General features: G+C 42.8%; 60 protein-coding genes, 1 long non-coding RNA gene and 1 pseudogene across 112 annotated transcripts; 26 read left to right on the top strand and 36 right to left on the bottom strand.

Annotated features, from left to right (window-relative positions):
* Positions 1–5568: 5568 nt before the first annotated feature.
* LOC119551816 (solute carrier family 2, facilitated glucose transporter member 8) lies at positions 5569–9393 on the bottom strand. The gene is made up of 4 exons (XM_037861376.1): positions 9181–9393; positions 7742–8241; positions 7019–7327; positions 5569–6511 (listed from the first exon to the last, which is right to left on the bottom strand). The coding sequence occupies exons 2-4, from the start codon at positions 8202–8204 to the stop codon at positions 5715–5717; spliced, it is 1569 nt and encodes a 522-aa protein (XP_037717304.1). The 5' UTR covers positions 8205–8241; positions 9181–9393; the 3' UTR covers positions 5569–5714.
* Positions 9394–12747: 3354 nt separating this feature from the next.
* Positions 12748–18535, top strand: LOC119550981 (protein N-terminal glutamine amidohydrolase). Its single transcript, XM_037860016.1, has 5 exons — positions 12748–13793; positions 16759–16912; positions 17236–17384; positions 17447–17571; positions 17635–18535. Exons 1-5 carry the CDS (start codon positions 13735–13737, stop codon positions 17763–17765), a joined length of 618 nt encoding a protein of 205 aa, XP_037715944.1. The 5' UTR covers positions 12748–13734; the 3' UTR covers positions 17766–18535.
* Positions 18536–21511: 2976 nt separating this feature from the next.
* On the top strand, positions 21512–24687 carry LOC119552098. Its single transcript, XM_037861882.1, has 5 exons — positions 21512–21739; positions 22694–22807; positions 22859–23472; positions 23551–23761; positions 23833–24687. Exons 1-5 carry the CDS (start codon positions 21568–21570, stop codon positions 24657–24659), a joined length of 1938 nt encoding a protein of 645 aa, XP_037717810.1. The 5' UTR covers positions 21512–21567; the 3' UTR covers positions 24660–24687.
* A 6-nt stretch (positions 24688–24693) lies between these two features.
* Positions 24694–31077, bottom strand: LOC119552097 (glycerol-3-phosphate dehydrogenase, mitochondrial). Of its 3 annotated transcripts, none has more exons than XM_037861879.1 (8): positions 30254–30410; positions 28834–28986; positions 28619–28772; positions 28195–28304; positions 28021–28133; positions 26542–27401; positions 25357–26060; positions 24694–24957 (listed from the first exon to the last, which is right to left on the bottom strand). In XM_037861879.1, the coding sequence occupies exons 2-8, from the start codon at positions 28933–28935 to the stop codon at positions 24823–24825; spliced, it is 2178 nt and encodes a 725-aa protein (XP_037717807.1). In that variant the 5' UTR covers positions 28936–28986; positions 30254–30410; the 3' UTR covers positions 24694–24822. The 3 variants fall into 3 exon arrangements, with proteins under 3 accessions (XP_037717807.1, XP_037717809.1, XP_037717808.1); XM_037861881.1 differs by lacking the exon at positions 30254–30410 and adding an exon at positions 31055–31077 and having other exon boundaries at positions 24820–24957; XM_037861880.1 differs by lacking the exon at positions 30254–30410 and adding an exon at positions 30004–30179 and having other exon boundaries at positions 24820–24957.
* A 1825-nt stretch (positions 31078–32902) lies between these two features.
* LOC119552096 (telomere-associated protein RIF1) lies at positions 32903–37922 on the bottom strand. The gene is made up of 4 exons (XM_037861878.1): positions 37700–37922; positions 35170–37642; positions 34834–35108; positions 32903–34631 (listed from the first exon to the last, which is right to left on the bottom strand). Exons 1-4 carry the CDS (start codon positions 37799–37801, stop codon positions 33261–33263), a joined length of 4221 nt encoding a protein of 1406 aa, XP_037717806.1. The 5' UTR covers positions 37802–37922; the 3' UTR covers positions 32903–33260.
* Positions 37923–40304: 2382 nt separating this feature from the next.
* Positions 40305–97452, bottom strand: LOC119549180 (protein slit). Of its 4 annotated transcripts, none has more exons than XM_037856987.1 (21): positions 96936–97452; positions 62934–63884; positions 58404–58475; positions 58271–58342; positions 57782–57853; positions 57548–57691; positions 56362–56597; positions 54771–54912; positions 54533–54676; positions 53078–53293; positions 51524–51681; positions 51298–51451; positions 50987–51205; positions 50538–50609; positions 48443–48811; positions 48302–48373; positions 47153–47296; positions 45565–47089; positions 45343–45502; positions 44304–44446; positions 40305–44240 (listed from the first exon to the last, which is right to left on the bottom strand). In XM_037856987.1, the coding sequence occupies exons 2-21, from the start codon at positions 63254–63256 to the stop codon at positions 44154–44156; spliced, it is 4524 nt and encodes a 1507-aa protein (XP_037712915.1). In that variant the 5' UTR covers positions 63257–63884; positions 96936–97452; the 3' UTR covers positions 40305–44153. The 4 variants fall into 4 exon arrangements, with proteins under 4 accessions (XP_037712915.1, XP_037712916.1, XP_037712917.1 ...); XM_037856988.1 differs by having other exon boundaries at positions 42576–44240; positions 45376–45502; XM_037856989.1 differs by lacking the exon at positions 57782–57853 and having other exon boundaries at positions 42576–44240.
* On the bottom strand, positions 68354–69063 carry LOC119549570. Its single transcript, XM_037857723.1, has 4 exons — positions 69004–69063; positions 68784–68939; positions 68562–68729; positions 68354–68509 (listed from the first exon to the last, which is right to left on the bottom strand). The coding sequence occupies exons 1-4, from the start codon at positions 69061–69063 to the stop codon at positions 68354–68356; spliced, it is 540 nt and encodes a 179-aa protein (XP_037713651.1).
* Positions 97453–98199: 747 nt separating the features above from the next.
* Positions 98200–107615, bottom strand: LOC119550464. Of its 2 annotated transcripts, none has more exons than XM_037859150.1 (8): positions 107434–107615; positions 101952–102825; positions 100665–101845; positions 100434–100601; positions 100085–100364; positions 99240–100024; positions 98942–99177; positions 98200–98880 (listed from the first exon to the last, which is right to left on the bottom strand). In XM_037859150.1, exons 2-8 carry the CDS (start codon positions 102754–102756, stop codon positions 98352–98354), a joined length of 3984 nt encoding a protein of 1327 aa, XP_037715078.1. In that variant the 5' UTR covers positions 102757–102825; positions 107434–107615; the 3' UTR covers positions 98200–98351. The 2 variants fall into 2 exon arrangements, with proteins under 2 accessions (XP_037715078.1, XP_037715079.1); XM_037859151.1 differs by having other exon boundaries at positions 100434–100598.
* Positions 107616–108242: 627 nt separating this feature from the next.
* LOC119549934 (probable G-protein coupled receptor Mth-like 3) lies at positions 108243–112918 on the top strand. 3 transcript variants are annotated; one of them, XM_037858311.1, is made up of 9 exons: positions 108250–108395; positions 110462–110968; positions 111028–111172; positions 111238–111423; positions 111496–111747; positions 111815–111986; positions 112048–112242; positions 112310–112397; positions 112688–112918. In XM_037858311.1, exons 2-8 carry the CDS (start codon positions 110465–110467, stop codon positions 112392–112394), a joined length of 1539 nt encoding a protein of 512 aa, XP_037714239.1. In that variant the 5' UTR covers positions 108250–108395; positions 110462–110464; the 3' UTR covers positions 112395–112397; positions 112688–112918. The 3 variants fall into 3 exon arrangements, with proteins under 3 accessions (XP_037714240.1, XP_037714239.1, XP_037714241.1); XM_037858313.1 differs by lacking the exon at positions 108250–108395 and having other exon boundaries at positions 110462–110505; positions 110571–110968; XM_037858312.1 differs by lacking the exon at positions 112310–112397 and having other exon boundaries at positions 108243–108395.
* A 4671-nt stretch (positions 112919–117589) lies between these two features.
* Positions 117590–119993, top strand: LOC119550439 (probable G-protein coupled receptor Mth-like 3). Its single transcript, XM_037859114.1, has 7 exons — positions 117590–118096; positions 118156–118300; positions 118366–118551; positions 118624–118875; positions 118943–119114; positions 119176–119370; positions 119740–119993. Exons 1-7 carry the CDS (start codon positions 117590–117592, stop codon positions 119792–119794), a joined length of 1512 nt encoding a protein of 503 aa, XP_037715042.1. The 3' UTR covers positions 119795–119993.
* Positions 119994–123108: 3115 nt separating this feature from the next.
* Positions 123109–125571, bottom strand: LOC119551312 (death-associated inhibitor of apoptosis 2). The gene is made up of 3 exons (XM_037860607.1): positions 125072–125571; positions 123702–124734; positions 123109–123642 (listed from the first exon to the last, which is right to left on the bottom strand). The coding sequence occupies exons 1-3, from the start codon at positions 125441–125443 to the stop codon at positions 123554–123556; spliced, it is 1494 nt and encodes a 497-aa protein (XP_037716535.1). The 5' UTR covers positions 125444–125571; the 3' UTR covers positions 123109–123553.
* Positions 125572–126089: 518 nt separating this feature from the next.
* LOC119549568 (bypass of stop codon protein 1-like) lies at positions 126090–126359 on the bottom strand. Its single transcript, XM_037857720.1, has one exon. The coding sequence runs from the start codon at positions 126357–126359 to the stop codon at positions 126090–126092; it is 270 nt and encodes an 89-aa protein (XP_037713648.1).
* Positions 126360–127483: 1124 nt separating this feature from the next.
* Positions 127484–127876, top strand: LOC119549567. Its single transcript, XM_037857718.1, has one exon. The coding sequence runs from the start codon at positions 127484–127486 to the stop codon at positions 127874–127876; it is 393 nt and encodes a 130-aa protein (XP_037713646.1).
* Positions 127877–128100: 224 nt separating this feature from the next.
* Positions 128101–129274, top strand: LOC119550559. The gene is made up of 2 exons (XM_037859347.1): positions 128101–128230; positions 128291–129274. Exons 1-2 carry the CDS (start codon positions 128203–128205, stop codon positions 129172–129174), a joined length of 912 nt encoding a protein of 303 aa, XP_037715275.1. The 5' UTR covers positions 128101–128202; the 3' UTR covers positions 129175–129274.
* Positions 129235–133424, bottom strand: LOC119550557 (myeloid leukemia factor). 6 transcript variants are annotated; one of them, XR_005219485.1, is made up of 6 exons: positions 133266–133424; positions 132429–132649; positions 131839–132367; positions 131074–131271; positions 130382–130670; positions 129787–129925 (listed from the first exon to the last, which is right to left on the bottom strand). XR_005219485.1 is itself a non-coding variant. In XM_037859342.1 (5 exons), the coding sequence occupies exons 1-5, from the start codon at positions 133415–133417 to the stop codon at positions 129802–129804; spliced, it is 1224 nt and encodes a 407-aa protein (XP_037715270.1). In that variant the 5' UTR covers positions 133418–133424; the 3' UTR covers positions 129235–129801. The 6 variants fall into 6 exon arrangements, 4 of the variants coding, with proteins under 4 accessions (XP_037715270.1, XP_037715271.1, XP_037715272.1 ...); XM_037859342.1 differs by lacking the exon at positions 130382–130670 and having other exon boundaries at positions 129235–129925; XM_037859343.1 differs by lacking the exons at positions 130382–130670; positions 133266–133424 and adding an exon at positions 132705–132855 and having other exon boundaries at positions 129235–129925.
* A 148-nt stretch (positions 133425–133572) lies between these two features.
* On the top strand, positions 133573–140222 carry LOC119549848 (USP6 N-terminal-like protein). 4 transcript variants are annotated; one of them, XM_037858144.1, is made up of 7 exons: positions 133573–133708; positions 134276–134610; positions 134677–135358; positions 136222–136607; positions 136665–136729; positions 138983–139037; positions 139201–140222. In XM_037858144.1, the coding sequence occupies exons 2-7, from the start codon at positions 134459–134461 to the stop codon at positions 139265–139267; spliced, it is 1407 nt and encodes a 468-aa protein (XP_037714072.1). In that variant the 5' UTR covers positions 133573–133708; positions 134276–134458; the 3' UTR covers positions 139268–140222. The 4 variants fall into 4 exon arrangements, with proteins under 4 accessions (XP_037714072.1, XP_037714071.1, XP_037714069.1 ...); XM_037858143.1 differs by having other exon boundaries at positions 138932–139037; XM_037858141.1 differs by lacking the exons at positions 138983–139037; positions 139201–140222 and adding an exon at positions 137594–138602.
* Positions 140141–141399, bottom strand: LOC119549849 (arginine-hydroxylase NDUFAF5, mitochondrial). The gene is made up of 3 exons (XM_037858145.1): positions 141208–141399; positions 140890–141145; positions 140141–140832 (listed from the first exon to the last, which is right to left on the bottom strand). Exons 1-3 carry the CDS (start codon positions 141342–141344, stop codon positions 140224–140226), a joined length of 1002 nt encoding a protein of 333 aa, XP_037714073.1. The 5' UTR covers positions 141345–141399; the 3' UTR covers positions 140141–140223.
* A 448-nt stretch (positions 141400–141847) lies between these two features.
* Positions 141848–144782, top strand: LOC119551542 (WD repeat and HMG-box DNA-binding protein 1). Its single transcript, XM_037860932.1, has one exon. The coding sequence runs from the start codon at positions 141921–141923 to the stop codon at positions 144600–144602; it is 2682 nt and encodes an 893-aa protein (XP_037716860.1). The 5' UTR covers positions 141848–141920; the 3' UTR covers positions 144603–144782.
* A 516-nt stretch (positions 144783–145298) lies between these two features.
* Positions 145299–154645, top strand: LOC119551516. Of its 3 annotated transcripts, none has more exons than XM_037860902.1 (10): positions 145299–145391; positions 145954–146245; positions 146304–146479; positions 149256–149457; positions 149513–149717; positions 150124–151994; positions 152053–152158; positions 152289–152565; positions 152655–152898; positions 153114–154645. In XM_037860902.1, exons 2-10 carry the CDS (start codon positions 146056–146058, stop codon positions 153923–153925), a joined length of 4083 nt encoding a protein of 1360 aa, XP_037716830.1. In that variant the 5' UTR covers positions 145299–145391; positions 145954–146055; the 3' UTR covers positions 153926–154645. The 3 variants fall into 3 exon arrangements, with proteins under 3 accessions (XP_037716830.1, XP_037716829.1, XP_037716828.1); XM_037860901.1 differs by having other exon boundaries at positions 145332–145460; XM_037860900.1 differs by lacking the exon at positions 145299–145391 and having other exon boundaries at positions 145797–146245.
* A 585-nt stretch (positions 154646–155230) lies between these two features.
* Positions 155231–156489, top strand: LOC119551521. Its single transcript, XM_037860908.1, has one exon. The coding sequence runs from the start codon at positions 155390–155392 to the stop codon at positions 156404–156406; it is 1017 nt and encodes a 338-aa protein (XP_037716836.1). The 5' UTR covers positions 155231–155389; the 3' UTR covers positions 156407–156489.
* A 4435-nt stretch (positions 156490–160924) lies between these two features.
* Positions 160925–162622, top strand: LOC119551519 (sulfotransferase 4A1-like). Its single transcript, XM_037860904.1, has 5 exons — positions 160925–161254; positions 161314–161548; positions 161601–161805; positions 161855–161981; positions 162036–162622. The coding sequence occupies exons 1-5, from the start codon at positions 161170–161172 to the stop codon at positions 162422–162424; spliced, it is 1041 nt and encodes a 346-aa protein (XP_037716832.1). The 5' UTR covers positions 160925–161169; the 3' UTR covers positions 162425–162622.
* Positions 162623–163065: 443 nt separating this feature from the next.
* LOC119551520 (sulfotransferase 1C4-like) lies at positions 163066–164568 on the top strand. The gene is made up of 5 exons (XM_037860905.1): positions 163066–163375; positions 163435–163669; positions 163722–163926; positions 163976–164102; positions 164157–164568. The coding sequence occupies exons 1-5, from the start codon at positions 163291–163293 to the stop codon at positions 164543–164545; spliced, it is 1041 nt and encodes a 346-aa protein (XP_037716833.1). The 5' UTR covers positions 163066–163290; the 3' UTR covers positions 164546–164568.
* On the bottom strand, positions 164507–166123 carry LOC119551518 (probable phenylalanine--tRNA ligase, mitochondrial). The gene is made up of 2 exons (XM_037860903.1): positions 164846–166123; positions 164507–164788 (listed from the first exon to the last, which is right to left on the bottom strand). The coding sequence occupies exons 1-2, from the start codon at positions 166037–166039 to the stop codon at positions 164621–164623; spliced, it is 1362 nt and encodes a 453-aa protein (XP_037716831.1). The 5' UTR covers positions 166040–166123; the 3' UTR covers positions 164507–164620.
* Positions 166124–166453: 330 nt separating this feature from the next.
* Positions 166454–173712, bottom strand: LOC119549438 (cathepsin L). Its single transcript, XM_037857531.1, has 4 exons — positions 173547–173712; positions 172224–172340; positions 167459–167673; positions 166454–167388 (listed from the first exon to the last, which is right to left on the bottom strand). Exons 2-4 carry the CDS (start codon positions 172320–172322, stop codon positions 166677–166679), a joined length of 1026 nt encoding a protein of 341 aa, XP_037713459.1. The 5' UTR covers positions 172323–172340; positions 173547–173712; the 3' UTR covers positions 166454–166676.
* LOC119549439 lies at positions 169224–170508 on the bottom strand. Its single transcript, XM_037857532.1, has one exon. The coding sequence runs from the start codon at positions 169733–169735 to the stop codon at positions 169484–169486; it is 252 nt and encodes an 83-aa protein (XP_037713460.1). The 5' UTR covers positions 169736–170508; the 3' UTR covers positions 169224–169483.
* A 4314-nt stretch (positions 173713–178026) lies between the features above and the next one.
* LOC119549392 (zinc finger protein jing) lies at positions 178027–311356 on the top strand. 3 transcript variants are annotated; one of them, XM_037857442.1, is made up of 7 exons: positions 178027–179819; positions 304795–306182; positions 306301–307900; positions 308005–308566; positions 308634–308781; positions 308869–309046; positions 309109–311356. In XM_037857442.1, exons 1-7 carry the CDS (start codon positions 179149–179151, stop codon positions 309551–309553), a joined length of 4992 nt encoding a protein of 1663 aa, XP_037713370.1. In that variant the 5' UTR covers positions 178027–179148; the 3' UTR covers positions 309554–311356. The 3 variants fall into 3 exon arrangements, with proteins under 3 accessions (XP_037713370.1, XP_037713372.1, XP_037713371.1); XM_037857444.1 differs by lacking the exon at positions 178027–179819 and adding an exon at positions 300161–300636; XM_037857443.1 differs by lacking the exon at positions 178027–179819 and adding an exon at positions 304433–304565.
* LOC119549394 lies at positions 287595–288057 on the bottom strand (annotated as a pseudogene).
* On the bottom strand, positions 288467–289274 carry LOC119549393. Of its 2 annotated transcripts, none has more exons than XM_037857445.1 (3): positions 289186–289274; positions 288942–289130; positions 288467–288880 (listed from the first exon to the last, which is right to left on the bottom strand). In XM_037857445.1, exons 1-3 carry the CDS (start codon positions 289235–289237, stop codon positions 288648–288650), a joined length of 474 nt encoding a protein of 157 aa, XP_037713373.1. In that variant the 5' UTR covers positions 289238–289274; the 3' UTR covers positions 288467–288647. The 2 variants fall into 2 exon arrangements, with proteins under 2 accessions (XP_037713373.1, XP_037713374.1); XM_037857446.1 differs by having other exon boundaries at positions 288741–288880; positions 288937–289130.
* Positions 311357–312192: 836 nt separating the features above from the next.
* Positions 312193–312928, bottom strand: LOC119549566. The gene is made up of 4 exons (XM_037857717.1): positions 312878–312928; positions 312669–312824; positions 312439–312612; positions 312193–312378 (listed from the first exon to the last, which is right to left on the bottom strand). The coding sequence occupies exons 1-4, from the start codon at positions 312926–312928 to the stop codon at positions 312193–312195; spliced, it is 567 nt and encodes a 188-aa protein (XP_037713645.1).
* A 1744-nt stretch (positions 312929–314672) lies between these two features.
* On the bottom strand, positions 314673–315415 carry LOC119549565. The gene is made up of 4 exons (XM_037857716.1): positions 315365–315415; positions 315156–315311; positions 314919–315092; positions 314673–314858 (listed from the first exon to the last, which is right to left on the bottom strand). Exons 1-4 carry the CDS (start codon positions 315413–315415, stop codon positions 314673–314675), a joined length of 567 nt encoding a protein of 188 aa, XP_037713644.1.
* Positions 315416–317848: 2433 nt separating this feature from the next.
* LOC119549560 lies at positions 317849–318590 on the bottom strand. Its single transcript, XM_037857710.1, has 4 exons — positions 318540–318590; positions 318326–318481; positions 318094–318267; positions 317849–318034 (listed from the first exon to the last, which is right to left on the bottom strand). The coding sequence occupies exons 1-4, from the start codon at positions 318588–318590 to the stop codon at positions 317849–317851; spliced, it is 567 nt and encodes a 188-aa protein (XP_037713638.1).
* A 1683-nt stretch (positions 318591–320273) lies between these two features.
* LOC119549208 (V-type proton ATPase 16 kDa proteolipid subunit) lies at positions 320274–327528 on the bottom strand. Of its 3 annotated transcripts, none has more exons than XM_037857054.1 (4): positions 327378–327528; positions 326402–326515; positions 321825–322014; positions 320274–321764 (listed from the first exon to the last, which is right to left on the bottom strand). In XM_037857054.1, exons 2-4 carry the CDS (start codon positions 326484–326486, stop codon positions 321560–321562), a joined length of 480 nt encoding a protein of 159 aa, XP_037712982.1. In that variant the 5' UTR covers positions 326487–326515; positions 327378–327528; the 3' UTR covers positions 320274–321559. The 3 variants fall into 3 exon arrangements, with proteins under 3 accessions (XP_037712982.1, XP_037712984.1, XP_037712983.1); XM_037857056.1 differs by lacking the exon at positions 327378–327528 and adding an exon at positions 326704–326832; XM_037857055.1 differs by lacking the exon at positions 327378–327528 and having other exon boundaries at positions 326402–326641.
* Positions 327529–330779: 3251 nt separating this feature from the next.
* Positions 330780–333143, bottom strand: LOC119551227 (heat shock protein 75 kDa, mitochondrial). Its single transcript, XM_037860464.1, has 3 exons — positions 332921–333143; positions 331091–332858; positions 330780–331021 (listed from the first exon to the last, which is right to left on the bottom strand). Exons 1-3 carry the CDS (start codon positions 333051–333053, stop codon positions 330847–330849), a joined length of 2076 nt encoding a protein of 691 aa, XP_037716392.1. The 5' UTR covers positions 333054–333143; the 3' UTR covers positions 330780–330846.
* A 403-nt stretch (positions 333144–333546) lies between these two features.
* LOC119549186 (AT-rich interactive domain-containing protein 2) lies at positions 333547–339207 on the top strand. Its single transcript, XM_037857015.1, has 4 exons — positions 333547–333944; positions 334014–335029; positions 335186–338010; positions 338112–339207. The coding sequence occupies exons 1-4, from the start codon at positions 333703–333705 to the stop codon at positions 339090–339092; spliced, it is 5064 nt and encodes a 1687-aa protein (XP_037712943.1). The 5' UTR covers positions 333547–333702; the 3' UTR covers positions 339093–339207.
* Positions 339208–339375: 168 nt separating this feature from the next.
* Positions 339376–342026, bottom strand: LOC119549187 (senecionine N-oxygenase). The gene is made up of 6 exons (XM_037857016.1): positions 341868–342026; positions 341654–341816; positions 341401–341590; positions 341075–341246; positions 340002–340540; positions 339376–339681 (listed from the first exon to the last, which is right to left on the bottom strand). The coding sequence occupies exons 1-6, from the start codon at positions 341914–341916 to the stop codon at positions 339502–339504; spliced, it is 1293 nt and encodes a 430-aa protein (XP_037712944.1). The 5' UTR covers positions 341917–342026; the 3' UTR covers positions 339376–339501.
* A 2108-nt stretch (positions 342027–344134) lies between these two features.
* Positions 344135–346323, top strand: LOC119550588 (oocyte zinc finger protein XlCOF6-like). Its single transcript, XM_037859392.1, has 2 exons — positions 344135–344186; positions 344241–346323. The coding sequence occupies exon 2, from the start codon at positions 344245–344247 to the stop codon at positions 345808–345810; it is 1566 nt and encodes a 521-aa protein (XP_037715320.1). The 5' UTR covers positions 344135–344186; positions 344241–344244; the 3' UTR covers positions 345811–346323.
* Positions 346324–347295: 972 nt separating this feature from the next.
* LOC119550589 (bcl-2-related ovarian killer protein) lies at positions 347296–351740 on the top strand. The gene is made up of 3 exons (XM_037859393.1): positions 347296–347988; positions 350904–351047; positions 351107–351740. The coding sequence occupies exons 1-3, from the start codon at positions 347677–347679 to the stop codon at positions 351563–351565; spliced, it is 915 nt and encodes a 304-aa protein (XP_037715321.1). The 5' UTR covers positions 347296–347676; the 3' UTR covers positions 351566–351740.
* Positions 351741–352049: 309 nt separating this feature from the next.
* LOC119551395 (zinc finger protein 2) lies at positions 352050–354240 on the top strand. Of its 2 annotated transcripts, none has more exons than XM_037860723.1 (5): positions 352050–352160; positions 352212–352908; positions 352965–353360; positions 353417–353975; positions 354043–354237. In XM_037860723.1, exons 1-5 carry the CDS (start codon positions 352154–352156, stop codon positions 354094–354096), a joined length of 1713 nt encoding a protein of 570 aa, XP_037716651.1. In that variant the 5' UTR covers positions 352050–352153; the 3' UTR covers positions 354097–354237. The 2 variants fall into 2 exon arrangements, with proteins under 2 accessions (XP_037716651.1, XP_037716649.1); XM_037860721.1 differs by having other exon boundaries at positions 352064–352160; positions 352223–352908; positions 354043–354240.
* Positions 354241–354252: 12 nt separating this feature from the next.
* On the bottom strand, positions 354253–355198 carry LOC119551396 (geminin). The gene has a single exon (XM_037860724.1). It carries the CDS (start codon positions 355044–355046, stop codon positions 354462–354464), a length of 585 nt encoding a protein of 194 aa, XP_037716652.1. The 5' UTR covers positions 355047–355198; the 3' UTR covers positions 354253–354461.
* Positions 355199–355951: 753 nt separating this feature from the next.
* On the bottom strand, positions 355952–356364 carry LOC119552051 (integrin alpha-PS3-like). Its single transcript, XM_037861794.1, has 2 exons — positions 356234–356364; positions 355952–356173 (listed from the first exon to the last, which is right to left on the bottom strand). Exons 1-2 carry the CDS (start codon positions 356279–356281, stop codon positions 356054–356056), a joined length of 168 nt encoding a protein of 55 aa, XP_037717722.1. The 5' UTR covers positions 356282–356364; the 3' UTR covers positions 355952–356053.
* A 544-nt stretch (positions 356365–356908) lies between these two features.
* On the bottom strand, positions 356909–358773 carry LOC119549559 (integrin alpha-PS4-like). Its single transcript, XM_037857709.1, has 5 exons — positions 358351–358773; positions 358181–358283; positions 357538–358056; positions 357346–357475; positions 356909–356996 (listed from the first exon to the last, which is right to left on the bottom strand). The coding sequence occupies exons 1-5, from the start codon at positions 358771–358773 to the stop codon at positions 356909–356911; spliced, it is 1263 nt and encodes a 420-aa protein (XP_037713637.1).
* A 1917-nt stretch (positions 358774–360690) lies between these two features.
* LOC119549269 lies at positions 360691–363980 on the top strand. The gene has a single exon (XM_037857180.1). The coding sequence runs from the start codon at positions 360871–360873 to the stop codon at positions 363325–363327; it is 2457 nt and encodes an 818-aa protein (XP_037713108.1). The 5' UTR covers positions 360691–360870; the 3' UTR covers positions 363328–363980.
* Positions 363981–364007: 27 nt separating this feature from the next.
* On the bottom strand, positions 364008–365317 carry LOC119549270 (DNA polymerase interacting tetratricopeptide repeat-containing, protein of 47 kDa). The gene is made up of 2 exons (XM_037857181.1): positions 364664–365317; positions 364008–364605 (listed from the first exon to the last, which is right to left on the bottom strand). Exons 1-2 carry the CDS (start codon positions 365291–365293, stop codon positions 364045–364047), a joined length of 1191 nt encoding a protein of 396 aa, XP_037713109.1. The 5' UTR covers positions 365294–365317; the 3' UTR covers positions 364008–364044.
* Positions 365318–365609: 292 nt separating this feature from the next.
* On the top strand, positions 365610–369147 carry LOC119549271 (transcription factor Adf-1). Of its 4 annotated transcripts, XM_037857182.1 has the most exons (4): positions 365611–365778; positions 365915–366103; positions 367912–368205; positions 368265–369147. In XM_037857182.1, coding segments are annotated over exons 1-4 (789 nt in total). In that variant the 5' UTR covers positions 365611–365777; the 3' UTR covers positions 368570–369147. The 4 variants fall into 4 exon arrangements, with proteins under 4 accessions (XP_037713111.1, XP_037713110.1, XP_037713112.1 ...); XM_037857183.1 differs by having other exon boundaries at positions 365610–366103; XM_037857184.1 differs by lacking the exons at positions 365611–365778; positions 365915–366103 and adding an exon at positions 367446–367568.
* Positions 366947–367805, bottom strand: LOC119549273. Its single transcript, XR_005219395.1, has 2 exons — positions 367625–367805; positions 366947–367544 (listed from the first exon to the last, which is right to left on the bottom strand). It is a non-coding gene; the product is annotated as an uncharacterized LOC119549273 (long non-coding RNA).
* A 154-nt stretch (positions 369148–369301) lies between the features above and the next one.
* Positions 369302–369918, top strand: LOC119550730 (UPF0545 protein C22orf39 homolog). The gene is made up of 2 exons (XM_037859633.1): positions 369302–369442; positions 369495–369918. Exons 1-2 carry the CDS (start codon positions 369371–369373, stop codon positions 369891–369893), a joined length of 471 nt encoding a protein of 156 aa, XP_037715561.1. The 5' UTR covers positions 369302–369370; the 3' UTR covers positions 369894–369918.
* Positions 369919–370278: 360 nt separating this feature from the next.
* Positions 370279–371290, top strand: LOC119551635 (coenzyme Q-binding protein COQ10, mitochondrial). 5 transcript variants are annotated; one of them, XM_037861061.1, is made up of 3 exons: positions 370279–370432; positions 370538–370642; positions 370711–371290. In XM_037861061.1, exons 1-3 carry the CDS (start codon positions 370368–370370, stop codon positions 371162–371164), a joined length of 624 nt encoding a protein of 207 aa, XP_037716989.1. In that variant the 5' UTR covers positions 370279–370367; the 3' UTR covers positions 371165–371290. The 5 variants fall into 5 exon arrangements, with proteins under 5 accessions (XP_037716989.1, XP_037716991.1, XP_037716988.1 ...); XM_037861063.1 differs by having other exon boundaries at positions 370285–370440; positions 370711–370926; XM_037861060.1 differs by having other exon boundaries at positions 370288–370432; positions 370517–370642.
* A 51-nt stretch (positions 371291–371341) lies between these two features.
* Positions 371342–374584, bottom strand: LOC119551629 (D-glucuronyl C5-epimerase B). The gene is made up of 3 exons (XM_037861053.1): positions 374126–374584; positions 372687–374065; positions 371342–372581 (listed from the first exon to the last, which is right to left on the bottom strand). Exons 1-3 carry the CDS (start codon positions 374312–374314, stop codon positions 372215–372217), a joined length of 1935 nt encoding a protein of 644 aa, XP_037716981.1. The 5' UTR covers positions 374315–374584; the 3' UTR covers positions 371342–372214.
* A 62-nt stretch (positions 374585–374646) lies between these two features.
* Positions 374647–376087, top strand: LOC119551633 (post-GPI attachment to proteins factor 3). Its single transcript, XM_037861058.1, has 4 exons — positions 374647–374866; positions 374922–375238; positions 375304–375770; positions 375829–376087. Exons 1-4 carry the CDS (start codon positions 374731–374733, stop codon positions 375899–375901), a joined length of 993 nt encoding a protein of 330 aa, XP_037716986.1. The 5' UTR covers positions 374647–374730; the 3' UTR covers positions 375902–376087.
* LOC119551637 (peptidyl-prolyl cis-trans isomerase H) lies at positions 376069–376818 on the bottom strand. The gene is made up of 2 exons (XM_037861067.1): positions 376649–376818; positions 376069–376584 (listed from the first exon to the last, which is right to left on the bottom strand). The coding sequence occupies exons 1-2, from the start codon at positions 376730–376732 to the stop codon at positions 376117–376119; spliced, it is 552 nt and encodes a 183-aa protein (XP_037716995.1). The 5' UTR covers positions 376733–376818; the 3' UTR covers positions 376069–376116.
* Positions 376819–376854: 36 nt separating this feature from the next.
* LOC119551636 (ribonuclease P protein subunit p25-like protein) lies at positions 376855–398625 on the top strand. Of its 3 annotated transcripts, none has more exons than XM_037861065.1 (5): positions 376855–376961; positions 397695–397823; positions 397881–398062; positions 398115–398231; positions 398290–398624. In XM_037861065.1, the coding sequence occupies exons 2-5, from the start codon at positions 397716–397718 to the stop codon at positions 398489–398491; spliced, it is 609 nt and encodes a 202-aa protein (XP_037716993.1). In that variant the 5' UTR covers positions 376855–376961; positions 397695–397715; the 3' UTR covers positions 398492–398624. The 3 variants fall into 3 exon arrangements, with proteins under 3 accessions (XP_037716993.1, XP_037716992.1, XP_037716994.1); XM_037861064.1 differs by lacking the exon at positions 376855–376961 and adding an exon at positions 382473–382556 and having other exon boundaries at positions 398290–398625; XM_037861066.1 differs by lacking the exon at positions 376855–376961 and adding an exon at positions 397395–397628 and having other exon boundaries at positions 398290–398625.
* Positions 378268–382228, bottom strand: LOC119551631 (aromatic-L-amino-acid decarboxylase). Its single transcript, XM_037861055.1, has 3 exons — positions 381885–382228; positions 379787–380891; positions 378268–379096 (listed from the first exon to the last, which is right to left on the bottom strand). Exons 1-3 carry the CDS (start codon positions 382012–382014, stop codon positions 378562–378564), a joined length of 1770 nt encoding a protein of 589 aa, XP_037716983.1. The 5' UTR covers positions 382015–382228; the 3' UTR covers positions 378268–378561.
* LOC119551632 lies at positions 386706–388198 on the top strand. 2 transcript variants are annotated; one of them, XM_037861057.1, is made up of 3 exons: positions 386706–386784; positions 386848–387578; positions 387649–387871. In XM_037861057.1, the coding sequence occupies exons 1-3, from the start codon at positions 386753–386755 to the stop codon at positions 387726–387728; spliced, it is 843 nt and encodes a 280-aa protein (XP_037716985.1). In that variant the 5' UTR covers positions 386706–386752; the 3' UTR covers positions 387729–387871. The 2 variants fall into 2 exon arrangements, with proteins under 2 accessions (XP_037716985.1, XP_037716984.1); XM_037861056.1 differs by having other exon boundaries at positions 386848–388198.
* LOC119551630 (tyrosine decarboxylase) lies at positions 388436–395614 on the bottom strand. Its single transcript, XM_037861054.1, has 8 exons — positions 395521–395614; positions 393834–394025; positions 393464–393771; positions 391359–391793; positions 391094–391308; positions 390603–390729; positions 389052–389560; positions 388436–388840 (listed from the first exon to the last, which is right to left on the bottom strand). The coding sequence occupies exons 2-8, from the start codon at positions 393961–393963 to the stop codon at positions 388651–388653; spliced, it is 1914 nt and encodes a 637-aa protein (XP_037716982.1). The 5' UTR covers positions 393964–394025; positions 395521–395614; the 3' UTR covers positions 388436–388650.
* Positions 398626–399334: 709 nt separating the features above from the next.
* Positions 399335–401232, top strand: LOC119551414 (FAD-dependent oxidoreductase domain-containing protein 1). Its single transcript, XM_037860754.1, has 2 exons — positions 399335–399576; positions 400005–401232. Exons 1-2 carry the CDS (start codon positions 399364–399366, stop codon positions 401112–401114), a joined length of 1323 nt encoding a protein of 440 aa, XP_037716682.1. The 5' UTR covers positions 399335–399363; the 3' UTR covers positions 401115–401232.
* On the bottom strand, positions 401152–402665 carry LOC119551415 (MOB kinase activator-like 4). Its single transcript, XM_037860755.1, has 3 exons — positions 402351–402665; positions 401920–402293; positions 401152–401859 (listed from the first exon to the last, which is right to left on the bottom strand). The coding sequence occupies exons 1-3, from the start codon at positions 402408–402410 to the stop codon at positions 401622–401624; spliced, it is 672 nt and encodes a 223-aa protein (XP_037716683.1). The 5' UTR covers positions 402411–402665; the 3' UTR covers positions 401152–401621.
* A 97-nt stretch (positions 402666–402762) lies between these two features.
* On the top strand, positions 402763–405217 carry LOC119551416 (ras-related protein Rab-2A). The gene is made up of 4 exons (XM_037860756.1): positions 402763–402938; positions 403419–403578; positions 404222–404558; positions 404629–405217. Exons 1-4 carry the CDS (start codon positions 402893–402895, stop codon positions 404725–404727), a joined length of 642 nt encoding a protein of 213 aa, XP_037716684.1. The 5' UTR covers positions 402763–402892; the 3' UTR covers positions 404728–405217.
* A 1160-nt stretch (positions 405218–406377) lies between these two features.
* LOC119551413 lies at positions 406378–411294 on the bottom strand. The gene is made up of 5 exons (XM_037860752.1): positions 409268–411294; positions 408184–408293; positions 407585–407766; positions 407290–407530; positions 406378–407223 (listed from the first exon to the last, which is right to left on the bottom strand). The coding sequence occupies exons 1-5, from the start codon at positions 411257–411259 to the stop codon at positions 407079–407081; spliced, it is 2670 nt and encodes an 889-aa protein (XP_037716680.1). The 5' UTR covers positions 411260–411294; the 3' UTR covers positions 406378–407078.
* A 40-nt stretch (positions 411295–411334) lies between these two features.
* Positions 411335–424383, bottom strand: LOC119551417. Of its 3 annotated transcripts, none has more exons than XM_037860757.1 (3): positions 423608–424383; positions 412590–413517; positions 411335–411471 (listed from the first exon to the last, which is right to left on the bottom strand). In XM_037860757.1, exon 2 carries the CDS (start codon positions 413161–413163, stop codon positions 412675–412677), a length of 489 nt encoding a protein of 162 aa, XP_037716685.1. In that variant the 5' UTR covers positions 413164–413517; positions 423608–424383; the 3' UTR covers positions 411335–411471; positions 412590–412674. The 3 variants fall into 3 exon arrangements, with proteins under 3 accessions (XP_037716685.1, XP_037716687.1, XP_037716686.1); XM_037860759.1 differs by lacking the exon at positions 423608–424383 and adding an exon at positions 415087–415392; XM_037860758.1 differs by lacking the exon at positions 423608–424383 and adding an exon at positions 414557–414980.
* Positions 424384–425048: 665 nt separating this feature from the next.
* LOC119550737 (zinc transporter ZIP1) lies at positions 425049–426247 on the bottom strand. The gene is made up of 2 exons (XM_037859653.1): positions 425235–426247; positions 425049–425171 (listed from the first exon to the last, which is right to left on the bottom strand). The coding sequence occupies exons 1-2, from the start codon at positions 426232–426234 to the stop codon at positions 425131–425133; spliced, it is 1041 nt and encodes a 346-aa protein (XP_037715581.1). The 5' UTR covers positions 426235–426247; the 3' UTR covers positions 425049–425130.
* An 825-nt stretch (positions 426248–427072) lies between these two features.
* LOC119551341 (zinc transporter ZIP1) lies at positions 427073–428159 on the bottom strand. Its single transcript, XM_037860658.1, has 2 exons — positions 427268–428159; positions 427073–427210 (listed from the first exon to the last, which is right to left on the bottom strand). The coding sequence occupies exons 1-2, from the start codon at positions 428157–428159 to the stop codon at positions 427170–427172; spliced, it is 933 nt and encodes a 310-aa protein (XP_037716586.1). The 3' UTR covers positions 427073–427169.
* A 1103-nt stretch (positions 428160–429262) lies between these two features.
* Positions 429263–448620, bottom strand: LOC119551339 (protein PFC0760c). Of its 16 annotated transcripts, XM_037860641.1 has the most exons (28): positions 447978–448619; positions 446129–446285; positions 445906–446072; positions 445451–445486; positions 442867–443049; positions 442580–442723; positions 442389–442522; positions 442149–442329; positions 441770–442084; positions 441066–441380; positions 440366–441010; positions 440125–440307; positions 439924–440061; positions 439678–439860; positions 434313–434444; positions 433791–434114; positions 433544–433732; positions 433351–433488; positions 432679–432936; positions 431957–432139; positions 431761–431892; positions 431445–431609; positions 430902–431058; positions 430677–430843; positions 430461–430617; positions 430229–430395; positions 429982–430164; positions 429263–429915 (listed from the first exon to the last, which is right to left on the bottom strand). In XM_037860641.1, exons 1-28 carry the CDS (start codon positions 448189–448191, stop codon positions 429728–429730), a joined length of 5535 nt encoding a protein of 1844 aa, XP_037716569.1. In that variant the 5' UTR covers positions 448192–448619; the 3' UTR covers positions 429263–429727. The 16 variants fall into 16 exon arrangements, with proteins under 16 accessions (XP_037716569.1, XP_037716571.1, XP_037716570.1 ...); XM_037860643.1 differs by lacking the exon at positions 432679–432936; XM_037860642.1 differs by lacking the exon at positions 431445–431609 and having other exon boundaries at positions 447978–448618.
* Between the last annotated feature and the right edge of the window lie 1195 nt (positions 448621–449815).

Below are 449815 nucleotides of genomic sequence, written 5' to 3'. Positions count from 1 at the left end.
AACATTTTCTCACATTAAGAGACGGGTCCTGCGGTGTCCTGCGTTGTCCTGCGCTCCACTGAACCCTAACACCATCGCAAAATGGCCGCCCAAAAAGGCGGAGAGAGAGTTCAAAAGAAAGGCATCGCGTAAGGGTGAGTCCTGGCCCAAAAGTTTGCGTGCAAGAAGAGGCGGCGGAAGGACGAGAACCTTTGCTTGCGATAAATTAAATGTCTGACATAATTATGGCTAAATTGAAAAAACAAGAAGAAGACCAAGGAGCTGGCCGGAGAACAAAGCAGGGAGGGAGACATGGCACTTAAAGGACTCTGTTGGCGCACACAGGACATTTACTGTGCCATAAAAACAGAAATTATTTGATCAAACACAATAAACACGCCAGGGACAAAGGCAAACATCGAAGCTCGAACCGCTGACAGGCTAATGATAGGATGTGCCAAAGGACATACAGATTATAGATTGAGCCTCTATAATCGATGCGGGAACAGGGTGCCCCAATTTTCGGCTAATTGGAATCCCAGGACTCGTAGAGCTTATTGAACTCGAATAATTTAAAGATCTTTTCTCTTTTTGCGTTTGAGCAAAGACAACTTCATAATTTGTATTCTATATCTTCTATATACCTTCTTTCAACTTATGAATTTTATTTTGAATTTTTAAAATTAATACAATTTGTTGTTGATTTATAAGAAATTATTAAGTCAATAGACATGATAATTAGCTGAATTCTTTCAAAAATGGAACTATCTTTTGCTAATATACAAGATACTCAACATATATTCATAATATTTATTAAAACACCATGTTAAGTGGCCATTTTTAAAAAACCAATAGTAAAGAGGAGTTAATACTTTTTTAAGTGACAATCATGGCCTTACAAAAAATTTATTTTCAACTCCTCAGGAACCTTTCCAGCCTCCTTAGCTCCCGACTCCAAAACCCATCTTGTTGCAACTCCTTGATCTCACCTCTTCCACTTGTGTGTGACTGTAATTATGGTTTTTATGGCTCGCAACGCCTCTGGAAATCGGCCAGCACACATCATAGAATCCAAATCAATTATACGCTTGTCTAGGCATCGAGCTTCCTCCGTTTCCTGCCCGCCGCTCCTCCTCCTCCTCGAACCCCTTTGCCGGATGGCAGTTCCCATATCCCAAGTACCAGGCCAGCAAAAGTGTTAAAGTAACCATAAAACTTTGGCACTTCGAATCTGCTGCTGCTGCTACTGCATCGTAAAATGCGGAAAGCGTTTGCGTCCGCCGCTCTGCCTGCTAAATGCAATATTTTTACGACCCAGTCCAGTCAATCCCAGAGAATCAGTGAAGTCCGACTCGGAGTCGCAGTCCCAGGCCCCATCCCAATCCCAATCCCGAACCCAATACCAAAGCCTAAGCCCAGGATGATCATCCAGTTCGTTGGCCCCTTTGGCGGTGGTCGTCTTGCTGGCTGGATAACTCGGTAACTCGGCTGGCGAGGAGCAAAAGTCAAATACGGTAGCTCGACTAATTGAAAAATTAAAGTCTCGCCAAAGTACTTACACCGGGCAGCAGTTGAGGTGGAAACGCCCACCGCCCATTCGTTCATAAATCTTGCGGCATTCCTAGCTCCATCTCATCGCTTCTCTCCTCTTCGATCTGTTTTGGAATGGGGGTAACCCAAAGCTAGGTGCCTAGTTGGCTAGCTGAGATCGTATCCCATTCCATACCGGCGAACTTCCACCTCTCAAGGTGTTCAAGCCAAACACGTCGGATCGCTCCTGCTAATGTGGCAGTCTGCACACCTTGCCAGACACTTTAAAAAGTGAGGCCAAACCTCCCGGCTGCCGCTGCGATTATCGGATCGAAGGTAAACACAGGTTCTGGCCAAGGAACCTTTTTGGTCTCCCTCCCCCCAGCGAGTGCCGAATTTGTAATGCTGCCAAAATCACTTCTGGTTTTTGCCCACCTCGCTGATCGATGTGCGATGATCGGTTTTTGGAGTGTGTATATATTTTACCACCAGGTACTGGCGACCTCAGAGGGTATATTACGCTAACACAGAGTTATGATACAGCCGGTAAAATCGATATGAATTATGCATTTTTTAGATTTATCTTAAAGGCATAATAATAACGCTAGGGTTATTTATGTTATTTTTGACAATTTGTTAAACTAAATATAAATAAATAATTTATTGTTGATCGTTGAATTTTTTTTAGAACTAGATTAAATAATAATAGCTTGGACATACAAAAATACATAAACATAAAGACAGTTAATATGGTGAAAACAAAATTTCTATTGCAAAATCTATTAAGCTTAAGAAGTTGTCTTAAAAAACTACAAAACCATATATCTCTAGAATTCCCATAAAATATAACTTTAACAGGTACTTTACAGTCTAAAAACATATACTTCATAAGTATTCTTACTTTTTCGTCAAAGTTGCAGCTGCAAAAGAACCCAGATCCTCAGATCCCGCGAACCTCAGATCGAACCCTCGATCCCCTTTTGGCGTACTTGTAATTTGCTGACGAGCTCGATCCTCAAGGTGTGCAATCAGCCCCAGCGATCAGGCAAAGGGTTAAGTTAAGGCTTAATGTTCGCATTGGATCCAGGATAAAAGTGCAGTGCTGTTAAAAATTATAACTACATTAAGTGCAGCAACAAATTGCAGACACTTGGGGCGTTTTTAACAATGTCATTTAAGCGGGGGGAGGACGGGATGGTCGGGCCAGTAAGGGGTAGTCTCAGGACCCACCCAGGACCCTACAAGAGGACTCAACGTAACTCAAGTCCCGGGCCAACCATAAATTACCCGTTTAATGGACTCGATGCATTGTCACTGCGAACAAAGCGCTACAAAGCGGTTATAGTCATAGTTTTTGGGACACAGACTGTGCCTGAGTGGTTGTGGTGTTGATTTTCTAATTTATTGCCTTATAAACATAATCAAATTCGAATCAAAACAAAACAAAGCCGCCACCCCGAACACGCGTCGTCGTGCTGAGTTTGTGAGGATAATGATGACAGATCCAAAGAGCAAGCAATGGGATGATCGTCAAGGATTCTATGGATGAGGATGATCATCCCACCCCGATGCGGTTTACACATCGCTGAATAGCCCTAGTTACCCCTCCTTAAAATCCTGGAAAACCGCACAGATTGCTGTTGTTTCGAGTTACGCATATGTCGCTGCGGTTGGAAATAGCTATTTCTCCACCGATTGTCCAATCCTTGTTGACACAGCAATCGTTATGTGCCATTTAACTGTCTTTTTCGGGCTGTTGACATTTCTATCCGCCGTTTTCATTTGGTAATTGATGCGTCCAAGTGCGAAATTCACGGCAGGTGTTGCTGGGATTACACACAACCAGGGGAAATCCGGGAAGGTTTGCATCGGGCTCGGAAGGTTGGGCAGCCGCGCATCGCCAGCGGAAACTTTAATGTTCGCACATTTGCGGCTCATCAATTTTCGGCATTATCCCGTCCAGCATCAGTTCATTCAACCGTCTTCTTTTTGGTCCATGTTAGCGCCGTCTTGTTGACTTAATCGCCCCAAAACAATTTGTCCGTTTTTCGGCTGCTCCGCTTCTGACATGGCCTAAACGCTTGTCGCCTAATGACGGGGCAGCTCCAACCGGCGTCGGATGCACTTCGAGCTGGTTCTGGCCAGGAGATGGGATGGTGGCGAAGAAGGAGCAAACTGCCTGCAACCTGGTGCCCGCTGCCCACCGCATTATTAAGCCATAAAATTGAAAACTTATTATAATTACATAAACGTACGCCTCGACGCCTCAAGCAGCAAACCACGTGATGCACTGTTAAAAAGAGCTCAGGAACAATGTATTTACATCTTTGTTTTAATCTGACAATTGGTTTAGAAGTGTTATTAAATATATACTTTGTTTTGTGCTCTAAGGTGTTGTTAAGAAACAAAAATGATTTTAAAAGATATTTATTGTTTGTGTATTAACAATCAGCAATTCTTAAAAATCATATACAGACATTTTTTAAAATAATTTTTTTTTAATATTTCGGTTGTCTTAGCACTATGTCTTTTTTAAAACCATACATATGTATTTCAGATTTATAATTTTAGTAATGGGCATTATTTATTTTAATAAATCGGTTTATTCCTATTTAAAAATTAATATTTTCATAAATATATTTTTTTTTTCTTTGAGTGTTGAAATGTTAATCGGTTGAAGGGAAAGGGCAGGAACTGGAAGTCTGGCCAGAATGCGCTTTTAACGCGCTCTTCGCAGGGATCTTGAATTTCGAGGCACACGCATCTTGGAGAATCTGCCGAAACTCCTGCTCGTTAACGACCAAAGCAGAACAGATTTTTCCTTCATTTTTCAGATGCCCCTGGCATAATGTGGGGCAGACTTTTCGAACCGAGTCTGGAGCACGCTGTCCATCATCGACATTACCATTACCATTAACATTACCATAAAGCAAATCGGCACTGCTCTTAATTATTGGCAATTGCATCTGCTACGCTTCCATTAAATACCAGTCACTACTTTTTGAAATTGAAAGAAACATTTTCGACCACACACGCCGACAGAAACTGATTTTAACCTCGAAACTTTTGAATGCATCACATTTATATTAGGTAATCTTTTGTGTGAATTCAAAATAATATTTTGACGGCTATTTTATTTATTTTAAAACTATGCGGCACATAAACAATTTATTAAAGTTGAATAAAATATGTGTACATAAAAGAAATAATTACATTTTGTCAGCCAAAACTTAACTTAACAAAAGCCAGAAATAGTTGTATAATTTTAAAATGCAATATATAAATAGTCGTTCAAGCATCGAAAAAATCAAATTCACTTGTGTGCTGTAATACTTACTTAAAAGCTTTCCCAACCTACAGATAATGCATAAATATTCAATTCGTGTTGTATCGGACGCGCCTACACAAGTTTTGCATTATCCCTAAGTTTTAATATGGAAATCGGAATCGGAATCAGCTACGCTCTATATTTTTCTCTCATTCGCAGAAAAGTTATTGATTTCCGTTCTCTTCGATCGTAAATCGAATGACGTTGGCCACGAACTTGACTTTCAAAGAGATTAGTTCGAGAGCAACGTTCTGATTGAGTTCCATGAATGATTGGGAGAATAGAGCGGGGTAATATAGGTGTTTGTGCCTCTAATTTATATCACTGTCTAGAGAACAGCTGCGTGAGAATATCAGGGTGTCCAAGAAAGTGAGTAAGAATGTGTTTCTGAGCAGGTAGACACTTACCAGTCTCTTATCAGCTAGGTGCCCAACTCTAGGTTGACTTAATCTCCTTGATTCCACATTGTTTACTCAAAGTAAACCACTATTTTCGAGGAATTTTCATTCAATGTATAAACTTAATAGTCAGAATGTCTTAAATCTAACTAAAGTACCTAATTATATAGATGTAAGTCTTACATCAAACAACACTACCTACACTAAATGTAACCTAGTGACAAATACCTTTTATAAAATTTTGTTAAGTTATTAAGTGCTAAGACCAACTTTTATTTACGAAATGAAACACATTCATAAGATATTTTTGTAAAATGTTTCCAAGGGGACATCCTAATCATTGAATCAGTTGTTTCAAACTGTCTTTTATTTTTGTCGTGTTGCTTTTGTTTATTGTCTATCACAGTACTAAGCACTTGAAGGGATCTACTTAAGTTAGTATATCTCTCTCTTAATGAGCCCATTTCGTTGCAATAACTTTATTCCTCCGGTTTTCGGACAAAAACTTCCTTCATTTCAACATCAGCCTGGTTTTGAGATTTACGACTGCGACCCGATCGGAACTGCTCCTCGATTTCCAAAAGGGTGCGACGACGGGTCTCCGGGAGAGCCCAATAAATAAAGATGAGGGCCATCACGGACATGACCCCAAAGAAGATGAAGCAGTTTGACATTCCAATGGATTTCTTGAGATCGGGATAGGTCTTCAGGACCACAAAGGATATGAACATGCCCACGGCCACGGTGAGTCCTGAAGCTGGACCCCGAACCCTTTGCGGGAAGAGCTCGGAGATCATGAAGAAGGGCAGGGTGTAGAGACCCAGGGTGCTTAGCACAATGAAGCCCACAATGGCCCCCACTGGGAGATACGGGACTCCCTTCAGGAACTCAATCTGACTGTGTCCTGCCAGAAGGAACATGCAGACGGACATGCCAAGGGTGGAGATAATCCCCGCCCTCCGACGACCCCAGAGCTCCAGGATATACCCCATCGGACAGGTGGTGACCAGACGGGCCAAACCAATGAGCACGGCACACATGAATGGATCGATCTCAATGCCGGCCTCCGAGGATATTTGAACGGCGAAGACGATGACCACAAATATTCCTGTTAGCTGTTGGAATGCAAACAAACTCATCAGGATGATCAGTGGCTTGTGGACCTCCGGTTCCCTCAGACTCCGCCAGAAGGACTCCTTCACTTCGGCGTCCCGCTGCTGCAGGGATTTTTGTAGAATCTGGAACTCTTCGAGCACTTGGGGGTGGGTAATTTCATCTGTGGGATAGAATTAAACCAATTTAAGAAAATGTACAACAGAGAAGTGGAGAATTACAAAATCCAAAAATAATATTTTAGGACACTTAGGGGTTGATTATTGGTACCAAATAGTGCGTATCATCGAATTATTTCTGACTTTCGATTTTTTAGATTTCTAAGGCAATCCTTTTCAGCCGCCAATTGCTTTTAGTGGGCTATTTTATAGAAAGTTAGATCCATAAAGGCAATCCAAGACTTTGGCTAGAAGTGAAACTCGAGCGTTGCGGGGAGCTAAACGTACTTCTGCGCTTTTAATTTTCCCAAAAAATTCAACAAGATAAGCCTATGGTTCATCAAATAGGTTATCATAATTAGATTGCTCGACTTGATACAAGGCACCACTTGACTTTGATTTGTTTGCAGTTATAAGCATATTATACTTCTGACGAAGGGGATTCATGTAGATCAAGATATAAGACACACCTTTTTCCCCCCACTGAAGGTCAAAGTGGGAGGGAAACTTACCCGATTTGCTGAAGCCTCGGAAATAGTTGAGTGATCGCTTGGCCTCCGTCACCCGTTTTTTGGCCAAAAGCCAGCAATGGCTTTCCGGGAGTGGCAGCACGCAGAGCAGGGCCACCAGTTGGTAGCCACAGCAAATCAGGGCAATCAGCCGGAAATCATCCCGAATGCAGTACCCAATCCCGTAGAGAATCGTTATGCCACCAGCCACCGAAATGGAGGTGCCTAGGATCAGACTGCCCCTCGTCTTGGGCACACTGATCTCTGCTGCATAAACTCCCGGAGGAGCACTAGCAAGTCCCATGCCAACACCTGTAAATATGGGGAATATTAACATATAGAAATAGGAAAGATCCTAAGCTTAGAAAGACAATCGTTCTCAAAATCATAAGCTTGATCTTAAAAGTAAACAAAGATAGATTTAATCTCAAAATCTCAAAATCGAAATGAAGGTTTCTCGGGTTGGGAGAATACTTCCATCTCGAAAAACTAAATCAAAGCTGTTTTTACCCCTGTTTTAAAATCGCTTTATCTCAAAAAACAATCTCAAGAGAACTCTTTACCTAATTTCAAGAACGGATCTCCTCGAATAAGTGGGAAAGATTCAAGAATATTCCATCTCAATTTTCTTTGGAACTATCCTAAACTCTGATGCCATCAGTACATTTATTAACTTTAACACCACATCTTGTACAAAGACACATCAATAAGGATTCCCAGACTTACCCAGCATAAATCGCGAGACGATAAGTTGCCAGAAGAAGGCTTCCGAGTCGTTTTGACTAGGAGTGGCCAACAAAATCCAGGCAACGATGGTAAGCACATTAAGCACGATTAGGGACCTCTTTCGTCCGATCTTGTCCAGCAAAAAACCGGACAGCAGACCTCCCAGCGGAGCAGACAGAGCGTTGACCGAGGCGAACCAGGAGGCCTGCGAATCATTGAGATGGACAGGCTGTGTGATGTCCTTCAGCTGGTGAAGAGTGGCGGTGGGTATGGCCAGGGTCATTCCCGTCGAGAAGACACCTATGTTGGCCAGGATAACGGCGACTACCTGGCGGCGCACAGCCCTGGTCTGCTCACCCGGTGGAGGAGTCTTCAGTGGTCGATCCAATCCCGAAACGATCCTGGCCTGCTTTCCATTGCCTTCTTTTCCATTCTGCCGAAGATCTTCTCGCTGTTCATCCATTTTGTTGGTTGCCGGGAGGGCTATTCACTTATCGCCGCTGAAAGGGTAAAGAACATTTAAACGCGAATGATTTTGATGTTTGTACTCCATACACACTTCCTGCTAAGATAACTAACATTACCTTAAAAAAGGGTAATGCAAATTTGCCTCTAATGGCCATAGTACCGAGTAAAGCAAACAAACAATTCATCATTTTTGATTACTCATTTGTTGCTTGTCTTTTGCATAAAGCTCAACGTTTATACGGCTAGTATAAAGTTTAGGGTTTGTATATTTACATGGCTCAGCTGCTTTATAGCTACACAATAGATTACGGCTAGGTTTCTCATTCGCTGTTACCAAGATAATTATAAGAATCATATTTTTACTAAGAGCACTAATTGCACAGAGTTTAAATCACCAAATGGCAGGTTACCATAACAACAAGCTGGAATTAGGCTAAATACTTTGATGTTTGGGCAGAAATAGAGAATAGCTGCCTGTCTAGACTTTTTGGGTCAAGTAGCTTCACTTTTTATTACCTATTTTTATTTACTTTATATTATTAGCAATTAGTTGTCGTCCAACGAAGCACATTTATGATTAGAAAAACATGAGCACCATCCCGAAAACAAATAAACTTGTTTCCTAACTCAAGCATAACCGGATTACTCCCATATAATACTGTTCTACAAGGGTATTTGTAGCTTCGGTGTGGGCATCTAACCTTCCTGCTTTGTTTTCTTGTTTATTACTTTTATAATGGTGCTTCGAAGATGGCCTTGCCATCGGCAGCTAGCTAATACGCGTACTAACATATAGTTGTATAGCCGATAAGAAGTGCGGCGATTGTTGACCCTGTTCCCTGGGTGGTGTCTTATTCACTGAGGGAGGAAAAAGTGGGACTGGGCCACAGCTGATTCGGTCCAAGTGATCGCGTTGCTTTGATCAATCGATGCCAATTAAGACTCAATGAATCTGCCTCGGCAACACTTACTGCTGTGTGTTGATGTTTGAAGGGGATTTTCACCGGATCTGATGAGAACCTGCTGCCCAAAAATGCACGAGGCGGGAAAACAGGTTCTACGAAAAGATGTCGTGTCTCGAGATCCAAGATGTACCACTCAAATCCCAAAAACGAAAGGCTTAAATGCGGAGCGGAGCGGAACGAACCCGTCGACGGTAGAGTGCTGGAGCCAACTGAAAGCCGCTTGCCACGTTGGACTCCCAAACTATACGGATTTCATCGGCGTTCTCTCTCTATACCTCTCTCAGAAAACAGAACCCAGGCGATAAACAGGCGGTATATGTAGTACTGGTACTGGGACAACTGCCTTATAAGAAACGTCATCCCGCCGATACATTTGCGTTTTGTGTGTCATGATCGTTCTGATCGCTGATAATGGGGCTAATGCTGATCGGTTCGGACGAGTTAATGAATAAAGGGTTGACAATATGCTGATTAGGTGGGTATATCGCCCCTCAGTTACCAAGTTGATAGGGCGGAACCTTATCTTGTCATTTCGAATAGGTCATCGAGGGACCTTTAAACGAGCATTCTGCTTAATAAACCACCCATGATTTCTTTTTTATGCCGATCCGGGTGGGTTAAGTCAACTTGCCATATATATTGTTCAGATACAGATACTTCGGCGCTTATCAGCGACACACAGCGATTAACTCGCAATGCGTTCATTATCGCCTGGGTGTGTAGGAAGTCCACTCAAGAAGCATTTACAATGTCAAAACAGACTGCGCAGATTTATCTTATCGAATGTGCAAGGTATTTCGCCGCGCCTGCCGCAATATTTGCCGATTTTCGAGAGCTGTAAAAAAGGACAGACTAAGAGACTAATTGGCTTTGCCGAAATTGCGCGCTGTCAATTGGCCATTAGCAGTCACGAGTGATTAGATAGCGCTGATTAGCGGAGGTGTTAGCGGCAAATAAGAGCTCGTAAAACCTAAGGTAAATCGAAAAACCGTTGGGGAGTTCCAAAGCAGTTTACTCATGTGAGTTGTCAAGAAGAACTGTAGCTGTGGGTAATTGTCAGCCAGCGCTCTTTTCAGCGGGCAATAGGCAGCACTTTCGAAGTGCTGTTCATTCAGTGCTGCCCAGCTGTTCTTTAAGTGCTGCCCATTTTGGTGGTTGCATATTGGATTCTGGTTAGAGAAAAGGCTAATTGGAATATTAAGCTCATCATGCTTTTAAATGGTTATTATTTTTGTGAGGAAAATGTGATGAAGTTTTATTATTGGTCAACAATACCTATTTTCTTATAACGGTTTTTGGTAGGCTGGCATATTTTTCTATTTATTGAAAACAAAATGTATTTCATATTTAAACTAAATGTAGAAAGAAGAAACTCTATTGTTACATACTTTCCATCGAATCTAAAAAACCTTTCAAGTTCCATCTATCAAGTTCTCAAACCAGGCAGAAAATGAATGGAATCCAGTAAAGTGCTTACTTTGGAGAATCTTAACTGATGTGATAAGTGTCCCGGATAAGTAAGGGATTATTGTCGGGCAAGTAATCTGTAAACCCTGATCCTGTTTCACTATGTTCACACTAGTTACCTGTCAAAAATTTGCCCAAAAATTGAATACCAATTTCATTTTCTTGACCGACCATCAAAGTCAACATCGCTTATTTTTGACAAGCCAACTGAAAATTGGTTTTCATTGAAAGTAAGCGCTTAAAAACTGCAATTAACCTTAAATAACCTATTTGGGGTCTTAGATAAAGGTGTTAAGTGGTTCTCAGCAGCGGCAAGGAGTGGCGAGGCGGCTGATCAGAAAATTCAGTTCGCAGACGCTTTTTTTGCAGTCGTAGGAGCTCGATATGTCCAACGTAAAGATCAACCAACGAGAAGGTTAAAAACGACGCACCCATGGACATGGCAATTAGCAAGAGACGCCCATCTTCTACATTTCAAATACTCCTACGAACACTTCCATGGAGAAATCTAGTCCCAACGAGAAACTGTCAAATAACGCACAAGTTGCACGTCACTCAAACGCAGGTTTCTTAGGGGCCCACCCAGCTGTAGGGGTCGCAATCTCCAAAATCCTCTCCATCGACAAGCCTTTATAAGCCCACCATGGATCTCAACAACAGTGAGATTATCGACTCAAGAAACTATTGGAAGAAAGGGACTTCATCATATTGAATAAGGATAAATTGGTCCGCCCATATCAAAATTCTCTTAGCGTAATGCGGGAGCGCAATCCAAAAGCAACAAAAAGTCGAATCCTGATTCAGGAATGCAAGCTCCATGAAGCCATCTACTTGTCCGCCAATTTCCAAAAACATTATTACTGCAGTCGTGAATGCCAGCTTCGCGCCTGCACCTTTACCACACCATGTATAGTTAACGTTTAAGGCATTGTAATATCCAATTAGTTGTTCCGAGGTAGGTATTTAAGTCGTTGTAGGTATTTAAGTCGTTTATTGGGATGTGTGGTGACTGAGTTTGAATACAAAGAACTAATGCGATTATATTTAATTTTAAAGAACCCTTCAATGTCCTGTATTTGGTAAATAAATTCAATAATTCATTTGCGTTGAGATGCACAAAAGCTTAAGACGTAGTAATGTCCATAAAGATGTGGACCCATATAAGGATGTGGATCGACCTCAGGATACTACTATGGATATTACTAATTCTTACACTTTAACTTTACATATAGCGCATCTCATTCTACTCCATTTACTCAACAAATACAGGATATGGACGGGACATTCAAAATTAAATTTCATTGAATTACTTCTTTGTATTCAAACTTAATCACCGCTCATCCTAATAAACCAATTAAATAACTAATGATTACTCGGGACAACTAATTCATTGTTGATAAACCTATAATTTGCACCACAATTCAGGTAACCTTCCCAAATGTTAATTTTTCGTAAGATCGAAATCGCATGTAATAATACATCCGTATTTTACGTCCGTGTTCGGAAAATAATTATATACAATAAACTTATGTAAAAAAAATAACGCATTTCATATCAAAGTCACCGTTTAATATCCTTAAATTAACTTAAATATCCAATAAAGTGGTTTTCTACACATATGTTTGTTATTTTGATAAAATATACATATATGTATGAAATGAAATATTCAAGTACACTGTTCTTGAATCGAGAACATTCGTTCTTAAAAACCGTGTAAGTACATTTTGTTATTATTGTTCTCAATACTAGAACGATATGATAGGAAGAGAAATGTTAAATTGACTTTATTCAACAACTTTTTGATAAGTATACACTACTGACTGGACTAATAGTTTATTTGTTGATTTAAACAACGTAAATACCGCAAATTCAACTTGGTTTGACCAAAATGAAAACTGTTTTCACTTTAAAAATGTCGTTCTATTTGTAAGAACATTTTCAACTCAGATGAGAACGTCAGTTTTCTCTGTGTATGGATGAAGACTTTTCCGCATTTTTTAAATCTCGCGCACTTCTGTTTTGGTTCAGTGGAAAACTTGAACTTGTTCACTTCTCACGGTAGCGCCAGAACTTTTCCCAGAATTCCGTTCTGCCCCAACGTGGGTCACACTGTGCGAGTTCGGGAACGCGTACACAACACGGAGCGGAGTGTGCCGAGAAAAAAAAAGCGGAAAAGCCACCCCACAAGAGCGTGGGATAAGGGAAAAGGAAAAGCTGAGATAGAGAGGGTCCCCCAAAGCGCATTCTTCGCAATTCTTCAGGACGCCCTTCTGCTTGCCCCGTACTTTATCCGGAATCGAACTGGACTTGGGGAACTTTTGTGGAGAACCCCCATTCCATGGTCTGCTGAGTGTGTTGCCCCAGGCTCTGTCACCTGGTCAGCCCGCCCCCATCCTTGCGCCGCCCCCTCCGCCTTTTCTCCCCCCAAGGAAAATCGGAAAATCAGCGGGGGATGAGCGCCTTCTTTGTTTTCAGCCAGGTGTGCGTTCCCAAAACAACTGAAAAGTCAGCAGCAACAAGAGATACAAGCTCCAGCATCCTTAGCATAATTTAATTCGCAAAAATCGAAACGAAACGAAAACGAAAACGAGAAATCGGCTCCTTCGCGAGAGAGAGCCAGAGTGCATGTGTATGTGTGTTTGAGTGAGCAGAGCATCCTGGAAGCCAGAAAAGCCAAATAAAAAAAGAAAAACAGACAGGGAAAATAACAAAAATATAAAAACAGAGGAGCCCCTTCATCGCAGCATCGTTCCCGGGAAAGGAGGAATGCCGCTGAGGAAGCGCCAGGAGCAGCAGGATCGAGCAGGACAAGGACTAGCCAGGCAGCCAGCCTCCTCCGATGCCACCGCATAGACACAGATACAGATACGGATACGGATACACACACCACCCTGCTTTTGTCCAGGCAGCGGCGCATAATGCAGTGATTATATATCGCTCGTCTCGTGTCTCGTGCAATCTCCCAGCCCCCAGTGACAATTAGCTCCCGGCCCCCAACAACAATCCGCCCACAGCTCCTGGCCCAAGGATAACCCCACAGCAGCAGTAAAAGATACAGCCAGCACTACAGATCCGATCCCGGAACGCATCAAGATGACCACGGACTTTCTGTTCCCCAAAATAGCGGACTGCTCCTATGTGTCCTGTTACTGGTGAGTATACATTGGGTAGTATATGCTATATAACATATCCCCTCGGGCAGGAAGAACAGCAACAGCTAACAGACGACAAACGATAACAACAACAAACGCCGTGGAGATGGTAAACTTTTTCATTCGGCGGCCGAAATCATTCACCCAACCTTCAGCACCTGAATATTAACACGGCTAATGGCTATGATATATAGGATACCTCCCAGGGGAACTCGAAGGCTGTGGAGAATACGGCTGAGCCTAATAAGCTAAGTACAGTGGTCCCTCGCTATGTGAGAACATTACTTTTGCTATTTTTGGGAAATAAGTTTATTTCTGGAATCTAACTCATAATAAGCTATGATAATACCAATTTCTTAATTAGATAGGCTTAGATTAGAACAAAGAAACAATTGGGAATGAACATATTTTACCAGTTCCAGAAACCTTTTACCTTTATACCGACTAGGGTTATCCTTATCAAGGTGTAAGCCTTGTATCATAAATACCTATATGTGACCTAACCAAAATCAGAGTTTTTGTGAGAAGTATAAAAGATCTCCGTATGTAAAACATTTTTCTACCGACGAAGCACACTTTTTTTAGTAAGATTATTAATATAACCCACTTTTCAATCACAATTACTTGTTTATTGCCTTTATTGTTTAATAAATATCCAATATTCTTATTCTAGCCAAAATATTCACTTGTAAAAACTATTAAAACTTAAATACCCCTGTTTACATTAGCGAGTGACCACTGTTTTGGGGATTAAGCAGCCCAGCTCCTCTGATGCACATGATTCCCGCTGCCTTTCACACTTCTGTGAATGATTATCTCATGCCTGGCCAGTCCCAAGTGCCGACTGCCGAGCGTTCCTTCTTTTAATTATGTATATTTTATTTTTGTGCGTTATCTCTTTTGGCAACAACATTCGCCACTCAGCGGAGACATGTCCTTCGTCCTGTGCCGCCTCCTCTCGGATGATTTTCATTATTGTGTCGCCTCCGATGGGCCCCGCTTTGCATTCAAATTCGCTCATTACTCACTCACTCCTGCGAGTCCTGCGATTCCTACGAGTCCTGTGGGTCCTGTGCGTCTCCGCATCCTTTCGCCGCCTCCCGAATTTGAAGCCCGCTTCTGAGAATCCTGATGCGGCGCCGTTTGGCGCTGCGCAGCTCCAGAAATTAGGTCAAACGGTCATGTCTGCCAACAAGAAAAGCGTGCCACTGTGCTGGTGTTGTGTCCGTGTGACTGTGGGGTAGGACGAGCCGAAGGATGGAGCACGGGGATGGGGATGGGGATGGGTTCGGGGTTCGTTTTTATGGCCACATGCGAGAGGCGCGTTTCGACTATAAAACAAACGACCGACCGAACAACAAAAACATTCGAAAAGCAAAGCAAAAATTAAACAAAAACACATACTACACTATACTATATGGTATGGTGCCATATTCTTACCATATATGTACTATATAGCATATCCTGTGTGTTGGAGCACAATATTTAAAATGCTAATTGCAAAAATGGCGGCGACGGGGACTAAGTAATGGCGACTTGGCAGGCGGTCCCCCAATGAATTGGCGGCGGGAACTTGTTTATCCTGCCGCGTGATATGAGTTTTATGTCCTGCCACCCACACACACACAGAAATGTACAAAAAAGCGGCAACAAATATAAAGTAAAAAGGCGCAGAACATAAAAAAGTTTTTACACACGCACACCCATTTACATGGCCAGATAAAATGTCGTCGCGTTCTCTGACCTCATACCACCCATCAGCACCCACCACCCATCCGACCCAACCATCCACCGCCCCCCTCCTCCCCCTTTCTCCCGCAGGACATGTTCATTGATTAATTCGCAACTGCTCGCGCACTCACATTTGCACTCAGATTCATCTCTCATTCCAGGAAAACTCTGGAAAACCCTCCGCTCTCGCTTGCCTCGTTTTCCTCGGCATACACACCACAGCAGCGCCATCTGTGGGTCGCGTTTGGCGGCGGCTGGCAGTTTTAGACACTGCCTGCTGGCATTTTGGCAGCTGCACTCAGCAAAAGATTTTATATTATTCAAAAATATTTATAATTTTAATTGGAATTCAATTTTACAATGTACGAGTAAAGAATACTTTTGCCTTAATGGAATGATCATATTCCAGCTGCTTAATCAGCAAAATGAATTCGAATACAAGCCAATATGTTTCTTAAGATCAAAACGCAGACCAATGATATTAATTTTAAATTTTCATAAATAGGTATTTAAATATTTTAAATTATTTTAAATTGTATTGGAATTATGAGTAAGCTGCAAGTACACCTAAAATCATATAGATTTTTCTTGCTGTGCTGTTTCGGAGAAGCCACTTAAATGGGGTCTTGGGTTGAACCACCCTGAGAAACCCCCACAGAAACCCTCCCTTTCCGCCTGCCTGAAGCAATCTCTGCCTGGCGGCATTAATAACGCCAGCTCACGATATCGCCGCGAGCCACTTTCAGTCGCGACTTTTGACCGCGCCACTTGAGTGGGCCGTGAACCCCTCCTTCGCCCACCTCCCTGCATATGCCACCCCATCCACCAGACCCTCGAGTCCTTGTTATACCTGTTACTGTTGATATGGCCGCCTTTGTTGGGCCACCTAGTTTAATGCCCCACTCACATGCACCTGAGACCGCCCACTCCCTCCAGCCAGCAGGCGAGCAACAATGTGTGGCAGCAAAATTGATTGGAGTTCATTCGAAAGAGCCATAAACACTAAACTGGCAAGAGGCATGGGCCAAAAGTCAGCCGCGTGCCAGGCAAAATCGATTATTATAATGCCAAGGAGGCGGCCTGTTGCTGATAAAGGTTGGAATGAGTTCAGCCACTTGACATTTCGTGCAGGGATTAGCCCCGGACTGGAACTCGGACTGTGACTGGGACTTAGTCTTAATCTAGCCTCTAGGCAGTGCATCTATCGATTGCTAATCCCCCGTTTTCCACCCAGCGAGGAGAACGTGTGGAAGCTCTGCGAGCAGGTGAAGCGGACGAGGCCAGAGGAGCTATCCAAGTGCTATGCCGTCTTCGTCTCCAACGAGGGTCGCACCGTGCCACTTTGGCGCCAGAAGGCCGGACGAGGCGACGATCAAGTTGTGATATGGGTAAGTTGGTGAACCAACAAGTTTAAACAATCAAACTGCTGATCACATTTCGTAAAATAAAACTATCAAAAAACCATAAAAGTTGTCAGCGATGAAGCAGCTGCACATTACTTATGTTTAAAATATACAATGTGGTTTAGGCTGCAGATGTATTGTTTAGAACCAGCGTTAATAACATTAGAGTACTTATAAAGTATGTTCCAATACCTCTAACTTTCTTAAATTATTTAAAAAATAATAAAGCGGTTTGATTGATTTATTTTTGCTGCTTTTACATAACACATCTTTAAATACTTATTATATGGATAACCTTTTACCTTTAGGACTACCACGTCTTCTTCATGCACAATCCCTCGCTGAACCGCTGTTTGGTGTTCGATCTGGACACCACGCTGCCCTTTCCCACATATTTCCACAAGTACGTGACGGAGACGTTCCGCTCCGATCTGGCCCTGCGACCGGAGCACCACAGGTGAGTCTCCTATTAGATTCCCGAAGAAAGTTGGATACTAAACTTACCCTTATTCCCCACAGATTCTTCAGAGTCATACCCGCAGACACATATCTCATTGAGTTCTCGTCGGACCGGCGTCACATGCGTCGGCCGGATGGCAGTTGGATCAAGCCCCCGCCCTCGTATCCACCCATTCTCTCCAACAGTAGGTTGAAGGATTTAAGATCTTAAGACCCCTTACTTATATCCCTTTTTGCACTCCCCACAGCGAACATGCACTGTCTGGGCGACTTTATCTGCATGAGCGCAGGAAAGGGTCCTGGTGCTGTCTACAGCCTCTCGGAATTCGTGCAGAACTTCTACAAGTCGCCCCACGTGATGGCCCAGAACAACAAGTAGAGGAAGGATCTGGGATTGGGGATCTTGGGCCCCGGAACATCCGACATCCTACAGCTCACATCCCACAGATGCAGAACGCATCCAGCAACGCAACCACATCCAAATGCAAATACAAATCCGTATCGAAATCGTTTTGTCGTTGTCGTTACCAGACAGTTAATTACCAATTGCATACATATACATACATACATATACACGCGAACATATAAATATATTTATGATAATGTATTTTTGTATTCAGGTTAACAGAAATCAAATGCAGAAGATGGTTAAAAAAACGCTGACGCCATGCAGCGTTCATTTGCATTGAACTTCTAAATTCTAAAGAAATTATAAATCTAATTATACATTTTTTTATTGTACGTATTGTATTGTATTCGATAAAAGCAACCACACATATATGATATATGATAGCCGAGGGCAGAAATGAGATTTTTATTCGTTACTCTCCTCCAAGTACTTTTTGTAACTCTAAACCTAAACGAAATGGAAAAGCACCAATTACGAGTAAACAAGGAGGACGGCGGATATCTGATTTGAGATCGGATATGCGTCGCACCGATATACATATGGATATGGATCTAACTACCACTTTGCATACTACGCTACGCTCTCGATTCTGTAATTCAATTTTTGGCTAGGCTCAAAGCTAACCCACACCTAACTCTAACTTACACTCTACTCTAAACTAACGTTAACCTCGACTCTAAGCGAAATCAAATTCCAATTCGATGCGGAATAATTAAAGCTTGTTAACTTGTTTTACCGTATTTACGTATTTACACTTATTACGTACTCGTACCGCAATTATAATTGTAATTCGAATATTATCTACTTTGTATACAAAGGAAACCAAATCGAAGCTAAAGCTAATCGAATCGAATCGATGATAATACTGATAAATTGTATTGTATGTTTGTATCTAGCTAGTTTTTGTACGGTTTGTATGCCCGAGGATCCTCAGTCGAGTCCGCATTAGTAGCCTCCCCCTCCCGATCCGAAAATCCAAATCCGATCCCCGCTTAGCGTTGATTTCGATATATTTATCGTATCGTTTTCCCGTTCGATCGATGACTTGTGACGCGCAAAGACTGATTCATTATACGCTCTACGGTAGCTGCAGCCCCCAATCCCCGAACCCTATTTCTATCCTATCCTATTTATCTATCCCATCCCTAGAGTGTCTTTCTAGACTGCTTTCGATTATTTGTTGTCCGGCTTCCAACCTTTACACTCGGATTAGTTAACGAAACTCGCATTTATTTTTGATTCACTGGTTTACATTGATTTTGGATATGTATAGAGAGGTTTTTACTCGATTTGTACTTGTACGGGAAAATACCATATAGACATATGAATAAAAAGAACATAAACGAGAATGTATAAAAATAAATGCTGTGCAAAAGTCTCAAAGTTAAACCTAAACTCTTAATTATACAACTCTAGCAAACAACCAAAAACACGAAACGTTTCTCAATGTTCTCACAGTATCTGCGATTAGATAGATACCTATACATATATTTATACGATTACCTTTGAGTTGTGTTTATCGATGGCTACTATCGTCGATCGCCAATTGTTTATCGCTGAATCAAACACCAGGCAAGCGATTGCAATGAAGTGTGTAAAAATCAATTATAAATAGACACTCACATAGATAGAGCATACTTATCGTGTAACTTAGCATATGCGCCACTCTTTTTCTCTTCCAATTTTCTACTACCACCCGATAACATGGCATATTAACAATATAGGGCATCTGTTGCAAATACATAGATATTTATCGTGCAGATATATATATATATATACCTAGCTGTAAGCTAAGCATTAAGTTTTGGCGCCAGCGCGAGAACTGTGCGTCTTTTTACTCTTTTTTACATAAGTATATACATTCAACTGAAAAGAATCGCAACTGAGCAGAAACGCAAACAATAGGAACCCGCAGCTTACTTTGGTTCAGATGTATCTGTAGCAGAGGAAAGTAAACCCCCGATAGGAAAGAAGAACCATTCTGATCGGATCAGGCCAGGCTAACCTCCTCCTCCATCCGGATTCCGCTTTCGACCCCGCTAGCTGCAAGTGGTTTCAATTCCATGGGTTGTCGTCTCCCAAGAACCCTCCAAACTCCCTTCCCCACGCATTAGTTGAGAACTAAGATTTACAACACAATTCTTGCTTTATTGGCCTATGCCTTTGTTAATCTATTTATCTATCAATTATCCAACGTACCAACTATCGATTGTACTTTTGATTGTTATTGTAAAATATTTTTGCAACTCCCTAGTATTTATACGCGCATACATAAAAGCAAATACGAAAAACAAACAAACAAGTCAAACACAGCAAGAAGCAAATGAAATAACATTCAATTTATGGATCAATGAATTATGATTGTTCTCTCAATTCTGCAAATGTGGCGTGCTAATGGAAAATCAATATGAATACCACTTAAATTAAAAATACCGATCAATAAAATATTCTTGAAATTGCATTTTAAACAACCACGTATCTTGAGATGTTTATGATTTCTCAGAAACTTCATTTCCTCAACTTCTTAAATAAAATTGGGGATTTCCCGAAAGTAATTTTACAGCTTGTGGTGAGTGTGTGATTCCCAGAGCCGAAGACATAAACATTTTCTGGAGTCTTTAACCCGTTGTTTGATTTGGGTGGCCATTTGAATTTGTAAGACTCCCAGCATTATACATATGCGTTTGTTCATAATTAATAAGCACTGATTAATAATCATAATTTCATAATCATAATTTTAGACCATCAATAACATTTTCATTTAACCGATTCCCGTGCCATGGGTTTTCTTTTTAGGAGCGCCTATAGGCAATGTGATGTGCTAATAGAAAATCCACTTAAATTAAAATTACCGATCAGCAAAATATTCTTGAAATTGCACTTTAAGCAACCACGTATCTTGAGATGTTTATAATTCCTGAAGTCCTTAAATAAAAATGGGGATTTCCCGAAAGTAATGTTCACAGCTTGTGGTGAGTGTGTGATTCCCGGAGCCGAAGACATAAACATTTTCTGGAGTCTTTAACCCACTGGTTGATATGGGTGGCAATTTGAATTTGTAAGACTCCCAGCATTATATGCGTTGGTTCATAATTAATAAGCACTGATTAATAATCATAATTTCATAATCATAATTTTAGACCATCAATAACATTTTCATTTAACCGATTCCCGTGCCATGGGTTTTCTTTTTTTAATGGAAAATTCACTTAAATTAAAATTACCGATCAGCAAAATATTCTTGAAATTGCACTTTAAGCAACCACGTATCTTGAGATGTTTATAATTCTTGAAGTCCTCAAATAAAAATGGGGATTTCCCGAAAGTAATTTTCACAGCTTGTGGTGAGTGTGTGATTCCCAGAGCCGAAGACATAAACATTTTCTGCAGTCTTAAATCCACTGGTTGATATGGGTGGCAATCTGATTTTGTAAAATTCCCATCATTATATGCGTATTATCATGTTTGTTCATAAATTATGAACCCTTATTAATAATAATTATAAAATAAGATGTTTTAGACCATCAATACCATTTTCATTCAACCGATTCCCGTTCCATGGGTTTACTTTTCAGAAGCGCCTATAAGCTACATATGTATGTACTTACAAAGATACTCCTCTCTTCGGAATTCGAAATTCGAACAGCGATCAGCTGTGGAATCCAGAGAGCCGAGCAACCAGTAGGTTTCCTCTCGCCGGCCGGCTTATTTGATAGTTCAGATAGCACTCGGCGGCGTTCGACGACGGAAGCAATTCGGTAGCAGCAGCAGCATGGCTAACAACTTGGAGAACAGCATTAACCAGGCGAACGGGAAGTTCGTCAACTTCGACCAGCACCGCGAGAAGTACACCACCCACTACAACGCCCTGCGGGACAAGGTGTACAGCGAGTGGAAGGGATCGGGAGTTCTGGGCAAACTGGTCACCGGATACACACTGGGCGGTATGTTCCCACTCTCCCCTTGCAACGTTTATTTCTGAGTGAGTGCCTCGGTCTCGAATCGAGAAAGTCAGACTGGAATTGCAACAAAGTATCACTAGTCCGATCAGATCCGGCAAAACGGCTGCAAATTGCACTGGTTGTGTCGTCACTGCTTAGCTGCGATAAGAACCGAAACGTTGAACGAAATTACGACCGGAAAACGAAATTCCCGAATGACGAAAGTTTTATACCCTTACTGATATCAAAAATTGAAGTTCAAGTACCCACAGTGGTCAATCCGTCTCTTGTTCAAATCTATTTCATGTACAAAAATTATATGTACTTATGTATATAAAACCAACGGCAAACTATAAAAGCTGTGTCTGAGTGTCTCTCAAAAATATTCAAATTTTAGCAAAGTAATCAGTTTTCAATATGAAGGCCAACATGAACTGTGCGTGCCTCTCAGCTTCCTGTTACAAACATACATATTATTTACGTCAAAACAGAGTATACAGAAAAAAATGTTATGGTTAATATTGACCAATATGGATAGTTACCTAACTGTAGAAAAGGTTAACAACTATTACAAATAGTGACGTGTATTTTATTGTTGCTTAGGTTACTAGTCAATAGTTAAACTACCATAAAATGGTAATTTGTGTGTACTTTGTTGTTGGCCAAATTGACAATTCGGTGGGTTGAGAAAATGTAACTATTATGTTGGTCAATTTTAGCTAAAAGTTTTTTCTGTGTGAAGAGAAAGAGTTATTCTAGAAGCTTCCTTTCTTATAAAAGTGACATTTTGTCGTACCACTATATAATATTTAATTTCAAATAAAAGGCTTTATCTAACTTCCTGCCTAGTTTCCTGGAATACAATTTAAAATCCATTTGTAAATAAATTGCAACCAGTAGATATCTTATCAAAGTTTGTCTTTCCTGGTTGTAAAATCATGTCTTTATACTGTTCAGGTGGCTATGGCGATAACCTCAAGGTTTCGATGCCAGATGAGTTCGATTTGGTGATTCACCTAACGTTTCCCGAGAATGACAAGATCATTGCTAAGGCTGATCCCCGTAAGCCAGGTGAGAAAGTATTCTAGGAATGAACTTAGATACTAACGCCTTTTTGGTCAGGCAACGTGATTCTGGACATGAGCAAGGTAATGGAGATAATTGGAAATCAGGAGCACAACAAGCCAGTCTTCGAGCTCCTGCAGAAGATCGTAAACGGCAAGAAGCAGCTGCTGGAGGACAAGCTGCAGAGCTGTTTGCAGAGAATTATGACCCAGGCCCTCAACAAGATGGGCAAACAGATCGAAGTGGATGGGGAGGTCTCGCCCCTTATCTACAAAAAGTGCGGTCCCGCTCACACGATCTTCGTGAAGGGGCGCTACGAGTACTCCGTGGACTTTGTTCCGGCCATCAAACTTTCGGCGGCTCAGGTCGTCTTGGCCCCGGAGCAGAAGAAATACTTCGCAGGAACGCCTTACTGGGATGCCATTCCGAAGCCCATGAAACCAGCCCAAAACGAAAACCCATCCTTCAGGGCTTCCTTCTACGACGCGGAGCGCAGGCTTCTCCACGGCAAGAACAACCTGAAGAACGCAATCCGTCTGTTGAAGCAGCACCGCAACGTCAAAAACAAAGCGAATCTTAAGAGCTACTATATCAAGACGCTCTTTCTGTGGGAGGTGACTCGGCAGGATGCCAGTTACTGGCAGAAATCCCTGACGGAGATTTTGATCGACGTGAGTATTGGATTTCAAAGTCTTAATCTCGTGGATTTTTGTAAGACACTTCAGCAAACTAATCTCCCATCTTTCCAGATGCTAAGCAAGTTGGGTGAAACCCTTAAGTTGACCTCCAAGAAGGGCAAGCTGCCCTTCTTCTGGGACCCCAAACTGGACATGTTTGCCGAACTAACCGATCCCCAGCGAACGGATATGTTTAACTGCGTGACGAAGGCTGAATATACCTTTAGACGTGGCGATGGAAACCTCACCGGCGACATCGAGAACAATGTGCAGAGCTCTTTCAGTACGAGAACCAATTATAGTCCCAAATCAAAACTGTAGTAATACATATATGACCCATTTTTTTTTCCAAAGGTAACAAGGACAATGGCAAAGGTGCTGAAAATAAGTCACCGAATGGAAACGGCCTAAGGACCAGCACCAAGCCGAACAAGGATTGTAATCCCGCAAAACCCAATGAGCAGAAGGGGGCCGTCACATCCAATCCCAAGCCGAAAGAACCGAAGCAAACTGTAGAGGCCAAGGTGCAATCTACTCACAACAAAGCAAATCCAAAACCGAATGCACCAGAGAAGAAGCCAGTGGAGATTCAGACCGGAACCAAGCCAAAGACAAAGGTCGAACCGAATTCCATCAAACCAAATTCAAAACCAGCCAAAGTGGTAACTGCTCCCGTTCAAGCAGGCCAGGCTAAACAAAATCCTCCAGTTGTTGCTCAGAATACCAATCCAAATGGTATTAAAGAAAAGGAAAAGTCTGCGGAGGCCCAGACCGGAACCAAGCCAATGGCAAAGGTGGAACCCACTCCCGTCAAACCAAATCCAAAACCAGCCAAAGTGGTAACTGCTCCTGTTCAAGCAAGCCAGGTTAAACAAAATCCTCCAGTGGTTGCTAAGAATACCAATCCAAATGGTATTAAAGAAAAGGAAAAGTCTACGGAGGGCCAGAACGGAACCAAGCCAAAGGCAAAGGTGGAACCCACTCCCGTCAAACCAAATCCAAAACCGAAGGCGGCAACCGTTCAACCAAACCAACCCAAACAAAATCCCCCAGTGGGCGTTAAGAATTCCAATCCAAATGGGAATGGTAACAAGCCAAATACTGTTGGAACTGGTGGCTCCAGTCCACAACCACCACCGCCTGGTGTGAAAAAAGATGAATCGAGTTGCAGGCTAAGCTAATTTAGTAAGCTAATTAAGTTGGTCATCGGGCATCTGTGAGTTGAAAGAGTTTTTATTAACAGCAAAATGAAAATAAGTTTGATCTTAACCGTTCGATCTTAAGCCTAGTCCTTGCCTCCGATGGCCGGGTGATGTGGTCGTCGTTGTTAAGTCGCTTGTGCTCTTACAGGCCGCCTCCGGATCGGTCCACGCTGATCTTCTGCTTCAGATTGGCCGCCTCGTGCTTCTGCTCCTCCAGTTCCGCCATGCGCGCAAACCGGGAGTAGGCCACGTCGCCCGTCTTGATGGCCGACATCATCTGCAATTTGTAATAGTCGTTAGTGTTGTTCAAGTAAATCTTTTATAACCCCAGCCTCTGTGCCAATTTTTGTCATTAAATATGGTTTTGTCTTAAGCAATGCGTTCTTATTTAATAGTAAAGACAAGTCTTGAATTAACAATTGTTAAAAATATAATCTATTGATTATATAATCCGACGTCTAATTATGAGAATGGTTATATATGAAATGGGTTTTTATGCGCTATGGCCGTTTTCTCGAGTAACAGTTAAAGTGAGAGTTTAGTGTCTGTCCGAAAAACTAACAACCAGTTAAACCTGTCGTAAAATCCAATCCGTTTTCTTATCTTGCCTTTAGATAAATGTTAGCCGGCACTCGAGAAACAGGTCCCAAGCTATTATTTTATAACTATAACCCACCTGGAGGTATTCGTCCAGCTCCACCTGGCCGTTCATGTTGGTATCGATCTCGCGCAGAATTTCGTGCAGCTGCTCGCCGGAAACGTCGGCATCGCCGAAGCTCTTGAGGGCACGGCGGATATCGTTGATGGAGACGTAGCCCTTCTTGTCCTTGTCGATCAGCTGGAAGCGCTTGATATACGTCTGGATCTCCTCCTTGGACAGCTTGATGGGGATGCGCTCCTTGGAGGTGCGGTTGACCGAGTGTCCCATCTCGTTGCCCAGGAACTCGGTGGCGTTCTTGAGCTGGCGCTCCTTCTCGTCCTTGGACCAGCCCAGCTCCTCGGCCATAATGTCGACGATCACGGGCAGTGCCTCCTGGGCCGCCTGGACGTTGAGGAAGGCCAGTCGCAGACGACGCGCGATCATGTCAACGGCGGTGCAGGCATACTCGCGCACTCCGTACCGGATCTCGGCGTCGATGTAGGGGAACTCGGGGTGGATGCGGTTGCCGATGATGGGCCAGCGCTTGCCGGTCAGCGAGGCCATCTTGGACACGGCGAAGGCGCGGTCGCCGTACGACTTGGCCAGGTGCTGGGCCACCTCGCACTCGAGTCCGAAGTCCTGCACCAGGCGGATGTACATGGTCGGGGTCCAGCCCTGTCCGCCCTCAATCTTCAGGTAAGAGGTAACAGCCTCGGCGCGCTCAGGCTTCAAGTTGCAGGCTATTAAAGGGAACAAGTGAATTAGATCATTACACCCATTGAAAACTAATGGTATTATCGGGATTTTCGTTATCTTATCTAGGTTTTTAAAATGACTAACTTATCAGTATCATAAGGAAACGTTCATTAATGAATACGAAAGACAAAAAAAAAAATAAATAAATAAAATTGTTATCTATATGAATTTGACATAATAATATAGTATATCAATTTTTGATAGTAAAACATGTTTATAAAACAATGAAAAATGTTGGTACCTAAAAATATCAAATTTAATCAATATCAATTTGACATTATAATATAATATATCAATTTTTGATAGTAGAAAATGAATGAAAAATATCATTTTGGTACCTAAAAAAATAAAATTATTTGATTTATGTCAAATAAAAAGAGATAAGATAAGAAAAACTACAGGTATACGCTTTGGAAATATAACCCCCTCTTATATATAATACCCAAGATCCCCTAATAGACTCACCCTTGATCGCCGCATCGATGGTGTGCTCGGCCATGGCCCGGTAGGTGGTCCACTTGCCGCCGGCGATGGTGATGAGATTGGAGGGGCTGACGTGGACGATGTGGTTGCGGGCCAGGGACTGGGTGTCGTCCTTGTTGGGATCGGAGACCAGCGGGCGGATACCGCTCCAGGCGGAGAGCACATCTCCGCGGCGCACCTCCACGTCGGCGTTCAGATAGTTCTTGATCTCGTTGAGGATGAACTGGATCTCGTCCTCGGTGGGCGTGGGGCTGTGGGTGATCTCGCAGGGCAGGTCGGTGGTGCCGGCGATCGTCTGCCTCTGCCAGGGCAGGAAGAAGATGACGCGTCCGTCGGAGGTCGAAGGATCCAGCAGACCCATCTGGTCGGGGCTGTAGTAGCCGGGCAGCACGATATGGACTCCGGAGCTGGGGCAACAGATGCTCTTCACCGTCGGGTTGTCCATCTTGCGGATGGAGTCCGTGAATGGTCCGGCGGCATTCACAATGCACTTGGCCTTCACGGTGAACTCCTTGCCGGAGATATGGTCCTTGACCTTGGCTCCGCACAGCACCTGCTTGCCGGTGCCGTCGTCTTTCTTGAGCAGCTCCTTCACCTCCACGTGGTTGCACACGGTGGCTCCGTGGCGGGCGGCGGTCAGCGCCACCGCCAGACACATCCTGGCATCGTCCTGCTGGCCATCGTAGTAGACGATGGCGCCGCACAGCTTGTCCTTCTTGAGCATGGGGAACAGTTCGAGGGCGTCCTTCTTGGAGAGGTAGTACGAGCTCTTCACGTTGCGGTCGCCGGCCACCAGATCGTAGGCCTTGATGCCCACCCAGTAGTAGGGCACCTGCCACCACCTATGGAATAGGGAATGATTAGTTGGTTGACCCAAAAAAAAGTATTAGGAGAGGTCTCACAGAGGTTCTGACAGTTGCTTACTTTAACCACATTTAGATGTGCAATTTTACTGTAAATTAGCAAAATAAACTATTTTTGGAATTAATGAATATACAACACAAATACTAAAAATCATATTCCTGCTTATCCCTAATAGTTTTAATTAATAAATTATATGTTATACACCTTTTTAAACAAAATATTTCAAGTTCCTTAACTTTTCTTAATGGTCCGAAGTAAACTTAAAAATTGTTACCGATTTCAAGATTTTAGGCAAAAAAAGAATCTTGAAGTTAATTAATATTCAAATTAAAACATTTATTCCCGCGGATTCCTAGTAGCTTAAATTTATATATAAAATTTTATATTAAATTTAAAAACAAATTATTCAAAAAACCTTTACTTTCCCTAACTATCCGAAACAAACTAAACCTGTGATAATCGATTTCAAGATAAAAGATGAAGGAAAGCAAAACAGCTACAATTTCTGCTAACAACTAACTAGTTTCTAGCAGCCAATACAATGGTATAATATACATTTCTGTGACACCCCTGCTAAATGATATGGTTTCAATTTACGTGTAGACTGGCAGCATGATGGGCAGAGGGTGGGTCAAGTGGGGTGCCGATTCGAGCATGGTGGCGCGCTCAGCCAGCGCCTCCTTCACCATGCGGTACTGCTCAAGGTCTAGCTGAGATGGCAGATGATAATTAGCGGGCTACAATGGAGAGAAGTGGGTCTAGGATACTTACGCCCAGGATGGCCTTCTGCAGGTAACGCACTCCGCCGTGGATAAGCTTGGTGGAGCGCGAAGAGGTGCCGCTGGCAAAGTCATCCAGCTCTACCAGAGCGGTCTTCAGACCTGTTAAGGAGAGAGTTTCTTTAGAAGAAGTTCTACACAGAGAGGAAAAACCAAGAACATTGTGCTTGAATTGAGAACATTCGTTCTTAAAAACCGTGTAAGCACAAATGTTCTTACTTTGAGCTGAATGTTCTTAATTCTAGAACGAATCAACTCATTTCAATTATTTAGTTTCTACCATAACTAAATAATTGAAATGAGTTGATTTCGTTCCATTTTCAAGTTGATTTTGGACTTAATTTAAGAACATTTTGTTATCAATATGATTACATTTTGTGATTGACTATAGTCTTGTAGGATCATATAGGACTCACCTCTTGTGACCGAGTCCAGGGCACATCCCGCTCCAGTGGCTCCTCCACCAATGATCAACACGTCGAACTCCTCGCCGCTCATCAGGGATTTTATCTGATCCGCTCGTGGGGGCAGCGTGCGCTTCCTTTTAGGCGGTGTAGTGGCATTGTTGACCTGAACGTAGAGGTATTGTCATTATATAAGGTATAAAATATTATTTGCAAGGATTACGAACCACATGGGGGGTGTTCCAGCGGTCCAGGGTGTACGAGGCCAGCACGGAACCCACGCAGGCGCTGGCGGCTGTTACGCCGAACTTGAACATTCGCGAGGTCATCTCGGGGATCTCTCACGAAACTATAGAATCGATCTCGAGTATTGTATTGTGCTGAAAGGGTACAAAGCAATAGCAATTAATTTTAATTATTTTTAGTACGCCTCAGCTCATAAGTATGCAATTAAAAGATACACGGATAAGGTCCACAGTTGCACATTTTCAAATGTCTAAATTTCTTTGATCTTCATTAGTCCCAGAAATAATTTCTTGTTTTGTTGAAGCAGAACACAATGTAATTTTCACTCTTGAATAGTTGGCACACTTTGAGAAAAACCATTGTCTCTATTTAAAAACCTTGTGCTTAATCTTATTTATGAAGAAATTATAGATTCTTTATAATATAGAAAAATATTCTCACACAAATTTATTTTATATCACGAAAATTTTGGAGTTGGTGTCGCAAATAATACTATTTATAATTATTCCACTTGCAGTCACTACAAAATGTATGTGATAAACATTTACTTTAGAACTTTTCCCGCCGTCGATATTTTGCCGTGACACTTCTGATTGAGAGTCTTAAACTTGAAACTTGTTTTATGTATATCTCGCAGATTTATTGGAATTTGATGATATCACAAACACCATAAACTCAAGTGTTTAACAAAAAATAATGCAGAGAGCAAAAGAGCCCACAGAACGCCCAAGCTACAGAGAGCTAATTAAATTCCGAATTAAATTTGCACTCTCTATAACATCTATGGTTCCATAGTATAGGTATGTATAGTGCTCTCTGGCGCTTATTCACAGCTGACCGAAGCTTTGGCGCAAAGCTTTTGGCCAACTTTGCGCTCTCATTGGAAAGCGGGTGTTCCATTCCACTCCCATCCATCGGTATCCGAATGTGTGTTAAATCAATACCGCCGATGACCAGATGAAGATACAGATACGTGTCGAGAGTTGGGATCCGGAACACTGGGTTAAAACAGAACGTAGTTCGCACAGCTCCGCGATGGACGCACTTTTCAGCTCTGATAACTATCCAACTATCCCAAAGTCAAGCACATCCGATTCGATCCAATCCAAACCGATTCGAGTCGAGTTGAGTTGAGTGGTGACCATGTTTACCTTTTGGCTTCCAGGCCGCGAGCGCCTCAGCAACAGACTGAATCCGAAAGCGAAACAAAAACCGAAATCGCCCGATTTCCGACGACCGAGAATGAGTATGCGAATGCGAACGGAACGTTTTTAGCGGGCGTAACAGCATGTGAAAATGATTACATCAGAGTTTGAGTCACTTTTCCGCGACCGCCGTCGTCGTCGTTTTCGAGCTTCTAGCATCCGCACTCGGCCAAGGCAAATCGGTTATTGAGCTCACCTAGCGCCTAGTCTGGATGCTATTCCGAAACAGATTCCGATTCCGGGTCTGGAACTGATGGGCTGAGAACTGGAAGCGATACTCCTCCGCTTGCTCCGTCCGTTTGATTCGCCAGTCGCCGTCGCTCTGCGAAAACTGCACTGCCTGCAGCTTTTATTCCGCTCGACAAAACTTTCAGTGCAGTTCGTGGCTCGTGCTCGGCGCAATCAGCTGTTGGGCCACGCCCCTCCCCACCTAACCGCCCCCTTCTGGCCCAGCTAATTAGCCAATTGGCAGATCTCAAGATTCAGGCGGCTATTCTTGTTTTTGAAAGAGATGTCACTAAAATCTCTTTCAATCGAATTGAAAACATTAGTGTCACGGCAATATTTGTATTTATGGTTATCCTCTTAGGCAATATCCAAAACGATTATATAAACTGTTTTTGAAAGTCAGTTCATTTTATTAAAATTCCAGATGTTAGAAATATCCTTTTATATTTTTTTTAAATACTAGAAATGTCCTTTCATATCATTTTGTTAAGGTATATTCCTTTAACAAAATTGTACACATAAGGCTATTATGCCAACACAGGAAAAAACTTTCCATTTCGAGTGAAATATTTCCAGTACCATTTTAATCACATTATATTATATATATATTTAACTCATGAAGTATCTCTAAGGAATGCTTAGAGCGATTAAGAAAAATAGTTTTTGTGTCACAAACTATTTCACCGAGTGTTAAGGAAAGCCACCCGACGACCACATCCATAGAGATCTCTTTATGTATAGAGCCTCTCGCACTTTTTCTCGTTTCTACCTCGTTTTTGGCACCTGCGAGATGCGCCCACGTTGTGTTCCGAGCGTATTTATTCTGTAACTGGCGGCGGACGGGCAGCGTATCTGATATTTTTATTGTTTCGCGCTCTTCGCACAGCAGATTATTCAATTATGTGCCTGCCGAGTGCTGATAGAATCGCGGGCACCGGAGCAACAACACTGGCCAACAAGGCTACTCTCTTCCGTGAATTTCCACGGCTCTGGCACAAGCACCCCATCGGAATCGAATCAGGAAATGTTCTGCCGCAGCGCCGATAAGAACCATTTCACAAGTGCTTTACGCATTTTCGAGGGCGCCAGTTTATGAATGAATCATGGATACGAAAGGCCCACGGGGCGGATGAGTATATATACCCCCATACATATGGGTATCTGGGGATGGGGGCCATTAGCCTGCTCTTGATCGCCGCCCACGAGACAGTTCCGCAGACGGAGAGCAGACGGTGCAGGAGACTCAAGTGCGCGAATCTCGACTACGTCACCGTACACGAGATGGTTTGTCTTGGGTTAGGTAGGTCAGTTTCACTTGCGCAATTGAGCAAGAACTTTCCATGGCTATTTATATGCGGCTAGACCCGCCGATCCGCCGAACATTAGACCGAGGTACAGACCTACAAACGACCTTGGCATTCCCAAAAAAGAAAAAAAACGCCTGGGCTAATTGTGCCGAAAGCGCAGTTAACACGCCGCCTGTAACTGATACAAAGTATCCAACGAATTGTCCGGCGAAGCCTTCAACACGCACCGGCAGCGTGCAGAGCGGTCCGCCCACGCTGGAATCTTAGTATTTGAACAAATGGCAGCAAGACGTCGCTGTATACCTACATATGCAATATGGTATATGGTATATAGTACTTCGGCGCCGGTAGTCGTATCTCTATCTGCCGATGTCGGCGACGACGCGATGTTTGCTAGCACGTGAACTTTATCAGTGAACGCGGCGAAAGGCGGGGTAATTTGACTTTGCCGCGACCAGACAACAAATCAACCAGATAGGATTGGACCGCCACCGGTGGAGGTTCCTGAGGCTTGCCCTCCACTGAAGGTGCCACTGCCTGACCCCCAAAATATCCAGCATAATCAGCTGCGAAGCGGACTTAGTCGACTTTAAGATGCCCTAGACCATGTGCTGCACAAAATAATGTGGACTTAGGAACAGGAAGATCTATTTCCCCTAAAAAGAATGTGATTTTATAGCGTCATGATTACCTAAACAAAATTGTATTAATAATACTTTATCATTTGTTCATTTATTAATCTCGCTAAGTAACAATTACTAGTACTTACTAATCATCCTAATTGTCTATCTGTCTGATCCAAAAAATTATCTGCCTCGTCACCATTGGCGCAGTCGAACTGATAAATTGACATCAATCATTATCTAATAGATTGGGTTAGCTTAGTTTTACTGACAATACTGACAATGTTACCAGGTACATGTCTAGACTTTGGACTTTGAAGTAAAAAAAGTTACTGATATAAAAAAGATGATAAATGGTAACTTACACAGACCACTTTTTAAGTAATGAATGTGGTTTATTGACCCCGTCAACATTAGCTTATCAAAAGTATGTTGACGCATAACTACTCTATCTTGTTATCAGAATTAAAGTTCCTTTTTTTCCGTAATGAATCATAATTTTTTATAAAACTAAAAACATTCCAAGTAGTAACCCCAACAAACTAAGCTTTGGTCTCCGAAATAATACTAATTTTCAATATATAAGGAATTGGTTTATTGGTAACGTCAAAATAATCATTACACTTTGCTTATCAAAAGTATGTTTGACGCATAACACCACACATCTTGTGGTCAAAATTAAAAATTCCCTTTACCCTACTTATTCATAATTTGTTATGAAACTGATAACGTTAAAAGAAGCAACCTCAAGAATTCGGGTATGTTTAAAATAGTTTGTGATACTCAAACTTCATAAACTTCATCCCTTTGCTGTTAGTATTTGAAAGCTGCGATTTAAAATAATAAAAAATTTGAATTTATTGTAAAATGAAGCAATTTTTTGCAGCCAAAACGTAATACACCAACGGGCATAAAATATATCTAATACATAATGCAAATAAAGTAAACTATCTAAAACTAAGCAGATACAATCGATTCCCATCCTCAAGCGAGGGTAATGGCCAACTACGTAATATTCCATTCGTGATTTCAACTCTGATCCAACTCAGAGGTTGGATGAGGAGTCCGCCGCGGTCTCGGCCACGTTGTCAGGGCTTCCAACGGCGGCTGCAACGCCTTTCGGGATGTGTGTGGACGTGCTGCTGTCCCGCTCGAGTCGCGTGCGCATCAGGAGGTCAATGAGATCGAGGAGCTGGCTGTCACCGATGCTGCACTGCACCAGCAGCTGCTGCACGAAAGCCAGGCGCTCGGCATCAGAACGAGGGCCGCTCTTGAGGATTTCCGGCACCTGGGCCAGCAGCCCGCTGCGGCAACTGTTGCTGATCTTGGACTTGGCACAGACGTACTCAAGCACAGAGTTTGGGTTCAAGCGGTCGCACACCACCGACGACAGGTTCTCGCGCACCGCGTGGTCCAGGAAATCCTTAGAGTGATTCTCCGACAGCGTCTCCAGCACGTTTGTCTTCAGTTTCTCGTTGGCTCCCATCTGAGCCGACAAGAACTTGGCCAATGTGCCGGCGCTCTTCAGTTGGCTCCTGTCAAAGTAACGCTGCAAAACAGACTCCAACGGCAACTGCTCCACCACCAGGTCGAGAGCGGAATCTGCATCCATGAGGGCGAGATCCTGTCCAGCTGGCTCCGACTCTGGCTCCACCTCCATGGCATTGACTGGCTCATCGGTGGGGCTAATGTTGTGGGCATTGCCTGTGTCGTTCCACTTCAGGCTGGTGAAGGCGTCCTCTTCGGGAGCTTCTCCAGTGGACTTGTCCAGCGTCTTGTCCGTCGTCGCTGTTCTGGCCGTCTGCTCGCTAGCGAAGCGCTCAATCTCGATTATACTGTCCAAGCGACCACGTCTCCTCAGCGCCTGGCGCATCTCGCTGGTCTGGGCCACCTTGTCCATTAGCAAGCAACGCTTGGGCTTCAGGCTGCTGCGCGTCTCGTCGGAATCCCGCAGGTACTCCTTGGTGACGGACACCGGTGGGTCGTGGAAGCTCACCCGCTTTCGCTTCAGCGCCGGCGAGTCCAGGGTCACATCATCAAGGCTATCGCATCGCAGCTTGCGCTTCAGGATGCTGACCGAGGGACTTGCCGAGGGCGAGGGCAGTCGCTTGGAGAACGTCAGCAGATCCTTATTGGGAGGTGCCTGAAGCGGCGTGGAAGTGTTATCCGTGCCCGTCAGCTCGTTCAGTTCGCTGGTCGGCGTGGACACCTGCTCGGCGCGTTCTAGGAGACGTGCTGGTGTCACCATACGCGAAGTCGACATGGAAGCATACGGCGAGACGGCGGCGGCATCCAGTTTCTTGTTGCGGATCATGTTGATCAGCTGTGCACCGCGCCCGGTTAGATGGCCCGTGGGTTTGGGCCGCAAAGTGGGACTCGAGGAATTGTTTGTCTGCTTGCGATCCGGTGGGGAGTTCTGCAGAAAAAAGTTAATTTAAATATTGGAAAAGAAATCAATCCTAAATGGTGTTCCGTTTTGTCCAAACCGGTTTAACCTATTTTTTGCGATTTTAATACAAGTTTGGTAAAAATATTTCATACGAATAGATACAAATGTATCTTACCAAATCGGGTTTTGCTAACACATGTAATTATCTATACATTTTAATTGTTCTTACCAAATTGCAAATTCGCGTGCTGGCTTTCTTGGGCGAAATCTCTGCGGCAGCCATAGCAGCCGCAGCGTCCCCGCTGCTCCCCGGCAGTTGGGTGGAGAGTACGGCTTCCACAGGCACATCCGGCGGAGTAAGCTGTGTTTCGGGAGTAGGGTCGGGTTTCTTAACCGGTTCTGGCTGAGGCTCAGGTTCAGCGGCAATTTCCGGGAACAGATCCTCGCTCTGTTCAATTACCACAACGGGGGTGGGTTTTGCAACTTTTGTCTGCTTTCCGACAGCTGCGAAAATTCAAAGGTAGGGATTAACGACCTAAGCCCACCTGTTACCTGTTGCGCTTACCTGCTGTGGATTGAGCTGGCGGAGGCGGTGGCACTTTCCTGGGCGATCTCAGCTGGCGATCAGGCGTTGGCAGTGGTAGTGTCGCCTGTTCCGTGTCCTTTTGGGCAGCCCGCGTTCGCGTCTGACGCTTTGGCGGTTCCTCCCCCTTGGCAGCAGCGGCCTCCTCTTCTTTTTGAGCTTTAGATTTGCGTCCGGAGTGTTTGCGAATTGGGGTGGGGACCTCGGCTGGCACTGGTTCCTTTTCCGACTCCTCGCTGGGCGTAATATCGATCACCTCCTCGTTGTCATCCTTGCCTGTTAAAGCCAGCTCACCCTGTTTGCTCCTAGAGATAACCACCTTCTTGGGCGTCCAGGGCTTGATGGGAGCGGAATCCTGCGACTGTGACATGTCATTATATAGAGCTGGAATGTCCGACTTCTCGGCGAATCGCTCCTTCTGACGATCCGTCAGCTTCTCGGGGTTCAGGCTCCACACTGAGGGGATGATGACGAAGAGGTCATCGCCTTTAAAAAGGTCCCTTAGCTGATTGGCCATACTCTTCATGGGTAACTTGCGGAACTTCTCTTGAATCGCACGCTTCCACTCCTCTAGGAAGCTTCCCTCGCACTTCAACTTATTCCAGCATTGAATGGCCGAGGACAATGTGGGTTTCAGGGAATCAAACACTACCATAAGTTCGTTTTGGCGCAACTCTAGTACCAAGTTGCGGAGGGTGTTCAAGCAGGCCTCTAGCATTTGCTGAGAAGATGGCTGCTCAAAGATGGTTTGGAGCAGGCCAAACACATCCTTGTACAAGGGAGCCTCCTTGCAGAGTCCCAGCTTGAGAACGGAAGACACGTAAGCATCAAAGAGCTCCCCGAATAGCGGTTCGTCTTTGCTTTTATAGAGGTCCGTGAGCGTAGCCTTCAGGTCCGTTAAGAACTTCTTCCTTTCCGGCGCATTCTGACCCGCATTGAGCAACTGGCGCCACTGTTCGCAAAAGGAGCCATCAAAGGAGTTGCTAGCTCGGCGACCAGCGAAAGCAGCCAGTGTCTGAAGTGGCCATGAAAGCCACGTGTCAAGAAGCGAAGCATTATGTGCCACGCGGTACTCAAGCGCATTGTTTCGCAGATAGTTGGACAAGGCCTGCGACACCTGCCGCCACACTTGTAGCTTGACTGCGAATCCTTCGAAGTCCTCCTCGTCGTTTGCCTGCATCAGAAGCTCGGCGAAAGAGCCCAGCATCCGGAACTCGTTTTGATTGTCCGCCTCAATGCGGTCGACGGCGAAGATGCATGCAATACTCCGCTGCAGAATGGCCGCAGGGACTTCCGATCTGGATTTCAGGATCAGCTTCAGGTAGGCCTCCAGAACATCGAGGTGATCGCTTCCAGCCACACGCTCCATCGCCAAGCTTTCACTGGCTATGGTGTTGAAGAGAGCACGAACTACTCGACCACCGGAGCTATTTTCGGTGAGCAGGATTTTCTCGATCTCACTGCAGCAGGCCACATTGAAAGGAGCCACTGCCAACCGAAACATGGCCAAGCATAGATTCCGCACGAGCAGCTGCAGCAAAAGCTGTTCCGCCTCCGTGGCATCATTCTCGGTAAGTAGTTTCAGCCCGGAAACGGCGGCGGCCAACAGTGGCTTCCAGTGCTGCTGCAGTACCTCTGCGCTCATCAGAGGCGAGGGTTGGGTAAATGTCTCCAGGCGTAGCTCCCTTAACAGACGTTGCAGTGGAATACTGGGCTCCACGCCCCAAAGGGCCACCAGACAGGGCAGAGCCAACTCCCGTGCCGTCTGGTAGTTGTGAGCCAGGCCCGAGGGCAGATTACGCGGTCCTCCGCCGAACATGAAGGCCAGGAAGTGCTCCACGGCGCTGTCAAAGGATTTGGGTGTCTCCTGGTCCAGGCAGGTGAGCAGGTACCACCACACTCGCAGCTTGATGCCACTCACGTGGGAGGATCGCGACTGTGAGGTTCGCAGGGGGATCAGGAGCAGTCGCAGCCTCTTTACGGAGGCCAGTTCGTCGTAGGCAGCGAAGATCTTGATGAGCACGCGCCAGCAAAGGAAGGCCTCCGATCGCACGCCGTTGTCTGGGTTCCGGAAGCCCAGTTCCACCAGGGCCAGAAACTTGTTGATGTACACACAGCCCCTGAGCAAATCCTCATCCATGATCTGTACCAACAAAGTCCAGATCTTGTGCCAGTTTGAGTTCTTGGCATCGCGCATTTCCCCAATGAGCGTGGTGTACTTGTTGACGAACTCACTGCGGATCTGGGGCCAGCACCTGGCCGAGTGGATGGCCGCGACATCGAGGGCTACCAGTGCCTCCGCCAGAGCGGCAACGGCGCTGTCCTGGATCTTCCGATCCTCGTCGAACATGAGTGGCAGGATGTCGCCCAGCCAGAACTCCACCAGCTCGTCGTCCGTGAAGCCGGTGGCAATCAGGCCGGAGCTCTTGCAGCTGCTGGCCAACAGGTCGATCATCTATAAGGGGGATTGGAGGTTACGTGATGGAGTTCTGGAATGGGGCGCCCTACTTACGTTGCAATAATGCTGACGGCGACCAGCTGCGAGCACTTCTTTAGCGGAGAGCTGCACCGTGCGGTAGGACTGTCCCGCCTCCGCCCCGAAGTCATTGTCCATGGCGTGGCGATTCTTAGATTACTCGGTTTAACTGATTTATTTTCCTCCTTCTGCGACTGCCACAAGTGTTTTTTCCCGCAGTTTAAAGAAGATGGATGAGAAAAGCGCGCGAACTCTCTTGGCTAGTGGTGGCAAAAGCAGGTAGTCGGGTTATCGATAACTAGTTGTCGACTGTCACGCTTAATACCAAAAATACCAAGACTCAGAGTTGCCAGACCTGCGCAGCGCGGGATGAAAAAGTTATTTTAAATCAAAAACTTACCCTCTCTTTTGGAAATGAATATTAAATATATATGTTAAGTACTACAGTACTAAAAGTTATATTAAATCAAAAAACGTACATTCTATTTTGGAAATGTATATTAAATATATATGATAAGTACTTAAGCCCTGCATGGGTATACAAACAGGGTCATTTGGGTACCCAACCCAAATTTCAGGTCTGTCATTCGTGGAGTAAACGGGAATACTAGAATCCGAACCTATAAAGTATATATATTCTCGTTCTAGCCGAGTCGATCTAGCCATGTCCGTCTGTCTGTCCGTCCGTATGAACGCTGAGATCTCGGAAACTATAAAAGCTAGATATTTGGTATTTGGCATGTAAATTGTTCAATTCGGCCTTGTATCCTTCCTCGCTTTAAGAAGCAGTCAACCTGCTTGTTGACGTCAATATGGCGTTAAGCTCTCCTGACGCCCATCAACGACACCGTCGAGCTATTTGTCCGGGACATCCATAACGCTGCCGAGTCTCAAGCCCCTCCAATCCACCTCAGGCTCTTTTAAAACCTGAGGTTATGGACCTGGTAAGGTTAAAACGATTTCTACGTCGCAGATATGTGAGATCTCAAGATCCTGTCGACAAAAGCGCATATCGAGGAGCAGAGGACGATCTTAAAAAGCTTCTTTATGAGCCCAAACGGAAATATTTTGATGAGATGCTCCTCAGTGCTGACCCCAGCAAACCTTACGGCTTTAACCTCTGGAAATCTAGACGGAATATGAATCGACAGCCTCTCCGAAAGATCCCCACAAAGAAATCTGATGATGCATGGTGCAGGTCCGACTTCCAGCCATTTGACCTCGCGAGCCGCGAGGATGTTGAAGAAGCACTTGCCTTCCTTGATGATTCTCCCCGGATGCTTTACCGATCCAACACGTAAGCACAGAAGGAGTTTGTCTTCATATCCAAAAGCTACATCCTAGGAAAGCGCCGGGCTTCGATGGCATTGATTAGGCTTTGCCTAAAAAGGGAATCTTGTTCCTTGTTGTCCTGTTTAACTCAATGCTACGTATCCACCACTTTCCCTCTCAATGGAAGTGTGCTGTGATAACGATAATACCAAAAACAGGAAAACCGGAGAACCTTGTCGAGTCTTACCGACCGATAAGCTTGCTACCCACATTCTCTAAAATATTCGAAAGAATATTTCTTACCAGAATCAGACAGTAAGAAGCGTGCAGGATGCCATTCCCGACCACCAGTTGGTTTTAGGCGTCATCATGGGAAGCACCAGAGCAAGCACATCGAGTTGTCCAGCATATTTTAAGGTCTTTTGAAAACAAGCAATACAGCTCTGCTACTTTTCTCGACGTTAAGGACGCTTTCGACCGCGTGTGGCATGGTGGCTTACTTTATATGTCTTTCTATTAAAATCATACCTGCTTGACCTAAGTTTTATGGTCGAGGTGAGAGGGGAAAGGTCAAGCATCATAATCTGTCGAGCTGGCGTTCCTCAGGAAAGCGTTCTGGATCTCGTTTTGTATACCATGGCTACTTCAGATCTGCCGTGTCCTAATAAGCCGGGCACGATTCTAGCTACATATGCTGACGACACTGCCTTTCTTGCGAACGCCTCTTGCCGAATCGAAGCGTCTAGGATCACCCAGGAATTCCTTGACTCCTACGGGAAGTGGACAAATAGGTGGAATATATCCATAAATGGAAGAAAGTCGCATCACTGCAATTTCACCTTCAGAAGAAAGATCCTTTCTAGTGTTAGGCTTCACGATATCACCATACCACAATCACCCCAGGCGCAATACTTGGGTTACTCTTTGGTAAATATGGCATTTGGCATTCAGATTCTACTAGACCCTAAAAAGGCCATGTTTGCTTCAGCCGAGTGCAATGCCAACATTAACGCCCACAAATCGCAAAAGTTTGCAGCGCCCACTTTAGAGCTGAGTAATGTAGCTGACAACATTTTTTTTTTAATTTTGGAAAATCCTATAGTTTTACTCCTTAGTAAATATTATTCCATCAAACATGATTTTAATTTACCTTAATTCTAGCATGACTTCGATAGCCTCTAATAACCAGCTTACACATAAAAACCTGTTGACTGTGCTTCCCATCATCCTTCAACTGCGTCAACATGATGAGCAACTAAGTCCGAGCTCTTAGAAAAAATCTATCGTAACAAAACCCCATTTAATATAAAACGTTTTTCTTTGTCATTTTTTATTAGGAAATAAATATTACACACAGAAATGAATAGGTACTATAATTGCCATTTCCCCCATTGTAACTCGAATAACATCGATTGCGGGACACGTTCTCTTCCTAATTAATTAGCTGAACACAATTTTGCGGCTGCGGACCGTCGAAAGCTTCGCCGGATAAAGGGAAAATGAAAAACTGATAATTAAACTTGGTTTAGCAACAGCTATTACACATAATATATATATATTTGTCAATAGGTTATACATAAAATATGCGTGTAATTGGTGCGCATAGTTATACTTGAATAATTAATAAAAATAATACACGTATTAAATATATATAAAAGACAACTAAAATGACCAAAAGGGGCTATTACACATGTATCGTATATGCATATATAATATATATGGATATAAATAGTGAAAAATAGTCAAAAACATTTTACATATACATATAGGGTCATACATACATACAGCATACAGATAAGTATATATAGATTAGTATAAATTATTATTATTATGTAGGTTTCTTTAAATGCGATTCGATTTTGTTTCGATTGTTTAGGTCTAACTTAGGTTGGTAATTGTTAATTGTTAGAGATTTACATGCGACTACCCAGCTTAGATGTTTTTATCCGATTTATGTTTAGGTTTTAGTTACCTCAATTAGTTTAGATTAATTGTAATATTAGTTACGCTTCGATTTGCACACATTTAGTTTAATTAGGACTAATTCTAGGAAAACACTTGCAACAATTTGCTGGAAATTCGTTACACATTTTTAGGGGGCCTTTGTTTCAATTCGATTCGATTCTTAGTGGTTTTGTAGGTTCATCTTCGCGTTCCGTTCTGGTTCTATCAAAATACTTTCCTTTGAGCGACTTAGACTAAAGAAGGTTTTCGTTATGCACGTTATTATCGTTTACTCGTTTCTTTGAGACCCCTGAACAACGGCGCGTTTAAAACGACCGCTGCAGGTTTGTATTTTGTAATGCGTGTGCTTCTGTGCGATTTTACTGTTTTTTTGTTTATAACTTCAGTTTTAGTTTATAATTTTTTATCGTTCGTTTGTCATGTGACTTTCATCTGGTTATCATCTCCCAACAACTGTTTTGTTTTCTATCTACAAAAGGAATCTGTTCTACGTCCAATTTCCGAGTTCCTCGACTTGGGGCTTCTGACGACGGATGACTTGGGGGTTGGTTGGTGGTTGGTGGGGGGAGGTAGGGAATGTATCTTCTGCGGGCGGTAAGGGGCGTTCAGAACTTCGAGGGGGCGTGGCACATGCAATGACTTGCTTAAAGCTTGTTTACGCTAATGTGGTCGAATGAGAGTGGTGAATGTCCTACGGGAAGTCAAGGGCACACAACGTGCGAAAGAAGGAACAGGGTGGAACAGAAGTGACGGGGGTCAGCTAATTTCCGGCGGACTTGGCAGGGGCTACAGTTGCATATACATAGATATCCGGATCGATCGATCGCCGTATTATGGTTCAGTTATTATGTACATCGCCTGGGTAGCTTGCACTAGTAAATTGATATATGCGAATATATAGAATACATGTGTTAGCAAGGAAGTGTCCGCATTTGCAGGCACAATGCCGAAGGATAAGATAGATATATAAATATATATATATAAATATATAAAGAAGCGGAAGGGGACGAAAGCAAATCGATGCCGCTGTATTACATAGATTATGCGATTAATATATGGCATATGGTACGAGTACGATTTCGAGTTCGAGTATATATACGAGTATATGAGTGCTGGAGGAGCGCTAGTAGTAGAAGAGGGACCTCGCATCTCAAAGGCAGCTAGCCTCCATGGACTGGATGATGATCATGACGATGCTGGGGACGGGGATCGGGTGGGGGAAAGTGGGGCATTCGACACCGGACATCGAATCCCCCGTGTTGTACTACCAGTGCATCATGCGCAGCTGATCGAGGATGCGCTGCTTAAAGAAGGTGCCCAGCATGCCGAAGACCGTCGACACGGCGGCCACGCCCATCATGACCTGCATGATGCAATGGATGCCCGACAGCTCCTCCTCCGACTGCTGGCGGTGGCGATGGCGCGCCCTATGGTGCCGCCGACCACCATTCTCCTGCAGCCGCTGCAGCCTCTCCATGTCCTCGTCGAACTGCGGCACAATGGCTAGATTGATAACCTCCGTCTTGGAGAGAAGCTGCTCGTTGGCAATGGTGTGCGCCTCGGTGGCTCCCTTGCTGGTGGCCTCGTTGTGCTCCTTGTCCCGCTCCCGCTGCTTCTCCAACTCGCGCACCCGCGACCTCTCGTCCAGCATTGTGTTGTCACGGCTGAAGTCGAAGTCGTGGCTGCCGGGGATTAGCGGCGTCTGCAGCGTCCGTCCGGACGTCGGAAACTCGGCCAAGTTCACCTTGGCGAGGAACTGATGTCCGGAAGCGGGACTGCGGGACGTAGCCTCAGGCAGTGGAGGCGGAGGCTGCTGCGTGGGCAACTGGTCGCGCACCCGCGTCTCCTGGAACTGATTCTTTTTGATGCCCAGCACCTCGGACAGCGGCCGGTTGATCATCGGCAGCAGCGAGTCGGAGGTGGGCCGAATTATGAAGGACCCGCCCGGCTGAATGTCATCCGGCGGCTCCAAGATCTCCGGCTGCAGCGGCTTGGGCGTACTGCCCACTGACGAGGCCTTTCCAGCACCTGCTTCGCCTTTACTGTCCTCCGCATCCTCGCTGTCCGTGTAGACAGAGTCCTCCGCGGAGGAGGAGTCTTCGGCTTTGGCCTTCGGCTCCTTGGCCGGCTGTCCGGCAAACTTGTGCGTCAGGTTGCGAATGGGCTCGTACTTGGAGCTCTCCGAGTCTCCGCGATAGAGCAGCGCCACCTTGCCATCGGGCGTCAGAACAGGCGTAATCTTGGGGTGGGGCGACGGAAAGCGATGACTGCTCTCGGGGTCCGGCGACAGGGCATCGAAGTCGGTGAGCGCCGGCTTCTTTTGCTGCTGCTGCGCGTCCTTGTCGGGACTTTGGTCCTTGTCCGTCTGCTGGTACACAATGCTCACCTTGCCAAGCGGCGTCGAGATGATCTTGATGGCATCATTGCCGTTCTTTCGATGGTACGGACCGTTCTTGCGCTGCTGCTGCTGGGAGCCAAAGAAGCCGCGCCCCTGATTCTCACCCGTGTCGGCGAACTCGTCATCGACGCCGTCATCGCCGTCCTCGCCATCCTCGTCATCGTTGGCAAAGTGGCCGCTGCTCTCGCGCAGATCGATCGCAGTGCTCGGTACGGCCACCGCAACGGCCGCCTCCGGAACTGCCTGTGCTTCCGTGAGCAACTTCTTGCGAATGTTCTCCAGCTGGCTCTCGCGGAAGCTGTTGCTCGGCCGGAATCGCGACCGGAAGCCGCCGAAGCCACTGCCCTCCTCATTGACGAAGTGCTCCTCATCGGCCCGCGGCCTGACCGTTCTTGGCCGCTCCATTGCGATCCGCTCGTCATCCTCGTCATAACCCATGTCCTCCTCCTCCTCCGGCACACTTACCAGACCCTTGGGATCGGGAAGCTGCTCTGGATCTTGATCCGAATCTGAATCCTCCTCCCCATCCTCCTCATCTGCATAATCATCGTCGAGACCATCGTCCTCATCGTCGTCGATGGTGTCGTCGTAGAGATCGGACTGCATGCCATCCGTGGGGTAATCCTCGCCCTCCTCGTCCCGCCCCTCCTCCTCTGTCACCCCCGCGTCAACACTCCCCTTCTCCTTATCCTCCACTTCATCCTTCGCCCCCCCAACATCCGTGCTATCCCTAGTGCTATGGCTAAGACTATCGTTACTATTACTACTACTATAAGTTAGATTTAAACCTGTTCCTAAACTAACATCTAAGCTGCTATTGCTCCGCTCGAGCAATTGGGTAGTCGCATCTTTCAGTCAGTAGCATTTCTTGGTGCATCCGCACTTGCGCACGATGTCCAAGTTCTTGATGTACTTGCGGTTGTTGCTGCACACCATGCGCACCTGTTAATTGGAAGGGGGGTATTTGTTTAATGTATTCAAATTCATATATCCAGAAGCACTCACCTTGCGCCTCCTCACAATCTTGGCCGCGCAGCACTGGTTGCCGCAGCCGCCCACGCACTTGGCGTACTTCAACGGCTGCCTCGAGCGGCAGTCGTTCTCCGTGTAGTACTCGCGCACCTGCTCCTTGCGACAGGTGGACGCCGCTGTAGGTGGAAATGGAAAGAGATGAAGTCAACGGAGCGCAATTAGTCAGTGGGTTAAGGCAATGACAGTGGCTGCCACGTGAGCCTTGCGGCTGGATAATTACAACTAACAAAGTGCACAGTGTCACCTCCCCAAGAACCCCTTGAAGTTTTCCTTTGATGGATGAGTGGCGTGAGAAGCGATGTGGATGTGCAAATGTGTACCAATAGTTAAGGTTTAGGGGGTGGTGTTAATGTTTCGCTATATGCCACTATTTCATTTACGTTTAAGAGTTCACTTCTACCAGATGCAAGGCTAAGTACATTCTTTTTCTAACTTAAATTAGTAAGTGATTTTAAGTAATAATCATAGAAGCCATGTGTCAAAGATATCCTGTTATATAAGAAAGTGTCACACTTATTATTGTAATCACTAGAATATAGTTATCTATGTTATCTATATACATTTTTTAGTAAGTACTATTATAATAGTATGTATTACCAAAATGAAATTACTAGGAAAGATGGGTCTAGATAAACTGTTATGTAAACTATTCTTAAACCAGTATAATTATGTAGAAGACTTTCTTTACTTTCGCTTGTCAAGTACACAATCATGCAACCCTCTATGCAAACGCAATTTTAATGTCCAGCTATTCAAACCACATATCCATACTCTCATAAAAATGAAACTCATAAAACAAGCTGCACTCCATTGATTGCCTGGCGCAAGCGGACACCTGTTTTATGGACGGCCATATAGATTTGAAATGCCCCACTTCAGCCCTGCTGCACTAGAGTTTAAGTTATGAGTGGCTGTTCCGGAACCCGTCTTTATGGTTAGTAATAAATGGCATACACCCCCATATAAGTTGTGAGTTGTGAGTAGCATAAGCATGATAGATGTATGTATGTACCGGTGACTGTTGGGGGCTCTGTGCTGCCCTCACCTTGATCGCAGTAGCGGCCTCGCTGGCCGTGCTTGCACTTGCACTGGTAGCCGTCCCTGGCGTTGGAGTTCGGCACACAGCGGCTTCCCCGACGGCACTTGTTCTCCAGGCAGGGATCCACCGGCTCCTAGAAAGGGGAAGTACAACGTTAGTCAAGTAAAATCATTTACTAATCAACGGATAACCCACCTCTTTGATGTGCGGCGTTTCGTCCATGAAGTCCTGCTCGTCGTCCTCCTCCTCTTGCTGCTCCCCTTCAAGCAGGGCGCATCCAGGAGTAATCTTCTGCTGGCGCTGGGCATTGCCAAAGTCCACCAGCTTGTGGTTGATCCACACCTCCTTCATGCAGCCCTTGAAGCTGGTGAGGTTGCGGATCTGCCAGTTCTTGTAGGCCTGCTGAGCTGGATCCATGGGCAGGCCACCCAGGAACATGGGCGTCGTGAGCTTCAGATAGTCGTTGGAGCCCTCGTTAATGATGGAGCGGGCTAACCCGCGGTCCACACGCAACGTAAAGTTCTTCTTGATAGCCAGAAGCTCCACTGCGTGGTACTTTCCATCGGCCACCATCTCGAAGCTGTACATCGTGGACACCGGGTGGTTGCCCACATCGTAGCTTACTCGTATTCGTCCGTTAAACAGCTCCACAGCGAGGTGAGCATCCTGTCCGTCGTACATGAGAATGCCATTCTGCTCAGCGCTGCTGAATACAATGGTCACATTTGCTTCGGGACGTGTACGCAGAGGCTCCAGTTCCACAAACGAGTTGTTGTGGACGAAGCTGATGCTGGTAAGGTACTCGCACCACTTTCCAGTGTATCCCGGATGACACCGGCATAGGTAGTCGCTGCCCTGGGCATTTGGCTGGAAGCAGACACCGTGCTTGCACTCGTGATTCTGGCAAGGCGACGTCTGTGGGTACATCATCGAGATCATGTTGTGACCCTCGCAGTACTTCCCCGTGTAATCATCAGGACAGCGGCATTGGTAGTCGTTGATGCCGTCCACACAGGTTCCTCCGTTCTGGCACATATGGTTCTGGCAGTCGTCGATGTTGTCCGTACAGTTGGTGCCATGGAATCCAGCCTGGCAATCGCAGCTGTAGTGGGTGAAGTGGTCCATGCACTTGGCTCCGTTCGCGCAGGGATTGAACTCGGGACTGCAGAACTGGATCTTGGTGTCGCAGAACTCTCCACTGAATCCCGGCTGGCACTCACATTTGTACGACTCCACTCCGTCGATGCAGGTGGCGTTGTTCTGACACTTGGTCTCGCCCAGACAATCGTCGATGTTCGTCTCGCAGCGGGCGCCCGTGTATCCCGGGGCACACTGGCAGCTGAATCGGCCCTCCTCCAGCACCGTGCAGGTGGCATTGTTGCGGCACGGATTCCCGTAGCAGGCATCGATCATGAACTCGCAGTGCTTGCCATGATAGCCCGGCTGGCAGAGGCACTGGTACTCCCGCTGAGGAAGGGCCACGCACTGGGCCTGATTTTGGCAGGGTTGTTCAAAGCAGGCATTGCACTTGGCCAGGATGTCATTGCGCACGCGGCCGCGGCAGACGAAGCTTGACGAGGGCGTCGAGAGGATCAGCTTGTCCTTCATCGTTTCCGGTTCGGCGCAGCGAGCAATTCCCGGCTCCACGTAGTCCAGCTTGATCCAGTCGGAGAACCACTTCAGGCCGCAGTCACAGTACAAAGGATTGCTGCCCAGAGCTCTGTGGAAAAGAAGAGGTTCAATGGACTGTCCAACTCGGATCCTACTGTCCCTATCTACTCACATGTGGGTCAACGACTTGAGGTCCTCAAAGGAGCCCTCCGGCAGCATTGAGATGCGGTTGCCGTGCAGCGAGAGCACGCGCAGGTTATTCAGGCCAGACAACGCATGCCGCTGCAGACACTGCAGCTTGTTGTACGAGATAATGCTGAGAAGGGCAGGAGATCCAGAGAAACGTTTACAAATTGCATTAGGCCAACACAGCACAGTCACAAACAGACATATGCGGCAATTGATGAAGAAATGAAAGTAATTGCAAAACGTTTTCCATTCGCAAACGGAGGAGAAACACCAGAAATAACGGCTGAGCTTTGATTGTGGATAGCGCACATCAGTGGATACAGTGGGCTAGCGAAAATGGAACAGTATGAAAACCCATCATCGGAGATGTTCCTTTATAACAGCTATAGATTTGCAAACCGTGTTATACCCATTGAAGCTAGTTTACTAACTAATGATTCTCGAGTTCACCAAGTTGGCTCAATTTATACTAGTTAATAGAAAGCGTTTGAAACTTCAAGGGATTTTTAAATCCGTTCCATAATGATAATGATGGACTTTACAAAACATTAAACATATTAAAATATCATTTGGTGGGTAATGATTTTTTGATCTAGTTGATCCCATTTATACTGCCTTAGGTTTTCAAATATTCAGTCAGTACTAATAAACTCTGATACAAACTGATTATGGAAATTAGTAATGTTAAAGTACTACTAGTTATTTACTGATTTGAGTCTTTAAGATGCCTATTTTTACCCACAATTACTACAGTTTCAACCCACTGTTCGACTGGGAGCCACTGACGCTGGCGTCAAAGTCCGCGTCAACGACTAATGCTTAAGCACGAGTCACGATTTCGACTTTACGTCTCGGAATGAATTTCGTGCCTGCGCCTTCTTGGCTTGCCTTGCTCTGCTGGGGCCTGCCTCCTGGACAAAGAGGGGACAGACCTCCACCCAAAGCCCCGGCCCATGGCCCAATCCCAAGCCCAATGGGACCTGGCCAGGTCGACAAACGATGCAATTGGCACAGAATTGTGTCAAGCCCTCTTGAGCCTTCGATTTGCGTTGCTTTTGCTTTTTGCTGTTATTTCGTGGTTTCCGTGCTGCAGTGGAGCAATTAAAAAGTCATTAGGCCTAGGTGCACTTACAGCGTGGACAGCTTGGTCAGATTGGCGAAGGTGAAGTTGGAGAGAATGGTGATCTGGTTGTTGCTGAGATCGCTGTGGATGGAATGTCAAGTGGCGAATTAGCCAAAGCCCTGGGGGGAATCGATTTATAGAGATACTTACAGTCGGGTGAGGGACCGCAGGTGTCGAATGCGTTCGTAGTGGATCTGCTCGATCTCGTTCGACTCCAGGTAGAGCTCCGACGTCTCGGCGGGAATGCCGCGCGGGATCTCCTTGAGCTGATTGCGCGAGCAGCGGACCACAGTGCCGGTGCAGGTGCAGGATGGCGGGCAGTAGCCATCGCCCAGGCAGCCCTCGCTGTTCTCGCTGCTGCACTTGAATTCCGAGTGGGGCAGGTCCTTGATCTGCACGTCACGTACCTTCGACGGTGCTCCACAACGTGCCGCTCCGCCGTTCAGCGATTTTTTGCGCAGCCATTCGGCGAACCAGGCCAAATGACAATTGCAATTGAATGGATTCGAGGCGAGGTTCCTGTGAAGGGAGAAAGGAGCAAAAAATGTGACAGCATGGGCCACAAAAAACGATTACGATAACGGCGTTGATAAAGGGTTCTTATAATTCAATTTTCCCACCCTGCCCTCTTTATGTATGGGCGTTTGATAAATTAATTCCGTATTCATTCGGTGCCATAGTCAGCATATGTTACTCCCACCTCCTCTGGCCAACCCAATCCATGCCAGGCACTTTAATTATGCGGACCAGGGGTTTTAGGAGCGGAGCAAGTGAAACAATGGCGCACAAATTACATTGGCAATTCCAAAGTTGCAGCCGAGTCCAGACTAATTTAATAAGCAATTCTGCTTTGTCATGCCAGCTCCCTATTACATGTGTATATGTTAGAAAGTTTACACTTGAATCAAATCTGAACAACTTGTACTATATTAAGGAAAAGATATGATTTACTTCTTTGTGAAGACCTTACAGTCTATACCTCGATAGCAGATTCTAGTATAAATATCTGATGATGTTTTTACTTGATTTTAAAATCGTTATTAAAATATATTCTACATTAGAGAAACGTTTACCCAACTCTATAACTCCTCATTAGTTTTATCATGGCTTTGAAATTATGTTGATAAAGAATCGTATTGAAAATTCTAAATATAACACTCTAGATTTAATTGTTTATAAACTTTTGTAGAACCATAAATATCATATGGTTTATATGGGGATATAAATAATGATACCTCGATATAGTTTTTAGTGATTTGATAAAGAATCCTAGTGAAAATTCATAATATGATATCTGAAATATCTCAAGACTTGTGTGGGGAACTATCATCTTTTTCTTTCATTTTTAATAAGGCCTTATATTTTATCCCAGTGTAGCAGTGTGTGTAGGCCGCAGGCAGCTAACTAACACTTTGCGCTCCTTTCACGCAACACCTTTGAAGGTGGCGAAGTGGGGGGCGGTGGCTGGTGGGCGGTGGGCGGCTCATGTGGTGGTGGGTGTCATGTGGTGCACAGCACTTAATGAATTTCATTGATGCTATTTATTAGCTACTTAAATGAATTTTACAATAATTTGCGAGCAGCCCCAACGGACCACACAGCACCTCTCGGTCTTGCCGACTCGCTTGGGCGCTCTCCATTGAACTCAATTTTAATTAATTAAATCATCGAAGGCGCACACACATGGCAGTATGTACGATATATGTGTGTACCCGCCCCTTCGGTTTTGTGTGCCTGGGGGATGATTTACAGGCAACAAAAGTCGATGGTTGGATGGCTGGAAAGAAAGAGGAGCTAGTGGTATCTGTTATCGCAGCAGCAGTTCAGACTGAAAACCCCAAACACAGACACACACACTGCCATCCTCCATTCGGAGGAGCAACCAACCCATGCCATAAATTGAAGTTCAATTGAATTATATACAATAGTTTGCTGTGCTTTTGGTGGCTGGCATGAAGAAGCAAAACTGATTTGAAGGGAGCAGACAGGGCAGCCAGAGCAGCCAGGGCAGCCAGAGCAGCCACATCAGACAGAGTTCAACTGGAGAACAATCAGAACCATTAACCTCATTTTACGAGCGAGGAGCTGATGCTCCTCCTCACCATACCGCCTGGCAATTAATGCTTAAGCCAAATCATTTATCTATTGAAGTGCATCCCGAGCACTTGGCACAGTTTTAATTGCTACCCACAGCAGCAAAGGCATCTGATAGACGGGAAGAGAATCTGGGAATCTGGTTACTTACAGCGACGTCAGTGAGTTGAGATGCTCAAAGGAACCGGGCATAACGCATGAGATTTGATTGTCGTACAGATTGCTGCAACGGAAAGAGATTACGTAATGTCAGGTACTCGTTTACAGGTTGTGGGTACGTTAATTAAAGGCTAATCAGGTTTTAATTGGGGCTTAAATGGGGAATATCATTGTAATGGTTGGCGGATAAAGAAAGATTTAAGAGTATAAATGTTAAGGTAGTTTACAAGGTGAATAACATTATATTCCTTAATATTGTCTTATCCAGTTGAGGTTTAAATAGGGAATACAGAATGATTGAAGCCTATGAATATATAGGTAGATTATAGAATGGATATTATGAATATATTATATTACAACAGAACGATCGAAAACTATGAACATATAGGTAGTTTATTCCTGAACCTCTTTCAATCAAATCAGCAATTTAGTTAAACTCACAGCGTCTTTAGCTGGTGCAGTCCCAGGAACATCTTGTTGGAGATCTCCTTGATCTTGTTCTCGCCCAGCTGCAGCTCCTGGATGTGGGAGGCTCCCTCGAAGGCGTTGGGCTCGATGCCGGTCAGCTGGTTGCGCTTCAGCTCCAGCTTGACCAAATGCGGCAGGCGACCGAAGAGGCCATCGGAGCTGATGCGTCCCAGTTCGTTGTCGTTGAGCAAACTGCCGAATGAAATAATATATTGAGTTAGCAGGATGCGGGGGGCAGCACAAGCAGCAGGAGGCAGGGACATGGCATCCGGATGTGGACTTACAGCTCAGTTGTGTGCAGGGGAATGTCGCGCGGAATCTCCTTCAGACCCCGGCCCGTACAGTCCACGGTGGTTCCCTCGCAGTGGCACATTGCCGGACAGTCGGAGTCCATGCGGCACTCGCCGGACAGCTTCATCCGCAATTCATCCCAGGAGCCTGAAAAGGAGGAGGTGGAGGAGCAGGCTCCAGTTGGCTGGCTGAGTACAAGGACGCTCGTTGCAGTCTTACATTTGAATTTCTCCTCGCGCAGCGATTCAATCCGACGACGATGCATCCGCTTCGGTGACTCGCAGCGGGCTCCACTCGTCTCTATGGGATTTTTGTGCAAATAGTCGGCCAGCCAGCGCAGATTGCAGTCGCAGATGAAAGGATTCTTGGCCAGATGTCTGTGTACGGGCGAGTGTGCGTGCGCAAATGGAAAGAAAGTAAGCAAAGAAAGTAGCATTGAGCATTCGACTGAATGTCTGAAACGGTTATGCAGCAGGACCTTCGAGGAGGAAGGGTTGTGGGTTGGAGGTTGGAGTTTGGAAGACGTTGCCTGGGCAACTAAAGGAAAGAGTCTTCCGTGGAGGCTTGAGACGTCTTAAAAGTGCACCAGCCTTGTGGCTACGACATTTCCGTTGTTGTTCTCCCCCGCTCGCCGTTGTTGTTTTGCAACTATTTAAAAGCGATTCCCGACAGGGTTGCCGAGCAATTGGGGATTGCGCAAATAGTAAATGTTTTCGGTATTTCAATTGAGTTAGGGAGGCGGGTCCCTGAAGGATAGTTTAGCTTGCAAGCTTGTCGCAACTCAATCGATTTTATTGCCAACTATTTAAAATGCCTTTTATGCGTTGTGGGCTACAGACCGCTGTGGCCCATATACGTTGAATAGCCTTTGGTTGCCGTCATATGCACAGGTAAACACATTTTAAGAACAGAACTTCTTACATATATGTTCTTTTTTAACTATTTTTCAAAAGTAGTATAAATAATATATATATTGACAGTTTTTATTTAGGTTTTTGATAATACTTGCATAATTTACAAAACTAAAGTAGCCTTTTTTATGTTTATTTTTATCAATTTATTTCCTTTCTTATGATGTAAAACGTTAAATGCCCCAATTCGAAACGCCAATTTATTAAGACGATCATTAGCATATCACCACCTCTTAGGACCTCAAGAACCCTCAAGGTTCAGCGGAAATATGCGTGAGCAACTAACCGGAAAGCTGACAACCCTGGCAAATACTTAACCCACTCAAGCATACAAATCCCCCTGGCTGCCGCACTTATGGCACCCCCTGTCCAAAACCCATTCTTCAGACCCTGTCGCCCATCCAAGTTTTTCTTCTTTACTTTTTTTTCCAGCCTCGTAGCCGCGCGCACATTTATCGATGCCAAGAGTAGAATTCTTCTGGGCGTCTTCGTCTTTTGTTCGCTGGTAGGGCCGAAAGTCTTCACGGTTCACAGAGAAGGGGATGAATGCTGAATGTATTGGATACTGAGGTACTGGGATGCTGGAAGATGTGTCAGGGGGCGGGAGCAGCTTCTTGTTTGCTGCTAAACAAATGTCAACGCGAACTCAAGATGGGCAGGCGCAAGGGGAGGCGGGGCACAGTCAAAGGCAACTACTAAATGCACTTCAGAGGTTTAACACCAAAGTGCCTGCTCCATTCAAGATGGGATCCCGACATGGGCCTGTTCCCCACTCGAGTGGATGGTGGGCGTTCAGGAGGCGTGGAGGAGGACGTGGATGTGGATGTGGATGTGGAGGAGTGGGACTACTCCATGTACTTACACCGTTTTGATGCTCTTCATGGCGTCGAATGTGCCATTAGCCAGCGACTGGATGTTGTTGTCGTACAGGGAGAGCAGGCTCAAGCTGTGCAGGTCGCGGAAGGCATCCTTGCGTATGCACGAGATCTCGTTGGCGTTCAGCAGGAGCAGCTGCAGCGAGCCGAGTCCTTTGAACACGCCCGAGGGTAAATCCTTTATTTTATTGCCGTACAGCACGCTGATGGGATGATGCCGCACGATGGCAAGTAGATGGTACAATGGCCATGTTGACGATGGGTGGAGCCGACATGGAAAAGAACACAAATAGAACACACGACGAATGTTAACAAAGCTCGAAAAAATAAAGCTAAGACACACAAACACACCAGACCCGCCAGGAGGTGGCACAAAAAATTACAAAAAATAAAAATCACTCTGCGGGCAAAGACAAAGTGGTTAAGTTCTTGTTGTTGCCGCTGTCATTCTTCTTGTTGTGTTGTTGTTGCGGGCGGCAACTGGTTTTGCTGGGATCTGCCAAAACAAGAGATGGGCCCAAAGCATGGATCGTGACACGGCACAATTCCAGTTAGTTCCAAATGTATTATGTATAATATCGTTTACAATGCAGTAGCTGCTTCAAATTGTCAAGGTAACTAAGGCTTTACATGGAAAATGCATGAACTTTAAAAAAATAATGATTCTATTTCTATGTAAGATCAAATAAATTAAATGAAGTTCTTTACTGAAACTAGTTTTGGGGATCCTTATATGTCTTTCCATACATTACATTTAAATCCTCACTAACATTATTGTACAAATATCGTATTCCTTTTTTAACATGCATATTGTATTTTAATCTTAATGTGAAGTCTATTCTCCTTTAAACTAAGTACTAGCTCCATATAAGAGCTTATACTTAATTAACATACCTTATAATAAGGCCCTCATTAAAATGCTATTTACCTGATGATGCAAAGACAATAATAATCTCTTATAAAGCTCAAACTGTATAAAACACACCCTTAAAAAGGTAACCTTCTCAAAAATTCAGAAAATAAACCCCTTTTAATGTGGCTACCATTAATTAAGTCCGTGTCACGTTTCCAGCTCCACCACACACGTGCTCGTCGACCAGGAGGAGGTGGAGGCGGAGGAGAACTTGGAGCTGGGTGACAGGGCAAGGAGATTCGCACAGGTAAGCCGATGCCCGATGCCTGGCGGTGTGAGCTGCCAGGAACGGCAAGCGTGGGCCGATTAGCTCGCTTCTGGCCTGCCCCAAAGGCACCTCTCAGCCCATTCCCATTCCCACTCCCATACCCCTATTCCCATTCAACTCGGTTCAGGTGAGTTTACCCCAACCAGGGTGCACCAGGGCAGCTCAAGTGAGTGCACATTTTGTTCTGCAATGGCTACTTGTTGCGCTGGCAAGTAAAGTGGCGAACACCACCTCCTCCACCGGCGGGCATTATCTACTTACAGAGTGGTTAACTGCTTTAGGCCGCTTAGGGCATCGTGGGCAATCCGGGATATGTTGTTGTTGGACAGGTCGATGCGTCGCAGTCGTCGAAAGCTGGAGAACGATTTGGGCGGCAGTTCCGTAATGAAGTTCTGCTCGAGGCGGCTGTAAAAATCAAAAGGGTTTCGGTTTTGGATTGGGGTTCGTAATGCAAAGTGCAAAGTGAGAGGGGCGAGTCGCAATGAGATGAACCACTTACAGCTCGGTGGTGTCGTCGGGCAAGGTGACGGGCACACTGGTCAGACTCTTCTCACGGCAATCGACGATCCCGTCCGCACAGCGACATGGGTGCGGACAGCTGTTCTCCGCCCCGCATTCCATCGGTGCGTGCTCCGTCAGACCTGATGGACAAACAATATGGTTAGCAGATTGGGATAAGTCGCTGGCGAATTTGGTCTTGCTCCGGTTCGAGATGAAGCTAGCTGGCCATTAACCACTATGTAGCTCTCCGGTAGCTGGGAAAACGAGCATCCGATTTGGATCTGGCTTTTGCTGTACAACCAGCAGTAGCATAATTATCAATGCTACTGCACAGCCGCTTCAGTGGCGGGGATCAAGGGGATGTGGGGGGTTGTGGAAGCTGGGGAAATGGGTTTGGGGAGGTGCAACTATAACCAGCCGCTGGTCATAAATGTTTACCCACATAATTCCATAGCATTTCATATAAAACGAAAGTCAAACAAGCCAGAAATTTTAGTTCATTTTCCCGGTAAGGTTGAAGAGTGGATACTCTTGATGGATTTCTATAGCCTCAAATGAAGATAGTATATTATATTATTTTCGTCTAAATTTAAATATTTTAAGTGAATGATTTCAAAACGCAATTTAATTCGGTAACTTCGGTATAAATCTGTGATATTTTAATATGAAAACTTTAGTTTTCAATCCTTAAGACTCTTTTCCCTCTTTGATATTTAATCTTAGGAGAATTCTCCGAAATATTATTTATCACAAAACATCAGCCATCCGAACCCCCAAAGTTCCCATCATTATAGGCACTAAAGTATTTATCCAACTTGACACGGGTCATTCAGGGATATACCACCTCATCTGCATACCCATATCGATTACAGGCTCCCCAGAAAAAGCCAACCACAGCGCAAAACAATGCGATACCCTAACCATTCGGCAGAAAACTCGTTTCATGGCTGCATCGTTTTGGGGCGCATTTTCCGCTTCATTGAGCGCTTCACGCTCAGTCTTCAGCTTTGGTTTTTCGTTTTGGCCACTTCCCATTCACTTGGCCCGCAGCTCCAACTCAAACTCCAACTTCAACTCCATCTCCTGCTTAAGCCTGAGCATCTGCATCGGCATCTTTCGGTAAGAGGAGAAGCCAAAAAGTACAAACACCAGGCAATGATTTCGACGGCGTTAAACGTTTTGGCAAACACACGACCTCGCTGGAAAGGAGGGGTATAACCAAGCATAGCCCAATGGATGGATGAAGATGAAGCCACCAAAGCACCAAGTGGTTCTTGCCAGATATTGTGGTGCTGGTGCTGGTGCTGATGCCAATGCTGATGGTGGTTGGTTCGTGGGCGTTCGAGGCAGCGGGGGCGTGCCCATATGACTGCTTATGATTTATACCCCCAATGCTTTGTTTTCCTCGCGTTTGGCATAAAAAACTAATTAATTTCGACTATGGAAGCATTTCCGGGAGGGGGGAAGGCGGATAGGTTAGCTGGGTGGGGGAGGAGCGGCCAAATGTTGCCCATTTTTGGTAGCATTCAGGGAGTGGAAGCTGCCACAACATGTTGCACAAAGCACCGGGCCATGCGGCCATTACATACCCGAGCATTTGAACTCCTGGTCGTGCAGGTCCGCCACGTTTTGGCCCTTCAGCTGCGACGGCGACTGGCAGCGGGTGTAGGGCGCCAGGCGGGTGGCGCTGCGGAGGAACCGGGACAACCAGGACAGATGGCAGTCGCAGGCGAACGGATTGTCCGACAGCCGGAGTGCCCGCAGACGTCCCAGTCCGCCGAAGATGTTGTGCGGCAGGGATGTCAGGTTGTTGTTGTTCAGCGTGCTGCAAAATACGAATGGATGGTCAGTGGCGAGCAGATGATCCGGCCTTATCAACCAACTATATCTATAGACCATTTATGCTTATGGTTGGAAGGGTTGGGCCAGGCCAAAAGAGCACAAATCGAGTGCCGATCGAAATTTAATTAAAAACTGTTTGGCGTTCATCGCCTTTCCTGGTTCATATTTTTTCTCCTTCCTCTTCTTTATTCTCCCAAAAGCCACTAACTTGGAAACCTTTAATAAAGACTAGCTAGTAATTCCATAATTGAACTTTCACGGGTAAATAAATTTACAAAGTTATAATAAAGTTTATTTTATACTTTTTACTTTAGTCAATCCAAGCCTATTGTGCCTGAGATGCTATTTAAATATAGAATCAGTCAATAACAAAAGCCATATTTAATTAAACGCTTTCATTTGAAATGTTTAGAATTTATAATTAGCAAAATAGGAAATAAGCCTGGTTTTGTTGAATCAATGTGGCCTAGTTTATTTCGCTTGTTACAATCAATTTTTATGTTTATCCATTTTATTAATTCATTAAAACTCATTTGTTTTGTACCTCTTGGCAAATATAATAATAAATAATGTAATTTAAATCCCGATTTACACTCCACTTGCCAAATTGTTTAGCTTTTGCACCACCAATTGCCATACATATATCAATTTGGTCTCCTCGCTCCCTTCTAGTCAGTTGATATATGGGCTCCATTTCGGCTGCGATTGGCTTATCTGGCCACAAAGCTTAGCCATTTATTATGTAACTTAGGCAGAGCATTAACTGATTGATTTTTAATTCATTCACTAATTCCCGTTTGATTGATTAACCAAAGGCACTAAATCATTGATTAATTACTCGGCTCGACTGGCGGCTAGCAGTTTCATTGATTGGCCCGCTAATTTGGTTACTATTTCCCTTCACTTTTGATGATTCTGGTGGAAAGTACTCACAGTATCTCCAGTTCCACCAATCCCTTGAAGGCGTGCTCATCCAGGCAGGTGATCTGGTTGTTGTCCAGCTGAAGACTCCGCAGCGATTGGGCCCCCTTGAAGACGCGTCTTCCCACAGTGACGATGACATTGTTGGAGATGTCCCTGGGGGATTATCAAAATCATAGGTAAATGATCTAGTAACGAATGCATCTCGAGTGTCGACTACTATCGGCTACGTTGGAGTTTACTTACAATCGCAAAAGACTCGCTGAACTTGTCACTAAGTTTTCAGGAATTGCCTTTAGTCGATTGTTGTTTAGGCGTCTGATTGATTACAGTGTTGGATTTGTTTTTTGGTGTTTTGATTTCGATTTTGGTTTTGGTTTTGGTTTTTGATTTGGTTTGATTTGGTTTTTGGTGTAGAGACGAGCATTTTAGGTACGCAAAACGAAACGTAACGAAAGCAGAGAGAGACAAAGAACGGTAGAGATATGCAATAAAAATAAACAAGAACGAAAACGGGAATCAGATACAAAATGTTAACAATTGAAACTAAATCTGGCATCAAGCTAAATTCAATTTGCACGCTAGCTATATTCTATGTCTAAGATTAGGATCCAATGTGGAGATCGTAAAAAATTGGTTAGTAGTGAGTTAAATAGTCAAAAATATATCATGCAACTAGCATTATTAGGAATCAAGTTATGGTGTAACATATATATACAGCTTATGGCTACTCACAGTCGCTCTAGTGAGACCAAATCTTGGAAGGAATTCCTCTCGATGGTGTGGATTTGATTGTCCGTCAGTTGGCTGTGGAAACACAAATAGTTAATCGGGCAATTTTGTCTTAATGTACCATAATTTAACTTACAGCATTCGCAGCTTGGTCAGCCGCTGGAAATCCGTCTCGTATATCACGGTCAAATTATTGCCCTGCAACTCGCTGCGAATATAGATAAAGAAATTACGATTACAGAAATTGCATTAATTATGTTGCAAGTCGCAACTGCAACCCAAGAGGCACTCAGGCTACAGACAGGGCGATAATTTTTTTTAATTGCTTGTAAGACAAGAAGACAACAGCAATCTGAGATATGAATGCAGCTGCCAAAGGGAAAACCAATGGGGAACCCGGGCGAGAAAGAGTAAGAGATTTCCGCTGCTTGTTGCTGATAACGAAAATATGATATTTAATCATTGAACACGGTACGGAATCCTACTCCTCCGACCCTCCAACGCGAAGCCGCCAGAACTCGTTTCTCGGTCAGAAACGGAGAATTTGTTACCTGTAGATGTCATAACAATGAAATGCAACCGAAAGAGAGATACAAAAGACTTAACTTAACCGTGTGCGCATGCGCAACCATCTACAAGCAACCAGGCAGCCAACAAACAACCAACAACCAACAACAAGTTGGTCTCAGCTGCTCACTTTTTGAGTAAGGTTCGAGAGACCCAGAGATCTCGGGGCCCGAACAACAGGTAGGAAGACCTTCGGCGTCCCAAACGTAAAATATTTTCTGTGCGGCTTAAGCCTTAATGAATCTCGCATCAAGTTGCCGATGAAGAAGAAGCGGCTCTGGCCACATAGCCTGCTCCTCAGTTCACCCATGCTCCACTCCATCCACACATACACGTCTTTTTAATGAGCTTAATATCTCTTTGAGATGTGGGCATCTCTTGCCCAGATCCCACTGATTACAGCCGACCGACCATAGTGACTACACGGGGAAAAATCCACCAAATATCTCATGTTTATGGTGGCTTATCAATTTGAAAACTTTTATTACCACTGAAAGTTGAGTAATCTTTAGGATTCCAAATTTCTATTACCCTCGTTAATTTCTTTGCACCTTAAGTTTTTCTTGAGTTTCCCCATAAGAAACCATTTTTTAAAATCTTGATTATCATTGGTATCTTTTTCTCTCTGTAGCACCAGCAACATTAGATAGTCGATAAAGATTTTCAATCCGCTTTGTTTGGCTTTTGTTGGCGTAAAAATAAAAACAAAAGTCTTGCTCGTCGCCGTCTAATTGCCAAACATTTTTCAAACGCTTCTGGCGCTGTTTTTTATGTAATTTTAAACAATCACTTTTGGTTGGAATGGCAGGGCAGTATGCATAATTTTTGCCGTTTTCCCTGGCTTATAATTAAGCATTTAACTTCATTAGATGCGTGTGGGGCCCGATATAAAAGGCTTTTGTTGGTTTTCGCCCTGCGCTGCCAATTAGATGCCATCTTGGGGTTTGCTCTTTTGTGGCCAGGTGGTTCCCTTTTGCCCCATTCGAAACCAAAAGAACCAAGGAACCGAAGAACAGAGGAGCAACATCAAAAGCAGCTGCCACTGCTACCTCAGCTATAAATTAGTCGTTCTCAGGTGTGAAGGGCCACCGCCTCCTAACCCCATACCCTCCTACCATCCCACCATCCTAACAACCTACCAAGAACCAAGTCCCAAGACCCCCTTTTCCACAAATTAGATATGCAAAAATGCTGTCGTGTCAATTGAATCAACTGTGTGGGTGACTGGCAGCCTGTCAGCTTAGAACGTAGAACTCTTCTATTCCGGCTCTTCTCTTCGGGGTCTTTCTCCGCTCGGGGGCTTTGTAATTAAATGGCAATGACATGAGCGGGGGCATTCGTTCGGAAGGGGGGGCTGGCGGCGAGGAACACAATTTGCCAGAGTCCCAGTTTGCATTTGGCATTGTTTTTTTGTTCGGGGCTCCTCTATATATTCCTATGTACGTTCACCATCTCGTTCGGTGCACATTGACAGGCCCAATAGTTGTGGGCATGTTCAATATTTGATGTATGCTTGGGTGCCGGGTTAGAAGGTTCAGCACCAGGGTGTCTCAAGGTTGGACTTAGTGCTCGGAAACCATTTAATCCATGAAACCATTTTATAGGCACATAATCTATAGAAATCGAATTTGCTAAACTTGAACCAAGATCAAGAAGATTAAGGTTAGCATAGACCATGTGAATATATTAAAATCTCTATAAATTGTACAATGTTCCGTTTTCTTATAATAGCAGTCCTCCTTCTTTATCTGCTAAGAAAAAATCCATTTTAAGATCAATAGTTTTGAATATCAAGCTAGGACTTAGTGCTTGGGAACCATTTAATCCATGAAACCATTTTATAGCCACATAATCTATAGAAATCGAATTTGTTAAACTTGAACTAATATCAAGAAGATTAACCTAAATAGACGCATAGACCATGTGAATATATTAAAGTCTCTATAAATTGTACAATGTTCCGTTTCCTGATAATTGCAGTCTGCCTTCTTTATCTGCCAAGAAAAAATCCATTTAAAGATCAATAGTTTTGATTATCAAGCTAGGATTATACATTTTTAATATGTCCCTTTAAAAAAAATATAAAACTCTCAAACGTGATGATGAAATTTGAGCTATGTAATTCACTTAAATTTATACGTGCCACAGACAATGCGACTTAGAGCGGCTCTTCTGTATTCAATTTCATTGAAACAAAAGTATTTTTCACCTTTAGAGTCTGCCCCTGATGGCTTTGGGAATTAATTCCCCCGCTTCTATATAATCTGTTGAAATCATAATTCCCCCAAGAGCCTTTCCATCACATCCTCACCTGGCTGGCTGTTGGTATACTTTGTTTTTGATTCTTTTCCTGCCCCGCCTAAGCTCTACTTAAGACTCTTGACACATTCTCCGACGCACTTTGACACCCGGAATCGGGATCTCATCTCTGCCAATGGAATGTCACTCAAAGAATGGGACATATATTTGGTCCCAGGGCCCTGAGGCACCCTGTGAATGGTATACATGTACTATAGTGTATCGTGCCCTGTACGGTTCTCTATTTTAAAATGCAAATATGTCGTGCATGTTGATATGTTTTCTGTTTCTGTTGGCTCACTCGGCTCGATTCTGTTTCTGTGTTTTATATTACTCTCTGTTTTCAGCATTAAAAACGAATAAATGCGAAAAATAAAAGAGCGCAAACAACAGCAGCAGCAGCCAAATGTGTCCCTGAGCGCAGTTGCCAGCCAAGTTGCAACCGAGTTGGCCGACTGCTTATAACTGGGCTATAATGCCATAACGTTAATGCTGCCACTGCCGCCGCTGCTGATATCTGTTATTAATTTATGTAGAAAAACTGCAGCCACGACAGCAGGCTTTTGAGGCCGCTGAGGTTGGAGTTGAGAGGTGGAGGAGGTGGTTGGTGGCTGGTGGCCAGAGGAGGTGGTATTTTGCATACACTTGCTAATTGCCGGCGCGTTAATTTATGTGGCGACTGTGAGCGATGGACAGAGACGGAGATGGAGATGGAAATGGGTATGGAATCGGAGTCGTTGTCGGAATGGCCGCAGTCACAGCCACATTGGCTTAATGCATTCAGCTCCATGCAACATGCAACAATTATTGCCGCCTGGCCACTGATGCGCTTATGCGGCTCCTTCGGCGACAATTAATAAACTTAATGGCGATTTAATGTAAGCAGCTCGCCAAAGGAACAGCTCACTTTTTCTGCCGCTCCAAGTTGGCTTGGGGCCTGGTTGGTTTGGTTCTGGTATGGTCCTTGTTCTGGAACCTCCACACCCTGGGGACCCACTTCCTTTATCGCTATCGACACGACGACATGGTCACGGCTTTATTTATTTCCCCACACCAACAGTCCAACAGTCCCACAATCCAGCAATCCAACATTCAACTACCCTGAACTGCTGTTGTTTGCCTATGCTGATTTTTAAATAAATACATATCGGAAATCGGAACAATCCTGGCCAGCAGCGGGCTTGTGCGTCCGGGTCCGGCTTTATTATTTTAATAGAGTGTGCTCAATGTTTGAACAATTGGCAACGGGCAGCGGGCAAATGGCTAAGGAAAGGGCATTCCATAATTGGAATTTGTCATGCAGTTGCCGTTTGCCATTGCCCGACTGTCCAGAGACCAGAAAAAGGAAGTATCCGAATGGAGATCCTAACTAAACGAATCGAAATGGCAAGGTATCGATATGCCATTATGGCATTGGTGCGGGACTTAGCGGAAGTCTTTGTTGTCCCATGGGGGAAGTGTCTTTCTGTTGGTTTTACGTCTACTCAGATTGTTTGCATAATGGAATTTCAATATAATTGTGAATTTAATATTGATTTATGTCTGCATTTGAACTAGGGAGTGGTAATTGAATATCAAAGCTGAATAAAGAGAATATAGCATTCACATTTCAAAGTGATTTTTAAGTAGCAATCAATGAGGGGATTTTATGGAGCCAGTAACCTTGAGATGTAACTGGGAAATAAAATCATGGCTGTTTAAAGAAAGATCTTAAATCTTTCCCAGACTTTATCATGAATACCACTCAATATCTCGAAAGGGTAAATCCAATTCGGTTCAATTTGTGTTGATTAATACTCACAGTCGTTCCACGTCCGCTGAGATTTTCCTGGGAACAGCGGTGAGTCCTCTGTGCGAGCAGTCCACATTTAATCCGGTGCAGGAGCAGACCCTTGGGCAGCGGGCCTCTGTGATGACGCCCACTCCGCCGCCGGGTATGTGAATGCCCACTGACCCCAGCCCGCCGCTGGATACCGCTGAGCTGCCGAATCCGCCGGAGTATGGCTCCGCATGGACGACCGCATCATGGCGCAGGAGTAGCAGGATTGAGGGTATCAGTAGCCGGAGATGCAGACGCAGCCGGAAGGGTGGTGGCATCGACGTCGTCCTGGACGGCGTGGCCATTGTGGCACATTTATGAAGCAGCGGCAACGTGCCTAATTGAAAGTGTCCCCCGAATGCCAATCCACTTTGTCAACAGCAATCACCACTGGGCAAATATTTAAGGGGAGGATGGGGGGGAAAGGAAAAGGATTGATGATGCGTTTGCCGGCACTTTCACTTCACTGGGTTTCACTGTTAATCCTTTTGCTTGGAGGCGATGGAATGAGTAGGTTGAATGTCCGCCTTTTCTACTACGCTTTTCCTACGGCGGTACGGCGGTATGTTCTTTTGCAGCCGTCGCGAACGCGCTTCTTGACCGAACTGAGCGGCAGATGATGTTGTGTATCGTCGAGCGGTTGAAAAAGTATCGAGCAGCGAGTATCTACGGCGAGTTACTCTCTTTTTCAACTCCCCACCGAAATCGTAGGTAGAATCCGGCGCTGTAGGTAGACGTTAGGTAGCAGCAGGAAATGCACTTTTCCTTTCCTTTGTTTCGGGTATCCCTCGTAAATGGTATCTGCTATCTTTCGGATACTGCACTTGGCTGTCAGCAGCTAAGGCGGACCGAGAGCGGCAGCAACTTCATCATCATCAGCATCGCCGGCAGCAGCAGCAGCTCGAAGGCATCGCAGCGACCTGCTGGGCACATCTGCAACGAGAGATTGGGAAACGTGTCGGGAAAATCATGAAAAATTATCTATAAATTCGGCAAGGCATCAGCAACAGCAGGAAATTGCCATTGACTGAGCGTTTAAATATAGTTTCTATGCGCTTTGCGGTGTATATTTATTTTACTTAAAACTACATATATATATATTTGAAGAAGTTGAGTGGCAGAAGTTGGAGGTACGAAAACTCCTCTGTAGTTCCATGATATATTGCCTGGTCACAAATTAGCTCCTCTCTTTTCTTATTCTTTTTTTTGAGGAAAAACCATCCCCTGAAACACCTGTCGGAATGAGCGGTAGCAACGACCACTAATCACTTCCAGAAAACTACAATTATCAGTTGTTTGGATGGCATATGGTGTGTTTTTCTTAGGGGGAAATTCCCTATCAACAAGTAAACATAAGAGTATCGAAAAAGAGTTTTCTTTTGAGTAAACATTTCATTTTGTATGATGATAATGCTTAGGTACTTTGATACATTGAATTCATTTTGGACTGTAATCGGAAAGTATTTGACAGTTTTGAATTTTTCTAAAAATTTCCTCAAGTAGAACTAAGTAATTACGGTTTCTAGCAACTCGTAATTATTGGGCTCTGTAATATTAAGGCTTACGCATTTCCTTGAGGGAACACATAATTCATATTTAAGATCATTTCCCCGGCAAAGCTAACTTAGTTCCATTCGAAATGACTGTATTGCCCTAACCTACCAGAACTGAGGAACTATGCTATCTGGAAGCTCATCTGGTAATTACTCGCATCTGTAATCTCTAGGCTTCCGCTTTCGATTCCTCTGGGGAACTCACAAATCATATTTAAGAGCACTCTGGCCCAATTAAATCTCTGGTTTCTTCTAATGACCCTCCGCTGCTGTCCCGTTCTGATTCTTCTGCCCTCTCAAGTGCCAGTCTTCATTTACATTCCCCAGGCTAACTATTCAGATTCGGATTCGATCTATATTTGGCTCTATATGTGGCCTGCTCTCTCTGTCTTGCCATTGCTTTCGCTGCTGGTCTGTCATGTTGTGTACTTAATTTGCAAATTGACATGTTTAAGGCACTCCATGCCGCTCGCTCGTTGCTTCTGATATTAATTGTTTAAATTAACATTTGGATAAATGACAGCCGCGATTGATTCCTCGGCCTGCCAAGAGGAATTTTCGGTTATTGGATAACTGGAGTAATCAGCGTTGGGCTGTCAAAAATCGCTTTCTATAAATCTTCCTCTGTTTCACTTAACTGGCAATCAAGTTAAACTCAATTGAATGTCAAACGTAATTTGAGCAAGCTTTCCATACAAACGGAATGCATATTATACACACATGAGAGTGTACGGAGAAGAGAACCTATCATGAGCAGGCATGGGGGCCTTTAATCAAAAATTTATCATATAACCTCCACCCATCCTCCCGTCCATCTTTTCTCGTGAAGCTCTGAAACTCTGGAGAAAATATTTTTTGAACGGCAGCAAAGGCATGCCTTTCACATCACGGAAATTGCGGGGGTGTGTGTGTGTGTATATTGTACATATATGCTCAAAAGATGTAATCACTGCATTGTCACCCGGCCGGAGGATTTGCTCCTCCATCCTGCAGCTCATCCTGCTCATCCCTCGGTTATGCCATGCTCCTGCCTTGAGGGAATCTCTGCCTCATAGTCGGCTCATATGAAACATAAATCAGTGAAATTCTATACATGCCACTGATTGTCTACTCTTTTGCTCGACTACTCCTCCCGGCGGCTCCCAATCCCCAGTCCCCAGTCCCTTTGGCCCCCATATCCCAACAAATTCCGAAGCAAATTCAATGCATGCCAATAACTCGTTCTTCTTGTGCCCAAGATGTGGAAGCCTAGGAGATCGGGGAGTGGACGGAGGCTTAGAAGTAAGAAGCCTGCTCTGCGAAGTCCAACTAAAACTGGAAATTGCCAGTGGACGACGTTGGTCTAGAGTGCCAACGAATTAAGCTAGGCCAGGAAAACAACAATAATTTGATATCAAGAAGAATCCAAAGCACTCAATATCAATTTAGTCGAGAGTTATAACCAGAAAGTGATTTGTGTTTGCAAATTAAATGGGGAAACGAAAACAGGGAAATTTCCAATTTGAATTTGAGGTATAATGCACATTAACAGAAATTATAAACTAATATTTAACCAGAAATGTTTCGAATATTCGACAATCAATGCTGGCCAAATTTTGCTACCAGATTATAATTTCAGCCACATTTTCTCGTTAAATAAATAAATTAGTTTGTGGCATAAATATTTATTTTGAAATAATTAAAATATGTGTTCAACTAAATTTAATTTTCGATTTGCCCCAATTCTGTGATTTGATGACTATTCCATTTATGTGCTATTATGAGCAGAAATGATTATTTTGATGCATAAACAATGAGCGTAAACATGGCTTTGAAATGGGCACTTGGAATATTAAATGAAATCGATGTCGTTTGCATGACTCCCCAACCCAATAAACAACGTACCACCCACCCGCACATTATTATACTACTAACTCTAACGATTTTTCCTCCCCATCTCCACACTTTTCACTCTTTTTACTGCCATTTGGTCTGACATTCGGGAGATAAGACTGAGGCTTTTGCCAGAGAACTATTCAAATAGAGCCAAGCGGGGCGGGCACAGCACAAATAAACCCGAGACACATGGATAGAATGTCATCTGCTGCTCCTCAGAAATCTCAGACTGGACTAAAAGAGTCGTCTGCAGATTAATGACGCGACCTCGCACCAACTGAAACAATAGATTTATGGTAGATGGAGGAGGCGCCCAGCTCAAGCCGCCGAGAGTCGGCTGGAGGCTCTTGTGGATTTTCCAATAAATTACGCTTAAGTATGCACTTAATTCAAATAATGCCACTGGGGAGCTGGGGGGACAAGGGAACCCCCGCTCCAGATGGTGGGGTTGCCCTCAAGTGATTTGTTTTTTTGTGGCTTACACGAGCAGTGGCGAGTTAGTCCCTCTTGGGGAGGTGGACTCTGTTTGTCCATTGCCTATGACATGTGTCAAAATCTCTTGCTCCGCTGTTGTACTCCTCCCATCACGGGGACAGAGACAGAGATAAGCCATATCAAAGTTCTCCCGCTCCGCCCACCGAGGGATTAAGCTGGAGTCAGCGTGGCCCAAAGTCAAACATGTCGAGCTGCAGATGGAGTAAGTGTCGGGGGTCTTAATCAATGGGAGCAGAAAAAAAATCACAATAAATACGGGAAAACTGTTGACAAAGCAGAAACGGGAAAACAAAGTGCAAACAATCAATATATCAGATGGAGCTGGAGATGAAGACCCAGACAACTATTTGGAATTTGTGCCCACTCCCTAAAACAGGTTCACCCCAAAAACATACAACTTTTGGATGGCTAGCTTTTGGGGGCAAGCCAATTCCAATGCCCAGACATGAGACCCTCAATTAACGCTCAAGTATCCAACGATTATGGATCTATAAAATGTTGAAAACAGAAATAAAACAGAGACGGACTGTCAAAGGGACCCATAATTATACTACACAGAGGTTCTAAATGATAATTATCATTAAAAAGAAAAAAACAAAAACAGATATCAATTACGGGCTAGAAGAACAGGAAAGGTCTGTCAAATGATAATTTCAAGCGTAGATAATCGAGATTGTATCTTTTGATATGGGACTGGCCACGGCGATATAATCGACAATTTACAGCACATCAAAATATTTTCCCGATTTCCTTCTCAACGATTCTCCACGATGATGATCGTTCGTGCTTTGGTATTTCCGTAGCTTCTTTATTTCCCACCCCCTCCCCAAGAATGTCATGTTAAAGAACATGTCGGAAAGAAAGAGTTCCGAGGTCCAATGCTCAATCCTCAATGCCCAATGAATTGTATTACAATGAAAAAGTCGTAGCTAAAAGAAATAATAATGAAATCAGTGGAAAAAGCAGTACAAAGCACAGTTCCAATAGGGACTCTCGTCGGCAGTTGTCCAAGCCGGAAGTGTCGCATACTTTTACGGATACACCGACTTAATTATGCGCATAAAATGTAAGAACAACAAAAACAGCATCCCCATCAAGAAGAAAAAGGAGGGGCAGCAGCGGGGCAATGTCGGGCTTGAAATGACAAAACACAAACATTAATTGCTCCACATTCACATTCACATCCACGTCCGCATTCTGATGCGGGGGCGGCGGAGGAAAATCAGATGGATGGAATGGTTCCCCGGATCCAAGGGGACGGAGGCGTACATATGCTCAGGGGACTGACTGTCCTTTTCCCCCAGGAGTTGAGTGGAAAAGAAAGCGAACAGGGTAGCGAAAGGTGCACCGCGAGAAACCCAAGAAAATTGAGTTTTCTTCAAGGTGTATAAAAAAACTCCAAGTCCTGGTCACTTTATTTATTTCCGGTTTGAAAAATGTTCTTTACTATATCTTAGTTTTCTATATAGTACATCACAATTACGTTAGAGCAAAATATACTTTCAAAACAGCTCGGATGCTGCCGTGAGAAATCCAGTTAAAATTTAACATATACTCTCCCTCCGGAAAAGGTAGAATATTAGTCACCCGATGATTTACAGATGCTGCAGATAGTTTATCAAGCACCATGTCATGCTAAAAATATATAATTTAGCTAAACAAGAGGAATATTTTCTATTCTACTTACGTTGTAGGGACAGGAATGATTTAAGTTTGAAAATCCTTTAAATGAATCGTAAATGAAACTAGCAACGGGACTAGACTTCTGATTCTTGAAAAATTTACAGCAATCCACTGTTATGTTGTAGAGAAAGGGCTTATATCCATTGAGCCGTTGATAAAGTGCAGCATTGACCTAAGCTAAAATTTTAGATACTTGCTAGATAAAAATATTTATCCTGCCCCTTACCTTAGCATCGGTGATGGGCAGCTTCAACATTTTGGCTCTAAGCGAAATGTATTTATATGTCCGGTTCACAGATTTCAAATGGCAATAATCGAAAGTGCAAAATTCCGTATCGACTGCCTCACACTTTATATTCTTGAACTCAACCAGAGAAGGTGCCTAGAATATAAGTTTACCTCTGACCTAAGACACTTTTTGCTAATTTTAATGCAGATCTACTTACTTCGCTGACCAATTGCATGGCCAGCAAGAAATGGAGCAGTAGCTTTAACTTCGGGGCCATCATAAAGCACTGGTGATCAGACAATAACTAAATTTCAATTGAGACTTATGTTGACTAATTTCAATGTTCACTGGTTTTGTTGATTTATCAAAAATCATTTAAAAGCTCATTTAAACCAAAAAATGCCGACAATCTTATATATTATATTTTAATTGATCAGTAGTTTATATTTTATTCCAATTGACCACTTCAAATTGACCTTTCTTCTGATCAAAGAGAATATGGCGAAAGAATATTTCCCAGAAATGTTATCAAATTTGACCTTCTTTCAGTTGCCTCAATTAATAACATGCGTAAGTTCTATTTTAATAAAATCTGCCTATAAATGGAAAGTTCTTCAGCAACCCTTTTGATTAATCTGAATAACAACTGAGCACACCCAACCTGCCCTTCAAATTTTCGCTGTTCAAGAGGGCGTAAGCTCTGCCTTTCACTCATTTTCTGTGAGTGTAATCAGAGTGACTCCATTCAGAGAAGCGGCTTATAATTTATTAATCTATGCATAGAGCCCAACAAATACTCGTACTCGACTCGTAATTCCCCAGTTCTGTCCCTCAACTTTCCCCACTTTCGAGTGGTGGAAGGTGTCGGGCACCGGGGCGGCAGAGAGTCGGCGGCTCTTCGTCAGACAGTCCGTCGCTATCCGTCGCCATATAGCCTGAATGTACGGACCACTACATGTCACTTTAATCTCTTAGAAGTGTCACTTTTGCAGCTCTCCAAGTGTTGCTGCCGTTGATGTTGCTGCTGTTGCTGTGATTGGGTTTGAGTTTTGGGTTCGGGTTTTGTTTGAATGCTTTCTGGGTCCACAAAGGGGTTCAGGGGGGCGTTGTAAACAATGTGCTGTTATAGTTGAATTTGAATTTTCATTTTGATAAGCAACAAAAAGGCATAATCACACATCAAATTGCATGCCCGGCGAGAGTGGAGGCGGGGGGGTTCGGGATCTGGAGGGGATTGGGAGTGCTGTTCAAGGCGAACCTTATGGTAATGAAGTGTAGCAGCTGTTTTTGAGTTGAATTTGAATAAAGCGATTGCAGGGGGATGGATGGGGCATGCCCGTTGCCTCTGATTTACATTTGATACATATACACATACGGGGACCGAGACCCGACTACTTGAACAATCAGATTCAATTTGTGCCACGCATTCGTTTTCATTTTCATTTTCGTTTTCTTGATCTGCCCCCAACAAGTGATGATGACGATCAAGTGTGCAACCCAGTCAGTCCCCATCAGCAGATTATGCTCTATTTGATTTAGGCTCGGATTTTATTATAATTTTTTGTTCCTTTTGGTGGCTTTATTATTACAATGGCGCCTCGAGTGCCGAAACGCAATCTTCATTTATCTCGTATTTATCTTTATCTCGACTGTGTGGGCTCATCATCGAAATGGACAAATACAAAGCTGGGGCATTATTCAGTTTGTCGCTCGGTTCGGTGTCTCCGGTTTCAACTTGTTTTCGAGGTTACCATAATAATCAGCCCCACCTGCGGCACTCGCATACACACATCATTTCCATGTAAAAAAGTTATAAAATGTTTCACAAATCCATAAAAACCGAAAGGGAGAATGTGAGGCGTGTGCGCCAGCTAGGTCCACCCATCCCAATCCCCTGTCCAATCCCATTCCATCCCATCCGAATCCCAGGTGCAATGCGTGTTGCAGTCGAGCTCTTCTGCGATGTAGTTTTGTTTTCATCTCGGCTTTTGTTTTCCGCATTTCGGGTCAGGTAGACCCAACCAAACCAGACCGTAGCGTCTTCCTCGTTGCCCCTAAAAGCCTTCGCATTGTTCTCCAGCCAGGAGAAGTGAAATATGTTGCTGCGAGCATGCTGCATCACCGGGATTAGGACAGGTAAGGTTGTAAATTTCACCAGCCACGAGAGTTGCCCCTAGAGTCAAAAGGTTGACGAGTGGAAATGTGGAAAGACGGGACTAGGAATATTTCTAAAATTATAGCCCTAAAGTATATACAATCTCGCTGGGAAGGTAAACAAATCATCAAGAAAAATTCATAAATTCTCGAAATTATTTCCCAACAAAACGCATAGCAACATAAGCAAAGAAATAGCCTAATGAAAATCTCGATTACACCAAAAACCATTATAATTTCCCCGCCTTGTGGCAAAAATATTATACTAAAATTATGTTTAACTTTGCAAAAGCAGGGAACCCCGCAGTTTATCTGGTAATAACAATAAAATGCCATCAATGGTTCATATTTTGCCAGGCTCAATAAAAACAAAAGCATAAATGAAACATAACCACAAAGTACTGTCATTCCGTCATATGTCTGGCCAATAAAGCGGAAGTTTAGCCCCCCACCAACGCCCATGGCAGAACATAAATCACGTTATTCCTTATTAATTCTTAGACGAAGCATAAAGTAAATATCTTTGAGGACTGGCAGACGCAGCAAAACAAATAAAAATTTGGAGCTCTATTAATCTGGCCGGTCATAACGCATCGAACCACCCTCTTTCATACTTTGGATCGATGCCTGATGGAGTTTGATATATTTAGAAGGCACTTTTAATGCCCGAGGGTTATTGTTTTTTTGTTATTCACAAACACAACAGTCTTTAGTTGTGGGAATATACCATAGATGTCGATGGACTTAAACCCATTAAAATTTTTGTTACATCCTTATCAAAACACTGCACATTGGCTGGGCTTTAAAGGTTCGCGTTAGTGGGAAATATACTTTAAATACACCAAAATTGAAGCCGTATGCAAACCAGTTCTCTTGGAACCGCGCACTTTCTCTCCGGAAAAGATTGAATATAAGTCAATAGGTAGGTGATTGATAGATTCGGCGATCATTCATAAATAAATACCAGAGTCCCTCTGAATTTCTTCCTGTTTTTCAAATTGCTACTAACGTTGCAGAGACAATAGTGATTAATGTTGGAATGTTCTCAAAAAGTATCATATAAGTAACGCGCAACTGGAAGTGACTGCTAGTTTTTCAAGAATTTACACCCATCCCCGGTTATATTATAGAGAAAAGGTTTATATCCATTGAGAAGTTGAAAGAGTGTAAATTGACACTATCCATTGTTTCACTGAAGACACTATATATCATTAAAGCATGATGACATCATGAGGCAAAAAAATTTTTTTAATTTCATTTTTTGATTAATACTTCTGTTAATTAGTCTCTAAATTGAGTTCATTCTCAAAATGTAATATCGGAATTCTGTTATTGCCTCGTTAAGTGCGTAAATCTTGTTCAACTTGTATTAACAAGTTTTAAATACGATTTTTGGAAAATACCCCAGAACAGGAGACTGCTATTATTAAATGGAAATTTCTTTGCCCTGTCCTGTGCGCTACGTCCTTCTGCCCATCAAGAACACCCACTCCACTCATTTTCACTCCAACTGACGCACACGCATCGTATCAAATTTCATGGCTGTCGCATGGGTGTGCGTGGCGTGGGTATCTGTGAGGGCCTCCTCGTATCCAGGTTCATTTCGTATCTTTTGCTCTTCACTGGCGGACTGGCGGCGTGTTGATGACAGATTTCGTCCGTCTGTCCTTCGGTCGGTTTGTCGTTTCATTTTCGTTTCGTTGAAGTCATTTTTACTCATTTATTGTCACCGTTAGTACGTCAGAGAGAGAATGCGAGTGTGTGAGTGTATATCCTTACAAGTACTTGGGAACCCTGCAGGCGGCCATCCATGGTATTGATTCCACTTCCATTCCCATTCCCACTTCCACGTCCACATCCATTTCCCTTGGCTCAGCGGGGCACTCAGTCAGTCAATTGACATGACTCAACAACAGGCGAATGTCCCTCCTCTCCCGATTCCTTCCACCATTTAGTATACTTATTAAATATTTAAAAGCTTTGGCCTTTGTTCCTCCAACTGCCAACCGGAGCAGGCAAATACTTAATAATTTCATTCCGTTTCAGTCTTCAGCACCGCAGGTTGCCTCCTCTTCATCATACTACAGCTCTTTTTGACAAACTGCACGCACAGCGGCGACTTTAAAATTATGGTTTGTTGCATTTTAAATACAAATTACACATCGAGACTCTGACTCACCGAACTCAAAGCAACTCCGTAACTCGGGAGGCAGTGGAACAGGAACAAGTGGGTCAGGTAAGACAATGAATGGTCATTAACCGCCCTGCTTCGGAGGGAAAACCCCGGCCGTTTTGATCCTAGTCTTCGCGAGGGTTGCTCAAGACTCAGGGATGTTTTCTTATTTCGGCATGGATTGGAATGTTCTTTCTCGGTTTTTTTTCTTTTTGGGCAAGTCAAGTGAGCTGACACCTTTAAATGTTTGAAAAATGCCTGTTGGGTGACCCCATTTGTGGGGTGACCCCGTCAAGTGGTGACACCTCTACCACCAAATGGCTAAACTTCATCTCTCCACGAGATGACCCCATCCTAAGTGGTAAAATATATTCCATTCTTTGTGGCGGCCCCCTGTAGAGGCCATAAAAAGTTCTCACACTTGGCTGTCAACTATCTCAAATGATTTCATTTGTGGTGGAACCAAAAATAAAGGAGAGCTCATTAAAAAATTGATCTGACCTGACCTCCATAACGAAAAGAAAGACCCAATTAGCTGCTTATAAAATGGATCATGGAAAACGAAAACTTTATAAGGTGATATGAAATAGCAGAACCATCACTTCGAAGAATGACACCCCTAAAAGGTGACCCCGATTCGGTGGCCACCCTTCTCAAAATAAAACTTGGGGAGTGATCAAATTACTCAAAAACTCCGATCCGAATAAGTGATTTTCTGGAACTGGAGATGATTGTTTATTATATTTAGCAGAAGAGTGAGTCGTATTGATTTCAAAAGTATGCTCCACATCAAGCAATGATTTATAACGTCTTCTATTTATAAAGCAGCCCATTAAATAATAATACCCATATTTTTCATTTCCAACCACATTGCCACAGATTTCCCATATCTTTCGAGCACTCCTCGCCGTCGAATCATCCATGTTGCAGCTGCAGGTACACAGGGTGCAAGTGGCGCCCTTCGCCGACATGGTTATCAAAAGGGAAACCAGGGAGTGGCCACGTTAATGCAGCAGGACAATGGAGTGAACCAAGTGAATAGAACCTAAAAGTATAATATGACAATTGTTGGAAATTTTCCAGAAAGGGGCGGGGAGCGGCACTAACTATATGCTATGGGCCATACCATATGCGGTTGGCCATAAAGGAAATGAAAAAGAGATTCGCCGATAGCCTCAGGTGGGTTTTGCAAGGCGGGGATAATTGCATTGGTCTGTTTGGGGAATGATGGACTCTGGGTCCCTGGGTGGATTAGTGGAGAGTGGAGTGTAGAGAGTGAAGAGTGGTTTCCCGGCTGGCATTTGGCATTTAAAGTGCCAAACTTCTTCAGGGACCTCGAGGGCCATGCACTTTTGTACTTGGGAGATGGGGTGTGGTATATGAAGAGCAGATGTATTTGCAGAGCCCCTTCTCTTAGTCTAACACTCATTTAAGCTCAAGTCCCGCTCGCACTGGGTAAAAATTCTAGGAATTTTTCTGCCCTTCTGCAGCAGCAGCAGAGCAGCTTCACATGGTGGCACTTGCTCTCGTCCGATTCCAGCAAATATTTGCAAATTTACGTTGACTCGGTGGGGGGAACCAGAGGGCAGAGGGTTCAGGGAAGAGGGAACAGGGAACAGGGAACCGGGACGATGCGGCGGCATTAGCGACAACTGTCGTAGAGTGGCACTTAATGAGCGGCGACTGGAGCTCCTCTTACTGGCATTTCCACCGCTGTGCTACTGCTGCTACTGCAGTGGCCCGCATGCCGTACTAAAACCATAGAATAGGGACTCTAGACCCCAGAATCCAGACCCCAGACCCCAGAACCCAGACCCCCGACCAGAGACAATCCAGCTGAAGTTATGCACGATGGCCATGCAATTGGCGTGGCAGTAGTGCAGCAGTCCCAGTAGCATCTGCAGTAGCAAAATCTATCTTACGGATGCGAAACCTTGCGGCTGGTACGCCAGTTTCATTTTGTTTTGCTTCGTTACATTTCGTTTCGTTGGATGTTTTGCCACAGATTCTTCTGCTTCTGCTTCTGCTTCCTCTACTCGTTGTTTAGCATTGCAGTAATTTGACTTGATTTGTTTAAGCTGACACACGGCCACAGATGGTGATTCTGTTGCAAGTTGCAGGTTGAAGTTGCAGTTGCTGTTGAAGTTCACAGGGGGCCACTGCACTTGCCGCAATTATGCGCCTATTAAGGGAGTTATTTCACGGATTAAGTCATTATTGGGCGCCACTTACAGCACTTATCACTTTTCAATCGTTCCAGCTTACATAAACTGCCTATTAATCCCTTCAAAAGAAACATGCCTTTAATCTGCTGGAAAATCTGCTCATAAAAACGTGCGACATAACATAACATCATTAATGAACAAAACTTACATAAATCATAGAGTAACATACAGTAAAATTCGCGCAAAACTCACAGCAGAACTTTAATCACTTGCAGAAAATAGAAATAACATACTATCAAAATCATTATTATTTATAGTTGACTGACATTAAAATATATACATATTTTTCTCTTCGAGTATTTAAATTATCCACAATATTTAATGATAAGCCCATTCTATAAATCAATATTAAATTTAAACAGAGATATAGACCCCTTGATATTTTAAAAATTATCTCTTATACCCTAATTCATGGTACACCATAACAAAACGAAATTCAACCACAAATTACTCAAAGACAAACCCATTAATAATTTCTTATTGAATTAGCGAAGTGATTAGTCCCCGTCCGTTTCGAATTTGGCTCAGTGTACGCCCGTTACTCTACCCCCGATGACAAATGTGCCGCTGCCATGTAATCGCATTAAACGTCCGCTGCAGCACCCCCTTTTTCCCCTTCCTAGTTGCCAGCGCCCCTGTATTGTGCCCGTTGCATATGTTGCGCTCATTAAATTGGTATTTATAATGGCCATGGCTAAATCGCCGCCCATTTGCCACGCCCCGCGCTTAGTGTGGGGCATTACGAGGAGTACGTCTATGGGTATTACGTGCAGGCAGTGCAGCGAGCGGTATGACGACGACGATGACGATGATGATGATGGCAATCATCATAATTTTTCGGCAGCCGCAGTGGAGAAGCACAAAAAGCGCAAATCTACGATGGGATGGTGGTGAAGGGGTATTTTTCGAAAAAGATAGAAATTGTTCGACGAGCCTGCAATTGACAATCTACAATCGACAGCGTCTAGGCAAATTGCGAAATTAATTAAATTTTAGCACAACTTTCGAACGGTACAAAAACTCACTGGCTGTTGCTGTTGCTGTTGTTGCTGCTGTGCGTTGATTGCCGCTCTGCGGTTGCTGCGGTCGCTGGTCGAAAAAAGGGGTAACAACCGAGGAGCGGTGGAACCGGAGGACCTGCCCCAGTGGACTGCTGTGGGGGAAAGGAGCTAGGAAAAAGGCAAAAGCCGATGAAACCCAAGCCAAGCGGCTCCGCGTTTTAACATTTCTCGTACATGCAAGTGACAAGGCAATATCCGTCACGCAAACAACAGCAGCAGCAGCAACAGCAGCAGCAACACCCTGACCAGCAGCAACAACAATGGCAATCTGGAGCCACAGGGTACGATGGTAAGAATCGGTTCCACCAGAAGAGGTAATTGTCTCCGAAAAGGGTGATGACACGGTGCTTTCTAAAACTCAATGAGTAGGAGTTATTTTTTGAAAAGAGTTTTTAAGGAGCGGAAAATAACTACAAATGACCTAATAATTTTTATACCAGTGTATTTGTAGTTATACCAAACCAAATCATCACATAAATATGGCTGGCATACCCTTAAGATCTCAATAATAACATAAAATGTTTGCAATTTTTAGTGCATTTTGGACCTTAATATGAACCTAATGATATATCTAATCGAATATTTAAATTTTGTCAATATACTCCTATCAAACTATATTACTATCAAACAAATGCGTTTATAAAAACACTTTTGCCCCTGATTTTTAGGTATTGGTCCAGCTCTACTCTTTGAAATAATACTAAAAATGGATTCATCTTGATCGATCGAAAATAAACATATAAATGGCACTGCTATTAACACATAAATAAGACCGACATATTTGTAAATTAAAGCAAAGTCTTGGCCCTAAATATTAAGCATAATATATGCGTACCATAAAAATGCAGCACATTAATCTGGTAATAATATTCCCTTTGCTAAAATTACCATCTCAGTTATCTTGACATCTGTTGCTGAGTAATAAAACCACTCATATCTCATCCTGAAATTACTCTTCAGTACACAGATCAATTCGACACATAATCAACAACTTGCTGTGGACATAAAGATTGCCTCATAATCGAACCTAATATGTGGGACAGCGATTACCCGAAATGACAGGCGATAAGTAATTTCCACCATCTGGGATCTGGACAGTGTGTTTGCCTGCTGGCCAGTTAGTTACATATGTAAATGCGATGCGAATGGCCGGCGATCAGGCCCCGAAAATGATTGGCCATTAAATCGGCAATCGTTACCACTGTGCCAGGGGTATTTTCTATGGGGCTCGGTGGTCTGTCCAATGGGTCCTGTTGTTGTCCACGGATTGGACGACGGCTCTACGGCTCTGTGGCTTTGGCAAAAAATTATTATTCATCGCTTGTACAACGACGACGTCGCTGCCGCTGTCGCTGTCGCAGTCGCTGCCGCAGTCGACGCACGAGTTAATTACGGTCCATTAGACTGCACAAGGGGTGTTTATTACCACATCAGTGGGCGCCGCCGCCAACGCCATCAGCCATCATCATAAGCCAAGGGAACAGGAACGGGCATAGGAGCAGGAATAGGAGCAGGAGCAGGAACAGGACATCGGAGCGAGCGGTATGCCGGCAAACTAGAAATTGTTGAGCGCTTCAAATCGCTGGACATGAAATCAGTTAGAAAATCTGCTTTGACATGGAAATTCCACCGGTGCACACTCCTCCACTCTGTCGCAGGAATCAACTGACAGGCCATGTCCTGCTGGTTGGCTGATCCTTGCACAGGGAAAACAAAAGTTATGAGAAATATGAAATATCTCTACTTTTGGTAATTGCGATTATAATATTTTCATTGCCCTAAAATATTATCTGTTTAAAAACAAATTGTTGGTTATTAAATTGGAGCTATGTCAAAACAAATAGGGTCTGGTCTGTCCATTTATAAAGTAATTACATGTGGAAGGGGGCGTTCAGCCAAATAATTACTCCAGCGAACTATTTTTGTTCGTAAAATAGATTACGTGGGGGGGAATGGGGTCAAAAACCAGCAAAACTATGATTATGTAATTGTCCACAGAGGACTGACAAATTTATTCCAGCCAAAGAAACACACCATATTCTAAAATGTCTTCTAAGAAGAATCCATTTTCCTGGGTACCTATTTAGTTTTGAAATCCAATTCTTTCATTGTAGTTATAATCTGAGGTATATAAATATTATATAAGCATTTTTCAAAATATTTATTGCAATTCTGAGTACTGTAAAAATTTTAAAAACATTGGAAAACGCCCATATTTTAACAAGGACTTCAATTATAATTTGTGTATTTAAATGTCATGCATAAAATTAATATTGTAAATTATAAAAATACTTGAAAATCGAAAAGGAGTGAAAAACTTAAAGATTGGGACTTAAGCAACTGTGTGTAAATTATAATATATAATGATTTTAAAAAGTTTATAATGGTACTCCATTTTACGAACTTGTTGCAAATCTTTAACAAAACAAATTGAGTTTGCTATCGATTTTTTTTATAGGTGTACTAATAATTAATTTTGGAGAGACCACACATTATCCTGTTTCTTTCGGTGTTTTTTTTTTTTTTTTTGCTTGACAGGTTCGACGCACTTTGGCTGGCTTTATCCTACTTTCTGCCTGCGTTTTTAATTAGGACGCAGGCGCCGAACAACAGGAACGGCGAGTGGAAACGGAAATCGGACAAAGGTTAGTGGCAGCAATCAGAGTTGCTATTGTGTGCCGCCCTCTCGCTCCCACTCCCCCCTATCTGTCCCGCTCGCTCCAGTGGGGTGGCCCAATGCCAGGCGACAAAATTTATTAAAATATTACGCAAGGTTGGGCAGTCAGTCATGGGTTGCTGTTGCCCTGTTGTTGTTAGTACTCCTACTGGTCCGCCCAGCAGAAAAGTTTTCCTCGCTTTTCCGGGGGTTCCACGGGGTAAAAATATTTTCAACAAATTTAGAAGAGCGGAAATTGCAAAGCATTCAAAGCGAGTTGAGTCGCAGAAGTCGAGTTATTTGTGCAAGGAAAAACTTTTCCCTTCAGTTAGAATGCGAATTGTGGGTGGTTTTCCCTTTCTTTTTCCCTATTTTTTTTTTTTTGTATTTTTTGGGTGGCAGGGCGGCGAGTTGAGTTAAGTTGGTTTTAGTATTGCAGCGTCGACACAAAAAATATAAAGTTCGCGTTGTTTACATAACAAAGGCCAGCGAAAAGGGGAAGGAGGTGGGTGGATGGGCGGATTGGTGGGTGTTTTGGATGGATGGGGTGGGGATGCCTGTCAATTTGTGCATTGGAATTCGACTACAGCAGGGGAAAAGGCGAAGAAAAGCTGAAAGGAAAGGGGTTGGGTGCCAAAGAGAAAACACATAAATTGAAGTTTTATTGTTGCTGCCGGGGCCATAAACAAAGTAATTAAATGCAAAAGCCAGGCAGCCAGACTGCAATTAAACAGTTGAAGAAATGATTCTTTTTGGATCGCCATCTCTGCTCTTTTTCACATGTGCCAAGCCAAGCAAAAAATCTGCAAAATCAAAACAAAAGCTGCAAAAAGAATCTGCAAATAAACAGACTGGGCTAATTGAGGCAGCTGCGCCGCCAGCGTCATACGTTGACCGCCTCTGGTCCTCTAGAGAACTCAGGAGCTGAGGAGCTGAAGAGCTGAATAACTGAAGAAGTGGAGAATTAGAGAGCTGGGGAGCTGGAGAACCAGACATATAGAGACGGACATACCAACCCCACCACTTGATGTACGATCATCAGGGTCCCCGGGCTGTGCTCGTTGTTTTTCCTCTTAATTGGCAACAAGTGACAAGATTTTTTCCCCAACAACTTCTCTTTTTTTTGTTTTTATCTCCTCACACAGCTCAAATATAAGAATTTGCTCAAGATGTGGGCAGGTGTGAAGACTTGTTGAGCAAACCAACTAAAAAAATGTTAAATGGTTAAACGCTAATGGAAATGGCGTCTAATTGCTGGAAGGGGAAACGGTGTTTTGTTTTTTTTTGTATTCACAACTTTGTTCGTTAAGTATTCCATAAATCCAAGTGTGGGCGAGGAAGAGGAAGACCGTCGAGTGTGAGACAATGTTTAGCATGGCATAATTATCCGCCACACGGACAGAGGGTGTGGGAATCCCCAAACAAAAAGTGACGGGGAGTTGCACAACATCGGGGCAAATTACCGGACAAAGTCATTTATCCAGTCAAAGGGAAATATTCCCAGGAAAAATGTCTGGAGTAAGTGCAGCACTCTCGGAAAAATTAAATGGAGTGAAGAGTGAAGAACTTGAATAATGGCAGAGTGGGAAGTATAAGCTGAACTCGAACTGAAACCTCTATAAGTTCAATTAGAATGGTAAGATTATGGGGAATAAAGTGTTTAAACAAAAGGAACCAATGAAATAGACTATAGTTTTATGGATCTGAAAGATTTTTACTACTATTTAAATATATTTAAAAAGGTATCGACAAATCCTTGCTTCCGTCAAATGGATTTATTTTTTATAAATCCAATATAAATGGTAGATTATCGTGATATGAATATGAAATCGTTTTGAGCCATAGAGAACATCTCGAAACGTTTCACAAAGAATCACTCATATGGGAAATTTAATCTATCAACCTTAGGTAAAGTTTAAAATTTTGACCTTCTTTCACTTTCCATATGTTCGCATAAACTCACTTATCTTGGATAAGCTTCTGCCACTTCAACCAGTCGTATTTATGGCCATTATCTTCAACGTACCTGCAAATAAATAAAGAAAAATAAACATTTTAGTATTCCAGATAGTCTCAGTTATAAATCATGCAAAAGAAAAAATTCAACTTTCCATACGGGGCAAGCAAACAAGTCCTCAAAACTGCTCAGTAAGTTTAATTTATGTGGCAGCTTTAGTATGAGCCTTTAATCTCTCACTCTCCGGATTATATAGTGGATATTTCTGCCACAAGTCAGCCACATTCTAAGCACTCTGCTGAGCTGCAGCAAAAGTCGGATAAAAATAAGAAAGGAAAGTGCTTAGCTTTTCAATTCTGCTTATTTCACTGGCCCTCCGCTGATTGAGTTCCTGCTGAAGGAACTCCGCCACAGCCAGTTGCACATGGGGCACGAGGAGAAGGAGAGTGTAAGGTAATGGCAACAGATAAATATAACGAACCCAACTTCCCGGAATGATTTAAATGCAAAGTGTACATTTTAACACGCGGCCTGTGCCTCCTCGTTCACCTCCTACTTTTCTGAATCTGCTACCACTCCACCTCCTTTCACCCCCCATTCCCCTCGAAGACATTGCCGCAAATGAAGCAATTGCACACACAACCAGGCAACAAGCATGAAATACTCTTGGAAAATATCTTTGACATCTAATCGATCTCTGAATACCCTCCCCAACAATATTTCATTTATTTGGCGAGGAAAAATATGATTATGATATTATGATATGATATGATATTATGATATTAGTACTTCCGAGTAGATAAAAATATATTAAAATGATCAAAATTATATACACAGGCCAAAGTACATTAATCAATTCACATTTTACAATTACCTAACTAATGTAAAATAGATATTGAAAATGAGATTTTTTTTTCTCTGTTTTCATGAAGGCGACTAAAATAACATGTTTAAATGACTTACTTCAAACATTTTCGAGTTTATTGAAGTATCAATTCCAAATTATCACAGAATTCTTTCGAAATAACTTAAAAGTATTGTATTCATCTGTACTTATTTATAAGTATTTCCTTTTAAGCCTTTTAGTTTTAAGGAATCATATTAAAGAGACCCAAGCTCTCAACAAAATATCCTGTTATCTTACAAATTGAAATCCTTGTTGCCAGCAGCCGCAAATCGGCTTTGGAAAAGGGCATTCGAGGAGGAAGCAAGTGTAATCCCTCGTGGATTTGCTGGATTGCCGGATCGCTTGAGGATGACGGTGGTGGCGTCAGTCGTCAGAGTGTTTGTTGCACAGGGCTATGCCAATGCCGCAGCAACAACAATTGCAACTGCATCAACGACAGGCGCAACAACAAAACATAAATTCCAATGAAATAAGTTGATTTATGCTGCTGCGCGCGCCGTGAGCTGACAGGCCCAGAACTCTGGAACCCCGGAACCCCAGAACTCTAGAACTCTGGAACCAGCACCACTAGCCCCACTCCTTCCTCACCCCGGTTCCCAATCCTCCCAATCCAAAAAGGGGGAGCGGCAGGCAGCAGCGGCACGAGGTGAAGTCGGAAGACCATCATCTGGTCTTCGGGGGTCGGTAGTTGGGGCACCACCAGCTCATATGCCATATTTTTCATATACCCGACGATATATACTATCTTGAGGAACATTTCTCTTCTGCTGCCTTAAACCCCACTCCATCCTCCATCCCCCAGCCGCTGACGTGCGGCATGCAAGAGTCAAAAATAACTAAAAAATAGAAAATGAATTTCCATTCCATGGCTGGTGTGGCGGCATTGGGGGCGTGGCACTTGGCGTTGATTGAATTATATTTTGTGCACCGGATAGCATAAAAACCAAATGTGCGCCTACAATTTTTTTTCGTTTTTTTTTTCAACTTTAACTAAGTTGTTGCCTTTGCACAATCAAAATGCTTAAGCAAGTTTATTTGATTCGTTTTTTTTCTAGGGATGAAAATCGTGACACGAAATTATGCCAAGCCAAGTCAGGCGATAATAATTTATTTGACTGAATTTATAATTAATTTATGGCAATTTTGTGGAATAACCTTTGATTACCTTATTTACATTAAAAATAAAGTTCAGATTATACATTTCTTGAGGTCTATATTTCAAGTTATTAAGTCAATAAGAAAATTTGTTAGGTGTTAGTTTGTGTCTTGCAAATGAAATATTTCATTTTTCTTAATAAAATTCCTCAACCATTTCATCATATTCATCATTTCATTCGCACCATTTTAATTCCATTGTTCTGAAATATGTTCTCCTCTATTCACATCTCTAAAAATTCTCCCTTTAGCCCACGCCATGTTTTTAGGGCCTTTAATTTTATGAGCTTTTAACCCAAAACACAAACATAAGAATCCGAACAGGGCGCTTTTTGAGGGGAGGCAGTGGGTGAAACCAGACAACAAGTGTAAATCATGAAAATTATAAGCCATTTTAATTAGCTGCCGCTGCTGGAGTTCCCTTTTCGACCCATCAGCATCATCAGAAACACATTTCCCGCCGCATGTTGAAATATGTTTGATAAATTCGCCTCAGCTTCTGCTGTTCTGAATCCCATTCTCCTGCCGCTGAAAGCAATTTCCCTCCATTTGCCAAGAAACACACAAGTCCAGACGGAACCCGCGAGCAGACAAGGCTAATTCGGTGAGGCCAGGGGTCAAATAATGCATTTTCCTCATTAGACAGCCTCGGCCTTTGATGTTCGCTCTCAGCCACGATAGCATATACGCCTATATAGTGTACACCCCCCGTACCATTTGCATTTTCACTTCAAGTGATTTGCATTCCCCATTGGATGACCCAAACTCTGATTTTGTTTCTGGACAAGGAAAGAACTGTTTGATTGGATTGCTCCTACAAACCGTCAGGGTCTTTAACATGATATTCAAAACTTTAAATCCTACTATATATAAATTAACCAGTCTTTGTGAAGTGAAAGCCTTTTGTTAATTTTAATATTAGAAAATATTTCAGTTATAATATTTTTTAATATGTATACTTATTTAAAGCAATATGATCCCTTAAAAGAAATCAATTTACTTGTCTTTTTATAATATATCATTAAAATATACTTATAATGCAAATGGTATAGGGGTATAATTATAATTATAATTATGTTATATTATATTATTATAAAACGACAAGTAAATTATACCCCTATACCATTTGCATTTGTTAATTATAATAATCTTTAATACTCCTATTCAGAACTTATTTTTTAATATATCATTAAACTTTTGACTAAACCACCAATCTTACGTATTAATTAAAATGTACAAAGAGTTAAGGTACTGTAAAAAGTAATTAGTCTTCGTAATGTTAGGAATATAAAGACATTGTCGAAGCACAAACCGCAAATGACTAATTGTGTGGTTCTCATTTATGAGAATGTCGCCGTCTCTTTGAGGAATCTTTGAGTTCGTTCTTAGAGGCCGCCTCATAAATTCTCGCTGCCCAAGAAATTGCCATTCATGTCGTGCACTGTGCGCATGGGCAGCAGGTTGGGAGGGGGCCAAGGGGGATCGGTAAGGTGCTCTTTTTTCTTGCGACTCGACTGTCGCTGCCTTGTCGCATTTTGAGCCGTGTGGCGTGCACCTGCGCGATAAGATAAGATGTGCCAGGTGAGGAAGGGATTGGAGGGGGTTCTTTTAGGAAGGAGGAGAGTGTAGTTCTGGCCATCTTGTGGTGACTGGCGGCTTGTAAGTAGCCTGCCTTTGTCTATGCCTCAATGTTGTTTAACGTTGTTATTGTCTGCCTCTGGAAAGTGCGGGGAAAGTGAAGGAAAAGGGGGCGTAGACGGGGGGAAAAGGGGAGCAGCGGTGGTGGTGGGTGGTGCATTGTTGCTTCTCGGAAATGTTCGCCAAGGGAATTGTGTGCGTGTCTTTGTGTATAGAACAAAATTGGGGAATCGAGTCAAGTCCAAGAAAAGTTGCCCAAAATGAAAAAGGATGAATTCGCCCAGAGCAAACGAGGGGGAAACATAAAGCAGACAAAGCGGGGCTCAGAAATTGAGGGAAAGCAAAGAAAACGCTACAATAGAACAACAGTTGCTCAAGGAAATTTCCCTCGGATGTCTGGCCATTCAGAGGAAATCAGTCAGAAACATCGGTTTGCAATGAACGGAAATTAATTTCTGAGTTTTTTGCTTATACAAATATTTCTCAAACCATATTCGATTAGCGATTCCATACCAACCCCCTTTAAAATGGATTCTTTTCACTACCAAATGAGCCAACAAAATGTTGCCCTATCTAAACTACATATATTTAGTGCTCACCTGGCTGTCAAATTTGTGATCGGATAAAGGTAATTGAACTTTCACCACACAAAGTAAATGGATTCTAACGCCATTCGTTATGAACTTGGGTCTACTTCAATTAACATATTTTACCATATTTTCATTTTCCCGTACCATTCGCAGTCGTAACCCTTCCACTCAGGGGGCAAGTGACCCACAAAAAACCCTTTCAAAAGAATAACCAAAACAAAGGTGAACCGAAAAAAAAACTCAATGAGGAAAATCTATGTAGGCCACAACGAAAATATCAGACCCTTTGAAAAAGATTAAAAAACAAATCAAAGAAAATTGTCTTGCAGATCTGTCGACTCCTCGTTCATTTTTACAATAGCGTGAGAACTAAATATAACTCAACTTTAATCTCTTAAAAATGTCAAAATGTATTTGTATACAAATGAGAATGAGGAATTTATAAGGGAATTCTTTAAATATTATTATATATTTTTTAAGTTTTTTATAAATTATAAAGAAAACCTATTTAGCAAAAGATTTTAAACTTCTTAAACCTGATATATTGTTTTAAATTTTGTGTGAATTTATTTTCCAAACGATTTTCTAATACCCTTTAGGGTGTTCACCAACCTTTAGGAGCTTGTGGCACGTGTGTAATTATTCAGTCAACCAGCGGCTCCCTTTTTTCGAATGCGAGTCCTATCTGCGCGTCCGAATCTTTCCCATGCAAGGTGCACTTTTCCCATTACTCAGCGCTTTCCCAGGAAAATGAGTAGGGCGCTGGGTGGTTAGATGAAAGCCCTAAACCCCGAACACCGAACCCATTTCCAATCAAAGTCGTTGAGTCGTTGGCATGATGACGATGATGACGAGTGCTCCGCCTTAATGTTTTAATTTTTGAGCCATTAACAGCTGCATATTTAGCAGTCTGGCATATGCCGCCGCACCGCAGGGGGGTGGAGGGGAAAAGGGGGTGGCGGTGGTGCAGAGTGGTGGCAAGTACATAATTTCAACATTTGCCAACATGCATTAAACAGCAGCAACAAGAAGTGCGAGGAGTTGGGGCGACAACTCTCGGAAACAAAGCCATTAGATATATCGCGTCGAGCAACGCCCATTTTTTGCACATTTTCGGTTGCCTTCACCCACTCACACACGCAATCAAAGGATGCACACCCTCACTCACACATATATACTTCAGGACATTTGCAACCCCTAACCGAACAGAACTGAACATCTTACCCCCGAAAAGCGTATATCGCACATACACTTCTCTTCTTTTTTTGGGCTTACTTTTAGTGCTCATTCCGTGCTTCCCTGTCCGTTGGCGCAGCAAAAATTAAAAGCATTAAAAATGCCCAGAGAAGGGAGTTCGGGTTATATAGATTGGATGAGATGGGCTGGGCTGGGCTGTTGCACAGCGCTTCTGGATCGGAGGAGGAGTTGGAGGTGGAGTTCCGCCGGCGGCTGAGGTGTTGCGATTGCAATAACCTTGCCCGGAAGAAAAGGCAGAGGGAGAAAAAAATTAAAACCCACAAAAAACACATCAGCCACGGTGGTACAGTGGAACCCAGGGGACTCGAGAGATGGTTCTGGGTCTTAAGGATGTTAAATTCAACCGATAACTTATTTCTCGACAGCGGCGTGAATGGGTTAATAAAATAAATATGTATGTATGATGTAAGGGGTAAGAAAAATTATATAAAAGTGGATAAATCAATAAATCCTTATAAAAGTTTATAGGATTATAACTGAATTGAAATAATCATTTAGTAATTGTTAAGGTTTCAAGGAAGATTTGGAAAATAGATAGAATAATTTGTAACATTACTAAAAAGAAATCGAACTGAAATACACAACTTCCTTAAAGATATCTATAGTATTATTCTGACTATGCCTAAGTGTAATTTAACTACAGACCACGTGCACAGCAATTATGGTTCCCTCACAACAACTGTCAGAAATAAGATACTGGATTTGTAAATATACTGGTATCCCGGCAATGTATACATATAATTAATTAAAGAAATAATAATAATTCCCGGAACCCTTTGGGCCTGGGCAATTCGATCTGCAATTATGCGATTCATCCCCCGGGCCTTGGGCTTCGGGCTTTGGCCCACTGTGCCATCAGGTTCACCACATAACGGTAGGTCGTGGGTTGTCCTTCGTCCTGCGTCTTTCGTCATCAGTCTCCTGCCCGTAACGACAACAAATCGTTGTGGATTTTTATGAGTTTCCTTCGCAGCCTTCCTCCGATTTCCCCTTCCCCCACACACGTCGTGTTTGCCTTGTGACAGGCAGCAAACAGATTGTTTTTATCCGTGAACCTGAGGATGGGGTGGCTCATCCTCATCCGCATCCTCCTAGTGGTTCGGTGGTGGTTTGCAGTTGCAGTTTCCCCTTTGTGTATACTTTATTCCTGCGCCTAGTCAACTGGCTTTAATTTAATTTAAACGACAATTCATGGCACGCACTCGCTGAAAACTCTGAAAAGTGATCTGCGTGCGGGCTATGCGCCCTTAACCCGACGCCCATGGCCACGCCCACATTCCGGCAGCCGCCTAATGAGACACATTTAACAGATCCCCCGAGGACAGCCACAATTTTTCCAATTTCCCAACTATTATTGCAAGGCGAAGCGGAAACACATTTCATTCATTGCGCTGGCTTTGTACACATAGTACCGTAGTACCATAACCGTATATGAACGATATATTTACCCATGGGTCGAACCTATTTGCTTTTTGTACTTTTATTGCACCGGGATCGTGGAGAACCACCACCAGAGTGCACAAAATGCGGAGAAAGCCTGAGAAACGGATGGGGGTAGAGTTCAACTGTTGAGTTTTTGAACGCTTGGTTGGGTCTGAGTTTTGCGAGCGGGTTTCGATTGAATGCATCTCAAGGGTTGAGGAAAGCATACTCCCTATATAGGGAGTGGGGGAACCTTATCATACGCTAAAGACCGTGTTGAAGATAAGCCCAAGCTTTTTCCGTTCTCTGTTTGCTCCACTAAAGCGCACGACGCACATAAATAAATTGATTTGGGGCTTCGATAAAGTTCATATAACATATATAGCCTGTAAGGCGCATGTAAAGCGTAGGGAGAGAACCGATTAATATTGCCCACGTTTCCGGTGTTTGTTTTTTGGGGGAAAGAGGTAAAGGGGATGGGGTCTGACATTATTAAAGTTCTGAACACACAAAAGGGTGGAGGGAAATAATAGAGAGCTTGGGAAACTTAATTTCTGATAACCAAAGTAAATGAATAGATATGACTATGGGGATAAAGGTTGCATATATCCGTGTATGGAGCCATATATGTGGGAATTCTAGGAGCTTTGCAAACAATTTACCTATCTAAAAGATCCTGCATTAGTTTGGTATCGGTTTTATCGGGAAAATATTGTGGCCTTGGTGGGAATTATTCATGGAAATTGATAACTAATCAGGACGCAATGGGAAAGGTAAATATTTATCTCAGATGACAAAATGATAGGAACAAACCGCAATTTATTCAATTATTAAATTCTTGTTTCCATCTAATTTAACCCGCAAATTGGTGCTGAATGGCAGGCTTAACTTAAAATCATTTTTAAATGAAACCAAATTGAAATCAATTCAAATACGATACAAAGGCATGCAAAGCAAATGAAAGACATAATTCGATATAAGCCACCGCTATAAGACCCGATTGAGGGCCATTAGCGGGCATCCCCGAACCCCAAGCCAAATCCCCCGAAAGTCTCTCTATTCAAAAGGAGGTCTTCCCTCATAATGAAAGAATTTACAGAGTTTTGAGAACTTTCACTCGTTGCCAAGAAAGACTTTCCAACAAAGGAAATTCTGATGATGCTACCCCGCACAAGGAAATCAAACAAATTTATGTGAGCTTTCAATTTTATAATTGTGTAAATAAACAACTATTAGCGGCACCAAAATGCGACATAATTGTCCAGTAATCCTAACTAATGAACCGGCACAGAAGATGAACATGAAAAATGGAAACTGGAATGTAAATGCAGATGAGACCCCGGTCCCAATCCCAAGATTTTGGAGTAGACCACCAGGTGTCACCGTCTCACAGTGTCCCATTGTTGTTTCTTGGTCGCTGCTTCTGCTGACCAACTAGAAGGAAAAAACGAAATAAACCGAAAATCAAATCAACAACAAATAAATAGAAACATTTTTGTGGCCCTTGCTGGAAAAACTAAACCAAAACCGAATCAAAAATGAAAATGCAAATGCAAACAAGCCCATAAAATTAAAAATATTTAATTAAAACGATGCGACACATTTTGGAAAATGAGGCGGAAGGGGAGGGACCTGAGAAATGTTTAACTTTCCTGGCTTTCAACGTGGGCCGTGGGTCTAAACTATTCGAGTATGTTTGGTGTCTTTAACTGTTTGCGGCTCAAATATTTGGTTGCAACGAAATTTAAAGAAAAAGAAGCTGTTCCGGGCCAAAAAGGCCGGGCGGGGAAGGAGGAAAACTACGACAGACAGCGCCTTTTATTGGTTTGTTTGTGAGTTTGTGTGTAGGCTTCAAACGATGAGATGGAGACAACGATGGCGACAATGTGACAACCACAACAATGACAGGCTGCTGGAAAGAGAGTAATGTTCGGGAAGCTTTTGGATCGAAATGGGAATACCCTGTGGGCAGGGAAAACCCAGAGGATATGTGATAGCTTTCAATTTATAATAATTCCATTTCATTTACATGCTTAGAATATTTTAAAAATTTGAAGGCAAACATGTTCAAGCTTTGGCAACGAGTCATAAATTTGTAAATATTTGTTAGGCATTTAAAAAAGTATTTTACATTTTAAGAAGAACTGGCCAGCCTTGGGTATACTAAGCCAAGCCATGTAAATATTAAAGTTAACACAACTTGACGAGATACTTAAAATAACTTAACTTGTTATTTATATAAAACCACTTTGGAGATATACTTAACATGTTATCTCAAGATATAGAAAGGAAAACCCGCAAAATTAAAGGGTATCAGCGCCCGAATGTTGTTATTTTTATAAAACCAGCTTCAAGAGATATTTAACATGATATCTCAAGATATATTATATAAAGGAATACCCGCAAAAGTAAAAGGTATCAGCCCCAAAATCTTAGGAACTAGTGCATCCAAATTTTTAATCATCATTTTGTATATAGCTGTAATCCTTCACATCAGAGGAAATTCTTTTCTCACATTTGATGGGCATACCCAATCCAGGTTATAGGGTATTTATGTATAATGAGGAGTCGGCGCAGATTTTATTGCAGCATCACGTCTACGTCAACGTTGTCTACCGGATGCCTGCAATATATCAAATGGGAGTCGACTCTCAAACTGGCCATTGCATCTGTCCCGCTCTGTTTCCCTATAGAGGGACCATAGAGAATGCCCCGGCAACTCTCAGTGTTTTGTCTGGCTCACTTTTAATAATTCCGCCCCGAGGGAGCGACCGACCATCAACGGATGGTCACCTACACACAACGGCCATCGGAATGACAAACTATAACAATAGGAATATACTCCAGGCAATCCAATTGCAATGCCCGTCGTCTGAGTGTCCCTCGGATGAGGCCCCTGAACCCCCCTGGTCCCTCTGCATTCGTCATTTGTGTGCAGCGAGGCATAGAAATTCCAAGTCCGACTCCCCTCCACCATCGAGTTTCAGTTGCCCAAGACCAGCCGTTAATTATGGGAAGATTTCCCATTGTACAAATGAGTTGGAAGAACAACTTTTGTCAGGCCTAATGATGGGTAGTGGACTCGGAACTCGCGGGACTACGGGGGAATGTCGCGTCTGGTTAGCTTCCAAAATTTATACAAGACTGCCTCCGGAAGAATGCAAATGGATGGGGGGGTTAAAGAGAAACTAAATTGGTTTATTACATTCTTTCATTAGGAACGGAGGATGGCTGTCGTCCGAAATCAACGACAATCAAATAAAGTTTAAATACATATTTTTATTTCATTACACACTTGAAAGTCTAAGCCCCGAAACGAACCGTGTCTCGAGAGCTGGGTATTGCGATGATGGCGATGGCGATGGCGATGACGATGACGATGATGGTGATGATGAGGCAGCGAGTATCTGGCGGATGCGATGCCAAGAGTGCCAAGTGCTAACGATTTGGCAATGGCCGCAGACATTGTCCCTCGTCTGTGGATCTGTGGAGTGTCGTCTGTCTGCCGGTCCGAAGTGTCCCTAACCCAACGTGGCTAAATGTTTTTGCAGCTTTTTGATTCCTAGGGATGGTGGCGTGAGCGTGGGAAACGCGGCACTCCCACTATACATCTATGGCCTAATCCACCCTCATAAATCATAACTTAGCCCAGTTTATGGGTGCCCAATAAACTTGTCACATATTCCACTAAGCGCGGGGGATTTTGTTGAACAAATTTAATATGCAAATAGTTTGACATATTTTATATTTGCTTTTAATTTCAAAGCATACCTACAACAACAGAAAATTCCTAATAAAAAGTATATATATCTCACCCCGCTTTGATTTTTCAGCCATTTCCTTCGCTTTATCTATGTCGGGCGATTAATTGTTGTTATAAATAAGCATTAACTGGTGTGGCACAACACAAATAAATTTCAATTTGTTGGCAAACGTGATTCGGAGTGGGGGAAGCCCAAAAAAGAGAAGAGAAAGGGAATCTTAAGGATGACCAAGTCACGTGCGCATCTCTAGGAGTTGGCCGCGAATTGTGACCGCTTACAGGTTTCGATGCCTTTTCCTTTATTTATATACCCTAGCAGAGGGTATTGCAGATTCGGGGGATAGTATAACTCAAAATAATAAAATCATATTAAGACGAGCTTAGAAATGTTACAATCAGAGGTTAGAATCTAACAGTTATAACATTCTTATCTTACGAACATCTAGATGGACCGTTAAATAATGGTAAAAATTGAAGAGGGTATTACAGATTATTATTAAAGATTATTAAAATCATATTAGGACGAGCTTAGAAATGTTACAATCAGAGGTGAGAATCTAACAGCTATAACTTTCTTATCTTACGAACATCTAGATGGACCTATAAATAATGGTAAACATTTAGGATGGAATGAAGAACCAGTGAAAACGATATTACACAAAATTCCAAAGCTGAAAACCAAAATTCGCAAATAGTTTTAGACAGCGTTATTAAAGAGATTATGTTTAAAATGTCCCAAAATGCTACCTATGTATTACAAACAAGAGTATAGGGACCTTCGAATGTAACAGTTGTATCTATCTTAACTTTAGAATATCTAGATAGATCTATATAAATGGTAAAAATTTAGGGTACAATGAAGAACCAGTGAAAACAATATTACATAAAATTCCAAATCTGAAAACCAAAATTCGGAAAAAGTTCAAGACAACGTTATTTAAGAGACTATGTTTAAAATGTCCCAAAATGCTACCTATTTATAAGAAGCAAGAGTATAGGGACCTTCGACTTGACGAAATCCATTTCTTATTTTACTTTTTGGCTCGGATTTTTGTTGCCTGACTTTGGCTGACCAAAGGCATCAGACTCTGGCTAAAAATCCAGCTTCAGCTCGAGACTCTCGGGGAACGTCGAACGATTGGCATGCCAAGTGGTGGATCCAGGGGGGGTTATTCGGGGCTACTAGCCTCTGACATCGACCGACACTCCACGCTGAATTGCGAATGGAGCGTTGGCTACATTGTAACTTGTTGTAGCTCCAACAAATACAACCTCGTACACTGTTAGTATAAATTCTCGCCTTTCATTTTGGCGAGTAGTCACGATTTATGCGAAATCATTATAGGCAAGTATTTCTTTTTCATTTTACGACGTTTTATCTGCAGGAAGAAGACACTACAATATATATATGTATATATATATACGTTTATATATATTGAGTGTACACTATAATTGCAGTCGAGTCAATTAAATACATAGATTGCAGCATGTCGATAAGACATTAACCTTCCCTCGCTGATCGCTCTTTCTCTTTGGGACGGTCTGGGTCCCCTCTTTTTAACTCAATCTTATTAGTTGTGACTTGAGCTTTTTGTTTTCGGTTTTCCTTGGTTATTTTTTTAGCCTTTTACAAAATGGCAGGTCATTTCACTTAGCCAATGGAGAGGGTGGAAGCGAAAAGAGATAGCTGTTGGCCAGAAGAGGTCTTCTGTTTTCCTTCGTTTTTTTTGGCTTTTTGGTGAGTGAATTTATGAAGACATGAAATGACTTTGATGTTTTTGCTGCTGCTGCAACTATGCCAAGATGTTTCCCTCCTAAACCACCCCCGACCATGACTGGCAAAGAACATTTTCAGCATTTTTGTAATTGACAAAATGGTTTGTGCTCGGCTGTTTGGGTTCCCTACTGCTGCTAATCAAATTTGCTGAGACATTTGTATAATTTGAATGTCTGACCAACTGCAATTTCAATTAAAGTCGCTTAACTGTGGGAATTCTTGTATCTGTATCTGGCATCTTAAACTGCCCCAATTAATTGGCTGCGTAGTTGAAATTCCCTGCGATAAAAGCGATTAATTGGTGCGCTTCCTGCTGACCTGACCAACTTTTGTGGACACAACACCTGCCGTCTTCCCAAAGACTTTCACTACGCACGGCTAACCCTAATTCCCCCGAAAATCTACCAAAAACCCCAAAAAGACACATCGAAGACGAGAGAAACACAAACAAAACACTTGGCACCCAGCTGAGGGGGGGGCGTGGCAGGGGGCGCAGCCATCGGAGTGTGTAATCAACACTTTTATGTGATCCCCAATCCAATTCACAACTAATTACCAAAGCATCGATGGAATAGGAATAGGATTTCGAATTGGAATTGGTATTGTAGCATTGGCATTTGTATTTCGATTGGGCATGGGGAAATGGAAATGAAATTGGGTGGCTCTCGCAATTAACACTGGCATTAAAGTCAGCCCCAAAGATTCCGATTCCAATTATTTATTACACTTTTTGGTGCCTTTTTATGCTGCTGCTTCTGCCTTCCTGTGCAGTTTGTTTAAACAAAATCAATCTAAATCGATTGCACTACATTCGGGAAATAGAGACGTAAATCAACGGAGGAGGTGGAGGTTGAGGTGCAGGAGGGTCTGACCAGGGAATAAGTAGAAACAGCAGATTAAAGGGCCCTTGGCGGGGCGATAACAAAGTGGTTTGTCCGCTGGAAATTAAAGCAAGCCGAGCGAAGTGAAGGTGCCGCGGGCAATGCCACCAAAAGAGGCAAGTACGTGTGCGTACTGTAAGTACACTGGAATTTAGAGGGTACCGAAGGGTATACATAGGACCATATAACAATGTTTTTTTATAAGATAGATGTAAAGTAAAATCACAAACACCTGGCAGTTAAAACAAATACTTAGCATTAGTTGTACCACAGCTATAACTATATATGACCTTTATTTGGCATATGAAGTTTGGAAATGGGTGGAATACATAAATCCCCATCCCCAAAAACTCTATAGGTCTTATAGGGAGTGAATGAAGCACCCTGAAAAGGGGAGGATATGAAAAGTTAAATATGGTTAAGGAAAGGTCATAGAGTTAGGCTTCTAGTACAGGATAAAAATAAACATAAATAACCTTCGCTAGTATGATATCAAGAAAGTACAGCAAAAGGGAGGAATACCTTTACGTCACATCCAAAACTTTTTGTACAAACATGTACATATAACGGATATAAGTTTTTAATTTATTCGTCCTGGAAAAAGCCATATTTACCTTATATCCATTACCAACAAAAAATAAACAAAGACCACCAAATGTTTTGACAGAAGAATATCGATGAAAAAGCTTTTTATTGGAGCAAATAACAAAGGCTACTGAGACTTTTACCAGAAAGTTAAGCAGTATCTCTGAATAAGGTAATACTTCAACCTCACTTCTGGCATTCCTTATGATAATGTCATTTTGTATTTACCCCCGCCCACACTTTACATAGGATATCGGTTAGTCGGGGCTCCCGATCCCTCGCTCCCTTCTGAAGTGTTTATTTACACTTGTCTTATGTCTTATTTCTTGTTTTGGAGTCTTCGGCCCGTTTTCTTCTTTCTTTTTTTTTTAAGTAAGCGATTAGTGGCGGGAGACAATGAAAATTTGTCACTTGACAAGGCAAAAACAAAACGATTTCCATTTGCCCGACGACAAATGAGACATAAGGCAGGCATAAGTGGATCCCAATTCGGCCCCTTAAATGCCAATGTATTGGAAGTAACAGCCAAATCAACAAAACAATCGTCTTGAGAGGACGGATGGTACGGTATGGCATGGGATCTGGTGGGTTGGGAGGCCCGCACACACACTCGATGATTGTTATTAGTACATTTGCTGTGGAGTATATCTAATTTGCCATTGATGTGTGCATTAAGTTTGTACTGGGCGGCATAGGAATTGTCGTAAAACATTTGTGTCCCCCGAGATTAGAGCGAATGGAGGAGATAGAGAGGATAGGGCGAGATGGAAGGGCGGCGGCAGCGGAAAAAGGCTGGCTCATCGCCCTTTTATTTGACATTGGGCAATATTTATTGCGAACTCATTTCAATGCAGGCAGAAACTAGCATGGAAAGCTGACAGCTAAGGATATACAGTGGAACTAGCATGGAAGTGACCATTTGCTTTAGGAATATATTATTTTTGATGCTAAACTGGAGGTTTTATATTGTTAATTTTAAAGAGGGTACCGAGGTTAACAGAGTAGGTTAATATAACTTAAAAATTACACGATCAAGATGTCATAGCTTAAAATCGTAATTCGCTTTCATTCAGAGTTATTGAATGAGTTTCAATGGTTTATCGAATTTTAAAAAAATTGTACAAACAATGAGTTAAAAAATCCCCTTTAGAATACTTAAATCAAAATTAAAAAGCATCGTACATACAATTATTACTATAACTTTTTTAAAAACCAATGGTTTAAAAAATTCCCTTTTGACTCCCTAATTAAATTAAAAACTAAGTAGATCAAGTCAGAAAGTATGATGAAATTATATAATCCGTTCTAACATTTTTATGACATAAATTTAAATTTTCAAAGTGTTCATAGAAGAGATATCAAAGTTACGGTGATGAAATACCAAAAAAAATAACTCATTCTAGGATTTTCTAGTTCAGTTTTCTAGGTAGTTTCTGTAGTTGGGTGAAGTCTGACTCATGACAGTTTCCTTTAGTCAGTTTCGCCTGTAGAAGGATAGAGCAGGCGACAAGCTACGCAATTCGTACAAAGCGGAAAGGCAAAATACGCCATCAAAATAAATAAAAACAGGAGAGAATAACGGAACTGAGCGAAGGCGAAAACAAATTCGGTAGCACAGCATTCGGGGCTTTGGTTGAAGGGGCGAAAGAGATGGCAGTTTATAGAGAGAGACAGCAGGGGGAGGGTTATACCGTTACGTCCTTACGTCCCACCCAAAATGTAATGAAATCCTTTGTGTGCGTGTGCGCTTACGTGGCGGTGCGCCTGTGTGCGTGCGTTTTGTTTGTCAACTTTGGCGAGGCGGGACATAAAAATGCTAATACAAAACACTAGAGCAAATTGCGGCAAAATAAGTTGTAAGTGTGTGCGAGTTCGAGTGTGAGTGCAGAACTTAGCACCAACACAAACTAACTTTGCTCGCAGGATAATCGCATGGAGCGACACTTACCGTTTTAATCAGGCGAACACACCGCTAATCCAAATTCGTAATTCACCCACACACAGAGAGAGAAAGAACAAAAACACTGACACAAAGACACTAATTTTCGGCACTTTGCAGACGGAAAAACCTGGTGCCGCAAATTTAAATTCGACTTTTGCGCTTTTTGTGCTGCGATTTGTGGTGATTCGATTCGTTTCGTTGCGATTCGCGCAGACAAACGAAATTCAGGAATTTCAAGTGGAAATCTCGTTTGAGCACTTTTCGACCTGCGACTTACGAAGGCGGCGCGGCAGCAAACTTTGGCCTTAGCTTGGCTTTAAAATTACTTTAAAACTGCTCTTGCAAGAGTGGCTTTTTTGACGCGCGCGTCCTATTTGTAAATGAAGAAGTCTTTAATTTTCCTTAATTTTTTCCAATTGCCAATTCCTGACTCTGCGGACTCTTCACTCTTGATTTTCTGTTGACGCTTAACGCGACGCGTTTGAAATGAATGCGTGCGTCCGCTCACTTCCGTTGCTGTTCGAAATTTATTTTTTTCTGTTTTGATGGCGGTGCAGTGTTACCAGGTTACAAAAATTATGTTACCCTCCACCATACATAAATTTACTAAAAAATCCCTGCTTACCCCCAAATTTAAAGCACTCTGCTCCGGCCTAAAATTTGTATTTGTTTCAAATTTAGCTTAACGTTTTTATAAACCAAATTTTAAATAATTAGTTTCCTTGTTTTTGGTACATATTTTCATTACTTTTATAAGTTTGGAACTCTATAAAAATTTAATTTATTTTATAAATAAGCCACAAGCTATGTGTATTGTTTCTATTTATATTACTCATTAATTTGTAAGAATAAAAATTTAAAAACAATTAATTTAAAAGTATTTCTGTCTTGAACTCCAGTAATAAGTTATCCGAGACACGCACCATTTAACTAGTTCCTCTGAATGGAGTTGCCAGACCGTCATAACTCTCATTACAGAACGTGCCAATTTGAAAATGCCGCGGATCAACTTTTTTTGCAATCCTACCTCCTGGACTTCCTCTTTTTTTACTTTTTGACCAGTCACGTTTGTTAATCCGATTAGGGCTTACTACGTTTTCCTTTAAATAGACGGCCCTCGACTACAGGGCACGTAGACCTCCCATTGTTCGAGTAATTTTAAGGGCAACTGCGTAGACAGGCGCGATCCCTAAGCCTAAAATATGGAACATAAGAAGGGGTGGGTCGATCGACGGGCCATACCGGTTATAGGGATCAAAAGATTTCACACTTGGGAATACCAACTAATTGTTTTCGTTATTATTCGCATAACTACAAAGTAATATTCGTATTTTAGATAACTAGCGCTAATCAAGTCTAAGAAAGCAAGCGGATATGTGGATCGCATAAGAGTTACGCTATGTACGGTACGATATTAGTCAGTTAAATCACAGATGTATTATTTTGCGCGCACTCCTCCGCCTGCCCAGCCTCCAGGTCGAGCTCCAGCTCCACGCCGGGCGTCCTATCCGGTGGCTCGGCGTTCAGCACGAGGTTCTCTATGGATCGGAATGAGGCATCCTCCAAATGGGTGGACATGGCGGCGGTTGGGGGGCGAGGCAGGGTGCTGGCAGTGGCCGCATGCCCGCCTCCCTGCGACTGGCGGTGTCGCACAGAGGAGCGCAGTATGGTCACTACATCCTCCGCCGTATAGGGGCGCCTTTCCAGGGTGGAGGCCGCCGAGCGATGAAGCTTCCTGCCTAGCGATTGCGAGCGTTGGGCATAGCCAGCGGGTCGCTGGCCAATCTCAATGGACTCGGGACTGCTGCTAGATGCTGGCGAGGGATCTGCATTGGAGCTACTGCCAGCTGGATTGGTCAGTATGGTCAGGTAGTCAGGCGGTGCTGCAGGCGAAGCGGATTCCGCGTCGAGGGTGAGCACGGGTCGAGTACGACTGGAGTCTCCCAGAACCCTATGGGTTGCATAATTGATTAATTGCTTGTTTGCTTACGCTCAGAGGCTTTCTTTCTTACCTCCGCACGCTGCGACGGATGCTCTGGCGCAGAAGCTTGGCAAGACGCGCTCCAGTGGCCGTGGTGTAGGACGGAGGTGGCGTGTACTTTGGCGGAGCATCGTTCTGGGCATCGTGCTGGGTGCCCTCTACCGTCTGCCCCGAAGCATTGCGACGTCCTTGGGCTGCGCTTTGTCGCGCAGAGGGACGACGAGGCTCCTCCCCCTCCTCCGGCGGTCGATACAGCAGCTGGATGCGCTAATGAAGAAACAAATCAATAAATTATCAAGTTAAGTAAACCTAGATGTAAAGTAACTCACCTCTAAGATATCCGGTGGACCATGGGCCAGGTACCGGTAGATCTGTATAATAGCAGTCACTGGAATGACCAATAGCACTCCAATCTGAATGAGGCTGCCCATCTTTCGGGACCAATATGTGAAGTACGACTTTCCACGCCAATAGTAAAACTGATTCGATAGAGAGGCCTTGTAGTCAACGACCGACAACGTGATCAAACCAATGGGCAGCAAAACGTTCCAAGACAAAGCCAAGAAGGCAGACATTGAGCCACAAAGTCGCAGATCGTTCACCAGGTCATCTCCGTTGTAGGGACGACCTCGTATCATAAACACGCCAAAGATCTGAGCCGTCCAGATGATCGGAATAAACCAGGAGCCGCCCAGTAGGAAATCCACATAGTACAGGATCGAGATGCCCATCTCGGTGGCGAAGGGGATGCTCAGAAGCAGACCAGTGACGCAACTCAGCAGAACCGAGCTCGTAGAATTGCCCAAGGCACTTGAGATGGGTTTCCACATCACGCACAGCTGGGCAAGGCCAAAGCCCGCGAAAGTTGTAAAGGCCACTGCAGCCCACACCCACGAAATACTATCGCTGGCCAGCGAGAGCACTGCCGGAAAGATTTCCGAGATAAAGCGCAGCGCCTGGAAGCCACTCTCTACGTGGATCATAGTACGGTTCCTTCTGTAAGTCTCTCCAATGAAGGAGGAGTAGTGTGGAATCAGCGAGCGCGGATAGGAAAGCAGATAGGGATTGGTGTTTGATTGCAGCGAGTAAATGGACGTATAGCAATCAGGGTTTTCTGAAACGAAAGAGTTATAAAATAAGTTTTAAATTGTAAGCTCTATAGTATTAAACTCACCGAAGGATCCTGGCACATAAACATAGCCATGCTCCCACAGAATCTGTGCACAACACAGAGCTAGCAAGGCCATTAAACCCAATCCGATCAGGGTAATCAGAACCAGGAGAATAGCATCCCTCCTCAGAGCCGCCTTGTTGGCATTGGCGTGGCTTCTGCTGGTGATGGCAATCACAGAGGCTCCTAGCAGGCCCCAAGTGAGAAAGGTCTCCTGGGTAGCCGCCGTCCAGCTATTAGAGTTCACTAGAAAATCGTCGAAATCGCTGGCAGCAAAGATGTTCTATAAAATGTAGGGTAAATAGATTTTATAAAGGTCTTAAAAATTTAAGATTTTTCGCAGCAGACTCACCTGTATCCTGCTAGGATCCACGACGTAGACAAACTTGGCCGTCACCACCGCAAGAGCCACCAACGGCAGCGTGTAGATTATGTAAGCCAGCTTGCCTAAGGATTTTAAGCCTTTGCAGAGGATGAGAAACACGGCCGCCCAGATGAGGGCCAGGTAGAAGGCCAGCTGCTGAAGGAAGTGGCAGTGAGTCAGTTAGATGTGAAGCGGGATATAGGGGAGGGATGAACTTACCCGATCGTTGACGTGGAAGCGTATTCCGCTGGCATCAGGATGGTTGGCCAAGTGCAGTCGCTGTAGCACCACCACGTTGAAGTATTCGGCTACCGTCTGAGTGAGATTTCCGGTGGCATTCGAGGCATCATATCGATAGGGGAATGCCACCTCCTGCCAGCGATATCCACTGCGAGATGCTGTCGGGAACACATCCCTTAGGTAGACTAAAATCCAGGCCAGCGAGACAGTGGAGTACAAGGCCAGAAAGCATTGCTCCATCACCAAGGCTATGCCAACTCCTGCGCAAATCGGACTGATTTTCCACATGGAGACTGGACCGGCGCGAATTTTGGCGCCTAGGCACATTTGCAACCAAAGAAGTGGTATACCAAAAATCACCGAGAGCAAAAGAAACTGCAGCAGAAAGTTGCCACCGAAATTAATGGTGAGCACGGCAAATCGGCACATATTGAAAACTCCCAAAGTGCATCCAATCAGCGCCAGAGTGCGGCTGCCGGCATGTGGCCACTGACTGTTGAAGCCGCACTTCTCTCGCAAAAGCAATTGGAGCTGGTGCAGCGGTTCCAGGGGCGTGGTGCTACTGGCACTGCACATTGTCGTGGTCTGCACCGGGTCCGGCTCCTGTTCGGCAGAGCTGCTGCCGCTGCTGCTGCTGTCCGAGGGCAGGGAAACTGGGCTAGGCATCCGAGACGAGCGCGCCGAGCTCAACTCCGAGCATGTGGACATTATGGGGTGCGTGGGCGTCTCCTGCAGTTGTGGTTCTCGCATCTGCACGCGCGTGGGTGCACTCTGTGGCCGACTCTGGGCCAGAATCAAGGAACGAACAGGCGTGGGAGGTCCTTCCAAGCGGCGACCATATTGCCTGGGTCGCGGTTCCTCGCTCGAAGCCCTTACGTTCGTCTGCAGCAGGTTGTCGAAAATGTGTGCCTCTGTGAGCATCTGAGAGCCACCTGAAGTTGCTGCTGAAACTTGGCAATCGCTTTGGGAAAAACAGCGACGCATCTCAGCCTCGCGTCTGGGAGGCAGCTCTACCAACAAGGTCGGTATATCATCCTCCTCCCTTTCCCTCTCAGCTGTAGCTTTGGTGTCATCCTGCTCCATGGCGCGACGCATGGACTGACGCCTCCAAACGTCCATCACGGGTTCCGTAGATGTCTCTAGTGATGCAGTAGAAGATGCTAGAAAAGAGAGATGGTTAATATATCTTCATAACTTCTTAGCTAACCAAAGAGTAAGTTTTCAACCTGCTCTTAGCTTAGCTGTTCAACTAAAGTGAGTTCCAACCTGTTTGGCTTGTGGGCCTCAGTGAGCAGCTAAAAGTCTTCCTCATTTGATGCTCCCTCTCAAAATCTCCCTGGCCAGGCTCCTGTTCTTCGCTCTTCTTTTTATTTGATTTCTTTTTCCTGCTCAAGGGCAGAGTTCTAGTTCTGGGCTCCCTTTTCAAGCTGGAGTGGCCGCCCATGATGATCAGAGACTCTTCCCGGCACAAGGCATTGTCCATCTCCTCAAGATAGTTGTCCAGGTCCATGAGATAGTCCTCAACCTTGTCATCGTCGCTGCCAGAATTCATGGACGAGCTTGAGCAGGTGCCATTCAGCTGAGAGACATCGTGGACATCCAGAATGGCATCCAATTCGCTGAGCACACATAAGGCTTCGTCTGTTTCAGCAGCTTGTTTGATGGGCGTGCTCAATGGCGCCTGTTGCATCTCCTGGCTGCCACAAAAGGCACTCCGTTCGTCACCCAGGCCATCTCCTAATCTGAAGCTAATGGGTTGCAGCTGGAGGGGTTGTTTAGCCTGCTGGTGAAAGGATTGGGGCGTCTGTTGGATCTCAATGAGGTCATCGTCGCTCAATTCGTCGTCGTAATAGGCGCAGGCCTGTCGTATCGATTCGCTGGAAAGGCTGTTCGAGAGTCCAAACTGCTCCTGCTCCAATTGTTGCTGTCCGCGGCGAGCTTTGCCACCTGTTCCCGTGCCCAATCCCGCTCCGGAGGATGCGGCTCCCGATCCCGAGGGCGGCAGACTGGCGTAGGCGTTCGAATTGCGCTTGAAATCCCGGCCTGCTGCTTGCTGCTCCTTACTGCTCATCTTGGTGCATTGCCGGCTGCCACAGCTGATTGGTCCTGCCGGCAATGTTGAAAAGCTCTAAAATCGTTCCTACAAGGGGTTGAAAAAAGTGTTGGTTAATAACCCACCATTTCAAATGGGGACAACAGATTGTAATGGATTTAAACAACAACAAACTTCTTGACCAAAAAGGTTTGCAGAAAGAGAAAATTAGGTATAATAGCGTAAAAGTGGCAATTAACTCATTTTCTCTTTGTTAAAATGATTTCATAGTAAGATGGATCTTTAGAAACGCTAACAAGTTGTGATTAATTCATTTGCATAGAGAACTAAGTAACAAACTTTGAAGGCGAGAAAAGAATTCCAATCCAACCAGTTAATAGTACAACAACAATAGAATAATTATGAAGCACACTATGCAATATAATATTGCCTTTTTAGCTTTGAGTTTGCAAATTGATAAAGTAAGTCCCAAAGAATTTATGGTGATTCATTCAAAGAGTCATATTGATTTTATTAAGACAAACATATATGCATTCATATTTAATAAGTTAGATCACAAACTTTGAAGGCTAAAAAAGTTGTACCCTATTAAAAGACATGCAGAACATTTCAAAAGAGAAAGTTGCTCAATAACAAAAATCCTGGTGAAATCCTTGACTCATTCGGAAATTTCTTTATAGTGACTAATTTGGTAATGACTAATCATTTATTTTGATAAGCTAAGCTGATTCAAATTTGTTGCCCAGTTTAGTTAATTTTTGTATGCTAACAATAGCCAGGGCTTTTACTTTCTGGCTATAAAAGCTAACTAACTAACTTGTACCAAATTAAACGAGTTATTTCGTTGGAAGCATACAACTTAATAACCAAAGCGAAAAGCAATAATTAGCGAACAAGAATTCCATTAAAAATGTGCTAAAAGCGGGCTTGAGCTAATGAACAGATGAATCTGCAACATTAAGCTCAAATGGAATACAAATAAGACTAAATCAAATCATTTTTATGAGTAATCCAACCTTCTCGTGGCGCATAAAGTCGTACAGCATTTAATTACTTCTACAAGCGATAAGAGCTGCTCCAATTTAAAATACAGATTACGTCAAATCAAATCTATTTGATTTTTTCGGGGAATCCAAGCTTGCTATGGAGTCTCTTTTAAAGACAATAGCTATTTTTGGGAAATCCAATCTTATACAGATTATAGCGTTCCCCCAGATAAACGTCTCTCTAACCCACAATCAAATCAGAACCACCGATTGGGACAGGTCAGTGGGGAGATCACTTTGCATTATATGCAAAAGTGCAATCAAATGCAAACAAGCGCGTGCTCTTGCATTTTTACGGATGTTTGCACGTGAGTGAATCGCGTCTGCCAATAAAAAAATTATAAAAAACCAACAACAGCTGCTGTCAAATGGCCGAGAAAAAATATGAAAAAATTTTTAATAATAAATAAAAGTAACCAAAGCGAAAAAAAGTAGAAAAGAGCAGAGCGCATGTTCATTCAACTGATCAGGTGAATGTACTTCCGTTAATAAGTTTTTTAAAGCACGATATAAACAATCACTCGGAAAGGGAGTGCTGGAGTCTAGGCTTAAAAGGGGGGATCGTTGGCACGTTACCTCGATTCAAGTCAAAATTGTTTTATTGCCGCTGTTTCTGTTTGTTTTCGTATACCCTTGCAGGGGGATTTTTCGATAATGAAGGAGAGAATATAAAATAATATACATATATCTATATAATAAATCAGTTTTATAAAGACGTTCTATATAGACCTATCAAGTTGTTTTAATTGCTCATAAGGATAATAAGAATTTTCTTTTTTATCAAAAACATACCAATTAATAGTATAGTAACCATAGGAACCACTAAAACTAAGCTTGTTTACACCATAGCTGTCATAGAAACACCACAACTTTGGTTATTTTAAAGACAAGTGCAAAGAACATAGGGTTATAAACGTGTAATACGATTATAAAGACTTTTAATGACCGCAAAGGGTGTAGAAACTTCGTCTTGGCAAACTTCCCTTATCTATTTTTTTGGCCTACGATCTTACTGAATCACAAAGTCTGGTTTTATTTTATTTTGCATATGCTTAGCCGTGACCTTCGGCGCCGCCATAAAATCTCCGAAACTCACAAACCTGTCTTGCACTTCATTGCTTTATGGTAATACTGTGGTATATGGTATATAGTAGTAATAGAATGGGCAGCATCCACACTTAATTGGTGGCCCAGAGGTCAAATTATTTAGCGAAGCAGCGCCATTGATCGCAAATTCACATATGTATGTGCAAATATCTATATGTATGACCGAACACGTACCGTTAAAGTTCGCTGGCGCTCTCGTTTTCTCGCATTTCTCGCATTTTCGCACCGCACAAAAGTAAACAAAACAATTAGAGTCGCCGCATCAAGTGCAACTCGCAACTCCCAATGGAATGCTGGCAACTCTGGCCACCTGACCTTCGCCAAAAGTTGTATCTTAGCTACACACGTATGTATTTGTTTGCTACTGAAATGGCAACACCCAGGTGCACTAAACTAATCACCAAACATTGCTGGCCAACTTGTTTTCCTTTTCTATCTGTACAGAGTGTGCAATTACAATGAAATTGACATTCACCAAACAAATAAAACTCGTTAATGCTGCCACGCACACACACACTCACACAAATTGGCTCCATTGTGCGTGAGTCTTGAGTGTGCATGTGTGTTTAGTAAGCGACTAGGGTTGCAACTTATGCTGATCGCGAGATGCGAGGCTTTCGACGGTTCAATCGCAGATGCGGGCAGGTGGTCCATCCCTGGCACAGTGGATGCCGGCTAAGAGGAACTGCTGAAGTTAAACTTTAAACATTGGGAAACTTTAAATTTAACCATTGAAACAGTTTAAACTGTTTAATAAATATATCAGCATAATAAGATTTATGTACATAATCTGATCTTTATGATTTACTTTGTTATAATGCATAACTTATAAACATTATCTCGTTAACAAGTTTTATTTTTTGAAATAAAGTTGGTATATCGTCTAGCCTAAAAAGATTACAAAATGTAATCTTAAGTATATTATAGTTTCAAAGTATTATGAGCTTAATAAACTTTAAATATGCCTATAAATTTAGCGCCTTTTAATATTTGTAAGCTTATTAGGAATAGTAAAAAAAATGTAATCAATGAAAAGGTTAAATCTTATGAGAAACTGCTGAAGTTCAACTTTAGGTATTGGGAATCTTTAAATTGAAACAGTTTAAGCTGTTAAAAAAATATTTGAAGAGATATAAGCAAATTTTGATTTATATAAAAAAATGATCTTTATGACTTACTTTGTTATGACTCATAACTTATAAACATTATTTAACAGTTAAAAAGTTTTATTTTTTAAATGAAGTAGTAATTGCCTCTAACTTAAAAGGATTACAAAATGTTTTCGTGATACGCATGTTATAGTTTCAAAGTACTTGTTAATTTCTTATGAAAAGGTTAAATCTTATGTTAGTAATCATCAATAGTGATTATAGGTGGTATTTAAAGAAAACGCTTAAATTCTTTTATGATCTTTATACCAGTAAATTACTAATAAACTGACAGTTGCTTTCAGATATTGCAAAGCACTTTCTTTTTCTGAACCTCTCCTCAACCCTCAGTTTCTCTTAGCCTGTACTCACTGTATCTGCGCTATCTACAAGAGTAGCTGCCTGTTGTAAAACATCAAACGTAGAGATCGGCACGTTTTTATGCGAGTTTTCCACAGATAGCTGCAGATAGCGCTGAAGTAGGGGCCCCGAACTTTTTCCCCCTCCTTATGAGTCGTATGAGTAATGCAGGCGACAGACTGCAACTGCGCCTTCAATTGAGTTCAATATTTAAGGGAAGCACTGGGTCAATTGCAAAACAAACGATATACAGCCATATGGATATAGAAATTCTGAGCACATCGCAGTTGAGATAGCGGGAATTTGTTATTTGTTTATTTTTGCATTCTCCTCTGGCAGGCGGAAGAAAGAAAGAGAAAGAGAACGGTAAATAGCCCGCCCTGCTTTTGTTTTTTTTCTTCTGCGCTGTTGAAATTGTGTGTATTTGCAAAACATTGCCAACACACACACACACACATATAAGCACAGTTTATCCAGAGTTTATAATGAATAACTGTTAAACAAAAAAAAAACGCTGATTGGGCTTTTGCGGTTCGCTGGGGAATACCTTAATGGGCGGATTGATCATTCGCGGGGAAGGGGGCGGGGCAGCTCACAGCTGTTTTCAGCGACTGACCCGAAAAGAAAATGCGATAAAAGCAAGCGCGTATGCGCAGCACGCTCGAAAAACCGAAAAATCGGTGTGTACTTGTGGGTAGAAGTGAGATTGAGATTTCCAGATACGTGTCGCGCTCTCTTCCTCCCCTCCCTCTCTCACTCACTCACGCTCTTCCCCTTCCAGCGTTTGAGCATGTGTGTGCGTGCGTCGCTTTGTTTCTCACCGTACGAAAATGTGTTTTTTTAAAAAAGATTCCAAAATGGAAAGGTAACGGACTGGAAGGGGTTTGGGGCGGGAAACGGTCGCTGCTTGCCACACCACACTCCGCTGCTGCACTCTCCGTCCCGCTCGCTCTCGCCCACACTCCGTGAAATGCAGCAGCAGCAGCACTCACACACACACCAGCACTTTTCTATTGCATATGCAGAATACTCACACACGAGCGCGTATTTGGTAATTGGTAATTTCGATATTCCCGTAACTTCGGATTTTCTAATATTTCACTGTCTTTTGGGGCCTACTTGGCGGTGAAGCTTGTGCGTTTTTAGCGACCTGAGCTTCATTTGGGGCCCGCTTTCGAGCAGCGCACACGACTTGACGCGGAGAGAACACGATTGCTTGGATGTAGATAGAGGTGGAGAGACAACGAAACGATGTTTTCAAAGCATCAGTTCAAATCGAATATAGTTTTTTAGTATTTTTTTGGTTGAACGTAAGCAAACGCAAGCAAACGTAAACAACTGCAAGTGTCAGTAAAAAAGCGAGATAGAAGATAACTGGAATAGAGGTGGAGAAACATCATAACAACGATGTTGTTGCTATCTCCCTCTTTTACTGCCACTTACGGTTGCTTAAGTTCAAACGCAAAAATACTGAATACACGATTTCGTAAGAAGACAATCCATCTTGTATTAGCTGGAAATGCAATCTGGTTCGCAAACATCGATGTTTCTTCACCATTAATTAGTTTTTTGATCAGTGTGCAATGTAACCGCTGAATTAGTGCTTCTGCTACTCTGAGAAAAATACGTTTAGCACCATTTTTTCAAAAATACCAGAAATATTTTAAACCAGCCCGCTGAAATGTCAGGTGGGTGTCTTTGCTAGCCCAGCGGCGTCAGCCACCCAACATAGCTGATTTCTTAGCACACGAAATCTTTCAAAAGCATTATTTCTTGCAGACAGTTTTTATACTCTTGGGTTTTAGAATTCGCTAAGTGAACAGTGTTTTCTATTTCGACAACATAAATACATAACATAAATACATTAGCTAATACAGCTGTTAATACATAACATAACAACATCATATTAAGGTTGTTTTAAACAAAAATGTCGCAATCTTAATTTTATGATTCAGTCGCAAAACAAGCTCGATCGAATTCGTGTCTACCCTGATCTGTGAGTGGTTTCGCTTTCTATATAAAGTACATAAGTATTAAATTTGAATCAGTCTTATACAAGCTTTAAAGCTGGTTACGCCCTTTTAATTTGTTTCCAAAAAAATCAACGATAGCGTGGATTGAAGAGAGCATTTGCTTCCGGCGATGCCGGTTGATCTCCTTAAGCACATTCTGACTGTTTGTGTATACATACATATTTATGCATGTGTACGTGACCACAATCTTGCTGTTACTCGTAGAGTAAAGGGGTATACTAGACTGTTCAGAATGTATGTATCAGGTAGAAGGAAGCGTCTCCGACCGCTTATAGTGTATATATTCTTGATCAGGATCACTAGCCGAGTCATCTAGCCATGTCCGTCTGTCTGTCCGTCCGTATGAACGCTGTGATCTCGGTAACTATTAAAGCTAGAAATTTGGGATTTGGCGAATAGAGTCGTGAAACCGCACAAACCGGCCGAACACGTAACGCCCACAATTTTCATGCTAGAAAAATATAAAAAATTTTTTTTTTTATTTAAAAGATTTTTTTATTAGTTTTGTCAATACCTACCGATTAAACCATTTTAACGCCCACAAGCCGTGCATACCTCCATCTCCCTTTGGCCCCTTCAGCTGAGTAACGGGTATCTGATAGTCGAGGCACTCGACTATAGCGCTCTTCCTTGTTTTTCTCCGTGCGTCTGGTACAACAAACTGCTGTATACCCTTCAAGAGTAGATGTTATTCTAGCTAAGATCAACAGGGGCGATTTCTTCGGAAAAGATTTTTGTGTCATCGCCGATAAAGATGGCTTCTAGCGGTATACAAATGCAATGCTGCTCTTGCTCGGTATTGCCGGTTACTTTGGCTGTCCTATCTTATCTTGAATATAACTTTTTTGTTTAAGTTCAACTTTTCACCAAAATGTTAAAGATAAAAGACTTAAAAAACAAAAAAGAATGTCAAGAGTATTTTTGTATGATGTTTGATTATAAGTCAGTTTTTTTAAAGTTTCATCTTATATATTTATTATGTTTTATTGTATTTTTTTTTTATATATGATAATTAAAAAAAAAAAATTTCGTTTAAAATAATAAATTTAACATTTTTAGCAGTAATAACAATTGTAAAATTGACAAATTAAATCATGACCTTTAGTCTACCTTTAAGCTAAAAGTAATGCCTTTTTTTTAATTGTATAGGCTAATAAAATGTTTTTATAAAAGGGAATATATAGTATGTACACGATTTTGTTCCCATTTTCGTTAAATAATTTTGGTTTTTTTAACTTTCTGATAAGAAAATAAAAATACATATTTATCAAAAAAATGCTGATAAAAATCGTTCTTGCGTGAAACAGATGTCAGTTGACCCTGAAAAGTTGTATACCCTTGGCAATTCTATAAAAATAAAGCGGCTAGCCAATTCTTGGAAATTTCATTATGCACAATACCGAGAATTCTAGTTTAGACAGTTCTGCGAATTGAAATAAAAACAACTCATTCGTGTTTTGAATCGCACATACACATACAATGAGATCGATACGGATCGATACGGCAGTATTCGGCGAACAGTGACTTTTATACAATCCCATTTTCGCGTTCCATTATCCACTGTCCAAATATGCACGCATATAAGAAGTTGAAAATGTATTGGCCAAACAGACTAAGAAAACAAAAGAAAGAAGTATACATCGTATACATATTCATACTCGCCAAAATGTGGAAAAAGATTGTTCCCCAAATGATCTTAATTTCCAGAGAATTTAATAATTAAAAATGTTTCCTCCAATTTAACTTTATATACGCTGAATTTTATATAGACATATGTATGTTTATGCTCGTAAAAAGATCGTAAACGCAGATTAAAAGTTCTGCCCACTCCTCAACAATATAAATGGCCTTATACTCTTTAACTAATTCAACATAACATTTTTTTTTTTATTTATCGTTAATCGTTGATCAACCAACTTAATGGCTATAAAACGTTGTATACGACAACAACAATGATGTATTTTCTAATACCCTCTCTGATCAGAATTTGATCATGAATGACTTAACATCTCTAGTTTTTCTTTTACAGAAAATGCGGTTACTCATTGGATTGCTTGCCACCGTTCTACTGACGTCGGTTGAAAAATCAACTGCTGATATTCCCGATTGCGATTTCTATGATACTGTAGATATTTCAGATGCTCAAAAGTTTTCTAACGGATCGTACCTATATGACAGCTTACTGATTCCCGCCAATTTGGTGGGTGAATATGACTTCGAGATTTTGCCTGATGGAACAAAAAAATTCGGTTCGAGGCACATGAGAGGATGTGCCTGCAAACTAAGGCCCTGCATTAGATTTTGCTGCCCTCACAATCACAAAATAAGGAGCGGCAAATGCTTTGGTGAAATGTCAATAGACGAACTGGAGAGCCACAATCGCTACGTGAACGTGACCCTCAACAACGGAACGGTGGCCAAAAGACACTTTAAAGAGGATCTAGTCGTCCAATCGGATCTGCCCTTGCCCTGTGGTGACGAAAGCATGCCTCACGCAGATCACACAAAGCCTGGACACGGCTTCACACTGTTCGAGGTTCCTTTTGCTGGTATATCTACCAAATGCCGAGCTTAATCGTTATTAATCTTCCCTAGAATGGAACCTTTTTTCGGGCTTGGGACAGTGTGTACTTGAATAAGGCGCAATACTGCGTGCAGCACATTGAATTTCAGGGTGATAGTATTCGCATTGCTCCCCACTTTTGCCGTCTTGAAACCTCGAAAACCGGGCAGAGCGTCGGTAAGATATAATTTTTATTTTACTTTAGGCTCTTTTTGACATCCACCGCCTTTCTCTTCCTACAGTGATGATAATATCATTGATATGTATGGTTCTCACGATCAGCGTGTACCTCTACGTGAAGAAGCTTCAGAACTTGCACGGAAAGTGCTTTATGTGCTACATGGTCGCCCTGTTCATGGCTTACCTACTCCTGCTCCTCGACTTGTGGCACTTTTTTACACTGCCCTCGACCATATGCACCACATCAGGTTAGCTTATAGCGATTATGGGGCCATAAAGCAGTTAAATAGTAACACCAATTTATGTTATATCATCTGTAGGATTTGTGGGCTACTTTTTCGTCATGGCCGCGTTCTTTTGGCTTTCTGTCATTAGTCTGCATCTCTGGAACACGTTTAGCGGCACCGCCCATTCGCTGAACCGATTCCTGCCTGAACATCGATTTCTGGCCTACAACAGTTACGCTTGGGGCATGGCACTGGCTATGACCGGTGTCACCTTCCTGGCTGACAAGGTTATAGAGGACAGGGACTGGGCTCCTCGTATGGGCACCACTCAGTGTTGGATCTACAGTGGGTTCTGATATCCGTTTGAAATGTGGTGGTAGGACCTTCATGCAACTTCCTTTTTCATCCTCAGCTGGCGACAACGTTGGCTTGCTGTACTTCTATGGGCCGATGTTACTGTTGATTGTTTTCAACATAACCATGTTCATCCTGACTGCTATTCGCATAGTAAAAGTAAAGAAGGAAGTCCAGAACTTTTCCCAACAGCAAAGAAGAACCAACAAGCTGAACTCGGACAAACGAACGTAACGTTAACATGGCACTCATATCTTAGCGTTTCAAGTACCTCTCATGATCCCACAACAGTTACACCTTCTTCCTGCGTCTCTTCATCATCATGGGTTTGTCGTGGAGCTTGGAGATTGTGTCCTTCCTTGTGAGCCGTGACCCTTTCTGGCGTAAGGTTTTTGTGGTGGCCGACTACTTAAACTGGTCCCAGGGCACCATCATATTCGTGCTGTTTATCTTGAAGCCTAGCACTCTAAAACTCTTAAAGGATCGGTAAGTAATCTGTGGTTCTGAAAATAGATCGAATAACCAGGTACCATCATTATCTTTGAATGAGCAGCATTAAGGGAAAGAAAGAGGAAGATCGTGACAGTGAGGAAGAGATCTCGCTTGATAATACGAAATTTGACCCAAGTATCCTTTAATAGGTAATCCAAAGAGAATTGTTTTTCTGTGTTATGTTGGTGCTGGATACCTACCCTCTTTTTAATACCACTAAAAAGGTGCCCCTCGATCTTGAATGCCTTATCGAAAATCGAATTATGCTAATCCGACGGGCTTGCCCCATATATGTCTTGACTCACGTGTATTTCTTGCCTTTAACATTTCGCTTAGCATGGTGCTTGCCTCAGTCGTTACATAACCTTAATTTTGCATGATGTGTGGGTTTATTAGGTCCTTATTTTATGTCACACTTATAATGCTTTTTCCATCCTAGGGGACAACCAAAATACACCTGGAGTGCCATCAATACGAAATCGAGAGAAAGTTGAAGTGCGCATTTTGCAAGTGAGGGTCTGTATTTGAGTATTTATTGGTAGGAAGTCTCATTTCTTCCTAGCCTACAACTGGAAGATTTTCGAAGTTTTAGGGATGGAGCAGCACTCGCACCCACTCGGAACCTTAACTACCTCAAATTTTACATGGGAGCTTAACGTGTAAATTAAGAATAAGAAACATTTAATTTAGTTTAAAATGAAGAAATACATTTGTCTTTGGAAAAACAGCGTATTTTTCTCGTGACTAACAAGAATTTTTCGTATGAATAATTATCAAATAACAATAATCACATAATTATGAAAAATTTGTGACTAGTCCTTTTTATACCCTTGCAGAGGGTATTATGATTTCAGTCAGAAGCTTGCAACGCAGTGAAGGAGACGTTTCCGTATATATATTCTTGATCTGATCGATCTAGTCTCTCAGTTTTAAAGCTTTTGGGGCTGAAACTTTTCCAAAGGGTTATTTCTTTTGCATGTAGTATATAAGTCGGAAACAGCCGGATCGGACAACTATATCTTATAGCTTCCATAGGAATAATCGGAGAAAAACATTTTTTTATTTATTTCTTTGGTGTTTTTTAACATATAAACTCCTATGCTTGGAAATAACATTTTTTAATTAGTTCTGAATTTTGAAGTTAATTTCATCAAAATCGGACGACTATATCATATAGCTGCCATAGGAAAGATCGGAAAATTGGTGAGAAAGTAATATGAAACATTTTATAGCTTCGGTGATTTTTAACATATAACCTCCTACGCTTGGAAATAACATTTCTTTATTAGTTCTGAATTGCGAATTTAATTTCATCAAAATCGGACGACTATATCATATAGCTGCCATAGGAACGACCGGAAAATTGGTGAGAAAGCTGGTGGGAAAATAATATGAAACAAATTATAGCTTCGGTGTGTTTTGACAGGAGTTTGTATTTTTAAATTTAATAATTATAACTGCAAGGGTATACAAACTTCGGCTTGTCGAAGTAAACTTCCTTTCTTGTTTAAATGTTAAAATAAACTATTTAACCTTTGTTGTGTTTGTTCTTATCGTGTTGTTTGTGAAAATTACTGAAGCGTTATAAAAAAAATTATTAATGACGAATTTTTATTCCTTGCCCAACTTTTAATGGGCAATTTGGAATTTTTTTGTGATTAGTATATATATTTTCTTAGAATTCATTGATTGTTTTGCAGTATTATACAATGTTTCATATTTAAACCATTTGCTTTTGAGTTTATTTAAATTGGTCTTGCAATCTAAAGTTAAGACTGTAAATGATTTCTTATATTATCTTGTATTATATATATATTAAAGTGTATGAGTGGAATGAAATTTTATAGTTCACATAAACACTTCACATAATCATCATGCAACCCCAGCTTAATTTAATTTAATTAATTTAGAGCTTATCAAACAAAAATATGACAAAACAAAATCACTGTGAACGGCAAACCAAGTAGTGACGAATAGCATAGGGAGTGCGCTTTTATTTATATTAAAGGTCATGTTTTTTTTTTTGAGAAAGATACAATATATGTTAAGTTGTAACGAACTGATTTTGTTTGTCTGCTCGCTACGAGATTCGTGCGGCTAGCTCAGAAGATTGTGTGTTCGTCCCACCAAATGTATATGACGGGACTGCCCCGTAGATCAGTGAGAAAACACTGGGTTGAGTAATGACAGTGGGTTTTATTCTCGTGTTATTAATACAGCGGGTGCGTGGCTGGGCTGGCCCCGGTATCTCCTCGCTCTGGTTCCACAGGCTGCTGATGTTCCTCGTCCTGGCCTGTCGACGCGTTGACTTGACGACCGCTGGCTCCTGTGTCTCGGGATGCTCGTAGTGGCCGCCTCTGCTCGCTTGCCGACGCGCTGCCTCGGGGTCGCTTGTCGCGCCTTGGACTCGCAGAGAGTTCGGCCTTGTGGGCTTAGGGAAGCGTCACCGTTCTCAGACTACGGTGAACAAGCCTTGCTCTTCAGGCCAATGCTTTTCGAGGCAATACCTGTCCCTTGGTCTGTCCGGGACGGACCCGCTGGGTTCTTGCTCAGATCGCGCTGACAGTCAAGGCTAACGCCAGGAAGCTGCCTAGCAGTTCACTTCGCTTTACGCCTAGCGAAGACGAACGTTCCACTCGGCTTCACCCTAATGCTTGACGTCCGCGACGCTCCTGCGCTCCCCAATGAGCTCCGCGCGGCGGGTGATGTCTGCTGGCGTCGCTGCCGATGTCCTCTGCGCTGTTTCCTGTCTTGCTGCTGGGCTTCTCCAGGACAACGCCTCTTGAATGCCTCAACGGGTCGTTCGCTCGCCTTTCCTGACTAGTAGCTTGGCGTTCTGGCACTCGGGGTTTTGGGCAGTTGCTGTTCGGGAACTTCGCCGGTAATCGCAGGGCTCTCCAGGCCAACGCCCCTTGAAACCACAAATCGGTTTACCGCTCGTCCTTCACTCCAGGTCCTGCTTGGTCGGGCAAGGTACGCTGGGTCTTAGACAACTTTCCTCCCCGAGCTCGCGGTTCCTCGTCGCAGGCCTCTTTCGCTTGACTCTGACAGACCCGCCGGGCGATTCGCCAGGGTGTGGTCGTGACAAAGTTGGAAACCAAACGCCTTGACTTAGCCACTTGTGTCTCAATTCGGAGATTCCTGATGTCCAAATCCCGAACGTCTCGACGTGGCGATCTTGCTCCTTGTATGCTTCACACGGCGCTGCTTCCGACGACTCGCCTTGTTGTATCTCCCTCGTAGATTACTTGGTTGACTGACTGTTCACTTTGGTATTTTGACTGATCTTGATGGTTTGACTCCTCGTGATCGTGCTTCCAGCGCTGGGCCCACTTATATAGGGCTCCTGGTACCGTTAATTCTTGGCATCTGCGCATGGCACCACTTCAGGGTCCAAATTCCGCGGATTTACCGTTCGACCTTTCGCCCTCTGCACACGGCCCCACACTAGGGTGCTAAGAGCGGCGATCTACCGTTAACCCTCCGCTCTTTCTCTCCAAGCTCTCTTTCCTCGTACTCTTCAAACTCTCTCGAGCCGAATTCTCCAAGCTCTCTCGTACTAAATTCTCAAAATTCTCTCTTGAACTGAATTCTCCAAACTCTATTGAACTGAATTCTCCAAAACTCTCTTGAACTGAATTCTCCAAACTCTCTTGAACTTAATTCTCTAAACTCTCTCTTCCCGCAGTGCCGTTACTACGCGTATTCGCCGCGTATCTGGTAAGCGGCCGGCCATCTGTTGCTGCTGCTGCTGAGATTTGTGGGGAGTTATTCAACTCCTCACAAAGTCTAATTAAAATAAATTTTGCAGATGACGGCAGGGAATGGGAAGAGCTATCCCAGCTACCCAAGAACAATTTTTTCAGATTTCAAACGATGGGCTATTAAGAACTAATTTGTGTAAGAGTTTTTTGCAGGGACCGAAAATTATCATTTTTTGTGAGTTTTATATTGAAAAGAGTTCTGTGATTCTAACTTATACATGCCACTATTTTTACTCTCGTCTACGAGGGCTGTACAAATTACTCAATTTGAAGAGAAAATAACAGTCTAATTACTCTTGCCGGCAAAGTATCTAAAAATCATACCAATTGGAAAAAGAAATACCAGAATATCTTAGTAGGTCATTTAAAATTAAAATCACCAATAATGATTATTCATGATCCCTGGTTTTATGTGCGTTTCGTTACTTTTTTGATTGCGTAGTGAGTAATATTTTTATCCCGGAGTCTGAAACATTCTGTGGAGTACATCAGTCACGACTGAACCCTTGCAAGAGCCTCATAGTTAAAGCGCTTGCTTTTGTAAGTTTTCATTTCTGTAATTATATCCGTTACTCGTAGAGTAAAAGGGTATACTAGATTCGTCGGAAAGTATGTAACAGGCAGAAGAAAGCGTTTCCGACCCCATAAAGTATATATATTCTTGATCAGGATCACTAGCCGAGTCAATCTAGCCATGTCCGTCTGTCCGTCTGTCTGTCCGTCCGGATGAACGCTGAGATCTTGGAAACTATGAGAGCTAGGCTATTGAGATTTGGCGTGCAGATTCCTGAGCTTCTTACGCAGCGCAAGTTTATTTCAGTAGGGTGCCACGCCCACTCTTACGCCCACAAACCGCCCAAAACAGTGGCTCCTACAGTTTTGATGCTAAAATAAAAATTTTAACTGAAATGTATTGTTCTCATCAATACCTATCGATAGACCCAAAAAAATATTTGCCACGCCCACTTTTACGCCCACAAACCGCCCACAAACTTCAAAAAATCGTAAATATGAACGTGGATATCTCGGAAACTATCAAGGATAGAGAATTGGGATCTCAAATTTAGATTCAGTAGCCTTGTGCGCAGCGCATGTTCGTTACGCGAATATGCCACGCCCACTCTAACGCCCACAAGCCGCCCAAGCCTATGGCGCCCACAATTTTCAAGCTAGATACAAAATTTTAACTGAACTGTATTGGTCTCGTCAATACCTATCGATTGACCCAAAAAAAATTTGCCACGCCCACCCTAACGCCCATAACGCTTAAATCTGTCTACCGCCGGTAGGTGGCGCATTTCAATCTCGCTTTGCTGCTTGCTTATCTCCATTTCCCTTTGGTCCCTTTAGCTGAGTAACGGGTATCTGATAGTCGAGGCACTCGACTATAGCATTCTTCCTTGTTTTTTTTGCTGCTATCCATTAAAGTTCTGTGTGTGTATTCCAAATAAATAAAATTTTCTAAGGTTTTAAGGCACAGGTGCAAGCGACCCGGAAGCCTTTTGGAAATTAGCGTATCTGTAGGATTCTGTACAATACAATTTTACTTAAAAGTAAATTAAAGAAAATTTTTGAAAATGCGGCTAATTTTTGGATCGTTTGTCGCCGTAATTTTGCTGTTAACGATTAAAACAACAAGAGCGGAGATAATTAATTGCGACTTTTACGACACTGTGGATATTTCAAGTGGTGAAAAGTATCCGAACGGTTCGTACTTATATGACGGCTTACTGATTCCCGCCGACTGGGTGGCTGAGTATAACTTCACGCTTTCGCCCAATGGCTCCAAAGAATTTGTGCCGAGCTACATGAGAGGGTGTGCCTGCAAACTAAGGCCCTGCATTAGGTTTTGCTGCCCTCACAATCACAAAATAAGGAGCGGCAAATGCGTTGGTGAAATGTCAATAGACGAACTGGAGAGCCACAATCGCTACGTGAACGTGACCCTCAACAACGGAACGGTGGCCAAAAGACACTTTAAAGAGGATCTAGTCGTCCAATCGGATCTGCCCTTGCCCTGTGGTGACGAAAGCATGTATGAATTAGATCACACAAAGCCTGGACACGGCTTCACACTGTTCGAGGTTCCTTTTGCTGGTATATCTACCAAATGCCGAGCTTAATCGTTATTAATCTTCCCTAGAATGGAACCATTTTTCGGGCTTGGGACAGTGTGTACTTGAATAAGGCGCAATACTGCGTGCAGCACATTGAATTTCAGGGTGATAGTATTCGCATTGCTCCCCACTTTTGCCGTCTTGAAACCTCGAAAACCGGGCAGAGCGTCGGTAAGATATAATTTTTATTTTACTTTAGGCTCTTTTTGACATCCACCGCCTTTCTCTTCCTACAGTGATGATAATATCATTGATATGTATGGTTCTCACGATCAGCGTGTACCTCTACGTGAAGAAGCTTCAGAACTTGCACGGAAAGTGCTTTATGTGCTACATGGTCGCCCTGTTCATGGTTTACCTACTCCTGCTCCTCGACTTGTGGCACTTTTTTACACTGCCCTCGACCATATGCACCACATCAGGTTAGCTTATAGCGATTATGGGGCCTTGAAGCAGATAAATAGTCACATCACCTTTTGTTATATCATCTGTAGGATTTCTGGGCTACTTTTTCGTCCTGGCAGCGTTCTGTTGGCTTTCTGTCATTAGTCTGCATCTCTGGAACACGTTTAGCGGCCCCGCCCATTCGCTGAACCGATTCCTGCCTGAACATCGATTTCTGGCCTACAACAGTTACGCTTGGGGCATGGCACTGGCTATGACCGGTGTCACCTTCCTGGCTGACAAGGTTATAGAGGACAGGGACTGGGCTCCTCGTATGGGCACCACTCAGTGTTGGATCTACAGTGGGTTCTGATATCCGTTTGAAATGTGGTGGTAGGACCTTCATGCAACTTCCTTTTTCATCCTCAGCTGGCGACAACGTTGGCTTGCTGTACTTCTATGGGCCGATGTTACTGTTGATTGTTTTCAACATAACCATGTTCATCCTGACTGCTATTCGCATAGTAAAAGTAAAGAAGGAAGTCCAAAACTTTACCCAACAGCAAAGAAGAACCAACAAGCTGAACTCGGACAAACGAACGTAACGTTAACATGGCACTCATATCTTAGCGTTTCAAGTACCTCTCATGATCCCACAACAGTTACACCTTCTTCCTGCGTCTCTTCATCATCATGGGTTTGTCGTGGAGCTTGGAGATTGTGTCCTTCCTTGTGAGCCGTGACTCTTTCTGGCGTAAGGTTTTTGTGGTGGCCGACTACTTAAACTGGTCCCAGGGCACCATCATATTCGTGCTGTTTATCTTGAAGCCGAGCACTCTAAAACTCTTAAAGGATCGGTAAGTAATCTGTGGTTCTGAAAATAGATCGAATAACCAGGTACCATCATTATCTTTGAATGAGCAGCATTAAGGGACAGAAAGAGGAAGATCGTGACAGCGAAGAAGATATCTCGCTTTATAACACGAAATTTGACACAAGTATCCTGTAAGAGAGAATTGTTTTCTGTGTTATGTTGGTGCTGGATACCCTCTTTATACTATCACGGGCTTGCCCCATAAATGTCTTGACTCAGGTGTACTTCTTGCCTTTAAAATTTCGCTTAGCATGGTGTTTGCCTCAGTCGGTACATAACTTAATTTTGCATTATGTGTGGGTTTATTAGGTCCTCATTTTATGTCACACTTATAATGCCTTTTCCATCCTAGGGGACAACCAAAATACACCTGGAGTGCCACCACTACGAAATCGAGAGAAGGTTGAAGTGCGCATTTTGCAAGTGAGGGTCTGTAGTTGAGTATTTATTGGTAGGAAGTCTCATTTCTTCCTAGCCTACAACTGGAAGATTTTCGAAGTTTTAAGGATGGAGCAGCACTCGCACCCACTCGGAACCTTAACTACCTCAAATTTTACACGGGAGCTTAACGTGTAAATTAAGAATAAAAAACATTTCATTACGACCAGCTGTACGCATTTTCTAAGATGTACATAAATTTCTTATAAACTTTTCAAATGTTTTGTGTTTACTTTCCTTGTGCTGAGCCAGTAGTTAGGAAGTTCCAGGTTATAGTACGACTACCAGAAGAGAGGGTGTGATTCGATAGGGAATATACCTTTATTTAGAGCTCCTAGATATAAAGTCTCCATTCTATTTAACATACAACTGAAAGTTTATATAGTATATCAGAGGCCAACCTTTTCGGCTTAGCCCAGTCACTCGCAACTTTAACTACCTTACATTTTACCGAAGAACTAAACTTTTAGTTTAAAATGAAGAAATACATTTGTCTTTGGAAAAGCAGCGTATTTTACTCGTGACTAACAAGAATTTTTCGTATGAATAATTATCAAATAACAATAATCACATAGTTATGAAAAATTTGTGACTAGTCCTTTTTATACCCTTGCAGAGGGTATTATGATTTCAGTCAGAAGCTTGCAACGCAGTGAAGGAGACGTTTCCGTATATATATTCTTGATCAGCATCACTAGACGAGTCGATATAGCCATGTCTGTCTGGCCGTCTGTCAGTCCGTTTCTACGCAAACTAGTCTCTCAGTTTTAAAGCTTTTGGGCTGAAACTTTTCCAAAGGGTTATTTCTTTTGCATGTAGTATATAAGTCGGAACCATCCGGATCGGACAACTATATCTTATAGCTCCCATAGAAATAATCGGAGAAATTTTTTTTTTTAATTGTTTGGAATGCTTGGAAATAACATTTTTTAATTATTTCTGAACTTTGAATTTAATTTCATCAAAATCGGACGACTATATCATATAGCTGCCATAGGAATGACCGGAAAATTGGTGAGAAAATAATATGAAAAAAAATTACAGCTTCGGTGTTTTTTGACATATAACCTCATTCGCTTGGAAATAACGTTTTTTAATTAGTTCTTAATTTCGAATTTAATTTTATCAAAATCGGACGACTATATCATATAGCTGCCATAGGAACGATCGGAAAATTGGTGAGAAAGTAATATGAAACATATTATAGCTTCGGTGATTTTTAACATATAACCTCCTACGCTTGGAAATAACATTTCCTTATTAGCTCTGCATTGCGAATTTCATTTTATCAAAATCAGACGACTATATCATTTAGCTGCCATATGAACGATCGGAAAATTGGTGGGAAAATAATATGAAACAAATTATAGCTTCGGTGTGATTTGACAGGAGTTTGTATTTTTAAATTTAATAATTATAACTGCAAGGGTATACAAACTTCGGCTTGTCGAAGTAAACTTCCTTTCTTGTTTAAGTATTAAAATAAACTATTTAACCTTTGTTGTGTTTGTTCTTATCGTGTTGTTTGTGAAAATTACTGAAGCGTTATACAAAAAAATTATTAATGACGAATTTTTTTTCCTTGCCCAACTTTTAATGGGCAATTTGGAATTTTTTTGTGATTAGTATATATATTTTCTTAGAATTAATTGATTGTTTTGCAGTATTATACATTGTTTCATATTTAAACCATTTGATTTTGGGTTTATTTAAATTGGTCTTGCAATCTAAAGGTAAGACTTTAAATGATTTCTTATATTATCTTGTATTATATATATATATATTATATATATATAAAAGTGTATAAGTGGAATGAAATTTTATAGTTCACATAAACACTTCACATAATCATCATGCAACCCCAGCTTAATTTAATTTAATTAGTTTAGAGCTTATCAAACAAAAATATGACGAAATAAAATCACTGTGAACGGCAAACCAAGTAGTGACGAATAGCATAGGGAGTGCGCTTTTATTTATATTAAAGGTCATTTGTTATACCCGTTACTCGTAGAGTAAAATGGTATACTAGACTCGTGGGAAAGTATGCAACAGGCAGAAGGAAGCGTTTCCGACCCCATAAAGTATATATATTCTTGATCAGGATCACTAGCCGAGTCGATCTAGCCATGTCTGTCCGGATGAACGCTGAGATCTCGGAAACTAGGCTATTGAGATTTGGCGTGCAGATTCCTGAGCTTCTTACGCAGCGCAAGTTTGTTTCAGTAGACTGCCACGCCCACTCTAACGCCCACAAACCGCCCAAAACTGTGGCTCCTACAATTTTCATGCTAGATAAAAACTTTACTTTACTTTAAATTTAAACTGAAATGTATTGTTCTCGTCAATACCTATCGATTGATCCAAAAAAAATGTTGCCACGTCCACTCTAACGCCCATAACGCTTAAGTCTGTCTACCGCCGGTAGGTGGCGCATTTCAACCCCGCTTTGCTGCTTGCATATCTCCATTTCCCTTTGGTCCCTTTGGCTGAGTAACGGGTATCTAATAGTCGAGGTACTCGACTATAGCGTTCTTCCTTGTTTTTCACTACGCTTGCCTGAATGGAAATCTCATCCTTGATCAATTTACTAATAGCAATAAAATAATCATTCAACGCTGAAAACAACAGCAAAGATTCTTTGACTATATGGTTTTTTTAAAGCTACAATTTTAAGAGATGGATACGTATTCAAATGGCTTATTCTTTAGATAAATAAACATGTCGACAAAAAAACCCTACAAAATCTGAAAGGATTTTACCTACAGATATATTTTCTTTTCTTACCTCGCTAGGGAGGATTTCTTGTTTTATAATCTTAACTCGGAAAGAAAGAGCTGGTCGTATAATAGGTAAATAGGTTTTTCCCATTTCTTTCGAGAAAGCGACTTCAATTCATGCCACAGCGGCGAAAACGTGGCAACTGTCAAGTTGTCAGCAGAGTTACCTTAATATTTCAGTCGTTGCATTTTATGTGGGATTATATTTAAATTAAAACAATAAATAATGTTCACATCTGCATAGAGTTAGAGTTTGTTTTTATCAGTTCGTCGCCTTACCCTACAACTTTTAAAGCTGAAAAAGTAGTACTTAACTCCGCTAAAATTGTATCATCGAATATCTCAGGAGTATGCTCAATAGATGTTTAAATTTTGTTTTTAAGCTTTTGAAAAATATTGATTTTTGGAAATGTGGCATTCAAAAACGAATCGTTTATCACAAAAAAATATACGTAAAGAATAATTATCTTTCATATATTCCCCCACCAATTAAAGTCAATAAGTCACGTTTAACATTTACATATATATTCGTATTTCGCAGTTGCAATTTGCGTATAGTTGTGTGTAGACCATACTCTCAGCGGCTTATAAACATGAACAACAAAAGTACATAAATGTGTTAATAAGAGTACGATAACAAGAAATTTGTGATCTGCGGTCGTGCCGAAGTATTCATAAACTTTCAGAGAGGGAGCTGTCTAATCATATAAAGTCCTTTTAGTGTGTATGTTCTAAAAGGGGCACAGGGCGATAGTTAGTAACAGCTTACAACCGTATCTAAAGTAAAAACGGATAGTTGCAGTTGGACAAGTACTTTGTAGATGCTTAAGGTTATTCCATTAGCTAATCACCGGATAATTTGAACTTCGCTGTAGTAGTTTGTGTGGGTGCAATCAATCGGTTCGCTTAAAACTAGCTGATAAACTCGGTATGATGTGGATATCCGCTTCACGAGAGGAAAGTGCGCACGAATCCCTTGATGTCGGCACGGCACATGGGACAATTGGCTACGCTGGGGGCGCACTGGTTGCAGGTGGCTATCGGAAAGATGGAGATTAGAAACTGCTTAAGGTTTTGGGGTACTTCATTGACTCACCCAAATGGCCGCAGGGCAGAAACACCACGCCCACCTCTTCGTCCAAGCACACCTTGCAGAGACGTGCATCCTTGAGCTGGCGGTTCTCCTCCTCCAACGACAGGTTGCCATTCGGCGAGGCCACCGACATCTTCTGCAGCTGGTCTGCGATCTTGGAGGTTTCTGCAACTGGCACCGCCTGCGGCTTGGCTGGGATGGAATCGGCCACTGCTACGGGCACCGACCCTGCTTTGCTGGTGGTGGCTTGAGAGGTTTCCAAAAAGGGGGCACTCGGCTGGGGGGGTTCTCGCACCTCCAAAGCAACCTCAGCGCCGGCCTCATCGAAGATTGCGTGCAGCAGTTCGTCCAGCGTGGAGAAGGCGCAGCCGGAACTCGAGAGCTTGCGCTGGATGGCGTTGCGCACCACTCCTCCGTCGATGCCCAAGGCCAGGGCCTCCTTTGCCGGCGCCTCGTCCATCAGAGCGTCTGCCTGCAGGGATGGGGCCGGTGCCGTGGCTGGTGGCGACCTGGCATTGGCTGCCGTTGCCTCGAGCACTTCGTTCACATAGGCTGGACCTTTGGCCAACAGTACGAACTGGCACTTTGGCGACCACTTGGCGTGCTCGTGCCACGGCTCGTCTTCCTTCTGCCAGGAGCGCAGTCCGATGTTGCAGTGGAAGCAGCGCACCTGGTCGCCTATTTTCTGATAATATAAACCAGCTTGGGCCAAGGCATCTGCGGGCTGGATATTGGCAATGGGCCAATCGGAGAAGGTTCGCATTCTGGCGTCCACACAGGCGTACTTAGGACGCATCGGCAGAGTGGTGGGCTGGATGCCCAACTCGTCTAGGTTCTTTCCAGCGGCAAACTCTATAAGAGGACCCATCTGAACACGGGGACATTGCGGAAAGAAGCGCTGGTGCTCGTCGAAGGCGTTGTCGTTCTTCTCCCACTTGGCAATCACTCCGTTGCACCACACGCACTTTACGTGATCCAGGCGGTTCAGATAGTAGAAGCCAGCCTTGGCCAGAGCCTGAGGCGTGATGTTGGGATTCTGGAAGAAAGATGGTATGAGTTGTTTGATTTAGCGGGATTCATAAAGTTCCTAACTTATTTGTAAATAATCCTTAAACTATCACCAACAAGATTGTTATCCTTCATTATGGTAAACATATATATATATTACTATAAACTAATTTCTAATACTCAGAGTTGTAATGTGTACTATACTGATTAATTGAACTGGGATTCCCTTGGGCCTGTTAATGCGACTTATCAACTACGTAAACTGGTGTAATTATAGCTCAACAGTGATAAAAAAGTGCACGCTTTGGTGAATCACCAGCGAGCAAGCCGTGTGAAAGCAAGGGAAGCCAGGGCAAGCTACTCACTGGCCAGTCCTTGAAGGTCTCCAGTCGGTTGGCCTCCAGCAGGAGATCGGGACAGGCGCAGGACGCAGGGCTGTCCACTACACTGTTGCCCTCCTGGTCGTTTTCCTGGTTCCTCGGGACATTGCCGCAGTGATTGGGGGCCAGGACCATGGAGCAGATGGGCGATGAACGGCGGTGACGATCCGCCACCAAGTCGCCATAGTCCCAACGGTCTATGCGAACGTGGCAGAAGTGGCACTCGGCCTCCAGCCAGTTGCCCGTGGCAAAGAATCCATTTTCCACCAGATCCTCGGCGGAGACGGGGGCGTTGAGGGGCCATTCCCCGAATGTCGCCAGGCGAACGCTCTCCACCTCCAAATGCCGCTCCGCCATCGTGTTGCGCCAGGCCGGATCTTAATCCTCACCCTCCAATGATGTAATGCGAAATCAACCAGTTAACGCGATGTGAAATAAAAACAAGGCAAAAGAAGAAAAGTAAACTTATTGATTTGATCCTAGAGATGGGCTATTCACTTACGATGGTATCGATAGCAATATTGATTACAGTATAAACCAATGACAGCGAAAGTGCAAAGCAGTGCTCGTCCAAGCAGTGTAAATTAACTAAACATTTAAAAACGTAGATTAATATCTTGGGTATTCACAATTTTAAAATTGCAAAATGCTGTTTATCAGCAAATTATTAAGTATATTATTACTTTTCCTTGCCTTATTAATAATTATACCCGGTATACTAGATCCGTCTGTCCGTTTGTCCGTATGAACGCAAAGATCTCGGAAACTATAAAGATCATTAAAGATTAAGATAAGTTATACTAAAAGCTGATTACTTTTTTAAATACGGACAAAAAACATCTCTTTTACTTTTAAGAAGTCAGAAGAAAGTGCGGTCAGAGAAAACAAGTCAAATTTAAAAGACTGAAGGCTAAGAAAACCGAAGGAGTAAAATGCGTCCATATTTTATTTTATTTATATTACATACAAACTCATTTTAAACACATTTTCCCTTTAATCATTTTTATTTTTTTATTTTCTTCTTGTCGGAAGACGAAGCCTCCGTGGTGGTGGTATTGGTGGTGGTGGTAGTGTTGGTGGCGGTGGCCGTGGTCGAGGAACTGGATGAGGTCGATGTGGTCGGATCGGACGTGGTGGGGGAGGTGGACGTCGTCGAAGTGCTCGTTGTCGGATCGGACGTCGTCGAAGTGCTCGTTGTTGGATCTGCTGGGGTCGAGGCGCTATGGGCCACCGCCAGGGAGCAGGAAAGGATCAGCACGCAGTAGAATCGCATCTTGTTGTGGATCAGATACTTGGAGCTGGGAACTGTGCTTTCGAAAGAGCTTCCCCTAGGTTTTTATAGCACCACCCAACCGGTAAACCTTCTCACCCACGCTGCATCAACATTTGAGTTATTTGCCCAGGGCAAATAACGCCCTGTTCCTTCTGCCTCTGATCTCGTCATCTATAGTTTGCTATATTTGTTTTCACTGTTTGCACAAGACACGCTCAGAAAGGAGTTTGTTTGCACCCGCGAGACACATAATTGGCACTATTTGCCAAATCTCCAATCGAGGGTAAGTTCCAAAACAATGGCACACATTTCATTTGCAAATGTGGTTCTATTTGATTGATATTTTTATTAAAAGATTGCGAATTTTTAGGGTTGGTTTTCATATATACTTAAAAAGTAATTATGTTTTTTTCTATTGTTTTAAAGAACAAGAATCAATTAAAGCATTACAAAGACGCCAACATTTTCTTTGTTTGGTATTTATACGTTTAACAATACAAATCACTGATTCGAACAAGTTATAGCGACATACAACATAGAAATTTCATCCGAATTTCAAAATTTTGTTTAAAATAATTATCGTGTACTTTTGGTATTTTTGTGAGTCCTATCACGATCAAAGTCGCCTAGATAATATGTATGTTATCATCATATCGTATTTAACATATTATATAATTTTGATATTATTTGTGATAGTGATGAATAGCAAAATTAACAAGAGAAAACGCAATAGTCGATGGCCTTGATACCCGATACTCATCTAAAGGATGTGCAAGAGGGAGGAAGATATGCTTGCAGCAAGTTACTCTACGAGTAACGGTTATAAAAATACCAACAAATTACCAAAAACTACGGGTATAAAAAATACATGGCCTGCTTTCTTCTGCTATTTGCATTTTAACATCCAAAAGTGATGAAAGTTTTTAAGTACAACTTTTTGTCTTTTAATCTTCCAGAAGTTACTTTAAAGTGACTTCTGGACGAGCGGCGATAGTTTGCTTGTCCAAATGTCTGCAGCGTCGATTTAAATCAGTATTTGTACGATTTTTGTTTAAGTTGTCAATGGCAACGGAAGGCTAAACACACCTCAAGCTAATACATTACAATTTCACCCTCACATTAAGATGGAGGAACTTCAAAAGGTTGGACTGTTTATAGATGACATCTACAGACTGCGCGTTGAAAACCCTAGCCTTGTCGGTGACAAAATAAAGTTCAAGCAAGAATGCTTACAATACTCCAAAAACTTTAACATTTTCAAGAAGTTAGCTTTTGATTTTTGGAAAATATACAAGACCTTTGTAAAAGATGTCGATAAGGAAAAACTGCTCTGTATTGGTAGTCAAAATCAGCTAAAAACCATTTCTAATGTGCGCCAGAGAAAGCAGCAAGTCGATCAATACGAGACTTTTGAGAAAACTGTGGAACTGGAACGTTTAAAGACCGAACTGCAGTATTTGAGGCGAATCGAGACAGTGCAAAACGAAATAATAAACAATTTCTTTATGAATCATTAATAAAGTATTGACTTTAAAGAGCTTTTTTATATCCTTTATTTTTTGGTTAAGATTTCCACAACCGCTGGGAGAGAGGCGAAGGTAATTGTGCAAACTTTTACCTGGTGAAAACTATTAAGTGGTTACCTTAAGAGCGCTCATATAGGATATTTTTGTATATGAGGACTTTTGTAACTCCATGTTACGTGAAAAAATATCAAGTCAACCCTGTTCAAGCAGTTCACATTCAGACTCAGTATATCACAACCAAGCAGTTTCCAGACTTTTCTTGAGAATCATACGACAGCCTACTAATTCTACAGCTGATCCAAAAAACTAGCGACAGAATGCACCAAAATCTCTTGTTTATTTTGTGTGAGTTCTATTTGATAATATGGCTGTTTTGAAGAAACTAACATATCCCAACTTCACCAGTGCTCTGCGCCACCGCCACACAGGCCCAGGCAGAACTGTCCGGACTTTTGAGTGCCCTCCAATATTTCGGACTCTACTCGAATGGAACTTCGGAATCCCTGGGAATTTCCCGGGGCCAGTGCCACTACAGTTTTGAGACATTCGCCCTGCTGGAGGAGCGACGCTCGTGCGCCCCGGATGACGAGCACATCCTTCACCTGACCGCCGGCCAGGTACCTCCAGTACGAAAGCCACCAATTTTGATCAAATGCCTGCAGCAGGATCCGCCAGAGAATGAAACTGCTCAAGAGCCGGGATTGCTGATAATGCGCAGTGCCAAGGAGATTGTGGGTCTGCTGAAGCCAGTGGGAAACGCCACCAAGCGCCACGAACCGGGCAGCTGTGTGGTGGTCCACTTCTGCACCGCCTCCAGCTTGGAGTGCGCCCGAGTGGCTCCAATGATGAACCTGCTGCCCCATCTATTTCCCACGCTGCCCATCGCCTATGTGGATGCCTATGAGTTTGGACGCTTCAACGCAGAGTTCGGAATCGTCTCGCTGCCCACACTGATGATATTCCACCAGGGCCGACCGCTCATCAAGTACGATCCCTCGTGGTCAGACTCGGAGAAGCGCAGCTTTGCCCGGTTCATCGTGAGGCACACGAACGTGAAGACCGTGGATCCGCAGGCCATTCATCCGGACATTTTCAATCGCACTAGGAGAGAACCCCTTTCCAATGTGCCCATCGTGCAGACGGATTACTATCTGGGCCTGGCTTGGGCCTTCATCCTAGCCTGCCTGGCCAACTACCTGCGGCAAACCGTCTTCTGGAAGCAGCTGGTGGAGATGGTGCAGCGAAATTGGCGGGAATCGGAGGAGACGCAGATGGAGATGGTGGACTAGTCGGTTATTTAGTTTAATTCCCTTTAAGTTAGGTACAACGCTTTGAATGATTCACTAATATAATGTAATTACCGTTTAATTAAATTCACATCAACATTTACTTAAGCCTTATGAATTACATGTATTGGGGAATTGGTAAATGTAGTGTTTTCTATCTTTTGGAGCGCCTTCGAATCGCTAGTGTCCCTTTACACGGGCTCTGGTCTCCGTAATTTAAAGCTTAGTGGCTAACGAAATCTAGAAACTTGAGAATTAGCCAAATAATTCAAACTTATGATTACGATTTCATATATATTATCCATTACTTTCTTTGAATTTGCGATTAGGTGTGAGAGAGTGTAATGATTTCGGCGTTGAATAGTCACTTTTGTTTAATGTAAGTGTAGGCGATTTGATCTGTATCCTGTGTGGGCATCAAAAAGAGCAAGAACTTGTCGAATTTGGAGTGTTGAACCGATGTACCACGCAGGATATGACCATGATCAACTGAAGAATAAAGTTTGTTGAAAATATTTGAAATGGTTATTCTGCTGTAACATAAAGATGCTCTGGAACAGGACCAACGCTTGCTTCCAGTGTTTTTGAGTGTGCGATTTGGAAGATGTTAGCATGGAGCTGGTTACGCTGCTACTGCTGCTTCTTGCCGCGTTTGCCCGCCTTGGAGGAGTTGGCCGCCTCGTCCTCCGTCTGCTGATGCTTCAGGACGCGCTGTTGGCGCCTCGGATGGGCGGCATAGGGATGTGGGTGTATGCTGCATTGGGGAGCAAAAACAGATACTTATTAATAATTATGTTCCAAAGATCTGGGGCGTAGAAGGTATACAAAACAAAAGGTACACATAATCATTCGTACACAGGCCAATTCGAACGCAAGTGGAAATTTAATGACAGGAAGAGAAGGTCAAAAGAGCAATGATGGGTGATATGTGGGCAAGCTAGTGATGGAGTCGTAGGATACGGAGGATTCGCGCGTAGTGTCGTTAGTGGAGGCGCAGCAACAGCAGCAGCAACAACGTTAGAATTTTGATTAGCGTCGATGGCCAATTGTGCGTCGCGTAGAGTGGGGAATCGTCGGAGTGTGGCTCTCGCAGACTGTGGACTACGGATTACAGATTACGGATTGGCGATGCGAGGCTCTTGCGGGCGGGTCAAAATGCGAGTATGCAGACAGTTAAGTTAGATGTGTGTGTGGGAAGGTGCGGCCTTACACGTAGCTTGCGGCCGTAGTGTTGCGCTGCTGGCACGGAGATGTGGTGTTTCTGCTGGTTCGATGGTTCAAAGTTCTTGTGGCGATGAGGCGGAGGAGCGTAGCGTTGGTGGCCCTTTCGGTTAGTAGAGTGCATGTGGTTACGTCGAGGCCCGCCGAAAGCCGTGTCTCTCGTCGTTGTTTTGATTACATATGATATTTATCTGGCTTAGCATTGGTTTCGGTTTTGGTTTTTGCTACGGTTTCCGCTCTACTTGCGGTGGTACCGTGAATTATAAAGACGCCAATCTCTGCATGATTTGGAATGTAAAAAATGTTGATGGAGAAGAGAAGAGAGAGCGAGATGTCGTTAATACACTAGGGTAAGTGGTATATTACAATATCAAATCGTGGCTACCCAGGGAGAGTCTATGTAGAGTTCGAAAACAATAATCGTTTCAAGCAAAGCTGTATAAAATTGAATGCAGTTAGCTTTGAGGAACAAATTAAGAGCAGTGGTACCATACAATCTTTAGTTTTGTCATTTAAACCCTTTAACGGACCACAGAACCCTTCCGCTATACTTCGGCTGTCCGAAGAAGTATTTGGTTAGGACTTTACAAGCAGTTTTGGGATGATGTTCGAAGCCAACATAGTCTAGGTTACTTGGTTAATCCCAAATCGCCGGCTCCCGCCGATCCCGAGTGAACAAACCTTGGAGAAGTGGACACCGTGGCCAGCGGCGAGGATGGGGGTGTCCGCAGTGGTCGGCGGGGCGTGGCCAGGCCATGGCCATGGCCATTTCGCAGGTACGATCGACGAGAGCTCACGTAGTTGTTGTTGTTTCCGCTGCTTTGATCGTAGGTTGCTGGCGAAGATGTTGCTGCTGCTGCTGCTGTTGCAATGTTGCCACTGAGTCGATGTCGTAGTTGTCGCAGTATGGAATCGAGTCGAAGAAAAGTTGGAAAAGATTACAACAATACTTTTGGGAGTCGGGGCTATGCTAGTTGGCAATCCAGTTCATTCAACGCGGGGCTCTTGTACGTTCGTGAGTGGGTGAGAGATCATGGTGAACGAAAGGAGTCGTGGGCAAAACGAAAACGGAACAAACGAAAGATGTTGAGAGCTTAAGTTGCCGCCTACCTCTGTGCATTATATGATTTCGATTCGATTCGATTCGTTTCGTTTCGTTTGAACGCAGTTGGGAATGTAATTAGCAGAAATTTATAGTATGCAATTCTGTTTCTGTTTTATCGGATAGTTAGTAAAATATACTGTATGTACTTTAGATTTAGTAATTATATCTGCAAGTAAATACAAACGTTTCAATTTAGCAACAGTTGTGTGAGAGGAGTGGTTGGTTAGTTGGGGGAATCTTTGGATCGCGCGCCAGCGAATGCTATTCGGCTAATCCTACACAATCACGCGCACGGAACAGGGACTCGGATGTGGGTGTGCGATGCTCTCCATTACACTCACCTGTTCACGGGTGCCGTTGGCGCAGTGGAATAATGGCGGCCCGCGGAGGAGCGAACTGGCGGTTGCTCCTGGATCACACAGTCATCATCTTCGTCGTCATCCTCCACCGGCTCAATGGTCAATGTTGAGGTGTGAGCCGGCGGACGGGCGGGCATGATGGCCTGCATCCCACCACCACGATGTCCTGGCTGCACCGCTCCGCGAGATGCGCGCGAAGTGAACTCGCGGTCGAACTGCTCGGCCTCCTCCTCCTCCAGATTGATGAACTCCTGGCGCTCCTCCAGCTGGCCGGAGCGCATGTCCTGCTCCTTCTCAATGATGTGGGCCCGCTCACCGATGTGGTGGCCAATGGCCATCTTTTTTAGGCCAGTGCGCGAGTCCTGCACAGTCTTGCGGGTCTCACGAACGCCACCGGGTCCGGTTTTGGTGCTAGTGCTGGCCTGGTAGATCTGCGGGCGGCCATCCGGCCCCGAGGACATGGTCATCACGGTGCTCTGGCAGAAGGAGGCGCCCGGGTTGGCACCAATGTCTGATATATAACAAAAGAATTAGAAACAAATCTCAGGAGGTAAACTACTTTGAATACCCACCAGCGTTCAGCAAGCGATTGAAGTTGGGCATCATGGGCATGCCGAAGAGTCCCATGGCGGGCATGGCCGGCATCTGGGGACGCTCCATCAGGGCGCCCTGCTGGAAGCCGGGGTCAAAGGGCGAGACCTGCATGAAGGGATCTGGCATGAAGCTGTTCATCAGGCGGTTCATCGAGCGCATCTGCATGTTCATCGCGTTCATCGTGTGGTTCATGTGGTTGCTGCAAGGAAGAGATATGAGGAATAAGTTAGATTTGACTAATATTTGTGGATTACTTGGGCTCCATTTGAGAGCGATTAGGTCTGTTACTAAGTGATTTTCTTTTACGTTTGTTATTCATTCTAAACTGGGCCTAAAAATAGTTGTAGACAGATATCGAGGCGAAGTGATAAAAGCACTGTGGCCTGCTGTGTTTTTTTTATAGTATAAGGTCCGACGGGCTGTTCGTGGGTCACTTTGTGGTTGGGCCTTATCTGAGGACCCAGTGACGGGGGAAACCTTTGAAATAAATGCATTTTCCAATTGCATTTCCCTGCGGTCGCTCGATTCGAATTATCGATTATTACGTCTTCTCTTCACGCATGCTGCACACACACACACACACACGCGTGGAAACTGGCTGTAAGTTTTGGCACGCTATTATTGCTTATTTGGGCCTTAAATTGACCTGGTTAGGGAATTTATCAGCCAATTACTGATTTACACCTTAATTTGAAATTGCCCCAGTGTTTTTCCACGCCCTAAAAAGGCGTCATGGCTGCACACGTATGGAAATACATAAATGGGGCTTCTTCCGCAGGAGCGCCGCATATGATTTTCCCACTTTTCGTACTTACTTCATAAGACCAAGGTCGTCGTCAAAGTCTCCCATCAAGGCACCGAATAAAGACATTTTCCTGGCTTTTATTGACTCGCAGTCGCTCGGGTTTTTCCTTTTTCCGTATGCAGAATTTTCACGAATTTTCGAGACAGTGATGTGAAAAATCATAGATCATCGATATTGTTTGGAAATTTCTCGATGTTTGTGTGCATATCGATGATTGAAATGCAGTTAGCGAGTGCACCAACCGCAGTTAGCAAAGACACAAATAGTAACTGCTACATCTTGCATCCCTGGTACCTGCATCACGTTACGTTATTAGCCACTGCAGCCCTGCGCGCTCACACACATTCGCCCCCCAAATGTATCGGAAACATGCAGCCGACTTAAAAGTGAAAAACTAGTTAGCAAACAGCCGATCAGCGTGGATAATAAGAATTGGCAGTACAAAATTAAATGGTAAACAAACGTTGGTCGGCGTGGCTAATTTAGGCGCAGGGAGAGTGGCCAGTGAAAGCCAGAACACTCTCTCTCGCTCGGCTACCAGTGTGTGAGTGTGTGTGTGTGTGCGTGTGTCTGTGTGTCTGTGTTGACAAAATACAACAAATCGCAGCGAAAACAGGAAGTGTGTGAACGATAAAACATAAAGATTGCACATTCCGCATCAAAATAGGGGACAAAACTTAAAAGTCGGGCACAGACAATGTGAATCTATGTATATACCGCTGGGCCCACTCACATTTAACCGCAGATCAGGGGGCGTTTATCTGAAATGGTGACAGGTTTAGCTGGCTTTTTGATTTGACACTGCATCGTTTATTTAGTGGATCTAAAAACATCACGTCATCTATGCCACGCTCCTCCAAAAAAGCCCAAAGATTCGACTGCATTTAAATAAATAATAGAGATGTCTGTGTGCGTCATGCGCTCATTAGCCATTTACATACGTATATAGTGTAGCACGATGTTGTGGATTGCTTTCGCATGTTAATGCTTTGTTATTTATTCCCATTCCTTTTATCAAAGTTTCGCGCTATCGCCCAGCCAGCTCAGAAGCAGCCGCTCCCCAACTGAGAGCACGGAGAGTCCAGCTGTGGCCACTTGCTCCTCCGGATCGGGCTCCTGCTCCGGCTCCTCCTACTCCCGCTCCCGCTCCGGCTGCCCCCGCTCCAACCACCCTCCGCCCGCCAAATCCAGATCCTGCTCCAAATGACGGACGGTGAACAGCAGGATGCGCTGGTCAAGCGGTCAGAGGACGAGCGCGAGGACATCTTCCGGCGCTACGAGCTGGGCATGGACCCCAGCAATGTGGTGGACCCCTGGGAGAATCCCACCTTCGAGCTCTACCACAGGACAGACAAGTGAGTAGCACATACCCCATAGCATTCCATTCCATTCCCCTGACCAATAACCATTACCCTCCACAGATATGGGTTCCTGCACGATGACCGCCTGCCGGATACGCGGGATGCCCAGGAGTTGCAACGCACCAGGATCGAGATGGAGCGGGACAAGAAGTGGATGAAGATGCTCGGCCATTGGCCGCCGCCCCACGACAAGCTGCACAAGCGCGTCTACAAGGGCATACCGGATCGAGTGCGCAGGGTGGTCTGGCTGAAGCTGCTCAGCATCCAGCAATCGATCGACAGCAATGCCGGCGTCTACTCCCGTATGCTACAGCTTGCCCGGAAGTACTCCACGGAGACGCGACAGATCGATGCGGATGTGAATCGGCAGTTCCGCGACAATCTTGCCTTTCGAGAGCGCTACAACGTGAAGCAGTGCTCGCTATTCAATGTGCTCAACGCCTACAGCATCTACAACTCGGAGCTGGGCTACTGCCAGGGCATGGCCTGTGTGGCCGGCGTGCTGCTGCTCTACTTGAACGAGGAGGAGGCCTTCTGGGCACTGAATAGCCTGATCACAGACCCAAAATACGGCATGCACGGGCTGTTCATTGAGGGCTTTCCCAAGCTGACGCGATTCATCGACCATCATGACCGCATCATGTCTAAAATAATGCGTAAACTACATAAGCACTTCACCAAACACAATGTTGACGCCCTGCTGTATGCCATCAAGTGGTTCTTTGTCGTCTTCGTCGAGCGGGTGAGTAAAAGCATAAGATGTATTCATTCAACAAATAAATAAACAAGGGAGAACGCTATAGTCGAGTACCTCGACTATCAGATACCCGTTACTCAGCTTAAGCGACCAAAGGGAAATGGAGATATGCAAGCAGCAAAGCGAGATTTAAATGCGCCACCTACCGGCGGAAGACAGATTTAAGCGTTGTGTGCGTTAGGGTAGGCGTGACAAATTAATTGTTCAATAGAATAAGTTAGCCGCGCACTTTGCTCTCTCTGAGCGCCGGCAGTGCTTTTCTCTTTGCCGCTAAGTTCGGCCGGCAACTATTTACATACACACACATACACGCGTAAAAACATTTCGCACTGTCTGGCTCTGACGTCATAGCTTTTTTTCTTGGGAGGTTTGTGGGCGTTAGAGTGGGCGTAGAAAAATTTTTTTTGGGTCAATCGATAGGTATGGACAAGACTAATACATTTCAGTTAAAATTTTCTATCTAACATCAAAACTGTAGGAGCCACAGTTTTGGGCGGTTTGTGGGCGTTAGAGTGGGCGTGGCACTCTACTGAAACAAACTTGCGCTGCGTAAGAAGCTCAGGAATCTGCTCGCCAAATCTCAATAGCCTAGCTCTCATAGTTTCCGAGATCTCAGCGTTCATCCGGACAGACGGACAGACGGACAGACGGACAGACGGACAGACGGACAGACGGACAGACGGACAGACGGACATGGCTAGATCGACTCGGCTAGTGATCCTGATCAAGAATATATATACTTTATGGGGTCGGAAACGCTTCCTTCTGCCTGTTACATACTTTCCGACGAATCTAGTATACCCTTTTACTCTACGAGTAACGGGTATAATTATCTATTTGTTTTGCAGGTGCCGTTCAGTTTGAGTTTGCGCGTGTGGGACATTTTTATGTTGGATGGAGATCGCGTTATTCTGTCCATGGCCATCAACATTTTGTATCTTCACAAGGACGAGCTGCTGCGCCTGAAGGACATGGACGCCATCATCGAGTACTTGCAAGTGAAGCTGCACAAGAACTTTGGCTACAGCGACGATGAGGCCATTCAGAGCCTGGAGCGAGTGATGAAGAAGCTGAAGGACCTCAAGCTGGACGTGCCGCCGCCAGCCAAGTCGAATGAGTTCCCCACCCGCAAGCTCGGCGACTTTGTCGAGGCAGACATGGAGAAGAAGATCGGGCGCAGACGCAATGATTACACAGACGCGGAGAAGCAAGTCATAACAGATGTGATATCAAGGTGCGATCATGAGATTGTAGATGAAGTTATCTCGAATAATATATGTATGACTTGCAGACAAGAACAAAACGCGATTGAGGTGCAATCCACCGTATCCTACGAGACTTCCGAGTGCGCCACGGGTGAGTCATGAGTAACACACAAGTCCTTACACTGTTTATCTACTAATACTAATGCTTGCTTTAAACAACCCACTTACCCACCGACTGTAACTATAATCTGCAATTTTAATTGAAAATTCCTTCTTTATTTTGTATTGTGTGGTGCAAGTTTATCACAAATTGTGTGTATATATCATGTATATGTAAACAGAAACACGAGCAGTTCCACAAAACGAACTTGAATTGGTGTTGCCTTAGCTGTAATCCTATGTACAAAGTCTTGTTTAGTTCTAGAATATGAAATGGCATATGTGCTCTGTTTATTTGACTAGCGATGTATAGTTTTTCGTTTGAGTTTATGTTAAGATCGTAGCCACTTTCAGCGGGTCATCGTTGGCAGTCCAGCCCCAATGCGTCATCATCTCGCTGGCCGAAGCATTGAACTAATTGAATAATATGCTAATATTGAACTTTTGCACGCTGGCAGGGGCGGGAGAAGATAGCTCTGATCTGTGTAATGAAATGGTTTGGACACGAGAGTCGATTGTTAGTGGTTCTGGACGCAACACGAAATCTTAGACGTACCCCTTAGCTGTAACGGATCCAATGGGCACTAATTCTAACTGTTTATGTAAAGTACTAGCTTTTAAGGGACAATAACCAAGGCAACCACAAAAACCAGTTCATGCTTATTAAATACGCCCCTCGACGTTCATGTAATCGGATGATCCATTTTGTAACCATTGTCTAACATTGTCCGCTGCGTGTACATATATCCGTTTCGATCACAAGCCACCGCTTCTACGTCTTCCCGGCAATCGGAGCTGCAAAAACCGAAATCAGATATGACCTAATCCGCAATCGCTTCTGTAATTCTGTTCCTAGGTGATGGATACTCAATGAAAACGTTTGAGAGTATCACTAGCTTAGCCACCTCGCCGGCGAATAGTAGCTACTCGCTGTACAGCAACGGATTTGTGGTGACCACTATCGATAGTGCCCAAGACCCCGCCCGCAGCCAGAGTATCCACAATCTCAGCTACCTGCAGCCGCACCCGGCACTGCCCAATGGGCTGCAGCACATGCGGCACAGCTTCAGCAGCGATAGCGACAGTCGCAATCGCCTCGATCTGGATGAGGCTCTGGAGGTGCTCCAGCGACAGCAGCTGCCCCTGCACCCGAAGAACCCCAGCAGCCAGGTGGTGTATATCATGCAAAACGGAGGCGGAGGTGGAGGCAGGCCCATGGACGGGCATCGGGAAGCGGCGGATGACGACGACGACGATGATGCGCTGAGCGTGGAGAACACGCGCCTCTAATTTTAGTTGATTCGTAATGCGTAATCCTTCTTTATGTAGTTAATGTTTTGCTTCCTTGGTTTGTAAAACGCATATGCCAATAACGATTCCCAAAAAAGAAACCCCGAACATTCGCTAGTAATAGCCCCAAACGTACTTAGCTTTAATTTTTGTATTGTCGAACCGACGGGAAACTTGAATTGTTGTTCAGTTGCTAGCAATTATCGATGTTTACACATATTTCTTTCTTATCCTCTCACTCTCCGATATTACCTAACCGAGAGTCTCAACTTAATATTCCAAAAACTTATAACTCCTAAGACTCCAACGATTCCGTTTGAAACTACGTACAACGATTAATATTTATTGTTATCCACCTAACTACTTTTCCACACTTCTTTATACCCACTACTCTACTAACTACTTACTTTAAGTTTTGCTCTTGCATTTACTTTATTTTTCCTTGCGAAAGAAACTCAACTTTAGTTTATGTTAAAGCCAAAATGGTAGTTGTAATCTGATTAGCCAATAATTGTATGATTATACATATAGCGAAACGTACCACACAAATAAATATGATTTTGTACTGAATTGAATACACTCGCCAGCATGGTTGATTCCGCTGTCAGCATTATATGTTATTGAACTGCCAGCAGCGTTTCCGTTTCCGGTTCAGAGACCAGTATTAATACGAAGTATTCGATTCGATTTGCACCTCACAAACAACAACCACAACAACACTAACACCGCTAACCAAAATTTCACATTGCCACAATCACAACCACAACCGAAAACTAAATGCAATTTTCCAAAAACCAAACTTTTTTCCAACGCATTGGCAACACGACGAACTGGGATTGGTCAAAACCAAATCGAAAAAATACGAAAATTTCGCAAACGTAAACCTATAAACGCAATTTATTAGTTACGCTTACTGTTCCCGAGGATTCGCACTCAATACGAAGTTCGCTTGCAGGTACTTCAGTTGCCTCGCACGGCTCATCGGAAACCATGTCACTGGAGGACAATAAGTGAGTAGATGAGTCGGATTCAGATTTAAAATATTGAAAAATACCTGCTTTAAACGATGGAGCGGCTGCAGAGTCGAGTGCTCCATCGTTTAAAAGCTATCCATTGACTGTTACTCTTTCCAAATATCGTAAGCTAACCCCTTTCAATACCATCCCCTTGCAGTATTCACCTGAGGACCGCCAACATGCTGCAGAACACTCCGCAGCGTGAGATGCTCCTGGGCACCTGACGTCAGCTGCCGCCTGCGTCCTCCACGACGCCGGCAGCTGCAGAGAATCGCCACACGCTCACCACAGCCACCTCTACGGGCCTAGCAGTAGCCGGAGCATCGGGAGTTAGCCCCACCTCATCGCCCAGAGCCACGCCCACACCGCCGCCCGTGCCGCCGAGATCTCCGCTAGCGCTGGGATGACTAGCAAAGCAAAAGGCGGCGGCGAACCGGAGTGGGATCACCTAGTTCCTGGTGCTCGCCGCCGTCTGCCTTTGCTTAGCCTTAAGTCTTGTAGCCCTGCCACCGCTGAAACCATTAGAACTAGGACTTCCTTAGGAGCAGCATTAGCAAGCATTGGGCTTCGACACACTTTGTACATACGCCGCGGGAAGCTTGGGGCCCGACTTGGTAGTGAAACCCGAATCTGGGATTAGATGCGCCAAATTAAATTTACAACAGTTACGAGTTAAACAATTGATAAAAGCAATCGAGAATTACATACACAAAATGCTAATGGAACAATATTTAAGCAAGAGCAAATCGTATCTAATACACCTACAAAGCGGTTAGAAGTCTATTTAATTGCATATTGAATTCAACTCAAACATATATTATAGAAATTGTTGTAAATTGTACTTGTATATACGTACCGAACAAAATACAAAGCAACGTTAAAAAGTTACGTCCATGAAATGCAAACGATTGTAAAGGCGAAAGGCAACCAAATATTAATTGAAAGCTATAGATAACAGAATCGAATGATTACGCTAGATTTATGTATAGTTATACCAGCATAGCAGTACACGACCAGAACAAACTGACAAATGAATTGAGTATTTTATAATTAATTTCATGATTAACCTTTATACGATCGTGAATCACTAGTTTAAGTTTCTCAGCAAAGGAATTATGTTTATTTAAATTAAAATTATTTTCAATAGCGTTTCAAAATAAAACTGTCAACTGAAGCTAAGCTAATCCCCCGCCTTGGTGTCCAGCTTGCCGCCCTTTTCTATGATGGAGCCCAGATCCTTGAGGGACACCTCCCCGGTTCCTCGCTCCAGGGGCTGTGGTTGGTTGGGACCTGGCTTCCAGCCCACAAAGTAGATGATTTGAAAGGTGGCTGGTATGCCCTTCTCGTTGGGCTTCGCATACAGCTCCTGGTAGATGGCACTGGCCGCCAACATTGTCTCCCGACTGAGATGTGCCGGTCGATTGAAGGCCGCATTGTTCTCCGCCATGCCCTTGAGATCCCACATTAGTTCGAACATGCTGGGATACCCGATGACCAGTTCATCGGTGTCGATGGTCAGCATGGTGAAGCCGGCGCGATTCAGCAGGGATCCAATATCCCGGATCTGGGTGAAGGGCGAGATGTGTGGGGATATGCCGCCCTTGCGTTCCAGTTCGGCCAGTTGCAGCGAGGAACGCAGCTCGTAAAGCGTGTCGCCGCCAAACATGGAGGCTATGAACACGCCATCCGGTTTTAGACTGCGCTTGATCCTGGCAAAGCAGCCGGGCAGATCGTTCACCCAGTGCAGACTCAAGCTGGAGATGACCAGATCCAGGGAGTTGTCCTCAAACTGAAAGCGATTCTCGTTTAAACTTGTTACTTGAGGCTAGGTGGCCTAATTACCCACATCCAGATCCTCCTCATCCTTGACTAGCTTCGACATTTTGAGACCTGGAGTACCCTGTGCCTGCTCCAGCATCGAGGCACTGGTGTCCGTTAGTGTCAGATGCTCCACGCTCTCGGCCAGAATGTGCTGCGAGAGGTAGCCACGACTGCATCCTATGTCCGCCGCAGCCTTGAACTCCCGCTTGATGTCGAAGACTCTGTCCGCCAGGCGGAAGCCCACCTCCTCCTTGAGGTAATCGTACAATCCTACATCTTCGCTGTTGGAGGAGTTGATGGTTAGGATGGGTTCTGTCATCCTACATATATGGGAAGTACTAACCTGAGGGCTGCCCGTTCCTTTTGCAATCTCTTGGCATTCCGATCGAATATGTGCTGCGGGGCTTGGCTGAGCGAGGAGAGGGGACGCAGCTCACATCTGACCTTTAAAGTCGATAGTTTAGTCAATTTTCTTAGCATTATCCCGCTTCGGATTATAGCAATGCTGTAATAAACACCGGGCTATAATTCAAATGAAAATATTGGGTTGATTATTTGTGCGCGTCGACGAACGTATACCCTACCATTTATTTTACTGGATATTTCTGTTCTTAAGGTTATGGATTATAAATATAAAGATAATATGTCAGAGCATAAAAATTATACAAATTATTTATATTTCTTTTTTTGACAGTTTTGAAATTTCTATGTTTTTATTAATATTTTTAATATATATAAATTTAGCTGGAAAACATTGATTTGCAACTAAAATATTTTAACTTATTAAAATATTCAAGAAACTATGTATTTTTTGTAATGAAAATCGATAACTTAATTAAATGTTACATATCAGGTCTCGAAACTAACATTCTAATAACATGTTAGTGTAGGGCATACAGAGAACAGCTGATTGAACAGTGTTGAAAACGAGCGAAAAGAAAACAGCTGCACAGCGCCGTTGTCCAGCACTGTTAGGCAGTGTTTTCTTTTGGCGCCAAAAGTGGCGGAGATCACCGCGAATTAACAATTCCATTAAAATTAACATTAAATAAAATCATGAGCTTCTCGCGCAGTGCCCTGCGCTATGCGCACACCAATGGCTACACGGGACTGCTGTACACCCCGCGCGGCGAGTTCATCATCACGTGCGGCACAGATGGAGACATCCGGCACTGGACTTGCATCAGCGACGACGATCCACGATCCAGCTGCCTGGGCGAGTTCGTCATGTGCATCGCCCACACGGGCACCCGGCTGCTGGCCTCCACGGATCGCAACACGGTGCATGCCTACACCTTTCCGGAGATGGACAGCGATGGCATCCTCATGCGGTTCACAGCTCCGGCAACGTGCCTCAAGGTTTCCGGGGCCTACACTGCTGCCGGAAGCGAGGACACCACCATTAAGGTGCTCAAGGGAGAGGCAGCTGGCAACGAAACCGTTCTGGAGGGGCACACGGGACCTGTTCTGGCCCTTGATATGTTTGTGGAGCGAAAACTGCTCGTCTCGGTGGCTGGAGATGGCCAACTTAAGGTCTGGAACTTTGAGGAGGCCAAGGAGCTAAAGAGTATTGGTGGTCTGCCCAAGGTGAACAGTTTCGAGAGCGCCATGCTCTATGGTACACCCCACTTCGAGCCGCAAAGCGGCGAACTCCTGGCCTACGCCGCGGACAACGAGATTGTGGTGCTCAACACGGCCAACTGGGAGGTGGCCTTTAAACTGCGTGATGACTCCGTGTCGAGCAATTACAGCTGCTGCCAGTTCTCGCCAAACGGTGAACGCCTGGCCGCCGGAACAACCAAAGGCGAGGTGAGCATATTCGACGTGAAGAAGCGAAAGGCTGTAGCAGTGGAGATGCCGCCCAACGACTGCAATGCCATAACATGCCTGGCCTGGAATCGTTCCGGGGAGGAGGAGGTGGCTTTCTGCGATGCCACTGGACAACTTGGGACCGTCTTCCTCAGTGATGCAGACGACGCTGCCGGCGGCGATGGACTAGAGAATGACCAGGCCGAGCTGTTGGGCGATGACTATGTGTTCGAGGGTGGCGATGATTTGGAGGCCGCAGCGGATGATGGCGATGGCGTTAGTCTGGAGCAGCTAAAGCGCAAGGTGATGAACTTTGCAGAACCCGTGGACCACGATGATGCCTCCAACCAATCGCTGGCTAGCAGCAGCAGAACTGTTCCTGCTCCCGCCGTTCCGCAAATTAAGCTCTTCAAGCAGCAGACCGCCTTCCAGCCCAGTGCCACGCCCAGCGATCTGGAGCATCGGTACATGGCCTGGAATGATGTGGGTATTGTCACTGCCCATGTAGAGCCCTCAGGCGATGGCTCCATCGATGTGGAGTTCCATGACGCTAGTATCCACCATGCTCTGCACATCAGCAACTACAACCAGCACAATTTGGCCAGCGTGAGTAGTGGAGCCTTGGCCCTGGCGTCCAACGAGTCCAGCAAGCTGGTGGTGATTGCTTTGGCCGCCGCCGGGAACAAGGAGTGGTCGCTCAGCCTGCCGGACTGCGAAAGTGTGGAGGCCCTGGTGGCCACCAGTCACCTTGTGGCCGTGGCCACCAGCTCGAGTTTCTTGCGCATCTTTAGCGTGATGGGCACACAGCGTGAGGTGCTGACCATTCCGGGACCAGTGGTGGCTCTCTCTGGACACGAGCATAGCCTTATGGTGGTTTATCACAGTTCTGCGCCCAGCCAGACGCAGCAGCATCTCTCCGCGATGTTGGTCAACATAAATGGACTTAGTTTGCGCCAGGAATATCTGCCCGTTCCACTGACTCCGGGCAGACAGCTCGCCTGGCTGGGCTACAGCGACACGGGATCACCGAGCTTCGGCGACAATATGGGTCTCCTCCAATTGTACCGCAAGAGCAGCAACGCCTGGTTCCCCATCTGCGACACCATGAAGCAGAGCAGCAGTGTATCGCACCACTTCTTCGTGGTAGCTGTTTCCGAGCGTCGTCAGATAGTCCAGGCTGTCTTGTGCCGTGGAACCTCCTATCCCATGACGAATCCCCGACCCATGGTCCAGGAACTGCGTATGCAGATTCCGTTGTGCGACATCGAAATGGAGAAATCCGAGCTCGAGGATGCCCTGCTGCGCTCCAGTCTGATGCAAGTGGAGGGCGCGGAGAAGATGCAGAAGGAGACAGCCATTAAGCTGTTTGCTCTGGCCTGCAGCAGCGAGTGCGAGACAAGGGCTAGGGAGTTGATAGAATCGATCGCCTGCACTGATCTTCTCCAGCTGGCTGTAAAATATGCCACTAAACGAGGGCGCATCCACCTTTCTGATCGCCTGTGTGAACTGCTGCCTCAATTAGAAGCTGTCCAGGAGGCTCGCAAGCAGCAGACTTTGTTGGGTGCCAGCGGAATTGCTGCCACCATTGTCCTGCCCATGACTCCCACATCCGCCTCGCAAAGTGGTCCCAAACCCAAGGCCATCGAGCTGAACTCAGCCAAACGGGGCACCCTGAAGAGATTGGCCAACTCACCCAATATCTTCAAAGCAGCGTCGGCGGCATCTCGTCCCTCGACTCCGGACATTACACCCTCTCCGCTGGATACCCAGGAGAATATATTCGGGGAATCGGAGTCAGAGGTTCCCATGGGTAAAACCGCAGAGCACAGGACTCCCCTAAATTCGGTAAATCCGTTCGCAATGAAACGCAAACTGAACGACACTGGAGTTATCTTTGGTTCCGAGAAGCTGAAGCTGGCTAAGAAATAGTTTATTTGTAGATTGTAAAGTAGGTTTTAAGGTATATTCATATTTTAAATATTAAATAATCATCTTGGTAGCTGTTGAAGGATATTCGCGCTGCATTATCGAACAATATAACTTACTATTTTCTTTCCATACATTTTCTACATCGAACACATATTTTGAAATAAAAGTTATAATATATTAAAAACTTGTTAAACGAGCTTTATTTTACTTAAAGTTTATATAAATAAATAATGATTCAAAACTAACTGTATAGTTTCATGTTATAAGTCACTTTAAAAATATTTAATAGCTCAATTAAATGGTTGACAAAATAAATATAGGCTCTTGCTCATGTTTTATTAATTTAACGTGTATATAATTAAAATTGAGCAAAAAATGCGAAATAAAAATAAATTGTCTTACACTATTCTTAAATGATCTTTCTTTTGTATAAATATTTAACAATTAATGTCAGTTTGATAAATTTAAAAATGCTCGTCCACAATGGTTTACATTATTTCGTAGCATTATGTATAAATCCATTTTAAATTCAACGGTTCAGCAAAAGAGAATACCCCAACTGATCTCACCATTTGGTATTTTAAAAACCATACCAATAATACCAGATTTGTACATCGATGATCGCGATCTTCGTCGCCCTATCGAAACGAACTCCAAATTGGGGACTTTCCACGAATTTAAAGTCAAAGTCATGTGTTCGTTTAGTTTGATTTTATAAAAAAGTGTTACACGCTCAAATTCCAATACAAAAACACACACGAACACACACAGGAATTAAACATTTAAAAGGTTAGGAGAGGCGCCAGATCTAAACAAAAAGAAAAGCATTAGATAATAAAACAAAATTTAAAGTGATATGTAAGTATGGCGGCAGCGAATGTTCCGTTCCCTTTGCTTACAAGTTTCCAGTATTGGAATTTCCAGTGAAATGATCTCCGTTATTTCGCAAAGCTTACTGCTGCAAGGGCTCTCTAACACACAAACACACAGGGCCGTCGGTGGGGGTTTTTAAATTCTTAAAAAGGGGTTTTGGTAAAACCACCTTATACCTATTTAATTTCATAAATTGCCTTAGAACTTTTATTATTATATGTATGTTAAAAAAAAAAAAATTCAATCCAAAACCCCCCAGCGTACCCTCTTCGTAAGCCCCTGCAATTCTATATAAAAAGACACGGGCGCATCATTCGCGACATTCGTTCACTGAACGTAGCGCCGGGCACTTCGATCGTTAGTCAGCTGCGATACTTTACGTTTTACTTATACTATATAGTCCATATCTGTCTGTTTGTGTCGGTGTCTGGTCTTTGTGTTCGCGGATAACTAACTTTTAATTGCGATCGTACTACAGGAAACAGAAAAATTCCGCCTAACGATTATCGATCCTAGCCTTTGTGTGACTGAGTGCATTACAAACATCCAAAAAAAGACCAAGAAAATACCTCTAGCCAAAATGACAAAAAATAAAAATCAAAAAAAGAAGGCGTCCGCTGCAAAAAATAATAACAAACATAATGATGCCGGTACTCCGCCCGACATCTTGACACCCCCGGCAACTCCGCCGACCAGCAACGGTGTCAAAGCCCCCGTACCCCCCGGTACCTACGCCAATGGATTGCCTCGGAAGCCCCTGGTGCCGTGGGGTAAGCTATATACTATATAGATTCTGTTCGCAATCCCAACACACTTTACCGGCTACAGAGCGCGAGTTCATGGGAACTTTTCTCCTGGAAATGGCCGTTCGGCAGGTGATCAGTGCCCAGAGCGAGTGGTATGTGGACAAGACCAAGTTGCGTCAGATGTTTGATGCCCACTTGGGAAGCCTCCCCAACAGCAGCGAAGTGCGCCTGAAGCTCTCCATTCAGGGAGCCTGGAATGTGAGTACCAAGCATGATAATATATTATCATCTTTTTCAATTCCTTTGTCCAGTTACATACACAGTGAACACTCTCATATGAACTCCCGGAGCTTCTTATCTTGCCTTTCTACACTAATTTGATTAATTAACAAAAGATATTTTAAAGTATGATTTTTTATTTATAAATTAAAAATCGGTATATTTAAAATATTTTGGGTGTTTAAAATTATTGTTTCCCTTATCACATTAATCAAAAAAAATATTGAAACAAGTAACTATTTTCCATATTGAGAGTGCACTATAATATGTTTTGAGGAAATATTTTACCGGTTACCCAAATAAAAATTGTTGGTTGACCATATGAAGTGTGTACTGTCCAAATATTAATATGTACTTATTTCTATACTGATTTTATGACAAATACCAAATATACGGGATATTGGTTCGTATGTATGTACCAGTATTTTTTCTATTAACACAAAATCCATTTTATTGCAAAATTTAATTAACTTAAAATAGTTTTAAAATTTTTTTCGTACCCAAAAAGTTAATCATTTCAAGCACTTTTGTTCCGAACATTGCTTACATATATTGGTTCAAACAAAATATAAATATTTCTCGGAATAAACGTCTATAACGCTTACACACATACTGGTTCACTAACCCACCCGCGATAAGAGTGTATTTTGCATCGCTTTCCTTTGTTTTTTGCCAGCCCAAACATTCGCTTCGTATTATCAACACAACTCACAGACACCTTCACATCCGATCGACGCTGTGTCTAAGTAGACTGGCGTCTAATAGCTCTAGTAACACGCTCGAGCACATGAGTCATTCCGTTTCGGGTTTTCCCCACCGGATTCATCTTTCGGTGGTCCAAATTCGTTTACCCTATAACCTTTCTCTAAATTGACTTCACTTGAAAAACGAAACTTGCGAAAAATCTTTGCTAAGCATTATCTTTTTAAAAATAGACCCCAAATGTCCGAAGTTAACAGGATATGGCAAGAAATCTTCAAGTGTGTTTGCTGATAGTGGAATAATGTGATTAGAATTTTTGTTTAAGTATTTGATGGTAAACGTCATACAAGCTAAATGGGTATACCCAGGGTTAGTATTTGTTTCGGGTAGTCCCAGGCGGTAGCGAACACAAAATGCAGCGTATTAATTGTATCGGTTGCGATCTATACTGGCAATTAAATACTGGTTGTTAGGTAAAGCATAACATGTGTTAAATTTTTAAAATTGTTAGAATCTGTTCGGAAACCTAGGCACTGGTCACGTTTTTATAGCCTTGGGTTTTATAATTTTGGTCAGGTATAGGGTTAAATAAGGTATATATATAAAGTATATATATTCTTGATCAGCATCAAAACACGAGTCGATATACTGTTTGTTTTATAAAATTGTTAGAATCTGTTCGGAAACCTAGGCACTGGTCACGTTTTTATAGCCTTGGGTTTTATAATTTGGTCAGAAGCTTGTAACGCAGCGAAGAAGTCCTTTCTGATTCCTTAATGTATATAAATTCTTGATCAGCATCACAAGACAGTAGATATACTGTTTGTTTCAACACTGTTTGCGTTTAAAAGCTAGCGATTTGAAGGATAAAAGCAATTGTCGATGGGACGACTATATTCTATTGTTCAATAGGAGCATGTTTTAACATGACGATTTTGTCAGTTTTTTAATAAATGTCAGCAGTATTAACGTTAGAGACATAAAACTTAAAAATCAAATTGTTTTGTGATAAGGAAAAAAATTGTTACGATCTGGCAAATTTCCTATATTTACCTTTGGCACAATAGGGTAAAATAGGTTTAATTGTTATGCCTACAATTTATTGTTAGTTGTTTTAGTCACAATTTAACTCATTCTTCAAGGGTATTAAAACATCGGCTTGCCAAAGTTAAATTTTCTTCTCGTTTACATTAAAAGAATACCATATTAAACAAAAGATAAATTAGAATATTTAAGTTTGGATTAGAAGCAAGCAATACAGAGTAAAACCAAAATGAATCACCATTAACAATTTATATGAAATATTATTAAAGTTAACGACTGAGCTCCAGCCAACGTCAATTCCTTATGAAAAATAAAACCAAATTTGTTGCTGGTCAAAGATCCCGAAAAGAAATTCAATAAACATTGTTGGGATACAAACAAATATTCGGATATGGTTTAAGTGGCTTCTATTCAATTGACATGCTTCTTTATACAAACAAAAAAATGTACATAAGTACCGAGATCCTATTTCAACATATTAGTAGGGACTTTTCGCTGTTGGGGGAGGCACTTGAAATCATTACAATTAGTTCAGCTTAAGTTTATGATTTTGGGTCAAACATAACAATTTTATGAATGCCTCAACATTTATGAATCTTAAAATTTTAGGTTATATTATTTTATAAAGGCTATAGTATTTGAAAGTATAAGGGTAAAAGCGATAATCCGTTAGAATTTCAGATATCCCTGTCGGATTTTCCATTTCATGTGGCATACATATGTATGTACAATGTATGTCCTTCTGAAAATCATACCGGGGAAAACACAAAACATAACATCTGTTAAATTATCAAAATAAATTCATGTGATTCCCCGTTTTCCTCGGCAAAAAAGAATGCCCTATTATCTTAGTAGACTCAAATTACGCCATTGGAGATTGTTGGCCATGCATATCGCGATAATTCAGGCGATAATGAGACTATCAATAACTGAACTCGGTGGGTGGTTTACGTAAACAAAAACAATTGAAATAAAATGCAACGTTTCGCTTCTGTTCCGATATCCACAGATTGGAGCTCTGCTGCATAGGACCAACTTTCTGATTAACACGCCGCGAGGAAATAATAACTATCGCATAAAGAGCTTCTCCTTGATGGACTTTCGCAAGGAGAAGTTCAATTTGCTCGATGAACAGCACCGTTTGCGGGACGCCATTGCCAGGCCCATCGTTCCTGGAGCTCCTGTGGAGGGCGACAAGCCCATAATCGAAGGTAGTCTATCTATAGTTTCAAAAAGTTCCTAACTGCATGAGAGTTTTGTTGGCAGAATATAAACTCGATACGCAGGCCACGGCTACGCTTCTGAAATACCAAAAGACGCAAGTGCAGAAACCGGACAAAGATTTCGAGCTAACCTCACTGGGTTGCTATATCTGCCAGGTGAACTTCGAGACAATTGAGAAGTACGAGGAGCATGTGGAGTACCATGGCGACGAGTCCGATTTCAAATCCCTCGAAAAGATGGAGAAGTTGTAAGTTTTGATGGTGTCATTTTGCATGGTTACGAACCTTAAATATTCGTTTATTGTTTAAATTAAGAAAATAGACATTCAATTCTATTCTTATCAATTATTATATTATTATCTTATTATCAATAAGTCTATCGGTTGAGTACGTTTAAATCTGCTTGTTTTGTATAACAGAAGTTCATTATTTCTTATTGTAAAATTTTCACAATTATCGGAGGCAAATAAGCCATTCCCATTAGTAACTCAAAGCAATTGTGTAATATATTATATTAATACATATGATGGGTACAATGTACCCGGTACATGTATATAAACGCCTTAGATAAGGACAGGTTTTGTAAGGAATGTCAAACTGATTGCGACTTAATAAGCTTTTTTAAATGACATGGTCATATTACCTTCCCCACAGTTCTTCGCCCAGGCTGACACTCTCCTATCAGACCTGCGTGGACAGTCACTACTTTGGATTCACTTTGAAGACCGACCTCAAGGATTTGGTGGTGAACAAGTTCATCATAGTGCAGTCGCGGCAATTCTACTACGTGTATAACCCGCTAATGCCACTAGATGTTCCAGCCAGCGGAGAGAGTGTCTTCTTCGTGGACTCGCACGTCTTCATGATCCTCCGGGAGCAGCCCATCGTGATCGGGTTCACCAGCCAGGGACAGAGGTTTGTGGAGCAGCACCACTTCATGCGGACGGAGGCGCTGCCCAAGGCGAGCTTCAACATCAATCCGTACAGGCTGTCCAGCAACGAGACCTTCAAGAGCAAAGGTCTTCCGCCAGCCAATCCGCCCACTCAGGTGGTCAGTGCCCTGAAGCACGAGGACGCTCAGGTGCGGTTGGCGGACTTTGACAAGCACTATCGCAACTACTGTGAGATGGGCAGGAAGATCACCCAGGAGAATCTCTGCGGAACACTGCGCACTTTGCTCCAGGTGGAGGACATCGAACGGCTGCAGCATTATTTGGCCCTTAAGCAGACCAAAATGGAGCTGCATCAGTTCGGACGAGAACTCTCGGTGAAGGTGCGCCTGGCCACCAATAATTTGAGCGTGGAGGATGTACTTTCCCCAGGCGACGATGTGCTAATCATTAACGAGAAGGGTAATCCGGATTCGGGTGTACGCCAGCTGTTGGATAACAATAACCAAGTGCTGGAACTGGCACTCAAGGATTTCGATTCCATCGTGCAGTGGGCCCGCGGTGTGGACGAGAAGTTTGGATCGCTGGATAAGCAACCACGCGTTTACTTTGCCCGCATCCTTGGTGTCTCCACGCAGCGGGTGAATATCACGTGTGAGCGCCAGTTGCCAGACAACACCACCTACACCCTGATCTTCCGTCCTGTGCGGGCAGTGATGCGCTATCAGTACCGGGCACTCCAGCAGTTGTCCCTCACCAGGGCCATCGATGTGCAGCGGATCCTTTTTCCCGGTGAAATATCACGCCAGTCGATTGCACGTGGCGCCTTGGAGCTGAACAACCGGCGCATATCCAGTAATCCGGAGCAGATGCAAGCGGTTCAACAGATAGCGCTGAGCCACAAGCTACCGGCTCCGTACATAGTTTTTGGACCACCGGGAACCGGGAAGACGGCAACCATTTGCGAGGCCATTTACCAGTTGTATGTGCGTCGACCGGAAACGCACATCCTGGTGCTAGCTGGTTCCAATACGGCATGCGACGAGGTGGCGCTCCGGCTTCTAAAGGCCATCGCTAAGGCTCCGGAGAGCCAGCCTCGACCGCTCACCCGTATCTTTTCCGCCAGCTGCGATCGGCGCATCGACAATATTGACGACCTGCTGTTGGAGTACTCCAACATGTATGCCCTGCACTTTTATCCGGCCGTTCAGGCGGTGCATCAATATCGGATCGTGGTCTGCACACTCAGTTTGGCCGGTAAGCTGTCGACCGGAGGATTCGCCCAGGGGGACGTGTTCTCGCATGTTTTTGTGGACGAAGCTGCCGCTTCCACGGAGGCGGAGGTTTTGATGGGCATCACCTGCACCTTATCGCCGACATCGAATCTGATCCTATCCGGGGATCACAAGCAGCTGGGACCGGTGCTGCAGTCGCAGAGGGCCAACGAGTGGGGTCTGGGCCAGTCGCTATTCGAGAGACTGATGCAGAGGAAGTGCTACCAAGTGGACGAGGATGGCAGCTACAATCCGGCTGTGCAGACTCGTCTCATCCGCAACTATCGCTCCCATCCGGAGATAGTTTCGCTTTATAACGAGCTCTATTACGGCGGAAAACTACGGGCCCACGCACCCATGGGTAAGTAGCTGCACTAAAAATATTCCTAGATCATTACATTATGTGATTTGTTTTCCAGAAAGTGTATGCCGTTTTCAAAACTGGTTTCACATGCCCAATGCTGACTTTCCCATCATGTTCCATTCGGTATTTGGCACTACAATGAACACCAAAAGCTCTGTGAGGTGAGTGGATAAAAAGGGGATTAGAATAATAAATATTATCCAGTAAATTTCTTAAATTAATATATCAATATTATAATAATATTAGAAATAATCATGTAATCATATTAAATACCTACTCCTATTTTGACAGTCTGTGCAACAACAAGGAGATCGATGCTGTTATGGATTACGTCAAGGACCTCATGTACTTCGGTCTCAATGGTGAGAAGGTGTCGCAGACGGATATCGGAATCATATCACCGTACAAGAACCAGTACCAACGCATCCAGGAGCAGCTGAACATGCGCAATTGGTCGCAGATAGATTGCGGATCTGTTGAGCTTTTTCAGGGCAAGGAGAAGCAGGTGATCATAGTGTCCTTCGTGCGCTCCTTTACTCCCAAGCTGGGCTTCTTGAACAATGAACGGGTAAGTGTGCATAAGAAAAATTAAGGGGAGAAAACGGGAAAGACAGAAAATAAAGCATCCATTAAAATATTAATATTTTGACCATTTAGCGTCTGAATGTCCTACTCTCGCGCCCGATGTCACTGCTTATTCTCATTGGGAATCCACGAACGCTTAGTCAAAACAATGATTTCCGCCGTATAATTGAGATGTGTCGAGATCGCAAGACACTCGTTGGATGCCCGTACTATCGCGAGGATCTGAATCCGAATAAGCAGAACGGGCAGCACAACGCCCATGGAGGACCAGCTGTGGAGCAGCCTGCATCTGATCTGGGACAACCCCTAAAGCGAAGTAAAACTCCCAACCAATTTCAATATCGCCAGAGAAACATAAATCGTGATCAAAGAAATACCATTTGAATAACAGCCAATGTCTATGACTCTGCTCCTATTGCATAATAAATCGGCAGATACGGTCATAGTTCTTTAATCACCGATTGCTTGTTTCTCTGGCGCAGTCCGTCCAAAGATATTTAAAATCTCTAACCCAAATCTTTTCCCAATCAGCTGCCAACACAAAGAATCCAGCTCAGGCCGTTCGTCTTTTTTACAATAAGGAGGAACTGCTTAAGCTGGGCATTGAGTGCAAGACTCAGAAATCGGAGCTGGACAAAATATTTGATGAGTTGCCGAAAGTTCCTCGCTATGTGGACCACAATTCGGATGCAGTTCGTTCAATAGAGACTCAGCTGAAGGATTTGAAATTGGAAAACAAGGAGAAAGCCCCAGGAGTATCGGTTCCAGTTCGAAAGACAGTTACTTCTGCTCCACAACCTGCTGTTGCACCAAAGCCTGCTCCTCAACCTGCTTTTGCACACAAGCCTTTTACACAACCTGCTGTTGCACCAAGGGCTGCTCCACAGCCCGCTGTTGCACCAAAACCAACTGTCCGGTCTTCAGAATACCAGCTTCCTTCGTCTTCCAGACGTCCGGTAACCAAGACCTCCGATCCCTTGGTTATTCCGACTTTCAAACGACCGGAACCCAAGTTGCCAGATCCTCTTTCCATACCGCCATATCGTTCGCATAAATATATTAACGGAGTGCCATGTGCCATTGAATTGCCCAGCGCTCCGCCATTGTCGCCGCCAAAGACCAGGTCCTCGACTTACAGCCACATTCCGAGTGGCAACCTACGGTTCGAGAATGTGCGACCCACGACCGATGAGTATCGTCGTCAGCCGCCCTTCAACGAGCAGCACCGTGTGCCGCCTTTCCGCGAGACGCACGGTAACTGGAACAATTTTGGCTGGTCGCCGCCACGATCTCCTCCAACGCCACCACCGAAGGAAAAGAAGTCGAATTGCGTCATTTCATAATTGTAGCTTCTGTAAAGGCTACTTCATATCTATGGGGACAGTGCGGTTGCTTGGACTAACAAATGACCGTGTGGTCCTCTTTTTGACTTTGCTATTGGCATTTGTGCGATCTGCGATCATCCATGCGCCAAGTAGCAATACAACTTACCAAATAGATTCGCACCTGATGTGCGTCCGCTGGAAAAGCAGGTCCAGAAGATTGGTTTACCCTGAACCAAAAAGGCTAACCCAATCTTCTGTTCTGCCTTTTCCGCTGGGTCGCATCATTTGCGAATGTAATTGATTCGAGCAAAGACATGGAGCTCTCAAAGTGAACACTTTTCGGTTGTACCACCCCAAGGTTTTTGATTTATGCTATGGAAGCGATTCCTTAGTATAAGCCGCAAATCTTGTGTGCGATTCAGTCTTCAGGTTTGACTTTGGGTGTTTTAAAATATATAATAATTTACTCAGAAGGGGATCGATATAAAACTAGATGTATCCCCCACAAAAATAAATATGTAAACTGCACCATTGAATTTCTGTAACCGTTCCATATCTATGTAAGACTATAAGGACTTTTTAAAATAAGTGTCATTCCTTTGTAATCTGTTCCTCCACGGAGGAGTCATACAAATTAAGGAACAATGCTAATGTGCTCCGAAGTTTATTTTTTTATGCAAATAATATGTTTCATTTGAATAAATAAACAAAAGTGTCTGAAAGCACTTGTATTTTTAATTTTTTTGTGAAGTGCTTACAGAATAAAACGATTGTTAGTTAAAGTAATTGGTGTATTATCTTGTATGATTTTTAGAATAGGTTTAATACCTGTCAGATTTTTTTTTTGGGTATGAGTAAAGGTCACTAAGGACAGCAGTACTCACGAATCTACTAAATAAAAGTTTTTGACGTTTTATTAATGTGTAATATAACAGCGATGATTGACCAAGCCGCCGATTTGGATTCAGAAGCAAATCGACGGCAATTTTAAATATGATCTCTGGTCAGTGCCAACTTTTTGTTTGGGGAACGTAATCTTATATTTTTCCCATTATTATAATTTATACAATTGCGTCAAGCAACTCAATTTCTAAAATATATTTTTTTTACCAATACAATTTTCCCAATACATTTTTGTTAAGCGTTTAGTTATTTGTAGATCTCATAAGAGAATCTGCAAGAAATTTGATTATAATTTCCGTTAAGGTGCTTTTCTGGTTAAAAGAAAATAGAAGTACAATCAAAATTATTGTTGTAACCTCTGGAATGTTTGGATTTTATTTGGATCCCAGTAGGCCATTATAAGGAACCCACTGTCAGGGGCTATCCACTCCATTGTTTGGATCATATATTTTTCGTTATCGCTTCCAACTAGTTGAAATAGTAAACTAAAAGTTATAAAACTTACTAAAAATTACAGTGGATCCAACTTTGTGAGATTCAGAGAATTCGGCAGCGAATATACGGATATCCCCTAGGAAAATGAGTTCTTTCGGCAAAAGCAGTGGTCAGAATGCTGCAGTGGGGCCAACACCGCGAGGTCGAGGTGCCAACAGCAATGCTGGGGTCACAGTGCGTTCCAAGTTAGCGGCGCCTCTATCGACGCAGACGGCGGGAACACGCAAAGCTGTTCACGGCGGAGCGGGCGATGGAGGATCCGATGCGGCTTGGAAGCAGCCCGGTCGTCGGCTGGTCACGACGGGTCCACCTGCTCGGCTGGTCCAGCCCACTATAGCCTCGTCCCTGAGGGCCAACACCAACAGGCAGACGGTCAAGCAGCAGTTTGAGCAAGCGGCTCTTGGGAAGGGCAGATCAGGAGGTCCACCGCCAAAGGGAACCGAACCGGAAGTCAAGAAGCAGCCCAAGCAGCGGGTAATGACCCAAGCGGCCAAACAGGCGGCCCGAGCCCGTCTCTGGCCAAACAAACCGGCGGGCGGAGGCTTCATCTCGAATCTGCGCAAGGATAGACTTCCAGTGCCTCAGGAACCAAGTCCCTTGTCCGAATACGAGGCCATGCTGGAGGAGGCAGAGGCCAAAGAGGCGAAACCAAAAGAGCTTCTGGAGACGGGTATCCAGACGAACGAGGCGGAGATCCTTGACCATAAACTAATCCTGGGCGGTATGAAGACTGTTTGCCCCTCGGCACACCTGGTGGATCAGATTGATCGGGAGCGGCGCGAGTTAAAGGCGAAAAAGGAGCGACAGTCAACGCGCAGGTTCGCAGCCCACGAGCAGCAGGAGGAACTGCATCTGGACGAGCTGAGGGAGTTCTCCCTGCGGAATGCCGTGACCAAGCGGACGCCCAAGAAGCCACCGCCGATCCAGTACGCCCCCTATGACAACCAGTATCAGAACGTGTTTAAGTCAATGGACGATTTCTTCAGCCGAGTCCAGTCTTCCGTGCCCAAGTCGGAATCCGTGACCAACATCCAGGAGCGCATCAAGCGCAAGGAGCAGGAGCTGCTGAGCCTCTTCGACAACGTCGACCTAAACGAGTAAACACGAAACAGATCAAATTCACAGCCAATGATATTTCAAATTAATTGTGTCGTACTGGTAAATGAAAAGTTATTTTAAAAAAACAGTATTTAATTTGATCTAACAAGATCATGCTTAGCTTGAGAACTTATATAGATTTGGATGGTTTTAATAAAGGACATTGCCAGATGACATATTTTTAAGACAAGGTCATACACAGAGAATATTATGACGTTCTCAAATATGGTATTTGTATTCTCAATTTGAGGATGTACTCAATTTAAGTACAAAATTTTTGGAAAAAACTCATGTTGAGAAAAGTTGCTCTCATGTTAAGAAAAAGAACTTGAATTGATCAAAAAAATTCTAAGTTTCAGGAAATGTGCTCTTCAATTTCCAACTTGAGAATAAATATTCTCATGAGTTCTAGAGAATTCCGTTCTGCGAACGAGACGACAGATGAGCGGCCTTTAGTTCGTTGCTTATATGGTTGTCTCTCTCTCACTAATGGGTGTGTAAAGTGGTGTGCGCCGCATTTGTAAGACTGTCACTTGCCGTGTGATTTAGCAAAGATAAGACGTGCGTGTAACACAGAGCTAAAAAACTAGTTTAGTGACTTGGACATACACACGTGCGTTTCTTCCGTACCTCGGGGGTAAGTTTATTAATTTAAACTGTATTTATAACATGCTAAATAATGATACAATAAAAAAACACTGCATAAATATTGCCAAAGCGTGTACAGCAATATTTATCTTTGAGTGATTGTAAGTGACGTGAAGCACGTGTCTAGTTTTGTTAGTTTCTATGTACATTGTACATACAGCTGCGGCAACAAAAATAGCACCAATGTGTAGGCAATTCTTCTTTGTGCTACAAAATGGTAATTTTTTGCAATATTTTTATTCTGTTTGTAAGGGTAAGTAGGGTTACATATCTACTAACTAAAATAAAAGTGGTTACGCCCACAATGAGGATGGTTTTTTTAATTTCGATTCATTTAACAAAAAAGTAGCAAAATTATGCGGCAACAAAAATAGCACCACTTAAAGAAAAGGCTTAAAAAACTTAAAAATAACGCGATTCGAACATTTTTTTTGATAGAAATGTATGATTTAATACAATTTAGGGTAAAAAAATATTGTTCTATAGATTGGGCTGCAACAACAACAACTAGACACCAGAATCTTTCTTTGGCAAAATTGTTGTGTGACTCTTTCAAAATAGCTTAAGGGCTGTTTTTTTCTTCGGTTTTGCATTAAAAACATAGTTTTTTAACATTTCTGCAAAGATTTTCGATGTGTTTTAGTTCTGGGGCTTAAAAGGTCCCCATTATACCATTTAGCTTAAGAGTTTTGATACTTTAGACGACTCTCTATCAAATTTTTATACCCGTTACTCGTAGAGTAAAAGGGTATACTAGATTCGTCGGAAAGTATGTAACAGGCAGAAGGAAGCGTTTCCGACCCCATAAAGTATACATATATATACTTGATCAGGATCACTAGCCGAGTCGATCTAGCCATGTCCGTCTGTCCGTCTGTCTGTCTGTCCGGATGAACGCTGAGATCTTGGAAACTATGAGAGCTAGGCTATTGAGATTTGGCGAAAAGATTCCTGAGCTTCTTACGCAGCGCAAGTTTGTTTCAGTAGAGTGCCACGCCCACTCTTACGCCCACAAACCGCCCAAAACTGTGGCTTCTACAGTTTTGATGCTAGAGTAAAAATTTAAACTGAAATGTATTGTTCTCATCAATACCTATCGATTGACCCAAAAAAAAGTTTGCCACGCCCACTTTAACGCCCACAAACCGCCCACAAACTTCAAAAAATCGTAAATATGAACGCGGATATCTCGGAAACTATCAAAGATAGAGTATTGGGATTTCATATTTAGATTCCGTAGCCTTGTACGCAGCGCAAGTTTGTTATGCGAATATGCCACGCCCACTCTAACGCCCACAAACCGCCTAAGCCTGTGGCGCCCACAATTTTTATGCTAGATAAAAAATTTTAACTGAAATGTATTGGTCTCGTCAATACCTATCGATTGATCAAAAAAAAAAAATTTGCCACGCCTACCCTAACGCCCACAATGCTTAAATCTGTCTTCTGCCGGTAGGTGGCTCATTTAAATCTCGCTTTTCTGCTTGCATATCTCCATTTCCCTTTGGTCCCTTTAGCTGAGTAACGGGTATCTGATAGTCGAGGTACTCGACTATAGCGTTTTTCCTTGTTTTGGTTTACAATCGTGGTAAATTTTCCAAAATAAATTAATTTTGAATTACGAATAAAATTGCATTATAATTTCTGAGTTTTCAAAGTATATATGTTGATCCTGTATGGGTTTACATTATGACATGGTACCATTATTATAGTACGAGAATATGCCCATGCCATGATACTTGCTTCACCATTATTATTCATTCTAAATGTGAATTGGGGACTCAATTTCGTATTTGTAGGTTATCTGATGTGAATTTTAAGCCTTTTTCATCTAACATAAGCAATTTTTAGCCGCCAGACCATAAAAGAGTTTTTTTTAATTGTGGGCCTTATTTAAGACTCGTCCTTCAAATTCACCCATGCTCTGCAGTCTAGGGAGATTTTTTTTGGACGTCAAGCGCATAATTTTTGTTTATGTACATTATATCCAACTTTTAATGTACTTACAAATATTAAAAAAAAAATTCAACTTGATAGGCGGCTTAAACGGGACCTACTTGCATTCATGCACACGACTTTTTAACAGTTATGGGGTCATTGCGGCTTTCGCACTGCGTGCTATTATTTTGTGTTCTTGTTTTAGGTAACTACTAATCATTAACTTATCTTTTGCATTGCCTTTATAAATTGGCTTTTTAAATGTCCTTCTGTTTGTACCATTACAGTGCGCTTAATGATCCATTGAGAACACTATTTTATTCATTATTTTACCAATTCACTTAGTAGTACTTATTCTTAATACAACAAAACGAAAAACAGCCAAAAAATCTGAGCAATTGAAGTTTTAAGCCGAAAACCGTTAATAGTGTTATTTTTGCTGCCGCATAATTTTGCTTCTTTTATGTTAATTGTATCGAAGTTTTAAAAACCATCCGCATTGTGGGCGTAACCACTTTTATTTTAGTTAAAAGATATGTAAGCCTCTTTACCCTTACAAACAGAATAAAAATATTGCAAAAAATGACCATTTTGTAGCACAAAGAAGAATTGTCTACACATTGGTGCTATTTTTGTTGCCGCAACTGTACACTGTACATACATACATACACATATAATTTTCAAAATGTTATTTAAATGTAAATTTAATAACATTCTAATTTTATTGTTTCATGCTTATATATGCATATGTATATATAGTATATACACTCAAAGTATATTACACTCAAAGTGAGAATTTTTGTTCATGCTGAATTTTTGAGTACAAAAATTCTCAATTTGAGTGCAAATTACTTGAATAGTTCTCTCTGTGTAGTTACACTCGTTACTCGTAGAGTAAAAGGGTATACTAGATTTGTCGGAAAGTATGTAAGAGGCAGAAGGAAGCGTTTCCGACCCCATAAAGTATATATATTCTTGATCAGGACCACTAGCCGAGTCGATCTAGCCACGTCCGTCTGTCCATCCGAATGAACGCTGAGATCTCGGAAACTATAAGAGCTAGGCTACTGGGATTTGGCATGGAGATTCCTGAGATTCCTGCGCAGCGCAAGTTTGTTTCAGCAGAGTGCCACGCCCACAAACCGCCCAAAACTGTGGCTCCTACAGTTTTGATGCTTGAATAAACATTTTAACTGAAATGTATTGTTTTCATCAATACCTCTTGATCGAGGCCGTCGACTATAGCGTTTTCTCTTGTTATCTTAAATACTTTATAATATAACATTTGATTCGACATTATCATTCTCAAATTTACTGAATGAACAAAAACGTTAAATAATTTTTTAATACATATATTAATATTAGGTATTAATACAATATACCCCATTACTCTACGAGTAGGCCGATGTTTTTATGCCCTGCAGCTATAAGGAAAAGTCAATGCTAGTAACGCTCTTTTAAATTTTTATTGATTCTTGTAATTATTTTGTAGTTCGGAATTATAACAAAATATTTTATATCCCAGACGAAAAGAGAAAACTATTAAAATCGGCGGCACAAAATTTCTTCCAATCGGTTCTATGGCAGTAGACAGATTTTTTGTTTAATATAATAATATGATAATACGCCAAAAAACACATATGTAAGCTATATTTTTTTTCGATAACCTATGGGAGCTATACGACATAGTTGTCCGATTTGGGAAGGGTTCATCTCGAAAGCTTTTAAACTGAGAGACTTTTCCGCGTAGAAACTGATAGACGGGTGGACATGGCAAGATTGACTCGTGTAGTGATACTGATCAAGAATATGTGTATATACATTAGGGGTCGAAAACGTCACCTTCACTGAAAACTATAACTATTAAAATGAATTTGCATCGTAAAAGGTGCACCCTTATTTTATGTTCCCATTAAGTCTGTAATCTGTAATCGGAAATTCATCCACGTGAAGGAAGCACACCTATTTGAACAACTATAGTCAGTGTGATTCTCCAGCAAGTACATAAAGTTAATCAACAAGTACCGAGTCGTGTTTAAATTGCGCTTAGCCAAGCAGCCGCAGAGTGCTTAACTAGCCAGGCCAGCAACTGGCACTTTCTCTCAGGCTCGAAAGCGGGGTCAAAACGCTTACCCAACGGACGGTTCGCCGGACTACGCTGGCACCTGATTGCGTGAGCAATGGAAAATACGCCTCTGAAGTTTCCCCACGAAATTCGTGATCTGGACGAGTCCACCAATGCGGAGCTATTGGAGTACTTCCATGGTATGTTTATATGTTCCAGAACTGCCTAGTAAGTTATCCTTCTCGTCTTTTTTGTTCAGGCGAGCGGACTGGCTTTGTTCAGGTCGGATCGGAGGGATACTTTTTTCCCCAAAAGTTCAAGAAAGAGGCCGAAAAGTATTACAACTTTGAGGCTCGACCGGATGATGTTTGGATAGCCACGGTACCCAGATCGGGTACGACTTGGACGCAGGAGCTCATTTGGCTAGTGGCCAATGGACTGGATTTCGAGCAGGCCCAGCAGCGAACGCTTAACGAACGCTTTCCTTTCTTTGAGTGAGTCCTTGTGGTGTGACTTGATCCTATGTTAGCGAAACTCCTTTCACAGGTTTCCGCTGTTTATGCATCCAAAAGTCAAGCAGGAGCTGCAGGAGGAGAACAAAGACTCATCTGAAGCCGTTGAGTTTATTGAGAAAATTTCCCGACCGGGATACGAGGCTCTGAGCGAGTTGCCCCGCTCTCAACGGCGATTTATCAAAACGCATTTTCCTTTTTCTCTGATGCCGCCAAGTGTTCTGGAAAACAAATGCAAGGTGCGTTTAAGAATGTAAAATATAGCTACCAAACTATTTTTCTTCTTAGGTGATCTATGTGGTTCGCGATCCCAAGGATGTGGCGGTTTCCTATTACCATTTGAACAGACTTTTCCGCACTCAGGGTTACGTAGGAGATTTTGAGCGTTATTGGCGCTACTTTCAAGAAGGATTAAGTGAGTGCTCGATTGCAATGTCTAGCATACCATCCATTATAATCATCCTTTCAGATCCGTGGCTCCCTTATTATAGTCATGTGAAGGAGGCTCGCCAGCATGCCCATCTGTCCAATGTGCTCTTTCTGCGCTACGAAGACATGCTGGTGGATCTGCCAGGCGCGGTTCACAGCATAGCCAACTTCCTAGAGTGCCCAGTGAAGCCGGAGGACCTTGGTAGACTACTCGATCATCTGAGCATTAAAAGTTTTCGGGAGAACAAGTCTGTAAACATGCACGAAATGGCCTCCGTTGGAATTCTTAACAAAGGAGAAGCCGGATTCGTCCGCAATGGCGCCAAAACCGCACATCAGCCACAACAGGAATTTGTCGAGAATCCCAATCTTTTGAAAAACGCCATCGAATGGGTGGAACATAATGTTAAAAGCCTCAAGGCCTTATAAAATACCTGACTTTGATGGCTAACTTATAATACATAGGCCGAAGATTTTATGCCCTACAGCTATAAGGAAAAGTCAATGTTAGTAACGCTCTTTTTAATTTTTATGGATTCTTGTAACTATTGTGTAATTTGGAAATATAACAAAATATTTTATATTCCAGAAGAAAAGAGAAAACTATTAAATTTGGCGAAGCTATAATTTGGTTCGTATTAATTTCACTATATTTCTTCCGATCGGTTCTATCGCAGCTTTCTGATATAGTAGACAGATTTGTTGTGTAAATGAATAATATGATATTACACCAAAAAACACATATGCAAGCTATATTTTTTTTTCATTATTTTTTCGATAGCCTATGGGAGTTATACGACATAGTTGTCCGATTTGGAAAGGGTTAATCTCGAAAGCTTTTAAACTGAGAGACTTTTCCGCGTAGAAACTGATAGACGGGTGGACGTGGCAAGACTGACTCGTGTAGTGATACTGATCAAGAATATGTGTATATACATTATGGGGTCGGAAATGTCACCTTCACTGAAAACTATAACTATTAAAATGAATTTGCATCGTAAAAGGTGCAACCTATTTTATGTTCCCATAAAGTCTGTAATCTGTTATCGGAAATTAAACCACGTGGAGGGAGCACACCTATTTGAACAACCATAGTCACTGTGATTCTCCAGCAAGTACATAAAGTTAAGCAACAAGTACCGAGTCGTGTTTAAATTGCGCTTAGCCAAGCAGCCGCAAAATGCTTGACTAGCCAGGCCAGCAACTGGCACTTTCTCTCAGGCCCGAAAGCGGGGTCAAAACGCTTTCCCAACGGGCGGCTCGCCAGTCAACGCTGGCACCTGATCGCGCGAGCAATGGAAAATACGCCTCTGAAGTTTCCCCACGAAATTCGTGATGTGGACGAGTCCACCAATGCGGAGCTATTGGAGTACTTCCATGGTATGTTTTTGGGTTCCAAAACTGCCTAGTAAGTTATCCTTCTCGTCTTTTTTGTTCAGGCGAGCGGACTGGCTTTGTTCAGGTCGGATCGGAGGGATACTTTTTTCCCCAAAAGTTCAAGGAAGAGGCCGAAAAGTATTACAACTTTGAGGCTCGACCAGATGATGTTTGGATAGCCACGGTACCTAGATCGGGTACGACTTGGACGCAAGAGCTCATTTGGCTTGTGGCCAATGAACTAGATTTCGAGCAGGCCCAGCAACTACCGCTTACCGAACGCTTTCCTTTCTTTGAGTGAGTCCTTGTGGTGTGACTTGATCCTATGTTAGCGAAACTCCTTTCACAGGTTTCCGCTGTTTATGCATCCAAAAGTCAAGCAGGAGCTGCAGGAGGAGAACAAAGACTCATCTGAAGCCGTTGAGTTTATTGAGAAAATTTCCCGACCGGGATACGAGGCTCTGAGCGAGTTGCCCCGCTCTCAACGGCGATTTATCAAAACGCATTTTCCTTTTTCTCTGATGCCGCCAAGTGTTCTGGAAAATAAATGCAAGGTGCGTTTAAGAATGTAAAATATAGCTACCAAACTATTTTCCTTCTTAGGTGATATATGTGGTTCGCGATCCCAAGGATGTGGCGGTTTCCTATTACCATTTGAACAGACTTTTCCGCACTCAGGGTTACGTAGGAGATTTTGAGCGTTATTGGCGCTACTTTCAAAAAGGATTAAGTGAGTGCTCGATTGCAATGTCTAGCATACCATCCATTATAATCATCCTTTCAGATCCGTGGCTCCCTTATTATAGTCATGTGAAGGAGGCTCGCCAGCATGCCCATCTGTCCAATGTGCTCTTTCTGCGCTACGAAGACATGCTGGTGGATCTGCCAGGCGCGGTTCACAGCATAGCCAACTTCCTAGAGTGCCCAGTGAAGCCGGAGGACCTTGGTAGACTACTCGATCATCTGAGCATTAAAAGTTTTCGGGAGAACAAGTCTGTAAACATGCACGAAATGGCCTCCGTTGGAATCCTTAACAAAGGAGAAGCCGGATTCGTTCGCAGTGGCGCCAAAACCGCACATCAGCCACAACAGGAATTTGTCGAGAATCCCAATCTTTTGAAAAACGCCAACGAATGGGTGGAACATAATGTTAAATGCCTCAAGGCCATATAAAATACCTGACTTTGATGGCTAACTTTACTGGTGTTTTTTTGGTTTAAATTGAAACAGAACTATACTATGCTATGACTAACGTATTTGCACATTGAAACTATCCACACTGGCACTGGCGATCTGTTTGTGGACTTCGTTGACCTCCGCCTGGGTTAGCGTGCGCTCCATGTGGCGGTAAACTATGCGGAAGCAGACACTCGACTTCCCCGTCTTTGGGTGCTTGAACTTGTCGACCAAGCTGATCTGTAATTTAAGTTTGAAGTTGTAAAGTAGGAAAGATTTATAAAAGCTGTGACTCACCTGCTCCACCATATCACCAGCTACAGAACGAACCAGATCATAAAAGTCGTTGGGCGAGAAGCCGGCATCCACTTCTATGTCTTCGGGCAACCAGAAGGACAAGTCGTTTGTGCACTGCGGATAGTGGGAGATGGGTTTGTACTTAGGCAGACTGTGCAGGTCCTTTTCGCTGAACTGCGACAAGAAGCCACTGTCGTTCGACCAGAAGAGGCGGATGTCGGGTATATCAAACAGCACCATGGCCAGTCGCTCTAGACCAACACCAAAGGCATAGCCAATCGACTGATGGACGCCAGATCGCTGCAGAATCTCGTGGCGCATGATGCCGCAGCCCAGCACCTCCAGCCAGTTGTCCTTGAAGTAGATCTCCAGCTCCCAGGAGGGTTGAGTGAACGGAAAATAGGTGTCCACCCACCGGTACTTGATGCGTGGCCCAAACAAATCCTTCGTCAGGCCCACCAGCACGTGCTTCATCTCGTGCTCCATCAGCTTGACAGCCTCCAGCGTGTGGCAGGGCTGCTTGGTCTGGTCCATGAACTTGGAGGAGGGCAGGATGAGCTTAGGATCGACCACCGAGCCGGACCACGTCTCCTCGAACAGTTCGAGGCCGGGATTGCGCTCGAAGAGCTTGTCCTTGGTGACTAGACGAACCGCGTCCGCCTGATGAAACACTGGATAGTGGGTACTGTCGATCTCGTCCCGTCGATACACCTCGCCCACCACCAGAAAGTTGTCCAATCCGCCCGAGATCAGTTCCACCTGGTGGGCGGTGGTGTGGGCGCGCAGCAGTTGATGCTGATTGATGTAATAGCAGTCGGACTTTTGGCGACTCACATGATCGGCGGGTATCAGCAGATTGTCAAAGTTCTGCTGCACAGTGACCACCGGATTGAGTTTGTCGTACACGGAGAACAGCGGATTGCCCCTCTGGTTTCGATACGCTCCATAGAAGTAGTTGACGATGCGCTGGCGGATGATGGACAGCGGGTGGTCCGTCTGCAGGTGCTTGTTGGCCCCCAGGTAGGAGAGAATCTTGGGCGTTACATTCGTCCAGCCGTCGGTGGCGTACGTGCTCCCATTGACCTCCAGCTGCGGTTGGGCCGAGGGCGACTTCTCCGGCGCCGCGCTGCTGGCCAGGCTTCGGGTGCACTTCACCCAGTGCCGAGTTCCCTGCACTCGAAGTGTCAACAGCATCTTGGAGGGATTTTATTGATTGGATCCAATAAATTATTTCATTTTATGTTATGAAAACTGAACCTATCGTTCTTCGATGTCAGACTATATATCGATTAATGGTGTATATCGATGTTTGGTGGAAAACTTCCGTTCTTGGGTGTATCGATAAGACACTAGCTTACAAATTTAAACTTTTTTACGAGTGCCTGGAAATGTATTTTAACAGAAACTAAAAAATAAAATAAAATTAAATATATTCGTGACCAACATTTAAAAAATGTGATACGCAGAATCCACAATAGCATATTCTATTCATGCTCATGCTAAGTAAAATATTTAACAGATCAAGAATCTGTAAAACTTTATCCATATATTACTTCCGTGAACCTAAAATACCAACGCTTTTCCCTTACAATAATCTTCAAAAACGTATTAAAATTATATAGTTTTTATTTATTTTTCTACAAACATCAACAGAATAGTTGTTCACCTATATCGTACATGATGGCAGAGTTACATGAATGCAATTAAATCTTTAGGACATGAGGTTGGGCTAAATTATTAAAGTTCCTTTTTGAGATGCTTGCGTTGGTATGGTTTTTTGTTTGTATATCATATCATATGAAGGCTGTGGCTAAAATACATCAGTTCTGGATTAGACCAGGGGATAACTGGAGGCGCTGGCAATGCCGCACTGGTTGTCCTTGTTGCGCAGCATCTTGATGAATCCCTTATCACCCCAGGATGTGCCCCACGAGTTCTTCACCAGCCAATAATCCTCGCCAGTCTCTTCGGTGCCGAAACCAACAACCAGCACACCATGGTCCAGGTTCTGGGAATCGCACTGGGGCTCGTTGTAGACGCCCTCCGAATAGAACTGGAAGGATTCGTGGGAGGCATCGATGGCAACGGAAACGGGTCCAATGTTGGCCACAGCCTCAGCCATCTTTTTCTCATCACCCTGGGGGATATCGGTGAATCCAAGGTCGGTGGCTCCGACTGTGCCCTTGTTGAAGTGGCAGGAATCATCGATGGCTTCATAGGGATACGACTTCTCGGTGTCAATACCTCCATTGTCCTTGATGTAACGGAAGGCGTTGTCCATGAGACCGCCGTTGCATCCGTTGTTGCCATACTTGGTGGAGCAATCGACCAGGTTCTGCTCGGAGAGCGAGACCAGCACTCCGGTCTTGCGGTAATGCTGACCCTCCAGGGCGCCTGTGGTGGAGAAGGCCCAGCAGCTGCCGCAATGTCCCTGATCCTTGACCTCGGTCACAGCTCCCTTCTGGCGCCAGTCCACAGATTTGGGCAGGGTCGCATAAGCCGGCGAGATGAAGGTGACTCCCTTGAAGCTCTCATCGGCAGCGCTGGGGGTTAATTTTAAAGTAGAGTAAGTGAACCGTTCTCGAGGGGAATACTTTCTAGTCCTGGACTTACCGCAGCTCCTTGTGCAGAGTGTAGTTGAAGCCGTTCATTAGGGAACGGAATTCGTGGTGCAGCATATCGGCGTACTTGTTGACCGCCAGTTTGAAGCTCACCTTTCCCTCGGCAAATCGCTGGTTGTGCTTGGCAATCTTGTGCTTGTTCTCATTGAAGATCTTAAGGCGGAAGCGTTCCTCGGTCTCATCAAGGTAATTCTTGCGGTGCTCCAACTGCATAAAAAAAAAATACTCTTTTAGATAGTGCACTCTTATCAAAGGTAGACCTTCTTATCAACTAACTTTCGTGTACTTGTTCTAAGATTAGATAGAACCAAATAGAAATTTAACTTTTCAGACATATTTTTGGTATTTGAAAATCTTGTTTGAAAAAGCAAATCTTTTACGTAAACTGGATTTACGAACACGGAGGCAAAAGTTCTTAATCTCGAGATAACCTATCACATGCCCGTCAACCTGGCACGAGCGAATCTCTCTATAAGTTCGGCCACAGTAGCAAAGTCTATAAATCTAACATGGCCATAAAATAGTTTTAACGATTGCCAAACATCAGGAACTTCGGAACGGTGTTAATGTTCCAGGTAGTAAACAAAGAAACACATTGCATGTAAGAGAGAAAACGCCAGCATGAAGAAATGCGTTCTATCTCCCTGCATTGGTCTCCCGGATTAGAGACCCTCCTCTCCGGTCCAGGGTTGTTTGCCCGACCCGACCCGCATATTGACACAACACGGAAATAGCAGCAAAACCAAACAAATGATAGCTATAAAGAGAATTGGAACGCCTAAGCAAGAAATCGACTCAGCTGCTATCCATTACATTCAGTAAATTTCCATTTTGAGGGGTGGGTTTTGAATATATCTCGAGTATATTATTCAATGGAATGAGTCTTATTTATTCATGATATTCAAAACTCTGAGTTGGTAAGATATCCATAAGATTTATTAGTCAATAAATTAAAAATTTAAGGGCTTAGGTGTTAAAACACGAGCTTTCTTATATGATAATCGTCGACTCAGCTGCTATCCACTACATTCAGAAAATATTACCATTGGGTGGGTTTTGAATATATCTCGAGTATATTATTCAATGGACTGAGTCTTTATTATTCATGATATTCAAAACTCTGAGGTGGTAGATTTATTTGTCAATATTAGCCTAAGCTGTTAAAACATGAGCTTTCTTATATATCAATCGCCGAACAGAACGTAAACTTATTATTTCTTCGCACGAAGTTTTTAATTTAGAATGTATTAAGCTGAAATTGCATTTTGCAAAGAATGTGTTAACGGATATAATGGTTAAACCCAGTCATTCAAAGGTGTTAAGTGTCATGTTATTCAGTAAATTATCTAAACAAATGAAAAGGCAAATATGAATATATATTCACCCAACTTATCCTCAACTCTATCGCTTTTTTAGTGGTTTCGAGTGGCTCACCTCAAGTCCCACAATGAGCTGCGATATTCTAGGGTACTTGGCACAATGAACTGAACAACCGAGCGGCGCTGTCATGTGAGAATCATGCATATGTAATTATTTTGGACATCAAAGCGGACCAGCTTTGCCAGATCAACAATTGTCGCCCCAAATGGACCGGATGGGGTCCCCAGTCCATGGCTGACTCGTATAATTGACATAATTGATTCGAATTCAAGACATGCATCCAAAAACCCCGCCCGTGTTCACTTGGGCGAGAGGAACCTTTCGAAAAGCCGCCTTTAGCACACTGACCTATTGATTTTTTCGTTGCAAACGACGAATTTCGGTTCTCGATATGGCATGACAAAATTCACACATTTTATTGTATACTTTTGTAGAAAATGAATTGCGAATAGAGTTAACAACTTAAAAACATTAATTAAATGCACGTGCGATCCAGTCACTCGATGTATACGTTCTGTATATCTGCTAAATCGCTAGAACTCGCGATAGATATTAGCTTAGGGAACTTGGTTGCAGTTGAGAGCTTGGACGATAGTGGATGAGTATCTGAGAGCTATGGCTAATGCAATGGGTATTCCTACAGTCGCTCCATCTCGATGGCACAGCTATCGTCCTCCTGGTCCGTGGGTGCAGTGGTAGCCAACTCGCTGGTGGCCGCGTACGATGCGTGCGGAACAGGTTGTTGCTCCTCCTGATTCTTGTACTCCCGCCGCTTTCGCATGATGTAGGCGAACACGAAGCCGTTTATCACCAGCATGGCCAGGACGATTATCGTGGGCCAGACCACATCCACGGACACATCCAGACTGTTTGCACTGACATCGGTCATGGTATTGCAATGGTGTGGACCTCCTCTTCTGGGTTTTATGTAATTTCAGTGATATTACTATACTTTGGTTTTCTTGTAGTCCGTAGCACGTTTTTACGATGACGCGCGTGCTTTTTTCGTACTGCTGGGGGGCTGGTGGCTCCTTTTATTTCTTTTCTCTCAAATTTCTATATATTCTCTCCGCTGCTGCTCGAGTGTGTTCCGTCTGCTTGGAGCGTCGGTAGGGAAATAACAAAAATACTACGGACCGCTTTTGGTGGTGGCCCGCTCATACACACAACACTCAGTCGGGTGGAAAAGAGCCGAGTTCACACACTCTACACTTCGTATCACAAATCGAGAGACCAATTTACGTAGGCAAACTATTTGGAGGAAGCGGCGTACTCTATATATTTCTTGTTTCTTTCTTTTTGCAACGCGCGCATTGTGGGCAGCCCGTTTAAAAACGAACCGGTTTTCCGAATCGCTTGATTTATAAGGATTTCAGGCGTGGTGGTCAAATATGTTTTCGCCAACCGGTTCGGATAAGGCGAAAAAAACATATATACAAAGAAGAGCATCATCAATGCTTTTGCAAGTCAGCCAAATCTTTCCCCCTCTTGTTTATTTTCGGCAGCCTATTTGTTTGTGCACTTGTCGCTCGGATTTCGCGCTAGAGAACTTTCGGCTCTCGGAAATACCAACGAAATGCCAATTTGATAAGAAACTCGCCGATCAGTCACGCGTCATCTCCAAAATGGAAGCGACCCCCCGCCCGACTATGTTTTTAAATAATTGCTCATAATCAGAAACTGAAACGCATTATTCTGGAATTTTAGTGCTTATCAGGGTCTCAGTTGTAATCTTGTGACTTTTGCAGCTGTGCATTTGCAACCGCCAACTGTGGCACTTTGGACTGCACACAGATTACAGATTATGTCTCTGCGCTCTATTAAGTTGGATTTCAACAAATAATTCAGTGTAATTTGAATTGCGCGCCTTTTCTTTTGCAGCCAGGCATGGGCAGCACTGTTTTAGCAGTGTGACCAGGTCCAATCGTTTTTTGGTATTCTACATACAATTTACAGGCGCCAAATTTGAAAGTTATAAAAAGCACATTTATTTTGAATTTAATATTTTATTGGCCTAATGAATTTGATTAAATTGAAGTTTTGTTTTTAATATTTGGTTTATTTCTGGCTTTTCTTTATTGTGATTTCAACTGAAATAATTGTAATTTTATTATTGTACAAAATAAAAGATTGAATATAAAACAAATATTTATGTGCTTTTAAACCAGATTTTAAGAGGATTAACAAATTTATTATAAAACATCGGTTTTAAAGTGCGTAAATCTCTTAAGAATCTTTAAAATTCTATAAAGTAAATCAAATATTTGGTACATAACAATTTTTCTAGTCATGATTTTGTGAACCGAGTTGGAATATATAACAACAATGTATTATTGGTTTTGTCCATTTGGCAAAAAAATGTTTATAAAAAAAATATGCGATAAGTGGCGCATTATATTAGCATGATGTGTCATCCAATTTAGTGATTTTTGTTTAGCAAAATGTGAACGGAAGTTAAGTGAAAAATCTATTTCAGCAACTACTTATCATATAAAAACATATGCGGGTGGCATTTGAAACCGCATTACAAGGAGGGATAAGTCATTGGGGGGAATATTCAAAGCAATTACAGCAATATATGACTTTTATCACACGGGATCTGCGGCTAATTATTATTAGAACGCCCCCATTCGTGGTTAATGCCGCTTGGCACGGCACATTAGAAATCAACTAGTCAGCAAAATAATGGAAAAAATCCCGACCTTTTAATCTCATCGATAAGAAATAGCGACACTATGGGTACATTCAACTAATTAATAGAGAATCCATCGACAAGCACACGGAGTTACAAGTGAAGGCTGCGAGACAAAGAGTGCTTTGCTTAATCAATGGGTGCAAGCAATAAAATAAGCAATGCATAAGGGGTCAGAAATCAAAGTCGGAATTGACAATGGGATTAGGAAACAATAGCTTGCAAAAAATATTACAAATCATGGCTTATCAGTGGACCAGCTCGAGTCTTGCACGGCTTATCAGCTGGACTGACCCGCGGCGTAGCGAAAGTGGGCGACGACTTGATTGTCCGTCCATCCAACCGATGTTTACGGATGGGCTAAGCCCGGTCGCTGGTCATGTGAGCCGGCATGTGACTGGACTGAATAGACTGGTGGACTTATCTGGACTCTTTTTGATGCATCCGCGCGCGCAGTGCATTCACACTCACTCGTGACTCAGTCGAGAAGAATCGTCACAAACGGAAGAATGCGCATGTAAGTCGCAGTCCAACTATGCAAACAATGTCTGCCCAAGACAAAGGCCCAAAAATAATGCATTAATCATCGATAAGCAAGCCCTTGTTACGCGAGAACACTTGTTGTACTCTAATTTCCTGGGGTGACAAATCGAAAATAATCCATTGATAATCCAGGAAAACTCACCTTAAACTCATGCCATTCCTCCTTGATCACATCGGCGAAAGAAACGGCCTGGGCCACCGCCAGCAGGGCCAAAAGAGGCAGTAACACAGCTGTGCGCATTTTGAAGAGTCAGAGAATCTGTAAAAAATCACACAATTAGTAAGCCATCTAATCGAACTCCCAGTCACGTGAAGCTGGACCAGCCACAAACCTGATTTATGGGTAAATTATATGATAATTATAAAATAACAGGGTAAAAAACATCGACTAAACTAGTAAAATTAAATACAAAGTGGAAGCTTGTCGTGATTGATAGGAAAAATTCGCCATATTAAGTCTAACCTATTTCGAATTGGTTCCTTAAACTTATGTGACTTACTATTATAAAGTATAAAGTATATATCAGAAAAGAATTTCTTTTGACTAAATTCAGTAAGCACCTTAAAAGCCCGCAATAAATAAATTACAGATATTGAAGCCAATAAATTTATAAACTATTTTCGCACATAGAACAAAAAAAGTAATGCCCTTATAGGACTTTAGAAGTTATTTAATTTAAATAATAAATATTTTAGTATACAAATAAAATACGTTAGCCAAAACATTTTGTTAATTTACTTTTTTTATAACTTTCGTGTTAAACTGTGCCATATACATATAGTTTCGATTTGTGGAGATCATGTTATATAGGGCTTGATCAATTTGCGGGGCGTACATATACATACACATATATATCGTTGTTTGCTTTGTGATATAGGTTTAGTTTGTTGTTTTCGAAGTCGAACAGTACGTTATCTTATCGGCCATTCCACTTTGCCTATAGCTTCGTATTGCTTCTCAAAAAAGTCTGCCATTTTTGTCAGATTTGTTTTTTTACTGTACTGTTTTTGCGACCATTTTGAGAAACGTGAGGGGCATTTGATAAAAATTGTTATTTATTGTATTGCAGGCCCCAATTTGTGCCAAGTTCGAGGGCGAAAACGGGTTTTGAAATTCAAAATGATTCATCTACAGGGAATATTAGTATCAGATAAAGCCAACAAAGGCTAGAAAATGGGTCAGCACAAAGAGGAAGGCAGAGAAGTCTAAACAAAGAAGCGCAACAGAATAGCAGAAAATAGGGGAAAGGGGAAAATACAGAAAACGGAATAGACGAAGATGCCGACTACCGATTGTGGAGTATAATTAAAGTGTAAATAAGTCGAGACAAAGGCATGACGCAATTAGATTCAACAAGTCAATCAGCTATTTACAATATAAATATTTGACGACATTAATGCAGGGCAGGTTTATTTGCGTTCTACGCGCTAAATTAACTGAGGAAGGGAATGTTTTCCCACTTACCACTCGGAACTGCGTCGCAGGAAATTCACTTATTTTTCCACTGTTGTTGCACTTTTTTAATAACTGGAACTACGCTTATGTGCAAGTCAACCAATTGTGTTTGTCACCTCGCAAATGAAAGCTCTGCTCTCGAAGACTCTTCGTTGTTTAATAAAAATCAGCAGGAATTGTTGTTCGAAAGAAATCTTGGGAGTAATACCAGCCAGCGCGTTCTGGAAATACCAGAAAGTGCGGTGGGCAGACGGTGTATCGATAACAGCGGTCAGAGATGGACTCCTGGCTCTAAAACCGCTAAATCTGGCGGGTTCAGTTGAAAATCTATTTCCGTTAAATTTAAAATTGGCGTTTATTGTATAATATTATAATGTTTCGGAATATGCAAAATTGTGGCAATGGGTTATATTTTTAATAGTTTGTAATGATATTATTTGTATTATTATATTTATATTCACATGGAATTTTCGAAGTGTTGTGTATGACTTGTATGAGATTATAAAGATGTCAAGCTGTGTGAACACTCGTGGAAAGATTTCACAAAATGCAACCACTATATTTTTTATTCTGTGCATATCCTCTGTTGATTTTAGAAACAATAAACGGATTCAATATTATCCATATTTTCGTAACTATATAAAATATGGCTCTGAAATTGAATAATCTCATGAAGGCCTGTTCGTAATTATATTTACGGCCGGATACAATTTTTATTATAGCCATATAGAATTAAAGATGTAAAAAATCTACATTGTCTTCAATACTTAGTATTTTAATTGCAGTATTTTTCATATTGGCTGACAGCGATGAAATGGAGGTTGTATTGGTTAATTAAGAAAGTTAAAGTGGGATGGTGTATTCGCTAAAAGAGCCGTTAAAATAAAAATGTCGGCCATATTGAGAGTGTGCGATGGCGACTCTATATTTAGCTGTAGAATTGAAAATCTGCTGTGACGGTCTGATATTAACGAATGATGCACCAATCGAAAGGAATCGCCAAAACTAATAAGATTGCAAAGCGTTTAGAAACCTTAATTGGTTTGGGAGAAAGAGCGGTAAGCAGTGAAAATGTAGAAAAGTGAAGCTGTTGCGGCCGGTGGAGATAAGTGCCCACTGCTTTTAACCTAGTATTATTCTTTCTGAGAATACGTGACGTATGACTCCTTATACGTTAAAATCCTATGCCCCGCTCAAAAGATATTCAAAAAACAAGATTATGGGGGACTTTCCAAAGAGAAAATGTTTGACCTTTGCTTGTGGGTTTGTATGAATCCCTTTTTTGATTCACCGACTTAACGACTTTATGAGTGTATTAAGAAACTCGAGATAGAAATCTTTTGTTCTAATTTTGTGAAAAAAAATTGCTAGATCTTAAAGACGTATAGTTTGTAAACAACTAGTCTTTCAGATACGAGCCATATGTTGCTGAAAGGGTAATATAATTTGCTAATTACAAAAGTACTGATATACAACTTTGTGACGAAAAATGTTTGTACATTGTACAGAATAAAAATATGTTAGAAGTACATCAGAACTTTTGTATGTTGAGATGTGATCGTCACGACCCCTAACCGCGTTATGAGGTGTTTTTGTTCGATATCAGAAGTTTATCTAAAATTCAAATTAATAATTAAAATTAAAGTGACTATCTTTCAATGAAATTATATGTAGTCAAAAAGCATGAGAGCAAGTGTTTAGGCCACTGCAAGTGTTACCCCAATTTCAATCTTAATTTGTGAACAAAATTACAGCCAATAATTCAAGAAATTGAAAGTCTTTCAACTTTGGATGTGGTGGTTAAGTGATCAACTTCGGCCGCTATGATATATATTTTAATTTACTGTAAGCAATGAAATGGTATTGACTAAACATCTGCTTTAGTGATTAAATTATATTTAAAATTTGAAATTAAATAATTATAATATACTTAAGAATAATTCATGATTAATTGTAATTATCAGCTTTATTTAAATTTAGTCTATCCTAAGCTATCTTGGCAAAAAACTTCAAAATTATGACTACGTAAGGGGCCATCTATACATTCTATTGGCTTTTTTGATTCTTCTTCCCTCATGTAATAATCATAAATTATTTTTTCACAACTGGAGCCTTTTGCTGGAAAACAAATGAATAACATCGTTGCCGCTGACACCGATGCTGTTATACCATCTGGGCAGCACCCATTTTTGCAGGTACTCTCCCACTTTACCCCATTCTTTATTCTGCCCCCCTTACAGTTAACCTTAAATTCAGTTTGCTTGCGAATTTAAATAGGATCCTTGCATATCCATATTCGAGCAGGAAGCACGGTGGATCAAATTGGAAACGCAGTCCCTTACCGCCAAAACAAGAGTCGGAACCAGCGCGAGCCCCATTTCTAGCTACACACACCATCTTTCGTTTCTGATCAAATCACTCGTGATATGCAACAAGTACGAGTTCTCAAAGAGATGACAATTCATATAAAGCGATAACGCAAGTTTTTTATTTTTAAGCCTAAGTCTCAAAAGTATCTGAGTTGCACCCGAATATTGGTCAAATTAAAAGTCAACTCCATTGTAATCGCACTCTAATTTAGAATTGTACATTTTAACCATTAGCTAAAAAGGAGCCAATAAGCAATCACTGTTTGATTCACTTTGCTCACTGACAAAAGCAAACTGCTATAGCTAACAGAGATCACTTGTAAATAACCGTTTTTAATCGTTATTCGCTCTCTGGTAATTGCTGAGATGTTAATTTTTTATTTGTCAATGTTGTTGAATTTATACATGTGTAACATTGCAAAATTGTATAAAATTATATATGTTAATTTACATGTTTTGAGTAATCAAAAAGAATTTGCATTACATTTCTTCTCTTCCTATTGCTCTCAAGTTATTTTTCCCTTTCTTATTATCTGTGTCTCTGTCCCACTCTCGTTCTCTCTCCTCGCTGCACCTAAATATGTAGTTTTGCGGAAAATGCATTGCCAAATGCAAAACGCAAACTTAGTTCGCCTCTCGCTCTCACGCAGTGCATTCGCGTATCGTGAATTTCTCGTTCAATTGAACAAATTTGTGCATGTCAATTACACATAACGTACAGAATGTTCAACGTGGTGATTTAGAGACTTATTGCTTTTGAGAGGTTCAAACATTTTCATTGACGCAGCTGTTGGAAACATCGGAAATGATTCTATTAATCAAATTGAATCCTCTTAGCCCCTCAATCACATGTTTGGTGCAGTGTAGAAAGTCCAATAAGAACCAAAATATTCTCAGAATAAAAACAAAAAAGCTGGCCCCCAAACGGGTTATGTCGCACTCGCACACACCCGCAAAAGGCTCTCCTAAAAACATGCGTTGTCTTTGTCCCACCCGTTTTTGCATTCTCCCACCGTTGCATCACACACACGTACGCACACTTGCTTGTAACGTAATAAAAGCACGTGTTGTGTTTGATTTCTCGCTCCCACCTGAGCCCCCTCCCCTCACCCCACAATTTGTGGCCGCTTTGTTTTTGCTTTCATGACGTGACTTTGCTCGTTGTGTGAGTAAAGGCAGATCGCTCTCTCTCCGCTCTTCTGATAACAGTTGTGTTTGTGCGCGCTCTCTTCTCTGGCTCCCTTGCTTTTGTTTTGTTATTGTTTGGTTTTTGCCTTAGCTTTGTTTACTTTTTCAGCTTTTTTTTTCGAACCAGCCTCGTGTTTTTTGTTTTTATTCTTGGCTTTTTTGGCTTTATGAAATGAGTGGGGGCCACAAGAGAATTAGCCAAGGCATTGAATATGGGTGCATATTGTCCACACATCTGTGTTTGGCTTCAAATTCGAGCCCAAGTCAAGTTCCCATATTGTGGCCATTATGCTCGGTTGGGTGAACCGGTTTCGAGCTTTGCTGAACCGCAGGAACCTTTCTGATATTCTGATTAGTTCCCACACATATCAACAGGTAGCTGCAGCGCGGCCCTCGCGTGTGTGAGTGTGTTTGGCTGAGTGAACTTGCCACCTACTCAAACACCCGCGGACACATCGGAAGTTACTGCCCAGCGCCCAGAACCAAACCACCAAATGCTGAAATACCGAAATACTGACTTGCTGAACTTCCCCAGAAGTTCAAACGCACACAAACACACAGAACACACACATTGTGGCGCAACAAGCTCTCCCTCTCCCAGTTAGCCAACCCCGCCCCCCCCCCCCCCTCTCTTAGCCGCTCTCTTGAAAACCTGCTGCCGCTGCACAGAAATCAAAAGTGAACACACACTGCACGCCGCCCTCTCTTGGTCTTCCTCTCCCATCTCTCCCACCTCCGCCACTCTGCCCCCCGTTGGGCGCCAAATAATAAAAACGAACGGCAGTTCGTTGCCTTCGTTCTTCGTATCTTGATTTGTGCCCGGTTCTAGTTGGTTAAGCCGTTCGGCTGGAACTCGGCTTGCCGCGTCGGCTCTCGTCGGCTCTCCTTCGGGTTGGGGCTGTGGCGCTCGGCCCACTCCCACTCCACTCGGCCCCACTCGCCAGTCAGTCGGCAGGCAGAGCAAGAGCAGCCCGCAGCTTTTTTCGTGTGGAGATCGCAGTTTTTCGCTTGCCAATCGATGCGGTTCCGGAATCCGTTTGCAGTTCTTTGCAGTGCAGCGCTTCTTTGACTTTGCTTAATTTGCTTACACGGCAATTGGCGGCAATTAAAGGCGGTAGAACGGCGTTAATTAATTCATGTTCGCCATTGTACACAGCTGGCCAGACAAGTTGTTGGCCCCCCTTGATAAGCAAAACACTAGTTTGCCGAGTGGAATGCATTTGATTAGATTGCCATTTGTTTGTTGGCCCCCCCGTCATTGTTGTCATTAAACAAAAGCTGTGCGGACCGGTTAACCTGACTTACCCGTTTCGGCGTCCGTTTCGATTTTCGGTTCCATTGCCGCTTTCCTAAAAGTCGCGAATCTCTCGCGTTTTTTTGCCACTCTTGCAGAATGAGTTTCGGCTGTGCACCGGAAAGAAACGAGAACGAAATAACAATCAGCCATTCACAAAGCCATAAAGCACAGTGAAACACTTGATAACGGAGCCCAAAATCCAACAACCCCAAGCCAAAACCAAAATACATATATGTATGTCTCGCAACGTTGATTAATTAAATGCTGATCCGGTGATTTCGCGTCTGAAATATCAATCGAAACGAAAAATATGTGTGTCATAAGTGCAGAGAAGAAGTGAAGTGCAGCTAAATGTGAAATGCGAAAAGGCCCAAAAATGCAATTGATTTAAATGAATTTCTGTTTAAATTGAAATAAATATTTTCCACCACTCGTAACCCGAGAGCGACCGACCAAACGAAAGCCGGAAAAGTGCAAGTTCATGGCGAAATTTAAATACCGATTTGTGCCAGCTGAGGGTGAAAATCGAAGTGCTAGTGCCATTTAAAGGCAGTGCGGTTTAGGATTGCTGACGAAGAACAATTCGGATTAAACCAATTAAAATTGGATTTCTGTCGTATAACAATAGAACCTTAGAGAATAGCCAGAGTAGTAGCACCAGGAGTAATGGCAGCACTTGAGAGCAATTGAGCGCATCGTTACAGCACTAAAACAAGGGAAATAGTTTCGAGGCACAGAGCAAACAAAGCGAGGGAAAATGTCAGCCACTCAGCCAAAGGATACGGCATTAAAGACTAAGGAATTGGCAGTTGAACCAGCAGCAGCAGCAGCAGCAGCAGTAGTATCTCTGCCCCCACCACCCACTGCCAAAGCACTAACAACAGCAACAACAGCAACGGGAAGGAAAACTTTAACCTCCAGCGCGGCTTTGTCATTGTTTGATCAGCTGAAAAACAGCGTCAATTTAAACAGTTTGACAATTGGCGCCGGCAACAACAGCAACCCAGAAGCAACACCACCTACAGCAACAACACCAGTTGCCACACCCACCACACCCGCTCCACCACCACCCTCTCCCTCCTCCTCACCCTCACCCTCCTCCAACATTGAACTGAAACCCCCGGCGAAACCCGCGCGACCCTTCAGCACGCCCAGCAGCATTGGCATCGTGCAGGGCACCAAGCGGGGGGCGGGAGGCGTGGTCGGTGGCAGTGGTGGCGCCCAAGCAGCCAAATTGGATATAAACGCATTGCGATCTCAGCTCTATCAGGGCGCCAGAAAGACTGCAACAACAGCAACACGAGTAGGAGCCGGCAAGACATCAACAGTTGTGGCAACAGCCAACAGAGCAACTGGAGGGGAACGCGGCACGAAGGGATCCAAGAAGCGGTGTCTGGATCGATACGACTCGTCAGAGTCATCAGACAGGTGAGTGCATGTTGTGGCCATAATGCGGAAATGGTGTACCAGTCAAAACTCACCGACTAACAGAGATTTTAAAACATGCATTGTGCACATAGGCTTTAATACAGAAGAACATCCATACAGACATATATCAATAACTTATGTCATAAGAACGCTTAGGATTACATGGAAAACCCTGTTATAAACACTCGATTCTAAGCGAACTTTGTAATGTTCTCCTAAATTCATAATTGGTTTAAGCTTACAGAACCAAATTTTGATGGGACTCAGAATATTGTTTGATTGTTTTGAATATTTTAAGATCTTTTCGAATATTTCCTTATTTGCTTTTAGCCTAGACACAATCTTCTAGGAAACTTTAACAGATTTTGAGAACTCAAAGCTGTGAATTCCTAAAATTGTAAATTTGATTTTAAGGTTATTTTTACTCTCCATATTATACTCTCTATAGTAACGAGTAAAATAAATACAACTTTAGTCGCATATTGTATAGGATTATCAGCAAGACTTTTCAATAGCTTTAGTGGATTCCCTTTTTTTAATCATGTCTTTGAAACATTTCTGAAAATCTCTGCATTCCTGTAAGTCTTTAAGAAAGGCAAACAAAAAATAAGCAATACCATTTGCACTTCTGCCCATCAACGTCTTTAATGCACAGTCATTAAATGCCCTAACAATGCAAGATGCCAAATGTATCTCTTGGATGCACTGGCTGGCTATAAACGGAACTGCACGACTGCATCTGCAAACTCGCTGGCTGTGCCAAGACTGAGCTAAAAGCGGATACTCTAAATATACACACGCTTTGCACTGCCAAAAAGTGAGCCAAAAGTGTGATCCGCAAGATACTCAACTGAAATAGACTGCAGACCATCGGAAGCATAATCAAGGCATTAATCAAATACCCAACGAGCAGCCAGAACTGGAGAACGTTAATAACCGATTTCGCTGAATTTATGCGACAAGTAATCGGTTCAATAAACGTGTACCTGTAAGAGTAGCCAGTCTGGTAAAGAGCGCACGAGGCACGCGCCTCATAGATTGTGAATTTATGGCCTACAGATACATTTGTATCTACTTAAATGGGCAGCCACAAAAACATCTTGCCGCAATGCCAACTAATTTCCGCTCATTAAAAATGCGCAGCGCGGAATGGAAACAGAAACAGCAACAGAAACAAAGAAAAGCAAAGGCCGCAACGGACTGCAGGCATTTGTATCTGGCAGATACGCACAACATGCGTTCATTTATCAGCCACAAAAGGCAGCTGATGAGCCGCAGTGGCAGTAGCTGCGGATTTTCAATGTGCGGCGCGTGGGCGGTTGAGCAAACGTCGGCGGCTTCCTGGCTGCATTGAGATATAGATATGTAGATATAGATGCAGATACTACTACATTTTCTGTCGGGCCAAATGAAACTTCAAACTGCGATGTGCGATTTGCTCTCCGCTTGCTTGAGTTTTATGCATTTCAAAGAAGCTGTTGGACTTAAATCATGATTATGTTTTAGTTGGGGGCTTTTTAAATAGTAACGGACTAATAAAAAAAGGAATATTAAGTCTTATAATTGATGTAAGTTTTGAGGTGTTTGTTTAAAAACCCTGGACAGTACAATATAGTGGTTCACTTTGGATAACTAGTTTTAAAAGTAAATTGGTATTCACTGCTAATGTAAACTGTGAAACAATCGCAATTAAAGTTAGAATAAAAGTATCTATGGTTCTAATGATCCTATAGTTTTGTAATTTGATGAGAGTATTCTTTAAAGTATTTATTATCTCTAAAGCATGGATGGCTTCTGATTCAGGTTACTTCTTCTGATATGGTTCTGCTTTAATCCATATGAAATTCTATCTATGTTCTATAGGGTCTGGCGTATCTGTATCTCTCGTATGCCTAACGCGTCGCGAATGTTTTGTCAATTGGCTCATCACCGCCCTCCGTATCAACATCCCCATCCACTCCCCTAAGATCGCGTTTTCTCGTCGGCTGGTGAGTGATGTCGTCGTTGTTCCTCTTCGTTGGCAGTCGGAAATCATTTAAACTTTTGGTCGTTGAACTCTTTTTGATTTATTTATTTTGTTTGTTTTTTTTTTTTTGGTCGAGTTGTGTGTGCGTTTTTTTGTCGCCGTCACAAAACATGAAATTTTGTTCTTGCCTTTGGTTTGCCATGATTTTGTTTATTTTGACTTGCGCTGTTTTTGCCCGAGACTTTGTACTGAATCTTTGAGGAGATGTGAAGTTGGCATTTGCATCTGGGCAAGACATATCTATGGTTTAATTTAAGATGTATCTTGTTCTTACTTGTGTTAGGATTGGATTGATGCAAACTCAATTCTTTTCAGTGACCCCGATTTGCTGACTCGTTTTAAATTCTGCAAGCCAGAAGAGAACGTGAACCACAAAAAACCAAACACACTCGTACTTCCACTGAGAGTAGTCATTAAAATTTTATTTTTTCAGAAAAACAAAACAAATTGCAGTCTTCGCCAGCCAGTGAAAAAAGTGTATATGAGCAAGTAACATCCGCAGCTTCGTAGCGAAGGCATTTAACTTTAATTATCGCTCATAAAGCTGAAAATACAACAACTCCGCCATAGTAACTGCCTACTTCAGCACATACAAACTCGTGTGTTGCTGCTGCAATTGCTGTCATCATTTTTGTTTATTTGCAGTGTATGCGACTGTGTGTGTGCTATTGATTTTGTCGACTTTTGTCTTACAGGTTTTCCACGTTTTTCCACATATTTCCACAAGACCCCAAGAGCGACCCACTGCTCCAATGGCGCGAGTCTTTTGCTTTTGCTTTTGCTGATTGTGGGCTGTTGCTGCTGATGTTGCTGTTGCTGCTGATGTTGCTGTTGCTGTTGCACTTTTCGCCAAGTCATGCAAGGAGGGGCAGGGGGGTGGCAGGGGCAGACAATCACCCTGAGATATTGTGTAATCGCCCACGTTGATTTATCTCGTTTAAGTGACTCCGAAACGGCAGCAACTGCAACAGCAACACCAACAGCAACAGCAATTGCAATTGCAATGACAGCGGCAACATCGCGCGATGACGTCGAAAGTGTAATATAATAAGTTGCGATTGCTAGTCGCTGCCTTTGCCGTGGGTCGTGTAAGTTTAGTGGTCGTGCCTCCGTTGCTATTTGCCATTTCTTGGCATTGCCATTTGGTGGCTCCTTTTTGGTCTTTTATGCATTCGTGTCAGCCAAGTTTTTGGGGCCAAAGCTGCACTCTCGGTTTTGTTGGCCAACTTTATTGTGGACAGCGGATGGGTTCTGGTGCTCGGGTGATCTCCCATCGATTATCAAAATAAAAACTTTTGAGGGACAGTTAAACCTTGTTACTAAGTTCTGCTACTAAGTGGACGGAAATTGGAAACGCCCTGGGTAAGTGCGGTTTATCCAATCGCAAAGTTTCACGCCCCTCTTACAAACGATTGTGCATTTCAGTAAAGTGGCCTTAAGATTGAAGTTTTTCATAAGAAGATATATACAAAATAAACAAACGGGTTTTATGAGAATCAAATCCAATTTATATTTCCTGTTCAATATTTAGATACTAATGCTGATGCTCTAGCTATCATCACTACGGGTGGCTGATGTATATACATTGTGTTTTTAATATAAAAATCAACCTTGACCTATATTTTAGCTAGACCATACTTACTAGTAAAAAACAGAACATTTTCTTCCAGGTATTTTATATTTATTAGTTTTATAAAAGTCATCAATCCAGATATATCAGCATTTTTCTCATCGTGTACACTTTAATTTGACTTTTATTTTGTTTTAGTGTTTTCTTTTTAAATTTTGGTTTATGTTCTGCTGTAGTGAGTCGCGTGTGTTAGTTCTCTGGCGCGATTCCCAGTCGTTTCCGTGTAGCAGAACCCCCTTTGCCACCGCCACTGCCTTCAGACCGTCTTTGTTGCACCTCCTGCTGTCAGCCCTTTTTTGCTTTTTTTTCCACTTGTTCGCCGCATTCTCAGTTCTTTGTTTTTGTTGTTTCTGGTTTTGTTGTGATACCCTACTTTAAGAGGGGATGTTTTGCTACCAGATGGTTTTGGATATTCATTATAAAAATACGTTGTTAGTCGTTAAGTTGGACAACTGTTATGAAAGGTACTATAAATAAATATGCAGAGGGTCCACGGAAATCGCTAAGCGCTGAAATCTTGTAATATCTATAATGATGCACATAAGAAGCGCACCCCAATTCATCGTTACTTTTTTTTAATAAACAATATTTTATAAAGGTGGCAGTGAATAGTATCTAATAGTCTGGACGTTTTCTTTCCTAAGCCAGTCGGTTTTCAAAGGTAAAAATATGCTAAAAGCAGACATTTTAATCAACATTTTTGTAAACAAAAAGATTTTGTTAATCTCTAAAATTCTTTGTTTGGTTGTGACTTTAACTTGACTAGGTTGTAAACATAATTTTTCCATTTAATCGCAAATCTGTAAGATAACATTAAAAAAGTACTTCTGTGATAATGACTGAATGTCGTTTTGTTTCGTTACTGAAAAACTCCGCTTTATTTTTTTTCTTTTATACATATATTCTTTTTTATTTAACAACAGGCAACATGTGTGAGTGGTTGTGTGAAAAGCAGTTTAAACACGAAATTAGAGCCTGCCCCTGCCCCATTCCCCATTCCCCGCCCCTGAACCCAACTACCACCGCCATCCCGACCAGAGTCCCCCGATTTCCCTCAGGGAGCGCATTAAGTCGTAATAAATGCTGCCTGGTTGCATGCTTTGTACATTGACCTCAAAACGGAGCAGAGCCGCCGTGCCCCCTCCCTGCCCCATGCCACGCCCCCTTTTGGCTGTATCTTTTTAGCTGGGATGCTGTTCCCCCTTGTTGCTGTTGTTTTTCGTGCACATTTTGCTAAATAGCTTCTATTTACGTTCCATGGAAAATGCAATTCGCAATTGTAGAATGCAGACTCTGTTTTTCTGCATTTTTTTTTTGCCATTTGCAGTTGTTTTCCCTGCTCGCACGCTACTTTGTCTCTACAAACAATGGCTAGAGGGTCGAAAGGGGGGGTGGTATCTGTGGGTGGTGGGGGGGTTGGGCGAACTAGTTGCAGTACGTGCGCGACTTTTCGGGGCCATAAATCAAAAAGGCAAAACTCAAAGCGGGTCTCAGGCAGCGACTTTATGGGTTAAATCCAGGCTGGGGGAGTGAAAATCGCTATTAGGGGAAATTAGGCGAATAAAATAGCGGGAAAAGTGTTCAGATTTAAGCTTAAAAGACAAATTTAGCCGACACTTTCTAAAATTAAACAAATGTAAATTTATGTAAATTTGTCTAAGAAATTTAAAAATCCATTTTGAGCTTATTTTTTCGGCGCTGGAACATACATTTTGTTGTTATAGTAAACCAATAGTTTAAATATTTTAAAAAGAATTGGACTTTATCATTTACTATTTCAGTTTATATCTACTGGGGGAGTGAAAATCGCTATTAGGGGAAATAAGGCGAGTAAAATAGAGGAAAAAGTGTTCAGATTTAAGCTTAAAAGACAAATTTAGCCGGCACTTTCTAGCATTGAAAAAAATTTAAGGGCATGTGATTCTCTTAAAAAATGTATTAGTGTTAAAACATTTAAAAATCAATTTAAAACTTATTTATTCAATGCAGAAGCTTACATTTTATGTAAAAGTAAATCAATATTTTAAATATTTTAAAAAGAAATGGACTGTATCACTTACTATTCCAGTTTATATCTAAAAATATCTACATCTATTTAGCTTAGACTTTTTATTTGCATGCCAATTAATCAATCCCCATCTCCAGCACTTTGTTCAGCTCTTTAATTAGGGCTTTCGAGACAGGAAATGCCAGCCAGACGGCTGCAAGTGCCCGGACTCCATGGGTCTGTTGCCCCGCCCCAACTATGCCATTTAGGGCCTCGTCCCAACCCTCGAGAGCACATTTGTGCAACAGATGCATAATTTATGCATCGCTTACACATCTCATGTGCAAATCGACGCGCCAAAATCAGAGTGTGTAAACCCCGTTGGAAAGAAAACCAACAAACCGACAACTTAATGGCATTCTAATGCCGGCCACCAAAATCAAAATCATATTAGCCAAATGTCTGGATGTGGCGTGGTCCGTTGATATTGTGCCCGATTTTGCATCTATTTTGTGAGCGCACTTTTGCTTTTGGCCCGGGCAGGAGCATACACCGAATCGTGGCAAATTTTCATTAATTATAACGTCAGGCGGCGCTCGATGGACGCCTGTCCTCTGCTCCCGACATCTCTTTCCCCTTTTGCCCTTCGGTCTACACTGGAAAAATGACTTTGGTTAGTTATAAAAAAATATATATTTTTTCATGGGATGGATCCCCCACTTGGATTAAAATGTAAAAACAATAAAATTTAATAGGGTATTACAATTAAAATATGTATTTTATTTCAAATTTTGTATTTCTCTCCAACACATTTTTTTTATATCCTCCTCACAACCAATCTCTGGATCCGCCACTGTTCTTTATATTCAAATTTAATAATTTACCTGAACCGAAAATCACTGAAGTCTAAATAAATACCTTGGGTCTAAAAATAAATATTTCTAAGGAGAGGTTGGTTTGATTTTAGCAGTATTTGCTTTTAATAATAATAATTATGTGTTAAAATATTAGTTTAGATATTGGTGTCGATCTCTTTAAGTAAAAAAAAAATTCTATAAAGGCCCATTTCATCGCTGTTGTCAATCCTAATTCCTTTAAAATAGTTTAAGTCGATTTTCGTCATGGTCCGCAGCCCAAACCATAAGAGCAAAAATGTTGGGAAATGTTGAGTTCTAATCGTGTTTTAGAGGATGGGTGCACTAAGAAAGGATAGTGTGAAATTTGTCTCCAAATGACTTGCAACACCTCTTAAGAATCGAGAAATTTTGATCTTATGACACCTTTTGGATTTTGGAATAACCGACTGGATTTTTTTTTAAGTAACCTAGAGAAAAGCTTTTGTGGTTTTATCGATGGTGCCTTAAGTGAGTGGTTCTACAACCCCTTTTTTTTTTGCTAATATTTATTTAAGCGTTGATCAGCCAACTTAATGGCTATAAAAAGCATCCCCTATGTATAAAATCAAGTTTAGGTTGTTAGTCAGTTAGTCAAAGTCCAAGCAAGTGGCATAAGGCGTTAATTAGTATGTTTATTTTTATTCATATCTCCATTTTTTTAGCAATATTATTTAAGATAATCAAAGGCTTTCAACGATTTGTCTGCAAGTGTAATGTGTACTTTCAGGCAAACACAATTCGCAGGCATCTCTCCCTGGTTCTGGCGTGCAGCTGAAACAACAGCAGGAAAGCAGTGCAACACGCCGAAAAGCCAGCTCCATACCCCCCCCCCCCCCAATTTATCACAAACTGACATCAGTGGCCAGACAGGCATCCCGAAAACCAACTGACGGCCATCGCAGGCATTGGCATTGGCTTTTTTCGAGCTCTGCGCTAGCGAAAATTAGTCATTAACTTTTTAAGCATCGGCCGGACAAACATGGCGTATGAGTGATGTGCAATGGTGGTCATGCGGTGATAAGCCCAACAACTGAACTCAATTCTGTGGCGCATGTGGCAATTACTCTGCCGCCGTTCTGTTGCACGTTGGCGATGCACTTGATGCAATGACATCGCCATTTCCAAAGGGTATCATTAAGTTTTCTGAATGAAAGTATCTGAATGGAATGGCTGCATGTGTGCGGGGGGCAGTGAGATAGATTCATTCGAATGACAAGGAAAGGATGTTTATTTAAAGTCGTGAATTATCGTGAGTAAGCTCTATTTGTTGATACAAAGGTTAATAAATTTAAAATTACGTTTAAAATTCTTAAGCGCACATGAGTTAGTTCATTTATATCATTGCGCAATTTAGGAAAACTAGTTCTACAAAAAACGATTTCATAACTTTTTAAATGTTATCAAGTGTGTTTCATGTAATAATATTGTAGCCCAAGGTTATCAGACATTTTCTTACCCGACCTTGACCTTGTCATGTGCCCTGCTCTACTTCGAAGCTAAATCGAAGCACAAACAAACACCCAATAAGAAGCTTTCAAAAGGAAAAGTGTAACTGAAACCTCGAATCGAGTGGCAAAAAGCCGAAGAAAAGCACAAATCACAAAGCTAATTAAGGAAAATGAAAAAGAGCTGACGAGCGGAAAAAGGCAGTCTGGAAAAAAAACGTTATGAAGGCGAATTCGTTGAGTGTTCATTGAAAGTCGGAAGCAGAAAATAGCAATAACATCGTACGAATCGAGACAATAAAGAAAACTCTGGGATCGATTTGGTGCTATAAATTGGAGGGGAAACCGAGGGGTAGGTACTAAACAACCATTATAATCGGCTTAAAAAGTGTCAGCCTGACATTTGATCAATGTGAATTGAATTGTCAATTGAAACTGAAATTGCTTGTGTCGCCCGTGGACTTTAATGGTGTTGTGTGTGGTATGTATGCTCGATGTGGTTCTCGACCATTGTTTGGTCCATTGATTAGACATGAAATTCTGTGTCAAAATATATTAATTAATAAATATCCAGCGGCAATGCCACATAAATTGTTGGAAAATGTGTGCTCTTTTATTTGTGTTTGATTACTCTGTGTTTGCGCGTGAAATTAGTTTGCGGTCATGGGGGGGGGGTCAGAGTGTTTGCGATTCTAATTAGCTAAAATAAAATCAAATTGATTGCATAAATACGTTTATTTTAAAATAAAATTATATCAAATTGCATGTGGCCAGCATGACCGGCGGCAGTTCAAAGGAAAGCCAAAACAAGTGGCAATTAAAAGTTAATTAAGCTGAAGGTAGGGCAATCGTTTTAAAAAATACCTAGCCAAATCGCAACAGGTGCATTCTTCAATGGATTTCTCTAACGCCTTTTCAGTCAAATTATGGGCTTTTTGCAAGTAATCGTCGCTTTCGACCTTTTTCACACTCACAAAGGAAAAAACAGTGACCGACAAAGCATAATTACTATAATACTGGACGCCACCGTTTCAATTATTCGCGTGGATTTGTTCGCTGTCAATGATTGAGTAATTGACAATGTTGCTTATGATTACACGGTGGGCTGCCAGTGGTCTCAAGTACCGACACTTAGCAGCCAGCCCGCTGTCGGCTGTCCAATCGAGCACTCGAAGCTATTGAAATACCCTCTCGATGGTAAAAGTGGTTCGTCCAAAGGTTCGAAAAAGGGGAGTCAAAGTCACCTGTACTTAGGAGTATGTGTACATTTGTAGTGTCATTAAATTTCAGATTCTAGAAATAGGTTTAAAATTGTTGTATCATTAAGTTTTTGACCTTTGGAGAGTGTTAAAATTAGGCCTACCAAAAAATTTGTTGTTAATTAAAAGAAATGTTCTTCATTACTTAGAAAAGTGGTAGTTGCTATTCTGTATTAATATCAAATTGCCTCCAAACTAATCTGTTCGAATTGCTTAAAGTTATAGCAACAATGATAAAATACTTATTACTTAATAAATATTTATGAGGAATAAAAAATAAATTTTTAAATTTTATTTTCTGTAATATAGTATTTTAACTGAAGTAGAGTATTTTTCAACCTTCATTCCGTAAATGAAAGCTGAAAATGTTTAACAACAATTGCGATTCTTAAAGTCAATTTCCCAAGATAGGAGAGTTCCTCGGCTAAAATAAAATTGCAAGAGCATTACCAATTTCGATTTGATATAATTTACAATGTTCTGTTGGGTTTTAATTGCTCAGCATGGAAATGTAATTAACGTTGAGCTGTGTGCCAAATGGTGGTCGATTGGTGAAGCGTATCGGACAGTCATTCACCCAATCAGTCATTCCCACCACCCAGAAAAGATTAACTGCTTTTTTCGAAACGACGCAGAAAAATTGGACATTAATTTAAAAAGAACCATTTTGTGTTGGCCTTAAAGGTTAGAGACCTAAAACAATTCTAGCATTGTTTAAGTAAAAAGCCAATAAAAGGATTTTTAACTTATGTAATAATTTATTTGGTTCGATTTAGCAATACCGATATCAATGTAAACCAAATAGCCGTGAGTGGTTAGAAACCCAAAAAACAAGTAAAGGAACCATATTTTCTAAATCAAATGATTTATTTATGAGAATAAAAGCCATCTAATCATAATATCAGAGTTACCAACTTTTATTATTTTTAACTGATGCAACTGTTTTGTTATGTCTGCTTTTATTCACCGCATTTTGATCAAATTTTCATGTTTAGTTCATTAGAAATTCAATTTGCCTTTCCGCCACAGCAAACAGCAATAAGGTAATAAAAACAAAAGTTGCATCAGTGCAAACGAAGCGTGTCAATTACCGCACTGTAAAATTGAAAGATTTAAGTTTGGAATTGCAATCGCCATTGATATAATTTTTGGCATTTTTGTATACATTTTTTTTAAACGGAATTTATAGTCTATAAACTCATAGGAGTATATCAGATTTATTTAAATTCACAAATTCCGGAGGTTCATTTTTAATTTGATAAAATTGTTTAGGTAAAGATACATTTTTTCATATGTGTGGAGGTGTTTTTAGTTTTTTGTGTGTAGCAGACAATTTAAAGATTTTTAATTTAGTCGTATAAATTTTATTAACATTCGCTTTTTTTAGGATAATGCTATAAATGGAATGTAATCTATCTGCAAAGTTCTGGGGCCTTAAAATTTCTTCTCGTTCTTGTAATATTAAGGCGACATTGTCTAGCTTTAAAGCCTTTATTTCCAGCTTGTTCCGTCTATTTGGCCACCAAGTCCCCATGATGTGGGGCCCTTTCCTCCTTTTCACGCGTTGTTATCAACACGCGATTTTTGGCACTTTTTATTTTTATTTTATGAAGATGTCGCCATCGAAGCGAAGCGCCGAAGACGGCGACTATCGTGCTGAGCTCTTCTTGTCCTTTCGCTGTTGTTCCTGTCGAGTTCCTTGTTGTTCTTGGTGCTGTCTATATATATTCCTGTCTCATTTTCATGGGCCATTTACGTAGACAAAGACGTGCGGCATGTTTGTGTATCCGTAAGATACATTTTCGGTTTGGTTCGGTTTGGTTCTGTCTGACTTTAGCCCAGGCCTTGTCCGTCTCTCGTTGTCTCTTCATCTGCTTCTGTCTGCTGCAGTCGGCTATATATATGTATGTATATACTTGGTATATATGGGAATGGGCAGCTAAAATACCGGTTCCCTGCCAAAGTTTTCAAAGTTCCTGATGGGGTGTAAGAAAAAAGTTTATGAATAAAATAGGAACAAAATGCTTTTTTATTTTGTTTTTATTTTTTTCGCTTACCGCTCCTTCCTTGCTGGCTTCGTGCTTATTGCAAAATACCTTTAAATTTATCAAGAAGAACAGAAAAAAAAACGGAAAAAATGTCTGATAACTGACCAAGATGAGATGCCTGGGCTAAAAGTCGTTCGTCCTGGCATTCCTCAGATACTTTCAGTTCCCTGCCAACTTGGACCAGGGCATTCAGCAGGCCCTGAACATTTATTTTATTTAATTAAAAGACACTTAAACGATTTAGTGGTAAAGTGCGTGAGGGAATTTCTGTTCGTTTCTGGGTTTGCTGCTTTGTACACACAGATACAGCATACATATGTGGGCGGAGTTTGCGTTTTCCTCGTTGGGCGGCAGTCGTAAATGTCTATAGTAAATCAAAACATTAAAGTCAAAGAAAATATACCAAATTTCGCCGCTTGTCCAGTGTCAAGTGGTGAACGCCTTTCGGGCGAACCACTTTTCTTGGGGCTCTAAAATCTTAACTACGCTCATTAAAATTGACACACAAATGCCGGAAAGTTCAACGACAGAAAATCTCGCGGTTTACTTACACACACACACTCACTCGGTTAGTCAGTGAGAAAAGCCAGTGACAGAAATAATTAACAAATATTTATTTGTTTGCTTAACTTTTACTCGACCGATATTTGCCTTGGGATTTTTCGTTTTATTTCCCCCCCTTTTTTTTTTGCTTTATCAAATGTTTGCCAAGACATAAAACAAGGGGTAAACGCTGTCACTCAGCTATATGCAGGAACTTATCACATAGTTGCATAAGTCAGGGTAAGTGGGGAGCGGCTTCGGGGTCTTATCAAGTTGGGTATACTTCGAACTAGCTATGAGTAAAGCAAAACGGGAAAATTAAAATGAAAATATCACCAATTTCATGTACGAAATTGTGGGTAGAAATCTGTGACAAAAGCGGAAAGGCATTGACTCATTGAATGACCTAATAACCCAAATTTTCATATTATCAAGGGTTCACTTAGCAGGCCCTATATGTTCCTTAAAGGGGAGCAACAGGTCTAGCAAATAGCTTATAATATGTTTCGATATTACAGCAAACATTCTCTAAAAGAGCTGCTTTATTTAATTTTTATTTTCTCAAGAGTTTTCTTATCTCAAGTATATTTTTTAAGCGAACTTGAGTTATCAGTCCATTAGAAAGAAATAGAACTTAGTCATGGTGGTTATAATACATTTTTTGATGTAAATAAAGTTTGTGTTTCTATTTTTTTTTATATTACACGATAGCAAATAGTAATCATAGAAGTATTCCAAGTAAATATGTTCTAAAATATTTATTAAGCCCCTCTCTTTTTTAGGTAATCTTCAAAAGGCATAATCATTTTGTAAGCTCTAGGATTTTTGGTCTGGCAAGTACAACTCGAAACAAAACAATAATTAAAGAACACAGTAAATGAACTTTAACAATCTATGCAATTATGGTGCGTGTCATCCGCATATCCTTTTCTATAACCCTCTTTTTATCCCAGAGAAACGCTCATTAGTGGGCGCTAGATCAAAACCGAAATCAAGAAGGTTTTCCCTGGGCTTTCAGGGGAGTGTCCTTGACGCCCTGACATGTCCCATGTCCGTTTCCTCTCCCAAAGTCCAGGAGCGTTTGTGTGTGACAATTGTCTGTGACACAAAATGATTTTAATCATAATGTTATTAAGCACGCAACCGGAGAGGCAGGGGTATGGGAAGCCGGCTACGACAAGGGCTAACTAGACCGAACCCTTAACCCTCGAAAGACCCCCGCTCTGACACATGTGGAGATCCCAGGGAGATGATAATTTCTGTCACTTAATTGCCGGGGCTTAAACATTACAAAACTTTTGTGTGGCCATTGTTAACATAATAAATTAATTTTTTCTGCTACCCCCCTCCACAGGCTTACTTTGTGAGCTGTTAAAAAGTCAAGTTTGGAATAATGAGTACCAAAAAGGGCACAAATTTAGACTTCCGTTTGGTGTTTTTTTTTCGGTGTGTTTTGTTTGTACTTATGGTGGGCCGCTTTATAAATGGAGCGGTAAAGGTAATTGAGGATACTGTGGCGGCCATCGAGCGATCGGAGGCGTTGCCCCTGTGTATGTCTCTTTTTTCCTCCTTTCGAATGACGAGTCACGCGATATGCCAAAGGAAGCCCTGCAGAAAACAAAAATGAAGAGTTGCGGCTGAGTCCTCGAGGGCGTTGACCAAATGCAATTGATGAGCAGTGGCGGTGACTTCGCAGAATGGCGGCTGTAAGAGGGTGTTGGCCATCGAAAGGGTTGTTTTGGCCCCCGAACCCCTTTAAAGGGGGGCAGTTATCATCGAACAGCCCACCCTGGTCGCTACGCTTGATTAAAAATCCAACCATGACCCAGCATGGTACTCTGATGAGGGTTTGTCCCTCGGCAAATTCCAGAATTTTTGTCCACAGATGGCGCCTGTTGTTCCACAAGTACTTGATACATTTCGTTTGGAAACATTCCCCCAAACCGCTGATAGCGAATCACTTCTCAAGCGCCTTTAAGTGTTGCTCTTAAGGGGCCACGCCCACAAAACTCATAAAGGAGGCAGCAATCTGTGCCATAAAGTTGCAGTAGTAAGTGCCGCAGTGGTATCTCATGTTGCCAAATGTATCTGTATCTTCGCCTCTCGCTGAATGCTCGAGACAGCACATCTTAATCCTTCATCATCGTCATCGCTGGGCCTCTCGTAATCATCATAATCAAGGGGGCCAAAAAAGTGTGAAATTCGTGGAATCGACGTGGAGAGCTTACCCCTGGTCTTTTCAGTTCTTGAACTCTGCCAATGTCACGGGTTTCAAGGGACAGGCCATTGCAGTTGGCTGGGCCGCAGAGAGATACATTTGTATCTGAAGCTGAGCTGTATCTGTACCTGTATCTGTATCTTCCTACCTGTATCTTTGGCACGTCGCCGACGTCGACATGTGTTTGCCGTTGTATTTTGTATACTTCATGGCGATTTCATGTAGTGGCCCTCGTCCCCAGCTCGCTGGCTGTGTGGTTTTAGGTTTAGGTCCGCCGTCTGCAACGCCCTTCTCTACCTGAGTCGCAGGCGACTCTCTCTCCTTGAAGATTGCCCATATGCCTTTTAAACTTGTTTCAAATAATTTCAGACTAGACGTGCATAAATCTACTTAACAACAAAACGGAGAATAAAAAAGGAAGGCAGCCGAAGCTGAAACCAAAACCTAAACCAAAACCAAAGCCCAAAACCGAAGCCCAAAACGAAACTTCAACTTCGCGACGTTGCTGCCTGCCTTCAGCTGAGATTTTGGCTTTTGTCGGCACTTGTTGGTCGTAAGGGAACTCAAAAGGGGGCTGCTGTCAGGGGGAGGGGCTCTAGCGGGCTTTCTTTGTTGCCAAGTTTCAAGTTGTTCTTACTCCTTTGTTGTTGCTGCCGTTCCTGTTCGCATGCTAAATAATTAAGTTAGCACTTGTGCGCGCGAGAAAGTGTGTGTGTGGATTTACAACTGACTGATGGACAGACTACATGGCAAAGATACACTGAGAAAAGTGGTCCACGAAAGAAGGGGGGCACGCCTGGGCCGTTTTCTTGAGTGACAGTTCACATTTCTCGAACAGACTAGGTGCCTGTTAAGAAACATTGAATTTCTCGAGTGATCAAATAATTTGAAACAACATAATTTCATTCGTATCTAAGGTTATGGCAATCCTAGATAATTATGTTTTAATAATTGGATAGTCTGACCGTGACATAACCGGAGCGCGACTGCCTGTTAAGAAAAGCTAAGCTCTATAAATTTACATCTAAGTTTAGTTATAATTATAGATGTCAATAAAACCTCTATGCTTTAACAGCTAGTTAATCTAATCGTTAGCTTCGTCCGCCCAAATAACCAACTTTCTCTTTAACCGGCACTCGAGAAAACGACCCTATACTTGCTGATTTCTGCCAGTGCCCGCCTGTTGACAGTTTTGTCGGCTCCACTGTGATTTTACATATGCCAGCTTGTCTGGGTCTGGTCGCCATATCTCAGACCCTCGTGTTTCCTATGAATAAGTGGATGCCGAATACTTTGCTCAGCAGACAAGACAAAATATTTGTTGTTACTTTTGTTTTTCTTGCTGGTTCTTTGGAACTTTTGAGCGCACATTACAAATTCACGGGAATCCAATTTATTGTAGCCAAGTCGCCGAGATCCCCAAGTGGCTCTGAGCGCTTTATCTACGGCTATCAGACCGTTGTCGCCGCTTTCTGTTGCCTGTGGCTGAAAGGCAGAAAGAAGTATAAGTGTTGGTCAAGATACTCTATGCCGGCAGGGCAGTCGAGAATTATCATCACCCTTAATGAATTTATCGGGAATTCGCAAGCTCCTTTGGTACCGCTAAATGTATCCAATGACTGCCATATTTTGTGCACCTTTCCCCATATCAGGCCGGGCCCAACCCATAAACCCTGACTGCTCTCCATCACCCTGGCAGCATTCTTCGCACCCAGCCGGTGACTCAGCCGCCGTTGGGAACATGATTTCCTTTCCTTTGTTCGCCTCTGCAGCTCCTTTGTCTTCGTCGTCCGGATTCTGCGGAGGATCGGGAACAGGTATCGAGGACTGCTCTTAGGCCGGGTGTAAATGATGGTTGTCGCTGGGCAAAACGCCTCGAATGCATTCATATTCGTTCGGCACTCTTTGCATACACATTTTTACTGGGATCTGGCTTGAAAGACACCGCCAGCTGCAGCAGCTGTGGTTTCCCATACATTGGGAAACTGCCCAGAAATGTACATATGTAACACTTGATTGCTTTAATGTTTCTGTTTTAGAAAAAAAAAAACAGCAATCAAATCAGCAACGATTTCGCTTATAACATATGTACTTTTAAAGCTATTATTCGGGGGGAATTTTGACTCACCTAATAAAAATGTTACCCGAATTCAAAGCTAAGCGATTTCTGTGGCACATTCGTACAAATTTAAAAGCTAAACTTATTCAAATTTACAAAAAGATTTACAGCATGAGTTTATCAGTCGCGTGGTGATAAAATTTTATAAGAACTCTAATAGTAATAGAAACGAAAGTATTTTTACATTTAAAAAACATGGTCCATTGTTTCTAACTGAAAACCAAAAACATTTATTGGAATAAATCTATATTTCTTTTAATTTAAAAACTATTCTTTCGCTTTAAAGATCATCTTATTTCCCATGGATGTTAGCTGTTAGTAGCGGCACTGAGCTAAGGAATAACTATTTGCCTCTGAACTTGTTGGGTCATTATCCTTTTGTTGAAACAGGGCAGCGAAGCACTTTCCTAGAATTTTTGTACATCTACTACTGGTGCTCATCTTCATTCTTATTTATGGCAAGTACAAGTTTACAGCTCTTTGGCTCTCGAAACTAATTCACAAGCGAATGGCGTACTGTAATTAAACATGAGGCAGTCGAGGCGGTTCCGAGAGCTAAAGTCGAAACCGTGGCCGATAAAGTATCTACAAGATACCCGGTATCTCGGCTCTGCGTGTGTGTTGGCCCGAGGCGCACAAAAACCTATTAAAAACAGCAAAACGTTAGGCAGGCTGGCATTGGGTTTGGGATTGGGATTGGGACTCAGCCTGAGACTGAGACTGAGACCAGGGGTTGGGCCGCCGCCTTTGCCTCCGAGGTGGAAGTGGTGGAATGGTGGTGGCTGCAAGATACGGATACGCGTACTTGCAGATACTGCAACTCGCACATACATGCACTTAAGTGCACGCTGTGTGGTAGTTAGCGTGGCGAAATGGAAAAATTACTAAAACTAACGTGAAATATGGCACAGAATGGCACGGCAAGAGATGGTGGTTTGTACTCTCGGGTGGGCAAAGAGGGCAAACCTGTTGGACGCATGAAATTAACATCAGAAACAGCTGTGGCAGCTTGGACTTGACTTGGTTTTCTGCGAGCATGTTTTATGTTTTTCTTTTCTTTTTTTTTGGGTAAACTTCCTGGTTTGGCTTAGACTTATCCAGAGACCCATCTGCCGCCATCCTCCCGTTGTTGGTTTTGTTCTTCTACGAGATCATTAACATTCATAATTAATTGTAATTCACTTGAACATTCCAAATGTTGTGCTTTTCTTGCGGGCAAAAGCCACACCAGAAATTGGTTATAATCACGGCAGCTGTAAAACGTATAAATTTTACAACATTTGCCGCTTTCGGGTCATTAGCAGCTGGCTCCAAATGATATATAATTTGTAACTGACCCGGGGCGCACAAATTAAATTAAATTGAATTTATTTGTGTGGAAACATTGCCCCGGGCACAAGCCACAAAATTCTTGGAGTGCCTACGACTGCAAATCGACCATAAATTTCCATTTTAATATTCGGAAAATATTGATTGATTAAATGTGTATCGAGACAGCTCATGGTGTGCATATAAAACTTGTATCTCTTTGTGTTTTTTTTTTGCTTTTCAAGCACACTGTCCAAATGCAGAAACATCGGCGGAGAACTATGAACAAATTGACGGGTGAAAGGCACATGTCAAACATATTTTATTTCGCTTTTAGTCTGACAACCTTCGCGTTCGCTCACAGTTTCCGATGCACAGATACAAAAATTCGCGGATACACGCTAGCAGCTGCAATCGGCAATCCAACCTCCACCACCCACCATATGTATAAAAATCCGTATATATACACCCATATCTCCGCAACGCCCCTGGCTGTTTCACCCACAATAAATCTTAATTTCTCACTCGCTCATGTTGACATTGCTTCCCCCGCTTGTCGACAATTTTAAATGACACATCAAATTAAATATAAATAAAAATAAAAACACAAATAAAGAGCCAGGGGGAGCGGGCAGATGGGGAGCACACAAGATACTTGAAGACGAATTAGCCAAATACAAAATCGGCACAATACACTCTCGTGACGCGACTTACTTTTTGTTTTTTCTCACCCGTCGGCGATTTCTTCAGATGATATTTGGGTGGTATAAGGGGAAAGGACAGGAACTCGGGGGATATTTTAAGGAGCTGGGTGTGTCTGTGCAGATGTTATTCACCTTTTGGGTTAAATGAGCTGAAAGGCTTCGAAGTTTTCCCTTTGAACAGGTTTGCTTATTTTAAGAAGTAAAGACCCAAAGAGTTGGTTTTCCATCTATTAAAGTTTCTATTTTATGGAGTAATCCGAATAACCCATAATAATTATTATAATAATCAATTACTTGGCATCAAAGTGGATATAAACAGGGGAACAGCAAAATATAAAGTTGGTAGAGATATGCAGTATTAGTAAAACATTAAGTTTTAAATTTCCATTTTTATTACCAGCTAATAACTTCAAACAATTATTGCCCAACACGAATTTTATGCTTAATATATAAGCAGTTTTTAATTACAGAAATTATAATTTATTGATATTGAAAAGTAACCTGCTGTTTTACGTTTTTAATTATCTTTTAAATTCCCGTTAGTTCTATTGATTGACTTTCTATTATATATTATATTTCTATAATAATACGATATGTCATTATTTACAATTCTGTGTCTAATAAATCAGCTAAAACAATTAATAATGTAAATTATAGAAACCAATTTATGAACTAAAACCCGATAAATCAGGCTCTCAAAACCAGTGTCCAAACCAATTCCGCTGGCCATTTGAATATGAAATTTAATGCACAATCTCATTTCGAAAACTTCCCACATTAATTAATGGCAAAGAGCGTCGAACGCAAAAATTAACCGGGTTAATTATAAATTCACTTTCAAAACCAGAGAACCCGCAAACGCAAAAGCCATATAATAGCGAATCATCGGAAACAACAGCCACAATGGGGCCATAAACTTTCATTGGGGCAATGCTTTGTGGCAATTGAACCGAGGTTTTTTTTTTTTGATTTGAAGGGAAGGGGGGGGGGCTTCGAACATGAGGAGCAGATACCTGTCACTGACAGGTGCTAATGAACTACAACAACTATGCAACAACTACTGCCAGCGTTTCGTAATAATTGAGTGCGACAGAGAGGGGGCGAGGCGCTCAATCTGCTGCTGTCTCTTTCGGCGGGGTCTTTGAATATGCTAAAATATGCTAAACGATTCTGCTCTTTTTTTTATTATTTCTACACGCTTGTTATTCTCGTTTCACCCCCTGCCACCGCACCCCCTCCCCTCGCCACGATTCCCACGAGCGGGGAGCGAAAAAACTCATTTAGGCAAACGAAACTCGTATTGAGGTAGTCTTGCCTACAAATCCGTATCTCGAAGAGCCGACGGAGAAAGACGGAGGAAATTGTTAGACACAGATAGCAACAACAGCGAGATACTATAAATTTATCTTGGCTTAGATTTATTGATAGACAGCTCGGCAAATTTATGTAAACGATTGAGACAGTTTTTTGTATTTGTCTTTTTTTTTTTGTATCGCATTCGGGGGACAGCCGTTGGAACGTGTGAAATCAGCAACTAACTGCGATACATGCGAAATTTGTTAACATTTTATTTGAGGAGATAGCGAATGCATAAATTGCTCGAGTTACGAGGGGTTCGAGATCTGATGGAGGTCAAGTGGTGGTCTGTTTAGGAAATCTATAGATGGGTTTATAATGATTGGATCACGAAGAAATGTTGAAGAGTAGTTAATAAGGTTTGAAGTTCTCAGTGCGCCCAACCGAAACTAAAATTTTTCATTTATAGACTAACATTAAAGAAACTTTTTTTTTGGTATTATCGGTCGAATCAAGTTCTTAGTCTAACTAGCATTTTATTTATTTATTACATTAACTTAATATTTATTATTGTGCATTTTGGGATCCAAAAATGTAGTTCACTTCATAAGATAAATTTTTGGCTTAAGTTTTCTATCCAAAAACCTTAATTAAATTTATAAAAATATTTCTTTCGAAATTAAAAAGTACCTATATTATTGTTTGTTTAGTCAATTGTATTGTATGCCCTGAGTTTAATGGATTATTAATTTAGATAGTTTCAAATATACATAAGATACATTTCTTATCGCCTGAAATATTCAGTCCCTTCAACTATAATTTATTTTATATCTTTATGTAGCTACATAATGAATAAAAAACTTTTGAAATATCCATTAGGGTTCCCGTTTCCTTCCGCACACCAGGGAATTTCAAATGCCAAGATGATGGCCGTAGATAGGCAAACTTAAGTTGCATAAATTAGCCGGCAAAGGAAGTCGTGTATATTAAATAGAAGTAAAGCAAAAATATGCGTATTTAACTGGTTTTGGACGCATGCTCCGCTGTTTATTAACCCGCTAACTGTTCTTCCAGCCTCGGTTCCCAGCCCCCCTTTCAATCCACGCCCCTGCGTGCAATGGAAATGCACATAAATAAAAGATAAGTCGGGCAAAAAGCATAACAAACGTTTGCATTTCCGGCTAATAAGACCATGGAGTGGGCGCGAAAAAGGGGGCTCCACTTCGTTTGGGGCATTAGCGGCTCTTATGAATATGCATGAGTATCGCATAATAAAATATATTTACGAAAAAGTAATACAAATCAAAATGAAATTAGTTCGCGGGGAATGTGCGGTGTCGGCGGCGCTGGAAAGGGGGATTTGTGGCCAACTGAGAACTGAGCCACCGTCTACTCAACCGAACTCAACTCTGCTTAAATTAATTAAAGCAGCGCAGTGTGTGGAAACATTTTACGTGTTGCCATGTGTGGATGGATGCATTCGGCTTCCTAGTTTACCCCCAGACCCCCAGACCGCCGCCCCTGTCCCTGCCAGGGTTGCCTTGCCTTGGCTAATTATTCATTCATGACATGTTGAATGCACACAGCCAGTTGGCGGCGGGGGAGGGCAGGGGGGCTCCCCAGTCGGGCATTATTTACAAAGTTTTGCAGCACTTGTGCTAAAGTATCTGACAGATACGCCGGCGCAGGCACACACGTACGGGGTACGTACACTGAGAGAAATTCATGATGGCCAATGAAGGTAACTGAGTTTTGCAGGAGAGAGCATTCTTCATTTGATGATATTATATTTATTGCACATTTCGAAATATTTATACTGAGTTAAAATAATCGTTGATATTTAGATAGTCTTAATTTTTATTATGATTGTTTCATAACATTTCCCGGCCGGTTAAAAAATCTACCTTTCTTTAAACGCGCAATATCTGTGTAGACCCATAACTATACATCTATTTCTTGATTTTTTTTATGTTCCCTAAGCTTTTGAATAGCGTTATTTGATCAGCTGTTCCATACAAATTCAACTGTGGAAAGTTTCAGCGATTGAACTTAAATAAAAGAGTGTTAATAGCAATTAAAACCTTTAGGGACTTTAAGAACTGGTAAATACCAAAATATTAAAAAATTTCCATGTGATAACAATATAATCTGGGTTTGGCGAAACTACTAGCAAGAAGAGTCACATGTGCTGTGTTCATCCTCATTATAGATCTTTATCTACTTGATATCAAGCTGTTTTTTTCCAGTGCAGCTGCAGTAGCCAGGTTAAGCCGTACGATGTAAAGAGCATTAAAGCGTCAACGTGCTGCTCACGTTCATCAGCGCCTATGGCCAGCCGAAATGGTGGAAAAAACGAGTTGTGGCCAGAACAAGTAACACACATGGAGGCTGAAAGCAGAAGGAGCCAAGAACCGACCACGACCACGCCCCCAGCCCCAACCGCCCCCCTCGGCCCTACGAAAATCCCCCCCTCGAATGCGGACAATGTCCCCTTGTCGCCAGTATGCAACCTGCTAATAGCTTGTTTCGCCGTCGCTACAAATTAACTTTGGCTCTGTTCACCCTGGGCTGCATTTCTGAGCTGCAGAGCGCTGAACACTCTGTTCTGTTCTGTTCTGAGCTGCAAATTACACTATTTTTCACTTGGCCAAAGCAGCAAAGGGGGTACAGTGGAATGCCGTTCTGTAGAGAGTTTAGAAAGTACTTTTGTTGTTACTTGTGTATAACCAGAGATCTCTTAAATGTAGGAATTATTTCTAAAAACCCGCCTTTAAATTTTACGAAAAATTACGAAAAATTACGTTTCAGGCAATGTTGCCTTGAGTTGATTTTGGGCCCACCCTTTATAAAATATTAGGGCAGAGAAACTGTTTAGGTAATAATTCCCACTTTTAAAATATTTTATTTCTTAGTGCATCTAGTAAGTTAATCCATATTTATTTAATGTATTTGTTATCTAATATCAAGTTATAGAATTTTTCTATCCCTATGTTATCTTTGTTGCCTATGAATAAGACTTACTGACTATATTACGACTTCCTTGCCGAATATGATATTATAGATACATAGCTTCGTAGACATCTGTCCATCTGGCTGAACAAGTTGCTTACGTATTATTATTATTATACAAATATTTTCATAATAAAGTTAGCTTTAGTATTTTATAAATAATGCAGATAGACACGGGTTTCTCAGATATCAGCTGTGTTGCGCAATGTTTTGAATTTCCCCTGATGAAACACATTTAGAATCAGAAGGAAATGACGAAGACGCTGATTACAACCCAGAAATGTATTCCTTAATGTGTTAAAAGATTCTGCCCAAACTTATAATAAATATAGAATATTCATATAAAGTTTGATAGTGAACGGCATCAAAAGTATTTTTATTTTAACTGAAGGACATATAATTTTGAACGTCGGAGCAAAAGTTATAAACATCTAAATAAACCATGAATTCTGTTATATGCATATCCATACCCATGGGACTCAAAGAGTCCCATCTGAAATTCGTTCCACTGTGCCGCTATGCAATCGTGTGAAATATTCAAAGAGCTCGGTAGCAAAACAAAACCAACATGCGCGATGGCAAAAAAGCCAAACGGATGTGGATGATGTGTCTCGCTTTGGTTTTTGGGCTGGGAAAAACTCTCGCGCACATTGGGGCTGTCGGAATCGCGCCCAGGAAATATTGCAACAGGAACCGGCTGACGGACGGAATGGCAAGGATGGCAGTGGCGATGGCGATGGTGACAAAAAACCAACAGAAAGCACACAAGCAGTGGATCCACTCCCTTTCTCCGAGTCGAGCAGGATAAGAGCGCTTAAAGTCGCACATTTAGTGACAGTTTGTTGGATTTGCATGGTGCCGGTGCCGACGTTGACATGGCAGAGTTGTCATGATTAATGCGTGGCAAGAGGACTGGAGTCTGCCACTCCGGCCAAAAGCTGTGACTGCCGGATGGCCAAAGCCCTGGGCTCCGAGTGGCGGCAGAGAGTAGGAAGTCCTGTATGTGGGTCAAGCTGTGCGTCACAAAAATTCCTGGCAACAGGCAAGGTGTCCTGTCCACTTCGGAGGAGATGGGTTTTTAATAGAGGGAACAACTCTGTTTCCTCATGGGACAGTCAGTTTAAAGTCGGAAATTAAGGGGATTGTAAGAGATGAGATGTGGAGCTATTCGATTAAAATCAAGTATCATGAGGTACACAGTCTGCCATTTTATAAAGTATTTATTTAGATATATCTACGAGATCAAGTCCATGTATACATTAAATAATGATATTAATGTGCCCCTTAAAATGGTAAAACAGCAGAAACCCGAACAGTTGTTGCGTTTTAAGTCCCAGGGCATTGGTAGTCACGATATGGCTTTCGTGCTGGTTTTCATTACAAGGGGAGGCGTTTATCTGGTGCAGATTGAAAACGCATCTGTGAGATACACTTTGGCCAGCTTAATGAGTTGCGTTCGATGGTAACTTTTGACATTTGCCAGGTCGAACGGCAGCAACACTGGCATAGCGAAAACGAGCAAATTAAATGTAATACATTGTAAAAAGTTGCAGTGCGTGTTTGGACTTTGGGATAGAGTCAGGGAACAGGGGCTAGTGATTTGAGTGGACCGTGTTTGTTGGGCTTCGGGGCAACAAAAAGGCTGAAATTGCATGCAACTGCCACTTCCCCCACCACAAGCAACCAGCTCTGCCCCTCCGTCCATTAGCCATTTACCATGTGTGCCGAGGCTTTTTTTCCTGCTTTATTTCGAATTTTCGTTTTTTTTTTTGTATTATTTTATTTTATTTTTCCGCTGCCGCCGCTTTCGAACGTTGCTAAAAGACAGCGCATTAAAATTTAAATTGCATTTCGCCCGACGCGTCGCGGACAAAAATTCTTTTTATTTTATTGCGACGGCAGCAACAAAAATGCTAATCAGTTGAGTATATAACTTTATGCAGGCATACCCGCCAGATTTTGCCGCTGCTGATTTTGTTTCATTAATCAAAGGCAAAGTTCAATGGACCCGCCATGGCGGGGCACTTAAAAATGATTTTTTAATTGAAAGTGGATGAAGATATTTCACATATCATATGCATATGTGTGTATATACATTTCACACCCCACCCAAGTGTTATGCAACAGCACTCCGGCTATCTGTGCCGGCCTAGAGTTGAGTGTATTGGATTTCAGACTGCAATAACATTAAGTGGACTCATCGCTCGAGGGCGTATCAAAATCAACAAATCAACGGCATCGGAAGGAAGCAAATTCCTAATTTCTCAATATTATAAAGATGCTCGGGGCTAAATGTCCATGGCAATAAAAGGGTTGTCCAGCAATGCAAACAATCCAAGGGATATTTATAATCCTAGTATGTGTAATAGAGAAGAGTTCACAGAAAAAACTAACTCTCTAGTTGAGATCCAATGTAATTATTACAAGCTTAAGTATTTACCAAAACTGAATCTAAGCCTAAAGACCTTAGCACTCTTAAGAATCCTTACGACTGAGAAGTTGGCATTTTGATTCCACAAATCTGTTGATTTAATCAAGTAGAAATCTCAACAAGCTGGCAAGAATGTGGAGATTATAAAGCCGGGAAAAGTCTTTAAGTTTAAAAGGCAAAAGCCAGGGCCACACTTTAAACAACTTTCAACTTGTGCTTTTCCGTTTGGCTGTGTGATTCCGGACCAGACAAATTTTAATCACATTCTAATTAGCCAAACTACGTCAAAGCGTCCGGATGCCGCTCTTACCATCCAATTGCATTTGCCCCTCTGTCTGGCCAGCAAGGCTTAATAAGGAAATCAATTAATAACAAACGATGCAGCAACCTTAGAAGTTGGCGAGGCGAGCCAACGGATGGTAGTTTACAGTCTGTCTAATAGATTTGAAATTAAAGTTTGTGCCGCAGTCGGAAAAGTTGGTCGAAGAACGACACTGACTTGACTCGACAACAAGTTGACTTCAATCTGCAGATACATAGATACACAGATACTCTCGGATACTGGGATACTTGGATGCAAAGATACATACAAGCCAGACGGCAAAAGCAATGGCAACATAGACGACGACGACAATGAAGTTGGTCGCCTATGGAACATGGCAATGCACTCAGACGAGGAGCGGTAAAGGAATCGGGGGGTACATGAAAAAACTTCCGTAAACAACGCGCTTCAGCCCGGGCCATCAACTAACCAAGATTTAAAATTAGAAACGAGAGAAATAGATACACCGAAATAAAAAGAAATAAGCAGCGAAGAAAACGAAACGAAGCCGAAGAATACCAAATGGAAAATGAAAATAAAATTGTCTGCCAGTACCTTCCTATGAGCCAAGTGCAGGCGATTCCCTGCGAGTGTGTGGGAAATACAAGGAACGTTCCACTGGGGAATACTCTGTGCTACAGTGGAGGGAAAAGTAATAGAACTTCATCTCAGACAATAACAAAAAAAATTTTTTTTTCCCATACTTTTCCATAAATTCGACTTTGCCTTTTCTTATAGCTTTAAAACGGTTGGCGAAAAAAAAATGTGATTAGTCTAACCCAGCTATCAAATCAACATTGTCAGATCTATAAGAAGACATATATTTAAGTTTTGACCATCAACAGAATGTAAAAAAAACAGATTTCTTAATAAAACGAAATCGCGAATTCTTCAGAATCGGACATCTTGATTCAAAAATCCTTTCTTTAATATTAAAAAAATTATCAACATTGTCTGATCTCTAAAAAGACAAATATTTAACCATTAAACATCAAGAGAATGTAAATAGAACAGATTTCTAAAAAAACGAAAGCGCGAATTCTTCAGAATCGGACATCTTGTTGATCAAACTTGTTGTCCTTACATAGATATTGAAAAAAAAGTAAAGTAAAAGTAAAAAGTAAAAAAGTATCTATTAATAATAAATATTATATCAATTTACTGCCTATACCCACAAGGGAATTGTGTAGAACTCACTAATAAATTAGTATTTTGGTACTTGTATTTTTACAAGACCCGGTACTATTTGCTTGAGAACAACTGTAACAGGGGGGAGGAGTGATGAACACTGGGCTAGGGGATCTATCCAACCATCCATCGCCTTGGGGGCCAACTGCAAGCGAGCAGAGGCAATCAAACAACTGAGGCATGACAACTTTATGCCAGGAGCAGGCCATAGAAGTTGCTGCCAATGATGGCTATGATGATGATGACGACGACTACGATGATGATGATGATGATGATGATGCATCTCGGGGCAGTGGTGGCTAGAGCACGCTTCAACCTTCTCTCCATTTCCCAGTCTCCGGCGGCTTATTTGACGAACGAGCCAAGACCGACAGCCGACAAGCGACAAGCGTCCGAACGGCCCATGACATAAAAATTAAATAAACAAAATTATGGACCAGGCCGTATGTGGCCTCAAGATCCCGTATACCCCGGCCACCCTGCCTAACCGAGTTCCCTTACCCTCGGAAACTGAGATAAGTGTAACGTATGGGGGTCTAGATAAGGCCCGGGGCGGGGTGAGAATAGAACAAATAGCGCGTGTGGAGTGAGTACAAATCAAAATAAACATTCTATCCGTCTGTACACAAAATGTTGTTTCCCGAATTGGTGTGTTTGCTAGATAAACAATTGAGGGAGTTTTCGTTTTTTTCCTTTTTTACGGAACTTGAGTCGACGGGAGAGCTGAAATGCCCTGGAGTGGAATAAAAAACCGCCTGGAGGCGAAGATACAACTAATTTGAACGAGAGTCACCAAAGATGAACTGAATGCACTGGGGCGTAAAAGGAGCAAAGCATTCAGTTAGCAAGGAGAGTAAACACTTGGAAGAAAGAAAGATTGCCGATATGTCCCGGGGAGATATTTACCACTGGAATCTGTACTGAAGAAGTGGTTTTTAATATGAGAAGGCTTTGATAGTTGACAATACATAAGTTAACTGATTGGCTTTCATTCGAGGGTGGTTAGTTATAGCTCAGTTTATAATATACCAAGATGAGTAACCATAGTCTGTACCATCTTTGGCCTAGGGTTCTTTTTTAGATTCATAAAATAAATTCATGATATTTCATTGTAAACATAGTATCTTAGAATACTTCCTTAACTCATTTCTAAGACCAAACTCTAAACTGAACTGTCCATTGCATTCCAAAGCCATCTTATTTGCCACAACAATTCATAGGGAGAAGGGGAGAGGAAATTATCAGGAGCATCAAGTCAACTTGTATTCTATTTGAAGTTCCCGTGGCAAACGAAGCGTGCCCAACACAACTTCCAAGCACATTCCCCAAGTCCCGCTTTCTCCATCCCATCCCCTCCATTTTCTCCACTATATGGCAACAAGCTAACTGGCAGTTTGCAGTTTTCACAAAACAATTTCCATTACTGCAACTTTTTAATGCCCCACGATGACTGCAGGCCATGGCCCTCCTCCCTTTTTCCCGATTCCCGCTCCCCGCTTGGCTTTTGTGTTGCCACTCTATAAAAATATGCTTTATGAATTAATGAAAAGAAAATGTTTGCACCACCAGAAGTGCAGCATAGGTGGCTGGAGGGGATTTTCAGAGGCTGGGAAAGGAGCTCCCACAGATACGTATGTATTTAATATGCCTGTGTGGGGAGCATTTGATTTTTACAACTTGCCTGCCAAGACAGGTTTCGTTTACAGCGCGCCAGGAAAAAAATACAGAGATAAAACTTTAAATACGTTAAGCTGATATTACACATGATAATTCCGGTTCGCGGTGAATGCGATCTGATTACCAGCTAATGAGCAGCTGATATGATATCAACATTATTTTTTATGGCATGCGTTCCGAAATCAGTTCTACTCTATTAATCTAAGCCGTAAACTCGTGGTCCGGTTCTTGGAATTCATGAATCAGCTATTTGAGTCACCGGGATTATTTATTAGTCGTTGGGGGAAGCTTTAAATAAATACAGGTTGATTTTATTCTTACTTTATCAGAAATTTGGCGGTAGTGCCTGAGCTTGTATTTTATTTCAGCTGAGATAAAACGGTAGTTGGTTTTATATTATATTTATTTCTAGGTTGATTTTAAATGAAGGTGAAGTTGTTACATACTTCCAGGAAATTTAAAACCTAAACAAATTCATAGTCATGTTAGATAACTAATATATTTAAGAACTGTAAGGCTTATTTTAAAAAGTATTTCCAATATTTTCTTATATTATGTTACTATAGTTTCAATACTTTAGGTTCAAGACTACTGTTTTTTTAGTTTACCGGAACTAACATTAGGAAATCACAATAGATCCATATCTTGATCGACCTTTCCGATCCCTATAACAGGACTAAGAATATTAATAACAAGACGTACCTGTGTTGATTTTTAAATAGTTCTTACATACTAGAAGAAAGCTTAAAACTAAAACAAAATCATAACCTAGTTTTTTTCTTATTTTTAAGAACTGTATGGTTAATTTTAAAACATATTTGTAATTTACAGGGGCTAATCTGAACTTAAGTTAATTTAGTTTAAATATTTTAAGTCCACGACTACTGGTTTTTAGTTATCTCGAACTTTAATAATGTGGATTTCTATTAAAAATGTAAACTTATGAAGTAACACTATATATGCTGATAAAGACTAATGATCGAGAACTCCTAAATGCTCATTTACTGGGGTAATGTGCTATTCCCTTGGAATTATCATGCTTTGGCATCCGTTTCCCATCCCATAGGGATCACAAAGTGGATAGGCCCTGAAACGGAAATTGATTTCTGCCAGAGCAATGGCAATCTGCATCGAAATGCAGGCAAGAGCGGAAATGATTGCATCACCTAACACAACCACGTGCCACTCACTGCAGGTTGCAAGTTGCGAGCTGCGAGTGGCAAGTGGAAGTGGCAAGAAGTCGCTGTCTGGCGGAGTTTGCATGCAAATTGCGTCAAATTGCATATTTCCGGTGCCTGGCCGGTCAGTGCGTAAATATTTTATGCTTCATTCTGTCTTCGGTCTAGGCAAGTGAATTATGGCTAATTACAAGCTCAGTCGAGGGGGTTTGGGGCGGCGGTTGTGGCTGGTTCCCCAGACCGAAGACAACAAAAAACGCGCCCAGGAATGGAGGGCCAAGGGGCCGAGGGCCGAGGGCCAAGAACCAAGAACCAAAGCCAAGAACCAGCCAAGCACATCGCCATCGACCATGGCAATCATCCCCCCAGGGCGCCAAAATGCGGTCGCCTTCGTCGTTGCGGGCCACACTTCTAGGGTAACAAGTTGAATTTCCATTCGGCTTTGCCCCATGCCACATGCCTCATGCCGCATGCCGCTTGCTTAATACATATACCTTTGGCCACTATTGTTGGGTTTCCCTTTCGGTCCGTCCAATTCCCCGGCTAGTAGTCCCCTTTTCCCCCAGCCGGCATTTGATTTAGTGCACGGTCGAAGTAATTTAGATTTGTGGTCGCCATTTAAGCCGCACATGGATTTCTATTTCTTTAGCTTTTTCCACTTTATCGGACTCCGTTCAGGCGGCAAGAAGTTGCCCTTTCAGGAACGGTTTTTAATTTCCTTTTCACAGTCCATTGTCGCCTTTTTTCCGAGATTGGGGTTGGAAAACGACCCTAATGAGGTACTTATAGAGATAATTCTGTTAATAGGTCTGATATTGGAAAGGAATTCGGATCAGTACTTCCAGTACTCGAGGTCTGAAAAAAATACGAAACACGAAAAAATAATATAAGTCAATGCAATAATTAGAAAGTCTTTTTGGGTACACATGCCTAAACTTAGACCGACTTTTTATCAAAAATAAAAAAGAATGGTAAATATTAATAATTGTATAATAGATTCAAACTTGTATTATCAATGTATAAACATATTAAATTCGATGATTTGATTTAGAAAATGTTTAATCAAGCTAGAGCTTACTAGATAGGATGGTTTTATATTTAATGAAAAAGAATATCGAATTGAAATCAAAGTTTAAAAAAATATATTAATTCTTTAAAGGTTCTATTTTTAATACTTCCATTAAAAAATTATATTTCAACAAAGTTCGCTTAGAACTAGTGTGAAAATCACTTCCTTCCTAAAAATGTAATCCAAGCTTTTTTTTGTATCACCACATTCCTTTAAAAATAAAAGAAGTCTATGATGGGGTCTTAAAAAAATTATATTTCAACAAAGTTCGCTTGGAACCAGTGTGAAAATCACTTTCTTCCTTAAAATGTAATCCAAGCTATTTGTTTTTATCACTATAATTCCGGTAATAAAACAAGTCCTTGATGGTCTTTTATATCAGCATTCAAATGTTTTTCTCCCTGTACAGCTTCATGGGATTGGTCAGTTCATTGAACCCATTGTCGGGGAAGGGCAGACAGTAAAGTTGGCCTTTCCGGCGCGTCTCCCAATTAGTCATCTCTCGGAGACTTGTCTTGGCCAGGCTAATTTCTTAGGCAAATACCGACTTTATACAGCTAATCCGCACTGCATTCTCACACCGCTTCCTTCTCTCCCATTATCTCGTTGCAGGTAAATACATATTTCTGCCTGGCAGCGTTAATTTGGTCTAATTTGCAAGGCATGCAGAGCGACTGTCCCTGTGTTCAGTGGCTTCTGTTTAATGGCCAACAGCAGCAGCTGGACTTGGCCACACCATTCCATTCCATTGTCAATATCAACAGGTAACGCCACGAAAAACCACTGTAGTATTTGCATTTACCATTATTATTATTGTTGCTGCTGCCGCTGCAGCTGCAGTAGTTGCACCTCGGATGCCGGAGGTTTCTCGGCCCAACTTGCAACTTGCAACTTCCTCGCCCTGGAGTGCTAATGGCCATCGGCCTGAGCTGGTCAGAATTTGCTCCCTGGGAGCGTGTGAAAATTTCTGTTTCTGTTTCTGTTTTCGGTTTCCCCGCTCATTGATGTTGGCTTGCTGGGCAATTTGTTGCTGGCCACGTAATACAAGACCAGGCAAAAGGGTGTTTTTCAGGGAAATGGCCAAAGCAATGGCAAGGGCCAGGGGCAAATTGTTAATTGAGTTGTCTCCCCAAGTGGGAACTTTAAATGGGGAGGGGCCACAGTCACTCCTTGCCTTGTGGCCACTTGCACTTCCCTAATGAAGGCATCTGGTCGGGGATGTTGAGTGACAGATTTATGCAATTAGCCCAAGGTTGAATCCACTCGAATTGTGGAACTACAAATATTTGATCTGTTAATAACTTTGCGTTCAAAGGGGTAACATAAAACCCTTGCAGCTTGAGTTCATATCTCTGTGTCTCGAAAATGGTTTAAAATGTACTCCGAAATGCGAATTCTATAGGTTCTGTGACACTTAGCATATGACACTTGTTTAAATTGCCTCTAATTGACTGGATTTATTTAATTATGTCACTACTAGCTACAGAAAAAAGGTTAAATTTTCATATTAAATAAAAACAGACATGTTTACAGCTATGCTCTGTGATGAAGTGCCTTTTTTCATCATTTTATAATCGTTGCAACTTTTTTCCTCCCCTAATTTAAACTTTAACAATTTGTATTTCTGAGTTGAATTTCCTGCCCATTGATTTCGACAGCTCACTCAAAACTTAGCACCCCCCCATCCTTCTTTCTCCGCCACTGGAGAATCCATTAAAAAATATTTCGCTTCATTTATCTGAGGCGATTGGCCAGGGCTTAGTGCCAATCAAATGAATCCGGATCCTTGTTTATTGTTGACTCGCTCCTTCTCCCACATGGGCCACACCCTTGGGGCCTGGCTCACTCGAAGATTGCTTTTGGGATATGGAAGTGGGCGTGCATCCTGTTTATAATTCTATTTGCCAACCTAGTTACCCCCTAACTGAACCCCTCCTCCGCCGGCAAACTAGCACCGCATCCATGTCCATGCATCTCCCTGGCACATAATAAATTCATATTCAATTACGCGTGCTACCCAGGGTTTTGGGGAGGGGGATGGGGGGTTGTTGGGGCGAATGGGGTGTGGGTTCAAAGGTCGTGTGCATCACAAGCCAAAAATTTGTTTACTCTGCGGTGGCGAGCCGCTGTTATTGTTGTTCTCCCCTTTCTTTGGATACCGCTCCATGGAGCGCCTATAAATGGAGTCGAGTCCAGGGGACGGATTGCCGGCTAGCTGCATGCATGCATGATAAATGAAATATTTATATAGCTAAAATACGTAATTAACTCTAATTATAATGGGGCGACTAGGCTGGGTTCGGTGCCTGTTCCGTCCATCTCGCTCCCTCCTCCAGCTGGCTTTCTCCCTTTCATAACAATGGGCGCTAATGCGAGTGGCTGTCGTTGCACTGACAACAAACTTACACCGGAACAAATAGCTTAGTAACTCGGTTAGAACATATTAATAATACAAAAGATATAAGGAAATCGAGAAAGTTGAAAAAAGGATGACAAATATTAAAAATCAGATTTTATAAGTTCATGTTGCGCTATGTGTTATATCTTATTTAAAGAAAAAAATAAAAACTAAAGAACTGTCAGCCTAAATAAAACAGGCCTTCTTATCTCTGAATTTCCAAGATTGATGCTTTAAAAAACCTAAAGAATGTGCTGTAACGTTTCTTATAATGTCATAGTAGTAATTATAAAATAATTATTATCTATAAATACAGAAATTTTAAAATTGAGCTCCGGTTAAATGCATTATTTAATGGATGTTAGCTTTTGGGGGTCCCGATTTCATAATTAAATTGTTGGTTTCAATTGGTATATAGACCCCTATATTATTGATATAAATGTATTTCAAAATATATTGTAAAAGTCCAAACTTTATTTCTCGAAATTATTCTTAAAGTTTTTTTTTTGATAATAAGCTCTGCTCAACTGAGTTCTGAATCACTTCCCCGCCCTTTATTTTCCCCCAACCACGACGATAAGAAACCACAAGATATGCTAAGCGGGGGAATTGAATGGATTTCTGTGGATTTAAATGGGACAGAGGCGGGGGTGGCAGTGCGGAGAGGGGGCAGTGGCATGTTGAAATGCATGCTGAGTGTGATTACAACAACAAGAACAGCACAAGCACCGATGGGGCTACCCGCACAGCAGATCCCCTAACCCCAACCCCTGCCCCTCGTTTCAGATGCCACGCCCCCTTCAGCTCGCCCCAGTTTGGCTGCGTTGCGTTGGTCATTATTTACTCATCGATTGCCGAGGAATGCGGTGCATCATGCGGTGTTTCTGGCGAGAAGAACTCCTCGGTAACTCCTTCCCTTCCCCAAACCCCTTCCAAACCCCCTCTGCTTGTATTTCTACCTCCTCTTCAGTATTCCGTCCGACTGTCCATCTGCCTGGGACCTGCTTCTGCTGCACTGGCTGTGGCCGTGGACTATGGACTACAGACTGCGGACTACGGACCTACAGACTACAGACTACAGACTGCCAACTTAGGACTGAGGACGGTCTGCTAATAAATTCAGCAAAGCCAGCAGGTTGCTAGGCTTAAGGTTCTGACTGCCGAAGGTTTTAGAGGGGGGCTCGGGGGGGTTCTGGGGGAATCAGAGGGGATCACAGGGGCTCTAGGGGGGGCTGCAACAATAACAAATCGTGTTGTTAACTGGCAGCGTCGTCATCGTCATTGGCGTACGCACGAATGCATTCGGGCTGGTGTATGCGACTGGAACTCCACTGAGGCAAAATCGTACCCTAAGTAAATGAGAAAGTTTTTGAGACAAAGGTCTAAAAGATTATATGATACCTTTTATGAGCTTTCAAATTAGTCATTGCGAAAAACATTAGCCATCGTATTTCGCCTATTACTGAAAACAGTACCCAGCACGGGTAATCTTTTATATTTAATGGAGCTTATTTCTATTGAAAAGTCATAACTTGCTCTACGAACACAAATCAAAGTCTTTATGGAACTTTTATGGCTCATTTAAAGTAAGATTATGGTAATAAAACTTGTATCAAACGCATATTTAAGTAGGTATTAACTTGGAATTATAGTAAAGTCTCTATATAACAAATGTACTATCTGGCAAAAAAAAATGAAACATACATTATTTGATCTAAAATATTTAAATCTATGAAATAATCAAAGTTCCTTACTTGGAATTATAATAAAGTCTATCTAAAACAAATATACTGTATGGCAAATAAAATTATAAATATAAGTACACTTATGTATCTGATCCAAAACACTTAAATACATGAAATAATCAAAGTTCCTAACTTGGAAGTATAATAAAGACTCCCTAAAACAAATGTACTCTATGGCAAAGAAAATGTAATATAAAAGTACAGTGATGAAATAATCGAAGTTCCTAACGAAACACGATCTCCTAAGTGTGTAATATCATTTTTCTCAGTGTAGCTCTGGGACAGGGCTTGGGACCTGGCCAATGGTCACACATAGCTGGTCCTCCGCCGTCGCCCTCCTCCTCCACCTGGGATCCCACTTCTCGGCAGACCCTGCTAGTGCTTAGTATGCATGCTCCGTTTGCCTGCGTCTTGGGCTTGCGTTTGGGTTGGACTTGACTTGGGTCTGGACTTGGGGCTCCGAGGCCTCGGCTCATTGTCATTGACCTCCGCACACACGGCCAATTGTAACTGCAACTCTCGTGTCGTTTTCCCCTGCGAGAACCCCCCTTTTTTCCATGGCAAGGGGACATAGACAATGTTATGTGTGCTTTAATGTTTTGGAGAATGCTTATTGAGGTTGTTGTTTTATGTGCAGGCCAATACCCCAAGGGGTAGAGTGTTTATTATGCGTTTTGGTGCAGTTTTGAAGCCAAGTGCAAGCTGCTTAGGAGTTGGCTAAGTCGCAACATATGGTCAAAGTCGGCTTATCCCTTTCGGAGTTCATGACACTCTTTGTGTTGGGCGAATGGTGACTCTATCGAGTTGGAAAATATGGAAACTTTGTTTCTAGGTCAATGGAGTAATTGAAACCATAATGAGGAGTACTGAAAGGGGATGCCCACTTGCAATTGCATTACATTAGCCAATTATATTCTGTATCTCTCCTCGAGCAATTGTTGCATTTTGTTAGGAGCTTATTTACATAGTATCAAGCAAATGGCTTTCCCTACCAACCCTATTACTATTTTCCTCCCTCGGGCACGAACACATTACAAAAGTTGGCTCCAACTTCCGCCTCCTCTCTTGGCCAGGGTCAAAGTTTGACTTGTGTTTTGCTTCATTATGTAATTATTAGTTTGTGCAATGAACCGTTATTTTGTAAACTCCCAGTGCACGAGTGTGAATTATTCAGCAACCAGTTCTCGGCCTTACCCCTTTTTCCCGGCCCACCGTTTGTGCGTGCTTCTCTTTATTGTTTCTCTTCGGGCCATTATGAATTCTGCCCGGCACTTGGCCATTGCCTCCACTGAGTCCATGTGTGTGCCTGTCTGCGTTTAATTATACACTTGCCACAGAGCTTTGCAGCGAACGGGTTATTATTGCAGTGACCATTAAATATTTGATTTGCATTTATTAAGTCGATCGGTTGCGTTAGCAGCTCTGCGGCAAGTGAAACCAATTATCGGGGTAATTGGAACTGCCTTATTGATAGCGAAGTGCCTTACCTTTAAGATTGTAAAGTTTCTAAAACTGGTTTCTCAAGGAAGGGTTAGGGTTATACTTTGTTATCAAAATACAAATGCGTTTTCCCAATATGAGGTTAGTTTTAAGAGCAGCTAATCCTTACAGAATCTTTTATCACTCGTTTCACGGTTAACCCCAACATAACCTTTAGTCAGATTAAGCTAAACTTTTATTGAGAAACCAACAGTATTGATTCTGTCAGCTAATCTCTACAGAATCTTTTATCACTCGTTACGCGGTTAACCCCAACATAACCTCTAGTCAGATAAAACTAAACTTATTTCGAGAAACTAACAGTATTGATCCTGTCATATCCAAGGACTCAGTAAGGGGTCTTCTGCAGGTAATTTGGGCCAGAGTTCAGCGGGTTTCGATGACCGGATTGAGGGTTTTAAAGTCTTTGTAAAAGAGGGGTCACAAGACTTTCTTCCGCCGGCAAACGCCTTTATCAAAGTCTCTTCTTGGAGTCGAGCTCGTGTAAAATCCTGCTTCATTGCGCCGCCAAAAGCTCAGTGGAGCGTGAAAGCGCTTTCACACTTGCACTTGCAAAGAGCTTGAAACCCCCTTGAAACCCTCCTTTGAACCCCCTTGAAACCACCCTCTCACCCCACCTAAGCCCTACCCCCTCTATAGTAAATGGCACGTTGACATTAGCCTTACAAGCTCATGAGCTGCTGTCATAAAGTTTTATTATCATTACACTTACTTCGTTCCCCGACATCCGCTGGCCTGTCATATTTGTTTTATTGACTCCGCCACATGGCCTCTTGGTTAGCCCTCCTTGCCCCCTCGAACCCACCCTTTTTCCATGCCCCAGAAGTTGCAGTCAATGTCCTCTTTGTTTCCCCACAAAACCTATCGGGCCAGAAATGCACTTCTACGTCTAACATTTGTCAGCTCCGAGTGCCAACGGCCACTGATAAGATTACCGGCCTCGATAACCGCATGAGACATTTCCTGGAGGTGCATTTCCCCAGATAGCCCTCCTCCCTATTGCCGGTTACCAGTTTCCAATTACCCCTCCGTCTTTTTGGTATCTATCCTTGTCTGTAAGAGGGCATTGCTGAGATTGATAGACAGGTTTAAGACTGGACCTGAGAGGAAACTCTGTCTCGGGTTGCAAAAGAATGGATAAAGTAACACACCGATTGATAACATTGTTGTATTTCTCAGAACAGCACTTACCTAAAAAGTGTATTTCGAGACATTTTTATATAATCACTTTTAGTTTAATGCTTATTCTAAGTGATAGGAATCCCCAACTCCCCAATTATATCACATCAATGATTTCAAAAAATGTAATTATACTAATAGCATAAACGACAAGGCTTAAAATAAAAATCACTTTCAAGGTGGCACCTTCTATCTGTATTTTATTCTACATTTTTTCACACAATTGAAAAGCTCTTAAGCAGAATCCAAGGGCTCGTAGTTAATCCATTTCATTAAATCCATCTATGAAGCTTGGTAACTTCTGTTGCCTGGCAGTGGGCCAACAGTCTTTCGGTCCATTTTGAAGACGGTTTCGACGTTGTGGGTGCCAAGTCTTTAATTTGACTTGAGAGGACTTCAGAATCGGATGCCGTCCCTCGCATTGTGATACATACGTACATCCACATGCTTATCCCTTTTCCAGCAGCTTCAATTTCAAAGTGCTGCCTTGCTGTTCTGGGGCCCCATGTCCTTTGCTTGTAATCATGGAAATGCCTTCGAGCGATGGCCGCTTGGCACCATTCAAATGACTCGGGGGGTCCTGAGGTTGTGGGCTGGAACAGCGGGCGGAAAACTTGGCTCGACGTTTGAGCTGGTGCTTGAGCCCGAGCTAGACTAAACTTTTCATGTTGCCTTTGCGTTTTGTAGTCTAATTCCAATCCCCTGCCCGTTTTCTTCATATCTTCTCCAGAATGCTATGACAAAAAGCTCTCTGCTGGCATTGTTGCACGAAAAGCTAGGATGGGATGGGTTAGAAGGGTAGGGAAAATGGCCAGGAGGCGGGGCCCACATATCCTTTTGGCTTATCCGGCTAAAAGCGTGCCTTCTCCTTTGGGCTATACATTTCTCTTTCTCACATTACACAAAACTGAAGCACTTTGCATGGGATTAGGTTTTTTGCCAGCGGTGTGTGAATAAAGAAAAAGGGTTAGTGGATTAAGAAACGGAACAAGTTGAGTGCCAAACGAAAGCTGATCCCGCCATTAGGATCTGTGTAGTTCCAGGTGATATTTAAAGCTATAACCAATCAAGGGTGTCCTCTTTGAAACACCACTCCTTTTCCCGGCAATATTCAATTCCATGTTCCGTCGGGCTTTATTCGATAATCCAAGCCATGTCTTTAATTCCCTTGATATTTCACTTTGTTCCTCGCCGTCGTCCTGCGTCCTCCCCCCCACCTGTCGAGCCAACAAAAGCCGCAAAAAGCAGCCAAATGCCAACAAATAACTAGGTGTATATAGTCAGTTGTCTGGCAGTCTAGTACGTAGCGCTCACCCACACAGAGGCAGTGTTTAACCCGCAGGCGGCCCTGCACCCCATGGGTGTCATTGCTGCGTTTAATATTGCAAAAAGGATGCCGAAGCGGCTTAGAGGGGTTCCTTTGATGGGGTTTCGAGGGGAAGTTCGTCGCGGTGGCGCCCACATTTGTCTTGCTCCCACTTTCCTTTGGCCCGATGTTTGCTCAAGTCCTTGCATTTGCTCCATTCGCTTTAAAGTGAATGGGGCAAACATGCTTAGCAAGATGACTCGACTTTAAAATACTTACTATGAGGTATTTCCTTGAAATTCTTACTTTGATGTATTTTTCGTGCAAGATACGCGTTTTCATACTACCTTAAAACATTTTACTTTCTTTAATATACTAATTTGTGCATAGAGTAATAATCATTCTTTTAGTTATTTAACAAATTTACTTACAATGCTAAATAGGGATTTAGAGATAGTTAAGTTGGTGCATAAATGGGTCAACAAAATTGTTGACCATTTTAAAACTAAGGATCATTTTTCTTTTGTCAGAAAAGCAGCGTTAGAAACAGTGTGTTTTTAGCATTACCCGTCTGTTTTACAGGTTAAATTAGGGAACCTTTAACCTCTGGTTAAAAGCTCTGCCAAAAATATTTTAGAATATCCTTCGCGATGTCATTTCGTTCGTTCCATCTGCTCCAAAAAAGAGTTTTCCCCGCCTGCGTATCCTGACTGTGAGCAGGGAAAGCGTGGCGCCTTTCTCCTTGCGGGCAGCTTTCCTTCTGCTATTTTCCCGAGATTTTTCCTTCTGCACGTTTTTCCTTTGTACGTTTTATATATACTAGCTCCTGCTCCTTCCACTTTCGTCGGGTGTAATGTTTGATTTAGTGTTTGTTTTTTAGCTCTGTGCTTCCGTTTCGTTCATCCTGTCTCTGCCTTTCGCACCCCCCTCTTTTTAGCCCCTTTTCAGCTCCGTTTTGTGTTGGCTTTAATAAGCTTTTATTTCCGTTTTTCAGCATGTTTTACTGGGCGCTTTTTGCGCCGTTTTTCCTCCTACTTTACAGCTCCTCCTGCCAGCACCTTGTTGCTCCTCCCCCCTTTTCCCTTTTCCCATTTTCCTGCTCCACTTGGCGCTTTTATTCATAGCTTTTAATTTGCGGTCGAAATGAAATAACAATAAATAAAATGGCCACTTCCCTTTCCGCGCTGCCCTTTCGCCGCTTTCCCTCTAGCATTTGCTCGGAATTTTATGTAAAAATGTTGAAAATGAAAAGAAATGCTGGCCGCTATTTGTTTATATTTGTTTTTATCTAGATGGCGTTGATTGCCGGCATTTGTCTGTGGGCGTTCTCCAGATTGGAATTGGAATAGCGATTCGGATCGGAACCCGAGCTCTTTTCACATTCAAAACCCCCGGAGGCCAGAGAGTTAATCCCCGGGCGCTGAGAACCCAGAGATCTGGAAAAAGGTTGAAAGTTAGCAGGCAAACATAATATTGGGGCTCTTTTTATTTATTATTTCTCATCCAATCTCTCTGCTAATACCCCAATCAAAGCATCTGATAAACTCTTTCCGTCGTCGTCTCTATTTATCCTGGCTTTGCCTGCATCGATATTGCAATCTTCGCCAAGTTGCTAAACAAGTTCTAAGCACTTTTGATAGCTTTATCCGGGGATTTCCCTCCCCTCAGTTCCCTGCAAATTGGCAATGAAACTTTTGCGGCAGCAATAAATTTGAAGTTTGGCACAGTTTGCCAGCCAAACATACGTTTACGTACATACATATATCGTTTCAGGGGAGTGCAGCCGGCAAACAAAACTTCGGGCCAAAGTCCCATATAAATAATAATCATCGACTGATGTTGCAACATATTGGCAGCTTGGCGGCGGTGCAGCAGCCAAAAAAGTTTCATAATTTTGCATATGTTGCTTTTTGGCAACATATTGCACTTTGTTGCATGCAGCACTTGGCATTGCAATTACGTAAACGCAAACTTGTGCTCCAGGCGATCGTGAGTCACACACTTCCGCCGATCGTCCTACGTTCTCCAAACTCCAAAAACCATCTCCATCTCCATACCATCTCTAATTTTATGTTTCCCTGCTAGGAAATGAAATAAATCAATCTATAAATACTTCATGTTCGAAGTGTCCCATGCTGTGACGCATAAAATGTTCATTAAACTTAATTTTCTAGCTCAGAGACGAGGGTCCCATAACTTCATATATATCTTTTACGACTCCGTGTTGACCATAGCCAAGCAGTTTTTATGGTTTTCTTCGCTTTTTTCTAACAATTTTATGACAATTTTAGGACTCTATTGTGTGACGGGCGAGAATAAATGCAAATGAATCCCATTTGAATTCATTTCATTTGGCCAATTTGTGCGTGTAATTAAAAAGAAGTTTAATATTGGGGCCACTTCGTTTCTCTCCCTCCGTAACTTTATCGTAAAACTTATGGGCATGAGTTGCTGTTGGGAATGTATGTGATCTATGGATGCTGAATACAAAGTGATTTGGGTCTGACACTAAGGCCGGATACCTGTGTGTAGCTCTGTCAGACTCTCATTAAGAATTAGGAATATCTTGATTTGAATTATTATGAATTCGACCTCAGATGCACGATTAACATCGAGATCTTGTGACGCCCACTTAGGGAGTGGAGTTTTCATGAAATGCAGTCAAATTAAGATTGTATTAATAAAATCCCCCTATAAAAGAAGAATAGGTTTCCATTCTTTCAAATTGTGATAGCTCTTTTAAGGTGCTAGAAATTACTTAAGCCCGTTTAAATACTCTTAAGAATTCCTTGGATTAGACTTATATCTTCCAGTTGAATGCTTAACCCCTTGGCACAATCATATCTTTGCATTCAATTAAAATCTCCAACCAAAATCCAGATGAGATCTTTTTTTCGACCTCACACACCCCGATTTTGAAACCCATAGATAATGTGCCTTCAACTCCATCCCCCGCAGACTTTAAGGCGCTTTCTGGTTTCTGTTTCGTTTGTTGCATTTGGATGGCAAATAAAAAAAACTCAAGGTTAGCCACATCATTTTTTATGCTTTTTGCCAAGTTAAATTTTTCGCTTTTCTGCGAATTAGTTTTGCAAAAAAATGGAAACGAGCAAAAAACAAATGCAAAAGGTTGAATACGTTTATGTATTTCTGTGGCTTGCTGCGCTGCAATTTCATTGTTAATGGTTCCATTGTGGCAGTGGCTGTTCATGCCGTCATTATCTAATTATTAAGTATATGCTTAGATGCAAAAGTCAAGGTGACTGCACAATTACTCATTCTTTATTTGGCCCGAACCAAGGAAGCAATTACGAATCGCATTCAAAAGCCAGCCCAGCAACAATTGGCAATCGCTGTAAATGAGAAACTTTACAAATATTATTAATGCCAGCCGAAATCCGAATGCCTGGCAAAATAATAATTTCAATTAATTGATTGCAATGATAAACCGGGCACTACTATTAGTGGCGATGGCAATGCAGACCCCCAGCAGGGCAAGATCAGCACTTCAGTCCAACTCGCATGAGGGTCGGGTCTGTTTCAGGGGGTTCCTGAGTCCCAGTTCCCCTCCCCGCCCTCCAAGAAGCCAATAATCCGAGGACGAGGAAGGCCTGCATCGACTTTATGTGCGGCATTTAAGCTGCGATAAATGGCATAATGTGCCCTCATAAATGGCAATGGGAGTGGGTCTGGCCCCGGGAATGGCAATGGGACGGAATTGGGACTGCGAGTGGGAATGGGTGTGGGTATGGCTATGGGAATGGGTATGGGCATGAGAACGGGAATGGGAATCGGTATGGGAGGCACTCCACTCCAATTGAAGCGTCGCGTCCACGTCCGCGTCATAATCGGCGCAAAAAACTGCACGACAGTCAAAACGAAAATGAAAATCGCCTGCCATATGCGACTCTACACCAAGTTCGAGGGCTTGGTTGGCGATGTTCGCCTAACAGATACCGTAGAAAATATATATTCTGAAGCTTTAGTAAGTAACAAGGCGAAGTATTTTTCTTACGGAACTTTTACTTATTTAAACAAGCTTCACTTATTATTTTGGAGCAAATACTATTTGAAAAATCTGAATCATCAGTGTGAAGGTAGTTTTCTCATCCGCATGTTAAACTTAAAATACGTTTTAAACTCTGAGTTTCCATAAGTTCTCAGGGTTGAAACCCTACTTTTAATTTAACCTGCAGACAAAAAAACGAACCACAATATTTTTTAAAAATGTTTTGTTACTATTGATTATGATTAGTGATTTATGATTATTATATAATTATATTATTATTATTATTATATTGTGGAAAACCCTACTTTTAATTTAACCTGCAGATGAAAAAACGGATCAAAATCATGTTAAAAATGTTATGTTACTATTGGGTTATTAATGAATGTTATTTAAACACAATTAACGTTGAGGAAAATGCCTGTTATAAAATATTTCACATTTTTATGCAAAAAGAATATATGAATTATATAACATCCTTGGGATAAATAAACCACTATAATAGTTTAATAAATCTCATGTTTTAGTAATTCCAAAACCAATTAATTTTCCAATCAATAAATATATCATTGGCTTAATAGTACCCCTAGTTAAAGTATTTCTACCGTATCCCCAGCTGGTATACCCTTAACCCTTATGGTCAACAGGGTAATCGAAGAACAAGTACGGGCGGTATATTTGTGTGCGTGGTGTGTGCATGAGAGCAAGTACTTGGCCGAGCTTATGAAAAATGTGCGGATTTGTCAACAAGCTGCAGTAGCTGTGGCAGTAGCAGTAGCAACAGCAACAACAACGACAACGACAGCAACAATTACTTAATGCCCATTGTATTGCATTTCAAGTTGGCAAATGGAACAAATGGAAAACGAGAATCGCACAAGGGGATCATCAAGCGAATTGGAAAGAAACAATGAGCGGGGCTACTGCAAAGGGGGGTTTCATTTTCCGCACTGTTGGCAATTAAAGTATAAGAAGCGATTTTCAAATAAGTACGAATAGACCCCAGCGGACAAGTGGGGGTTAAGCGTGTGGCGGTTAATAAGCGAAAAGTGCGGAAGAGAGGGTGGAGCTAAGAGGTAGATCTTGTGGGGTATGTATATATTTATTTTCAACACAAGATTGTTTTTTAAAATATTTACCGATGACACATTTAAAATCAGACATCCTCTGCTGAGTAAGTTTCCTTCTTTTTCAAAACTTTTGTTGGGCGGTCCTGTGATTTTTGCCTTTTTTTTATCCCCGTCCTAATACTCCCTCATTTATTTATATTTTTATTTTTTCGAATTTTAAATTTTGCTCATACATCGAAAATGTCATGACAAGTGTACGCCGTGACTGATTTAAACCACTCACAGTGCCTGCACACATGTCACAATCACAACCCCAAGGGCCAATTCCATTCACACACATTCGTACAAGGCTCTGGGCTCACTCGATTATTTTGCTGATTGCTTTCCGGCGACAGGCATCTCTGCACCCCCACCACCCATCCCCCCACTGCTGCTCTTTGGGAAAACCCCCTCCGATTTCCCAAAGGGCACCTCAACAGGCGGCTGAAAACGGTGCACGCTCCTTTGAATACGAAGCGCTCCTGTTGTCGCTCATGCAGAAAAATGCGGGGCCCAAAAATCCACCCGGGGGTCCTTTGCCCTATAGCGCTCCCCTTAACCCTTACCCTGTCAATTGGGTGGAACGCCGAAAAAAAAATCAGGCACCAAGCCAAGTGAGCGAAACGCATATATAAGACAAACTGTCTAACTTAAATATTATATACACAAGATTTAAAGTTACAAATCTATTTTAACTTTTAAGTTGGAATGGAACTCGCATTTTATAAGGATACACAAAATTAATTTCATTTACCTAGCTAATAAAAAAGTTAAGCAAACTTTTATTCAATAAACTCGTAGTAGACTGTGCTGAACTGAACAAGACTGAAACAATTCAATTAAAAGCAAGATGGTTTTGCGAGAGTGGTATTCACAATAAATAAATTTTCTAGCACTCATCGCAATATTAGTTTAAGTTTCTTCAAATGGTCTTACCAAAGTTGTTGCTGAGTTATGTTTATTTAATTTGTCAAAGTCTATCGTGTTGCTGACTTAAGGCTTAAATTTAAATGGAATTAAAATACCAATTTGCTAGATTTTTATGTCAACTTTGTTTAAGCTTTAACTAAATATTTAAAATGGTAAACTTAAGAAGTTTTATTCTATTTTAAGCCTCAATTTGTTCAAATTTGTATCCCCGATCTGGTTTGTCTCTCTATTTGCGATCCGGTTTTCATTCAATTGGGGTTCCAGTTCAATTAAATGATGAGCTTGGCCCGCATGTCTGCACTTGGACCTCAATTTGAATGTGTGCAGTCACTTTATCATCAATGCATTTGCAACATTCAAGCCGTTCGAGTGGGATTTTCGATCCGTGCTTTGGAGCGAACTTGCCCCGCAGCCCACTTGTAAATGCAATTACCATAAACATGCAAAGCTTGTGCAGCTGCTGCTGCATGCGAATTAAAAAGTTTTTAGCCAACGAAATTTATTTGAAAACAACGCACAAAATGGTCAAAACTATCAACTGCTATCCGTGGTAAAGCGGAAACAAAGGGGAGAACGGATATGGGAAGGGGATTATGGTAGTGGGAATATTTTTATAAGCTTTTGTGCGGGGTATATCGGCTAAAGGAAAAAAACGATGCCATTGCTTTTCGTTATAATGGATTTATAACTTTTTTCTCTATATTAATATTTTTTAAAACATCGGCTAGCTCTATATATAAACTCTATCTAAATATTTTAGAGTCTTAATAAGATCCTAACTTTTACTTTTTGCTTATAATGGAATTTGATAAAAACACATGACCCATTGGAAAACTTTTGGTATAGGTATACTTCATCTATATATTTTAAAATTATAACCTATATCTTTGTTAGTTTAAAAAAAATGTAAAAAACATTATTATCCATAAGGTAACATGTAGTCTAACCCAAAGCTCCAGTACTCGACCATATTGACTTCATTTAAGAGTAACCCTCGCCGCCGACTTCTAACTTTGTCTGCCGCTTTTAGTTGATTTTGTGCACACAATAACACGAAAAAAAAACAAAAAATATATCTATGCATATATTTTTTGTCTTTTCTATGCAATTTTGCCATGGTTCTTGTTTGGTTTTTGGCCAGTTGGCTGGCTGTTACTGGTTTGCCGCTTTTGGCTGAAGGTCGCGCTGTGAGTTTTTGGAAAGTACATTTAAAAGTTGAAGCCAAAAGATAATTGTTGCAGAATGCGGTTCTGGTCGAGGTGATACGAGGGATTAGTCATGAATTTAAATAAGAGCTTGGCAAGGGAATTAAATTGGGGCAATGCCGATTAGTGAAGTGCTAAATGGGCATCTGGTATCGATTCCAAAACGAGCCAACTTCCTGGCCTCAAGTCTGAAGAGCTCAAGACTGCGACGCGAAAATCTATTTACAGCTTTGGCCAGATGACCCCAAAACCGAAACCAAGAGACTGCCAAACAGCATAGAACACTTGGAAAACAAAAAGAGAGATAGGAAAACTCCTCAGCACAGCCCGTTGACATATTTGGTAGCATTTATAAAGGCAGAATGGCAACACAACGACGGCGATGATGTAAATGGCTGGCCAAAACTACAAGCAATGAGATTATATCGCTGGCAGTTGGCCAAAAAATTTTATAAATCAGTTGAGCAATTTGTGCTGATTTAGTGACATGATACCACAGTCGAAGCCAGTGGACAAAGCCCCGAAAGCGTCGGGAAAGCAGGGCGGACTGCTTCTTGGCCAACAACCGAGTGCGATGAAGTGAAAAACCTTATAAATAAGGAAAATTTCACCCAAATTAAAAGTGGACAAGCCAAGGGAAACGGGGATGGGTCCGAGTTCGAGTTCGAGCAAGATAAATGAGCCAAGGAGCGGCCAGTTAGACGGAAAAGAGAGCGAGAGGGCTAGTGGAAAAGTCCAGCGTCAAGGAAAGACGGATGACAAAGTTCTTGGCTAACATCCAAGCGAAAAAGTGCAACGCCAAATTAAGAGACTCCAGAAGGAACATCAGAAGAATCTTCAAGAAAGTGAAAAAGTTGTCCACGGATTGGAGCGACGGCTTGTAGGCACTTCAAAGTTACCAGGACAGAACCAGAAGACTCCAAAGAAACCCGGAACATATTAATTGAAAGCTCTTCACTTTAAAATTACTTTTTAATTACTTTCTATGGAAGAGAAAAAGGTATTTTCTAATTAAATATATTCCAACTCTTATTGTTTAGATATTAGCAAAAGTAATTGTGAAAAGAGTTTTCAAACGTAAGCTCTTAAGGTCTAATTAATTTTACTTTAATGAATTCTCAAATTTACAAAAGGGTTATAAAATAGTATACATTGTTTTCTGTTTTTCATATTCTTATACAACCCAAAACAACAATCTTAATATTTTTTCGAAATATAATTCTATAGATACCAATAATAACAGATTTATGGGACTTTTCTCATCCGCAAGTTAAACTAATAGTAGGTTTTAAACTCAATGTTTTTACAGCTTTTCTTGATTTCAAACCTTTGTTTAGTTTAATTGCAAATTCATTTGACGTTGTGGATAACTTTGAGTCACAATCCCTCACTTCCTTGGCTTGATTCTGAACTTTATCGGTTTAAAGTCGGCCTTAGTCCGATCCCCTGACTCTTTCGCAATGATGACGACATAAATCGTGCAATCGTGCCCTGCCCGGAAGCATTGGTGGACCCTGATTAGCCCGCTCTCCGGAAGTGGAATGTTGGATTGGTGGGGGGACGAGCGGGAAAATTAAAATGCAAACTGCAATCGGTGGGCGGCCAAATCGTTAAAATTTTCCAACCTCCAACGGTGGATGGGCCTTTCAATGGGCCTTCGACACTGAAGAAGGGGCGAATTTCCACCAATTGAATCGCGTTTTTTGTATGCATTTAAATTTAATTTTAATGAAGCGCGCTTTTCAATGAAAATACCTCCAGTCCACCGAGTGGACTGGCTCCTCCCTTGCTGCGTAATTTATGCAAATTAAAAAAGAGACAGAGTGAAAGAAGGCCAGAACTCGGAGGGCGAGAAACGGATTCAGATTCAGCCGAATAATGTATACGCAGCGTTGGCCAGGTGAGCAAAAGTGCAGGTGTGTGGGTTAGACACTTGAATGTTGCGGTCACTGTGGCCACTTATCCGGGGGAGGTGGGAGTTTTGTGGGCGGTTGCACTGAGCCATGTTGTTGTGTAATTAATTGGCCATGTTGCATTGAGTGGCTCGACTCGAGCAAACTGAAGTGCAAGAGGGGGTCCATTGCGATTCCGATTCCGATTCCTTCTGACTGACAGCAGCAGAAGTGCCTTACATCACAATGGCAGCCACAATTGAATTGTGCTTTCTCCTGCAGCCAGGACAAATAATACATTGTTCGGATAATGCCAGGATACCAGGCTCCCTGAGACAGGAATCGGTGATTTGTTGACGGAGCAGAAACAATTGCATGCCTTTGTTATCGCCGACTGATAACTTATTCAAAATTCTATTAACCAAATTCAACAAAGGGCCGCCTAAGCCGATTTCTGCTCATTATTCGAGACAAGTCCGCCGCCGAATGCGCATAATTAATGAAAGTTTGTGTTTGTACAGCTGGCTGATTAAGTCCCCAAGCCCAGGGAAAATCCTGGAAAAATCCCCAAATTGAGACCACACCTCTAAGCCAATGGCAAAAGTCCTCAAAGATACACAAGGGGGTACTGGGGTTTTACTAAACAAATGATGTTTATGCAGTGCCAGCTTAGTTAGACTAAAAACTTTGTCTCTCAAAAGGAACCTTTGTCTGGTGGGGGTGGAGTACTCCATCCCCGCAATGTTTGCGTAGACAAAAAGCATTTAAATCTTATTTTGACATAATTAATGACAGTTAAAAGCAGTTGGCGGCTTTTCGAGTCGGGTCGTGTTTTGCGTTTTCACCCCTACCAACCCCATTCCAACTTAATGTCGACAGCAAACGTCTCCGGGCTGTTGCACATTTACATGACACTTGGCGGGGCAAGGGGCTGTTGGAGTGGCTGCTGCCAAAAAGTTTGCAACTCCATGTCGACTGCGTTAAATTTATGACAATCTACGCATAAAACTGGGGAAAGAAGTAGCTGGCGAACGGGTTTCCTTCTAATTTCTGCACTGCAACTTGAAAAACGATTGGGGAGGGGGCGGAGGTTCTGCAGCTGCGGCCCAAAGTGCCACGCCCTCGTTCTTGACAACCAAAACAGATGGCAGGCGCCTTTTTATCTTTGCAGCCAAGTCGCTGCGATGATTAATGCAATTGACTCTTGTAATTGACACATAATTTATTGTCGACTCCTGATAATACGCATACGCAACGTTGGCCGCTCCACCAGCTGCAGCTGAAGGTGCTGACGAAGGCTCAACAAGCAAAAAACAGCTGCCACGGAGTGGTTGTCCTCATTGCGGTTACACACGCAGGAAAACATAAGAAACTCTACAGGGTTTTCAGAGCTTTAAACATTCACAAGGCCTATGACAATAAATATAATATCAATATCAATAATATCAGGAACAAAAGTTTGTCTAATGACTCTTGGTATTAGACTAACTGACTGGATTTGTTTAAGAAAGTAATGGCAATCCAAACTTGATGTTGTCCAATTTATAATTTTATAAGATTTTATGAAGCTGGAGACCATTTCTTCTCTTTTTTCCCAAGGCTTTTATAAATAAATCCTGTTCAAAAACGTTTAGTTTATTATTTTGTTTTAATAAAAAGGATCTACAATTAAAAGTCCCTCAATTCCAAGAATTTATTCAATTGTTTTTTAAGCTTATATGTAGCTTAAAGGTTTTTTAATGTTCTTAAAGATACAAATATTAATCCATTTTTATTTTGAAGATGGAATGATATAGGGATAATGTAGGAAAACTAGCAACATATATTAAATATGTTGAAAACTAGTATTTAGCAAAAGGTAAATTTCTTTAAAAGGTTTTTCTCAGTGTACCTGCTGTTGTTGCAGTTCTTGTCTTGCCGATTTCGGGCTACTTGAAGTGCGTCTGTCCGGCGACTTGTCCGCCTCTCTGTTCCTGGCCAGCTGGCTGCACTTTCAAGTGGCTCAGGGCCCAGGTCTGGACTCTTAATAAACTTATGCAAATTTCTGCATTCTGCATTCTGAATTCTGCATTTCTGCATTCTGCTGCTGATGGGCTGCAGCTCCTCCTTCGCTCAAGTGGCTTGGCGAAAGTTTCAGCAGCAGAGATACTAAGGTTGAAAGGAATTACACTCCTCATCTCCCAGGGCTTCAGTTTCCCTTTCCCCCACCGCCCAAAGGAAAAACCCCTAACCATTCTCAAGGAAAATCTGTTACTTAATTTCAATTGACTTTGAAAAGCGTGCGACGTTGACTGCTTCGATTTCTTCACGGAACAAATCAGTTTAATATACCCCGACCTCCTGCCATCCCCCAAAAACTAGACGGCTGCGATGCTTATCAATTTGAAATTACTTTAGCCCCGAACACAAAAGACAAGCCACGCACCCGATAAAGAAGAGGAACGAAAATGTTTCGAGCGATTCACATGAATGAGGTGGATTTCGGTGGTATTACCAAGGGCCGAGGGGTGGCAAAGACAATCGCGCCAACATCGACAATGCTGACACCCCATAAAATATTTAAGTTAACACAGCGGTGGTCGGAGGGGTGTGCTGCGACCCCCGAGGCCAGACAGGCAGGCGGGCGGCCTTAAAGGGCGTCGCAGGATCGGGGGAGGACCACCACCCCCCATATTAAAGCCCTCAATGTGTTGCCTTTTCTCGTTACCACTCCGCCCCAGCTCCCTTTAGACCATCCTGCTGCGACTTCGTTCGTTTGCCTCATATTTGTCGACCCTTGTAAAAGTCGCTTGGCACTTTACCGTCGTTATGTCGGTGTGTGTGTGAGTGTGCGCGTATCCTGCGCCCTCAGTCTGTCCTTGTGTGAGTGCACATCCTTCTCGCTCTCTCTTACTACTCCTGTGTGTGTGTGTGTGTGTGTCTTCCTTCCTTCCGGTTTCGTGCTCACTTTTTGCTGATTTTTTTATTCCGCTTTGGATTTAATACCCTGGGGTTTAACATCGACTTGAAGAGGCTCTTTTTATTATCAAAAATAAGATAGATATATAATTAGTTTATCATCCATCAGAAAGTAAATTTACTGTTTTGTACATTTATCAAATCAGTCAATATTTTCAATGCAAGTATCCCTTACTAGAATTACGTTATATTAAATTTGAATTCATTTATAAGAACTAGTTTGCTTCCTTTTTATTCTTAATATGTTACTTCTTTTGTTGGGGATACATTACCCACATAAGATCCAATTAAAACAAAGTTAAGGTATTGAATAAGTCGACTCCTTCATTCTATCAGTCAAGTTTTCAGATGTTTTTTCCACTTCATATCCTTTTCGGCGGCCGCTGATAAGGTAGCTTCCATCACGCCTCCTTTTCTTTTCCTTCTCTCTGCAGAATTTCTCCTTTCTCCGCCGAATTTCGCCATCAAAAGCGCTGCCAGATGCTTGCAGTTTTGAGTCAAAGTGGCAGCCCTGCCACAATCTAAAATTCATTTCTGAAATGGAATTTAAGACTTGTGCACCACACAAAAAGCGGAGTAAGCCCTTCTTCCTCACAGGATACAATGTTTCATAAGTTTAAAGAGGCGTTAAGTTTATTTTAGAGAAGGGTGAGAAGGGGGGGAGTGGTTCTGTGGGTGGGCCAGGACATACATACATATATATACATACTTCTGGGGACTGCTTCCGATTCTCGCAGCGCTCGGCTTCGTTTTATGTTTGTTTTGTGTGTCTAGACGCCGGCGAGGACGGCTCCCGAGCTGCGAGTCCTTGGCCCGAGTTGGCTTATTCATTACCAACATCACCATCATCATCATCTCCAGCCACATCCCCTCGTCTGTGCAGCTGTAAGTACCACTATAAATATGGAATATAATAATAACGATAAAATGAACCTCGACCCTAAAAGACGCCTGTTGCCTCTGTACTTTCCTCTCGTGTCACGCGTGATTTCCGCCTTGCGTGTCGAGCTCTTAATTTAATTTTCCCCCTTTGGTTCGGCACTTTATTTTTTTCCTTCTCGACATGTTGTATGCCGCCAACACTGCGAGAAAATGTTGGTAGTTCTCCATTCATTCCGAGGCTCTGATTCCCGTTTACGGCCGCTCATTTGGCAAGGCATTAACAAACAATTACGACGAACATGGAAGGAAGATGGTGACGAAGGCAGGGGTCTCCAGAAGGTCCTGGGAAATGCGAGGAAAAACAGGATAGCAGCTCTCATGCAGGATAGTTTGGGTTAGGGCAAATTTAACGAGGCTGGCGCAAAACTTACGCGATTTTAATTAGAAAACTTTTGCATTTGTTTTGTTTTTTTCCTGCTCTGTTTTCTTGCTGGCTGTTTATTTTGGCCGTCGCCCCTTGGCCAAGTTAAGTTGAAGTCGAAATATGAAGGGATTTGAGCATTTTAACCCCCCTACGACCATTTTAACTTCTCGCTTCATTGGAGCGGCTTTCGTCCCAGACGTGATTTGTGCAGTTCGGCAATAAACTTGCTAATTGTTAATTGTTGAAGCATTACTTGCCTGACTTATCCATTTAATCTGCTCCCTTACCGCCCGTAAAAAAGTTTTTAATTAACATGTTTTCCCGTTCACTTTTGATTTCGTTGCAGGTAAGGGTTCGAACAGCCTTTAAAGTCCTAAATCCCTAAAGAAAACCAAATACGGTGAGTCGAAGGGGTGTCACCAACGTTCCTCTGCGGGATCAATTTTTAATTCACAAACCTCAGAGGAGAGTCTTGTTTACCCGCCCATCCAAAGTCAACAGCTGAAACTGGAAGTGTAAACATTATGAACCTACCGTCCAAGCAAAGGTCAATAGCACCAGCGATGCCTGATAACGAGTTCAATATGTATATCCGTATAGTGGTGTATATTTGGGTGGACCTTCTAAAGGTAACATGCTAGTAAATGTTCAAGCCTCAAGGAAAAATACCTGGCACAAATAAATCAATAAATAGTATTTATTACAAAATTAAAAATTATGATGTAATTGGAAAGACCATTATGGTGTTTTCCTTTTATGGGTATGTCGATCTTAAATGGCAGATTTTTTGGTTAAAAAAACATATCAATAATCATTATTTACAATTCCATAAATACCAGTTTCTGTATTTTAAGCGTTTTGAAATGGAAACCTATTATAAAAAATCGTTTTTATTAAAAAAATTGTATATTATTAGAAAAATGACACCGTTTCGTTTCCGCATGCTAAAATAATAATATGTTTTAAGCCTAAAAACGAATGGATATATAAAGAAATCGGAACTTAAGAACTTTTTCTGAGAATGTTTCTTCCATAAAGTCGAATTATAAAAGACTCTTGTAAGACGGAGTCCATAATCACAGCGTGGGTCCACTCTATTGCTCGTTTTAATAAGAGTATAATTTACGTACGCGTATTTAAAGTTTAAAATCTAATTTTAGAGAAAAAGGATCATACGATTTTTGTTCTTTTTCTTAAAGCCGACTTTTAACAGACTCTTGTGGAAAAAAGACCCCAATCACAGCGTGGGTCCACTCTAATTCTCGTATATGCTCTAATGAAGATAAGAGCTCGTCCGCACTCGGTTTGTTGGTTAGTTAGTCATTCAGTCGGGCAGCCAGGCAGTCAATGTGTCAATCATAATTCAATACACCGTCAATCGCAGTCGCCGCTGTCGTTTGTCAGCCGCGACCAACTAGAGCTGCGACCGGCTAAAATAGTTGTCAACATGAATTATTTACAAGCGACGAGCGGCACATGACGCCCGTTCCATCGATCGATCGACAGGTGCAGGCGACACGAGTGCGGCAGCGAGTGCCATCATATCATCATCATCAACGAGGTCTCTGTTGTCCGATGTCCAATGTCTGTTGTCCCCATGTCCGGCGTATGCGTAACCCTTGCCTCATTACGCATGCGAGCGCACGCGCACCAGGTGCCCAAAAATGGGATTGCATGGAAGTGGAAGTGGATGGGGAGGGACAAGGTGTATTGAAATTAATACGCACCGACAGCAGAAATATGCAACGAGTTATGTGTAAAACAAAAAAAAAGAAGGAAAATCGGCAGAGGAAAACCAGTTTAAAATTCGCAAAATTGGCTGAGAGGCAGCCGCAGCAGCAGCAGCAGGCAGGGCATTAAATGAAGCTAAGTGCCCTGCTGCAGGGCAAAAGGAAGGGGTTTGGGGCAGTGGCGGCAGCAGTTTGGGAAGGGGGTGCTCATGCGTTGGCCCGGTATGCTGGTTGGTTTTTAAAAACGGTAGCAAAGCAATTACAACAACAGCAACAATTCAATTACACGAAAGAAGGGGAGGGGAAATCGGTGCTGATGCACCGAAGAAGATTATGAGCGGTACATGGGCGGAGGGGCGGGGGGATGCTTAAGGGGAGGGGCAGCTTTCGGCTGATAGCCACTGATGCATGGCATTCAAGGACTTGAAAGAGCTGAAAGTCCGGGTCACCCCGAACCATGGGTGCCCTACTTAGGGAAGGTCTGCCGACCCAGACCACAATCCGATTAGCTGAATGGATAAGGAAAGGGTAAACGGGAGGACAGGGTTCAAATGGCTTGCAAAAGTGAAAAGAAAAAGGAAGGTATTGAATGGGTTAGGTTGGAGTCGGATGGAATGCTATGAATAGCCCCACAATGGAAAATACTGTGAAGGCATGGCCAGAGATAATAGTTAATGGCCTGGGATCATATTTCAGAGCCAGAACTGGTCCATCAATAGAAGCGATTCTTTATTCGGTATACGCACTTTAAAAACATATTAGCTTTTAGAAATGCCGCCAAACATTAAAGTAGCCATGAATTTATTTTAACTTCTGACATGTTTTGGATAGCAGCTACACAGAGAAAATTCTGACGTTCTCACATGAGTTGAAAATGTTCTTAATATAAACAAAAATAACGACGTTTTTGAAGTTGAAAATTTTTCAATTTTACTCGAATCAAGTTGAATTTGCGGTATTTACATTGTATATCTCAACAAATAAACTATTAGTCCGGACAGTAACGTTATTAAATAAACTCAGTTTAACTTTTCTCCTCTTACCATTTCGTTCTAGTATTAAGAACATTGATACCAAAATATACTTACACGGATTTTAAGAACGAATGTTCTGAATTCAAGAACAATACTATAGGTATATTAAGCCATTTTAATAACTGAGCAAAATTGGAATTCCTTTAAAATGTTAAAAATCTAATATTTTTTTAAAAGCTTTCAATAATTTTATTTTAAGTTCTGATGGGCTTATCAGAATTTAATATTTAGGTTACTAAATTCCTTGAGAATAAAAACTCTCTATCAAAATCATCCACAACCTTTAATGCTAGCAAAGAATTTGCTCCGCTTGGTAATGACTTCATCGTGTTTGGAACCACTCCCTGTAATCAACCACCCACCGAAAAGAAAACCATCTACTGCTGCAGCAATCAAGTCCAGCATGCCCACACACATCAAGTGTAGCGCACTCCATATGAGAAATGTGAAGCAGCACTGCTTCCCTGCCCTTCCCTTCCAATTCCACTTCCACTTCCAGTTCCCAGCTCCTCACGTTTGTGAAGCGTGCTCTCATAATTCCGCTATGGAAGGGGATTCGGAGTGGAGCTTCTACCACGCAACGCGTTGCAAGTCGCGCTTTATCAGGAGATAAAAGCGAATGGGGGGGAGGGGGGTTGTCGGAGGAGGCTCACCTGCTGCACGCGGATAACCACAGGCTCTGCCCCACGACCCACGCCCCTCGGGATCCCGATCCCCCCCCCCAAACAGTCGAGTCAGTCAGTCAAACAACCAAAGCTCCAGGGCACCTAACCACCTACCCACCGAGCAACCTCCTTCTCATCGAGAAGGACGCACCCCTCTTAAAGTCCCCAATCAACTGGTTGCAACACGGGTCTTCGAACTGCTGTTGTTTCAGTTGTTGTGGATTGTGTTTGCCGATGTTTTTGGGTGCCGCCTGCCGCCTGCCACCAGCACCCCCTTGGAAACCACCGTGCCACGCCCCCGTCGCGCATTTCGCGTTTCCGTTGCATTTTTCAATGTCCGTCCATGGGTTCGCGGCTGCGATTTATATGCGGTTGAATGAACACGCCCGCCAGGCAGCCATACATCCAAACAGCCAGCAACAATAACAATGATGACGACTTAACCATCGTCATCATCATCATCAACAACAACAACAACAACTTCAGCAACAGTCAGAAACAACAAAAATATTTTGCACGTTTTTTAATAAACACACATTTTTGTACAAACTTTTGCCATGGAACCGAACCGAACCTAGCCGAAACCAAACAAAAACCAAACAAAACAAAGCAAAATAAAGTTTGGACTGGGCTGAGTTGAGTTGCAAAAAAAAAAGGCAGCCACATCCACAATGGATAAAGTGTGCTGAAAAATTTCGCATAATTATTTTCCATGTTCCCCGCTCAGGATGCCCCCCTGAAACTCAGACCATCCGACTGCATTTAAAAGCGCATAAGTGAAAAAATTTGTTAAAGTGTCAACATTGACAGCGATTTAAGTCATTTTACTGTCGTCATTAAGCCTCAACCAGATCCAACGCGTGGGTTCGCTTCGGATTTATTTATTTTGCAGGCAGTTTCCCCGCATCTTAAAAGCGGGTTTAACTCACAGATGGATGGTTGGCCGAAAAGCGAATTGGGGTCGGCATGCCATGGTAGTAAGATATAGTTTAAAGTGAATCAATTACAATGGAAAGTGACAGGGAAATATTTCTCAAATCGATTTCATTGAAAACTTTTCGAGTCAAATCAAACATTTTGTTCGGCCATTAGACTACACAAATCGCCCTGCAGTCATAATAATTCTCAACGTTATAGCTTTAGTCAAATTTATCCAAAAGAAAAGCATTTATTCCCATCCTTACCAACTTCTAAAGGCGACAAAGCGTGCCATGAAAAATAAAGGGAAATTAAAAAGAAAAATTTGAAACGAAAGTGAACAGAAAGAGCACCAATTTACTGCTTCAGAATAAGTGAAATCAATTAAAAAGTTTTTACCAACTGGCTTTGAAGCTGGGATTAAGGATTAAGCATCTAAATTACGAGTGCCGAAATGAGAATGAATTTATTTGCCCCAAACTGCTATATTTTAAGGGTTATGCGGGTGAGCTTTAATTAAATTTCAATGCACTTCCAGGGACAGGGAGCCAAACAAATTCTTTGGAATTCATTTCGAATGTCTTGGTTGTTTGTATGGGGTTTTTTTAACGAGCGGATGGGATTCAACAGACAGACATAACTTAACAGTCAACCCTGCAAACGCCCTTAACACGCCCATCCAGAGAAAAGTTTCAAGAATTCAGCTGGGCCAAAAAAAGAAAACAATATATTCGAGAACATCGAAATTAAGATACTCGATACTAAGCACACTACTTTTGCGATGCATTAAATAAGTAAATTAAATTATTAAATTAATTCAGGCATATAGATAAACAAAAATACTTTAAGTACTTTCTAAAACACTCTCTAGAAAACAGATATGTTAAAAATAATCCGTCCTTATAATATCTTGTAGCATATATGTTAAAAAGTCGTTTCATCTCCTTAATAAGAACTTTATTGCTATACTTTAAATATTAAAACAAATTGTGACAAGGTCATGCCTAAAACGTGTGCTCTATTTAGCTTAAAGTTAACCAAACGAGCGGAACCTTACACTACAATTTGAAAGATTTAGGTAACTCCATTTATTTTAATTTTCCACCTAACAATAGTACAAAGAAAGCCATTTCTGACTACATAGAAGAGGGCATTACAAGCTTCGAGCTGTTCATTATGTACCGTGTTCTCTTTTGCCAACTTCTGCTCGCTTCCCTTATGAGCCTCCGAAAACTTTTTTTGGCGCAGACATTAATCTTGAAAAAGAAAATTTGCATGAAATTAAAAAAGTAGAAATACTTAAGCTTCCATCGAGAACAGCGGCAGCAGCAACAACTCCAAATCTCCAATTCAATGGGAGGCTGCTTAGAACGGAAAAGTGAAATTTGTAAGCACTTAATGGAGGCACTGACTTGCCGGGTCTTCACTTAGCTGGAAGGAAGGAGGATTGTGGTCTTCCCTTAAGTACAACTCCTCCTTTAAGTTTCTTTGGGGTCTGTAAGTAAACAAACTTTAAGCTTTCTTTTGGGCTTCTTGTCGGGGATTTTTTAGGGAAAGTTTTAGTAATTGAATGTGGCAGATTATTTCGGTTTAATTTAAGGAGTTAAAAACTGTGTTATTTTAGTTTTTAAGGAACTGAACACTCAGAGAAAAAAACCAAGCCCAAAAGTGTTTAAAAATGCCACATGAAATGGGCTTTTTTTCATTTTAAGAACGTTCATTCTTAATTTGAGAACATTTTTGAGCAATATCAAGTTTGAAATGTTCTGAAACCAATAATTTATTATGCTTAAATTAAGTACAAATTCTTCTTAAAGCAAGTCTGAATTATAAAATATAGTTAAGAAGTTTAAAAATTTTATAAAATTTGCCATAGAATTGTGTTTTCTTTATTACTTGTAAAAATATAATCCAAAGTACATGTTACTCTTAAATAAAGACTGAAATATTCTAAAACCAACACTAAATACATTTTTAGATTTTTGTGTACTTAAGGTTTGTGAAATTTCTTCTACTGATAAAAATAATTTATTCCTTATTAAAGGATATTAAAACCTGTTTTTACTAAATTTAAGTTATTTTTTTGTGCTTACCAAAAAAATCTTAATTTTTTAGGTTTAGTAGAGATCCTACTTGATTTGTCCTGTTTATTGAAAAATGTTCTAAATCAAGCACATTTTCGGATAGTTTGGGGCTTAAGAATGATTTATTCTTTTTTCAAGAATGCGCAGCATAAATAACAAGCCCAAAAAAAACTATCCGAAATCAAGTATAAATCGGGCTTGAATTGAGGATGCGTGTTTTTCTGAGTGGAGATATTAAATAAATAGAAGGTGTTGATTTTATTTTATATGAGCCATTCTTTTACAAAACGAACACTTTTTTGGGACACATTTTTGATTTGCCTACAACCTTTTTTCGTATACTTTTCGGTAAGTAAGTAAACACGAGTATCAGGACTTGCAAAATATTCCATTTTTATAAAAGGCGTATTCTTTTTAAATTGTTGTGAACTAATAATAATAAAGCCAAACAGATCCGAGAAAGAGGGGATTCTGGAAAAGGGTGTCCTGTTTTGAAGATTTCTACTCACTATCAATATCTATTCTTAGCCGCACTATAGCATATAGGATAGTATTTTCATACAATAACTGATATTTATCCTAAGCACCTGTTCCTTGTGATTTGAAGACCGCACTTTACTAACCGGACGGGCTGTGGCAGAACTTTAAATATTTAATTGCATAATGCCGTAAGTCCTGAATAGGCATACTGCCACTTTTTGCTGCTCCTTGGGCTTTGCTTCTCTTATGCTGCTATGCAAGTTGTTTGGGGAACCAAAAACAAAGCAAGCCAGTGGAAAATAGCGCTACGTATGCTGCAGCTCCGGATTTTCCACTCTGCCGTTGCCGTGGCTCAAGTGCTTGTGGGGGGTCTGGAAAATCGTCCTCCTCCTTTCTGGCTGGCCAGAGGAAGGGGCACAAATGCCTGATCCTTTCCCTCCTTGGAATGCCGCTTGCAGCCCGTTTGTTTATGGCCGTAAGCACAATGGACGCATTTGCATTTGACGCAATTCGGTGTGGTATGCGGAGTCACCCCTTTGGAACCCCCGCTCCACATCCGCGGCGCCTTCAGCGTTAACTTATTACTTTAGACTGCTTTCAAGCGCAAAAATTTCATTCATTCTTTTCGACTCGCCCCGCACCCTCGAAATTTGCGTTAAAATGTGATTTTTCACTTGACTTTTTAATTATGCGGCACGGCAACGACAACAAAATACACCTACTTGAGGATTGCCTATTGTGCCTTTGTGGCAACCAAAGAGCAGATTCTGGGGCTGAAACTCAAGCGCCGGCGAAAGTTAGGCAGTAAATCTAGTCCTCGGATGGGGTTGGGCAGCAGGTTCGATGGGGACGCCTTGTTTTCGGTTTGGCAAATTGAGGCGGTTGGCTTGATATATTACCCATTGGGGTCCAACTCCCTTCCAGTGTCTTTTAGGTGAAAATACGTTTGAGCTTTAAACCAGTGGTCGGTGGCAGTGGAGTTTGCCCTGTCCCTTGGGTTAGGATTTTTACTATGCCGGAGCTCTGCCGACACCCACAATAGCGTTAGATATGCACAAATTACTTAGCGCAACATCTTTAAAACATTTTTCTCTAATAAACATTTGTTTGGAGTCTGTTACTCTAAGTCACTGTCTTGAAAAATATATTCTTTTGTATTTATTTAAAAGTTTTTTAATCGAAATCTGGAATTGAACCGGAACCGAATCCGGAACCGATAACGGAAATATACCGATTCTATATCGAAAACCAGAAGCCGTAACAGAACTGAAATAAGAATTTGCTATGTTTATCGATTCGTTTGTATCGATACGGTTTCAGAACCAATTGTTGGTAATGTATGAATGGATTATGCAACATTTTAGATTGAAATTAAAAAATTGATTCGGTTGGATTCCCTGTTCAAAATCATTTCCCTGACTTATTCCCAAAAAAATAAATCTGAAAAATCTCATAAATTTAAAGGAGGCAAATTGTTTGAATTCATCTGAAGCTTCGCCTAATAAATTTAGCAAACTACAGACGTTGATTTGATTTCGTCATATTTGTATGCAAATGCAAAAACAAAAAAAAATGACGTGGACGGCATTTCTATTAGAAACAACCTCTTCTGCCCCGTTGAACGATGTTCCAGGGGATTTGTCAGGGAAGCTTTACTCTGGACGGTAGCCCCATGTTCGTATGCAAATTACTTAATTTAAAACATTACTTTGGCACCCCAGTATTCCCCGTTTTTTTCATTTTAAGGGAGCAAACGGACCAAAACAGACGAAACATTTGAAATCATTATTATCCAACTCACACACCCCATCGTCATCATCATTCCCATCATCATCCTCATCATTATCGTTATCGTTGTCTTCATTTTTATGAAGTGTCATTTGTGTGTCGCATTTTGCGCCTACAAAGCTAACGCCTAAGCCCTCGCACAACTCACTCAAAGGCACACCCCTTTCGCTGGGACCATCAGACAGTCGAGTGAGTCGGTGGGACAGACAGTCATTCAGTCATTCATTCGTTCATTCATCCACTCACTCGCTCGCTCACCCACTCACTCACCCACTCATCCACTTGAGCCTGCCTTCTCCACTGCTCTCATTTCACTTTTTATCAGCGCACCCAATCGCTGAACCCCTCCATTTTCCATCCCCTCTTGGCAGTCTGTCCTTTGAATTTTTCACAGCACAATTTTCATTTTCCGTTGGCTTTTCACTGACTTTAAATGTGGAGCTCTGCTGCTCTCTGCGCAGCTACATGTCGTATACTTAATACCAATTTAATTCGATTTAATTGGGTTTTAATTGCACAAGCGTAGGTTAATTTACAAGATGCGAGAAACCTTAATTCTTATGTGCCGCCTTATTCACCCCTGACAATTATCATTTTATCATCTTTGCCGGCTCATTTGCTATAGCAACAAATTCCTCACTGAATCTTGTGATTCACCCAAAAACACAAGCCCAACCTCTCCGGCTGGTCAACTTCTCAGACATTTTTATGGTCTCATTGAAATGTTTTCCCGACCCCCCTTTCCACAGCCCATTTTCTCGTTCTTCTTGTTCATTTTCCACAGCTTTTCTTGGAGCATAAATTCAACTTTAATTTAACTGCGAATGGTGAATAGTGAATGGCGAAAAGTGTGCTCCGGGCTCATGCAAATTAATCATTTTGATTAACCAATTAATTGCCAAACATGTTTCGCTTTACGCCCAGATTTTCAATCACAAATTAAAGCGAAATAAATATCAGCCAGCGATAAGCTAAGTGAGCGAGAAACGAACCGTGAATGCCCTAACTTTAAGGAGGTTGAGGCATTTTATAGTTAATGTTATAAATAATATAATAATATATGTTTTAAAACTCTACAATTTTTGAGGGTGCTGTTTACTGGTATTAAAAGATTTATTTGGCTTGAATAAAATATTCATTACTTTAAAAAACATCGCTTTTTTTGGTTCCTTAGTAAAGGAGAATCGTCTTAGAAGAAGATATAGTTGAAGGATAAATAGCAGTAAAAATATTGTATCTGTTAGATAATTATTAACTTAACCACCCAACTTCTCTAAAACATGTTTTAAATGTTATTATTTTGTATTTTTCGTATTTAATTAAAAATGTAGGTATTTTGAGCTAAGTAAAATTCTTGTATTGAATGATCTTAAGAGATTAATTCGGTTTATACAAATTATAAATCAGATATTCTAGAAAAGTGCTTTTCTTGGTATAATAGAAATAGATATTTCATTCAATTTATAATATATATTTTGGAAAAATATTAGAACAGATATAGTACCTCTTGTATTTTGGAAAAATATCAGAACAGATATAGTACCTCTTGTATTTATAGTACCCCATTTCGGAGTGTATCCAAAGCAAAATCAAGTCGGGTCGATTCGATTCGATTGCTCTGCATCCCGCGTGGCAACTCGAACTGGAATTGATTTATGTGCCCCGACCGACTGACCATTCGATGTTGCCCCTGTCCATGGCTGTCAATATCACACCGTCCGTCCCCCAGTTCCCCAGTTCCCCCACTATCCCGGATCGAATCTCGTCTTGGCTGATTATCGAGCTGCGATATTGAACTTGGCAGCCGGAGAGCGACATCGGAGATTGGCCATTCGACTCCTCGACGGCAGTTTCCGCGTTTTTGGCGCTTTATTGTGCAATGAATTGTAAAATGTGCCCCAAATTGGCGTTTAATTAGTTGGGGAATGCGAGAGCCAGCAGGCTAGAAACTCCAGTAAGCTGATACTTGTTCCGCCAGCTTGGCCCGTGCCTAATGATGATACATACTTTTCTGCAACTAGTCATTAGCAGCGCCAAACCCTTCAAAAAGGGTCTGTGTGAGTCGACAAAAAGAGTTCTTGGAAATAGCTGCGATTACCGATTAACCATCAATCAAACAGAGCGAGCAAAGTTTCATAAACTTCCAAACAATTGCATTAATGAAACGCACCGAAATATAATGGGATATCTATTTAATCAACCCCCGATATAATCACTCAGCTCCCCCGCCTTTAATTACTGGCCTGTCCTACCCCGAATTTCAATTATAATTGAAGCCGCCTCGATGTCAATGGTAACTGCTGATCCCGATGATGACGACGATGATTCCCGGCTCGTTTTGCGGTGGGTTAGTGGGTTCGGGAGAGCGTAATAAGCCCGATTAAAGCTCCAATAATTATAATATTGGAAGCAAAGCGACCACCGCACAAAATGCCAATTAACTCGCGTATTCAAGTTCAGGTCGGCAAGGGGAGTGGGTGAATTGGGGGATGGGGTTTCCACGGCGGGACAGACGGACCTTACATAATCCGCCGCACAGATGATTTGTGCGCTTCGTGCTCATCATCAATTTGTGGGCATGAATGTTTGCGGATAGGTATTACCGCTCCCCTGCCGCCGACCTTTGTGATGATTCCGGGCTGTCTGCCCTCATCACTCGCATTGTTATGCGCCAGTGGCCAAATCTCGCTTCTGATTCTCCCTGACTGGGCCCGACCCCGACCCTAATCGCATTTCAATCAACATTCGGCGGCGGCCAAAAGAGCAAGCGAGGGTCCTGCCCCTTTTCCCGACATCCTTGGCATCCTGCAGCCGTCAGTTGCAGGAAGGGACTGCCACATTTGACAGTAGATGTTGTGGGATTCTCTTTTAAAAATCTTCCCTAAAGATAAAATGCAATTTTTTCTTACTTTCTTGGGAAATGTTTGACTGGGGAAGTATAACTCTTGGAAAGTCTGTTGCAATAGTACAACAGTTAGCTATTAATGAGCATACAACATTTGAAAAAATAATATACATCTCCATAACCCCAACCCTTAAATACTTGTCTCTTAAATGCAGACGGCACAGCAAGTCAGAACAAGAACTTCGAGTTGGGAATGTCCAGGGTTCGTGTCAAGGCACTGTTTGCCAAAAGGACATAATGAACAGAACTTCCGCCGACTTCCTTCCTCAGCGAGCCATGCCAACCAAGAGAATGGAGAGAAAGTATTGTGAAAATGACTCCTTTGAAGTCGACTGATGAGACAGCGTTTTGTTGTGCAGGCACCATGAAAATAGGATGTGCACATGAGAGGCTGGATTTCTTTCAGATTGCGATCGCTCCTCACAAAAAGGAACCCCTAAGCTGTGGTGGCCTTTTAGCAGCGTTATCTGTCACCGTTCAATATTGAAATGATCCGATTTGGTATTCACAGGGACTTAACCACTTAAAGGGACTTTCGACGAGCGAGTAAGGAACGCCTATATCCGGTAGGTAGTCAAAGATGAGCGATATTATCGATCGATCAATAGGGATGGGATGGAAAGAAACAGCAGCAGCTGAGGCGGAAAAAATCTCAAATCGCACCTTAACGGCTTGGCTATCAATTTCAGTGATTTTAAATTACCAGATGAGCCAACCGGCCTGGTGCTTCTGTAGGAGAAAGCTGATTCTAATTAATCCTCAGACAGCCAGAGAGGGGGGAGAAATTAAGGGCGGACATTTATGATGGAAAAGCTTAATAGTTTGGCCTGGGGAGAAAAACGCGTCCGCAAGCTATTAAGTTCTTAATTCGCAGAATGAAATTTTAAACTAAAAGCATTTGAGCCTGCCAGCGACCAGCGAGGGATGGGGTATAGCTTTGCCGTTATCTTTATACTATATATATATATAGCTATGGCAACAATGTCGTTGGCGCTGTCACCCATCTGCACCGGCAACCAATTAACAGCTTATTAGAATGCACACCATCAGTAATCCTGGCCGGCAACAATTTGTGGACTTAAAATATTAAATTGCTGAAACTTAAAAACAGATTTCTCAGCAGAAAGTGGAAAAAACAGCAGCAGTGCCAGGCCAAACTTCCAACTAAGCAAACGAAGTCGGGGGCCATTTGGGAGGGGAAAAAATAAGTTGGAGAACTCGGATCTGGAAAGGGGAGCAGGAGCCGGGAATCGGGGAGAAATTATGCATGAAGGGCAGGGCGAAGTCTGGGCCAGAAAGAAAGAGGTAGAATGAAGGGGTTAAGTTATACTACACTCGGAAATAAAACTAGGTTCTTTAGGAACAGCATAACCTAATTTTCTTGAAATTTAAAGTAATCGATGTATATTGGAATTCATTAAGAAAATAACAACATATCAAAATACTTAGATATACCATCGTTTTCCCTCAACGTCATAAAAACTATGCTTAGTTTCAAATATAGAATTTATAACTTGCAGTTCCTCAAAGGCAACAATACTATGTAAAATATAGATATGATATACTTACAGTTTCTTTAAGCTAACAAGATAGTTTTTCTTGGAACAACATTTTCCTGTTTTGCGAAGTATTTTGCTACATTTATTCTCCGAGTGTAAGGGGGCAGTTCCATGGCCACGAGAACCTGTGGCTTTGTTTGGCATTTGGTTTGGGGCCTGGCCAATGGACCTGGACGTGGTCGTGGACCTGAACCTGAACCTGAGCCTGAGTTCCGACTGAAACGAAAGGCGCTTCAAGCGTAAGAGACTGCCTGAGACTGCCAAGCAGTTGGTCCCAGGGATAGTGCCTCTATAAGTTTTGGGATGAGAGCCGTCCTCCCACTCTGGCCAGGGCGAATTATAAGCGAAGGACATTCTACGACTGTAATAATGCTGTCTTCTCGGGATAGACAAGCAGACTGGGTGGATGTGGATGCTTGTTGTTCTAAAACTTTTCTGGGATTGTCTCGGACTGCCTTCGCAGGGAGTTACCGAGTGCCAAGTGCCCAGTCCCCAGTCCACTATCGAATGAAAGCGAAACCCTTTACCAAACGTGTCTGGCATGGAGATGGCGTGTCTGCCATATGCCCTTAAAACTATATAAATTATGCAGGAAAATGAAAGGAGGTGCAAGGCTTGAAGGTACTGCACTACTACATGGATACTCTATAAACTAAAAGGTAAAATGATTTCCTTAAAACCGTTAGCATAAAATAAAACACAAAAGTAATTCATTTGATTTCAATAACTTTCTATAAGCCCGTTCAATAACCCTTTAAGCCATTTAGAGAAGTGCAACCCTCATATTCAGTCTTTAATCAGCCTTCATTGATCCTTTCATTCATGCCTCAGTTGGCACCTCTTGCAACCCTCCAGACTCACAATCGGCATTCCCAGAAAGCGACTTAATTACACTCACTCATAAGCATAAGTATCCCAAAGTGTTCCTGGAATGCCGGATTGGTCCATGGGGGGGGGCTCTGGAGGCCCAAGGTTGATAGCTGCGGGACTCCGGGGGAGCCGCACAATCACAAAGGATAAACCAATTAAACTTAGTTCGAGGCAAGCAAATGCCAAATGCCAGGCGCCATCAACCGGCTGACAATTCAAACAGCAAAACTCAACTAACCAACAATGAAAACCTCAGAAATGTGCAGCCGGGACTGAGAACTGAGGACTGAGGGATAGTGCCATGGCTACTGGGGTCCCAGCTGCCAGTTGATGGCGTGCCATTCCCCAGGCAACTAACCGATGTCCTTTCAGCCCAACCAACGAGCCAACCAACCAACCCACCAACCCATCGAACCCCTCCCATCCTAACGACTGCATATTTCGACATTTATGTGGTCGTCAATGGGTGTCGTTGTGTCGTTGATTTCTTGCTTAAGCGCGATGCGATTCAATTTCAAATCCTGAACACATTTCCACGAGTGGCTGAGCAGGAGCTGGATTCAGGACACAGGACTCGGGACTCAGGATCAGGGCAGGCGAGGACGTTCCTGCCGGGACAGCTAACAATGTTATCTCGTAATTTTACACGTCGATGATTTCGGGCGAATGAGTTTGATTCGATTGTCTCAAGTTTTTTGCGATTGTGTGCAGCAGAAGCAAATTGCTGGCAAGGGTGAGGAGTGAATCCGGAAAAGGGGATGCACCACCATCGAGTGCCGGCGACGACGCCTTTGACATCCTTCTGACAGCCGGAGCGGAGTGCCTGCTGGGTCCCAGGACAGCTGCTCCGGGGCCCCGATCCTGGCCAAGCCGCCCCTTCGTGTGGTGCTGCAATAAATTCCAGCAATGCAACACAACCCAAGACCAAGGACATTAGAAAAGGGTCCACGTAGCCCGTTCAGTTCCCCCACAAAAATGTGAAAAACAAGAAAGAAATCAATAAAAGGACTTTAAAATACCCAGTAGCTAGCAAAGATACATTGTATTTATGAAAGTCATCTGCACGAGTAAGAAAAATATAAGACACTTGTAAAGTAATCGGAGATATGGCATGAAATCTTAAAAAAACGATGACGCGAATTCTTCAGGAAACAATACAGAGAAAACATCTATGTATTGAAACAATATGACAACATATTTGTTGTGTTTTAATATTATTTCCTGAAGAATTCGCGGTCTAATTTTCTTTTTTAATTAATTTCTTAAAAAAGGATGCTACAGTGAATTCTTCAGAACAAAAGGAATTGTTTTCTTTATATGAACCCTTAGATTAATACATGAACCAATAATAAGATTAAAAACTGATCGTAAGCCCAGGGTCGTAACGTCTCTATCTTTTTTGTAAGGATATATTTCACGAATGCAATATACCCCTGGAAAACAAAGTGATGGATACCAAAAAAAAGGAAACTCGAAATACCAGCGACAGCAGCGGCATTTGAATGACATGCAAAGTTGTCGCCCCGAAAACGAAACTTTTACCGAAAATCATTTCAACTTTGTGCCTTTTTCGCCACCATCACCAGCACCCCAAGCTCAGATGTCCTGGCCAGGCCAAAAAGAGTTTACCGCGCTCGTCGCTTCATTGTCGTGGTAATCAAATAAAAATCAATGGCTTGTGAAATTCAAATTGTGACTCGGAACAGACTCGTCGGTCGGTGGGTCTCTAGTTTTAAAATTCCCCGAGTCACCTTGCCACCCCCGACCAAATCAAGAAGAATTTGGTCGAGTGCTCGAGGGGAGTAGAGCGTTGGAATCACGTGCTCGATTCTCATTTGCCGTTAGCATTCGCAATCGCCAGAGTTAATGATCTGATGCCGTCTAGCACACAACTATCTATAAGCCCCACCAGACGGAGCCACTACATCAACTGTCATTAGGCGAGTTGACTGGTCGCAGATGGCGGGACTCCAACCAAGTCTCTGAATAAATTAATTTCTAAACGGGGGTTCCTTTGGGGGAAGTGGAGCCATAGTTAATTATAGGGTTTTCTCAACTTTCGTTTATGTTTTTTTCCCCCGAGTAGTGGCAAGGTGGACGAGTGATCTGAACATTGGCAGGATGTGCGGAGTCAACTGCTAATAGCGAACTTCCTGATCCCATTCCTCCCTGGGAAAAAGTCGAATTTAAAATCGCCCTCGTCATCTAAGCTTCCGTCCTGCCAAACCCATTTCCTTAGAAACAACAAAGAAATTACCATCATATGTTCGGATGAGCTGCCGAAAAGCACTCCCCCGAATGCCCTGGGGGTGCAAGGTAAAAAGTTCTTAAATTCCTTAAGCAATTTTTTATTAAATGACAAGAGGAATTAGGAAGGAAAAGGGATTCGGTGTGGGTGGCTGACAGATGGGACAGATGGGTGTTGACATTCTCGGGGGCTGCTTTCGGGGATTAGCCACCACCCTCCGTGCGTACTGTATCGCAGGGACGAACCCAGCTAAGCCTTGTGTAATAATTATGCTAACGACTGTCAATTGTAAGGGCCCGCGAGGGCTGTAAATTGAATAGAGATAGCGCGTGATATCGGCGGAATGGGCCCTGTGACAACGATACAAACCGCAACCCGCAAGATAGAATTGAGACAGAGCACACTTCTTGCAAGGGTTGTTGCCCCGGCGTCTCGAGACGTGTGCTAATAGTTCGTTCTCAACCCCTTTGATTTCGGAAAATCACAGCCCTTTTATTTGGAAATTAAACTCGCTTGGCATTTTACACTCAATTGACTTTTCGGGCCTTTAACTCCTGCTCCTCCAGTTATTTGCTTGTTGTCATCTTTTCGCACACACACGGAAAAAAGTAATGGAGGATGGAGGTTTTGGTAAACCCGTTCCCCGGAACGAATCGCCAGCATCCATTATTTGCAGGCACTTGCTGCCTGTATTGAATTTGGGCATCTAGAGGATTGGATGTTGTGTTCCCTGATTCTTTAAGATGTTCCCCAGAAAGTGGTAGCCGCACTCGAGTGTTTGCTGTCCTGTCCGTTGACGCTTGGCTGTCTGGGATAAGGCTTTTCCCCCGGCCACCGACTTTGCATTAAGATTATGTAAATTTTCACTCGACGGGGAGCGAAAGAAAAAACACTCGGAAATGCGCGTGTTTTTGGCAGTTTTCTGGCGTTCTCTAAGCCGAAAACAAATTGAAAAAGGCCCTCGAGCACCAGAAGCACCGGCTTTAAGTGGAGGCAAATGGCTTTAAATTGCTGCCAGTGGCCCATGTAAATCATAAAATCATTTTCCTATTTTAATTAAAATTGCCAAGGAAAGGTACAAACCCTTTTCCTGTTACCCAAACAGGAAAAGTTTTCTTTTAGGTCCCGGCATCACTCAGTCGCTTTCAAGTTCCTTGCGTTTAATTTGCTGCCATTTTCACTTTTACTTTTGCCCATTACATTTATCAAGCTGTGTGTGTCCCTATTTCCCTCGGTTGGCCTTTGTCAACACGAAGCTGACCCCTGAACCCCAACCTCCTCCGGTTCGAGTGTGTGTGTGTGTGTGTGTGCGGGAAAGTTTGTGCCCGAGCAAAGAAAAAGTTTTCTACCTTCACCTCGCAACTGTAAGTAAAACCTATCCGTAGTTTTTCATTTTCTCCTCCCTGCAAATTTATTTGCAACTCCGCCTGGGAGGATTTCAGTGAGATACGGGCTGACTGTCCTGTTGCGAACATGTCCCCAAATTGTTGCCACACATTCGAGCAATTATGTTTGAGGGAAGCTGGTCTGCCGGGAATGAGGTTGCCATGAAGGTACTTACTCGGAACACAAGATTATTAAGGGTTTTGCCCCCCTCACTTCGGCCACAGAACCCATTGGACCGTGTAAGTCGGTTTAAGGAAGAGCTCATCACTTTCCCTTTGGCAAATACTTGGCATATGTAAACAAGCCTGCAATGATGTTCCGATCTTATCGCTAGTGTGGAGACACTGCTAAGCTCCCAGTAGACCCGGCTCCACCAACTAACAAACAGCCAAACAGCCACTTACTTGCAACTGACAGGGAGTGACAAGCCAGTCAAAACTACCTAGCCACATGTGGGCTATGGGCTACGGGCCTTGGCTGGAGGAGCAGGGAAGATCTCCACCGAACCGCTACTTAACACTCCTTTTTCTCCGTTCCCAAACAAAAAAGTTATAGAAGAAAAATGCTCAAAACCGCAGACAGAATCCTGAGGACCGGAGGGCTGGGAACGTAAAAATTCGGCGTCTGCTGCTGGAGGCAGCTCGAACAAGGAAAATCACCCAGCCCAAAACGCAGAACCAGATTCAGAATGCAGCCCGAGTTGGGGCTCAGCTGTTAGTGGATGTGTGAGTTTTGTCTTTTACCCTTGCTCGGGGTGATTTCATTTTATTAAGTGGTTTGCAAGGCTGTAAATCAGGCACTTCTGTCCTTAAAAAACTTCTTAAAATCGCCTGGCATTTAAGTTGCAGTCTGAGGTTTTAGATTCCTACGATCCTTGGTATTGTTTGGGTCTATTTAGGCATTTTTAGTTGGAATGGCATCTGTTTTTACTAAAACTGATATATTATAAGCTAATAACATTAGTATTTAAGAAAATTAGCAAATAATAATTAAGGCAAGGCTTAAAAAGGAATTATAGAATATTTGGTTCTAGAGATCTATTAGTCTGAGAGGGAGTTAGACGGATATATTTAGTCTGGGGAAAAATCCTTGAAAATCAAGTTGATTCAAATTTATGATCACTCAGTTCTTAGTTCTCTTACTATTAGCTATTAACATTATCATTTCACAACTTTACCACAGAATTATAAAGGAATGTAACGGTGGTGTATGCATTCCCTAAGAAAAAAGTATGAAAACAGAGACTCTAGGGATCCAGAGATATATTAAAGCTATAGACAGCTGGTTAGACTAAGTTTGTTTCGGTTAAGAACCCTTCGAAATCGAGTTCATTTACATTTAGGATCCCTCTAGTTGTTTAACTCAGTTATATTACCATATAACCATATATTTTATTAATACTGGCAACTTTAATGGAGCTGAGCATTTCTGAGAGGGTATTTCAGGCTTCAGTCCCTGAGGAAGTGCCTTGATCCCTTCCAGTTCGCTTTCATGTGTTTGGTGGTGTCCCCAAATGCCATTTAGCATTTGACTTGAACGCGGCCGCTGCTACTGATGGGAAAATAGTGGGGCTGAGGGCCCAAAAGGGGGGTCTGTGGTAGCGACAACCTGCTGAGACGCAAACCCAACAACTACCAAGCCGAGCAACATATGTTATAGTGTGTGTGCATCCATGTGGGCCATGTTAAGAACGTCTGATACCTTTATGCCCCCTTCGTTTGCCCCTGATCTCCTCCTTTCTTGGGTAGTTTTTTGTTTGCCACAGACTACTTCGTCGGCCACATCCCCTCCGCAGTTCCAGTTTTGCCGTCTTTGCAGTCAACTATTAAGTCACATGTTTGTCTGTCTGCCGGGCGTGCGCCATGTGACCCCGCCCCTTACTCTACCGCCCTACCGCTCTGCTATTAGACTTTTGAGTTATGACTTTGCATCCTTGGAGGAGAATCTTCTTTATAGGAGCGAGACCAACACGGAAGGTGGGGCAAGGGAGCGAAGCCAGTTTAACCTGAATTTCCACATTAGTTCCTCACCGCGACAGCGTCTCTCTCACTCTATCTCTCTCGGTTTTATTTGTCTTTGTTTTTATAGCCCTTTTGCAGCCAGGTAAACACAAGGCCCGGGCCAAGAAACAGCCAGTTGCTCAAAGCCAGGTCCAGACAGCATCATATGGTCACTCAGGAGGACAGACCGAACCTGACTCATCCGACCAGGCAGCTTCATTACGCGCCTGTTTGTTCCCCTTTGTCGCAGAGTTATTACTTTTGCCCCAGGGCAGGCCAACAAAGGAAATTCGTTCTACTCCTGAGAAAAGAAGGGGTTGAGAAGGGGTAAAAGAAGGGGTTCCCGACTGGGTGACATAATATGACACCAGACTGCCAAGGATTCTTGTCAACTGTCTGACTGCAAGTGCAGCACAGCCAGTCGAGCTGCAGCCGAAAACTTTCTTCCTACAAATTTGACAGGACTCGTGGGATGGGCACCCCCCAAAAACCCCCTTTTAACTTCCATTAGTCGCTGGTCTAGACAGCCTCCTGTGCGAAGAGCTTCCTTCTGCCAGGCTTTATCTATTAAACATAATTTACAGGATTTTACCAAGTTTATCTGGCCCGTGAAATGGTTGAAGCTAAAGTTAGCTAAAGCAACTCCCTGGCTCGACTTTCTGCCGTCTTGTTCTAAATGCTTCTCCTCTCTCTTTCTATCTCTTTGCAGGTGAGTTCGCATCCTGCTGCGGCTTCAATTAGTCGAAAGTGCCGGGGCCAAAGGCGGGAGAATCTGGCGCGGTAAGGATACACCTTCTCCACCTCCTTCTCCTGGGAAATACTATATGTGTGTGTGTGTTCTCAACGTGCTAAGCTCGGCATCTTTGGCGCTAGAAATTGCCTCCAAAGCCTTTGACTTCAACCTGGGATCCAGGCCATAATTATGTGCCGTCATCTCGCGGCCAACTGAGTTGACACCACAGCGAGAGTGGCTTGTGGCAGGATGTTCAAGTCAGACAGGACTAGATTTGCATCAAAATAGCACACTACCAAGTGCGCTCTGGTAAAAAAAATTCATTATAAATATCCATTACTCAGGCTACAGAGACAAATACACTGGCTGCTAAATGGGGGCAATAAAAAGTGCCATGAAAAATAAACAGTTAACGAAGAACTTTAGAAATCAAGGAGGAAAGGCTTCCCTGCGAGTAAACTGAAGCACTTGAGAAACTTTCTGCCATATTCATATATAAACTAGACCCCAGTCTGTTCTTCGCCCTCCTCTGAATCCCCCTGCTTTTTTCCTTTCGAGGTAAACTCAAACAGATTCATTAGATAAAATAATAAGCACTTGAGGCTGGGAAGTTGAGGAGAAGCGTTGAGTCAACGTGGCGTATGAGCGATTTTTCTTGCTGTTGCAAATGCCAGGAAAAGTTTTTCTATTTCTATGAGAGAGTCTGTGTGTGTGAGCCCCCCCTGACCCTCTGACCCCCTTCCTGTTTTCCAGTTTTAGCCCGGCAGGCACTCGAACAGCAAACTTCAACACTTTGGCTGAAAAGCGAGCAGAAAAAATACAAAAAAAATAAAGTAAAACAAGGCGAGAGTAAAAACTTTACTACTTAAAAGCGCAAAACGCAACGCAATGCTCGAGTGGTGCTAGCTTTAGAGGGGGGGGGATTTCCAGGAGGAGGTCCTGGTTGTGGGTTCTGAATCCCGGCACCCGGTGGGTGATAATGCTGGAGAGTCGTCGTCTGAGCGAGCACAAGTAACTGCGAACAAACCAATTAAGTTTATTACTTTTGCGTTTCTCAAGTGATTCTCCAACTCTCTGTCTATATAGCCCCCCGTATCTCACCTCGCCCAGACCCTTGATGTGTGTGTGACTGGGCATTTAGCAAGTTGCTGCGACTTTGCCCCGTGGTGTGCCACAAAGTTGTTGCAAAAGTTTGACAAAGTGCTTCAAAACAAAACCAGGACACAGGGTCTGAGGGATGTGGGCTCTTGGCTCTGGGCTGGACAGGTGAAGTGGGGTTTGGTGGCAGGAGTAGGACTCGATGAGAACGCCACTCAACGCAACAGATTTGTCAAAGAAATTAATAAATACCACGTCATGCTGCGCGGCCTGTCTCCTTTTCACCCCTCCACTGGCTTTCCACCCCTGGACATTCTTTTCAGGATGCACAGGGATAGCGGACAGGCAATACTCTTACCACCATGAAGCAAAATTCAGTAAGTTGTGTACCCTGTTTCAGGTTTTACGTAGGGATAATTTAATTCAGACATTTTCAGAGGAATATTTATGATAACTCCGCAAATGTGCATACATAGAAATAAAAGGAAGCGCTTCTATTTGAGTTCCTTCAACAATATATTGTCAAAGCTCAAAAGAAAAACACAAGTTAAAGTTCATCTAAATATTTTTAGCACACACTGCAGTTCAGTTTGCTCAAATAAGACGTCATCTCTCGAAAATACAAACACCATTTCTCATTTTTTTAATCTTTCGCGGATAAGCTTTTAGCGTGATTTTTAGATTTGTAGCACCTTCTAATAAAAAGTTCATAAGTCTTTCATTTATTTGGATAAAACGATAAAACAAGGTCTTAAAACTAGGAATTTTAAATGTTTTATAAAACTAATTTAGACAAATTAAGAGTAGATACACTGGCGGTTATAATAAAAATCTGTGTCCCACGGCCAATTGTTATTTATATAAATAATTGCACAAAGTCAATATTACCTATCATTCAAATAGTCGACCGATTTATATAAAAAGTAAGTAATATCATAACGTTTCCCAATTTCGCTGTGCAGAGTTTTGTGCCTAGAAAATTGTGAGTTATAGATCTATGACCATCTAGTGCCCAGGAAAAGTGCTCCCTAACAACGTACCATAGCTCTCTTTTAATTTCTTTGTGGCGAATTTGCCGGCAATTAAAGCGAATTACCGAAGGCGACATTCATTATTATTACGGCTAACGTTCCCAAGAGCTGCTTTCTCCTCAACTTCTGCCCACCTCCCTTCCTTTTTTCCAGCTTCTGCACTCCCTTATTCCCCTCGGCCTGTCAGATCCTACGGTCGTCCATGGTCCTGGTACTTCTGGTCCGGAGCCTTTTGTCAAGGTGATTTATCACCTCTAAGCGCCTGGCACTCATTAATTTTTGATTGGGCCAAAAAAGGCAAACGGCAGAAAGATGTTTTGAGACTCTGCTGTTTGTTGTCGCTGGTTTTATTAAAACTTCATCAAATTCAGGCAGCAGGAGTGGCAACATCAGTTAAGGACTTAATGGTGGACTGAGGACAGAGTCTGTTTTCATTACTTTAAGTACGAAGTGAAATGAAATTCGCTGCTTTTCATCAAGGTTCATTCAGGGTAATTGACTTTTCCAGAGGGAAGCGCACAGGGCATTTCGATAGACTTTATTAGCTGATATAATGGTGCATACACGAGTACATGAAATATTATTCAGTTTGTGGTGCGACTTTCAGTGTTGCCTAGTCACGCTTGACCGCAAAAGTTGGGCAATTAATTATGATGACGCCGCCGAGAACAAAATGGGAAAAAATAGCTTTCCAAATGGCGGCGACAACAATGACAATGGCGACAACGTTTATGGTGGGATGGTGGCAACCCTGGTCCACTGTACAGCGTGCACCGGATTCCGATTCAGATTTTTCCGGACAGGAACGTTGAACCATGGATATGGTCACGGCCTTCCTGTTCATGGGGATTTCCCTCCCATTTTCTTTTTTCCCCAACTCTCCTTTCACCGCTTTTCCTTCTCACGGCCTCACATTCGATTCCATTCCATTTCGTTCCGTTGCGGGGTCCGAAAAACTATGGGCGCCGGTTCCGTTGACAGTTATTTTGATTTATGCGAAATTGTAGCTGGGGTTTTACGCCCCAAAGTGCGGGTAAAAGGGGCTAAAAGAGGTCCATGGGCGGGGTGGGGGTCGGCAGAAAAACGGCAATAAATAGCGCTCGAAAAACGGGCCACAAAAGAAATTCTAGTTGGCGGTCCCCAGAAAAGCACTCAAAGCTCTAAAACAAATTGGTCGCCCTGAAGAGGGTGTGCGTGAGAATGTGTTGAAATAAAAAGGTGTTGGATAACAAAGTTCCAGGGATAACTGGCCAAAGCCCTTTTCCAAATATTTCCCTTATGATTTTTCGGGGAATTTAGGGTACTCTAAGGAAATCCTTAAATTAAAATATCTCCCACCAACCTCTGTCAGAAATATAAACTTGTAGAAGTGGGATGAATTAGGACCCGCTTAAGTAAATATCGTCATAATAGTCAATATTATCGTCTTTTACCAGCAACCTAACCCTTGGGAACTTACCCGTATCCTTAAACATTGACTTATATCTCAATTAAGAAGAGTCCCCATCTTGTGTTGTAAATTCTGTTAACCCATAACCATATCGCTCTGACTTTTCATTTGGTATCCATTAACAGTTTACCCCCTCAGCCCTTGGGAACCTTTCCCAATCCAAGTGCCTGGCACACTCTTATCTTACTCAACCACTTAACAAACTACCAAAACAAGAACGGCAACTACCAGATCTCAGTAATAACTCTAATGGCAGCAATAAAATATCCATATACATTTAAAATTAGCACTCGATTGTGGGTGGGGTGGGTCGAGAGAAGGTTGGGGACAGGAGCCAGGAGGCCACAGGGTGACCCAAACCCATATTGCCTGGCCAAATGTGACCGCAAACTACATAAACTATAATGACAAATGTGTGTGCGTGTGTTTGTGGATCCAAATTGAATGAGAATGCTGCAAAAAGGTTCACTCCCAGCTAAAATAAAAAGCCGGGGAGTTCGGCAAGGACGGGGATGGAGATGACCAAACAACCGCATCGACTGTGGGTGTTGGCCATGGGTCAGCAGAGGCAACAACAAGAACAACAACAACCCAATAAAGACCACTAAGTGTCCCAGTGTGTGTGTGTGAATGTGATTCTATTTGAAATAAACCAAATAGTCGCACATAAATGCGGGTGTTGCTGGCCCGGACCGGACTCGAAAACCCCCTATACCATCGTGACCACTCTCCCGGCCAACTTGCATACATCATAAATTGTGGACAGTCTGCTGGCCGAGGTCCTAGCTGTAAATGGCCTAACCACAGGACGAAACAGCCAAAGCTCCCAGCCCCTAGACCATCCTACCCAGAAATCCTAACCCGCCGGGCTAAACATCCGGCCAGTCTCCGTTCTATTCTGGTTCTGGTTTTGTGATTTTGGTCTGGGGCTGCTGATAAAAAAGTTGGCAAACAGGCAGTTAAGTAAGGCATAAAGTTTGCCTTTGAAAATGTCTATTTGAAAAGTTTCACTGGACGGGACTCGGGACTCTGGTCTCTGGTCTCTAGACCCTGGTCCACAATGGCAGCCATAGTTTGTCGCTTCCGCCACTCGCTAAACGAAAGTCATTTATTTGGGCCCGTTTTTTCGTTGCGCTTCATTGCCGCCCAGCGTTTTTAATCAACTTGCTGCCGAATAGTTGGCCCTGAATGCATTTTCCACTCAAGTGCCAAGTTCCAGGGGCAAAGGTCCGGTCCCTCAAAAAGGATTCTGCAATTATTCCCCTAGCAAGTTTCAAGTGCAGCCGGACTTTGATTAGCGTGTTGTGTGGATGCAGCTAAAGCAATTGAGACTGAAGCATTCAATCGATGGTGGGAGAGATCCTTTATCTAAGCCACATTGAATGGTAGTCTTGAGTGGAGTACTTGGTAATTTTTAGGAATTTTCTGCCACCCACCGAAGAGTTAGAGATGGTGGTTTCAAAGGCTTTTAACAACCCCAGACTGACAACTTTGTTAAACTCTTAATCTTTTCTGATATCTTGAACCATAATTTAAAAAATCTATTTTAAACTTAGCTCCTAATAGAACTTGCAGGATTTTTGATAAATTGACTGGATTTCTTTAAAAAAGGCATGACAGCCTAAACATCATTTAATACCTAAAATCATAGACTGTTGTAAGCCTTGTTTCTGTAGGTTGCCATAACTTTAAAAATCCTGACAAATAAGTAGTCGAAAATCAAGGCCTTAACGGCCTTAGAAAGAACATAACGACATTAATAGAGTGTACAAGTATTTAAAAGGGATCTAAGATAGAACGTAACAAAATTAATAGAGTCACAAGTATTTTACAACGGCGTTAAAAAACATTAAAAATGAATAGTGTACAAGTATTTTAAAGTGACGTTTAAAAAGCAACAAATATATTAATATTTACGAGTGTTTTAAAGTGGCTACACAAAAATACATTTTGAAAATACATTAAAACCCAACGGAATACTACAAAATGTATCTTAAATTCAATTGTTTCTTGTTTCCCTGTGCATCTGTTTAAATTCTCAAAACTCCCCATTTCGGACTGGGAGCATTACTCATTTATGATTCAGGATTTTTCCAGCTTTCAATCACTTACCACACCAAACAGCGTTTAAGTCTCTATCACACATGCGATTAGCCGGACTAGGGGGAGTTCTATGTCTATATGCAGAGTGCATAGACATCTATTTCAGGGCATGCATATTTAAAACTTATTCAGGCATCAAATAAATGTTTACACGGCGGCGCAGGGCGTGGAAATCCATGCTTAGGCCCAAACAACAGGGCTCGCATACAAAACTCAGTCGGATGCAATTTTCCGAGTTTGATTCGATATTATTTTGCGATTCCTGCTGGATCTGGATGCCCAAAACTATGCAAATAATTCATTTGACAGACAGGCAGGCAAACAAACAAAGGGGCATGGTCGGGGAGTCTGGGGGAGAAGAATGAAGAATGAAGACTGGGGGTATTAAGGGAGCTGGAGGGATAAAGTGACGATAAAGTGTGAAAATATGTAGCAGGCAAATGGCAAAAGAAATTAAAACGAGCAAATCGTGGCAGAGCTGGAAAAAATGTTGACTATGCCTGTGTCTCTGTCGGAGTCTGTCTGTTCTGCAGAAGGGGGCGAGGCCATAAAGATTCGGGCATGATATAGGGGTTCCGACGAAATAAGCTGGTGAGCTGCCACATTCCCGTGCGTTCTGCCTCGTCTCGATTATTTCTTTTCGTTTCCGTTCACAGTATAGGCCAAAAGTCAGGAGCTGGCTTCTGTTGGTTTATCTTTCACATGATGCTTGGCATTCATGGGATGTCTGGCCCACCGCCTCCTATTTCCAAACAAATGGCTTTCTCACTTTCAACTAATTCTGGCCTTTTGGGTTGTGAAATTTCATCTGGCTTGGCATTTCAGACTCTTCACACCTACTCCTTAAATCTCATAAAAAAGAGTTCTCAATATGTGTAATTTCCACATCTCTTCTCTGTTTTCCCACCCAAATCAGCGTTGCACTAAAGTATGCTTTAAAATATTTTCCGGCAGCCGGATGAAAAAATAATTCCGAAAAATCCGCATTAAAAATTCAACATGTTGTGTCGCATGCAGGAAACCCAAAACGAGAATGAAAGTGGGCGGCGAGGAAAAGGGGTGTGGCAGTACACGAGGGAAGATGGGTCAAAAAAGGTCGAGTGAGAACACCTCTTCAGTCGTGGCATTTTAAATATTTCATGACTTCTACATTATTTGGCAATTGGCGCCAGACGGAGAAAGGTAAGAAGAGAGAGATGGCATGTGTATGAGAGATAGGGATGGCTATTCTATTAGTTGTGGCCAGCAGTGATGAAAAAGAGAGAGAGAGAAAGCCTTTTCCCATCCCCACTCAATGGTCTTCGACATCTGTCAAAGCAAGAAGCAACCGATTTTCCATGCACATTTCCCTGACATTTCCGCAACATATGTGCGGCAGCAATGTTGGACAGAAAAAACTTTTGGAAAAATGATGAACTGCCCCGGAATCAAACAAAGGCTCATCCAGTAACAGAACGTAGGGGAGGAGGTTTTCGGGGGCCTGAAGACCCCTGAACACAAAGTCATCGATGCGGAAATGCGTTGTCAATCCGAATTGGTTGGGGGCGGGGCAACTTTTCCATCCCGGATTTTCCTTGACGCCAACAAAAAAATGCTTTCTAAGCCGTGGAAACTTTTGTCGAGTGCGTGAGCTGCCGTCTCCGGCTGCCTTTGGGCCGACTTCTGCTGCTGTCACACTCCGATATATCCTGCCAGCCTTGTGCGACATATCCGTGGCAGCTCCCCCACCCTCGAAGAAGCTCCCTTCAACCCATTTCCCCTTACATTTCGCACCCAAGTGATACTGCTGCAATCGCAACTGGCAGACCCTTTGTCCTCCGCCTCTGCTTTCGCATTTGTGCAGCAATTGTTGCCACTTCTTGTACAGAAGGAGCGATTGAATTAAATTTGACACCAGTCAACCATCTGTGGAGTTTCGATTGCCATTTGTATTTGCAACATTGGGTACTTTTAGTGTGACCAGGAGCTGTTTTACGTTATGAGAAAAAACAGGAACATTTTTTCCCACAAGAATTATTCGCATGTGGTGCGGTTTAAGAATAAAATCCCATTTATTTTGTCCTTTAAGTATAATACGATATAATAGATTTTTATACATCCGTAAACTATAGTTCATTAGGTTCTTTAATTCACAAGGAAATTTTTGGAATTTTGGATACTACAAATTGTTGTATGTGTGTCTTGCTCCCTTATTGATCGTGTGGATCTCAATAAAACTAAGAGAACGTGTATAAAGAATACAGACATACAAAATTATTTAGCTAACCAAAAACAATATTTTTTAGATCCTCCAATCTTGTAATATAAGCAATTTTATTTCCCTTTTTGGGGTGTTATTTTAAAGAAAAGTGGGTGATCTACATTCACGAAAATTTTAAATGAGATCATACTATGTTGACTTGGCTTCATTGTTCATTTACAAAAATGGCAAAAATATATCTGGACGTTCATACGGGCAATCGGACATTGCTAATAATACAGAACAAGACTATACAATCTTTTCAAGGAATACAATATACACTTTTACTAAGCGAGCTACTGGTATTATGAACTTAAGTAAGTTCAGTAAGGAAAGAAAGCTTTTCGGTGAATTTAATTTTACAGATTGTTCTTATAGTAAGTAATCGTTTTTCGTTCTTAGGAAAGTTATTTGTGATTACTAAACAAACATATATCAAGATTAATCTACTACTTTATAGGTCAAAATGTTTATATTAATGGATAGAATACTTATGGCCCAAATACCATCGTCTGCAAGGCTATTAACGTAATCGAACCTTACTCACCTGTTGTATTCCACTAACTTCTGTAAAACTACCGAGCTGTATTGAAGTATCCAAAGTTAAGCTCACACAAGTCGAGCCCAACTAGTGGTTGATTAAACGACACTCAAGCTCTCGCAAGACTTGGATAAATGGGTTCAGTTAGTTAGAGTTTCTAAGCACGAGTCTGAGCGACGGAGACGACAAGTTTTACAGGTGGTCGGAGCTGCAACGGTGTCTAATGAATTTTATAGCCAGGAAATTATTATGGCATCGATGGGCCCAGACACTCACTCACACAAACGCATAGCACACACACACACACACAGGCACAGTGCCTGCGAAAAGTTTTCCCTGGTGGAAGGAGTTGAAATTGGCAATTAACAAACCATTGAATCCAATAAACAGGATTTTAACATTTTGAACAAACAGAGAGAGCAGGCGAGGGGGGGAGGGGCGGAGAAAAGGTAGCAAAAAGCGGCGCCAGAGGGCACAAGGGGAGGGGTGGGGGGTGAGGTGGCCGAAGGACGAAGGACGAAGGGCTGGAGGGTTGAAACTGGCGATTGCTGCTTTCGTTCGTTGTCGCTCTCGTGTTTGTTTATATGCCATTTTTGATTATTTTTATGCTGGTGTGTGCGTGTGCCTGCGTGTGTATTCGTGCTTGTGCCACACGATGTGGCAACCGAACACACACACCCCCCCCCTTCCTCTCCTCCTCTTTTGGTTACCAAGTTGTTGTTGAAATTGAAACCTTTGAAGTGTTGCTAAAACATTGTTAGTTCGAAATTGGAATGAAAACGAGAAATTCATTTAAATAATTTGGCCTGCCGAAAGCCCAAATCAAAGGAATGTAAGGCATTAAGTGGGCCCCAAAAATGAGATAGCCGTAGTAATTTTAATTGCATACCCATTGAAGTGATGGGGAAATGATGAATGTAAACTCTTGATTATGATAGCGGATAGGCAAAAATAGGCTTAATTTCAGCAGAGTTCATTGAACGCTCTTACTGAGACTTTTCAGTCAAAAGCTTTAATTTCTTTAAGCCCAGTTGAGCCACTTGGGCCTCCATCTTCATTACGGCTTGAGTTTATACCTTAATGGACAGCCACCCAGCCCTTACATTCTGGCCATAATCCTTGTACACTTTTTAATGAGCAGCCCAACAAAGAGCGATTCCCCTACAATGGAGCCCCACACAATAGATCATTCTCGGGGAGTCGGAGTTTCGGTTTCGGTTTCGGACTACCACTTAGACGTACTTAGAGCCCACAGAGGGGAAACATATGCGCTGGGATGTATTATTAAATCAAATTAAATTAAATTAATGCTGCTGATTAAAACTGGCTGCGCGCGACGAGGACATAAACAAAAGACGACACTTAACAGGCCAGGAATAAAACAAAAGCCGACCGAAAAATCAGCCGAGGGAAGGATCTGAAAGAGGGATGGGGATGCAATGGAGAACCCGGGCCTAGCACGATGGGTAAACATCATAATCGGGGGCATTACCAGAACCAGAACCGCCAACCAGAGAAGGCTAAGAGCACGCACGCGGGTCCCCGTTAATTCTCTGACAAAGGAGCGAACAGCCGCCCGGAAATGTGGAAATTCGCAATCAGCATAAAAATTACATTAACATACAGCCCAGACCCGAGGCGAACTTTATGTGTGGATATTTAAATGAAATTATTTTCGCACGAAACACAGAAAAAAGGAACTCAAAGACAGCCCAAAGACAGGACACTCCAAGGAGCATTCAGTGATGGTGACGATGGTGAAGGCAGGGGAAGGCAGGGCTTTTGGGGCAGTCACACTTCAGCGACACAGAACGGAAAGTGATTAAAATCGCGTTTTATGCGCAAGCGACGCGTTTGTCCCTTTTAAAGGGAATGGGGGAGGGGGGTTGGAGATCTGGAGTTGGGGTTCAGGGGCGTAGTGGGGTGCTACGGATGGGGATGGGAATGGGGATGGGTGTGGGGTGTGTGTTTAGGCTGTGGCTTCTCTTATGGGCTGGGTGCTAAGCGTTGTGGGTGGTTTTGCCCCAGGGACTGGGAACTTTTGTCAAGCATGACGCTAATCAACGGGAAATTGACTAACGAAAAGAGGGCGAAGTGTTTGGTGGGGTAAAAATGAGAATATTATTTCCCTGCAGTAACAATTGATTTCATCACCACACTAGGTTGGGTTAATGAAACCCACTTAAGGTCCATAGTGGATATCAATTCACTATAGTGTCCTATAGGATACTATACGAACTTCAAAATATTTGTATTGCTCTACGTTAAAACTTGACAAGCTCCGTTCTTTTAGTTCGTCTGGCCTAGTTCCTATTAAAGTTTTCAGGCGAAATATGAAGGACATACATCCTTACAGTCTCAGAGACTTCGAGTTTGAAATATAATGCCTCGTACTCGTAGTTCCGAAAATATTCCACCTATCTGTTTCTTTTCTAAAGTATGCTTTTGTTATAGGTATATAAACTACAACCAAACTCATGATCAACAAAACAAAGTGTAGAAATGCATTTACATTCGTTCTATTTGTGTTTACGCAACTCTTAAGAAATATCTCCCAAAAAAAAAGATAAAAAAGAAGAAACATGGAAATCCTTTTAATCAACAAGCTGTTTAAGCGATAACCAATTTCCCTAGAAATGGCTGTTCAGCTGCTGAAGATCACCTGAAACAACATCCTCCATCTGCGCCATCCTCTACCTGCCACAGAAGACGTCCTGCGGTGACGACTCTCACTCAAACTCACACTAACTGTCGGACTCTATTTATCTGACAGATCGGACTGTGAATAATGCAAACGGAATTGTTTGTTTGACAAATAGAATTTTCACAGAGCGCTAAAAGAAAACCCGATCCCGTAACCGAAGAACGATGCCGAAAGATTAGAGATGTGCTGTAAGCGGAGATTGCATTTGCTCGATAAACATTCCAGCAACAATACGAGTATAAATGCATATAGGTACCTTTCTAGGACCCGAGCGGATCATTAACGACAGCTGCTCAACAGGCGAACAGACGGAACCGATGCAGGTTGAACTACCTGATCGAGACCCTCTGGGGAGCGACCTTTTTCGATCCCGGTCCTTAGCGGACTAATCATCGGGTGGGACCAACCACTCGAACCCCTCGAAGCAGGCGGCTCATTACGGCTGCTTCTGTTTAATGTTGCCATGTTGAGGCCCCCTTGCTCGCATTTCTGGTTTTTGCACCTTGCACTTTCCTGTTTTCCTACCTCTTTCCATCTCCGTATCCATCTCTATACAGGACTCTACCCCTCTTTTTCCATCCGAGCATTCCCGGTTTCTGACAGCTGTTTCTCGGGGCAGTGTCTCGACCTGCTTTTGTTTTGGTTTTCGGCAATCATCTGTTTGAATGTTTGTTTCGCCTGACGGGACAACTCTTTTAGGACCGGGTTCTGAAGACTTTTTATCTTGCGCACAGTTATTTAAATTTGTCTTGCGGTCTGCGACCGAATTGTCAATCATCTGTTGCTGTGCCCGAATGCCATTAAAGTGGTCCTTCGAGATCCGTGCCCCGGGATGTGTGGTTGAGCAGATCCCTGTGAATGGCATCCAAAGTCTGTGCTTTGTTCGCAAGAAGCTGCCTAATTGGGGATCATTGTGCAGGGGAATTCAGCTGGAAGCGATCGCAGCGTGTTCTATGGGAACATTTGTAAGACACTTGAGAACATCGAGCACTTAAGGGCCCAGAAAGAAATCGGTTTGGAGGAGACCACTCTCAAATTTAGAAATGTTCATTTCACACAATCTTTGGCGGAGCTCCTGTGAATATAAAATTATGCTATACAACTTAACTTAACTTAAGCCATTAAAATAATTGTAAATATATTGAGTTTGCTTTAATGGCTTATTAAAGGATTGCGTTTAATATTTAGTAGATTATCTACAATAATTTTATCGCTTAGTCTTGAAAAAATCGTATATCCTAAAACGTATTAGGTACTTTTAAAAAATAAGACAATTGTTAATTTAATAATAATCTAATTTGTAAAGTATTCAGCTTTAAAGTAACCTTTGTAGATCTAAGATACTCTCTTCTTATTTCAACTTATCGTTGGAATGACTTATACTGACTTCCTTGTTGTCTCTGCTAAGTGGCCCCACGTTGGGCGCCAAATATTCTGTAAGTCACCTTATCCCCTTACATCATCCCTCTTGGCTTCCCTTGCACACGGCCGCTTTTCGTTACACTAAAAATCAATTTCATTCTAAAATGCTTCTCCGCCTTTTCCAGCTTTCCGGGGGTGCGAGGGGTAGGGACTTTTCTCTTGTTGGCTTTGCCTCACGTTTGTAAACAAATCGCCCCGCCCACAGCCTCACGCTTTCCCTCTCTCTTTAAGTTCACCGCACGCCGAGAGCGGATGATGGCGCGCAGGGGGTGGTGAGGGGTGGGGTGTCGGCGCCCCCGCCTGAAATGCCAAACGAATTTGACTAAACACTTGTAAAAAATACATAACACCCCCGACCACACGAGCGACGGCATGAAAGGAGCTCATCCAAAAGAGAGGGGAGAGCGGAAGAAGAGCGGCAAGAGCTCAACCAAAAAAAAAAAAAAAGAAAAAACTTGGTAGGGAAGAAGCAGAGAAGAGCTATACATATTTACCCAGCCAGTGAAGTGCACTTCAGCAGCGGTGGAGGAAAAGCAGGGGAGGGGGGGTCGAAAGAGGTGGAGAAAGGGGCAGGGGCACATCCCAGTATTTTGTGGTCTTTGCTCTCTGCGAGAGCGCATGTGCAGAGCTGGCAGAGAGTGAGAGAGAGAGAGTGGTAAGAGCAACGCGGAAGTGTTGGGAATACTGGGAAATTTCATAAGCAGTCTGTTCCACAGCTGTTGGTGTGAGTGTGTGTGTTTGTGAGTTCGATGGGGTAGAACTTCCCACCAGGGTGTGTTCCACTCTAGAGCTGAAAAAATATCCTGCATGAAAATGTTCTCACGCTGCCCGGCCATGTCCTAACCGCCCCGCCCTGCCCCTACCCTCAGATCCTCTCCCCCTTTCCCCCCCCCCCCTCCTACCCCCTTTTAAAGTTTTGCCTGGCAAACGACGAGCGGCGGCGCTAGCAACTCCTTGGTCCTCGCCAACTTCCTTTTTCTCAGGCGTCCTCCGCCTGCTGCGCGCGCATCCTTGCCTGCCGTTTTGCGAGCTTCAGGCTTCAGGCTCAAGAGGAACCTCGGGGTCCCGCAACGGGCAGCCTGTCCCCCGAGTCCTTCCATCTGGCCGTGTGTATCACGGTTTTTACTTAGCGCCAGATGTTGCACGTTGTTGTTGCCCCGCTGCCACTGCCTCTTCTGCTCCTGCCGCCTGTCTTCTTCCGCAAAATCAAGTTTCCAAGTTCACACAGACAGACGGGCAGCAGGCAGCAGGCAGCATACAGCAGGCAGCCTGCCTCGAGGACACACGACAATTATCACGAACAAACAGACACACACTCCCCACGAAACTGCTTTTTATCCTTTGCCTTATTTTTAGTCGAGTTAATTTTCATAAAAATTATTTTAATGCCTCGTTCATAAAGGCGAAAAGCGGCGGGCGCATCCTCATTGCTTACGCATTGTTGGCCCCGACGCTAATCCGTTTTTGTGCCATTTAATTGTGAGCCAGTACCCAGGACCCAGGACATCCTAGGAGCTCCTTGCGCGACCACCCAGGCGACTGGGCTGCTAATGAGCAACTCAAGCTGCTGGCTGAGATTTGAGCCACCGCGGTTAATCCCACGCCTGGTTTTAAATAGCTGACAGTTGGGAAGTCCCAAGGAGGAGTAGCTTTAGCAGGGATGGGTATCAGCGGTGCGTCCAGGCGGGATTAACATTGGCGGGGAACTCCCTTTCCAGATCCATAAACCAGATAAAATAAAACTCATTACGTAGACATTACATCTAATTAAAATCTCTGCACCGGGTGTCTTAAATATATATATTTTGCCACTAAGCCGGGCTGTCAGGCTCAGGACAATATAGGCCTAGGTGGATTTTCCCTTCTCCGTTTGGGATGACTTTCTTGCGGCTATGCAAAGTTCACTTTAAAAGTAACTAAGAAGTAATGAATAATTTACCATGATACTAAGATTGCTTTTTTAGAACCCCTTATTGAAAAGAAGGTATAATCATTTGCAAGTAAGTAGTAACGGTGGTGTCAAAATAAATATGTTACCTTGAAACTAAGTTTGTACTTTTAGAACCCCTTGTTAAAGAGTGAGTACTATCAATTGCAAAGTTTGTACTTTAAAAACCCCTTAATTTAAAGTAGGTATTGCAAGTAAGAAGTAACGATGGTGTCAAAGCAAATATTTTACTTTGATACTAAGTTTGTACTTTAAGAACCCCTTATTGAAAAGGAGGTATTATTAAATGCAAGTAAGAAGTAACGATGGTGTTAAAACAAATATGTTACCTTAAAACTAAGTTTGTACTTTAAGAGTCCCTTGTTAAAGAGTAAGTACTATCAGTTGCAAAGTTTGAAAAAGTAGGCATTATCAATTGCAAGTAAAAAGTAAAGATGGTGTCAAATCCAATATTATATATTATTATGAAACTGAGTTTGTACTCTATGAACCCCTTTTTAAAGAGTGAGTGCTATCAATTGCAACATCGTTTAAATGATTGTAAGGCACATTGAAAAAATGTAAATTTCTCTCTTCCCGTACCGTTACCTCTTTAAGCCTTTACAGCCACCTTTTATGGCGGGCCTATAAAAGCCCAGCCTGCATATTTCAATATTTCGCTTTGCTCCTTGCTTTTTCCCATCCCGTTGTGTTTGGCAAACCAACAAATAATTTCATAAACGCACCGCGTGTCCTTTCATCCTGTTTTTTGCCGCACGGTGCCTACTTGCTGAATCCGGCTTTATTATTCGATTCGTGCGGCCTGACCCGATCCGAACCCAACCGATCCGATCCAAGCCGACCCAAGCCGACCCGACAGGACAGCAGCTGCCTCCTGTTTGGGGTCGAGTTGGCTGGTGTGCGTGCAGAGTTATTTGTGGATGTCCTGGTATCTGTGGCTGCAGCTGAATCGCTGTGTATCTGTGTGTATTATCCCTTTTATTGCGTGTACCCAGGCCGGAGGAGAACAGGCAGTAAGTGCAAAATGTCAAGTTCAGTTCAATAACACCGATTGTATGGATGAGAGGGGTATTTGTATATTCGATGAGGCAGCTAGAGTCGGCCTAAAAATACCCTGCAAGTCGCTGCCTGCATCTAAAATTAGGCATTTAGTAAGGCACGATTTCCGGAAGTAGTTGGAGTAGGATATTCCCTCCTCAAATTTCGTTCCGCTTCTGATCGACCATCAACCCACATTTGTTCCCTGTAACTTCCGACTAAAACAGATACATTTCACGCATCTTTTACCTTCCCAGTCTCCCCCGAAATCTCTCACGTAGCGCTGGCCATAAATATAAACACAAGTAATTGCTCCAGAAGTGGATTATTGCATTCGCTTTGGGACAACTCGCTTGTCCTTGGCCACGCCCGACGCTTATCTGCCCTGGCTAATTTGACAAATGTAGCGCATTCGTTACACCCCTGCCACGCCGCCCCTGTGTCCCATCTAGTTGGCCCCCCCTTAAACGAATTGAAACTGAAACCGAAATTGCTTGGCATTACAATTTCGAAAATCAAATACAAAAGAGTGAAAATCGTTGCCATTACACACGATGAGCCAACCGGCAAACAGACATTCAAAGTGGGCATCTAGGGGTGGGATTTGGTTGGGGGGTTGTGAGTTTTGGGTGGCTTTCATGGGGTGGTATGAGCCTCGTTTGGAGCCGGGAACAAATGAGTTATGAAGTGCGCTTTATGCCGGGGATTTTGTGGCATTTTGCCGCCGATGTTTTATGGCCCCGGTATCTTGAGCACCTGGCCTTAAGGATTTCTTTATGCCAAGGCATTATCACTGCTCTTCGAGAGTGTTGTCGACGTGGGTGTATTTATTTAAAAAGCTTAAGGTGATACGGAACGCGGTGTCTTCTGGGTCAATGGGTCGACATTACTCTCCTTAGAAACCTGAAAGCCACCCCGAATCCTAAGAAAGAACCCCTGAACTTGGCAAATTAGATTATATCGGCAGTGGCACTGCGAACTTCATTTCACAATGGCATAATTATGCAATGAGCAACCCTCGCTGCTCAATCGGCAGACCGCCGCAGATGTTATCGCAAAATCGTTTACCGTTCTACAACCCCCCCACCCCAACTCAATCGACAGTCAAAGTTCCAAGCCCAGAATTATGATGAAACACGCGACTCACTCGGTTCTTTGTTCACCGCTTCCATTGAGATTTGCTGCCCCTATTTCGAGAGTGGACAGTGGCCGAGAAACCCTTAGAGAACAGGTTCGGGGCAAACAGGTTTGGTTTTTTGCTTTTTCCGAGCGAGTGCCGTGAGGCAACCCCCCGGCAAGTCAAAGGCTCGCACATCCCATTGATGTTGCTGATGCATGCATCCAAATCTGTCAGGTAGGGCAGGGAGGTCCAATTCCTCTGGCCGCGTGACACTTTTTAAATTAAACATACTGCTGTATACTTATTACAGCCCGGAACGACGAGGTAATCCCGAGCATGCCTGCTGCATGCATTGCATTTGATTAAAGGCTCAGGGGTGGCATTTCGACACGAGCTATCCACCCGGTCTACATGGAAGGGTTCCGTTTCTGTTCTGACCACAGGCAAACGAAGCACTCTCGTCTAACCAGAAGTCTGTTTGCTGCGACTACTTCGGTTTGTTTGCCAGAGGTCAGGACTCACTTGAACTTATTTCTATGCCTGAGAAATGCATTGAAGTAATCTCTTTACTTGAACAAGGTCTCTTGATGCTCCTTTATGTGATTGTTACATTTTACCTTTAAGCAAACCAAACAGAAGTTTAATCAAGTCAAGCTAAACGTTTTTCCAATTCTCGATGGGACATGAATGCATAATTCCATTGAATGGCTGAGGAAAAAGTTAGGTATTCATTACTTTGCTTCTTTTCTCCTTTTCATATTTTTTGCCCGATTTGTGTGTCGTCGTGCATCTGCGACAACAGAAACACGGACCTTAATTTGACTAACCCCTGTCTCGCCCCTGTGGCTCTCTGTTCCCGGGTTAAAGGGGGTGCAGAGCTGGGAAATCTGGTTTATAGTCGCGCTTATGGAGTATAACAACAGCGAGCGACGGGGACCAACTCCCCACGAGGCCATACGGTTCGGTTCGCTTCGCTGTGGCACGGAACTGTTCTGGCCAGGAGCGGTCGTTCGGAAGGACGGGACGGGCCAAAAGGATGGCAGACGGGCGAGCTGGAGGGCCAGCCACTGCCCTAATATCTACATAAATACATGCAACACGCTGCTTCCGGTGTTGAAAGTTCCATTTCACAAAAGTCCATGACTTGATGTTGATATGATGATGGCAGCGGGCAACGGCGGGCGATTGGGCTCTTTGGAGGGTGTGGTGCTCGAGCGAAGGTAGGAAGGGAGCGGATATAAAAAAACAGTCAGCGAATCGCCCACAGTGGTATACAGGGAGATGTGAACTCAACGGAAGGAACTTTATAACGAAGCGAGATGAGATTCCCAATTTCATTAAATCACGTCTTATCTTTGTCTCGATCCTTAACACTGTTATATGATTTTAACCTTATTTTAAATATAAAAGAAACAATCTCTTAATTATCCCAAAACGTTAACGTGAATTCTATGGAAAAAACTTTATAGCGAAACGAGTTAGTTATTCCAAATATCCATCAAACACTAAAAAATATAAGAGAAAAGAGTTTTTTATTACAATCTTATATTATTTAGTTAAACCAGATACATCGGATTAGCTAAGGCCAATAGAAGTTTCTTATGGATTTCTTTAAAATTCTTCAAGTTGCCATATATTAACAGTTATCTTAGAAATGTTCTTAGTGTAATGGGATATACAAGGTTTTAATAAAATAAATATCATACCAAAAGCTTCCATAGATCAGGTTCTTAAAAATTAACAAAGAACCTACAAAAATAATATTAATCACATGGATTCAAGCACCAACCAAATGAAATGAAACATTTTAATTGGTATGTTAATTTTACGAGATTTTTGATTAAAGTGAGTATATGACTTAAGGCATTTTTGACTAACTATTAGGAAAATCAAACTCTTTTTTAAATTAATTATAACACAGAGATTTCTCCCCGGATTTCTAATGTGCTTAGCCCACTGTAGACACATTCGAACCCATTGGCCCTGCGGCGGAAATCGGTTTCGGTCTCCGGCTCGCGTTTAGTCTCACATTAGCGTTTGGGTCCGAATCCGGCCGAATCCGTTCGAGTGGTAAACGACGACGAGGAGTACGGCGTTCGGTTTTGGGTTTTGGTGGTTGGGTGGCGGCACCCGATTTTGGACGGGGCGCACGGTGGTTATGGCGAAAGGGTGGGTGGGAGATTACCATCTCCCCTCGGTGTCTGACTGAATGTTTTCCTTGCTGTTCCTGTGTGCGGTTCTGGGTAGCTGGAACTGAGGTTTGGGGGAGAATTCCGGGGTGGGTGGGGTTTCGAAAAAAGGAGGAGGAGGTCCTGGCGGCATTTGTGTTTGTTTGCTCGCTTGTTTGCCTGAAATTCAGTGGCTTCGTCGCCGAGCTCGGCGGGATTCTGCCATGGTTGAACGCATATTGACGCTTATTAATATTTACATTTTTATTTGTGCGCCGTTTTTCGCTTATTTTGCTGCCAAATTCGGCCCATTCAGATCCCTGTTGATTAAGAGCCCGCTACAGTGTAATACATCTATATATATGTATGTATGGATAGCATTGGATTGCTGGCTTTTGGCCGGTTGTCCAAAACTCTGATTGCTCCCTTTTTAATTGTCAAACAATTTGAGTCTGTGTTTTTATTGTCCATCCAAACCCAAAAATGGTTTTTATGTCCAGCGCTTCCTGCAATTTGATGGCTGCTAAAAAGTTCGGCGCCCGGATTTATGAATCCTAATTGGCCCGGTTTGATCCAGTCCTGGTCCCGGCCGCACATGTACAACGCATTAAAGTAATCGCACAAATTGTATGAGTTTAATACGAGGGATTTAATTAAAAACGTAGGCATTCTGCCCATCGCATTGCAGGTAAACTTTCCCAGCTGTTCTAGCTGTGGCCATCCCTTTCCGATCGAGCGACCCTCGCTCTAATTTCGGGATTAGGACCTGCACGTGTGCCCGAACCTGCAGCCGAACCACTTCAATTGTTTACCCAAATTATTTTGAGTTACAGTCCACGCGGCTGTCGCTCTATTTCCACGCTACTCTTCTTACACCCGGAAAGGACCTGAACCACCATCTACCATATACCATCGATAGAAGCACCACCACGTGGAACAACTGTTCTCGGTGGCCTTGGACACAAATGTTGCATTTACTGCACACAGCATGTGGCACATTTCATGCGTGTACTTGGAAAGGATTATCAGTTTCCGTTCCTCGGAATATCCCCGTGCAGCATTCATGGGTGGTGGCTTTTAGGTCCATTACAGACGATCCCAATCGCCTTTCGGTTGTCAAGGAGGGCGGCATAATAGGTGGATCAAACAAATGTTATTTATGAATCACAATTCAATAAGGCTCTTCGAGATAAGAACGTTCAGTGAGCAAAGGTTGGAAATTCAGTTCATTGGGGTATTGAAATCTAAAAGTAATCTCCGAAAAAAGTTTTAATTAAAAAGAAAAACGTATTGAATAGAGGGATTTATGCGGGAAGCTATAAATACATATATTTGAAATATTTTTTATAATTAGCGCTGTCTAAACGCGATCATCAAAGATTTCCTTCCCAGGTTTTAATACAATACTGTAATTGAAGAGTTTCTAATCAAATACTTCACTGTTTTGGATATTATCAACAGGCAAATCGAGTTATCCATGCCTGTGCCTTCCTTTGAAACTCTTATCTATTATTTATTTATTTAATTATTTAAGATGATAGTATAGTTTACAAAACTATTACTAATATAGGAGGTGTAGTGCTAGCTACGAGGCCTTCGACAACGTATTTATTTCTCTTGTCTATTATATTTCTTTCTAAATAACCATAATTGGATCTACTTATGTATAGAGTTTCATCTGCAATAAGGTGTATATGTTGATTTAAATCCGTTAATCCAAACAAAATAAACCCAATGGAAGTAGAGTATTTATTGACAGTTACCGAATGGCTGGCATATAAACCATGGCAACTTGTCTTTTCCACAAGAAATCACATACCACCTTATAAAGACATTTATATTCATTACCCCAAATATCAGGCCATATATTTATGTTGGCAAGACTCCGACAGTTAACAAGGCAATGGCCAAAATAGCGACAAATTGCCATTAACATAATTTATACATACACGTGCAAAGAGTATAGGACATGCCTATAAAGCAGGGCAAATGATTTTGATAAAGGTGAGGAGCTCGAGCCCGAAGCCCTAGCATGAAATTGTAATTGCCAGTCAGGCAAGGAAACGTCAGCCAAAATTGTCAGAATACCAGCCGCAGGGTTGGATCAAGAGGCTTTTCCAGGACATGTGAAGTGCTGGTCGGAAAATTACACCGAGAGAGGGGAATGATTTGGTCACGTGCAGCGAAATCGAAGCCAGGTCTACCAAAATAGTATTTCCATTTGATCTGGGCCGAGCAAGAGGTCGGCAGCTTATCTGCCGCAAGTCCTGAAGTGAAATGAAAGCCATTTGTTAGTTGGCACAACCTCGCGAGTGAGTAAGCCGGCAAAATAGATTTAGCTATCTTTTTGGGTCTGTTGGAGCTCGAGGGGGTTGTCCCGGCAACTGCCAGAGGCCAATGAAAACACCAGGAATGGAATTGAAATGCTATTTTTTGCCACTCCTCACTCAGGACAATTAGGAAAATAAAGTTACAAATGTGCAGGTAGTGCACTCAGGAAAAAGTCGTTCTCAAAACCGTTTGCTTGATCTCAAAAGTGAGCGAAGATCGATTCTATTTCAAATTGTTAAAATCGAGAACCGAGAAGACTTCATGTTAGACATGTTAGTCTCAAAAAACAAAATCGAGACTGCATTTTTCTTTTTCCTTTATGTCGCTTCTTCTTGAAAAGCAATATAGAGAGCACCTTCGTCTTGATTTCAAGACAAATTCTTCTTGAATAAGTAAGAAGAAGAATTTTCAAATTGAGATCATTTGTGCTCGACTTATTTCGGTTCCTAATTTTTCTGGGTGTAGACATATTCCTTGTATGCATAGGTGAGGAAACGTGTATTGAGGTGTCAGGTCCTATCTATTGACACTTGGAACTGACAACCGGTCCTCTGGCATAACTCTTTATCTAGATGGCATACGCTAATGAGGACTAGTGTCTGCGGACTTTTAACGGGCAAAAGGGACAGGTATATAGTACAACTGCGGTCAGTCTCGATTACAAATAGCCGGCAACGCACGGTTGGCGACCCAAAACCAGACGGACCGTTCCCCGGGCTAAATTCGATCCGGGGATTCGTTTAATAACAATAACACATATACACTCGCTTGCACGAGGGTAGTTTGTAGCCATATCTCGGAACGTTTTTCTTGGCTTTTCCTTTTTTCTATATCGCACATAATGAGCAAAAAAGCCAGACCAGCAAAGACCAGACAGCAAACAGAAAGGATGAGGGTCGGAGGGACAGGATCCCACATCGCATGCAGCTCACGTATGCGCTTAATTTTTTGTTTATAACACCCAACCACTTCCGCCTTTTTTATCAGCCCACTGCGAGTGTCACTTGGGGCCCAGAAATTTTCGTTTTCCTATGCTGAATATTTTTCATTTAATTTTCTTTTTTTTTAAATCAAATGTGAAAGCCCATGTCTGATGGCTTAGTTGCCAGGGCCAGGAGCAGGAACCGATCCATGTGTGTCCTGGACCAGAGGCCTTTGTCTTTGGCCCTCCTCGTACGTTTATATTTTTTACCCAGAGCTTTAGCCCCCGGGCTGCCTGCTCTCTGGAGAGCAGGAATTATATCCGATTACAACACCGCAGTTTGCCAGCCGAAGATTGGGTGGTTGAACGGCCAATGGAAAATTCAGGGCACTGACTAAGTAATATGTATTTTTTAGGGTGTCTGCGCTTGTCCTCTTCACGGGTTGCGTAATGGATCTAATGCAAACAGTCAAGTTAAGTGAGTTTTTAATTCCATTACTGAAATTCCAACTAAATTTTATAATGGAAAAGGGCAAACAAATTGAACGCGGCTCTGATGGGAATTCAATGTTGATTGGGGTCTGACCCTAGATATTCATTTCCTAAAATCTCTTTTGACCCAAGCACAGTTACTTACAGCTTCAATCTTACCATCAGTATGGATTTCAAAAAATGTATTCCCGAGCAACTGATATGATGAACCAAATAAAAACCCAGAACCTGCGTTATGAGAACCCCAAGAAGGATTTATAAAAACTTTTCAACAGACTGTTACCCAACTTTCTTTTCTCTCCATATTTTTCCCATATTTTTCATGAGTTTTCCCACAAAAAGTTCTGTATATCTCTTCCTCCACACGTTTCATGTGCGGCAGAAGAAGTGCAGAAAACTATAATTACAGAACAGCCGAAAAACCACAAGGCAGCAGACGGTGACGACGACGATATTGTGAATGATTATGGTTTCCATGATGCTGATTACGACGTTGATGGGATTGATGGTGACGGCGACAGGGTCAGGGAATCGAAGGGGAATCAACTACCGGCTGTCGAGAAAGGCCCAAGAACGAAGAAATTAATATTTTAATTACAACACATTTAACATGCGATTATGCGCTTCAATGAACTTCTTGTGGCCAAAACACAAAGGGGTGGCTCTTACAATCGAGCACACAGCAGTACACTCACTCATATAAATTTACACCCTGGACCCACGCACAGTGGGCGCAAAAAGTGTCATAACTTATTACAGTACAACCCAAAGCGACACATCCGCTAAGCGCCAACGGAAGTCGCCGGGGAAAGTAGTCGGAATTAGAGGGGGGCGACGGGGCAGGCGGGGCCTAATAAAGTGCCAGTCGATGGCACACGAACTAATCCAGAAACACGAAGTGCACTTTAATTACCACCAGGCGTCAGTTACACCGTAAAAAGCCATTGCTCAGAAGAAAAAACAAGGTTTCTTCTAAAACCTTTTTTATTTAAAAATAAGGTTTCTTCTAAAACCTTTCTTATTTAAAACCTTTGTTCGAAGAAACAGGTCTTTTAATATTCGTACAACATAGGGTTAGCGAGTTATTTTTTTTAAGATTGCTGTGTATTTCTTCTTGGATAGATATTATTTTAAAAAATTGTAGGTTAAAGCTAGTTTTATGTCTCATAAGCATATTAAAGCTTAAGTAATTTTGAACACTATGTTTACCGAAAATAAAAAATAACAATCTTTGTATTATTTTGACATTAATTATCCGATCGTTCCTATGGGATATGATAAATTCGTCCGATATTTTTTTAATTTTTTTTGAAATTCTGAAATATTAAAAGAATGATATTCCTAAGAGTAGAAGTTAATATGTTAAAAAACACCGAAGCTATATTTATTTTATATTTTTCAAAAATACTTTCTTTATCATTCCTTTGGGAGCTTTAGGATATAATCCGACTCGTTCCGACTTGTATACTACCTGCAATAGAAAAAAGAGTTTTGGGAAGGTTTTATCCCGATAGGTTTAAAACTGAGAGACTAGTTTGCGTAGAAATGGACAGACGGACGGACAGACGAACGGACAGACGAACGGACAGACGAACGGACAGACGGACGGACAGACGGACCGACAGACGGACGGACAGACGGACGGACAGACCAACGGACAGACGGACGGATAGACGACGGACAGACGGACGGACGGACAGACGGACGGAGAGACGGACATGGCTAGATCGACACGCCTTGTGATGCTGATGAAGAATATATATGCTTTGTGGGGTCGATTGTAAACTTTTGACTGAAATCATTAAAAAAAAAAAAATTTTAAATTTAATTTAAATTTTAAAAATAAAATTTTATACGTTTGAGCTCTTCTGAGAGGAGTGTTGTGACCTAAGTCAGGAAAGATTTCTTCCACCATTTAAAATCTCATTCTCTTTTTTATGATGGAAGCGTTTCGAGCTCCTTAATAATTCTTAGATTGTTCCAAATCCGACACTTTATTCGCAGTGTACGTCGCGACTTGGAGTCGTCGGAGCTCGAATCCGAGTCCGACTGGGGCTCCCGACGACCGAATCCGGAAGGCCCGACGAGGCAAAGGACTGTCAAAGGACTGCCTTAACAGCGTCTAAGCTGGCGCGGGTGTAATTGACAGCTGTTAGTTAACAGACAGCGGCTAGGAGGCGTCTGCTGTGGCAGTGGGCGGTGGGCGGTGGGCGGTCGAGGTGAAGGGGGTGTTGTTTTGGCCCGTCTGATGGGTCGATGGGTGGTGGGTGGTGGAGCTGTCGTCGTCCTTGTCAACGGCCGCCAGCAGCGTGCGGATGTGTGGAGTGTTAATCAAAGCGTAGTTAATTGCTCCGCCGAAGGAGAGGCCAGAAAAGAAGCAGCTCTGATTGGGATTTCCTCGGGTAGTGGATCACTTTTCGGGGGGTGGGGTCGTTGGGGTCCCTGCGTGTGTGCCTGTGCCCTTTGATTAACTTAACCCCTTGTTGCCGCTGTCATTATTGTTGCATGTCTAATTTGGCAAGTGCTAAGTGCTGGACGGGGTCGTGTAAGCTTTTTGTCCCTTTTTTTGGGGGCAGGGCCAAGTCCACGGCGCCATGAAGTCTGTAAAAACAATAAATACTAATTAAAATGTATTTAAATACAAATAGCCAACAAAAAGGGGCCACACACACGCATTTCACTGCACTCGGGGGCTTTTCTCCTTTGACAATTTCATTTTCCTTAGCCTCTATAAGAAAGTCAAAGCATTTCTCCACTTATGTATGTGTGTTTTTTCTGCATGTACACTTGTTTTCGTGCTCGTTGTTTACTCGCCTGCTCACAAGCGCCACCTAGCGGAAATGCTTCATAAAAACTTAATTGTCCGTGTAACACTTTTTTATAGTTTTACCCCCAAAGTCTTGTTCGACTTTAAGTGGCATGCAACACACATGGAAACATTCTGATTGAAAGACTTTAATTTCGTTAGGAGAGAGTTGTGCCAACGGAGAATGTTTTGTGGTGAGTGGCGTAAAAGGGGAAAAGCAATGAATGTGGAGGAACTTTTGCGATGTCAGCAAAAGGGGGAATTAAATTGGAGTCGGGGGTGCAAAAGTCTCTGAAATGGAACCTTAAGTGGAGTAATTTCTTTGTAAGATTGAATGTCTGAGGAGAATTCTTAAAAAGTAAAGATATCATAGTAGAAGGATATCATTAAGGGTAATTAACCAATGGTACACAGAGTTTCGTCTTTAAAGACCTTGCACATGTTCGATTTTTGATTAAATACTTGATTTATTTGAGAAGGACTAAGGTCTATACCTTAACAAGAATGTTTGAATTTTTATATTAAATTAGGTTAAGGTTAATCAAAGAAATAGGAAAGTATCTTCATATGATCCTAACCGTTTAAAGTTGTCCTAACTGATTCAAACAAGATATTCTTTCATTTATAATTCGCTTTGCCTCTACCAAATGTATTATTCAGAGCAAGAGGAAGCCTGTTATGCTGATTATTATCCATCTACACGTGTCACAGTTTCCTCCACAGTGAGCCATAAAGGCAATATGTGGCACTATTGTAATCAGCAAATAGTGAGGTGGACTCCCATTCCAACCCCCTTTATACATTTGCCTCATTTCCCACTACAGAGTCCGTAAAAAAGAGCCGGCAACTTCGGCGACATCATCCATTCTCATCAGTCGCACTCGCAGCCCGTGACAAAAAGATTGCGACTGACAAAGGGAAATAGATTGAATTGCGTGCGAAATGCGTTTGCCGTGCGTCGGCTGCATGAATGGAACGTTTGTAGCTGCCCTCGCACCCCTGCCAAAAAAAAACAAAAAATCACATGAAGCAGCACCCTCTGTTTCCGCCGAATCCTAAATGTTGTACGTGTAAAGCATTTAAAGTAATGAAAAGAGGCTGGGCAGAGGTGTTTTTCAGGGTTGGGTTGTCGATATTAGTAACATTTGGGCGCTGACATGATTTGGCCAGGAGACAGTCATTCAATTCGGACGGTCAATACATCAATATGTCGTCCAGTCAGTCAACCAAACGATCCGCCCAATGAGGCGGTAAACGGATGCAGGACCTGGTCTAGGGCTGGACCACAAAAACAGGATGAAAGACGGCACCACCAGGAGATGAGTTGAAGTTGCAGACGGAGTCGGAGGAGTTGGTGGCCATAGTTGACTGCCTGCTGACACATGTGAGATATATGCATGCAACGCAGGCAGTGCGTTAATTTATGTGCGGAATTTAAATGGATCACCATCCGGCTGCAGACGCAGAACCGCCTCCTCCGGCCGGACACCCGCAAATTGTTAGAACAAACAATTCCAGACGCGGCATAGACATCAGAGGGTTTTTCTGTTGGTCCTTGATAAATGTTTTGGCTCTACAGTTACCATATTGCCATGGGGTTAAACCCCCGGCCTCCTCCACCCACCCACAGAGCTACTTCCTTTAAGACAAACCCATTTCGCCGGCGATTATGAGCAAAGTTTTGGTTATTTATCAATTTAATGACTTGCCACTCGCCTTCGGCTGGCGTAATTTAAAGCGTTTAGATGGGATTTATATTGTGAAATTAAGTTTAACTGGAAGTAAAAGTGGCATTAATTTCCTTTATGGCTTATGGGGGCCTACACTTTAAATCATTCAACCAAATTTGTGATACCCATTCGATTCCCTTCGACACTTGACTCCATCTCCGGGCCGGGCTTATTGATTTGTTTCACTCATCCACTTGCCAATGTCGCTGTCAGTCTGTTATTGATGGCGCCATCAGGAGATTCAGATTCAGCCCTCCACCTGGCACTTGTTGGGTTTTCGGAGAGTGTCTCCGAAACAGATACAGATACAGGTTCAGAGCAAACCCCTTGACACCTGGGTGGCTCAAAGCCCCCACTGCCTGAACGCTTCGCTGCACTTTTCCTGTTGGCTTTCGATGGGTTTCTCTGTTTTTTTGCCTGACAGCATCCTTCTGCCCGCTTCCGGATGCCGTACAAATGTCAGCATCATAAACCAATTTTTATAAAATTTTCCAATTTGTTTAGATAAATTTAAGCAGCAGCCCTGCTGGGGTGGCAGGCTCAAATCCTGGCAAGTAAGTAAACACCGATGGGCCAGGGGTTGGGTCTCCGGTAAGCCCCTTCTTCCGACGCGTGCTGTCATTTCTTTTGCCGGCTCATGACATGAGCACCCTGTCCCAGTCCCAGTCGCAATCCCATTCAATTTGGAACCTTACCACCACCCTATCCTTCAGATGTTTGCCTTCTGCTCGCTGGGCGCTTGATAAATTGTTCAATCAACTTGTTTCGCAACTGATTTGGGCTGTGCCAATTTCCGAAAGTTCCGAGTAAGTTTTCTCGAGCGACAGTCAAATAAAGTTTATTAAATAGTCCAAGTAACCTGACCGCCCAACTTTCCGCTCTCCAGTTCTAGGACTTGAAATGATTCTTCTGTTTAACTTTATCCCTGTTCGAAGGACTTCCTGGTTGAAGAGGGGCTAGGTAGTTCCCCACTCTCTTCTTGCGTTTGGCTTTCCATTAACGCATCTTGTATAATGCATTTTGCACACCCTTTAACCCCATCCACACGCAGGCTGCTTAATTTCAAATTAGGGTGGCGTTTTCGTGCCATGTGCCGGGGGTTAAGGGTTCGGATTCGGCTTTAGAGGGACTGTGTTTGTGATTTTCATTAATGGCATTTGGCACAATTGCAACCCGATCAACCCTTCAGCACACAAACTGCAATTACAGGCCCTGACTTTGACTTCACCTGGGGGGGGAGCAGCTGGAAATCAGTCCCGGAAAGTTATCAAAAATCAACATGGAGCCAGCCTGCATCCGCATCTTTGTCGGCTATCCCCACTTCAAGTCAATCTTCAGTATTTGCAATCAATTTAATTTCAATGACAGAGCATTTGCATGGAGTTTGGTGAATGGTTCATGGTTAGATGGGTAGATGGTCGGACTGCACCCGACGATAGGCTGGATTCTGTGTAAATATGCAAATCGAAAATGCAAATTAGTTGAATTTTGATTTTGTCTCGAGTGAGATGAATGAATGCGAACAGGAGCGGCTTCTTGCTCCTCATCATCTATTTGAGCGTCGGTGATGTGGAAGTGAAGTTCAAAGAGTGGAGGGAATCGGTTGAGTGGAAGGAGGAGGGGTAGGCTGAAATAGGATTAGGCTGCCACATGCCTAAGCTCTTGAAGGGGACTCCACGAACAAATCACTCTGGTTATTCTAGCTTTAAAATACCAGAAAACTCTGGCAGAAATTTGAATAGGGATGGTGCAGATAACAGTGATATCTTTCTTATATAACAGCTGTCTCACTCGAGCATAAATGGGTTCTTCGATAAGGGTCTCTGGTGTTCAGTTTCATACTTCAGCTTCTCAAAAAGTCCCAAACTCCTTTCAACACATCCACGTTAAAGGACAGGATTTTAGCACCAAAGGTTTTTTAGGGCTATATCACAACATCTTAACTAAAATTCTTATAAAAACATAAAATATATCAAAATATTTTTATGATAGTCAATACTCGTATAGTTAGTTTCCGAACTCAAGGCTATTTTTTCTATCCATACCCCCTAACTAAAAAAACCCAAGAATTTAGGAGTCCTTAATAATAATATATGATCCCAGCTGTACCCACGTTGGTTCTCATCCTTGATTCCACGGTCCCTCTTCCCAGTATTCATTCCACCCTGTTCGCGGGGCACTCAACATTCCACTCACACTCCGCGAATAGATCACTGCCATTTCGTGTCAGGAACCCTTCCTTTGTTGTGCCACATTAAGCAGCTCTAAGCATCCATCGACAAAAACAACAAATGATTAAAACCGAACCCAACCAAATGCATTCCTCAAATAACTCAAATATTTTTAAAAACTAAGCAAAACATACTCTCAACTTGAGGCTGAAGTTGAGGACGCGCGGCAACCCTTGGTGGCGGCAGCCTAGCAACCCTGAAAAAACCCACGGGCCAGGCATTTGGCACACTATTATTATCATAATGCGCGCTCTTACTCGCTCTCATTATTATGATTACGCTGGCCTCGTTGGCTTTTCAGTTGCGGGGTGTGCGGCACGTGTGGCAGGGAAATCGGTGAGGTCAGGAGGGCGGCAGGGGGTGGGAAGCAGGAACAGGAGGAGGAGTAAGTGGAAGGACGAAAAGTCAGTTCCCCTGAAAAAATCAGTTTGCAACCATGAAGCACGAAGCCAGGCTAAGGATCGAGTTTATGTAAATGGATCTATAGTCAGAGAGTTTTGGACCTTAACGAAATACAATGATACGATAAAAAAATAGTCTTGAAAATCATAGCGTTGCTTTGCAATATCGAGCTACAACCATTGAAAATCAGGAGTGTTAAACAAGTTATAGCTCTCTAGTGGCCTTGACTTAGGAGATTTATTAAATGCTATCCTTAGTTAGTTATGATGGAGTTATAAGACTTAACTTTATAATTTGAGTTAATAGGATTATATGATTTTAGAGGATTTTTAAAATGTACACACCTATCACTTAGTGATTGATCTGATAATCGATATCGAAGAACTCTTTGCGGAGATTATATTGATCGGGAATTATTAAGGCCTAACTAACTTAATAATATTATAGAGTGCTATAATCCAATCGAAAAGTATTTATAGCAAAAAAGATCCTGCAGCTGGAGAAAAGCGGCAACAGTGCGTATTCACAGTCGAATGAGGGGATCGCCTGGGAAATGGACATGAAATGGAACGCCAAGCAGTAAATTAAGTGCCCGCTGGGAATTTTCTTTATCGAATTGTGCGGCTGTGTGCGTGCCTGTCTACTCTGTCTCTGTCCCCCCAGCTCACTCTCTCCCTCACTCTGTTTGTCTGCCCGTCTACGTTTTGTGTTTTCATTGCACTGAGAAAAATATTTGGGTCTATACCATTTGTAGATCATTTTTTCTTTATTTGAATAAATCGAGTACAAAGATGATTACCCCAAAACACTAGAAGTAATTACAGAAAAACGTACACTAAGAAAAATAAACCAAAACAAAACTGTTCTGTAAATATAAAAAAAGAACTACGATCGACTTAATTAAAAATTCTCAAAATCGCTTCATCTCCAAAGGAAAACTTACCAGCAGTTGAGTTCTTGATTTCAAGAGCTTTTCTTCTCAAGTAGGTGTTTTCTTTTTAAAATATTAATCTTTCTCGAAAAAAAAAATCGAATATCCTTTCACATTCATTTAAAAATCGTACCATCCCAAAAAGCAAAAAAAGAACATTTTCTTCTTAAATAATTGAGAAGACAAATTCTCAAATTAAGATGATTTAATCTAGGGTTTTGTTCGTTCTGAAATATTCTGGTTGTTTTTGGGAGCCCACACAGGTGTGTTCTTGATCGCTCTACAACTTTAACTAAACGCTCTAAAATCAATCTTATTTTTTACTTCCTGTGACACCTTAGTATATACTTCTTTTGCTCAACATTATTAGAATAATTTATTATAATATTAACTCACTAAAAGAGATGAATTTATTATCTACCGATCCTGTTAATACCCAAATAGCATTTCATTTGACAGCTTTAACATTTCAAAAATATTTTCCCAAGTGTAGTGCTCAGGCGATGAAGCCAGACCGCTTTCCTGGTTCGGCCGCCGTGCTTAAAGGTCTGTCCTGGGTTGGGTGCTTCGGCACTCCTTGCCCGTCCTTTACCCTTTACCCTCGACATGATGGGACCCCAGCCCCGATCGAATCGCCTTCCCTGAGCCTGAGCTAACCCTTTCATTATGGGCTCAGTCGATATCGAAGTCTTGGCTTTAAGTTCTTGCCCATGTGAATTCATCTCGATATTCGTGTATATTTTTTTGTTTTTCTTTGTATCTTCCCCCGGCAACTCAGTGCCTCTCTTTCAGTCGGCTTTTGTGTAGTTGTTGTTGCCCAGCGCACTGTATTGTTATGTTAATTTTTGATTATACGCAACCCCATTGTTGTTGTTGTCGAATGCGAGTGAGTGAGTGAGTGGCACGAGCCCAGTCTTTCATATCTGCTGCTCACTAATTTGTGCGCGTGCCGACGGCTCAGGGTGCTCGCCCCCCTCCCCTCCCCATCCATCTTAATTTCGACTACCCCCTTTTCAGCACAGCTTGAAAATCGCATTTAAATAGTGCGGAATACCCAGTCAGTCAGAATCCTCAGTAGTATCCCCGCTTTTTCGGCTGTCTGTCTTTTGTGTCTGAGTCTCCGAGGGCGTCATGTTCTTCTCACGTCCACGTGCCGGGCATCAGTTTCAAGCTCGCCCCCAACTAACCCACAAAAAGGGGTTCTAAACCCCCGAACCCGTTTTATCCCGTCCTCATCGTAATGTTAAAATTAAAAGTGTTTCGCTTAAGTGTTTTGTTGTGTTTGTTTGTTAGTTGTTTGTTGTTGGTCTTGCCGCAAGCTTTAACTAATGTGAGAGATAAAATGGAGCATGTCCACCAGATATTGTCGTAGGCTAAGACATTGGGGGGGGGAGGGGGTTTGGGGTTCCAGCAATTACAATAGTCAATCAAGTTTGACTTGGGGCATTACTCCTTTCGTTGCCTTCGAAAGTTTAATGAATGAGAACATTTTGCGGTGACTCAAAGAGCTACGGTTTCCGTTTCTGGTTGAAGGATAAGATGGGGTTGGGGTTCTGTCTATCTGGTTACACCGCAGTTAAAGAGATTGACTCCGGATAAGGTGGCTCCCTTTGGAGGTTAATTAAACCCTCGCTCGGTGGTCACGTGTTCAGAATCGCCAGTTTGGGCAGGGATGGGGTTCATGGGTATTAATGAATATGTATTATGAGCGTTGAGGTGCTAATGGACACGACACGCCACACAATTTGGGTGCTGGGCAGTCCAGCAGGACTGCAACAAAAGCGCTGCAGCCGCAAATTGCATTAGAAATGCAAACAAGTGGGTTGCAGGAGCTCCACCCCCCCAAAAACCACCCAAAGCAGGCTTTCCACAGAGGCCGTGTGCCCCAACTTGCGGATATGTTCGACATGGCAGCGGGCGCTAATTGAATATACAAAGTGCCCAAGCAGGACCTGGATCAGCAGACCTGGTTAAACCAGGGCACGAATGTGGAAGTGGATGTGCAGCTGGATGTGGACCACGTGCTAACCCTTCAGAAGTTGCTATTGTTGCTAACCAATCGACCGCCGTTCGTTCGACGGCTGAACCGCTCAAGGGGTTGCACGCCCATGCCCGAACTTTCCCCTTTTCATAGTCGGTGCGATTTTTGCTCAGTGCAGGCTCGGACATCGTGGGAGTTTTGACAGTTGGCGCGGCTCTCCCGCCCCTTTTTTATTGCATTCGCCACTTCCGCTCTTCCGCTCATTGGATATGCAATTTTTGATGCCCTCTCCAAGAGGGTTATACGGTTTCTCAACCTATTCTGAAGCAAACCCATCATATTTGTAGAAATCTCTAGTTATATCTTAGTATTTTGGTTAGAAAAATAAAATAAATAAATATTTTAGTTTGAAATGAACTTGTATTTGAAATAATGCCATTTTTGATGCTCTTTCCAAAAGAGTTCTCTGTTCTCAACATATTCTAAACCAATCATATTTGTAGGAATCTCTAGTTTTAACTTATAACTTAGTATTTTGGAGTTTTAAAAAATAACTATTATACATTTTTCGACTTAAAATTAACTTATATTAAATTTAATTATGCTTACAATTTCCAATTTACGTTCAACGAACTCTATTCTACTCTGAGATTTTCTTTCTAAAAGGGTATTTTAAACTTTTTCCCTTGCTTATTCTTTTCACTCTCCTTTCGACGCTGTTGTTGTTTGTTGGCCTTTGTAAACTTAATCCCATTTATATGCTTATTTGGATTGACCGTCTGCTATTGGATTTCCCATCGTACCGCCTGCCCTCGGGATGACTTTCTGACTAGCCCCTACCCTTTAACCTTCCTGTTGCCCATTGCCCGTTGCCCTTCTTATTTTCCCGTGGGGAATGGGTTTACTTCCTTTTGCGCACTGAAAGATAAACTATAGGTTTTAACTTTTAGAATACATGTTGCTTATGTAAAATATGATCCCCACACAAAGATTTAAGATTTAACTTATTATCTCACACTTTTAAAAGATATTTTTAAGAATAAACGTCCGAAATTATTTATAATCATATTTTTAGTAAAAGACAATCAACTTTGGACGAATATTAAACATTTTTAGTAAAATATTAACGACTATGAGCGTATATTGCATCCATTGTCTTGTGTTTTAATCGGAACCCCTGATGTCTGTATGGCTTACAAACCCATGTCCTATCGCTGCCTGGTTCTATTGCTCTAATTGGAATTGGTACACTTTTCTTTGATGCCCACATTTAGTTGGGCCTTTTGTTACCGTTTTTATTTCTTTGGTTGTTACTGGTAGCGTTTATGACGGCGTTCCTGTCGCAATATCCACTGCTCGTGCCACGTTGATATCTACAGTTGTTATCTGAACTTCTTTTGGGCGGCAATTTTCACTGCGGTTCGGCTTGGCTGGAGTTTGGAATTGGGTTTTGGTTTGGGTTCGGTTCGGCTTGGTTAATCGTTAGGGCTTGCGTGGGATTAACCAGTTTTTGGGATGAAGGCTGGTGGGAATTGAGCTCAAGGGATTGCAGACTGGCTGTAGTTTGTTCTATTGTTCTTGTTTTGATTGCAACGTACAGATGTCTGGTTTGTTTACGGCGGAAAAGTGATTTAAGGGGGAGTACTTTACCATTTGTAACTACCTTTAAGGAATTTCTATAAAAGTTACTGTTTTGGCAACCACTAATCTATCAATTTTCTTTTCCTTTTCAGGTAGGTGGAAGTCTTTACGAAAAATCTGGATATCCAACTTGATAAGTATAGAACTCCACCATATTTTCCCCTTCTGATTAGGATAAACAGCCCCTTCTTATCGAGAATAGAAAGCAAAATCAATAATTTCCGGTTTATGTCTGGAGCCCTCGTATTATGACAGCCAAACGATGAAAACGAAAGCAATCGTCTTGTCTGCCCCCATATGTTGCGGAGATAGGGAAGGGGTCTTTGTTTTCATGGCTCCTATTCAGCTTTTGGCATATGCAGACAGCCATCGTGTTGTTGTTATTATTGGCTCCGCTCAATGAGGCCTGTGAATGAAATGTTTATTAGCCTGATTATTGTTCATAGACCAGCCGCCCAACCTCCTCCGTTCCCCGCCCCCATTTCAATTGATATTCCCATGGACTGCAAGTCAGTCGAGTCACGCACTTCCTGGACCACGCCCCCAAATTGCAGTGGGGGGGCAGGGCGGATCCCACAGCTAAATTAGCAATTGTCACATTGCGACGAATGCATCGACACACGGAAAATGTGGGGGAGAATTGAGAAAAGGCAGTGGGATGAGGGGAAACCGGAGAACAAGGAATTTTCCACTGCTTTTCCCAGCTTCCCCATCTGCTCCTCTTGAGTTGGACAAACTGTGTGGACAGCCACTGAAAGCATCCCCTATTCACACCCCTCTCTTTGCTTAGGGGGTTGGAAACTCGTAACAATTAGCACTCAAGATAGATGGCATGGAAATGGATGGAAATGACAAGAGGGGAAATGGAATGGAAAATATAGAAACAATTTATGAAGCAGTGAAACTGGAAAATAAGTTTTTCTGACAGATGCACCAAAAATTGTTTTAAACCAAGTGTATTTCATTTATTAATAGTGTTAGAAGCTATAGCCTCATGGGGCTCAACCAATTGATAGTATTTCAATAGTTTAATGTGATTGTAACAACTTTAATCTCTTAGCTAATGAGCCATGTCGCTGTCTGATGTCCAACATCTTTCGTCCGAAAATCGAAGACCCTCGCCCGCCCGCATGCTCCATTAGCGTCACACAATTTGTACCTACCGAAAAAAGAAATCCATCAGAAGGGGGGCCCCACAATAAAAACCAATTCCAATGAAATTTTTCATCCCACCAAATTGAAAAAGCGAAAAGAACGAGAAGAGCGAGGAAGAAACAACCAGAAGACAGCACAACGGACGGCGGACAAACAAATAGCCACGGACCCCGAACCCCGGACTCCGAATTTCGAGTCCCACTGATGGAACACAATAACCTGGGGAGCTGGTTCGAAGTAGGGGGGGGGGGGGGGGATGGAGAGAATCTCGAGAAGCCCTTTTTATGGTGCAACAAATCTCGGGCTGAATGAAAACGCCAGAGAAGCGGCGAGTAGACCAACGCAAAGTGGGAAACCGAACAAACAAGCAAGACCTCCACCTACTTTTCCGAGGGGGTGGAGATGACTTCCCCATGACGACGACGACGACGACGATGACGATGACGTTGTGGCTATGCCTGTGCCATATTATTAAGTGTAGCCAGAAGCAATTAGGTGTAGATAAGCAAACAATAATGGTCCCAGTCACGTACCGCCAGCCGACCCTGGTCGCTGGGCATTTTCCCGAGTTGAGAGCTGCCATTGGATGGTCAAATGGTTCAATCGCTGAAGTACATTTATTGACCGAAGGACATCCATCTTACTTTTCAGCCATTTGTAGTTTTTATTAGCTAGCTTAGGTCTTTTCATTTATTTAGTTGCTTACAAACAAGAGTGTACTCCTTAGGCCAAAACATGATATTTCTGCACTGATAAAATAATTGATAGGAAGTTATGTTAGATTTTATGAAGTTACAATTCAATTCAATTTATTTTCAAAGGGAGTTAAATTGAAAATTACTTTTATACATATTTTCGAAGGTAGATAAACCAAAATAGCATTTATAATATATATTTTACACTAATCAATTTGATTATGGCAGTATTTTATATGTGAACATTTAAAGATTACCATAAATTACTTTGTTCTTTCCATAATTCAGTTCCACCGATTGGAATTGAGTATAATCACCCACATCGAACTACTGTCAATGCTTCAATAAGTTTTGCACCTCTTTCAGTCCAAAGTTTTTAAGTATATCGACTGGGTTAGCATGGTGGAAATGCCCAAAAGGAAAACCAGTATGCAGGGCTGAAAAAAAGGTGCACCCTTGTTCAAGCATTGGCAGTGCCCCATGCAATCCTCGCATCTGCTGACAGGTAGCTTCTCCTTATTGAAGATACCTGGATTCAGAGCCAACTGGCAGCCAAGGGAGGGTGAATAAAGACAGCAAAACGTCTCGATGTAAGCTGCGGGAGAGAATTATTAAAAGTTCTTCAGTTCTTTCAGTTGAAGCACCGAATACCGAACTTATTTCGAATGGATAGGGCGTGCACGGAGAGAAGGGGCTGTCGTAAGTCCTGCTCCTTCTTTGGCATTTATCCTTTGAAATCTCATTTTCATTGATGTAAGCGCCTGGAGCGCAGTAGTAGCCAGTATAGTTGGTCTGGCAGTGGAACTGCCCACGAGCCTTACACTCGATGCACTGACCAAGAATACCTGATGGAAGGTGTCTGAGATTATAAGAATTCCAAATAAAATAGAGCTCACTTACCTGGCACAGAAAGCAGGAAAATAACTAATAAATTTATTGCGCCAAATGACATATCAATAGAAACAAACACTACAATTTTATTATTTTTGTGTAAATGTCAAAATACAAAGACTTAGGAAAGTTATTGAACAAAACCCAGTATATCCTAGTGGAACAGTATATATTTAAATTAAAACGGGTTCCTTTATTCCTTTGAAAATGCAGTGATCAATCGAAGCCCACGTACATAATTAACGGCATGTGAATGACGTTTGCATATTTCAGAGGCAGCCACAAACTGATTCAGCTTGTCTTTAATGAATTCTTCCTCAGATGGCGAAATTCCCCTGAATTCTGTGCTCATTATGCTACGTGGGCTGGCATCGGTCGAAGGTTCCTGGAAATCACCTCTGAAGAGCTGTATTCAGTATAAAGAAGCTCGAGGAAGCCAAGAGGCTACATTAATAACGATTCACATTTTACTTTGCAAGGCTATGGATACCGAAACTGCATTTTGGAAATCTCTTGAATGTTCTCCAACTGTGGTGTTTTCCAGATGGAACCTTTTTGTCACGTTTCCCAATCTAGGAAATCTACGATTTTAAGTTTTTGAAGACCTTAAAAAATAAACCTTTACTCCAAAAGGTGTTGTAATTATTATATTATTATTGAAAATACATTTTTTTTAATCGTAGTAGACCATAGGAAAGAATTAAGAACCCTTATATAAACAATAGCTTTTGTTTTCGTCTGATGCTCTTTTCAACTAATTTTCGATGAGATTTCGGGGTAATGAATTTAACTAGGGAACAGAGTACCCTAAGTATCTCAACGGGGACAATGGTGTGTCAGTCTGCATATGCAGCTCAAATTAGCCCCGAATTTTGATCTAATTGCAGCACTTGGGGCGGCACTCCTGCTGGAAGGAGATATTGGGTCTTCGGTGACATGACAGTCGTTTGGATTTGAATTGCAGAATCTGCAGACTGCCTCGACGTCCGCATTGTTATTCAAATGCTGCCATTAATACTTCACCGGCAATTGAAAATGCCCGACGAGGACAAGTGCTCGGGTGCAAGTGAGTCATCCGTCGGTGGGTGAAATGGTGTCTATGGCCACACGTCATGTGTGAGTGCTCCTTGGAGCTGTATGCTGCATCCGATGCCCCAGCTCACTTTGGTTCCTTTCCAGGCATTCATATGCAAATTCTGGTGACTTCTTCAGTGTAGCCGGGAAGTCGAGGGGCTGGGTGACCGGTTTTTCTACTTCTTTATCGTCCTGTGCTCCTGCTCCTTTAGGAAATATAATATGGCAAAATGGAGTTTTGAATTTATTAACTTTCGTTGGGAGAACACCAGCTTCTCAATGCTGCCCACAACTCTGCCTACATACTGTGGTATTAATGGAAAATTGTAGCACAAAGGTTTCCCCTCTCTCTCTCGTCAAATACTTTGTTTGAGCTATAGTTTGTGGCAAACAAAGGAAAAAAATTGAAATCAAAATCATTTGTTAGCCTGAGGGGAAACCCCGCATGACTGCAACAGCAACAATGACACCAGGCAACATCAATAATAGGAACAGCAACAGAAATAACTATCACAATTGGGCACACACATCATCGTCGTCGTCATCCCCCAAAATGGTATTGAATTTCAGTTGCCATTGCCTACCCCACTCTCCTATTTTTTTCTGGATTCCCGGGGCATTTATTGAATTTATCAGCTGGGACCCATCGCCAGCTCTGATCTTCGTATGGTTCCATTTACCGATTCGAAGAACAAGAGTTGTGGCATCTTTAACATTTAATGTTAATGGAATTGTCTGCGAGCGCAGCAGGTCGGGGTCACCACTCGAATAAAATGCGGAATGCGCATAAAGTCCCAATCAAACTGCTTAGGATTTTCTGCCCCCACCGACTAATCCCAAACTCGAGGGGCACACACGCACTTATGTACTCCGAACACCCAAAGACTCGACTCTCCTCTCAACTTCCCGGCCAGCTTTAATTAACCCAAGTGAAGCGGGGGCTGGGCCAATAAAACTAGAAGTAAACACAGTAATTGTGTGTGGATATGGCCCTGAACCGCAAACCCCCGAAAACCCGGCTCAGACTCGATCCGCAGCACCTGTCGGCTGCCTTCTGGGCCTACATTTAGCCCCACTCGCATCTGGATTAAAGACACTGGCAGTGTGTGGCATGTTGCACGCTGGTACACGTTGCAAGGTGCCAGCAACATGCTGAACACACGGAATACGCAGTCCCACTCAGAGAAATACATTTTCAAATAGCATTCAAATTAAAATACAACGGTGATGGAAGCTCAATTTGTTTTGGTACCCTCACTATAAGAAATTATTTTTAGGAAGAATCTACACAGATATTATAAAACAAAGTTCTTGAAAACAGACAAAGCCGCCTTTGACATGTAGAAATGTCAAAACTATTTATAGCTTCAACCAGAAGATAAAGACCAGAAAAATTCAAGAACAACAGAATTCAAGAACAATTCGTTCTCAAATTTCCAAAATTTTAAGCTTTAAATAAAGCTATAGGACCAAATTATGAACCATTTGTTTACATTTTTTGAAAGAACGTTAATGAATTGTCAGGGATTGGCTTTTACCGATAGAAAAAATTTGTTTGATTGTCTAACAATAAAACAATGTATTCAATGTTAAAGAGTTTAAAAAGTCACTATGAGAAATACATTAATTTTATTAGTTTTCCTCTTATAGTTTTTAAATCAACTCACAATTTAAAACTTAAGGCAATCCTTAAAGAATCAACTTTAAATTAACCACTTCAAATAGTTATTCTGAGTGTGGAAGAGCTCTGCTCAAATATTTTCACAAGCAATAAGGCAACAAATAAGAGCAGGTAGACAGGGACAGACAGAATGAGTGAGTGGGAGGGAGCCTTTGGCAGAGATAGAGACCGAGGCAAACTGGCTAAAACCAGCAACAGGACAATTAAATTATGCAGGATTTTTCAGTGCTTCGCAGGCTCTCTTTCATTTCGTCCGGAAGCAGGACTCCAACTCGAAATGCCACTCTTGTCAGGAAATTTGTTGGTGTTTCCAAGGGGCTTAGGCTAAGCAAAGATAATTATTTTCTGCCTCTTTGGATAACACGGCGTAAGTATTATTTGTTGGTTTAGTAAAAATGTTAGCTTTTTGTGCACTAAATAGTTTTCATTGAATTTTAGTTTAATACTGAGATATTCGGTTTAAAGAAAAGTAAATAAATATTTAATCTTTATTAAAAGAAAACTTTGTGTTTAGCTTATAAAAATCCGTGTTGCTGCTACCGTTTTTTGTTCTTGAATTATTTTGAGCAATTCTATTCAAGAAGAATTGGGTCTTGAACATATGTTTGTAAAAGGTAGACCAATAAAACTGTTTACTAGTTAATATATAGGTAATCGCTTTAAATAAAAGTAAATAAATATTGTATCTCCATTTAAAGAAAACATTGTGATTAGTTTATTTAAATTCGAACTACTATTTTTTCGTTCTTAAATTATTTTGACCAATCCTATTCAAGAATAATTGGTTCCTAAACATGTCTTTGTAAATGGTAGACCAATAAAATCTTTATCTGAGATATTCGATTTAAGTAAAATAAAATAAGTATTTTAGCTCTATTAAAAGAAAAACTTTTGCGTAATTCATGTTTTTTTAGTACCTGTATAACTTTAAGCATTGCTTTTCAAGAATAATTGGTTCTTGAACATGTCCTTGTAATAGGTAGACCAATATTTAAAGAGACGTTATATTGTAAATCGGAGTACTCGGTTATAACATTCCTACATGACTCTCTTGACTTTGCCCTGCGTAGCTAATTTTCCCGATCCCCTCTGGCAATCCAATTTGTAAGTCCAGCAGTTCTGCTCTGCCCCGCTCTTGTAATGATAAATCATCTTTTGTGTTCCCGCTTTGTTTTCTCTGATTTGGTAACCGATTTCTCGGCTCATTCTACGGATGCCTCTTGAGGCATATTCAGTGCCAGACTTGGGATTCGGATTCGGGTTCGGGTTTCAAGTTGGGGCTTCTTCTTCACCTTGGCTGGGCAGTCGAGAAATTCAATGTAATTCCATGATTGTTGCGAGCGGCGCACGCATTTTGATTGATACTTTAGCACTACTTAAAGGCCATCGGCCTGCTCGACTCCCCTGCCATCCGATTTTGAGTTCCGACGAAAATCGAAAAACGAAAAATGAAAAACAATTGCCGGGCGAAATGCATTTCTGTGGATTCATCATCAATCTTTATCGTTCGTTCCCCCTCGCAGCGGTTTAGTCACCCAAAAAAGTTGATTTCCTGCTGCGCTTCGAAATTTTCCAATTCCTGTGGCGCTCATTAGTCGACAGCAGGATGGCATGGATAGGTTCCCCCGGCAGGTGGGCAATGGGCGGGGGGTCACTAGGGGGCGTGGCCAATGTCCGGACCGCCACTTGTCGCGACCTCGACTTTGACATCGGTTTGAGTTCGAATTTGAGTTTGGATTTTTGCTCATTTCGTATGCCGTTAGGCGGCCCAATGTAATTATTCAATACATTTTACGTGCCCAGAAAGCCAAACATCTCGCTGGTGGCAGTACTATTGCCAGTGCCACGCCCACTTCCACACCCACGCCCCTGACTTTTGGCCCCATCTGTGGGCCAAAAAACGTGTGTGCTTGTGAGCCGCATTTGGGCTTTTCCACTTGAGCTTCATTAGAATATGTTTGTATCTGGGATGTGTCATTGACTTGTTTCGCCTGACCAGCTCCATCTGTATATTCCCGCCCCCCCAGCTCTGCCCCTTGCCAACTTCCGCTTCCTTTTGCCACTTTCTGGGCACTTTTGCAATTTATTAAACATTTTATTGCGCCCCAAGGCGTACTTGCCCACAAGCAAACGGCTCCACAGAAAAGCAATACGAGTGAAGGTTAAATGTGGGGAAAATGGGGCCGCAATTCTAAGGAGCGCAGGACAATTAAAGGTAGGTCGCTATGCAAAACGATTCCAACACAGGTGGCCACAAATAACCCATCTACCAATAGTTCGATATGTTTCAGCCGGAGAAAGGAAGGATTGGAGTTGGGCTTTCCAGGGGGAGAAATTTGCAATTCATGGAATGACTTATAGTGGTCGCAATTGGGGGTCCTATGAAATGGTTACTTAAACATAAGTTTACTTCTTCTAAAGTCATTACCCGCTTCTTGGCAAAGTCTTAGAGCAAGGAAAAATTATTCTTGAAAGTTTCGACACGTCTTTCTCTAAATGGAGGCAGTTAAAGTTATAGTTTTACGACTATTAAACCCTCTATTTAACATGCCGAAATTCAGTGAGTCATTAAATCCTACAAGCTACTTTCACCATAACTTATGAAATTTTTTCAGGCTTAGTTCACCTCCTCCACTCGGGTATAAGTAAAAAAAAAAATATTTAACATAAATGCCTATAAAAATGTAGCCTATCTTACAGCGTCGGTTATTTTTCCCATATTTTCTAGATCTTGTACTTATTGAGATCCTAACTTTAACTTTCATACTAATTTTTTTGAGTTAGGATTGGAAACAAACATTTGTTAAGTAATGCTTTTAAGACATACGCGGATCCCTCGGGGGTATACGGGGAATAGATCCCGCCCACTCGGGTTAAAAAAGATATGTAATATGTATTTATTTCAAAAATTTTTTTTGTTACCCCCACAATGGGATACGCCACTGTCTTAAGAACAGGATATGATTTGGGGTTCGGTTGTAAACTTTTGGGATCCAGTTCTTGTTGATGATTTCCCACCTATGAAGCGATTATTTTTAAGAACTTAAGAACTTGTATAGTACATAATAAGATATATATACATACATATGTATTCCCTACTCCAATCCCGAAACCCCGAACCCCAAGAATTCACGATAAGTGCCGCTGAGTGAGCGCCTTTTTCGACACTTCCAAACTAATTTCAAACTTTACACTCGAATGAGATTGGTAAAAAGCGCAGCGAGTGCAAGGGCAAACACAAACACTATCAAACACTGAGCACACACACTGGCGCGGGAAAACAAAAAAAAAATTGATTGCCGGACAGATTGACAGAGCGAGCGAGACAGCTGATGGCGAAGAACTACCAACAATGTCAAAACAAATGTTACAGCAGCGCGTGCAAGAGGGGGTGGACGGGGGACGGAGAGAGAGAGAGAGGGGTGGTGATGCCTGCGGGCGGCGCGTTTTTATGTTGACGCCGCAGTCGACGTCGGCAGCGCTGCCCGCAGCTGTGATTTGGTGTAGTTGTGCTGCTATTTGTTCCCGCCAAACAAAGCGGCATCTCGTTCTCACTCTCTTTCTCTATCCCCTCCCCCTTTCTCTCTCGCACATGATGGCCCGCGGCTTTCAGATACATGTATGTCTGTATGTGTATGTTTGTATGCAACTCTGGAGGATTTTCCGAGTAGTTAATGGAATATATTCCAAATTGACATTATGCCGATGCAAGGGCAACAACAAACATCAGTTACATCTATCCCGCAAAGTTGCGTCAAGTGTTTGGCCAGCTAAAGTGACATTCGCTGTATCGGATGCAGCCAGGCGATTGCATTGGTTATCGATAAGCCACAGGCTAATCGAAGAGGCTTTCATTGCAACCCATCCTAATGCATTTGTCAAACTTTCACACTTTTTCAAATACGGAACCCACATACATACATATCTTTGTATCTTTGAAATGTTTTAAGAAGATCATATGGTTACGGTTTGAACTGACAGTAGATCTTATCATATCAGATTAACATTTACTGAAATCAAACAGTCATGCCTGGTTCTTAATATAAAAGTCTATTAAAGTTTGTATAAAATTTTTAATGACCTTAGAAAACTTTTGTGATCTGTGGGTAAATGATCTAAAGAATATAGAAATGAGATGTTTATATTTTTAATGTGTTTTAGGGAAATACAACCACAATGGGCCAACCATATTCAAGTATAACATTTGAAATGATAAATAAGCAGGGACAAAAAACTTAACATAAATATTTTAGGACCGCTTAACTTCTAGATCTTTCAGTTTAAAGTTTGGTTGGGAATGGCTGTAATAACAAAAATTTAGTGGAAACCTTCGTTTTAGCATTTTGTTTTTTTCCGCCCAAAAATGAAAACCCCCAACAGATCTGTGCAGGCGATTTTTTATTGTGGCAGATGGTGGTTTGAGTTTGAGTTCGAATTCGCATACGAGCCAACAACTTTTAATTTACGAGCGGACACAGTAGTCATTTGCTTTGCTGCGTATTGTTGAGGGTTCTTGGGTACTTTTTGAAAGAATCCCTTTGGGGTAAATCACCAGGGTATCAATTATTCGGCTAGCCTGGACTATTTGCTTTGTTTGTTGATCAGTTCAGTTGTGCCTGTCTATTGCTGTTGATAATCCCTGGGCCCTGTTTCAATCTCGGCCACACCTCGGCGGCAGATCCAGTTCCAGGTCTGGGTTCAGGTCCTGCTACGAAAACCCGGGTCTTTGGTTCTCTAGAGGGGAGGGCGGGGAAGATGGCGGTACAGGCAAAGCCAAATTGCGTGTGCAAACAGAGCTGAGCTGCAGCTTCATTAGCGAGGGTTGCTCGGGACAAACACAGGCACACACATCCTACATCCTCCATCCTAGTACGTACGGACAAACATGTGTGTGCACTGGCGTTTTATTATTATTTTCTTTATTGTTTAGCGCGTTATAATTGGGGTGCCATGAGGGGGGTGCAGTCAGGCAGTCAGGCAGGATATTCATATGGCTGAATACGTATGTGGCATTGTGTGTACATGCAACTACATAAGTTGTATGCACTCTCCCGGAAGACCTATATTCTGTTTACTCAACTCAACACACGGTGCAAGTGGAGTCTGAATAGTCCGTTGTGTGTTTTCGACAAATATATATAGCAAGGAGGTTGTGTTTCTGTTAAGGATAAACAAAAGGCCAAGTTAGCCGTTGCCTTTGCCTATCCTTAGAAAATCTATAACTGAAATGTGAGTCATTAAACCGGCTTTCAGATAAATGCATTTTACAAATAACTTAATACCTACATTTACGCTTCAATGATTAAGATATTCGTTTAACATTGATTTTTAAAAGGATTAAAGCTTAATTCGATTTAATTGATGAATTGCCTTAATTAAAGATATAATTGAAATCCCAAAATGCAGCTTTAGGCTTGTCGTTTTAATGGGTCTTATTATCAACAATTATTTGACCACAATCACTTACATTACATCTCAACTTCATTGTGCTTTTCGAGAACTACAAGTTGCTGCATAGATTTTGCACTTTGGCCAACGGACTTCCAACTTCCTCTTTAATGTTTCTGTGATTGTTTGTCACTTTGAACGTCAATACCGATTGATAAGGGTTTGTTCAATACAACAGATTGTCCAGCTTGTTATGTTGGGAATTCGAACTATTCGATAGGGATTGGTGGTGTAGCACACACTGCAGATGTCCTATAAATTAATTAAATAAACTGTAATTCCATTTATCAGCACTAATGAAGAACGGCGGGCGCTTTGTAAAATAGTTTAGGCAGAAAGAGCCAAATTAGCATATAACAAGCGAACCCATATCAAATGTTAAGTAATAGACGCAGGTACTGGCCATATAACTCATGTGGTTGTCACACACACGTTCTACACACTACACACTACCACACAACCACCCCCAATCCCCAATCCTTCTACTACAAACCCATCTCGGCTGTCAAAAACAGTTTATAACGCCTGGAATTATGCCACACATAAATCAAAATTGACGCGTATACAAATATCATGACATGTGGGGGATGGGGTGTACGAAGCGGAACTACGAGCCCCCTTTCCTGGGCTCCTATTTATGGCATATTGGGCTGCTAAAAGTGTGTAAAATTTATGCAGATTACAGAAATTGCTGGGATCGCTACCTGATCAAAGTGGAAGTTGGAGTGGAAAACTGAGACGTTGCTTTCGGCTTAAAGGAAATAAATAACACACAAGCCTGTCAGAGGCTACGAAGTATTGGGAATCTAAGTTTCAATTTACTTCGTGTTCTACCCAAAGTCAACGCAATTTACTTCAGAACACAAGCCTGTCAGAGGCTACGAAGTATTGGGAATCTAAGTTTCAATTTACTTCGTGTTCTACCCAAAGTCAACGCAATTTACTTCAGAACTGTTTTCGGGACATATCTCAACCGCTTTACAGGTTCGAAAGAACCCCCAGAACCATACATTTTCATGTAGATTAAATGTATTTTCTTGTTTTGAATACAATGGTACTTTATTGTAGTAATACTGGCAGAAAAATGTTTTATATAGCGATATATCCCACCTGCCAATTCTGACACTCCGTTTTATTGATAAGTAGTATTGTTTACAAAAGGATGTTGTTAAAATAATCTTCATGCTCACATATAAATCAAACCTGTAGACGGCACTTTCTGGGTGTTTCTTATTCGGCGGTCGCAGCAAAAGTGATCTTTATTGCACAGATTTGTACAGGCTTAGCCTATTTCACAAGCGTTGGGGGTATACAGTATGAGGGAGTGAGACAAGCATAGTGTTTCTTAAGAGTAACAGAGATGTTAATGTGTGTTTAATAATAGTGTGACCTAACTTAACGTAGTATGTATGTATGACAGATGCTTAGGAATATGTATGTGTGTGTGTGTGTGCTTGCTACAAACCCAATTTAACCATTCTTAAAACAACTTACCTCTAATTTTAAAGAACTGTGCAAAACTTGTTTTTAGTTATTTGTAGACTGAGTTCTCTTTGGTTATTTTAACACTTAAAAAGGAACAAAAGGTAAATCTTTATTCTAGTAATACTGGCAGGAAAATTTTTTATATAGTGATAGCCAATTCTGACTTTCCGTTGTGTTGATAAATAGAGTTGTTTACAATAGAATGTTATAACAAATATCTTCATACTTATATATAAATCAAATCCAATTTTACCATTCGTAAAACAGCTAGCGTAAAAACAGTTAGACTGAGTTCTCTTTGGTTACTTTAACACTTAAAAAGGAACAAAGGGTAAATCATATAAATGTAATCCAATTTTACCATTCTTAAAGCAGCTTACCTCCTCTTTTAAAGAAATTTGCCAAACTTGTTTTAACTTGTGTGTAGGGTGATGTCTCTTTGATTATTTTCACACTTAAAACCAAAAACAAAAGATAAAGGTGAATAAAGATGATATAAAAGATGATCCCAGCTTATGTATTTTAAATATGCTCTGCAAGGACTCACCACTGGAACCCCTAACCTTATCCTTTCTACTCGCAAGCTAGGATAGACCGAAAGAAATCGCCTTTAGGGTCGGATAACAGTCATTACAAGTTGGTGACAAATTCAGGAGACACATTTTGCAGGGATTTATGCGGAAAGTTAAATATTTTTCACGCCCTGCAAAAGCAGGGGAGGGGGGCTTCAAGAACGTCTAAATAATTAGATAAACATTTAAGCTCGACGAGGCAGCCAGCGAAAAGGAAAAGAAAGTAAAATGAGGCGAAGTGACAAGGAGACGGACGCAGCGACAGACACATTATGTGGGATGTTCTGGGGGGCGGGGAAATGGGAGGAGTACGTGACCATAACCATAACATGAACTGCTGCCACCGACCTCTGCCCCGCCCACCCTCGCTCTCTTTTTGCGGGTTCAAAGCGGAGAGACGACGACAAACAGGAAATATTTAACGTGCCAACAACAAAAGTGAAATATAAATAAAAATAATAATAATAATGGGCAGAAAAGAAACGTAGGGGACGCAGCGAGAGTGAGAGCAGAAACGCTCTCTTCGGCCCTCCATCTCTCTCTCTCTCACCCGCTCTCTCTCTCTCCAAAATGCCCTTTTCGTATGTTTTTATATACGGGGAACATCTCGCTGAGAGAGAGAGAGAGTGCTCTCTCTGCTGGAAATTCTCGGCTGGTTTTCCCGTTGTTCCTTGCGAGGAAGCCAGGTTTTTAGGCCATTTTCTCTCCAACTTTCGAACGCGACGGAACGCGCCTGCAGCCAGCGGACTGCAGCAGAACAGAATCGAAAAGATAAAGATACTGAGATACGGTTCGGCTTCTGATTCGGTTTCGGTTTCGGTTTGGGTTCAAGTGTGTGTGTTGGTGGGAATTTCTTCTACTGCTGCTGCTGCTGCCGCCTCTTTTTTGGATATATATGGATATTTATGCTTCGCGTGCCCGCCCGCCCGTTAAACAAAAAACTAAACGCCAGCGTGCGTATGTATATGTGTGTATGTGCTAGTGTGGATAATTAAAGCAACAAAACAACGAATACGAATACGAGTACGAAATGCTTTAAGACCGAGATTAAAGTTGAAGGTCGGTCGGTGCTGTTGTTGTTGTAGTGTTTGGTTTGGTTTGCTACAGTGGAAAACGGATTCGGATCCGGATCGCCAGCCCAGCCTGCCCAGCCTGGGAACACGGATAGCTTGGATAGCTTGGATAGCGTTAGCGTTGAACGTTAGTATACCAACGAAAGGCTGAAGTCGTTAAGCCAAAGAATACGAATACGCCAGCAAAATAAAAGTAATCGTGCATTGCTCCCTCTCTGCTGCTGCGCATGTTTCTCTGCCGCAGTCGCCGCCGCTGCCTGCATTTTTAGTTTCGCCCCGACTATTACAGCATGCTTTACATTCCGTTTACATCACGTGTTAAATAACTGCTGGCTGTCACTGTTCGCGGCTCAGCGTGTGTGTGTGTGTGTGAGTGTAATTGTGTGTGCAATTGTTGTTGTTTGCCCAAGCAAATATGCAATGATTTTTGCGCCACCCACTCTCTTGGCCCCCTTCGTGTGTGTGTGTGTGTGTTGGATACACACCCCCACATCCAGCACGCACACATACACAAACTCACAACTTCTGGCGGAAGTGGAAGTCGCTTTCGGTGTGTGCGTGTGTATCTAATGGGATTTTCTAATAAAATTTAAATTGTTGCCGCTTTTGCCGTGCGGCGTTCTATGAATTTAATATGACCCCTGTGTGTATGTGTGTGCGTGCGAGTGTGTGAATAGGGGCCATAAAGCTTTGCTTATGGCTGGAAAATTAAATAGAGTGCATAATTTAGGCATCAACTTTGCGTTGAATGCATAATAAACTGCTGCAATTGAAAGGCTCCATCTACCAAAAGGACCACTACATAAATATCGGATAACCTTAGCTTGTGCGAGGGAGGTTTAGATCCGGGAAATATGAAGCTAAAGAGCCGACGGCAATCAAAAAGTGTCTGATTAAATTGTTTCAAGTGGAAAGCCGTATTAAGTAACACCTACAACGATGTGCCAAAACTATTGTGCCTTAGTTAACAGATATCTTTAAATCTTAAACATAATTCGCCAAACAAATTGCTTAGATTATAGCCATTCCATACATAAACTCTTTAGTTTGTTGAATACTCGGAACAATCACATCACAGATTGTAAATGTTTCTGTTTATTTGTTCATCAAATTTTTTTTTGCTCAAACTTTGCAACTACTGAAAGAGCTTCAAATAAATTTAACTACTGACTATTGAAAAAAAAGCACTTTTAAAATTTTAAGTTGCAGTAGGATAACATTTTTTTTATAAAATAAAGTTAATATTACTCCTAATTGAATTTATTAAAATCATTAAACAAAAGTCATAAACAAACTGACAGTTCTTGGCCAATGGTCCTCCCAATTTAATGTTTTTTATTCTGAAATAAAAAGGTTTTAAAACATACCAAATGTTCTTTAGCGTAAGTGGTTTTATGGTTTTTTGCAGTGAATAGTCGAGCTCTCAAACCAATTTTAATAGCTGGTTAAGGATTTCGCAGTTTTGAAAAATTGTCGTATTCATTTGAACTTTTACACCCAAACAAAAATTACAATCACCCGTTTGCTCGTCACCATAAAATATATGGGAAAAAGGAGTTTAATACATTTTCTTACCAAAAGGACTACTTAAGGGGACGAATATTCTTTCCGGGGTGATACAGAGATCTCTCTAAAGTTTTAACCAAAAACTTAAAATTTTCTTTGATGTACTGATCAATTTAAATTAAAGTTGGTTAGAAAATATTTTTGTTTCTGTAGGAAAGCCTTACTTTCCAAATGTCTTAAGTTCCTAAGAATTCAAGCAACCCTAATTGAAGTTAATTTTCCCACATTTTATTGTACAATTTGGTTTTAAAAAACAATTATAAGTTTATGTTTGTCCCGCTCTCGTATTTACTTCCTTAACAAATTTTTTCTGTGAAAAATCGCGCGCTAAATAAGCAATTTCGATTTATATCTGAAACAAATCGTTTCTTTACTCTTGTCTCCTTAAATATTTTACATGAGTTTTTGAGAATTTGTGAGTTGGCTGCGCGTGAGCTTATTGCTTTTTTAAGAACCCGTATTAAAAAAAAAAATCTTTTAAAATTATAAAACATGGTTTTCCAAGCTCTTTCTATAAGCCAAACATTCCTTTTGATCATTAAAATAGCCTTGAAAACCCCTAAAATAAAAACCTTAAAAATTAACAATAAAGAAGATAGCTACCTTCCATAACAAAGCAGAGAATTTCTACTCCTGTGATGATTTCCGTTAAAATTGCAGTAAAATTCTCAAAAAAATGGCCGCGTTTGTTTACCCCATCTTAAAAATAACAAAAATGCAGAAGGAAGATGGACACAGTTAACATCAATCCGCCGTAATAGGCTTATCACAAAAGCAGCTTGGTCGTCGTAATCTGTGGTATCTCCCGGGTAGACAAACATAAAATATAAAGTGTTTCCATTTCATGTGTTTTATTTTCCTTTATGTATATTCAGAACTTGTGTGTTGTAGATCTGATATTTCAGTAGGTAGGACGGCGCTGCTGATTACAAAAAGGTCCGAAACCTCTATAAAGCCGTCGGAGAACATAAAACTTCGAACCCGAGAAAACCCAAGACCCAAGTCTGGTTTTTGGGTCTGGAACCTAAGTTGAAAGCATTACCTCCGTATTTAACGATTCGTTTAACAAGCGAGAGCAGGTGGAATGCCACTCCCACTATGATGTTTTCCTCTGAAATGACAATAAAATATTTTACAAATTCATAGCAATCACATTTCCCCAACCATTGAATATAAACATTCAACATGAGAGTGAAAAGAATACTCGCACGCTGCATTTTGTTAATTCTATTAAGGGATTAATGGGATCAAATGCATACACAGAGAGAAAGCAGGTCGTTATTAATTAAACTTAAATTTGTTGCTTTTTCTGATATGTCACTATTTGAAATATTTAAATATGTATGTATGTAGGTTAGAACCTGTTTCAAATCCGAATGCTGTTAAATAAACTTTCAATATAAATTACAAATAACAATGTTGGATTAAGTCCTTTAAACAGTTCTACATTTTTAAATTGTCTATAAAGAATAATAAAATCAAAAATCAAATTGTATTTCTTTTTCAATGTCAAAACTGGATCTCGAATAGAAAAATACCCTTTTGTGTAACCAGAGGATTTTTTTTGTATACTTGCCGTCCGTTTAGTCCGTTCATCCCGTTTCGTTTCGTTTGCTCCCTCTCCCTTTCTCCGTACGTACGTGTGTGTTTAACCGAAACCACACTCACACACACGCAACGTGGGCTACCTGAAACTGAAATTTTCCCGCATTAGATTGCGGCCCTTGCCTTCCATTCCTCTTCTTCCCACAGTTGTTGTTGTTGCTGCTGCTGTTATGTTGCACGCGGACAGACAATCGTAAAGAAAGATAGAGAGAGAGTGAGATGGAGAGGGGAGCTGTGGAATGGGTGAGAAGCGTTGACGAGGGGGAGGGGGAGGGAGTTGCCTTTATTTTCTTCCTTTTTGGTCTGCCTCTTTCGTTTGCTCTTTCTTGCCTGTTGTGTTCTCCTGCTTTTTTTTTTGTTTACTTTATGCTTTCGTTTATCGACCCGTTTTGTGTGAGTTTGGTTTGTGTGCTACATATGCGGGGTGCTCTCTCTCTCTCTCTCTCTTGCATTCTCTCACTTGTTCTCTTGCAACATAAATATCAGATCCTTTTGCATAAGATGACTTTTTAAAGCTTCAATTCTTAGAGAATATATTTACATGTTTTAAAAAATTATTAGAAAATTAAAACTTAAGGAAATATTAAATTAAATGAAAATTCCCAATTTCCCTTCTCTCCGCGCCCTACGCTCAAATTCCAGTTTCGTATCTGCCTGCCTTTGAGTGCGCATTGTTTTGGGAAATTTATCAGCTGTTAGCGGCGCGCTGTTAGCGTTTGCAGTGCAGAGCCGATAGCTGTCGGCGCTCTCTAACACTGGCCAGCGAATAAACAAAATGAGTCGCCCGCCAACACTGCCAAGCAAATAAACAAAAAGGGGGGAGAAAAAAAAGAGATAAAAAAGCGTGTAAAAAAAGACCAAAGCATAAACACAAACAAATTAAAGGTGCAGAGCAATGTAATTGCCGAGATGGTGAATTAAAATTAGCATTCGATCGTACCCCACCCAAGATGCCGTCCCCCTGCCTTGGCCCGCGTCCAAAAGGTGTGGCTGTAACCACCGAGTGTGCAGCCACAGTGGGGCCAGCCAAATCCCTCCGAATATCAGTTGTAGCCGTAGTGCCCAGCAAAAGATAACGCCCGTACTTATCACGTTCCCCTCCTCCTTTTTGCAGCGGCGTTGCCACCTCACTGAGCTGCGCGGACTCCAGCACGGGCTCCAGTGAGGATGCGTCCGATCCCGGCTCCCCGTACAGTGCGCACTCGCAACTGAGCGACCTGCCACCATCGCCAGCCATCCACCACCACCACAGTCATCTCAGCCAGCACAGCATGTCCAAGCCGACGACGCCCCAGCGCCACGGCAACCCCAACCTCCTGCCCACGCTGCAATGGCCATGGAACACCAGCCTGGGCAGCACCTCCACCGCCGTTCCCGCCGCCACGGCCAACAAGAACAAGCGAACGGCCGCGGGATCTGGGACGGGAGCGGGCGAACTGCCCAGCACCTTCGATGCCAGCAAAAGACTGAAGGTCGCCGCCATGGAGGAGTCCCAGACCAAGATCACCGGCTTCTTCAAGTCCCAGATGAAGCCGTCTCCAAATGGCGGAAAGCTTTCGCCACAGCCTGGACAGCAACAGCAGAGCAATCCGGCCAACACTCTGACCATGAGCACACCCGCCACTACAGCTTCGCTGAACAAGTACTTCAATATCCTCTCCCAGCTGAAGGAGCAGAAGGCCCAGCAGCAGCAACAGCTACAACAACAGCAGCAGCCGCAGCCGTCGGCCAAGGCTTTGTCCACAGCCACTCCATCGATTCCGGTTGCTCCTGCGCCTCCCGCCCCGCCTGTGGTCACTCCCAGTTCCAGTTTGCCCGTGCCAGCGCTGAAAAAGATCGAGCGCAGCACCAAGCAACCGGCCAAGATTGCCCAGGTGGCGCCCAATCTGCGCAAGACGCCCAGCAGTGGCTCCTCGGGCAGCTCTTCTTCGTCCTCGTCCAGCTCCTCCAATGGCTCAAGTACAGGCAAATCACCAGCCAAGAAGCACGTGGCCATCGCTCCCAGGACGCCGGAGATGAAACAGCAGCAACAGGGCAAGGCGGCCATGGTCTACCGACCGCCGGCAACGAGCCCCGCCCTGAAGCAAAAGCAGATCTCACCACCCGCCCCCGTAACGGCCACGGCACCCGCTCCAGCGCCAGCACCAGCACTCAATCCTTCGCCCGCTCCCGCCAATCCAACGCTCTACCAACTGCCCGTGCAGTTGCCCAATCTAGTCCAGCTTCCGCCCCAGCCTGCCCAGGCAGCTGCTGCCCAGTATTTCCTCAATGGAACTGTCTTCAAGCTGTTGCAACAGGTGACAACGGCGACGACGACGACGGCCACCACAGCCACCTCGGCGGTAGCCACGGCTGGCAACCCCTTTGGACTGCTTAATTTGGCCACGGCGGGAAATCCCTTTGGTCTACCGAACGCTGCCGGCGGGCAGTTTCCCATTGAGGCTGGTAGCTACCTCCATCATCAGCTGCTTCTCGCCAGGCAGAACAACATGAGTTTAAATGGTAAATACGATTTGCTTTTGATAGAGGTTGTCCAACCTAATGCATCTACTTCCCATAAAGACATCCCAATATTCCGATTGTACAACAATTTGCTTATGTTAACTTATATTCCTTACAGAAAACATGGCTTCCAACCCGTGCGGCAACATGAACTTTGTTAATCCACTCAACAACCAGCAAGTGGGACTCAAGGATAACAAACTATATATAGTTAACTCGGCCGAGTACCTAGGATACTTAATGAGCTTGCAGATAGCTTTGAACAACCAACAGCATCAGCAACAACAAATAATATCTGCCACACAGCCGCCACCACTGGCGGCCACGAACAACAGCAATACGAACACTGCCACTGCCACTCAGCCGCCACCATTGGCAGCCACGAACAACAGCAATTCGAACACTGCCAACAACTCGACTGCCAGCAACAGTAACAACCACAATGCCTCGAATAATCTAAGCAACATCAACAGCAACAACACTGCCATACAGCCTCAGCGGGCGATTGTGAAACCGCCGATGCACAGTTCCACGCAGCCGCCTCCGCTGGTGACGATTTCCGCTGCCGCATCTTCGCCGGCAGCCAAACGGTCACTTCCCGCCGCTAAGCCATACCAGAAGCGGCTGCCCACAAAGGGAAGAGTGGGAGCGGCTTCTATTATTGCCACGCCCACCACTCCGCCCCCTCTGGTGCCCACGTCGGCCACAAAGGAGCTGGGTCAGCTGCGAAAAAGCACGGGGACCACTGGGCCACCCGCAACATCAACGCCGACCCCAACGCCTCCGCTGGTGAGCATCGCACCCTCGAAGCTGACACCCACGATAAGCATGTCCAAGCAAGGACCTACGATTAAGCTGGCCAACAGTGCGCCCGATCTCTTTGACCTGGTCAAAAACTCCAAGGTTGTGGCCAAGGTGTCGCAACCGCTAACGCCACTGCCCTTCAGCTCGCCGAGCAACAGCAGTAACGGAAGCCACTGCCTGCGATCCTCGCCAGCGCTGTCCAACTCAAACTCGTGCACCCTGTCGGCCTTCAGTAAGATCAAGGTGGAAACGTCGGAGCTGGCTTCGCAGACCGGCTCCACGGTCTCTTCATCGATGCCTCCAATATCACCCAAGCCCCAGAGCTTCGCCGGGCAGCTGCCCAAGAGAGAACCAGAGTCGGAGGCCGAGACACTGAAGCACGATCTTTTGCCCGACTGCACCAACAGCAACTCAAACTCGAATTCGTGCAGCAGCAGCACCTATTCACACTCGGTCAGTTCGGCAGCTGATCTCTCGCTAGAAGCCTCTACGCCAGCGCCATCTCCTTCGCCCTCAGCATCGCCATCCGGCTTGGGATCTCCATCGCCGGCGACCAGCAACATGAGTGGCAGCAGCCGACGAGCAGCTAGCCAGACTGACATGCTCAGCGAGCTGGTCACCTCGTCGTGCATCTCGAGCGGCGGCGATGATTGCTCTCAGGCCACGGACTCGCCTCCACCGACGACACTTCCCCTGCAGCTGGTCAAGAGCGAGGACCTGATCCCGCCGACACCCACGGCCAGTGGCGGAAGCAGCAGCGGGAGTAGCAACTACGATGAGGAGGACGACAAGTCGGTGGCCTCGCTGGAGACCCATCAGACGCACAAGCGGCTGAGGGACCTGCCAACGCCGGAGTCTGGCATCGGTGGAAGCCTGAGCAACAGCGAGAGCAGCAACTCAATAGCAGATGCCATGTGAGTAGATTTTAGAGTTGGAGCTTTCTGCAGGGTTGCAAAAAGAATATATTGGATCTTGTAAGCATTCATCATAAATTAATTTATTAAATTTTCAATACTAGTTCCTCCAAATCCGCCTCTGTGGGACCACCTACCACTGCAGCGAGCAGTGCCTCCTCCTCCGCCTCCGACAGCAACTCACTGGCCAGCAATGCACCTTCTCCCGCCTCACCGGACGACAGTTCTGCAGCTCCGTCGCCCTCCTGTTCAACCTCCACGGCAGCCTACATTCCGCCCAGCACTGAGGTGGACATTGCGATGGTCGAGGCCACCAGCAAAAGTCTGCCGAAGAGCGCCATTTCGCCGATCCTCTCGCAACCAAAGACCATCCGCTTCCCGGCGGGAGCAGGGGCAGGCGGAAAGGGCGGAAAGCGGCACGACGGCGTCTGCTACTGGGACAAGTGCAACAAGAAGCACGAGAGCAACTCAAAGCTGCTGGACCACATGCAGACGCACCACGTCAACACGCAGACAGGCCCCTTCGCTTGCCTCTGGGTGGGCTGCAAGGTGTACAACAAGGAGTCTTGTTCGCGACGCTGGCTGGAACGACACGTGCTCTCCCACGGTGGTTCCAAGCAGTTCAAGTGCATCGTCGAGGGCTGCGGCCTGCGGTTCGGCTCACAGGTGAGTACCAATCGCATACATTTTGTATGTAACCTCTATAACTCTGAGTGTTATTATCTTCTTCTAGTTGGCGCTGCAAAAGCATGTGAACAACCACTTTAATGCCACGGACAATGCCAAGGAGAGCACGAGCAAGCGCACCTCAGATCCACCTGTGCCCAAACAGCTCCGCAAGAATGGCAAGAAGCTCAGATATCGCCGACAGCCCTTCTCTGGTTAGTATAAATAATTAGTTGATTAAACAGATCTACTGATCTTTACGGTGAAACTACAAGATACTAATTCGATTTATTAACTTTCAGCTCGCATGTTTGACTTCTTCGACACGGGCATCATGGAGGGGCTGCAGCACCGCCTGCGCCAGATTAGCACACTCACGAACGGAGCCCAGGCCATCGAGTTTCAGGGTCAGTGTCTGATGCGAAGGCGCAACAGCCAGGGCGGCTACGAGTGCTTCGTGCGCTGGTCCCCGCGCGAAATGTGAGTTAATCTAAAGCACAGTCTTTGGCCCAGATGTTTACTGTTCTTCCTCCCTTCAATAGCATCTCCGACGAATGGCTACCGGAATGTTCGAATCGGACGCGCCAGCACACCAAGGTACTGCACATCAAACAGATGCGGCCAGCTGAAAAGACGCGCGTGGACAGTCTGCTTAGCACGGCCTTCCGGTTGCGCTATGACTCCCAGCTATTTGCCGACAGTTACAATGTAAATGAGCAGCAAGTCGGCGAGCTGAGCGGCAGCGACTGCGAGGAGGATGGAGATCAAGATGACGAAGAGGCCGACGATGATGATGATGAGGAGGAGGAAGACGGCGGCAGTAGTTCGCGCAGTGCGAGCTGCGAGACGGTGTCCAGCTATCAGCAGGTACTAAGCATCGCCAAGCTGCAAATGCAGCAACGCCGCAAGCACCCGCGAAAACCACCCAAAGTTATGCCGTCGGCGAGGGAGCAGCTGGTTCCAACGGACGCCCTGGTGCCCATTTAGGGCCCTGGCAGATTTATAGTATTCCCTAAGTAATTAAACGACAAACGAGTAAACAGTGACAAGTAGACTAGTTAGTGTAAGGTACTACCTACGTATATATCCACTTATGTATAGAACTATCAGTACTCCCGCTTTGTTCATTTTTGTTGTGTTTGGTCTGCATAACCAGCCGTTTAGTTTGTTGATCCCAATAGATCCTTGTACATATTTCGGGATGGAAGCAGGATTGAGAGTCAGGAGCATTTAGTGGCCACCTTATCGTAACCCACCCGCGCGTTCCAGCAAGTGCTGTTATGAACAAATGTCCTAATTTCTAGAGTTATAGTTATAATTTAGTTCTTAAAGTGTACATTTAGTAGAGATTTATGTGGAGATGCCCGACTGTACAAGACTTGTTTGAAAGCCAATTTTATGTTGATCTATTTTAAAATTTAAAGTTAAATTTCGTTTTCGTTTTGTTGCCCCTCATCGTATTGAATTCTACTCTTAGAAACTGGCCAAACTTACACTGAAAGCGGAAAAACTACGCACACAACTGAGCAGTTTTAGTTTAAGTATAGTGAAGTGGAGTGGAAGAACACAAGACTTGAAGCATTTACCGCTACAAAATACGAGAAATATTTGTAAAACATTTTGTACTCAACTCGAACAGCAATGCAAACAGTTTTAAGCCTAAGTTAGACCCAAGCCCAAGACGATTATCCATTAATTTAGTGCAAATCGAATTCGAATGCAACTTTCGCCAATTCATCAGCGTCTCTAGTTCGTTTTGTGAAGATTTGAGGAGACGGCAATAATGCATAATGTAAATAGTATAATATTAACTAGTTTCGCTTTTAAACTTACATTAAAACTATTCATTTAGAACTTAGCCAAGGCAAACCCAAGTAAAATACGCAAAATAAAGTTAAAGAAAATCAACAATCAACAAGGAAAATATAACAAAAGAACCCCTTATGTTTTCATTTTTTATGATTTTACGGACGAACAGAAAGCGATTTCGATGCTGAAAAACCACGATCCTTCACATACTGTTCTATTTTGTGTACATATCCGATTGGCAAACCCAACATTCGAAGCATATAAAGTGAAACGGTAACCGTAATTTATAATTTTGTATGCCAATGAATTTATACGTGTTAAAAGTAAGTAAATTTTGAATCAAGAGCCGAAAAACATGAAAACAAGAGTACTCATCACTGCCAAAAATGTAATGAACAACAAGAACACAGTTGTTAAGAACGACTGATTAATTTAGTGTGCGAAATGAGCGGAGCCAGAAGTAATTATTAATGCCACACCCCTAATTCCAGCTCGAGCACTTTCCCTTTGTTGCACAATAATGGCTCGCCAAGAGTCGAGTATATCAAATATATCTGTGTGTTGTCTTAAGTAGCTGTAGATGCGTCTCTGTGCCCCCCAACTAGTTTAAGCTTATAAGGAAGATTGAAAAATATATATAAATGTACGTGTATATCCACATATATCCAGAGAGCAGGCAGGGAATCTCTAGATCACTGCCCATATACATGATTTAAAGCAATACTCTTACGATAATCGCCGATCAAGCTTAGTTGACTCTTCCATTCGGTTAGTCTTTCGATGCCTTTCGCCCCAGTTGTTCAACGCTTTGTACTGCAAACAATGAAGAAGGAGAAATCTAAAACTAATGGTAATAAGTATCAAACAAGAATCCATGAGAAGCAAAGGAAAAAAATTTAAAAATAAAATAAAACTACCTCAAATTTTTGCAAGCATAAAACACACAAAAGAATTTTTCGAGACAAGTTTTCTAGAGCGAAGAGAGTATATAGGTGCAGCGTTATAGGGCAGATAACCCTAGATCCGTAGATCCGAACAGGGCAGAGCCGAGAAACAAGGGAAAGTATACACGATACACGAGTAGTACACAGAAACAAACAAGGGGAAACCGTAGGCTAATTCCATATTTTGCTAATATTGCGTACAGTCTGTAGGATAAGCAGCGATCCAGTTAAACTACGTTCACCTTTGCTTTTCCTTTTCGATCCCCTCGGAGGAACCTTCCGAGACGATAATCCAAATATGCATTTGCCTTTAGCCCTCAGCTCAGTTTGAGTTTGTACATAGATTAGTTTATCGAATACGAGATATATATTCAATATCATAACCATAATTTAAATATTACAACCGCTTTAATGAATTGCAGACAGAAATTAATTAAGAACTCATAATTATGGTAATTAACAGGCGTACATACACACAAGTATACAGGAGAAGTATTTCTGAACATTCGGTTATTTCGAGGTATGTCCTAGTTGATTTCGGAATCAGTTCTGGCCAAATCCAAGGCGCAAACACAACCACAACAGCAGCGGTCTTGCTTCGAATGTAACTAATGTAATCAAAAGAATTATATACATATATATATTATTGAACTCTATATACACAACATAGTATGTACAAGTGGACTCAAACAGATTCTGAACCCGAAGAAAATGTAACGCGCTGAGGAAAGAAAAATATATGAAAACAAGTAATATGCTAGCTTCGTAGTTTTATTTCGACCTTAGCGAGGGGACTGGACCAAATCACTGTTATTATACGTTTTTAATCTAAAATCAGCGGTCAAAATTGGAACATTTATTGGATCTATCCAATTATGCTCTGGGAACTTTTCTGCTTTTAATCCGATCCATGGCTTGTAGGAAATACTTAACTGTGGCTACATAGTGCATATCGGTAGAATTCAAATCCATAACTGTTAAAGTGAGTTGGTAGAATCCATGGGGAAGCGGTGGAATAAGACTGGTATCCAGATATCCGTCGCGGCACGTTACCTGGCCCTGTAGTTTGAAAAATTTTAAGGACTATTACTACCGAAAAATCCGGTGTTTTAGAAATACCGTAAAAGGGCAGGAGTGGTTAACATTAGTGAACCGCTTCAACAACTTCCACGCGATGACGCCATAAGGTATATAGTTCCTTTTTTCAATCACCTCGCACATATTAATGGTAACGTCAACTAGGAATGGCTTGTACTGGTTATTGTAGTCCTTCTTAAAAAACTGCACCCGAAACTAGGAAATAAAGGCTTTTACATCGGATTGTATGGAAAATATAACCATTGTCTTACAACTGGAGTTAGTAAAGGTATAATCAAGAAGGCATCCACGTTTATCACACCCATATTCCAATTGATCGGCTTAACATGGCATGTGACGTCACTAACCCGAGTCTTATTGACTAGGCACTCAATTTTGGTAAACTTGTAAGTTAACTGAGCCTCCAACTTGCGGGATAATAAAGATATTAAGTGTTTTAAAACTGAGTTTAAAACCTCACCATTTGCCAAGCCAAGCAGATGCCCAGAAAAACCAGCACCGCGGATCTCATTTTCGCAACTGACAGTGAGCGGATTTGAATGACTTTATTATAGAAAAACCATTAAAACGATTAATTATATGTTTTAATCGAAACCGAGTGATCAATGGCCGCGTTCAGCATAATGCCTAATGACTGATGGAATTCCTACGATAGTTCTTCGCCGAACACACATGTATACTAGTCATGGTTCAAAAATTCTTGCATCATGATTAACAAAAGGCGAGTGTAAAATAAAATATGTAAAATGTTATTAATTAAATAACTATTCTTTTTTTTATCGTTGAATTAATATATAATTTAGTCAGAACATTTAAAATAACAATGCGATTGGTACAATTCTCAGCATTTAGATAGCTATTGCTCAGCAAAACCAATTTAAATTTATACTGAAACAATATTTTTAACAATGTGGGGCCATACAGACTTAAGACTGAAACAAACTACGCAGGAACCCACAGAATCTGCATGCGACATCCCAACAACAAACAATAAAGTTTGCCACGCCCACAAACCGCCGACAAGCTTCAAAAAATCGTAAATCTGATCGCGGATATTTGATTCCGTAGCCTTGTAAACAGCGAACGTTTGCTACGTGAATATGCCACGCGCACTCTAACGCCCACAAGTCGCCCAAGCCTGTGGCGCCCACAATTTCAGTGCTAGAAATAAAAATTTAACTGAAATCTTGTCAATACCTACCGATTGACTCAAAAAAAGTTTGCACCCCAAATCTACTAATGCTGAAATCTGTCTGCCGCCTATATAACCATTTATTGAGATCGCGGGTAGGTGGCGCATAACAATCTCGCTGTTCTGCTTGCATATCTTAATCTCCTTTTGGTCCCTTTAGCTGAGTAACGCGTATCTGATAGTCGAGGTACTCGACTACAGCGTTCTTCCTTGTTTAAACTAGTAACCCAACTGAGCTTTCGTCTTGCGGGATAATAAAAGTCTTTAGTTTTATCCTAAAACTATTTCGAAACCTCACCATTTGCCGAGCAATGCAACTGCCCAGAAACCGGAACCAGAGCGGATTTTAATGATTTTATTATGGAAAATCCACTAAAACGATTTAAAATATGTTTATATCGAAACTGTATGATTAACGGCCGCGCAGAACATAATAATACCTGATCATCGATGGAATAGTCAGTCATATCTTTTAAAATGGCCAGGCGATTGGTACGAAATTCACCATTTAGATAGGTATTTTTTGAGATCTCAGCGTTCATACGAACAGACGGACATAAGATAAGACGGATATGGCTAGATCGACTCGGCTAGTGATCCTAACCAAGAATATACACATACATAATTACATACTTTCCGACGAATACATTATACCCTTTTAGTCTTCGAGTAACGGGTAAAATGATGCAAGTGCCACAAGGAGTTAGCTTTCAGATTCACGCTTAAAAGAATACATTCTCTCAACAGGACTTTATATGTCTAAGAAATTTTAGCCGGAACTCGAGAAACCGGCCCTAAATCACTATGAATCAAACAGTGTTAGATGGTTTGAAACAATCAAGTAGTTCTGTAAAAATATTCCTAGAATTGAATTGGTTTTTTAATTTCTGTACATTTAATAACTTTTCGATGGAGTTTTGTATTGTGATGATTTTTTTTCACAATTTCTGGAGTTTCATGTAAAATAAACAAATTTTTAGTAATGCAATACCAATCGGTTTATATAAAAATCGTATATACTCTCATGTGCGACTTGTCACTACGTGAACTGCCGTCCCAAAAACTATGCACTCGGAATTTTTTTGCTTTTAATGTGATCCATGACTTGTAGGTAGAACTTCACAGTGCCTACATAGTCCCTATTTGTAGAATGGAAGTCCACAACTATCAAACTGACTTGGTAGAATCCTTGGGGAAAAGGCGGAAGAAGACTGGTGTCTAGATATCCATTGCGGGCTGTTAGCGGTCCCTGCAATTAACAAAACTTTAAGGGCAATCTCACAAGAAAAACCCGGTGCTTTAGAAATACCGAAAAGGGACAGGAGTGGTTTACATTAGTGAAACGCTTCATAATCTTGAATAAAATGACGCCATAAGGTATGAAGTTCCTTTTTTCAATCACCTCGCATATTTTGATGGAAACGTCAACTAGGAAGGGCTTATACTGGTTACTGTAATCCTTCTTAAAAACCTGCGTTCGAATCTGAAAAACATAGTATTTAATCTTTCACACTAGATTTTATGTAAAATGTTAACATTGTCTTACAACTGGATTCAGTAAAGGGATAATCACGAAGGCATCCATGTTTAACAACGCCATATTCCAATTGATCGCCTTCACGTGGCATGAGAAATTGCTAACACGCGTCTGATTAACTTGGCACTCTACTTTGGTGAGCTTGTAAACTAACTGAGCCTCCAACTTGCGGGATAATAAAGATATTAAGTGGTTTGAAACTGAGTTTAAGCCCTCACCATTTGCCAAGCCAAGCAGATGCCCAGAAAAACCAGTACCGCGGATCTCATTTTTGCAACTGACAGCGCGCGGATTTTAATAATTTTATTTTATAACATGATGATCAATGCCCGCGTTCAGCATAATGCCGATGACTGATTGAATTCTTACGATAGTTCTGCTAAACACACATGAATACTAATCATGGTTCAAAAATTTTTGCGTTAACAATTACTATTAAATTATTAATAAAATAACTTTTTTTTTTTTGATGGTTCAACTAATATAGACCTCAGTCATAGCATTTAAAATAACAACACGTTTTGTACGATTCTCAGCATTTAGATAGCATGGCGCAACAAAATAAATTTAAATTAGTACTGGAACAATATCTTAGCGATATTGGCGTTACAGTGGGCGTGGCACTCGGCTAAAACAAACTAGCATTGCGCAGGGACCCACAGAACCTGCATGTGAAATCCCAACTTTCTAGCTTTTGTTCTTTTCGAGATCATAACCAACAGACGTACGGAGATTACAGTATTCAAGGCATTTCTTGTTTTGAAACATTTGTTCAGTTTGATATAGTATGGTGGTGTTCTAGATTCGTCGGAAAGTATGTAACAGGTAGAAGGAAGCGTTTCAAACCCTATAAAGTATGTAGCCGAGTCGACATAGTCATGTCCGTCTGTCCGTATGAACGCTGTGATCTCGGAAACTATAAGAGCTGCAATACTGGGATTAGGCATGCAGATTCTAGAGATTCCTGCGCAGCGCGAGATTGTTTCATCAGTGTGCCTTGCCCACAAACCGCCCAAAACTGTGGCTCCTACAATTTTAATGCTTGAATAAAAATTTTAACTGAAGTCTATTGTTCTCATCAATACCTATCGATTGACCCAACCACGCGTCACTCTAACGCCCATAACGCTTAAATCTTTCTGCCGCCCGCATTACAATTCAGGTGATACTGTCACTCACATCGCATAAATTGAAATTATTACGTCAACTAGGAAAGGCTTGTACTGGTTACTGAAGTCCTTCATAAAAAACTAAATCCGGATCTGGAAAATAAAAGCTTTCATATCGGTTTGTGTGAAATACTGAAACATTGTCTTACAACTGGATTCAGTTAAGGCATAATCAAGGAGCAATCCATCTTTACCACAGCCACATTCCAACTGATCGCCTTAACGTGGCATGCGACTTTTTGACACTCTATTTTTATACCCGTTACTCGTAGAGTAAAAGGGTATACTAGATTCGTCGGAAAGTATGTAACAGGCAGAAGGAAGCGTTTCCGACCCCATAAAGTATATATATTCTTGATCAGGATCACTAGCCGAGTCGATCTAGCCATGTCCGTCTGTCCGTCTGTCCGTCTGTCTGTCCGTCCGGATGAACGCTGAGATCTTGGAAACTATAAGAGCTAGGCTATTGAGATTAGGCGTGCAGATTCCTGAGCTTCTTACGCAGCGCAAGTTTATTTCAGCAGAGTGCCACGCCCACTCTAACGCCCACAAACCGCCCAAAACTGTGGCTCCTACAGTTTTCATGCTAGAATAAAAATTTTAACTGAAATGTATTGTTCTCATCAATACCTATCGATTGACCTAAAAAAAAGTTTGCCACGCCCACTTGAACGCCCACAAACCGCCCACAAACTTCAAAAAAACGTAAACATGATCGCGGATATCTCGGAAAATATCAAAGATAGAGAAATGGGATTTCAGATTTAGATTCCGTAGGCTTGAGCGCAGCGCAAGTTTGTCACGCGAATATGCCACGCCCACTCTAACGCCCACAAACCGCCCAAGCCTGTGGCGCCCACAATTTAAACCGAAATGTATTGGTCTTGTCAATACCTATCGATTGATCCAAGAAAAACTTTCCCACGCCCGCTCTAACGCCCACAACGCTTAAATCTGTCTACCGCCGGTAGGTGGCGCATTTCAATCTCGCTCTGCTGCTTGCATATCTCCATTTCCCTTTGGTCCCTTTAGCTGAGTAACGGGTATCTGATAGTCGGGGTACTCGACTATAGCGTTCTTCCTTGTTTAAACTTGTAAACCAACTGAGCTTTCGACTTATGGGATAATACAAGTATATAGTTTTATCATAAAATTAGTTCGAAACCTCACCATTTGCCAAGCAAAGCAACTGGGTATAATCATGCAAGTGCCACAAGGAGTAAGCTCTCACATTGTCGCTCAAAAAAATACATTATCTCAACAGGACTTTATCTGTCTGGGAAATTTTATCCGGAACTTGAGAAAATGGCCCTAAATCACTATGAATCAAACAGTGTTAGATGGTTTGAAACATTCAAGTCATTCTGTAAAAATTTTTCTTGAATTGAAATTGGTTTTTAAAATCTGTACATAGCTTTATGATGGAGATTCGGAGTTTATCGGAATTTATTTTAAAATAAGCAATTCCAAGTTTTTGTAATGCAATACCAATCGGCTTATATAAAAACTTGACTGGGACTGCCGTCCCAAAAACTATGCTCTCGGAATTTTTTTGCTTTTAATCTGATCCATAACTTGTAGGTAGAACTTCATAGTGCCTACATAGTCCTTATTTGTAGAATTGAAGTCCACAACTATCAAACTGACTTGGTAGAATCCTAGGGGAAACGGCGGGAGAAGACTGGTGTCTAGATATCCATTGCGGGCTGTAAGCTGGCCCTGTAATTGAAAAAACTGTAGGGCAATCACTCAAGAAAGGCCCGGTGCTCTAGAAATACCGAAAAAGGACAGGAGTGGTTTACATTAGTGAAACGCTTAAACAACTTCCATATAATGACGCCATAAGGTATGAAGTTCCTTTTTTCAATCACCTCGCACATTTTGATTGAAACATCAACTAGGAAAGGTTTGTACTGGTTACTGTAATCCTTCATAAAAACCTGTGCTCGAATCTGAAAAATATTAGGTCTTTCACATCAGCTTCTATGAAAAATGTTAACATTGTCTTACAACTGGGTTCTGTAACGGCATAATCATGAAGCAATCCATGTTCACCACCGCCATATTCCAGTTGATCGCCTTCACGTGGCATGAGACGTTGCTAACACGCGTCTGATTGACTTGGCACTCCATCTTGGTGAGCTTATAAACCAACTGGGATTCCGTCTTAGGAAAAATAAAGGTATTTGGTTTGGTATCCTAAGCTAAGAGTTTGAAATCTTACCAATTGCCAAGCAAAGCAGCTGATCAGAAACACCAGTACCCCGAATAGCATTTTTGTAACTGACAGCAATGGGATTATAATGAATTTAGCATTAACCGATCAATAAATCGATTTATAATATGTAATTAACTGAATATCAGGTATCTATATTTAGAAATATGATAATTATTTGTTACATTAATTAATTTACCAAATGCCAATAAAGAAATCGTATTGTATATTTGAGTTTGGTTGAATCCAAGAAAAGAACGTTGGAACAAAAAATCAAGAGAGAACGCTGTAGTCGTTACCTCAGCTAAAGTGTGTGCGAGGGAGATGGAGATATGCATGCAGCCAATAGGCTGTTTACGAAATTGCACACCAAAGTTATGCTGCGCAGGAACCCCTAGAATCTGCATGCTTCATCTAGCTTATATAGTTTTCGAGATATCAGCGTTCATACGTACAGACCTAAAGATCCTGATCAACAATTTATATACTTCATATGGTCAGAAACACTTCCTACAACATGTTACATACTTTCCGACGAATCGTATATACCCTTTTACTAAATGAGTAACAGGTGTTTTTATATGTTGATGGTTCATTAATTCATTAATTGTATAGGTTAAAGATCCAGTAGACCAGATCTCCACGCATGACTAGATATGCTGGGACTCGAATAAATGAATTCCTAAATGTTTTTTTAGTTTTTTAGAAAGCCCGCCCATTAAAAGATGCTTTATTTTTGGAAATTAGAAATTACAATTTATTTCATACAATGTCTGTTGTTGATGGTTGTTTACTTGCTTTATATGTTGTTTCGAATACACAGTTACAGTTTCTAAAACCTCACCGTCGGTCACATGTATAGGTAGGATAGTGATGGGTGCATGCAACTTAAACAAATAACAATAAGAATTCGTGACACAATTGGATCGCATTACGGCTAACAATAATAAACTTCAATTATCAACCGAATTACTCAGATTCCCCCAGCCGCTTCCCGATGAGAACGCAACACGGGCGCTGCTACATTACGGTGGCGGATGTGGGGAGTGTTTGATTGATCGGATTCGATTGGCAACGTCACATATTTATATACAATTGCTAATTGTGTGCACAAGTTGTGTATATGCAGTTGTCTTTTGTGCATTTCTGTTGTGGTCGCATTCTTGTGGTGGTCGGGAGGCACGCGCAAGCGGAGCGACCCAGGCTCCGGGAAGATAGCGCCACTGCACAGGTTGAGCTCCTCCGCATTCTCAGCATCACGAATGCATCGGCGTCCAACGGGCGGTGGAATGTGCTACCTTCTCGGGTCGGGATCGTTCTGCTTGTCGGGCCTCCCTTACAAATTGATGTTGTTATTTGTCTAATGCTACTATACATGTCGATCTGATGTTGTTGTGGTTTGGTTTTGATGTTGCTGCTTATAACTTCTAATTTGTTGGGATTTTACAATTTTTTTTTGTTGGATTTTTGTAGTAGATTTCGTGTTGCTAATGCGTTTGTTGTTGTTGTTCTTGTTCTTGTTGGTATGAGTTTCATTTGCAACATTCGTCTACGCTTTTTTGGGTTCTGCTTGCACGACTTTTGTTATTGGTATTCTTGTTTGTTGGTTTATAATTTTGCTACTACAATTTCTTGTTAATATTTTATACATAATATATATTTTATATATATAATATTTTCTTTACTATACAATAACAGCGGAAAAATTGTGTGTTGTGGTTGTTGTTATTTTGCAGTATTTTGTTTTTTCTCAGTTTTTTCGCAGTACATTCATTCACTTGATTTGTATTGTTTCGTACGTTTTATAACAACTTTCTCATGTTAATATGTATAATTGTTTATGATTTCTTGTTCTTGTTTAAATATATATATATTTTGTATATATTATGTATATCAATACCGTAATTGTTTGTATTACCATCTTTTTCTTATCACAAAAAATCATAATTATATATATAATTTATTATTATTAATTTTTAATATATTATTCTTAGAATTGAACAATAATTAAAAATAAACATAGGACTTAGTTACATTTTGTATGTGTGTGTGTGTTGGTTTTTTTTTGTGTGTGTGTGTGAATGATTGCATGTAGTTGGTTTTTCGCAGTTGACGTTAAAGTATTGCCAAGCGTCCGCATCCCGCCCAGCCGTCCAGCAACAACTCTCCAGCTCCCGCCGTACTGAGCTTCCACCCCGCCCACCAATTTTAGGGGGGCGGAGTGCGCCCAAACAGCGGCAAGCGGCGGAGAGCGGTACGATGTCGCGCCGGATGACAGCGAGCGGAAGCATTGATGTTGTTGCTGCTGCTTGTTTGTTTGTTGTTGTTTTGGCCCTTTCGCTAAATTTGTTGATCTGATTTTGTTGCAGCCACGTCAGGCTCAATGCAAATGTACAAAGTTTCTTCTGACAATTGTTGTTGGTTGTTGATTTCTTTACAATTTTTTTTCTTTTTGTTTAACGAACTTTACATATACACTAAACATTATTTAATAATAATAATGGAAAAAACAAATAACAAAGAGCACACAAAATTGTGGAGCGCAAAATAATAAGTAAAAGAGAAGGATTTCTTGATATAGCAAAAATCATAATTATTACAACTTTATGAACTTAACTGCAAATTGTTTTCCTCATGTTTAAGACTGATTTTGAACGGAAAATAACTAAGCTAAACCACGCGCCAGCAAATCGAGGTGAACTGGGGAGCAACAGGTGCAAATTGGCGGCCACCAATGGGCACAGTGCATGGCGGAATCCTGCAGCCCGGCAGGACTGGTTTTGGTTGTTCTTCCTATGTACAAACGGCCCCCGCCTGGGTTGCCCCGCACACGCACTGCTCGAGTTAATGTTGCTGGTTGGAAGTTGCACATTGCATGTTGCTCGACGGTTGGTTGACACAATTTTACCTGCTCCCCTTGAAGCTGCTGCTGCTGCTGCTGATGTTGTTGCAGCAGCCTTGCTGTTTGGTGTTTGCTGATTGCTGGGCGCCGTTTGTCTATTTGTTGTTGTGTGTTTGCATTGATTGATTTATTTCGTGTACAGGTAAATGGCCACAATCAAGCCGTAGAGACCCAACACTTCGGCGAAGATGAGAATCAGGATCATGCCGACGAACAGTCTGGGCTGCTGTGCTGTGCCACGGACACCGGCGTCTCCCACGATGCCGATCGCAAAACCGGCTGCCAGGCCAGAGAAGCCCACCGCCAAACCGGCTCCCAAGTGAATGAAGCCCCTGAGGATCGGCACATGTTAATGAATTGAATCGATGGCGGGGGTGTGAGTCGATAGTTACCTGTATAGTGAGTACTTTGAGGGCTCTTCCAGCGCGCCGGCAATGAGCACAGCCACCACCAGACCGTAAATGGCAATGATACCCGCCATGACCACAGGAATGATGGATTTCATGATCAGTTCAGGACGCATCACTGACATGGCAGCAATACCGGTACCAGACTTAGCAGTGCCATAAGCAGCGCCCAGAGCTAGGGGGGAGATTCAAGGGTAGTATAATTAGTGGGTTATTCCATTAGAGTTTGCCAGTCTTCCCGATCTCGAACATATTTGTGTGGCAAGACTACAAGGCAAAGGTTATCAATATATACCAGAAATCCTTTGGGCGAAATTCGGTTGACTTTTATTGATGCTTTCTAACGTACATTTCCCAATTCTCGAATTTTAACAAAAGAGATTTCTGTGAGACTTCCAATTAGTACTACTTCAAGCATATATTTTCTTTTTGCATTAAACATGGCTTTTTTTCTTTGTTTCTCCAAATTTTGTGCTTAAATTAAACGATCCATTAAAGCTGAACTAATAAGATCGTAATATTCCAACTACCATTTCATAGCATTACATAACTCACTGTTTTGCTCAGCATTTTGGAGATGACTAACCAACTAAGATTGGCTATCAATTGCTCCAACTCTCGCCGCGGGCGTAACAGTTAGCAGTCACATGATCGCCCATAACTGACGTTGTTTGCTGAAAAAACCCCCCAAAGTCCCCACCCCCAAAAGTTTCTGCGGAGAGCAATAAAAACCTGCTTCTCTCGCAAATTCCGACATTCCGCTCCCAAATCGGCGAGTTTTATTACTAGCTCTCTCTTTCTTTCTCTCTCTCGAAAAGTCAGGCAAATATTGATAAGGCCAAGCTAAAGTTTATACAACAGGTATTATATTATATGGGCCAGGTGGATCAGATCGGTGGTGTCCATTATACACAGACAATTCGGTGGCGAGAGATTCTATGTATAATGTACACATTTTGTGTATCGATGGGGCATTAATTGAAGTACAAAACCAGTTTCAAATGACGGTCAATGGACTGTTCGTGTGTTTGTGAGAGGGCTGATAAATCGAATTAAGCTGCACGCATACCACAATCTAAACCGACACTCAATGATATGGGTGTATTCAGAGTTGACGGAGCGGGAGAGAAAATATCCCCCATGTCATGTGATTCCATGTTAATTACTAATTTTCCGCCCCAAACCAAGATATGACTGGTATTTAATTCAGAGGAACGGAATGGCTTGGAAACGCTCGGAATCTTCTTGAATAATAATTTCTATAAATTATGAGTAGCTTTGCTTTCGCTCAATGTTTGCCGTCTACGTCACTGAACAGGAAAGTGATGGGAAATGGTAATGAAAAAAACCAGAACGAACTTGAATAGACAATTTGTTATAACCACAAGAGATATCTATGCGTCTAGCACGAGCACACCGAATCTATGAGGTCGAGGCTGTCGTCACAAAAGCACGCACACATCCCGAAAAAAAAAAATCGAATTGTCCGAACACCAAGTACAGAAATAATATAGTGCGTTTGGTGGCCCGCATTGCGTGAAATGGCATTAACATGGGCTAAAATTCATTGAGGAACAATTAAGGCAAAGACGAGGGATATGGGGTATTGACTCAGCACTGTTCTTTTGCACTTTCGCCACGTGGTTCACCTTGAATGTACACATAGAAAATCAAATTACTAGGATATTATCAATTCTGAGTCAGTTGTCAAGAGTTCCAGTATAATAAGAACAAATTCCTTTGAAAACGGGGGCTGTATTAAACAATTTACTAACTAATTTACTTGAACATAAGTGGAATCTGAAAATGATTTTAAGGGTTCTCTTATCATGATATTAAGCTGATTTGTTTTCTGTGTATGCGAAAATCATGCGTGCAGCTGGCAGGTGTGCCAGTGTGTACACACCACGATTGTATCTGTGTTTCGCTTTGGCATTGACGTTTTTTCAGCTGTATTGTCGCCGCATTCAAATTCACAAATAATAACTGAAAAAGCTTGAATGGCATTGACTTGTTTTTTGCCTTTTAACTGCTCCTTCTGCTGCTGCCATGCATTTTAAATAACCCCTCACACACACCAGAACATGGCATTTATCAAGCGACAGACGGCATCGCAGACATTTCTGTGGGCGTTGAAATAAATAATAAAAAAAAGAAAATATCTGGGAATCAGGAATAACAACAACAACTGCCAGCACATTCGTAGATAATTATAAAACGGGGGAGATAGCAAGAGACTGGCAAAACACAGCATCAAGTGAAAAGAAAAGAAAGAAACCCCCCAACAAAACAAAAACAAATTGAAGGCGTCACAGTTGAGTGAGCAGAAAACAGAACGAAGAGAACAGAACATTGAGAATAGAGGCGAATTTTGGATGAACCAGGTTATAGTCAAAAGAAATGCATGACGGACCAATTAACGCTGCAGGTGTCTGTTTGTTTTTATAATCTTTCCTGCATGCGGCAAGAATTCGGACGGGAAACAGGAAGATAAGATAAGATAACCCTCAGTCTATACCCATTCTAGGCTGTACCAGCGAAACAGGGTGACCCTTGTCGAGTTCCAGTCGTTCATTGATTAAAATGCAATACAATTGAAAGACGTTCGCTCACTCACACAGCAGCATCCCAATTATTTTGTTCATGTCTGTGTGAGCTTGTGTCAAAGTCGGGGGATTTTCCAAATAATGGCTATTCGTCACGTGTGACAGAAAATTATGCGTTAGCATAACCATTTTTACATAATTTACTAGGCTACTACCATTATCCATATGTATATCTACTACTATTTCGGCTACTGCGATTGCGCAGGCAAGCGTGGGAGTGTGTGTGTGTGTGCGTGCTCGAGTATGCTGGAGCTGCTGCTGAATGTCATTGTGTGAAGGATTTTCGTGGCAACTTGGGTATTTTTAGCCCAGTGCGAGACGAGGATGTGGGCCAGCATTCCAAGTGGCGGCAAGTGCTGATAAACCGCAGCTCAAAGCAACGCCCATTGTTCTCAGTGCAGTGAGTCAGTTTATCTGCCATGGAAAGTACAAAATAACTGCAGTTGCCAGCTGAAAATGAGTAAAAGAGCGGGAGAGAACAGTAACTGGAACTCTCATTCCCCCAACCTCATGTGATCGTGAAGCGGCGTTGCCAGATCAGCGTTACTGTCACTGGTGATAAAAAGCTGAAAATTGATTTATGCTATTGACTCTAATTGCATAAGCAGTATAAAGTCAGATAACTTTGTACTCATAGAGCGATGATAATGGGCCAAGTAAACAAGGCAGGAAGCCCTCTTCTTCTTGACTATCAAAATACTGTGGCGGGGGTGGGGGGGCTCAGGCGCAAATCACAAGACAAGTTACAAGGCATGACATAAGGATTGCGTCACAAATGGGTCGAAATTAGTGGAATGCAGTGTGGGGCAGCCTAAACTTGGCTCTCATAAACGGCAGCGCGTGCTCGCTGTTCTTTCCCCATACAATGCCTCAAGTTGGTCTTGCGACACTCGCTTAGGAACTAGCTATCTTATCTTGGCCAAGTAAATTGGTAAATAAGCCACTTATCAGCAGTAACAGCGAATGAGTGGCCATGATAAGCCGCCACTGGAAAAGATCGTCAGCTAGCCATGTGATGTGGGCTAAAACTCAATTGATCATGCAGTTAACGATTTGGGCATGTGATTACCAAAGCCGAACAAAAGATCTTTCATATTGAGTCATAAATTGTCAGCTAATTGGGCTTGGAAAGAGTGCGATAAGGAAATGTTGTATATTGACATGATTTTTGTAAGGTTTCTCATTTTTTTTTCGGCATGTGACTTCCGCATAACGCGGGTCATATGCTGTCAGTTGATTGGGTTTACCAAGAGTTCGAAGCCCGGATTTATCTTCCACTATAGGGTTTCTGCTCTATTGTTTGCCCATGCTCTAACCCATAAGATGAAAAAACTTCAATATGGCAACACTCCGCAGTCTTGTGACTGTTGTGAGAAAAGGAAAGCGCGCTTCATAAACTTCACCAAAAACAGTAACTGTTCTCGCACTCATACACACGCGCTCAATGCCACCAAGTGCGAGAGTGCGCAGCGCTCGGGAGAGCGAGAGAGCGCTGTGCCCCCATGTGTGTGTGTGTGTGTATGAGTAATGCCGTTTTTAGCATGCTGAAAAGGCGAAATTTCTTTTTTTCAACTTGGCCACTGCGAAATAAGCGTAATTAAAATTGCTAATTCTACAAGTTGTAAATAAAGGGGAAAATTTTTCGAATCAAAGGCGAGTTTGCTAATCTGAAAGCAAGTTCGATTTTCTGCTGGTCACGCGCATACAAGCGAGCAATTTGCTTCCTTTGTGTGGGTTAGTCCCGTGTTCGTACACCATTTGTCTACACTTGCCGCTATTTCGCGTTACTACCACATACAAAGGCGCCCGCACACCTACAAGCTGGCTCCCCGCTCTTCCTATTCCTCCTCTTCTTCTTCTTCCACCTTTTACGCCACACAAAATGTTCGATTTTTCACGGCATGGGCATGGCATCCTTAATTCTAGTCCGGAATCCGAGTTCCGATTTAAACTTACCCGAGAAGATGATGGCGGAGGCGGCGCCCATAACTCCGAAGAAGGGGCCATAGATGGGGTTGTCGCTGCTCACTTCAGAAGACATTTTGCTTTGTTTGTTGTGTGTTTTTTAGGCTACAAATGATCGAAAAATCGAGATTTTAATTCGGTTTCGCTGATTGCACTGTAGTTTTTTTTTTCTATTTTTTTTTTTTGTTCGGCGTTTTGCACGGCTGAATGTTATGCGCGCTCGTTATATGTATGCGTTGCTTCGAGTTGAAACAAAGTATTTTTATTATATGTACAATATATGTGCTATATACGTGGGTATTTTACGCTGCTCCGCGACCAATGCTGCTGCTGCTGCGAACGAATTGCGAGTGGCCGCTCGCGGAATATACTTAAATATACTTTATAAAAGTGAGAGAGCGCCGAACGGAGCGAGTGCGAGTGGAGTGGCCAAAGACCAGAACTGGGAGAGAGTGAGCGAGAGGCACTCGTTGGTTTATCGAATTTTGCTTGTGTTCCTTGTGTGTGTGTGCAAGTCATGTGCCTGTGTGCGTAAGAGAGTGAGCGCATGACAGAACGGGCTCACATGAACGGAAAGTAAGTCCAATTGGCAATGACAACGGTCTGGAAAATTACACATGCACACACAATCACATGAAAGTTGCTGAAAACTTCGTTTTCTTCATTTTTGCAAAAGTAATTCTTAGCTTTTAGCTATAGGATCCTTTAGTCTCCGTTAAATGTTCGCCCTGCGCGCAAAACGCACACCCACAAGCGAGTTCTCATTGCCATTGGCTGCGAGTGGCCTGCCTGTGTGTGTGTGTGTGTGTATGTCGTGGCAGAAAATATTGTACAATTTTTTTTTTCGCTGATTAAACTCTGTTTTAATTGAAGTTGTCGCAGCAGCATGATTTATCGCAGGCCAAAACTTTTCCGCAGGGCTTGCCTCACATGACCGCCTATCTTTTGACTTTGCTTTTTCACTCACGTGATTAGAAATCTAATTAAAAGCAATTCGCTGCTCTGTGGCTGGCCTCTTCGGGTTGCTGCTGCTGGCTTGCTGCTTAAAAGCGCGGATCGGATACTGAACGCCAACGAGTTTTCTAGCTTTGCTTTTATAAACTTTAGTCACGGGGGCGGATTGGTGCGATATTTGGACCAGCGTTGCCACACAGATAGAGTCAAAACGAACTAAGACTGTTCGCACTACAAGAAAATACCAACAAAAATACCGCTTTCATACTCATCGTTAAAAAGGAAGCGCGCAATAAAATGATAAACCCGCCTGTATTATAAAAAATAACCATTCATACATATATAATTGAACTTTTCTCTTTCATCGGAACCAGATCTTTTTACGTGAAATTGACTGGTTCATGTTTTTAATTATAAATGCAATATAAAAACACTTCCACCGGCATCTTTTCGTACTTTTGTGCTTTGTATTTTCAATGAATCTTTTCAAGCTTAGGCCTAGTAATCCACCTAACAAAAAGTCGTCCAAAACCAAAAATTGTATATGAAAAAGCGTCACAAAAATGTTGACTTTTTTTTATGTGAAGTTTTTGGTTTCTGGACGACTTTGTTGGGTTGAATACAAGGCCCTAACAAGTAACCAAAAATTATACAATGTAGATCGTTTTAGCACACAGGAACTACTTTTCATTGCAAATTTTAAGTGAATCCATTTATTAACTATTGGGTGGGCAAGAAAGTCATGTCGTTTTTTTTAGTAATCGTTTTTAATCTAATTTATTTACGACTAATCGAGCACCAGGGTCACACTTTTTAGTATCGTTTTAAAGCTTATAGCCTAGTACTCACATCGACGAAAACCGCGAGCTAACCATAGGAGTGAGCGAGAGGCAAACAGGCGGCTAAAGGTTTTCGTCGGGTCTGTTTTTCAGCGCGGTACTCAGATGAGCTAAGGAAATACCAAAAAAAATACCAGATTTCGCGAGTGAATTTTCGATGAACGCCGTTAGCCGCGGCCCAAAGAATAAGAAATTTAATCTTTGGCGGTGTTCGTGCAGAAGCGGTGGGGAATTTAAAAATTAAAAATGGAAGAAAAACACCCAAAACGGCTAAAGGTCAGTGCAGATGAAAAAGGACGGCTAATTCAAGGTGTTGTCCATTGTTGTGGGACTTGACCGACAGGAAGCAATACCACAACGGGGCAAATCCGCTGAATAGTTGAAGCGCTGGAGGGGATCCACTAGAGAATCCCAGTGGGAAGGAACATGGAACATCGCTCGATCTCCGACGAGCTCTCCATTGAGGACTCCTCCTTCACCAGCTACTTGGCAGCTGGTGATGGAGCGGAGATAGAGGATGCGCCGGCTTCTATAGGGAGGAGGAAATAAGGTCGCCCGCAAAGGGACAGCTGGAGGAGCCATTACCAGCCATTATTGGCCAGCTCGGAGCTGGACTACAGATGGCGCGGGAAAGATGGCGAAGCATCCGTGGGACGAGAAGGAAGCCTTAAGCTTCTAATTTTCATAAATTAAAACATTCGTTGACAATTTCATTTATTTTTATTTTAATTTCTTTGTGCACCAGCAGACTCTTCTTTTTTAAATTGCTCCAATTGATTTGTTTTCCGTTTGTCAACAAACCCAGCTGCTTGACAGTAAGACCATGCCACATGTATGGCGGGTGAACTTTGAAAACTTCGGTCACACTAAAAAGAATAAGATTTTTCGCCTAGTGAAACCCTTAGCCGATCTGAGTACTAGGCTTATTGTCTTAGGTACTATCGACGAAAATTTGGTAATTATTCGATAACATTTGTGGAAGCTATAGCAAATTAAACATGGAGGACCAAAGTGAGCATTTTCGGCATATTTTGCTTTTTTACTTCCGAAAAGGAAAAAAAGCGGTCGAAGCTCGCGAAAAATTGTGCGAAGTGTATGGTAAAGATGCCATGAGTGATCGCCAATGTCAGCGCTGGTTTGCCAAATTCAGGCTTGGAGATTTTGGAGTTAAAGACGCCCCACGTTCTGGTCGACCATCGGCCGTTTTTGACGAACAAATTCAGGCTTTGCTGGATGAAAACCGGCGCTATTCAACGCGGGAGATGTCAGAGAAGCTCAGTGTGTCGCATACAACGGTTGAAAACCATTTGAAGAAACTTGGCTACGTAAGCAAGCTCGATGTTTGGGTTCCGCATAACTTAAAGGAAATTCACCTAACTAAGCGTATCAACATCTGCTATTCTCTGCTGCAACGGATTAAAAACGATCCTTTTTTGAAGCGGATCATTACTGGCGACGAAAAGTGGGTTGTTTACAATAATGTCCAACGAAAAAGATCATGGAGCAAGAAAGATGAGCCAGCCCAAGCCACATCAAAGGCCGATATCCATCAGAGGAAAGTTATGCTGTCTGTTTGGTGGAATTGGAAGGGTGTAGTGCACTTTGAGCTGCTGGGACGGAATGAAACCATCAATTCAGATGTGTACTGTCGCCAGCTATCCAATTTGGCGGAAAAAATTAAAGAAAAGGAGCCGGCACTAGCTAATCGCAAGGGTATAGTCTTTCACCATGACAACGCTAGGCCCCACACATCTTTGGTCACTCGGCAAAAATTAACGGAGCTGAATTGGGAAGTGCTACCACATCCACCTTATAGTCCGGACTTAGCACCTTCACATTACCATTTGTTTCGCTCTCTTCAAAACTCTTTGAATGGTAAAAACTTTGATTCAGATGAGGCTGTCGAAAACCACTTGTCTCGATTCTTTGCTGGAAAAGACCAAAAGTTCTTCGAGCGCGGAATTATGCAGCTGCCCGAGAGATGGTCATTAGTGGTCGAACAAAACGGCCAATACATAATTGATTAATTATAAGTCCTGATATAAATAAATCATCTTTGAAAATATTGAAAAAAAACGACATGACTTTCTTGCCAACCCAATATTTATTCTGACGGTAACGGGTGTCTTTTTCTGATAACCGTAACAGTCACCAGCCTAAATTCGAATTTAAAACAGCTGATTGGACTACCACGATTAAACAATCATAAGACTTGTGGCATTTTGCAGAAATTTAAAGCCAAGTAGTCATTTCTTCATGTCGAAAAAAATCGCTGATGCGAACTTCGGCGGTAGGTTGGCTTAGTCTGGCAGCTCTTACCTATTTGCTGTTATTGGGAGTTGCCACATAATAGCAAAGTTAGAACTAGAAAGTGAAAGCTTATCGGCTGTTAAAATTTAAATATCACTTTTGTTATTCCTTGGACCTTAGTATTTTTCCTTTGCAAGTGCATAGGGTACAATTTCAATAGATTCTTTTGCAATATTGCTATAGATTGGGCCACCAAAATGGACCCACCCTTGTATGTAAATTTTATAGACTTATAATTTCAGTTAAAACTATTTCAACACATTTAATTAAAGTAATTAAGCAAATTATTATTACATAGTTAGTAGATTTACACAGAGCTTTTAAAACCCCATCCTAGTATTTATCCAGAGCCTTCGAAAGCAGCGTGTTCATGTTGGTTAGCAGCATGCGGGGATCCTCCGCCAGACCGGCGCCCACCATGGCGTTGGCGAAGAGCTGCTTGGCGATCAGTTGGGCCAGCTCCTTGTCGCTCTCGCGCAGCTTGTTCAGCTTCTTGATGATGGTGTGCCTGGAAAAAAGTATAAAATAAGTAAGGGGTTCTAAATGGCTTGAAGGAAAGACAACTAGCACTACTCACTTCGGGTTGATCTCCAGTTCTGGCTGAAGAAGGGCAAATCGATTCTGCTCGGGCACCTGGTGGCTTTGGGTGCGGATAAAGTGGCGAGCGGCGGCCATCTCTTCCACGGTGATGACACAGGGGTGGGTGTCCAGGCGGGAGGTGGCTTTTACCTTGATCACCTGGCCCTTAAGCTCCTCCTCAAGCCAGGGAATCAGAGCGTCCAACTCCGAACGCGGCAGACTGCCCTCACCAAAGTCGGTAGCCGCCGATGTCTCCTTGGACTCTTCGCGCATCTCCTTCTCCACGGATACGAGGTTCTTGCTCTTAAACTTGCCCAGCTGCATAAGCACCAGCTCATCGTAGGGTTCATAGCAGAAGAGCACCAGCTCGTTTCGCTTCTTCAGGCTCTCGTAGTAGGGCGAGGACTCCGCAAGAACGCGGTTTGGCGCTGCCAAGTAGTAGATGTTCTGCTGTTCTGCGGGAACGCTGTTGTAGTACTCCTCCAGGGACATCCGACCACTTGAGGTCTCCGACTTGGAAGACTCAAATCGCAGCAGTTTGGCAATTTCCTCTTTCTCGTTCGCATCGCTGGATGTTACAATGCCTTCCTTCAGGAAAAGTCCGTAGTCGCGGTAGAAGGCCTCGTACTCCTCTGGCTGCTTCTTTGAGCGCTCCTGCAGGAAACGGATCACACGAGTGGAGATCACGCTAGACAGTTTGCGGATCAGGCTGCTGTTCTGCAGCAGCTCGCGGCTCAAGTTGAGTGGAATGTCCTCAGAGTCGACGACGCCCTTCACGAAGCGCAACCACTTGGGCAGCAGGTGCTCTGTCTTGGATTGGATGAGCACTTTGCGCGTGTACAAAGCAACGCCGGTGTTTCCGTCCCGGGACATCTCGAACATGCCCGGCTTTCCCTCGGGGAAATAGAGTAGCGCGTGGATGCTCAATGGCACATCGGCATTGTAGTGCAGCGTGAAGCGCGGCACATCAAAGCTGTTGCTGATGAAGCGGTAGAAGTCGTGGTGCTGCTCCTTGCTGATGCTTTGCGGCTCAAGCAGCCACAGAGGCTTAATCTCGTTGGCCTGCTTTCCGTTCAGCAAGATGGGCGATCCCACGAAGTTGCTGTACTTCTTAATGACAGCCTGGATCCGCTCCTCGTCAGCGTACTCGCGACACTCGGTCTTCAAATGCAGCACGATCCGCGTGCCCAGCTCAACATCTGGCACCTCTTCGATCTCATAGGAGCCACTGCCATCGGTTGACCATTTCAGTCCGGGGGCATTGGGCGTGGCCGCCCTTGTGAACACTTCCACCTTGTTGGCCACGATGAAGGACGAGTAGAAACCCACGCCGAACTGACCGATGATGTTGGAGGAGGCCTCCGAGGTGGCTGCCTGTTGGTTGCCCTTCATCTGCTCCAGGAACTGCTTGGAGCCGCTGCGCGCGATGGTGCCCAGGTTGCTGACCAGCTCCTCCTTGGTCATGCCGATGCCCGTGTCCTGGATGATCAGCTGCATCAGTGGCTTGTCGGTGGTGATGCGAATCTCCAGTGGACGATCCTTGCCGGCCAGATTCTCGCCCCCAGCGCTCAGCGAGGTGTAGCGGAATTTCTCCAGCGCATCGCTGGCATTGGAGATGAGTTCGCGCACGAAGACTTCGTGGTCGGAATAGAGAGAACGGGCCACGATATCCAGTAACTGGCGGGTCTCCGCCTGGAACTCGTGCTTGTCCACCACCGAATCCGAGGCCTTTTTCGCCTCCGTGGAGAAGCGACGCAGAGGAAGGGCTGCAAATGGTTTGAGGGATATTATGTAAAGTTAAGATGGTTTGGCGAAATCAAAGGCTTACCGGCTGGCGATCGCTGGGATCCCAGGGCGAGATTAAGAGCTGCTGGGGCGGATCGGTGGCTCTGCCGCAGCACTTGGGCAAAGCGGCTGAAGCGGCACGCCTGGCCCAGCACTCCCATCGCTCGGACTGACATCTTGTTGATCCTTGATTTTTGTGTTTTGGCCAACTAAAATGTTATTCAACTGATGTTTGTTCCAGCGCACATGTGTGCAGGCCAAACCAATCGATTGTCAATATTCGATAGCGACAATGAACTAGTTCAATTACTAGACAAGCCTATCCATTATTTTTTTTATTTTAAATGCTTATTTTAGCTTCCCAATTAAAAATGTATAATTCATGAGGATGATAACAAAAAATAGATCAATTGAAATCTAAAATTAGGCGTATCTCTGAATGTCCAGCGTTTTTAATTTCTTCATTTCTTAGCTAATGTTCCCTTTAGGTTTAACACGAAATCAATATACCCCGCTGGCTTTTGGGTATAGTATAAAAAATATAAATTAAATAATAAAGTTAAGCGATACAATTATAAGCGATACAATTTGAACAAAACAAATGATGCCGGAAAATATCGATTTGTCTATCGATAGCTAACGACATTAGTGGCCTCTGTTGACAACCCTGCTCGCGAATGCAACTCTGCTGAAGCGCGTCCGCGTCGCGTTGTAATTTTTGTTGAGTTTTTAAACTAATTTTAATTTGCATTTGCGTGTCTTACTAATTAGAAAACAATGTGTTAAGTGTTCCCCATTCGCGAAGCAAGTCGAATAGATCCGAAAATGGGTGCCTCCACCATCGACAGTGTGCGGGTGCTGCTGCAATCGCTGCCCGCTGCCACCGCAAACATCGCCGCTCTGCCGGCCGATCAGCAGACGCCGGTGAAGATTGGCCTTTCAGGGACGCCACTGCGCTCCAGGCATCCCAGCCAGCTACAGGTGGTCCCGGAGAAGGTCGAGGAGAAGCCAGCGTCGCCTCCGGAGGAATTCTGGAGGGATCTGCAGCAGTTCCACGAACGCCGGGGGTGAGTTCGCTGAAATCCCCAGCCATTTGAGATTCCCTGACCCACTTTCCCCTCTCTTCCACCGAACAGCACTCCATTGACGCAGCCGGCCAAGATCAGTGGCAAGCAGGTCGACCTGTACAAGCTGTACAACGAGGTCACCGAACGCGGCGGCTTCAACAAGGTCAACATGCGGGACGAGTGGGAGGAGGTGTACAGCGCCATGGAGACGCTGCGGGAGCGCTGCGTGAACGGCACGGCGGCCATCAAGCACATCTACAGACGCTATCTGGACAAGTACGAGCGCCTGAACTTCTTCGGCGAGGACCCGGACAAAATGGAGGCCTTGGAGGCGGCCATCGAGAACGCTGAGATGGGCGGAGGACGGTCGCGGTCACGGTTTTTGGCCGGTGCCAGCGGTGGTCTGGGCAGTATCTTCGGCTCAGCGCACTCTACGCTGCCGGCGGTGCCAATGAGCTACAACCAGCGCCAGCACTCTGTTAATGTGGAGCGAAGGCGACAGTACAAGATGTCTACGCACCTGCATCGACACAGCACCTACGAGAAGCTTCTGCTGTCCCTGCTCTCACCGCTGCCCAACGAACAAGACTTCGCCATCAATGTGTGCACATTGATGGCCAACGAGATGCGCCACACGTTGCAGCTGTCCGAATGTCCCAAACTGCTCGACGTGCTACTGGCTCACCTGGGTGTCTATGCCGACTTCACCATGCGTCAACTGTTCCAGCACAGTTACGCGGAGGTGCGACACCATTCGCAGCTCAGCTTCTGGCGGGATCTGCTTCACGATAGGCCACAGATTCTGGAGCTGTACACGGATGAGCAGGCCTGGCTGGACAACGGTCTGATAAGCAAGGAGGACACGGAGAACTCGGCGGCTCGCAGTGAACTGCTGGCGGCCTGCGACGAGTTGGACTTCCTCAACCTGCGCCGCAGCAACGGCACAGACGAACGCATGGGACAGCGCGTGCTCCAGATTGTCCAGCTAGTGCGTGCTCTTAGTTTCCACCAGGAAAACCACGCGCTCCTGGCCTCCAACCGCACATTGTGGCGATATCTGGTCATGGGCGCGAACGTGCGATGGAGTGAGTATAAAAGAAAAGCGATTGTAGAAGGAACATTTTATTACAAGTTATAGCCAAATGATTTTTGTAATGGGTTCCGATATGTCTGTGAAATATCTTAATATAACCAATACCTTTTTTAATCCGGATGTCTAAACCTTGCTTTGTTTTCTCTAGGCAACATCCACATCCAGGCTCTTGAAACAGCCGGCAACCTGGCTCAACAGTTTGAACTTCTCGATCCCACCACTGACGAGCTGTCGCGGAATCTTCTGGCCACCCTCTGCGAGGGTGTCGACTCCAACGACCGGGCGGTGATCATTAGCTGCCTGGAGATACTCTACAAGCTGTGCGGCCGCGAGGGAAATTCACAGCATATCAACCGTTGCCTTGGCTTGGACTTTTACCAACGTGCCATGCTGCTCCTCTCGCTCACTGACGTTATGCTGATAATCTTTACTCTGGAGGCAGTATACGCACTTAGTTCGCTGGGCGCCCGACCCTGCTCGATGCTGATGCAAGTGCGTGGCCTACTGGACCAGCTAGTGGCTCTAATCACCGTAGAGGCACAGTCATATGGCGCCGACGGTTGCATACTCATGCGGGTGGTAGAGGTTGTGCCGGGCAACATGATCGCCTCGATGGCTCAGAACATGCCTGCTTTGCAGGCTCCCGCTTCGGCCACTTCCATCACGACACTCCCAACATCCCTGCAAGTAGCGGTCAAGCCACCAGCCGTTTTGCCTACGCCGACGCCAGCCCAGACGCAGGTGCTCCTGCCCCAGGGAGAGCAGCAGAGTTTGGTTACGGTTCCGATTCCCGGTCTGTCGGTGCCTAGTTTGCCACAGGTTAATATTCCCGTACCGAGTCTGCCACAGGTGCAATTGCCTCCAATCGCTGCCACTGTGTCGCTTCCCAGCCTGCCCTCTGTCTCCCAAAGTTTCACACACGAGGACGAACAGTACGCCTTGGCCTGGCTGGGAGCTACCTACGAGCGGGCAGGTAACGGCAACGATCTGCGAGTGGAACAGGCGGAGCTGTACAGGATCTACTTGTCCCATTGCCAGAAGGCGGGCAAGCTTTCCGTGGTAAATCACATGCAATTCCCTCGTCTGGTTCGGCTTATATTTAACCAATCGGTGGGACCGGTGATCGTACGGCAGATGGACGGAACGGAGCTGCCTGGGACTTACTATGTAGGGATTCGGATGCGAGCGCAGCCGCTAGCCATGCAACAGAGGCCTGCCACCAACATTATTCCTATCAAAAAGGAGACTCCCATATTGCCCAAGCCATCGTCAAGTGATCCTGCTCAAACGGAGGTACCGACTGAAGAATCTGCTTCGTCTGCTGTCACGCCACCTCCAAGCTCATCGCTGATAAAAAGCCTGTTGGCCAACAAGGTCACTGAGCGCCAGCAGAAGCAGAAGGCCCAGGCTCAGACGCCACAGCCGCCAGCCCTGGTGGCCACCACAGCGTCGGCCACAAATGCCACCCAGCCTATCAAGGTAACTTCGACAGCTATAAGCGCCTTCGTGAACAACCCGCTGATGCAGCACACACCGGTGAAGGTGGGGCAAACCACCATTAAGCCGCTGCATCCCCAGATGGCCATTGAAAAGAAGCCAATCACGGACTCGGCTCCGCCGCCACTCGCTCCTTTGAGTGGCGCAAACGTGGTGACCAAGGACCCGAGCGGGCGCACCCTCATCATTGCATCAGCCGCTGCCAAACGCAAATTAACCATCGACGAGGAACAGAATAAGCGACTGGCCTTGGATGCAGCCGCCAGTAGTTCTAGCTCGAATTCTTCTTCTGCCGGAAAGGAAGAGACCCAGGTGACTCCCTCAAAGAATGCGGCCAACCTCTACGCGGATCTGGCTGCATCTATATTGGAGGATGAGGACATGGATGATGTTCCACCGCTGGCCAAGTCAAGTCAGGAGCAACCCCAGCAGCAATCGCAACAGCAACAGCAGCTACAACTTATTCCGGCCAAGGTGCAACCGACGCAGCGACAGCTCGTCTTTCCCGCCAACAGTGTCGTTTCTCCAGCCCCGCCTCCGCAACTCAAACTGGCAACCACGGCCACCATTAAGACGGATCAGGGCCTGCAGACGGTTCCGGTGATACTGCAACCCAAGTCCTCGATGGATGCCACGCCAGCGCAGCAGACGCAGTATGTCCTGGCCACTAACCAGCAAGGTCAAACGTATCTGGTGGCACAGCAAACGCAGCCAACAATTCCTACATCAACGCAATCGGCTCCGCCCACATTGCTTGTGACGCAAACGCCGCAACAACAGACGAAGACCATAATCATCCTTCAGCAGCCAGGAGGCGTTTCCGCTGCCAATGTGGCGGGAACGCAGAAAATGATAATGACAACAGCGCAGGGCCAGCAGGTCCTGGTCACCACCACCACTGCTCCGCAACTGGCCCAGCCACGTACTGCTACGCCCCAGCAGCAAATCTTTATTGCCCCCCAGCGACCGGTGCCAGCGTTGGGTGCTGGCCAAATGTCTCCCTCACTGCTGTCGCAGCTGAACCAGATCCCGGCCACTATCAAGCTTCACCAGCCGCAGCCCCAGCCACAGCTCGTCTCGTCGCAATTAACACAACAGCAGCGGCTGGTGGCCACTAAGCCAGGCGCAGCGCTGCCCATTCCTCAGCTCCAGCAGCACCAGTCCATCATCCAGCAGCACATAATCTCCGGCCCTGCCACACCGACTTCGGCTGGTGCCGTCCAAGCTCAAGGCGAGAAGAGGCAGGTTATCCTTGGTGGAATTAAGGAGACGCTTATCACGCAGACCCCAGCCACTGCGGCTCCATTGCAACAGAGCCAGCTCAACTCGCAGACGATCATCACCACACAGCCGCCCACCAGCTCAGCTACGGTTGGGGGCGTGGCTATTCAGCAGCCGCAGCACATGCGAACCGTGTTGGACCAGCAGCAGCCGCATCATCCATCCATCATTCAACAGAAGATTACCATGCCGGCAGTAAGTTCTTATTATTAAGACTGATGCGAAATATTTTTGTTGGTTGATTAATTATAAATTATATACATTTATTTAATAACAAATATTTCAATATTTTTCAGATTCCGGATGCGACAAAGCCGAAAGTAGTAGCCGTTTCCGCTCCAGGAACTCCGCCGAGCACAGTGCTCGTCGCTAAGAAGCCGTTGCAGCCATCTGTCACTCAGGCTGTGGTGGTGACACCGTCGGGAATCTGTGATTCAACGGAAGGCGTCAAAGTTATTGTGACGGCAAGCAGCGAAGCTAAGCCAGCGGAGCACCAGGTGGTGGCCCAAACGACAATTGGATCAGCTGTTGTCACCACCGCTCCCAGCAGCAGTGCTTTGGTGGTCAGTCAAAGCGTCTATGCGTCACCAGCTTCGAATGGCAGTCCTACGCCTTCCGCTATGCCCGTGGACGCGAACTGGTTGTTCATCTGCGACTGGCGCAACTGTCCTCGCAAAAAATTCAAGTCTCTTAACGAGCTCAAGTACCATGTGTGCAATGTCCACTGTCCGGATCACCTGGACTCTGACGCCGACATTTACTGTCAGTGGGGAAGTGGACCCACCTTTTGCGACAACAGGGCGCGCAAACGTTACTCACTGATGACGCATCTGATCGACCGGCATCTGACCACGGAGAATCTGCGCGCCAGTGTGCAACGGCGCCTGGCCACCGGCATTCATAATGTAGCGCCAACGCAGCCTCCCGTTACCATAGTGCGTAACGAGGGACACGCCCAACGATTGGCGGGACTGGCTACTGGTCCATCCACGGGTCCTGCTCCAGCGACTCCTGTTGTGGGCAGCGCAGCAATGCAAGCCATGAGCCGGCACACAACCGATTACACGAATTCCAAGGAGTTTATGGACGAAAACGAGGGTCCCGTCACCAAGAGCATTCGACTGACGGCGGCGCTTATTATACGCAACCTTGTCACCTACTCGTCAACGGCCAAGCGAACCCTAAAGCGCTATGAGCCCCACCTGGCCAATGTGGCCTTAAGCAATGTGGAGGCCAGCGGAGTGCTCTCCCACATCATGTACGAGCTGAGCCAGTAGCCGATACCGCTAACCATAAAAATAAATAATTAAACTGACCTGTAATAACGACACTATAAAATGTGAGAAAACATACCTTATTTGTCTAAATGAAAGTATTGCCATTGTCGGGAAATTGCTATTGTGTCTCGAGCTTCGAATAAATGTTGTGAATGTTTTAAAACTGATAGAACAATTTGCGTAGGAACGCGATGCCAATATCCAATGGGTACGCTATTCAATATACCGCTTTGCAAGTTGTTTTTTAATTATTTTTTGTTAATAACATACAAAATGTGGTATATTTAAATTTTATCGTCACAGGCACAAGCTGGGTTTTAATATCAAATTGAAGTATTTTCGAATCAGGTCATACAAAGAAACCATTCTTAGGGACTAACATATGGTACAAAATAGGACGAAAATGGTATCATGCGGTAGCTTTTCCATTCTTCAAAAAAGTTTCGTCGTCCACGATGGTGTAGCGATTGCTTCTATACGTGTCCAATTCAAAAATGTACTTCTTGCCGCAGTCCTTCATCAGTTTGTGGATGACTGGCTTGATGTTTTCGATGCCCGCGAGATTCGCCAGTTCATTGTAGTAAACAAACTAGAAGAACAGATCATTAGTAAAACATGAGATACGATGAGTCATCTATCCGATATTTTCTGCCTGTAAACTTTGTTTCAGCACTTCGAAAATAATGTATTTGAGCAATATGTGTATAGAGCAGCTATATAAGTCCCTACTAAAAATGTTTATGAATGTTCCAGGTTAGTTTAGATGACATGTTTACGAGTATTTTAAACCATTCTTCCGGATAATTGACATACATTTTCTTAAAACTTTTGATACCATTATTTCTTCTTGAATTTATTTTCATAAAAGTACCGGTTATTAAAAGAGCTACTAAACAACTTAATATTCACCTGTCGCTCGCCCATCTGATGTGCCTTCTTGTGGTTGTGGACGCCGCAGCCCCATCGCTCTCCGATCTCCTGCTCCAGCTCGGCGATCATCTGCTCCCGCGAGGGGAACTCCCGCTGGCCCGTGAAGAACTTCAGCGTGAAGCGCACCTGCATGTCGAAAATGTGGGTGGGGATCACGTTGAAGGGCAGCCCCACAAAAGCCATGGTCGGGTGATTGATGTTGATGCAGTGCTTCCACAGTGGCTGGACGAAGTTGTCTATCACCTGGATGCCCACATCGGTGCTGAGACAGGGGAATGTGTACTTGTAGCCGGTGCAGAACAGCACATGGTCAAAGCTTTCCGTGCTGCCATCCGTAAAGACGGCTCCATCCGGGGTGAAGCGCTGCACGTCCGGTTTCTGTGTGACATTGCCCATAAAGGCTGTGTTGGGAGTAGTGGACAGATGGTGGCTAAGGAACACCTGCTTGGCTGACACGCGAACATGGTTGGTGATGTCCATTCCGCTGGGACCGGCGCCAATGATCAGAACACGCTCGTCTGAAAGATAAGTCCATAAGTCAGATTTTAGTTCAAATATGCCCACCATTTCTAATCTTGCTATTGAAGAAAAATATCATATCATATCAATTCATCCATTTCCTTTCCACTCCACTGAAATCTTTTCCACTTGTGTAAATTAAAATCAATTTTTGATCAAAGGCAACAGTGCGTATGATTGATACTTTTGTATGCCTCAAGCTTATCTTTTGAATATGGTAAATTATGTTCAGCATTAAAGTAATATATACTGAACATGAAAATCTGAAGATTAGATCCTGCTACAGGTATATTTAGCTATCACTACAAAAGCACGTGGAACGGGCGCTTAAAATTGGCACAGACCCTCAACACTTGATATTATTATGTCACTCGGCCGTCAACAATATTATCTGCTCTCGAGGGTGCTCCAATTATTTATGGGGAATAACAGAAGTGGGACTCTGGCCAGACGGCTATGGTTGCCAGGTCCAGAGCTTTGGTTTTGACAGACTGATACAGAAAAGATACAGGCCACAGGCCCCCTTATCTCACCCTTAAACTTATCTGCCTTGCGGTACAGGTGGCTGTGCATCTTCTTGCCCTCGAACAGGTCCATTCCCTCGACACTCGGTATGTCCGGTTCCGTATAGTGTCCATTACAGACATACACAAAGTCGTAGTATACTGGATCGCAGGTATCCGTGCTGTGGTCCCACACATAGACCTGCGAATGATCGGAGGAAAGCCCCCGTAATGTCAATCAGTATTTCATCAGTCGCAATGTAAGATCAAGATCCGTATGAGCGGGGAATAACAACAAGTCGCTGTGATTGAGACACCAAAAAACTGGTTCGAAAATACGTGACGTCGCTACCAACCTCCCAGTCGTCCAGGCGAGGACGCACTCTTATCACTTCGTGCTGGAGCTTGATATGGGGCTTCAGCTTAAAGTGTTCCGCATAAGAGCGAAGGAATTCCAGCACCTGGTTGGAGGTGATAAAGGATTCGTCGATGTCGGCGGGGTACGAGTAGTCAGGATAGCCCATGACCTCCTTGGGCAGATTGGTGCTGAAACCAAGAAGTCATAGATCAGACAGCTTCCCTTTATGTATTAATAACTATATCACCTACCGTAATCCCTCGTACATGCTGCTGTGCACCTCGTCGTACTCGTCTTTCGGCATTTCCTCGGAGAAAATCCAGGTTCCTCCGATTTCCGTACCCCGCTCATAGGCCACCGCATCAAGACCCGCTTCCAGGGAGTTCTTCAGGGCGCACAGACCAGCTGTTCCAGCTGAGATAAGATGTCAGATATGCACCTTTACAGAGCAGATTTGGACATTACCTCCTATTACGCAAACGCGACGCTTTTGGTCCAATGGAGTTTTCATCATTTTTGGTTATTCCTCAATGGTAGCGTGTTTTCCAAGCAGCTTGTCTTTGTAGTTTGAGTAACACGTCGCTTCGCCTCTGCGACTGACCAACGACTAACCGAGGGCTCGAGCTCCCACAGATATTATAGACCCGGGAAGCCGTCTCGATGTGCGCTACACTCGAGTATACTAGATTGTTTACGAGCTGGGTGCAACTGATAAGTTGATTCCCACATGGTAGTATAAGGAATACATGAGCATGAGTAGCTTTTCGGGAAGAGGGGACTTCGCAAGGCGGCTTCATCCACCGCTACCGCCTTATCATTTGCGATTGCCAGTGACATAACAGCGACGCTGGCGCTGGCGTTCTGTAAGCGTCTGGAACCCGCCGCCAACAGATCGGAATTACAGTAAGACCTCACCTAAAGTATCTCTACCCTGCAAATTTACTTAGAAGTTCCAGTTTTAGTATAGTTTTTAAATAGTTTTGATAAATTTTTATATTTTTATATAAATTTCTATTTAAATTATATTTACCTTATAGACACTATGAGCTTACTGATTGTATATTCTAATCTGTAAGCCTATCAAATCCAAATGTATCATGGAAATTAACTTCTCATATTGTAAATTAATTAATTATAAATTAACTTTTAACTAGTAATGCTACCTAGACTGATAAATAATAACAATATATGGATTACTAGCATGCCATTCTGCCACAATGACATTTTAATCATAGCATTTATTTTAACATTTTCAATACTAAACATTTTTTGGTTTAACGAAGTAATACCCATGAACCTTTAGATTGTTTTACCTTGAGGATTGTGACTGTAAGCCATGAGCATCTGGCTCTGGCTGCTGGAAGACGTAGGAACCGATCCGAAAAAGCGAACTGATAGCACTATCAATACAGATTCGGCGGAGATTTATACCCCCTTACCCGGAGTCACTGTGTCAATTCAGTTTAACAGCCTATTTGAGCTTTTAATTATCAGCTGGCCGCACCAATACATCGAATGTGTATTGAAAATCATCAGCGACGGGAATATAATTAATTTCATTCAATTACAAAAACATTGCCGAGGGCAACATTGTAGCAGGCCGCAGTGAAGCCTATGGAAAATTCTTTGCTGGGGGTGTTAATAGGGGTTGGCAGTGGGCAATAGTCTTAGGCATCGGGAGTGAGGAAGCCAAGTAATAGATCTTTCTCAGACAGTGATAATGGGATTGATTGGGTACTCTACTAAGATCGATACTCTACTGAAATCGAATTCAACATAAGCATGCTTTGACAGCTCCTTGGTCTTAATCAAGATTGAATGAAGTGTTTTTACTGCACGCTTCCGAGCAATCGCCCACTTTAATCACATTTTGATATGATATGTTTTGCTTTTTACTATGCAAATATTGATAAGTTAATGGACACTAGTCTGGGTTTAATTGAACTCAATTTAAATACATAATTTCTTAGGCATTCGATCTTTGGTACTATTACATATGTCAAATTAGTATGTTTTCCCTCTTACGATTTATTACTTCTTTGCGTCCATACCAATTTTACCAAATCTAATATAACTACGCTAATGTTAATGTGATGCCATTAATTTGTTACATAACTGTATTGACTTTTAATATACTAGTAATACTTTTCTTCAATATGTTAAATAATTTCTTGAATTGCCGAAAAATTTGTATTTTTCCCAAAGTTGAATATATCTGACGTCATCCTTTTATGTGATTTGTTTACCTTCCTGACCACTTAAATATTTTTACTTACATGCCATGCATTTGGGCAAGGTAAAACTCCTTAAAAATGTCATAAAAGGCTTTGAACGGTAAACACAGCGTCTGGACAGTAAATATAATCAATTCCTTTAAAACTCTAGAATCTACATTGATAGAAGGTGAGAGGAAAAATAAACCAAAATAGTTACAGAAAAAGTAAATTATGTATAAAATCTATAGTAATAAAGTAATGTGTTTTGTGCAAACAATTAGTTATTCTATCGTACAAAATAAGTGGCAAGTTCATTTCATGTTCAAAATGCTTGTACCAATTATTAAGTTCATCACTGTATATCTATATATTACCTGTACACAAACCCAACAATTTTGAACGTTTTTTAGCTATCCAATGCACCCACCAATCTATTCCTGTCAACACATCAAAAATACTAAAGAAAAGAATACGCAATAGTATCGAAACAATCTCGAGTTCTTACATCCCTAACTAGAAAGAAAACAAACCATACCACCATCTGAGTTGAAAATATTGTAATCTGGTTGTAAGAAAATAAGTACAATGAAAATCGGAGCTCTATGTCATTATTTCATTTCAGAGCGATGGAGACACCAACGTGTCGTGTTTGCCTAAGTGAAAATGGAAATATGGTCGATATGTTTAAAGGGACACTTGAATCCGAATCCATTGTGAATATCGTTTCCCAGTTCAGCGGCTCTAAAATTGCAAGAGGGGATTTGTTCCCTGAAACCATTTGCTCTTCCTGCCTGCAGGACGCAAAAAATGCATTTGGGTTATCAAAAGAAGTGCCTCAGTTTGAGGAAGAAGTGGTCGAAGTGGAACCACATGAAGAGCCGTTCCAGTGTCAGGTGAAGAACGAGCCCCTGAATGAAGAGGAGTTGGACTATCAGCACGATGTCCAATTTAACGACGAAGTGGTGGATGAGGAGGAACCACCTACAAACCTGTTCCAGGTGAAGAACGAACCTCTTGAGGTCGATGAATTCGAAGAAGAAAACCGTCTTAATTCAAACAGCGACTTTGAGGAATTGGTAGACGAAGTTAAAGTCGAGGAGACTGAAATCGATAATGAAGAAGAAATAGACGGAGACGATGTATATTATGAGTCTCGCCATGGCGAGAGTAATAAGAAATGCTATGCTTGCCTGAAGACTTTTATAATTAAATGTGAACTCAAGGATCACTTGCAAACCCACACAGGATATCGTCCGTTCCAGTGCTCACACTGCTCCAAGGCTTATACAACGAATTTGAGTCTAAGGAATCATTTGCGCACTCACGCAGGAGGACTGCTCAAGTGTTCCCACTGCGAAGAGACTTTTAAAAAAATAGCCAGTCTTAGCACACACTTAAAAACGCACACTAGTGAACCATTGTTCAAGTGTTCTTACTGTTTTATGCCTTTTATTAACAAATCATGTTTTCAGGAACATATGGAAACCCACAAAAAACAGTTACGGTGCTCTCGTTGTTCACTGACTTTTACCTCAAATCCTGCTTTGCAAAAGCACTTGCGAACCCACGAAGAATCTTCCAGAGGATCGTTCCCATGTTCATATTGTCCAGCGAGTTTTTCACATGTTTCGAGTCGTAATAGACACGAAGTAATCCACTCAGAACTACGACCGTTCAAGTGTACCCATACCGACTGCTCATTGTCTTTCAAACGGAGTCAGTGTCTTCAAAAACACCTGATATCGCACTCATTAAAACAAATGGGACGCAATCAAACGCAGTTTAAGTGCCCCTACTGCGAAAAGTCTTTTACCCGGAAACTAAGTTGTCAATCACACATGCGAATCCACACAGGTGAAAAACCGTTTCAGTGTTCCCACTGCTTAAAGTCTTTTATCAGTAGTTCTTATCTTGATAAGCACTTGCGATCGCACTCAGAACGACTGTTCGAGTGTCCCCACTGTAAAAAGTCTTTTACACAGGATTTGAGTCTTCAGAAGCACTTGCAAACTCACATAGGAATAGGACAGTACAAGTGTTCCCAGTGCCCAAAGATCTTTCCCAGTAATCTACATCTTCAAAGGCACCTACACACGCATTCAGAAGTTCTTCTCTTTAAGTGCTCCCACTGTCCAAGGGCGTTCAGCGAGAAGGACAATCTTCAGACACATTTGCGAACGCATACAGGATAACACCCATTCCAGAATCTTTTTCCATAATACAGATCTTAAGCGAAATTTTGGGAAGCAAACGTTCGAAGTCGTTCCATAGTTTTGAAGATAAAGCTATCAACTTCGATCGAGATACATTTGTATCTCCGCAGTCTGCACTTTAAAATCTTAAAGTAATGGTAGCTCACCTCGCATTTTGATATTATAGCGATGGAAAAAAGATAATGTTAATTTTTTATTTAGTTTTGTACTTTTCGATAACTGCCTACAACAATGTTGAAGACGTATACCTGAAATTTGAATGGGGTTAAGGTTTTTTCCTTATAGATCAAGCCATATATCATAGCCAAAGGGAACTAACTTGTTTCGACCAGTACTTAAAGATTTAAAAATCTTTGCTCTTCGCAACTATAAAAAACTTCAAGCTTGATTTGTTTTTCATGAAAATCTGTTTAAAGATTTTTAAATCCAAACCACGTTATTTCTAAAATTGTTATTCTCATAATAAGAAAATAAATAAAATTAAAACCAAAAGCATTTCTTTGTTTGTTTCTGGTGGTGCTTTTCGTTTCGATCAAAGTTTGATGTGGTAAATTTGAATTTGAATAAAATATATAGATGGAGCAAAAAATGTAATTTCTTAGATTGTTATTTGGAAACGTTCTGGGTACTCCCTAAACTTTTAAATAATTGAATTGTTGAAAGTTTAACAGAACGCTTCAGCAATTTAGGGAACGATCCTAAATGGTTACTGTTGAAATTTTAAACAGCTGGGACCATGTATGTTGATATTTAAAAATGTTAAGCAGTTAAAACCAACTATTTTTTTTTATTATTTGATTGTTGACTTGATGAAATTTCTGCAAATGGAGATTGTATGGGGCAGCTGATAAACAACTAACCAAAATCTAACAATTCAATATTTTAGGGAACACCCTAAATAAAATGATCGCTGTTTTTCTGGCTCCGGAACCGGTCCGCTTAGCCGAACCAGCGGACCAGCTCGCCACACATTAACAGCAAGTTAAGATACAACATTTTCAACGTTTGCAGAGCAGCGGCAGAGGAAAACCTCTGTTGTATCTTAACATTTATGTTAAAAGGAGAGGAGAGAGCGAATTCGAGATCACCTGGTGTGACCATTCGCTGCAAAATGTAGAAAATGAAAATGATCTGGTCTGACTTTTTCGCGTTTTTAAATTCACGGTATAAATATTTATTTTTATTCAAAAACTATCGAAACACTGATATTTTGATATACTTTTCACATCCCTACAAATCACAACCGAAGCTCGCGGGATCGGGAAGCTCGGAAGAACGGGACCGGAGAACCGAGAACGAAGAACGGAGAGTCAAGCGCGCGCTTGCGATCGATCGCTTTTCCCCACTTCCACTTGCTAAACATTTCATTTCGCGCTCTCGGTTAAAGGTTCAAAGTGATGTGAGGCGAGAAAACAACAAGTCGAAAAAGAAAGCAAAGCAGAGCGGCTGAGCTGGGAATAATACGAAACTGGGATCGCGGCACCAGCAACAAGTTTTAGTGCTTCTCCTTTGTGCCTCTCGTTCGTGCTTGCTGCTCTCCGCTTTGCGCGCCCCATTCGTCGCCGACTTTTTTATTTTGTTTTGCCCATTTTATCAGAATTAAATCGGAACCCAATCCGATCCCGACCACCTCCAAAAAAGCGCAAGGCGAGTGGCGTTGAGGTGATCGCTGATCCGCTCCAAAAGCGTTCCATTTCTGAGTGCATAGTGCATGCAAAGTCGCGAGGCTGCTGCGCTTTCGAAATTACACAACCCACATGGGGCAGCGCCAACAAAGGCCTCAGCAGCAGCAGCAACAACAACAACAACAACAATAGCGGGCAGCCAAGCATTCGGCCACCGACCATGGCCCCCACCACCAGTCCGCCGCCCAAGCTGGCCAAGTTCAAGTCCTCGTCGCTGGACCACGAGATCTACACAGCGAATCGACGCGGCACCATTGCCACGGCCTCCAGCGACTGGAAGGCGCTCCGCGGAGGGGGAGTGGTAGTGGGAGTGGGTGGTTTGGGAGGTGGAGGCCCCGGCACACATCCCTCCAACGGACGATCCCTTCACGCCGGCGGTGCCATGACCAGGGCCGCCTCCACATCCTCGCTGGCCAGCAGCACGCGCACCATGACCAACTACCAGGAGTACAAGATGGAGATTATCAACCAGGTGAGCACCAGGTGGCCTTTATAGTGCGACAGCTAAGATGTGAGGAATAATCCAGAAACAATTAAGGTCTATGAATTAATAAAACATATTTGTTAGAGCTGTATCTTGGGAGTACTAGAGTTGAATTTAGCGGAATAATCAAGAACTTATTAAGGTCCTTAAATAAATAAAACAGATTTCTTAGAGCTGGTCAATGTATCTTGAGAGTACTAAAGCTGGGGTTGAAATAGGCGTTTTTGGACCCTATAAAGTACATATATTTATATTTATGGAACAACAAAGTAAAGTCTACCTCAATTAGTTATAACTAATTTTTTGATCAACAAGATATAATCGGTGTAAACTTTTCTTGTGAAATTTGAAAACGATATACAATGGATTTTAACTAATTTTTTGATCAACAACATATTTTCGGAGTGAACTTTTCTTGTGAAAACTGAAAACAATATACAAGGGAGTTGATATCTAATACATTTTTCAAATTACAAAGTGCTTACTTATCGTTTTCTTATCCATACAGTATGCTTTAATTTTTTAAAAATATTCACTAGGGATTTGAACTCTAAGATTCATATGTTTTTATGGCAGCAAAACGAATGAAGGGTATTTTACTTAATTTTTGAGATCCTTAAGAGTTGCGTCATTGAGTATGACTAAAACTTCCAAATTAAAATTGTTTTCCAGGAAAGTTTGACTACTAAAAAAATACAATTTTCTAGAAAACCAAAACTTCAAAATTCATATTTTACAGTCAAATTTCATTTATAATAAATGTATCATGTATGTAAACAAAACCATATTTAATTTAATAAGCTGCCTTGAAGAACATACATTTATGTTTCTGTTATCTATTCCTCTTAAATTCGTCATACACATTTCCAAATTAACAAGTGTTTTTTAAAGATAAATAAGTAAATGATATTAACAAGAATTTATTTTTTCATCTTAGATTGTTTTTGAATAGGTATAAAATTATTGTTTGGTGATATTTATATCTAGAAGGCAACCAGTTGAACAAATATTTAATTATTGCTGAATGTTACCGATAATTGATAAAACTTTGGGTGGGTCTGGAAATTTTACTTTTTTTGTTTCCTTCAAAAAAATGTTTAGTTTTATGAACATTTATCAGTTTGAGCTTTAAAAAAAATCATTTATAAGCAAGCATTCCAACCCCTAACAGTATGCCATATCCTCTGAAAAGCAAATCGTTTTGGTCTCGAATGCCTATTAAAGTAAGGATTTATGAATGCCTACCATACAGGAAATATTTTAGTATTAGAGTAAAACGACTAATTTTCGGAGATTCCATACAAAAAATAATACAGATCATAAGCGATTTCAAATATTAAACTTCATATGTATGTTAAGTGTAAAAGAATTTCAACATTAAGTGTGTAGGGTATGTTCTTAAGAACTTAAATTAGTGAGCTTCAAGGCAAACTAAAGTCTTCGGCAAGTGCACAAAAGTGAGGAACATAATCCCAAACTGAACGCGAAAGCTGTTCAAATAAATTGACGCACTTTGTGGACAAGTTTTGAAATAACAACCACATCAAAACAGACAACAGATCGGCAAACAGTGGGAACCTCGATACTTATTTACTGTGCTAAAATGTTTGAGAAATTACCAAATTACGTGGTGGCTGCGAGCGAGGACGAACCATCCGTATCTATATAATTTACCAATTGGGTCGTGGGTGTTACTGTCACAATTTAATTGATAAGGTAAATATTTTTTTATCTCAGAGACAGACTGATAAAAAGTTCCAGTGCACGCACGTTTGCCTTCGTTTCGCTATGTAAAATATTTACCCGACTCTTCTAGGTGAGCGAAATGTAAAGTGTTTATTTAATATATTTGCCTTTGCCGAGACTGATAATTTGTGGGGGAATTTTTGCACAAAGCGCATTGCGGAAGTTTGCTTAGATTGCAGGGCCTTAGCCTATCAACTGAGGAATCAGAATAGGATTTAGATGGGGCCATTGCCAAATATGCATCCTGCTGATTGCAGGTTCCCAAAAATAATGGCACCTGGACAAAAGAGAAGAACCCCAGAGGCGCCACGAGTAAATCAATTATAAACAAGCATTCCGAAAATAAACAAAGCACACCCACATAAACCTTAAGTGATGAATTCATCGAACTCTTAATTTTATGGTATCTGGTCAGGCCAAACTTGCCGAAAAGGTAAAAGTTCGGCGCCCAAGTGTATCGCCATAACAAGATCACGTAAACAAATTGACGGATTTATTGGTACTGCCCGCGGGCAGGTGATCAATTCACTGGGAGGCTGGACGGGTTCGGAGTGCTTCAATGGACTTGTCAAGACCCCAGCCGAAAACAGCAAGGCCAGCGATTTTGGCATGGATTCGATCTCTTTGACTGGCCATGTCATAAGTCAAGTTGGCGCCAAAGTAGGTAATTGTCTGTTTACTTGGACCCCAAGTCGTTGGCGTGACGAACACTAATTGTGCGACATAAATTGGGGGAAGCTATGGCTAATTGATCGGAATTGTATGGGGAGACATGAAAGTGGGTTTCTTAATTGCGGCAAGCATTAAGCGTCTTACAGATTCCAGAAGCTTATAGTTTGCTTTAATTATTTTCAACAGCACGTGCTGATCGCCTCTTTTTGTTTAGAAACGCTTTCATTGTTTATTAACGCCATGTGCACTCAGCACCAGTTCGGCTGCAATTTTAGAGACTCTGTAAGAGGTGAGATTGAAATTGGCCAGGTGTCCACGGAACTCGGCTGTAAACCAATTCCGCAAGACGTAAATAGGTTCGCCGGAAACTTCGGGGCAGATATGGATTTGATTGAGTGACCCGCTGATGGGGCAAAATTGCCTGGCAATGATCAAAGCACAGTAGTTAATTTGATTGAACTTTTGGCTTTGTCGTTTTATTTCAGGGGAAATGCCTGTGCGGCCAGTACATCAGAGCCCGGCTGCGACGGGCAGGAGTCCTCAACCGGAAGGTGACACAGCGCCTGCGCAACATTCTGGACCCCGGCTCCTCGCACGTGGTCTATGAGGTCTTTCCGGCCCTGAACAGCGTGAGTGGCCCCCAATCCGCCAGAGAATAACCTACTGAATAACCCACTTTAATCCACAGATGGGCGAGGAACTGGAGCGCATGCACCCCCGGGTATACACAAACATATCGCGCCAGCTGTCGAGGGCCCCATTCGGGGAGCTGGAGGACAGCGACATGGCACCCATGCTGCTCAACCTTGTGGCCAAGGATCTGTTCCGCTCGAGCATCACCTGGGGCAAGATAATCTCAATCTTCGCCGTCTGCGGCGGCTTCGCCATCGACTGCGTGCGCCAAGGACATTTCGACTACCTACAGTGCCTGATAGACGGGCTGGCCGAGATCATAGAGGATGACCTGGTCTACTGGCTGATCGACAATGGCGGTTGGCTGGGCCTGTCGCGACACATCCGACCAAGGGTCGGGGAGTTCACGTTCTTGGGCTGGCTAACGCTGTTTGTCACCATCTCGGCGGGCGCCTATATGGTCTCCAATGTGTGTAAGCGTATCGGTGGTCAACTGTATTCGCTGCTGTTCTAGCCTTGCCCCGGAACGTTTCGTTTTAGATGTATATTCGTACCATTTAGTCAGTGAGAGCTTCGAATCATTCCTGCTTCCATGGACCCCGAGTCGTGTAGTAGTATGTAGTGCACATTGTTTTATCTATAATATTGTTATCCTAACCTAGGCGCAATAAAGCGTGTGTTTAAAACTATTGATTTGAATTTGGCGCGAAAGTGGGATGCCAGAGCGGCAGAATAGTCACTGGTGGCCCAACAGGTGGTTTATGCACGTTTAACAACACTGGAGGACACTGCAAATTCAAATGTTTGAATTCTTAAAGGCGGAAATTGCTAAATATAGAATTTTTAGATTAAGATTAAAAGCAAATTTTCAAAAAATGTAGAGTAAAGTTTTGCATGTGGGTTTCCCGAGTACAATAAGTATTGTTTAATATTTTTACTAATATAATTTAAGGCACAATATCTCAAAGGGCTGCCACACAGTCAAAACTTGAATATTCAACGAGTCTGGTGGCAACGCTCTGACATCGACAAACCATTTGTTGTGAATGGTCTACTCCCCATTATTTATTGTAAATAAAGTTGACTTGCAACGAATAATGCCATGTCAGGTGAGTGCTCCATGTCCGTGGGCCTGAGCGTTGAGTAACGACCAACTGCAGTGTTTAACCAGGATGAGGAGACTTACCCGGACGCACACGTGGAGCATGCAGCCTCCTCCGGGAATGGAGCTGGAGGACAGGAGTTTCTTTACTGCGAATGCTGCGGCAACGTCTACGAGGACGGCGAAGCCTACGCCCGCGATCACAGTGGTCAGCCCGGCACCTGCGGCGGCGTAAGGGAAGACTTGGAGTTCGTGGACCAGATTGCAGGAGATATCGTTTTGGAGGAGGTCGGCGACGAGGGCATCGTCGAGCCGGACGTGCCGCTCTGGGAGCTGGTGGAGGAGGTTCCAGCCAACAGCAGGGCCGAGCTGGATGAGGCAGAGCCCAGCCAGTCGGATCGCTACTTTTGCTACGACTGCCACAGCATTTTCGAGAACCGTAGCAGTGCCGAGGAGCACGTATGTCCTCAGGCGGAATCCGGGGCAGGTTCCAGCCAGCAGGTGAAAGCAGATCAGAAAGCACCCGTCCGCCGAAAGTTGAGCAGTGTTAGTGCCAGGGCGGCCCAAAAAGATGCTTCCTCCGTCATTAGCTGCGGGATCTGCAACACCGTGTTCAGCTCGGAGAAGTTCCTAAAGTTCCACATGCGAATCCACGACAGTCGCGCGTCCAAGAGCATTCAGGACGCCCTTCCCGTGGGCGCCCATCAGCAGTACAGCGAGCTGGATCAGTTCTACTGCGAAATCTGCAACAAGAGGTGGGTTCATTTGGCACAAATTATTAAGAATAATATCACGGCATTTCTCCACCCAGCTTCGATGAGAACCTCTTGGCGGTACACAAACAGATGCACCAGCAGACCACCAACGAGATTATGTGCAGCATCTGCAACCGAAAGTTCGAAGACAACGTTACCTACCAGATGCACCAGAAAATCCACGAGAAGCCTCGCGAAACCGAGACCTCCAGCAGACTGAACCAGCGTCCTAGTGTCGTCGACAAGGAGAAGCCCGGGTTTCCCTGCCAGTACTGCGAGCGGGTGTTCACTCGTCCCTTCGAAAAGGTCAAGCACGAACGGGTTCACACGGGTGAGAAGCCCTACGCCTGCGAGGTTTGCGGCAAGACATTTCGTGTGTCCTACTCGCTGACCCTTCACCTGCGCACCCACACCAACATTCGGCCGTATGTGTGCACGGTGTGCAACAAGCGGTGGGTGAAAACAAAATGAATCTCTTACTTAAGTTACTGATAAATTATTGTTTTAGCTTTAAGTCGCATCAAGTGTACTCCCATCACCTGCGCATCCACAGTTCGGAGCGGCAGTTCGTCTGCGATGCGTGCCCCAAGTCGTTTCGCACCTCCGTACAGCTGTACGCCCACAAAAACACCCACACCAAGCCGTACCAGTGTGCCGTGTGCAACCGCCCCTTCTCCTCGATGTACGCCGTCAAGAATCACATGCAGACCCACAAGGACGACAAGAGAAAAGGAAGTACCGGCGCTAGTACGCCGACCCTTAAGAGCGGACAGCCTGCAAAAAGCCAGGCAGCTGGCAAGTTCTATTGCAGCACTTGCGGAGCTGAGTATGCGCGTCTCTTCGCCCTGCGCCTGCACATGAAGTCGGCCCACGGCGTCGTGGAGGATGCGGCCTTACGGCAGGAGGATCCCTCCTCCACAACTGAAGAAGTGCAAGCCGTCGAGACCGATGACTCCGAGACTGCGGTGCTAATAGCAGCCGCCGAGGCAGACGCCGCCTATATTAATGCTGTGGTAAACGATGTGGACGTTGTGGGGTCTGTTCCCACCTACGAGGAGTGCGTCGAGGTGGGTTTCTATATGCATTTAAATGTCCTCCCACACTTTTTCTGATCTTGTTTCTATCATATTGCAGTTTGACGTGGATAATTTTCACAGCGAGGAGATTATCACGGATTGGCTTAAGTAGCGTTTACATTTTTACTCCGATTAGAGACTGTTATAGCAAATATATAATAAGTTCTTCTTTGGAATCCAGAGCGTTGTTGATTTGCAACATTGGCGGGAATAACTTGGAGTCCATCTTTTCTAGTTCAGTTCGATGTTGATCATTTCCACAGACTAGTTACTGAATAATTGTGTTAGAAATTGTAAAAACTTTATTGGGATCATAACTGGCGTGTAACAAGTAAATATATTGCTGGCGTACAATGAGACCAGTCCGTTGTGTTAGCTGACGTACAGGGATAAATTAAGGGCGAATATTTAACTACAACTAATTGTACAACCTTAGACTAACAGAACGTGTGATTGGTGTGCAGCCTGGGCGGGTACCTACTCCTGGTCGCCCGCAGCCTCGTCTTCCTGCTCCTCTTCGCTGTTGTCCTCGTCGCAGATCTCCTTGAGGACCTCCACCAGGTTCTTGGCCTCGTCCAGTTCCTGGCGCATTGTGTCCATCTCCTCCTCTAGCCCCTCGATGCGCTCGTGAAGGTGCCGGTTCTCGGTGAGAGAGTCCTCCAGAGCCAAGCGCCGCTGCTCGGCCAGCAGCTTGTAGTAGTTCTCGCCGGGCTCGGCCTCGCTTGTGAGATCCTCCGCTGTGATGGGCTTGTCTGCACTACCGCTGGGCGTGGCCTCCACCTCTACATCGGTCTGAGTGTCCGCGTCCCTCGTCGACGTCGCCGGCGCAGCGGTGGCCGTGTCCACGCACTTGCGCTTGCCGTACTTGGGCGCGACATGGACGCCGGCCTTGAGGCGACTCAGCTGATCCACGATGGAGGCGCGCCCGGAACCAGTGAGGTTCTCCTTGTCGTTGACGTTGCCCTGCAGGGGCTTCAGGGTCTTGCGCTGCTGTTTAAGGTGCTCCTGCTGCTCGGCCTCGCTCTCGACTTGGATGTAGACCCTGGCAGCGCTCGAGGACATCTTCGGAGGCGTTTCTTTGTGGTTTCGGTGGGTTCTGTGTTTGGGATGTCGGGCGGCAGCGCGTGTGCTATTTGCTAGCCGTTTGTTTATGCATTAATTAAATCTGCTCCGTTCTGCTGCTTTCCACTCGTTGTAATGGCCGCCAAAAAATGCCGATGCCGCGTGCTGTTGTCCAACACTGTTTTCGTAAGGGCTGCATCGCACACTATTCCATCCCTGTTTTTGTGTCACGACTATCGTGATCTCTCATGAGTGCGCTAATATTTCGAAACCTTGTTATTTTAAAAACTTGTTAATATTACTTTGAGGCAATAATAAAATTGTTAGATAAAAAACAAATTAGATAATTAACTGATCGATTACCAACAAGAATTGGATAGTACATGTACAATAGACATGTTTAATAATGAAGTAAAATGATAAAACGGCTTCAAACTCGACATTTCTCAAAAGTTTAAGTAAGAACAGTTTTGAATATTCAATAAGTATTATTTAGTAAGTATTAAACTGCGTTTAGCTATCGGTTTAGCTATCCTCTTCCGAAACATTTTCTCATACATTGTGTTATAGAACTGCTTTTTTGTTTCATGCTGGGTCTCTATAAAACTCGCGGTTTTTTTTTATAATTTTTCGTTGGGCCATCTAAACCAAAGAATAATCATGGAAGGATACTTGTTACTGTTAACAAATTTAAAAATAATTATGCTTCCAGATAGTGCCATTTTCCTTTATTTTTGTGTCATGAATATTAGGCAAATGTTGCATCATACCCATATAACCTCGATCCCAACTTTTAATGGTTTAGATTTAAGTAAAATCATCAGAAGATTTGGTCTGTGTGAAAAATTTATAAACTAATTTACATTTACTGCTTGAAGCTAGCGGATTTGTATTTGGGATTCATATGATAAATTTATTTCCTTTTCGTTCGGGTCCTGTATTTCGTCGATTCTGAACTATAGTTCGCTACAGTTTCGCTATAGAGAAACCTATCGGTGTTGTGAGATTTACACAGTACCATCCTCCCGCTGCGTAATATTGTACGGGGCTTGCATCTCAATCTCCTCGGATATCTGGTTAATCAGGCTGTTGAACTTGTCCCTCAAGGGCCGATTAAAGAATCCAAACTACCGAGGATAAAAAATGATATAAAATGATATTCTTGTTTAAAACAACCTTACACGAACCTTGTAAAGAACAAGCGTTAATGCATAGAGCAGCAGCAAACCACCCATTGCAAAATCAAGTACCAGACGTGCAATCCAGTCTCTCGATAAAACCCATCCGACATGGGAAAAATTATATGCCCCAAGTACAGCCCATTCCTAGATATAATATTCGGCTCAATATGCTTCTGAATACTAAGCATACTTAAGTCGGGACTGCCAGTCTTGAGCAGTTCTATGTCAGTCTGAAGGGCAAAGTACTTCCAGTAATCCTCCACGTCTCCCAGATCCACGTTGAAGCTTACGGTTAGGATAAATGGTTCATTCGGCTTTAAATCGACTCCGAATTGGAGCCCTACACATATCGTCTTGTTGGTATTCCGGCAGTTAAGGAGAATGGAGCGAAAAGGTTTGAAAAGTTTGGAGTTAAATAGTTTACTATCGTTGGTGGTCCGTATCTGTAAGCTAGAAAAAGCCACGATGGGTATAGCTGTTAAAGAATCAGACGTCTTATAAGCTATGGGAATATAAAGGGATAGATGTAACTTTTTTATAGTACTAGGCCCGTGGCTAATGATCTCGTATTGGTTAATAAGCATATTGGTAAAAGGGCCCTGTTTAAGACCAAGAACAGATATCTGACGGCTGAAAATGTAAAGGAGTTTTAGCCAATTCTAATAAATTATTGGAAGTTCTTTACCCAATGGCTTCGATGTCGGTGTGCTCCCTCAGAGTGATCACGGTGGTTAGGCTGTTGTCCTCGGGATGGGACTCGTTCTGGGCACTGCAAACATTTGCGTAGATAGTCAAAGTGTCTCCACCTAGTTCGGTGACATCGAAAATTAAATCGACGTAAGTGGAGCTAAATCTTTCCAATCGAAATCCTTCTTTCAGATCGCATATCAAAACGGCTTCGGCTTTCTTGCAGTTTCCCGGAATCTGAGCGAAATCCAGTCGGGGATTACTGTTCAAGTTGAATTGAATTGCGGCTGGTAAGCGTGCTCCCCATAGTTAGTAATGATATATCTTACACGCAGAGTGTCGGAAGTACCCAAAATGTATTAGAAGCTAGGGAAAAATCAAATACTCCTGTACACAAGAGTACAAAAACGCAACGCCCGAAATGTTCTTACCTCACATTGATGCTCCTTAACTTCAGATCAGCGACACAATCAACAGTGAAACAGCCCGTGTTAAAAGTGATGTACCCTGTGGTGAATGTCGGTTCTGCTGGATCAACAAGCGCGCAGTCTTCGCAAAACTCTGTTAAGAATTTATGTAACTATTAAGTAAGTCATTTAATACTAATATGTATTTAAGCCCACCCCCAGATTCCGGAATATTCTTCTTTAGCTTGTAGTGCATTTTCAAAGCAATGTTCTCGAATTTAGCTTTCTTGACCATTTGAATTTCAAAATTCCTGCATGTCTCTTCGAGAATTGCCATACTCGAAAAGAAGATCTTACTGCTGCCATTGAAGACAGCCCGCTTCTCTATTTCACTTTTTTCCGCGTCGAGGCCAATCCCTATGTCTACCTCCTGCGGTCGTACCTTATTTATATTGAAAGTAATATCCAGTCCGTAGCAGACGGTGATGTTAAGGTGTTCTTGCTCCGTTTCGATCCTTTGTGATGTAGGTTCTACTCTTGCTAGTACCCTTACAACTGGATATGCCTTAAATAAAAAGGAGACCTCCGCATTGGGGGCCCCGATAACGAAGTCGTTGAATCCGTTGCCATCCATGTCGAAACCGCGGGATAGGCCGTGGCCAAACATTGCTGCGCCGTACTTGGAAGCCAGATGGTAAGGAGCATCTAGTCGCTGACTCCCGCAACCCATCTTTGCTGCCCAGGTAAATTAAGACTGATCCGTTTCCAGCAAATGGAACTCCCACGGCCACGTCTATATAAAGATATTAATATATGTTGTAACAATAGCTGATATTACAAATAGGATTTAACATCCCACCTTTGTACCCATCAAGGTTAATATCGCCTATACGTGATAGAGTGCTTCCAAAACGGCCCTTACTGCCCAGTGGCGACAATATAATTGTCCGCGCAAAGTTGAACTGCAATAATTGGCATGTCAGCTACAATACAGGGAAGCTGAATTCTGTCTTGGATCCCATTACTTACATAACCTTTATTAATAAACATATAAATGGCACCATTGTCGAAGGAACCCTCCAAAGCATACTGGGGCGCTGATATGATGAGGTCCGTTCTTCCCTCTCCATTGAGATCCTCTGCCAAAACGGAGTAGCCGAAGTATTCGCCAAACTGCTCGCCCTGGAAGACGCGGTGCTTGTGGATGGTTCTACCTTCATCTCGATAGTCAAAGATGTAGGCCTCGCCAGATTTATTGTTCGCGTGAGGAGCGGTGGCCACATAGAGAAGGTTGGCTGAGCTGGAGCTGTAAAAGTAGCCGGAGCTCACAGCATAGCCAAAATATGAGCCCTCCTCTTGGCCCCAAATATTTGGCTTAAATAAAATTCTTCTAGAGCGTAGTTCATGGGTTTCCAGCTTATCCTGATTCACATACACTGACCCCTTAAACATATCGATTTCCGGTGCTTCTGTCCGGACCATTGATATTTCAGGGATGCACAGAACCGTGCTAAGAGTAGTGAACCTCAGCCACGGGAGAGGGGTGCTGTCGAACAGCGATCTGCCCTTTGACCGAAGTTTCTCGCCCCTAGCATTGGGAACATCTGAACAATTCTTTTCATTACCGTTAGACCCTGTGTCATTCGAAACGCAGTTACCGTCTAAAAGGGAACATATAAAGATCACCCCAGGTTCGATGATCTCGATCTCTAGAGTTAGATTGGAATTAGCACTAGAAGCTGTCACTATAATACTACCATAACATATAAATAAAAGAAAGAGTGGTTTTAGAGTTTTAGAGAGAGAGACTAAGTAAAACAAGAAAGAACGCTGTAGTATAGTGCCTCGACTATCAGATACCATCAACTTTAAATTTTTAAAAAATATTCCAGGGCATTTCTTTTGGCGCGGGACCTAGCAGTCGGTGTCACCCAGCAGATAGTAGCTGTACTAACTAAGGCATTATTATACCCGATACTCGTAAAATAAAACGGTATATTAGATTCCTCGGAAAGTATGTAACAGGTAGGCGGAAGCGTTTCCGATATTCTTGATCAGGATCACTAGCCGGGCCGAACTAGCCATGTCCGTCCGTCCGTATGAACGAAAAGATCTCGGAAACTATAAAAGCCAAAGAGTTGGGATAATGCAGGGAGGTTCTAGAGGTTCTTGCGCACCACAAGTTTATTTTAGCAGGGGGCACACCGACTTTAACGCTCACAAACCATCTCCCTTGCACTCCCCTAAGATGAGTAACGGGTATCTGGTGGTCGAGACCATAGGGTTCTCTCTTGATTCTATTCATGTTTTTCCTTTCTTTTTTCCGATCTTCAAGGACCATTGATATCACAGATCTAATTTATGGAACTCACCTGCTGTTCCGGATTACGAGCGAATATCCAAAGTATGCGCTGCTCGGTTGACTCAAGCGCCCTGGGTATTTTATTACAAGGTTCGCATAAGGCGATAAATTAAATGCTTCGCTTTGTCATTGCAAAGCCAAGAAGAAGAAAAATAGGAGGCAAGACATTTCTATTCAATTCAAAATGTATTACTTTTTAATTAAAACAAAATTGCCCAAGCGCGCAAAAACTTCGGGAGTTTTATTTATAAAGAACACCAATGAAATGAAATACGAAGTTTTAAATTCGTTTGGACGACTTTAGTTTTTGCAAAGATTTTATCATTATTATTTGGTGGAATCAAGAATTCTCGGTACCCACTAAACAAATTTTTGTGTATAGTTTAGCGTAAAGAAACTGAAAACGATTCCTAGAAAGAAAATTGTGATAAAAAATGCGATTACAAAATTCAACTTTTTTCCAATAAAACGAATAATTTTGAAGCTTTTATACATAATATTTTAAAATTTTAAGCATACCCAGAATTGTGTGGAGGTACATACCATCGACCATAATTTCTTGAACATTTTACCTAGATCAAAAGGTAAAAATGCATCCAAAATATTAACCAAATACATGTATTGAATGTCTGTACAGTAATGTAACGAAATCTCCGCATCACAATTACATCTGCTTATGGAGGTTAATTCGAGGTAGTTGGGAAGATAATCCAGGGTCGATTCGACACAATAGAAGAATATATGCTTTGGAAATCAAGTAACCCCTTGTAAACACCCATTTAGACAAGCTGTTGTCGCTGAAGAGGAAGTACATACATATTCGTTAGATTTCAGGGCTTCAATTATCCAGAAGTTTATCCAGAACATTAAAATACCTTTTTTTTAATATAAATAGTTAACTCTAACAACCGTTAAAGATTTAAAAATCAATCTGTGATATCGACCATATCTAGTTCTACGAGAATCGCGATTGGTGTGATACTTTCGCCAGGTGGCAACCCCAGTCACGTCACGAGGACACGAAGGATAAACGGGCGATAAGAGAATAGCCGATAAGAGCTCCACCCAGTCGCAGAAAACATGTAAATCCCGAAGTAGCGGAAAGAAATCATTAAATTTTTTTATTTTCCACTCGCAACACATCCACCGCACCCCCGCCCGCGCCACCAAGGACCAGGCGCCGCAAGATGGACCACAACGAGATCTCCATGAGCATGGACGTCAAGCTGGATACACACGACAAGCGCCCAGTGGCGCTCCGCTACAAGACGTGGACCCGCTGCCAGGTGAAAATCGAGGCCATCAAGTGTGTGCCCTGCTTCCTGCGGCTCACCTTCCAGGCCCAGGAGACGGAGGGCCAGGAGTTCCATCCCGCCAAGCCCATTAGTGTCTCCGTGAACGTTCCGGGCGTCAGCCTCAGCCTGGCCACATCGCGCACCAAGCAGCACTCCTATGGGCTCTTCTGGACGCAGAACCGACGCGACTGCTTCATATACTTTGCCCTGGAGACGGAGACCTCCTGCCGGCGCCACATGAAGTGGATGCGGAAGTCGATCAAGAACCTGGAGCTGTACCGACAGGTCTTTCTCGAGCAGCGCCGCCTGAGCAGGGGTCCCGGCGGCCTTGGCCCGCTGCCCAATCTGCCTGAGACCCTGGACGCAAGCGCTCTCTCGCCGCGCGTCTCGCAGATATATGAGGAGATCTTCGACGGCAGCCGCATCTCCCGCGTCTCCATCGCATCGGGTATTTATGAGGAAATGAAGCCATCGGTCATGATGACGCCGTCGCCGCCGCCGCTGCCCGCACATCCTCACCGCCAGCGAATCAACACCTTTGAGTGCGCCCAGCTGGGCGAGATTCCTCGCTCCTGCACCAATCCCGAGTCGGAGCTGGCCAAGAAGAAGAAGTACAAGAACATGCTGGACAGCCTGTTTGGTGGACAGCGCCAAAAGCGTTCCGGCAGCACCAGCGAGCTGGTGCACGAGCCCAACCAGGAGGAGGTCCTGCCGCTCTATGAGAACGCTCCCACCCCGGAGCCAGTGCTCCCGGTTAGGCGCACATCGCAGTTAAGCAAGTCCCAACGCAACAGCTTTTCGAGTCCAGACCTCTCCAAGCTGAATTTCCTTGACACCTTCGGCGAATATTTCGGAGAACAGAACCACGAGTCCAGCCTGGAACTTAACATCAGTCTGGATGAGTCGGCCATTGAACCGATCTCGCGGAATCAGATTATGGCACAGATCACCAGCAAACTGAGCACGGCCGACTCCCTGGAAAGTCTTAACGTATCCGAGCAACTGCCGTACAATTTTAACTTTTCCGCTTGCAACACTTCCACCATCAATCTGATCGGATCGCTCGGAGCTGTCCCACAGAGCAGTCTGCTAAAGAAAAACAAGATCGTGGAGGAAGATCTCACGGGATACTGCGTGATGGCGCCCATTTTAAAGGCGACGGTGAAGGAACTGCCACCGCAGCCAGCCGGCAGTACGGTCTCCACCTCGTCCGGTTATTCCACGGGCTCCTACTGCTCCTCCACCAGCAGCTGCAACACGGAGGATCAGCCCACCAAGACGCAAGTGCCCGACGAAAGTGCCATTTACGAGGCTATGCACGGTAGCTCCTTAAACAGTACTGTCGGAGCGGCTGCAGCTGGATTTGCGGAGCATCTGTACGAGAACCTGTTGGCGGTCAAGGCCGCACAAGAGCTGGAGGCACAGCCACTTGGCTTTGGACTAAGCACCAGCACACCCACCGAATCTCCCCTGGCGCCAGCTTTGCCGCAGAAGGGCACACCCAAACAGAATACAATCCAGCAGAAGCCGGAGGAGGAGAACTACTACCAGACACCGAGGAAGTCGATTATCAGTGTGGACGAAAAGATACCCTCCTACTATCCCAACAGCTGTGACACGCTCAAGTCAAAGCGACGCAGTCCATCCGAACATGGACCCAGTCTGAAGAACTTGGTCAGTTCCAAGTTGCGACGCGAGCGAAAGGAGAACCTCTACATTTCATCGCCCCAACAGATCATTGAACAGCGCCACAAGGGGGAGGCATCCACCATTTCATCATCATCATCATCATCATCAGCCAAGACTAAAATCTCAAACAAGAAGACTGCCGCCCACAAAATCTCCGAGAGCGTTTATGCCGTCACCCATCCAGTGAAACGCCCTAACAGCACAAATAGTAACAACACCCACCAAAACAACAACAATAATAATAATGAAGGCGTGGATGATGAGCTACTGCACCTCACCATGCTGAAGAACATCGACTTCAAGTTCGACGACGGACAAGTGGCCGACGATTCTGGACAGGCTAAAGCGACTGTGGCTGACCAGCCTAAGATGGAGAATAAGTGCGACGATAACTTTCAGGCGGCGGAGCAGGCCACTCGTCTCCTGCTGAAGTACGCCACGCTGGCCAAAATCGGTCATTCGCCGAGCAAGCCCAGGACAGTAGAAACCCCACCGGAGCCCATGATGCAGTCCGTGGCCACGACCAGCGAGCTGCAGCCCGCGGGAGGCGGCATGAAGAAGTTTGCCTCGTTGCCACGCTTCAAGAAAATTGACTTTTCGCCGCTGAAGATGAGGCTCAACAATGTCCTGCAGAGAAATCCGCCGTCGCCGCAGCAGTAGCGGGGAGCTCTCCGATTTCCGTATCAATGTCTAACACTTCACTGTGGAAACACACTGCTTTTATGAATTTCGCTTTTTATGTTGTAGGTTCTTGTGAATGTGATCTGATTAGTTGGACAAGTTGATGTCATCAGCTTATTATTATGTTATCCGAGTATGTAATACGCTTTTCCCACGATGCACTTAGTCTTAAGCCTTATAGGTTGATCTTGCTTTGTCAAAGGTATTTTAACGAATCATATCCGGCTCCACTTGAGGAGCCCACTAGTATTACTGTTGTGAACTAACGATGGATGTCTAAGATTTATACATATGAATATGCTCAATTATGGAAATTTACAAAACGCTTTTATACGAATTAAAGGAAACCATATTGTTGACTTATTTAGGCGCCTCGTTGTTAATAAGAAACTAAATTTAGCTAAACAAGTTTTAATTTTATACAATTATATTATAAACCAAAAAGAGCTGGCGCCGTTACTGCTATTTCGGGACGGCGTACGCTTAGAACTACGCTTTTTTGGCTTCGCATAACATATCAGAAATAAGTTAATCCAACGATTAAGTGCTTAAACATAGCATAACCAAAGCTCAATTGTACCGTGACTAAAACGTAAGCTTACAAATAAATTATGCCGCAAAAGAAATAAACTTTACAACCAACAACTAAAAGCATTACATTTTTTTAAAAACGATCCGCTTTATTTCCTTACTGCCTCAACTATAAACCATGGGTCGTCGCTGTTCGTGTATAAACTCCTGCTCCACCCGCGAGTCTTTGGGCACCACATAGAAGAGCAGGGCCCCGCCGGAGACGAAGAATCCCTTCTCAGCGATGATCTCGGCGAGCTGCTTCTCCTCGGCCACCTTGTGGACGCAGCCCACCTTGCGGTTCTCGTAGTACACGTGCACGTTGCCCAGTCGGTAGCTCTGCGTCTTATCGCAGGGCAGTGGTTCGTTGAACAGCGTCGTCAGGCAATCCCGCATTGTAGCTGTCTCCGGCAGCTGCTGCTGGAAGTCGCTGAACAGAAACTCCGGATAGGAGAACGCGGCGGGCCAGACCAGCGTGCTGCCGTCCTCGTCCAGGTGCACTGGGTGGTCCTCTAATGGCAGGAACTTGGGGCGGAGAAGCTCCTCGCTCAGCGTGGCCTTCTTTCCCACCTTTTGATCGTCAAACTTTATGGCCCGCTGCTCGATGGCATCGCGCAGCCTGTGAAAGCGGGTGAGACGACGCTTGGCCTCGGCAGCCTCCTTGCGCTGGTTGCGCTCTATCTCAAGCTGCGGAAATTCAAAAGGATTAGGTTGAATCTCATTCAGCTGAACAACCTATTCTCACCTTCTTCATCTTGTTCTTGTGCAGCAGCGCGTTAGCCTCCTTGTGGTCCACGTCCACCTCGAGCAGCTCCTCGCACATCTGGGTGCACACGTCAAACCTCTCCAGCTCGTAGGCGCACTGTGCTGACCTCCACCGGGCCTTGGTGTAGTCCGGCTTGTAGAACAGGGCTCGCTGTGCGTCGCTCAGCGAGGATCTGTAGTTCTTGATGAAGTAGTGGGCGGCCGAGCGATTGTTGTAGAGCACAGCCAGGACGTCGGGATTCTCCGACTTGGACTTGATGCCCTCGGTGAAGCTGTAGATTGCCATGCGGAACTTCTTATGCTTCATGTAGAAGTTGCCGTCCTCCTTGTAGTTGAGCGCCAGTTCGTCGCGCGTGTTCTCCTCCGGATCGTACTTGAGCTTCTGCAGACCCTCGAACATTGGGTGCACGTCGTCGCCTGGCTGCGGAGCACGCTTCATGAAGAACGGATGCTTGTCCATCTCTTCCTGCCACCTGTCCTCCGGCCAGCCCTCCTCATAGCGCTTCTTCTCCAGGCCATCGATGAAGGCGTCCAGTTCGGCGTCCAACTTCGCTGCCAGCTCCAGGCGCTCCTCATCCGTCCAATTCCGTTGCGCGGCCAGTTCCTCCATTTGTTGGTCCAATTAGAAAGAGTGTGACCGCAGACGGACCGTTAGAATATACCAGTTGGCCTTTTGGGAATAAGTCGAAATACATTTTTTTGAATTTTTAAGAGATCTATTTTAAGTTCTTGTTTTACAGAGTTACAAGAAGGATATAAAGGATATAGCAATATAGTGGGAAATATCGAAATATCAGTTTTTGACTGTTCGAGGGTGACCGTATGGTGTAAAAATACTGTTCGTGAGTTCTGCCACCCCCTTAGAGTCATCGATGTCTATCGATAAGCTAACCAGTGTTGAACAAAGCCCGCGCACAGACCCTCCATTGGGCAGAGACGCGACTGAGACAGACAGAGTTGGCAGAGACGCGACTGAGAAATAAAATTAAAACGTCGACGTTCCTTCCTCGCAGAAGAAACCAATCAAAATAAAAACAAACAGAGCGTGCGTTCGCGCCAAATACTTAACGACAATTAGCAAACGAAAGAAACAAAGTGAGTGTCGTCGGGCAGCGATAGCCCGAGTGCTGGGACTTAGACTGGGATCGGGATCTCCACATCCACAGAATCCCGTTTCGTTACTTGCTAAATTAACGCTTGTTTCCCTCCCGTCTCGTCCACCACCCCCCAGTGCATACCCTCACGGCGGCCATCGAGATGGACAAGCTGGATGCCAATCTCGAGCAGCAGTTTGATCTCAATCTCATCGAGGCTGTGAAGCTGAACCCAGTGATATACGACAGGTCGCACTACAATTACAAGCACTTTGTGCGCAAGGCCCAGACCTGGAAACAAATAGCCGAAACTCTCGGTGTGCCTGGTAAGTGAAATTCGGCTGGTTTTGGCTTTTGCTACGGGTTTTCTGCTTTCTGTCTCCAGTCTCCAGTCCGTGCCCCAACCAGCCAATTGATTAATTCTCCGAGGGTCGGAGCGGGACGGGGACGGGGCAGAGAAGAGAGGCGAGACAAGTCAGTCGACGACGACAGAAAACGACGCAAAAGTGAACGGCGACGCGACGCAGTAGCTGGCTGATGGTTGTGAAATTCCAGGGGCGCATCTGCCAGGGAGAGGGTGGGGCGCCAAAACAGTCAATGTTAAAGCAGCATATTTTGTTTATTTAATATTATTTAAGTGCTTCCCTATACAGTACAATTGCTTAAGGTTATTAAATTTTAAAAGGGCTATTCAGGGCATGGTTTTCTACAAGAAATGATTAAAAATCATAATTAAATACTCTCGACATTGCTTTGTTTTCAGTTACGCACACCCAATTCTAAACTTGGCTCATAATTTTTGCTTAATTTCTAGATAAATTTTAAAATTAGGGCCCCGTTTGGGCCCTCGAGTTCCGCCCCTGGCCGCTCTGTCGGTGTAAAAACCTCTGTGGCAGTGTGCTCAGTCGATATTTTTGAAGTTGCTGTACTTTGCCGTCGCGTCGCAGTAGTTGTCTCGCTCGCACAGCTGCCATTCTGCTTGCGCCAGCGTTTATTTTCGTACACTGCGCTGCCTCGGTCTCGGTCGACAGCTGACTCGCTCACACATGCTCGTATGTACTCATGCATACAGTGCCGGGCAAAAGTATTTGCACAGCAGATTTTGTTTAAGTAAAAAAATTGATTTTCATAAACAAATAGATTTTAATTGAGAATTCTGGCAAAAAGTGTTTATCACAACATTTTAAAATACGATATATACTTTAAAATAAATAAGTTTACAGTTTTACCTTCCTGTTAAAAAAGAAAGTTACACATTCCGGCTGCGTTAATACTTTAGGGCCGCACTGTAGATACCGGATACCAAACAGGCAGCTTTCGTTTCGTTTTTATGAGTATACCAACAAAATGTACCGTTCACTCCACCCCCTCGACGGCCTTTGATCGAACCCTAAATTTTCGCCTATATCGTGGCACCTTTTCGGCTTTCGATTATGCAAGAAGGTGGCTCGAAAGCTGGAGTTGCAGCCAGGTCGACCCCGCAGCAATGCTACAGGTTTCCGTCTCCGGGCAGAGGCCGCGGGCAGCGGAGGAGGAGCGGCGGTCGAAGTCGGCAGTAACCAGTCGACGACGACGTCACCGTCACGTCAACGTCTCTGCTGGCGCTGGGAAACTGCTGCCTTCCTTCTGCCACCGCCGCTGCCTCTGCCGGCGGTTTGTTTTGGTTTGCGATTTGATGCTTCTAGGAGATGCGCTCTCAGGGGTGGGTTAGATGGTACAATAGTTCTGGTTCAGTTCTGATAGTAGTCCAGAAGTCTCAGGTTGCTCCTGTAATAACAACGGAAATCGCAGGTGTGAAGCAACAGGGCGTCGATAAATAGAATAGATTTTGTATATAAACGGTATACATTTCCTATGAGTAATTTTGCAGGCAACGATGATTCAGTACAAGTACAAAAATGTATAGGAGTACTAGAACTTGAAATTATTTCCAATCACTATAATACTTTTCTCTTTTTTAATTTTTGGTATACGTAGTTGCAGCCCGATATCATAGCGAACGCTTTTAGACTGAGAGAAACTTTTTTTAACTGCTCTCAACTTTGTATAGTCCAATAGTAAGCAACGTTTATTTGTAAACGTGGTAACCAAAGCCGTTGTAATTAAGTTGTTCATTTTATCTATTTCATTGTAGAACAAAAATGTACCAAACGCTGGAAGAGCCTGCGCGACAAGTTCGCTCGCGAAATGAAACTGTGCCAGGAATCACGCTGGCGCTACTTCAAGCAGATGCAATTCCTGGTTGACTCCATCCGGCAGTACCGAGAGTCGCTGCTCGGCAAGTGCGCCAATGGCAGTCAAAACGCCAGCCAGGTGGCCGATCCTTCGCAGCAGCAACAGGCTCAGCAACAGACCGTCGTAGACATATTCGCACAGCCCTTCAATGGCAGCGCCACAACCTCGGCCCAGGCCCTAACTCATCCGCATGGTATGTCGTTTTGCCCCTGGCGATCTGAGAACACCGCTAAATTCTCTACTCCGTTACAGAAATCACCGTCACTAGTGACGCACAGCTGGCGACTGCCGTGGGCAAGGACCAAAAGCCATACTTCTACGAGCCGCCGCTCAAGCGGGAGCGCAGCGAGGAGGAGCACAGCGACAATATGCTCAACACTATCAAGATTTTCCAGAACAACGTCTCCCAGGCGGTCAGCGCCGAGGACCAGTCGTTCGGCATGGTTGTCACGGACATGCTCAACACGCTGGGCGTGCGACAAAAGGCCGAGGCCAAGGTGCACATCATCAAGTATCTGACGGACATGCAGTTGTTGGCACAGCACAACAAGTACTAACTGTCGGGCGGCTGTCACCGGCAGCTGCTGCAGCTGCTCCAACTGGAGAGCGTTCTGCCCTGAGATCAAACGAGATCGGACCGACGGCCTCCCACATCCACACAGGCCTGCGGTCCTGTGCGGTCATTTTCTTTAGTTCATAGATCTTAAAGTCAAACTACAGAATAACATTAGACGTAACTCCCCACTGCGTATACCCATAACGCGTAATTATACTTCCCTGAGCCCAAACGTAGACAAACATATATATTTATATGCTTAGTTGGCCCCATAATCGGTGATTCAATTCGCGCCCAGTTCTCAGCTCTGTACAAAAGATAAATACGATTGAAAAATAGCGATCCTAGAATTATGAGTAGTTTGTTAAACGACCGTGGAAACACTTCAGCGTATTGTAAATTTTTGACTACGATTTAGTTGTAACTTGCCATCGGGTCTTAGCTCTGTAATTAAGTACACACGTAAAAGTTATTTTAATTTTATAAGTTCTGTTGTAATATGCTGAAAACGCTTGAAAGATACTTTGAAAGGCTTTAATTAAGGATGTCAAAAGGAATCATTAAACACCTTTTTTCATAGTGAGCGCATATTACACACTTTACACGGATAAAATCGAAATAGTTGCCGGCAACGCAAGTTGCAAAACCATTTTCAATGATTAATTGTGCAATTATTTGGTATTAAAAGAAACATTTGAAAAGTAACCGACTTGTTTCAATCTGAGAGATGTGGCAACGCTGCCAACCAGCGGTATAAACAGAAACAGCTGATCGAGCTAAGGAACCATTTTATGTAATTGAAATGGCCACGAAAACGGAAAATGCTGACTCAAAATCGAGCAATTCAAAGGACACACTAGATGACACGTGGGCAGTAAGTATTTGGCTGCATGATTGGACACGGAATTCAGGAATCGTCCATCCAGATTCGCCCCTGTCACCTGTACAAAGAGGAGTATGACGACTGCACGAGCTTCAAGGCCCGCTTCCACCAGTACTTTATCTATGGCAAGGACACAGACTGTTCCCAGTGGCTAACTGACTACCGGAACTGCGAGAGGTATCAGGAGTCCAACGGCAACGATGTTGCGGCCGGAAAGGCGGTAATCAAAAGCGAGGAGGAGCGCCGACGCATCCGTCTGCGCGCCCATTTCGCCAACGACACATGGGAAAAGCGGAAGCAGCCACCGCAGGATTGGGCCGCTCCACTGCCCGACTGGATGGAGAAACGCAACGAGAACACCTATCTGGAGCTGAAGCAGAAGGAGCTCTCTGGCCAGGCGGCGCCGCAGGGGGAGGATCGGTCACTGTGTGCGATAATGTGAAAATATACTGGTGGTTAAGAAAACATGGATGTTGTTTAATTGTCATTTCGGAACCCCAGGGCAATAGTTTTGAAATCAATATTATACCAAATTCGCAATGGTCTGGCAGCACTTTAATCAGCTGTCTTAGTCCCTTTGTGTTTTGGACAGTGCTGCTACCTCTAGCTAAACAATTTGAGTTAAAAATAGCTAAATCAAACAAATAACTTAAAGAATATATGGACCAAAAGTATTTGAATAGAATATCTCAAACACAAACACACATCGTTAACATGATATTTATTTTATGTCATTTAAGTTTTCACTAAATTGTATAGTATAATTAAAAAGTTACCTAGTTTTTTATAATTCCTGCACAAAATACACAAGCCTGGCTACAAAGTAGCTGAACTAGCACCACTATTGTGCGACACCTCGAATACGGATATCTATCTTTTTCCGCATCCGCATCCCAACGCTCCAGCTTTGCCTAAAATGCTAAAGGGCAGCACACTGAAAGCCCTGGACGTCAGAATCCTACGGCCCCTTATTCAAACAAGGTCAGCAGGTAAATGTAAATTACATAACCCGAGGCAGACGCCAACCCGTAATATTTTGATTGCAAAATTGTCCGTGTCACTCAGATTGCTCTTCTCCTGTTGCAGTGGAGGCCACCAGCGCAGTTACTCCAACAGCATCCACAGGTCCTACATCACCTTCAATGATTTCCGCAACAAGCACCGCTGGTACACCAAAAAGGAGCTCGTGGGGTGAGTACTGCGCATGATGAAATCATCCGCTGAGTACTTACAATCCATATCCATATGGACATACACAGGTACTCCATGCAGGACATGTACAGCGTGGTCTCCGACGTCAGCAACTACCACAAGTTTGTGCCGTATGTGAAGCGCTCCCACGTCCACAGCCAGGAGAAAGGAGGCTTCAAGGCGGACCTCATCGTGGGCTTCCCGCCGCTCAGCGAGTCATACACCTCGCAGGTCACCCTGGTGCCGCCCAGCTTGGTGAAGTCAGAGTGCCACGATGGACGCCTGTTCAACTACCTGCTGAACGAGTGGCGATTTAGTCCGGGACTCAAGGACATACCCAACTCGTGCGTGCTGGACTTCAAGGTCTCCTTCGAGTTCAAGTCACTGCTGCACAGTAACGTGGCCAACCTATTCTTCGACCTTATCTGCGACCAGATGGAGAACGCGTTCATCGAGGAGGTGCGTCGTCGGAGCGGCCCACCCTCGATCCGCTCGCACGTGCTCACCTCGCAGCGATCTTGACCAAGGGGAGTGGTCGTCTTTTTAGTGATTTAAGTTGAACTTGTGTACATTGCGTTGACATACCTCTTTGTTAGAACAATTAACCAAATTGTAAATAAATTGTCTATCGATTTGTGTATAAACGGACAGCCAAAAGGTACCTCTACCGACCAGACACCAAATGAAACAATACACGAGTACAAAGAACATAAATTAAGTACTTTAATTTGGTTCACTTAACTCAATACTCAAAATCAATCATTTTCGTTAACAGTCTCGTTTTGGGATTAGTAGTGGGCCATTGGAGATATTACCTGCTTAATTGACAGCTTCTCGGTCGTGTTGAAAACTTAGGAGTTAAAATAAAATTACATTGGAATGGCATCGTTTAAGTGGCGAGAAATACACAATATTCTCAAGTGGCATACGCTACAAACATTACATTACATTACAGGCTTACCATACTGATATTATCGTGCATCGTTATTCGGGATCGGGGCAGTTAGGTATTTGAGTGGGAAGGCTACTATTACCTCGACACAGGAGGATAAATACAAGAGTCTACTTTTGTATCTAATGGATACTACCTACATACGTTCTACAACTATTATGCTAAGCTCTCTATATTACTTTATACAGGGAAGTGTAGTAACGAACTCTACTTAGTTTGCGCAGTAAAAAAGACTGACTAAAACAGTAAGTGTTAAATGTTCAATTCTAGATATTGTCCAGTGAGTGCGCGTGCATCTACTCTCGGCAAACAATTAAGCTATCAATAGGAGGATCAACCAATCTTTAAAGACGAGGCTAACATCTGATAACGCAATCGAAGGTAAAGGTACAATAGCTTAACACTGGGCGCCTAGCTACCCGAGCTAAATTAGGACTCTAGCACAAAGATAAGGCCGGAAACAACACAATAGAAACGAGAAATTATTTCCGGGTCAGGAGTGTGAGGGTGTGGGAAGGGCACGGCACCTGGTGCAACCATTTAGAATGGTTAAGCACAATACGTAAGCCCTACAAAATATCACTTTTTCGACGGCGATAGGCCGCCAGTTTCCTTAGTTCTCAGTTGTGCTTGGCTCGCCGGCCAAACATGTAGCCCTTCCAGCGCTCCGCGGTCTGTGCAATCAGTGGATCGCTATCTATGGTGGCCAGCAGGAGCAGCTGGTTCACATGCGTCGCATGGTAGTCCCAGCGCGCTAGGTTGGGTGCCACGCCCAGGCTCAGGTGGCGAAGGTCATAGCTGGTGCCTGAGCCAGTGTCGTAAAGCAGCAGCATCTTCTTCAACGAGTACATGCCCTGGGCGAATAGCTTCCCAGCCTCCCGGGCGATTTTCACTGGCGCAGTACTGTTAAGATCGTAGAGGCCCAGTAGAGAATAGATAAAGCCGTTCAGCACATAGGACGGCGGCGTGGTGGGATACTCTTCGTACCTGCAGAGGGAGAAAGTATTAGTTGTACGACCAAATATAACTATCTTTATAAAGTGTTTATCCTTAAGTTTAAAATAAATTTAAAAGCAATAACACCCTTCTCACCAGTAAAACTTGTCCATGAACTGCGCAAGAACGCCGCCGTCCCGCGAGTATACCCTGTAAGGCTGCAGACCGGCTGCGGCCGCCCTAAGATAGCGTTCATCGCCAGAGTGCCAGTAGGCTCGTGACAGCACCGAGATAGCGTGCCCCTGACCCATGGCCGAGATCCAGCCCGGGCGCAACTCAGCAAAGCCGTTAAGGCTACGACGCACAGGATTGGCCCAGCCGCCAGTCTTGGAGTCCTGGTTGTGGATAAACCACTCTGCTGCATCGTAAAAGTGTGCCAGATGGTCACTGGTAGACAGAGTGATGTTGTCGTAAAAGCCCAGGCCCAGGAAGCCAATAGCCAAAACCTCCAGATCAGAGCGGCGCACCTTCAACGGCGAGCGTTTGTCTCCTAGGACTATTCCCTTCTGGACGTCGATGTGCAGGTCCCGAGTGATGTGGCGCCACTTGTTAAGCGCCGATCCGCCAAGCCCGTAGTAGATGTTCGAGTCCTGCACGCTTAGCAGCAGGTCGGCGGGTATGTAGTGGAGATTGTAGGTGTGCCGGGTGTCCCGGTTCTGGACGGTGACCATGAGGCTGCTGCTGTTGGTGACCAGCAAGAGATCCACACTGAGGAGCAGGTCCAGCGTCTGATTGAGGGCGATGCTAATGGCGCCCTCATAACCAGGTGCCGTCTCAAACTGGACCACGCTGGTGTTGAACTTATGGTGCCAAATGCGAGTCATGTTGCTGGTCTTGGGTGTGCTCCAGTCCATCTGGTTTCCATCGCCGTCCTCTAGGACATGCACCCTGGGCGCCGGCTCCGTGATGTTCTTGCTGTAGTGCGACAACGCGAACTGGGCAATCTGCGTGGGGTAGAAGTACCCGCGCTTCTCCCACTGCGTGCTCACCGGGACGCCCTCGGCGGCGCTGATGCACTTCACACGGTCGCGAACCTCCACGTTGTAGTTCTCGAAGTACATAAAGACGCCGCGCGCATCGTATTTGCCCCTGGGCAGGTTGACCTTGGCCGTACTGTGCACCCAATTGAACTTGGCCACCTCGCTGCCGGTGGTCGAAACGGCACCACTGACGTCGAAGTAGTTGCGCAGAAAAGAGAACGGGACGTACACCTCGTTGGCGTTCTCGTCCCGCTTGCAGTGCACACTGTACTCCTGGTTTATAGAGCACTCGATGTCCTGCAGTGCGGTTGCCTCTCCTCCGTTAATGGACTGCCTGCCTGTTCGGTCCAGAGGGCGCATCAGGTCCGGCGAGAAGGTGAAGGCGGCGCAGCGCATGTAGACGCCGAGGGTGATCACCACCACGGCCACGGTGAGGATGAGCAACACGGCTTTCAGGTTCAGTCGCATGATGAAGAAGACCAGTGGCTCGCGTTGCTACGGTTACGTGGGACTTCGATTAGCTAACTGATAGCAGTTTTGAATCGAGATCGTTACCTTAATCCCCTGGGAATTTCGTGGATCCCTGTTTTCCCTGCTTACTGGAGGCGCGGGCACGGCGAAGGCATCTCTCTGGCTGCTGGAGTATTTGGACATCCGGTTGGTGGGCGGACCCGCTAACAGTCTCGTACTGATCTTGCGGCAGGGCTCAGGTGAGTCATGCTCTAAATATAAGTCAGCGTTCATCTGGCAGATGCATGGCGACAAATATTGATAGTGGTGCACCCACAGCTATTCGTCCCTCTCTTTCACTGCCTCTCTATGGGTAATAATCCACCTGCAGACCCCTTAGCTCCCCGATTTTAGACCTCGGCCATCCAATGTCGATCCTTTAACTGCTGCCAATGCTCCCCGAGCATATTTTATTTAGATTTTTCTCGATTTTGCACAATTTACTACGCAAACACTGCGGAAAAACAGCAATTTCAATACAGATGAGCGAATGTTTTGACATCTGACAAAAGGGCGGCCTATGCACGTCGATAGCTGGGCTGATTTCGATATCGATAGCTTCAACTAGACGGCGATAAATCAATAGTGCAATGTTTACAAAATATTTCAGGTGTATGTCGCTCAGTAGGCTATTTTAACTAGTTTTAGTCATGTCTAGTCGTAGTTTAAGTGCAATACTCTTGCTCCTGGGGGCGTTAGTGGCCGGCTGCTATGCCTCCAACGGAGACCGCACCCAGTTTTTCCACAATTGTCGGCAGAACTGCGAGCGAACAAACTGTTCGGCAGGTTAGAGTTAAATTCCCATTGCTTGACATCCTTACGAGAATGCTTCCTTTGGCAGATGGCTTGGAGATCCAGGAGCAGGCGGTCAAGTTCTACAAGCAGTCGGTGTTCGACCGGCTCTTCCAGTGGACCTGCGCGGACGAGTGTCAGTACGGATGCATGTGGCGCACGGTTTTGGCCTTCTTCGAGCGCGGATGGCCCATTCCCCAGTTCTACGGCAAGTGGCCGTTCCTCCGCCTGCTGGGTATGCAGGAGCCGGCCTCGGTGATCTTCTCTTGCCTCAACTTCGCCATGCACCTCCGCCTGCTGCGCAAGTTCCGGAGGGAAGTGCGTCCGGACAGTCCCTGCTACATGCTGACCCACATATTTGCAGTGGTAGTGCTATCTTTCGATTAGGGAAAGGAAAGGACACCTTACTAAGCAATCTCTTCTCCTTGCAGACTAGCCTCAACGGCTGGGTCTGGTCCGCCATTTTTCACACGAGGGACTTCCCGCTGACCGAGTTGCTGGACTATGCTTTTGCTTACTCCATCATCCTGTGCTCACTGTACGTTATGGTCATGCGAATGCTGCACCGCTACTCCCTGTTTCTGCGGGGTGTGATTTCGCTGGCCTTCGTCTCCTACTACATTAACTACTTTGCCTACCTGAGCGTGGGACGGTTTAACTACGCCTTTAACATGATGGTGAACGTAGCCACGGGAGTTATCGCGGCCGTGGGATGGTTTGTTTGGTGCCACTTTGTGCGCACTCGTAGGCCTTACTTCCGGAGAATCCTACGCTTCTACGTGCTCATGGCGCTGGCCATGAGCCTGGAGCTACTGGACTTTCCTCCCATCCTCTGGATCCTAGATGCTCACGCTTTATGGCACCTGGCCACAGTTCCGCTAGCCGCTCTATACTACGAGTGGGTATTTCTCAATGTGCGATTTCTCAACACTTTCATAAATGTGTTCCCATTTCAGCTTCATGATCGAGGACTGTCGAACCCTGCGAAAGGAGAAGGCTGCGGCGGGAGGCTATGCATTCTACAACTAGTATTATTCAGGATATTTAGAAACAGGCACTGTTCTTTGTCTGTGGAGCTTTTTCTCATGAATGGCCTGCCGCTGGTGACAAGGAAAAACTGCCATTACAAATATTTTTAGGTCACGAGGAAGCTACCTTTGAGAGTAACCAAAACTGCAGGAATAGTACTCGCTTCGTTTACAAAGACCTAATAGAGACTTTATTACAACATTCAGTACTTCGCGCTACATTTGTCCGCATTGCGAAATGGTCACTGGCAGTTTGGGCTTGTTGTTGGGACCCGTGGGCACGTTCTCGATTTTCCGCATGATGAGTAGACCGTCTAGAACGCGACCGAAGACCACATGCTTGCCGTCCAGGAAGTTGCACTTGGCGCAGGTGATGAAGAACTGGCAGCCATTGGTCTCCTTGCCACTGTTCGCCATGGACAGCAGTCCCGGCGAGTCGTGTTTCAGGGTGAAGTTCTCGTCGCCGAAGGTGTTGCCGTATATACTGGTAACGCCAGTGCCGTCGCCCTGGACAAAGTCGCCGCCCTGGATCATGAAGTCCTTGATCACCCGGTGGAAGCTGGCGCCTTTGTAGCCAATGGGGACTCCATCCGGCCTGTACTCGCCCGTGCAGAACTGCCGAAAGTTTTCCGCCGTGCGGGGTACTGTGTCCGCAAACAGCTCGAATATCATTCGTCCGATTTCCTGCAAGCAAAGGGGTAAAACAGTAGATTAATTAATGTTGGTGCCGAGAGGGTTTTCACCTTACCGTTGTGCCTACGGCGATGTCGAAAAAAACGACTGGATTGTTGGAACTGCGCAGCTGCGACTGTATTTGATTCCAGTTGGGCATTTTAATTAACTATTATTTATAAAATAACTTTAACAAAACTAGGAGATTGGTCTGCACCGGCAGATTTTTGTTTACGTTTTATGCGATGATTCGATGACGATAGGTCAGGAACAACGGTCTATCGATAGACTGCGAAGCCGGTCATATCGATAGGCACACGTGTGCCGAGTGTTTGTTTTTATTTTGCTGTGCACAAATTGTTAAAATTATTTAAATATTATTTATAAAGGTGAGTACATCCAAGATAGTGAACTTCGGATTGTCAAAGCGTTTCAGTACAGGAGTGCAACAGTGAATTCTTTGCTCAAATCTCCATATTATTTGCTGCCAATATGACTGCCAAGATTTGTTTATGTTTATTTTTTATTGGCTAGTAAACCCCTTCCCTCAACAAACTGGGAAATCTTGAAGCACTATTGATAATTAATCAAAAATTCATTCCCTATTCCAATAAAAATAAAAATATTCTCTTAAATTGTGTTGCTATATTTCGTCTTGATTAACATCACAGAAACTTGCAGCGACAAATACTGTTAACTATATAGTACTTACATATTAATAATTTACTAGAACAAGGAAATGTCTCGAAAAATAGCTTTTCATGATAAGCGAATGTATATAAACCTTAAAATTTTAATTTTTCAAGTGTCTTTCTGTAGACAGCTAACTCTCCGTATAAAATATGGGATAATGAAATATTACACAAAATTAATTTTTGCGTTATTAGTCCAGAAATCGTTTTTATTAACGTATGTTAGCGATATGTATAAAAAAACATATTTGAACGTTTTATGAAAGTAGTGACAATTGACGAATGGCTAGGAATATGCTTGTAGCTCTGAAAATCGCACTATACACAAAAAATTTTTTTATAAAATGTGTGACGAAAAATAATTTTTAATTCGACCAAAAAATATATTTTTAGAAAAAATATATGGGTTGTTTTCTGGTCTTTATGTCAATTTTAATCTAAATTTTAAATTGTACATTTAAATGTACATTGTAGTACATCTACATTGGAACCCTGCATGAATCAAGCGTTTTCAAAACATTTTTTGTTAAGAAATGTTTATAAGATTCGAATGATTCAAAACACTTAAAGCAGTGCGATTTGTAGGATTCAGGCTCAAACGTGACTTATAAATGAAAGCTGTACTATTAATTTTGCTGCTGTACTATTCATTTTAATTAAAGGTGTTTTATCAAAATTTTGATTAAGGAGTCCTACTAAAATTTAGACTACTGTTCAAAAACATAATATTGTAACCATACTCGGATTGTTCCCAATGGTATAACGTTTCTAATTCTACGTAGATGCTTGGAAACATATACAAATACAACTAACATAAGGATTTCCTATGTTTCGTTTTGTGAGGTAGATCACAGCTGAGATCGAAACAAACTGTTGTTTTTGCTGGGTCCTATCTACAAACGTTTTCTAGTTAACTAGAAACGAAAATGGACCGTAGAATAGACATTGTTTAAACAAATTCTGAATTCGTTATCGTAACCGCCCACAAAACACACGCAAAATTGTTTCAATTGCAATTTTATAAGATGTGCATAACAAATGCTAAGATAATGTTTATAAATAAGTGCTTTTTTCATGAAAGTAACTTAAGGTAGGTACAAAATATTAGCAATTACGAATGATTCAATATTTAAATTACATAATATTCAGCAACAACTTAGGTCCTAAATACATAAATAGATGTACTTAAATTCAAACGGAGCAATGTTAGTCGGTAGACTCTAGGTACATGCCTCATTTCAGCTCGACAATTAATACTAGGTAGAGGTAAATCCGCAAATCACCTTCAGCTCGGCTCTCAGTTACTCGCCTCGTCCGTGTCCACGTCGGATATATCTTTAAGTTTTGTATTGCCGTTCGTGTTGCCGTTGTTCTTGTCGTTGTCGTCGGCGGCCTTTTGGAAATTCTCCTGCAGAGTCTTTGGGTCCACGACCAGGATGGGTGTACAGCCATCCATTAGGTGCTCACTCTGACTCTGGTATTGCTCCCGCGAAATGCTACGCGTGAAGGAGAATCGCAACGACTTTGTTCTGGTCAGCTTCTTTTTAATGGGTGGCTTACCCGCCACTGGAGCCATCGGCTCCGAGCTGGTCCGCTCCGAGCCTTCCGGCGTGGTGGGCACGGAGCTGGACTCCAGCTGGTGGTCACGCAATATCTCCTCCGCGAAGCACTTTATCTGACTCCAGGCATCCAGGATGTCCTTTTCGGTGGCGTGTTCGTAGGTGACGCAGAAGCGGATGACGTAGCGGCCGTTGAACTTGGCCGGCGTCATGTGCATCTTGCCCGAATGGTTAATCTGGGCCAGCAGCATGTGATTGGGCTCGTCGCCAGTGCTGTAAGGAGGGTCGAGTAAACCATTAGATCCCAGAATATACATACAAATTCTCAGCCAACCCAAGATCTTGTTATACTTAGGCCAAGCCTTAAATCTGTCTCAGATATAGTCTCAAGTCTAGATCTCTGGAGTAACACGTCCATAAATCGTTAAAATTGATGGGACCTACAAAATTGCTGATAGATAACCAAATTCCCATGAACTTATTTTTTCAATTTCCTAGTCCCAAAAACGCAATTCTTTGGTTCCAGTACAATCTATGCCAATTAGTACAATTAGTTAAGAGCACGTGCCTTATGCAACACCTACAATTTGTCACATCAACCAGAACTAATAACGTTTTATGTATGAAAGTTAAACTTTATGAATGACCTTTTAAGAATATAAAACTTATTAAAATCGCCTTGCCTTTAAAGAAAAATGGTCTGAACTTAAAAAAAAAACAAAGTTTGATTTCGATATTAGAATTACCTTTAACTATGCAATCTGTTGCAAAATGATCAAACAACTGGAAAAACAAGGGTTTTATTCCCTTCAAAATAAAAGTCTCAAAAAACATATTTTCGGTTCCCATTACAGCTAATATCTGACATATTCCAATAATATTCATACTTTTGGGGTATAGAAATACTATTTAAATCTATTTTTGACAAAAGATTTGGTAGTAATTAATAGTTTTGCGACTTACCGCATTCTGAAGCAGACGAGACCAAGGTGGACATCGTTCCGGACCTCAAATCGCTCATCCTTGCGCACCAGCATCTCGAACTTCTTGGCTAGCGCCATGTGATTGCGGATGTACTCCTGCAGGCCCCTGATGCCGTATGTCCGGAAGACGAACCAAAGCTTGAGCGCCCGGAAGCGACGACTCAATGGGATGCCGTAGTGGCGGTAGTCCACTCCGCTCAGGTGCTCGTGGCGCAGGTACAGGGGATTCACGTTGAGCGCGCTCTTCAGGTTCATGACATCCCGCACCCACAGGGCGGAGGCGTCGAAGTTCGTCAGCAGCAGCTTGTTGGGATTCGTGTTAAAGGAGTCGGCGTACTCCAGTCCGGCGGAGAAGACCCGCATCTCGGGCAGAATGAAGGAGTTGCCGGCGTAGGCGCCGTCCACGTGCAACCAAATGCTGGACACCTGGCGGCAAACCTTGCCGATCTCTGTGATGTCGTCGAAGGCGCAGCCGCCGGTGGTGCCCACGGTGGCCACCACAAAGAAGGGCGTCAATCCGGCGTTCACATCGTTCTGGATGGCCTGCCTCAGCAGGTCGACCCGCATACGTCCATGCTCATCGGCATCGATGATCCTGAGCTTCACCAGCGCCATCTTGGTGGCCTTCTCAACGGAGGAGTGTGCCTCGCGGCTGGCATAGGCAATCAGGCTGGGCAGGAATACGCTGTCGTGGACGCTGGTCTGGCCCTTCAGCTCACTGATGGCCCGGGCACGTGCCGTGATCAGCGAGACGAGCACACACTCGGAGGCGGATCCCTGGAGGGCACCGCCGCCCGTGCTGCCCGGCGCGTCCGAAACGAAGGCCTTGGGTAGGCCAAGGGCCTTGGCATACCAGTTCATCACGATGGTCTCCAGCTCGGCGGCCGCCGGACAGCTGGCCCAGCTGAAGCCAATGGAGCCGATGGCACTGCTCAGCATGTCACCCAGGACCGAGGGAAAGGAGTTGCCCGATGGGAAGTAGGCGAAGAACTTGGGGTGGTTCCAGTGCACCACGCCCGGCATGATCTTCTGCTCGAAGTCCTCGAGCACGTCCTTGAACGACTCCGGCGACTGGGGAGCGTCGGCTAAAGATAAACAGGCAGTCGGCGGATTAGTGGGATGGGCCTTACATATTTCTTTTATCACCCATAAATTTTTGGGGGGGCTAGAGCAAAGGCAATATTTATGGCGAGTCTGTTGTTTTTGGCAGTGAGTAGAAAGATCAACAAGTAAGTCTATAGGCAAGGTGTGTGTTTGCGTATGCATAATTAATTGATTTGTTTAGTTGAACTCGGGATTGCGGCGTCCATTCCGGCGTAAATATTTAACTTATCCAACAGCGCGGAATTCGCCTGAAATTCGCCAGCGAAACCCACTCTTCAGCCTGCCAACCTCGGTGGTATTTGGAGATCGGAGATCGTAGATCGGAGATCGAAGATCAGAGGGATGGCTGCCGAGTGTGGTGTGAGTGTGCCCCAATTATGCCAGGTTCCCACCCACGCACCTCGTTGCGGGGCACTCGAATCCGTGGGCTGGGGATTTTCGAATAGTTTACACTCGCACATTATTCACATGACTCTTTGGGCAGCGGGCAAAACAATTAGTCAACATGATTTAACAAGTTTTTGAGAGGCACTGAGTTGCTTGTTTCTCTGCCCTGGCTTTCTTTGATTATTTTGCGCAAAGCGAAATATTTTCAAATTTTCAGATTCATTGCTAATTTGTTTGGGCATAGTTAACAAATTAGTGTATACAATTTATCACTTGTGCTATAATTAAATGTTGCCTTCTGATTTTAAATAAAACTCGGCAAAAACAATCAAAGAAAATAGATCTGACTAACAGAATTTTTTGGAAAACTATATTTACGAAGGGCATTTAGAATCCTGATGTTTGAATGTCAGAATTTTAAAACTATTTCTATCTTTGGTTTCCTAATTTGGTTAGTATTATACTTTGAATGAGTATTGTCATTCATCTGTGTCCTAATAACACAAAATAACGAAATACCTTAAATTTATTTGTCGATTTTTTGCCGGGTCTTTGATAATTTCACACGTCTTTATATTTTTGCTCACCTGGTAGCAGTTTTTTCAGGTAACCCGGATCCAAGGTGGGCGCCACATCACGCTCCTCAATGTTGGTGCCATATTGGCATATATAATCGATCACTTCCTTGCCGTATTTGCGAAACTCTTCCACATTCATTTTGTTCAATTTGCACTTGTCGTTTGCCTAATTGTTTTTCAAAGCTTGAGTTTTTATTGTACTCGTCCGTTGGCACTTGGCAGTATTTATCTTTAGAGCTTGAATACTAGGGTCTATAGCACGGCACACACTGATTTATCTCTATCACTTTCAAATCCCGCTTATCGCGTATCGCCCGCTCGTTGCAGCTCAGCTTCCTTGACGCGAATGTCTTGGCCACTGCGCTGCATTGGTTTTTATATGGCAAGAGACCGTTCGCCCGATCGCCAGATCGGGAACTCTCGGCTCCTCTCTTTTCTCGGCTATATCCCCTTCTAACACCTGTGAGGTGTTCGGTGCTCGGTCTTCGCACTGACGTTGATTGTCTCGTGATCACGCTCAAATTACTGGCCCGGGGACTCGTACTTCGTTTGGCTGGGAAACCCGCTTTGGTCATTATGGCCACTTCTCTCATTCCGCTCTCGACGTCCAACGGAGCACTAGCTTACTTGGCGAAAAGTCCCTGGTGGGCAAGGGTTTTCAGTTTTTGACTTAATTATATGGTGAGTTAGATGCCATTTGCCATGTCATTGATTAATTAATAATTGCTTCTTATGTAAAATTGGTCAAATTATTTTACTACAGTAGGAGAGTGTAGGGAATAGTGACGAACTATTCGTTTTTTGAATGTAAATTTTCCAAAAATCAATATTATATCTATTTGGCATATTCCTGTAAAAGTTCAATGGTAATATTCCAGCGGAGTTACATCCTACAGCACTTGGCGTATTACAATTTTTATGTTCACTTACAAAAGTTTTAGGATGTCACCTTATCCTTATCCAACTGATAAATACGCACTAAGTATACCGAACAAAATTTGGTTTTGAATTTTTTACTTCAAATTGTTATTTAACTTATAAAAGCAACATAATACTGCAGCAAACTAAGTTTTCTGGCAATATTAGATCATTCTTTTCACAAAATCAACAAAAACAATTGAAATTCTTATCAAAAAAATAGTCACCAAACCCTTCAAAGTGTTCGTCACGATACCCTACAAGCTACTGTTAAAAATATGATGGTGCCACCTTCATAAGGCGAATCATAAAAAAAACAAAGTACCAAGAACGGTTGATAAAGATCTTATTAATACTTGTACATATTTTACCATTTTTTGTTTTCAACACATCTTCAGTCTGGCCAGTCCCTGCCAATTGTACTCCATCGTTTTAGTTAAAAATAAGAGAAAACGATATAGTCAATGGTTTCGACTATCAGATACCCGTTACTCAGCTAAAGAGAGTGCGAGAGAGATGGTTATATAGATGCAGCAAATCCTTTATTCCTAAAGAGTCTCTAGTATAGACACTAGGGCGTTTATGGGCGTTTGTGGACGTTAGGGAGGTGTGGGATTACGATGAAACAAACTTGCGCTGCGCAGGAAGCCCCAGAATCTGCATGCTTTATATTAACATTCTAGCTCTTATAATTTCCGAACTGTCAGCGATTACACGGATAGATGGACATGGGTAGGTCGACCCGACTAGTGATCCTGATCAATAATGTATATTATTTATAGGGTCGGAAGTGCTTCCTTCTACCTGTTGCATACTTTCCGACAAGTCTAATATACCCTTTTAATCTACGAATAACAGGTATAATAACTCACGAACAAATTATGCGACTTCTTATGAACATTACTGTAAATACATTGTCGACACGATAAGAGAAATCGGCTACGTTTATTTGGATTTTTTAACGTGACGTAAAAAGTAAGATTTGCAAAGTTCGTCACCTTACCCTACACTCCACTACAGTACAGTACTTTGAAAATAAAACCAATTTTTTTTTGTATTTAATATTTCTTATAATATAAGCCCATCTTACTAATTGTTAATTTCTTGGGGGCAAGCTTTCATTTGTTAATTCCACCTCGAACTTACCGATACCTCTACTTTTTCCTACCTCAATAAATGTTTCTTAGCGATTCGACAGTTCATTTTTATGATTTTTAAATTAGTTTCAAACGTGTTCTGCTGCTGTCTGTTAGGCTAACCCAAATTACTTTTTTGTCTCGTTTTTTGGGGAACTTTTGGGTTTTTTGAAATCTACCGACTTCTTGCAAATCCGGCACGTGTGTAGAATGTGCAAAGAGTTGATTAAAGAAGAGAGCAAACTTGTTCCCTCTAATATTTTCATGAAATACTGAAACTTTCCGTGGCTGAAAGTGGGGAATCACTCCCAGTACTCGGAAAAAAGTGGCAAACAATTGTCCAAACATTGACCAAATCCGTTAACGGAAATTGGGATGTACGAATGACCAATCCCTGCCAACAGGCCTCACTTATGACGTAGCTGTGAAGAACGCCGATTGTTTCATGGAATCTCCTGCTAGGTGAAATACAAAAACACGAAGATCAAAATAAACAAACGTTGCCAAATGAATTTCAACGATTTGTTCAGGTTGCGGGGCGACGGATCTTGGGAGATAATAGGTGTGGGTGGGCCTGGGCCAGCACGTACAAATGAATGAATGGGTTTGTTGTGAGAGTCAGTTGGAGGCCCCCCTTAATTTGGCTGGGTGCTAATTGTCGGCGAGAGCTTATCTAACTCTGCCCTGTAATGATCTACCATTAGCTGTGCTTACTTCCCAATTCATTATATTTCAAAGTACACGGACCGCATTATATTTCTTGCAAATCCTTCACTTAACAGTGGTTCTTCTTGACAATAGTTAAAAATTTAGGATTATTTGCAATAGTAAGTCGGATTGTATTTTTGATCTCTTAAAATCCCTAATTGGTTTGTTGGATTTATTCCGAAAGTTGTTCTTATAAGTGATTAAACATTTTGAAATGAGTTGTTTTTAAGTACACTGAGTTTTCCTAATTTCTTTTTATTTAAACATAGTTGTAATAAAACTGTTATTTATTTTTATTAGTTCTATAATATTTAAATTTAAACCATGTTGTATGTTAGCTATTAAGTATTCAATAGCGATTTACCAGGACCTTATTAACCTTTTGGTTTTTATTTATTTTCTTAAACAATATTTTTGAATTTTGTAGTCCGTTGGATTTATTCCGAGACTTGTTCTTATAAATCAATTTAAAGCCCTACAAATATCTTCGGCAAACCCCATTAAAACCATTCATAATTAAGAAGAACTTAACTTCAAGTGGATAGAACACGTTGAACCATTTCCGAATTGTAAAACTTGAAGACCTAATTATGAAAAGAATCCCTGAAGCTAATATGTTGCGTAGTTCTGTTAGGAAATAAACCCATTTAGACCACCGTAGAAGGCAAATCCTAACTTGGCACACATGGCTGACTCATTCGGCGCACGCGTCGCCGCCTTGAAGAGGTTTTCAGTGGGAGCAGAGTCCGCTGCAAGAGATTCGGAGATTCGGAGATTGCGAGACAGAGATCGCCTGAACACCGTGACTTGACGTATTTGGCTGCTCCTCTTACTGGGCCTGATCTGAGCTTCGCCCGAACTTTCATTCACAGTGCCAGCCACCGCAGATGACGTCGTGCGTCTAAATATAAAATCATATTCAGTTTACGCGGTCACACTTCAAAATGCTTGACGGCCGTTGCCATCATCCACCGAATCCACATCCATCCGCCTTCTGGTTAAACTTGGACTACGTACGTGAGATCGGAGATGCGAGTTTGGAGCGCGGCTATCGCTTTTGTTGTCTACCCATTAATTATGGCAGTTGGCACTGCCAAACACTGAATAAAATTCCCATGATGTCTCGATACAGTCGAATATCTCTAAGATGATTTTCGGAGTATTCCGAAAAAGATCTTGGATGTATTTAGGATCGTTCGTTTCGTTACGAAGTAATAATTAGTTTACTTTTCTATTCATCCATCCTTCTTACTTCATTTTAAGGATATATATATGGTGGAATATAAATTAAATATTAAACCTTTTAAAAAAGTGTACGTAGAAAATATTTTCTTGTTTAAAGAAAAATTAACTTTCAAAACTAACCTCAAAAAATACCGATTATACCGATTATTATACCGATCGCAATCGAAAGAAGCTGGATAGTTGGTACATTTTAAAAAACAATTAAGTTCTATATATTATTTCACATTAATAGATTTGTAAAAATTCAGTGGAATTAATTTTAGGGACCGAGTTCAACTCTTATATTACAGATGTGGTGGTAAAATTGGGTGCTGTTTAGTTTATGAAAGATTGAATTTGTGAACCTTCGACTGAACGAGCGCTGACTGTAGATTTTTTAAATTTGCATATAATATTTTTTGATTTTGATGGTGCTCGCGCTTGACAACAGCTGACGGAAATTGCTCTTCTATTTTGGTTTATTTTGGTAATTTCGTTTATTTTGGGTATTGCCAAATCATAGCTTAGGCATTTCAACCATTCTGGTGCGGCTAGGCATGCTAATTTTTTTTGGGCTCGGCACATTTTTAATTTATTTTATGTGAGGTGTCAAAGATTGTGTCTAATGATGCTTTGATTTTTATTGGCGCCAGAAGCATATAATTGGGTTTATAGGCGAGCTTTAATCCGGTTTTTTAGTTCGAATTTTAAAATGTTGAGTGGAGGGCTTTAGCTTAAGGTTTCTTGCTTTGTATGGGCGAGAAAAGAAATATATCAGGATCTGCAAAAGGAAACTGTTTTGTCAAGCAGTTCCTTTTATAAAGTCTCTATAGCCTATCCCTATATTTCATCTGAAACTACATTACCTATATTTTATTATAAGTTCATAAAATGTTCTTAGTTGACATGCGAATTTTTCTATGGTAAATTGTCTTTGTAAATTGTGAACGTTCCTTGAACAACACTAATCCATCGCAATGGTCCAGGTATTTTTATGTTTTCATCATTGTTGATTTAGCTCTGAAGGCCAGTGCAAAGTCAAGTCAAAAGGCAAAACCTGCAGATGACCCACTTCGAGCTTATAATGAGGTCGTGCAAAACTTAATAAAGAACTGGGAGTCGCCCGTTATCTTGCTTAGAGAACGAGGTTTCCTACCTAAAAACTACGAGGATACGTCGAAAATCAAACCCAACTTAGATGCTTTGATGCAGCGAATGGAGAGGGCCAAAAGGGATCAAACCAATTGCAAAGACATCATTGTAAAACCGAGAGAAATGCGGGAAATAAAGCGGCCAAAAAAAGCCCAAAGAAATCACAGGGGTTCTTTAGCATCCACGAGATCTATGCTTTCAAGCCTGGAGCAGTTGAAAGTCTTAGATAGCAAGGCAAAGTCCGATTCCAAGGCGAACGACCAGGAGCTACAACTGCTGTCAATGAAGCGACGCTTGGAACAGTTACAAGAAGGAGCCGCCAGTCAGGATCTGCCAGGATATCTTAGGCAGATCAAACTATTTCCAAGAACCAAGGATCCTGTGAAGTCTGCGCAAAGCTACGATGAAGTATATCAGCGAATGATTGAGAAGACGAGTCCACACTCTAAGCACCGCTCCAATTCGCATTTAGAAAAATTCGCTCCAGGAGTCAACCACAAATCTTCTAATGTGCAATTGGGTTCCAGAGAAGAACAGCTGTTGAATACAATGCCAATTAGTTTGAGTACGTATAGAGCGCACAGCATTCTGCACAATCTAATTGATAAACCCGCCATTGATCTGTCCAAATCTAGTCGAGAAGAGGCCCAGAAAAGCAAAGATGACGCGGCGGCACCTATCTTGGAATCGGAATTGGCGGCGCCCAGGTATTTGAATTGGGACATGAAAAAAGGGCGACTCGACCATTACTCAAGGGCTGAAAAGGAGGCCTACTTGAATCAGTTGGTTAGAGTGTTCGGGCAAAACCTTGACTTGAAGGAGACCCAGCCAAAAAAGGGATGAACCGTCTTCCTAGAATCACACAACCCACTCCATAACGATCACATTAATTATCTCAAAATGATTCGAAATATATGATCTCCGTTCAATGAGTCATAATCCATTTGGAATCCGTGCCATGCACAGTAATTATAGCCATTTCCCATTTCTTGATGATCAACAATGATCCTACGTCATATCAATGGCATCAGCATGATGATTTGGATTCCGCTTGTTTACCTTGGGTGAGAACGCAAAGAAATCACAGGATATTTCTGTTTACCATTTCTCAGTACACATGCCCCTTTTTTTATGTTGACCCCAAATATTGATTCGACAAGTATATGGATATTAGAAGTCAATATATGATTTCGCATGACTGCGTGTGAAGAAAATATTTTGTTTGATGTTCTTTTTACGGAATATATATATAGCAATGTTTTCGGGAGCAATGACCAAAAATACATACAATACATACGTCAGCTTACAATGCTTTTGCTTTAAGTGCTTACTTACAACACTTCTTACTATTTCATTCTTAAAAGTAAATTTTTCCCTTAATTAAGATTTTTGTTACCCCGAAAAAACAAAAATATATCGTAATATTTTGAAATAATATTTATTGCATTTCATAAACAAGAAAGTTACTCGTTTGATATTGCCACCACGAAACTTAGAGAATAAGTATTATAGGGAAGAGATCCTTACTTTGGTTTCCCACCGCATTGTAGATTGGTCTAGAATTCAACTAGGCGCCTGTCTTAAGAAAGCGCTAATACTGTATTATATGCGTGTTTCATTAAACTGCGTGGATATTATTAGTTGAGATTTTCCCGGGAGGCCGATGCCTTGCGAACAACCATGGGCGATTTTCGTGGGGACCGCTGCTCCAGTGGCTGCTGCTGCAAGTTTACGTGGTCCAACTCGTTTTCCGGGGAAGGAGAGGAGCCGGCTCCGGAATTTCGTCGAGAGGACGAGGTCCGAACATTAGTGTCCAGATGCCGAAAGCTGCAAACAAGAGATAGGGTTTTTTGATGATACAAGTTAGTCCTAGAATAATTGTGTTCTTGGTCATGGTGTCTGTCTGTGTGTTTAAAAAGATCTAATACGTTGTCAATTTTGTTTTTGGTCGAATTTTTATTATTACTATACCAATAATTTTAAATATCTTCCAATTCATAAATGTTCTGATGTGTGGGAAATTTTAAACAGTACTCACCGCAAAGAGACATTACTGCCCTTCTCCTCGTTGTTGCTGTTGAAGAGGAAGGCCAGCGGCCAGGATATCCACGAGTTGTGGTCCACCGAGCTCTGGGTTCGGATGATGGGGGCACTGCCGCGGCTGACCACTGGCGAGGGCAGCTCCATGGAGAGTTTGGGTGTGCCGGCCTTGTTAATGGCCGGGTTGTAGATCTTCGGATCGCTGACCATGCGCACGAAGAAGGAGCGCTTCTGGGCCAGAGTGTCCTGCTTCTTGCGGTTCATGATCTCGGAGAGCTCGTCGTGCTGCTCCTTCTCCAGTAGCTCGTTGGCGAAGTCCACGATGATGTCCCAGGCGTAATCGATGTCCTCGGCAGTGGCATTCTGGGCCACGGCGCAAAAGCGGATGATGTAGCGATCCCCCACGCTGGCCGGAACCATGTGCAGTTTTCCAGACTCGTTGATTATGCTCAGCAGCTTCTCGTTCAGCTTGTCGGTTCCCTTTAGCCGGAAGCAGACCAGACCCAGCTGTAAAAATACAAATTTATGGTTTTATATTTGGTTTCACAAATAATTTAGGATTTAAACAAAACTAAGCAGAATATTTTCTAAAAAAAAAAGTTATAAAACAATTGATCATTGTCCTTTAATAACTTTATTAGATTTGAAGCAAAGATATCGTAAGCACATTGGTTAATTTCTTTATTTCTCTATAAATTCCCGTGATCCGTAGTATTCAAATTAAAATGTATCCAGACAAATAGATCCCTTTAATTTTTTTTTAACTATCCCTTACTTATTACTTAGTAATCTGTAGTATTCAAATTAAAATGTTTCAAGGCAAAAGGATCCCCGTAAAATTCTTTCTTTAAGAAACTATCACTTTGATATTACTAACATATCATTCAAAGATCACCAATAAAAGTATAATTTTCAATTATAAACTTTCTTAGACCTTAAATTATTATTAATACTCTTTATGTATAGAGAACACAGAACCTAATAACCTAAAATGTTTGGATGTTATTAATTGATTCATAAGTCATGTAATAAGAAATAAAAAATTAATTATAGATCCGCTACCAAATCGATCACTCTATTGAGTTGGGCACGCTTACGTTCAATGGGTAGGAAACATATGTCATTCGCTGACTCGATGAATCACTTGTGCCTGTCTCTCAGTGATTTTCTATGGCAATTATGCCAAAACACTTCTATGGCCAAACCAAATCGAAGCGAAAAAGAAATCAATTTTTTGCGGCAGTTTCTTTCCGGAATTTGGCGTGTAGTTGCGCACGTTTGCTTGAATTGCCAGGCGGGTGTGAACAAGTTCACGTCTTCGACAGAGTTAGGCACCGATGTTTGCGTTACTCGCCAATCAATTTACCAATTATAGCTGCGGCCCTTGGAACGGTCCGCATAATGGACCCACACACCCACAAGTTGCCTCAATGAAAATCCCACACATTTCACAAAAGAGCTTTGAACCCTAAGCATGATTAATTAGTGGTAGAAATCGAATCGTTCGAAATAATCAAAGGAAAAAGAAAGGAAACGAAATGTAACTCACCTTGACTTGATTACAGATCTCGAAGCGTTTATCTTTGAGCACAAGCTCTTCGAATCGCTTGGCCAGTTTGATATGGTGACGTATGTAGTGCTGTAGCCCGGAAATCCCATAAGAGCGCAGAACGAACCTGAAAATATGATCTTTGCTCAGGCATACACTCAGAATACATAATATTCAGGGCTCTTGAGTGCCAATTGTTGGTGATTTTTGGGATGGGAAATTAGCATTAAACGTTGATGTTTGACCATGTCATATTTTGGGGTATAGATTCGGCACACATGTATTTACAACTAAATCGCAAGCAAATACGGCGAGGGCACACTTGAGCTAAACAAGTAAACATACTTAACGCCACTCCAGGTCAATCCAAAAACAATTCACTTTTCGACAATGGTCAACAGACCCATCTATACCCATACCCATACTCCAAAACCCCTTCGCACTTGGCTGTCGAGGGCTTTTTTGGACCCCAAATGGCACATGCTACATACCACAGCTTCAGCGAACGAAAACGCCGACTGAGTGGAACTCCCCAATGACGATAGTCGATGGCCGCATCCGAGTAGCCGTGCTTCAGGTACAGCGGATCCACCACCAGGGCTGATGTCAGACGGATGCGGTCCCGCACCCACAGCGTCGAGCAGTCGAAGTTGGTCAGCAGCCATTTGTTGGGATTCGTGTTGAATGAGTCGGCATATTCTATGCCCTGCGAATGGGATTGTATCACATTGTGTGTGCTCTGGGTAACCCACTCACCTTCAGGAGGGGCTTCAGCTCGGGACAGATGAAGCTGTTGCCCGCATAGGCGGCATCCACATGCAGCCAGACGCCCGGGAAGCGCTGCAGCTGCTTGCCAATCTCCGGCAGATTGTCGAACGCACAGGAGCCCGTGGTGCCCAGCGTGGTGGAGACGAAGAACGGCATCAGTCCCTGCAGCTCATCCTCCTCCATGGCCTCGTAGATTGTCTGGCCACGCAGACTGGCGTCCTCGTCGGGCTCCAGAATGCGCAGCTTCACGAAGCAGATCATCGCCGCCTTCTCCACGCAGCTGTGCGCCTCCTTGGAGCAGTAGGCCATCAGCTTGGACAGCAGGTGGCCCTCCTCCACGAACGGATGCTGGGCCTTGAGCCGCTTCAGGGCCTGCGCCCGGGCAGCCAGCATCGTGACCAGCACGCACTCCGAGGCGGAAGTCTGGAGATCCAAAAGAGAGATCACATAAGACACGGTAGAACAAGTTCAAATTCGAAACACATCATCGGCTTATATCTTATTATGTAAGTTAGGAGAGAAATCTGATCATAATAACGTTTTGTAACGAGAGCTCACATAATACACGGTAGAACAAGTTCAATTTATGTTATGGAAGATGAATCCGAACATGATATTTTGTAATTTTAAATCAAATCCCTCAGACTCAAATCAAGTTGGGTCAAATGGATCAATATAATAGTTAAAGGGGCCCATCCCATCGAATTGTCAATGTGACCAATCAAATAGTTACTCACAAAAAAACGAAAATCACAATTACTATTAAATAGTAACCAAAGCAACAACAAAATACAAAAATCACAATTGTGAATAGTTGTAAGCCTTTTTGTATAGTTACACAACTATCCTCATTAGTAAATTTTACCCACATCTTTTTGTGTGTAGTTAACATAGAAAAGGTTTGGATAAATTTGCCTAACATTATTAAAGTTATAATTAATTGTATGGTTGCAATGGTATTTTAGGGGGAGCTTTCTTGTAACGGGTAGAAGGAAACTCAGTAATATAGATACTATTAAATTGCCATTGAAAGTTACACTATGGGTGGGATAGGTTTGCATTGTCTACCTAATTATAAATGAAGGGAATGGGATCACTTAAAAAAAAAGTGCTTCAAAATAAGGTTTGAGGTTTGTCTTGCGACGGGGAGTGCTGCATTACAATTGTGAATAGTTGTAAACCTTTTTTATAGTTACATAACTACCCTCATTAGTGCATTTTATCCATAACTTTTTGTGTGTATACAGAGAAAATTATTCGACGTTTTAGGTGTCAATATAGGGTTAAAACATTTTAAAAAGTAACATAAAGCATTTTAGATAGCATGAGTAAAAAAATGTGTATAAAACATTTTACTGTTTAAAACGTTTCAGCCCTGTTCTTGTACCTAAAACTTTGCTAGTTTTCTCTGTGTAGTTAACATAGAAAAGGTTTGGATAAATATGCCTATGGCTAGAGGTTTGTTTTGCAACGGGGATTACAAAATTACAATTGTGAATAGTTGTTTACTTTTTTTTATAGTTACTCTACTATCCCTATTGGAAAATTTTACCCATAACTTTTTGTTGTGCGTAGTAAACATTGAAAATGTTTGACTAAATTTGCGTAACATTATAAAAGGTTATTAATTACTTGTATAGTTGGAATGGTATTTGGGGTAGCTTTCTTGTAACAGGTAGAAGGAAACGCCGGAATACAGATATTATTAATTTGCCATTAAAAATGCAAGAAACTTGTGATGTCAAGACTCCGGAAATGGAGACACTATGGGTGGGATAGATTTGCAATGTATACCTATTTATAAATTAGGGGAAAGGGATCATTTTCAGAAAAAAAAGTGCTTTAAGGTTTGTTTTGCAACGGGGAGTACTGCATTACAATTGTGAATATTGATATTATTCATTTGCCATTGAAAACGAAAAAATTGTGATGTGATGTTTTCGGAAATTGAGAAACCATGGGTGGGCTAAGTTTGCATTGTCTTCCTAATTATAAAGTAAGGAAATGGGAACATTTTGAAAAAAAATGCTTTAAAATGTGGTTTGAGGTTTCTTTTGCAACATGGAGTACTGAATTACAGGTGTTCAATGTACCTGAATGACTCCTCCACCGGTGCTTCCCTCCTTGAGGGCCAGAAAGTGATCCGGCAGTCCGATGGCCTTGCCCAGCCAGTCGAGCACGATCGTCTCCAGCTCGGTGCAGGCGGGACTGGCCGCCCAGGAGAAGCCGATGCACCCGATGCCGTCGCCCAGCATGTCGCCCAGGATCGAGGGAAACGAGTTGCCCGCCGGGAAGTAGGCGTGGAAGCGCGGATGCTGCCAGTGCGTCACGCCGGGCATGATCTTGTCCTCCACGTCGCTCATGATCTGGTCCCAGTCCTCCGGCTCCTGTGGCGCCTCGGCTGTTCAAGTGGGGGTGGTGGTGAGGCAAGGTCATTTTAATTTTGGGAAGATTTCGCCTTACTTGGCAACAGATGCCGTAGATAGCCCGGTTCCACGCTGGGCGTGACTCGGCGCTCGTTCAGCGTCTCCAGATAATTGCAGATGTACTCTACCATTTCCATGCCACGTTTTCGAAATTCGGTGCTATCCATCTTTGGTCGGTTCTCCAAATCACTTTCCTGCTTGCTTTTAAATTTTTTCGTTTACCCCCACGCTGCGATTTTGTGTTAAAAGTTGAAAAATTTTTGAATGAATCAGCTAAGTAGGCGTAAACATGTTTGTATTCTTAATTGAACGAAACAAATTCGATTAGTTTTGTATTTGAAAAGTTATTAAAAACATAATTTCTTGAAGGAGTTCAAAGGGTTTTTATTTAATTTAATATTAAAAATAAATAATAAAGTTTTCATTTGGGAAGTCTGAATTTTCTTAATACTTGTTGAGTGAAAAAAATACTTGCGTACGTCTTTAGCAAAAAATAGGTACCTATATTGTAATGGCCAAACAAATAGTTTGAAACATATTCAAAGTGTTTGCTTCTCGAGTTTTGAAGTTTTTTCAGTTCTTGTCTTCTTTTGGCCCTAAACTAACGATACACATTTTGAATATTGAATCATCTTTTAGTTTTTTTTTTTTAGACATTCGGGCATAGTTAAAGTAGAAAAGGCGCAAATTAATACCGAATTAAATGTTGTCAAAAGCTAACATTTTGTAGCCTTTCCGTACTAATATTTCAATGCGATAACTTTTTGATAGTTATTATTTAATGCCAGTTTGAGCCACAATTTTTTGTATATATGCTTATTAAAAAACAACTTAGACCGTCGTAAAATGACGGGACGACGAAAATTGTTTTAAAAAATTTCTGATATCAATTTTTACGAAACCGTATTAAGCATTCCACTAACCAAATAGAATTTATAAAATTTTGTAACTCGGCTATTTCAGCATTTTAACTTTTGCAGACTTTTTTAGAGTAAGAAAATGTCAGTTTTAAAATAAAGGACTTCACTAAAAATCCGCCGTTTACTGTTAAATAATTTTTAGGTATAAATCCTATTCAAATGTATTTATTTGGTAAGAAATTTAACAACTTATTTTGTGCATTGTGGGCTTACAAATTTAAAAAGTTTATTTTGGCACAACTTTTCTAAAGTATTAAATTAAGAGAGATTAACTCAATTTGTACTTCATTTTTCGTAGAAAACGGTATGATAATGTCTAAAAATATAAAGTATTAAATTTTAAAAACTAAAAGAATGTTGAAAATTCAAAAATAATTTTTATTGAATTTTAATGTAGTTTTTGGTATTGTTTGAATTGTTTAACAATCCATAAGTTATCGTAACAAAAAGAGGTATCCGTTCCGTATTTTATTTTTTTGTTATTTATGCGAACTAATAAATCCCCGACATGTTTGGAGTTTTATTCGTGGTTTTTCCTAAAACCGCCGATTAAATTTTATAATAAACTTGGTGTATTTATATTGGGGGCTATTTGAAATTTATTTTGTCGAGGTTGTGCGTTGTTCGAAAATTGTGTTGTTCCTCAATTTGGCTCGATTTAAACGCAGGTAGTTGGCATAAACAGAATTTTTGTTTGTAATTAAACTGCGGTTCCTTAGACATGTTTTACGGCCATGTAAAGTATACAATTCACGGGTAGTTCACTAATTGTCGATGGGTTATTACCGGATCCATGGCACTTACTTGAGGCTGAGCAAACTCCGGCGGGTGACTTTTATTCCGAGTCCGAGACGACGAACCGTTGGCCACGACTTGCGAAACCAAACTGATCCTTGCTCTGCGGTGTGGCCAAGAGCTAAGCTCGGTTGCGGGTCTGCTGGGCCTGCTCCTTCGGCTGCCTTGGCATGTCTAATGAATGCATACTTCAGTGGGCTGGAGCCGGGATGTGGAAGAGGATGGTGGTGGTGGATGTGGTGGTTTGTGCTCGGTGGTTGGTGCGATTGAAATGGCAAATAAATGGAATTTTTGCGACGCTTCATTCATGGCAAAAAGGCAGAGGAGGAGTGGGTGGCCACCGAACGCCCCTCGTTGTGCGTGAAGATATGCAAAAAAGAAGAAGGGAGAGTGAAAAATTAAGCATCCAGCATAGCCCATGTGAGGTTGCACCGCTGCGTATGCTTGATATTGCGTATACGCACTGTAAATTGAGTTTTCAACTGTTAAATACTTAGCAAACCTAATTTTCCCATTAAAATAAAACTCAATTCGGGCATGGATGAGTTACTGCAAAGTACGTGTTGTCATAAACACACAGCAAATTACATTGACAGGACCTACCACTCGTCCTTGTCCGGGGTGCGAACCGTTTTATTAATAACTTCCGCACCAAATTGAATTATTGTTCCGAGCGTACTTGATAGGAATGGTGGCGATGCCAAATGATTATGACGATGGGGAAGTGACGACGACGACGACGAGCAGCCCGGGCAGAAGCAGAAATAGAAGGAATTTCAACGCATTCCTCTCGGAAACATTCCATCCCGTTTTCCTTTTTCAACTCGGGCTCCTTTCGTTCCGGCTGCACTGGGCCATAGAATTGTCTGGGACACGTGGCTCCATGTACTTGCCATCATCATCGTCAGCCCACACAATCATCTGATTCCCCATTCGTTTTTTGTGTTGTTGGATGAAAGTTCATTAATAAACTTTCATTGCTGCTGTCGAATTCAGCTGCAGCTACCCACCCCGGGGCCCTAAAATGTTGTTCGGCCTCCGCTTCAACAAGTGGCATCATGCTTCTGCGGTTATCATCCCCCGGTGACCTCCTTTCCCTTGACCCCCATCCCTACGTTCTGCCGTTCTCTAGTGGCCGACACCAGCAGGGTTCTATTTAATGGGAAAACGCTGCGAAAACGCTCTGCATCCGCGCTCATTTAATTGCTGTAGAAATGGTTTTTTATTGACTTTTACTTGAACTCCTCTTCAAAATGCATTAAGTCACAGCAAAGACTGTCATGGTTTGGGCAGAGGGTTTGCCTTACTTCTTAGGGAACCAATTTTAGTTGAACGGAGATCGTTTACTGATTTACTGGTTTTAGCTATAAACGTATTTTCATTTTTTAACGTAAAGAACGCTTTTGAAAAATGAATTACCTTTATTATCTTGATTATATTATTATTTATATTTGATTATTATTTTAAGTTAATGTAATAAAGAACGCTTTTAAAAAAGGAATATAGGTATAACTTATTCACATTTGATTATATTTCTAACCCGGAATTGTATATAAAAAGTTAAAATTTAACGAATAAATATTTAAAAATCTGGATTAATAGCAAACATAAAAACTAGATTTACTAGCTTAATTATATTCCCCTGTTCATTTGAATTCCTTTTGAAAAAGGAATGTGCATATGTATATCTTATTAACATTTGATTAAATTTCTTGTCCGGAATTTTATGTATTAAAAGTATTAATTTCACGATCTAGATTAACAGCAATCGTTTAAAAAAGGGGATTGGTTTCTGATCTTTTATAAAAATGATATAATAACAGTTTTCTCATTATTTCACCTATGAATTCCTTTATTACTTACATATTGAAGTATAGAACAATAAACCACGCTCTGAAAAGTGTAGGTAACACCGCTGGCCTGAAGACCTAGCTGCTTACACCATTTGCAGCTTGTCTTCCTCCGTTTTGCCCCGGCTCTCTCGGCTCATAAACCAAGCAATTATTCAATTTGCACGGACTGCGCCCTGGCAATAGCTGCTCCGGACAGTTTACGACGAGTGGTTGGTTGTTAAGTTGGTTCTTGAGATTCCGGACCTCCTCCATTATAGGTTCAAGGTTATTGCTAAAGGGCTCTGCCATGATTATATTTCTGATAGAGTAAAACAATCTATTTATTTTCAGATTTCGTTGGACGGCCTCAAAATGATGCACTACCGCAAGGCCGAGAACGTGGAAAAGGAGCTGAGTAAAACCGATTTGCCCTTCGAGGACTGCATGCCAAAGACGCAAAAGGATTTTCTTTGGATGCATGTGAGTATTGGAAGCTTTTCCTAGGAACCCCTTCCCAAAACAGTTTTCTAATTGAAGGTAAAAGGCGGTACTAAAGTGAGCAATGTGATTGAGTTTGCTCAGGCATCGCTCAACAAAGGTGAACACAGATGCGTAGTGTGGAGTGGATCCGGTGGGGGAGTGATTAAGACCATATCCTGTGCAGAGGTGCTCAAGCGGAGCCATCCTGTCTACCAAGTGACTCGCATGGCCTACACCAGGTGAGAAGCTCTTAAGCAACGAAGCTGTTATTATTATTATAAACCATTTAAGCGTGGAGGAGCACTGGAAGCCGCAGATGGAGGGTCTCGAGGAGATCATCGTTAACCGCCAAATACCCGCTTTGCACATCCTCATGAGCCTAGACGAGCTGCCGGACAGTATAGAGGGGTAAGCTAAAGGGAGATTCAAGAGGCGTTATCATCGTAATCTAATATTTCTTATATAGTTTACAGAAGCCAAACACATCCACCGATTTCTGGGAAGGCGGAGGGGCTAATCCGCAACCCCAACACCGCCAACAACCACAACACCAAGGTGCCGGCGGTCGGCCAAACAAACGCCACAGATCCGGACGCAATAAACCATCCCAACAACACGGAAAACCTTCTGCAGAAGACAACCAACCAACCAGTCAGAGTCAAGGTTGAGATAAGCCGTACAACTATAACTATTGTGAAAATTCCTTTATTTGCCCTTTGTAAGGATATACAAATAAAGTCTAGTTTATCACAAAAGCATTATGGCATTAAAGCAATTGAGGGCAATGAAAGATTAGCTCTCCAAAGATAAGCATGGGCTTTGTATAATTCTTTTTTACAGATACAGTTCTCAAATTTACAGTAAATGCTCTTTGGGTACAGACATTTTTATAACATATTCATTATTAAATATCTTTTTTTCTAGCAGAAAGTATTAAAAAAAGAATCTTTTACTTACATACATGTGTATGAGTATTGGGATTCCCGGCCAACGTAATTGTCCAAACTGAAAATTATAATTTACGATTTTTACTTGAAAACTTGATATCTTACAAAATGACAAAGGATTTAGTTTCGCCCACAAACTTTAAAACATAGTATAACTAAAAAAATTTTGGACGTACTCTTAAACGCTTATAATATTTGATATAAGGACGATGAGAGAATCGTAATTAGACGCAGTAGAATATGACTTGGTATAATCTAATTTATTTCTCGAAACAGATTATAAATTATCAATTCAAATATGTTCAAAATTTACATTACTAATAGCAATATATTTGTGTATATTTGTACTTTTTCAAAATGTCTCACGATTGTCAACTAGCCTTGCTTACCTTTCATAAGTATTTTTTAGTCAGAATGGTTTTTAATTTTAAAAATAAATCTTCAGAGATGTCGGCCAAAGCAACATTTACTGTAATTCTATTTTTATTTATTGTGCACACAAAGTACTTATGGAAAGCTGCACAAATCTAATCTGGCGGATTTCAATGGCGTTATCATCGCACGAATGTGCAGCCCCCTGGTTAGTGTGAAAAATGTCGTGCCTGGGACGAGTTCTGCGATCGGGTGCACTGCGTCAGCTTCGCTCCTTGAGCGGCAAGCCCCAAGGGGATGTCCTTCCCCCGAGCTGCGATGTCCTGATAATCGGTGGCGGTGGGATGGGCGCCTCTTCCGCTTTTTGGCTAAAATCCCGGACGCTGCAGCTTGGGAAAAAGTTGAATGTGCTGGTGGTGGAGCGGGATGCTGGTGTGAGTACAATGTCCTTAGTCCACGAGCCACAAGATCGATTTTGGTTCAAGCATCATTGAGAAATTTTTTTAATTCGGGGTTTAATCCATTTTAAAGAGTTCTTAAAAATGTCATTGTTAAATTTTCAAGTCGGAAAATCCCATGTTCGTATTGGCAGCAATATTACTAACGATGGTTGACCCCTGTTAATAAATAGTTTAAAATACTAATGTGTTTACACAGTGCTGATCATTCTGATTAAGTAGTAATTTACATGTGTGCGTTGTATACTATTGTTCCAATATTTATATATTGCCTTTCATAAATGGTAGACAATTTAATTACGTTTCAAATAAAACCTACTATATCAAAAAATATACATATCCTCAAATTCAATTTTAAAATTAATATATTGTTTAAAAAAACTTTTCATTTATATTTATTGTAGTACACCAGCGCCTCTACGGTGCTTTCTGTGGGTGGGGTTCGCCAGCAGTTCTCCCTAGCGGAGAACATTGAGATGTCGCTCTTCGGCTACAGCTTCGTGGTGAACGGAGAGAAGCACTTGGGCGACGTGGATCTCTGTTACCAGCCGAACGGCTACTTGATCTTGGCCTCCTCAAAGGGAGCCCATATCCTGGAACAGAACTCCAAGTTGCAGAACGAGTTGGGAGCCCGAAATGAGCTGCTTGGTCCGACGGCTCTGCAACGAAGATTCCCTTGGCTGTCTACAGAGGGAGTGGAGCTGGGATGCCATGGGATCGACAAGGAGGGATGGTTTGATCCGTGGGCTCTGCTAATGGGCTACAAGAAGAAAGCTCGAGCTCTGGGCGCCAATTTCGCTAACGGCTCGGTGGTGGGTTTCGAGTGGAACGAATCGGGAGCCCTTTCAGGAGCTGTGGTGGATGCCGGAGACGGAGTACAGCGCACGGTGAAATTTGACACCTGCGTCCTGGCAGCGGGGGCCTATTCGGGCCAGGTAGCGCGTCTGGCAGGCATCGGTGATCCGAATGCGAAGGAGAGTTCCCTGACGGTAGCTCTGCCAGTGGAGCCCCGCAAGCGCTACGTCTATGTGTTCAGCACTCAGGGCCGTAACTGTCCGGGCGTGGCCACACCTCTGACCGTCGACCCGGATGGCACCTACTTCCGGCGAGATGGTCTATGTGGGAACTTCCTTTGCGGCCGCAGTCCCAGCGAAGAAGAGGAGCCGGAGTGCGAAACGCTGGACGTGGACCATGGTTACTTTGAATCGAATGTCTGGCCCACGCTGGCGAGTCGAGTGCCGGCCTTCGAGTCGGTGAAGATCCAGAGCAGCTGGGCGGGCTACTACGACCACAACACATTCGACGCGAACGGCATTATTGGCAGACATCCTCACTACAGCAATCTATTCATAGCGGCCGGCTTCAGCGGGCACGGCATCCAGCAGACTCCGGCCGTGGGTCGAGCCATTTCCGAATTGATCCTGGACGGCAAGTTCAGCACTCTGGATCTTTCTCGCCTCGGCTTCGAACGGCTGGTCAACAAAGAGCCCATGTTTGAGGTGAACATCGTTTGATGAAAGTCTCACAGGCGGTAAGAACGCATCCTTGATGTGTGTATGTACTTCTTTTATTGCAATTTCTGTTGTGTATATAGTAATTTTGTATAGTAAAGTTCACGTTTAGTCACGTACAGCTGTCTTGGTGTTTTGGCTGCCAGTTGTCAAGGAGAATTTGGTTTTCGGGGTTCTGTTGTGGGTTTAGCCACAAGAAGGTCGTGTGTCTACGTATAATTTATTTAAAATAAGGAGTTAAACATAATCGTAATATAACTTGCGGAATAATTGCTGACTTAGGATCAGATGGGGCGAGACGTGTGAAGGGGGCCTGCGTATATCTGGGTTATCGTTATGTAGCTCTATGTGTATCGGACATCTAAACTACATACAAGATCTGCATTCGAGTCGGGTTCGCTCCGTCCGTGTGTCTCTGTCAGGGTGAGCCAACCCAAGCTGCAAGTTATTGGTAAATATAAATAGATGTATGTTGAATGAGTGTTCCACGCGAGTCTAGCTGATCTGCGCCTAGGCCTCGCTCTCGCCGGGGGCCGCGTTCTCGGCCGCGTTGATGGGCACAATAAGATTCTCCTTGGACATCAGATTATATTTTGTGACGAAATGCGTAAATCGGTGGCACAGATAAGTCTCGGCCTCGAACTCGTCGAAGATGCGACGATGGTGAAAGTAGGCGTGCGAAAATATGCGGTACACACGCCGGCACACGGAACCCAGCTTGGTCACTGACGACTCCTTGATCGACACCCTGTGGGAGACACTTTGCTCATTATGTGGCTAGTTCCAGCTAGTCTGTGAGCCCTCATACCTGCTCGGGAAGTACTTGTTGCTGTTCAGCAGACACGCGGCTCCGTCCAGAGTGTGGCGCGTGTAGTCGATGGCCGGACACTCCTTGGGCGTCTTGTGGGCGGCGCACAGGAATATCCACTGGTCGGTGGCCGTCATCTGGGTGCACGTCGACGGTGAGCACTCCTTCTGCAGTCGTACGGCCAGGCCATTGAGCTCCATGCAGAACTGGCGCAGGTGCTCGTACTTCCATACACCCTCGTCCTGCGCCTCGGGCATAGTCAGGATGAGCTCCACATTGCTCGGGTCGCGCTTGATCAGCTGCTGGATATACTGCTGCACCGCCAGCGTGCTGTCCATCTCCTCCAGGGGCTCGTCGGGCCAGCGACAGAAGTCCTGGAAGGGGAAATCGGTATTGAATCGGGGTCGAGTGGGTTGGGCTCCTGTGCTCACCTTGGATTTTGTGCCTGGCCGGTTCCTACGCAATATGGTCGAGCCGTCAGCCATCTTCATGTTTCACCTGCTCGGATTAGGAGACGCGATGATCCACAACGCCTGTGCCTACGCCTTGGTGAGAAAATCGCTTGCAGAGCCTGATTTCGAGTGCTGACCCTGTCCCTCTGGAATCTCCGGGCTTGGGATCCTTACACTGTAGTTTGCTGAATGGACTCTACTTGCGCTGGCGCATCGTACTACGATTAAATAGCGTTTATCCAAAACACTTTGCTTTGTGCGAGAAAATTTCTGACAAATTCTACATACATACATATGCCTATCGATTGGGCAGCGGTAGTGGGCTATCGCTATCGATAGGCTTGCGGTATGTTTTCGGTATTTCCGCCAGCCCTGGCACCTGGCTATCTGGCAACGCTGCGGAGCCAGTCATCATAAATACGGAGCAGATTGGAAAACTTAGAAGAATTGCGTATTATCTGTGGTATTACGAGATCGAACTTTCGAAAAACCAACTTGCCGTAACCAAATAAGCTGCAAACATGTCCTACGCGTACTTGTTCAAATACATCATTATCGGCGATACAGGTGAGTGGAAACTGCGACTCCCCCTCAAAATGGCCAGCGAAAAGTTGGCCATTGTCAGGGAAACAATCTGTAATTGGAAAACAAAACAAAGGCGATTGCTGGCGCAGAGGTCGCTCCTAAAATGGTGGTGTCCAGTCCAAAGGGCCCCTATTGGAACATTAGATCCAATGGAACTGCGTCTGCATAAAAGTATCCCAACCACAGGAGTTGGGTGGCCGAAGGAAAAATCAATAAAACCATAACAACGCATACAGGCGTTTACTGAGAGTACTGGGAGTTGGCGGGGAACGGGGTGCAACCCACACACTAAACCCTGCTGCTGAGTCACCCAACCACCCCCAGTAATTGAGGGATTCCGCCCCAAAGAGCCACGGGCTTATCAGCATACGGTCTTTTTGGATGTCCAACAGCTGTTGGCACTTTTCCAGCCTTTCCAACATTCCCCCGCCCGCCGACTAACCTTTGTCTTGTTTTCCGCAGGCGTGGGCAAGTCCTGCCTGCTGCTCCAGTTCACCGACAAGCGATTCCAGCCGGTGCACGACCTGACTATCGGAGTGGAGTTTGGAGCACGCATGATCACCATCGACGGCAAACAGATCAAGCTGCAGATCTGGGACACAGCTGGCCAGGAGGCCTTCAGGTGCGCAGATCATACCCATTTAACGTCATGATAGGGATTCGTTTAATGTAAGGCTCTCTCTATTCAGGAGAGTCCCACATATGTTATCCAACTGATAGCTAATTCTCACTGCCCCAGAAACATCAATTTTCAGCTAAATTTTGGAGAGATTCGGCCAATTAACTCAGACAATTTTATTAAACATTTTAATCAAATCATTTACAATTAATCTGGGATTTCTAGGACTGTCCTGACAGTCGTATTCGTCTTTTCTAACCAAAACAAATCTTTTTGATTTAAAGCCTTCGAATTTGAGGAAATATTCAGCTTAGAAAAAGCAAAGAACTGTAAATTCTAGGAATCAAACTTTTTTTTAAGACTGTTGCCAGAAACATCTATGTATAATCATGCTAATCATTCGAATGACAAATGTTGGCAGTGTATAATTGTCACAATCCAGGCTCAATTTAAACTACGGTAGCTTTTTGCTAACTATACACAGTATTTAAAGTTATGCTATCCAAATAGTTATTTTAATTGTAAAGCGCACTCTAGTTAAAAGTTGTCGCTCTGTTAAACTCTATAATGATAAATATTTTCCACAACATTTTGAAAATAACAACATATGTAAATCCGCATTCTGACGCTATGTTTTTTCATCCAGATCCATCACACGCTCCTACTACCGCGGAGCCGCCGGCGCCTTGCTGGTATACGACATCACACGGCGGGAGACCTTCAATCACCTGACCACCTGGCTGGAGGATGCGCGCCAGCACTCCAACTCGAACATGGTGATCATGCTGATCGGCAACAAGAGCGACTTAGACTCGCGGCGCGAGGTGAAGAAGGAGGAAGGCGAAGCCTTTGCCCGCGAGCACGGACTGGTCTTCATGGAGACGTCGGCGCGCACGGCGGCCAACGTGGAGGAGGCGTTCATAAACACGGCCAAGGAGATTTACGAGAAGATCCAAGAGGGCGTCTTCGACATCAACAATGAGGTGAGTACGAAGGCGTTTGCCTAGCAAGCTTATTGTAATTACAAACCGTAAACTAAACTCTCCTTTCCAGGCTAACGGCATCAAGATCGGCCAACAGCACTCGCCCACAAACCCGTCGCTGCCAGGAGCCGGAGGAGCGGCTGGAGCAGCAAACGGTGGATGCTGCTAGGAGTAAACTGCAGATGCCCGATTGCAATTCTGGGATAGACGTAGCCGCTTCTGTAAAAGCCACTTTAGTGACTAACTAATAGAAGGTAGTTGGAGGGACATATTTCTTGTTTTCTATCTCAACCGTAACTAACCACGTAATAATAGCTACCACGAAACTAGCAATTCGAACACTAAGCGTAATGTTAAAACCATAAAGATCAGACAACTACAAGAAAACCCCTCTCCTTGTTCAGCTACGTTTTAATTTACCAAAAGAAACCGAAACGAAAGAAACCAGAAATAAACCAAAATCTACAACATTTGTGTATGTGAATGTGTCGTGCGTGAATTCTAAATTTTATAATGTTTATCGAAACATTTATAAATGTTTTGTGCATGTATTTTGTGTATATTGAAATTAGTTTGCTAGTTACTTCGTGTAAAGACCGATAGTTATACATTGGGATATTGACAAAATGATGTGTAATATATAAACCAAACTCAAACTATGTGAATTTTCATTGTGATTCGTTTTCAGTGAGGTAAAGCCCAGCATCGCTGCGCCACGCCCCTTTTTTGCAATGGGTATCTGCTCCTCTTCTATATACATAAATACATAAATAATACATATATGAATATTTTTACCTTTCCTCCTCAACGCATTTGCTTTGTTCATATTTTGTTGTGCAATGCATCCCGCTTTAGTTTTTACACACACCTACATTAGAGAAGGAAAAGTACTTTAACAAAATATACAAAACATGTGAGCTGAAATGGGATTATTTAATTTACACACTCAACATGCATTACCAGTGGATACACGGAAATGCTGCGATTCAATGATCAATTTAGTATTTTACGAAGTTTATATATTAAATTAAAGGCGAAGGCTATAACAAAACGAAAGATTCAACTGTAAACGTAAATCAAATTATTTATAACATTTGTATTTGCCAACACAATGCAGAATAATAAATATACATACTAAATATTAAAAAAGAGGACTAAGTCGTTGCTTGCATTGGGGTGAATTATGAAAAAGTCTTACAAAACAAAAACACCATCCATTTTTGGGGTCGATTTTATCTACCACCGAAGATGTGGATTGATCCGACTTTAACGATTATTTAATACATCGGAGGGCATCACTGAGGTCAAAATTCGGTGGCTTTAACTTTTACCCCAAGATCCAGGCTTTCTTAAAACGACAGAAGATGGACTGAAATGACTAAGTCGAACGGTCGGTTTTCTAATAGCAGTGTATAATCCTTAATCGAATCTTTTGCTTTTTCGTATTATTTAATCCAGCACGAATGTACCCCTCGAAAAATAAATAACACGTCAAAGTATAGTTTTAAAATTGTATTTATTTTGTAATAGGCTTTCGGTAGATAATTGTTCAATTGATTTCTTGTAAATAATATAGAATTGTGATTCATTTTTGTTTATGTACATATTTGCTAAAGTGATTGGAATCAACAACTACCATTATCTATAAGTCGGCTATAGGGCTATAGTGTCGCATTTACTTCATTTTCTGAAGAGTGCTTAAATGTTAAAGGCTTTTTTACTAACGATATATACTATTTATAAATATTTTTGTATTTTCTGTAATAATACTTGAACTTGTAAGATATTACATAAATGTATTTTTTTTTATATTCTGAACTTTTTTTGTGTTTCGCCTAAGAAAAAGTTTGCCAATCTGCAAAAACTGGATTTTCGATTGAACAGTAATTATTTTGTATACCCTAGTTTGCTGTTGTTTTTTATTTAATTTGGAAACAATTCGGATCCGCGACGCTTGATGTACAAATATTATTTTTGTTTAGTTTAAAAACAAATGCTCCAAAGACTGTGAGTTTTAGGTCGATTGAAAATGGTCGCTTGTTATTGCATACGTTACACAGATTGTTGTTTATTGTATTCACTTTAATTAATATTCGTACGAAATGTAAGGCAATTAAAACTATTTTTCTAATTTTTGTAAAGAAGACAATTGAGGGACCCGTTTGCACCTGGCAGTGATGCACTGCATTGATATTGATTGAAATTGAACAGTTTGTCTAAGTGTGATACAATATGCGAATAGTAATTGCCCTAGTGCGGTAATTATATATTAGGTGTATATGGATATTCTTAGCTACGATTAGTCAAGTCAAGTATAGGCTTACAGGCTAGGTCTTATGCAATAGGCTTAGTTTCAGTTACAAATCTGCTCTGATTTTATGGCTGCAACACCATTTGACATAAGAAACTCGTTAACATTTAATGCTAGTCCAATATTAGGCTACAGTTCTGATTTGTAGTACCGCCAGTTGTCCGTTACCAACGGCGTTCAACAGTGTAGTATGTGGTAATGTTTGTAACCTAGTGTAAAAGTTGAGCTTTTTTAGTCTCTGAGACATCACTATCACTCTCCTTAGGTGCTTTCTTCTCACAGAACTCGATCAGATACGAACAGACGCCGGAGAGTGCGATAAATATGCCAGCATAATAGAAGGTATCGTCCCATCTGAAAAGAGCATTCAACGAAATGGTCAAGAACAAGTCAGGGGAGATGGTAATATAGATGACTCACCTGCCCGTCTTCTCGTAGATAACTCCCGCTATTGGGGGTCCTGCGATCATGCCCACACCCTGCACCAGCAAGACCAGACCGTAGGCACAAGTGAAATCGTCCAGGTCAACAATACTGACCAGAATGCTGGGCGTAAATGAAAACGAGCTGGCGAACGTGAATCCAAAAATGATGCACATGGCCATCAGACCTATGTAGCTGGTCATCAGAAGGGGCATAAAGAACACCGAGGCTCCGCAAACTGAAATATATTTGGATGATATACCATATTGGGATACAGTAAGGATCAACTTACCCAACATGCACAGCGAGTAGCATATGTTGATGTTCATCCAGGGCAGATCCCCCAGATAGCCCAGTCCTATCATGCCTATCGTTTGGGCAATGCCAACATCCGATATTAGCTCGGCACTTACGCTCACATTGTAATGGTATTGCTTCATGTATTCGGGTAGGTACAGATAAGGGATAATGAACCTGTGGAGCGTGCCAAGAGAAAGATTGATCGCTAGTTAGAAAGGAGCGTCTTATCTAGACACGGTTGAGTTTGAATTGAGTTCAATTAGTTCCTTATCGAGCTAATGGAACACTTAAACTGTGCGCACATGGGGTAAGATATACCATGGCGGCCTACTGAAGAAAGCCGATCGATAGCATTGTACTTGTAATTTCACTGGTTTTGGACAATACCATTTTATTGTGCAAATACTTTTCGCTTTCGATCAGCTGCCAAAATTGTTTGTGAAATCTTTTGGCAAGTGTACAATTTTAAGTTGACGGCTTGGCACATTCATCTATTAATTTTAGCATTTATTTTTGCTTTCTTTCGTGCGCAGCTTGGGACCTTCGCCAACCGTGATATTGTTTTCATCTTTATTGCCAAAAAGTACTCACCAAATGAACAAAAACAACGTAGAAAGATTGAAGAGGGCGAACTTCATGTCCAAAAAGAGGGAAAAGTCAAAGATGGATTTCATGGTGTCCACGAAACTGTCGTACCAGGTCTGTCGGGAGAGAAACAAGATTGAGTTAATGTTTGACACAAAAAAAGATATTCAAAATATTTATATACTTCTTTAATTTGTTTTGATACTCTAAGAGTGTTAAAATATTTTATGCTTTGTTAAATATGATGATAAAGTATAATAAAAAAGACATTGACTGCACTTCACAATATATATTAAACATTTTAATTTAAAGCCAAAGTTGAAGGGTTTTACGATACCAAAGTTTAAGAATTTTATGATACAAAATAATATTTCGAAATATTGTATTTAATAATGTTTTGATTCGACTCTATTAATTTTTTAAAGACATTTCTTGTTATTTAACATAAATTGTATGTACATTCGTAAAATCTTAGACATGATAGGTTACTAATTATTACTTCTTACTAATTATACTTCTTTAAATTGTTTTCTTACTCTAAGAGTGTTAAAATACTATATGCATTTTTAAAGATGATAAAAATTATAAAGTTTAATAAAAAAAACCATTGAGTGCACATCACAATATATATTATAAACATTTAGATTAAAAGACAAAGTTGAAGAGTTTAATGATGGCAAAGTTTAAGAATTGTATAATACAAAATAATATTTCTAAATATTGTATTTAAGAACGATTTGATTCGACTCTATTAATTTGTTAAAGACATTGATCTTCTTGTTAAAAATAAATTTTTAATACTCTCGTGAATCTTTAAACATGATAAGTGACTAATTATTAAGATGATATTTGAAGGTAACAAATAACCAGTTCTTAGGCTGATATGAATCGGCTGAGTTCCCTGCGTGGTAGTACGGAAGTCACAGCGTGCACCTTATCAGCCATGGAACGTTGCCCATGTGGTCCAACTTGGCGACCTCCCAGAGGACAGGGAGGCAGGGCAGCTGATAACCAGTGCTGAAAATTAACCAGCTGGGGCTGTCGCCAAGCCAGCAGATAAGAAAGGGGCCAATGGTCACTGTCTACTCACATCTTCCTCCTCCTTGGCGATGGTGGTCATCGAGTTGCGGTAGATGTTGGGACACGAGGAGGCGCGCAGCCGGTAGCGATGCGTGTTCAGCATGGCCCCGCGGTAGTGGATCGAGTTGCGGTGGATGCGCATGTCCTTGAGGAAGTTGGAGTTGCGGATCGAGATATTGCGGCGCAGGTTCGATCGGTGGTAGCTGGGCTTCTTGGAGCGCGACAGCCGGCGAATTCCGGTGATGCTGTCCAGACGGGCTCGTCGCAAGGCCAGTTCGCTATTTACTGGATGCTCCTGCTCTGGGATGGCTATTACCGTGGGCCCGATCCGCCTGCTAGGTTCAAGCAAGGCGAAGGTCTCGTCCTTCGAGTAGTAGCAGTGCATGTCCTCGCTCAGGATGTCCACCGAATTGTGGCGCAGCCCATTCACCTTCAGGTTGGAGATCGATGGCGTCGTGTGCTTGGCCATGAAAAGGTTCTCGTTCAGCGAGAACCGGGAGCTGGCGTGCTTCTGGGTGAGGTAGCCCTCGTCCGAGGAGCGCATTGATCCATTCGGTGAGCCACCACCGATGGAGCGCTTCTCTGACGGCGACAGAGTTTCAATCGAGGCCAGGTAGGCCTTCCTGGCCGCGTCCATCGCCTCCTGAGCTATGCCGCCCATTAGGGTGTCGTCCGGCGATCCGATGACGGCCATCGATGGCGGATAGGCACCTGCTCCCGAGGACATGGAAAGGAGGTTCTCGCGCGATGGGGCCTCCGCACCCTCCTTGTGCCGCAGCGAGCGCCGGCTCAGGCTCTTCACCTCGCAGATGCTGTCCAGCTCCTGGGTGCTCAGGAAGGTGGGCAGGAAGATCTCGCTGCGGTAACGCTTGAGGGCCGAGTCCAGTGGATCGTCGATCTGCTGGTTGGCCTCCGTGTTATTCTTGGTCACTAGCGAGTCCAGCACGGCCTCCTTGGTGATGCCGGTGTCCAGCAGCTTTTTGATTTCCTCCAGGCACACACTGGAGTTTGAGAAGGTGGTGACGCTCTGGGACCGGCTCTCCAGCCGGTTCTCCTCGATCAGCCAGTCGGGATCGCGCATCAGTGCGCCGCACACGCAAGCGTTGAGCATGGTGCCCCCAAGGATTAGGGTGGCTCCCCGCCAGCCGTACGACTCCATAAGGTAGGAGGTGAGGCGGGCATAAACAAAAGTACCGATGCCAGTGCCCGATGCTCCGATTCCGGTGGCAAAGGTGCGCTTCTTGTCGAACCAGAAGGCAATGGACACCACCGCAGTGACGTACCCGATGCCCAGGCCCAGACCCGAGATTATGCCAAAGGTCACCATCAGCATCTCGATGGAGTTGCAGAAGGAGGAGAGCGCAAATCCAAAGGCGGAGACCACACCGCCAATGATGGTCATCTTGCGGCAGCCGTACTTGTCCACCAGGTTGGACCAGATGGGGCCCATCAGCAGGGGCACGGAGAAGAACAGCGAGGATATCCAGGCGGTCTTCGAGGTGGACTCCCCAAAGTAGGCCAGCAGTTCGGCGTTGATCAGACCAAACGAAAAGCTCAGTCCGTCTGCGATGAGGGACACCACCAGCGAGGCAAGGACCACCACCCATCCGTAGCCACCATCGGGTATCTTGGGCGTTTTCTTCTCCGTGGAACTGGAGTCAATCGAATCGCCGGACTCGTTTGAGATCAGGCGCTTCCGCTTCTTCACCTGCCCGTTGCCGTTCATCATGATGGTTAAGGTTCCATCGTCCAGGGCGACGATGCTGCTCCTCACCACACGGCTGTGACCCGCCCCGTCCGCCAGCTCCTCCGCAGATAGGTTGCAGAAGGTGACCTCTGGGAAGAGGTCATGCTTGATGGCCTTGTGGAGGGGCGTGTTGGCCGGGGCAGGCGTGAGGGGCAGGGCCTGGTAGTTGGTGGCCACTCCATTCTGGTTGTTGTTGTTGACCGCCTCGCAACTGTTGTTGTTGGAGGCTATCGGTTCCGACGCTAGCTTGGCCATATCGGAGTCCCGATGATCCTGTGGTGCTCTGATGTTACGGTGTAAAGGGTACAGCTACGTCTATAAAAAGGTTTGTAAAATTTGCACTTTCTTCTCCAAGCGATTATTGGAAGTGAACACAATTTGCATTAGATTTCAGCATAAATTTTCTTAAGTAGGCGGTAGATGATAAATATTCCCCTTCTGTTTTCTTGGTCAACTGCAGTGCGTAGCTGAAAGATAGAGAAAGAGAGAGCATTCAACTTTTCGTTCCGCCAACTGAACTTATTAATTGGAAAACTTGTTCCAAACTTTTTCCCAGTAAAATGCCCGATTTGCTTTATCTAACCTCGTAAAAAATATGGTTCTATTTCTAGAAATCCGATTCGCGCGACTACAACAACATTTGCCTGAAACCATTTCGCTTAAAAATCCGCCCCGAAACTGTTTGGTCATTTGGCATTTCGTTCATTTGGTTTTCAGAGCGCCTTCAACTTGACCTCAGGAGAGGACTCCGAGAGAACCGAATGGCTTTCTTCTCACATCAGTCCCCAAACAAAGTGCGTCACATGAACGCGACGGCTGCTGATGTCTCCCAATAATTATGGGATCGGAAAATGAATATGCTAAAAACAATTTCGTTTTGGCGGCTAGTTGGCTTTCGAAATGGCTGTCTGTGGTTAAATATAGACTGTTATATAGGCTGTATAGGGTAAAAAGTCATTAACGATCGGACGTATATACAGGTACACGGCTGCTCTATAAAACCTGGCTAATACCAATTTGGTTTACCCAGTGAAACTCACTAAACGCTATTGATTTATACAGAGCAGCTTGGGGTGTTTTAAATTAAATATTATTACTTAGCCGACAGATAGAATTCAATACCAAAATTTAAACCCAATAGCATAAATTGTTTGAGATCTGCATTGATTCCTTAAATGTCAACGTTTGTTTTATCAACAGAGAAAACTCTGACGATCTCATCTGAGTTGAAAATGTTCTTAAAAATTGAACAACATTTTTGAAGTTGAAAATATTGAATTGGCGGTATCTACATTGTATATCTCATGAACTTTTAGTCCAGTCAGTAGTGTATACTTATCAAAAAGATGTTAAATAAACTCAATTTATCATTTCTCTTCTGACCATTTCGTTCTAATATTGAGAACATTGATACAAAAATGTACTTAAACGGTTTGTAAGAACGAATGTTCTCCATTCAAGAACAATGTAATTCTCTCTGTATATATATAATATACAGATGGGTGGAGAAATGACTGCATTTCTAATACCCTGATCGAGTCCTAACTTTTCATAAGAAGCGCAAATTCCCCTAGAACTTTCTTACCTTTCGTTATCCAGACAATGCTCTTTCCGCACGACAACAGCTCAAGCCAAGAACTTGACAAATCGAAACGGTGATCTGCGGGCTCTTAAGATTTCACTAGCACTAGTTTCACTGTTTCAGCACTGCCGCCAATCAATTCACCATAATTGCACAGATCTTCAGTTATGTTTAGCTCGCTCAGAGTGCGATTCGAGTGTTTATTCAGGGTGGCGGTCTTGTTGAAAATTCTTAGGCGCGGATCGCGGGGTATATAGTGCAGGAACACCTTGTTCGACTTGCCGCTGTTGTTGTAAGTACGGGGATTGTTGTTCTGGCTGTTATCGAACGATTTGGTCGTGGTCGTTGCGGATGCGGATGCTGCAGATGTTGCTTTGCCTGCACGATAGAATGACTTGGACCGAATGTCATTCATTAAGAACGCTAGGGGGTTTATCACAGGCCAACGGAGAATATATTGAGCGATTGGATGGTTGTTGCAGTTGCTGCTGCTGCCGCTGCTGCTGCTGCAATTAATGTCGTAGCTATTGTAGCAGTTTATGCTGCCGGTAAGCGGATTTTGCCCTGGCAGCCACATGCGGTACTTTGCTTTTCACGGAACTCAAACACTTTTCGATTCGCGGTCGAACACAAAAAAATATAACAAACACAATTCAAACACAAAACTGGGCCTTCCAAGAGGTGTTTGCAGCGGCTCCGGGACAATCTGCCGCTCCCCGTGTCAAGTGCGCGGGGCGTGGTGCGGAGGCGGGCTGGCGGGCATTGTAAATATCTGTCTATATCTCTGGCGGGGCGGGCAACGCGGCGTATGATTAATTCGTCTCTGGTGGTGCAACTCAATCGCTGCCCTCGCTGTTTTCGCCTCCTTCACGGGCTGATAATGATTTATGATGTCGGTCCTCGATTAGCTGAGCTGTCCTCGGTCAAAACACTGCAAGAGAGGGTACAAAATTGGAAACCAAAGTTAGTTGAGGTCTCTGATAAACGACTTAAATACGACCAAGGGGCCGAGCTTAAATCTATTAATACATTCAATGCGAGCAATAAATGTGCTCGGCGTTCATCACGAAATTCCCACAAAAGCAATGGCAGCTTATCTACTTAATTTAAGCTTCTCAATTGACAAACAATACTGAATTGGTATGTGGGATGGAACTAAAAACTTCTGAAGGGGAATAAAATTCCACAGAATCAAATACCTCTACAGATGTTAAGCATAAATAATGCTATAAATATTGCCCTAATTGTTTTTATTATTGCATTGTCATATTGTTTTAAAAACTATTGTTTAAGTAAAAGTAGTTTGAAGGTTTGCTAGATTATGGTAAATTATTCAAATGGTTTCTACTTTGTGGCAAAAAAAAAAAACAAACAAAAATCGTATGTGTGCATAAGCTAACTAAACCGGATTTACTTTTGTTTAAATCTTTATCAGCCCTTGAGTCTGCTTTGGCAAATTGTGAATGGAAATAAGGCAATATTAGTCAAAGATTTTTTTATTCATTTAAACACGCGAAACACGTTTTGCACGTTTTCGTTTTTATTTCAGCTATACTGTGATTATTGCACCAAGGTGACATGCAAAAATTTTACACTTGTATAAATATACATTTAAATAAATATTAATGCTATGTTCGAAATTATTGTCAAATCACGTACTGTTTAAATTATGCCACTTATTGTCATGACACGGACTAATTTTAATTTGAATATAAATTTTAAATGTACATATGTTTTAATTTCATTTATTAAATAATTTAAATGTTTTTGAGCTGATCCCTCTTTTTTCTAGGTTTCAGTCGGCTGATCTAAATATAAGTAAGAGTCCTAAGCACATTAACATTTTAGTAAGATTTTAAAATCTATTCCCATATCTAAATTTTTTTAAAGAAATCTATATTTTCCACTCAATAAAAGTTCGATTCCCCTCCTTAATGGAGTATCTAAGTGTATCAGGTACACACGCTTACCAACGGATTGTGGCTGCGAATGGCCAAGTTCAACGTTCGATAGGCGAAGCGATTAAAATGCTCGTATACTGCAGGCTGAACAGAGAACTCTAGTAAACGCGAAGCGGCATTTGTTTTAATTGCTAAGATTTTTAATAACACGAGCGTCTGGTTTCCGACTTTAGCTAGACAACGAAACTGTCCCTTATCAAGAATCAAATTCGGATCACGATTACTCGTAATTGGGTGTACATCAGTATACAGATCATATATGTGTGAAGGTGATAGCGGAAATCGCCCTGAAAGTAGTTGCTGGCTTATCTTTACAATATAATTGGCAGAAAATGGTTTTATTCGCTCTGATGCGATAAGCTAATGCTTAGCCTTCGAACCGAAAGATTATAGTTGAAGTTTATATTGTTGCGCGGGAACGGGACCAAAATAGATCTGTTACATTCTTTCTCTTCCGATAAAAAAATTCTTATCAAAGAGAATTTTATTGCATGCATGTATATTTTAGTTATTGTTTAGTATATTCCACTTGGCATTACATTTTCCATTGAACTCGATGCAATCTAACTAGTTCAGTGCTATCTGCTGCGCCTTTTTGTATGCTACACTTTTTGAATGCACTCGCGTTTGGAGTAGCACTTGTACTTTGTAGAGCAAATCGTGCTTGAAACTTAAAGTCCACATTTTGTTTTGTCCGTATTTACACAACATTTACACCAGAATGGTCGAAAACAAAGGCGCTGAAGAGGCTAAATCACACTCGGATTTTAATACGGACTCGGATTCGGATTTGGACACGGTTTCGGGCTCGGATTGAAGAACAACAGACCCGCAGCTCGTCGAAAGACCGACTAAACCCACTCACGCCGCTGCCGGCGGTTTGGAACTGAGCAGAGCGTCAGCTATCGTTTGCCTTAATCTAATAAATTTCTTATCAAAGAGCGTCGTGAATATACTATATAGTGTGTTTTATATCTGTGCGTCTGTGCACTTACAAACACAAGTTCGGATGCTCGTAGAGTCGGTATGTAATGGCACACGCGTCGGCGTCTGTCAACATGCCAACCTTTGTGACGCGGTCTTCTCGGTCTCTTTTTGGCAGTGGTGGTCAGATTTGGATTCGGAGCCTGACATCCATATATATATATATATATATATTTATATACAAAAGTTTATATATAAACATATATGCGCTTTGTAGCGCGTGTATACCAATCATGTGATTGTGGGTAATTGGGGGTATTCTAGTTACAACGGCAGTGGCTCACTTTAAAATCAGAACAGACGTCCACAACCTTGATCTGCTAGCAAATATTATTTTCCTATGAAAAAGCTTTGAACTATCAAAGGGGAATGCAACTATATCTTTATTATCAACTAGCTTTCATAAAACATTACTGATAATCACCTTAAAAGAAATTGTCTTAGTAGTTCGCTTTAAAGCACTTGCTACAAGGCCATAAAATAAGAATTTAGTTCCTACACAGAGAAAACTCTGACGTTTTCATCTGAGTTGAAAATGTTCTTAAAACTAAAACGAAATTTTTTATGGTAAAAATGTTTTAATTTTGCTCGGTTCAAGTTGAATTGGCGGTATTTACATTTTATATATCAGCACATCAACTATTAGTCTAGTCAGTAAGTGTATACGTATCAAAAAGTTGTTAAGTAAACTCATTAGAGAACATTAATACCAACACGGTTTTTATTAAGAAATAATCTTCTCAATTCAAGAACAATGTACTTAAATATTCCTCTCTGTATATTTTTAAGTTACCCCTATACTTTTTTTTGTATTAGGTTAAAGTAAAACTTACTTTAGTATGTTTGATTATAGTTCAAAATTATTCGACAATGAATACTAGATTTTTTCGGTACACTTTCATTAATACTTTTTGTACTTCAACTGTGGCTTGTCGAATCTAATATGATCTAGACAAATCCGCTTTCCCACTTTATCAGTTATTTCACATAATTCGAGGATAATGAGTAATTTCTAAGCACATAACTGGGCCAATTGCCTTTTTAATTATGTTGATAAGTCAAAAAAAAGGTTCTGCGCCGTTATTCAAGTTGGTTAATTGTGAGGCAATTATTTGGTGCGTTCTACGAGCTGAGCGATAAGTTTTATAGCGCCCATATTTAACACAGGGGTTCTCTTTGACGCTGACCTAGGCCATTGAATTTGGGTTATTGATCTGATTGCTATATGGAGGGCTTTAAAATATAAGATTACCTGGGAAAACCGAGGAATTTTGCGCATTGTCTGGAGCCAAGATAAAAAATTTGGGTTGTCAAGAAAGCTTAAGCTACAGACATCTCTTAAATTGTTTGTTTTGATTATGCCTTTAAGCAAACTAAGGTAATTGACCTAATGAAATTTGACTGGCTGCCTTTACGTTTTAATTGAAAGAGTTAAGCAAATTGATTGAGCCATGTGATGGAGGCAAGGACAAGCCGTTCACCTTGAATCGAATTGAGTTTGCTCTTCTCAATCGCGTTCAGAATTGCCCATTAGTGTGTCAACCGAACGAAGTTTGTTTTGCGAATGGTTTGTCCAAGAAGGAGAAGCTCCAATAGCAAATATTCCCCTACTGGCAGCCTTTGTCCTTCGAATCCAGCACTTTATGGCAGTTAAGGGAATTTCTCCCCGACAACTTAGCCTCGAAGCCTGGGAAGTTCGAAACTTAAGCAATCTCTGACGCCAGCAAAGTTCACACCGAGTAAAATCGCTCGATAAGATGCTTTCTAATGTGTGCTCAGCTTGCCAACATCTGATGTTGGTTTTGCCTTCTGCTTAATTGAGGTCTGTAATTGATAGTGGGATCGGCTAAGCCCCATTCTGAACAGAAAAAAACTGCTGGCAGTTGTTAATTGATTTGCGGTTTAGATGTTTAGTTTGACGGTGTGGGTGGGACTTTTTGCATCGCCGATATAGCTGACAGATTCGCTTGCGTGCTTGCTTCGATGCAATTTTTGCTCAATTAATATAATTATTTTGGTATGACTGCATAACCAAGAATTTGGGAATAATTAACAAAAATAGAGGAATTTGTTTTGATAATAAGAAAAATGTCCATATTTGTTCCAAGGTTATTTTATACTTTTACAGGTTAAGGGCCAATTTCTCGTCTGCACGTTAAACTAAAAGTAGGGTTTAAACTGCAAAATACGTTTTCAGTAGAAGAGAAAAAGGACTTTAGTTCTTTAAAATCAAGAGATACCTAATGAGTTATCTAATAATTTCGATAAAATTCAAAGTAAAAAAGCTTTTTAACAATTTTAAAAAGAAATAAAAGTAAATATCTATAATTTTTTAAGTCCTTAGAAAGCTTTTTACTAACAATTTATATTTTTTTTAAATTGTTTAAAAGTTTTTTTACCATCGTCTTTCTTATTTTATTGAAATTATTGTATAACTCCTTAGGTATCTTTATTTCAATAGTACGATAGTGCATCTGTACCTAGTTATATAGAACTATGCTCTTCTGCCCTGCTAAAAATCGGCGTATTATGATTTATGAAGTACAAAAGCGCTCTTAGGGTTAGTAGAAATAATTGTACATATAATTTATACCGTAGCCAGCGGAACCTTTTCCCTTGGCCAAATCAACTTTTTAGACTTGGCTGATGCCGTCACTTGAAAGCTTGACAAGAAAGTCACCGCAAAAGTTGCAAAGGGGGTGCTACCTTTGCCAAGTGCAGGTGCAAACACAGGTGTCGCTGTGGACTGGCCCACACTTTCGGCTTCCTTTCATGTTTTATATTTACCTTTTGCAGGACGCGGGGGAGGACAACAAATGGCAACAATAAACTGCAGCGGCAGCCATGTCAGCCCTCAAAAAGTTATGGGGTCCATAAAAAAAAACGAAAATGGCGGCTGCATTTTCACACATAGGGGTACACATAGCATGTTCTTATTTAAAGGATTATTATTACGATTTTCGCCTTCAACTTGACTAACTTTGCGGTTGCACAAACACAAGAGTATGGGCCCAATATTGATTTTTTTTCCTTCCACTAGGATTTTTTTTCAGGGTTGTGAGAAGCACACTTTATGTGTTTCTGGTAGCAAGGCATATGCAAGATGAGACGAATGCCAATATTTGTCATCTTAAAATTTCTCTGATAAATATTCCTGTGCATGGTTCAATGATAAGTTCTATATATTTTCTTATATTATACATCAACTTTAATACTTAGTTGTAATTATTTTTTTTAACTAATCTGTTAGGTAAATATTTATACGATTCAACTAGGAATTGAAAAGCAAATCAAATCAATGAAAATAAATCGAATTTAATAAATTAAGTTAAGACTATAATATATTGTTTTATTAAATATGAATAATCAATTTTAACCTGCCTTTCCTTATTTGTAATACAATTAATTATACATTAAACTGAGCACCCAATTCCGAATGAAAGAAGATGATTTGTTATATACACATATCAGATATATCACTTTCACTTTCACTTAAAAGCGAAGTATTCCAGAAATTTCCAGAACTAATTTCATCCGGTTCACTGGGACAATTCTAAAACGCAATTCTTCCTCGATGTTTGGATGAGAATTCAAAAAAAATACACAAAAAATCGGACCAAGACAAAGGGCTTTGTTTTGCCACTCTTTCCGCCCTTTCAAAAAGGGCAACTTTGCAAAAAAAAAAAAAACGGACATTCGGCTGTGCGTGTAAACAACTTCAAGGCTGGGGTGTTTTTCATTTATTTTCTAATTTTGCTCTCGACACGGGCTTTCAGAGCGAAGCCCAAAAGGTTGAATGTGAAATGCAATATGCAAATGAAATTGCAAATTGCAAATTAGAATAAAGTTATAAGCCCGTTGACTGAAATTTAGAGCTAGGAGATGCATTCGCATGCGAACAAGCAGAGCAATCAAAATGGAATTAATGAATTATTCATAATCGATTCAGAATTAATCAATCATCCGTACGGCTTTCATTAATTAATCAACCATTAATCAAGCGCTGATGTGGTTTGAAGATATTATATCTATTGTTGAGGCATATTTAATGGATTTATGCACTGTCAGTTTAAAAATTCCAGATAAGCCTATCCAAGGGCATTTTTCCCAGCATTGGGTGGCAAAAAAGGGGGTGACAAGGTCGCTGGAGGAACATATGATGTAATTACGAGTAAAAAGCTTTGCGGCAAATTCGCCATCGAAAATTAAGCAGAGCGTCACGCAGTCTGCGAGTTGCTCGGTGGATTGTTAGTGTATTTATGTGCCTTTTCCCGGTTTTATGTCACTTGTTTTTGCTGATCATGTGACAAGCCGGGTGAAAATGTACTTTGTTTGCTCCTAATTGCTCCACTTACGCGCAAATGTATCTGGTGGCGATAAAACCATTCCTTTGTCGACTGTTTTCTCGATATCTCGTCTCCGCTGAACTCGAGTCGAATAAACAAATCGGCAGCCAGTGGTCCAAACAATCAATTTAGCGCAACTCTGTAAGAAAATCACTTGTTGTTGGCTTAGGCACTTCCTGCACTCTCGACAGTTGTGGCTCCCCTCGCGTTTCAAATTGAACTGACTGAACAGCGATTTCCCTGCCCTTCCCAGCTGCCTCCGTCTCCCTCACTCACTCGCAGTGCTCTGTCTCCCTCTAGCTCCCTGTTTGTGCATCGGGAGTTTTTAATTTCCAAGTGCCCCGACGCATTTCCCACCACCAAACACTTCTTCTTCGCCTCTGCCTGTTTGGCCTCTCTTGACGCAATGGAAATTTACCAGTTGACATCATAAGATTCCGTCGCATGTCTTCGGTTTTTTGTGTTTATAATGCAAAGTATTTCATATTTTGTGCATCCCAAGAGAAAGCGACTTTCAAATACCCTAAATCTGATATCGTTTTCCGGAATAACTTAAGATTTATGTGTTGATTACACGGATAAAACAAATTACTAGTAAGATTTATAAAATTGATCTTTTTAAGAGTTAGGAATATCACTTTATTTTTAAAAGTTTTCTTTATGTAAATTCTAAAAATAAATATAATTAATGTTATTATTATACTATAGTAGAGTTATTTTGATATATATTTTTTTTTGCAACTTATTCAAAGAGCATCGAAAAGATCATCGTATTTCAGAAATTATTATGCAGCTAATAACGAGAAGTTTTAAAATAAATAAATTTAGATCGTTATTCCAAATCTATTTAACACATTTATTTACCTAAAATATCACAAAAACTTGTAATCATCTACTTTAAATATTAGTTACATTCCTTGAAGGCCAAATATTTTGAAAGTTCTGAAAGGTTTTAATTCGCGTGCCCAAATCAAAGTCCTTAGTCAAGGATTAAGTACCCAAGACGAATGCCTTAATTGCATGTTGAACTCATTGGAAGGTCACATGCTGAGTGATGGGAAGTGGTTCAAACACGCATGTGGGAGTGTAATCAGTAACGTATAGTAAAGTCGTTATCCATCAAATGCGATGAGAAATGCGAATAAATCAAATGCAACTTTGTTGCTTTGGCATTTTACCATTTTATGCACTTTAAATGTCAAACAATCCCAAAGATTCTCCCAAAGCGGTTTGTGCAATAATTAAATTCGTTTCCAGATCACGAAGCAGTTAAATTAATCTTATACAACAAAAGGTAAGACACTTAAGTTAATTAGCAACAATTTTGTTTGTTCATAAGACTAGGCAGTACCCCAAAAAAAACAATAAGTTTTTATACCGGTTGTATTACAAGTATGTGTACCAGAGGCAGTATTATAAGTGATTTCATTATTAAAGAGTCTAGTATTTGAATTTGTGGTGTTATTTTTGAGCCCAAGAATTTTAATTGAATACTTTAGAAAGTATTAATTTAATGTTCATCTTGTCGACGCCAAATACTCAATAGTGTAGAGTTATTATAAAATTTGTATTTTTTCTATGAATATTATTCTTTTTTGTAGAAAAATGCATTTAAAAAAATGCTGGAAAAACTTGGTCTGGCAATATTTCGACTCATCTGAAAACTCAGACAACATTAAAAAAATCTATGCACGTACCAATTTGGATATATAATTAAGTCATTTTGAACTAATGCGAGTACTGTGGAACTAATGGAGCGTCTTTAGAGCAATTAGCATTATTAACACAGTTGTGATACAAATCGCTGGGACGACATTTGGATTTTAAAAACCGGTTCTGAGGTTTTCTTTCGATCTCGCCTCACACGCACTGGCAATCAGCTGTTGGACTCACCACCGCTCACTGCTGACACACATTATCCGGCAGAACGGATAAAAAGCAAAACAAAATAATAATAATAATAAATGCACAAAGGTCTTACCGGTTTTATCAGCTGCTAGAGACCGTTGTTTTCGGTTTTTCCCCATCCGCTGCACTGCCGTTTTCAAACTGTTCGAGCTGTTTGAGGGTCAATGGCTCCTAAGCCAAAAAATCTAGACACATTACGGCTTCGAAATGCATAAAAATCAAGAAATCGCTGGCTCAAGGACGACAGGCGAAGAGAATGGTTTTCGATTACAGTAAATCAAATTTGCAGAACGACAAAAAGAACCAAAAATTGAAGCCAAAAAAGCGTCTCCATACACTCAAGTTGGTATGTAAGTCAAGGCACTAAATCTAATATCTTCAGCCACATTGAGAAAATAATATATAACGTCATTTTATGAGATCATCATTTTTATATGAACATTATTTTTATATTTTAAAGGGGGAAAAATATTAGTAAATATTGTCTTTTTTATTAAAAAGCGTCATAGGTTCTGAATCTACTTGTATTAATGTCTAATATAAACATTATCTAAGTAGCACAAAAAATCTTTAGAGGTTTAAGAACACTTAAAAAGTTATCTGAGTTTTCTTATTTTTTGGCAATTGGAATCGGAAAATGCAAATTAAATGGTAAAAGAACCTTTTAAGTGGTCACAAACATGTATAAGTTTACATATATAGCACACAAAAGTGCCAGTAATTTTTTCTTTGGGTGATTGGGCAACTTGTGCAACTCCTACCACTGGGTTTTGAATAGTGGGGACTGGGTGGGCCTGGGGGTGCCGAAGACAAAGGCAATAAAAGCCAAATGACTGGAGCAGCAAAATGGCGGCGCGTGTGTGACAAGCGAAAATGCCCGAAACTGTGCTACAGTCACTGCGGTTCACCAGCATCTCATCTCGGCTTCATCCTTCAAAGTCACCCCCTTTCCCACCCACCACTACCATCCAATCCCAGGGCTTATGTAAATGGAGCAAGTGTGGATGAGTGAGGCGTTGGGGTAAGTTGAAACTCAAACTGTTTGGATTTATCTTTTAAGAGGAGTCTTGATTGAATGCTATTGAAACAACGACTTTTCTATTATATCATTAACTACCTAGTACTGAAGGTTTTTGAGGTAAGTTGGAAGCCAAACTGTTTGGATTTATCTTTTTAAGGAGTCTTGATTGAATGGTATTGAAACAACGACTTTTCTATTATATCATTAACTACCTAGTACTGAAGCTTTTTCTTTAGTGGTCACAATGTGGTATCTATTTGTCAGTAATACATTGATCAGGACTGATGCATACCCTACTTACAAAACAAATACGAAGATAACATACCCATAAAAAGCACACCCGCTTTGTTTGTCTTATCTGTCGCTGTTGAGTCACTACATGAAGTACTTAATGCCAACTGCATAAGAGGCAATCACTTTCAGTTCAAACAAAACAATGAAAAACTTATAAAAGCGCGTCTGGGCTCTTCAAGTATTTCCCCAACGTTCACAGTAAATATATATCCACCAGTCGTGCCAAAACGAGTCCAAAACAGCCGACCTATAAATAGTCCCCACTCGATCAAAGACGCAGGTTGTGGAAAACAACGAAAATAAATCAAAATAGGTTAACTCATCAATGCTATAGATAAAATCGAAACCAAATATTTTATCATAAATGTGAAACTTGAATATGATACTTTTGAGTGGAAATTACGCATTGCACTTGGCATGTACATAAAGAAATGTTTTTCCCGAAATATAAACAGGGTCAACGTATCACTTGATATATTAAACAATTTTTGTTTACTCGTTTCTTACCTGATGTTTTTGCTGGTTTTGTTGAATTCCTGGGTTCCTCGGCTAAAATACAACTATAGCTGGATCTTGGTCCTTTGTCATTGCAGAATCTTACATTATAAGCTGGTTAATAAACTGATTGTAGTTGTTGTGCAGGCAGGTCTTTAAATAACCAAATAAGCTCGCTCTCTCTTTTATTTCCTTTATGTATTTCTCTTCGTCGAATTTGTTATCCGTTGTTTTATGAATTTCTGCCGCCCTTGCACAGTGGGATGAATGCGCTGCAGCACACACACAAATGAGATCTAAATTCTTTTTGTGGCGTTGCAAAAAAATGATTAAAGGCCAATAACTCTGTTGAACCGGTGCTGTATGTATTGGCTTGAGAACTGCGCAAACTTCGGGTTTTTTTTTTGTGGAAAGTTATTATCTATCGACTTCGCCCTGCTTTACCGCCCACTGTGCGGGAGTTTCGATTTTTTTGGCCGGGGGGGGCGGGGAAATGACAACACCGTTCGACGGCACAAGTTCACGAGAAAATGTGGGGCGACCGGACCGGAGGTCGTATAAACAATACAAAAGTGCACTCGAAAGCGGAAATCACGATATAAGCGCTTCAGATGCACACGGGAAGCGGTGGAAAACTCTCGATGCACCCAATCGCGGGTTTTTAATTGATTACTTAACGCGTTCTCACGAGAGCAAAAAGAAGGCAATCTCGGCCGACGGAGCCCTTAAAAATTTAAGAATATCGAATCGCCCACCACACAAACACGACCGTCCGCACTCCAATTGGAACATCATCTGACCGTTGCCGTAACAGCGGCTGTTAACGCAGCGCCTGCAGAGGGTGGAAAATTTCGATATAATGTATCGAAAAATGTATAAACATTAGATAGTAATTTCGTAAAATGTCCATGTAAGCCAATAATCTAATTTATCGGACGCAAAATATGGATGAAAGCCTTTATTTTAAAGACATATTTAAATTTGAATTTCTACGATATGGATATCGATATTTTTTACAGCCGCGTGATAAAATGTTAATGGGTGCTGTTAACGCTAAAGCCTGTTACTGTTAGCGCGCAAAATGTTTAATTGAGTTCCTGTTAGTTCAAATTTAACCGCCAACTTTGCGGTTACAGTTTGAAATTCATTGTAAGTTAAAACTGTATTCAAACTATGGAAAAGTGAGTATACAAGCCATACTTTCTATTAGAAAATGTTCGAAGCGAAAAATGTCTTGTACACAAAAAAAAAAAAATATTGTATAAAATTGGCCAATTTAATAGTGAAATGGTCCCAACGCATCAAATTGTCAATTTCACCAACGAAAAAGTTACTATCCCAACAACGAAGTACAAACAGTATACCATTTTGTGGTAGATTTACTATTTATTATTAAAAAACAATTTTACCCTGAATTTGGTTTATATGTAGAGTTCCTTATTTTAACTAAAGACTCTCCTCTTTATTTTATTAACTTAAGAAATAAAAATAGTGTTAAAGGGGATCTTTATAATACTGAAGTGGCGGCCCAAATTCTAGGAACAAGTGAGGCTGTCATCGCCCTCAGCTTCGTCAGCTGCAAAAGAGAAAACATAGGTTAGTAACTTATTCCGACGTTAGTCATCTGGTTATCACTTACAAAGTATTTGCAGGCCAAACATCAAGGAAAATCCTGCCACGGCGGCCACAAGGGCTCTCCATCCGGCGTGGCTCTCAGTGAGGATCTCGAAGAAGACCACATAGAGCAGGGTTCCGCAGGCGATGCCCTGGAGCACTCCGGAGGGCAGACTGGGTTGACCGGCTGCAACCTGTTGGCTAATGCCCAGGCCCACGCCGATGCCGATGGGCGTGACAATGGAGAAGGTCACCAGGTACAGGATGGCCAGCGAGCTGCGGGTTCGGGCCACCAGCAGCTCCATCCCGACGCAGAAGGCCAGGACGAGCTTGTGGGCGGCCACTGCTCCGAACATGAACCACACCGTGCTCACTGTGCCCTCCAGTCCGATGGCCATGCCCTCGAACAGTTCGTGCAGGGACAGGGCCAGGATGATGCCCAGACCCCGGACAGAGGATCCTTCGCCGGATGCCACAGGCATGTGTGAATGGCCGTGGTGATCCTTTGGTGCCTGCGGCTCTATCACCTGCACTTCCGGTTCCTCATTCAGTTGGAGCTTGAGTAGAGTGCTGTGCCGGATGCTGCAACCCCTTACAAAGGCCAAACTGGCCACCGACTCCTTCCGACTAAGCTTCCGCTGGTGGCGACGCACCACACTGGTCATCAGCTCGTCCAAGGCGTACATCAGGAAAAAGCCCGTGCAGAGCAGCATCTCCGGCAGGGCGAAGGGTGTCTGGGCAAGGAAACCGCACTCCTGGAGAGCATTCACCACCTCGATCACCTCGGGCAGCATGTGCAGGAAGGTGGTGCAGATGAGCACACCACCGCCGAAGAAAAGGAGGCATCGCACCACCGCCGACGAGCGGGTCTCCTCCGGACTCTTCTTGGTCCACAGGAAGCATCTGTCCAGGATGTATGGCAGGCTGCCGCAGAGCACGGTGATCACCACGAGCACCACCATGGCCACTATCTTGGCCACCAGGAGTGCCTGGTGATCCTTCGCCGCATTCCCCGCACCGCTCATCTTGACGTCCCGAGTTCCGAACTTCGACTGAGCTGGCTGAAATTCACGAGCAGACGAATGGCTTATATCGGCAGTTATATATCAGCGGGAGGTGATTGAAATCTGATCGCTGATTGATACGCGGATTCAAAGGCAGACAGCGAGCCACCGCCGTCCTACAATGTTGTTATCTCATTCGTTGTCCCATGGACAGGTGGCTTTTACCGATAACCGAACCATAGTTAGGGGCTCTTAGCGAATTTAAAGACTGAAGGGAGCTTGGTATTGTTGGGGTAGTTCGGAAGTATGGGCTAGGATAGGCTATTTTCGATTTAAATGATACACTAAACAAATTTTTGGATGCAACCACTTTAAAAACTTTTGAAACAACGCCTTGGAAAATAGCGAGCTCTGAAGAATTGTTTAAATAATTTTTCAACGGAATTACTTTAATTTTGTGATCTACTGCGATCAAGTTCGTGCGTTTCTTATGCATATGGACGAATTAACTTCTATTAGGCTTAGATAAACAAACATATAGGAAACGATTTTAACCATTTAAATAATAAATATTCATGATCTAAATCAAAAGTCAATGCCAGGTGTAGAGTAACTTGTTTACATGAACGTGGACTTGTTAGGATCTATCTATTCTATTTTTGTAAGTTTTGGAAAAACAAGGCTCTTCCCCATGTAAGCAACAAAAATTAAATTCTCAAATTTTGTCGCATAGCTATAATCATCGATGTAGCAAACAAATAAGAGTTTATTTTTAAAAATATCTAGTTTATTTTTTGTTAATTTCTTTTTGACATTTATATATGGCACTGTCTTATAGGCTTTGGTTTTCTTTGCTGGCCTTATATTCCTTTGTACAACGCGATGCACATAAAGGAAGCCACTTAAGGTATCGTTCCCAATAAAATTTACTAACTCTATAAGTATTCGTATGTTCGCTAGGGGCATGTGAAGTGGCTCTTGCCCTTGGCTTCTCCGACTAAAAAAGAAAATGAGTTATTGGCTTACAACCATTGTGGGATCCAAAAGCACTTACTTGCTATCTGGAGGCCAAACATCAGGACAAATCCCACCATCGACGAGAGTAGGACCCGCAGGCCGGCATGGTTTTTGGCCACAATTTCAAAGAAGACCACGTAGATCAGAGTGCCGCAGGCGAGACCCTGAAGGATTCCCGAGACCGTACTTGGCTGATTAGCCTCGGCAGATTCACTGACAGCGATCCCGATGCCCACGCCAATGGGGGTTACTATGGAGAAGACCAGGAGGTAGACGACGGCCAGCAGCCACCTGGTGTGGGCCATCATGATCTCCATGCCGATGCAGAAGGCCAGGACGAGTTTGTGGACCGAGATGGCGCCTGTCATGAACCACACCGTGCTCACACTCATCTCCAGGCCAATGGCCATGCCGCCAAAGAGTTCGTGCAGGGAGAGGGCCACGATGATGCCCAGGCCACGCAACCAGTTGGGTTCCTTGGGTGTTTCTTCGGATTGGACTACCACCTTCATCGAGAGGTCCTCGCCCGCCTCCTTGATTGTGACCACCTCCTGGAGCCTTTTTTGCTGCCGCCGACGCACAAAGAAATGCATGGTTTCCTCGATGCAGTACATCAGATAGAAGCCGGTACAGAGCAGAACCTCTGAGAGGCCAAAAGGAGTGGACGCCAGCATGCGGCAATCCTGGAGAGCGTTTACCACCTCCACCACCTCGGGCAGCATGTGGATGAAGGTGGTGGCTATTAGCACTCCTCCGCCGAAGTTAAGAAGGCACAGCACCACCTTAAACTCCCGAGCATTGTTCTCGGGTCGCTTGGTCCACTTGTAGAAGCGATCCAGGAGGTAGGGAATAAAGCAGAAGATCAGGGTCACCAGGAGCAGCACCACAATGGCCACGATTTTGGCCACTATTAAGTGTTGGTCTGCCATTGCGAATGAAATAACTGGCCCAATATCTATCCATTCAGTTCTTATAGTTGGACTTGATATCTACTTAAAGATATCAGTATATTGGCAAATATTTACTCAAATTAAGGGCTTAGGGGCTTCGACTTAAAGTGGCCGAGTTTATTGGCAAAAGGTATGAGGTAAAATTTCGGCATGATATCTTTTTAAACATTATCTTCATTTCCTTTTAGCAAATGTTTTTACTTTACTGCCCTTTAACCCAAGGTTTTCGGAATTGTGTAATCGGTCTTCTTTGGTGCTTTACCTTTTCAATGGAAGTTTTCGCACTGAAATTTCTGCTGGCGTAAAAAATTATTAGTTGCCAACGCGAGGCAAAGCCATGTGCACCCAGAAATCTATGTGCTATCATTGGGCGAGTCCGACAGTTTCACCTGATAACTTCGAAACCAAGTTATCGTTGCCAAATGGTCAATACTAACATATGTAGCTTGTGAGTCAGATTAAGTACTCGAGGGGGACTATCTATGAGTTGGCCGCAGGCGGGGGAAATTATTAAATAAATCATGTTTATCTCTTTATAATTTATTAAATAAATAAAGCAGTAAATGTTTTACATTGCTAGTGAATATAAAACTGTATTTCTAGATCTTGTCAATGTGATAACTAGAAAAACTCAGAACCTCGTCAGACTCTGAAGAATTAATATATCTACTTTGATAACATTTTTTTCCCCCAAAACACCAATATCATCAATAAACCAGACCAACTTTTTTTGAAGTAAGAGATTTCGAACGATAAGTTTTTTTACAGTAACGGAAGTTTTTCCTTTATCGATATCGAAGTTGATATGACAGAATGATCGTTTCCATTGGGATAAACTCCTAAAACATTTCATGATTTTGCGGAGATGTCGGGTGCAGTCTTGGGACTGTCCATAAATTCCGGTTTCAAGTATCTACTTTCAGAGCAAAAATTTGTTAAAAAAGTTACTTCCATTGGATGTACCATATAGTTCTCACTTGAGTATAGCCTTTCTTATCCATGAAGGGGAAAAACATATTACTAATTGAAAATAAGTTGAGAGTACATCATCCAATAGTTTATTAATTATTATAGGCCGTAAATGTTTTACTGTAAAAATTATTATTGGCATTTATTACACAATATTATGGCGTTTAAATTTAAATTTAAAGTAATTACTATGACTTGAGTGTGTTCTTTAATTTGTTTTTCATGATGTACACGGGTGTGAAGACAAATGAATTTGATATTGATGTGAATATGCTATACATGAGTTTTGATATTTATGGAAGTATCAGAGTTTGTTGAAGTCATCAAGCTGTCTCAGAAGTTCCTTCGAAACAATAGAGCACGGGATTTTATAGACGTCTAATTTAGACGATTGGATGACAGTTTAATGTACATATTAATGCGTGTGTTATTGCGATTAGGGAAAGTCATTTCAAGTTTCGGTTTGCTCTCTGTTTTGTGTGCCTCCTCTCGAAAACCCTCCATTGTAGTTGACAGCCATTCAACATGATTCAGTACTTGCTTCCAATTCCAATTATCCCTTCCCTGGCCCAGCCCATTCACGACTGCTTGGGGTGCTGGACAGGAGGTGGTGGCGCCGGCTTGAAGCACTGCAGCAGGAAGGCTGTATAGATCACAAAGGCCACCGCCAGGGCGATCAGGGCGTACATAAAGATGTTCAGCTCGGGTTGGCGGAAGCGGTTCTTGCGCAGCCACTCCAGCACCTCGTCCTCGGATAGAAGGTCACCTTGAATGATTATAAGATTCTGGTTATGAAGGCTCCTCCTTTTTGATCCAAAGTCCCTGGACTTACCCCTATAGATGCTAGGGAAGCGTCGGCGGAAGTAGACCATTGCTGGCAGCTTGGTGACGCCCCATTTCTTGGCATACCGTGAGTCGGCCATCTTTACAAATGTAATATCCAAATTGTCTGTCTCGCTGTCAATGTTTTCGAGTTTCTCCAGAGCTGCAGTACTGTCCGGCTGATTGTGTTCATCTAATGGATAGTTGTGGTAATTAATATAGGTTATTTTAAAAATTAATAATAGTGTTGCACTCACAGAAGAACACGGCCAAGAACTCGTTCTCTTCCAGTAGTTTGTCAAGCATTTTGCGGTTAACTTCTTCTATTTCGTTTTTGATTTCGAATACATCTTGGGACGTCAGCCAAGTAATAACCTTATCGTGTTGGTGCAAATCTCCATCATAGAGGACAGGCACTTGTTTTCTAAATTATTTAACATTATTAAAATATCTGAAAATCTTTTTTTACAGTTCTTGTACAGAACTTACCGGAAATATACCAGGGAAGGTATATTGACAATTTCGTATGTTTTGGCTGCCTGCATACTAGCAATCTTTACAAAATCAATGCCAAACATATCGGCTTCGCCATCAATCTCCTCCAGCTCTTCCAAAATCTCTTCGCACTCAGCACAGTCATCGTCATCTAAATAGGGGTAGAGTCTTAAAAACCCCTCTTTGAGTCCCTTAAAGTAAAGTACTCACAAAAGAAAACCACTAACAGGGTGGACTCGGCCATTAGACGATCCAACATGCGCTCGTTGACCTCCTCGATTTCATCGGCCAACTCACGGTTGTCATCATCGATAAGCCATTCCAATACAGACTGCTCGTTTTGCAGGTCTCCCTCAAATAACAAGGGATTTCCGTTTCTACATAATACCACAGTTCGATAAAAAGTTTAATTCCATATATTAGCGAAACTTTTACCTGAAATAAACCAAAGCCGGGAAGGTCTTAATCGAATAACGCTTGGCCAGCTGGGGATCTTGTATCTTGACCATATGAATTCCGAACACATCGCATTCGTCATCGATCAGTTCCAGTCCCTCTAATATCTGGTCGCATATGTTGCAGTTGATTTTGTCTGCCAAAAGTATAAATGCCAGTCAGTTACCCCATAAGTATAAGTACTTAAAAGTTAGTGCCAAGCTAAAGAATCGGTTAGCAATAGTGTGAGAGGCAAAGAAAACGCCGTAACAAAAAGGTATTCCCGTCCAAACTAAATTCCAGTGAATTCCAGAAATTTCGAACCCAAATATTTTATTAACAGCAATTGAATGGAGTGTAGAAATCTAATTTAGTTTGGTCGTAATACGATGGAAGCCTGGTTAAGAGCAGTCTAGAATAAATTCTGGACGAGGAACAGAGTTCCTACGGAGGGTTAGACGTGGTTAGGGCTCCATCGAACATGCGCAATGGGAGCTTTGGAGTTGTTTTTTATTTGGTGCACGTGGAATACGGAAGGAATACCTTGTTTTTCGATACGTTTTCTTTTACGTGATATGTAGTTTTGTACGAATTTGCTGGATGAGTGTTTTGTGGATTTGGTGGTGGTCAGGTTGCTTTCTTTAAGACTAGAGGGGGAGCAGAAACTGCGGCAAAAAGCGGGTTGCTTTCCATTGCGCTCTTGTGGCACTGAGGACGGTTCAGGTTTCGGTTTCGGTTTAAATCAGGGATATATATGTTTGATGCAGTTTTGGGGCGGGGATACAACAATTCAGAATGTGTGAGATCATGAGAAAGTGAAGGGCAACAGTTGACCAATCGATCGCTTAGAGCTACTCACAGAAGTACACGGCTAGGTACTGGGTCTCCTCCACCATGGTCTCGAGCATTTGGCGAGTGATGAGCTCGATGCGATCTTCGGTCTTCTGTGTGATGAGCCACTGCAGCACCTCCTCCTCTTCGCTAAGTTCACCTGGAAGAAATGATCTTAATACGATCGATACAAGTGCCTAGAATAGATTCAGGGGCCTCTTTACCCTCGAAGACGTTGGGTATTCCTCCCTCGAAGTAGACTAAAGCAGGATACTCATGCACACCATAACCATCGGCCACGGAGAAGTCCCTGGTCTTCACGAAGGTAATGCCATGCTTATCGCAGTCGTCATCGATGTTTTCCAGCTCCTCAAGAACCTTGGTGCACTGCTCACAGCCATCCGCATCTGGTTGTCAAAGTGGGTTTGGGGAATATCTAATTATTCAACAAGCACTATAAGGGAGCAGGGACAATACAGGGTACTACAGCAAGCACTACACGTATGTGAACTGAAGCACAGCATAAGTTGAAGGGGATATGAGATGGCAAACAACTATGGTACAACACATAAGTCCTGGTTCCACTACTACATTTTTTACATCTTAAATGGAATCAGTAATTATGATTGAAATACATATCAACGGATCAGGCTAGTATACAAACAGAATATAAAGGAAAGATACTAATCGGGGATCTGGGAGAGAACATCTAACGTTGAGAATACAAAGAAGGTTTCGGGTATGAAAGAGATACAGAGAAAGAATCAGAGCAACAGAGAGATAGTGCTAGTTTCGGGTGAAGATTCTAAGTTCATTTGGGTTTATACATTCGCTGTACAAGGTAGAGGTGTGTGGTGTATATGGTGTCTGGTTGTGCTGGGTTATGTGGTTAAACATTCTTGGACTCATTCCAGTTGCACGAGATCTATACAGAAAGGTGGGCTACCATCCTCTTGCTTGCCGGTCGATGCATCCGGTGGAGCAGCTGCCGAGGCCGGCGGTGCCGACTCCCCCTCGGAGCCTGCCCCTGCCCCGGGCGAGTCCTCCGCCCCACCAGCGGCCGCCTCGGAAGGATCTGCCTCACTGCCGAAGGCGGCTGCGGCGCTGGCTGCTCCGCCCTCCTGCTGGTGCTGATCCCGCTCCTTTTTCAGACGCGCCTTGCGCGCCGCCTTCGAATTACAAATGTCGCACTTGGTCTTGTTCCCTACGTTTGGGTATCGATTTTGTGTGGTTCGGTTTGAGAATTCGGATTTCGGATTTCAGAGAGCACGGTCGCAGATAGAAATATAAATAAAGTCTTGTTTGGTTAGATACACAGAGAGCGCTGATAAGAGGCTTAAACTAGATTGATCTAATTGGTTAACTACAATAACACAGAGTTTGCTGCAAACTTTTTGCGCAAAAGCGTGATTATCAATCCTACAGAAGTACTTGGAACGAAAATGTAACAGATATTAGGCTTTTAACCAGACGAAACGTCAGTGAACATAAATTTGGACATTGTACTTTGTGCCGGAATTGATATCACCAAACCGATTGCAGCAATTAAAACCTGGTTCCTCAGAGATATTGAGTATTCATCAGTTAAATCAGTGGCTGCTTCCGGCTGCAAACTTACAAAAGTACACGGCTATGGAGCCAGACTCTTCGATCAGGTGAACGAGTCTTTCGCCTTCGAGATCTTCGATAACATCTCCACTTGGATCCTTTTGCGTGATCAGCCAAGTAAGGATCTGTTCTTCTTCGTAAAGATCACCTGTAGAGAGCACAGATTATATGATCTGTAATAAGACCGACTTGAGAGATCCTACCGGCGTAAATGACTGGCTCCTTGGATGTGGGCTTGAAGAAGACAATGGCAGGCAGGGCAAACACCCCGTACTCCTTGGCCATCTGCTTGTCGTCGATCTTGACAAAGTCGATGCCCGCCTTGTCCGCCTCGTCGTCTATGTGCTCCACCTCGGCAAGGACGCGAGGACACTGCTTGCACTCATCGCTATCTGAGGTTGGGATAGGGGTTCGATATAATCCGAAGCAATCTGGACACTCAGGACTTACAGAAGATCACCGCCACGTAGTCGGAGTTCTTGCGGATCTTCTCGAACATCTTGCGGTTGACCTGCTCGATGTGGTCGGTCATCTCCATGTTGGCCGGACTGGTCAGCCAGTCGAGTACCTCCTCCTCGTCGTCGATGTCGCCATCGTAGTTGATGTACTTGCCCTTCCGGAAATAGGTCAGGCCCGGGGGATTCCTGTATCCGTACTTCTTGGCCATCAGTTTGTCGTGCATTTTCACTATATAAATGCCATATTCGGCAGCCTCATCGTCGATTAGTTCGATGTGCCGTAGCACTCGTGGCGAGTCGGGATCATCTTCTTTGTCTGCAATCACAAGCGATTAGTATTAGCAATGATATTATTTATATGACTTTAAATCTTAACCTACATAAATCTTAATTTTGCTTGTGTTTTGTTTTTTTTTTTGGGCAGTTACAGTTTTTAGTGGGCGCGACTTAACAATAGTATACTCCTAGATTCCTTAGCTTTTACCTAAAACACTGGTCCGCTTGTTATACTTACAAAAAACAACCGCTAAAAAGTCTTTGGTGCCTATATACTCGAAGAGTTGATCACGATTAATTAGCTGAATGCTTTGGTCGGCCTTCTGTTCGAGGATCCAGTTGAAGACGTCCTGATTGCTTGCAATATTACCTATGTGTGGAATGTTAGACTGTCGTTAGAGGAGATCATGTTTTTATTCAGAGAACAAATGTTTGGGCTTATCCATTTGGTGGCACATACCTGTTGGCTGCAGTTTGTCAATCAATCATCAGCTTTATTCTTGAATGTGTATACAAAATTAATGATCGCTTTGTTTATTTTTTCACCCCCGCCCAAAAGAAATTCGAAATGGGCTACTTGCCAAATCCCCACCAGGTCATAATTAATGGCCACATTTGGCTGCCTATGACTCAAAATAACACATTTCTTTTCAGGGGGAGATATGCTTTGGACACAACATACATATTCAAGGTTTTTTTTAATATATTTTAAGCATTTTTAACGACTTTGTGTTTGAAATTATTTAAGTCAAAGAATTGCTGTGTTTCAACAATTGTGTGTTTTAAAGTCTTCAAATAAGAGAACCTAATATTATTGAGTTGGATGGTTTTTATTGAATATTCTTACATTTTCTTTCAAAAGATTATGTTTACAAAAGTGCTTTCAGTTTGATTTGCGTTTGATTCTTACAATCTGACAATTTTCATTGGAGAAAATTGGTTTTACAAAAATACATTCGCTTGATCTTGACTTAACAGCTGCTGTTCAACAAAATTTGTTTACATATATGTTGGATTTAGTTACAATTGCGTGTAGAGTGATAGACTTTAGCTTAGAAAAACATAATGATAGATTTATAATTCGATATTTTTCAAATACCGATAACAAAAACAACAGCGAGCGGTTCAGAAATCGCTCTCAGAAGAAAACAAATGAAACAAAATGGCGAGCTACATTTTATGCGAGGCCATTGTTCAGCGAGAAATATTGGATTTTCGCTTCCATAAATATACAACAAAACTAGGTATATGCTGCAACATATCTGATAAAAAGCTCTGGTTACACAATATATCGGCTTATGGCTCCCAATGTTGGTATTATGAAAACAGTTGACAGCTCTCATCGTTACACGTTTCAGTTAAAATAGTTAACAGTTGGGCACTGTCTGGTGTAAATTGTTTCAAAAAATATTTTATCCGTCTGTTCGTTTTGTTTTGCTTTGCTTTGCTTGGCTCTTGTTTAAATTAGACTAACTACATAAATGTAAATTGTATATTGTGACAAAAAGAAGTAGTATCAAAAAAGTTTAGGCGTTTGTTATTGACAAAAGACAATGGCCGATTGATTTGTTAATAACAAAGTTTGCTGACTAAATATACAAGTGAAAGTTCTCAGAAGTTTGATAGTTGTTTGTTGAAGTAATTGCTTATAGTTTGAACAAAGTTTGTTGAAATCCGTTGACAAAATGCAACAAATGATTGGTTTTAGTTATAGATCTGGGCCTTACTCAGAAGAAGCGGCCCATCTTGAAAATAGTTTAAGCGAAAATATCAACAAAGTTTTAGTTAGTAGGCTCTTTTCTTGATTAATGTTTAATTATTTTGGTTTTTGTGTGATTCTGCTACCTGTAGATCTTCTTCTCAACGTGGAACAACGATTATTGCTTTGCGGCTTAGAAAAGTGTGGACTTTGATACGATCTGACACCGAGGATTAATGGGTATTTGATAGGATAGTAGTGTGTCAGTCGATTCAAGGTTAGTGAGGAGGGACCTCCTTATAACGGACACACAGCCATACGAATTCAGTTATTCAGTTGGTTCTTGTCAAAGTTGTTGTCTTTTGCAGTCACACATATGTAGATGATGTACATTTAATTATAGAAACCTGTCATTGAAGGTTCTTTTGGTGGCTATACAGGTTTGAGTTGGTTTTGGTATTGGTTTTGGTTTTGGTTTTGGTTTGATATTTGATTTATCGGTTGACAACAGTGCGTATACGTGCTACTTTAGTATGGCATATCATTCAATCTCATACAATCACTATCTAACTGTCTGTGTTTTTTTCACATTCAGTTAAACTTGTTGCCTTACTCCCACAGAGAGATATCCTGAAAAATGATATCATACAAATTTTTTAGTCGATTTTGGAAAAAATTAATGCCTGCAAGACACAAGAGAGAGAAAAGAGAAGAGAAATAAACAAATAAGGTAACGACCAAATTGTGCGTGAGTGTCTGTATGTGTGTCTGAGTTACAATGGGCACAACTAGAGCAAAAATGATCAGGACGTTAAAAAAAAGAACTATGAGTTTGACTTTTGTCTTGACTTGTTTCTAGTGTTTCTAGGTGACTATGGTGTGGTAGGGTCCAAAGGGTCCTGGGCCTACGTACCGGTTTTGACATTCAGCTTGCCGGATTTCTTCGACGACTTCTGCTTGGCCGCCTTCTCCACCTCCTGGGACTCCTCGTCGTTGTTGTCCTTGGCCACCACCTTCTTGCCAGCCTGCGGCTTGTTGCTTCCTCCGGATCGCTTGTTGGCATACGACACCTTGACCAGGGGCTTCTCCTCATCATCGTCCTCCTCGGAGTCCTTGGGGGCTGGGGCCTTGGTCTGCTTCTTGGATGCCACCGGCTTGCCGGAGGACTTGGATGCCGATCCGGCGAACTGGAAGTTACCGCCGCCAATGGGACGCTTGCCCTGGTCACCTTCGCTGTGTCCGATCCGCTGGGCCGTCATCTTAGGAACTTTCGTTGACTTCTCCAATTTGGTTGGACAGCATTGGAATGGTTTGTAATCGTTGGGCACGAAATTGTTGCCGCGCTTAGCTGAATGGCCGTCATGACCCAATCCAACATAGAAACATTCGTCATCTGTGTAAGCAAACAAACAAAAACATTTTGTCAGATTGTTTAATTTAAATAGATTTTTTGTTTTTTATTTTGGTCCACTAACAACAGAAGGTTCGTTACGATAAGTTATTCAAAAAAAAAGGTTTTAACAAAAGTGCATCATTGTAGGCTAGAACTAAGAATATAAGTCGTTAACTGGCTCTCAACACTTTTCTTAAACACCTCCGATATTACCACAGAGAGAGAAAAACAGCAGTTAGTACGATATTCGATTTGATTTTCATTATTTTCAGACTTGATAGATTCTTTGTTCTAGAGTAAAAAGCGTGCTTTATGAGTGGAAGAGATTTGAAATTGTTTAAATATAATTTGTAATTATATTTCAAAACTACTAACTGACAAAATGCTTTTGATGCTGACTGTACAAGTTTCGGATTTTGATTCTAATTTGTAATAAACATATTAAATATCGAGTTAAGCCCACGTTGTACATTTCGTTTTCGACTGAGTGAATTCACTATGTTTCACTTGTTCGAATACTCGGTTGTTTTTGTTTATAAGCTTAAATATTTTCCATGGAACAGCAGGATCATCATTAAATAATATATATTAAACAAACATAACGATTACTTAAAGTATTATGAGAAATTAAATTATAAATCAAACAAAATAGGTATTAACACATTTTTTGTATCATTACAGAAATAGTTACGTTTTTCAAAACAAAAAAAAATATAAATTTCTTCGCTTAAATAATTTCAAACATTGTGTCAGCTATGTATGATTTAATAATTCTTTGAATATGTCTTTTGAGAAACCAAAGACATCTGGCTTAAGAACTGTATAAAGCTGTGGGTGTAGGATTAAACATTCAGGAGGATCAAACATAGACGAGTGTGGATAGTTAATTTGGCTGGACTGGGTTCCCAATTGCGTTTGTCCCTCACATGATAGTTGCTTTAGCACAGAAGCTATGCGGAGAGCACTGGCATACAGATCAAGTGAGTGTGGAGTGGTTACCTTGTTTAAATGCATTTCTATTTGAATTCCTCTTCCCCAAGTCTGTAGATAGACAATGAAATTAACTGTAGTCGAAGTTTACAAGGTGTTTTGGGGGCATTGCAAAGTGTACTAGGATGAATGCTCAGGTGGGGTGGAAGTGGGATCGGAATTTCAGTCGGGTTGGACAAAACATTGAACAACTTCAGTTAGTGCGTCAATGGCAACTCACATTCAGGTATTACCTATTTCATCTATAAGCCGACCCGAGCAAAGGTCAGCAAGACGATGTATCGTTCGACCCTTGGCCGTGTGCCTATATTTTGGTTTACTTTTAATATCTTCTTCTTCGTCGTCGTCCTCGTCATCATCTTCGTCATCCCCATCTAAGTCCTTATCGTCTCCGTCAGTATCTTCCTCGTCATCCTCCCCATTTTTATCTTCTTCGTCATCGTCGTCCTCGTCGTCCCCTTTATTATCATCATCTTCGTCATCCTCATCGTCCCCGTTATTATCTTCTTCATCATCTTCATCGTCCCCATTTTTATCTTCTTCGTCATCGTCATCCTCGTCGTCCCCATTATTATTGTCGTCTTCGTCATCCTCATCGTCCCCATTATTATCTTCGTCATCTTCGTCCTCATCGTCACCATTATTATCATCTTCGTCCTCATCGTCACCATTATTATCTTCTTCGTCATCTTCGTCCTCATCGTCCCCGTTATTATCTTCTTCATCATCTTCGTCCTCGTCGTCCTCGTTATTATCATCTTCGTCTTCTTCATCGTCTTCATTATTATCTTCGTCATCATCTTCGTCCTTATTATTATCTTCGTCGTCTTCGTCCTCGTCGTTCCCATTATTATCATCATCGTCCTTGTCATCCCCATTATTATCTTCATCGTCTTCGTCATCCTCGTCCTCGTCATCCCCATTATTATCTTCTTCGTCATCTTCGTCCTCGTCGTCCCCATTATTATCGTCTTCGTCTTCGTCATCCTCGTCTTCCCCATTATCATCGTCTTCGTCATCCTCATCGTCCTTATCGGTACCCTTCTCCCCAGTTTCATCCTCCTCATCCTCATCCCCATTTTTAACCAATAATTTTTTTTGTCGTAATCTTTCATTTCGTATCGAACTCTGCAGACGTTTTAATTTTTCTCTTTTATCCTCATCGTTTTCTTTGGGATAGCGCAATTTAACAATTTTCTCATCACTTCCGTCGTCATCATTGCCTATATAAGAAATTATCATTACGTTTTGTTCTTTTATAATGGTCAAGAAACGGGTAAATGATATTGGATTTATCAATTTTTTGAAGATTTATGGAACCTTTTTTGTCTCAACTGACTTTGTAGCGAAAGTTTGGCTTATGAGCGTGAGTTAAAAAGCAGATAACACATTGGAAAAAGGGAAGCTTACTCTTTTGATTGACTAACCACTGCAGCACACGGTTTTCATTTTTGAGATTACCTGAAAGAGAGAGGATTGTTAGTTAAAGGTCTTCTAGTTATCAATTGACATATATCTTACCATCATACATAATCGGGACGCCGGTCTCGTAGTAGACCAAAGCTGGGAATGCGAAAATGCCAATTTCATGGGCCAGCTTAACGTCATTTGATTTGACAAACTGTATTCCGTGCTTATCGGTGTCATCGTCGATGTTTTCCAGTTCCTCCAAGATATCAGAACACGATTCGCATTCATCGTCATCTGAACCATGCATAGAATATGTAAACTAAAGGTCCAATTAAGCTTATCAAGGAAATTACTTACAGAAGAACACAGCCAGGTGCTCAACATCGTTGATCAAAACTTGCAGGGTCTTACGATCGACAGATTCAATGACATCAGCTGTAGACTCGTGCAAGTCAATAACCCACTCAAGAATTTCCTCTTCCTTCATCAGGTCACCTATAAAAATTTAAATCCAGAATATTTTTTTTCCGAAAAACTTATTTTCTGCTAAACTCTTACCGGTGTAAATTGTTCTAAACTTATGTCTATAAAATGCAAGTGCCGGCAGACCGGGCAGATCGTATTCCTTATCAATATCATCGTCGGATGTCTTTACAAAGTCAATGTCTTTTTCCTCGCACTCGTCATCGATGTTCTCCAGCTCGTTAAGGATCTTCTGGGCCTTCTTATCGCCCTCAGCATCTGCAGATTCAAAGTCAAGTGTAAATATAACAATAGAGCAATTTTTTTGTTTTCTTACAGAAGAACACGACAACGTGATCGTTTTCAGCCAAGATCTTATCCAACATCTTCACATTGACCTCCTCGATTTTTCCGGGAATTTCGAGGGTTTCGTCGTCGGTAATCCAGGCCAACACTTCGTCTTCGTCGTCCAGGTCTCCGGTAAAGTGCAAAGGATCACGGTTCCTGAAGAACACCAGGCGTGGATAGGTCTTGACATTGTACTTCTTGGCGACACCCGTATCTTCTGTGGTAACAAAAATGATGCCAGCCTCGTCCAACTCGTCGTCGATGCTTTCCAGGGCGTTCAGAGTGTGGTCGCAGGTCTCGCCGGGTTCGCAGGGACCGGTGAAGAAGACAACGACATATTCGTGCTCGTTGATCAGGTTGACCAGGATCTCATCGGTGACCTCCTCGATGGTAGCCGTCTTCTTCTGCACCAGCAGCCACTCCAGAACCTCATCCTCGTTCATCAGATCGCCTTCGTAGAGGGCGGGGATCTTGTTCTCGAAGTAGATGAGGGCGGGCAAATGGTCGAGACCATATTCCTTGGCTTCGGCGGCATTATCGATACGCACGATGACAATACCCTCCTTCTCCAGCTCATCGTCGATGTTTTCCAGTTCGTTCAGGATGCGCATATCCTGCTTATCGTCCTTGTCGTCTGTGGGAGAATTCATTGCAAAACCATATACACTGTCTTTAAAAAGGTTACTTACAGAAGATAACCGCCAAGTGCTCGGTGTTCTCGACCAGTTTGTCCTTCATCTCGTCGGTGACTTCGGGAATTTCGGAATAGCGCTTCTGGTGCACCAACCAGCCAAGCAGCTCATCCTCTTTCATCAGATCACCCTCGTAGATGTGTGGAATTCCACGTTCAAAGAGTACAATCGATGGTATCTCATCGATACCCCATTCTTTGGCCTCCTTGTCATCATCGATCTTGACAAAGGCAATATCATTCTGATCGCACTCATCGTCAATGTTTTCCAATTCTGCGAGGATTTTCTGTGATTTCTTTTGGTCTTTGTCGTCTGTGAAGATGTTTTCATGTTGTTAGTTCAATCACTTTATCTTACGTTTCGAAAGCTAGGAGGTAAAAGGATCAACAAACTGCTGTTTCGCTCAACTTGTAACTTGAAACCTACAATCTACATATTTTTAACGGTCTACCAATCGTCACCTTTACCAAAAGAGGAGGTCTACTTGTTTTTGTTAAGGTTTGATTAATGGGTTTAAAAAGCGCTTTTGAATATTATTACTGGAAAGCACGTCGAGCTCTCGACAGAGGGTTAACATTACAATTGCAGACACCCCAGAAGTACAACACCAAGGCAACTGTACAATATCAACAGAGATTACGAGTCGAGTGCGCATGGGTCCCGGCACAAAGTCGCGGAGTGTGGGGCCTGAAATCACTTACAGAAGAGAACGGCTACGTGGGGCATTTTCTCAATGATCAAATCCAACATTTCGTCGGTGATGTCCTCGATTTGATCGGAACTCGTTTGGTCTGTTAGCCATTTCAGGAGCTTCTCCTCGTCCTCCAGATTGCCTTCGTAAATAGTTGGAATGCCTTTTTCAAAGTATATCAGTTTAGGAACTTTATTGATGCCATATTCAACGGCCTCCTCGGGATTGTCGATCTTCACGAAGGTAATGCCCAGAGCGTCGCACTCGTCGTCGATGTTCTCGAGCTCTTCGAGCACTTTCTGGGACTTCTTGTCGTTGTTGTCGTCTGGAAAACAGCTGGTGAGCAAATTTTTGGCCCTATGCTGGGGTATGGGGATTTCAATATTTACAGAACAGCACGGCAATGACGCGTCCTTCTTTGATCATTGTGTCGAGCATTTCGTCCGTGACGTCCTCGATCTCATCCCGTTCCAACTGCCCCAACAACCATTTCAGAATCTGCTCCTCGTCCATGAGATCGCCGTCGTACACATTTGGAATTTCTTTTTCAAAGTAAACAATGGCCGGAATCTGCAGATCGAATAATGTTTATGATTCGCGTCAAAGATGTATCGACTTCTAGATCGTACCGAATCGATTCCGTAATCGGCTGCCGCCTTGGCATCGTCGATTTTCACAAACTGAATGCCATGCTTGTCGCAGTCGTCGTCGATTTGCTCTAGCTCCTCCAACACGGTCATCGAGTCGTCATTTCCATGATCATCTGCAGATTAATAGCGGTCGGACATGAGTCGCCGTAAATCGAATCTCAACTACATACAAAATAGCACAACCAGGTTGTCGATATTGCTGATCAGCGTCGACAGAGTCTTCGAAGTGACGTCCTCAATAACATCATCTTCATCGCCCGTCGACTTATTCTGCACCAACCACTCCAAGACGTCCTCCTCCCGCTGAAGTTCACCTGGAGACACAGTTTCGATATTAGCGACACGAGTGTTATACCGAGTTCAAGTTCAGCATGGGATTGATGTGTGTTTCGGGTTGGTCTGAGTTTGATTTGAGTGGTGGTCGTGGAGGTTTGGGGTGGGTGCGGAATGGAGGTACCTTCGTATATGATCGGAGTCTGGTGGCGGTAGTAGACCAGGGCTGGCAGATTGCCGAGATTGTACTCGTCGGCCAGGGCCTCGTCGTGAATTTTCACAAACCCGATGCCCAGCTGATCGGCTTCGTCGTCGATATTCTCCAGCTCCTGCAAGGCCTTGGCGCACTTGCGGCATTGCTGTTTGTCTGGCGGTTGGTTTCATAGAATCAGGCAAACATTAGATAATTAGGGGTCATACGTCAGATGGGGGGGTCAAACTTTTCGTAAAGCGAGGAGGGGCTTTGGATATTATTACGTCTGGAGTTTTAGAACATTCACGGATTATATATCGTGCAGTCGAAAGCTGTGGGGTTATTTCAGATTTCAGACAGGGGTGAGTGCATGCAAGGCCCATGGAGTTCCGTTAGACTGCAGCGTTACCCAATCATTTCCCAGGCGGTTCGTTTATTTACAGATTACAATTTGTTTACAGCATCCCTATCTGTCTGCGTGCAACCTGTTGCAATATGCTTGACTTGTCTTGGTAGAGGAAACCCATTCGGATGGGGTAAGATAAAAGAGGAATCGGTTCTTGAAAAGCTCGCTCCTCTCTTTCTGCACCTATTCACCTATCTCATTGCGCTTTGCTTGCCACATTCGTAAATGTGTGCGAAGCTTTCGCTTTTTTGTGCCCGACGCGGCGTATACGTAATATTTATTTCTGTGGGCCTGTTGGTGAACTTGTAAGTGTCTTTTGACGGCTGACTGGCCACATGTTTATGATACAGCACCCTGCTAAAAGCCAAATGCAGTTAGCCGGCGGTAGTACCCCAAATTGCATGATTTTGAAAGAAACAGTGCCCCGACCCGAAATCATTCTGCCATTCAACGCGATTCATTCTGCGCCACCGGTTGAGTGGGTGTCGCCAAGGTGACAAGGCCAGTGCACACATTCGCTCGGTAAAATCATTTCATAATTTACTGCACAATATGCGAGAACCCAGAAAAATGAAACATGTTTATGAGGCTCCCACTTTCCCACTGACAGCTTGACCAATTTTTGGCCCTGCCGCAGACATGGGCAAATGTTGCATTTAACTAAAAATAGTGCAAGTCAGTCGGGGAAGAGCCGAGCACACATAGTTACAGAGCACATATGTGGGTATTTGTATATTATGTAAATCAGCATTTGGCTGCGACAACTAAAGATCTGCCCATAACCATGCATTGCCGGCTCGTGTCCGCCATGTTGATGTATTGCTGTATGCAAAAGCAATTAAAAGTGCTGTCTGTCTGCAGCCCCTGATGGATACAAACTCAATTGCAGGGGGCATGGGGATGGACAGGGGCGTAGTGCAGTACCAGAGGGGGCGGCGGGGGATACAATGGGCCACCATATCTTGTCTTGTCTCACCTACATGCTGTTCGCATCAATGCATTGGGAAAACCTTTTTGTTTTTCGCATGCCGTCTGCGTTTGATAAAAATACCTATAGATAGTGTGGCGGATACTACGGATATATTTATGTGTTTCTTCGCACACACGAATCGCGGCTATCCACATGCCCACTCTATAGTTAGTTGTTTCAGAATTAAGCAAAAATAACAGCAGCAACAAGAGCAGCGAAAAATCATTTTGTTGGCCGACCAACTGCTTGAGTTTTCTATTTTTAACCCTAAAATTGTAGGTGGCTGTGTCGGAAAGAGACGGACAGCAGCAAATACATTGTTGTTGGCCAAGACACCAACGTGAGTGTATAGTCGTATATACCATCATATTCTGCAAGTATTGAATTTATGTTTTTCAATAGGTAAATTCCTGCCTATCTTCCATAATTTGCACAAGGCCAGCCATCACATTCTTGGATTGTGGCAAAGGTGATTCTTCCAGAGATCCCTGCCTTCCGACCTTATCTAACTTCAATATTTTAGTATATCCTATTCAATTAACCGCCGGTTAGGGATGGTATAGTGATTTAGGGGAAACGGGGAGATGCCGTGGCGACAAAAACATAATCTGGCGCCGAGCCCAGACATTCATCTGCAATGGCTCTGTTGTTGTAATGTTTATTATTATACGTATACGTAATATGTGTGTCTGCCTTCGTCGATAGCGAACGCGAAAATGAGAGATCTTCTTTTTCAAACAAAAATTACTAAGAATTACTATGGTGGGGATTGGGTCTATTTAAGAATCTGTCCTTTACCCAGGGCATCGACGTTAACTTTGGCGTACTAGCTGACCTCCGAAGAGATTAAGATCTCCCAGTAAAATCATCTTGAGCAGAACTAAATCGTGTACCATCAACTTGTATCCGATAATCTCCGTCCCGCTGTGCGTAATTTTCCTGAATCGATCCATGAGAGCAAGCACCAACACACTGGATTGTTCGGTTATTTGGGTTATATAGCCAATTATGAAGTACATATTTACATTTCGGATCATGGGCATTTTTTTTTGGATTACTGGAATCAGGAAAATTATGGTGGAATAGGGTAGAACATTGTCAATGAATTATTGTTGGGGAAACAAAGTTTCAAAATAGATAATTATTAGAGGGGGAGGGCGAGGTAGAAGGTTCCCAGTATTTTTTTACGATCAACTTACCCATAACCCTGGGCGGGCATGTTTCATGATCTGGACCTGTAGTCGTTTGATAAAATATATATTGCATTGATCAATTGTCCATATGTAAATTGGCTCAGAGAGGGTGCGAAATACCGCCGGAAGAGATATATATTTATATAGATAGTAATATTGAGTGTTAAGTATGCCGCCATTTAGCTTTGGTTAGTCACAAGTAATATACGTATTGATAGAGAGAGATACAGACATACGCATAAGAAATCGATTTAAAGAATATACAGTATAGGTAGATATGATTGTAGTCTATACCTAGCTGTATGTTTTTTAGTCACAAGAGAGCTAAACTGTTTGTGTTCGCTAAAAACTGCAACTGCTTTGAAATAGAACATCATCAATTCAAATCTCCGACAATAAGAGTCTTCGGAGTGGTAAACGTTTGAAGAAGTAAGTGTTAAGATCAAGTCAGTCGGACTTACAGAATAGAACGGCTACAAAGTCGGTGTCCTCGATGATCTTCTGCAAAATCTTGGAATTGACCTCCTCGATGCGATCGGGCAGATCCATGGCCTCCAGCGAGGTGAGGAAGTCGAGCACGCCCTCCTCGTCCATGAGGTCGCCATCGTAGATGATAGGCTCCTTTTCCCTGTGTTACGGATCGGTTAGATCTAGTGTCATTGACCCCCTTTTGGAGGAACTCACCTGAAGTAGGTGAGGGCGGGGAAGTTCTTGATGCCATACTGTTTGGCTAGTCGTTTGTCGTTGATTTTCACAAAGTCCACACCGAAGGAGTCGGTGTCATCGTCGATTTTCTCGAGTTCCGCTAAAACCTTATCACAGGTCACGCAGCTACGCGCATCTGAAACCGTAAAATAGAGATACCAACATCAATTGACAGTCGGCAACTGTTGCGTGTGACGCGCATAACAGAATTCGCATTCGAATTGTGAAAATTGAAAACTAAAAGCCAAAGCCCAGGCAGAAGTGGTACCAAATGCCGCAGAGATTATTCATTCCTATAGTAGATGCAGGATGCATCATCGTATGCAGAATAGGGCTGAATGAATGAATGAAATGACAGCAGCGCCGGGCCAATTCGGTGCTATTAATGCGGCAGCAACTGCCAACAAATATGCTAAAATTTCTAAATTAATTCATAAAATTCATGCGGCCACTATTAGGGAAATGAATTGCAGCAGACAAAAGAGCACGTCTTCTTAAATGTTCAGGTTGGTTAAACGGCAGACTGCAAGAGGATCGCAATCATTAAAACATCGCCGAGTAAACATCCATTTCGATTGTTTGGATTTCTATATGAAGCGATCTTTCACTGCTTGAAAAACAATCACAGGTTAGTAGAATTTCCTGCCCCTTATTACGGGTTCTAATGGGGCGATCAAAAACATGGAACAGATTATGCCGATGAATCCATCGATTCGACTGCAAAAGGAAGTTCTATTCTTGGTGATCCGTGTGTTTTCGCAAGGCATTGCAATAACGTAAATAGCGTTTACTTGCAACAATAAACACATATAGCTCCTTAGTATAATTCATTTAAAATTGTAGCTATCTCTGACTTGATTCAATGGTCTTCCATTTGCGTAGATGTTCCATGAATATTTTCGTTTGTTTGCCAGGGGCATTGGGCTTGACGTTTTTGGACTCAGAATATGTATTTTCATTGTCAACAATTATTTTTGGAATTGCCGCCAATGAAACACATCGTGAAAATGTATATGTAAAATAAGATGTATATACATATACATGGGAGAATGTTACAATCCGAAGATCACTTTCTTGTTTATTAACTTTGACATTGGGGGACAATGCATTAAGGCCGAATCTATTTTTAAGGTGATTAAATATATTTTCTATAGAACCATTCGCTGTTTGTTTATAGGACTTCTATTTTGTCAATTTTAAGCGACTGAGTGTTTTTAAAAGAAACAATTGGTATCCGTTTTTTCCGAATCCAAAATAGATCACCACAGATTGATCCATATGAAAATATATTCAAAGGGCAGGAAATCGGTTGCCAACTGGAAGGAAGTGAGGTTCTGCTATTTTTCGGCAAGAGGTCATTTTTGTGCCAAAAGTTTGCGCCAAAAAAGATAAAAAACATAGAATATAAAAAGCTGCCTCGGTCTCTGAGGCGAAGACGATGGCAATTTCTCACAGCCAAGAGAGATTTCTCTACTCATAAACAGATCGCAAAGATAGCGCACAAACCAAAAAAAATATATAGAAAAGGGGAAGGCAACACAGACTACTGGCAACATGGGGAGGAAATAAAGAAATAGGAAAAAAAATAAAAAATTAACCGAATGAAAATCTCGGACATTTCGAGCAACGAATTTTTCACATATTTTCATTTGTATGTGAATTTTTAGAATTTTCACTAGCGAAAATTTATATAATATGGCTTCTGCTTCTGCTTCTGTTACTATTTCGAGTCCGGTGGGCCGACAATAAAAGAAAAGAACGATGCCCGGACGTCACTCGTGGTCGCACGGGAACGGGAACGGGAGGCATCCATGGAATCGGAACTTACACCAGAAGACGGCCACGTAATCCTTGTCGGCCAGGAGCTTCTCCAGCTGCTTGGCATTGACCTCCTCGATGACGGCTTCCGGTTCGATGGGCGCCACTGGCTGCGAGCCCTTCTTGCTGTTGTTGTTGGTAGCGCCGTTCACATATCCGGGAAAACTCAGTGCCAGCAGAGCGCACACGAGCAGCGAAAGAGTCTTGAGGCGAGTGAAAGTCATCCTTCGATCCGATCCCTCACTCACAATCGGTTACGGTCTATCTATCTTCGGTTCGATGGTATCCTAAGCCCTTAACTCGAACATGCGTGCGGGTATCTGCTCTTTTTTATGGTTATATACTTTATAATTAATTCGTTCTCGTCGTTTGGTATTTTTTTTTTTTCGTTATTAAAATTTGTATTCCTTTGAGAATCGGTCACTATTTTTAGTTGATAATGGTATTTCTTTCTTTCGCAATTTATTTTATGTATAACAACTTTTGGTACACTGATACATATACAGGCGAAATATATGTAGGGTATATATGAGAAAAATTAGATTATATATATTGCTTCTTGCTTCTATTAATTGTACGTTTTCCGCGGACTGTACTCTTTGCCTTTCAGATTTTGTCCCACTCCGTGCAGAGGTCCGCTCGCAACTGAAAGTATTTTGGTGGAAACTCGGTGCCATTCAAGAGGCCTTGCCCGAGCTTTAGGGATCGTGCGTTTGGGGCTTTTCCTCCGCTTTTCCGCCCGCCGCGAAAAGCTTTTGGAACGAGCGCAGGAGCGCCGGATGGACCGATGGAAGATCGTGCGATGAGTGTGGTGAATTCGTATGAAGAGCGAGAGTTTTCCCTTTCGAAGTGCAGTTCTCTGTTTATGCATTTGGTACGAGCATAGAAATGGTCTTTACGAATGGTCCTATAAAAACAAATTAGCAAAAAAAATTTCACGATGTTTGTATGGGAAGCACTGTTAATAATGTTTTGCACGGAAAAACTATATTGTTGAATGGTCAAGAGCTCTTTTGGTTTCGACGGTCAAGAGAAAAGGAACTTAAAGTTGGAAAAAACCATATTTTTGGCGATTTATGAATATCAGTTCCCTTGTCATAAAATAGATTGTTGTTTAGTACAATCTTGAAAAACATAACCAAATACAACTTTTAGCTTTCATTCATGCATTTTTTAATGGAGTTATTAGAGTAAGAATGTCATAGCCTAAACAAAAAAATAATGGAAAAGGCCTTAAACTACCTTTAAACCATCTGTACTTAACCATATTTCAAACAAACCAATTTTTAAGCCTAGTACTCAGATCGGCTAAGAGTTTCACTAGTCGAAAAATCTTATTCTTTGTAGTGTGACCGAAGTTTTCAAAATTCACCCGCCATGCATGTAGCATGGTCTTACTGTCAAGCAGCTGGGCTTGTTGTCAAACGGAAAACAAATCAATTGGAGCAATTTAAAAAAGAAGAGTCTGCTGGTGCACAAAGAAATTAAAATAAAAAATACATCAAATTTTCAACGAATGTTTTTATTTATGTTAATTAGAAGTTAAAGGTTCCGTTCTCGTCCCACGGATGCTTCGCCATCTTTTCCGCGTCATGTGTAGTCAGCTCCGAGCTGGCCAATAATGGCTGGTGATGGCTCCTCCAGCTGTCCCTTAGCGGGCGACCTTATTTCCTCCTCCCTATAGAAGCCGGCGCATCCTCTATCTTCGCTCCCCCGTTGTGGTATTGCTTCCTGTCGGTCAAGTTATTGTGATAATGGGCAACAGCTTGGATTAGGCGTCTTTTTTCATCTGCACTAACCTCCCTTAGTCGTTTTGGGAGTTTTTCTTCCACTTTTTATTTTTAAATT

This window comes from Drosophila subpulchrella, chromosome 2R, assembly GCF_014743375.2.
Source record: "Drosophila subpulchrella strain 33 F10 #4 breed RU33 chromosome 2R, RU_Dsub_v1.1 Primary Assembly, whole genome shotgun sequence".
NCBI classification, from domain to species: domain Eukaryota; kingdom Metazoa; phylum Arthropoda; class Insecta; order Diptera; family Drosophilidae; genus Drosophila; species Drosophila subpulchrella.
Note: the sequence above shows the minus strand (reverse complement) of the source record. Positions and strands in the feature narration are given on the sequence as shown.

Bases quoted from the DNA above. Each gene is read 5' to 3' on its own strand.
- LOC119551816 (XM_037861376.1), bottom strand. From the start codon at position 8,204: ATGGATGAACAGCGAGAAGATCTTCGGCAGAATGGAAAAGAAGGCAAT. The intron at 7,328-7,741 runs GTAAGTCTGGGA...CCATATTTACAG, and splicing joins CGTCTCGCGATTTATGCTGG to GTGTTGGCATGGGACTTGCT. The intron at 6,512-7,018 runs GTAAGTTTCCCT...TCTATCCCACAG, and splicing joins CCGAGGCTTCAGCAAATCGG to ATGAAATTACCCACCCCCAA.
- LOC119549567 (XM_037857718.1), top strand. From the start codon at position 127,484: ATGGAGGAACTTCAAAAGGTTGGACTGTTTATAGATGACATCTACAGA.
- LOC119549439 (XM_037857532.1), bottom strand. From the start codon at position 169,735: ATGACCGATGTCAGTGCAAACAGTCTGGATGTGTCCGTGGATGTGGTC.
- LOC119549559 (XM_037857709.1), bottom strand. From the start codon at position 358,773: ATGTTTAAGGGGTCAGTGTATGTGAATCAGGATAAGCTGGAAACCCAT. The intron at 358,284-358,350 runs GTAAGTAATGGG...CAATTATTGCAG, and splicing joins TGTTTATTAATAAAGGTTAT to TTCAACTTTGCGCGGACAAT. The intron at 356,997-357,345 runs GTAAGAACATTT...AAATGTTTGCAG, and splicing joins TTAAGGAGCATCAATGTGAG to TGCCCAGAACGAGTCCCATC.
- LOC119551227 (XM_037860464.1), bottom strand. From the start codon at position 333,053: ATGTCAGTCCGAGCGATGGGAGTGCTGGGCCAGGCGTGCCGCTTCAGC. The intron at 332,859-332,920 runs GTAAGCCTTTGA...AACCATTTGCAG, and splicing joins ATCCCAGCGATCGCCAGCCG to CCCTTCCTCTGCGTCGCTTC. The intron at 331,022-331,090 runs GTGAGTAGTGCT...ACTTTTTTCCAG, and splicing joins GAACTGGAGATCAACCCGAA to GCACACCATCATCAAGAAGC.
- LOC119549568 (XM_037857720.1), bottom strand. From the start codon at position 126,359: ATGCGATTCTACTGCGTGCTGATCCTTTCCTGCTCCCTGGCGGTGGCC.
- LOC119552098 (XM_037861882.1), top strand. From the start codon at position 21,568: ATGGCTAACAACTTGGAGAACAGCATTAACCAGGCGAACGGGAAGTTC. The intron at 21,740-22,693 runs GTATGTTCCCAC...TATACTGTTCAG, and splicing joins CACCGGATACACACTGGGCG to GTGGCTATGGCGATAACCTC. The intron at 23,473-23,550 runs GTGAGTATTGGA...CCATCTTTCCAG, and splicing joins TGACGGAGATTTTGATCGAC to ATGCTAAGCAAGTTGGGTGA.
- LOC119549438 (XM_037857531.1), bottom strand. From the start codon at position 172,322: ATGCGCACAGCTGTGTTACTGCCTCTTTTGGCCCTGCTGGCGGTGGCC. The intron at 167,674-172,223 runs GTGAGTTTTCCT...TTTTTTATGCAG, and splicing joins AGGAATGGCATGAGTTTAAG to TTGGAGCACCGCAAGAATTA. The intron at 167,389-167,458 runs GTAAGTCCAGGA...ATTAACCCCCAG, and splicing joins ACTCTGCACAAGGAGCTGCG to CGCTGCCGATGAGAGCTTCA.
- LOC119550589 (XM_037859393.1), top strand. From the start codon at position 347,677: ATGGCCCCCACCACCAGTCCGCCGCCCAAGCTGGCCAAGTTCAAGTCC. The intron at 347,989-350,903 runs GTGAGCACCAGG...GTTTTATTTCAG, and splicing joins AGATGGAGATTATCAACCAG to GGGAAATGCCTGTGCGGCCA. The intron at 351,048-351,106 runs GTGAGTGGCCCC...TTTAATCCACAG, and splicing joins TCTTTCCGGCCCTGAACAGC to ATGGGCGAGGAACTGGAGCG.
- LOC119550730 (XM_037859633.1), top strand. From the start codon at position 369,371: ATGGCCACGAAAACGGAAAATGCTGACTCAAAATCGAGCAATTCAAAG. The intron at 369,443-369,494 runs GTAAGTATTTGG...TCGTCCATCCAG, and splicing joins CACTAGATGACACGTGGGCA to ATTCGCCCCTGTCACCTGTA.
- LOC119551521 (XM_037860908.1), top strand. From the start codon at position 155,390: ATGAGTTCTTTCGGCAAAAGCAGTGGTCAGAATGCTGCAGTGGGGCCA.
- LOC119549180 (XM_037856987.1), bottom strand. From the start codon at position 63,256: ATGGCCACGCCGTCCAGGACGACGTCGATGCCACCACCCTTCCGGCTG. The intron at 57,854-58,270 runs GTGAGTAGCCAT...GTAATCAATCAG, and splicing joins TTGGTCTCACTAGAGCGACT to ACGCCTAAACAACAATCGAC. The intron at 47,297-48,301 runs GTAAGTGCACCT...TGCCCTTCTCAG, and splicing joins CTGACCAAGCTGTCCACGCT to CATTATCTCGTACAACAAGC.
- LOC119549565 (XM_037857716.1), bottom strand. From the start codon at position 315,415: ATGAGATCCGCGGTACTGGTTTTTCTGGGCATCTGCTTGGCTTGGCAA. The intron at 315,312-315,364 runs GTGAGGGCTTAA...TTATCCCGCAAG, and splicing joins TCTGCTTGGCTTGGCAAATG to TTGGAGGCTCAGTTAGTTTA. The intron at 314,859-314,918 runs GTATTTCTAAAG...TGTTAATTGCAG, and splicing joins ACCACTCCTGTCCCTTTTCG to GGACCGCTAACAGCCCGCAA.
- LOC119549392 (XM_037857442.1), top strand. From the start codon at position 179,149: ATGTCAGCCACTCAGCCAAAGGATACGGCATTAAAGACTAAGGAATTG. The intron at 308,567-308,633 runs GTGAGTACCAAT...ATCTTCTTCTAG, and splicing joins GCCTGCGGTTCGGCTCACAG to TTGGCGCTGCAAAAGCATGT. The intron at 309,047-309,108 runs GTGAGTTAATCT...TCCCTTCAATAG, and splicing joins CGCTGGTCCCCGCGCGAAAT to CATCTCCGACGAATGGCTAC.
- LOC119551629 (XM_037861053.1), bottom strand. From the start codon at position 374,314: ATGAACGCTGACTTATATTTAGAGCATGACTCACCTGAGCCCTGCCGC. The intron at 374,066-374,125 runs GTAACGATCTCG...ACGTAACCGTAG, and splicing joins GAAATTCCCAGGGGATTAAG to CAACGCGAGCCACTGGTCTT. The intron at 372,582-372,686 runs GTGAGAAGGGTG...CTCCCTCTGCAG, and splicing joins TTCATGGACAAGTTTTACTG to GTACGAAGAGTATCCCACCA.
- LOC119551341 (XM_037860658.1), bottom strand. From the start codon at position 428,159: ATGGCAGACCAACACTTAATAGTGGCCAAAATCGTGGCCATTGTGGTG. The intron at 427,211-427,267 runs GTAAGTGCTTTT...TTTCTTTTTTAG, and splicing joins GTTTGGCCTCCAGATAGCAA to TCGGAGAAGCCAAGGGCAAG.
- LOC119551520 (XM_037860905.1), top strand. From the start codon at position 163,291: ATGGAAAATACGCCTCTGAAGTTTCCCCACGAAATTCGTGATGTGGAC. The intron at 163,927-163,975 runs GTGCGTTTAAGA...TTTCCTTCTTAG, and splicing joins TTCTGGAAAATAAATGCAAG to GTGATATATGTGGTTCGCGA. The intron at 164,103-164,156 runs GTGAGTGCTCGA...TCATCCTTTCAG, and splicing joins CTACTTTCAAAAAGGATTAA to ATCCGTGGCTCCCTTATTAT.
- LOC119549271 (XM_037857182.1), top strand. The intron at 366,104-367,911 runs GTAAGTGAAATT...ATTTCATTGTAG, and splicing joins CGAAACTCTCGGTGTGCCTG to AACAAAAATGTACCAAACGC. The intron at 368,206-368,264 runs GTATGTCGTTTT...ACTCCGTTACAG, and splicing joins GGCCCTAACTCATCCGCATG to AAATCACCGTCACTAGTGAC.
- LOC119552051 (XM_037861794.1), bottom strand. From the start codon at position 356,281: ATGGGTGGTTTGCTGCTGCTCTATGCATTAACGCTTGTTCTTTACAAG. The intron at 356,174-356,233 runs GTTCGTGTAAGG...TATCCTCGGTAG, and splicing joins TAACGCTTGTTCTTTACAAG to TTTGGATTCTTTAATCGGCC.
- LOC119551518 (XM_037860903.1), bottom strand. From the start codon at position 166,039: ATGCTGTTGACACTTCGAGTGCAGGGAACTCGGCACTGGGTGAAGTGC. The intron at 164,789-164,845 runs GTGAGTCACAGC...CTTAAATTACAG, and splicing joins CTGGTGATATGGTGGAGCAG to ATCAGCTTGGTCGACAAGTT.
- LOC119551417 (XM_037860757.1), bottom strand. From the start codon at position 413,163: ATGTGGCTGCCAGGGCAAAATCCGCTTACCGGCAGCATAAACTGCTAC.
- LOC119549270 (XM_037857181.1), bottom strand. From the start codon at position 365,293: ATGGAGGAACTGGCCGCGCAACGGAATTGGACGGATGAGGAGCGCCTG. The intron at 364,606-364,663 runs GTGAGAATAGGT...GAATTTCCGCAG, and splicing joins ACAAGAACAAGATGAAGAAG to CTTGAGATAGAGCGCAACCA.
- LOC119549269 (XM_037857180.1), top strand. From the start codon at position 360,871: ATGGACCACAACGAGATCTCCATGAGCATGGACGTCAAGCTGGATACA.
- LOC119550557 (XM_037859342.1), bottom strand. From the start codon at position 133,417: ATGATTTTTCACATCACTGTCTCGAAAATTCGTGAAAATTCTGCATAC. The intron at 132,650-133,265 runs GTAAGTACGAAA...TCTTCCTTGCAG, and splicing joins GACGACCTTGGTCTTATGAA to CAACCACATGAACCACACGA. The intron at 132,368-132,428 runs GTGGGTATTCAA...GTTATATATCAG, and splicing joins CAATCGCTTGCTGAACGCTG to ACATTGGTGCCAACCCGGGC.
- LOC119551416 (XM_037860756.1), top strand. From the start codon at position 402,893: ATGTCCTACGCGTACTTGTTCAAATACATCATTATCGGCGATACAG. The intron at 402,939-403,418 runs GTGAGTGGAAAC...TGTTTTCCGCAG, and splicing joins CATCATTATCGGCGATACAG to GCGTGGGCAAGTCCTGCCTG. The intron at 404,559-404,628 runs GTGAGTACGAAG...TCTCCTTTCCAG, and splicing joins TCTTCGACATCAACAATGAG to GCTAACGGCATCAAGATCGG.
- LOC119551632 (XM_037861056.1), top strand. From the start codon at position 386,753: ATGTTCTTAGTTGACATGCGAATTTTTCTATG. The intron at 386,785-386,847 runs GTAAATTGTCTT...GCAATGGTCCAG, and splicing joins GACATGCGAATTTTTCTATG to GTATTTTTATGTTTTCATCA.
- LOC119551312 (XM_037860607.1), bottom strand. From the start codon at position 125,443: ATGGCGGAGCGGCATTTGGAGGTGGAGAGCGTTCGCCTGGCGACATTC. The intron at 124,735-125,071 runs GTGAGTAGCTTG...TCTTTCTTCCAG, and splicing joins AGACCTTCAAGGACTGGCCA to AATCCCAACATCACGCCTCA. The intron at 123,643-123,701 runs GTGAGTCAATGA...TCTTTCCGATAG, and splicing joins TCTGCCCTGCGGCCATTTGG to CCACCTGCAACCAGTGCGCC.
- LOC119551631 (XM_037861055.1), bottom strand. From the start codon at position 382,014: ATGAATGTGGAAGAGTTTCGCAAATACGGCAAGGAAGTGATCGATTAT. The intron at 380,892-381,884 runs GTGAGCAAAAAT...GTTTATCTTTAG, and splicing joins CCTGAAAAAACTGCTACCAG to CCGACGCTCCCCAGTCGCCG. The intron at 379,097-379,786 runs GTAAGTCGCAAA...CCCTCCTTACAG, and splicing joins CTCGTCTGCTTCAGAATGCG to CACTGGCGACGAGCCCAATC.
- LOC119551339 (XM_037860641.1), bottom strand. From the start codon at position 448,191: ATGACTTTCACTCGCCTCAAGACTCTTTCGCTGCTCGTGTGCGCTCTG. The intron at 441,381-441,769 runs GTAAGTGATTTC...ACATCTTCACAG, and splicing joins CCACGTAGCCGTTCTCTTCT to ACGACAAAGACCAAAAGAAA. The intron at 440,062-440,124 runs GTAAGAGTTTAG...AAATTTTTATAG, and splicing joins GTTTAGAACAATTTACACCG to GTGACCTGATGAAGGAAGAG.
- LOC119550981 (XM_037860016.1), top strand. From the start codon at position 13,735: ATGACCACGGACTTTCTGTTCCCCAAAATAGCGGACTGCTCCTATGTG. The intron at 13,794-16,758 runs GTGAGTATACAT...TTTTCCACCCAG, and splicing joins TCCTATGTGTCCTGTTACTG to CGAGGAGAACGTGTGGAAGC. The intron at 17,572-17,634 runs GTAGGTTGAAGG...CACTCCCCACAG, and splicing joins TCCACCCATTCTCTCCAACA to CGAACATGCACTGTCTGGGC.
- LOC119549848 (XM_037858141.1), top strand. From the start codon at position 134,459: ATGACGGACGGTGAACAGCAGGATGCGCTGGTCAAGCGGTCAGAGGAC. The intron at 134,611-134,676 runs GTGAGTAGCACA...TACCCTCCACAG, and splicing joins CTCTACCACAGGACAGACAA to ATATGGGTTCCTGCACGATG. The intron at 135,359-136,221 runs GTGAGTAAAAGC...TTTGTTTTGCAG, and splicing joins TTGTCGTCTTCGTCGAGCGG to GTGCCGTTCAGTTTGAGTTT.
- LOC119549208 (XM_037857054.1), bottom strand. From the start codon at position 326,486: ATGTCTTCTGAAGTGAGCAGCGACAACCCCATCTATGGCCCCTTCTTC. The intron at 322,015-326,401 runs GTAAGTTTAAAT...TCTCCCCCCTAG, and splicing joins CTCCGCCATCATCTTCTCGG to CTCTGGGCGCTGCTTATGGC. The intron at 321,765-321,824 runs GTAACTATCGAC...GCCGATCCTCAG, and splicing joins TCAAAGTACTCACTATACAG to GGGCTTCATTCACTTGGGAG.
- LOC119551519 (XM_037860904.1), top strand. From the start codon at position 161,170: ATGGAAAATACGCCTCTGAAGTTTCCCCACGAAATTCGTGATCTGGAC. The intron at 161,255-161,313 runs GTATGTTTATAT...TTTTTTGTTCAG, and splicing joins GCTATTGGAGTACTTCCATG to GCGAGCGGACTGGCTTTGTT. The intron at 161,549-161,600 runs GTGAGTCCTTGT...CTCCTTTCACAG, and splicing joins GAACGCTTTCCTTTCTTTGA to GTTTCCGCTGTTTATGCATC.
- LOC119551633 (XM_037861058.1), top strand. From the start codon at position 374,731: ATGTCTAGTCGTAGTTTAAGTGCAATACTCTTGCTCCTGGGGGCGTTA. The intron at 374,867-374,921 runs GTTAGAGTTAAA...TTCCTTTGGCAG, and splicing joins GCGAACAAACTGTTCGGCAG to ATGGCTTGGAGATCCAGGAG. The intron at 375,239-375,303 runs GTAGTGCTATCT...TTCTCCTTGCAG, and splicing joins TGACCCACATATTTGCAGTG to ACTAGCCTCAACGGCTGGGT.
- LOC119550737 (XM_037859653.1), bottom strand. From the start codon at position 426,234: ATGAGCGGTGCGGGGAATGCGGCGAAGGATCACCAGGCACTCCTGGTG. The intron at 425,172-425,234 runs GTAAGTGATAAC...TCTCTTTTGCAG, and splicing joins GTTTGGCCTGCAAATACTTT to CTGACGAAGCTGAGGGCGAT.
- LOC119552096 (XM_037861878.1), bottom strand. From the start codon at position 37,801: ATGGACAATGACTTCGGGGCGGAGGCGGGACAGTCCTACCGCACGGTG. The intron at 37,643-37,699 runs GTAAGTAGGGCG...TCCCCCTTATAG, and splicing joins GCCGTCAGCATTATTGCAAC to ATGATCGACCTGTTGGCCAG. The intron at 34,632-34,833 runs GTAAGAACAATT...TTTTTTCTGCAG, and splicing joins GCACGCGAATTTGCAATTTG to AACTCCCCACCGGATCGCAA.
- LOC119549560 (XM_037857710.1), bottom strand. From the start codon at position 318,590: ATGCTATTCGGGGTACTGGTGTTTCTGATCAGCTGCTTTGCTTGGCAA. The intron at 318,268-318,325 runs GTAAGACAATGT...AATATTTTTCAG, and splicing joins TGCCGTTACAGAACCCAGTT to ATTCGAGCACAGGTTTTTAT. The intron at 318,035-318,093 runs GTATTTCTAGAG...TTTCAATTACAG, and splicing joins ACCACTCCTGTCCTTTTTCG to GGCCAGCTTACAGCCCGCAA.
- LOC119549849 (XM_037858145.1), bottom strand. From the start codon at position 141,344: ATGCTAAGAAAATTGACTAAACTATCGACTTTAAAGGTCAGATGTGAG. The intron at 141,146-141,207 runs GTTAGTACTTCC...CTCCTCCAACAG, and splicing joins AAGGAACGGGCAGCCCTCAG to CGAAGATGTAGGATTGTACG. The intron at 140,833-140,889 runs GTGGGTAATTAG...AATCGCTTTCAG, and splicing joins AGGATGAGGAGGATCTGGAT to TTTGAGGACAACTCCCTGGA.
- LOC119550559 (XM_037859347.1), top strand. From the start codon at position 128,203: ATGCACCAAAATCTCTTGTTTATTTTGT. The intron at 128,231-128,290 runs GTGAGTTCTATT...CAACTTCACCAG, and splicing joins AAATCTCTTGTTTATTTTGT to TGCTCTGCGCCACCGCCACA.
- LOC119551396 (XM_037860724.1), bottom strand. From the start codon at position 355,046: ATGTCCTCGAGCGCTGCCAGGGTCTACATCCAAGTCGAGAGCGAGGCC.
- LOC119551415 (XM_037860755.1), bottom strand. From the start codon at position 402,410: ATGAAGATGGCTGACGGCTCGACCATATTGCGTAGGAACCGGCCAGGC. The intron at 402,294-402,350 runs GTGAGCACAGGA...TTCCCCTTCCAG, and splicing joins GGCCAGGCACAAAATCCAAG to GACTTCTGTCGCTGGCCCGA. The intron at 401,860-401,919 runs GTATGAGGGCTC...TGTCTCCCACAG, and splicing joins AACAAGTACTTCCCGAGCAG to GGTGTCGATCAAGGAGTCGT.
- LOC119550588 (XM_037859392.1), top strand. From the start codon at position 344,245: ATGGAGACACCAACGTGTCGTGTTTGCCTAAGTGAAAATGGAAATATG.
- LOC119550464 (XM_037859150.1), bottom strand. From the start codon at position 102,756: ATGAGCAGTAAGGAGCAGCAAGCAGCAGGCCGGGATTTCAAGCGCAAT. The intron at 101,846-101,951 runs GTTGGAACTCAC...TCTCTTTTCTAG, and splicing joins GAGGCCCACAAGCCAAACAG to CATCTTCTACTGCATCACTA. The intron at 100,602-100,664 runs GTAAGTTCATCC...CACTTCCTTCAG, and splicing joins GCTTCCACGTCAACGATCGG to CAGCTGGCCTTCTACCTGGC.
- LOC119552097 (XM_037861881.1), bottom strand. From the start codon at position 28,935: ATGACCTCGCGAATGTTCAAGTTCGGCGTAACAGCCGCCAGCGCCTGC. The intron at 28,134-28,194 runs GTAAGTATCCTA...CTGCCATCTCAG, and splicing joins TGCAGAAGGCCATCCTGGGC to CTAGACCTTGAGCAGTACCG. The intron at 26,061-26,541 runs GTGAGTCTATTA...TCCCTTTAATAG, and splicing joins CATCGATGCGGCGATCAAGG to CCTGCAACTTGAAGCCTGAG.
- LOC119551516 (XM_037860902.1), top strand. From the start codon at position 146,056: ATGACAAAAAATAAAAATCAAAAAAAGAAGGCGTCCGCTGCAAAAAAT. The intron at 146,480-149,255 runs GTGAGTACCAAG...CGATATCCACAG, and splicing joins CCATTCAGGGAGCCTGGAAT to ATTGGAGCTCTGCTGCATAG. The intron at 152,566-152,654 runs GTAAGTGTGCAT...TTGACCATTTAG, and splicing joins GCTTCTTGAACAATGAACGG to CGTCTGAATGTCCTACTCTC.
- LOC119549187 (XM_037857016.1), bottom strand. From the start codon at position 341,916: ATGATGAAAACTCCATTGGACCAAAAGCGTCGCGTTTGCGTAATAGGA. The intron at 341,817-341,867 runs GTAATGTCCAAA...ATCTTATCTCAG, and splicing joins TCGCGTTTGCGTAATAGGAG to CTGGAACAGCTGGTCTGTGC. The intron at 339,682-340,001 runs GTGAATATTAAG...CTGTTCTTCTAG, and splicing joins ATCAGATGGGCGAGCGACAG to TTTGTTTACTACAATGAACT.
- LOC119551635 (XM_037861059.1), top strand. From the start codon at position 370,368: ATGCTAAAGGGCAGCACACTGAAAGCCCTGGACGTCAGAATCCTACGG. The intron at 370,643-370,710 runs GTGAGTACTGCG...GGACATACACAG, and splicing joins ACCAAAAAGGAGCTCGTGGG to GTACTCCATGCAGGACATGT.
- LOC119549570 (XM_037857723.1), bottom strand. From the start codon at position 69,063: ATGGCCCCGAAGTTAAAGCTACTGCTCCATTTCTTGCTGGCCATGCAA. The intron at 68,940-69,003 runs GTAAGTAGATCT...CTTATATTCTAG, and splicing joins CCATGCAATTGGTCAGCGAA to GCACCTTCTCTGGTTGAGTT. The intron at 68,510-68,561 runs GTAAGTAGAATA...ATATATTTTTAG, and splicing joins ATCATTCCTGTCCCTACAAC to CATGACATGGTGCTTGATAA.
- LOC119549934 (XM_037858311.1), top strand. From the start codon at position 110,465: ATGCGGTTACTCATTGGATTGCTTGCCACCGTTCTACTGACGTCGGTT. The intron at 111,424-111,495 runs GTTAGCTTATAG...TATCATCTGTAG, and splicing joins GACCATATGCACCACATCAG to GATTTGTGGGCTACTTTTTC. The intron at 111,748-111,814 runs GTGGGTTCTGAT...TTTCATCCTCAG, and splicing joins CACTCAGTGTTGGATCTACA to CTGGCGACAACGTTGGCTTG.
- LOC119550439 (XM_037859114.1), top strand. From the start codon at position 117,590: ATGCGGCTAATTTTTGGATCGTTTGTCGCCGTAATTTTGCTGTTAACG. The intron at 118,097-118,155 runs GTTCCTTTTGCT...AATCTTCCCTAG, and splicing joins ACGGCTTCACACTGTTCGAG to AATGGAACCATTTTTCGGGC. The intron at 118,876-118,942 runs GTGGGTTCTGAT...TTTCATCCTCAG, and splicing joins CACTCAGTGTTGGATCTACA to CTGGCGACAACGTTGGCTTG.
- LOC119551414 (XM_037860754.1), top strand. From the start codon at position 399,364: ATGTCGTGCCTGGGACGAGTTCTGCGATCGGGTGCACTGCGTCAGCTT. The intron at 399,577-400,004 runs GTGAGTACAATG...TATTTATTGTAG, and splicing joins TGGTGGAGCGGGATGCTGGT to TACACCAGCGCCTCTACGGT.
- LOC119551637 (XM_037861067.1), bottom strand. From the start codon at position 376,732: ATGCCCAACTGGAATCAAATACAGTCGCAGCTGCGCAGTTCCAACAAT. The intron at 376,585-376,648 runs GTAAGGTGAAAA...CTTTGCTTGCAG, and splicing joins ACATCGCCGTAGGCACAACG to GAAATCGGACGAATGATATT.
- LOC119551395 (XM_037860721.1), top strand. From the start codon at position 352,098: ATGGTCTACTCCCCATTATTTATTGTAAATAAAGTTGACTTGCAACGA. The intron at 353,361-353,416 runs GTGGGTGAAAAC...TTATTGTTTTAG, and splicing joins TGCACGGTGTGCAACAAGCG to CTTTAAGTCGCATCAAGTGT. The intron at 353,976-354,042 runs GTGGGTTTCTAT...ATCATATTGCAG, and splicing joins CCTACGAGGAGTGCGTCGAG to TTTGACGTGGATAATTTTCA.
- LOC119549566 (XM_037857717.1), bottom strand. From the start codon at position 312,928: ATGAGATCCGCGGTGCTGGTTTTTCTGGGCATCTGCTTGGCTTGGCAA. The intron at 312,825-312,877 runs GTGAGGTTTTAA...TTATCCCGCAAG, and splicing joins TCTGCTTGGCTTGGCAAATG to TTGGAGGCTCAGTTAACTTA. The intron at 312,613-312,668 runs GTAAGACAATGG...TTTATTTCCTAG, and splicing joins TACCTTTACTAACTCCAGTT to TTTCGGGTGCAGTTTTTTAA.
- LOC119551413 (XM_037860752.1), bottom strand. From the start codon at position 411,259: ATGGCCAAGCTAGCGTCGGAACCGATAGCCTCCAACAACAACAGTTGC. The intron at 408,294-409,267 runs GTGAGTAGACAG...CTCTCCCGACAG, and splicing joins TCGCCAAGGAGGAGGAAGAT to ACCTGGTACGACAGTTTCGT. The intron at 407,767-408,183 runs GTGAGTACTTTT...CACGCTCCACAG, and splicing joins ACGTTGTTTTTGTTCATTTG to GTTCATTATCCCTTATCTGT.
- LOC119549393 (XM_037857445.1), bottom strand. From the start codon at position 289,237: ATGTCATTTGGCGCAATAAATTTATTAGTTATTTTCCTGCTTTCTGTG. The intron at 289,131-289,185 runs GTAAGTGAGCTC...ACCTTCCATCAG, and splicing joins TTTCCTGCTTTCTGTGCCAG to GTATTCTTGGTCAGTGCATC. The intron at 288,881-288,941 runs GTTCGGTATTCG...TCTCTCCCGCAG, and splicing joins GCCCTATCCATTCGAAATAA to CTTACATCGAGACGTTTTGC.
- LOC119551636 (XM_037861064.1), top strand. The intron at 397,824-397,880 runs GTGAGTATTGGA...TTCTAATTGAAG, and splicing joins AGGATTTTCTTTGGATGCAT to GTAAAAGGCGGTACTAAAGT. The intron at 398,232-398,289 runs GTAAGCTAAAGG...TTTCTTATATAG, and splicing joins CTGCCGGACAGTATAGAGGG to TTTACAGAAGCCAAACACAT.
- LOC119549186 (XM_037857015.1), top strand. From the start codon at position 333,703: ATGGGTGCCTCCACCATCGACAGTGTGCGGGTGCTGCTGCAATCGCTG. The intron at 333,945-334,013 runs GTGAGTTCGCTG...TCCACCGAACAG, and splicing joins CAGTTCCACGAACGCCGGGG to CACTCCATTGACGCAGCCGG. The intron at 338,011-338,111 runs GTAAGTTCTTAT...AATATTTTTCAG, and splicing joins AGAAGATTACCATGCCGGCA to ATTCCGGATGCGACAAAGCC.
- LOC119551542 (XM_037860932.1), top strand. From the start codon at position 141,921: ATGAGCTTCTCGCGCAGTGCCCTGCGCTATGCGCACACCAATGGCTAC.
- LOC119551630 (XM_037861054.1), bottom strand. From the start codon at position 393,963: ATGGATAGCACCGAATTTCGAAAACGTGGCATGGAAATGGTAGAGTAC. The intron at 391,794-393,463 runs GTACATTGAACA...TTGGATCTCCAG, and splicing joins CCGGTGGAGGAGTCATTCAG to ACTTCCGCCTCGGAGTGCGT. The intron at 388,841-389,051 runs GTGAGTACTGTT...TCTTGTTTGCAG, and splicing joins GGCAGTAATGTCTCTTTGCG to CTTTCGGCATCTGGACACTA.